The 576,716-nt window shown below is 40.5% G+C and overlaps 32 protein-coding genes across 58 annotated transcripts in view; 20 read left to right on the top strand and 12 right to left on the bottom strand.

The window, feature by feature from the left end:
- Positions 1-42,870: 42,870 nt before the first annotated feature.
- On the top strand, positions 42,871-78,496 carry pard6gb (par-6 family cell polarity regulator gamma b). Its single transcript, XM_084378730.1, has 3 exons — positions 42,871-43,231; positions 48,404-48,626; positions 76,865-78,496. Exons 1-3 carry the CDS (start codon positions 43,160-43,162, stop codon positions 77,938-77,940), a joined length of 1,371 nt encoding a protein of 456 aa, XP_084234856.1. The 5' UTR covers positions 42,871-43,159; the 3' UTR covers positions 77,941-78,496.
- Positions 78,497-80,416: 1,920 nt separating this feature from the next.
- Positions 80,417-85,517, top strand: bloc1s4 (biogenesis of lysosomal organelles complex-1, subunit 4, cappuccino). Its single transcript, XM_084378732.1, has 5 exons — positions 80,417-81,581; positions 83,533-83,604; positions 83,690-83,791; positions 84,414-84,548; positions 84,764-85,517. Exons 1-5 carry the CDS (start codon positions 81,252-81,254, stop codon positions 84,860-84,862), a joined length of 738 nt encoding a protein of 245 aa, XP_084234858.1. The 5' UTR covers positions 80,417-81,251; the 3' UTR covers positions 84,863-85,517.
- Positions 85,518-86,580: 1,063 nt separating this feature from the next.
- Positions 86,581-90,336, top strand: LOC311273227 (nuclear transport factor 2-like). 2 transcript variants are annotated; one of them, XM_084380176.1, is made up of 5 exons: positions 86,581-86,691; positions 88,279-88,399; positions 88,601-88,672; positions 88,849-88,947; positions 90,017-90,336. In XM_084380176.1, the coding sequence occupies exons 2-5, from the start codon at positions 88,295-88,297 to the stop codon at positions 90,131-90,133; spliced, it is 393 nt and encodes a 130-aa protein (XP_084236302.1). In that variant the 5' UTR covers positions 86,581-86,691; positions 88,279-88,294; the 3' UTR covers positions 90,134-90,336. The 2 variants fall into 2 exon arrangements, with proteins under 2 accessions (XP_084236302.1, XP_084236303.1); XM_084380177.1 differs by having other exon boundaries at positions 86,616-86,714.
- A 200-nt stretch (positions 90,337-90,536) lies between these two features.
- Positions 90,537-95,194, top strand: rrm2b (ribonucleotide reductase M2 b). Its single transcript, XM_084378731.1, has 9 exons — positions 90,537-90,717; positions 91,294-91,452; positions 91,771-91,887; positions 92,028-92,161; positions 92,911-93,005; positions 93,125-93,258; positions 93,406-93,510; positions 94,161-94,274; positions 94,521-95,194. Exons 1-9 carry the CDS (start codon positions 90,637-90,639, stop codon positions 94,671-94,673), a joined length of 1,092 nt encoding a protein of 363 aa, XP_084234857.1. The 5' UTR covers positions 90,537-90,636; the 3' UTR covers positions 94,674-95,194.
- A 650-nt stretch (positions 95,195-95,844) lies between these two features.
- mtdha (metadherin a) lies at positions 95,845-103,036 on the top strand. The gene is made up of 12 exons (XM_084379043.1): positions 95,845-96,361; positions 97,199-97,297; positions 97,515-97,626; positions 97,901-98,062; positions 98,282-98,332; positions 98,596-98,736; positions 98,822-98,902; positions 99,050-99,121; positions 99,352-99,479; positions 99,574-99,684; positions 99,774-99,849; positions 100,020-103,036. Exons 1-12 carry the CDS (start codon positions 96,014-96,016, stop codon positions 100,085-100,087), a joined length of 1,449 nt encoding a protein of 482 aa, XP_084235169.1. The 5' UTR covers positions 95,845-96,013; the 3' UTR covers positions 100,088-103,036.
- Positions 103,037-105,336: 2,300 nt separating this feature from the next.
- On the top strand, positions 105,337-117,410 carry laptm4b (lysosomal protein transmembrane 4 beta). Its single transcript, XM_084378900.1, has 7 exons — positions 105,337-105,626; positions 107,112-107,229; positions 109,808-109,881; positions 109,972-110,094; positions 110,268-110,366; positions 112,182-112,277; positions 117,251-117,410. Exons 1-7 carry the CDS (start codon positions 105,534-105,536, stop codon positions 117,323-117,325), a joined length of 678 nt encoding a protein of 225 aa, XP_084235026.1. The 5' UTR covers positions 105,337-105,533; the 3' UTR covers positions 117,326-117,410.
- A 6,397-nt stretch (positions 117,411-123,807) lies between these two features.
- Positions 123,808-126,840, bottom strand: rpl30 (ribosomal protein L30). The gene is made up of 5 exons (XM_084380408.1): positions 126,755-126,840; positions 126,592-126,640; positions 125,917-126,062; positions 125,224-125,354; positions 123,808-123,907 (listed from the first exon to the last, which is right to left on the bottom strand). Exons 2-5 carry the CDS (start codon positions 126,610-126,612, stop codon positions 123,855-123,857), a joined length of 351 nt encoding a protein of 116 aa, XP_084236534.1. The 5' UTR covers positions 126,613-126,640; positions 126,755-126,840; the 3' UTR covers positions 123,808-123,854.
- Positions 126,841-127,777: 937 nt separating this feature from the next.
- On the top strand, positions 127,778-136,936 carry LOC311272562 (uncharacterized protein). Its single transcript, XM_084379076.1, has 4 exons — positions 127,778-128,137; positions 131,334-131,594; positions 136,116-136,169; positions 136,257-136,936. The coding sequence occupies exons 1-4, from the start codon at positions 128,047-128,049 to the stop codon at positions 136,268-136,270; spliced, it is 420 nt and encodes a 139-aa protein (XP_084235202.1). The 5' UTR covers positions 127,778-128,046; the 3' UTR covers positions 136,271-136,936.
- Positions 136,937-137,053: 117 nt separating this feature from the next.
- rida (reactive intermediate imine deaminase A) lies at positions 137,054-141,048 on the bottom strand. 2 transcript variants are annotated; one of them, XM_084379077.1, is made up of 6 exons: positions 140,890-141,048; positions 139,818-139,923; positions 139,466-139,520; positions 139,293-139,361; positions 137,699-137,754; positions 137,054-137,558 (listed from the first exon to the last, which is right to left on the bottom strand). In XM_084379077.1, exons 1-6 carry the CDS (start codon positions 140,952-140,954, stop codon positions 137,502-137,504), a joined length of 408 nt encoding a protein of 135 aa, XP_084235203.1. In that variant the 5' UTR covers positions 140,955-141,048; the 3' UTR covers positions 137,054-137,501. The 2 variants fall into 2 exon arrangements, with proteins under 2 accessions (XP_084235203.1, XP_084235204.1); XM_084379078.1 differs by lacking the exon at positions 140,890-141,048 and adding an exon at positions 140,576-140,705.
- A 1,397-nt stretch (positions 141,049-142,445) lies between these two features.
- stk3 (serine/threonine kinase 3) lies at positions 142,446-148,607 on the bottom strand. 2 transcript variants are annotated; one of them, XM_084378699.1, is made up of 11 exons: positions 148,453-148,607; positions 147,108-147,188; positions 146,781-146,909; positions 146,462-146,576; positions 145,808-145,972; positions 145,508-145,675; positions 145,285-145,422; positions 144,988-145,113; positions 144,688-144,889; positions 144,288-144,481; positions 142,446-144,144 (listed from the first exon to the last, which is right to left on the bottom strand). In XM_084378699.1, the coding sequence occupies exons 1-11, from the start codon at positions 148,473-148,475 to the stop codon at positions 143,986-143,988; spliced, it is 1,500 nt and encodes a 499-aa protein (XP_084234825.1). In that variant the 5' UTR covers positions 148,476-148,607; the 3' UTR covers positions 142,446-143,985. The 2 variants fall into 2 exon arrangements, with proteins under 2 accessions (XP_084234825.1, XP_084234824.1); XM_084378698.1 differs by having other exon boundaries at positions 144,688-144,892; positions 148,453-148,606.
- A 198-nt stretch (positions 148,608-148,805) lies between these two features.
- On the top strand, positions 148,806-164,218 carry LOC311272352 (DNA-directed RNA polymerases I, II, and III subunit RPABC4). Of its 4 annotated transcripts, none has more exons than XM_084378700.1 (10): positions 148,806-148,906; positions 149,130-149,197; positions 152,129-152,712; positions 154,450-154,549; positions 156,064-156,216; positions 157,588-157,745; positions 160,447-160,588; positions 160,905-161,031; positions 161,134-161,271; positions 161,784-164,218. In XM_084378700.1, exons 3-10 carry the CDS (start codon positions 152,367-152,369, stop codon positions 161,787-161,789), a joined length of 1,170 nt encoding a protein of 389 aa, XP_084234826.1. In that variant the 5' UTR covers positions 148,806-148,906; positions 149,130-149,197; positions 152,129-152,366; the 3' UTR covers positions 161,790-164,218. The 4 variants fall into 4 exon arrangements, with proteins under 4 accessions (XP_084234826.1, XP_084234828.1, XP_084234829.1 ...); XM_084378701.1 differs by lacking the exon at positions 148,806-148,906 and adding an exon at positions 148,914-148,937; XM_084378702.1 differs by lacking the exons at positions 152,129-152,712; positions 154,450-154,549; positions 156,064-156,216; ... (3 more) ...; positions 161,134-161,271; positions 161,784-164,218 and adding exons at positions 150,184-150,276; positions 150,604-150,840 and having other exon boundaries at positions 148,812-148,906.
- A 204-nt stretch (positions 164,219-164,422) lies between these two features.
- On the bottom strand, positions 164,423-187,146 carry LOC311272350 (E3 ubiquitin-protein ligase RNF19A-like). The gene is made up of 10 exons (XM_084378697.1): positions 187,009-187,146; positions 175,307-176,135; positions 171,773-171,981; positions 170,988-171,132; positions 170,070-170,232; positions 169,830-169,944; positions 169,449-169,607; positions 168,186-168,405; positions 167,819-167,962; positions 164,423-167,448 (listed from the first exon to the last, which is right to left on the bottom strand). The coding sequence occupies exons 2-10, from the start codon at positions 175,912-175,914 to the stop codon at positions 166,650-166,652; spliced, it is 2,562 nt and encodes an 853-aa protein (XP_084234823.1). The 5' UTR covers positions 175,915-176,135; positions 187,009-187,146; the 3' UTR covers positions 164,423-166,649.
- Positions 187,147-188,979: 1,833 nt separating this feature from the next.
- On the top strand, positions 188,980-204,616 carry ptpn2b (protein tyrosine phosphatase non-receptor type 2b). Its single transcript, XM_084379505.1, has 10 exons — positions 188,980-189,216; positions 189,650-189,740; positions 189,861-189,961; positions 193,433-193,531; positions 194,848-194,985; positions 195,656-195,865; positions 196,877-197,038; positions 198,879-199,087; positions 199,270-199,365; positions 203,744-204,616. Exons 1-10 carry the CDS (start codon positions 189,160-189,162, stop codon positions 203,763-203,765), a joined length of 1,185 nt encoding a protein of 394 aa, XP_084235631.1. The 5' UTR covers positions 188,980-189,159; the 3' UTR covers positions 203,766-204,616.
- Positions 204,617-206,002: 1,386 nt separating this feature from the next.
- Positions 206,003-208,606, bottom strand: psmg2 (proteasome (prosome, macropain) assembly chaperone 2). The gene is made up of 7 exons (XM_084379279.1): positions 208,374-208,606; positions 207,755-207,926; positions 207,567-207,625; positions 207,234-207,352; positions 206,970-207,149; positions 206,551-206,671; positions 206,003-206,427 (listed from the first exon to the last, which is right to left on the bottom strand). The coding sequence occupies exons 1-7, from the start codon at positions 208,428-208,430 to the stop codon at positions 206,347-206,349; spliced, it is 789 nt and encodes a 262-aa protein (XP_084235405.1). The 5' UTR covers positions 208,431-208,606; the 3' UTR covers positions 206,003-206,346.
- Positions 208,607-211,039: 2,433 nt separating this feature from the next.
- Positions 211,040-224,818, bottom strand: LOC311272571 (putative 2-ketogluconate reductase). Of its 12 annotated transcripts, none has more exons than XM_084379087.1 (8): positions 216,503-216,675; positions 216,237-216,287; positions 216,007-216,124; positions 213,318-213,696; positions 212,913-213,084; positions 212,556-212,734; positions 212,355-212,451; positions 211,040-211,530 (listed from the first exon to the last, which is right to left on the bottom strand). In XM_084379087.1, the coding sequence occupies exons 3-8, from the start codon at positions 216,121-216,123 to the stop codon at positions 211,374-211,376; spliced, it is 1,101 nt and encodes a 366-aa protein (XP_084235213.1). In that variant the 5' UTR covers position 216,124; positions 216,237-216,287; positions 216,503-216,675; the 3' UTR covers positions 211,040-211,373. The 12 variants fall into 12 exon arrangements, with proteins under 12 accessions (XP_084235213.1, XP_084235218.1, XP_084235219.1 ...); XM_084379092.1 differs by having other exon boundaries at positions 216,007-216,117; XM_084379093.1 differs by having other exon boundaries at positions 216,007-216,099.
- Positions 224,819-224,977: 159 nt separating this feature from the next.
- LOC311272712 (neurocalcin-delta B) lies at positions 224,978-242,492 on the top strand. 2 transcript variants are annotated; one of them, XM_084379294.1, is made up of 4 exons: positions 224,978-225,186; positions 236,170-236,596; positions 239,380-239,485; positions 240,443-242,492. In XM_084379294.1, exons 2-4 carry the CDS (start codon positions 236,219-236,221, stop codon positions 240,535-240,537), a joined length of 579 nt encoding a protein of 192 aa, XP_084235420.1. In that variant the 5' UTR covers positions 224,978-225,186; positions 236,170-236,218; the 3' UTR covers positions 240,538-242,492. The 2 variants fall into 2 exon arrangements, with proteins under 2 accessions (XP_084235420.1, XP_084235419.1); XM_084379293.1 differs by having other exon boundaries at positions 236,167-236,596.
- Positions 242,493-243,610: 1,118 nt separating this feature from the next.
- Positions 243,611-261,869, bottom strand: grhl2b (grainyhead-like transcription factor 2b). The gene is made up of 16 exons (XM_084379634.1): positions 261,563-261,869; positions 258,781-258,970; positions 257,733-257,800; positions 256,481-256,859; positions 255,667-255,725; positions 254,835-254,991; positions 254,608-254,719; positions 251,058-251,152; positions 247,859-248,017; positions 245,958-246,015; positions 245,661-245,800; positions 245,419-245,456; positions 245,187-245,278; positions 244,793-244,878; positions 244,630-244,694; positions 243,611-244,538 (listed from the first exon to the last, which is right to left on the bottom strand). Exons 1-16 carry the CDS (start codon positions 261,580-261,582, stop codon positions 244,424-244,426), a joined length of 1,833 nt encoding a protein of 610 aa, XP_084235760.1. The 5' UTR covers positions 261,583-261,869; the 3' UTR covers positions 243,611-244,423.
- Positions 261,870-271,042: 9,173 nt separating this feature from the next.
- On the top strand, positions 271,043-274,876 carry znf706 (zinc finger protein 706). Its single transcript, XM_084378683.1, has 3 exons — positions 271,043-271,161; positions 273,728-273,873; positions 273,986-274,876. Exons 2-3 carry the CDS (start codon positions 273,739-273,741, stop codon positions 274,079-274,081), a joined length of 231 nt encoding a protein of 76 aa, XP_084234809.1. The 5' UTR covers positions 271,043-271,161; positions 273,728-273,738; the 3' UTR covers positions 274,082-274,876.
- A 3,348-nt stretch (positions 274,877-278,224) lies between these two features.
- Positions 278,225-288,169, top strand: LOC311273004 (14-3-3 protein zeta/delta-like). 2 transcript variants are annotated; one of them, XM_084379829.1, is made up of 6 exons: positions 278,225-278,334; positions 280,587-280,897; positions 285,249-285,375; positions 286,053-286,213; positions 286,510-286,605; positions 286,808-288,169. In XM_084379829.1, the coding sequence occupies exons 2-6, from the start codon at positions 280,601-280,603 to the stop codon at positions 286,868-286,870; spliced, it is 744 nt and encodes a 247-aa protein (XP_084235955.1). In that variant the 5' UTR covers positions 278,225-278,334; positions 280,587-280,600; the 3' UTR covers positions 286,871-288,169. The 2 variants fall into 2 exon arrangements, with proteins under 2 accessions (XP_084235955.1, XP_084235956.1); XM_084379830.1 differs by lacking the exon at positions 278,225-278,334 and adding an exon at positions 278,393-279,029.
- Positions 288,170-290,821: 2,652 nt separating this feature from the next.
- LOC311273002 (polyadenylate-binding protein 1A-like) lies at positions 290,822-297,694 on the top strand. Its single transcript, XM_084379827.1, has 14 exons — positions 290,822-291,602; positions 293,571-293,764; positions 294,121-294,236; positions 294,512-294,651; positions 294,740-294,834; positions 294,927-295,064; positions 295,410-295,505; positions 295,597-295,963; positions 296,164-296,274; positions 296,384-296,523; positions 296,651-296,735; positions 296,951-297,081; positions 297,243-297,342; positions 297,581-297,694. Exons 1-13 carry the CDS (start codon positions 291,410-291,412, stop codon positions 297,333-297,335), a joined length of 1,899 nt encoding a protein of 632 aa, XP_084235953.1. The 5' UTR covers positions 290,822-291,409; the 3' UTR covers positions 297,336-297,342; positions 297,581-297,694.
- A 969-nt stretch (positions 297,695-298,663) lies between these two features.
- Positions 298,664-301,202, bottom strand: LOC311273005 (type-4 ice-structuring protein-like). The gene is made up of 4 exons (XM_084379831.1): positions 301,166-301,202; positions 300,071-300,139; positions 299,854-299,977; positions 298,664-299,068 (listed from the first exon to the last, which is right to left on the bottom strand). Exons 2-4 carry the CDS (start codon positions 300,117-300,119, stop codon positions 298,867-298,869), a joined length of 375 nt encoding a protein of 124 aa, XP_084235957.1. The 5' UTR covers positions 300,120-300,139; positions 301,166-301,202; the 3' UTR covers positions 298,664-298,866.
- Positions 301,203-307,035: 5,833 nt separating this feature from the next.
- lix1l (limb and CNS expressed 1 like) lies at positions 307,036-316,882 on the top strand. Its single transcript, XM_084379754.1, has 6 exons — positions 307,036-308,179; positions 311,041-311,204; positions 311,641-311,781; positions 312,081-312,176; positions 312,376-312,453; positions 312,857-316,882. Exons 1-6 carry the CDS (start codon positions 307,840-307,842, stop codon positions 313,106-313,108), a joined length of 1,071 nt encoding a protein of 356 aa, XP_084235880.1. The 5' UTR covers positions 307,036-307,839; the 3' UTR covers positions 313,109-316,882.
- Positions 316,883-317,429: 547 nt separating this feature from the next.
- Positions 317,430-322,561, top strand: sf3b4 (splicing factor 3b, subunit 4). The gene is made up of 6 exons (XM_084378680.1): positions 317,430-317,503; positions 318,706-318,834; positions 318,932-319,474; positions 319,984-320,145; positions 320,373-320,534; positions 322,232-322,561. The coding sequence occupies exons 1-6, from the start codon at positions 317,470-317,472 to the stop codon at positions 322,396-322,398; spliced, it is 1,197 nt and encodes a 398-aa protein (XP_084234806.1). The 5' UTR covers positions 317,430-317,469; the 3' UTR covers positions 322,399-322,561.
- A 1,573-nt stretch (positions 322,562-324,134) lies between these two features.
- On the top strand, positions 324,135-343,533 carry LOC311272637 (synaptic vesicle glycoprotein 2A-like). The gene is made up of 13 exons (XM_084379196.1): positions 324,135-324,361; positions 329,509-330,262; positions 331,088-331,268; positions 331,684-331,835; positions 332,300-332,433; positions 332,620-332,709; positions 333,890-333,997; positions 334,926-335,014; positions 335,110-335,274; positions 335,403-335,536; positions 337,981-338,187; positions 338,273-338,432; positions 338,866-343,533. The coding sequence occupies exons 2-13, from the start codon at positions 329,656-329,658 to the stop codon at positions 339,047-339,049; spliced, it is 2,211 nt and encodes a 736-aa protein (XP_084235322.1). The 5' UTR covers positions 324,135-324,361; positions 329,509-329,655; the 3' UTR covers positions 339,050-343,533.
- Positions 343,534-345,383: 1,850 nt separating this feature from the next.
- LOC311272480 (cathepsin S-like) lies at positions 345,384-347,876 on the bottom strand. 2 transcript variants are annotated; one of them, XM_084378922.1, is made up of 7 exons: positions 347,665-347,876; positions 347,317-347,439; positions 347,025-347,174; positions 346,123-346,347; positions 345,867-346,032; positions 345,650-345,786; positions 345,384-345,558 (listed from the first exon to the last, which is right to left on the bottom strand). In XM_084378922.1, the coding sequence occupies exons 1-7, from the start codon at positions 347,782-347,784 to the stop codon at positions 345,535-345,537; spliced, it is 945 nt and encodes a 314-aa protein (XP_084235048.1). In that variant the 5' UTR covers positions 347,785-347,876; the 3' UTR covers positions 345,384-345,534. The 2 variants fall into 2 exon arrangements, with proteins under 2 accessions (XP_084235048.1, XP_084235047.1); XM_084378921.1 differs by having other exon boundaries at positions 345,650-345,752; positions 347,665-347,874.
- Positions 347,877-348,501: 625 nt separating this feature from the next.
- LOC311272658 (cathepsin S-like) lies at positions 348,502-354,557 on the bottom strand. Of its 2 annotated transcripts, none has more exons than XM_084379229.1 (8): positions 354,429-354,557; positions 353,677-353,817; positions 353,474-353,596; positions 350,637-350,789; positions 350,326-350,550; positions 349,659-349,824; positions 349,440-349,545; positions 348,502-349,329 (listed from the first exon to the last, which is right to left on the bottom strand). In XM_084379229.1, the coding sequence occupies exons 2-8, from the start codon at positions 353,794-353,796 to the stop codon at positions 349,230-349,232; spliced, it is 993 nt and encodes a 330-aa protein (XP_084235355.1). In that variant the 5' UTR covers positions 353,797-353,817; positions 354,429-354,557; the 3' UTR covers positions 348,502-349,229. The 2 variants fall into 2 exon arrangements, with proteins under 2 accessions (XP_084235355.1, XP_084235354.1); XM_084379228.1 differs by having other exon boundaries at positions 353,677-353,797; positions 354,429-354,556.
- A 4,062-nt stretch (positions 354,558-358,619) lies between these two features.
- LOC311273054 (leucine-rich repeat and immunoglobulin-like domain-containing nogo receptor-interacting protein 1) lies at positions 358,620-365,304 on the top strand. The gene is made up of 2 exons (XM_084379922.1): positions 358,620-358,948; positions 362,690-365,304. The coding sequence occupies exon 2, from the start codon at positions 362,698-362,700 to the stop codon at positions 364,519-364,521; it is 1,824 nt and encodes a 607-aa protein (XP_084236048.1). The 5' UTR covers positions 358,620-358,948; positions 362,690-362,697; the 3' UTR covers positions 364,522-365,304.
- An 881-nt stretch (positions 365,305-366,185) lies between these two features.
- On the top strand, positions 366,186-371,207 carry vps72a (vacuolar protein sorting 72 homolog a). Its single transcript, XM_084378920.1, has 6 exons — positions 366,186-366,570; positions 368,302-368,454; positions 368,955-369,075; positions 369,256-369,432; positions 369,855-369,999; positions 370,302-371,207. Exons 1-6 carry the CDS (start codon positions 366,454-366,456, stop codon positions 370,690-370,692), a joined length of 1,104 nt encoding a protein of 367 aa, XP_084235046.1. The 5' UTR covers positions 366,186-366,453; the 3' UTR covers positions 370,693-371,207.
- Positions 371,208-378,971: 7,764 nt separating this feature from the next.
- On the top strand, positions 378,972-429,818 carry LOC311272933 (ras/Rap GTPase-activating protein SynGAP-like). 4 transcript variants are annotated; one of them, XM_084379705.1, is made up of 21 exons: positions 378,972-380,120; positions 384,553-384,647; positions 385,224-385,327; positions 395,065-395,153; positions 395,926-396,047; positions 401,351-401,504; positions 401,875-401,973; positions 402,138-402,377; positions 402,475-402,810; positions 402,915-403,059; positions 403,728-403,872; positions 405,730-405,966; positions 407,452-407,653; positions 409,179-409,369; positions 411,925-412,129; positions 412,957-413,538; positions 417,498-418,013; positions 418,247-418,402; positions 419,630-419,841; positions 421,978-422,050; positions 425,332-429,818. In XM_084379705.1, the coding sequence occupies exons 3-21, from the start codon at positions 385,228-385,230 to the stop codon at positions 425,368-425,370; spliced, it is 3,843 nt and encodes a 1,280-aa protein (XP_084235831.1). In that variant the 5' UTR covers positions 378,972-380,120; positions 384,553-384,647; positions 385,224-385,227; the 3' UTR covers positions 425,371-429,818. The 4 variants fall into 4 exon arrangements, with proteins under 4 accessions (XP_084235831.1, XP_084235830.1, XP_084235832.1 ...); XM_084379704.1 differs by having other exon boundaries at positions 402,117-402,377; XM_084379706.1 differs by lacking the exon at positions 421,978-422,050 and having other exon boundaries at positions 402,117-402,377.
- A 5,181-nt stretch (positions 429,819-434,999) lies between these two features.
- LOC311272252 (relaxin-3 receptor 1-like) lies at positions 435,000-436,205 on the bottom strand (the record flags this gene model as incomplete). Its single annotated transcript, XM_084378547.1, has 1 exon — positions 435,000-436,205. One exon carries the CDS (start codon positions 436,203-436,205, stop codon positions 435,000-435,002), a length of 1,206 nt encoding a protein of 401 aa, XP_084234673.1.
- Positions 436,206-442,645: 6,440 nt separating this feature from the next.
- Positions 442,646-460,998, top strand: LOC311272967 (zinc finger protein 516-like). Of its 2 annotated transcripts, none has more exons than XM_084379764.1 (5): positions 442,646-442,986; positions 453,526-455,069; positions 455,904-457,163; positions 457,306-457,370; positions 459,808-460,998. In XM_084379764.1, the coding sequence occupies exons 2-5, from the start codon at positions 453,725-453,727 to the stop codon at positions 459,856-459,858; spliced, it is 2,721 nt and encodes a 906-aa protein (XP_084235890.1). In that variant the 5' UTR covers positions 442,646-442,986; positions 453,526-453,724; the 3' UTR covers positions 459,859-460,998. The 2 variants fall into 2 exon arrangements, with proteins under 2 accessions (XP_084235890.1, XP_084235891.1); XM_084379765.1 differs by lacking the exon at positions 442,646-442,986 and adding an exon at positions 443,171-443,336.
- Positions 460,999-514,347: 53,349 nt separating this feature from the next.
- Positions 514,348-576,716, bottom strand: part of tshz1 (teashirt zinc finger homeobox 1) — a 154,761-nt gene continuing 92,392 nt past the window's right edge. Inside the window, exons 1-3 of one of the 2 annotated variants that reach the window (XM_084380362.1) lie at positions 545,120-545,498; positions 544,315-544,928; positions 514,348-518,927 (exon numbers count right to left, since the gene is read on the bottom strand). In XM_084380362.1, the coding sequence (XP_084236488.1) occupies positions 515,605-518,927; positions 544,315-544,354 (3,363 nt within the window). In that variant the 5' untranslated portion in view covers positions 544,355-544,928; positions 545,120-545,498 and the 3' untranslated portion in view covers positions 514,348-515,604. Of the gene's footprint in view, positions 518,928-544,314; positions 544,929-545,119; positions 545,499-576,716 lie in introns of those variants that run through there. The other variant, XM_084380363.1, reaches the window with a different exon arrangement.

The following is a 576,716-nucleotide window of genomic DNA, read 5'->3' as shown; positions in this document are numbered from 1 at the left end:
ACACTTCAGACTGCCCTCCGGTTACTTTTTCCCAGTTGAAAAGAAAAGAAATGTGCCAAACCGCGTTCTATAAAATGAGATTTATGAATGTGTGAATACATGCCGCGTATACATAACAGCTGTTGCTGTCAAGCTGCGCTGATTATTTAATTGTTATGTACACTGCGGCAAAGATAACGCAACGGCAAGGTAATTGAAATGTTATCCCAATCTTATCTGAGATGATTACTTAAACACTACATTTCTAATGCATGTTGAATTAGGCAATTACATGCGTTTAACGAGAGCCGGTGAGAGAGAGAGAGAGCGAGAGAGAGAGAGAGAGAGTGGGGGGAGGGGGGGAGAATTAGCAGACAATGGGAATATTAAGTGTTTCAGCCAGTGAGTGTGGGGTCAAAGATCACAGAGCGCTTATAGGCATATTAGCCACTTGGTTATGATAAATTATGACTGTGTTGCTATGGCGACCAGTACACTCATAGCCTGCATCCAGCAGAAGAAAAAAAAAAAACAGGGCCTTAATGAAGCAGGGCAGAGAGACTTATACAGCAGTCTAATGTCAGCTCTGTTCTTGAATTAGGTTAAAAATGAATAAACAGTTTTTAATCATGATTTTATTGCACAAAAGAACCCGTTACCCAGAAGTCTAATGCGCTCTACTGTACCGCAGCTTTCACTTGCACTTAAGAACAATTCAGTTTGTTATCATTTAGTGGAGAAATGTCTCCACAGTTTTATCATTAGAGAGAGAATTTACAATCAGGAAAACAAGGACTTTTGTGTATGTGTGTGTGTGTGTGTGTGTGTGTGTGTGTAAAAAATCTGGATTCCCCACTGTCTGCCATATTACTATGATTTGCCACTTACTTGACAATTAGACGCTAGCAGCTGGATGTTGATTTTTTGGGAAGCGGTGGGCGCTTGTCGCCATATTCAAGTCACATCCCCCGTGAGCTCATTAAGGATGTGTGGAACGCCTGGCTGATTGGCTTAAAATCCCGGAGATGGACAGCCAGGTCTGTGCCGAGGCGGAGGGAGAGCGACAGCCCGGGAAAGGGAGGGAGGGTGGATGGATATGATGAGACTTTGAACCTCCCACACTGCCCCTGAAGGAATTTTTTAGCCGCTATCACGTTACCTCAGCACCTTTTTGTGTTTACATGCAGGTGTGTACACGTCCAAGTGTACATGTGTATACCAACATGTCTGCGCGTGTAATGTTTGCAAATATCCCCCCATCCGTGTGCATTTGTGTACACACACACACACACATATGTCACATGCTTTATAATTAGCTGATTGAGCTCTAACTTCATTACCATGGGCGAGTCCTGCGCACACTAATCAATTTCCACCATCTAGTAACGGCTTAGCGCGCAGCACTGGCTGTCAATGGCAGAATTAACCACAATGCTGTGGGGACGAAGCACGTGGCCAGCCTGCTGTGGGAGGGAAGGAGGGAGGGAGTGTAAAGTCTGATTAGAAAGTGTGATGCGTCGGCCCATTTGCATGCAATCTGCGTTTTCAGTGTGTATCGGGACATGTGTGTGTGTCTGTGTGTGTGTGTGTGTGCGCTGCTTTGCATGTGTGTACCTGGCTGCTCTCCTTTTAATAGCCACACATCCTGCTGCTGCCTGTTACGACTGGCATTTTTACAATCTCGTTTGACTCTAACACTCCCTAATACAAGCAGGCCAACAAACGCCCAGCCATTTCCTCTGTCTGGCTTCCCCGACAACCCCCACCACCACCACCACCCCGATCCCCTTTGTAGTCGACTTTTTTTTGTTTTTTTAAAAATATTTTTTAGCCATGCTAGTCGCCTGGCTCGAGGGAATGCTTTGTCTGTCTGTCGATCCGGCACTTTGGTCCAGACTAAACAAAACTATTGAATGGATTGTCATTAAATTTTGTTCAGACAATCATGGTCCCCCTAAGGATGACGCCGACAGACTTTGGTGATTTCTTGACCTTTTCCGGTATCACCGCCAGCAGAATGACATTTTAGATTTTTAGTGAAATGTCTGAAAGGATAAGTTCACCCAAAAATGAACATTTTGTCATCATCTGCTCACCCTCATGCCGACTGAAAGTTGGGTGAAGTTTCGTAGCCCAACAGAACATTTCTGGAGGTTCACAGCAAAACAGTGTAAATCCCAAAACCTTTGGCGATCCGCTGGGTTTGATTTCCCTCTGGTGCCAACATGAGGTTCAGAAATTGTCTCAATAACCTTTGAATAGATTGTAATGAGATTTGGTGCAGGAGTTCATGTTTAACATTATGTAAGGGTCTATTTTAACCCAAACCATGTTTTACTAAACATTACCAAGTATTTCAGTTTCCTAGACCTAACCAAAAAGCAACATTAAAAAAAAAGAGCATAATAATACATTAACTTAGTGTGAAAATGATAAGTAAACAGTAGAATAATCTCAGTCTCTTGAGCATCCCGCACCAGATGGGGACTTTGTTGCTCTTTCATAAGATGAAATGATGAAACAACATTGATAATAACGTTCCAGGAACAACACAGAGATATCAGATACACCTTGATGTTGCTATCAGGATGAAGCATACCTTGTAACCTGCAGTACCTTAACTTATCGTCTAACAAATACCTGCATAGAAAGACATTCCAGTCTGCCTAAGCTATTTGTATTTAGTGGTAATCATCAAATGTCTTCATGTTAAAATGCTAAATTACGACATGTATCTATTAAACATATCGTGTGACTAGAAGAGATCTTTCTGTTTCCTCTTCCTGACCTGATCACTGTAAATATGATTCTGACGGCAACAACAACAGGAGACTGTTGCTCAAAGTACACTTCACCAGAATTTCTCCAGTCAGAATTAGTCATTTCTGTATGATGCCACGGTGTCATTAACGTCGTCTGAGGTTCAGTAAAGATACAGTTCAGCCCATATAAGGGCATCTTTCTTAATGTCATGATGTTTCCTGTTAAAACAGGTTGTTGAGGCAGGATGTCACAGTGAAGGACCAGTGTACGCTGTTAACCAATGTACGTTTCTAGTGTGAAAATATGTCACATTTCACTCATACCAGGAACTGTTTTTCAGAGAACTGAAGTCCCTGTTTCACTTAGTCCTCAGGAGTCATGTTTAGCAGGCTTGACCCTGACTAGAAACACTGCAGGAGGTCTTGTGAGTGGATGGTCAGCCGTGTAGCCCTCAGGCGATCATGTCAAATGCATACACATACAAACAGGATGCACACCAGGGAACCTGTGGGGAATAGAGACGGTGAACGGAGAAGAGGCAGAGGAAGCATTACGGTGTTTAACTTGCAGGTAGAGTTTTGTTGCAAGTGTGTAACTAAAGATGGAGGAGGGCAGGAGTTGGAAGATGGTAGCCAGAGAGGAAGAGGGAACTGTAAGTGGGTTTACTGACAGACTTGCAGGCCTCGAGATGAAAAGAGCATGTTCCTCAAGTGTTGATTGCACATCTGAAGCACAGTCCAGCCACTGGGCCCCAGCGCCGCCACCACCACCGCCTCCGTCCCCCTCGCCCCAACTCCCCCCTCACTGACGAGCTCCCTCTGCCACTGGACAAAAGCTGCTGCAAGTCAAGCATGAAAGCAGGGGAGGGGGAGCCGAAAAGAAATTAGGGGTGTGTTGGAGAGAAAATAGCAGGGGGCATGAACTGCCAGCTGTTGTGTTCAACGCTGCACTTCTCCTCGAGGAAAGAGTGCCAGAAAATTCATCACGGACCGGATCACAAGCCTGAGATTAACTTCAGGTGTAGTCAGTGTTGCCATGCTCTTACTTGTGCGTGTCTATCACAATAAATTTGATTTGGAAGTTTCTATGATATGAGCTTCCCCGACGCCCTGAAGATTAATTTAGCTTTCGTTCAGGGAGATCCGAGTAAAGAGCAGCGACCCTGGAGCCGGCCGGGAGTTTTGTGTCATTTTTCAAGGACGCGTCAGCAAGGTGGAGGCGTTTGAACCTGAGCCTCGAGAGAAACCGAAGTGTTTCCTCGAAAGCAGCCTTCAGTATCGCTCTGCTGTTGGACCTGCATCTTTACGCTGGCAAGTGTTTTGTTTACTTGAAAGGAGGCTTCATTAAGTCAACACAAACTCCTTGGCATCATAAAAATGTTGCTCACCATGTTGGGGCAGGTCCTGAAAACTCATCTACTCTGTTGTTCAGGCGTGCCCTCTTTTCTCGCACCCATGGCTTTTGCTGTTTGCTTCCCGTGCATGAAAATTACCCCTGGTAACTGTTGATTTCAGCCCTCCAGACAGTCTCAACAAGCATGTCGGCTCATTAGGATGCGTTTTAGAATCCAACAAATCTCGACCCCTTCGACTCCGAAGTTATGACTCTGCTCATTATGTTTATGTATGATTATGCTTCATTGTTTTTTATTTATTTATTTCTTTTTGTCTCCACAATGACAGCATGTCTGATTACAACATGAGAGGGAGTGAAAAAGCAACAAGCCAAATCAGCCCCCTGAAGTGATATGTATTGGCTGGGGAGATTTATTTTTCCGGCGTTCTCTTGCGCTGTAATCAAAGGGAGTGGCGCTCTGACTGCGACTCCCATCACCAGAGGCTAATGGCTAATCAAACAGGAGGGCTGCCAACCCTCCGCGGCTTTCTCGAGCTGTCCTGCACTCTCTCGTTTTCTCTTCTGTATTTATTCAAGAGATCTGAGCATCTCATTAACATGAGCTTAATTGTCCCCATCAACTCACCAATTAATGGTCTGATCCCTTCAAAGGGTCATAACTTCATCTTTCTGACCAACTCTAGATCGCTTTTCCCCACCGAATGTCGGATTTTCTTGACGCTCATGCTGTGCAGCCGAGGAGATGCCACCCCTTTGTCCCCGGCCTTTGTGAAGAGCCACAGTTCAAGGGTCAAAGTTCAAAGGCTCTCTGACCCACGGATCTTTTGAAACGCCACATCCCATCAGTCCTCTGGAGCATTCTGAGGAGGATTTGTATGATTAATCAAAAGGCTCTCCCCAACCTCCCAGTGTCCCCGAGCTGGGCACTGTCCCACCGTGATCCCTTACCAAGGCACAGAGTCAACACGGCAAATTAACTTCATGCCTCTGTAACACTTGTGGATTCAATTGAGGTATTGTTTGGACTTGCAGCGTTGTAGAAAGTACCTAAAAGTCATACTTGAGAAAAGTAAAGATATGGTGTTAAAATATGACTTTGGTGAAAGTGAAACTCATATTCTCCAATTGCAGATAGAATAAATTAATTTAAAAATGTGCCGCTTTGGCTCTGATGCAGCAGCAATCTGCAAAGTAACTAGCAATAACTAGTTTTCTTCTTCATTCCCTTTCAGCTGGCGGGGATTCAGTGTAGCGCACTGAAAACACAAAACACTGTGTTAATAATGAGTTATACTGCTGTTAAAAAAAGTTCACAGCAGCTACATTAAGCACGATAGAATGAAAAACATAATTCAATCGTGACACTACACGCAGTATGTGCTGCTCGTTGTGGCATTTATCAAAATCTACCCAAAGTGCTCACCGTCTGGCTAATCTCAAACTAACTTGTGGGAGTTATAGGTTAATAATTAGGGAGTGTTCTGCTGCTGCTGCGACTCAGTTTGTGTCCCAGTAGCGAGACAGCCTGGATTCAAGATAAATTGGCTCTTTTAACTGTCAAGTTGTTTGTATTTAATGCCTTCCACCCAACAGATGCTTCTGCGGCAATATATTTTAATGGTCTAGCCTTGCTCCAGGCCGTGGACGTTGTATGAAACCGGAGAGGGGTCTGGTGGAGACTCGAGTTACGTGTAGTGAGCGGAAAGAAAAGTTATTATTTCCAGATAAAAAAGAGAAACATCTATATAGACAACAAATTAATAAGGTTGCTAATGAAATATTAAAACTAAGCTTATCATTTAACATGTTTCTGTGGCACCATATGAGATTCTGTACTGATAAAGAACAATAATCAATATTGTGTGGCACTCGAATGTTTATTTTCTCTGATTCAGGTGTTTGACAAAGCAGGAGCCTCTTTCTCCGTCTCTTTATGTCCCAAACACACACACACACACTGACACACTCAGTGGCCCCAGGCGTGGCATGTGGGGCACAGTAATGTGGTGAACAAGTTTCAGGACACTCCCCGCTGCTCTCAGTCTGCGGTGCCGACCGCCTGTCGGCCAACCTCTGGCCACCATCTGTATCCCATTAGAGCCACAAGAGGGCTGCGGTGCAGAACGCATGCAACCAAAAAAAAAAATAAATAAATCCTCTGTGTTCCCCCTCAAAGTCATCCTGCATTATTTAATTACTGAGCACACTCCATAAACTTCATGTTATTAACACAGTGGGAGCACATAAAAGTATATTGGATAAAGCGACGCAGAGGCTCAATCGGTCATTGGCTGGTGCAAACAAGCGATTCAGTCCAGTCATTTTCTGTAAAATCTCATCGGTCTGCATCTTAACTATCTCAAAAAAGTGTCGTTTATGTCTGAAATCTGGATATTTTATATCATTTATAATGTTTGTTGCCAAAACCTGTTATCAAAGTGCATTCACTGAAACAATCAGATGTTTCACAATAAAAATAAATTGTTTTTCCTTGGCTAAGACAACCACAATAAATGCCTCTGTATATCTTTATCCAATAAAGAAAAACATCAAATCCATCCAGGTTTCCATTGTGAATTTCTCGTCTGTTGTAGTCAAAAGACTTTTTCGCCCCTGCATGGAAACTCTACGCCAAACAGCCAGATGAGCGAGGGGATGCGGAGGGGATTAGGGGTCGCAGGTTTCGAGGCCACACTGCATGACCTCAATCAGTGCTAAAGGGGACGTTCCCAAATAGCTAAAACTATCCAGATGATGACCTTTGGCCCTGGCTGTGCACCCACCAACCTCTGAGTGAAGTGGACGTTGCCTCTGGCTTCAGAGGAACTAAAGGCCTCTGTTATGGCTTGAGGATTAGACTTGGGGACCAACCACACACACATACACAAACACAAATGCTGTCTATTTTCATCTCTCACTCTCTCACTTGTTTTCTCTCTCCCCCTCCCTCCCTCCCGCCCTGCTTCTCTTCCCTAACAAGCAATGAAGCTTTTGTGGTTCACTGACTTCTGCCGGCTGCTCAATTGGGGAAGTTGCCTGTCTCCAACACTTTATGTTGTTTAGATTTGCAGAAAAATAAAAACATAACCTGCCACCTGCCTGCTCATACTCCGAGAAGCGAGCCAAACACAACAATTAGCCAGCACAGAGCTGCTATAAAACGCCATTACGGTGTGTCTGCGTGAGCGTGCGTGTTCGCGGGGAGAGACGGAGAGAAAACGCAGCGCACTTGAGATATAGAAGCACATTTCCACTCCAAATGAATTCATAGCATGAGGGAAAACACGATGGCCTGACCTGAATAAATATTGGAGGGCTGTGTTCCCGTCCAAAAATGGAAATTAGTCGATTGATTTCAGGATAGCGGCGCGCATATATTCAGAAACGGCTTTTATCACTGCCACTGGAAGTCACATAAGGAAATCTAATGTCTCTGTAATGTAAATATAATGCCAGTAATCCGAAGGTGCAAGGCAGCTTGAAATCTCCTCAAGCAGGCGTGCAGGGGCTCCTAAATATGTAATACCGTTAAATCAAATTAGGCTACCACTGTCTGACCAGAACGGAAGCCAGCGTGCACCTCACACTGGCAGATAATTCAACAAGAACAGTGAGAGGAAAGCAGATTAATTTGCACCAAAATTATCCAGTAGATTGTTTTGTCCAACATTTCCATTTCTCAGCGAGTTATTCTTTCACTGCAGGCTTGGCAACAGAGCGGCGCCGAGTATGTCACACCTCTCTTGTCAAAGTAAATACATTTTTTGTCATTCGCCTTGGCAGAGGAGGCCTCGTACATGGCATTTCAACCTCCATGCCAACCCCTGCGGCAGGCAATACAGCGGCTTCTCAGCAGCGGGGGCACGCCGCCTTTGATGGAGGCTGTCTGGTTCTGAGTGGCACAGTTGGCCCGGATTGGGTTAATACCCAGCATCGGCTTTTATGTGTGTGTTTTTGAGATTGTGTCTCCGACATTGACGACACAAAAGGACTTATACACGGAAATCGCAGCAGTGTTTGGACCAGACATCAGTATGGAGGGCTGCGTGTCAGTCGGGCCTACTGTAAACTGGGATCAGCTGTTCAGTCTTCATCACAGGCCCTGGGTCAGATTTAAAAAGTCGAATTCAACTTACTTCACATGGAAAGTTGTTAGACTTGACCGTCAGCTCATGTGTAGCTTGACATGTGAATAGTTGTCTTCCTACTGTCCAAACTGTACAGTACTGATTACAAAAATAGCAATCATACAATTATCACACTCTCCTCCCAAGAGGAACAACAGCATCAGATGTTTCAGCAAAACAATACGTTCACGTTCAAGTGACAAAAACCCCGAGCAGACGTTATAATTACGTTGGGAGCAAAGGAGGAAGTCCTGTCAGTCAACAATGCTTTTTTAAAAACATGAACACAATTGTTCCCTAATCTTAGTCACTTGTTTATTATTGTAGCCACGATGCCAAAGGTTTCTTTTTTTGTAACCAAAACCCGATCAATCTTTAACCAAGTCTTGTTGTGATTTTTTTTCAAGAATAATTTTTTTATGGTAATTTATGTTTATTTTTTGTTACTTTTTTGAGTCTTTGAGTCTTTTTTTGTTTTTGTTTGTCATCATATCATCGAACGTTTATTTGTTGTCGTCTGAATCAAACAGATGTTTTGAGGACTTTGAGAAAAAATCACCAGTAAGCCACAATTTATATCAAACAAGTGTGCTTACTTGACATTAGATCATTACTTGTGTACTGACTTTAAGGGGCTCGATGTCAATTGGAACTGTAAAGTGAAAGTAACTCATAGGAAACTGGGGTGATAAAATGACTCATCATTCAAATAATCTCAACAGAGCAAAGAAAGAAAAAAGGAAGCAGTAGTTTATTTTTGGAACAATATTCAGTTGGGAAGGTGTGAAAAACAATATTTTGAAGGGAATCAAATGCTGCCTTCTCAGACAATGTAATAATAGCTCACCTCCCCCGCGGAGCAAATTCTGTTCAGAGTTGGCTCATTTTGGCTACAAAACTGATTTCAGGTCTAATCTTAGATTAGGAAAAGAAAACAAGTGTTTTTAGGCTGCATTAAGCTTGCTGTGTATTTTTCGACGACTGCAGTTTGCCTTCGTACCACAGGTGCTAAACTGAGTTAAGGTTTCAATTTTCAGTCCACAATGAACATTTGGTGAATTGCATGATTCTGTTCACCAACAGTTGATTTCCAGAAGAACACTGAGATGCATATTTGCTTAGCATTTTATTTTCTGCAAACCGCAAAGTTTTGCACGAGTTGATGTGAAACGCCCCACGAGTACCCACAAACACACACACACACAAACACACACACTTCCTCGGGGCCGGTCATATGCTTCGTGCTCTCTGTTCAGCTGCATGTCTTTTGCGGTGAACTGGCCGCCTCACCCTCACTGCCCACGCACACTCCCACGCACACAAACAGTCATTCACGCATATGCATAAATCCACACATGCACACTTGGAGCGCACAGACAAACGCGTTCAGAAATAGTCTGCCGTGGCTGCATGTCTGATGCATCCTTTCTGTGAGCGTTTGTGTGGAACAGATGGGAGTTAATAGCGCTGCCAAGTTGAATATCATCCAGAGAAATTTGTCAGATTGAAATGTCACTTCAGAGCAGCTTCTAAAAACCACCGATGTGCAGCTGTGTCAAGTGCTGTTCTCGTGTTCAGAAGACGTGTCAAGAAACATAAATATGGGTCTGAACTGCTGACCTGACACAGTGGACAATTACGGACTAGATTCAATGATAGCAGAGTCTCCTGTAAAGCTTCATTTCGCTGAGGCTAATAGAAACTTGAAACCATTTTCTCGAAGATGAATGACTCTAAGCAACAGCTGTGAACCATTTCACCTCACTCGGTCTGTTTATGACTCATCAAATCATTTAAATCGTCATTGTCACTCTTGACGTATGTCTGGATCAAATAAACAAGATGTGACCTGTCAATTTTTGGGCTTTTGGGGTGCTAATAATCAGAATTTATCACCTTCAGGCAGAACCAGGCCAGCTGTTTACCTCTGATTTCAGTCATTTTGCAAAGCTAAGCTAACTGGCTGTAATCAGTTAAACCTCCTCTATGTAAAACAAAAGTCTGCTTGCTGGCTTTTTCTGGAGCTTTCATCTCTATCTTCTGGTCTCCATCTGTGAATATAGTAGTATACCAAGCCTGCCTTCATCAGAAAATGGACCATGAAAATGAAAGCGGCTTTTTACGACCCATATTTACGTTTGGCTGTAGTAGTTATTACAGTTGCAAAAGAGGAACGAGCATAAAGAGCGACAAGTCCATAAAGGTCGATCACAATGTTTTCCTTAACCTAACCAAGTACATTTCTTGACTGAACCCAACCAACCTGTGACTGTACAGGTTGCCAGAATAACTTAATTAATTAATTTCTACAAACCTTCAAACCTTGAAGATGCAACTTTGGGTTTCTTTAGGCTACATTTTCAGTTTTATCTCGTAACATTGCTGTGCTTTTGGTTAGGTTTAGGCACAAATGCCACTTGGTTAGGCTGAGGAAAACATTATGTTCTGGCTCAAAATGCTTTGGTCACCACAAACACAGCTGTAGAGGTCCTGGCTTCTCTTCAAATATCCGTTTTTGTTGCATCAAACTCAGCTGGAAATGGTCTCGTGGTCTCTTTAAAAATATCCCAGGGTTTCAGGGATGATTGCGCCGAATAATATAATGATAATACGTCCTGATCAGTCTACTTAAATGTCCTGCCTCGACTTTTAAGAAGCCGTATTTATTTATTCACTATTGTTTAGGGTAATTTGCTCCACAGCTGCCGGTTCTTTCATCTGGGCTGTGTGGTCACAAACAGCTGGCAGTCAGCTGAGGTGTCACCACACTGTCCTCATGTGCACTCGGAAGTGCGAAAGATACAGCGTTTATCTCTTGTCGATAGCAGACACTTTTCATACTTTTCCAACATTTCCAACTACATCCTCACTTTGTTAAACTACACTCTCTGTATGCTTGGACCAGATTTATTACAGGTTTAAGCAGGAAACTCAACACTTGTGTTTTGGTGTTTCATGTGTTGCTGCATGTGTGATGTGTGTCTATAAAGGGGCATGCCCTCCAAACTCTTTTCCTCACTTTCTTCACTGTGGGCAGAAGCCGGCGTCTCTCTGTTATTTTTATGACATACAGGGGTGGAGCGTGGAGGGAGAGCGGGGTGTTAAACCACAGGAATGCTCAAGCAGATTCTCTGCAGCACCATCAGCCGCTCGGCCCTTTGAAGGAAGTTCTCATCTGAATTCCACAATCCCTGATCTACCGTGTGTGTGCGTGTGTGTGTCAGCATTATATTTGATTACTATTAGTATTACTTGTCCAAAAGCAAGATTAAGTGCCTGTTACGCTGACTGTCCTGAATATGGACGGAGTTTCCAGGTCTGAAAGTGAAGCCAATTTCAAAACAACCAGTTCAAACACGTTTTGTTTCTACATTTTGAGCTGTAACATATTTCTAAGTTATTTATCTGCACTGTTTTACTCGCCGTTAAGCATCTTGTGCAGCAAAAACAAAAATCCACTGCACACAAGCAGCTCCACAGGTTAAAACAGTTTCCCGTAATTCAACACACACACAGGAAATCCACTTCACTCCCTCTAATGCCTGAGTTCCATGTTAGTACATCATTAATACCAACATAAACGCTCATAACGACATGCAAACGTGGCTCTATAGGCTCCCACCTGTGTCAATACACCGTCAGTTTATTTAGCTTTAGCTTTGGGCTAAAGGTTTAGCTGTTTCCATGTCTGCAACAAAGCTGTACGCCTCCAGGGTGCAGGTTGAATAAAGATTACATGTGTCATTATATTAAGTAGCGGCAGCTCTTGTTCTGCACACGGTAATATAGGGGGACATACATTTTACATGAGTCCCACTGACCGGCTACTGCTCCAAGGTTGCTCACTTCATTTAAAGCACGGACAGAATTAATTAGGTAAATGTCTCAGAGGTTAATCATTTTCCCCCTTCTCTTTTTTCTTTTTTTTCTCCTCCGTTCTGCGCTCACAGGCTTTGTCTTAACACACATGTACACGTGCTGATTTTTTCCTCACCTTTTTTTTTCTCTTTGTCATGTATTTAATCATTTCTTGCTTGCTCTTTCTCCTAAATTACGTCTATATATTAAAGTCAAACCGGGGTATTTGTCAGAATTTTTTTTTTTTACAGTATGCCAAATGAATATGCTCTCTCTCTCCCACACACACACACACACACACACACTGATTAGAGGGTGGTCTGTAAAGCCTGAGGTTAAGTTGATTAATTAACATTGATATAGATTAATTAGCTGTAGCAACACTTTGATCTATGAAATCACCTCCACATGTGTAGCCAGCTACGTCTTTAGCACTGGGGCAGTTTGTCTAGGCAGGCGACTGCACGTGGGATTTTGGCTGCATGCTTGTGGTTAAAGATGGGCCTCCCAAACTCCTTTTGACCCACCGATACCAAAGACAGAGCACAGGAAAAAACAAAGAAAAGTTAATCTATAGTTGATGGAGAGGATCTGAATGATTGAGCACAGTAATGTACATTTAATTTGATGTAATTGACGATAAATTGAGTGTAATTTGACTAATTTGTGCAGGAGAGAAAAAAATTCTTGTTAAATCTTTGTATGGTTTTGAAATGTAAAGAAAACAATCAAATTAAATGGGCTAATTGACCAATTCTATGTCTTTTAAAAAGAAAGAAAAAAAAGACTTAATAAGTGTTATACATACTTCTTAACAAATGGCCAACAGTTGAGAGCAGAAGTTGTGCTCGGGCGGCTCATGCATATGTTTTGTATTTAAGACTGGACGGACTCAAATTCCAGCCGTCGTCATGCTGCTCCTGCTGCTGTACATTCACACATGTAACTTGAAAAACGGTACCATAAGAAGTCTTATTTTACTGGTCAAGGGCGTAGGTTTCATGTGAACACACATTAAGTGGAAATGTTGAGCATCAGACACTTCACTTCCTGCATTCTGGTGATTATTTTTATGAATTTATAATGAATATGTCTTTATTTATTTAAAGGAAAACATAAAATTCAGTCACCAGGTTACAATTCAAAATATAATGGAACATAAAGCAATAAGGCTATCAGGGAACTGTTTTGTCAAATAAAAGTCCTGGCGGAGGTAGTGAATTAAGGTGTTTCTTGCTTATAAAAAGTTTTTTAAAGATGTGCCAGTGGAACAAATGAGAATTGTCTAAAATCAATAACCATTTATCTCACTGAAATGCTACTTTCATGGCAGTTGAGTCTTAGATTACGCTGTTGACTAGAAATGAGACGAATACACTTGGTATGATTTTGCAAACCATGGTTATATTGAAACTTTGTGTCTTTATGTTGAATTCACTATGTTTGATTTTATGTGGTATGGTTAGATTCAGGCACAATGACCACTAGTTCAGGGTCAGGGGAAAAATCATGTTTTGGCTTACCTGGTTCTGTCACCACAAACACAGCAGGGAAGCGTCCCAACATCTCTTTCAAAATATACACATTTGTTGCAATTAAAAAAAGTTGAAACATCGTCTCCAACAGTGATCTCTCCCTCGACAGCCATCTTGCCCGGCTGTCACACCGCCACAATCTCCTCCTCATCCTTACATGATAGCTCATATAAATGTAACATGGACACAAAATCTGTGCCTGAGTTACAGGTAATATTTGACTTACATTAAATGGTTAAAAGTTCTAGAGGAGGACCACTCTGCCTCGACAAAATAAAAATGTTTTGCGATGAAAAAAGTAGTTTTAAATAATATTAATGCGCCCAAGTGTTGGGAAAGTGACCCAGCTCCTTCATTCCTCTTGACTTCCTTCCTTCCATCGCTCTCTCCATCTCCACAGCAGAGAGGGCCTTCCACTGGCTGGCATCATTAAAAATCAATATGGCTGCTTATTTAGAGTTTGAACTGTGTGTGAATTGGAGAGGGGGAACTCTGACAATTCCCCGGTGCTAAGCCCTCCAAGTCACATGCGGTTTGTCAAGCTTTGTCAGAGGACAAAAAGGAGGCAGGGAGGGAAGGTGTGTGTGTGTGTGTGTGTGTGTGTGTGTGTGTGTGTGTGTGTGTGTGTGTACACGGTATAAGGGTGAGAGTGCTGAGGATGAGTGGGGAGGCATAGCTGCTGTGGTCTCCATGGCGATGATGCTAGTTAGCTAGCTAGCGCTCGGGGGCCCAGGAGAAAAGTGACAATACAAGGGACTTAGCAGCAGCCGCAGCTCAGCAGCCGCACTTGCATTAATGAGATTTTTCACACTTATTATACACACACTCCCAGCTAGCGCCATAGCAGGAGCGGTCGAGTGGTGTGTGTGCTCATTGTGTGGACACGCAGGCCCCCGTTTCCATGAGCGTGTGTGTGTTTGACAACAAAATTAGGAGCGGCCCGTGATTGTTTACGAGCAGAAGCACATACACACATATCTTGTTTCTTTCTCAATCAATGTCCCGATCAAACTCTGCTCCCCATCGCAAACACGCACTTAAACACGGAAGCAAACAAACAAACCAACAAAGACTAAATTATAGAGCCAGACTCCCGGCTCCTTTTACAAAGCATTATGCTTGTTTATTGCATTGCTTCATCTCCAGTGTAATGTTGCTCGGAAGAATGGCTCTCCTCCTTCTGATTTATTTTCCAGTGGCTCGATAAGGAGACGTGCAGTGACAATGCTGAAATCTGCTCTACAGATATGTGCAGAAACAGACAGGCGGATAAAGACAACAGTCTGATCTGTTTTATTAATCCATCTGGGGATAAATCCTACCACTCTAATCCAAACTCCAGCCTGCTTTTGGCTTCACAACTGCCCAACGAAACCTAAAACTCAACAATTACGTGGTCGTAACACAAGAAGTGCTGCTACTGCTAATGTGAGTGGCTACTAAGGAGCGAGAGAGGAATGAATCAGGAAAGACTTCATAGTTAATGAATTGTTAATGAGTAATTCCTAAAACCTGTGATTCAAGGACTGGGAGAGACTATTAATGAATCATCAGGTAATGATTAGTTCATAAATATCTGTGAATCGACATGCTGACCACTTTCTGCATGAGTTGTTCCTCATTAACTATTAACCCCCTGCTGATTGGCACGAACTAGTGATCACTCATTAATTAATAATTACTGAGTCATTAGTTACTATTTTTGTGCACCTTCTAGCCATTTTGTTACCTGGCCCCGTTATAACAGATGAAAACTATCCTCTTTGCTAATTCTGGTATATTTACAGTATTGCTGACAGTATTACAACAATATGTACAATACGGGAACAGCCTTTATACTGTATGTATCATACAATTGTAACCTTTTATGGGACAAAAATAAAAAATGTAAATGTCAATAATGAAGGAGAAAAAAATAATTACTGCACATTTTTATACAGTTGAATATGTAACATGCCTCGTGAAGCCAGAAGTATTTTGACAGGAGTGTTTTAAATGTATCACACCAGTGTTTAAATTGATGCTCTGTAAGAGACATTCATATGACAGCTGTGTGTTTTGTTTTCCTGGGGGAAAAAAAATCTATTTTGACAGGAGAAAACAGCTTTGAGTTTGATTTGGCAAGTGATGTGTAGAGTTGACAAAATGGTTAAATGTTCTCAGCTTTATGTGCAGAGTTTTGAGAAATTGGGCTGTAACTTCAGGAAACCTGATTAAATAAAAAAATGTCTAAAAGGGTTTTTTTAACAAATCCTGTATGAATTCTTTAGTTTTCTATTCATATTTCCTTTGTGTAAGCGTGTTTTGTCAGTCGTTATTTTGCTGTGACTTTTTCTTATTTCTAATGTTTGCTTTTAATACCACATAATTCCCTTATTTTATCCCTTTATGTTGAAGTACCTTGACTTTGAAAGGTGCAACATGAAGTTAGGAAATAAGAAAAGTTCGGCTTGTAAAAAGATTATGTTTGGAATTGAAAAACATGTAAATTCACAACTCTTTACCAAGGTGGTTATTTGTCATTCGAAATGACAAATAACCGTGAAATGATTCAGGAATGCGGTCGGCCTGGCTCGTATTTATATGGTTGTGGACGATTTGCAAGTTAAAATGAACTATTTCATATAATATTTGTTGTTGTATGTTGTGCTGTTATCTTTAAGGTGTCGACATTTGGATGTCGTTTTAACAGATTCTCCACAAACCCACAGCTGAGAAGGAACTGGCTAAATTAAATCTCACATGTCTTGTCAGTTTGAGTATTATTACATCTTTTGATATTGAAAAAATCTCTAATATTAGCACACCTTAAAGTGAATGTAAATGCATGTGCTTCTTGTGATTTATGTTCAAATTACCTACAGTGTGCGCTGTAAGTGGAGAAACAGAGTCTATATGTGACGCCCGGCGGTGCCTGACAGGAAGACGAGGAGAAACACACCAGGAGGAAAAACAATTGTGTGCAAAGGAAATGAGAATCTCATTCTACAAAGGAAGTGTTCCTCTGCTGCCTGCCTGCTCGCTCACAGATTAAAGCAGCTGTCAATTGATCAAATATTTGCATTTTCCTTCCCTTTTTTTATTGTGTGCATTTGCAATGCGGTGTGTTCATGCAGGCACACAGAAACCTATATTCACACACACACACACACACACACACACACACTCTCAGCTCCATCCATTTTCATCAGGGGATCTCTCTTGACGCCAGGAGCAGAGAGGGGGGGGTCGTTTTTTGCACCACTGACAGCACATGCCCCCTCAAGGGTGGCAAAGGGCAGGGGCCACAGTGCAAAGGGCGTGCCCTTGTCACCGTGGTAACAACATTCTCTAGGGGAACATTCCCACCAGTGTGAGGTTACTGCATCCAACATGTGACGCCTTATCACTTGTAAAGGTGCATTACAAAAAATGTGTGAAGCAAGTCACTTCTGCTAAATGCAATAAGAAAGTAATATATGACCTCTGTAGGCCTTGTTCAACGACTTTATTCAGTGCTCATCTGGGTCAACTGTCAAGTGTTTGTTATTACATTTATTACATAATGTAGTCATAATGCTCATTCTCCCCTGAAGTTCCAACATAAACAAATAAAAAGTAGAGTGAGAGACATTTGTCTCCGGACATTTAGACATAAAAGCTCAAAATTATGAGCTAAAAAGTCAAAATTATGACATAAAAGGTCCAAATGATGAGCTTAAAAGTTGTGATTATGACATAAAATGTTGACATTTTATGATAAAAAGTGAAAATAATGATAAAGAAATCAAAGTTATGACATTAAAAAAAGTCAAGTTTATTATCTAAAGTCATAATTATGAGATAAAAAGTCAAAATGTATCTCATACTTTCGAGTTTAACAAAAACAAACTGTACATATAGTGACAAAAATACGTCATCTGTTATGAATGAAATTTCAGATACAGCTCCATCCTCACCGGAGATAAAAACAGAAAACAAAAATAATTGTGTTTATATCAGTCATCACGTGTACAAATATACACACATGTATATAATAGATTCTAAACTGAACTTTTGTTGGTGAGCGTTTTGGACTGACACTTAAAGATATATCTTAATGCTTTTATAATATATTGATTTCAGATTGACAAGGTGATATTGATAGCTGGATTTTTACTGTCGCCCCTTTGTGTGTGTGTGTGTGTGTGTGTGTGTGTGTGTGTGTGTGTGTGTGTGTGTGTGTGTGTGTGTGTGCGTGTGTGTGTGCGCGCATGCCTGCAGAGACTACGTGTTTACAGCCCATGTAAGTGTTTGTGTGCCTGCGTATGCATGTCTCACCTCCTCCTCACCCTGCTCCGCTGAGAGATGAACAGATGGACACAGTGGGGAGGAGGAGGGGGGTGGAGGACTGAGTCTAGCGAGGCGCAGAGAAACAAAAGGAAGGAGGAAGGAGTTTTCCATCTCGTCTCCTCCTTTCCACAGCAACGCGAGACACCAAGCTGTGCCACGGACGTGTCAGACTAACAGGTGATGCAAAGGTGTCTTCAAGGGAGCATTGAGGTGACAGTGAGACGATGCAGATAGCAACCTGGAGGACAAAGGTGACATTGTGTTAGAGGAATGACACTGGAAAGGCGTACAGGTGGCACTAATGTGATTTGCAAGGTGCTCGCAGGTGTCACTACAGGAGGAAACAAAGAGGTATTAATAAGAAGAATATAGCTGCAAAACTGACATGTTTTCATCACTGTATACTCTGTCTATGAGTAAATTCAATTACCTTGCAAATGACCTTACACAAGTAAATAGACAAAACAACTTCACTAACTTGACAGCACATGCACAGCATTTAGAAAAGATGCTAAACAAACTGGAACATCAAGAAGAGCAGGCAACAACAGTGACTGTTTCCAGGGGACACTAAAAAGTGATGAACACATCCAGACATGCCTTGGCATATTTGGTCATGTACAAAACCATATACGGATAGCCAGCTTTGATTGGTGCGATTGGTTCAACACACTGGAGCTTCATATTTTCCATTTCCTCTGACAATGGCGGGAAAGAAATCACAATATGAGTTACATTAGCTTTACTCAACACAGAAACGATGCCAAATCTCAAAACTTAAAGCTGCTGTAAGCGTCACCGTCGTTTTAGCTAACTTCCTGTAAGCAATCGCAGCTGTAGTCACCAGACATAGCAGCAAACAGGAGGATCCTGACAGGACCGCCTCTATATGGAGTTCTCTGTCCTGATTGGATAAAGTGCGCAGGGATACTTACTGTATTTTCTCTTTTACTGAATGAGCAGGGGGAGGAGAGAAATGGGTTCGGACAAAACACTCCATAAAAGTGATGTAATACAGAGCTATTTAACACTTGTTTTTAATAAAAATTAATCACCTACAGCAGCTTTTTTAACCAAAATTAGACCGTGTCACAACACTGTGTCCTTAATGTCACGTGTATAAGCTCTCTTATAATGGTGTTGCTGGAAACAGTTTCAGTGCTTGTCTGTGCTGTTTGCAGCATTTCTGTATTTGGTTGCGTCTTCTGTTTCTAAATGCTGTGCATGTTTATTTGTTATCTAAGGTTGCAGAGCATCGAGCTCTCCGTTCAGCCACCATTGAATTTAGTAATATTTGAACTGTTGGTGTCAGAACACACTATAAATAAGGCACGTTTAAAGAAACCCACTAGCTGACATGTAGATACCATATATATGATAAAAACCTCCACAGCAAATGACTTGAAAGTGAAAGATCAGATAGTAAAGCATATGATATGGAATGTTTGACACGCAGCGGAGATAAGGCCGGCAGTGTGATAAACAGATCTGTTTCTAGGACACTTTAAGGTGAATCAGCCCGCTTTGTAGGAAATGAATTCCCTCTTCTGCTTCTTCTTGCTGAACGAAAACATTTTACCCAAAAAATTTGCCTGGAAAATGAGTTCTTGACTATATCATGTCAAATTTTGAGTCGTTTGACATAACGTTCTAGGAAGCCAAATATCACGAGCCTCATGAAAAGCAACATCTATGATCCCTAATTGAATCTGTGCTTATAAAACTGACATAGACAATCACATGGCTTTGCAAATGAAAAATGTTTCACTGCCCGCCTGGCAACGTTATTCTTAACCAAGCCAGAGAGAAACTGGGAAAAAGAAGAAACCTGATATCAAACCAAACCCAAACAGAGTAAAAGCACAAATGTATCTGAGCCAGCGGACAGAGTTGTATGGTCTAAGTAAACCACTAGAAGATTGGAAAAGTTAAAACACATCAGACTGTGTCACTGTGTCTTATATGTTAAGCGTAACCTTGTTAAACGACCCTTTAGAGAGGTCTGCTTTTAAACGAGCAGGAAGTAATGAGCAGAATATTACATCTCTGTCCTACATTACTGAAGCCACTAAACAAACCCCTCAAGTAGCTACATAACTATAAAACAAAACGGTTTTGGTCTTCTAAAGCTGCCTGATGTATTGATTAAATATATATACAGTATATTAACTTAATTGGAGCGGAGCAGTTAAGTGCTTTACATTGAACAAGAAGGACATAACTGTTTAGTTTCATTTAGATTGGCTGCAAATGTAACTTTCCCTCTCTCGGTCCGTCTATCCTCCTTTCTCCCTCCTGTGCTCCCCTCTCGCACAGACTTACTCTCTCCGTCTCCTCAACTCTCCGTCTTTGCATCTCTATCTCTCATCTCTCCTTGTCTTTATTCCTCCCCTCTCTCCCTCTGAGGAGTGGAGGAGTGGCACGTTCAGCTGTGCTCTTCAGGTCTTTTGCGCAGCAGTTATCTGCAGACCAGGCAAATTGAATAATTGCATGGAGCATGTGCCATCAGGGAAGGTAATATTTTCATGTAATTGACAGTTTGCGTGCATGTCTGTGTGTGTGTGCGTGTGTGTGTGTGTGTGTGTGTGTGTGTGTGTGTGTGTGTGTTAAATGCCCCCTTTTGAATCCGCGCAGCATTTGATTTAAAGCCATTGTTCGCCGGAGATACGTGCATCTGTCTGCTGCTTCAAAATTACTTCATCTTGCAAATTAAAAAATTGCAATTAAAAAAATAATAGAAAAAAATACTAGCTGTGTAAACAACACCAACACTCCCCTGGTGCGCCCAGTCCAGGCTAGTAGTACCGCTAGCTGCAGGGCTAACTGAGCTAACTAACTAATTGCAGCTACAGTTTGCTGGTGATATGCTGCCTCCTATTTGTTTGGAGACTGAAAACAATAGGTTGCCAATTCTTACATATTGCAGCTTTAAGTATCTGTGTCTGTACACAGCTAAAGCATACAAGCTGATGTAGGTTGTGTGGTTTTGTATACGCTCATATACATGCTTGCTTACATGCTTGTTTGCCTTGTGCGCTTGTCTGTCAGCTTTGTTAAATGGACAAACATATCCGGGGCACTCTCTCCGCCTGGAAGTGGATCTGATGGGTTTTTCCAGCGACTGTGTCAGCTCCGCTTTGCTTTGACAATCTCCTCAATTTGAGCAGGAATTAGATTTACTTCCCCCTGCCAGCGTCGACCTTTCATCAACAAATACAGGTTGGCGAGATCATATTTGACAAGTGAAGCATAGGTAATATGTGACCAGATCCATCATTTTAAACTTTTTACGCCTGGCAACGACAAGGCATAAATCCTGAGGAAAACAGTTAAGTGTTTGAAGGATGTAAGTAAGCTGGGAAAAGTCTGAGGGACACTGAAGGACGTGTACAGTAAACTGTTCCCTCCTCCAGAGTTTAGAAAGTCATTTCAGATGAATTCATGATTTTATACGATCTGTGCAGTTCACATAGAGTCTGTATTTGTTGTCTTTAAGAGTGTGTTCAGATAAAAAGCAAAGGGAATTGTCACCTCTCAGCAATCCCATAAACTTGAGAGCTGGATCATATGTGCGATCTGTATTGATTTGCCTCTAAACAGCAAATGTACGGATGTTACCATGATACTCTGACTAAGCTCAGAACGCACCAGAAACTCTGGTTCTGTCCGTTATTTTCCCTCCTCTCTCTGTGGCTTCTGAAGCAGATTCATTAAGACCCACGTTAAATTTGAATCCTTGCTAAACTCAAAATATTTTCAACCCACAAGGACAAATCTTTGCATTTGTGGCTTTTTTCATTAATTTTTTATTCAGTCGTCTCTAAAATTTGCTTTGCAGTCCTGGTTATTTACTCTCCGAGTTGATTCCTGCTCATTTGTTTCTGCAGTAAATATCACTACTGTTGCTACTTAATGTTGGGTCTCCTCCCGCCACAACCTAATTTGCCGCCACTGGTCATTATTTCCCACCATTCTTGCCTGTTCCTGGTTCCTTGGACACTTAGCAGGCTCAGAATAGCAGGACTAATGGTCCATCAGATGCATATGAATGTTTAATTTAAACCTCATCACAAAACTAGCAATGAGATCCATCTCTCCTATTGTTAAACTTGACCCAGGTTTGCCTCTGATTTATAAGAGTCCCAGATATACCGCTATACACTACACAAAAGCCCATAAGAGGAACTTAAATTCACCCATACCATTGCAAAGCTTACATTATTCTCTCACACAATAATTATCAGCCAAGAGAGAAGTTTCTCTTTGAGGTCAGCTGAAGTTTCAACATTTTAATATTTCATGTTGTCATACCGCTCTGTTTAGCGATTACAGATAATGAATTCAGGCATCCCCACTGAAGCTTAGAGCTTTGAAACACTTAATATTAGATAAGGAATCTCACACATTAGTGGATCGGTGCCTTGATAAGAATAATTTGATATGCAGGTGCAAACGTGTGAAAGAAAGCACAGTCGAAACAAAGATGCACCGTTTGATTTCCTCACCATACAGTATCCCAGCAGGTTCTGCTCATCTGGGGTCATGCAGAGGAACAAATGATGTGGAAGTGAGTCATTTTATAGTAAACTGAGGGGAAAACAGGCTGTTATTTTTGATGCCTTATGCCATACAAACAGCTCAGAGCAATGCGGGTATCATGTGTAAGGAGGATGTGTAGTGGTGAAGACTTCCCTTTGAGTTGAAAACATACTCCTCGGGGTGCTCGCGGGTCGTTCTACTGACTAACAGTTCTTTCAGTTCTGGTGAATTCATGACACCTGACAAATCTTTTTCTCTCCGCACAACAATTTTACGTTTGCGATTGTGATCTAGACATACTTTTACATACATCCTCTCACAACATCACATCAAACGCAACGCGAATCAACGCCATTACCACGCCGCCCGCTGCACCAGCCTCCACAAGGCCTCCTTCTTATCTTGTTGTCCACGGGGTGAAGTACTGAAAGAGTGCTGAATTGTTTGGCTGCAGCCTCTATCAGATAGCTATCATCTCTGACGCTGCTGTTCGCTTGCAGCGCTGCACGGGAGCCAAGATGGATGCATTAGCAGCGTCTCTTCATTGATGAGCGAAATAAAACTTTACGCTTGACAGTCTGTCCCAAAATGGATTCCTTTGCTACCTGCAGGTATGTCTGAGGTACGCTCATAATCCATCTGATGCCGTTCAAGCATGGGACAGCATGTCAGGTTTGCCTCTGGTGGTGAATTCCCTCTGTGCCCGTATATTTGTGTGTGTCTGTGTGTGTGTGTGTGTGTGTGTGTGTGTGTGTGTGTGTGTGTGTGTGTGTGTGTGTGTGTGCGTGCGTGTGTGTGTGTGCAACATTATCTTTGCCCGTGTGGGTAACATATAGAAGAAAACAAGATCCTCAGATAAAGCACATCTGTCCTACTTCGCTTTAAAATGTGACATGTTTTTCATTTTGGAGCATTTGCAGACTGTCTTTTTATTTATAATTTTTATATTCTATGGATTTGATCTGCAATATATACATTGAGCCATTTATTTTTGTTATTAATTTCTGATTTTGGCAGTTTCGGTCCTCCATAGCCTACTACACCGATTCATTTAAACCAGATATGTTGAATCTAGATAAGATCACGTACAGTTTCTTACTCTATCGTCTCAAATAAATGACATTCCAATGAATATACAGTACAGTAGGCACTGATAACAGCATAATGAGGTAGGAGTGGTTGGAGTGACACGACGTATTGATTATATGGTGGGAATTTCCTGGCAGAAGGAACAAAAATGTGTGGGAAACATTCTAATTTTAGGCTTAATTGATATCGGAAACAGAAAACCAGCGAGATGATTTACGTACTCGCCAGAATGTACAGTGATTACAGTGTGAGATGGCTCACACTTTTAGTCTTTCTCTCTCCTGTGTGTGTGTGTGTGTGTGTGTGTGTGTGTGTGTGTGTGTGTGTGTGTGTGTGTGTGTGCGCTCGCTCTTGAGAATATGTGCTAAAACATTTCATTACGCTTAGATGGAGATGTTAATAAATGCTGCCTGCAGGCAATCATCGATTGATCACAGTTTCCTTAGTGCTAGTTTTTTTTTTGGGGGGGGGGTTTGCGTGTCATACACTGCACACACACCAGGGTACACGCAGATATGCATAAAGGCTTGGAGGTGGATGAAAAATCATCAGCAGAGACATGCAGAAATATATACACAAGCATCGACACACAAACCCACATCTACTCACACACACTGAGAATGATAGATTGCAGTGGATGCTGGTTTTCAAACAGATAGGCATGAAGAATTGCTCAGATCATCGTTTAGCAATGCACTTTTTTTTTTTTGAGGACATGGTTCTCATTTGTTTTGGCTTGTAAGAGCCAGACAGCGCTACAACACGCAGAGAACGAAACTAGACTCAGTGTTTTGGCAAGGAGAAGAGCTGCTTGTATCTTTATAGCTGCTTATTTTCTGCTTGGCATTTGAAAGGAGTGTTTTGTGTGCCTTGTTGAACGCTGAGGCCTCATCATGGTGCTGTCGGTGGTGGGGCTTGTTTTGCATGCAGCTTACATGGCTGCACGATCACTCTCAGTTCGCGGCGTGTGTGCTTGTGCTTTTGCAAAGACACATGTGTGTTTAAGGTGTGGGTGAGACACCGCAGTGGTTTGACATACATTCTCCTGTGTGATCACACACAGACACACCGGATGTAAGGTGCAGCCTGTGTAAGATGAAGGTGTTTATATGCATTTAAGTTGTCACAAAAACAGGTCTACAAGGTGACAGAAAGGTTCCCATGACACTGTGAGACGGTGCACATAGTTGTGATGCATTAAAATCACAGACAATGAGAGATATATTCTGTGAGCAAAGGGACAACTTACAGTATACTTCATCTGGTTGCATGAGAACAGCTTCGGGTGTATGTTGGCAGTTTGGAGTTATTTTACCTATAATTGCATTATTTTTTGAGAGGTGGTGTAAAGTTCATTTTCTTTACTGAACTAAAAGTATTGTCACTGTAATTTAAAAAGTCTCTGTTATAAGTAAAAGTCTTGAATTCATTCAAATGTGCATTAACTGATTTTTCCACCGCTCGGGTACAGTAGAAGCAAGTCGACATATCTTCGCCTTTAAAGATAAAATATGTAAAGATTCTGCTTTAAAATGACTAAAAATGACCGAACCTTTTAGATCATTTCTGTTGTGTACTTGTACATGATACCAAATGTTTCCAACAATGTTCAAACCCAGAGGGATCCGCAAGTTTACTCAAGGTAATGCTATGTTTTATGTGGTCACCTGTCACCAGGGAGAGAGTCACAGAGTGAGGAAGGAAGCCAGCGAATGAGACTAAAGGTGATGCAAATACAACTGACACATTACCTTCTCTGTGTACATTTGTGCCTGAGTCACATCAGAGAGATTTTCATCAGCAGTGGTAGTTGTTTAACGGCGTGTTCACCACCAGTGAAGCGAGTTTGACTGCAGAATCATTTGTGCTAATTCGCCCCAAACAGCCAGATTACTTTAGTTTACTTCACTCAAACTCACCCTTCGATCACGACCAAAGACTTTCTTACAAGACTCTATCACATGTCATCTGCTGCATAAGATTTTTTTTCAACTCCATTCAAAAGTCTCTGCTGATGGATTGTTTGTTGATACCTGAATTTGAGAGGCAGCACTCCTAGGCCAGTTTGGCATTGGCTCTTTTTATAAAACTTTACCTTATTCAGGACCCCCCCCCCCAAAAAAAAAAATTGTGTTCGTTGAGCTGCACCACAATTTACAACTCAAGGATCTCAGTGATTACTCACTCAAGTTCACCTAGTCTGTCTTGGATAATCTGTTACTCTTATTAATGGTCTTGCCCTCAAAGCCACATCATCGCCGCTCAATTTCCCCACATTTAGTCCGGCCACCTTAGCACCCTTATCGTATAGATTTACTGAGGATAGCCCATAAAATCCTATATCACTTCTCAAACTGTTATCATACACCAGTTGAAATAGGAGTCATTTAATGGGACATATTAAACGGCCAATTGAAGTGTAATGTGCTAAGGTTTTATTTCCATTGTAAGTGATGGTGACACGTGAGAGCATAAACCCACGGACCATTAAATGAGCTCAATGAATTAATTTTATGCAAGCACGTGTGTGCACATGTGTGAGTGTCTCGAAATATTCAATCTTTGGAGGACATACATTTGTCTGTGCATATTAAACCGGTGTGCGCACGCTGTTCCTGCTCAGCGTGGAAGTCCTTGTGCGTGTTTTTGTTCGCGTGTGTGCTCCTTTGCTTTGTGTTTCAGAGTCCGCTCGTGTTTGAAGGCAGCTTCATGCCAGAGCCAGTCGCTGCCTCCCCCTCATCAACCTGCTAATCACCGTGATTAGTGACTCATTTCATCATTACAGGTTTCATACCACACACTGCCTACCTCTGTATACAATCAGAACTGGGGGAAACTTCACACGTACACACACACACCCACAAACACACATAGAGAAACACAGAGAGGCCTGGCTGTTGATCACACACTCCTCCACCTTCACCCCTGCAGTCTGCCATCCATCACTGTGCCACTGGGGAGAGAGACGGAGAAAGGGGAGAGAGAGAAAGAACAGAAGAGTGAGACAAAGGAAGGAGTGACCACGTCTGTCTTTTTACCTTGAGCTGGGCCTCTCTTAATCCCTGCCGTGCACACACACACACACACACACACACACACACACACACACACACATACACACACAAATACACACATGCAAACGGAAGAAGATATGTGAAACCAGAAAGCCTAAAAGGCAACCACTTCCTCAGGGGGCAGCTCCTGCCTGTGTGAATGCATGTACATGTGGCGAGGTGCACCAGAAGCTATACGAAGCTGTGTGTGAGGTCAGGTAGGTGTGTGAAACAGGCGCACGCAAAACATTCACAGAAGCACAAAAAATGCAATGAAAGCACTTCAAATCACGCAAGGACAAAACAAGTGTAAGTTGCAAAATCATGTACAGAGAATAAAGCCAGCTTGATCTAGTAGCCACAGCACACAGTTTGCGATCAGAGATCTTTTAAATTCACATTTTAAATCACATTAATGATAGTTATAGTAAAAGGAATAACTTAATTCATGTTGCTTTTACAACATAAGGTAAGAGGATACATATTGGGATTTAGAAACCCAACAAAATGAGCACAATTAAAAGGAAAGGAGACATTTAAAGATTGAAACTGATCAGGACAGACTCACAGAACACATCAGATTGTGTTCACCAGAAAAGTGTCTGGCTCTGAGGAACATACTAGTTGACTTACAGTGTGTGGAGGACTTAAAAGTCCTACATAAACACAAATCAAACGATGAAATGAAGTAAAACACAGTTTGTTATATGTATTTCCTTTTCATGCATTCATACACTGTGTCATAGCTCAATGAAAACTATTCGTTCAAGTATTTACACTTAAATGTAACACACATCCTCATTTATCCTGTGGTGTGACTTGATTGTAATTTCTTTGTTTGATTTGTCTTTATTTGGGATTTTAACGGGAGTAGACTGGCAATTACACTGGAGACAGACAATTGGCGGCTTTGTCGGTGATGAGAAAAGCTTAAAAATCAATTATGAAATTATATTAAGCCAGTAAGAGCAGTATATAACAAGAGTTGTGTATTCCCTTCTCTGAGCTGCTGACTTATTAGCTTTTGTGCCTGACACAAGAGAGTTACAGCCCAAACAAGAAGATATAACTTAGATAACTTTGTCCCGGTCTCATGTACAGTGAAACAGTTTAATCGAGTGACTGAATAGTTTGTCAGTGCATGAAAGTGTAACTTAGGAGAAGAAACCTTAAACCACACTTCTACTTTTACTACATACAAAAGATTGATGTGTTTTTAAACCTGCTGCAGCTGATTTTTTTTTTCTTTCTTCGTCCACCTACCACATCTGTATACGCGCACGTGCGCTGTATGCATGTGCAACAGCATCAAACCGTCTCTGTACGCACTCTTTCCTTTGTTTCATTTCCACCGCGCATGTGGTGTGTCACAAGCCGAGCCAAAACACCTAGTTAGCTTTCTTTGATAGCAGATCCTACATCTATGTTTTGATGGCACCTTGTCCAACCTGCTCCAAATGATCCAGCCAGGCGAGCTGCATCCTCCCCGTGTGCCAAGAGGCTGTCGAAATATTAATCCCACCCCGGGTCAGAGTACATTAACAGTCTCTTTTATGAGGTAGCGTACCCCCAGAGCCTTCCAGAGGGGGGGGGGACCTTTAGAACAATGGAGATTGTTTCCTGGAGGCTCTGAAGCAAATAAATTCGGCCTGTAGGGACCTTTTGAAGGGCACATGGCGTTCTCACCGAGCTCCAGTAACTTCTCAGCAGCAGATAAGTGTTAAATTCGAATGCTCTGGATCCCTGCTGTGTATCTGCTGCCACAAAATATCCGCACATAAAAGAAAAAACGGGGGGGTTCAAAGGAAACGTAATAGCCGAGTATTGAGAGAGCTACTGTACAAATCGGTGGTGAGACAGGTGTGGAAGAAAGATACTAAGACAAGGAGGCCGAGTCCAGACTGTCGGGGCAAGGCTATAGGGTTGTGGTGGACTAATCCTAAGCAGACGTGCCTCGTCTGTCTCCAACCAGCGACACCTCGTAACACTGAAGTGTGTTTAAATGTGTGTGTTGGAGGAGGTAGAGGGACTGGTCTGCATCGTGTTACAGGTCGGAGAAAAAAAAAGGAGGAGACGTTTCGGAGAGTCGGCACCACATGTGTGTGTGTGTGTGTGTGTGTGTGTGTGTGTGTGTGTGGGTTGTCAAAACCTCCCACCATATGGGCTGTTTTACCAGGTGACCCAGCGGATTGCATTACTGGGTGACAGAGATGCACGACGAAGCCTCATCCATCTCCACATCTGCAGCGAAGACAGGAGGGAGGGGGGGGGGGTTATCTGAGATGGAGAAGATGCAAATTGGTGTGTAGCTGGTATGCAGAGAGTTGTTTCTTCTCTCTGAGATTTTTGCGGTACTTTATTGTAATCAATGTTTTGACTTTTCCACTTGTAGTAGTAGCACAACTCATTTAACAGTTTCCTTTTTCCTTTTCTATTCCTCAGAATGAGCATTAATTGCACTGCAGGGAAGAAAACACCACACACACACACACACTCACACACAAACATAGCCCCAACAGCAGTTCTCTTTCCTCTCCGCTCGTCTCTCCCACGCTTACCTTTCACTCCTACACAGTCTCTACTCCAACACTGCGAGAACATACTGTAAACATGTCAGCTATTTAAAAAAAAAAAAAGAAAGGAAAAGAAAAATTGGACACGTCTCGGCTTTCACAGTCTCTCTCGAGTAAAAATAGCTGGAGTGAACGGAGGATATTTTCTTCGAGGATGGAAAATGCAAGTTATTGTCTCATGGAGCGAGTAACTTTTTGAAACCTTGACCCTGTCGTAACATTAAGTGTAATAATTCTGTCTGTCAGCTGTTATTTGCAGCTCTCAGCTTGTGTTATCCAGCTTTGTTTAGAGCCTGAAAATGAGGTGACCGAGAGCTGCATCTAAACTTCTCAGTTGCGTGGCAGCCATCAACAAAAATGACTAGTAGTTGTAAGCATGCACAGATGTTCCCCTAACCTTACAAATTGATCTTCATCATAGCCTTGCCTTGTTTTTTATTGCAGCATCTTCAAAGCGTGCCCCGAGTTTGAGGCCTTGTACCAGCCAAGCAAAAAGTCCAGAAAGCAGCCCGTTGGCAAACAAACAGAGAAAGAGGAGAGGAGGAGGAGGAGGAGGAGTGAGGTGAGGGCTATTGGAGCTGAGTCGGGTGAAGGGAGCGGGGGCATGTTTACCTCTGTTCTCTTGGGGCACTGCTTTAGGGATGGTGTGGGGGGGCTCGCTTGTTCTTTCTAAAAGGGATGGGGGAGTTTTGGGGAGGACCTCAGGAGGGGTAGACGGGGTAAAAATGAGATATTTGGGGAAAGTGGAGGTTGTGTTGTTCTGCACTGCCCTCTTTCAGCAAGGCTTGTTTTCATTTGTCAGAGGGGCCAGTAAAGCATGAGAAAAAATGCAAACAGGGGACACTGGGGACATTTGAGACACTTTTGAAATGGCTGATTTTGCCTCGCAGTGTGAGTTGTTACAGTTGCTGCCTCATCTAGATTGTAAAAATCAGTGAAATATTCAGCCATGACTTTGGAAATGAAATTCTTGATAGCAGTTCCTCAAAGTAAACTCTAGCCCCACACTAAAGCGGTGTGGGGCTACAGTAAGTAAGACAGTAAGCAACATACTTTATGCAGCATCTTTTGAGAGCAGAGATGTCACAAAATGCTTCACAGAGGCAATGAAGCATAAGTCAGACATAAAACACAATAAAAGAGGGGAAGAAATGCTGTAGCCTATTTAAAAAGCTGGCAGGACGGTGGCCATAAGCAACCAAAAAATAAATAATAAGCTGTAGATGAAGGTTTCATAAAACCGTCAACCTCTAGAAGCACATGTATCCCTACTGGCTGGCTTCTCAAAAATGATTTAAAATTAATTTTCAAGGTGCTGCATAAATCAATTTAGAAAAGGAAATAACTGTCGCCTAAAATTTGTAATTAAAAAGTAGTTTTCATCCACCAAGGACTTCTTTTCATTTTATGCTGCTCATTTTGTCACAAGCATCGTGTTTTCAAGTGGTCGGCATCTCAATTTGGCTGTGAAGTCAACTTGTAAAAGGAAAAGGGAAGGGAAATACTAACGAACACCTGAATGACAGCTGCTAGTTTGTTAATTTTACTCTAAATTTGTACGTATAAACTACAGCGTAAAGTAAAAAGACACCAAACCACATTAAACCCCCTCCCACATCACCGCTATCCCCCCACACTTACACACACACACTCTGCAACTCCTCACCCCCTAAAGTCTCTCTCTCTCTCTCTCTCTCTCTCGCACACACACACACACACACACACACCAAAGGCCCCTCCAACAAAGAGAGGGGGCAGCAGAGGAGCGAGAGAGGCAAAGAAAGGGAGAAGAAGGAAAATGCACGCCTGACTAATTCTTGTATTCAGAATCGGTAGTCCCTTCCCCTCCCTCTCCTCTGGCCATGTGTGTGTGTGTGTGTGTGTGTGTGTGTGTGTGTGTGTGTGTGTGTGTGTGTGTGTGTGTGTGTGTGTGTGTGAGAACTGGCACACTCTAACCTTGACATTTTAGCATCATGGGGGCGATGAATGAAAATGACCACAATACACTTGGGAGGGAGGGTGGAGGAGGGACGGGAGGAGAAGATGATAAGGGGGCGAGCGAGGTTTAAACGATGAAGGAGTAGCAGGGAGAGACAGATCTGTTTATCTATATATTCATATATACGTGTGTGTGTGTGAAGGAGAAAATAGAGTGTGTTTGTGTACAGTTTTGTGTCCGTAGTCAGCAGCAGCAGCAGCAGCAGCAGGGAGCGAATGGGATCTCTGCTCTAAACAGCCTGACGGTTATTTAAAGGCCTTGGGGCCTGTGCTAGATTGATGTTGTTTTCTTTCAATCAAGGAGCCGTGTGGGACGCGCTCACGCTGCAGCCTGCTCGCATAAACACTCTTTACTGCTGGTGGAGGGAGGAAGACAGGCCTAGACACTGTGTCTGCATCAGACCGTCACTGTCTCCACGTCCAGATTCATGTGTGTGTCTCTCTCTGACGGCCTGATGGGAACTTTTCACAAACTCACTGTGACGTCCGTGTTTCTCAAACATTCAAAATGCAAAAAAAAATACACGTTTTCGATGAAAATGTACTGAAGCGTGGTGGATTTCATTATCCCCAGCACTGTAAAACATGTATAAGCTACAGCAGCTGATCCAGACTAATATTATACTCATTTAAGATTCATCTGAACTTGAATTCATTCCAGATTTCTCACCGCCATGTTGTAACCTGTGGAAGTCTGCCAAAATCTGAAATAAATACACTTGCTCAATGAAGCAGAAATGCATACAGACAAGTAAAAAAATACAGAAATAAATAAGTTTGTGGAAACAAATGGGGGAAAATGCAAAGGGAAATAAATACATTTAAAAGATAAATAAAAACAGAGGCAAATTATTTTTTATGGTGCATATTAATTTATTAATTGATCAATGTATTCATTTATTTCTGATTTTTGCTGTTTTAGTCCTCCACAGTCACCTGCAGCACATTACCTGTCTACCTTTTACTCCATATGTCAGTATCGGTAACCTGATATATGAGGTTAAGACAGGTCAGGATAGTTAAAAGTTAACTTTTACAAAGAACAGAAAGGCAGACTGCTGCTTCAGCCCCGAGCTGAATAGAAGAGGGTGCTGCAGATTTAACAGCTCCATCCAGAGGTGTAAAATCACAATGCACGCTGCAGTTTTTCCCAAGTATGGAAGAACTACGAGAAAGTGTGAGCTCCACTCAAAGAGGGCTGCGTTACCGGTACAACAAATGTTCTCATCTCACCTCAAACTGACCGACTCGTCATGTTCAGCGCCCCCGTGAGACCACAAGACAGTAACTTTGGAGATGATGTTAAAGAATTAATATCACAACGATGTCCTCCTTTGCATCCGACTAGAATGTGTCTTCAAGTCTTATACGCAGGGAAAACAATAAGGAGAGGGGTGATGAAATGTCTTGAGTTTGTCAGAAAAAGGCCCTTTCCCCAACAGTAGATATTCTGTGAATACATTGTGAATGATATCTTTAATTTCCTCGGGGCTCCAGACTTAGAATCTAAGACAAGTTGTACATCTCCAGCCTTCAAGGCAAGCGAGGAGCACAAACTCTCTGGTTTTTCCCCTGAGTGAAATATTCATGCTTGTGAGATGTAAATAATCAATACACTACACCTCACACACACACACACACACACACACACACACACACACACACACCAAGTGCTCAAAAAACATGATAGTTTATACCAACAGATACCAAAGGAACATTTGGAGGCAAAACATTAAATATTGGAGATTTCAGCTCTCTCTGGCTCACTGCTGTTCAGGAGACAAACAATTTCAGCTCCTGTGGGCAGAGCAGTGCCCAAATATACGACCTGAATCTTAACAAGTTTATTTGCACAGAAGATCTTCGTAAAGGAAAGTAAACCTTTAAAAATATCGAGAGAAATTGATTTGGCCTGAGAGAGCTTGACATAATGTTGGATTAATTCTGCTGCATTTGAAATTGTAAACGAGAAACCCAGTCATCAGTGTCAAACAAAAATATAAGTAAAGTATATAAGTACAAGGGTAATTCCCAACTTCTCTGTAGAAAAACAAAATACATGATCTTGATATTTAGATATGTGACCTGATGATCATTTTGAATTGTTACACCAAGAATGGATTTTTGTATATTAAGGGTAATTTTGTTTGATTGACAGATGTCTCAGCCTATGACCATCACTCGGGGTGGTTGCATGCCCACGACGACAAGGCAACACACATACTGTTCACCCACACTTGACTTCAAAAGATCCTTTTAAAAATCAGCAAAATAAAATAAACCCAACATTCATTTTATTAAAGGTTCTATTGTTTATACTGTCGCTATCCAAAGAAAACCATAAACCTTCACATTGGGTGATTTTGAATTTTCCAAATAAAGTGAAGGATTAAGTGTTCTTTCATGGGTTCAGAACTCTGTCACACTTTTTAAGCTAAATTAAAACAAATTAAATCCACTGGATTATCTCGCAAATCCATTCTCACAAGGCTGAAAACAGATTGCTTTTTATTAAATCTCGATGTTATAGAGGCATGGCTTTTGCCTGCAAATTTGTTTTGGGTTGCTACTAGAATAGGTGTACAAGCTTTAATGCTCAAAAAACATCAGTACTGTCCAGTGCTGCAGCTCTGTACTCCCCCTTCATCTGAAATGCTCTGTTTTAGCTCCTATCTCTTTAAGGCCCCCCTCCCGAATACCCAGTCTCCTCTGATTGGTCAGCTCACACAAGCCTGAGCCAGCACTGCTAACAACAACAGAGCAGTTGTGCTAAATCAATTCTTACATGCTAAACTAGCTGCTAGGCATAAATTATGCAAATGTGTGATTCTGTGACGTAGTGTGGTGTCACAGACTTAAAGGCAGGACTACTTACGAGGCGTTTCAGGAGCAGTGTTTTCTGTGGGACAGAGGAGCATCTGCAGGTGTCAACTCCGGCCTTTGTAACTTTCAAGATGTTTCGCATGCAGAAGAACCCCAACCTCCTCCTTATGCAGACTAGTCGCTCTTTACGCTACTTAACCTAGCCTCCTCCTTTACAGCCGTAATAACTACTAAGGCCACTAGAGGTCGCCACTTAAAAGCAAACGTAAATTTGGCTCGTAATAGTCTTCTTTCACAGTCGACCTATATGGTCCTTTTTCTGATGAGGACGGCCTGGGTTTTTATATATATGTAATATATATAATATTTGAACGTACCTAAATATATATTAAAATACCTGCAGGACACTTACAGAATGTAAATTTTGCTTTAAGCACCCTGACACTTCTTTTGTAGTGTTTTTAAGGTCCAAAACAACCAAACAAGATACTCCGGACAATAAAACTGTCACTACAGAATTTTCCGTATAGCACTCTATATATACATATCAAATTTCTATTAAATGTATGTTAGATTTCAGTTACTACCAGTACCATGGCCAACTGGTTTAGGTGGAAAACAAGACCAATTTTGCCCCTTCATTATCCATGTACAGCTGCTGTCCTTACACAATATATCACTGTTATAAGACATGAAATGTTTTTACATGTGTTTTACATTTTGAGCAAACTGCTCTGTGGTCGGGGACAGAGACTAAAAACATCACACCCAAAGGTTACTGATACAGTGTGAGAGGTGGGCTTACTGCTGAGGACGTGGGTATTTCCATTATTCCCACCATCTTTTGTATCTCCATGGCAACTACACCAACATGCGCGCGCACACACACACACACACACACACGCGCACACACACACACACACACAATAGTCTCTAAAGAGCATAAAAGGAAATGAGTATAACTCAGTTTACTTGTGAGCTCTCTGTACTTGACGACACTGCTGAGTCTCACCGTTGGCCCATCGTGATTTCCAGCCAATGAGGTGGCTCCGCTGCAGAGGCCAATGAGACCTGCTACTGTTATCGAACAGTTTACCTTTACACAAACCTGCATGTTACAGTTACTGAAATCCAGAGGAGATTATTACAGTCATGGTGGAGAATAACTGGAACAAATTATGGGATATGTTGGATGCTGGCCAGAAGAAAAGGTTGATGAACAAGGAGGCGCACGCACACACACAAACACACACACACACACACACACCTCCGTCACAGCAGTAGCCTCTGTGCCTTTTTCTTTCTCATCGACCACGGCTATTGATGTACTGAATGTTGGACGGCTGAGTCAATAAACAAGAGGAAAAGCTTTTTGAGGGGAGAGTGACTGAAAGGAAGAGTGTATCCACATGCAGTCCATCTTTCGGTGCATTTGTGCACCTGTACGTGTGTGTGTCTGTCTGTGTTGTGTGCTGCATTCACGTGTCTACCTGCACATTTCTCTCTCCTCTGAAGTCTCTTTGCCTCCTGTCCTCTCGTCTCTGCTCTCGTCTCTCCAGACTCACAGAGCTGACTCGTTAATGTTTAATGCTCACTCAGGAAGCAGACACGCTCAGCAAGGCTCAAACGCACACACACACACACACACACATACACACACACACTCTTACATCCCCCTAGCGACGCCATCCTCATTACCAGCCTGAGATTTGACCTTTCACCCCTGGACCAGATGGCTGATGTTTTCATTCTGGAGGGAGAAGAAATGAAGCAGGAGTGGTTCCACATCGCACAGCGTCACAAGACGGGGTGGAGGACGAGTGTGTTGGAGGATGACGGGGGTGTTTGTCTATCAGCAGGGGGATCGCATAGACCTAGTGCTGAATCAGGGAAGGCCAGCGTACATTTATATTCTCTGTGAAGAAAACTGGGCTCCCAGGGGGCCGAAGTATATCATAACCTGAAGGAACAGTTAGATACTGAGAGGAAGAAGAAACTGCTTGTTCACCAGTACTGTAGGTGTTCTGACAACCTTGTGCAGGTGTAAAACAGGATTCATATCACCAGATTTATAGGTGTTATATCCCCGGAGTTGGAATTAACTGCCATTCTCATTTCTTCCACTGGCCTGTAGTCTTTGCTGACTCTACAAACTGTGACAGAGTCCAGATCAAGCCGCAGGTCTTCGCCTCTTTACACATCAAAAGATTCCACAAATCACACAGCATGAACGAGAGGCAACATCCATGCGGGTTGAAACTAAGCAGGCGTCAATGTGTGAGACATTGCATTGTGTGTGTGTGTGTGTGTGTGTGTGTGTGTGTGTGTGTGTGTGTATGTTGAGAGAAAGAGAGAATGAGTGAGAGCAGCAATTTCACAGGTCTGTCTACCGATATGCCAATAGCACCCTCCGGTGGCGACTGGTCCACGATTGGGGGTATTCGCATGTTTCTGTTTGCATTAGTGTGTGCCTCAAGATTCAAACCAAGAGTATGTGCAGGTCTTAGTGTCACTTAAAAGTCCATGTTGAATTTGGAGAACAACATCAGGTGAGGTTTCCGACATTTTAAACAAACTGTCACCTCCATATTAACATCTATGGTAACAATGTATGTGATGTGGATCTTGTGCTGTGTTTGCATTGCATATAGGAGTGTTTGACTACTGTCTGTAAAGCACCTTCCCCCGCAGAGACATTAAAGTTTGATTATACTCTCCTCTAAACTAATGGAAAAGAAGAAACCATATAAAACCTTGAGGTAATAAGCACACATGGAAAATATGAAAGAAATAAAGATGAGTAAAAGGCCAGACAAGAGAGACAATAATGAATAAAACATGAGATAAAATGCACTAATACTCAGGCAAAGAGTAAAATATAGCCTGACAGACAGCGGCTGATGGTGAGCTGGAGGTTGTACACATCTTGAAACAGTGGAGAGATACGTCAGGGAATTAAAAGTAGACATAGAAGTACCAAACCGATGCATTACGCAGCACACATTTTTAATTGATTTTAAAGTGTAAAGTAGTCGTGTTTCCTTGAATTGCTCAATCTGCCTCCTGCAACATTTTGGAGCAATGCAGCAGGTAATGTGAACTCCAGCTCTAAAAGTACAGCTAACAAAATAAAGTATTTATCTGCAATGGGAGGAAGCCAAAAACCAGAAAAAAATGTTGACAGCTATGTTTCTGTAAATCACGGATACATTGAAACTTTACACATCAATGGTTTGGAGAAACAGTAACTGCCAACATTTTATCCTGCCAACTGCACTGATGACAATCATAGCATTGCAAGCTCCACTGATGGAGGACGTATGCTGTGTCTAAGATGATTCCAGATTTACTGTCATTTACTTGGAGGGATATTGTTGGACAAGCACCACTGAAAGGGGCACTGTGTAGCTTTGTAGAAGAAAATTAAACTCGATTAATTAATGAGGTAATAATAGAAACTCTTTTCCTGAATTCATAACTTCATAACTGAATAAACAAACTCTTCTCAGAGGAAACTAAGGTCCCAAGAACAATGTTTGAAGCTAGAAAGGTGGCAGGGTCCGCCAAATATAAACAAAGTACAACAGTATGAGAACTGTGTTGTCCTTTAAGGTCAGTTGTTTTTATTCAGGTTATTCAGTCATGAAAACAAAGGCAGTTTGTTTATTTTGTTTGTCAATGAATATATTTCTCTTCTGATTAAAATTCCTTCCCCAAAACTACATAGTGCACCTTTAAAGTTCACAATTCAGCAACTAAACTGCTCCTGTCACCAGGTGTTACTGGTACGTATAGCAAATAATCTTCCTTAGAGGAAATATAAAGAACTACAAAAAATAGCAGACCTAAAATTGAGCCTTGAGGCACACCATGTGTGAGATGAGCAATAGAGGAAAAAGCCTTTTCTATAAAGGTGTGGCAGGCAGCCTTCTATAGCCAAAGTAGGATTTAAACCACATTAAGGCAATATAAGAAATGGTAACCCACCTATTTTACATTTTCTTTTTCTTTTTTATTAGGCTGACACTTTCTTACAAAGCAGGGTATAAAAAGAGGTACAACCCAAGCCAGAGGAGATGGAGGAGAGGCTATTGACAGTAGAGCCTCAATGATCAGTTTCAAATTCCCAAAAAGTGCCAAAAAGTTAAAGTTGCATAAAGTAAAGATATAAATGTATTGACCAGATTTTGTTGAATGAGAAAGAGACATAGAGACGGCATGTTAGGTGGGAAGTTAATCTCAGAAGAGGCCAGATCAAGAGAATGAGTTCTCAAGACTACACGGCTGAAGCAGTCACTAGCATCACATGTAAAGATATTTCTTCTTCCTTTTCATCCAATGGCAGCAGATGTGAGGTCAGCACTACTTAGCCAAGTCGCCCCCGTAGCAGGGGTGACAGCCTTCTGGAGCGCTTCTGCCAACAACGCTGCATGTGTTCACTTCACTGTCTGTCTCTCTGCCTCCTCCACAGACTCTCACCATTTCTACCTCTTTTTCCACCTCCTCTCTCTCTCTGTCTCATACACTTTGAGAACCACGCAGCGGGAGAGAAAGACAGAGTGATGGAAACAGCAAAAAGATTACTTTTCCATTTTTCAACTCGCACTGCGCCTGTATTTCATTATGTCCAGCGAGTAGCTAGAGGAGTCAGAGCACACGGCCAGAGAGTCTGATGATGTGTGATGACTCAAGTGTGATCCGGAGGAAAGGCCGTAGCTCTGCTTACGTTAAAACACGACCACAATGTCTGTTCAGTATGACCTGAATGCTGAGATCACCGGGAGATGCAAATGACGGCAGTGTTTGTGTGTGTGTGTGCCCTCCTTTCTCTTTAATCAGAGAGTGAGTGGAGCAGAACAGAGCCGAGGGTTGATTCAGGGGCCTTTCTGCCGGTCTGACTGACTTTAGGCTGGCACTGCCGCCGTCTTAAAACCCTCCTATAACCAGCTCCGCATGTTTCTCTGTCTCTACACAGAGGATGGATTACTGCGAGTATCGTTTCATCTCACTGTAATCTTCTCCTCTCGCATTCCCACCAGAGGACCACCTGAATTCAGACATATGGAGCTGGATTAAACACACCGCAATGAGTTCTGGGTATAAAGTGACTGTCTGCCATCCTCATTACACACAGCATCTTAAGAGGACTGAGGAGTGGAGGATGCTATGATTAGCTCGGCCTCCCCGTTTTTTTTTTCCCCCTTGCTTCCTTTCATTCTTTCCTTCTTTTCTTCCTTTTCTTTGTCCTGTTACCTTCCTTTTATCTCTTCCACCATTTTCATCCATCTTGGCCTTCGTCTCCTAGCATCTCCTTTGTCTTGTTCGTCCTCGTCTTTGTCTTTCAGAGCAGCACAGTGATGTCGCTCCTTCACATATACCCACGGACACTGAATCGGTGCTTATTCAAAAGCCCATTAACCAAGGGCTGCAAAAGTTTAAGAATAACTTCTGCTGTTCCAGATCACAATGAATTTTGAAGTGCCAGTATACATTCAGATATACTAAAAAAGAAATCATGTGGAGCCTAATTAGCAGTCGCCTGTCCAAAAAATTGTGTTATATTCTTTCAAAATTGTGCTTTTTTTGTTTTGTTTGCCCGCTCCTCCTCTCTCCTTCTGTCTGCTCTCACATTTTCACCGTCACTTTTTGTTCTCCCATTTCCTCTCTCCAAATCATGCGTCTCCCAGGACCAGATTAAAAAAACAGTGATTTCTCTTTTGCATGTTTCAGTAATTGCCAAGTCTGGTAGCGTGAGTGGATGTGCATGTTGTATTTCTGCTGTGGGTGTGTTATGTGTGTGTGTGTGCATGTTGCAAAGACAAAATCTTTGATGCACTGATACATGATTCAGGGATATTGACGCTGAAAGGGAAGAAACGTGCTTTGTAATTGTGTGTCTGCGCTCTCGGTGCCTGACAAAGCCCTTTGCACCGAGAGCTGAAAGACCATTGCATATGCTTTATGTGGGTGTGTGCTGACCTCTACTGGTTGTAAGTTGTATTACTACATTAGAGTCTGTGCACTTATTAGAGAGGTGCATTTTCCTAATGTTATAGATGTCTCAGTGTACCATTTAGCCCTCATATCATGTCTGACTGCCCTCCTAGTATTCAGCTCTCAGACTGAGGACTTCAGGTGTAAAGAATAAAGCAAAGTAGAAAATATGTCTCTAAGTGTGCAACTCTTCTACGTCTGTAAAGACCCTTATTTACAGAATTGCATTAAAATGGCGTTAAAACCTGCCAGAATTTAAATAGCATGTAATTTGGTGTGTTACCAACAATGATGTACTTTGTTCAAAATTAAATTTGTATTTGTTTGCCCTACAAAGAGGCTCAGAGGAAGATCGTCCAAGCTGAAAACACACTCACATATGTATTTCTTTCTTATCATTCTTTTTCTGAATAGGATGTAATTTGTTTGAATCTTTTATCAGATTTTCCTGGTTCAAAGGCGGAATTATTTCAATTTTGAATGGTAATCAAACTAGTAGCTACCACCTCAATGAGACATCTGAGCACACAGGAAGTTTTGATTCATTATTTCTCACGAGAACAGTTCATTCTTGATGACACAAAGTCTTCTTCTCAGTAAAGGTGAACTATTTAAAACCTTCGCCAACTTTCAAATGTTGCAACAGTGTTCAATCTGCTCTGAAATGAGCAGCGATAACTCTGAGATAATTTTATTGTATTCACAGCCTGAATGTTGCGTGTAGCTCGTAGTGTTGATTCAGAAACAATAAGAGCATGTTGACTAATTGAGCCTTAAATTTGTTGTTATCAAAGTCTTGTTGTTGTTACCAGTAAGCAATAATTATAACTTTCACAGATAAAACACGTCCTTTGGAGAGTGTAATCATTGTATTTTGAGACGGTTGATAACATTATGAGCTCCACATCAGCAAACTGTCATATTTACTTGATCTTGTCAAAAGGTTAACATTAAATAACAGCACATTTGAGTGCAGTTTCACTTGAAAACCACATGAGGTATCATCCTACCTAAGAGACAAACATTAGCTCTGCAACCATTACTGGAACCACAACATGCTTACTGATATACCAGAACTAAAACTACTACAAAGTACCCCCACTACAGTGTACTTAGTAGTTTTGTAACTGATCAACACATTCCTGTAGTGAGTAAACAAGCAATAGTTGCAGCTACTGGGAGGCACCGCAGACTGCAGCTGTCATGCACACTGGCGGCTTCAGGGGCCCAGGAATGTAGTAAAGCAGGACAGCAGTCAGGGATATTCATCAGCCGGTGTTTCTCAAAGCTTCTTACGTGGTGGGTGTCGGTTATAGCTCTGGAGCCGGAGGCAAGAGTGAGAAAAACCAGGACGCCTCAAGGGGAACAAAGTTTGCTTTTGGGGGGTTTTACCTGCACAACATTTATCATCTGTCACGCTCTAGTGCTAAATAATTCTACTGCACTTAACACTTAATGGTGTACTTTTCAGAAGCTATAAGTAGGCTTTTAACAATGTTTTCCAGACGTGGAAACTCTGTTTTGTTGCAGCTACACACCTTCTTAAGAGCTGCATCAGATAAAAATAAACCACAGGAATTAAACTCTCCGCAATCAATCACGATTAGATTACATATGGCTAATTGACAGTTTGCCTGACAAGTCGAGCAGGTAGTAATAGATTAAAAATAATGATCTGTCACCTTCTCCTCATATGGATTCGTGTCCGCAGCAGTTTTTTTGCCTGCTGGATAGAACAAACAGATACTACAAGTATTTAGAGTTTGACTTGTTTTTGCTCCTTTTGAATAAAAAGTGAGGACACTTGTGGAAATTAGGCTTAGTTCCACCTTGTTTGAACAGTAATGAGCTCAACTGCATGAGCTGTAATGAAGAAGAAGGAACCAATAACAGGGATAATGGGATGGTTACTGTTTTTTATTCAAACCATATACTCCTGCACAGGTTTCTGTTCAGTGCTCACCTAAAAATAACTTTAAATAAGGTGTGTGTGATGACTAGTGCTCTACTTAACTCAAGATTACACCATCTTCCAATATAATCAACTATCAGAGGAGCTTTGAAAACATTTGTGTTGAGAGATGCGCCCTCTGGCGCCCTGGAGGACCAGCATGTAGCATGGTGCTACCTTCAAGTTCTGTCGGAAATATTAGACCTATTAGTGAGGTGTCATAAACGACCCAAAAAATGTGGATAACAGCTGGGGGAGTTTAGTCATTGGTATTTGTGATTAATACACATTGAGCTCCACATTCATCTAAAGAGGCTTGGTGATACATGCCTGATGAACCATGAATAACTTTTTTTTTCTTTTATAGCCTGCTTCACCTCAGCTGCCATGTGTGGTAGGGATATGAAGAGAGTTAGACAACTGGTAAAATGTTTATTAAGATCAATAATTTGCAGCCTGGTGTTGTTACCTCGAAGTTACATTTTGAGGCACTTTAACTTCCATTTTCTGCTACTTTATACTCTTTTTACTCCACTACATTTATTTGATAACTTTAATCACTAGTTACTTTACAGATTGCATGCTGCATTATACCATGCTAGCATATATATATTTAAGAAATGCTGAATATATGTATAATTGTATTTTTACTTGTACTTTTGATACTAAAGCACATTTATTATCAGATAATTTAAAGACCTTTCACTTTTACTAAAGCAACATATTCATTTTTGCTCAAGTATGTCTTTTGGGTGCTTGTACAACACTGATTATTGGTAGTTTTTTAAATAAACTCTTACCTGCTACGAATCAAGTCCTGAAGGAGGAAGCTGCGGATTCCGAGCGGACGTGAACGCCTCATAGGATCCCATTTTTTCGGAGGGCTGATGTCATTTCAAAACTTAACTCACACTCCCGAGTCAACGCGGCGAGTTGCTCACCTCCTCTTCTCCTGTAAACTCCTCTCTCATGTCTGCCGGAGCGCACTGAAGAAGAAAAAAACATCCAGGAGGAGAAATAAAGTAAAGAAAAGACGAACTTCTTCTTCTTCTTCCACCAGAGACGAAGCGGGAGGAATTTACACCAGAAACCCCGGGACCAGAGCCCCTCTGTCTGCGGGCAAAGGCGCCTGAACTTTTTTTTTTTTTTTCTTTTTCTTTTCTTTTTTAAACTTCAACCACAGAAAAAAAAAAAAAAGAAAGAAAGAAAAATGAATCGGAGCTTTAAACAGTCGCAACCTCTGCGGACTACGGACTGTAACGCCGTGGAAGTGAAGAGCAAGGTGAGTGTTTGTGAATTTCAGCCTCTAAATGTGGACTTGGGGGAGAAAATAAAGAGTTCACATGGTCGGAGCTGGAGCTGCTCGGACAAACCTGCAACCAACGACACAGATTTTCTCCTCAATGCCCTGATCTTCTTCACGAAACGGGCACCAGCTTCTGCACGTTTGTCTGTAATTTTGCACCGATTGTTTTTCTTCTTCCTCACGTCCGATTTTGCAGATTTGGCTCTTTGCCTCTCTGACACGAAGCTGATGGGAAAAACTGGTCTGACATTGTTTCCCAACAAACCTGGCTTTAACTATTTGTTACAGCAGAGGAGGTTTTTTTATCTGCCGATGGGATGTTTCTGCAACATTAGTTGCGTTCACTTGCCTGCGGGTTTTGTGCGTGTATAGTTTACAGCCCCCTCGTTGTTTTGAGTTTGTGAGAGGCGGCATAAATTAAGTTATCCAGCAAAAGAAAATGACCACAGTTATCCACCGATTTAAGTAAATTGGTGGCTTATGTAATGGAGAATTTGAACAGACATTTCAAACCTTATCAAATACATTAGAAGTGCATTGTCTGCAGTGTAAGATGAGTGTGTCTGTGGTGAAAAGCATCCCAGATGAACACATGGCACTGTGTCCAATCCTGACCACAAACTGCACAAACACTCCAGCTATTTAAAAATGTGCCTCAGCCTCTCAAGGACCAACCTTTTTTTTCTCCTCCAAATTCCTTTAAGATGACAATCCAGACAGACATTCGCACGCATGATGTGAGTGTGTGCACATGTATGAAGGTTTGGCTCCTGAGGCACAGTTGACATGCCAAATTGAGATGGAGCAAATGTTCAAGAGAGGTGACTCAGTCAGGCCAAGAGGTCTTTCACTGGGAATGAATCTATTCCAGGATGCTCATAGGGGTATATACTTTGTGGAAGAAGAGCAGTGAGTTTCTTCTTTTGTTATCTCTGGGTCGGGTCGGGGTGGGTTTCATGTTTATCCCACAGTGACAGGAGCGGTCACCTCAGAGCTGTAGCCTACCAGAGATTGTTTGTGGGTGGGACGGACAAGCCGGGAGCTGCGTGGCCGATCGGGCAGGTTTCAACAACGTCATCATCACATCAATGCCGAGCTGACTCACTGTCACACAACGTCACATGTTTCCTTTTTTGGATCAGCACTATCATTATGTCACTTTTGGTCCACTTTTAATAGAACACAATGACTGCGTTTGGTTTCACGTCGCATGCCTCTCAGTGACAAATAAATAGCAGGGTGGTGACTAAATATAGAACATTTAGTCGAGTTTCAGCTGATTACACCAGAGTGACAGTTGAGAGCATTTGAATTTCTGTCTTATCAAGCTGCTCCACTGAGGTTGAGTTTCTTTTTCAACGTGTTGAAGGAACCATAAGGACTCTAGGTCTAGTTTCACTGCATCTGACAAAGCCAGAACAACAGGTGAAAAGACCCTGGACTGACTCTTAACGACTGTCTTCATTATCGATTATTCTGCTGTTTATTTTGATGATTAAAGGTGCAGTGTGTAGGATTTAGGGAATTTTAAGGGCAAAAATAGAATATGATATTTATAATTATGTTTTCATCAGTGTGTTTATCGCCTGAAAACTAAGAATCTAAGTGTAAGGTTAGGCGAGGGGTGTTTAGTTGGTTGCAGTCTGCAACAACACCGCTAGATGCCATTAAATCCTACACTGTGGGCCTTTTTAATTGATTAATTGTTTGGCATTTGTGCTTAAAAAATTAATGAACTGATGAATCAAATATCAAAATATTTAATCGACTGATAGTTGCAGCTTAAATGTGGTGTGTTGCGAGCTAAAAAGCCATAAATAACTCGGATGGCACTCAGTAGAGCGCATACTTCTGCCAAGGCCCAAGCGTCTCCTTTAATTCAGTCAAGCCTAATGCAATATTACATATAACATTTAAATCCGCTGTAGTACAAACTGTACTTTTTGTTATCAAGAGCCATCCATTATTCCCTTAGAAATTCACAAAACTTCAGAAAAACGTGATGTTAAGAAGATGTTAAAGAAAGGGAGAAAAAAAATTCTTCGATCCTTACTAAAAGTTAATGGGATCTATTGTGGGCCGAGACTCATCCCCCATCCAAGTTTGGTGGAAATCCATTTGGTATTTTTTGTGTAATCCTGCTCACAAACCAACAATCAACTAATAAATGAAAAACACAACTCCTTGGCGGATGTAACAAGGGTTCATCTCAAGCAGTAACTAGAAAAGTCACCTGATATGTGCAAAATTAATCCGTTTCCCGTGAACATTTTAAAAGTAAGACTTGCTGATGGAAAACTTGCAGATTCCTTTGCAAATTCCAGCAGAAGTTCATCTTACTAACATGTCTTTAGAAAAACTTCCTGTCTTGTATCAGGTGCCCAGCAGATTGAAACTCAGCCTTCAGTTTCACTGAAGCCAGCTTCACATCGAGTTATCTAGAATGAGTCGAAGGAAACTGACTAATTGCAGCAAGTCCAGCTGCTGTTGACATAGAAGTTATAGTTGTTTAAGAATAGTTGCCATTCAGGAAATTAACCCCAAAATTTGTTCAAATGTTCCAACCCTTAATAAAACTTTATCAAACAGTAGTTGACGCTAAACATTCAGATTCACTGGATTTCAAAGGAATGATATCGGTGTGTTTGTTGTCAGTGTAGTTGAGCGTGGTGTGTGTTATGTTCTGGTTCTCACTGGTTAACGTTTGGTTTTCTCAGGGGAAACTGTTCCATTGATAAGCTTATCAGGGAAAAAACACTGGAGGTGTCTGGCTGTCTGTCGTGGAGCCTCGGCCAGGAGCTGGTTTCACTCACTTAAAGCCCTTATCAGAGTGCGTAGGGATTTTGAGGGGGTTGGGTGGGATTGTTTTTGTTTGACTCACTCTGCCCTCACTTTAATTAATCCACTGATATTCTCGGTTTGAGGCCTGATCAGTCTTTGTGCAGATCAAGTTGCACTTTTATTTATCAACCCTCCAAAATGCCACGAACCTGCAGGCGATTTCTCAGGTGAGTTGTCCCTGACTTAGAGAGTATTAGGTAAGGACAAAGCCAGCGTTGGCGAAAGACGCGAGGCAGTTATCTTCCATCTACTCCGGTGTGTCAGAGTTTAGTGTCTCCAGACATGTTTCAACCTGTTGACATCACTCTTCCCTGCAGGAGGACAGGTGATGTCACGTTCGTAGTGATATATTCTTAGGTTAGGAGGCCCGTGATTAATAATAATGTGTTGAAACTTGCTCACCGGAGGGCCGAGTTCTGCTTGAGAAAACAGATTGTTCAGCCCGATCACGAGGCGCCGTGCCAAGAGAACGTTCAGAAATCAGAGCGATGACGCAGCTTACTGATACGCAAAATATGATTTCGCAAGTCAAGTGTACCATGTTGAAGTCTTACAGCGGTAATCACACTTAATGCATGTGCAGGTTTCACTTTCCTGACTTGTTAAGTACGCCCCCTGATCACAGGCAAACCTGTTTGTCAACTTCTCGTGGCATCTTCGAATGTAGGTTGAGTTTTAATAGCTGGAAGTTGGGTGCTTTGGAAATGTGCGCCCGCCTCCGTTTGCCTTCAGTGAATCTGGCAGCAAACTACACACCCGCCTGGCATCCCCTTAGTCTCCTAACACGCCTCCTCTTAAATTCATATGTCGTCCTCTAATTACAGAGTTGGTTAATGTATCCCCCCCCCCTGCTCCTCTTCTCTCCTCCCAGTTGGTATACTGCTTCTCTCCTCTGCTACTCTGTCAGCAGTTTTCCCTCCCTCCTCTTCCTCCTCCCTCTCCATGATCATCTCCTCTCCTCCGCTGTCAGCTTCCCTCTGCTGTGAGCTGATGATTACAGTAACAAAAAGCACCTTAGTCTACAAATTACCACTGTGATTCACACGCCAATTGTCTGTTGTTGCGGTTTATCGAGCTGTGCTTTTGTGCCTCGGTTGTATCTCTCCTCCTCAAGTCCATTCTTGTCCGTGAGTCACATGATGACCCCGCCGTGACCCTCATCCCCGCTCTCATTGGTGGTTCGGTGACCTAGCCGGGAAAGCCGTGGCACAATTGTTCAAGTCTGTCTGTGCTCATGTGCGTAAACGGTGGGCGGGAGGTGGGGCTGCCTGCCACTGTCATGTTTAAACTGTATGCTGAAACAGCTTACTCATCTACCTGTATTGTTCTATTGTACAACTACCCCCTCCCTTTTCCTGCTGTTTTCTCGGTCAGTGTTACATGTGACGAACAATTACATTTGTTTTTCTAATGACGTGATCTTGGTGTGCAGTGAAACACTAAGCTCTACAGGGTTTACACCAGGAAATTGTTTAGCTCAGGTGGTTAGCCACCGAGATGCCAATGCACCTCGTCTTCTGATCTGTTTGTTTAGCGGATGACGGCCTAAATAGCAGTCACACTCTGTTCACATTTTAGGAAATACTTGTAATGACTGTGTTGGAAATAGTTAAATGACAATATTGATACCACTGTCATGTTAGTACGCCAAATGTGAAGCTACAGCCAGCAGTTAGTTAGCATAAATAGGCTAATGAAAACAAGAAGAATCAGCTAGCCTCGCATTTAGTGTGTGAAAATGTTCCTGCTCTTTTCCCCTAAGGTTAATGTTTAATTTCATAAAAGCACATACATTTTTATGATTTTACTTTTTTTTTTTTGTCCGACTAATAGTCCAAATCTCCAAAATATTACATTTGATACGATGTAAGACCAAGACAAGTAGTGATTTCTGACATATTAGAACCTCAAACCATTACACGTTTGACATTTTGCTTAAAAAGTGATGATAGATCAGCTCTAGTGTTGACATTTCTTTAATTCGTCTATGAAGAGAGTGTAATATGTAAATGTTTGAACAATGATATTGCTTAAGCTGCGCTGATATCAGTTTAGTAAAGGATTACAGCTAAGTCAGTTTGCATTTTACTTCGAGGCTGCTGTTCCTTTGCAATGTTTTACATAAGGTCATGACCACAACTGTGACAGAGCCGAGCCGACGTCCACCCCGTCAGTTTTATGTGTGCCAGTCAGATGGCTCAGATAAGTGCACAAGGTCGGACATCCCGGTTTCCTCTTCCTGTTTGCTTGTCCTAGTAACTGTCCCTTTTAATGGCCTCTCTCTTTTGATCTTCCTTTTCCCTACAGTATGGGGCCGAATTTCGCCGGTTCTCTGTGGACCGGGTCAAGCCTGGAAAGTTTGAGGAGTTTTACAAGCTCATCCTGCACATTCACCGCATCGCCAACATGGAGGTGATGATCGGCTACGCTGACATCCACGGCGATCTCCTGCCGATCAACAACGACGACAACTTCTGCAAGGCGGTGTCGACGGCTCATCCACTGCTCAGGATCTTCATACAGAGACAAGGTCAGTTGTGTGGAGAGCGGAAATCTTTTCCTCTTTTTCTCCAGCATTGTCTCTCAAATCCAGTTGTCAGTTTGGTTAAACGTTGGATGGATATGGAGTTTTCAAATATCCTGCAACTGGTAAACCCATAAAACAATCATCTATTGCAATAACTGTGGCTGCAATTATTGTGCTGACTTGAACATAGTTTCCCCGCAGAATATTTCCTCATCCAATTATGTGCTTCTTCCCACTCTGGGAACTCGAGGCCTTTTTGTTTACTTCATGCAAGGCTTTTCTGTGTGTGTCTGTGTGTGTGTGTTTTTGTGTTTCCTGCCCTCTTATTGGCTGGATCTGTCTCAGTCTGTGTCTGTCTGCCTGGGTAAGTCCTGTGTCTTATCCAAAGGAAGGGCTTGCAGGCAGATGATCACACACAAACACACACACACACACACACATGCACTGCACACGCACATACACACAGGCCGGTGCCTCGGCAGCCCCATAGAAATCAGGTCATTGAGCAAAGCCTGTATCCCAGCATACCAGACATTACTGAGAGACAAAAGATCTGCATGAAAGAGAGACTCCTTACTGAGCTCCCTGCGTTTGTGTGTCTGTGTGTGTGTGTGCGCGTGCGTGCATGTGAGTGTGTATTTGCTCAAAGACAACACCACGGTACCCTGAATGGGAACTAGTCCTGGTCTCTCTCGCATTGATCCCAACTCTGGAGTGGGTCTTGACTGACTGCCAGCCAGCCAGCGTGCATACAAATGAATCTGTCACCATTCACATCTATTCAAACCCTCAATCCTTCGTGGAATGTCCCTCCGCCTGGTTGTGTAATGAACATGTACACTCCAGGGTATTGTTTTAATTGTCGTCCAGTGGTTCGAACACAAAAGCTAGCCGCAGTGCGGAGAATTATCTTGTTGCAGATTTCCAGCAAAGAAATAGGGTTTGGATATTGAAGAGGCCCCACCAGACTCTCCCATTGTGTTCTTCACTTGTCTTGAGAGCTCATATGTCTGGAGCTGAATTAACTCATTGTGCGTTGGCTGATAAGGCCTCTGCCAAGGGTGTTAGATATAGAAATTAATGTTTGGATTGTTAATTAACTTGATTTTTCAGGATGTAGTTTTTATTGTCTGAAACCTCTGAAACACAAGTTAATATTTGTGTGTGTTTTACCTTTCGGTGCAAAGACGGCAGGTCTTTTAAAGTTTCTTTGCACGTTGAAAATCTCTCATAAGAGCGGCAATTTTCCTGTCAGTTCAACCGAATTTTCCTTGACTGCTCTTCAAGTATTCTCCTTGTCCTCTCATCTTTGTTATAACAATATTTTATTTAGGACATCAAATGTTACCCACGCTTATGAAAAATATGGCATTTCCTGTTTGAAATATACACTCTGCTTTTTCCCCGAGCATCTTAATTTTTAATTCATTCAAGTGTAATGATTTTTTTATGATGTTGGCAGAAGTTTAGAGATTAGTTTAAGCGTACTGGCCTTTCTACACTAAGAAACATTGCAGGTAACCTTGAGCTTGTCCATGTCTTGCACATCAAACTGTCCTCTGCGACAGTTTTCTCTCCCAGTTTCTAATTAAAAAATGCCATGAAGCACCAGAGGAACTGACCCTTGTTGAGGAACAGATCCAGTGGCTCTTTACGAAGGGGCTTATGTGGCATTGTTGTGGCATAAACACGACACTGATGTGGTGATGTGGACTGTTGTGACTGATGCTGAGGCAGTCTGAGCATCTTAAGCCTCACTGCAGGTCTATTGTTAGTCTCTAGACAAAGAGGTGTGTGTGTGAGTACCTCACGTCTCAGAGGAGCTGCTCAGTATGGCACATGCTCGAGAAAGTATGTGTGTGATAATGACTGTATCAGTCAGTACCAGCCTGTTGGTACAGGTCACCATGTATCGTCTCCGTCCCGGTCAGCAGACCACCCGGGATGAAAGGCCTCACACACACTTAAAGGCACTGTGACTCACCACACGGTCACAGAAGGGACATTCAATGTAACTTGAACTGGACTACTCTTTCATTTGGATATTAGTGCACAAAGAAGAAAACACATTTCATTGGATTGCTCCCCTGACAGCTCAGAACACTACATTTTTATGTCTTTTTTTTCTGTGTCCTTTTTAAAAGGCGAGAAAATGTAAAATATGATCTCAGACGGGATAAAGGTTGTTACAAAAAACACATTTAAGGAGCTGATTTGCCCCTTTTTTTTCTTAAAATACTCTTAAAATAGTTAACAACGAATCAATTTATCGTTGCAGTTGGATCACGATGTGCAAGTTCATTTCCAGATGTAACAATTAGGTATTCTAGTGTGTGTGTGTGTGTGTATGTGTGTGTGTGTCTGTGTGTCTGTGTTTCTCTTTCATCTACCTGACACCCCCCTTCCAGGCTTACATTGCCATTGTTGCTAAGATCACTTGAGCGTGTGCAGCAGTTCTGTGGCAATCCAGCAATAATCCTGCAGATGATACCTGTTGCTCCCTTTGGGAGGTTATGGCAGCTTGTTTGGGGATGACTTCACCTCCAGAATAAAGGCTTACACCTCGCGGTTCATTCACAACAATACACAATGGCGTGTCAGTTTGCGGTAGATGATTGCGCAATAATGGTCTACAGGCAGAGCAGGGTTTGGTATTTGAACCAGGAAATCTACTGATATTTTGAATGTGTAAGAGGAGACAAAAGGATTGTTGTATTTTGTTTTCGCTTCTGGATAAAGGAAACCTGAAAGATTGAACTTGCAACAATGCCTCTGGCTGTTTTTGAAGTAACTCACTCTTTTTTTTCTGTAAGAAATCGATAATGCTCCTTGTTACACCTGGTAACAGTTTTAAAAGGAAATACCTCCTCAGGGCTCATTTAGCTACTTAACTTGAGGTTGCTTGCTTAAATTCATTTAATGTTTAACTTCTACAGGCTTAATAGTTGCCCACTTGAGATAATTTAGCAGTAATGTCTTTGTATTTAATTTGCTTTCAGGACTATTTAAATGTCAAACAGTGATATCCTCGTAAGAGATGATCCTCTAAAGGAGTGCTTTATTGCAGCTGCGCAGCAAGTGTCACTTTATCAGCCAACTATTAGTAGGTGCACTGAGCTGGAACAGTTTCCAATTGGCATATATTTCACTTCAGCGGTGTGCAACAACAGAAAATGTCATGAATCTAATTGTGCCCACAGTAGAAAGAAGCCATCGAGCTGTGCAGGGACATTTAAACGGGATAAGCTATTATGTTTTTATTTGCATGACATTATTATATCATGATGTCGGAAAAAGTTAAAAATATCCGTCCCAGTTTTTCACACTTCAACGTGATGTCTTTAAATGTCCTGTTTCGTCATCCCAAACCCAAGGATATTGAGTTTAATATAATAAAGAGCATGGTTGATCTATTCGACAGCCATTTGAACTTTTCCCTTCTTTTACTTACTAGACTTAAGGAGGCGAACAGAACGATTTGTCCCAGTACTAGTACAATGTGCGATATCATGTGTGACTTTTACACATAATCAAAGTCCAACAGCTAAACGCAGACAAAATAATAAAGATAAGGGGTGTTAAAAGTCATCCTCTTTTTTCTTCTTCTTCCAGTTTAATGTTACATTACTTCTGCAACATCTACTGCTTTACAAAATGTGCTCTGGGCAGCCAACAAAGTCAAAACCAGTGGTGAAAAATACCAGTTTGCAGAGGGGTGGCGAGAAGTTTAGCACTGGGACACTTCTACATTTCTCTCGCAGTCACATCCAGGACGGGGGAGGGGCGAGCAAGTGATGGGAAGAAATGGGACGCATGAAAAGATTTGCGAGCAAAGAGGAGTGGAGGGAAGCAGCTCTGTGTGAGGAGGTGGACTCCTTGTCCTTGGTCCAGTGTGTGTGTGTGTGGGTGTGTGGCGATTGTAATGGTTCAGTCATGTGTGGTCAGCTGATGATTGATGTTGGATTGGGGTCGTATGAAACTGGCGAGGGAGTTTGTACATGTTGGAACAAAGGAAAAAATAGGATTGCAAGTCCAGTATCCTCGTGTTTTCCTCAAAGGTTCATGGTGTTTTATCTGGAATAACTACTGCTACGAGCTAAAGTACTAACTGTTCATTCATAGTCCGCCTCTCGTGCAAAATGATGCAAATTAGTGCATAGATAAGAGCGAGTGAGCGCTGCCTACGTCGTTATCCCAGGCAAAGATAACCGGGACAGGAAACCAGCCACTGAACTCATGGATTTCCACGTTCACCATAAAGTAAACGATCCTCGTAAGAAGTGAAAAACACTGCACAGAATACATCATATCTCTTCCCACGAATGTATTTCTGGAGCCTGCGAATGAAGTGCTGAAAGTTTTAGGAGCTGGCAAACTGACACGATCCAGCAGGCGTTGGTGTGTAGTAATGACCATAGTAATCTTGTTGATAGTCTTTAATGGTAGGTTACGCACAGCGGAGGACACGCAGGGTTCACATAAGGATTCGTGAATTAAATTTGATTTAAATTTTACCTGTAATTACACTAATGGTGGATGAAAACGGCCCTGATCCAAACAAAACACGGACCTGATTTTGAAAGCTCAGTTTCGGGGGAGAAGACGGAGTTGTTTTTGCAGACTGTGCCAGTGGCCTGCACACAGACTAAACTTTCAACAAAGAGAAGAGACCCCTGTTTGGCAAAGGGCTAAAAGTTTAAATAAATAGAGCAGACGAGGTAGGCCAAGGTCGAGTCTGTGCCGCTTCATATCGAGCATGCTGAGTTCACAGCTCCGACTGCAACCGTCCACACCTGTGAAAACTAGAGAGATATCAGCACCAGCCAAGCTAAAGAGAGATGTGGCAGGGCAGCACAAATACAAAATGTAACAGCAGCTGCGCCAGTGAAAGCTGACATCCAGACCGGTGCTGTTTCTCAACAAATTGGAGCGCACAGTTGCTTGGAGATCAAAGAAACGAGAGCATTATTATATTTCTATGGCTGCCCTGACTGTCTGCACTTTGATGGCTTTTGGCTCTTTTGCTTTTTCTTTTTTCAGTTAAATAACAACTTGTTGTTTAGAGGAACAAAGCTTGCCAGGCTGTGAGTAGAGGATCATTTACACAAACTATCATTGGAGTAGAGCAGCAAACTTAATGCAGCGTGTTGCAATTGCCTGAGTGGGAAAAAAATGTAATTGTTTTAGTGTATTAATCATATTTAGGAAGGCGTCTGTGTTCATTTAACTGTCGACATCCAGATGTGACTTTTCAGTTCTAATAAGGAAATAAAACGTGTGCAGAAGAATAAATTGTTATTTTCTTTCATTGCAGAATAAGGGATTTGAAATTAAGATAAGACCTGATTGATTCCTCACCAGGGAAATTAACTTGTTACAGCAGCTTAAGAGTTGTAAGCAGAGGGGGAAACGGTGAAAAATGGAAATATAAAGATAAATATTAGTATAATTTCTTTCACATACAGGCACAAAGTCAATTTGTTTGAATTAAAACTAGAAATAATCATAATGTACACCAATGTTTATACTATCCAAGAATGGTATTAGGATCACATGAAACATTTACACAGTCACAAACCAAAGATGTAAAACACAAGATAAGAGGCGTGTACATTCATATCATATTCATTCATCTTACACAAACCACATATCCCTCTCATCCCAACCCCCCTAAACATGAACACACACACACGCGTGCACAAACACTCCTCACAATAAATCCTGTATTCTCCACTGGATTCCCCCCTTCCCCTACCAGACATTATGTTATTATTTCTGGATTTTGGTTAGAGATAAGCAAGACCACACAGTGGAAAGCATGAAATTAAATAAAGACATTTTCAAGATGAATAATTAAATAAAAATAGGAATAGTCACACTTGTCAAAGAGATAATCGAATGCTCGAAATGGTTACAGTCCAAATGTTGGATGGAGGTGGAGAGGAAGTTTGTTGGGACAGTATTTGTTATTTTTGTCTGGTTTTCTGGTTCAGCTGAGGTCCGTTCGTTTTAAATTGTAATAACATCTTATATCCTCTCATAAAAGAATAAGATTGCAAGCAGACATGTAATTTATTCAACTCTCATGAGTCATGTTGTACTCAAAGAACTTGAATTCTTACAGCTGTGTTTTCAAATACTCTTTTGTTTCTTTTTTGGGGTTTATCATCTCATCGCAACATTATTTCCAATATTTTCTTATTAGTTCAAATTTTGTTCTCCTGATATCGATTCTGATAACGTCAGTTTAGGGTTTCTGCAGATGCAGAGAGCCGATTTGACATCGGTGCCGTCTTCTTTTTCAAAGTTTAAGTATGTGTGTGTCTTTGTGATAGGGATTGTTGTGACACTTACAAACTGGTTTTGTCGCATTGTGACCTGACGGCTGATCTGATGGATGGATAAGGTCAGTATCGGCGCCAGTACCGATCCAATGTATCAGACGGGTGCATCCATATTAACATATTTTACTACTTTAAATGCAATTTGAAATGTCTTAATAGAGAAGCTGTTCTAGCTCCGTTTGAGCCAACAGTCTCTGCTGTGTTTCTCTCAGGCTTTGTGCTTTTATTGTGACCAACTGCAGGGACCCTGTCAGCACATCTGGCCACTCTCACACCATGGCCACAGGGCTGCGAGAACACGTGTGTTTGTGTGTGTTTGTGTGTGTATGTGTGTGTGTGTGTGTGTGTGTGTGTGTGTGTGTGTGTGTGTGTGTGATTTAGTTTGTGTAGTTTTGTCTGCCTGCCCTGATGGGATTGTGCAGCACATGTGTCAACATGGCAGTGCTCAGTCATGGTAGCTGCAGGTTAAATCTTTGACCCCGCAGCATTTGATCTGTGTCGACAAGAGGGAGAGCCACCTCAGTAATTAGCGTTGGCTCTTTATCCCACAGTGACCTCACAAAGCTGATTTAGTCCTCGGACACTGGATTAAAACAGATCTCTTGATTAGTAAAGATAATTCAGAATTTATTCATCCCAACGTGCAGCTTGTTCTCTTTTGTCCTCGTTGCTCATTCAGTAGATTATAAATGTGCATGCCAGCCATACCATCGAATGCCATGAGAGGCAGAAAGCGTCCTTTTCCTCATTCCAGCAGGTCTATTTTGGTCATGTAAAGGCACTGCCTTGTTGCACTGCCTAAGTGTGCTTTTGTGACTCCCTTTACACAACATCAGAGTCATTAAGAGTGACTTTGAGTGTAGCCGGGGCTTCCACTACCCCTAGTCGTTGTGGTTGGTACCAGAAAGCGTCCTCAGGCTGTGCAGTGAAGAAGCTTGTTAAGTAAAAGGAATTGTTATGAAACACCAGGCCGACACACTGCCCATGCAAAAGAAGACAGCGGCTGTCAGCTACAGCTCATCTTTCTTTTTTCCTCTCTTGTGCTTTTGTTATCTTTGTTACATCTCCACCTTCTTATTATTCTCCTTTTCCTGAGCACCGTGGTGAGTGTTCGCTTCCTGTCAAGGCTGTCTGATCATCTCGGTTCACGTTCAGGAATGCTGTTTTAGGTAGCAGCTTAGACCGATCCTCATTCTTTTGGCATTAGAGCTCAGGCATGACTCAGTAGTCAAGGGCAAAGGGGGAGAAAACCACGGCAGACAGTGGGGAGTCAGCCTGACAGTAAGAAAGACAGACAGGCGGAGGGAGGGAGGACTGGGCAGGTTGAGTCCACCTCCGTCCTGTGGTCTGGCTGTTATCCCCTTGTTGCAGCCTGAGCCAGCAGAAATCAGGACTTTCCTGAGGAAGAGGGGAAGCCCGTGCAGGCAGAGATGGCACAAGCAAATGTCATGCTAGGCAGACAAAAAGCCTTTTATTAGAGCTTTTTGTAAGCTTTAGACAGATACTTTGATGACACATCTGGGTCACATTCAGAGGGCAGCAGCAGCATGGGAAAAAGCAGCGACTTTGAAAATCGTCTCAGGCAAGTGAGGTGTTTAAGGCCTCGTCAGTGTCAGGGATTTTTCCCACTTGCTCTTTGAGCGCATCTCTCTACAGGGAAAAGTTTCTGCACCGTAAAACCTTTTTAGGTAGTGTGTGTGGGCTTCTCAATAAAACCTGTGTGTGGCCTCTTCCCTGCGTGTCTTCAGACAATGCCAGCCGTAGTTAAAGTGTGATGGAGATGCCTGGTGCCTGCCAGGACCGGGACACAGCAGCAACAGCCATGTCTGACGGGGAGCTGCTTCTCTTTGTGTGAAGCAGCTTGGAAGATGCTGTAAATTATGTCAGCTGACACTAAAAGAGACAAACAAACCCACACCCATACTAAACATGCAGCCGGATACCAGCGTGCGCGCACACTCCATTCCATTACAGCTAATTTGTTCTTGTTATGTGTTTGTGAACTGAGTCATCTTATAGTAATTGCACCACAGAAGCCTTTTGCATCACAAATCACAGCTGACACACACATTCGACCCTTCTCTTCTGTTGTTGTGGCGTAGGAGGAGACGTTCTGTGTTTTAATTAAACTTGAAGGGCTGTTGTGTTTGGCGAAACTATATTGGTGTTTGTGTTTCCTAAGTCCCCGCTTTCATTTTGGTTTACGACCCAGCTTTGAACTCCGACTCCGCTCCCCCACAATGAAGTTTCCAGACATTGTGGGACAGGAGTGTCTGTTTCAGCCAGAGGCACTCCCTCTGTCATCTGTTTGTCAATTTTAAAGAGAATTTCATGGAATTATTATTGCGTCTTCTTGTGAATTGTAGAAAAAAAGAAAAAGTCGCCCTTCAAACAAAACCGCTAAAATGTGCTCTCCAGTGTTTGACGTGCAAATTTCCTGAAGGATGCAGCTGATTTGCAGTTCATATTGGTAAAAATGAAGTATATACACAGCTGCTCTCAATTCAGGATTGCAATCACACCTCGGCACATTTTCTGTTATGACTGCTCTGATTCTCAAAAACTCAGTGGCCGAGTTAAAATTGACCTCATCCTGCCTCTAAATAAGCCCAGAGACGCGGGCGCTGGAAATTGGATTCTGGATGTGATGAATATAGCCGGTCCTTCAGGGACAAACAAACAACTTCCTAAGCCGCCACCGCCACCAAAACGGCCACTCCTCAGCAGCATGAAGCTTCAAAAGAGAAGAAAACAAACTGAAAAACTAGTGTGCCTTATTTCTTTCCTTTGGTTTATGGCTTGGAAGTGGAATGAGATCCTGTGAGGTGTTTGACTGAGTTTCCAACTTTGTGTGGGGCTTTGTGTGTCTGGTTGTTTGTGTGCTGTCATAAGAATAAGAGGCATGGCTTGTTATGAGATTTCCCCCGTCTTAACTCAAATGCTTCGCCGTAACATCAGCGTTCTTCTGCAAATATATATATTTTTTTTATGTTTGATAAATTTAAACCAACTTTCAAAGAGTTGTAGTTGTAGTTTTTGGCTAACAGTTAGATAAGAAGATTGATACCACTCATATTTGTCTGTTCGGTATAAAACTGCAGACAGCAGCCTGTTAGCCTAGCTTAGCATAAAGACTTGAAATAGGCTAGCATGGCTTTAGAGCAGAAACGATTTATGGATTAGTTGTCAACTATTGAATTAATGGCCGGCTATTTTGATAATTAAGTGGTTTGAGTAATTTTATAAGAAAAAAGTCAAAAAATGAGTTAGCGTTGTCGTCATTTTAGCTAACTTCCTGTCTGTTTTACAGTTGGCTCCCTCCTCGCCACCAAACTCACTGCATGAGCGGTACAACGGTGATTACTGTTGGAATATAAAGCTATTAACAACCAATTTTAATAAGGAAATAATTATAATTATAGCAGCTTTAAATTTGAATATTTTCTGGTTTTGTGACAGTAAACTGAATATCTTGGGTTGTGGACAAAACAAGACGTACGAGGACGTCATCGTGGGCTTTTGGAAACACTGATCACCCTTTTCCGACAGTTTGTAGACAATGAACTAATCGATTGAGAAAATGACAATGAAAATGACCATTTCAGCTTCAAGATGAATTACTTTTAAATCAACATTTTTGCATTTAGTAACATGGAAGAGGCAGAAAGTATTTTTGTAATAATCGTTGTCATAAAGTTACATTTTTACCTACATCTTTGTCCTCTCATAATCTGTTGGAGGGTTTGAACCTAGTTCTGGAAAATACAGGATGTCATTAAGTTTTGATGACAGATGGAGGGATTAACACACACATTTGATCAGAAAGTACTTCCTGTTATAACACAAGTAAATGATATAAAACAATATCCTTCAAACAGGACAGAGACGACACTAAGAATGGTTCGGATAAGAGTCTGCAGTGGAAAATTCCCAGGCCAAGTTTAGAAGCGAGCCATGAAAGTGAGGGAAGAGGGTGAAGATTTTGGGGTTAGAGAGAGCGGGGGAATATGGACGCTGGGTGGATGTTAGTGGGTTTGGGAGGGAGGAGCTGCCGGTTTGTGCAGAGACGGCGCGCTGTGAGACTGCTCGCTGCTGTTCCTCCTTAATTACAGCTCTACTGGAGGACAAGGCCAGGCACGCTCTGTGTGTAGCACTGGAAATCTCACACCAATTCACACATGCAAATGCAACGAACACAAGGGCAAGCTTGAGCAAATCCTATGAGGAAATCCTCGTTTACCTCACCTTATCAAAGCATGTAGGTCAGCTTGAACAGACTGTTATTGTCAGTAACGCGTATATCGTATCTTCAATCTGTTTTTGTGTCACCTTTCACAGAGTCCTCACAATATAATGGTGTTTTGTGGTGTTTTTCGCATGATTCACCATCTCTACCTATTCAAAATCTTCTTATCAAAAGAACTACATCTACGAACTCTCTCTTGCGTGTTGAGAAATGTTTGGTAGCTAGCACAGCGTCAACTTGGTATTGCCTCTGCAGAGGGTTATTTTGGGAGTCCATAATTACAAAGTAGGGACTGACTTTGCTTCTCGACAGCTCACCCGCAGCAAACACACTCACCACTGGTAAGGTTGGCTTCAGACAGACCTGTCCAGCTTACTTTGGATTAGGTTTCTTGGTTACAAAGCCCGGCTAACTGCTGGTACCTAGCCTAAGCTTTAGTTAAAGGGTAACTCCACCAATTTCACACATTGAAGTGTGTTGGTGACGTCTTGGGGAGTACTACTGCATATGTGGGGGAAAAAAGTAGTAAAAAGCCTTTTGTGGCTCCAGAGGAAGCTGCATTTAATCTGATAAACCAGCCCAGTGATGTCACTCAGTGGTTGCATTGTGGGTAATGTAGGTGCCAGGAAGCATTGTACTCCTATAACACTGTTGGTCTCATGGACAGTTTAGAAACAATTTATCAAAATCAATGCAGTGGAACCAGAGATAGATTTTGATCTATTCTTCTCCATTTTCAAAACCTTTTACCTGCATTACCCACAATGCAACTTAGCCAATGGGTGACATCACTGGAGGCAGTTTATCAGATTAAATGCAGCTTCCTCTGGAGCCACAATAGGCATTGTACTACTAACCCTTCACAAATGCAGAAGTAGTACTCTCCAAGATCTGTAGACGCACGTTAATGTGTAATATTGGTGGAGTTACCCTTTAATAAGTGTAAGAAATTTCTCGATCTGCAAATTTGCTTTTAAAATAAGTGGTTTGTCGTGCACATGGGATGTGCTTAAGATATAAATAATATACATTTGCAAACACTCAAAAGACTCCTCGTCCCTTGAAACCAATCAGATGTGCTCGACCCCGTGGCATGTGATGTCATTCATTTTCCCCGTTTGATGACCCTGGTCAGAAGTTCACTGCCCCTGGGGCAGAAACCATCCAAATCCATTTAACATGAAAGCATGTGCAAACATGGGCTGCGTACAAGCGCACTTACTGTATGAACTCTGTGTCATTAGCCAGTGTGGACACTAGTGTGTGTGTGTGTGTGTGTGTGTGTGTGTCTGAATCAAGGTTCACATGTTTTTTTGTGTGTTTCTTGGTGTTCTGAAATCAGAACTACACAAACTACATGTGTGCATCATTCACCAACATGATCACATGTAATACTGCTTGTTCATCCTGAACATACAATTATGCCTCTGGCATGAAGAAATACATGTTTATGTGTAACTTTCAGTAGATGCTGCTGCGTGTTTTCCTTGAAATAGTCTGATCTGGTCTGCTGAGAGGGAGTTGACTGTTGCTGTAGGGTTGTTTACTCATCTGGTAGTTCCCCTTGTGGCCAAACCACACTGATAAAATAAGAAGTCAGTTTGTTGTTGTTTTTGTGCCCGTGTGTGTGTGTGTGTGTGTGTGTGTGTGTGTGTGTGTGTCTTCTAAAGAAAGAAAGGGGGTGCATTTTAGAGTTATTTATTACTTTGTCTGAATTTAAATATTGTTCTTTTTGCTTTTTTAACTCCAAATGATGGTCGTACTTTGTCATCTTCTGAATATTTTTCTCTTTTCTACTTGTGCATTATGCCATTTTGTATTTTGTGTGGACTATGTGCAACTGTGAGTGTGTGTGCTCCAGGAATTAAAGGAACAGTTACAGCCAGCTAAAAGGCCGAGTGTAGCCATATATAGGTCATGAGGCTAAAACAATGAGACAAGCTGTCATGCCCCTCACCAGTCTGGCCGTTGTTGAGCCATAGTGCGTGCACTGGAGCGATTTGATTGGCTGGAATGGAGCCAGAAGTATTTATGATTGGCTATTACAAATCAGCAGAGCTGGCAATGAGCTTAACAGTAGCTAACTTAATTCACATCAAAGCAAATCACTAAGAGGATCTAAAGCACGCGTCTCATCTGTGGCTCCTTGTCCGTGGTGTAATTGATTACTCCTGGAAGAGTTTCCACGATCATCAGTTGGTCATGGGTCGTTTGGCTAGTCTCTCTCACACAGCTGCATTTTATCTCCTGCTTTTGACTAATACATCCATGAATAGTACTAGAAATTTAGATGTTTATACTTGATCTAGCAGTTATGAATCTTTAATTTCTCTCAATTTAAGTGTCTAGAAAAGGAAGGAGGAGTGACAAAAGTGAACGATGACAACAAAATCAGCATGAAAACAAACTTTTACAAACTAAGTTTTTGAGCTCTTTGGTAAAATCAGCTCCTGAACTCACTCGCAGATATCTGGTAGGCATAGACAAGCACACCGTGAGAAGATGCTGCCCCCTTCTCCCACCCTCCCTAACCCCCTTCTCCAGAGATGTGGGCCACGAGTTGGTGGTTGAATCAGGCCAACTCAGCAGTTCAGGATAGGAGAGGAAGGAAAAGAATGGAGGAGGGGAGGAATGAGCCGTGACTCTTATCCTGATATGAATTGCGTCCCAGAGACTCGCCGAAAACAATGGGCACTGACAGCTCAAGTGGAAATGCTCCCACAGACAGTTTTGACATGTTGTTGTGTGTGTGCGCGCGCGTGTGTGTGTGTGTGCGCGCGCGTGTGTGTGTGTGTGCGCGCGCGTGTGTGTGTGTGAGTGAGAGCGTGAGAGAGAGAAGAGGGATTGGCTACAGAGACTAGGTGAAGTAAACCACAAATGGAGTCAGTGGACCAAAGCAGGAGCAGGAAGAAGCGAGGATATGTGTCACCACACACAGGAAGTGTTCTGTTATGCTGTGTGGTTGCGTAAGACAGGGTGTTGGTGTCTCAGGTGCAGAGGAGGATGGGACTGAGGCCTGTCCAAGCTTGCAGAGGATTTACCCAAATCGCAGCCGGCGCATTGTGGCCCTCACCTGGAGGCCAGGAAGGAGCTTTTCAATGACCCGTGATCTTGACTGAATAAAGGTCGTGTCTGGCAGAGTGGAAGTAGCATCGAAAACCTCTTAGTCTTCTTCAAAGGATAAAGAGGGATGAAGTCCAACTGGATCAGCAACAAAATGGACAAGAAGCCAGGGGTTTTCCATGCTATTGTAAGGCTTAGGTGCTGCGACCGAGCCCTTTGGGGCACCACATTAGCCAAGAAACAAAACTAATAACCCTTTCAAACTGGCCAAACAACCCACTGGCTCATGTGTGCTCTATATGCAAATATACACCCACATGACTGCAACAAACCAATACGTGTTTTACACAAAGAAAGAAATATCTTCATGAGTAACGTTTGCCGGATTAACAAGAAGGCCCAAATAGTTACGAATTTGCCAGAGACAGCGTTTCATAAAGTTTGTAAAGTTTCTCCTAACGCATCAAGTCTCACAATCTAGTTGCATTGAGAGTAATGTAGCGCCAGGTTTTGAAAAGGTCCACTGGTCTGTCATTTCACCCCTATAACACTGCTAGACTCATTATGGAGATTTTGTAAACAAATGATCAAGATTGATAAGCAGAATCAGAGCTGTAGCCTTTTTTTACTATTCCCTTCTTAAAACCTGGCGCCTACATTGCCCACAATGCAATGCAAGACCTATAAACACACTTGATGTGTAAAATTGATGGCGTTACCTTTTTAAGCTTGTTGTGTTTTGTTTTTTTTGTTATCTGCGCTTTCTTTTCCAACTTTTTGTATGCAGATAATTGTCCAAAATGATGCGAAACTGCGTCATTTATTGTTTAAAAAAGAAAGGAGAAACACCCCCCTCTAAATATGTGTCTATGTCTTCTACAAACACTGGAAGCCCGAATTCAGCCAAAACTGTCATATTGATTTGTTGCTAAACGTTGCACACATGACTCTCAGAGCTTCTCACCAGACAAAGGTGTGAGCGTGACTGTGTGTTTGTCTGCCTGGATGGGGATAGAAAATGATCTCATTCAGCTTTTGAAGACAACATTTTCTCTGGCCACTTATGAATTGAGTTGTGCTGCGATGGATTATTTTTCTTGCCCACAGTGTGAATGAGACGAACGTCTCCAGAGGCCACTTCATAACAAAGGATCACTTTTCCTGTGGGTTGATGCAAGACCTTCACAGCACGGCGTCCTCTGTGAGACGGACGATCTTGGCCCTTTGCTCAGTCATTTTGTTTTCCCGTCAGCCGGCAGTTTTTATACAAACCAAATCAAAATTGGCTCCGAGGCAGTATCAGGGGTCGTCACTCTCTCTTTCTGCCTGTTTACAGAAGGAAATTTGTCAATTTTCAAGTCTGCGTGTTTTGTTGACTTGCTTGGTTGTCTCATTTCCTTACCTGTCTGCTTGGATGTCGCATCCGCCAGCATTTCTTGGCCTGTGTGTGAGTGTGACGGTGAGAAAGCCAGCGAGATCTTTATCCTCCCTGTCTGCTTGTTGTCTGTCACCTGCAGCCGATAAAAGATTAGAAAGTGTCCTCGGCTCAGATTAGTGGTGAAAGTCTGAGAAGGGATGAAGATGGAGGTAATTAAAAAAAAAAGACAGTAGAAGAGGTCATCCAGAGTTCAGTTGTGGTTTTAAGAAACTGAGATCCGACCCAGGTCCACATTACAGTCTAATTGGGTTGGGTCTCGTTTTACTGGTACAGAACTTGACTCGGTGTGTCAATAAGTCCAACCAGAGTGGATCTGTGACTAATCAGCATCAGCTCTGATAACATGGTACGTAATAATCACAGCAGGAGGAAATATTTTAGAAGATCAGTAGCCGACATAAAAACATTTTATCAGCCTCGATGGCAGTTGATATTCACGGATATGAAAGTGGTTAGCAAATAATTATCTTCTGTCTTTCTGTTGCTCTCGGTGAAGGTGAAAACAAGACTTGAATCATTTTTAAACATAAGTCTTTGAAGCATATAAACACAATTTTTGCAATAAGTTTCTATAACTTCACATTTGTTTTGTTTTTTATGATATTGTTGCTTGCTAACCTCAGCACAGGGATCGTCTCTTTATTTTTGTCAGTTTGGGTTGCCTTTTGGATCGAGTTTAATTGTGCTCTGCTTTTCTCAGATGGGGTTGTTGGGTTCATGTTGATTTTCCACAGGTCCTAGATCAGAGGTACTCAAAGCTTAGAGTGCCAGATTAGAGAGCCAACATGTGATTGAGAGCTACACTGGGAAAATAACAGACATAAAACAAAATAATTCCCAAACCAACAATTTATTTATTAAACATTAAGACGGCAACAGAAATTCATCAAGACAGATAAGCCTTGTTGAAACTGTTTGACCTTAGATGTTGTTGTCTCATAACGGCATTAAACTTGAAACTTCCTGAGCTCCACATTCACCTGCAGAACACTTACTTTGTTTCGGGGGCGCAGTTTGCTCAGTAGCCATGTAGTCCACTCCTGCTGAGGACAGTCGTATGGGAGGATGGCAAAACAGGAATCAAACCTAGAGACAAAAAGTCTACAGATATCTTCTTTTTAAATCTATTGCCAATGCACGATATTGTAATATAACCACAGTAATTTGATGTGTCAGTTTCTATATTTGGCTTCCAAATACATTCTTATGTTTGCAAAATACACAGAGAAGACGTGTTATTGCAAGTGTCTGCGGTTTACTTCAGTTCAGTTGGTTCAGACAATACAGTAAATGTCTCAGTTCACCCACTCCTCCACAGCAAGCCCTGCATTCACTTCATATGTAGGTTTATTATTTTTAGCTCTCCCTTATGTCAGTATGGCCACTTTATATGACAATTCACTGGACGTATTTGCCGCTAGTTAAATGACCTGAATAGGTTCAACACCTGATTATTCTTGCTCTTAACTGTAAAACTATCTGAACAAACGATTGCAAATGAACCATATTCCAGAAGTGGGTCCACATGAATGATAATTCACACAGGACTCATAAACATTGTTCTCTTCATTAAGCAATGTGAAGCAAATCCAATTGAGAGCAAATCTTTTTCAGCCTGGGGCTCGTTAAACTTGATTTGATGGTCGAAGAGGCCGAGAGCCTGCCAGGGTTGTGTTTCGGTTTGTGAGTTTTCGAGAGGAATTTAATTTATACAGCAATCATTATTATCTTAGTAGTAGTAGTATCTCTTCTGTAGTAGAGTATTGGGTGTATATAAGAGAAGGTGAATATAGAAAGAAACATAGGATGTCCGGTTGTCTTGTTTCCTCATAGTTTAGAGTCATCCTATTGTCTGTCTTTCTTTCTCACACACAGACACACACACACCAATTTCATCACACACATGGACTCTTGACACAAACAGAAGGCCAGACAGGTGGCAAGGACACAAGTCCAAGTCTGCTGCTGTGCCTGAATCTTTTCCCCTGATCCCTACAGTACATTATTTGTCATATTTTGCACGTTTTCATATTTACACTTGAGTCTAAATTGTTCTCTTGTGAAATGAAAAGTCTGCCCGCTGCTTATAGCTCAGTATATGTGAAGTAAAAAGGCCCAAGATTTCTTTTAACTTCTTATTCCACAGTGACATGTATTTATAACTCCACATGGGTAGTAAGCGGCGAACGCAGCCCGGGTACCTGTGGGCCAGATGGCAGTGGAGACTTTGTGGAGCTTAAAATCAACAGCATGTGTTTTCTTGGTCGGAAACATGCATATGATCAACAGAGACGCAGCTGGATTAAAACCAGAAGCAGTAGTTGGTTATATTCAAGAGAACGAACGAGGGAGGAAGGATTGTAGACCCCCCCCCTCCCTTGATGGAGTGGAGATTGTTCCTTTTGAGAGGTTGCAGGAATGCAAGACCTGTCTACTCCGCCGCTCTTTGATGTTCCTCCCTCCCCTCCACACACACAGGTTAATCTCCTTATGTACGCACACACAGTTTAAATACCTTTCTCTTGGCCGTAACCTCTGTTCTGATTTGGTCAAACAATCTGCGTGCGTAATTAATAAAGCTTGCCGGTGATGTGTGGGGTCGTGTGTGTGTGATACCTGCAGTGAATCTTAAACCTGCAACTCCCTCACCGCCCCACCCAGCCACACAGGCCGAGCCAGAACGGAGCAGACAAGGCAGCTCCATTTAACTTGTCCCAGATGTGCAGCCCGGCCCCTGTGTGCCGCGGTAACTGCTAGAGAAATGAGTGCAGGGAGTGAAGGAATGGAGGGTGGGGGGTGCGTGCAAAGTGCTACCCGGCACGTAAATGCATGCAAAAGTTTTTTTAGAGCTTCGTCTTTGTTTCATCAGAAGGAACAACTCCTTGCAGACTGTTTCACCTGAGTCTCACCTGATTCTGTTTTGATTTTTCTAATCCCTGACTTTTTTTTGATTTTCCCTCTTTTATCCACGGGAAGCATGAAGCAACAAAAAGGCACACTTACAGATGATTGTTGGTCTTTGAAGTCTGCTAGTTAGTTAATATGACAGTCCAATCTCAGGGCTCTTTTTTTACCACCTTCTTTTGGTACAATCAGATTAAAAGATCTTGGTCCGTGTCCACAACAACAGAAGCTCCTCTCTCCCACAGAAAACACTGGTCCTGAAACACCTCTGCAGTAGTCCTGCTTTTAGTTCTGTGACTTTGTGACATCACACTACGTCACAGAGTCACACATTTGCATAATTTATGCCAAGCGGCTAGTTTGGCATGTAAGAATTGATTTAGCACAGCTGCTCTGTTGTTGTTAGCGATGCTGGGTCAGGCGTGTGTGAGCTGACCAATCAGAGGAGACTGGGTATTTGGGAGGGGGGACCTTAAAGAGACAGGAGCTAAAACAGAGCATTTCAGATGAAGGGGGAACACAGAGCTGCAGCACTGGACAGTTTTAGAAAACTGATGTGTTTTTTGAGCATTAACGCATGTAAAGTAGTAACACAAAATGAAATCATGAACCTGAAAATGAGCATAATATGTGCCCTTTAAGTAAAAGTAGTAGTTTAAACACACAGTAACAGTAAAAGTACAAATATATACTCAAAAATAAACACTCCAGTTTATTCAAGGTAATTTAAGTACTTTACTTGAGTATTTTCCAATTTTTGCCCCTAGGAATGCACTAATACTGTAGTAATAGTAAAGCACTTCTACCTTAGACGTGTACATTCAAATATAGTACTTGAGTAAATGTACTTGATAACATTCGTTTCTATGCACCTAGTATAACAAAGCATGCAAAAGATCACAGAAACTTGCAGTGAGCTCCTACTCGAGCCTTCTGTGCAGCTGTCGATTTATAACCACGTAGGTTTATCGAGCTTCTCCAAATTTCCACCCAGGCCCTGCCTCAACCACCCCTGCAAGAATGTGAAATATGTTTGCATGTTTAAAAAAAAATATGTTCTTCTTTTTTTCTGTCTGGATTCTTTTTCCATGTTAGTGTTAGCTGAACGTCTTGGCAGCGGTCAGCCCCTAAACACAAGGATAGACTTCTCGACCATCTCCAACGGGGGAAGAGAAGAGACATCCAAGAATACTGATTGTTTTCGTTCATTCCTTACATTCATGTGTGCAAGTCCCATTGGAAAGGGCCTTCACGTGTACTTTACATTGACCCAATGTGAAAACTTGACCTGGCAGCTCTGTTTTTTAGTATTCGCTGCAGCTTATTTACATGGGAGAGGAATGTAGAATTGTGCTTTTCAGCTCATTTTGCTGTATTTGGATGTGCTGTGTGAAACCACAGGAGAGTCTTGAAAACCAGCTATTTCTGACCCCAACGCTCTGAGGAGAAAGCATTACAATGAGCTCTGCATTTCATTAAATTGTCTTCCTTTCTAATGCAAACAGGACCAAAATATGCAAATGTGGCTAAAGGAAGAATGTTTGAGTGGACACACACGCTTACTGTACTGCATTGTACTGAGCTGTCGCGTTTTCTCCGGCATGGCTGTGCTCTGTCATGTGTTGTTTCATCCCGTTCTACTTTATGCCATATCCCTGCTGGTTTTGAAAGTGAGGCGCTTCCAGCTGTGTGAGCGTGTGTGTGTGTGTCTGTGTGTGTGTGTGTCTGTGGGGCCCAGGAATGAAGCCCACTGCCACAGCATCCAGTGACCTAATGCAAAAGGCAGCAGGGTCTAACACTATTCACTATTCTCTCTTGTGTGCCTCGTCTCTCCCTCTCTCTCTCCAGTGATTATGGTCTCTCCTGTCACTAAGCACTTTGTCACGCACGGCCGAAAACCATGATGGGGGCTGGGGGGGTTGTTGGGGTGCAGGAATGTCACTTGCATGGACGGACTGTGGCTGGATTTGCTGTAGAGCAGAGCAACAGGGCGTAAGGTCATGGGCTGTAGCTTTGGCATACAGTTTTGACCTCATGAATATGTGCTGTGGCTGTCCTGTGAAAACTTTATCTCCAAAATGTCAGCTTTTCATGACCTAAGAAAAACATGTTTTTAGCTTTGTGACAATGCAGTCTTTCAGATAATCCAGTGTGTTTTTAGATCATTTATTTCGCCTAAAAAGGAGAATTGGGACCATGTTGCTTATTAGTCGAGACTTGGATGAGAAGATTGCCATCACCCTCATGTTTTTACAGTTTGCTTAGAATAGCGCTAAGGCTGAAAACTGGGTAAACAGCTAGCTAGACCCTGTCCATAGGCAACAAATGCTGCCTACCAGAACCTCTAAAGCAAAAGAATTACCACGCTATGTCTAGTTTGTTTAATCCGTACAACACCCTTTTGTACCAGACAGTTTTCTGGCCCAGAGAAGTTACCAGGCAGCCAACCAGGAAGTTACAGACATTAAGACGACATTGTCTTTTTTTTTTTTTAATTATCATGTGTTAAAGGTCCCATATTATGCCATTTTCAGGTCCATACTTTCATTTTACATGGCTACTAGAAAGTGTTTACATGCTACATTGTTCAAAAAACACTATTCTTCTCATACTGTTCATTGCTGCAGCACCTCTATTCACGCTCTGTCCTAGCGCTCAGTTTCAGTGCATGTGTCTTTAAGATCCCCCACTCCCATAAAGCCCAGTCTGGTCTGATTTGTCATCTCTCACAGGCCTGAGTAGGCACCGCCCACCTTGTTTCCGCATCAACTCTGCCGGTGTTTGTGCAACACAACCGTGCTGGGGGCGTGGCTGAGGCTAGTGACTGTATAGTTGTGACATCACAGCCTTACAAAAGTCCTGAAAGCTCATTTAAAGGCACAGTGCCTGAATACAGGCTATGTGGACTTCTCTGTGGATTGAGTGTTTCAATACTTTCACAGTATATTTATATGGCACCTAGACTGGCTTTATATTAAAAAAAGAACCTCTGACTTTCTACTATATGGATCTTTTAATTACTGCTGCTGGCTGCAGCTTCATATGTATCAAGAGTAGGTATCGAACTTCTCTCAACAAGAAATCTAGTGAGCATTAGCAAAGTTAGATATGTTATTTTCAGTCAGCATCAACGATATGATGGCCAGTACACATTATTCCAAACCTAGTATGTAGCATTTAATTAGAATTCATATATCTCAATACCCAACTGTAATACACTGTTCTTTGAAGGTCTAGTATTTACTGCTGTAGTTGGCTGCATTTCTTTTGTGAAGCAGACTGAAAGGATTGTGTGTTCATAAGTTGCTCAGCTGGGCTGCTAGTGTCTGGGTCATATCACTGGGTAAAAATATCATTCCCAGCCAGGGGGTCACACCCCTGAGGGGCCACCACTAAAGCTGTTAGCAGGATGTTGATGTTGTCGCCTTTACCCCAAGTCTCACATGCACACACTAATGAGGCTTTCCACTGATAAAGTTGTTTTAAAATTAAAAAAAAGATTACTGGAGCTTTTTATAAAGATGAATACAGTGTGTTCCTCCATTTACTGCCCGCCAAGCACAAAGATTTCTATTCATTTCCCTTCATACATGTTCATGTGCGGTGACACGCAGCCACTGTGCATTCACACATGCTAGCACGGCACGCAACACTGACAAATGATGAAAAATTATCATAAAGACTCCAGTTCAAGCAGCTGGTTCGGTTTTTCCCTATCCTTGTTATGTTCTTTGCTAACACAGGTATACCAAAAGTAGTTAACATAGCGTGCCAGCTTTCACAAAGCCCAGTGTGAAATATCACACATGAAGCCGGCCCCAAACACCTTTTAAAACTCTATTAGTCTGAACTTCAGCGCAGCAATTGTGGTGACGCTGAGGTGAACCAAAAGCATGTTTTGGCTGTGTTGTTGCATATTCACTTGTGTAAAGCCAGGAGCTAATGTTTGTAATACTCCACCCTTTCACGTCAATAGCTGCATCACACGTTCAATTACCCAGGCATGAGAGGTATTTAAAACTCTTCGTGAAAATATAAGTGTGTTTGTGTTTTGGTTCATTTCCATCGACTCTTCAGTCTCTGCTTACAGTTGTGTCGAGTCGGGAGTGAATGTTGGAAGACCTGCCAGGAACAAGTGTGCACTGAGGCCCTAATGGTCGATCATAAAACACTGTAGATTCCTGTCTTTTATGAGAGATGGTGGAAAAGCAGTAGGACTTTAAAGGGCCTTCTCTTCACAGCTCTGGTTAACTAGAGGTGGGCTTCGGTGGAACAAAGACTGTTTTTCCTCTTTTTCCTTTGCTTTGTAAGCACGAGAACAGCATGAGGCGTTCAATAGCAACTGAGAACCAGACACAACCTAGCTAGCCGGCTTGTAATTGGTCTGTTGTTTTCTCTCCCCAGTGTAACATAACACATTAATTTCAGAATTCATTTGAAGACTGGGATCAGGGCTGGACAATATATCGATATTATATCATTATAAACTATATATCGTCGTAGATTTCAGATATCATTATATCGTGGCCCAAGTGATGTCTTTTCCTGGTTTTAAAGGCAGCATTACATTAAAGTGATTTTCTGAATTTACCAGGCTTTTCTACTTGTTTTAATACTTGTATTTATCAAGTGTGTATATATAGACTATATTGTCGCAATGTTGATATCGAGGTATTTGATTTTACCCCTATCGCCAAGCCCTAATTTAGGTGGACAGATTGTTGTTATCTCCACTCTCTATAGTCTCACTTAATGTCCCGCACACAACACTATCTGATTGATTATACCTTACGAGTGATAAATACCCCATCAACAGTGAAAAGTTGGAATCTGCAAAGTAATTAGCAAGTAAAGGTATCAAATAAACAAACGTGTGGAGTAAAAGTACAACATGGCAGAAAATAAAAATACTCAAGTAAAGTACCTCAACTTTGTGTTTGAGTAAATGTATTTTGTTACATTACATCACTGGTTATCCTAAATTTGGACACTAAGATTTTCATTTTTACTTTTATTTTTATCTGTTATCGGTGTCTTTGATTACTTATAAGGTACAAGGTTAATTTATTGAATTTGAGTCCTTCTGTGCTGCATCACAAAAACAACAAAAACAAACTTTCTTATAGAGTGGAGTGTGCAGGATAAATCGAGGAGTCTCACAGCCTGAGGAAAACGAGCTGCTCTGTAGTCTGTTGGTACGGCAGCAGATACCTCTGTATCTTTTGCCAGTTAGTTAATTGGTATTGGCCCTGGTGAAGAAACATATCAGTGAATACCTTGTTCTCAGTTTTCATTTAAATTAGCACCAAGTGTGTCTGTGAAAATGATTAGCAATCTGCCAGTGATGGGTCACATTACTTAAACCGTATCATGGCGAGCTTGAAATAGCCGGTTGCTTTGGGTTCAAAGCAGCCTCTGCCTGTCTCGAGAAGTTATGCAGGTCTTCAACCTGCTCGGACACATCTCCAACTACATTTACCACCACATTCCTCGAGTGTCATGCCCACACACACACACACACACATTCAGACTCATGCATTCACACATCAGCAGAGAGCAGAATGTCGAAGTCACCCAGAAGCTAGCTTTCCACCTCTGACCTCTTTCCCCCGACTTTGTGTGGGTTGGAGCCGTGTTAGTTGGTGTTGTCTGGCATCATGGGGCTTTAGCTCCAGTATTTCCTGAATATCACGCCTTTTCAGGATTACTCTATGCCAGTATTGCAAGACAGAATGTAGGTTTACAATGCTGGAAAACATAGCTACATGGAATATTTCTTTATCCACCAAGCTGTGTGGCAGCTCTCATATTACCCTGACCAAATCTTTACCACAGATGTTTAATGTTATTTAAGTGAATTAAGGTTTTGTTCGTCCCTGTCAGCATTTTGCCTCATTATTTGCCATAATTTGAGTATAATTCCCTGATTGAATTTAGAAAAGTTCAGAGTAAATGCAAACAGCTGGTGTGTGCCTGCATCCTCCCTGTGTATCCCCTAAATTGTCATTTTATACTCTCTTATACACTCTGATTAGTAAATTACATTTGAGACTAAACACCATTGTGGAAATATTGAGTAACAGCTAATTGGAACACAAAGCTTCTCTAATAGGCTTTGATCTGATGTGCTGTTTAGCCTGCAAATGCCTGGCAGTGAACCGACAGTCTTTGATTAACGGGTTCACATTGGCTTACCCATCATGCTTCGGTGTAGCAGGGATTAGGTTTGTCAGGAGTTGTTACGATAACCTTTGTGTGATCGACTGGAACGTGCTCACTTAGTTTAGCTCTGCGCCAGAGTGTGTGTGTGTGTCTGTGTGTCTCCCACGCTTGGTAGGATTGAGTTCAGACTAGAAAGCTGTGGCACCTGATAGTTCAAAGTTTCTTTGAAGTGATCAGTGACCTTTTATGAGATTGGACTTGTTTAAAAAGTATGTTTTTGATCTGTAATTTAAAAAGCGGTGTAATTTTCTAGGATTACCCTAGACTGCATTTAGTTAAAACTTTAGGAGAAGCAAATGCAGGTTTACTATGAAACAACACATTTTCTACTACGGGATGTGTTCAGCAGAGGTTCTTTCTCCCACAGTAGCAGAGAACATAATGTTTAAGTTTGCAGTGGAAAAACTCTTTTCAGTTTGAATACACTGGTCCTGAATATAATACCCCGGGCCTGCAGACTTCCAGGGTTCTGCTACCACTGTCTGGTTCTACGACTCGACATCTTAATTTGTTTGGCATCTTCAAAAATTGTAATCCCATCATGCTCCAGTGGTTTTACTTACCAGGGGAATTTGCTGTAGCTTCAGTCATGCTTCTGACTTAAGGCATAGTGCAATGTAATGACTGCAACTACCAATTATTTTCATCATCAGATGAAATCTACTGATTGTTTTCTCATTTAACTGATTGATGGTCTGGTGAGCTAATCACAAGGCAACGTCTTCAGATTGCAAGATTTGTTCAGCAACCAGTCCAAACCAAGAGATTCAGTTTACTACCATTAAAGAAATTAGAGAATTTAGAAATGATTAATCCTTCCAAATTAGTTGGAGACTACTTTTCTGTCGGTAAACTAGCAATCTGAACCGGATAATGATTTAAGAACGGCTCTTTTAAGTACAATTGCCAACTTTGGTTTGGTTGAAATAAATCCTTAATTCACAGAGGTAGATGTGAAAATATTTTTTGCCAGCTGCATCTCTCTGGGTTGCTAGCCTCTTTGTGCTAATGGGTTATCTCACTGAATGAGAGTCAGTCGCTGGGCAGTGGCTCTCACTCATTCCTCAGAGGATACGAAAATAACAGCTACTGACCACAAAAATGCCCAAGTGAACCAACCGGGAATGGACTCAGCCAGTCACCGATATCATACCCAATCGCCCAACCCTTATCTGCTTCACCTGCGCCTGTTTTGGTGGTGGTTGAATGCCTGACTTACTTGGCACACATTCTTCCACAAACTTTGTGAATAACTCGATGTCTGGTAACTATCTAGATGGGTCACGTACGTGACACATGAGACTTAAATGAACTTTTTAGGTAGTTAAACAGACGTCATTACAAGATGTGATGATTGCATTCAGTTGATTTACTTTGAGAACAACTACAATTCTCTCGAGTCGCTGGTCTTACTTTTGGATGAAGTTAAGAGATGTGTATGTATTTTGATGTATCGTTGTTAGTGACATAGCTGAACAATAAAGGACATCGGCGAGACATAATTTAGACACAGACCCTTAAACATGTAGCGCTCGCACTGATTTGTGATCTTTATAATCAGCACAAGGTGATCTGAACCCCAGATTTAACCCCTGCTCAGCTTAACTTCAATCTTCCCTCTTCAGCTATTGCCCTAGGACGTATGAAACACACCGCTTGTCTTTGTATTTGTAGGTTTCTTTAAACAAATTACACCAACATGGGCTTCTTATGGGATTTTGTGGAACACATGTTTGACATTACAAATAGAAAGCGTAATTATAGTTGTACACTTAGGATTTCTGACTGAAAGATCATCTGTCCTACAAAGTAAGCTGGTGATGTCGTGCGGGGCGTTAGTTTCAGACTGAGGTGAGGGTGTGGAAGGAGGGAGGGTGTTATACCATAGACCTGTAATGAGACTCTGCGGCGATTCCCCTCCAACATGGTTCCCATCAGGAAGACTTGCACTTGTGGCAGAAATTCCAGCCCTGTAGCAAATGCCTTTTCTGGATTCAATCAAATCAGCGTCTGCCATGACATGCTCAGAAAATCAAGGATACAATTTACTTAGTTTGATGATATTCAGAAGCTTTTAAAAAGCAGCAAAAGTTAATAGAAGGAATTTTCCAGTCTATTTCTTTATCTTGTGTAATGCACTTTTGGCACAGCAGTTTGGCTGAGTCTGTGAGCACTTGACATCATTGGTTCATGCTGCGCCAGGAGACGTCAATCTACTATTTCACTCACTCATTTATCATTTTTATTTTTCCCCAATTTAGTCACCACCAATTCCCCATGTGTGCTGTGGTTGGTGTCGCTGCTGACACCCACAAAAGCTGCTTTTTTTTCTCCTCCTGATTTCTCCTGAATTTCACAGTTTTCCCCCAGACATTTCATTTGTGAAGCTGGAGTAAAAAAAAATGCTGCTTAGTCAACATTCTGCTCAGGAGGAGCAGGAGGAGGTGGTCGAAGAAGAAAACGTATTCAGTGATGAGTCAGCATTGCATATGGAGTCGTATGGCAGACCTCCACGCTGCTCTGAGGCTGGAGGGGACGACTGGCCAGCTGGCTCCGCTCGGACGCTCCTCTCTCCTTCAACAGTGTACTTTGAAGACGGGGCCAAAAATTACAGTGCGCTCACCCACAAATAATTTCATAAAGCAGGTGTCCCAAACAGTAGGGCAAAGATGACTCATTGCCGTCGCCATGGAAGTGCATGGAGCTGATGCTCCCGCCTGGGGACCCTCACTTCCTGTCGCGTCAGGCTTTGCTGGGTCCAGATTTCCTGTCTTCCTGAGGAGGGAAGATTAGAGAGCTATCAAGTTATTATTGTTTTCATTATGGAGCACACCCTGCATCGTTTCTAACCATCTCCCACGGTGTCAGAACCACGACTTAATGAATACATTCAGGGTGTATTTTTTTCTTAGTCCTCCCTCTTTTGTTTTACTTTATGTAAGCCAGTGCATGTTAGGCGGCAGCTATGTTCTGAAGAAGCCACTCTCGTTGCGTGGGTGATTAAGTCTTCTATGAAGGTTTTCATTGTTTTATTGATTGCTCTAAATCTCTAGTTGGGAACATCATGTTTCAACTGAGATCCCAAACTGACCTCCCTCACAGCTTATTCTTTCCACATTGCATTACACCCTTTGCGGTCTCTGTTGACTTTTAATTGTAGTAAGTACACAGCAAGTACTTTTTTGCAAGAATTTACCAAGGATAGTACATGTATGTGACTGTGTATCTGGGTGCAGAACTGCACACTGGATCCCTACAGCTGCAGCCTGGTAGCAGAAGGGTGGTTCACCTCTGTCAGCACAGGCAGGAATGCTCTGCACACTCAGCATTTTATAAGAACATGCACACAGCAAGAGTCTCAGTATTAGCCCTATGTGAATCCAGCTGACATGCTCCCATGTCGTTATTGATATATACACGTTGGCTTTATGCTTAACTCCGTCGTAGAGCAAACCGGCAAGCATTCAGGCCTCATTAATGGCTGCAGTAATAAGAACTGTGTTATGTCACAAAATCTGTATAAATGATTAGTGGGTCGTTCACAGGAAAAGTATTTTCAAGCACATCTGTGCACAGTTTGAACAAAGGTTTTTGAGTTTGTAAGGCAGGTGGTTTGATTTAAAGGCAAAGAATGCAGTGTTCATGTACAGGTTTTGTAGTTCCAGGATGGAAAACTTGTTTGTTTTAACTTTCCAAATCCTTCCCTCTCAATCTTGTTGTGCTTTAAAGTAGTTTAGTTTTCCTTTTTCCTTGTTCCCTCTTTACATATGGGGTACACATGGAAGAGAGAATGTTTTCAACCTGTGTTGCCTGCACGACAGTTCTGTAGAAAGATAGTTGATTGTTGAGTGTCATTCCCAGGTCATCAAATACTGACGCTTTCACACAAAGCTTCAGTATTTGAAGACCTATAAACTATCTTTCTACAGAATTACCTACTGCACCTTTTTAACAATGATTAAACCGGAGCACTGAACATATCATTTCTAATACTCTTTGTTTCTGTCTCTTTCTATCTTTGCAGAAGAGGTCGACTATGCTAACTTCGGCACCAACACAATAACTCGTAGGAAGAAGGCGGTGGTGGCGCTGCGCAATAATGACGTCAACCGCAAACGGCCACACATCCGCATTGGGATGCCCCAGGACTTCCGGCCCGTCTCCTCCATCATCGATGTGGACATCCTGCCCGAATCTCATCGCCGTGTTCGACTGTATCGCCACGGCTCGGACAAACCGCTGGGCTTTTACATCAGAGATGGAACCAGCGTGCGGGTAACGCCACACGGGCTTGAGAAGGTCCCAGGCATCTTCATATCTCGGCTGGTGCCCGGAGGGTTGGCGGAGAGCACCGGGCTGCTGGCGGTTAATGATGAGGTGCTGGAGGTGAATGGCATAGAGGTGACTGGGAAGTCCTTGGATCAGGTAACGGATATGATGATCGCCAACAGCCACAACCTGATCGTGACGGTTAAGCCAGTGAACCAGCGCAATAATGTGGTCCGCAGCAGCAGGATCTCTGGGAGCTCAGGCCAGTCGTCTGACAGCAGCGGGTCGACTGGTTACCCGAGTTTGTCAGTGGCCTCAGTGGGGGTGATGTCCTCTGGAGCACATGGGTACCAAGACGACCTGGAGAGCGACGAAGAGACCGATATCGTCATTGAGAGCAGCCTCAAACGACCGTCTCAGAGGTCCAACGCTTCCCTAGCGTCCACTGTGTCTCGCACGCACCAGCAGACGCCAACGACGGCTTCAGGCCCAGCGGCACCGCCAAGCCCTCCCACACGTCCTTCGTCGGTGGTCTCCACCGCCTCCTTCCACTCCCAGGTGAGCCTCAATGGAGGGTCCCATCACCACCACCAACACAGCAGCCTCAGCTACCAACTCCACAGAGACCTGAACCTCCAGCACAACCCGCACCAACAGTCCCAGCACCGCCATCACCACGTACAGCCTCCCCATCACAGCAGCAACCCAGCCCTCCGCCACAGCAACGGCAGCCTGCACAAAATCCTCAGCTCCATGAAAACGGACCCACGACACAGTCTTGCACTGCCCAGAGGAGGGGTGGAGGAGGATGGCACTGTCATTACACTATAATACTTATAAACACACCCACACCCACACACACACAGACAAACATCCCAACTGCTCAGAGACTAAAACTGGAACACCAGGCCGGATAAACATGAGCACGAGCGCGTTTTGTCGGATACTAATTTTGTAACTTCTGTTTGTTTTTACAAGATAATTGATAACAGGAAGTTACAAGCCAGGAAACAAGGAAAATGTATTGTAAATATTCCTGTATTTTTTAAGTCGTCTTTGTCTTACATCAAAAGATTTGTACGTATGTATGTAATAAGCATCAGAACAAACTGTTTTTGGCGAGTCCACTGTAACCTAGAGTTCTGAATGTGCCTACAGCCTAATATCTTTTGTTAGTGACCACTTTTATTAAGATCCTCTTCATTCTTATTACTGGGACCAACTTGGGGTTGCTTTTGGATGTTTTTAAAGAGTAAATCTATATTTCTTATATTCTGATAAAATGCTGTGTAGAGTATGATTTTTTTTTTTTAATAGTTCTTTTATGCCTTGATGATTGTGATCAAATCCTTGTATCTGTTCCAATAAATTATTCTAAGTCTCACAATTTTGCAAAGTAGAAAGGTGATGTTTGGTTCAGCGTTACATTCATGATTGTGATTAAGAAGTCAATGACTCCTCAAGTGTAGACATTGTTTTGAAGCTGCTCTCATTTGAATAGCCACTATTATTGAACCTGTGAGGATGTGGATAATACTTCTATTTTGAAGATACAACAACTTCATATCTACAACTAGTTTATATTCTTTACCACTAATGGTCAAAACTATTTTCTTTTGAAATATACCATTTCAGAATTGAAGACAGTCAGTGATGTATAAGGACTTGCATAAAAGGAGAAAGGCAAACATTCTTTGACCCTATAGCTTCAGTGTTTAATATTTACATTGTCAACCATTAAATGAATTGGCAGCTATTTTCATCACTGATTAAATGGTTTGCATAATTATTTTCTATTGAAAAAAGTCAAAATTCTCTGAATCCAGCTCCCTCAATGTGGATATGTTCTTGTTTCCTTCTTCTAGTATGAAAGTAAACTGAAAATATTTGAGATATTTAAGGGGTGCGCTTTTGAAAACGCTACTCGACAGTTTTCACCATTTTCTACTTGTTGATTAATTAAGAAAATAAACAGCAGACTGATCGACTCTAAAAATAATTGTTAATTGAGTCAAACGGTTAAAAGATAAGTTGTTCTACTGACAGACGAACATCTGTGTGATTCAATTTGTCTTTATTTAATCCTCAATTTTATCACTTAGTTGCTTAGTTGTGTGGGCTGAAATCAACTATTATATCATTTATTTCACCAGAGAAAGGCTTTGTCTCCTAAACACAGTAGATGCAGCTTTAGTAGAAAAAGAGTGTCCAAACAAAGACGGCGTATCATCCAGAGATATTTCCAGATCAGCTTGAATGTGGGTTTTGGGAGGAACAAGCAACACAAAACATCCAGCTATGGTTTCAGCATATCGGAGCCAAAAGTCAGAAGCTCTTCAATGACTCAGTCAACAAAGCAAGTAATCACAGCAGAGGCTGACATCCTACTTTCTTCCCCAACAGCAGCATCTGTAGACGAGGAATGCATATCCACAAAACACTTCGTAAGGGGCGTTCGATTACTGGTAGTGTTATTACAGTTCTGCAGCATCAGTAAAACCGTGATGATGTTGACAACCTCAGTACCTACAGCAAACTGGGAGGAACCACACTGTTTACTGATAATATGACTTTTCAAAGGTGATGAACAATTAAGAGCATTTTTGATTGTCACTTTCACCTCACTCCAGGCGTGTAAATCTGCAGCTGAACGCAACAAGTCCATGCCTGTTGGAGGCAGCTGTCAGGCTGAAGGGAAGTGGGTAGGACACATCACAAAATAATTTGCTGCAGACATCAGAGGGAAGATGGACGAACTGAAGGTTGAATTCCTTTTTCCAGATATAACCAGTCTTTATCATCCTCTGGCTGTGCGCCACAGCTGATAGATTCAACACAGACTTGTGGCAGGAATGCAGCTGTGTTCTGGGTCAGGAGGCCCTCTAGCAGCAGCTTTCACCTCTTTGCTAATGAATGTTTGTCTGTTGTGTTTACTCAAGATGCTCAAACAGCTTATAGATCATTGACCCCACATCTAGTCTGTTTTGGCTGGAGTCTGCACCATTGATCAGCAGATTTGACCCAAACCTCTAGATGTTACACAATCAGTCGTTGCTAGCAGGGCATTAAAGCCTAATTTTCAATCCTATTCAACCTACATATGAATTATTGAGTTAATATCAGCAGAGGATGTGCACATGCTTTAGATCCTTGTAATTCAAATAGTTTTAGCACTGATGTGTGACAGATGCTGAGCTGGCAGTTTTGAGATTCAAGTGTAGATTGATTAAAGCTTACAAAGTCTGAAAAAGCTAATATTATTCAAGTAAAATAAATAAATGAAATTCAAATGTTTATGTGCAAAAAACAATTATGTTTCTAAATGCATATTTTATACTGAAGGGACTTCATCGCTACATCTTCACTCCAAATAAACTGATCTGGTCTGAGATGCAGAAGGTTATCTTGTTTTGTTTTGGGTTTTTTTTTTAAAGGTGTGATGAACTTTTTTAAACAATGCCATAGTTAATGCCTCTGCTGCATCAGACTTCTGCAGACCACTGCGGTCCATTGTCATGCAGCAACTCTGGTTGCCATCTGCTGGCTGCAATTGCAATGACATGGTATCTCATGAAAGGTACAATACAGATTGCAAAATACTGACATGTGCATTTTGCAATTTATGGGACAAAATGTTTTTCAACAGTCATCCCTGATGTTTGGCTTTTGTAATTTTAAATATGAGATGACTTTTTTTTTTATAAACTATCAGACACATCACCATAATGTTGTGCCTTTCTTGTTCAAAAGTCATTTGTTTTCTGATTATTAGTTTGATCTCTTTTGACACCCTTTTACCAACTATTACCCTGTCCACCCGTTTATTACAACTTCCCTTCAAGCCTATTTTTCATCAAACACCCCAATTAAAGATTCATATCACAGTGTTTGTGATGATCTCTCTGTCTTCGACTTGCTTTAGAGTTTAGAAATATGTTTTATGTTTAGTTTTTTTTACTTCGATCATACATGTGCTCAACATTCAAAGCACAGTAAAGTGGACTAGAAAGTGAAAGGGTTTTCAACTTTCATTGCACGCTGCGCTTTTTTTGACCCTCATGAGCCACCGTCGGCTGCACATCACACGTGATCCGGTCAGTTGACAGGGCAAAACACGGCAGTAGCTCAGAAAGACAGGAGACATGGACCATCACCGAGTGGACAGGGTGGGCCTGCTGTCTCCCTTGGAGGAGTCCAGCGCTGAGATAAGCAGAGACAGCGGCATCGTTTCCCAAAGTGCGAGCAGTCTGTCCATGGTGAGCGAGATCCTCAGCAGCGGGACCGTGTCGCAGAGCCCCAGCTTTGGCGCAGCAGCTAATGTTATCTCTCAGAGCCCGAGTCTCAACGATGCAGCAGCAGCAGCAGCAGAGCCCGGGACACCCGTCCAGAACCTCTCAGAGCAGGACGAAGAGGACCTGAGACACACCGCCCTCAGCTACTCCTCCTACATCAGGGCGACAGCTGGAGAAGAGGTTTGTGTTCACGAAGTCATGTAGAGCTAGTCACGTACTAGCTAGCTAAGTGAACGCTAGCGTGTTTACGAAGTAGCTGTAGCGTAGTACACACTGCAATATACACAAGTAACGGTGCGGTTCAAGTAACGAGCACTGCAGTCTTTCTCGGCAAAAAAAAAGTGGTTGCTAGGCGACACTGAGCTGGTGACGTGACTGGTTAGCCGCCACTGGTTCGAGCTGTGACGGCATCTGTGCTAGAAGTCACTGTTTTACAAGAAGCGCCAAAGTCTTGACTATAAAGTGACTAGTGTGCACTTCGTAGTACTTTACACGTTGTAAAACTTATAATGAGCAAACTAAATGAATGGTAAATCTATAGTGAATTCAACTTTAGTTAACAGTTATTTCACAACAATTAACAAGCAATGAAATGCCTTTAAACCGTTATAGTTGTGAATGCTGCTTACAATACTTTGTAAATGGTTAGTAAATACTGAGAAGTCCCCTATAAACATCTTTATAAACCTTTACAATTGCTTGACAGTGAAACAACAATGAAATAACTATAACCTAAAGTTTAATTGACCATAATGATTAGAAAGATTAGAAAGTGTTACCTGACAGTAATGCTTAGAATAACTTGTAGTTTTGGGGAAGAAATGTGAATCAGAAGAGAAAGCCCTTCATTGACGGATTTTTTTTATTTTTATGTCTAAATAAACAATGTGTCTTTGTTCATGACTTAATAAACAAACCGACCTCAAAGGACAACACAATTCAGGACTGTTTTAATTTGTTTATATGTGGCGGACCCTGCCACATTTCTAGCTTCAAAGAGTGTTGTGGGGACGTTATTTTCCTCTGACAACAGCTTGTTTATTCAGTTATGGAAAACATCAATATTTCTGAGTTTGTATTGTTACCTAATTAATATCGTAAATACTAAAATTCTAAGTTTGAATTTCTTCTCCAATACTACATAGTGCCCCTTTTTAAAAGGGAAAAACAAGACACATCAATAAAACAAAGATCTCTTAACTGTACAACAGTCATGCATTCATACCCATAGTGTTCACTGTAACACTGTAACTGGTTGACCACATTGATTGCATGTGGCATAAATGTGCCCTTGTAGATCTTTTTCTTACGTTTGAGTCTTAAGTACTTCACCAAATTTAACGTAATTTTAAAGTTCTAAGCACCATAACAGTAACTCTCATAAATTCACAAAACAAATACACAGTTTTCCAGGAAGTTCAGTTTATTATTCATGAGGAATACCACAATTGTATATTGCCTTCTGTGGCTCAGGAGGGATATGATCTGGTAGAAGTACATGCATAGACTGTAATATAATGCCCAAGTAAGGTCTTGTGACTTTGGTGTTGAAATCATGACAGATTTTTTTTTCCAGGTCTAAAGTCATTCATGCCTCAAGACTGACTGAATCCAAGTCATGTGACAAGACTCCACAACTCTTGTTTTCTGCTTCCTAACTGTACACCCGACAGTCAAATATTTCCAGTTTAGATATACTGTCACAGACACCAACAAGATTTTTTCAGCTTAGGGTGATTATTGTCTTATTTTGTAGAAACTGACTTAATTTCATAAGCTTTACTCATGATGGCTGATTGACCAGATTGCTGTCACTCCTCCACCAATTTATAAAGAGGCTGAGCTAGCTAGCTGGCCCTGTAGGAAGACAAAGGCCCCTGTGTTTTGGCCCTGTGTTTCAGACTGACCCCTTTTTCAAACAGTTTATTGAATTCCAGTTGTAACGAGTGTGACTTGATTTGACGTGCACAGAAACGCATAAGTCCTAAGCTGGCTCTGTTCATTTGATGCAGCTTTGGTGTGTACATAATTAATGTGTGTGTGTGTGTGTGTGTGTGTGTGTGTGTGTGTGTGTGTGTGTGAGAGTGTGTAATGTTTTAACAGCCTGTCCTTTTAATGATTTCTCCTGTAGATCCTGTGTTTGGAGAAGAGCTTAGAAGAGATGCTGACAAGAGTAGATGAGTTTGTTGGAATGCTGGATATGGTACGCTAAGTTACACATTAAAGTATGTCATTTTTATTGAATTACATGCATATTTTTCTCACATCCTTTTGTGTTTTTCCTCCAGATCCGTAATGATACCTCCCAGATAGTGAATGAAAACCTACCTCAAATCCAGCAGAAGTCTGATGAAATGAGACAGATATACAGAAGAATTGATAAGTTAGAGGTAAATTATCATTTTAACTTTGCAAGGTTGAAGGGGTTACTACCACTTTATACAAAATATTTTGTTTTGTAAGCTTGGTGTTTTTGTTTTGTTTCTTGATCCAGTAAATGGCCTTTTGTCTCCAAAGCAAATTCAGGGATTCTAAAATGAATATAATATGAAACCTGTGTTTTACCCTGATGTAGTCAGGATGTGTGTGCAGATGTCCTCCTCACAAGAGGAAAATCTCAGAGAGATATGATGAATGAGGTCAACTCTTTTAGATGACCATTTCAGTTTCTAACAGGGGAAGTAAACACTGGTTAAGGTGTGCAGTATGTTCCTGTTTTCAAGTCCGAATAGTTTTCACACCCACTGAGTCACTGATGATGATGCAACCCAAAACATAAAAATAAGACGTGAGGAAAGTTTTGTCTTTCACATGGCGTTTGTCTTGTCCATTCCTAAAGTTAGGGTTTAGCTCACTTTGGAATGTGCCAGTGTGAACGATTTCTTCTCCTGTAGCTAACAGCTGCCTTAGCCTGGGGACAAGGACAGTGTGAAAAGCATATTTTTCTCAAATATTGTTGGAAATAATCTCATTATAAGCAGCTTTTTCTGGTAATATTCTTTGTGTCTGCAGGCCTTTGTAAAGATGGTGGGAGCCAATGTCAACGCGATGGAGGAGCAGGTCACACAGGCAGAGGGAGAACTAGGAACACTACCCGGTGCTTTCAAGAAGATCCTCCGCACAATGAGTGTCCCAGGCTTCTTAAATGTGAGAGCTCCATCATACATTTGTTAAATTTTAGTTGTACATTGTCAGTGTGATTGCTCAGTAACTATGAATTGTCATCAACAATCGTGAAATAACAAGAGAAGTATGCTGCGAAACCGCTTGAGTTGAACAGAAACCTCTTTCCGATGAACATTTAAAATCAGTTGTTGTTGCTGTTGGATATAAGAATTAATTTTGTATCCCTTCACTCACAGAAACCCGCCAGCCCAAGAAGACCAGCACCACGACAGCGCCAAGATATCCCCAGCGTGTTCCGGACAGATGATTATTTCACATCACAGCCAGAGCAGTGACACACAAGAACATTAAACACATAACTTGGTTCTAACCTCAGAGGCCTGTTGGGTGAAACTATAGAGACAACTTTTACTGCCATCCATTGCAGGAGGATCTATTGGTGCGGTGGCCTCAACAAAGCAATAGTAGCCTTTTCTGAACAAGTCACTGGAAGTCAAGTGCGCAAAGACTTTCTGCGTTTTTGAGTGTCGTTTTCATGGCAGCAACAAGCACTGAACTGTGTAGCAAAATGATTTTAAAAGTGCCTAAATGGGTCTTATTTCTGCCAGTCTTGTTTTCACTATTTGTGAAGAAAAACAATGTCAGATCTCTGTTGCCAATAGGACACTCTAAAGAAGGTACAATTGGAGGAGGTGTAAAGATCTTAAGATGTACTACATGATGAATTAACCCAGCTTTTTTATAAATTACATTCCTGTTACTGGTGTTTGTAAAGACCTGCACGCTGTTATGAGTTAATCTGTATTTCTAATGTCTTATCACTTTCCCCAAGCAATATCGATCTCATCCAGTTAAGCATTTAATGTCTTCCATTTCAAAATATTCACTTTACTGCTAGTCTGACATTACTGGCTATGGATGACAGTTGTCTCATTGATATGGGGCTCCATCTTTGATGGCACCTTTTCAATAAAAGCACACTATAGATGATTTGTGTTAGTTTCTCGAGTCAGACTGTCTGATGAATCAAAGTTTGGGCTGACTGCGACTGAGTGTTGAAACAATAACCGGAAGCACCTCAGGGTAGAGATGTGATGTGGCCCTTGCCTTTCCAACAAGGTTCAATCATAAAATCATCCCAGCTATGATCCATTATTTGCCAAAATAGTTAGAAATAAAGGTGTTCTTTTTACAGATTGATTTTTCTTTTATGTTTTTAAAGGAATCATAAAGATTTTTTGAGACAATTTATTTGTTGCATGTCCCATTACTGTTTGTTTCCCTCAGGGCCGGCCCCTGACATGAACAATCGATCACAGGAAGCACAGCCGCACGATCATTGCGCTCCCTGTGTTATTCGCTCCTTACGGTCTGTACGATGTTCAAGAACGAGTGTACAGCAATGGTAACACAGCAGCATTGAGGACAACGTTGCATCACCATTTTGTTTTTATGGAGCTGCGCCATTCTGTTGAGTCTGATGGTTAGTGCGATGATCGATCTCCGTTCATAAATACTTGTAGTTAACAAAGTTTTTAATAATTTATGTTTAATGCCTGGCATATAAAATGTCCACATTGCCCCACATAGTTTCAGCTAACCATTTGCTTTCACTTATTACAGTTAAATTGTATTTTTGTAGATCACATTTGGAAATATTGGATATATCTGGATAATAAATAGGCCTGGAAGATACATATAACATACCTGCGTAATGTGTATGTTTAAAAAAAGAAAAAATCTAATGTATTATCTTTACAGGCATCATCATTTGTTGTTAGCCTTATTCACTGATCTATCTCTATTCCTTCAATCTTGGCCATAGCTTCAGTTTATTTCCGTTAATAATAGCATGAGGCCTATCACTCCACTCCTCTTGATAGGGTTAGGCATCCTTCCCCGTATTCTGTTTACACATCACACCTCCTTTGCTAGTATTGAGATCCAACCATCCATGTTGGTCAGTAATGGTCCTGTTGGGGAGGACAGCGCTCCTGACAGGCTGTACTCAGGGCCACTGTTACCCTGACCAAACTGATGGCCTTCATTGGTCAGTTTGCAAGCGACGTCACAGTTTTCTCATGACTCGGAGGAAGCGGGAACCCTATTCAGCCTCGAGCTGACTGGATCTGTCTCCACGCTGGTTTGCGCTCTGATTGAAAAAGTAAGCTCAAACTTACAGACACGGTAAAGTACTGTTTTTAAGCGAAGTGCTTCTCAACAACAACGTCCCAAACTGTAGTGACACGGTTTTGTCGAGACGACTATAACGGCAGTCATCGTTTAACGGAGCGTTTCCGGGGAACGCCAATGGAGCGGTGCGCTAATGCTAACCGTTAGCCTTAAGTTCGGTTCGTTTTAGTTGATGGCGGTGGGTCCCGTTGTTGAACAGTGCACACGGGGTGGTTTGCCATTCAATGCTGGCCGTAGTGTCCAAGCCAACCTCCACAAGTCCCGTTATAGCTCGGATGTGACTTCTGCTGGACCTGAAATTGTGTTTATTCTCCACCGAGCTTCGTGACTTTTGGCTAACGTTAAGTTACAAATCGAGACGTCCTGTCAAGTCATTGTGCGACTAGCTAGTTTCATAAAAACGAATTAAGCGATATAAATTTTAATTCGTGTTGTTGTCATTGGAGTAATCTCACTTATCGTTACAATCGACAGCAGAAATGCACTACTACTTCCCTTTAACATAGCTGTTTATTCATATTCACAGTATGTTATATCCCAGAACAGGAGAGACAGCTAACAAAATATAGTAACTACAATAGTTAAGCTAACTTTTTGTTCACGATGTGGGTGGGCTGGTCGTGGGGCAGCCTTCATGGATCACCTACCATCAAATCGCTCATAGTTTAGGGACGGTTATTCCATGTTTTTATAATGCCTTTATGAAAATGCATCTGTAATAATCTTTATGAAGACCGTGAAGCTTGACAAAGGGATGCAGTCATATTGATTTGTACTGGTCTCATATTTTAATCTATCAACACTCGACATTTTCTGTCTTGTAATTATTAACTTGTAGTGTGCAAAATGAAGGGTCACAATGCAACATGAGGGTGGAGTTAACCTGCAGCAGAATAGACATGTAAGAAGCAGTAGTAGGAATGAAGATATTGTTTTTTGCAGCTTCATTTACACAAATTCATGTGGGGGTTTTTTAATGGATTATATTAAAATATACCAAGACTTTCTGTCTGAGCTTTTAATTATTATCAGAGAAGTTGTTATGATTGTGTAAGTAATAGAAAAATTGGTATTTTAAAGTACATTCTTTCCTTTTCAGTAGCTTTTTACTTGATGCATGTGTTGCCTTCCTTCCCTTGATCCATATTAGGGCTGCATGATATGGTAAAAAATCATGCTGTGACTCTTTTGACAGATATTTCCATATATGAGAATTATCATTTTAGCATCACAATTTTCGTTTTCACTGAAAAAATATGACAATGGGACATTTGTCGGGGTCTGTAAAGAACAAACATGTTTTCTCACATCTGGAGAACAAGTTTTGTAGGCCAGGACATCTCTGCAGCACTCCAGTACTTCATAATAATACTTTATCAAAAAAATGCAACTTTTTTGCATTTAGCTATATTGCAATTTTGATTATATTGCATTTCATTGTGTGTCCCTAATCCATGTCTAGTATTTATTTCATACCATCATTCCTGAGTTACTTTTACGTATGTGGTGTTTATAAAGTGTGTCTGACTGCTAATGATGAGACTCTTCTCTCTCACAGATCTAAAGCTTAACACATGGCTTGCAACAAAGAAATATGGCAAAACATTGGAGAGGGCTTTGTCCAAGAATATTACAGCCGGTTTGACAATACCAACAGGATGGAACTGGGTAACCTATATGTAAGTTTTTTAAATCCATTTAATTATTGCTATTTAGATAAAGTCAAAATATGAACCATCAACATGTGATATCGGCGCTGATGAACCAGATTCCATCACACTTGTCATTCACAGCTGAAGTTACTGTTGAGAATGCTATGATGTAATGATGAAAGAAATTATTGTGTGCATTCATTTGATGTGAACCTTTTTTTCACTTAGTCTCCTGAAGCCTGTTTGACATGGGAAGGATCACCTTATCAAGGGAGGGAAGCCATTGCTAGCAAATTAGCAGTAAGTATTGGTGTGTATTAATCACACCCCACAAAACTTCCTTAACAGGCAAATGATAAATAAGGAAAAGAAGGAGCAGAGCCAATCACTTGAAGCTTGCAGTCCAAAGCTCTTTTTGTGTGTTTTGTGTGTGGATATTCCATTAATACTATTGTTTCCAATTCATTTCCATCCAGAGCTTGCCCTTCAAGACTATTAAGCACATTATCACAGAACAAGACTTCCAGCCCACGATAGACGGCTGTATCCTCATCATGGTGTTTGGACAGTTAAAGGTAAGCTGGTACATTGTTGTTAATAACCATGGGTCTTCACCTGGGGCCTGTATCATCAAGATAATTCAACTTTGGTTATCTTAAGACTGCAGGCAATATTATTATTATTATTATTTGGTAGTGATCAGATCAGATTTTTGTGTCCAGACACGGAAACGATGTAGGTCAGCCACTGAGTTTGTTGGTGACACAACTGGCTGGCATGAGAAACAAAAATCCATCATCTTGTCCTCCAAACAATCACGCTGTCAATTTGCAAAGCAGACAGTTTATTTCAGTGTGACTGTCCTCAGTTCTCTGTGTTGTCTTATTTGAGCAGCCATAGCTTCTACACTGAGACTCATTCTTATAAATCCGAATTTGAATCTCATTTCAAACCACCTCTAGATGTGGTTAGGATCCAATTAGCATTTCACATGTTTTTTTTGCAGTCTAGACTTCCTAAAATTGATATTGATATAATCTGGATATACCAAAAGATGGATTTGGGCTGGCAAGGTTCTGGTCTGGTTCACCTGGCTCCACTGAGTCTAACATTAACCATCGTGGATAACTGGTATCAGGAAACTGAGTCAGTAAACTCTGGGTTATCAGCGAAAAGGTCAGAATAGTTACAAGCAACATCATCAGAACCATGAATTAAGTACTTAATATTAAATCAGATGAAATTCAGCTAAAGCTATAGCTTAAAGTGATATTCAGGAAGGTGAAATGTATACAGTTGGGTTAACAGAATGGACCAAGATGCTGTCGAAACACCAGCTATAATTTTAAGCAAGACTTTGTCTGATGGTTAACAAACTTGTTATGAAAATGTAATTCTCTTTAACATCTTAAAGTAGTGTAAGGCTATTTCTGCTGCCAGAGCAGAGAGAAGAGCAAGGAGAGAGAAAAGACATTAATGCCTGATCTGTTGGACCGAGAGGTTGCATTTACACTCATGGGGGCTGATTAGCAGAATGTTGATTATTTTACTCATAAAAGACAGCTGAGGGTATTTATTATTATTGGTAAAAGTTGAACTCTGGGTTGTCATTATTGTGCTTACACATTTTTTTTTCTGTAACAGGTAGATGATGATCCACCAATGGCCTTTCATCAAGTGTTTATGCTGAAGAGCCAGAACTGCGCATGGGCCTGCACAAATGACGTGTTCCGGTTGGGGATCCACAACATACCAGTGTAGCCAGTTTGGATTTGTTGGCTCACACACACATCGACATCCAGCTCTGACTCCGGTCAAACTATGGTCATGCTGTCATTGAAAACACATGGAATTATATGCAAAGTTCCTCCATGTTTACAATACATCTATAAGCATACCTTTTGTATCAAAGATATCAAATTACATTGCTGTTCATTAAAAGAATTTATCACACTGAAACACTACTTTTGTTCCCTTTCTTTGCCAAATAGCTGTACGTGGTTTACTCATTTCTTCCCCTATGACAGAAGGCAGTAGTAAAATGAGTCATTAGTAGTAATAGTGAGTGTAAAGTGTCAGTCATTTTCAGGAACTGTGTCGTCGTCTTACTGTGAAGACTGTGGTTTTATAATGTAGTATGTAGTGTAATATGAGCACTAGAGGCGCTGTACCCCTCTGTGGGTGTCAGTTTAAATGGTTTAACCAACAGAGCTACAGCTGCATTCACGAGGTCCACGGAGTTGTAGCTAGATGAACCAAACTCAATGACACCGACAGTGAAGAAAAAGTCTCAGGAAATGGATGTAATGAATATAAATGGGCGATCTGATCATCTTAAAGACTCGGTGAGCAGCTTCAATTCAGCTAACGCTAGCTAGTGAATGTGAATGGTAAGCTAAAGTAATATTAAGCATTGGCAGTGTACCCGAGGATCCTCCGATTAAATCAGCTTCGATGTGTATAATCGACACGTTGGCTTTATGATAATAACTAGGTTACTGAAAATAATTGTTCGTTACATGTTTTACCTGTAAACACTGGCCCATTTTGTCTGCTGATGTAAGCTAACTGTCAATGACGGTGTATGGAGATGTCGGATTCAACACAACCGTAGGGGGAAAAAAGCTGTTAAAATGTGTTAATCTGTTGAGGAAATGTGACAAGATCATCTCTAAAATAACTTATAACCAGCTAATAAGCCTCATATTGGACGTTTGAATGCGATATGTCCTTTGTTTTGGAAGTTATGAGATAGTACGCATGCGCAGTGACCTATTTCGTAATTAAAGGCACAGTCAGGTAAGGTCGTTGGCCGCCATGGTCTATAGCCGAAACACATTTCGTAATTAAACAACCACCCGGTTAAAATACAGTATTTGAGGTTGAAATATGTGTACTCACTTTCTGGTGTCTTTTTTTAGAATGGCTTCAAAGACAAAGACTGCCAACGTCGTTCAGAGACAGAGGACGAACCTTTACTCCGGGAAAACCCCAGACGGTTTGTTATCTTCCCCATCCAGTACCCCGACATCTGGAGGATGTACAAGCAGGCACAGGCCTCTTTCTGGACGGTGGAGGAGGTGGGTATCAGGGTGACTGCACCGGGTCTTGAGGGAAAAACCCCACAATCACTGCCAAGATGTAGAGAATGCTAAAAATAAAGTATTATTGATTAAATGTATGTTGATGAGAACACAAACTTCCTAGTATCAGTCTATTGAAGGTGAATTAAACACTAGTGAAGTAACAAAAATGATATACTGATTCCTACAAACACTTTATGTATAGCACAACAAATACAGCTAAAAGAAACACTGTCATCCACCACATTCTGTCATCATTGATAAAACATGAACAATCCTTGAAACAGACTGGTGTACTGTTGATGTGACTTTCAGGTTGATCTGTCCAAAGACTTGGCACACTGGGACCATTTGAAACCAGAGGAGAAACACTTCATCTCACACATCTTAGCCTTCTTTGCAGCAAGCGATGGCATCGTCAACGAGAACCTGGTGAGGGAGGGATGTCACTCAGCTGTCATACCGTTTTTGTTTTTATTTTTTTATCTTATATTTCTCTGGAGAGACTTGGCTTCAGTTTCAACTATGTGTTGGCTGAAGAATTGTTTTTGTGTTTTTGTCTTATCTAACAGGTGCAGAGGTTCTGCCAGGAAGTACAAGTCCCTGAAGCGCGGTCCTTCTACAGCTTCCAGATCCTTATAGAGACTGTTCATTCAGAGATGTACAGCATGCTCATCAACACTTACATCCGGGACCTGAAGGAGAGGTTAGTTTGTTAGGGTTTTTGTTGGCCAGGTGCTCACTTGATGCTCAGTGACTCTGATAAACTTGCATTCTAGTAGGTAATTGACAAAAGGTGAATTTAGTAAATTCATCTAATATCACTGTGGTATGTGACACCAAAATGCAAGATATTTTGTGACTTGCGAAATAGCAGTGTTTGAAATAGGTTTAGGCAAAGAACTGTATAAAATCAAGTCTAATTCATCAAAATTGTTGCATCCAAATGCAGCAATTAATTGCTTTCGATTGTAAAGGTTACATGGTAAAAAAAAAATTGTGTGCCTCAGCCTCATTGCCTTTGGAGCAACCGCATAACCATTTAGGATAACTCTCTCTGTATATCTTTTCATCTTACGATTCAAAACAAACTGTAAGACTCGCACCTGTTCATCACAGGCGAAGTCTGCACCACTTTGTGGTGATTTCTGTTGCATTCCCAGCTTTGATGCACCAACGATGTACAGAGTAGGAAGACAAACATTTCAGGGCTTCTACTCAAGAAAAGTATTCAAACTCCATGTATTTTTGCTGTGTTCATTATACACTCTACCTATACTTTACATCCACTGAATTTAGATAGATTGTCTCACACTTGTTTTCAATAGTGTTTCTTGTTGACCTGCAAAAAACAAATAACATCAAGTTCAGTTTATTGTTGGGTCTCAATGAAATATTGAAGCTACATGTTTAGAGCTACTAATGTAAGTCATTGTTATTAACTGTGTGTTTCAGGGACCACTTATTTAACGCCATTCAGACCATGCCTTGTGTGAGACGAAAAGCAGACTGGGCACTCCAGTGGATAAATGACAGCAAATCCACGTTTGGTGAGGAAAATACAACAATAAAAACATCATATTGTAAATCAATAATAATGAGACACCTCGCCGGAGGAGCTTTTAATTTATCTGTGGTAAATAGTATGATTGACACTTGTTACCCTCAGGTGAGCGAATTGTGGCTTTTGCAGCAGTGGAGGGCATCTTCTTCTCTGGCTCATTCGCTTCCATCTATTGGCTCAAGAAGAGGGGACTAATGCCTGGCCTTACCTACTCCAACGAGCTGATTAGCAGGGATGAGGTTGGATGAATTCACAAATAGACATGGCCTATAAATAATAGATAAAGATAATAGATACAGTTTGCATATGAACCCGTGTGATGGCTGATTTTCTATGTTTTTATCTCAACTATTCTGACACATACTGTATATTGATGTGTGTCTTAGGGCCTGCACTGTAACTTTGCCTGCCTGCTGTACAGCTACCTGGTGAAGAAGCCATCAGAGGACCGGGTCAAGGACATCATCACCAAAGCTGTTAGCATTGAGCAGGTCAGGAGTCGTTGGACTGAATATGCTCAACCCAGTCTACTTAAAAATTGCTGTAACATACAGTGCGCTGTCAGTTCCATTTGTTTGTGGACGGTGACAGTGTTATTTTGGCTCTGTACACCGCCAAAATGGATTTGAAATAAAACAGCATGTGCTGTCAGTTGAGGCTTTCAGCTTTATTGGGAGAACCATGCAGGAATTACAATCATTTTTATACACAGACCCCTCATTTCAGGCTGATTCAGGGGCTCTTTGCCCTATGTCATCATCAACTCAAGGCCATTCCTCAGCTGATTTTTGCATGAACTAATAATAGAATAACCAACACTTGTCCTAGGAACAGCTGAACAGCCAGTTGTCTAAATTCTTTTGTTCCCTAAAAAGGGTGGACTACAAATTTAAATGTCTGTAATCCCCACACTGTCAATCCAATTTTGTTGTAACTACACTTAAACTAAAGCAAATTTTCCATCATGGTTGTGTACAGCTTACTGTATGTCTGTATGTTCTTGTTTCTCGCTGTTTACTTTGTTTGTCTAACTTGACAGTCTATTCCTTTTTGATTTTCTTTTCTGATTTTGAAAGACCAAAATCTTGACAGGTCATACATGTTCTGCACAAACATTAACATGTCATGTTTGGTGTTGCAGGAGTTTTTGACAGAAGCCTTGCCAGTGGATCTCATAGGAATGAACTGTTGTCTGATGAAGCAGTACATTGAGTTTGTCGCTGACCGGCTTCTCGCCGACCTCGGACTGGCCAAGGTAATTCTATTTAAGTGATCAGAAAATGGATATAATAAAAGCCACATGGTCATTACTCATTGATTTTATACTGTGGTAGCTGTCGTGCTAAAGCAGAGAAGCCCTGAGTCGAGAATAATGACGTCTCACTATAAAAGCCTTAGTCCTTGCAAAAAGTACCATAATTATATATTCTTTATTTATTATTTGGCGATTGTGTTGATGAACTCTATTTTAAGTTTGCTTTTTTCTGTCATTATATCCAAGGTATACAAAGCTGAAAATCCATTTGACTTCATGGAGTCCATTTCACTAGAGGGGAAAACAAACTTCTTCGAGAAGCGAGTAGCAGAGTATCAGAGATTTGGCGTTATGTCGAGCGTGATGGACTGTGAATTCACTCTGGATGCAGACTTCTGAAACTGAAACGTCATTCTGTTCCATATTTGTTTCATACGACTTATTTATTTTGTTTAAGCAGTTATTGTCTACAAACAGTATCAAGTCTTGTTTCAGTACCATGATTAATAAGTTGTTGACAGGTTAACAGTTAAAGCACTGTTCCAGCAGATATACAGCTACAACTTATGCAATAGGGATTACACTTAGAGTTTATTCGCAGCCAGTATCACTTACATAGTGGAATAGGCTAATGCACCTTCCATGGACATCATGGCTATTTTGTTTTACCTGAACACACTAGAAGACAGCCATTTGAGCTAAGGTTAAGCTAAATAATGAGTGAGGTGCTATGAGAATTATACTGTACCTCATTGGACATTTGAAGATAATATTTACACTATATTTTATTGAGTCTGCAGTTCTGGCTGCTGGCTTAGAATTGTTTTAACATTTTGACATTTATAATGTACAATAAAAATGTTTTGTACAATGAAAAATCATTTCTTTAATTAAAAAGTATGTGATGTATTGTCTGCTAATACGGCCATCAGAGTGTCATCTTCATTCAGCAGTGTGAGTGTAAAATGTGGGTAACTAGTTATAAACCGTAGATGGTTTGAGGGGGGTGCCATCCCTCTTGTTAACATGTCATCCATGCTTTCCAACCCCTAAGAGTAGAAAGAGTGCAGGGGCAAAGGAGTGGTTTAGATGAATATATTAGTTTAGTTATTCATCTATAATCTGTTAGTAAATGGCCTTAAAAATATCCCTAGCCTGACTGTATATAACTATAATATTTCTACTGCCATTCAGTAGTGTCTGGCTGCTGAAATACAAATCCCATGCTGTATTGTAGGCTTTGTAATTAAGTTTATAGAGTTGTGTCACCTTGATGATCAAAGTGACAAGTAGGGACATTGCAGAAGAGTGAGAGGATCATAGAGACCGACTGCTGCCTGTAATATTCCTACAATACATCTGGCTGCTGAAAATATAACCCTGGATAAAGCCACCTCTAGCAAAACATATGAAGAAAGTAAGATGCACATATATCTTAAATATATGGTTGGGGTAGGCTAATTCAGGCAGGGTTTGGGCCATCCCCCATATTAAAAACTAACAAATCAACGACTGGTTATCATAGTTTAAGTACATGATTTAAATCAGGCCAAACCCCCTGAATCTAGCACTATAGTTGACTTTTAATCAATCAGAATAACGTGGTATTTATATACTGCGATTCGTAGTTTAACTGAGATTTCTCCCAGCGGTCAGATTAGATTAGCCACTCCTCCGTTAGCATACGGATGCTGGCAATGATAGCTAACAGTTAGCTAGTGTTTTCGCAATTTGGAAAGATGGCTGGGGACTTTCAAGGTTTTGCACTGGAAAAAGCCGAACTGCTTTCCAGCCGTTTGAAGGAGGTCCTGTCTTCGGGGCAAGGATATGTTCTGGCTCAGTTCGGGGTGGATTTGGGTCTGAAGCCCGAGCTGTACCCGACGTGGGTTATCCTGTCCACGGCCGCGGTGGGTCTGCTGCTGCTGCTCGGTCTGTCATGGGCCGCCGTCTGTGGCGGGCTGCTGGTCGGGAAAAAGCGGGGATCCCCGGTCACCCAAGGCAGCTGCGAGCCCGACAAGGCCAGTTTAGCCAAAACTGCCAAACCAGAAGAACAGAAGAAGAAGAACAAGAAGAAAACGAATGAAAAGGTATCGTAGACAGCGTTAACGAGCTGTTGAATCACGGTGGGTCAATCAAAACAAGTGCGTTTATTCATTGAAACCGTTAAGTTAATGCTGACGTAAACAAAACTGTTAACCCAGTTAGCGTTAGCTAGCGGTAAGCTAATTTATGCATTTATCCCCATTGTTATTTTATTAGTTAGCCCTTTTGGCTATCACATACACGATGACTTAACAAAAGCTAGCTTAGCGTAACAGCCCACTTTGTTTACACAACAAAATAAGCTATCTAGGGATCATGTGCCCCATTTCCAAATCGACTCAAATAATCCAGTTAACCTTGCTAAATATACAGTGAATTACTGTTATTTAGGAAGGGATGCTAGCTCAACTAGCTATGTGTATTTGCCAGCTTGCAAGTCACTAATGAAAGTAAAACCTAATGAAAACATTATTTGCGAACAGTCCAGTTAACACTTAACACGTCCGAATAATAAACTGTTCTTATAAGGTGAGGATGGCTTTGTTTTAATACACATTTGTTAATATTAATGTCTAAGAAACACAACTTCCGGACTACAGTCCACAGCCGGAAGTCTTCGAGGTCAAACCAATCATGTAAAAACCACCAAATGGATCCCGTTTATATTAGTTTTAGTTAATGCAATGTTTCCTTTAAAATACGTATGTCCACGCAGCAGCTTGTGGTACATCTGTGAAGCATGGTAAATCCAGAGACATTGTAAAGATTCATCTTGAAATTCAATGTTCGTTAGATATCCTGCAGATACAAAATATGAGTGAACAGGCTACAGGGATCATTAACATCGTGTTATTTATCTGATGTCTCTCTGTCTCCCCCAGAAGACTCAGTCCAACGGACAGCCGGTGGCCGTAGCTCAGGAAGAAGTTAAAGTGACTGAAGCCGTTTCCAAGCAAGCGCCGCAGATCAAAACTGAGAAGGTATGTCTGAGCAGCTGCTGCCAAAAGGAAGGGGACCTGAAACTTGTGGTTGTTGGTTGGCAGAGCAGCCACATGTTTGCATTAAGTGTCGTTGAAGTATTATGAGACGGTTTTGTTATTGGTGAAATATTTCTGAAACCCCACCATCAACCTTTTTATTTTTTTTGTGCAACCCCGTACTTAACCTCAATATAACTTTTTTTGTCTCTGTCCACAGGTGCGTGAAGTACAGGCCCCAGTGCAGGTGAAAAAGAATAAAAAGAAAACCAAGACAGATGTGAAACCGGTCCAGAATGTTTCTACAATTGATGGGAAGGAACCTGATGATGGTGAGACTCTCCTGTGTTAGGGGAAATTTCATAATGACTTCTCATTTTCAAAGTGACTGTTAGCTTCATGCCCCTCGTGTTTTCAGCATTTAAAAACTTACATGGCTGACACTTCCTCTGTGGTTCAGCCCCACAGTTTCCTGTTGTCGTCTCATGTTTCAATAATCAACCGAATTTCATCCACAATCAACCGTCTGGAATTCTTATTTATCATCATCTTGCACACAACGAGGATCCTAACCATTTAATGTTGTTTCTTTTTCATGTCCACCAGGTGCGTGGGAGACCAAAGTCAGTAACCGAGAGAAGAAGCAGCAGCGTAGGAAGGACAAGGGCCCTGAGGACTCTGGTGGCCCAGGAGGGTTGGAGGCTCCAAAGACCAATGTGGAGGCACCTGTGGCCTCAATGAGTTCCAAGAAGAACAGAGGAAACAATGGTATATTTAACTAGCAGATGTTACAATGTGGGGATTTGCTGTGACATTCGAAGCCAAATAAGTAATCTAATGACTCAGCCTGTGTGATGAACGTTTGTTTAACTTACAGTCTGGGCAGGGCCAAGCATATATCCTGAGGTTAACATTTAACTTGTGCTTAAACAAGAATTATCTAGTGATATTGCACGTTACTCAAGATGTTTTACCATATTTTTTCAGAGTCCCTGCATTCAAGAACCGCTGGAAAGGGGGATGCAGCCAGTGGAACTGGTAAAGACTAAGTTAACTATTATTTTGTGTGACCGAGATGGGAAAAGTATTTAAAGCTTGCTTTTTCTTTACTTATTTTTCTTTATTTTACTAAGTACATCTATGTTTAATATCAAAATAAGATGTACTGTCCATAAAAATATCACCTCGGGTTTTGTAGCTGAAAATAAAACTGTAAAAAGTTTTAAAATCAATGATATTGGACTTTAACTGACATAACTGCCAGTGACTCCCTCTCTTCCCCCAATGGTCTGTCTCCTCAGTGTCCTCCACCTGGAGAGAGGAGCCTTCAGTCAATGGTGGAGGTTGGACTGACGTCAAGTTACCAGGGCAGATCGAGGTACCCAAGTGGAGAGCTCACAGAGCTCTACCTAAGCGTCAGTCCTGGGCATCGGAGCCACAAGGTTACCACCTCGACTACCTGTGCAGACTTTTTTTTACACCATAATTATATATGTGAATATGAATGTTTCTGTGTGCTCTCGCCAGCAGCATGGGGTGGCATCGATGGCCGGATAAAGACGGATCCCAGCCCTGTGTCCTACTCCATGCTCGGACGAAACACCACAGGTTGGTACTGCGATTACCTGCCAGCTTTATTTCCAAGTCCCACCCAGACTCTACTTCCAGGATGTGTAATCACAGTCTCCAGTGTTTAGTTTAGCACTAATGACTAATTCACTTTTTCCCCTCATTCTCATCTTCTGTCTGTTGTAGACCCAATAGCAAATTCAGTGGAGCTGCAGTGGGCGAACCAACCTGATGTTGATGACGAATGGTCTGGAGTTAGTGAGTATTTCAGCGACCCATTCCACATAGCACACCTTTCTAACTAACTGCTGATCGTTTTTGGAAAAAATTATTGTTTTAGAGAAAGCGTAATCCCAAGTCTTAAAAGATCTTGAAAGTAAAGATGTGCGATTTGATTTTAGGGATGCAAGACTATCCTCTCCTGGACATGCATATACTTTTGAATTTGTAATGTAATGTCTAACAGCTGTTGATGTTGATGTTATAAGATGGGATGGCAGCAGTGGATCCCAGCTCCGACTGGAATGCCCCATCAGTTTACTGGGGAAACTACGAAGAGCCCCCTGTTTTGGTGAAACCAGCGCCTCCACGGAAGGAACAGCCTGTCCCCAGCAAGGTTTCACTGACGATCCTAAAGTCTTAATTACATTTTAAGAAGTTATTTTGATATTCCGTTTCTAATGTCTCAATGTTTATTTTTGTTCTGGCAGGTATCTGAAGATGAGAAGGACGTTGAGGATCCCTCTGGTGGAGCAGCCAAATCCAAGAAGAAGAGGAAAAAGAAGAAGAAAACGGAGGAGGAGGCTACATCTGAGGCTCAGGCATGGAACAAAAACACAAAGTTGTCAGATGAATACGTTGCACAAATGTATTAAATTGTTTATTTAATGTAATTGCATTTGTTTTGTAGACTGTGAACACAGCGCCTCAAGAGCTTCCTGTGCTGGCCTCCAAAAAGCAGAATCCCAGCGTATCTTCCTCTCAGAGTAGGTTTCGACAGCTCTGACAATGAATGTGCATTCATGGGAAAAAGTCACATAGAGCAAAAAAATTCACAAACAGTGTAATACTTTATATTGTGTCTCCACTTTTAAACAGCGATGGTTCTAAATACATCTTTCTCATGTTTCTATTTCTTTTTTAAATCTACGTGCAGAGAAGCCTGAGCAGATTGTGGAGCCTCCGAAGCCCTCCCAGAAGAAAAAGGTCCGAAGGGAAACATGAAGTCACGTCGCAGGTCCATGCAAAGCTTATGCAAACGATTGTTAAATGTGTCACATGCAATAATTACCAGGTACAGGAGTGTCTTTCAGAGATGCATCAACGATTTATCAGTTACAGAAACAAAAAGAAAACAAGCAGCAGATATCACCTGCTTGGCAAAACACAGTGATGAAATGTGGTCCTATGGACTGAAATCTTAAAACTAATTTGCACTATTTGCTACACTGCAGCCAGAGTGGAGTTTCAGGGGAGGCGAACTTGCAGTGGAGGTACATCGTTGGTTCGTGTAATAATTTTTTATGGCATCAAAAGTGTTTCATTTTTTTTCCTTCCGAGAGTGTATGTTTATAACCATAAACCCAAAAATACAAAACAGATTTTTATTTTTTGTTATGCGAAAAATTTCAGTTACAACAGACAGCTTACATTTTTGCTCCCCAGAATATTGCACTTTGTTTTGTTTGCCTTGCTGCTGCCCCGATATCAATTACTGAAATGTGCGGGAGCAAGCTGCACCTGAGGGCATGCCTCAGATCAAGATAGGTTCAGGTCTGCCTCGGTACAACACTCAGATCCATGTACATTGTAAGAATCAAGGACCACTGTAATCATCTCAACTCTCTATACTGGCCTTGAAGTGATACCCTCATGAGTAACTACAAGTAATATATACAGGTGTTAGCAACATAATCCACTCTCCTCCTTTTTAGTACAAAAATCCCTCTTTGTGTTCACTAAGACCTTGTTTTCTTTCTGAGGTGTGAGGGATATCACCTCACAGTCACATAAAGGTTTGTTCCCACGACAAAACCCTGACTGTTAACCAGAGCAGAACAAAAAGCAAATGTATCTTACGATTGTTTTGTCAGATATTTCAATTACGATATGAGTCGTGATTTGAGTGCAAAATTTCTGCATTGCATTTGGACTCATATAAAAATTATTATGATGTGATCTCTACTAAACAAGCATGTTCCCTCACTGGGGAATCTGGCGTCTCTGTTTTACCTTAAACAAAATACTGCAGGCTCTACAATGTGGTTATTGCACTTTGCGTTTCCAATTTGATTAACTTTGATTAATTTGATTAATTTGATTTATTCAGCATAACATTAAATGTACCCTTGACTGTCCGGACAAAGGAACTCACTTGATTAAACTGTTATGTAAAAAGATTTACATTTATAAAGAAAAGAAGCATTTCTTACCCCATTTCTTACAGTGTAGTCGCTCTATTAAGCAATCGCTGCATGGCCATTATTGACTGCAGAGATTTTACAGCGATTAATAACTCTTTCAATGCCCAGATTACATGTGAGTGTTGTGCTTAGATATGTTTGCCTATTCTTTAAAGTGACATTTTCCAGAAATCTATTTTCTATCTCCTTTATTGAATTCAGTGTCTATACATTGGTGGAAAGTCTCACTGCAGGCCACCCCTGCAGGGTAATCCACCTCTTCACTGTACATCCCTGTGACAGTATGTTCCTAATATTCATAGTTACGCTAAAATATGGTTAAATACTAATGCAAATGCCGCCTGAGCTTCAGAGCTGACGCTGAAGAGGTGTATTTAGCCAGATTTTGTTAAAACTGTCCCCTCTTCTCTTTTCTGAGTTTGTTTCCTTTCTCCTCGAGGAGCATTTCATGAATGTGGTGTGCCGAGATCGATTTCCAGGGAGAAAAGAGACGAGGAGACACAAAATAGAGAAATGAGAAGAGCCCTGTAACAACTTGCAGCACATTGACAGCTGAAAAGCTGTTGATAATGAATCAGTTATTAATCAGATCAGATATTTTTGTCAAATAGGATACTTAATTTGAAATTTGGCTCCAGATTCACACTGGGGACTGTAAACTGTTATTTGGAGGGCGTAGTAACTGGTATAAACCACCAGGAGGCACTGTAATGTGAAGTAAAGTAGTGGGCTTATCCCATAAAGCAGTAGCACTGTTGAGTGTGTCTTTCTCTGAATAGACTGTGCGTTGATTTTTCTAGAGACTTGATTGTTCCTTCTGCACTCTGTATGATTTAAAAAAAAAACATTTTTCTTCCAGTTCTTTGTGCTCGAAAAAGCCATGCCATATGTACAGATTGTAAGGGCTTTTTCCAGGTTTTTGATTGCGACGTGCAAAAAAGCTGTATTGAGTTCCTTTTGATGTCGATGGATTGTTTTTTACTACCTTTTTGCGGAATGTGAAATGTGTAACTTTTGTTTTCGGTTTGTACCTGACTTCCAGGATGTATGACGGGGGAGTTTCCTTTTTTTGACAAATTGAGAATGAAGACATACATAGACATATGATATGGAGCAGCTTTAATTCCACATCTAAGTTGGTTTTAAACAGGACACACACACACAATGACACATTTATACAAGGAATTTATTTCCATTGCCTTAACCTGTAGTTGTATAGAAAGTGCATTGGCATCCTTTTTTATAGTTTCCATCCAATTGCAAGTTTTGATGTCAGGAATTAATTTCATCTTGCATGACTTTGATAATAGTACTTGTGTACATGAACTTAAAAGAATGATTTTCTTGCTTTAACTGTTAGTACTCGGTCCTGGAGTACCACTCAGTGTATATACTGTAATAGCTTTTTTAACAAGACAAGTTGCAGCTTTTTTTGTGGGCATCCAATTCAGCGGACATTAACAGGAGTCTGCTGGTAGGCAAAGAGTCTTAGTGCTTCAAGATGTTGATCAGCTGGTGTCAGTAGACCTGATAGAACAAAATGATATGTCGCTGTGGCTTCAGGCGCCCTTTTTTTGGTTTAATTTTTACTGATGATTAAGATGGATTCAATCAATGTATTTATATACTTCTCTCTAGGAAATGATTTGTGATTGAACAAAATGTGAATGATTTTGTTTAATGAGAGGATACAAATGATATTTCTATGTTTGTTTGGTAAAAATGAAAAATAAATGAGAATTGCTTGATATATTGTTATAGAAATGCATTTTTTTTCCTTCTTTTTTTCCCTTTATACTGTGAATATATATATATATATATATATATATATATATATATCTTATTACTAGTGTTTTGTTAAAGGATAAGTTTGCCCAAAAATGTAAGATTTTACCACTTTCATTCGAGTAACGATGAATCACAGACATTTTTCAGCAGACAAGCAATACTCATAGTAGATGCCGTTTCTGCCTGTCTACTGGCATCTTTTTTTCACGTTTTCTGTCAAACTAATCCAAAATATGTGATTAACACAATGAGGATTCACTATATATGCCATGGTGAGAATCTGTGTCATCAGCGAGGCCTGTGATAGGTCCCGGTTGCAGTGACCCTCCCTCCTGAGGCCAAACCTCTGCCCCAGTCAATGTGGCGAGGCAGTCGCATGGCACGCTTACAGAGCCTGACCTCCTTCGTCTCATCAGCCTCTCCATCCCTCATCTCTCAGTTCATTTAGGATTTACCAGCTTTTAATCTCTCGCAATCTCTGGCTCGCTCCCCATTCACCTTCGCTTCATGTGGATATCACTTTTTTTGGTTGTATTTTTTATTTCATTCTTTCCTGCCTGAGGATTGTTGCACTCATTTTTCTTGTTTGTGTTTATGAAAGGCAGATATAATAACAGTGAAGGTCAGCCTCTAATGGATGGTACTGCAGTTGCTCAAAGCTCTGCTACAAAAGTCACTCGCTAATGCCGTTTTAAAAAAAAGATCCATCCAAAATCCCTGTGCCTGAAACCCACTGGCTTCACAAAGTGCCATCCTGAAACAAGTCGGTAGAATGTGGCAATATTACACAACCCGACTAACAAATGAATGAACCCAAACACTGGCTTTAGGATTGTGTTGCTCTCCAGCAGGTCTGAGAAAAAAGGATTATAGCTTCGCATTTCCGGTCATTATGTCAGAGCTCTCTCTGCACGTACATGAATATTTCTGTTTCATATTTCAAACCCTCTCTGTGAGAGTTCTATGGAAAATCTTTAAGGTTGGAAAATGGACTGTCAGTTTTAGATTTTCCTCTTCAAATTGCGTTTCAGCCTTTAAAGAGGTGGCAGCCTGGTCAGTATTAAGGCATGTCGGGGGAGGAAAATCCCCTAATGTGACGATGATGCGGTCCACCCACCGGAGCTCAGAGCTGTGGTCGCTGGCCCATCTGTCAGGCTCTATCCAGGATCTTTGTACAGACTGAATGACAAACTGACATTAAATGAAGATGTGTTTCCTGTTCTAACATTGAAATTAAACACATCGCTCTCTGAGACTTATCCTGCATTCCTTCTCCTATCTGTGGAGAAAAAAAAATACTGATATTCAATATTCAAAGACTTATTTTGAGCACAGATCAACTGAATGAAAGTGAAAATGACAACTACCAATTGTATTTACTGCACGTTTCTCAAAAAAACACTATATGAAGTAAATACACATATGGTGTTTGTCAACACTGCCGTCAACTCGGCACAGAAAAACCAGAAGGGCCGTGACTCCGGGTCTCTGTAGCCTACTGCGGAAAATGAGTAATTCAGATTCGATATGTATCGATATATTGATATTTTAGACACCACTAGTGTGACAGCTTAGTTTGTTATCTTGGGTTAGTCCGGTCCTGACCGGTGAGGTTGTGAACCACTGTTCTGGATGAAAATCATATGTGGCCTGTCCTTTTCCAGGTCACAACGGTGTAGCGGTTGACTGTGTTTATATTGTTCTGTTCTTTACATGCAACATCTAGGAGAGGGATCCCTGCTCTGTCGCTCTTCCTGAGGTTTCTTATATCTTTTTCCCCCCCATGTTAAAACGGTTATTTATTTATTTTTTTAAACATGGCAAGTTCTTCCTCACTCGAATCAAAGGACAGAGGATGTCCCTCACTGTACCACATTGTAAAGCCCACTGAGGCGATGTGGTTGGATCGATTTAGTAAAGGTCAAATTAAGTCGGTTCAATTCACATTGCTTTATTGGCATGTTGTAACACACATGTTAATGTGTTTAGCACTATTAGCACTAGCCAATAAAAGCAAAGGAACAGTCTGACACAGAAACTTTCACTACAGCATAGATTTTTAAATTCTGCTCCACTGACTGGTGAAAGCTTGGGTCTGAGATATTTCACTGATGATTAGCATTTTGCATCCATCCCTCCATCCCTTCACCACTAAATCCACCCCTTCATCCCTCCATCCCTCCTCCCTCCTCCCATCCACCCCTCGGATCTTGGTCAAAGTCCTGCCCTGGTCACGTGACTCCGGGATGAACCAGATTAACGTCTCTCTGTGTTTGTCAGCAGTCCACTAACGGAAACAGGCGGACATCGTTTCAAACATACGCTGGATGTGGCGCTCCTAGCACCGGGGACCCAAACTACTTCTGTTTTTGTTTTGTTTTTTCAGGACATAGTCGTCTTGAATATTTAATTTTCGGCAGCATTCATGAAATAGCTTGAACTCCACATTAGGATAAATAATGATTTCGCCGTGGGACCGGTGGTACTCGACGAGCTGCTGCCTCTGCTGCCATGTACGGACGGGCACCATTATTCTGGGAATATGGTATATGGTAAGTCCCATTTTTCAACCTTTGTCAGGCCCAATATGTCTACAAATATGTCTCAGTTTATGGATTATTAACTGGCAGGTGACAAACACTTAGTGCCATTGAGTGTTTCTCTGATAGCTAAGTTAGCTAGGTGCCGTTACATCTGTTCTTCACTTGTTTTTCGGCACTCGTTTTTTGATTTGCCATTTTGAGGATATCCTCGGTTTTTATACGAAAATACAAGCGATTAAAACCACGCTGTCAGCTAATTAACTGTCACTATTTCTGTTTAAGGCTTCTCATTAGTCGACGTAGATGTGTTTTAATGAAATATAAAACATATTCGCGCAGTTTGTAGCCGCTCATTCGAGGCTAACATGACTTTTTGTTACGCTGTAACGATAACCTAAATGAGCCACCTGCCAATCTCCTTCGTCCTACATTTGTACGTTGGCGGGTAAATATAGAGTTAGCTTCCGTTTTTACCCACGGGATAACCTGAAGTTTCAAACATAGTTCAGTAAGCCTGGTAAATCCCCGACCTTTAGTACGCGTTAGTCTCCGGCTCTGTGTGACCCTACTATTAATCAGTACATGTCGTCAGCTGGAGCCAAGGCCAGAAAAAGACACCAGTAATTAGACTTTCATAACGTGTTTTGACTTGGTTGACTGATCAACCAAAGACTGTATGTAAACTAGTAATGTTTTACCTCTCTTTAAATAACTTGGCTTATGCTGGGAATCTATTCTGGTTGTTAACTATTGTTTTATGGTTTTGTTTTATGTCAAGAGTCAATAAAAAAAATCAGGTGCTGTGAACCTGTATAGAAACAACTGGTCAAGTATTTGACAGCCATGGATAATAAAGTCATCATTTGAGTCATTTCTCGCATTTCACATGTGAGGTTTCGATGCTTTTCCTCATTTCATATATAGTGAATTAAATGTCTTTGGATTTTGTAGGGATGCAGCCAGCAATTATTTGTATTATCAGTCTATAAATTGTCAAATATTGTGAAAAATGTTGATTACAATTTCCCATTTGTCAAAGTGACATCTTAAAATTCCTGCTCTCCATTTAGTAAATGATGAAGAAAGGCAGCAAATCCTCACATTTAAAGAAATAATTAAAACAGTAACCGATTATCAAAATAGTTGGCAACTAATTTTCCGTTGATCGATTAATCAACTGATCGTTGCAGCTCTAGATTGCTTGCTTGTCCGTGTTTGTTAGACAAGCGAGCAATTTGAAGATGACACCTTAGCCTCTATGAACTTGTTATTGGAGCATTTTCTAGATGATTATGTTTTACAAATAATTAATAATGAATAACAAAGCCTCATCCAACAATCCTTTATCTCACCTGTAGTTAATTCTTGTTTGAATTACTTTTATCCCACACAGGAAAGAACCCTGATTCATCTGATCAGTTTATTGTAAGAATGTAAAAAAAAAAGGCACATCTTCACTATGAAATATAATATTGATCTTTATTTCCCCCACAGCTGATCAATGCGGTGGTCCTACTCATCTTGTTGTCGGCTCTCAATGACCCAGTACAATACCGCTACCACCTTACCAGCTCTGAGCTGGGAACCGACATTGATGTCATGGATGATGCAAGTGAGTGCAACTAATCCCCTCATTCTTACATGTCTGACTTGTATTGGATTAGACGTCCTCAATTAAGCATTACTCATTAATCAACATAGATAGTGTGACTTCAAGATGTGAGTGTAAGCTGAATGGAGGATTGAAGGTGGATACACAAAACAGTTTTTTTTTTTCTTTTTGAGCTCAGAGTCAAGATTCAATTTATAAGAAATCTAAATTTGTCTCCTCTTAGTGTTGTTGATATTGTACTATTTCTTAAAATGTAAACAATAAAATAAATAATGAAACATTTAATCATCCTTGTTTGCAATCTTTGAGAGCATTAAAGGATAATAAAAATTCAGTCATTACCTATTCACCCTCATGCCGATGGAAAGTCGGGTGAAGTTTTGTAGTCCACAAAACATTTCTGGAGCAAAACAGCGTTACATAAACATGAAAAAACGACATTAAATAGCTCCATACAGCTAGTCCGGTGTAATCCAACTCTCCGGAACCCCCGAGATCCCAAATTGATTTGAAAAGACATTATCAATGTACGGCTGAGCTCATTCAGTGAAGATTTGGGCTTTAAGGAAGGGTGTAAATAATGTATTTTCAAATCAGTTTGGGATCTTGGGGCTTCTGGAGACCTATGCCAGATTAACTCTAGTGAGTTGGGTTTTTTTTTTTTTTTAACAAATTTAAAACAAGTCCCCATCTACTTAAGTAGTTTTGTAGAAGGCTGCAATGCTGTTTTGCTTTAAAAATCCAGTAATGTTTTGTGGACTACAAAACTTCACCCAACTTTGTATTGGCATGAGAGTGAGTGGATAATGACTGAATTTTCATTTTTGGGTGAATTTACCCTTTATATTTTATTTTGGGTTTAACAGAAATAGGAAATTGACAACATTGAAGCTATATCAAAAATATTACAATAACTAAACCAGGCAGTATCAAGTTTTATGTCTCGATCACAGTATTATTTGGCTGTATGTCCCAGTTCTGAGAGTGCCAGCAGCATGTCCGTACAGCCCTCTGTGTTCACGCAGCTCTAAAATCCCCTCTTCTTTCTGCACGGCACTTTTCCCCCCAGAATGCTGCTCTCAGCACAGACATAGCTGAGTAGGCTCGGCTCCATACAGCACAAATCAGAGTGCATGTGTATTTTCAGTGCTTCCCCCTCCAGCAGCTATCATCATCATCATCACAGTCGCCTCTGGAACATCACAGCCTCTGTCACTGGCTACTCTGATTAAAAACGACTGCTCTAATTCCCCATCGGATTAGAACGGCCATCTTGACTGACTCCCCCTCGCATCGCGCCGCTGCTTGTGCAGCACCAGTCAAAGATTTTGAAACAGTGGGAAAGGGTAGAGAAAAGCTGCCGTCTTGGTTTTGTTACAGACGGATGTCAATGGTGGCAACGTCACTATCAGAGATGAAGATGTGGATGATGAGCGTGTGTGGGGTGAGGGGTGGAAATTATCATACAAAAAAAAAACGGGCATTTGTTTTTGGTTGCCTAAATTGAAAATATAGTTGCCAGTTTTAGTAACCTTATAGTTTAAGGTCTTAAAACATCCTGGATTCACTTGACCTGACATTTTGTTAAGATTATGACATACTTTTTTAATGTAAAACAATCAAATAATCATTAAATATGCTAAACATAAATCATAAGGTCCCCCTGCATAAACAAAGAATAAATAAATGGTGAGCTCGTTGGTTGCACCTGTGTGACTGACATTTAGCAGATCTGATTAAAATATTAGTCTATAAACATATTTTCTGTAGGTTATTTTATCAGTTTATGGCAGGATTTCATTGACATCTCCTTAATGTTGTGCTGGTATACCTTAATGAAAAAGACACACCAGTGCAACCAGTGTAAAAAGTTAGTCTGAAGCCTGTATATAGTACATGTGGACATGTTTGTCTGTGTCTAGTGTGTGTAGCAAAGGATTAAGAAAGGGTATCATCATTTCCTGCGTCTTAGCACAGCCTCAGTACTGAATTAATCAGTGTTGCTGACAGTAAGGGAACACCACCAGTCATGGTGATAAACAGGAGTCCCATTCAGATTTTTGCGAGTTTGTATAATCATAGAAATAGTTATGTATTCATGTTAATAATGCTGACTACTACATGCTTTTATTTGTACTGTTTCACAGCCAGAACTGTGTCTCAACACCAAGTTCAGTACATGCTAACACTGTATAGTGATCCCTTTTTCAAACAGCACATGTAGATATGATGTGTTTACTTGACGTCAGTTATTGCGCTACAGTGACACCGAGACAAGTGCCTCATCAGCCAGTCTTCACAGCTGTAATGTGAAGGCTAGAGTGTTACGTTAAGTCAAATTTAGCACCTCTTGCATAACAATTGCCCATGTGCTGATCATGTCTTGTCCGAGGCACATTGGCTGCTAAAAATAGTGAGGTTACTTAAGGTGCTTGTTTTGTGAAAATCCACGTCCTCATAACGACTTTTGGATTACGTCACGGATTCCGTGAAATTACGTGTTTGCTGCTGTTCCTCACAGCTAATCTAGATTATGTGTTCTCACATCGCTCTGTTTGTTTCTGTTTTCTCTCTGCAGATATTTGCATAGCCACTGCAATATCCCTACTCATGATTCTTATATGTGGCATGGCAACATATGGTGCTTACAAGGTAAATAAACAAACAATATAAGTAATGTTGAAATAGACATCTTAACTGGATAAATAACCCTCCTTCCTTCGTCTGTTCTTTCCCACATAGCAACATGCAGCTTGGATCATTCCATTCTTCTGCTACCAAATCTTTGACTTTGCCCTTAACACACTGGTAGCCATAAGTGTGGTGGTTTATCCCAACACGGTGCAGGACTACCTCCAGCAGCTGGTGAGAACCCTTCTAACCCACACCTACATTGTTTATTTGAATGAAGTGTTTTTTGGGGGGGGTTTCAGACTGAAAAATTAAGTTTTGTCATCAAGGACACTTGATCACTTACTGTTTTTCGTCTCACTCCACTGATTTTTGTTTCATGCTTTCTACCTCTCCATTCCTTCCAGCCGGGGACATTCCCTTACAAAGAGGACATCATGTCCACCAACAACATGTGCCTAGTTTTCGCAGTCCTCCTCTTCATTGGCTGCATACTCTCCTTCAAGGTAAGCCTATAGAGCCCTTCCATCACTGCAGATAAAAATCTAATCAAAATGCAGCCAGGTGCAATATCAGAATCGCAAGCTGCAATCTTTGGTGAAGGATATGTCTTGGCCTACTAATCTTCTTTTTCAGATGTAAGACAACATGTTTGTTCGGCACAACAAACCATAATATGCAGCTCTATTTTAAACTGTAGAGATATATAAAAAAGGTACGCTTCTAAAATATAATGAGATATGCAACACATTGCTACAGATGACACACACCCACTGAACATTTGTTCCCTGTGGGCCTGCCTTTTTTTAGATATTATAATGTGATCAAGGCCATTAAATCTCCATATGGCATGTATAATGAATCTGCCAGTGTGAACATTATCAATGTTCGTCATGAGATTATCACACAGTCAGAGAGCAGCGGGTCAGGGACAACAGGAAACCAACTCCTGTCAAGCTAATTTCCCCTTAATGCATGGATGACTCTCCAGGCGCAGCTATGCTCTGGGGCTCCGGGATGAGATGGGACATGAAGTTGCAGTCATCTGTACAATCAAATCAAGTTGTTTCTCCTCTAAGCTCAGATTGGAAATGTTCTTGGCAGATATCCAAAGCAAGAGCTGGGCTTTTATGAGAGGAAGCAGCCACTGGAAGATACACTGCTGGACTTACAGAGAGGAGAGTTATTAATGTCACATCTCCGGCAGAGAGCTTATGGGATAGTCTAACTGCTTATTGCTTTCAATTTCAGCATCCGTGTGCTTGCTGCAAACATAACTACAATCGGGAAATTACTCAGTTTTTATTTCTGGGCCGCACGTACAGTATATATTGGCTACTCTTGTGATGATAGTTGAGTCAGTTCCCTGGAAGTGGGCCAGATCTAAAACCTCAAGGACGCATTCAGCTCTCAGCACAGAGGCAACACCTGCTAAAGTTCCTGTTGAAGCCAACATCCTCCACTTGACTGCACTTGGCATTAATGACAGATACAGACAGGCAGGAAGCTGGAGAGAGAGGGATGTGACAGATAAGAGAGATGCAGATTGATAGATGGTTGGGTGAATAAAAAGACAGTATGACCTAGTAAGTATATGGGAAAGATGGCAAAACTCAGACTTGGTAGCTAAGTTATTTTCCCAATAAACAAAAGAGGTATTGTGAAGTCAAGGAGAGACGGAGCCAAAAAAAAAGGGGGAATGGAAATAAGTAAGATTAAACCTTAAAAAGAAAAAAGAAAATGCACTTTTTTTGTTAAAATGGTTCTTTACCACTGTTAGCTGTACATCACTGCTAACATGTTGTTTTAAATGTACATTTGTGCAGACAATACTGTGGTGCACTGCTCAATTTAGAGGAGGTCAACTCAGCAGATGGTAAAGTGTTTGGCTAGCAGGCAGCCTGGTTTCCTAGTCGGTCGGTTGCGTTTACTGCTGGCAGAGGTACCGACTCAGCAGGCTCCTCACACATATACACAATGAACCTCCTGTTTTTCTGCCAAGTCAGAGAAACCTAAAGGCAAGTGCAACCGTAGCCTTACTGAGGGCTGGAGATGCCTGATGAGTTGCCTTGGCGAAAATGTCGACGGAAGAAGGGTGACATTGTCCACACAGAAAAGTATCTTAATTCTGTGTATCCTGTCCGGTCTCGTTGCACAAGTAGCTGATGTGTCTCTATCAAGTAGTGATATGAATCATCTCTGCCGTCATCATCCCTAACCTTGATGAATGGATGAGATCAGAGCAGAGTAATAATGAAAAGTGGAGACAATGTCGCTGAAGGTCACTGTGTGTGTTCTTTGTTTTCACCTCTTGGGGACAGGCCTACCTGATTGGCTGTGTGTGGAACTGCTACAGATACGTGAGCGGCAGGGGCACCACGGAGGTCCTGGTTTATGTCACCACCAACGACACCACGGTGAGTCCTCATATCCACCCTTTAGCTCCCCACCTCAAGGACATTCTGATAATCCCCCTCACTCAGACGGTAGTATAATCGCATTTGCAAAGCATACGTAGATTTTTAGCCTACAAGCTTTCATTGTACAAGGTGAATATAATAAAGATTAAGGCTTTGAAAAGTTATTTTAATCACATTAACTTGTATAACAACTGCTAGCCTAAAGATAAGGTTTTGGAGCCATACTAAAATATAGATTCTATTTACTTTTTATGTTATTACAGTCAAATGAGTTGATACCTCTAAATGTACAAGGTAAGGATTATAATGTACGTCTATGATTGTATAGCTTGAGTTGTTCTAAGTGCAGCAGTTTAGAGCCTGAAAGATAAACAGGCATTTAATTTTTAAAACTAGTTAGAGCAAAATTCTCCTAAAACCTCATTAACCTCAACCTCAGACTTTAGAAGTTAAGTAGAAAGGGTAGGAATTATTTTCTGTTCAGTGTGGGAAATAATTTCTCTAGCAAAAAATATTTCACAAACTGTTTTCTGCAATCACAGATGCCACATTACCAGGGAGGAAGAAGTTCACCTCAGATAATTTGATCAATATTTGAAATGTTTCAATTTAAGAAAAGCAAAAGAGCGAAGCATATTTATCATTTGCTGAAATCTATTTATATTCTGTAAAAAAAAAAAATAATTAAATCTAAAATACAATTTTAGATTGGAATTTGAAAAATTATTTTCTGAAAATATTTTATCCTGTGCCTCCGTATATTGTGGTCATCGTGTCATTTCACATAACTTCTACATTTCTACAAAGGTTCGGGTTAATGACGTCTTGTATTAAAAACACCATAACTTATGAAGTAAATAGCTGTCATATCACAGTACCTGTGTAGTATTTAAACCCATAGTTAGTTATTGTCAAATTAAAATGTCAGACTTATGAGAGAAATACGAAGCTGAAGGTAATAATGTTCAGGATCTGCCGAATATTTAGATGTGCAAGAAATTAGGGCGTATTTACGGTGATGAAATGCGTAAAAATTGTTGATTGTCAGAATTGTGCATCACAAGTTCCCAGAGTGCATCTTCAAAATGCTTCTTTTGACCAACCAACAGTCCAAAATCCAAAGAGTCTTCATTTATTATCACAAATGACAAAGAAAAGCAGTCAATCTTTACATTTAAGTAGCTTGAACCAGGGAATATTTGACATTTTTGCTATAAAAATGACAAACGATTAATCGATAATCAAAATAATTGGCAAAATCCTTCGTTGCAGCTTTACTGCCCCTGATAGTGTTGCACTCATATTAGCACAATTAGTACCTGTTACGTTTGGGCCGATGTCATCGTCCATCACAGTGTTTCACTGTAGACATCATCATGTGCCAATTCGGCAGACATCGGCAGACATCAGCCGATCCTAGTACCTGTAATTTAATTACGTATTTTTTCTCATTACGCTTAACAGATAACAATTGTTATTTTGTAGTTTAATTGCAAAAAGCTGTTCCATGTAACTAGTTACTCCCCAGCACTGATATTACTTTATATAACCCCTAGATTCTACTTATAAATAGTTTACAGTGTATAGACTGGTAGAATAGCATCCACAGTACAGTAAAAAATGTCCAGCTTGTCAGTGTTGTCACCGTGCAGTTTATCTATTTATTGTCTGACAGTCAGTGAAGTGACATTGGTGCTGTCCGTAGCAGTACAGTAGGTGCTGTAGGTCATCCTGAGGTGTGTTTGGCTGGCTGCGCAGAGCCCGGGTGTTGTCAATCCCACTTGTCCTCCTCAGTGTTGAGTCATGGGGTTTCTGAGAGGCTTTAGCATAGTCACGCTTTCCATTTGTCTGTCTGTCTGTAATCCTCCACCCTGATACATAAGACATTAATCTGCCTCACACCCGCTGTCGTCTCAATACGCAGAACTTCATCTGCCTGTCACTTTGCCCTTGTTGTCATCGTGGCCCCCGGTTCGCACTGCTGACGTTTTTCACCTTACGAAACAGACTCTACATGCAGGAGCTAATCCTGATATCATATTGTGTATCAGATGGCCTTTCAGCTAAGATTGGATATGTGCCAGTCAGTTTTGTCCCCTGCAGATATGTTGGAGGGAGAGAAATTGTTTTATTTATTTATTTTGTAACTGTTGTAACCAGATTTTTAGAGAAACCACTGAATTAAAACCGAACCTTTAGCATGACAAAACTCAATTTAGAAAATACTGCAGACTACAGAAGTCATTGACGTGTGTTATTCTATAATTTTCTAATTTCCAACAAATCCCTCGGAAACACCAAAACAACAATACATTCACACAGTGCTCACAATACAGTCGGACTTCCCTCCCTTCACTTCACTCCTACTGAAGACATAATCGTCACACAAATGTGACAAATGTATAGTATTTTTTGAAAAGAGTAAGAGTAATTGGTGTATTTGTCAGGGACAGTTTTCAGCTGGTGATTAATGCACATTTGTCCAGCATCACCACAGTGTATGTGGGATTCACTTAAAATAAACTACCATACCCATTGTTGGTAATAATAAAAGAAAATGTAACTCAGTCTGACTCAGTTATGTATTTTATTGTTTTTTGACAACAGCGGAGGTTTATACAAAGAGGAATAAACTATATCAGACTATATCAGAGGCCAATAATAAATTGTCTCTGCAATAGATTATGTTATTGTCACTTTAATACCATATTATGCCACTGATATAATGATAATATGATATGATAATAATGCAAGGAAGACCTTCAAAGAGCAAGGAACGTTTAATTTTTAAGAATAGTCAGACATTGGAATTAGAATATACAAAAAAAACAACTAAATAAATTAATTCTGAATAAAATAAAACCACACAATGTTATAAACACCAAAGGCAATATCAACTAGCAAAAATGATGGAGATCGTGTTACCATATTACAAATTTGAGCATACACGTATGAAAAGAAGATGAGGTAGATAACAATACATCACTCTTAACTCTTAACACAGCTCAACTTTAATTATATAGCATTCAACACACAACACAGTTCATCCAAAGAAGGACACAAAATAAAACAACAGGAGATGAATATAAGAGAAGAAAAGGAAAATCAGAGTACACAGGTAAGACTTGTGAGTAGGATCAAATCATTGTGGTTGTTTGTTCTTCTCTTTGGGATTTTTTTAATAATAAGGAAAATATAGAATATTTCCAGCCTTATCCTTTAAACACATAAAAACAGGACATTAAAATTAAGCAGCAGTCTTTGGTAAGATATTTTTTCCTCTTGGTAAATAGCCCCCTTAAAACTCACAGCACACTGGAACTGACGTATAGGAATCTGGCCAAATCAGTTACACATAAGTTGTGATATAATAAGCTCCGAATACGCTTTGTTATTTGTTTTAGTGTATTAAAAAGCTTTAATTCTATTTCATAATTGTGTAATAAAAAAGAAAAAGACCTTTTAGTGAACAAATCATAAAAATGGATAAAATGCTGACCATATACATATTTCATTGAGCCAGAGGAAACAGAAAGAGTCTATGTAAATAAATGTATATTAGAAAATTAATCAAATGAATTAGGAAACCAACAACGCACAAAATGAAACAAAATGAAGTAAACAAGTGAGGCAAGTAGGTCAATGTGAAGGCCACAGCAGAAGCTGTTTGAATTTTAATGAGAGAAGAATCAGGGAGCAAATAAAAGCAACAAATATCTGTGATATAAACAGGTCAAAAGCAGTGAACAGTGACGACATGTTTTTATCATTTCCTCTCTGCACACACACAGAGCTGAATGAATAGACCGCTCCATCTATTTTTACTATTAGAAAGCAGGCAGTGTGTCTAAATGGCTTTTTACTGCCTCGAACATCAAGTACCCAGCTGCTTATCTGCCATGCTTTTATATAAATGCCATTAAAATGCACAAGGGTCGCCTCTCTCCCTCTCTCATTTTTCCCCTCCTCCTCCCTCTATATATCTCTGTCTGTCCTCCTCTCTTCTTCTGGACATGTTACATAATTGTCTGCTTGTCTGCTTCATTTCAAATCCTCCCTGTGATGTGTTTGCCGGGCCTCCCTGGCCGTTTCACAATTCCATCCCCTCGGAGCATATTCTCTCTCTCTCTCTCGCTCTCTCTTTCACTGAATTAGCAGCAGTGCTGGTTTTATAACACCATTTACAGAGAAAGACCTCTGATGGAGAGAAGGCAATCCGGTCTCTTAAGCACAGGGATATTCGCGTTGATGTTATCCTCTCAGTGAGTCATGCCTTCTGTAGGGATGGAATAAAGAGTTTGAAAGATGGAGAAGAAACCTGCAACGGTTACTAAAGCTGTGTCTGAGATCACTTCCTATCTACAATAGCCTGAAAGAGAAGCATAAAGCTTTCAGACTGGATGAAAACCCGACACAGTCGATCATCAAGTGACACAGACCTTTTCACCACTACACTGAAGTTCAGTTTCAGCCGGGTCCAGGCATCAGAATCAGATTGAAACTAAAAAGAAAAGTGGATTGGTGCATCTCTAGATGTTAGCGGGTGTTAGTAGGTTTATTTGTCCAGTTTGAAAGGGGTTTTACTAGCTATTAAGAGCTTTCAGCAGTATCCCACAGGCTCGGTTCAGGTCATCACATGAACCAAGTGCATACTTGCCAACCAAGGTCCTATCCCCCATTATCAGATATCAGGAGAAATACGAGAAAATTGTGACCCTGGGTGGAAACCAGGAGAGGGCAATGGAAAACAAGTCTTCTGGTAATATCAAGAGGGTTGGCAAGTAGCCCAAGTGTGGAACAACCACTTGTGACCATGTCACTGTCACATCATGACATTTGAACCACCTGTTTGAGATGCAGCTGTAACCTCTGAAAAGGTTAATTACAGTTGATGGGAAACACTTTAAAACTGTCTCGTCATCACTGAACCACATAACCAAACCACCTTTTGGTTTTCCATTACATTACAGGTTCTGCTGCCACCGTACGAGGAGGCCATCGCCATACCACCGAAGGAGCCCCCTCCACAGTATATGGAGGCATAAGAGAAGTCCTCGTTGCTGGATCCTATACCCCAAACTACCCCCAACACCAACCACATCTCCCTTCAACAGTAGGAACCTGACGCTGGCTGGAACATGTTGAAAAACAAGACCAAACAATGTCTTAGAGGCTGGCTTCAGCTTGGAATCCTGCCAACCTTAGATTAGATTAGCCCGACCCTGAGCCAATATTGCCATCAATCCCCCACCCCAAACACCACCCCTGGTTGTTGTGACGTGTTTTCTCCCCTTCGTCTCCTCTGTCCTCCTCCAAGGACAGAATCACAGCAACTTCATCCGCTCCCAACCACCACCACAATCCCTCCCTGTTGGCAGCTGCTGTCCCCTGGCAGCGTCTAAACTCTTGCACGCCCTGAACACTCTGTCCCGACTTAATTTGCACTTTTCTTTGAGCGAAACGTGCACCGGTCTGGCCACCAACTGTTAACCCCCAATACTGTGAATCTCCCTCGTGGTCTTTGTCTAGAAACAAACTACCTGAAGAGAGATAGCGACAGAGAGAGCGAGAAAGAAAAGTGACATGCATGATCAGTTATGCAAGAGCACTTTTTTCAGAAAATTGACAAATTCCTTCATTGAATGTAATGTCGAGGTATTTTTGTATGACTTTTTTGTATAACTGAGAGAAAACGAAGCGAGAAGTGAAAGGCTGTCCTGTTGTGATCAAATATCATCTGTACTGATGTAGGTTGTCCTGCAGGAAAATCGTGTTGAAAAAGGTTCCTTGACCAACAACAACTACGTCTTCCTTTTGTATCCATGTAACACACTGTCTGTGAACCTGTGATCCATTGACTGCCAGTGAAAACCTCCTTCACCCGTTGACTTCTATCACAATATTCCAGTTTGCCTTCCTGTCCGCGTTCCTGTCCGTTCCGAGATTTTAAACGTTAAGAAAGACTGGCATTAATGTAATCATCCAGTGAAGCACTTATCACTAAAATGTTGGACACATTCTCACACGACACATCCAAAAAGGCAATACGCATCCTGTAAAATCTAAAAATGTGTAAACATTCGTGTGTGAAAATGTTTCAGTGAAGACGTCTGTCTTGTTTTCCTGTCGTGTTGCAGCTGCAACAGCATCGTCTGTGTCTTTATCGTTGTTTTTTGTTTTTTTTGTTTTTTTACATGGATCATGGTGTATAATCTGATCTTTTTAGTTGAGCTAACTTAGCTGGACTGAGGGCATTTTCCTATAAAGAAGGCGTGACATGTTGCTGTACATGCAGAAACTGTATGTGTGTGTGTGAAAGTGTGTGTGCAAGGGTGTGTGGCTGCCTGAGCGCTATGATGTAACTCCTAAGTCCTTTGTACGTAGTACCGTTTCTTTGCACATGCAGTGATATCATGTTGAGATATTTCCTGTGCTGGTGACTTTTATGAAATTAACAATGGATGGGAATCTAAAGCGGTGATTTAGCTTAGCATAGTAGCACAAAATCAATACACAGAAATGAAGCTAGAGAAGCTAGATGCTTGTCTTTTTAAGACATAATACTGGAACAAACGATGTTAAATATACCTAATCCCATTTTTTCCAATAATTCCTAAGTACTATTTCCTATTAACAGATGAACCTTAAATTTGTGTCATTCAGACTATGCAATAGTGCATTCAACCACTCTTTAGACCTGGAAATACCATGAGTTAGTTTTCCATCTGGTACTAATACTGTAGTTGATAATGTAGCCATTTGTTGGCCCCCTCTTCATCGTTGTCCCTGTGTGAATTACTGCTTTTGCAAATCCAACAAAGCTGAAAATGAAATTGCACTTTAAAGTCAGCATAAGCTCACTGAGAACCGATGTGTTTGTGTTTTCTCCATCTTCACCACGTTCTGCTGTAGCCAAGTGGTTCTAATACGAGCAGCCATCCTCTCCTGGATCAGACAAGCTTCTACAACGTGACATAATCGAACCGATATTTGTGTGATGTGACTGAAAAGCTGACAGATTCTAATGTGATCGAGGAGAATATCAGCTCAGGAAAAATAAGGCTCGTGAAGTAATCAGGACATGTGGATGGCTCATTTTTGGCTCATTTTATTAGAATCACTTCAAGACTGTTCTCCATGGCTTTCCATTCACACACATCCTCTTGTTGGATCTGCATGAGCTCATCATGTCTTCAGTTCTGAATAATAAAAAGCAAAATCAATCTGTGTCTTCTCCTGGATTTATTTATGAAGTCTGATGGTTTGTTTGAGTCAAGTCAGTTTTATTTTTCGATTTGCAACTTGAAAATAAATGACTTGAGACTGAATTTTTTCTTTTTATCTATATTTTATTTTATATTATACTTTATATGTACTAAATTAATATATATATATATATATATATATATATATAAATTTAATATTAATTATTAAAAAATGACCTGACCATGACATGACCTCTTTTCGATCCTGTAAACTTAATCTGCTGTGTTCTCTTCATTTATTTCTGTTATATTTATATAAGTCACATTTGATTTAAATTAGTACTGGTGAAAGGATCAACTTTATGCATTAAGCAGCTGTTTTTGTCTTGTCTTTATTTGGAATTATTCACATAACTAAATTTTCTCCATGTTGTCTCTGTTGGCTCTACATCCAAAATAAGGATCTCACTCTAACATGGACAAAGTCTGAATGACATGTATTATAGCTCCAGTATGTCACAATACCAGGACCCTACAACTGACGCACCTAAATGGAATCCAACCATAATTAATTGATTATTTACGGCCTGTGTTTTTCCAACTATAATGTCTGTGGCATGTTTTCTATTGGATTAGCCAACTGTCATATATGGAGATATGGGGTTATTAGAGCTGACTGAAGCTCACCCTATTCAAATTATAGCGTGTCAGTGTCTTGTGATAGGGGAGTTCATCAAGGGAAAACAAATACTCAACAAACCCTGAATGCATCATAGACTGAAATTGAGCACAGTGACTCACTGAGGGCTGACTAGACTAGATTTAATTCAGACATTACCTCCATCAGATTCTCTCTTATTCAAATTAAATGACAAGTAGTACACAGTCGATACAAATTCATCAGATGTGACCAGGCTGCTCTAATGTTAGATTAGCATAAAGAAAGTCAAGTTCTGATAATATGACTTGTAAAAAATTGGGTGTCCTGCTGATGTGCGTGCATCCAGCTGTCCTCTGAAAAAATTCAGCATCCCTCAGTGGGGACGGACAAGCTGGCAGGATCAGCAGGGATTTACCCCGCCTGCATCAAAATGGAGGCTGGCATTACCTTGGGTCTGACAGTAGGCTAGCAGACAGACATGCTCACCTACTTTTCTACCACTGGGACGGGGCAGTGGGGAGAACAAGCAAACAAGTGGGTCACATCCTGTCTGTTTTTCTTGTTTAAATGCTTGTCGGATGCAGATGGAGGGTTGTAGAGTGGCATCAGCTTCCAAAAGAGGGAGAGGAAGCAGGAGCCAAAGGGTACTTAGTGAAATCTGTCAGTAGACTTTGGTGTGACCTGGATTGCATTCAAATTCTCCTCTAACATTTTCCAGTACAACCATTTTACCCTAAAGCAGACAGTCACAGGTCACTATATACAATATCTGAATAAAGATTAAAGATGTACATTTAGGGTCAAACTACTGAGTAAAACATCCACTTAATGCATTCTTTCTTAAGTAAGTTAAGTATGTAAGCCTATTTAATGTACTTTTCTGTCTGTCATGACATGGGCCAGTGGCAATGAGAGGTTTACAATCAATAATGTTGTGTGTGAGAATACAGCAGCCGGTAAACGTCCACTGAGGCGTAACTAGTGTCACATACCATCCTGTTGATGTTCCTATAGTCACAAGCGTTCAATATCTACTCTGCTGACCAATATGGTCCGAAAATCCATTGTCCTTTTTTTTGATTTTCCATTTGTTCTACATAACTGGGGTTAAATGAGTCACTACTTTGAGAAAGTGTGAGAAAATTACTGCAAGGCCCTCGACAGGCTTTACATTGTTTACATTTGTTAATTCAAATCTTACTCTGCGACCTCTTTAGATATTGTCCTCATTCTGCTGCACGTGCCACAGATCATCTGGCATGAATTCATTGGATTTAATTGGGAATCCAGCAAACAGCTTAGGGAAGCAGCGAGTGGAAAAAACTGGGCTAAACCACTCAAACGGATGATGGATGGCTTACATCTCTGTCTCTTGCTAAAAGATGCAGCGGCTTCCTGTGCAGCCAGTGTTTCATACTTTGGCCAAAAACAATGACATCTGATCTTAACATCCATGGGGTTGAGTTAAAGTAAAATATCATATTTTGCCAGTTCATGATTCTTACCTTTCACTGACTTTCACCTGCTTTTGGTATTCAGATCAAAAGCATCGCTGTATGGAGGGTTCTCTTGGCCAAAACAAAACATATAAATACATAAATATGTATATTTTAAAAATATATTTTTAAGATTAGCTTTGGTCCTTAGAAGCCTCCACATTTTCTGTTCCTCCTTATCATTGGTTAATCAATGGTTATCGATCGCCACATGAATCTAAACCTTTTCATTGCTAAAGGAAATGTCTAAATGAGATGACTAAGGCAATATCCTAAGTTATGACTTCTTAATATGATTTCTGAGCACATTTATGGATGTTGGAGCGTGGTTTCTGTGTGTTCTGGTGTGACTCATGTATGAAGGTACAAAAAACTAAATCCCAATCTTCGCACAAATTTTGTCAGCTGGATTTAAAGATCCCATGAAGCAGCGGGACTTGCAAGAGACAAATTACGAAGAGGATGCTTGAAACTGTTCCAGCAGAGGGCAAAAACATCCTGACTTTTAATCCTGGATTGTAATTTGTACTGCAACTTGATGTCTTTTTCTTTGATTGTCCTTTCCTGGTTAACTCCACACAATATGATATCACCTTGTTGGTGTTGTTCCTGGAACATCATAATTAATATTGGTCTCAGGCCATCACTGCAACTGACCAATCACATTTTTGTAATGAGTTTAGAAACTTGTGGAAAAAGACAAGGAATAAACAACTAACTCTAACAACTACAACTACTTTCACTAACAAGGCAGTCCTAAACATGACAAAGTGATGTAGGGCAAAATTGGTGTAGCGCCCCTTTAACATGACATCTGATTTGTTTTTGTACAAGGCCAGTTTTGTTGGCAGTTTATTCTAGATCTTCACACAACAACTTCAACTCAAGGGACATTTACTCATTTAACTCGCAGCTACAGTTTAGCTAAAATAAAGTGTGCTTAATAAGATCAAAAGCTCCAAAGTTGACCTTGAGTGGAGATTACTTTACCAACTCATATTCAAATGTTTTTCTGGAAATAAAAGTGCTCACCTTGCTTAAAAACATGTATAATGTATGCTTCAGTATACTGATGGCCACTGCTTGGGGCCCTAAGAAGACCTGCGTCAGCCTCAGTTTGATGAATGTGTGGTTACAGAAAGGCTTAGTCGACTTTTTCCACCTCTGCTACCAAACTTGACCTCCAGCAAGCTGCTGTATGTGTGTAATGGTCACGTAGGAGCCGCGACATGCTTTTCAACCAGCATCTCTTTAACAATGTCCAATGTGTATTGATGTTTTGCACACCACATTAGATATTTGATGTATTGTGGTAGAAAATATTTCTGGAAAACTTCTAAATTGAAGTGAACAATGTTTTCCCAAATGCATCCGGTGTAACGGACACAAACCTCATGATCTATTGCAAAGAAATGTGTACCGATGGGAGAAATCTTTAAATAGTTCAACACTCACTCAACATGATAGCTTCTCAAAAATGGAGACATTATTTGGAAACAGATTTTCCAATTCTGTCATTTGATTTACGGGGACATTTACAAAACAAAATCTGCATGTGGGCTTGTGAACCTTTGGTAATCGGTCTGTTTGACTTAATGTTGACGAAATGATCTAATGCGTCTCGTGTGGCTGAAAACATTTAACCAGAGCCACTTTGTTCTTGGCATTGGGGAGCATATTCACACACACGTTAAAGGACATCAACAGTATGTGTGACAAACAGCCATCACCCTCTAAAGCCTTTAATACCCCTGAAAGGAGAGCGTCCTTACTCGATTACAGTCAACAGGCTGCAGCTAATACAGCTGATGGACATCCCCAAGGTTTACGTAAGTGAGAGAAAAAACATGCTCATAGATCAGTTGCGTAATTTTATCAACGCGGTGATAAGCGGCCAGTTGGGTAGGTCGTCATTTGCACGTAAACAGATGTTGCCATTACACAAGTCTTTGAAGAAAGATAGATGGTTTGCCTGAATAATTTCCGTGTCAGATTACTTTCGTAAACATCTCTGCAGAGAAAAGAGGAAATCCCTCAAACAGACCTTGAAAATGATAATGGGGGAAACCTTGTAAGAGCATGCCGGTGCTCTCTGGTGGAAACATGCAGGAATGACACCATGTACAGACAGTCATATTGATCAAAAATTAAAAGACAGCAGGATGTACTGTTAACACCAGTTTATTTATAACAATAGGATGGGGAAACAGCTCTACTGAGGTGGCTGCTGCTGGTCTGGCATGCTCCTGATGATGTCAGAATCGCCTGAAGAAGAAAAAAAACAAAGTCAATTGATCAAATAAAAAAAAAGCCACAAGTACAAAACTGATATTATGAGGTTATAAATGTTGCCAACAGAGCATTCATGAACCAGCCAGAAAGCACTGGCAGTTCAACAAGGCGCTCCAAGAGCATCTCATCTAGCGAACCACCAGTCCTGAACTGGGCCACTTTGAGCAGCAGGTCCAACAGGCGCAAAAATTTGCAGAGCAAAAATCAGGTCGCAGGAGGTTAACCCAAAAAAAAAATATTAGCAGGAAGTTTAACCAAACCTCAGCCTGAGCAAATATTTCATCAATAATTAAGGTTCATGGTGACTCCTTTTGCAGTTTAATTTTTTGAGCTGCTCTGAGTTTGTGTGAAAGAAGATAGTTGTTTTTTTTTAACTTTTGACATGTAGTTTAGTTGAGTGCTTCTGATGCATCAGGGTTTCAGCAGGTTTCAACAAGTTAAATTTAAGACTTTTTAGAACATTATTAAAAGGGTTAAATATGAGATTTTGAACATTAATATTGCAGCAAACAACCATTTGCTATGTAAAGATCTAGTGGACTAATGGCATCCTGAACAGAGAATGACATCACACTCCCAGACATTAGGTTCTGATCTGAACTTCAGCTCCTTGTTTTGGTACCTGAAAAAGGTGGTTAGCATGAATGCAATTAAGACCTATAATGTGAAGGAAAGGAGTACCAAAAAAGTTGCAATGTCAATGAATTTTAAAAGGTGATGGCACGTTAGCCCACACAGCACATTAGCTGGATGTGCACCAATACCTTCTGACCAGGCAGTACAGTTTGCTTTAGTAGTCATTTGCTCCATGTTGGTTTAGTTTTGAAGTTTTGTAACAGTGTGGTCAATATATGTTTCCAAAATCCACATCTAAATTTCAAAAGGCCTAAAACTCAAAGTGTGTGTGGATATCATCTGAAATTTGCTTTTTTGGGCTACCAATTCCAGCAGTTTGTCAAGTGAAACAAAGAAAATGCACAAACTGCTGCTCAGTTCTGACAAACAGGCTGACTGGGATCAGTCCCCTGAGGCCAATATCCCTTCATGAATTTTGCTACTAGACAGCACCTAGCACAAGCTTCTGCCAAACATCCCATTAGTCCACTACTGTATTGTACTTTGTAAAGCACATTGCAACTCCACATAAACTTCTATTATTACAAAAAGTTTCTAGTATTCACTCCATCATGAACTAGCCAAAATCAAACTCAGTGTTTGTGACAGTATTGGAAAGCTTTTGAATATATTGCATACAGATGATGGTGGCCTAGAAAAAGGTAGGTACTCACCGGGGTCAATAATTGCCAGTGTGCACACCCTGTAGTATTTGCCGCAAGCTGTGCCGAGCTCAATGTTGTTTCCACTGTAGTGGTGGACACCGGTCTTGGCCAGCATGGCATAGTACTCAATCTCAGATTTCCTGGGTAGGACAGAGACAAAAGGAAAATGTGAGCAGCAGATAAAAAATACAGCAAATTTGGCAACTGACATGGTACTCAAATAATAAACAAAAATGTTTAAAAGATGCCAACAAGTCATGCTAACGTAGAAGCATAATCATTGTGTAACCTGACAATAAACAGCCTTTCAGACATTTGTGTTTCACAACATCTGTATTAGGGCATACCTGTGTCATACAGTCAGATATAAAACTGGTCTTAAAAACTTGATATTAGTTGTGAAGATTTTAACCAAAATCTGAAGTCTTTAACGTGGCAACACAAGCATCAGTTAGCACATTGAATGTAATTTTGCATGCTATGTGAGGGCAACATGCTGATAATGACATATTCGCAGATATACTTTATTATTAGTAGTATGACACTGTAATCCCCTGCAACAGAAGTATGCAGAATGATCTTTTTTGTCCAGTTTAAATTACTGTGAATTCTCCTGAACCTGTTAACATCTCATTCAATAGATTATTCACATAGCCCACCAATCATGATACAGGTATGAATTAACTGATCATCTTTTTATACCTGAGAGCTGGGCAGTTGTTGGCCAGGATAACCAGCTTGGCTTTTCCCTGACGGATCATCTTCTGGGACTGTTTGTAGCCCAGGACGTATTTTCCACTCTTCATCACCAGCTGGAGCCGGGAGTTGATGGACTCCATGGACTTTTTCTAAACAGATATACATACTTAAATTAGTGGCAGCAGACATGATGGCCTACAGGGCTAATTTGCATCACTTGCCCATCGTTGTGCTCGTGCAAATCCCAAACTAATATACGAGATTAATATAGCGCAATAAAGACGACACAGGCAAGTGAGCAAATTAAATTAATGTTAACATACATTAGCAACAACTGTTGTCACGTTCCTGACATTTTGTTGTCGTTAGATTTAACGTTAGCAAACTAGCATTAGCCACTCTGCCGGTGTTATACAGTAACGTTAGCCCAGCTACTAACGTTAGCCGTCGTTAAAACAGATGGACAGACGGCACTACATCGGGGGACAGCCTACACGTGCTTTATACATTTACAGACGCGATAATTCTGTAAACTCAACACATTGGGAGCAATTAACCCATTTATACGTGAAGCTAACGTGCTAGCTAGCAGGCCCTGACAGAAACACGTCCCCACGTGAAGCAGCAGCCTGGCCCTGATGCAGCGCGTGCACTCCGGGCCGAGCCAACGCCACTCACCGTTTTCTTTGCGGCCACCATTTTTGCGGTTTAGTCCACACCGGCCAACCTGCGAGCGAGACGAGGGAAGGAGAAGATAGTCGTTAATGTCTGGATGGCAACACAATATCAAAATGAGCAAATCCCGGCGATTTTTTAATAGAAAACTCGGAGCTCGTCTTACTGTGAGTTAACTCCAATATGGCCTCGGAGAGAAAGGAAGTCCCATCGTGCACTGCGCTGCTATCTGTCGGTGGGCATGCGCAGATGACTACTGCGCAGACAGCTCACTGCTGATGTATGTCTGAATGACAACAAATGAACAGTAGTTTCAAATGAGCATTAATGAGACAATGACATAACATATGAAGGCGAGGTCGATACATTTATACATCAAGTTACATTACAGAAGAATAACATTTAATTAAAAGCCACGAAACAACAAATAAGACAGATCCACAATGATTAAAGATAAGTATAGACTTATATAGTAGTATCTATTATCTAATATCTATAATAACAAGGATCTATTTAAAGTTTTTCCACCTATCCACTTTACTGTTTCACCCACCATACCAGCTAAAGACAAAAAATAAAATGAAACTAAGCTTGATGGAAAAAAATATTCCTATGGTTAATCATAATAATAACATAAAAAAGTCGAAATGATGATATTAAAAGTCATAATTGTGGGATGAAAAGTCACAATTATTAAATGAAAAGTTATAATCATTAGCAAATTCAAAATTTTTAGATTAAAAAGTCATAATTGTGGGATAAAAAAGTCATAATTATTCAATGAAAAGTCATAATTTTGAGACAAAGTCAAAATTATTTGACAAAAAAGTAAAATATTATGCGATAAAATGTCATAATTATGAGATAGAAAGTCAAAATTATGAGATAAAAAGTCATACTTATCTCAATTCTTCTTTTACCATTGAGCCGATGTAATCTATTACACACTTTGTCACATTTCCACTGGACACTACCCTTTTCCAGTAAATTAACTCAGGGTTACAAGTTTTGCTCAAGGGCACACTGACAGTGGTCCTCGTTGATGGTTCATCGAGGAAAATGGTTCACTTTCCCCGCCCCAAGAGGTGACTGCTGACTGAATAATGTATTTTTGTCCCTACGCCAGCCTCCTAGAAACAGCCTAAGTTACAGCACACAACAAAAGCGCACATTTCACCTGCGTGCCTAACTGTTAGGACACCTGCAGCCACGACACGCGTCGCTAAACGCGTTTTTGGAGGAAGAACGCATGCTGCGCAATTACGCACGGGACTGAAGGAATTCGACGAGCAGCCTGTCTTTTTGTCACTCCTCCAAGGGATTCGCTGTCCATAGTTTTGGAGTCCTCTCCATTTACAGAGACGATATCTATGCACGACGTCATCAGCGCAGTTACAGCCTCTCCTCACCTGTCAACTCTGAAGTTCACCGTCCAGTCCTCTATGTGCACAGGGCAGGATGGGATGCTCCACAAGTTCCCAAACTTCGGCGGTAGAACCGGATCGACCCGGTAATAAAACCGAGGAGAGCAACGGAGCCAGCACAACAGGTGATGCACTTACCTTCACACTTACATAAATATGCCTGTGAGGTATCTGGGAAATACAGATTACCTACTGTATATGTTGTATATGCTCTCATTACAAGAATAGGCTTTTTTACTTGGCCAAATACAGAAACTTACATTTATTGGCAACTCTACTATTCATAAATAACTTTGACATGCTGTACTTTGGCTTCTGGCATAGTGTGAAATGATCTCTAAACTTTGAAGCACTAAGCAATGACTAAGCACTACCCCTGACTTCACTTTGGACATGTTAAAGGCTGAGACACGTCAGAAAAATATCAATTTTCCATAATAACACCTCTCAGATTATCCCTATAAATGATTCCTGACATTAAATACATTGATCAAAGTACTTTCAATAGTTTATTGATACTGATTGATTGATAGTTTATTTTGGAAGATACTATAAATAGCATGTTCATCACAGAAGCCAGCTGCCATCTCCAAATAGAGTTACATCATCCATTTAATTATACTGGCCCGGACACTGCTCTCATCAAGAGGTCTCAGTCTACATGCAAATGATCACCAGAGTATTTCTGCAGGTATCTGATGTGTTTAGTTTTAGTGCTCCACAGTGACAGGACGGGGAAGTTTATTGTGTTTATTTAACAGTAGTTTCTGGCTCCGTCCTCCCTGAGAGAGGGAGAGACAGTGGCATGAAAGCAGATTTGGTGACAGTCTACGGTTTCAATAGGAAATGGAGAAGCCGCCTTGGACGCTCCCTTTTGTTGTCGTGGGTCAGAGATGGCCCGGCTGTGGTGCAAACTAGCACACGTTTCAGGGCAAAACACCAACACTGGATCCTGTGTTTGCATTTAGCAGTGCAGGAGCTTATAAATATGTGCAGGACAAATATATCTTACCTGCAGAGGCTGTCAAATGTTTATTTCACCACATCTGTGTGACTTTGTTTGCACTTCTGTCAGCTTAAGCATTATTTGCCAGAACTCAAAGAATAACCAGGCGAAGCCTGGTAAAATATTCACTAAGTGGGACCCCCTCTGAGAAAGCGTCTCCTGCTCCCATTCACTGCATTCCTTAAAGGGGTATTACATGTCCATAAGTGCAATGAAAGAATTGACTAGCTGAAAGGCATAGACTTATAGACTCATAGACTGCCTCTGACCCTCATTAAGTGTGTTTAAACTCATGTTCTGCAGATAATTCTGACCTCTGACCTCCCCTTTATGACCCTCAATAAAATATCTCATGGTTGTCAGCTGTTGTCAACTTATAAGTCGCTCTCAGGGTTTATCAGCTGACATTGAATAGCGAGGTGTTCCTGTTATAATCGTCTTAGAGGACAGATGGAAATTTGTCAGGATGTTATCTCATTTTTGCATATGGCTCATTTCCTTCACCTGTTGCTACCTGTCACTCCCAAGAAAGAAGAAGGATGACGTTTATCAACTCATGCTTCATTCATTTATGGAAACTTGTTGGTTTAAAACTCCAGAAATGTCCCTCTTAAGTCAGCATCGAACATCTGACAACTTGGATGCACTGATGTATCATTATTACAACACAAAATGTATTCAATGTAATATTCTAGGTAATATTTGCAGGCTCAAAGGTGCAATAAGCGATTCTGAAGAAAGATAAGTTGATTGATAAGTTGACACTTTGGATTTAGCGATCAACCCAAAGCATCTTACACACTGCACCTTTAAGAACAATGTTTACCAAAAACCACACAAAGAATTCTTTTTAAAGTGAAACAGGTTGACAAATATCACGCAAAATGTTCCCACAGTGTTGAGCCGTCTCATTTAAACAAACGTGGAAGGTCAAGACTTCTCTGATCCATGCAAATAATTGAAATGCAAATCCTTCAGAAAAAAGGGAAGTGTGTTCCTAAAACTCAGACCTGTGCTGCATTAGGCTGTTAATGTTTATGAATAAAAATACACATAATCATTAACCACTCGAGCTTCTGATTATGTGTCAGCAGAAGTGCTTTTATGTTATTTCTGTTCCCGCCGCACGTTTTACTCTTTTCCCAACTGTTTCAAGAAGTCACAGTCGATCGATTGTGATTCTGATGTTAGAGAGGTGCACACACTCTTTTTGTTTGGGAAAAGGTGGTAGCTTTGCCGGTCCAGTGTTCAAAGGTTGAAGTGTGAAACATGATTGTATTGATTACATTTTGGTTTATTTTTTGTCTGCTCCAACCCACACTTGTGAAATGTAATCACATTTTTTTTTTTTTGTGCTACAGATACTCTTTACTGTCTGATCATTCAGCAAATGAAGAATCTCAAGAGGTGCCTGAATATTGTATGACAGGTTGTCTCCAGTGTTGCATGGCACCCGTAATGATATTTGTTACTTGTTAACTAACTGGTTTTGGGCTAAGTCAACACTGCTGGCAACACGTTGGCAACACAAACATAAAGTAAACGAAAACAATGGAAACCATTATTGGAAAGAGATGAAAGGAAACAGGACACAGAGAAGGATTCAGGTTGACTAGAACCAGGAACTTTAATGTAACTTAATAGATGATGGAAGTTTTAACCCAAAGCAGAAAAAAACAATACTGTCATACAGTAAAAGTCCTGTGTCTCACATGATAAATTGATAGTTTGAGATTATAATTTTAATTTAACACTTATTGTTGTGTCTTGCATAAACCTGATAATGATTTTCATCTTTAGGAAGAGCAATAATACGGATTTTGATTCAGATATAATGTGTGTTTGACGTGTTTGACTGACTAGTATTTAGTAAAACTCATCTATCAAAACAAGAAAATAAGACGTGATAGAGTGAGTGATTCGTGAATTCTATACACTTAACTGCACTCTTAGCGAATCTACATCAAATTTTAAGTAGTTTTAGGCTTATTTAATATATTAGTTTTATGTTTTCTTCAAACAGCAGTGGTGTAAGAAGTATTCCAATCCCTTACTTTAGTAAAAGTACTGCTATGAAACTTATAAAAGTTCTACATAACCTATGTAGTTGTAGTGAAACTTTGTCAATGATAGATTCTCAACACATAAAAGAACACCTCATCCTTCAGTTTATTATTTTAATTCAAAATCAAATCACAAAAAATAGGATATATTAGTTACTTTTAGTTAATGTACTTAGTTACTGACCACTGCCTTCAATCAGTCTTTTTGGATGTTTGGATCTCATGCTGTGTTAATTCTCATGTTCCTGACAGGAGCAGCCAATGAGAATGGGAAAGTAGCTGAGGACAGTGAAACTATTCCGGACGAGACATCTGCTCAGGGCGGTGCTGCTAAACCTGCAGACGAACCCGCTGTAGCTGCAACGTCTGCAGGCAGCACCGCTGCAGCTCCACCCGCAGCTGAGGAGGCTCAGCCTGCTGCAGCCAGTCCGCCTGAAGAGGCAGCAGCACCTGCAGAGGCTTCGGCGGCAGCAGACGGCAGCGCAGAGCCTGCAGCTGCAGCTCCTGAGCAAGGTAGGGTGGAGACATGAAGAGTACTGTGACAGGCCGGCGACAACAGTGGTGGAATGTTATTAAGTACTTTTTACTCCACAACATTTAATTTTTAAAACATTAGTTACTAGATACTTTGCAGTTACTTCTTTAAATCAGCTGATAAATTATGATATATTATTATAGGTTAAGCTACACAGCTGTATATACGATGATACGAATTAGCTCCAACTTATCACACTAAAGATGCAAAGAAGATATAAATAGAGAAAGATAATAAGAAGTGAGAGTAAGAATTAAATAGACAAAGTTCTAAAATAGAAAAAATAAGATCAAGCATAAGAAAATATGATTATTAAAACTAATTTTGTGACAAGTTGTACATTTGATAACGTAACAAAGACTTAAGAAAGGAAAACTGAATCAAAAGTTGTGTGTTTGTCGGATCAGATCTGCACAGATCTGAGTACTTCATCGACTAGTGAATATTTCAGTTGAGCAGCAGACAAACACAGAACTTTTTGTTCAGTCAAGTCTCCTGAACATATTTAACTTTCAAACTTTTGTGTTTAAAGCTGTTAGCTGAGCCTTTGCATGGCTCAAAGCACTTGATCGTTTCCATTGTGAACTTTATTTTCAATGCAAATGACGCCTTTCCCCTAATCTCCTGACACAATGACTGTCTGCTGATAGTCTTGTGACATCTATCACACTGACTGAACACTTCACGAAGTTAGAAAGCTGATGAAGATGGAGCTGCATGCCTGTGTGTGTGCTCATTTATTTGTTTGTGTGTTGGCCTCATTTACCTTTTGGAGGCATTTTAATCTTCAAAACATCAAAGGATCTATCTCTGTGAGACTGGATATTTAAAGCTGTTACAATACAATATGCAGAACAATAGTCATCGAGGGTAGGGGAACTTACTGAGGACAAGATGTATGATTGTTCCCACTGACCAGCAGTAACCTGAGCAGTGCTCCGCCTCCTGCATGGTGACCCAATGAACACTGGCTGCCACAGCACCAAGGTGCACAATGTCCTCTACGTCTTTCCCCAGACCCTCCTCAGTCCCACACTGCAGTGGCAGTAACCAGGCGAGGTGGTATCCAACAACACGCAGACATGACTTTGCTGTTTAATGAACACACCGGGGGAGGTCACAGGAATGTGTTTATGAGTCCCATGTAGGATTATTTAGTAAGTAATTAAGGATCTGTCTTGACACTTGTATAAGTATGTGCAAGTAATGAACTGGTGTTTACATTTTATTCATTATTCCGATCATTAGTCTTTTCATTGAGTAAAAGAAATAGTTTGAAAACATTGTAGAATGTATAAAGTGCGATGTGGTAGACCCGCGTCTGACCAGCCTGTTGATCTGAAACGTTTGTGTGCTGAAGTTGTTAAGAGCTTTAGACCAGAAAAAAAATTAACGTGTAAACACATAGGATGTAATTTTCATTTCAAAAGTGGTGAGGTGCCCTGTCTTCACTATAAATACATCACAACTTTCTGTGTGCTGGTTCCCCCTCGTATACAGCTGGTGCCCTCCTTATTTTTTTTGCCCCTGCCCCTCAAACATCCTGAGTCCGCCACTGAGTACAAGTACACAGCTCCACAAAATATATAACAAAGGTCGAGTTCTTTTTACACAGTTTAATGCAGGAGCTTTACCAGCTGGCCCAGGAACAGCTTCTGATTGTCAGTTGTCACCAAAGACTTTTTAAATTCTTATGATATACACAGGAGCTAAGACAGCGCTGTCTGTGCTCTGTTTCCTCTCGTAACTTGTTGCCTCTAGTGAAAATACCTTAAGTGTTACCACTCCTGGTGCTTTGCTAACAGTAGCATCATGCTCAATTACAAATAGTGAGTGCAACATGATGATCCTGGCTCTAAATTCAAGGAGAGCTACTGAGTGTCTGCACAGTGATAATCTCTCTGCACACTTGCCTCTAAATGACTATCAATACCTGGAAGTGCTCCGCAGGGAGCTGCATGACACGGTGCAGCATCACATCTACTGCTATCATTTCACTTATTGCTTCATGATGCAAATGACAAGCTGGTGCATGAGTTCAGCTCTTCATTTTCCTCTTTGTCTAATGCAAAGCGTCCATCACTGTAATGAAAGAGAGATGAACCAGGCAGCAAAGGCAACACGCTGTTCACTGGGAGAAATCCAACACTTTGCATCCTTAGATGACTGAATATTCGAGAGATGTTGTTGTGGTTTACCTTTGATTAGATTGGAAGCTGTGAGGGATTCTCCTGCCCAAATTATTATTTCTTTTACGAGAAGCATTTATTTAGGCATCACGTGCAGGTACCACTCCTTTATTTACATGAATCAGCCATGTTATTATTGCCAGGTTCAGAACTCCTCTGCAGTTTATTTTAGGATTGTTTTATGCCAATAACCCAACTCTATTAAGTTTCATCGGACTGTTTGAGTGCTGAGACAAGCCAGTCACAATCTACAGCTTTAATATAATTTTTGACTCAATCACCAGAATAAATGTTGGCAATGTCTGTGTCTGCAAACCATGTTGCAACTTTGCTTTTTTTTTAGGTTACATTTTCTTTTTCATCTTGTGACAGCACTGTGCGGTTTGGGCACAAAAAACACTTGGTTAGGGTTAGGAAAACATCAAGATTTGACTTAAAATACCTGCTTTGGTTGCCACAAATACAGCTGCAAAATTGTCCTGATGTCTCCTAAAAAATATTGTTGTCTGGTATCACGCTTACAAATGTTGAAACACATCTTGCCTTGTCACCTAAATCCAGTATAATATCCAGTGAGAAAGTCAGCTCATAAACATGTAATGTGAACGTAATATGACACGTATCGTAGAAATGTCCATATGGTAGCTTACGTATGACACAAACAAATGTGAATGCATCAATGGTTTGCAGAAACATTTCATTCTGGTGACTGGGCTGAAGCAGTACAACAAGCTGTTGTCTTGACAACTTGACACTTATTAAGTTCACTAAATTGATTTAAAAATAAAGATTATTACATTTTCACATAATTTAGTCAAAGAAATAGCACAATCCATGACCTCCGTCTTCACTTGATCTTGACCCCCTTTGGTGTCCAACATGACTCACTCTCAGTTCAAGCTTGACCACAGCATGTGTGTGTGTGTCTGTGTGTCTGTGTGTGTGTCGCCAACACTTTGTTGTCACCGTGGTCTCATTAAGGTGCAATCGGAGTCCACAGAGAAACTAGAGCATGCCAACACATATAGGGCTTCCAATGGCCATGAACGATGCCTCCGTTTCACAGCCAATGGAGAGAGAGGATCAAGTGTCAGATTAGCAGAGCAGACATGGCCACCACCCACTTCTGGGCCAGTCAGTGGTCAGCGTAAGATCGGTTTGGTGGAAATCATCGGCACTCACAAGTCTTTGATCGAAAAGTCATGACAAATGTCACTAGAAGTAAAACTGGACATGTTTCCCTGACGTGACTTCACACCGTTGGCTTAAAACAAGGATGCTTAATTATACATTTTAAAAGATATCATAGGCTAAATAATTCTCCAGCTACACCTAGCCATGCAGGCTTTATTTGTTCAGGTTTTGAGGTTTCTGCTGTAAGCCCAAAACAATGGAGGAGGTCATTCGTAATGAACGAGTCATATAAGTTTGTGCCACAGTTAGCAGCTCCTGGAGAGCATAGCTGTCGTTCTAATTTATAGATACGTATGAACTAGAAGATAGTAATGAGTTGCTACAGAATAGACTGGGAGATACTATATGGGAGACATTTCATTATTACAAATTACTTTATTGTTAGTTACTCTTTTTGTGCCTCCTCAAGTAAAGTGATACATCATACTAAGTAGTTACTATGTGGTCCCTCATTACATCATGATTAACTTACCATTACTTACCTTTAAAGTACTTATAATGCAGAATGGCATATTTCAGAATAATCTACATGATTAGATTAGAATTATTGATGCTTTAATGTGTTCATCACTTTAATGTGTTTTATTTTTTATCTATGATATTACATCATAATGAATTTGTAGATTATATTTTGTATTTTTTAAATACATCTGCAAAGTTAACTTAAGTGTAGTGGAGTAAAAAGTACAATATTTGCCTCCGAGTTGTAGTCAAAGTGGACTGGTAGCTGAAGAGGTGCCAGTTCACTTCCTGGGTTACTGCCGAGGTGCCCTTGAGCAAGGCACCGAAACCCCCATGTGCTCCCCGGGCGCCTGACACGGCAGCCCACTGCTCCTAGTCTGCAGTGTGTGCACTTACCATGTGTGTAGCTAGTGATGGGTTAAATGCAGAGGACTAATTTCGGGTGTGTTTGCATGTTCCATGTAAAGATAACTGACAATAAAAGATTCTTCTTAAAAAAAATAAAAAAAAGTATAAATTAGCAGAAACTGCAAATACTCAAGAAAAGTAGAACTACCTTAAGATTGTACTAAAGTATGGCACTTGAGTAAACTTTCCATCACTGATTATGTGGATTTCACATGTACAAACCTTTCCGTCTTTCTATCTAAATAGAAAAAGCAGAGGCCACAGCGACTGATGCAGAGCCCAAAACAGAGGAGGCACCAGGTGAGTGCTGCTGTAACACAAAGCCACACAATCCATATAAAAATATCTACTGTAACCCTAACGTCTTTCCTCTCCGTTTATCTCCAGCTGCCAGTGAGTGAGGTCCAACCTGAACGAGTGCTCAGATTAGTTTGTTGGAAGTGTCTTACCTTGTTCGTTTATGCATGAGTGAATGTATGTGCAGGTGTGTGTTTGCGTGTGAAAGACATGTTGCCTTGTTGCCAAGATGCAGACCCTGCGATAACCTCGATCAGTCAGGGCTCCTCAGTCATCACTGTGCCTTCCTTCCCCTCGTGATGGTGTACGTCTGCAATTTCTGCTCGTACAATGTAACTGTATATAGACAGAGAATCCTACAGCGCTTAGAGGGTGTCTTTATTTTCAGAGGATGTCAGAATAACTTGAAATTTCTATTTATTATCCTTGTAGACACAGCAGATTTTCCAAAACATCATATATGTCTTTAACTTGAACCATTCCAAACTTTTCTATAAAATTATAATTCCAAGAAAACCAAAGCCAAAATGTATTTGATTTCTTAAATTATATTCTTTTTGGGTAGCAGGCTTTGATTTTACGACCATGTTTGTTATGAATATGAAGAGCTGATACTTTGCAGGCAGTCCAACTGATTTTAAACATTAATACAAGTTTCTGATGAGCAAGAATGAGATTGAGAGTACACGTGAGACCCTTTGTTTTGCTTCTGATGTGTCATGATTTTTCTCTGGGAAGACGACCTGAAATCTGTAATAAGCTACGAACTGTCAAAAAATTAAAAAGACCACCTTAAAAACAACATCTGATCCATGTACTTTCTTTTATATTCTATTGCAGGATGATTTTGGGTGAGACGTTTCAGGGTAAATAACCATTCAGGAAAAGAGATTTTACTCAGTCGTTTATTAGTGAGAGCTTCACTTTTAAAATGTGTATTAATGGAAATCTGGGACAAAACAAGAGATGAGATACGAAAGCAGAAAGAGCACCAAGAGGACCTCGTTTTGATCCTGAATCTGGCCACTGTGAGCAGGGAATGTTAGACTGGTTTCCGTTATCATTATGTTGAGTTTTAAGTATGTCAGGCAGCCACAAACCAAATGCTGGTGACATAAGTGCCGCCTTGTTGTTCAGGGTTTAAGTATAAAGTGGTAAAGCACTGACAATAGTTCAGTCAGAGGAGAAACTAACATTCTCTAAAAGCCGACTGCATGGAATAAAATCCTAGTTGGTCTTTCATGTGTCGTCCGGAAATGCAACAAGGTGTCTACTGTACGAGTATAGGGTTGCTTGATGGTTCGACTACAACTTGTTTGTGACGTGGCCGGCTAGTCAGGAGTCTGAGAGAGGACCGAGAGCAGCAATCGCCTCGATTTCCACCAGTCCACCCTGAAGAGAAAAAGAAGGAGGCGGAGACATTGAGGTCATGGGAGTGACATCTCCACCACCCTGTGTGTATAGGTGTACATGAGCTATATGTATCACAGGGTACTGCAGCGCTATACAGTAGAAATTTTGTTTGTACTCACTCTGGGGAGAGCAGCGACCTGGTAGGCAGCTCTGGCAGGGAAGTTACTGCTGAAAACTGCAGGAAAAAACAAACATTATATTTACATGAGAACAAAATCATTGTGGAAGCCCAGCAGGTTAATATATGACTTTTTTTTAAATTGGATACTTTGATTTCTGGGTACCAAATAGAGGTTAACTAAACTAACTAAAGGCTTTATTGATAAAATTATTTATTGATGCCAATGTGCATGTAATAAGCCATGAACTCTTTGTGTGCCAGGTTTTAAAAAATCTAAAAAACCTAATTGTATAAAGACAAGAAAAACAGTTTTATTAAGCAGACGTAAGCAATCACTTATATCATAAAACATGGTCAAAACTTTTTCTACTGGCTATTTTTCTAAAGTGAAAGTCTAACCAGCAGCCCGCGAAGTCAAAATTCACAGTGGACACATGTCCTCTCCTTCCTCTCATCAGGGTCAGGGAAAGTTCCCTCCCCTGTGGTTTAGGGTTGAGTCAGGAGGGAGGTAGGCTTATACCTGAGTCAATGGCCCACACAGCAAAGCATGCTGGGAGGGTTGGGTTACATCCTAGTGCCTGCACAGCGGTGTCCATTTACAACTCACTGGGCACAGCGGCTTCTATTACATCTGTCTGTCTGTTGTGATCCAGGAGGAAATACCCAGACTGAGAGGAGGCTGAGTGAGCCTGTCCATCAGGTGACTGCTGCGCCTGTCAGCAGCCATTCTCTGAGAGATGTCGCTGAAATACGAGGCAGCGCATCGCCTCATAGTAACACATGTATGGATGAGAATAATAACAGACTTCTACGGTGTTTGATTGTGATCGAATAGTAAATTGTGTAGCTGGATTCATGTTATTTTTAGGTGGAACGCTGCACATTATTACTAGGAATGCACCAATGTATTGGCCGATATTGCCCATCTGTAAATATGATGACATTCACCAAAAGCAGTGGCCAATGTTTATCTGTTGTCTGAAATGGAAAGTGTCAATGTTAAAACAGGAAGTACCAGTATCAATCAATGCATTTGCAAGATTTTGTGGCTTCGTTTTTAGATTAAAATATAGATTCATCATCAGTTTAATTTCTCCGATCATATCCAATCCTGAAAGTCAAGCAGTTCCATGAATGAAAACTTTGGCTTTCTCCCTCCCCACTAAACACATCACCAGCTACAGATCAGCACTGTTGTAGCTTGTACACACTCAGAGTTTTGGTCAAGGTCACTTTAGCCGACTGCAAACTTCCTGATATGCACGCTTGAGCAGCAGTCTCGTTAATCACAACCCCACAACCAAATTAAAAACTTTCCATTCAAAAAAAGGCAAGTGATGTCAAGGAAACTAGCCACTGAAAACCTATGACGCCTATCTATAAATGGTAAACTAGGCTGCTTGTATAGGTGACTGAACTAGCCATTGATCTAACAGCAGCTCTGAGTATCTTGGCTAAAAGCTGCCCTCTTGTGGCTGCTTTTATTTATTTAGAAGAGCAAGATGAGAGACATTCATAGAGTATATTTGATCAATTTGATAAAATTGCACGTGAAATTTAAGGCCATGCATGGAAATTAATAAGAGTCTTACATGTTTTGTACACCTCGTTGACGCTGTTGAAGTCGTTTATATCAGCGAGCAGCACAGTCGTCTTCACCACTGAAATCAAAGAGTTTCTTTATCAGATTTTTATATTTAAACATTTAAATAAAACACGGGCAGCAGCTGAGCGACTGGATATCCTGATGGTGCAGAGCTCTCACCGTTGGTGTAGTCACAGCCAGCAGCTTTAAGGATCTCCCCCATATTGATGAGAGCCTGAGGGGTGAGAGGAGCGGATCAATATTTAATCTCACCTTTTATGTTTATAATTTCTTTGTATGTATTGTTCAGATGTGTAGATTTAATAGCCACTCAGAAGAGGTGTGGAAAACCACTTTTGTATTTTATTTTGTTTTTATTCTGAGCTTCAATTGTTCAATTTTCGATTAACAGTCCTCTCAGCTGATAGAAATGACAGGCAGATGTTTCAGTAGTGTCCTGTCAGCTATTGTATAAATGTGGTCGACGATCATCATCATCATCATCATCATCATCAGTCCCTGCGAGCTTCACCTTTTTGGCCTGAGCCTGCACTCCTCCTTCTACCAGCTGACCAGAGGCCACATCCAGCCCCAGCTGACCAGAGATGTACATCGTTCTGTCCACAACCACCGCCTGGCTGAGGGTGAGACAGAGGACACACACACACACACACACACACACACACACACACACACACACACACACACACTATTTAGACATGTGAGATAACCTCTTACACTGTATCTGCACATTAACATCTTGTTCAATGACATCCTGAAGCCTACAGAACAAGATCTAAAGCCAAAATCGCACATTCCTCCTGTGCTACACTTCATGTGTATAAAGGTTCAAGTCGTAACAAATTAAATAATAAATATAAGATGTTATGAGAAGTAGAGGATGAGAACGTTTTTATCAGCAGACACCAAACTGGCAACAAAACAGTCTATTGAATGGCTGAAGGACCTTGAAGTGAGCTTTTCCTTGTGTCCAAAGAAAATAAATTAGAGGCCATTCACGCATAGTCTGACGTCACTCCACCTCCTGACAGCTGATTGGTCAGAGCAGGAACACCCCTCAAACTTGTGACAACTGCACAGATTGAATTAAACATGAAAATATACGAGGCGACTGCATGTTTGCCAGTTTATATCACGATTTCTCCATACTTTTGTGAATCCTTATCAGAAAATAATCAGCAAACAGCTACTTTTTTTTTACTTTCCAAAGATTTATGCATATCAGAAGTGCAGTTAGAGTATTCCCCAGGATACCCCATCAATCCTTACCTGTATATGCCCTGTCTGACAGGAGCTTTAGGTGTGTAGGGGAACTGTCGGCGGATGGTTGCCATTGCAAATGTGCTGTCTGTCTGTTAGAGCTGTCTACTCTGCAGCTGCCTCCTCTGCTCTGCCCAAAGTTAAACTTTGGCACCTTATTATGAGGTCAAGTGCAGCAGGTGAGTTCATTGTACACTAGACCCCGCCCCTCACCAAATACTGGATCGCCTTTGTGTTTCATTCAAACAATTAATGCAGCAGCTACTGCAGCCCACGTGTCGCTATAAATAGAAAATGGAGCACATTTCTGAAAGTGTCCTTACCTGTATGGACCAATGGCTCCAGGAGCTGAGGTAGTGTTGACGATCCTTCTGTTGAGAGCAGACATGTTTCCTGACTTTTTCCCCCCACAAACCCTGCTACACACCGGAGTGAATGAAGTGGTTGTGCAACAACTCGCGGAAAGAACAGTTGCTGTCACGTCTACCGTAATGTCCGTCCAAAGGCGCACGCCGCCATCTTGAATATATCACAACTCCCACATGTAAATGTTTTTTTTAGTTTTTTTTTTAACTGTTTTAAAACGTGTTATATAAATTAAGTTTAATATTATTATTATTATTATTTCTGAAATAAGTTCCCATGGGGCACACCGGAGAGGGCAGGACTTCCCAAATGAAGAATAGTGGCACCTATAGTAGGAGAGTTACGGTACGACAGGTGTGCCATTCATGGTGCTTTCTGCTGCAACAGTCCGACTTCAAAGTTCAAGTCAACATTTTATAGACTCCCAGATAAGATGAAAGCATCCCACTGCAGTTATGGTTAACTATAAGTAACTTTTATTATTTGTTGCACTTTTTCAAAACTTTATAAAGTATTACAAACAAAAGATAATAAATTAAGTGGTTCAAACATAAATGCTTACATTCCACTCTACACCCTCAAGTCATTATACAGCGGAGAAAACAGTGAAATAAATGGAAACAAAATCATATAGCTATATATCAAAATGTGATTTCTGATTTCAGATAACTATACATGTTATGGCAGATTCTCCACAATGTCGGGGCTTTTTATTGTACAGAGCAAGTAGTATTTTGTTAAAGCTGAAAATCCAGCTTCCATATTAACAGTTCTCTTAGCTGTGCAGTTAATACAATAGCATTCCACTAAATAGCAAACATAATTTATAAACATGCATAGTCTAAAACACGCAGAAATCAAGCCACATATATTCGACAAAGGGCCAAAATATTAACAGCCAAATCAGCCACCATATTCAAAACCATTGTCACAAAAAGAAAAACACATTTAATAAATAAAGTGTGAATGCTTGTACGGAAGTGCCCGATGCAGAATTAAGTTATGAAAGTAATTCATGGCGAGAATGTTGATGGTTTGTGTGACAGAACAGGCAAAGCAAACAAAAGAAAACACAAAGATACAGACATGATTATTCAAAATCTGAAAAAGTACTCACTGAAATGTGGATTCAGGTTTTTAAAATGTCAGCTCATTGTCCATCAGTGTAACAGATCTACTTTTAGATTATGGTATTATTAAAATGATTGACTAATATGCATACAAGACTGCATATTAACATTCATGTGTAACAGCAACCTGCAGACCTACTGTACATGTATTTAAAGAGTCATAATTCATTCAAAAGGTCATTATTAGTACAAACGTGTCAAATCGATGGCGGTAGATAAACTAAACGACAACCACAATGAAGCAGTTTGTTTCCTTCATGAAGAGATCAAATATGCTTTTAGCTCGATTGTAAGAGTTTTCAATTAAGCATTCAAAATTGTGAAATAAACATTGGATTTTTTAGGCCAATACCAAATCCTTTTTAAGAACCGAAAATCTGATAACAGCCAATTTTTTGTTATGTTTTGAAACAAGTTACCTCAAATTAGTTTAAGTCGCCAGATAATCGATCACTCAGCTCAACAGTTTGTCTAGTTTTTCGCTGTCTCTAAACGGACAGTATATCTTCATTCTCTCATTATCGACATCACATGTACATGTCAGATAAAAGTCAAAAACCAGCACATTCTCACGCATAATGCTGAAATATAAATATAAACTGCAAGAAATTTGCTGAAAAATCTTAATGCATTTTGCAAAACTTGTCAGAAATTCAGATATTAGGTGTGTGGCTGATGCAGCGGCTCTGTTTTTAATCTAAGTGTACAGTATCAGTCAGTCAGTCACTTTATCTCAGCCTGAAGTGTCTTCTTCTATGACTATAGCGATAAAACAGTTTACAAGACTAGTTGTGCGATTTTGTCTCTGGTTTAAATGTGTTAGACTGTCATATTGTAATCGGTTGATAATCAATCATAATGTGCAGGAATGACAGAAAACCCCTTGAAATAAATCTACAGGGTCTTCAAAATAAAAGTCTTACAGTATTTAGGAATGTTTCAGCTTGTAATGAAATGTTTTTTTAAACATAGGAATGAATTTTGGTGCCAACTCTGATTCTACTTTGAGTACGGAGGATCATTTTGTCAAGTAAAAGCTCTAACCTTAAAATGATGAAGAGTGTTGGGCTGTTGTTGGGATGTGTGTTATGAGGCACTACGATGCATGGAGTCTGTCAATAAAGACAGTATGCTGGATGTTTAAATTAAATAAATGATTAAGACTAATGAAATAAGTTTAGAATTTTCTGATCCGTCAGCGATTGAAAGCATGCACAAACTCTTCACATGATCTCTGTCCATTCTCGCAGCTTTCCAGCTCATCTCCATGTGAGGAAATGGATTCAACCCATCGGACAACTTGTTTTATTACATTGCTTACTTTGAAAACCAGGTTTCAAATATTTTAAGGCATTCTCAACTAAATCAACAACATCTTGATTGTCTTTGGTCATGGACAAGCCTCCACAGCTTTTTGTTGCAGGTATTTCCAAACTTGGCTCTATGTCATATTTACACTGAGAGTGAAAAGTCTGAGGGGAAAAAAAGACCACTTGTCATTGACCTGATGATTATACTGCTGCCGCTTCCTTTTGTGTTGGTGGTGACTCCCTGATGGATGTTTCCATTTGGAAAAGGTGAAATTCATTTTGTGACTCTCAGATATATAACCGCCAAGCCTTAGTTCTCTCTTTGGCCGCAGTCCTGTGCATCATTCATGGGAAGGAAACTACACAGGAACCACAGAAACAAATATAAGATCTAAGATGGCGGAACAGCATCGAGACATAGTGTAGAAACAAGGCAGACGAGTGTAGATTCCAGGAGCCAAAATGGATGTCACCCAGGACAGTTAGCAGTCAGTCAGAACAGCAGTGGGCTTCCAACAGAGACAATAAGGTCCTTTTAGTTCCTCTGAGTTGAAGGGACAGAAGTTTTGTGGTGACGTTGGCTTTGGAAAACCCAGACAGGAAGGAGAAGCACTCAGAAGTTTTGTTGTCGTCTCTTCTTGGCGTCCATGGCATCCAGGATGGGCTGCCTTTTGGCCGTGTAGCGCTGCCTGAGCTCCTCGATCTCCCGCTCCATCATGGGATCCAAGGCACTCAGGCGCATCTGCAGCTCCTCAAAGTCCAGGTTCTTCAGCTGCTTGGCAACACATAAATAGATAGACAGACAAACAACAAAGGAAAAGGAGGATGAGTCATATTTAGAGTCATGTTGTGGATAATATTACAAGAAGTGCTTCCTCTTTGCTATTTATTATGCTTGTGGAAGAGGTTACTCACAAAGTCAAAGTCACCGTCCTGAGGCACCTTCCAGTTGTCGGGGAAGACGTTCTTGGACTGGATGTGGTAGCCGGGCTGCTCCTGCGGCTGGTTGTGGTTGTAGTTCTCCTGCTGCTGGGCTGCCTTGTTCGAGTCCTGCTTGTCAAAATAGTCCATGAAGGAGGGACGTATCGGCTGCTGGGGGGTGGCGTGCCCTGTGGAGGAGGAAGAGGACTGTGTTTCAACTCTTAAAGGAGACAACTATCACTTTATTTTAACTTCGAGCTGCAACGATTGACGATTAAAATATCGTCAGACAACTAATTGCCAACTATGACTATTAGTCATTTTTGTACCCTGTTTTTCGTCCCTTTTCTCCCCATTACTCAATAACCATTATATGTATTATATGTGTACTCACTCCTCATGGATCTCTGGTCTTCCTCCTCCTCTTCATCATCATCACTGTTGATGACCATAGTGCCCAGGTCTGACTCCAGCATCGTGCTGCCGTGTTCAATCATGGTCTGCGCCCCATCACTCATGGTGCTGGTGGCCCGCATGGTTCCTGCTCCCTCTGAGCCTGACTTCACCATCGTGTGAGAGTCCACCTCCGTCTCCTCCTCCTTGGGCAACACAGACATTTGATCAAATAGCCGTCTAACCAAAAGTGGAATCTTGTGGCTGCTTTAACACAAGCTTGACTTCTCAGCATACGTACAGAGTTGTCATCCTCCTCCTCCAGCTCTCTCTGCTGCTCCTGCTGCCTCTTGGCTTTCATCTCCATGGCCTCAGTTATCAGGTCTCTCAGAATGGTGACCGGCTTGGCCTGGCTGATGAACGGGTGCTGGACATTCACAAGGGGGAAAAAAAAAAGGGTGTTTTTTGTGGTAACGTTTAGTGCTTCAAAGGCTGTCACAAAGGCAGCAACCATGTTTTTTTGTTGGCCCCAGGCATTTATGTTCTGCTTTTTAAAGTTTTTGTCCATTTGTGTGTGCGTCTCTTTCCTTTCCCTAACCTGTAGGAGCTGTGTGGCGGTCGCTCTCTGCTCTGGATTCTTGACCAGACACTTCTTGACAAAGTCTGTGAACTCGTCGGACCAAAGCTCCGGCTTCCTGAATGTTGGAGGAGGATTGGTGGGGATCATGAAGATAGCCTGGAAGAACGCAAAGAAGTCATTATGTCAGCCGTTTGTTCTTTAGGCACCTGAAACCCGAACTTTATACCATGTATACACTCACTCTCATAGGATGGATGTCAGCGTAGGGAGGTTTACCCTCTGCCATCTCTATGGACGTGATACCCAGGGACCAGATGTCAGCTACACAGTTGTAGCCAATCTCCTGGATCACCTCTGGGGCCATCCAGAACGGAGTACCGATTACAGTGTTTCTCTTTGCCATAGTGTCCTACAGAGATAAAACAATCCCACTATCATCAATATGAACTAGAAGCTTTCAAAATAGTTCATACTGATTCACAAAACCGGTGAAAGATTATATGTTCAAGAGGACAATGGACTCAAACAACTGCTATGTTACCGTCAATTGTCCAGCAACTCCAAAGTCTGCCAGTTTGGCATGTCCCTCGGTGTTGAGGAGGATGTTTCCTGCCTTGATGTCCCGATGGATCTTCCTCATGAAGTGAAGGTACTCGAGACCCTTAAGTGTCGACTTCAAGATAGTTGCAATCTCGTCCTCTGTCAACTGATGTGAAAAGGAAAGTGAAACACATGGATGAAATTAGACTGTGTAATGCAGGTCATATGTAACACTAATATGACTTACTGTATTTTTTTAATACTATCAGTAGTTGTGCGAGTAAAGTCTCAGACATAGTCAATCAGGATATTTTTCCTCCTACTGCTGGCTAAGGTATCTTTGCAAGTAATTCAATCTGTCCATCCTTTCAGCTGTCTATGTGCACTACTATCAAAGAGTTTCTTAAGAGCCGTATTAAAGCCAGGATAGTCATCTCTGCACTGAGGCTTTATCTCCATCATAGCTATTAAAAAGAAATGTCTCATTAATGTTAATGTCTATCAAACTGCAACGCTCTTTGTTTTTTGTATATCAGCCTATTGCATACATTATAAACAATCTGCTCTGAGTAAAATATGTTACATAAATATAAACCTGATCATCTGTGGACCACAGATACACACACGACAACTGTAGTTCCCAGTAAGCACCCACCGTCTTGTTGCGCAGTCTGATAATGTCCGAGACTGAACCAGCTCCACAGTACTCCATGACAATCCACAAGTCTGTGTTCTTGAAGTAGCTGCCATAGTACTTCACTACGTAAGGGCTGGGAGGAAATGCCAGACAGAGCGGTTATCAAAGGAGAACACAAACTTTCATTTAGAACAAAAACAGCAGAAGTGAGAAAACTCTTATAGGTCAAGAAATGAAAGAGCTGCAGCAGTTAATGGTATGAATGCTGTTATATATCTAACTCTGACACTTTGAGAACAATAAAGGATGTTTGCTGAAAGCTGTGTTCTCTTCTAACCTGTCACACTGCTGCATGATGGAAATCTCCTTGATGATCTCCTGCAGATCGGACTCAACAGGAACCTGCTTGATGGCCACCACCTGGCCCGACTCCTTATGGATGGCTTTGAACACGCTGCCATAGGAACTAAACACACACACACCAAAGTTAAATCACAATAAGTCCAGAGTGCATTTGAAAAATGACAGTGTAAACAAGCTTTTACATCACACAACAATCGAGGTGTGCCTTAAAAAGTACAGAATAGAGTCTGATTGACCACAAGTATTTTCAGTCAGGCACACAAAGTGGGAAGGGAGGTTAGTCATGAGCAAAAGATCTTACCCTTCACCGAGTTTCTCTAGAACATCAAACACTTCCTCTGGCTGTTTGGTCAAACTGTCCTCACTCAGCTTTTTCAGCTTGCTGTAGACACAAATCAAGTGGGCCCTCAGTATCAAAGAGTGACACAAAACAAGTAGTGAAACCAAACTAAAGCACAGTGGCGTAGTAGCACTAGGAATTCAAATGACAGTGGTTTCCAGCAGCTAGCATTAAGATATACACATGAATTTGGGAAAAGTTGGGGATAATCTACTCATATAAACAATATAAATAACCAAAATGTGTTTACTCCAAACAAAGACAACAGCAAGAGATTTAACTTAATAGTCTAGAGCTGTTGGATATTAAGTCTTGGTGCCTGCCTGCAAAAACTATTACGGCGGTTAATATGGTCTCTGAAAAAAAGCTTGAGTAATGTGGATAAACTGCAATCAAATGGAGACATTAGTTCAGTCTCCCTCAGTTAAGTCAGAGAAATCAGATTTTTGAATATCTTTCATGGTGCTTAAGTCAATGGAAAATTAATTTACAACTACTTTGATCATCTGTTAATTTTCTAATTCAAATATGAAGTACATTTTCAAACAAGTGCTGGGTCCAGTTTCTGAAATGTGAAGATTTGCTCTTTTCTGTGTTTCAAATTATTGATATGACATGGAATATAATATATGTGGGTTTTGGTTTGAACCTTGGACTCAGGGAAATATTTTTGTCATTTTCTAATATTTTGTAGGTTAAAATTGACAGATTAATATGTAATAACTAGCTGAAAAGTTGGGCAGGTTTAAAATTGAGAAAATGACAACTTTTAAGATATTTCATGTCATTGATATCATATCATCAGCTCTTTCTTTTCTTTCCTCAGATGCTTAAGCTCCTGCAGTGTTTTGATGGCAATACAACCATTGTACACATTTATCAAAATCGGACACCGATTAATGAAAAAGTTACCAATGACAATCATCTGTTTTAGGGAGAAGTGCGTGGTTGTTTCAATTCACTCACGATTCATTGGTGTGTTGAAATAATAACGTACAATAGACGAAATGCTCCCTAAGAGGCAACTAATTAACGAAGTTAGCATTAACAGTTACCTAACAACCAGACAGGCTGGAAAGCCATTAGTGCCTATAACACAATGCTTGTGATTTTGGTTGAGCGTTACCTCTAAATCGATTATCTCATCAAAACTGAGTAGAAAGTTTGACAGAAAACAGGAGAAGCTAACTCAGATAGCATCGGCTAGCTCAACGACAGCTAACATAACGTTGCCTCATTCGTTAGCCTTTTAGCTAGCTAGTTAACAGCTTTCAAACACGTTTAAACCAGGCGGAGGTACACAAACCTTTTGGGCGCAGACGGCTCCATGATGTGTAGATTCAAAGAATAAAAAGTCAATGGTAAGTTTAAGCTGTTTGGGGGCCAATAGTCAAGATCTGGACATTGTCGACAGAGTCGTTGTTGTCAAAAACTAGTGGAGGGCCAGCTGAGTGTCCGTCAGATGATGGACACTTTGGGGCTACAGCGTCGCCACAGCGCCTCCTGTTGGGCCGGAGTACAAGACCTAACAAATCTAAAACCATACACAACCTGCAGTAAAAATAAAGCAGAAACACTTCTGAGAACTATGTAATGTGTCACGTATTACTGCTCATTAGTGTTGTCTTGCAAAAAGGTAAAAATGTGCCAAATGTGACGGAGTATCTTCTGACCAATAACAAACCAGTTTGCTACGAGGTGGACGACGACGGTATACGCATGCGCGTTAGCGGCAGTGTGAACGTGAGATGTGAAAAGAGGTAAACAGCTAAAAGTTGTCGTGTTAAATAGGTGAGGTGTCTTATTTGTATCTGTTCCTTTTGTCTATTTCACATTCATTATATCCACGCTGAATATTTAGACTTTTCTAAGACTTTTGTTCACCGGTTGTGATGGTTTGTGATGTCGTTACCGCCATGCTGTTTCTGTATTAGCATGCTGTAACGACACAGATGCGATTGAGTGCTTCTCCTTCTTTTATAGAAACAAAATGGAGCAACAGAAAGAGTTACAACCGCCCAAACAGCAGCCTATGATCTACATATGTGGAGGTAAACTGAAGCTTTTGTTTTTGTTTATGGTTTAGTCAGTTTCTACAGCTGTTTCCACTGCTAGCGATGCTACTTTAAGCTACTTCTGGTGTTACTAGTGTTACCACAACTACTACTGATTTTTGTGTTAATACTACAACTACTACAGTTTTTATTCTTTGTTTTCCCTTTACTACATTATTATTACGTATGTATTCTCCAGCTCCTACGGGTTTAAATGAAAGCCATGGCCAAATAACATGGTTTTAACAATGAATAAATGAAAGTTTTTGTTATTGTGTCATGTATAAAGCTTTGCTCAGATTGATTATATATGCACTGCTTTGGCTATGAGTGGAAGTATTAAGAAGCAGAACATGGAAATACTAGTACCTCAAAATTGTACTTAAGTACAGTTTCTTGAGTAAATTGTAGTTAGTTACATTCCATCACTGGTTATTATCAAGTTTGACATTTCTATTTTTACTGCAAATGTATATCGGTTTCAATTATTGGTTATTGGTCTCTTTGATTTCTAATGATCATTATCGTTATCCGCCCTGAAAAAAACATCAGTCGACCAATCTTCACCAGGGGTAGACTGGCCCAAATGTGACAAGAGTACCTTCTGACCAATTACAAACCAGTTTGCTACAAGGTGGACCACGATTGTACACCAAAATATTTCAGGATTTTTTGAACCAGCTCATGACAGCTCGACACTGAAATCATCACACGGCTAAGACGATCTTTTTTTGTCTCTTAACATTTGGAAGTGACTATAAATAGCTAGAGGAAAAACTGTGATTCTTAACTGTACAAATCTTAACAAATAAAAAAGTTCATTGACTTCCAGATAAGAAAAATGTAAGAAATCAAAGCTGTACTGTATTTACAAACAAAGCTTCAACATAAAATAAAAACATTACATCGTTCTGTTGTAAACTGTGTATCAGTCTTGATTTAAAGCTTTTTTTCTGTAATATTCTTTTTGTCTTTACTTGCAGAATGTCACACTGAAAATGAAATCAAGGCCCGTGATCCCATCCGATGCAGAGAGTGCGGCTACAGGATCATGTACAAGAAGAGGACAAAGAGATGTATCCTTCAGTGTTTTTGTGTGTGTGAGAGTGAGAGAGTAGAATATTCTGGTATGATGGGTAACTGCAGGAAACATGTGCTTTATTTTTTTACATTTAGAGTATATTCACAATTGTAATACTTAAACTAACTTAAACAAACTTTTAGTTGTAAATAAAGCTCTTGAAAACATTAAGCGCTAACAACTATTAGTTCATATTTAATGCTTGTCCTTATTCTGTTGAACGATTAGTTATTATGTGATGACAAAAGGCTTTTGATTGTAAATAATATGTATAAATTTAGTATTATAACACCGGTACATTTCCTTGACTCTTTGATTTCAGTGGTTGTTTTTGATGCCCGATGAAGACAAGGAGAGCAGCAGTTTTGATCATCATTGTTGTTGTTTACTATTTTTTATAGTGTGTGACCATGTAAATAAATAGACCTCCAGGCTTGGATCCAGATTTCTGTATTATTCTTAAACTCACAATTTTCAGTTTGACACAAATGGTGCCGTTTTATGGCCCACATGTGATGGTTGAAAGTTTCGGTTTATTAAAAACATGATTTTCACTGAACTTGAATGTTTCCACTGTTTTCTTATTCCTTATCATCTTTGAATGGTAATAGAGTAATACAGGAATTGCTAAGTATTGTTTATTAAAAGCTAATTTCTCAAGTCTTGTTCCTCATAAGTTTTTTATAAGCTCTCATTGTGGGAGAAAATTAATTTAATTAATTTAACCACTATCTTTCAGTTGCTTGGAGATGTTCATGGTCTATTCCAGTTGGTATTTTATGGTTTGTGAGCCCTGAAACGGATCAATGTCTCTTTTCCTTTGTCTAAATAAAAAACGATCTGAAATGCCTTGAACTATCCACTGATGTCCGGGGAAAAACAACATGGATCTCTACCTTCTCTACCTTTTTTTAAAAACCAAAACAAAAAAAAAACTGCTGAAGTTGACAAGCGCAACAGCAGTATTAAGTTGCTTTGTAGGTCAGGTGCAACGCGAAGGTGTACATCTTTAAAGAACAAGTGACATTTTTGTTTGTTTTTTATGCCAAAATTTAGATAAGAAGATTCAATTTTCATCTTTGTTTAGAAAATATAATTTAGCCAGCATCCACTTAGCTTAGCTTAGCATGAAAACTGAACAGATTCGTTAAAATAGATGGTAAAAGAACTGCATTTATATCTTGCTTTTCTCGTCTTATCGACCACTTGAAGTGCTTTACAAAACAAGTCAGCATTCGCCCATTCACACTGGCTGCAGAGGCTACATTCATATGCACACTCACAATTTGGGGTTTAGTGTTTTGCTTATGGGCACTTTGACACGTATACTGCAGGGGCCGGACATTGAACCAACAAGCCTCCGATTGGTTGGTTTTGAGCCGTACTAGCCTCCTGGCTGGGAGCAGTTGCCAGGCAACCAGTGGAGACTCCCGACAGGGTGTTTATTATTTAACTAATCCATTATGTCTTTAAATCTATAACGTGTTTTTTGACTTATAGCTTGAAAAGAACAAGCGTTACTGAAAACATTAATAAAGAAACTGAAGCAGCGACACGAAATTCAGCTGTCGTTTAATTATTTACACCTGTGCTTTTCTTACTTTAACATATCAGAATGTCTTTAGTAAAACAATTTTAATGTATTATCAAATGAAAAATACAAAAGAAGCTACTCTCGGGTTTCATAGGATGTAAAGACAACATCTTTGGTCATTTCTCTTGGCAAATAATAAAAGAGCATTTAAAAAATAATCAGAATTGTAATTGGTTGTTTTCCTGGGACGTGTTTTTGGCCATTTGTTCATTCATTTTTTTTCATAATCTGTCTGTCCTGTATATCTGTCCAGCCACGAGAGCCCTTTGCTCTGAAGTCTAATCTGAGGCTCTCCCATCTGAGCTGTCCTACTGCAGCACTGCATCGCAGTGGCACTTCCCCCCTCCGTGACGTCACACAGGACATCTCATCCAGGGGGCGTGTCCAACAGAAATCCCCAGTCAGCCAGGCACAGATGTAGCTGCAGCTCTGCGAGAGGGAGAGGCACGGAGGGAGGAAGAGTTTGAACACACTGCAGAGGGAGTGCAGCTATGGGGAACGCACAGGAGAAACCCCCGGGCAGCAGCGGAGGAGGGGGAGGTAGATCGGATCAGGCCACAGCAGGGAGCGGGACGAGAAGCCGGGGTGGAGGCGGCGTGGAAAAGCCCCGAGCTCCAGAGAAGGGGGTGGCCAATGGCAGGGGAAACAGCCCTGCAGGTGGACAAGAGGAGCAGGGCAGCCCTGCAGTGGACACAAGTTACCTGGACGCCCCTGCTGGGGCCCTTCCTCCCCACCTGGCCCGGCTCAAGAATGAAGGGAACCACCTCTTCAAGCATGGCCAGTTTGGGGACGCCTTGGAGAAGTACACACAGGCCATTGAAGGATGTGCTGAAGCAGGTGGGTGAAACAGTTTGTGTATTTTCTTCATCATGATTGAGTAGAAACACCTCGTTTTTTTAGACAAATTTAGATTACAAAACACATTTGACCTCTGATAATTCTGTATTGTTAAATCTGAAATACACAATTTAAAGTACCACCAAAAAAAAACCTTGAATAACCTGAAGTGACACTGTCAGAGCCAGTAACAGTTGCATGCCACATTAGAGCTTGTACATCACAGTAAGGAGCTGAGCTGCAGCTAATAATTATTCGTGGATGCATCGATTAATAGTTTAGTCCTTTAAATGACAGAAATAAGATTCCCTAATAGGCAGATTATTCAAAATGCTCGTTTTGTCCAACTAGCGAAATCCCAAAATTACTCAATTTATAGTCATTGAATGACTGGATTGATGAAGAAAAACAACAAAAATTCACATATGAGAAGCAAGAATCAGGGAATTTCTGGGGGTTTTGATTAGAAAAAAGAAGCACTTGCTCCATGATCATCACTGTTGCCGATTCATTTCCTATTGATTGATTAATCAACTAATCTTTCAGCTTTAATAAGGAGTAATAGAGTCAAAAGTACAATGATAATGTTACTGCACACAGAACTGTATAAGCTACTGGACGTTATTTTGCTCAGACCTGTTTTAAAATCATCTTTAGAGTGAAAATACTTCACTCTGCTGTGCTTTTTGATGAAGGCAAGTCTTCAAAAGCAACTTCTGACCGCAAACAGTCAATAATATAGAAACAACAACAGATCGATGACACAGACACAGACAGAAAGCCTCTTCAAGCATCTGTGTACTGGCCCTCATAGGAGTATCAGATACAAGTTGAGTCAGAGTATCATCTGGCTCCACAATCCACAGTATCTCATGTCAATTTTGAATGCATGATGCTTATGCTTGTCATGCTGCACAATTTCTTCTAATCACCAGATAAACATTTAGGTCCCTCTCCAGACCTGTGACCGTGAACATGTAATCGCGCATTTTTAGATCGATCATCCTCAAACTGCGGCTGAGACATGAGGCGTCACGGGTGATTTGTGAATGCAGCGGAGTGTTGGCACAAGACAACACCGCTGACCGTAGAGGGGAGTCATGTGCCAGCTCGTGCATGAGGCTTTTAGGTGAGATTGAATGTCATGCTGCACCTTTAAGAGCACTCAGCCAACTTTTACTCTCATAGCTGGCAAGAGGAACGGCTTTTCCTGCAGCATTTGAGACCGGCTTAAAAAGATTACACTGGAGTTAATGTCACAGCAGACGTAACAGAGTAACCACTAAAGGAAAGCACTGAATACAACGTTTGATTCTGTCTTTTTGAACATATGGAGCGGTGTCAGAGCTGTTGTCATCAGGCACTGAAGCAGCCTCTAATGACTGATGCTCTGCTGGCGGTTGTGAAACTGCAGTGGAGGCTCAGAGGAGAAAGGACAGAGGAGAAAATGACTCTACCAGAGGGAGTGATAGCACATCCATTTATCTGTCTAACATTCATCCCCTCAGCTTCTCTGGGCAGCCTTGCACTTTAAATTGAGCTGTCGCTGTCCTGTTTTCTCCTCCATCTGGACTATCTAAAGCCACAAAGTTCAGCAAAGGTTGAAAAGAGCTGTTCTGATTATGAAGCACGAGCACCGTCCTTACACCTGTGTGTTATCCTGACATCAAAGATTAGTGTGCTGTTCTTTCAGAGTCTGGTCTTTCAGATTAATGTGTTGTGGTTGTTCCCCCGCAGGCATTGATAGTCCAGAAGACGTATGTATTCTCTACTCCAACAGAGCAGCCTGTTACCTGAAGGATGGAAACAGCACGGACTGCATACAGGACTGTACCAAGTACGTGATTAATTTCAGCTCTGTGCATGTGTGTCCGTTTCAGTGGAGATTCTCTCAGATTTAAAAGAGCACCCCACCGATTTAGTATTGTCGGGCTCACGATGGCCCGTTTAAGAAATGTAGAACCAGATGTATCAGCTTTTTTATTCCACACAATCATCTAAAAGCTAGCACCTGCGATACCCGCAATGATACTCCACTGCCAACAGTTTGGTTAGCAATGCATTTAACTTGTGTAGCATCTAATGTAGCCTCAAGCTGCTATTTCACGTTTTAGCAAAATAGACCAAAATGTGAGACACCAAACATGCAGGTTGAAAAAGCTTTTATAACTCAAGCTGTAGTACAGGCAAAATAAAGAATGCAGGCAATGAAAACAGGAGTAGCTGGGGGCCAATCCAAAAAAGTAAAGACATACAAAAACTTAACTGAGTACAAACCAGAAAGGCGCTGGGAACAAAAGCGGAAACACTGAAGCGACACAAGGAGTAAACGCAACACAGACAACAGGCAGGAAAAAGACAAAGACAGGAAGGCTTAAGAAAAACGTGACACACAAGGATGAAACCTACAGATCAAAACAGGAAATGACTGAACTACAAAACCCAAAACCATGACAGCTACCCTTAAGCAGAAATAAAGATCAGGTTACTGATAAACCCATTTTTGCTAAATCCAGACCCCCAGATTTTTTTTGTTGTCATTTTCAAACTTGTAGTCCTCGGCCCCAACTGACGTTGCTGACTCAAGTGATATCACTTTAGACTGTGGGTTGCCAGGTTGCAGTTGTATGTAATGTGTAGATTGTGATTCACAGACGATCTGGAAACTAGTGTGATGTCACACAAAAATAGAAAACATATTGATCTATGTATGACGATTATTCATGATAAAGTTTAAGGGCCATGCAGTTTACCGGGAGAGTTTCCTGTGCGAAACATAAAAACTGGTGGGCATTGGGGGGTTTTAGCCTTGAAATATGGAAGAAACCCAGAAAAAACGGGCCACACATTGCTTTATATGCAGTTGTACTTTCCAGCACTTGACATGTAAAATCGGTGGGGTTTGCCTTTAAGATGGTGTTTGCTAGTGGTGCGTTTTCCTTGTAAGATTTCTGCTTTTCTATTTAAGTAATATTTTTAACATTTCATCAGAGGAGCTTGTATTTGGTGAGTTAAACTGGAAGTAATTGTTCTGTTCACACTCAAAACTGTCAGAAAAAGTTCAGTCTAAATCTTGTTTCACGATATAAATTCATGTAATCAGTAGTATTTGTAGTTTTTTCATATAATCTCCTCATGTTTTTTTTATTCAGCGTTAGTTCTACTTTTAGCTGAGCACTGTGAACCGTAAACACATTACATGACCGCTGTTTGGAGGCTGCAGGAATCTCTTTGTACTCACTCACATGTTTATGAATGGAGAGCTACAGATCAGCCCGCTTAAAGCGGTGACACGGTGTGCAGGTGCAGACAGATGGATCCTCAGTCTGTGTGTCTCTCTGATCCTCTTAGGGCTTTGGAGCTGCAGCCCTACTCCTTGAAGCCCCTGCTGCGCCGAGCCATGGCCTATGAGTCACTGGAGCGTTACAGAAAGGCCTACGTGGATTATAAAACCGTCCTGCAGATAGACACCGGGGTGCAGGCGGCTCACGACAGCGTCCACAGGTAGCATGTCAAAAAGTGTCGAGACATTTCACTGTTAGAGGTTAGAGTTATGGTATGGTTATGGTATTTTTGTTGACTCTATTCTTGTGGCTTCATACTGCAAACAGTGTAGTATCTTTATAGTATACTGTTTTTGTTGTAAGTATAGTAGAAATCTAGATAATACTTTATAATAACCATCATGAATAAATGGTTAATTTAATGAAAATAAAAAAAAATATTCAACTTTATTTCACTGTTAACAAACAATGAAATGCTTTATAAGCCATTAATAAAGCAATTTATAAACATCAGTTGCAACTTTATAATGACCATCCAAATAATCTTTATAAATAAGTTACACTGTATTTATTAACCATTTACAAAGTATTATAGGCATCAGTTACAATTAACAACTGCCCAATAAATGGTTTATAAAGCATTTCATTATTTGTTAACAGTGTAAGACAGTTTAATTAACTATAACTCTACCATTTATTAATGGCGGTTATTTTAAAGTGTTACAGAAATCTATATACTTACCGATGTTATTGTAATTCTTGGGATGTTGGACATCCATAAAACTGCGACTTTAGAAAGAAAACTTCACAAAGAGACATCAAAATGTTTCCCAAATGTATTTATTTATATTTCTATTGTGTCTTTGGAGCTTACTCAACAATAATCCTCATTCAGTTTTACTTTTTTCGTCATCTTTTTCAGTCTGAATACACTACTGACTCAAAACATGATTCGAGAAATAGCTCGGGATGCACGATGTTGGATTTTTCGAGATGTCCAATCTGATGATATTTTCCAACTCATTTTGGCTGATTGCCGTTGCCAAAGCAGATATATGCACATGTTTCTTCCCCTCTTATTGCAGAGAACATCAAGTCTCTCTTCTAGGCAAAATAGGAAAACAACTTAATAAACAGGTCATGTTGCGTGCGCATAATGAAAGCTTCATCTTATCGGCCTCTCTTATTGGCAGAAATGTTAATTTCGGCCAATGCAGATATTTAATTTTAAAGACTTTACCATCCGATTGTGTTGATGTGTCGATATTATCGTGCACCTCCAGACAAAGCTATATTTTCTAAAGGGACTATTCACCCATGGTCCACCCACACAGCTGTTCTCACTCACTCTAGCTGATCAGACCTCTAGTTGGGTGAATCATGCTTGATTGGCCATGTTTGACTTTTCACAGAGTACATTTTGACATGTCACAGCAGAGAAAAGAACAGGGGTAAATAATAAAATGAATGATGGTTGTACTCCATTTAGCTGCTTCACAGTGAACCCATAGCGTTCCAGTGCTAATCTAACTAATTACAAAGCGCTTTTCATGCTAATGCTGTGTGCTGTTCTCTATGTGTCTCCTGTCAGGATCACCAAGATGCTCATTGAGCAGGACGGACCCGGCTGGAGAGAGAATCTTCCAGAGATTCCCGCCGTCCCTCTGTCTGTCCAGCAGCAACACAGAGACAAACCGGTCAGTGCTGAAGTGGCTCAGGCCAGAGCCGCCAGGGCCGCACAGGAAGAAGGTCAGTGACATCACTTCCTCTAAGCTTTGTAGGGGTGTTCAGTAAATACAGTAGCATACATATAATATAGTTTGAATCAGTCACCTTAATGTTTTTTGACAAAAATCTTTATTTTCTTTTTAAATATTGCCTAATGAATCAACTGTGGATGTAAAAGAAGTGAGGTGGCAGCAGCAGAAGTCGGTCGGTGAAAGTCAGTGTGTAAATGCTGAGCAGTGATGAAGGCACTCCTGCTGAGAGAGAGAGAGAGTGTGTGTGTGTGTGTGTGTGTGTGTGTCTGTGTGTGTGTCTGTGTGTGTGTCTGGGTGGATCATCAATAATGCAGAGGGGAAGGCGATCCACAGAGTGTAGTGCTGCCGTAATGGAACAATCCAGGTCAGGTTTCCTGCTCACACAGACCAGAAGGCTCCACATATCATATCTTTATTCAGATATATTTAAATACATTAAGTTTCGTGAAAACTGCGTAAAAACCAGCAAATAAATGGCTTTACTTTTTTTGCACTACATGCGCACAAAGCAAAGCAACTGACATGCACAGAAACCGACAAACGGACACACACGCACAGTATGTAAAGACGTCATACCTATAGAGAGAACGGAGCTGATCTCAGAATAGCACGCTGCTGTTGCTGGGGAAACGGACGGGATGTGCTTCAACTTCAGTGTTTCACACTTTATTTAATTCATTATTATATATTACCATCCTGTTTTGTCACAGTAAGTTTTAGGATTTTGAAGGATGAAATACCATAAGGTTTCATATTCAGACATTTTGTTTTGCTTCACTGCATTCAGTTTGGAACCAGGAACCAATAAGTCAGTGCAATACATGGTTCGGTAACACTTTGCATGGAGCCCGTGTCTATAATGCATTGGGACAGCTTATGAACAGTCGTCAATATGACCAGATTTATTGTGATTTTTATCTTCTTTTTTTTACCTTTTCTGTGCCGAGTTGGCGGCCATGTTGGTGTTGATGATGTGTGTTGAGTGAGACGATGTAGTTCAAGACAAAACTAGATGATATTTTACTTTAATTACGACCAACTGTGACTTTCTTGACTTGAAAAATTATCTTTTAAATTGACAAACTTTACATGTGTGATTCATGGCACAATTCTAACGGGATAAAAAAGTTATTTGAATCGCCCCATTAATATTTTTCCGAAATAAGGTCTCATGAGGTCCACTGGACGGGGCGTGACTTTGGCTCTCTATGGGTTATAGTGTGCCTATAGTTATAAGAGCTCATTAATATTCATTATGCCATATAACAGTAATTATAACACATTACAAAGCATCTAATAATGACTTCATAATGTTACTGTAAGTGGCAGTGTGAACTGTAACACAAGACATTTGAGGACATTATCTTGGGCTTTTTGAAACACTGTTTAAAAATTTAAACAATCATTAGTTGCAGCCTTGCATTAAAGTAAAGCAGCCAACTTACATTCACTTTCTCGTTTGTTTACTTTACAGTAATTCGATACACTTTTCCTCTGTGGTTTGAAATTGAGATAGAAGGAAATCCGCTCACTGATCTGACTAGATGGGCGTCTTTGAAAAACATTTAAAGTCGATGTTACAATCTTGAGCTTCAAACTCAAAATGCTTTTTTGACACAGCTGTTGATTAAACAACACCAGAAGTTTGATTACTGTGTCTCACGCTCATGTGTAAGGCTAATGTGAGAGATCGTTGTGCTTTAAATAGCCACAGATCATTAAGTGCTGCGCTGTGATTCAACTGCTGCTGATGTTATATAAAATGATCTTACTCTCTTGACGCTCGCAAGTATTCTTCTTCTACGATAGCCCAAATAGAGCCTGCCTGCCTGCGCATGTTTGAACATGCTGTTGTATGTAAACAGGCAAATTATCAGAAGAGGTGATTGTGTTGGTTTCCGTTTACAATATGTATTAAAATCCCTTGTTTTTAATCAGCTGCTGAGGCGACTGATCTGGAAAACTTTGCTCATCGATTTTAGTTCCCAAGCTTCAGAGACATTCTTGGCCTTAAAACTCTGACTAATGACAGGTGCCGCACTGTCAAAGCGACACTTATTGACTTCTGAGCCGGAGGAAAAAATAACAGAATCTCTGTGTGTCTGCATGCATCACTTTCCCCAAGTCATTAGATATAAGGTGACGTTCTCAGCAGTGCAGGGAGCTCAATAAGCAGGAGGCTGGTCCATTTCTGTCTGCGGCTGACTGATGGATGTATTGATCACTCCTGAAAAAGTTTGTGTGCTGGACTGATGGGAAAAGCTTCTTGAAAGACAAATAATGTTCAATACAGTCTGGCCTGACATAAGAGAGAGAGAAAGAAAGAAAGAAAGAAAGAAAGAAAGAAAGAAGAGCATGGACCATATTCACACGGCAGCCATTTTCCTCATCATGCTCAGGGTGGGAAGCTCCACTAAAAAGCTGACAAATGATTATCATTTCACTGCTTCCTGATTGATCAGCAACTGAAAAGACGATGAATAGTGAAAATCCATCATCAAATCTGGAAAATCCATCATCTTTTCAGAAAATGGCCACTGTGTGAATATGTTCTACTTCAGGCTGCGAGGTTTAAGGTCATTTGTTAACCAATCATGAAGGAATCATTTGAGCTTGAACAGCTACAAGTGTTTCTTTTTTCACATATTTCAGTATTTAATTTGTGCTAAATTGCATGTTTCTGCCGACAGCCAGAATAAAAGAGGCCCGCTTCACGCTACTGAAACGGGAAGGCAATGATCTGGTTAAGAATCGCAACTTCCAGGAGGCTCTGCAGAAGTACAGTGAATGTCTCGCCCTCAAACCTGACGAATGTGCTCTCTACACAAACAGGTAGGCGTCAAAGAAGTTAACCCCAGTGTGCAGGGTGGAAACCTGCACACATAGCAGGATTGTTTGATCTTTGCAACAGCCCAGAATTCAACTGGATTAAACTCAAAGAATATGTCTCTTACTATGTTGTTTTATCTATAAATATGTGAGATTTCCTACATTTATACGACATTCAACCTGGAACACAGCAGCACAACATTATCCCAGCATTTGAGGTTTCCACCCTGAGTGTGACATCAGAGGGAAATGGCGGCCATGTGACGATGATCCATGCTGCTTTCTCTAACTCCTTGTCCTCTCCTCTTCTCTTCTCCAGAGCCATCTGCTTCCTGAGAATGAATCGCTTTGACGAGGCCAAACAGGACTGTGACTCTGCACTGCAGCTGGAGCCGAGCAACAAGAAAGCCTTCTACAGACGAGCCCTGGCTCACAAGGGTTTACAGGTGCCAGAAACACACACAGTGATTGAGGCAGAAGTGTTTGTGCATCTATTTTCTCACGGTTTTTCTTATGTTTTTTTTCTGTGTTGTGTGTACCCGTGTTAGGACTACCTGTCAGCCAGCAGCGACCTCCAGGAAGTCCTCCAGCTGGACCCCAACGTTCGGGAGGCCGAGCAGGAGCTCGAGGTGGTGACGGGCCTGCTGAGAAAGAGCCTGATGGACAGCACTGCACACACACCAAGGGTAAAAGATCGGCTTTATGCACACACACAAATCAGAATCAGAATCAGAATCAGAATACTTTATTAATCCACGGGGTGAAATTGTTTTTGTTCCAGATGCTCCGTGCAAAGTAGAAATAGAAATATAGCATGAATGGAAACAAGAGATAAAGATAAAGATATAATAAAATAGTGAAGATTTTTGTTTTAAAAAAAGGTGAGCTGTATGGAGCCATTTCATGTTTTCTCAGTTGTTTTTTAAAAATAAGTCTGCAATGTTGTTTAACTGTGAAGCTCCACAAATGTTTTATTGACTACAAAACCTCCCTCAACAGAATTTCCATTTGTGGGTGAACTTTTCCTTTAACCAAAAAAACTCCATTGACAATACAAATAAGAAAAATTACATTTACAGTTTTTAAAACCGTAAGTTACATGAAACATACAGTATATATTCAAGGTTTAGTGTTACTTTAATGTGTGGACTTTAAAAAAAACACCACCAGGAGGCTGACTTGTGCTAATTTCCTCCAGGTTTGATGTTTTCTTGTGGAGCAATGTGGAGACGGAGGAATGAATCTGGTGAGGACACATACTGTACTGTCGCAGTGCTGGAGGACAAGGACTTTTTAAAGCCATCAACTGTAGTAAGTAAGACTTGTATAAATGGACATGACTCCCGGGCCGGGCTCCTCGGACGACCAGCTCTCTTTCAGCTCTGCACCATCCGCAACGTGTGCAAACCACACCATAACTCCTGAGTACACGACCTTCCATAACGGGCAGCTTTATTCAAAAAGGCTAATGTCAAGGTACTCCTGACCTGCTTGCACTATAAATCATTCACATTACGATGTAATGTACTGTATATAGAGAGCGCTGTTATAAAGGCGGAGGAACACGGGGACAGTAAGAGTGTATTATGTGTGCCTTATTGAGATTTCTACCACAGTTTGGATGAAATACGCCAAGATTCAAAGTTTTAGTTTGTATTTGTGTTTAAGAGGTTGTGTTTGGTTACAAAACAGTTCACTGAGCTCATGACAAAAGAACTGACACAGACAGATCCGACTCAACTGTACTGTATGTGGAGGAAGGGATTTAAAAAAAAGGTCCAAAGGTTCGTTATATGGCACAGTCTTCCTATGTTTCATCTTTTCCTGCAAGTTTAAAGAGGTTGTTATTGTTTACATGTGTTGTCATCCCAGCTGCTTCGATAAAAGATAAGCCAACAACTTATAAGAAAATATTTCTCCATCTAAAGTGAGCTGTTATGACTAAACAATAAGTTACCATGGTAAAATAGTGATTTCTGTTCCTGAGCTCAGTGTGTAAGTCAACAAACTGTCACGTAAACATCCAGCTACTGACGTCAGTGTTCCAGGTTGTGTCATCATGTACTGTAAGACTTATTGTAGGTCTCAGGTTCAATCTTGAATGTAACCAAGATGACTGTGTGTGTGCCTTTGTGTCTGAATAGGTGTATAGTATTTATGTTTGGAAAGTCTCTTATCAGAATATTATGATTTTTTAATTTATTTATGCATCCTTGATGAGTTTTTCTACAACTGGGAGCCCTTCCAGTTGCAAGGAACTAGACAGGAAGTCACATATTCGCTCTGTTCATTAGGGATGCCCTGATTTATCGCCCCGACATCAGTATCGGCCGATATTAACCTCGTTGGTGGCAAATAAGATGACATTCACAGATACCAGTTTATCTGTTGTGTCACGTTCATGAACTACTGGCTCCCTTCTCATCACTGAGTAGGTAGTTGTATAGTTGGCTACAAATGTTTTTGAAGTAATTAATTAAAAAAAAATGTGAAAGGCGGCTGTATTTAAGAGTTTAATAAATGTGTTGTTTCTTTCAAAGATAGTGTAACAAAGGCACAAATGACAGTTCAGTTATTTTTTTCTGTTTTTCCTGTTGAAAAGGGGAGAAAATTAACAAAAAAAACATTGGTATTGGCCCTGAATTTCCCAATTAGTGCATCCCTACTGTTCTTTGAATCCTTCACAGCCTCCGTTCAAGAAACATCAAATGTACTTGATGTTAAACATGAGAAAAGCTGGGCTGAGGGTGATGGATGATATGACCCGAAGCAGTCCAGCTACATGCCTGGCTTCTCAACTTGTTTAAGTCCTTTGACAAAAATGATTTGGGATGCAGCAGGTGGGGATCCTCCACGTTAAGAAAACATCCCCTGACTAATAAGCATCTCATAATTCTGTCTGAATAAACTTCATATATGTTACTTTTCCCCATTTGATCTCACAGTAAAAGACATGATGAAGGGGGATGAACAAACTCCTGAACTCATTATCTGGCAGAATATTAGAAGTCAGGATTTAATATTTTCAGCTGAAGTTTACGAAGGTCAACTAGCTTTTTCCTTGTCTGTCTACTCAGCCTCAGACTTGTTAAGATAAAAAACTACATGATGTTTAAGTGTATATCCAGATCTTTGTCCCACATCAACAGCTGTCTCCTCTTAGTTGGCCTAATAAGAACACCCCTCAGGTCTGAGTGGATGTGTACAGAAGGCTACTTGACTCACCCATTAGGGTATAATATTGTTTTTTCACTTTTGGCACTTCGAGTTAACCAGATTGAAAACACCTGCGTGGCTGCGCAGGGACTTTTATTATATCTCTTTTAAAAATCCCATTTCAGCACTATAACACACAACAATGTGAATCTCTGTATAGCACAATGTGCCACAACTTCCATTCATACTTTGGGGTATTCGTGTATTAAAACACTTCCGACTGTCCGATCTTATTTTCCATTTCAACTTTTATTTCCCGCTTGTATTGTTTAAATAAAAGCATAAAAAAATCTCAAATAAATGAAAACACTCGATGTGAGGCTTCAGGTGTTGCTTCATGGAATGTAAAGAGCATGTACTGTATGTAAATAGTTTGACTGCTAATGTAAATAATAAAGTGCTATGTGGATGCTTTAATGAGCCTGTGTCTTCACGACTTCATATATTTGATTACAAAGATAAACTGCATTTTTAGTAAGAGGGAATGAACAGAAAACACTGCAGCAAAATAGGTTTAAATTAGTTGCATGTTATAATAAACTTAAAACTACACCTGTTAAAGCTCAACGTAAGGTGTAAGTGACAGCACTAAAAGAAAACCACCACGTTCATGCCAAAATATACAGACAACAAGCTTTATTGAGATTTTTATTGTTTAAGGATATGCATTTACATGCACATTATAAAGCAAATAATTAGGGAATATATACTTTTTCAAATCGCATAAGCTTCTTTTGACCAAGTTAGAAAATAGACCTGGCACTAGTCTTCAAATAAGAATATAAAACTCACAGGAATTTAACAGAAGGAACATAAACAGGGTGGGAATATCCTGCAGCTCTTTAACTCTTAGTCAACACCTCCAACTCTCTACTCTCAGACATTTCACGCTGAGCTCGTCTGGTCGACGTGCCAGCAGAGTAATCTGTGGTCAGGCTGAAAATTTACAACAGCTGCTGAACACAACATCTGATGCTCAAAATGCTGATAGCTTTGGATAGACGGGGTTTTATTGTCAAACAGAGCTGACCAACAACACAGGTGAGCTGACTTTGGCTACTGTCGGGGGAACATATTTAAAATATTCTTCCGAAAAAAGCCATTTTGGTCTTGATGTTTAAAGACCTTTGTGTTTAATCCAATGGTGTTTTCTATTCTGGAGAAGCCATTTTTTGACCTCAGGTATTAAAGTTGATTTCTAAAATGAAATCTTTTGGGTATCATAAAGTTTATTAGCGGTTCTGTCAAGTGGCCTGAGAGCAGTCTTTGGTTGGCTGAACAAGCTAGTGTGACAGCTAGCATTAGCACTGAGGGGAAGGTGAGGATTTAGCATCAGATTTCAAGCATTTTGAGGCAAATATAATAAACTCACTCAGGACATACAGAATGAGGAAATACAAATAAAAACACTATACAAAGGATTTTTCCCCCAAAAGGCACTGCGGGTCCAACAAATAGAAAATTATTTGCATTAATCATTTGCGAGGATTTAAGAGAACAAATTAAAACACATTGTAGTTAAAATAAACCCAAAGGAAAAATCAAAAATTATATTTTGATTTGGATACCTTTTATCTTTATAAATTCACTACTGAATAATAAATCAGAATGAAATACACGAGTATATTCTCATTGCACAAGTATATCGGAGCCTCTTATTGCAAATACACTGGTTGTTTGACTTTCCAGTTTTAGTTGCTGATGACTAAAATGAGCCCCATAAATTGTAAGAAATGCTACAGTTTCGATCTCAGAAATTGGGCATGTCTGCTTTTCTCCCTTTATCTAATACACCTCTCATAATTCTGTGATAGACTAAAAACTGCAGTGAAAACTTGGTTACATTTGCACAGGAGCAGCCACAAACAAAAGCTATTTTTACCAGTGCACAACGGGGCTTGTGAAGGTGGATTCATGCAAGTTGGCAACTGTCTTAAATCCACAATACTATAAAAAGGCTACAGTTTGAGTCGTCTCACCCGATTAAACTAAAAAGTTTGGACCCAACAAAGGGCATTAAAACCAACTTTCCCAAAATGGAAAATAAAAAATAAGCAAAGACAAAGCACATCAAAAAAAAATAAACAGGAGTCACATTTTAAACAAAAAGCAACAATAATATTTTTTTTTGTATAGATGATTATGGAAAAATAGAATTTGCTACTGTTTGGACTGGTCCCTCTGAGGTTCAACAATCCTTTAGCTGTGGTGTTTCTCATGCTGTTTTAAGATGTCACAGAATGACCTGGTGGCACAGCGGTGGACCACAGTGATGACGTATCCATCCCTGATTCATGCAAGAAATCCAGATTTTTTGCAGATGCCACACTGGAGGATAAGTTCAGGGTTTAAAATAGCAGCTCAAGTTCCTATTGAAAATATATTTTTCTTCTTCCTATCCAGCTTTTATCAGTTCTGCTTTTTTGTGAGCTTGCATTCAGAAAATCATTCAGGGACTTTGCAGATCATCATAACAGCTGGATGGGCCTTCTGTAGTATCACACCACCCTGATAACACACTTTACACCTGTCTTCATACATTCAACTTGACCTCGCTGAAACATCTGGTTCACACGCGTCTGCTTGTTCTGTCGCTGAAGGACAGAATCAACTCGTCTCCTCTGACTTTACTGTGCTCTTGTTCACTTTAATCACAACATCTCTTTCCAACTTCTACCTTCTCTGTAACTGTATAGACTGACATTCACATAATATTCCTGCCTTCACAGCAGATAAAAAATATAATTAGACTTAAACTTGACCACCAGCTTCCCCAGATGCACTCAAGAGTGTAATTAGGTGATAAGGCTAACTGAGCTAGCAGCACCCAAAGAAGAGGAGAGTTCCTTTAGATGTCTGTCTGTATGCAGCGCTTCCTTGTTGGGCTTACAGGCTGTGCGGCAGTGTTTTTGGTGCTCTCTTTTACTTTCTGATCTTTATCTGGCTCCGTATCTGCGACACCGCCTGCGCCCTCCTCGCTGATGTACAGAAACGTCCCACTGCTTCCCTCCTTTGGTGACGCAGGTGGAGATGACGTTAGCAGGCGGTGGGTGAAGGCTGCGTGGCTACTCTGAGGTGGATAATGCTCCAAGCGGTCGTGCTCGACCTCAGGCATGGGTGAGATGGTGACGTCGTTGAAGGTGGCGGCTGGGTGATGGTCCATTGGGGCGGAGCAGGGTGGATGAGCTGGTCTTGAGGTTTCAGGATCTGAGCAGCTGAGCTCTGATGAGAAGTGGCTGCAGTGTGAGTCGGCCACTGAGGGCAGGCTGCCACTCAGAGACGGAGAGTCAAACTCAGAGGAGTTGGTGCTGCGCTGCTCCAGGAGCTGAGCATCCATATCTCCCCGTGTCTCATTAATTTTAGTGTCTCCTTTGCTGCAGCTGCTGGCTCTTTTCCAAAGCTTCCCTTTGCTTTTCTTGCCCCCTGAAGTGGAGGGTTCCTTTGACCAGGGCGATGACGGGCAGCAGTGGTTGTCGTGCTGAGCACAGCAGCATGCAGAGCTGCATGAGCACGTGCCTCCGCTGGCACCTTTAAGGCCAGCGGTGCTACTGCTGCAGCTGGCTTCATCCAGGCTGCTGCTGGCGCTGCAGTGCCTCACCTTATCCTGTTTGGACTCCACGTCTGCTTGAACTTCCAGACTATTGTCCCTGCAAAATAAAATCACTCAAAATTCACTAACAGTAAAATGACAAATCATTTTACTTATTGATATTCACTTTCATGTTTGTAAATAATCATCACTTAAGTAGGGAAAGGACAAAAGACAGTCGTAATTACTCCTTGAAGTTGTTTTTATGCCCTTCTAGCATTATTCTCTACTAAAGCAGAAAGCATGCAGGAGAGCAAATACTGATTAAAAACACACAATGACCTTCCTTCCAACCATGTGACCCTAGGGCATCTGGCAAAAGGTACTACAAAAACTAGGACAGGGATTTTTTTTTTAAGAATAAAAAAATAAAAAGTTCAGAAATGTGCTGCTGCAACATGTAACATGAGTATAATCTGACTACTGACCTTTCCAGAGGCATGTATGCATTGAGAATGGATCCCGCCATGGCTTTTGTGCTTGCGTTGTCACTGATTGTCCCGAGACTGACGGTAGCCGACTCTCCGCTCAGACTGCAGCGCTCCTTCTGCACATCAGCCTGCACCTCCATCCTGGAAAGAATGATTGACACAAAATACAGAAAATAATGAGTTGCCGCATGTTTGCTTAATCTAGTATAGAAGAATACAACGACAGATGTTTAGAAGAAAAAGATTTTCCTAGACAATCCAATCGAGGCGTACTACTCTCTCATAATAATCAACCTGTACTACCACATTTTTTCTCAATAAAACATTGATAATAATGCAGAGATATCCAGGTTCAGTCTATTACCTGTTGTAGCAGCTGCCAGAGAGGCTGCCGGTGATGCTGGTCCCAGCGAGGGCAGTGGTGCTGGCGTTGTCGCTCATGTTGTCCCGCTGAGTGGAGCTCATGCCGCAGCGCTCCATGTGGCTCCCGCTGACACTGAGGCTCAGGCCGGTCAGGCCGCCGACACTCGCTCCGTCTCCAAGGCTGGGGTTATTGAGCCGAGTCTCTGCCACTGAGGTTGTGTCTGAGGAGAAAAGTAGGAACAGGAAGTGTAATTTTATTAATAATTAGAAGACAAGGGAGAGAGAAATTGAGGTCAGTGTCTTTCAAAAGTTATATCCATGTCTAAACTGACTTTTATAGGCTCTTAATTCATCCTGGAATAACAGATTGATGAATTCTTAGGTGTGAATATGTGTCATCAAGTCTCACACTTTATGTTACTGGAAAAGGTCAAACCCCCTGCTGTCATTAGGATTAAAAATGATGACAGAAGCTGACAGAAATACAATCCGTCTCCCTAAACACCTCCTTGGAAGAAAGCATGATGAGCTCGACCTCACTCAGCCGTCAGTGACAAACACGTTGACAGGAAAAACCACAGACACCGCGGCAGTCATTTCACACTGCCACACACCTCAAACACTTCTGTTTTGGCACTTCACAGGCTATAAATAATCTATATGTACACACAAAGGCACTGACAGGTGTAGTTGTACCTCCGCAAGACAAACAAGAGGTGGATGAACACGAATATGTCAGAACACACAGCCACAACACCGCTCATTTTGTGGTTGCTAGAAAACGCCGCAAGTATTCTCCAAATATTCAGGTGCTGTGAATCATATGCCACTAATAATGACACATAAACCAATCTACAGCCACTGTATGACAGGAGAGTAAATTTTATAAGAAATTAGCAAATTTGGGTAACTCTGACAAGAATAAATCACTTGTGAATAAATGTTTCACTGATGAAGTTAATAATAATGCAGATGCTTGAGACGAAGTGGCAAAAGTTAAAAAAATCCAAAAGGAGACAGAAATGCAACAGGTTTATGGATATTAACTTGTCTACAGTGTCTTTTAGTCTCATATATTTCATGGTTTCTTCTTGATGTTTTCATGGTGGTTTTTAAAATATTTTTATCATCTATTTTATTTTTAATTCTGTGCTTCCACTAACAGCAAGACAAATACCCATTGGTGACCATAAACATTCCTGGTATTACTGTAAGAAATTGGTGGTGTTGCCTTCCTGTGTTGTTCTCAGTCAGAGATGCTCACCTGTAGCTGCTGCTCCACTTCCAATGTTGTCATTTTCGTCGTCAAACTCGATCCGCACCCCTTTACCGTTGCCAGCAGACACTCCACAGCCGCCGCTCCGGCACAGTGAGATGGGGACAACTCCATAGACATAAGCCAGCATGATGGGGACTCCAATGCCTACACAACACAAAGTAAATACACATTTCCAAACATATCCACTGTTTTAGTGCAAATCAGAAAGAATGGGATGTGACAAATGTTTTGGGCAAACCTCCAAACCCCTGATGGCTTTTATTGCTACTACTGACCCACCAAAGAAACCCTTTTTAAATAATTTAGCTGTTATCGAGAAACAGATGGTGAAGGAGAGGAAGGGAGAAAAAAAACCCTCTTTCTTACCAACAGTGACTGCTGCGACTACAGGCGACACGATCACAGACAGCGTCACACCACCAGCTATCACCAAGTTCCTCTTGTGTTTAGAGATGTCCTTGCCCTCATAGCGATTATGGATCTGAGGAGGAAAAGCATACTTTTACTTACTTTTACAAAATCTAGCTGCCTTCCTTCTATCTAAACTGTTGGTTTAGACCGCTATTGTTTCATATCATTCCTCAGCTGTCTGCCATTAGCTCTCACCTTTCTGCCAACATAGACTGGGATGCCAATGATCATTGCTGGGATAGCAATGCCAGCTATGAGTGCGATTCCAACGGGTGCGCCCACCAACGTGCCGAGCTGCCACAGGATCTTCTTCTTTCTGCTCCAGGGCTTCTTCCCCCAGAAGGTGCAGCCTGACGGACTGTGAGGATTGGAGGGAGAGATGAAATTTAAATAATATCAAGAGACAATCAACTACTAAACATGCATCATTGATTGTATATAAAAGGTGGACAATGCGTCCATTGTCCACTTCCTCCCACTGTACAAAACCTAAGTCAAAATATCCTAGATACAAGGACTGCCATATTGCGCATCTTTTATTCAACAATGGATACTCACACATGTGCATATTTTGTATTATATTCTGTTTCTTCCTGTCATCACAACACTCAATTGCTAACTGAACATAAGGTAGGTAGCAAAAAACTAAACATTTTGGACAATCTATTTCAAAAACAAAAAGGTTGACAGCTTGGAAACGTCTCATAATCAGCAGAAGAGGTAAGATTATTTTGTCAAAATATTTCTGAGTCAAGAATGAACTTCACACCCTCCGGTCTTAACTTTGTGCTCAAAGTCACTAAATTCAAGCTGACTATTATTCACGCCCCTTTTCTCTGCTTGAGAAAAAACATCGACTGTTAGACAGGAAAAAACACTGACTAGAGGGGCTTTAAACAAAACTGAAATGCAATCCACTGTTTACAGTAATGGTCCAGTTCTGGCCAGAGACCTTTCTTGCATGTCAAACCCCGCTCTCTCCACATGTTTCCTGTCTCTCTACACTCTTAGCTCAAAATCTTAAAAAAACATGAAAGACACACAATAATAGTAACTACTACTGCACTGAGTGCAGACGAGCTGTTTTTTTTTTCTACTGTGCGTCTGTCTCACCTTAAATAGTGCAGGTCAGAGATCTCCTTCATGCAGAGCCAGCAAAACTCGCAGCCGCAGACAGCGCAGGTCATGTGATTACAGCTTCCATCATTCATCTTGATGATGTAGGCAGCACAGCGAGGGCACGGCTTGATGTCATCACCTGGTGGAGGTGAATTGAAGGAAAGCCAAATGTGAATTTACAATATACAATACACACTGAAAATATTCGTCAAAAACTCTGAATGCTTCAAGCACGGGACTAAAAAAAGGGTGATGGGTGTGCTGAAGGTACAGGTGTATGAGGCTGCATGATATCGGAAAAAAAAAAGCAGCTCCTTGTGCCGGTTAAAATCGAAAAAGTTATGCATTTCACCTTTAAGATTATGAACACATTGAGGGTTTACTGATCAGTTAAAACCTTTGTGACTCACTTGAATGTTACCTGATTAACCTCCCAGCACCCACGAGACAAAAATGAGGTATTTATCAATCTCAGCTTGAATCTTGTCTAACTGTAGTGGATTATAACATAGAGGGTATAGAGTTAATCTGTAGACACTTCAAGATGAGACTGCATCTTTCCATGAGTGGATGGTTGATGATATGCGCCATCACAGTGCCCAAAAATGTGGCCTGCAACAGACTAGCTGAGCCACATTCTTGCCACGATCACCTTTACAATGTCATACACCTTTACTTCTGCCTGGCATGACATTGCACTTCTATTGCACATGCGCAAGTTGCGACGTCGATGTCAAAATGATTAATAGTGTGCAGCCCAAGGTGTGTGTATTTTTTACCTGCGGCTCCACTCTCTTGGCTGTAGCTGAGGGAGGAGGACCTGAAACTCCTCAGCCTGAAGGTCTGGGCCCTTTGTTGCCGTGCTGTGTCACATGTCTGGTTGGGATGCCACAGCTGTTTGCAGTGGTAGCAGAACTCTGTCCCGCAGCCCTCGCGCCCACAGGTGATCTTTGGGCAGCTGGCACAGCCAAACGCAATGACAGCGTAACTGATTGAGGGAGAGAAAAAGAAATCAGCCAACATGCTGGTTAATATATGCTGGTAGGAAAGCTTGAATGTAGTAGTTCGACATACCACTAGGGGTCAGCAGGGCTAAAATGACAGAGCAAGAGTTTAAAACCAAAGGAACTACATCTAGTGTGTTTAAATACAAAATTCCAGTACGCTTTCACAATATACACTGCTGACATTTACATCACTTTGAGAAGTGTTACATAACTAAAGGAAATTAACTGACTTTCTGTGATTTCCCCAATGAGCTATGTTGCAATGAGTCAGTGCTGGCTCAATCAGTTCTGCATGGTTGCATGTCACCATGGTATCCCTCATCAATCATTACAATGGTCAATTTGAGAGCGATTATTGAAAAGCACATGGCATGACCGAAGTCCAACAATTAACACAACTTGACAAACTGTTTGTCATAAAAATCCATTGTTGCAGCAGCCTCAATTAAACGGCTTTATTATCTGTGAAAAATAATCAAATAATTGTAGCAGCTGTTTCCACTTGTTTATTGACTCACAAACCATCTTGTGTCCATCTGGTGTGGACAGGATAAGACATTAATAATTATTTTTATTAAGAGGAAGATACTGTAGAAAAGAGAGCAGAGCACCTGGCCTATTAATAAAGTAAGTATAACTATGAGAACCTCAGTTAAACCCTGTGATAACTCAAGTAATTCAGCCTCCTTCCTGTAGTAGGTTATCATGGAAATTAGAAACCAATGATAAGGCAAAACAAACACTCTATAATCTGCACAATGTGCAACAGCTTTATACTGGATATTACTGTGTTCAAAAGCTTAAAAGGTCCCGTGAAAATGATCCAAATTAGAAATGCAGGTTGCATGAAACCCTCAGCTTTCTAGTATTTACAAATGTAATTCTGTAAAATGCCTGCAGCAAGACAGAGCCGCTTATTTAGTTCAGCACATATTCCCTGAAAGTGATTACAGCTCAGTAATTACCACGGCTGCTGGCTGATATACACAGTTGTTTACTTAGTCAGGATCTTGTTTAAAATAAGACGAGCATTTAGTCCAATAGAGATGCAAACTTCAGCTGATACCGGCAGAAATTCGCCCTTGCACTTTACATTACTTTTGATAAATACCACTAATAAAAACTAAATTGCTTAAAAATTGTTCTTGAAGTTTTTAAGTCGTTTTTCTAGGAAAATCTTTTAAAGGGGCTTTGTGTAACTTTTTGTGTATTTATTATATGTATTTATCACTTTATCGGCCATAAACATCTGATGGTGATTTTCAGGGCTATCGTATCAGACGAAGCAAACAAAAACAAATGTTGCAGCAACTGATGTCATGACATCATTTTACGATGCTTGCCAAGAAACTGACACAATCTGCAGTAGTAGTGAGTAGGAGTTTTTGTGGGCAGCATATACCTACAGAGCATTCAGTCTAGACAGTTTCCAGACAGTCTCCTCTAACACCTCAGTGAGGCAAACTGATGGCAAATGGTGTAAAAGTCGTAAAGTGGATGGAGGAGCTTCCAAATGGACTTTTTGGTATTATTATTATACAGTACATTTCAGTGTCTAAACAATCTCTTACTGCATTCCTGTTTTGACTCATGTTTTCATGCTGAAAACTAGTGGTCCCATTTTAAAAAACTACTTAATTTGCACGAATTACAAAAAGTACAAGTCCAGAAACTATCCTGCATAAGAATAAATAATGTATCTCTTCCCAGCTGTTACTGTAGAGGTTTCTCAACTTTGATGAACTTCTGAGCTGACCAGCAAGGTCCAAGAACGTAGTGAGCGTAATTATAGAACAATCAAGGGTGACGGCATTAACCGGTGGAGAGTATGACAGTGAGCCAGAGCTGAACTGATTAGACGATGAGAGCAAGAAGCTCATGAAAGAGCCATTATTCTAACAGAGAGGGTCGCAGTGTTGTTGCAACAAAGCCAAGAGAGAAAGGGGGCGAAGGGTGAGGCCATTACTGAACTCAGCAATCACTCCAAACTAAGCTAACGCTGATATCTGCATTCAGGGAATGTGGGTAAGTAGCTGCTCCGAAAAACACTTAAAATAGGCTGCTGCAAATGCAGATGAGCAGTTTTGATTAAGCTGTGTGTGTGGTTGGTTGTGGCCTAAAGGTGCACTACAGAACAGGTAAACCAGGGTGACCTAGCTAGCCTCCGTTTGGGCCCCTGTGAGCAAACTGTTGAATCCCTACCAGCTCCAAACATACAAGGCCCTGACCTGACCCTCACCTCCATCGTCACCTCCTCGTGAAAGAGGGAAACCAGAAAAACAGTTTCTCCCTCACAGAAGTTTCAGAAGGAACGGACTGAGGTTTGCAGAAGTCCATCTCAAGCTTATAATTTACATCGCTAAATACTCAAAATTCAAGACCCAGACGTTTTGTTTTTATTCACTTTGGTCATATAAATGTTGTTGTTTTTACTTTGTTATGTTCCCCATTTTTTTAGTGTTTTGTTGTTTTATTCTGTGCAGTGCTCCTATAATATTTCTGGCCTTGCAGTCTCTGCATTATTTTCGCATTTTTTATCATCCATCCCAGAAGATTTTGAGTTTCTTTTACCTTAACTTGAACATTTACAACAATTTAACTTCCTTGTAGCACTATAACATAAATCATTTCAGAGCTTGACTGATACTGGATTTTTGGGGACGGTGCCAATAAAAAAAAACATTTTTGGGAATTTAATAATTTGCCTGAGCATCTTTTTTCTACATTTTGTTCATTTTGTTTCAATTCACATATAAGCTGATACAGATATATCTGAGAGCCCCTGTTCACTGTTAAATATGCTCCTATATTTGGGGATGTACATATGTGTGTCCCTCTACAGACCATCATGTGTACAGAAAAATGACAGGTACAGTCTCACAACCACATCATCGTCGTCACTTGCTACCCATGTCTTTTTTAGATGACTCATCAGGGCTGACAGAATAAGTGGGTCTCTTACTGCTACAAGTTATTTTTATCTCAGACATCAATACAGAGGGTGGGGTGAACTTCAAAAAGGCCAGAGTACAGCCTTGAAGTTTCCCTGATAGAGCTGCTTGCTATGTTATTTTGGGACTCATGTTTTTGTTGAATCAGACGCATGAATCATCAGGCACATCTCAGGGAACTGAAATTAGATTTTAGAAATATTAAATATAAATTGAAAAATGAATCCTCTAAACTTGTATGGCTAACTGGTGAAATCAGATCCTGTAAATCTGAGTATGCTATGATGCCATAAATCTAAGGTGGACAATATTATCCCTTGTGTAGCCTATATAATCCATCATCTTTGGTTCTTACCCACAGTCGGGGGCAGGGCACCAGCGGCAGTCCGGCTCAGCCACCAGCCACCTCCTCAACATGAACTCCTCGTACTTCTCCATGAGGGCCCGGTCCCCCAAGATCATCCGGATGTCGTGGGGGTTGAAGCGCTCTGAGCACTCGGGGCAGCAGATGTTGACTCGAGACTCTGAGATTTCGATGCGCAGATACTGCCGCAGGCAGTCTGCACAGGAGCGGTGGTGGCAGGTCATGATGTCTGGAAAGCGGTCCCGTGCGTGGCGCAGTAGGCACAGAGGGCACTCCAGTAGCTCTGATGAAGAACCCGACACTGATGAAGTTGATGCTGCTGCAAGTGCAGACTGGGCAGAAGTTTTATCCTGGAAAGTCTCTGCCTGGACATTTTCAGTGCTGACAATGCCGTCCACTCCAGCGGCAGCCTGCAGTGGCCTGGACTTGCGCTTGGGGTCGCGCTCAGGCCGGCGTCGTCGGCCGAAGAGTGAATGTAGGGACAGACGGCGCTTCTTGGGGGTCTTGCGAACTGAGGGGAGGCTAACAGAGGAGGCAGCAGAGTGAAGGTCTCGCTCTGAGCCTGTGCTGCCATGATGCTGCTGGTGAAGGCTGCTCATCACGCCAAAAGGGGCGCCGCTTGTGCTACGACCAGAAATCACCACATCGGGAGAGGAGATGAGGGACGGGGAGAGGATGGAGGACAGAGAGAGGGACAGGATGATCAGGGGAGGGGGCTAGGCCGCTGTTAGCTAGGACATAGCGGCTAGAAGCTGGTGTAGCAGATTTGGAAGTATGGTGAGATCTGGCCCTGGTTTGAATCACAGTGATGAACACCAACCTGACAGAGAGGGAAAAAAAACAGAAAATCAGGTACAGAACCAAAGCTGAATTCATTAACTTTTAATGTTCTGCAGCAAAAAGAGAAGCATCTCAAAGCGCAATGTAGTGGTGTGATTCTCAGGGTGAGTAACAGCCAATCAGGTGGATATTCAACATTTAAAATCTGACAAAATCGATCAAAAAAATATAGTTTAGGCTTCTCACTAGACTAGACAGAGACTGTTTTCAGGAAAGACCATCCCTTTGATAATAAGGAGTTTTCTGGCAAGCTTCAGGCATTTTTCAGGCGTGTCTTCTGTTTAAGTCAGACTGCTTACATAAAACAACTGCAGGATTTCCCAGGAGTGTGGATTAGTCATGTGCAGGCAAAACAAGACAAAATCCAGTGTTTTTCCCATCGTAGATGCAGCCACAGCTGTGTCAGTGAGCCTCTTGAGCAGCCACACCTTGCTTCAAATGCTTCCACATGCTCTTATTTTGAACAATATGAACAACTAAAGTACAACTCATCATTTGAGAGAGCAGAGTTCATGTATGTTTGTAGTGAATGTGAAGGAAATCTGTTTGAAGGTGATGCTACACAGAACCAACAACAGGACAAGCATTTGATTCTCATGATTTTGTCCTGCAGGCATGCATCAAAACAAAAGATCAATTCAAGATCTCCAAGTGATGTGAAGCAAATTTCATGCCCAAACAAAACAGTAGAGTTTGTGGGTGTGGTGCTATGCGATCTACCACAGTTGACAGATCCAAACCCAGCTAATGAATGACATTTTTTGGATCAACATCTCTGCCTTCAACTGATTCCTAAACAGACCAAGTAATGTAAGGAGCAGAATAGTGCTAATGTATCACTATTTGTATTACAGCAAGGGATATACCTCCGAACATCAACACAGGTGCTGATTTTGTGCTGCATCACACTTGCAGCAACAGAAACACCCAGATTACAGCTCTAACAAACATAAACAACGCTGGCTAAATGACCGCTTTAATTGGTCAGATGGGAATTAAGAACTAGTCTACAAGATAAATTGAGCACATTTTTCAAGGTGAGCTCTCCAGTCTATCGATGCAGACCAGTCCAAAATCCACAACAGGTCTTTAAAATCAATAACCATGAGCCAGATCAGGTGACAATACTGACTTTACAACCATTTGGTGTAATCTCATTTTAAGTGAAGAAACGCCATGTACTATGTATGTATGTATGTTTGTATGTATCTACAATCTGTCTAACTCTTTCTCATTTGGAAAACTAAAAACGCAGCCCTGATCCACTGACATCAGAGTGTTAGGCAACGCAACGTCGTGATTAAAAAATACTTTTTTCTCCTTGGAGTGTTACTCTTGACCATGAGACAAAATTTACAATGCTGGTTTATTAGTTTATTTCAGAATGTTACCGCAATCCGAACAAAGACATTCTGTGCCCTGGATAAGAGATATTTATTAGAGACTCGGTTTGTAAAATATACAGCCTGTAATGCCGTTGCTCCCATAGACTGTATAATAAATATTGGACTTGAACAGCCAACATGAATCTTTTTTTTAACCTTTTCGAAACTTTTGTTTTTTGGAGCCAAAAGTGACCATATTTGATGAGAGTGTGGAGTCCAGGAAGATGTCCTGATTGGATTAGCCACACAACTATACTCTACTGTGTCATCTATTTTACTCTAAATGGTATAATGAACATCACGCTGCTTTGAAGAAGATTTGAAACAATTGAGATTGATAAAACTCATTAACTCAGTAACTTATAAAATTAATACAAAGCTGATATGATAAATCAAGTGAGAAGTAGGGTCATTTTTTCATAAGCATAGACTTCTTTTTGCAGCCAGTGGAATCGACCCCTGCAGAAAATTAAGACAAAGGCAGGTTGAAGGGACTTGCGGTTCATTTTCTCAGACCCGAACGTCCACCTAGGGTTTCAACTATGATGATAATGATCAGTTTTTATTGTCGTTTAATATGTTTGTTTTATCTTTATTTATTGCTTATTGTTCATTTACCAAAGCCCAAGGTGACATCTTCACAGGTCTCGTTTTGTCCACAATCCCAAGATGTTCAGTTTACTGTCGTATTGGAGTGAAGCAACCAGAAATTCACCTATAAGCTTAAAAAATTACTCAAACCAATTAAATCAATCAAACTACTTGATAACTTAAAAAAAAAAAACTTGAAAAAAATAGCATTGATTAAACTTTTATGGTGCAGCCCTTATTTAAATAACTTAACTTATTTAAATAAATAAATAAAGTTCTCAAAGCTATAGATTTATCTTCAAAGTACTGACGCACATTACATAAAGGCAACGTGGAGGACGAGGAATGATTTCCCTCTGCTCCTCAATTCCCTTCTGTTTGTGCGTGTTTGTCATTAGGGACTAATTTCAGGAAAACTCCTGCGGGAGCCAAAAGGTGACTAATTAACAAGCCCACTACAAATCTCAACTGGGACAACGATCCTGCAAAGCACAAACATTCACTCTCACAACCTAGAAACCTTAGTCTGACTGGCTGCGTTTTTTTTCTCCCCTCGTGATGACCTGCAGGCAGCAGTTAAGTTTTACTACAGCTACTTTAGTGTCAGAGGAAAGTTTTAAAAGTCTGCCTTTTAGCTGCACAGCCAGAAGCCGGATTCAGTCTGGTGCCTCAACTGCACGTGTTTGGATGCTGATTCTCTTTCTCTTCAACCAAATTATATGTTGAATTAATTCTGCATTAACAACCAGCACTGAAATACTCAAAGTCTCTAAAAATAGGTCTGACTGCACCAACAACTGACTCGGGTCATATTTTGAAGGTGGTCTGGATGTGTGCCCAACCTCCAACCTGTGCTGTTGTTCAAAGCTATATTTTTTGAGAATTTTCCCTTGACGTGCCTTCTCTGAGCTTTCAACCAGTGCATCTGACATTTTTACAAATGTCTTATTTTGGAAAATTCATATTGAATTGCCAAATGCCAGAACTTTTTCAAAATTGACAAATGCTAACTGGCAATCAACCAAGTACGAACCACCATTATTCTTCCTTAATGCGTTTACGTCAGGTCTACTCTACACACCATGATCATATTACAATCATAAAAGTGCTATAAAATATGTGTAGTGTAAACATCTGGTCCCTTCACCTCTTTTAAAAAGGTCACACTGGGATTGCAGACAGCATGACACAAGAGAAGGAAAATTAATTTTGAATGTCAGGTCAGACGTGCTGACAAGACGACTTCTTAGATGGAAGAAAGGCAGAAGTAGCCACTACTCACAGACTGCAAATACATGGAAATAGTTGGAGCATTGGCACCGTTTGAAGTGAAACAGTTTGTTCCGTTTGTCATTAATTCAGAAGGTGACCCACTTATGTTATCAACGCAAGACTCAACAAAGTATCACCGAGGTTATCTAGCAGGCAGTACGCTTGAAAGTGTCACTTTAAATGGACTTTGCTAAGAAAAAACTACATAACAAACATACATGGGTGTGGAGGACTAGATTTTACTAAGCAGCCACATTTAGCTGATTACAACGTTTAAGTACATTTAATGTAAAGTGAACCTATATGTTGAACTGTGCGCTAAAGATAAATGAGACTTAAAAACATCTAAACCATAATTGTATCTCATCAAGCCATTAGCACTGGAGCCAAGTTGTAAAGACTAATGTGTTTTAATTGGTGGTGCTGAAAGTTTAAGAGTTGCAATTAAAACCCAAAGCCGGCACATGACATCTGAAATTTAACACACAACACCAGCGGGTAACGCGACATGAGATGATGTGAGGTGACGTGAGACGACACATCAGACGGTTTTGTTGGTTTGTCAGGGCAATGATGCCACAGACCCAAAGACAGACGGGTGACTCTGGAGAGATGGCACAATAATGAAGCCTCTAAACCAGATCAGAGTAAATTATAGGGCTGCTGGATAGGGTAAATAAAAAAATCATACTGCAGCTATTTGAAAAAATATTCCCATTGCAATATGATTCAAGTTTAGTAGGACTGACCATTTTGCATCACAATTATCATTTTCAGAGATCAAAACTATTAAAGTCATAACAATGCGACACTTGTCATGAACATGTTTTCCTACATCTGGAGAGCAAGATTATAGGCTAAGGCATCTCTGCAGCACCACAGTACTTTTGTTTTGTCACACATTTTGCACATTTTCAGGCAAAAATGTCAAATATTTCCTGGTTCCAGCTTGAGTGTGAGGATTTGATGCTTTATATGGTCATTTATGATCAATCTTTGGGTTTTGGACTTTTGGCTGGACAAAAGAGACAATTTGAAGACATAACTTTGGATTTTGGGAAATATGGTGAGCATTTTTCACAACTAAACAACTGATTGATTAATTATTAAATTAATCAGCAGAATAATTGTTAATCAAAATAATTTTAATTGCATCTCTTAAAGCAACTACAGACTACTTTTGGGCAGCAAATTTCCAGAGCCATACTTGAGTATCCTCGTTCTGAACTGTGTCATGAAGCAACAAAAGAGGAAAATGCTTTTCTGATGATCTACTGACCATGAAGAGAACTTCCACCTTGAGGCCCATCTGGTACAGGCTAAAGCAATGTACTAACACTGTAATTCCACATCATAACAAAGCCTGATGATGTATTGGGTCAACTTGCCAAGTCGCAAGAGCAAGAGGAAATTTTAACAAGACGAGGGAACAATTTCAAGCAACCCACAAGGCGATGTGAAATTACAATCCCAAGGCGTAATTAAACTGGAAAAGCCTGCCTCGGCACTGTACCGAGAGTGAGTGGGACTTTCCATGCGACTGTGGTCAGTGTGTGCGCTTGTGTGCATGCACATGCATGTATTCAAGTTCTGTGGCCGAGGGGTAATCACATGCAACCACAGCTCACACACTGGGATGGTGTCCCAGTTCCTGAGACAACCCCGGGGCAGGAAGCCCACTGCGGCAGAATAAATGGTTTCAAGCTTCCGTCAACTCTTAAAAGAAATCAGTGTTTCCATCAGCTGATGCTACACCATGAATACCATTGTAATATAATTTAAAGCTGTGTTTTCTACTAGAGGGACAGGTCAATGCAAGGATACTGACTTTTCTGGGAGTCGTGTATAATTTATATGTCAAGATGGATGGGAAAAAAATAGTAACAAAATGTGTCACCCGGGGCTGTGGTGGTAATGGTTTTAACAAGTATGGCTCTTCAGACCACGAAGCAATAACATGTTGGTTCTTGCACTGCAATAAACAAAATAAATCCAGGTTTCCATTGCCTGTAATTTTGCAAAGAGACAATTAGGTGCACAACCAAACTGCAATAGAGCATTTTATATTACAGGTCCTTGACTGCACACTGGCACGTCAAACCGGGTTTCATAAATATGTTTTGTAAGGCTTTGGACTATTAATATGCTATAAACAGAATTAAATCTCAAATTGAAACTTCCTTTCCTGAATATTCATGTTAATGTTGCTCTGCATCACTTCTTCTATTTCCAAACTGAACAGTAAAGCACAAGATCAGTTAAGTCAACCAGTTTTAAACTTTAGGTTACTTGCGTAACCCGGGTTCACTGTGAAGCACATAAAAAGAGGAAGCAGCAATGCGTTGGGTAAAATGACTGTCTCTCTCAATTACAGCCATACTGATGAAGATAACGATATAGTGGCCAACACGAGGTGCTGTACGTACACATATTTGATAAGGATACCTTAAATTTTGAGTGAGTACAATTTGATGCACATCCAAAAAGAAATCTGCCTCTAGGAGATATTGACTACCCATGTGTATGTATTTGAGTCCAGGTGAGTTTTAGGTAATCATAATAGTGTCTCGTGAAGAAATCCATGCTGAGTTTCTCAGTGCTAAAGTGCACATTTAAGCATAGAGGAGGTAAACTTCCTGGGATTTTTGTGAGTTCAGTAGCCTATGCCTGCCTTCAAAGAAATCCTACATACAATGATCAGCTTCCAGCACTGGAAACTACTGACTCAAAGCGTTCATCACGTACACTAATTTCCGGTGACATTCCAGCTGGAGGACAGACTTCCTGATTATGACAATGCATTCAGTTATTATGGCTTGAGATGGAGGAACAGCCAGGGAGACTGGATGACAAATTCTATGGAAAAGCTACCACATTGAGTGGAAACATTTCAGCTTTTTTGATACCGTAACTGCAATCAGAAGCAAATTCACAGTGGAAAAAAGTTCCTGTTAGACTGCCGACCATTCATCGGGTGTCAGCCAACTTTCTGTCAGCTGGACAATGGATAACCCAGTAGCTTAATGAATCTTTATTTGGCCTATTATCTGCCAGTCAAAGTATAATAATAATGTCTGACGTTCAACAGATGGTAGGGACAGGAGGCACGGGAGTGAATGCCTCTGAGCTGCTTTCAGCACTATTTACTAAACAGTCTGCTTTACAGCCAACAGGCCAAGGTACTTTTCCACTGGATCTGGTACAAGACAATGAGGTTGCATCTTAACTTTTAATGGAGTCTTGCTCCATCAAAACTTAAGATGCAACTGGGGATGCAATGATTACTATGCAAAATTCTCTACGGTATAAATAAAGTGGTTATCACACAGGCAATTTAAAAACATCAGGTTGTATTACTTTTACATTTGTCCATTCAGCACCATGGAGACAGCAAATAAAGATGACTTGTGTTTGCCCCAGCTAGAGGAGGAGAGATGCCATTTGCCTACGATATAGAGGGACATCTATGCGGCCCAGTGGGGTGCTGACAGGGACCATAAAGGAGAAGAGCCACACTGTGCATGCACTGTATACGTCCAATCGTTCTCACTCATTCATTTCAATGGCAGCTTGATTTCTAAGATGGGAACTGCATGTGCACCTATGGGCCCTAACTACCACTATCTGTTGCTTTTTTCTAGAGAGCCTTTTTAAAAATAATAATAATAAAAAAAAAGCTATGTTAACATATGATGTCAATTCACAAAACACACTGTGTGTCCTCAAGGTCGCACAAACACATAACCAACGTATTTCCTCGTAAAACATTTGGAAAGCCTATTTTTAACTTTTCCTTCCCTGTCTGCTGGGGCATTACTGTGACTAAAATTTTAATTGTGGTGTAGGAAACATTTTTTGTTAAATAACTACAAAGTGTCACATTAAAACAAAAAAAAACCACAATCTCTGTGCAGCAGTCATTAATAGACACAGACGAAAAGTGAAGGAAATTACCCACAATGCTGGTGGTTATAGGCTGTTTTACTCATCACTAAACACAATCTAACACTGAAACCAGAAATGACGGAAATGGTGATATTGGGTAAACCCACCCCCTCAACCGTCTATGTCATATATCCTCCAATCATTTCATACCATGACACTGTATGCACTTTCTGCTGAAGTCTTTTCACCCCAAACAGCAGGGGTGGGGGAAGCAGATGGGTGGTGTGATGGGGGAGACAGCTCTGTTCCCTTTGCTACAATGAAGGAGGAAACAGACACCAACAGCTTTTCACAATATCCCGGCCGTGCTGGGGCTCACTGTTTGATCAAAGCCACAGATGCACTGATTTGATTCCTTTAAATGTATTTAGCTAGAAATGTTAAGTTCTTAAGACAGTGCTTATTCACAGTCCTTATTCACAGTCCTTACATACTGCTATACAAATAAAATTTCCAGAGAGCTAACTGAAATAATCCTGGAATAAGCAGAGGACTGGACCTGGGTCTCAAAACACAAAATGGAGCATGTTCTTAAGGTATTAATCAACAGATGCACCTAGATTCCCAGTTTACGGTCGCCATTGGGAGACTTCAGTCTTTACGTTTATCTTATCTGTGTCCACATGATTAGTTACTCTTGTGATTGCCCTGAGATAAACAGGAATATAAAGATGACCACATGCTGTGATGATACTTCCTCTAATGGTCCCGCAAAATAAGGGCCAACCGAAACTAAAAGGCCACGACATGACGTTGATTAATCATGATAACGTGATTAGTGCCTGATGCAACGTGATTAGCGCCTGATGCACAAATGTTTGCTAGCTCATTAATCAAGCTAAAGGACACATTGAAATAAGGGTGCATGGTTGTAGGGCGGAGACATTAATGCCAGAAAAAGTAAATGCTTGCTCCATAGCTCATGGGTCTCTCCTGTCGGGGCTGGCAGTGTCACAAACAACAATACTAGATGGGTGACGATCACTGGTTACTAAAATACTATACTGGATTATAAAAACACTGCTTAAATTAAATGTTTTGATTGGCTATACAATTTAAAAATTAATATAACAGCATATCTTCTATATAAACAGACATGGGGCTCTTTCATTGGTACAACAGGCATAGAAATGTATTTTTTTTTCAACTGAAGATCCAAACACTGTCACTATAGGATAATATAAAATAATTTAAAACATAAATGATCAGAAAGTCCCCTCAACAACTGACCAGCAAACTGAGGTCAGTTAACCTTTGCTTGGTTCATATTGGAGAATTGGTGGTGATGGTGAAAGCCCTGTGTGTCAATAATGTGTGACTAGAAAAAGAAGAACTGCTTCGTTCATCACAGGTTTACTTAACTGCATTACGTAAGATGAAAAATATGGGCCTTAAAAAACAATCGAAAATGCTTAAAAAATAAGAACAATACGTTGTTTGAGAATTCACGGTCCGGGACTCAAATTCACACATCACTTGGATCAGTGGTGAGAAATGCCGCTGACAGGTCAGCGAGTAAGACAAAGGGTTTGAGATGACGTAATTTCAACAATCACATGAGTCTCAAAATGTTACAAACTTAGGAGCATAATTAGTTTTTCTGTTTACATTCAGCAAACCTGATAATTTAATTAAAGTTAACAGGGACAGGCCATTATGAGCAAATAAAGCCCTGTGACTCATTGACATAAAGCTCCAGAGAGGACTAGATTAATTTGTCATGCATACAATTACAGTGACACAGTAAATAAGGAAGAGCTACGCCCATCAATTGACCTTTTATCTATTCAGTAAACTATTGTTGACAGTGCTTTGAAGTAAAACGCATTTTAGGAGAGCATTTCCATTCACTGAACTGCGACGCGTTTAGTTACAGGGTGGCAGATTAATTAAGACAAGTCACACCACATTTGAAAATACTGTTACAAGTAAAAGATGTGTAAATATTATCAACAATACAAGTTTAAAAGTACAAGTATTCATTACATGCACAAATGAGCCATATGGGAGCTGATTTATGTTATTTTACTATTGCTTAATAACTGTTGCAACTTCCTGGTTTTAAAGGCTGCATTACGGTAAAGTGATGTAATTTTCTGAATTTACCAGAATGTCCTACTTGTTCTCATACTTGCCTTTACCTAATTAGTCACTACATTCATAAAACCAAGGATTATTTATAAAAAGTCTCATTGCGATAATATTTTGTGAAAGCACCAATCCAGTCTTAGCATTTTTGCTATGGAGGAGTTTTTAAAATATCAGGATATATATTGTGTAGGTGATATATATAAAATATTTGAGAATTACAAAGACCTGGATGTCTGAGAACCTTCATCAACACAGCCTAAAATATTGCAATATCATTTTAAGGCCATATTATCCGGTCCGAACTACAATATATACCTAAATAATGTAGACGACTTAAAGTATAAACTATAGAACTAACTTAATCAATGGCACCTAAGCAATAAGTCTTGAGGATTCATGATTTCAGCTCAGACATAGATGTTTTTATGAGGATGGCAGTATTCTTGTTTATGTCTGTTTGTTACACTTATTTCTCTTTTTTTGACATCTTTGTAGGTGAGCGACAACCTCACACTAAAAGCATTGTGCTGAAGTGGGAGCTATGGGTATAATCTGAAGCACCATCGGTAAAACAATATAATATTTGTGTTGGAGAAGGAGTGATAGCGTTAATGATTTCAAGTTAATGTGGATGCTAGACAGTGCTCATATATATAATTATGATGTCCTGATAATAGTAGAGAAATGTTTGTTTTTTTGTAATGCAATGTGCCCAAGCACTTCACCTTTAATGGTATTAAATTACAGATGTTTTGGATATTTAAAATTTGATTGTGGTGTCATGATAAAATTTAATGTTAATCTTCAGGTTTATGTGGCACACTGTCCACACGATCCTCATATGACATATCAAACCTTATGTATAACTACCCTGACGTTTTGAAGCACGACTTTACTGCACAGTGAGAGAAAACTTAGTCGTCTGGACCTGTTCCAACGATATATAGTGATTAAAATCTGCTTTTCAGCTCATGCACAAGCGTGAATACGTCTTCCAGAGCCCGAAAGCTAGAGTGCAAACAGAGTACTGAAAAGGGGATATTAAGATAACGTTATTTTGCATCCAGTAAACCACACCAATCCACGTAGTTTTACAGGTAGTGGAGACACTATAATAATTTAAAAAGACATGTGAAGAGGCTCCGTATGTGTCATCTGACGCTATGAACAGGAAAGACCTAATTCTGTTTACACCATCCACCTGGCTAACAAGCGTTAGCCTGCTAGCTAACGAAATCAGATTGGGCTAGCAGGAAGCTAGTGCCCAACTTTAATCGCCCCAAGAGTTGCTGAATAGCTGAGCTATGGTGTTTGCTCACCCGCCAGACGATTAAATCGACAATATGGCTTATTTAAATTAGTAAACGTCGCGGCAATAAACTTTATCTGGTGCCAGTAGAGGCTTTCTGCCGACCAAGAGTTTCAAGGAGGAAAAAATATACAAGCTAACAAAGCTAAAAACTGCTAGCTGCTCGCCAGGCTCGAGGAGGAGGAAGTTCTCTTATCTGTGTTATAATAACCAAACGTTAGCTAGTTCTGCCTGGAAACATCGTCCTTGTCCGTACTCACCGGTAAATTTCCACCTTCCTACTTCACCACCGCGGTGTATGCTGCGGTGTCCATTTCACAGTCAGCCGTAGTTTAACGAAAATGTTGAAGAAAACTTCGCAGGGACGCCAGAGTGCATTCCCCGAGTGAGTCTGCCTGCCGTCGTCAAGCCCGAGAACAAAATGGCTACAATAAACATTCACACTTCCGGTCGGAAATGTTGGTTTTTCATAATAAAAGACATCAACCTTACAACACCACAGCCAGTACACAAAAATACCACTGTACTAATACTAATACCAATACATCTTAGCTAGTAAAACTTTAATATTATATTTAGCTCAAGTACTGTACCTAAGTACAAATCTGTACTTTACTTGAGTATCCCAATTTACATATAGTTCAATAAATGCAGTGGAGAAAATATCATAATATTGCCTTGTGTGTACAGTAGCATAAAATGAAAATGCATAGGTAACACCTGTACAGCACTTAGGTAGGCTAAATTTGCTAATTACTCTTTACCACTAGATGAAGAAAGGGGCAATAACTACATAGTTTTAGTATGTTTTTCAAAGTTAATTGTAATAGGCATATGTGAAGTAACATACAAGACTAATCAACACGAAACAACTTCAGCAAACTAAAATAATTTTGCTGTGAATTGAACTAAAACCGCCTGACATGTAGAAGAAGAATTCCTGAAAACCACAAACTAAAACAAACATTAAACTACTCATCCTAAACGATATCACTTGTCTGCTGTCTTATTCTCATTTGTCTTATTTGTTTGCCACATTGCTCACTCAGAACATTTCCTCCTGATCACAACCGCTGACTTGACACGTGTTCAGTCCCGGCCAGTGTTTATCCCGTCGAGGAAATGCTGCCACCCTGTGGCCACTGGTGGCCATTGCCATACATCCATTATATACAAGTAAAGACATTACAGTGCATGTACACACACATGCATCCTTCTAGTTTCTGACACTTAGGGGGAACATTGCAAAGGCTTCATTCATCTCTGAGTAATTCACCCCACTTCCATCTAAAACATAACCCAAGTCCCAACACTAACCATCTTCCAATAATAACAAATAAAGGACTTTTATGGCCACAAAATAGCACAAAAAGCTTTATACTACTTTCTTCACATATGCAGTAGTACTCCTCAAGACCTGTAAACACACTTGAATGTGTATTATTGGAGTTACCCTTTAACTCAGTTCAAAATAGTGTCCAGTGCGGTTTCAATCATACCTGTCCAAACAAGGTTGTTGTTTTCTGATTTTTTGTCCAGACGAGACTTTTTCTCATCTCTGTCTCTTAGTAACCTGCCTCAAAAAGTGAAGTAAATGAAAGATAAGAGACCAGTCAGTTGAACCATCAGCTGTGGCATCAAGACAAAGCTGTGTTAGGTGAAAAGGAAAATGTGCAGCAGTGCTGTAACATTAGAAATTCTCCTGTTGACCTCTTTCTTGATCTGTAATCAGTCCCATACGAATCAGATTACTGAAGTGTTCTTTATCCGGCACACCGAGCGTCACATTTCTCTTTGTTATGGTGTTGTTTGACAGAATGTGTATTACCACTGGACTAATACTAATACCAATACATCTTAGCTGGTAAAAAAAGAACTTAAAATTATTAATTAATATAATTAAAATTATATTCAGCCCAACTACTGTACCAAAGTATAATTATGTAATTGAGTATCTCTATTTTCCATATAGTTAAATAAATGCTTTTTAAAGTCAAGAAGAAGAAGAAGAAGAAGAAGAAGAATCAACAGAGTAATCCATAATGACAAAAGTATATAGCATAGCACATAACACAAAGTAGGTAAAACATACTTATTTCCTCAAAATGGGTGCTCCAGATTGAGTGATGTAGTGGGACATCTCGTTGGTTCACTGAATATCTTTGCCGAGTTCGGTTTTGACAGCTCCTGGAGGACCCGTGTTGACGCATGCGTACATGACACTTTTGTCAGATGTCAACTGCAGCAGAGAGACAACGGACAAACACCTAGCGAGAGCCCGTTAACGTAGGGAAGTGACAACTACTTTGACACAAAAGCGTCTCTAGCCTGAGTAGAGTAATGAGGTAGATAGTCGGACAACTAATTACACTTACCTCGATTACAAAAGACTGGCATTGCCACGGTAAAAAATGGACCAGGAGTTTGAAGACATAGATTCAGAGGGCCGGTGGCAGAAACTGTACATGGTAAGTCTTGTTAGCATAGCTAGCATAAAGCGAACATATAAATAGTATTTCAAGCGCGCATTTAAATTAGCAAGCTAACAGGTCGGCTAGCTCATTAAGTATCCGCTATATAGGACGTTATTCACCGCTGCCGTTAGTTTATTTGATATTTCTTTGTTTTGGCACGTCTTCATTTTATTTTCAGTTTGTTACCGTAAGCTTCGTCATAAGTGTCATAAGCTTGTACATGTGGCTGAAGCTCACTGTGATTAGTTCCGTTACATAACTATGTATTTGTTTTTACTTTTCAACATCAGCTCCGCGAGTTTATTCTTCACAGTAGGATGTTATTGTGATAAGTTTGTGTCGCTCCCATGGCTGAAAGTAGCTGTTTGATTTGATGTTTGATTTGTTTTTGGCATCTGTTGATTTCTCGTCTTTCTGTCGTCTCCAGGAAATCAGGAATCAGTCGCACGAGTGCTCCTACAAAGTGGCAAAGTATCCAGAGAATCGTAACAGGAACCGGTACCGAGATGTCAGTCCATGTAGGTGAACATGTGCGGAAAGTCCAAAGTGATTACAGTGTGTGGTGTCTCTTTACCTCTGAGGAAGGATGTCAATTTACAACATAGTCCTCATTAATTTGTCTCTCATGCTGCCTGCAGTTGATCACAGTCGAGTGAAGCTGGAGAACACAGAGAATGATTACATCAATGCCAGTCTGGTAGTCATGGAGGAAGCCCAGAGAAGCTACATATTGAGTCAGGTAAATTCAAGGCTTTCATTCCTTTATTAACAATCATATCTATCTGCCTGTTATCTTTTGGGTTAATTGACTTATTGGCTGGCCTATAAAATTTCATAAAACATTTTTTTAAAGGGCTGTTTGTCCAACTGTCACTAGTTTGATCCACATATGTTTGTCACTTCTCTTGAAAATTACTCAAACAAGCAATCTCTCAAAATAAGTCAGCATTTTTCTAATGACTAGTATCAGTGTTTTGTGTTTCTGATTCGTGATGAAATACATTTTAAAATGTTGTCCTTTGGCTCTGATGCAACATCCGTTCTCACTTTGTGGTCTCGGAGTCCACAACGCTATCTGATGTCACGAGTAATCGCCGATCAACGCTGAATATTATAATTTGCAAAGTAGCTAGTAACTAAAGTTATCAAGGAACGGAGTCAAATTATTAGGTAGTAAAACATGGAAACACTGAAGCAAAGTACTTGCTTCAAAGTACAAAATTGTACATTGATGGAGTACTTCAGTAAATTGTACTTGCATACCATCACTGATTATTCTTCACTTGGTCTCCTGGATTACTAATGATCTGTTTCGTTATCAGTCCTGTAAAAAAAACATAATGGTCGACCCCCTACTCAAAATAGTTGCAGATATATTTTCTGTCAACTTACTTAATAATTAATTGAGGAATTATTTAGGCTCTAAAGCAGTTCACTACTAAACTAACAACAAAAGTATTGATATAAATAGCGCAGTAAAACTTAGGTAACAGCACCATAAATTCTTACTTATGAAAATTCTTTCCATAGCATTACCCCAATGAGGCCTAAGTTAAGGTCCCCTATTAGAAGTCTGTTAGTCGGTGTTATCAGATAAGTTGTGTCTGTTTGCTGTCGAAGTTGATTGGCCAAGCAGGCCAGTTTCGTTTTCCAGTTTTCATCTTGAATTATGTTTGTATATGATCGCGTCTCTGAGTTTGAATGATAAGGAGAGCTACTTCAGTTGACTTAAATCAATTAGTGATGAGTAAAGTCTCTGCATCACGGTATTATATTAACTGCGTGTTTGTGTGTGTGTGTGTGTGTGTGTGGATTTAAGACAACCTGTGTGTGTTTATGTGACCATAAACTAAAAAGCTTTGAGGTTACAGATCATTAAATGATGGTCTCCTATTTGAAAGCTAAGAGAAGTGTTGTACGTGTTGTGTATATGCATGCACATACAGTAACAGAAAAAACAGCAGCCTTAAGTCATAGGGTTGAGTTTTAATAAAAGCTATTAAGATGCGTCTGTGGTCATTTAACTGACCTCTAATGGCAGAAGATCTGTCTCAGGATGACCTGATACTGTTTCTATTTAGCTGGTTACCTCAGGATCAAAAGAAGACTTAAGTCGCAGGCTGATGCTAGTCAGTGATGTTTTTGTGTAGGATCATCAATGTTTTTGCCATCACACACCATTGTTTTAAAGATGACTGTTTTTTAAAATATCTGTTTTGGGTGGTTAACCAAGTGCAAATTTACATTATTTTAATGTATTCAGCTGAGAGGACACATGAGTTACCGTCGATACCAACCTCCCACATGCATCTTATAAACACACACGAGCTGTAGTGTTTCTGCAGATAACAGAAACCTCTATGCCTGCAACGCTACGACGTTATTAATTATTTGGCCTTTTGATATCATGGGATTGTTTGCATACTCCTCCTTCTCTCTCTCATTCTCTCTACCTTTGTCGATACGAGTCTGTATTTGTGGGGACGTTAGGCTACTGTCGAGGCCCGTTACAGTCATACAGTTTAGATAAAAACTTGTATTATATTTTTATTTGAGCTGTCCCTTTACTTTTTTCCTTAATTTTCAAGGCCTTCAAGCCTTATATCTGTGTTCTGCTGGACCTGTCAACACTTGGAATTGTCATATTGAAAAATTATGATGAACCACAATACTCTTGCTGTTTACTGAAGATAGTATTTGGGAGTTTTTGTTTTAAATTTGGGCAGATTTTGAACAGTTATCGGGCTGGAAGGCATCAAACCAATCTGGCAACAGTACACAAAACCACCAGTCACATGAAATCATGTCTTTGTTGAACGCTATGTACGATGTTTGTATCGGATCAGACATAGTGCCGCTGCTTCTGTAATTCCACTGACATAGCAATGAGTGGAAGATAAAAGTCCAGCACAGAGGCTTTGTTCTTCTTAAACATGGAGAGCATTTAGTAGCAGTGAAATTCTTGTTCAGACAGTGTTTTTATTTATAGAAGGTGGCACTAATTTGTTGGCTTATTATGGTTGTTGCTGTTTAAAATGTGTTATTCAGGGTCAATGTCTGTGATTGGACAGAATTTGTAGAGTCAACGTGATCAATATCGGTTCTCAAGCAGAATACCAACACGGGGGCATCTCCAACCCACACACCTGTGAATTTTCTCATGTCTTCAGGAAATGAAAGGACAAACAACCACTTAACTTTGTCATGTGATATTTCTTTCTAGACTCGCATGACCACAGAAAAGAGACTGAAAAGGGCTGATAAAACAGATTGTTGTTCATCAAATCATATTTCTCACTGTTCACTGAATCCTGCTTCGGTAATTAAAAGCCACAGAGAGTTGCTTAGTTCAACATAGCAAGAATAAGTGATACATTTTCTTTGGTTAATTGTGGATTGTAGCTACTCCAAGTAATTCAAGAAACCAGAATTAGTTAACAGGCAAATGTTTTTTGGATGTTATTGAGCAAAAGTCTGTGAACCTTTTGTGACATACTTTGTTGGAAGCCTAACAACGTGAGGACTTAGTTTGCGTCAAACAGGGCTGCTTGCAACTATCAAGTATTTTTACTGTCGGTTAATCTGTCCAAGTCCAAGATGACGTTCTCTAATGTCTCATAACCCAAAGATATTCAGTTCAATGCTGATCAGAGACAGTCTGATATTAAGTACTCATCAGATTTCTTGTTGCACAATGAAAACATGTAAGAAAATGCTTTAAAAAGTCAAAAAATTCTAGGTAATGCTTTCCTCCATCCAGTGAACATTGGATATCCTGAAATAAATGGAACATAAACACATTTACACCAGTTTTGTCTGGAACTATTTGACAGTCCTGAAGTTATTTGCATCCTAATTTACTTGACATCAGACAGTCTGTCATTGTACTGTATGGTGATGGTATTTTGCATATTTCACCCAACAGAATACAGTTTTCTCAATTCAACCACTTCATGACCTTTAGCAGCTTTGACCTTTTTAAATATTCTCTTGTTATCACTCAGCAAATCTCATTTGCATACAGCAGTTATCTCATTAATGAAGACAATTATCACCCAGTTGCTTAGCTGATGTATTATGTCGATCTAATGTTTTCGTTCCTTCCTGAGAGATATATTTCCAGTGTAAATTACTTTCCGCTCTCCTGCTGGACTCCTGCCATGTAACTGATCAAAGTGTGTTTGCATGTGTGTGTGTTTGCTGTGTGCAGGGCCCCCTCAGGAACACCTGTGGCCACTTTTGGCTCATGGTCTGGGAGCAGAAGACCAAGGCAGTCATCATGCTCAACCGAGTCATCGAGAAAGGCTCGGTAAGTACACAGATATCATGTCGATGTAATGTAATAAAAAAAAAAAGCAGATAGTCTGGTTTGACATCTGCCATTTGTCTGGTGCGCACACCCACACACAGACTGCAGAAATACTAAATAGACCACAGAAAGACAGCAGCACACACTTAGTTTGCAGTTTGCTAACAGTATGAAATAATTAACACAACTTCATGAATTAATTTAGGTTTTCTGTTAAATGGTTCACTGTGAAACTTGGCTCTCCTGTCAGCAGGATAACTGGAATTCAGTGTTTTGACAGCGTGTTCACAGTTGTGTGTGAGGAACTGGGATGTAGCCCCACCTCTCACCTCTTCTAAATCCAGTGATCCTGTGATGTGCCGATTAAACGCACGCACACACACACACACACACACACACACACACACACACACACAGAGACTAGCACACAGTCTAACACTCTCTCTCACTCAGAGCAGCTGTGTTGTCTCTCTTTCTTAGTAAAGCAGCTGAAGTGGCTCTCGCTCGGTCATGAGATTCACTCACTGACTGTTTTCTTGGAAATGGAAGATAAAGAGCACCTACAGTCCACAGATATCATTAACCTCACAAGGATCTTCTATGTAGGCCAGCACTCCAATCCTCCACAGGGAAGGTTACATAATAGACTCATCCTCAACTGCTCTGCCCATTGTCTGTTTACTTAGAAAACACTGTATGATTAGATGTTGATTGTCGTATGTATTGCACACATTTAACTGCAGTACTGACAAATGACTTTCTGTTCCATAAAAAATATTAGTCCGTGAACAAACGAGATCAAGAATTGTTTTGTAATTGAGCCAGACTTCTCATCTTAACTCTGTCTGAGGTAGATTTTGTTTTAGATCTGTAACATAGGTGTCCAGTTAAGTCATTTTCATATCATGGTATACCTTTATACCTCTACAACCCTAAACATTCAACGATATGTGATATAATATGTCTTGCGTCACAAAAAAGAGAGTAGTTGTATGTTAATGGAAGAGCGACACATTGACGTTTTATACTTGTAGTTTGTGAAAGTGTGTAATATGTACTGTATGATTAGGTGCAGGTATTTGTGTGTAGAGAGAAGACATAAAGAAAACATTGAGAGTATAATTTCATTTATTATCCAGCTTCCCTCTAAATGCAGAGGATCAAACTGTCCTCCCGTTAATCGTCAGCTGCTTCATCTCAAGGCCAGTCTGGCCTCTCAGCCAGCATCTGCTTTCCATCAGGTGTATTTTGTTGTCAGATGTTGAAATCACTTGGTATCTCTTACCAGGTGTGTTTCCTTGTTCCTTCTCTTACAGGAAAAGTGTGCCCAGTACTGGCCCATAGCTGAGGAGAGGGAGATGGCCTTCAGAGACACGCGTTTCTTGGTCACGCTGTTGTCAGAAGACACCAAGTCTTACTATACCACCCGAGTGTTGGAGCTGCTGAATATTAGCGTAGGCTGAAATAATATTTACCACAAGGGGAATTCTCAGTGAAGGGTGGTAAAGGAGAACTGAAATGTTTAAAGGTTCTCACACCTAAATGTATCACATGGACCTGTATTGTTTGAGGCTTCTTAGAGCTGAAAACATCCTTTTTTTTCTTTTTTTTTTTACTAAAGCTCATTGTTTTTAACAAACTTTTAGACATTTTGAAATTTTTTTTTAGTTTTCTGTTCCCACACAAGGTTTTTCTAAAGTGTGGGAGTGGAAAAATGCAAATGTCAGTATTTGAAATACCTCAAATGTGCTTAAGATACAATGCTCATGCAGCAAAATTCATTTTTAAAATCTGATTTTCATCTGTATCTTAAATGTTTTTTAATACAAAATGTAAAATATCAACCAAAATTAATGGCAAATCTGATCACAAGAAGGAGAAATAACTACACACACGTCTTGATTTGCTGTTTTTGACCATCCACTTTTCAGAACCTGCTTTATTACATTAATTGAAACTGAAACTAAAGTGAAAGTTAGTTCAGCTGCCTAAAACAACTGAAATAGCCTCGTCACCTCAAACAGAACAGATAAAATAAGCACTGACAGGCTCACTGCAAAGAAAGATATGATTGTTTGTCTTTTTTACCTGCTAATGAGTTCTCTGTTCGTCTGCTTTTCACAGACCGGAGAGAAGAGAGAGATCTACCACTTTCATTACACCACATGGCCTGACTTTGGTGTCCCAGAGTCCCCGGCATCCTTCCTAAACTTCCTCTTCAAAGTGCGGGAGTCAGGAGCGCTGGGGGTGGATCACGGGCCGGCTGTGGTGCACTGTAGCGCTGGAATCGGACGCTCAGGGACGTTTTCTTTAGTTGACACATGTGTGGTCCTGGTAAGTCCTGCCTTCTCGTTTGATGTTTTTACTCAATTTTCTCACAAGAATTTGGTCTTCATGTTTTGTAGATCATTCACATTTGTATGATCACAAAAATGGTCAGACTATTTAGACTATGGCAAAAAAACTTGTGTAAGTAGGACAAATTAGTCTCTTATAAACTGTCAGTTAATTCACTAAAATCTCACCTTTTTTTTTTCTTTCTGTTCTTTGCAACAGTGATTTGATTTGTTATTTAATGTTCAGTGTTTTTTTTATTATTATGGGTCTGTGTTGACTCTGACACATATTACTTTAAGATATTTGTGTGTGTCAGAGTCACCACAGACCCATTTTAATCTGTGTTGCCGTGTTTACCACCTCCATATGACCTTTTTGCCTAGTTACTTTTAATAGATGTATTTTTGCTTGACCTACTAAAAGTTTGCAAATAAATGCATTTGACCTAAATGTATATATTCACAACAAACAGTCCATCAGTATATATTTTGGCATCTTTATACTATGCTAAAATTACATCTTGCCTCATGAAACAAAAAATTCATGATAGCAAAAAATGACTTGAATCTTAGATTTGGTTAAAAATAATCTTGAAAGCATCATAAAAAGCATGAAATAAAAGTGTCTATCTGTAGACACCCTGTATTTTCTGACTGATTCCTGGTTCTGAATAGAGTTAGAAGAGAAAGAAACACGCCTACAACTAAAACATGAAACTAGCTTTCATGTGGTTACGTAGAACCCACAGCTGAAAGGCAACGTTGTTCTCTTGGCATGCTGGAGAACATGAAAACATGATTATGTGGCGGTAGATAAGCCAGAAAAGGTCAGTTCTGCATTTAATGCCACAACTGCTGCATGTAATCGCTGCCATAGACTGGTAGTGTGTAAAAATGTAAGAATGCGTGTCCCTTCCAAACACAGCCGACGAATGAGTCGACAGATATAAAGGAAATAGGGCTTCATCCTGGTTAGTTTAGCTAATTTTGACAACGCTGTCCTGTTTAGATGGACAAGAGGAAAGACCCATCATCAGTGGACATCAAAAGCATCCTGTTGGACATGAGGAAGTACCGCATGGGTCTGATTCAGACCCCTGACCAGCTGCGCTTCTCCTACTTGGCTGTGCTTGAAGGAGCCAAGTACATCAAGGGAGACGCCTCTGTACAGGTACTTGCAACACGCCCACACTGTTACATATTCAATTATACTCTACTTTATTACACAGCCCTTTTCTTAGGAACCCAGAGACTCTATTATATCATACTTGTTCAGTGGGAGTCGTTTCTTCTAAAAAAAGATTAAAATCTAGCCAAAAGACAGATGGTGTTGGATTTCTGTTCTGCTTACAAAAGCCTGAATTTATCATCTCAGGACAGAGATGATTAGCTCAAACACTTGAAGAAACCTGCCAAAAGCAACTTCATAACATTCCCTCAGCTATTCAGAGATTTTGTAAAACTGTTACAGCAGAGTGGTGTAAAAAGTTGAGTCGGACTAGCATAAAATATACCATAAATATTATAGTTATTCTCTTATTTTGTTTGTGAGTTTCTTGAGGCCTCTTCACATACTCACATACGTACATACTGGAAATTAAGTGGGATAGAAGTTGGTCAGTAAAACAGCCACAGTGGGAACAATTTCTTCTAAATCATATTAAAAATATCAACCAGCCTAAAGGATGATTAACAAGATAGCATCATGTGGAGTATTTAGTTTGAATTATGTGCTTGAGGTTGATTCGCATCAGAAAATTATGAGGCTAAATCCATTTGATTCACAAATTAATTCAATGGCATGAGGTTCCTGTAGATCTCCTCACTTATCAGCAGACCCATCTGACAAGGCCTCCGGTCACATCGATGATGAAAGTAGCTTTATGTTAATCAAAGGGAAGAAACGAAAGATGTTAATTGTTTTACTTAATGGAAAAGTGTCCTAATAAAAATGTTTCCTAGCCCTACAGAGGGGAAATGATAAAAGAGAATGATAGAGAGGTGTGTTAGTGAGAGTTAGTAGAAGAAGTTTTATGAGGCAAGGGTTTACACTATTCAAGAATTAATTAAGTTTGTTCAGTGTTTTTCTGTGAAGGGTGCTAAATGGTAGCGAATCAAAACTGCACTCATAGAAGAAAGATATTTCGTGGTTTATTAACTTACGTCAGCGTCAGAAGTCAGTTACTGAGTATCTGGGGCTAATGGTTTTCACTGGTGACTCCTTTTTGTGAGTGGTGCTCAAATCGACACAGAAGTGTTGATACATCCGATCCCGAATAATTTTGTTTGTTTTCACGCTACAAGGTCAATATCTAAACTCAAGTAATTTATGGTAAATGATTTTATCATCAAAGGGACACGGTAGAAAGAAACTATACTATCAACCAGATCTAGTCTAAATAATACCTAGTTTATACAAAACTACTTCTCCTTCCAGCTGTCATAGTCATATGCAAACTACAGCTCTATAACTGCCTAGGGCATCTCTGACAGAGAGTTGACATTGATGATGGTCGACCGCAAACACTGTCATGTGAGGAGAGGAAAGGTGCTGCGAGGGTGAGACAGACTTCATTCACTGAGTCCTGCGGCCGTGGCAGGCATTATCCCAGAACAGAGAGAGGGAGTGTAGTTATTGGAAATGTATTATCACTGTCACTGACCGTGGGAATGTTATTCGCGTCTGTCTGGGCTTCAGTTTGTGTGCTGATACTCAAACAACAGCAGTTCCTGCATTCTCACAACTATTTGATGCCATTTTATTAAGCTTTTGCACAAAGTATCGGTATTGTATATAAACTGTTGATAGCAGTTTGTGTTTTACTTGGTATTGGATTGGAAAAAAATCAGTGGTATTGACAAGGAAATTATTTCATTCTATAACTTTACAAACAAAATTGCCAATTAAAGGCTGCTTTGATCAGTGGCAAAAATGGTATGGCAGCCACATTTTAAAGTGTAATTATATCTCTCTCAAAATCTTTTGTTTACTGTTGTTCTTCTTCACGTAGAACCGGTGGCGGGAGTTGTCCAGGGAAGATCAAGAGCCGACATCAGAGTCTCCCCCTTCAGCTCAGCCTCAGGCCAGGTGTCCGACGGAGAAATGCAACGGCACCCAACGAGGAAGTCAGCTGGAGGAAGGAGGAGACTACAGACAGGATGGCAAAGTACCAGCACAATCTCCCTGCAAGGAGCAGGAGCTGGACGGCAGCACAACACAGTCAGTACACTCAAACTGATAAAAGGAACATGCACCATTTGTTGTCCATTGTCATAATCAGATAGGTTATAATGAAACACAAAAGTATATATTTCTGAATGAGGAAGGTAACATAAATAATGGAGGGTATGAGTGACAGGGAAAGTTCATTTTTTCACAGCTGTTTCCTTCTTTGTTTGCAGCAAACGACGCAGAGAAGACAGTATCTCCAAATCAGGCACAGCCAAGACGTCCCAAAGCAAGCCCAGGACGAATGACTCAGAGAAGAAGAGAAAAAGGTGACTACAACCACCTCTTCTTATTATTCATACACAAATCACAAGTTCTTACCTTTAGGATGATTTGTCATGCACAGTGAAAATGTCCATTTGTGTCAGTGTGATCAGATTATAAGGACCAGATCTAATCCGTCATATTTTTTAAGAAAACGAGCCGTTGTTCCATTTTTCCCCATAGACAAAAAGGAAAGGCAGCATTTGTACTACATATCACTTTCTTTTTAACACCACAGGGAATCCAGGCAGGCTTTCCCAGTATATGACTCAACCTCATAATAGTCAGACTTTAAGCACAGCTGAGGCTTCATTTTCTCTTTATTTCTTATTTTCACAAATTCTCAGTCATGTGGAATCACCAGTCTTGCTGACATACAGGCGGGAGGGTTAGACCTGATCAAGCACTTGTTTCTGATGACTGTGCGCCTCCCAAAGACGGCTCACCAAGTCATTTCTGAGAAGCCTTCCTTTGTTGTGTGACATGTCAGTGTTGTTCCAGTAATTCGGCCCAAACTGCACCATTTGTGACGCGGTCTCACTCTGCTGTTGTGGTTCTTCTCGGACAGTTTGGGCTGCATTTGCTGCACATGACAAGAGCTGGCCTGTCCAGCGGGGGGCAGTGTATCGTTACCCCCCTCTGCGACAGCGACAACTGCCAGGAAGAGCACATTTAGAGGACGAAGTTTACCCGCAGCTTTTAAAAAGAACGCCCACTCTTGTACATGGAGGTGTGTGTGTGTGTGTTCCTGTGTGTGTGTGTGTGTGTGTGTGTGTGTGTGTGGTGTGTGTTTTTGTTTCTCTTGAGGTTTTGTTCTTGTTTTCATTATTTGCTTGGCTCCTGTGGTTTGGAGTTGTGTTAAGTTTGGCTGCACTCGAGCATGGTGTGTGTGTGTGTGGCGTGTGTATGTATATCCGTGGTTTATGGTTGTTGGAGCTCTGAAATGTCAGGTTGAGTTGTAATTTTGCAAGGTGCTAATTTGTACCTTGCATCAAAGATTCAAATTTGGTGGCATCTTTTTTTTCTCTCTGTTTAATCTTGTCAGATGTTATTGTGCAAACCAGCAACCGCTGTAGTTTTCACTTCACTAAACCACCTCTTCACACATGAAAGGGTGACTTTTCTTGTTGACAAGTAAGGTGGCTGTGATAATCCCTTTTTAGAAACAAAAGAAGTCAAGTAATTCCCCATAAAGAATAAATGATTTTCCCGATTAAGGCTGTCCGCCCCTCCGTACGATGCCAAAAAAGCTATAAATTTCATTAGTAGTTTTAGTCTAGACTGTTCAAAAAGAAAGAAGGTCATTATGTCTTTTTCTGCCTTGGTGCCAGACTGTGGTGTCAGCTGTATTGACGTCTATGGGAGATGGATGGAGAAACACACCAAAACCCTACATATCTATGCCGTGTGACTTCTGATGAAGAAATGCCACCAGAAAATGAAATAACACACTTCAGAGTGTAGGTTAACGACTGATTCACGTTATTCGCTTGATTTTGTTTGGGAAGGCTTCTCTTCGCAGGGTAATTGCTGTCTCATCAGCAGTATTTGGTCAGAACTTCCCCATTCGGTCACCATTTTATCAACCCTGTCAGTCATTTGGAAAAAAAATCTGTGGTTCGCCTCTCTGAAGTGTGTTCTTTCATTTTCTGGAGGCATTTCTTCATCAGAAGTCATACGACGTAGATATGTTGGATTTTAGTGTACTACTATATGCATCTCCCTTAGACTTCAATACAGCTGACACCAGTCTGGCACAAAAGCAAAATTCGGTGGAGCAATGACCTTTCCTTCCACTTTAGGTTTCTTGACATGATCAGGATAGGAAAATATAGATCCTACGTCTCATGTGACCTCTTGCTAGCCAATCACTGTTGGTGTAGGCTCTGACAATGATTGTGATTCGCAAGTGGGCTGCTGCTCTCCTGCTGCTCAACACACATTTAAAGGAATGTTTTCTATAAAATGACACATTTAAACCTAGTAGTCATGGTTATAACTCCCTTACAATAATTTTCCCCCAAAAATATGATCCTTTCAAGCCTTTGGTATGACACTTTAACCTTTCCCATCTGGCAACACTGCTGTCAGGCCATCACATAAAATGAGTTGGGGCCGATACAGGTCTGTTGCATGTTCCTGTAGTTTTGCTGCAGTCGTTTTAAAATGTCTTTACATTTCTCTTGGAATTTAGCATGGCAGTGTTCCTACTCTGTTGTGAGTTTTAAACTGCAACAGTTGTGTTTTGTACTTGTTAAAGTTTGAGTTGAAGTTTGGATTTTAGAAATTCATCAGGAGATTTCTGGTCAGGTCTATGAGGGTCTTTGTTGGTTTAATAAGCTGGAGGACCGTTGAACAATAACTACATGTTGTTGTCTTCTGCTGTAGTTTATCAAACTAGACATTTAGAGCTTCAACTAAGGATTATTTCTATTGATTTATCTGTCAATTTAATCCATTTGGTCTATAGATTGTTTGGAAATATCAAAAATGTTTAAGCCAGTTGTATCAAATGTATCGTTAACAGTTCAAAGCTCACAAACAGTCAGTTTACTATAACATTAAAATATAGAAAAGCAGCAAATCCTTCAAATTAAGAGGGTGTAACACGGGAACGTTATGAAAAGATCTTTAACAGCTATCAAAATAGTTGCTGTTAATTTTCTATCAATCAACTACTAGTCGTTTCAGCTTTTTACAAGCTAAATATAATATTTATGCTGATGTCAGCAGGTTTTTAGCATTTAAAGGAACAACAGAGCCTGTTGTTTATACTACATCTGAAGCCAAACAGCTGTGCAGCATCACCCACGCTGGATTTGGCAGATTTTGTCTACATAACCTTTTCGCTGGCTCATTTTGAACAGCCAGAGAAAAGGTTACAGTGGTCATCTCAAATTCCCAGAACCCAAGATTAAATCTTTTGAAAGTCTTTTTTTGTTCGAGCAACAGACCAAAACCCATAACTACTCAACTTACACTGTCAAACAGGAAAAACAAAACAAAATGATGAATGATTAATCAGTGATTAAAAATCAGGGATGCGTCTTATTCGTTAACCTCAAAGATGATCAATTCTAATGATTTTGTTTTGATGCTCTGCAATAACTCCGTGTACTTTTTCTTGAACGCGTGACACTAATGGCTAAGAACATCTAAACAGTGTGACATGTTGCTTATTAAACAAGATGGCTGCTTTGCATTAATAATCAATCTAATGTTGTAATGATCAAAGACACTGTCATGCCACAGCTGCTGCTAGTAGTTGAGCAAACCTCACTTAGGATTCTTGAAAACTTAAAGGGACAGTTCACCACACATTTAAAAACAAATTTTTTCCTCTTGTCTGTAGTGCCGTTTATCCATGTAGATTGTTTTACTGCAAGGTACCAAATTTTGGAGATATCGGCCGTAGAGATGTCTGCCTTCTCTTGAATATAGTGAAACTCAATGGCAGTCTGCTTTAACCTTTAGCTTACTAAACAGCAATGTCTCTTTCCATAAAATCATGACCTAGTTACTCAAGTTCATTTACAGACCTTGAAGGAAACATGCACCCACTCATACTCCTTTGACTCGGCACATCAACGGTCAACAGAGCGGCTGTAATTACTCGTCCTCTCTGCAGTATTTTTGGAAAAATTCCTGCATACAAAGCTCGGCTAACTCAATGACAAGCACGTTTCATTTCCTATAAATTCTTTACAATAAAAGGCCCACGTTATTTTGTTTTTGAAAAGCTTTTAGTATGAAGCAGCAAAATCAGGAAATGTTGGGTTCTGACCAGCAGTTACTTCTTACAAAACTCCCGAAAAATAACTGAAAGCAAACACAATGAAACAATAAAACAGGCATGAGTGAGAAGCATGAGGTGAGAGGCTAGCTAACTAAGCTATCCAAACTAGCTTACATTATAACTCAGTCGAGGAGGATGCCATAAATGATTACATACTGCGCTGTCAAAGGCACAAGCCTCTCGTTTGCCTCACAACAAGGTCTGTGGATTTTCTTGAACAACCGGCTCATGATTTCTGGAAAGAGACACTGCTGTTGAGTTTTTCAAATGGATATATTTGGCTCTTTTAGCATCACAAGCTGAATCCCATCTAGTTCCATTTCACTTGAGAGAGGGCAGACAACTCCATGGTTGTTTTCTCTAAAACTCTGCAACTCACACCAAATCAATCTAGATGGATAAATTGCATCGGTAAGAGGAAAAATATGTATTTTTGATTCATGGGTGAACTGTCCCTTTAAACAAGCTGAAGACACTAACTTGATTTTGTGGCATGAGCTCCTTTGATCACTGAGCTTCACTGATACTTAGCTAGAAAATAGCATGTTGAGTTCAACCTCTTTAAACACCTTTTTGTCTTGCGACAGGGCGAAAACCAGCGACTGCTAACCACCTCCACCTGCGGCCACGCACCGACAGCTCTGGCATCAAAGCCAACATCGGCAGGGAACTCCAGCTCTCTCCCAACCTCTGTCCATCTTCCTCTCCTCTCTTCTCTATGGCTTTTTAAATATCATTTTGTTGTCCCTCTTCTTCTTCCTGTTAGCAGCATGTCACTCCCACATACGCCTCAGCCCTCCTCCATGTCTCCTCACCCTCTCCGAACTGTTTACAGCAGACACTTCGACATTCTTGGAAGAGAGCTCTTTGAAAAGAGAAACACACCAGCGCTTTAACCACGGGTCACAGCTCAACCACAGCCTGGAGTCACAGAATCTTTCTCTTTTTTGCTTTAATATTATTATTATTATTTGCAGCTATGTCAATCAATTACGCTTTTCTTTGCATCTATGAAATCAAGACTGATATTTGGGGCTATGCATTGCCAATTTGTAATGCTGTTCATATGTGTATTTTTAGAAAGAATCTTTTTTTCAGAGGGGAAAATAAAAATGTTCTATTTTTTATAAGAGATTACTTGAAGTTTTTCACAGCGACGGGGGGTTGGTTAAATAAAAAACACTGCCTCCTCCCTCATCAGAAATGCAGTGGCATGTAATGTTTCCATGATGTACATAGTGTTCTTTTTAACAAAAAGATGTGTGTAAAGAAAAAAGACATATTTTTGCTTGTGAAAGAAGAAAAAAAAAAGGAGGAACGACAATGTTACAGATTTGAATACAGTAGAAAAAGCTGATTTGACGACTTGTTCTCCTTTTGAAATGAATTTGTCTTAAGTTTCTCTTTCTCTTAGAGTGTTATCTACAAATAAAACTGGTATTATCTAGTTTAAATAACAACCTGTCTGTGCTCCTCTCTGTTTACTCCACCACAAACCTGTCGGTCAATGTGTCAAGAGCCACACCTTTGTTTTCAGCATAGGATGTCGCCAGACTACAGAGGTGACGAAAGTACACGCATTCTTTACTCAAGTAGACGTACGCATTCGACTTTCCTCAAAGAAAAAAAGAAAGTACAGGCTCTAAAATGTACTTGGAAGTATAAAAGTAAAAAGTGTCCCTCTGAAGGACATCTCTACTTGCCTTTTCCATTCAAATCTAACTGAACCCGAGCCTTTGTCACCAACAGTGTTGTAAAAAGAACCAAAAAGTCATGCTAGAGTAAAAGTAAAGTTGGCTTGTTGAATTATTACTTTGGTAAAAGTGAAAGTCACTCTTGAATAGTTCTTATACACATATAGTGTACTGTACACTATGGGTCGACCAGTTACCTGCCCGGATGATTGTCATTTGATATTCATAATTTTTCTGATAATAAGAATGTGTTTTCTTTTGTTTCGTCTTTTTAATTGCCAATAAAATAAGTTAATTTATGTAATCTGCAAAGTTACTAGTAACTTAAGTTAGCAAGTAACTGTAGTGGAGTAAAAAGTAGAATATTTGCCTCCAAATTGTAGTTGAGTGGAAGTATAAAGTAGCAGAAACATTTACCGAAGTAATGTTTTACCACGATATCCTTACTTTTACTCATGTATGACTTTTGGGTACGTTTTACAACATTGATTAAAACTAAAACAACAAGCCTGTTCTGAAATTGTAAAGAGTAGAAAATACAGATATTTGTGTTAAAATGTAGGGAGTAAAAGGAAAAAGTCAGAAAAATAAAAACTATGATAAAACTGATTAAGATTGGCTGCTAGTACGTTCTACAATAGTATCAATCCTCTCATCTAACCATCTGCATGGATACCAAAATGTGAAAATGAAAATATTGTCAGAATGTCAGAAACAATTTTAAGCAAAGAATTACTGATGGCGTAATTACTGTCAAACATATTTTGTGTTTACTTTCAGGGCCAGCAGTATTTTTTCAAATGATGGAGAGCCCCACCTTCATCTGTTTGGTTTCCCCCTCAAAACGCTGTCAGGACATTCCTTTCTCACACCGAAAACCACCCAAAACAATCATGCAGACAAAAAGGGAAACCACAAACATGCCAAAACAGCTTTACAGGGTCAAAGTACGACTCAGCGTGCCGTCTTGTTGTTACATCTCCCTAAGTTGTCGTAATGTGTTGTACAAAGGAATCAAATTTCAAAGAGGCGGGACTGCCAGGAATACAGTGTGGCACCTGGCCAACCACTTTCAGTCAGGCAGGAGGAGGCAGGGTCCAGTGAGTGTAACGCATTCAAAGAACTAATCACTTTGGATAAATTCACACGGGATGAATGAAACAATCTTTTATTAGGAAGAACAAACACTCAAATGCTGAAAACAGTATTCCAGAAGAGCTCGTTTGGGTCAATTCCTGTACATGACGTAATGTTTATGGATTATCAAAATAAAGGAAAGAGTGGGAGGGTTCTTGTGAGGTCATGTTTTATCTCCACAGCCGGTTAATTTCAATATAATACATCATTTACAAGCAGAAAGTGTCCATAAGGGTTATCAGCTTAGGAGTCTTTCAAAAGAACTCACAGCGGTCTGAAGAAAACATTTTTGAGTTTTAGGAGCTCCCCAGAAGCTAATTATGGGCTAAAAGTAGAAAAAAAAGCTAAATATGTGTGGATCAGAACAGTGCTGGAGGGATGCCACTTCCAAACAGAAGACTCCAGGAAGTTGGGATCTTCCATTTGTTGGGTTTTTGGCTCTGAAATGTGAATCAGAGAAAAACATGTTTAGAAATGCAAGTTAATTCTCACTGGACTGAAAGGCATGAGAGAGAAATGGCTCTAAAGTGCAGTGAGGCCGTCTGTTCAAGTGTGTCACTCACAGGGTTGTCCAGTAGGTGGAGCCAGTCGTTGAGGTGGTTGACGAGGGTGAAGGCGTCTGGGATGTTGTCGCCCTCCGAGCAGAAGAGCAGCAGCACGGCCAGCGGGAGGTCCTCTGCACAACTGAACACAACATCCAGCACATACGTTTTGTTATTATCATATGAAAGAAGGCAGGAACATGTATTTGGGGGGATGCAGGAGACACATCCCCCTCAATAATTAGAACACATGCATACATTTTTTTCACAAATTGCTTGAAAGAGAACATTAATAATAAAAAAAACATCTACAATCAGATTTTCTATCACAGGCTGCACAAATATCAAATGTGTGTGGAAAAAATTATCTTATCATGAGCCTCCAACTTCTTTATTAATTTGAACTTCTGCAAATAGCTGACACAGCTCTCTCTCTGTACCTGTCTGTGTAGAGTCCTTTGGTGATGCCTCCTCCAGGGATGCAGAGGCGAGGCTCTGCGTTGGCGTCCGTCAGTCCTGGGAAGGCCGCCACTCGCTCCATCTCCCTCCAGCTGAGCTCTTTCAAAGCGTCTGCGCTCCCCTTCAGCAGGGGCGGCGTGAGCAGGTACCTCAGAGGAGTGCTGACATGGACACAGATTTGTCAGTAGAGTTGATTGCAAACAGCAAAGAAAAGCAGCGATGATGTGAAGTGGATGGTTAGGTACCCTTGCAGCTGTTGGTCGTCCCTCTGGTAGGCGTGGCTGCTGGACAGAACCACGGTCCTGGAGAACCCGCTGGCTTTGATCCAAGACACGAGCAGCTGACGGAACTTTTTGGATTTTGTCTGCGATTAACACAAAAGTTGCCAATTACATTCTAGGTCCATGGGAACCCACACTACATCATCATGGAGGACAAAGATGTAGCTTATAAAATTAAAAAAGGCAGTAAAACAGTATTCTTTATTACACCTTTTTTTTCGTGTCAGAGCATGTTGGATTGTGAAATAATAAAATCAAAGGCGAAAAATAACAAACAAGAAACAACTCTGGTTTTACCTGAATTATTGGCGCTCTGATTTGAAGAACTGCCAACTTCAGTTCTGCTGCGGTGTACACTGTTGATTAGAAAAGGTTGACAGATGAATTGAGGACTAGATTTTTGAGCATGGAGGGGATCTACAGCAGCCAAATAATCAAGACCCACAGAGGTCATGAGCTCCATGTGAGCACTGATCAGACGATACCTTCTGCTGGAGTGTGCAGCTCCTCAGCGTCCTCTTTGCAGGAGGCGTACGGGTTGTTTCCAGCCATGGGGATGAGACAGTCGGTGTGTATGTGGCCCACTCTGCTCATGTTGAGAGTGGACACGAGGAGGTCCACAGCCAGCTGACCCACATTACCAACAGCAACTGCTGGCTAGGAGGAGAATAAACAACAATAAAGAGAAACTGGCAAACATTTTTATGATTTAATAGTTGCTTCAGTCATTTTTTGCCAGTGTTATTTTTGTTATTTCTGTTAACAGAGTTAAAGGTTTTAATAGCCTTTTTGTTCTTATATTTAGAGGTTAGTTCCTGAATACTTTTGCTTTGAATATATTTACTTTCACAATGCAGAATGAGTATTTTACAAGTGTGATATAGGTACTTTTACTTAAGTAAAGGATGTGAATACTTCCAAGTTTTAAGATTATGATTTAGTTGTCGTGATACTTTACAGGACATTTGTCCCGTAGGACCTTGAGTTTAAAATGAAATTGAACCACTGACTTATTATTAGCAATAAAACACATTATAAGAGACAGTCCTGACATTTACACTGTTTTAACGTAAAGTGAAACCACAAACTCAGGATGTCACTCACCATGACGAGGGTGAAATCTTTGAAGCAGGGCGCTGAGTTTTGTGAAGAGATAAACATGGCGCCGTACAGCTAGCAAGCACACGCAGCTAATCAGTGAGCGAGTGTCAGAGATTTAAATTAAACTATTTCATTAATATCATACAAAATTATGATATCCCGGCACTTTTCACTTGTGTTTGCGTGCCTGGTGTTGTGGACCTTCTCGGCACTCACTCGCCGTCGACTGTTGATGATTAAGTGGCTTTAGTAGCCGCTGTAAGTGCCTGAAGTAAAAAGTATCAGGAGCGTTTTATTTAGGGAAAAAATGTTTAGTAAATGTCTAAACCAACTGTTATAATCTGTGTTTAATGGTTTATACATCTGGTTAAAGGCTATATATTTGAAATTCAGTGTTAAAATTTTCTATTATAAAAAGGGATTTTAACGGTCAAACGGCTGCTCCGCAAAGATTTCCTGCGTATTAGAGATCTGCAACTGTCCTTTGAAACAGAGGAATTATAAGACACAATACCATTTATACTACTGCTACTACCCTTCCTCCTTTTATCTATCTACAACTAATTGTTCCTTTTGGCTCCACTTTACTCTCATATTGCCATACCTATTCTGTACATTTGTACATTTTCAAGAAAAACTACTACTAGTACTAGTACTACTAAAGCAATGTTTTGGTCAGTTCAGTCGCAGAAATAGAAAAATACAAATAAAAGACATAAATAGAGGACTATCATACAGATGAAATAATATAATCATTAATATATACTGTTTGAGATCATAGTCATCAGAAAATCAAAAATGTACATGCTATAAAAATAACGTGTTCACCTACACAAATGACAAATGATCTTCAAAACATCATGAAGCACCAGTCCAGCATATTAATTGCTTGCATAATTTGTACATTTAGTGTGATTTGAACTTATTAAATCACGGCAGAGCGTTCTGCACACTTCTCACTACAGACAGGTGAGGTAGCATCAGTGAAGTCATTGTGGTTTGACTTCAGTGGGAATAGTTTGACCTTTCACTGCAGCCAGAGCATTTTCTACCATCACCTGCACCATCTTTCTTCTTGTGGCTTCATTGTTGAATGCAACGTGGGGGGTGATCAGCACATTAGGAAGGCCGAGGGTGATCCCTGAACAAGAAGAAGAGGAAGAAGAAGTGTTGAATTTTGACGTTCCATTTTTTGGGCCACAAGATGTAAACACAACACTGATATGTCATCATCTAAAACTTTTTATGCATGATTTAAAAACTGTTCTCCGGCCTCCAGTCCAATAAGTACTGTACTTTTAGCTCTGTTTTGGTCTCCACCAACTTGAGATAAATATCTGTCTTTTACGAGAGTGTGTTCATTAGGGCAGGCAGGAGGGAAAAGACAGAGGCAGTTAAAAGAGGTTAACGGATCATTGGATTTCGTGTAAGCTGTGAATTGAGAATAAAACTGACTATGGATGCAGAATCAGCAGCAAAAATGCAGGACTAAGTGATTGTGTAAGGATTTAAACGAAGGAGCGTTAAAAATAATTTACAAAGACGTATAAATGTATTAACAGTACTGGCCTTAATCTATGTTACCATAACTGTGCTGTTGAGATGAGGATCCTGAATAAGATGTGTGACAGGACATAATATTCTCCTCTGTTATCTATTAATGTGAAAAGGTTAATGTTTTGTTGACTCAGTTTAACCCCCATTTTGTTTTTGTTTTTTTACATTTACTCAGTAAAAGAGTACATTTTATCTCAGGTATGGCTGGAAAAAAAAGTTCTTCACGTATTAAACTGATTAGTTCACAGAGGTTGGATGTGGTTGTTCTTTCAAAAGTTATAAAGTCCCACTTTCATGACAAAGTCCGACTCTTTCAGCAGGTCATCCATGTTCTTACAGTAAGTCGCCCCAGCTGCCTGCTCATCTTCAACACTCCTGGACAGCACGGAGAAAAGATGAGGCTGAACATTAAAAGCGTCTCATTGGTTCATATGTTCGGGGCTTTTTGGATAAATCATCACAAAATTTTCAAACACCAATTTTTATGCCTTTATTTTTTAGCTTAAAGATGTATGCCTTTAATTATTTTATCTATTTTGTGTCCCATTCCACTAATCCCCATAGTCGACCCTGAGACTGCAACTCCCATCGGCTTTCGTGGTATATGGGTGGTCTTGGAGTCCGAAGCTATTTGGTGACCTGTGGAAAAATAGGACAAAAAAAACCCTTCAACCAACAATGTTTTTTCACTTTACGATTTTGTCTGAGCACCAAATCTCCCTGGAAAAGGAGGGTGAACTTGCAATCCTGTCGGGTTGGCAGCCTGCCTGGCACCATTTCTATCTGCTGTTGACAAATCAGACCATCAAAGTTGACTGACTTCATAGGAAGAGATTTCAGTCTCTCTCTGTCTGCTTTGTCATAGGGCTGGGCTTAGAATAATATCACAATATTATATTTCATAATTTAATATTCAATATTTTAGGCCATAGATATTTTGAAATCTTCTCAAAAGCACTACTACAAAAGGCCCGACATCAATATGGCAGCAATATTGCAAGGATTGTGGATCACATCACTTGACTGTAATGTGGCCTTTAAGACCGGGAAAAGACAACATCTGTACTACAGTATGAAGGCTCAAAAAAGGAATGAAGGTGAAGTACAAGGTGTTAAATTCGATGTAGTTTTATTATCTAAAACGTGGTTCACAAACTTTGAATTTTAGTGTAACAGTCATTCAATCAAAACAAAGTTGTAAGGCTACAGTTAAACATTGAAATCATCCATGGATTTATACTGAACATTTGTCTCCAGACTAGTTATATGAAACATTTGCTGATACATTATCATAATGTAGCATAAATAATCATGTTTTTAGCACCGATTATGTCAGAATATTATACAGAACAACCAAAACTACTAATTAAAAAATAAAAGTTGAAAGATCATCTTGGAGCAGACAAACACTTCTTACTCCTAACAGATGGGGCACCATCAGTGAGGTCATTTTGGTTTGACTTCATTGGGAATAGATTGACCTTTCAATGCAGCCAGAGCATTTTCTACCATCATCCGTGCCATCTTTCTTATTGTGGTGTAAGTGTTAGTGCCAACGTGAGGGGTGATCAGCACATTAGGAAGGCCGAGAAGAGGATGGTCTCTGCACAAAGAGAAGAGGAAATGTTAGGAGCCAGCAACAACAAGTTGCTTGAGCATCCAGAAGACAGTGAGCAGCATTAGCATAATATAAATTCAAGTTCCTGTTGAATGGTCCAGTATCCAATATCCTTTTAGCTCTGATTTGGTCTCCACCAACTCTTGAGGGACATATCTGTCTCTTTATCTACTAAACATTGTGCTGTGTTCAGCAGCTGGTTGCTCACTGTGTCCATATGCTGTTTGGTGCTTGACCGGTAGCATGCAGTGGGTTTTTTCCCTGGGAACAGCTGCAGCTAACGTACAGAGCTGCTGGCCAGAAAACCAAAACAATGGGCTAAAAGACACTAAATACACTAATTACACATTCAAACTATTGTTAATAAAAACAATACCTACAAGTGCAGCTTTAAAGAAAAATAGACATAAAAATAAGTTACACGTGTCGCAGAAATACATAAATCAATTGTATCTCATTGTCAATGTAATGATACCTACTTTGATCTTTGTTATCATAATTATACTTTACTTTTTTTTTTACTGCATGTAAGAAGCTGAGAATCCTGAAAACCTTGTGTGTCAGTACATAATGTGTTCCTCTGTTATCCATTGATGTGAAAAGGTTAATGTTTGTGGAGTTAAAGCAAACCTATGTCACTTTTGCTTGGCAGTGGCAATCGCTACAAAGTGGTGTAGAGTCAATCGCTACAAAGTGTGCTTGACTCAGTAATGTCAAGCACACAGCAAATTTGATCTAAAGTAAGACTGTATAAGCAAGTTATATAATCACACTTCGATAAAAAATTATTCAAAAGAGTGTGGTGAGACCTTGGTAAAGGTTCGGGGTAAGTCACGTCTAATGCCGCCGCGCGAATGGTTCCAGTCTGCAGAGCTTTCACTAAAGCGTCCTGGTCCACAACCAGACCTGAGACATGAAGAGAAATCAGATTAAAGATCAGTGTGTCAGAATAACTCAACAGTAATTCTTTAACCAAGATCAGATCAGTCCAGGAGACACATTATCCTCACCTCTGCTGATGTTGACCAGTGTTGCCATGGGTTTCATGAGGGACAGCTCTCTGTGGCTGATCAGGCCTCTGGATTCAGGGGTAAGATTGACGGCCAGCACCACAAAGTCCGACTCTTTCAGCAGGTCATCCATGTTCTTACAGTAGGTCGCCCCAACTGCCTGCTCATCTTCAACACTCCTGGACAGCACGGAGAAAAGATGAGGCTGAACGTTAACAGTGTCTCATTGATTCATTGCTTTAAAATGTGGTTATTGTCGTGATATATATGGGTGTGAGTGGGTATTCCAACTTAGCTGGGTCCTTTACCTAAAATATGCCTAAATTAACCAAATGATCTACAATATCAAAGTCTGACCTTCTGCTCCTGTTGTGGTACAGGATCTTCATGTCAAACCCTTTGCCTCTTTGAGCAATTTTGTGGCCAATGTGTCCCATTCCAATAATCCCCATAGTCGACCCTGAGACCTCCACTCCTATCAGCGCTTGTGGTATATAGGTGGTCTTGGGGTCCACAGCTATTTGGTGACCTGTGGAAAAACAGGACAAACATCCTTCATCCAGCAATGTTTTTAATAAAGCCTGCTACAGCAGTTTGTAGCACACTAATTGATATGAAGGTTGAAATGTTTTTCCATCATTATATATACTAATTTGTCTTCTTTAACCTTTGACCTTGTGAGCCTTGGGATACGTGGCATCATACAGATTGTAAAGCTCTTTGACGCAAATTTTGGGGCTATATAAATAAAACTTGACTCACTTTCAACGATCTTCCGTGCTGATGCCAGAAGCAGACCCAGTGCCATATCCGCAGTGGCATCGCTCACCACACCGGGCGTGTTGGTCACCTTCACTCCGACGCTGTTGATGTACGGCACATCCAGGTGATCGACGCCCACTCCTCCGTTGACGACCACCTTCAGGGAGGGAAGTGAGCTGAGCAGCGAAGGCTCTGCTGCCGGAAAGGTGTTCCACTGAAACATGGCCTGGATTTTAGGCCCGTACAGCAGGGGGTTTTGAAGCAGGTCTTTGTGGGGGATGATCTGGAAGTGTTGCTTCAGAATGTCAGTGACATCTTCAGTGAAACCTTCGTTGCTTACGTCTGAGATCAGAGCCCATGGCTTGTTGTCGTCCATTATCTTGGAGATGAAACACAGGTTAAACCACCGGTGGACAAACACTCAAACATCTTCTTGTCATTCATCTTTCTGTTCTGTTTTACTGTTGGGTTACTGGATTAAAACTGGATGTTTTTTCTTTTAATGAAACAATAATACAGTTTTCTATAAGGCAACACATGCGTTATTACCTAATACTGAGGCCAGCTTGCAGAGCAGCCGTCTAGTTTTACTTTCTTTATTATTTCAATATGTTTTGTACTTAGATGGTGCATTTTACCAAATAAAATTTTGATTAAAAACACATATGTAATGCACAGAGAGGGGGACAGATGTGGTCAACACAACTCATTTCTGCCCTGGAAGTGGGTTAATCCAGCACTGGACAGGCACGTGCTGATCTTTGTCAAAGCTGTCTTATGTTGCTAGACATTTAAACGTGTGTCTGCATTCCTGTACGGTGTATGTAGGCCTACGTGTGTGAGGGAGGAGGAGGTGTTATCAATGACGATAATAACATACGAATAAATATAAAATCAGGAGAAACTTAAAAACTTGCAAAAACTGGGAATGGACCGGAACAGCACCCACCAGTCTTCCTTGTTCTGGTTCCCCTCTACTCTTGAACACTCAGGTCCGCCTCTAACTAGCCTATAACTAGATATTACGGTAATGCAGTGCAAGAACAGAATTCAAAATAAAAGCACAGACTTATGAACGCAAGTTGCAGTTTCACAGTCAGTCTGTTCATTCCTTGATGAATTCATTGATGAATTCATTGATCGATTTGTTCATCAATTCATTGAGAATGTGAGGAATTCAAATTGCAAATTGCGTTCATATGTCGGTGCTTTTATTTTGAATTCTGTTCTTGCACTGCACTACCGTAATATCTACTATATACAGGCACCACAAAATAACTAGAGGCTAGTTTGACCGGGGTTTCCGGAGTGGAGGCAGGCTGAACCGCAGTTCTTGAACCAGGAAGAACTTGAGGACTGACTAGGATTTCAAAATAAAAGTTGTTGTTTTTTCAAACAACACTACCACTACTTTTTCTCCTATTTCCACCCCCAACCATAACAACAACAATAACAACAACAACAACAATAATAATAATGGCAAATTCTTTTTTTTTTTTGGAGACACATATCAACTAGAAAGAAAAAAACACACAAATATTTCATTATTTCACAACCAAAAAGTAAGTTAATGTGGTGTCAGGAAATGTAAATCATTGCAAACTGGAGTGTATTTTAGTAGCTTCTCAGAGAAGAGTTTCAGCCTGACAAAAAAACCTAATTCGCACTCACGGTGAAGGTGGGTTACCAAACCCACACACACACTCACGGTCTAACCATATGGTAACTGGGAATAGTAGGATTACTATAGTAAGATAAGATAAGATATTATTAATTCCTCAGCAAGGAAATTCGTGTGTTACAACAGCTTAAGAGTTATAGATCAAATTGTAAACCAGAACAGCAAGACACAAATATAATATTATAAAAATAAAGTGAAAAGTAATAATAATAATAATAATAATATATACACACACACTATACACTATTTGACTTTTACTTACAGATATGACTCTAAGTCCAGTTTCGTAGGCAACTGTTTCAGTTTCTTGAAGTTGTTCACCTCTCATCCAAGAGGCTTCTTCAGTTCTAACTAACTGGAGAGGAGTTGCAGGCTTTTAAACTCTGTGTGGGAGTTGTTAAGGACACATGTGAGCTCTAGGCTTGCCATTTCTCTGCATTTGTTTGCTCACACTGAACCAAGCAGCTCCTGCATAAAGTCACACAAGTGTGTCAAGTCATACAGCACGCCGGCGCTGTGGATCCAAGAGAGGCTTGACGGTACACATCATGACGTTGAGATCAGTGTGTTTTTTTCAACGTTTTTCCCCCGATGTCCACTTGTTAATCTGAACATGTACCCGCTGACCATTTATAATCATATGGATGCAGTTATAATGTGTTGTGATTGAGATTCTGACCCACTATACATCCTGGAAAGTGTCCCTCCCTGTGAGTGAGAGTCAGACAGCGTCCGCTGTTTACTGATGGTGATTATGTAATTTAGATCAGAAAATAAAAACAGAAAACTTCCAGGATGCATGGTGGGTCAGAATCTCAATCACAACACTTTATAACAGCATCCATATGATTATATAAATAATGATAAATAAATAATGCAGAGGGCTACTGATTCAGCCAACCTGTGTCTTCTGCCAGTGTCACTTGATTGAAGTCCACTTTAGCAAATTGGAGACTTAATTGAACCTCCACCCATGACACCGTTTTTTGCTGGATACTTGCACCATACCTTTGTGTGTTGCAGTTGACGTACAGATCTGTGCACGTCTGTCACTTTAAGAAGCCGGCGGGCTTGTGCCGGACGCCACAGTCTCCTCATACACTGTACAAAGCATACACACTGCATTCTGGATGATAAGTCAATGGCATTGTTAGTTTAGAGTTTTATAATGGAGCACACAAAATATAGAATGTATAAACCTATACATAAATATATATAAGCCCAGCAGTAATGATTACCTGTGCTGCCGGATGACAACTAATTCAAGGCAGTCGATATTTCCTGCTGACCTGACGTGCAAAAAAATCCAACAGATTCAAAATAAGACAGAAGAAAGCAAAGTGTAAAAATCTGCATGCAGGAAAAGTCCACAGGTCAAACATTTTAATAAATGATTAACAAGAAAACATGCAGGTCCCAAAGAAGTTGATGTAGGCAATGAAGAAGTAAAATATTCTACATGGCATCCACATTTATTTTCACTTAATGTTAGTTAAGTTCTCACCTTCAGCTGGAACCTGCTGTTTCCTGACTTATGAGGAGTAGAAACTGGGTTTAAGGGGAAGACATTCAGCTGGTCTTGAATAATGTTTAACCTCCCACTTGTTTTAAATTAAGCTTTAGAGGCCATAAACCAGAGGGTCGTCTACGTCCACTGGCATGAAGAGCAGAGGAGTGGAGGAATTCATTTAGCACAGTGACCCAGCAGGCACAAGCTTCAGGGGTTGGTGATTACACAAGACTGAGCACAGCGAGCAATGGTCAAAGACCTCCCACCATTCATAAAGGGACAGTACACGAAAAAGACCCATTTCCGGGTTCACAGAGATCTAGCTTGTTGATCATTTTTGGTTTATGTACTTTTTTCAGTCTTTCTCCTCTTAGCTTAGACACTTGTTGATGTCATTAATTAAGTGGAAGATTCTGATTTGTTTTGAAGAAACTAATTATCCTCACAGGGGAAGTTAAGCTACTGTAGCAGCAAATAATAATTGGAATTAGAGGAACGTGTAATTGGAAGAGCAAGTGCCTGCAAACAGGCAGTTAATCAACAAAAGAAACAAACATGTGCAAAAAAGTGTGCATTGTATCATCAACCCGATTAGGAAAAGTTGTAAAATAATGTCAGAATATAATTCTATTACATAAGTTAATGCAATTGTACTTCTACAAAAACACAACGTGTTTTCCAAGTGTTTCATATTCTATACACATAAAAGAAATGCATTTCAAATTGGTTATTTTGTCCCTCCTAATACACATCGACTGCATGAGTGAAATGTTATCACTCATAAAATACATAAATAAAAGGCTATCAAAAATAAAATATATAGAAAAAACACTTTTATAAATAAATTGCTATCATAAATAAAGTCAGATTAAAAAGGTAGGTATTGAGTTTGCTTTGAAAAGTATCAACAATTCTCTGCTGTGAACGTGTGACCACTAGGCAGCAGTAGTGTATTAAGGTGTTTGTCCTGTGGCAGCACGGTGCCCTCACATGTGTTTGGATGAGCTTATCAGTACTCAAACTTTTAAAAGCTGCTCCTGAAGCTTTGCACTCACAGCCCACATTACCTGCCTGCACTTATGATGCTTCTTGTGTGGGATGAATGACCTCAGTTACCTTGAGTTTATTTTTTATTCGCACCTGCATATCAAAAGAAACAGCTGACAGCAGCAACACCGTGCAAGACGGTGGTTCCCAGCCTGTCTTGGCTTGTGATCTACACTTTGTGAACCGTTAAAATGAAAGAGTATCTGCAGGTTATGGCCTTAGTGTGTACATGGGGGAGAGTTTTGCTTCACATGTTTCATCAGATGGATTTTTACAAATCTAAAGGGGTAAAAGTATGCTGTGTTTCACAAGAGCAAAATAAAAACACAACATAGAAATTACAGAAACTGTTCCTTATCTCTTTCAACAATCTCATAGCAAAGATTGAAGTAGCCTCATAACAGATGGATATGTGTTAGCTGTTAGCTTGTTTTAACTTCTCATGTATCATTCTCTGCAAAAATATATTTACATTGAGAGGTTAAAGGCACATTTCTTTAAGAAAATGTATTATATTTTTGAATGTAGTCTATCTTTTATTTGAGGTACATTGAATTGGTTGTTTATGCCAGTTTATCTGAAGACTTAAACTTTTTTTAAAAACTTGTTTAGTTTACATAAGCAGTTGTATTTTTTCACACCTAAAATCTGTCAATACCACTTTTCTACTACTGTATTTCTCAATGATTGGACTCACTGGTGCTCAGTGACAGCGTGTTGTAAATAGTGCCAAAAAGTACTTTACTTTGGTAAAAGTGTAATATGAATAGTACTTCAAAAAGTCTTAAAGTGTCTGATATTAAATGTATTTAAGCATCAAAAGTACAAGTAAAAGTACACTGTACATGTATATGTATGCTGTACGCTGATTTTTTTTTTTTTTTATCAGATTGCAATCTGCAAAGTAACTACTGTAGTACCTAAGGATATCAAATATATGTAGTGGAGTTGAAAATTACAATATTTGCGTCCAAAATGCAGTGGAGTGGGAAAATAAAGTAGTTGAAAAAATACCTTAAAATTGTACTTACCACAGTACTTTAGTAAATGTACTTAGTTTACATTGCATCACTGCTTGAGGGTCATTAGTGGTTCAGCTGAGATGTTATTGTCTATGTCCATGTTTGTGTTCCTGCAACAAGCCAGAGCATCAGGGAAGGCCATGTGTGCAACGCGGCTGCAGATCAGCAGCTTACCTGCTGTTCACTGTTGCATAATCTCACCACCTTAACTTTAAGTATCTGCTCCTCCTCTCCTCCTCCCCCTCTCCTCCTCCGCATTTGTGTTTCCCGAACCTCTTCACCTCCTCCTCTACCCCTCTGTCACCTGGGCACTCCCTCAGCTCTGCACTGCTCCTCATCCACCTCCTCCCCTCTCTGCGTCTCTCCTCCATTTATTTGCGGCTGCAACCTTTCACCCTCCCTCTATCTGACTTGCCAGGAGTCGTTTGGGCTTTTATTAAGCTCTCCAGCCACTGCTCAGCTCAATCTACCGCCACATCAGTAGGAACAGCAGGAGGCCTTTTTAGCAAAGTGCTGACTCACGTGGTAGACAGGAATTACATCCCTGCTTCATCACACAGCATTTTGAATATTAATGACAATGCTCTTCTCTGATCAGTAAACAAAAATGGAAGCATGAGGAGGTCAAACGAGAGGTTTTTGTGTATTTCAGTGAAAATGCATCACACGTTTCATCAATAAATCTGATCAAAGTACAGTTTTCGACACCACCCCTCCTGACATCTTTGCATCTTATCTCATGCAGCCGAATTGATTGTGTTGCATGTCATGGTCTCATGTTAACACACAGGTGAGGGCTTGTGGCCGACCTGTGGTGTCATGCACAGCTGTCACGGTACAGCACACAGGAGACACTAAGTGAAAAAGTCCTTAAGTAAACCCTGTCTCTCCATAATAGATTGCTGACGTGAGTACTCATCCTGACTCAGCTTATCAGCCCCACAGAGCCCTTTGAAGTCAAGGTGTAGTGTGCTCTCCCTCTTCTGAGCAGATAAAAATAAACCTGTAAAACAATGTAGATGACTTTGCTGTAGGTTTGCTGTGAGTAGATTCTATATATAAACTGTAATTATCTTCTGCTGTCACATCCAGTGACCAAAAATAATAAAAGTAATGTGCAAAGAATCAGAAATGATGCAATTAAGTGACAGAAACAGAGTCCTGTCTGGTGCCGTGTTTGGGATGCTTGCATTTTTCATTTGTCTTTTCTAAAAAAAGGTTTACTGTTGTTGCTTCAAACTTGTCCATTTTAATCAATAGCCAGCATTAAACATATACTTACAGATTATTTTCAAGTTTTGGAAGAAGTTTCACTTACGTAAAAGTAACATTACAGCTGTTTAGAAATAGTCCATGATGAGTAAGAGTCTTGCATTCGAAAAGTCCAGTAATATCAACAAAAATATATTAAAATACCAAAAATAAAAGTTTTTTAATTTAATTAATATTGCAGCTGCATTAATGTCTGAGCAGCATTTTAATACTGAAGTGGGGAAGCTGAAGCTAATTTTTACTGCTTTGTTCATTGTTGGGTAGTTAAATCTTGTGTTCTATTTCCTAATTATACATTTTGTGTGTAAAATGTTTATCTGAAATGTAACTAATAACTACAGTGATCAGGTTAATGTAGCCCTAGAGTAAAAAGTACAATACGCTTCTCTGAAATGTGGTGGAGTAGAAATGAAAGTATTCAAGTACAAGTGTAGGTACCTCAGAGTAACACAGCAAATGAAAGATTTTGCCAATTATCATTTTTAGAAACACCAAGTTTCCCTTTACTTTTCCATCAGGACATTATTTTACAGCTGAAATATCAGACACTGACTTTTCACTGTCCATCAGGTGCAATATTTCAAATATCATGTACAATATTACCCTTTATTACTTCTTAATATATTTATATTGTAAATACTACCTTATATATTTAGTTATTTTTATTGTAGTTTACTATTTTTTCCTATATTATTTATTTGTATCGTTGTTCTATGAGGCACTGATGTCAACATTGACTCCTTTTACATTTTTTTAATATTAGTCTGCAGTGTTTTTCTATTTTATTCTGATGTTACTGTATTTTTGAGCTTTCTCTGCCACAATCATTTCCTTCAGGATAATCAAATTCTTAATCTTATCTTATCTTTGACTTTAGTACCTGTTATCAGAATTATGCAAAAAAAAACAAAACCCTCTTTTCCTACATTTTGTATCTGTCAGTAATTATTGGCAGTCTTTCAAGCACTGAACAGGCTTCATTCTGGGTCCTTGTCTATAGTGTAAGTGCAGAGTACATCTAGTTATTTAAAATGATTTTAATCCTTGTCGTACTTGTGTTATTGCATTGAAGAAAACACACTGCAAAAACTCCAAATCTTAGTCAGTATTTAAGTCTAATTACTTGTCAAAAATATCTCATTACACTTGATATATGATATATATATTTCATTAGTCGATTTGTTTTCTTCACTTATCACATGTAAGAAACACATTGAATTCATTGGGTGGCATTTTTTCCAGTGTAGTGAATTTGCATGTTTGAATATTTAAATTTAGATGCATTTAACTCATAATCCTTTCCTGTTTGAGTGTTTGCTGAAGAAGTCAAATGTAAATGTTTTTGATGTGCCTCCATTTCCTTCAATATGTATTTCCCACTGTTCCCACCCAACCATTAGACTCAGCCTGATGAACCTGTTGGTGGACATCTGCATATCTCCAGTGACTCAGGCCCCTCTCCCCCCACACCACGGGTGTTGCCCCTGGGCTTGCCCTGAACACGATCAGAAGATATCCCCTCCCCTGCAGGTGCTGTTGTCTTGCAGAGACCACACGCACACACGCACGCACAGACAGAGACACACTTCACACCCTCTCTAATGTTTCTGCAGAAGCTCAACACGCGACTCACAGCATGTCCTGGTTGAGAATAAATTCACCTGCTTGGTAATCCAGTCAGCATGAGCCTTAGTCTGCTGCTCATGACGCACAGGTCGACTCAGTAGGGACAGCCTTGTTCTCTGACTCTCAACCTCTACTTGTAAATGTCATTGCATTTCACATTTAATTATTAAATTGTTTCTATTAAACTTTCTGCTATAATTGCAAAGTTTGGGGGCTTTTATTTAACTGTATGCTATTTTATATTCTAATTATTTTTTCTCAAAAACAATAGTTCTTAATGGCTTTTTACTTGCGAATTGTTGGACTTTGTCAAAATATCTCCTCGTCTTGTTGTTTTTTTTGTCTACTGAAACAGGGGACACCTTCAGCATACATAAAACATCTATAATCTGGATTATGATATCACATATTCAGTAATTTGAAAGAATCTGGAGAAACTTGCAACAGAAACAGTAACAAAGTCATAATCCAGTCTGAATTTTTTGTGGAGAACTTCTAATTGAGTGACTTCCAGAGGCCTTTTATCGATGAGATCACCATCCTCAGCCTGGGGATGGCTGCCAGAGAGCTTAGCTCACCTCAGAATGTTGGCCACATTCCCCAGCGGGTTCACAGCGACACAAGGTTAGCTCCCTCTGGTTAGGTAACAGATAATCAGTGAGAAGAGGCTGTTGCTCCTCTACTGTGCAGCTCAGTGACTTCTTTAAAACAAGCACCAGCTACTTAGCCCGGTCTCTAAAGCCGCTGTTACCTAATGACGAGCCCGTGTAGAGCCATGGGGCCGGCTGATTTAGAAGGTGGCTCTTCAGGTCAAAGCTTCTTGGTGTTTGAGCTGCGGCAGACCAGGCCTCACTGGTGTTATGTATATGTGTGTGTATGTGAGTGCAGAGTTGGGGATTGCTTTTCAATGGACACCCAGGCAGATCAATGTTATGCAAACCTATTAGTCAGAGCTTGCAGTGCAGCTCCACAGTACTCAGGGACTTTCCCTCAGGGTCAAACTCACTGATGAGCTCTCACTTCTGTTAAGAGTGAATCACAGTGTTGTCTGCTGGTTAATCACAAAGACTCACAGCAGTACAATGTCAAACAATGTGAGCATGACGCTCAATGACTCAGTGCAGGCGTCAGACATGAGTGATCTTTGTTCTATCATTAAAAACTGGTTTATTGATGTTTCATCAGCTTTTGGCTTTAAGAGATTGTTACAGTATGATTATGATCACAGATAGGAGTGGGACAAAACATTGATATGGCAATATATCGTATCGCTTCCTCCTTGGAAATGATTATTGATACACTGGTGTCAAATATTGATAGCTCTAAACATATTCTACTGACAATTTGACTCACCAGAGTCACTAAAAAAGATTTTAATGAGTCATAGTTGTATCCTTCCTGTAAACTTTTTAACTTTCTGGCAATTCGGCCATGTACCAGTTTATGGCTATGTAACATCAGAATGATGACACACGTGAACATGGTTAAGTTGCAGTCTGCGTGCGTAATAAATAGGCACGAAGCTAAAATCTGTCCACTTTTTTTATATGTTGTTTCATCTCAGTTCAAGTCAAATTCTGTAAAACTGACACCACAGTGCATATGCAGTGAATGAATACATAAGACTTTGCCCTTTTAGGGGTATTTTGTAATATTCAGTTAGACAGATATCATGATGTATTGTTAGATGATTGTCTTGCGATGTATTGATTAGTGCAGAATTACATATCATAAATCGTATCATGATTTACTTTGTGATTCCCACCCCTTATCACAGATTGCATGAAACTCTCTTGCATTATTGTTTTGAATACTTAATACTTTTGTTCCCTCACAATGTTGGACATTTTTTTTGAGGTAGTCAATGTAACTTTGGGATTAATACCACAACCAGGACACATCCCCCTCATTTCCTCTTATCTCTTTACTGTCTATAATCAAGCCATAAAAGTTTGATGAGGGTTATTTTTTTAGTATTGTTGGCGCATGAAATGCTGACCTTAGTTTGATGAATGCATGCATGCATCCCAGTTCAATAAACCTCCAGGTATGGCAACGTCAGGGTTTATTTAAGTTAATTTACCACTAAAATTTCAAGGGACATTGGTCCTGAAAGCTGAAATACGACTCCTATATACTCTTTTATTGCAACTCCAACGGTGCAAAAAGTGCAACATGGAATTTTATCTCACAGAGGCTAAGATGATGCCTGCATTCATGTATCATTAACGTTTTTAAATTCATCTTTTACGTTTAGTGTTTGAATGCAGCGGATCTTTACATCCGTCTGTGTGGCCAGGATTTTGCTGACTCAACAGAAGGCAGGGGCTCCCAATGTACTTTATAAGGCCATTAAGAAAATGCTCCCTGGAACACAGGCTGTATAAGCCCCGTGGCTTTGACTTCCACTAATCATCTTAGGCAAAGCATGGCTTCCAATGTGCCTGCATGCATGGGAACACCTGTACTGGGCCACACAGCAAATGCATGGTGGCTATCATCACTGTAATCTGTCTCATCATCATCATCGTGCAATACTCAGAAATAAGTAAGCTTATTAAGTATCAACTGGAGGTAATGACAGGTAACGCAAAGGTTGTCTAAGGACATTTTTAAAAAAAAAACCTAAATAACTATTAAAAACTATACAACTGTCAATCATTATCATGTGAATCCCTGCAAAGGACTAGGTTGCAAATATATTTCATTAGGGAAAAACAACAAGGCACATAGGACACATAATGCATGCAAAAGTAAAGGTAGACAATGTATTTGCATGAAATTACATTTGCATTAAACTGCATTGTTATTGCAAGAATTGTGTAGGCTAAGGACACATGCATTGTATGGCTGCACAAACAGCTAATACTGTCTGTTCTTAACTTTTTAAATAATAGAAATACTGCTTCATGTTTTTTTTTCCTTTAAGCAATAAATATTACAACTTTTACTACCAAAATGAGGCTTACAAGTAAACTCCAACCTATGACGAAGACAGTGAGAGGCTGCTTACTGTACAGCAAGTACAAAAGCAGGAGAAAGCTAATGCAGTTAGAGTTAAGATTATTTCTTGTAAAAAAATTAGAGAAATTAGTTGTACACCATAAATCAAAATCAAATTAAAGCTATACAGAATAAATATGCACATATATAAAAATATCAAAGCCATTATGCGTTGTAATGTAGCTAGTGTGTGCCAAAACAAACCGACACCACTGTTTAATGACACTTTCTTCATATTCCAGAGATATTTTAAAACTATTTAAAAAGCCCAGCATATTTACAACACTCCCACTCAGAACTACTACTACTTACACTCACGTTATAACCATGTTTTCGTGGATTTATTAACAATAAAAACAACTAACTTCTGTGTGGATCTTTTTCTTTTTTACATGCTAATCGCCCTCCAGGTGCTGGGTTCTTGTTGCCAGGACAACGCCGCTTCCCATTGGCCGCCGCCGCACCACGTGACGAGCAGCTCTTGACGTCACGGCGAGAGTCTGCGGGGCTAAGCGGACTGTGTGCTGCAGCTCAGGAAAAAGCTTGGTAGAGTTTGGACTGAGAGCAGCCGGGCAACTCCAGCTCCTGTGTGCCTACCGCAACCTGTTGCTCCTCTCTTGTCGTCTCCGAAACTTTCACCTGTCGCACCCGGTAATGGACTATTAGAGAGACTTTTAACAGGACCTCCACAGCAACTTGAAAAGCGAGGTAAGTTGTTCGCTAGTGTTGTGTGTGTGTGTGTGTGTGTGTGTGTCCCGTCCCTCCTTTCGCAGTTTTTACCCGCTTCCTGTTACTTTTTCGCCGTTGCTTGGAGCTCAGGTGAGATGACTTTACAGGTTGAATCGGTCTCCGTACAGCGAGAAACTCTCAGTAACACTCTTAGTGCAACATGAGTGAAACTACTTGCACCTTTTCTTCCATAACTTTGCAGTGCAGCGGCATTACAAGATGCTAACATCGGATGAAGCTTTTACCGAGAGCCCTAATCGGATGAGGCTGCTTCTCCTGTCCTGAGTGGAGCCACGGAGAGATGCTTTTGTTGTCTCCATGTTTCACTGTAGCATGAGTGAGGACAGGAAGTGAAAGAAAGCAGTCCTGCAGGCACACAAGGCTGAGTGAGGCAGGGTATCTCATTTCAGCAAATACACATCAGTCAGTCACTGGATTGAAGCAGCAGGAGAGAGGAGGTAGCACTGCTGGAGTGGCGGTGCTTTAGCCTGACAAGTGAGATGGCATGTTTGTTTTCCTGTGAATGAATGGTGTTGGTGGAGTGTGTGATACTGCCTCTTGTTGTGTAGTCAGTGTACAGTGACAGTATAGTAGCAGTGAGGTGAGGTTTCACTGATGCGTTGATACTGGGAAGTAAAGTAAGTGAATAGATCAATAAAGAAAGGATCAGTTAGTTGATAGAAAGTGGATTGTTTTATCATTTAAGTGATTTACCAAGCAAAAATGTTTAAAATGTGCATGTTCCAGGTTCTTGGATGTAGGGATTTATAGCTTTTCCTTGTTTTTAGGGTTGCAACTAAAAGCTGTTGTCATTATGAGGCAATCTGTCAGTTTCACTACAGTATATAATGTCAGAAAATTGTTTTTAAAAAGTATTCTTGAGATACAGGGCTTCTTAAATGGGAAATTTGACACTTCAAACATGAATCTAGGCAATAAAAAAGATTTCCTGGTGTACCAGTGGATGACAGTTTGATGATTAACAGTAATAGCAGTAATAGTTTAAGTCATAGTTCAAGCAAAAATGCGAAACTTTCACTCATTCCAACTTCTCAAACGTGACAGTATAGTGCTTTACTTTGTTTTACAGCCTACAAATTAGTCAATGAAAATAGTCTTTAGTTGCAGTCTAAGTTACTAAATATCAGATCTGGTTTTGAGGTTACCATCAGACAATCCAGGAGCCAAAGCAGAACTGAGCATTAAACAAGACTGGCTTGTAATCAAGAGGACCTCACTGGCCCTGTGCAAATTTACTTTCTTTGGGCTGGTAGTGGCTTGTGGTAATTGAGTGCCATTGGTTTGTTTTTGATGTGGGGCGTAAACACCAACCTGTCAAGGCTGAATTTCCTTCCTTTCTTTTCCTTTCCTTGGGGGTACCTTTTTTAAAAGTGTTCACAAAGTGATCAGAGCGGACGACAATGTGTAAAGACACGAGTGGATACAGAAAGAGAAAAATGAAATGTGAAGGTCATCGGATCAAATTAATAATAAAAACAAATGGATGCAGGAAATGAGAGGAAATCATTTCACTTTCACAGAGAAAACAGAAGACGACTACTCGCACACAGACTCAGAAATGGTATTTGGTTTTGCTTTCAAGCTCTGCGGCCTCTGATCTTTTGATATGTTTTTAGGAAATTTCAACCAAAACTGTGGCAAAATATGCTGTCCAGCTCCTCCTCCCACCTCAGGCAGCACAGCACAACACAACACAGCAAGAAAATATAAAGACCTGTGGAGGAGCCGACACATGGGTGGAGTTGAGATAATAGCCCCCTTGGTGTCAGAAGCATCCCTGCAAACATTTCAAGATGCTGAAAACTCTTACAAACATACGCTAAATTTGAACAGATGTTCTATTTTTGTAGGCGTGGGTGTCTTGTGGGTTTGTTTTGGGCCTGAATGACCGCACTGGCAGCATCCTCTGTAGTTATGCTCGTCTGGGCTGCAGTCAGTGCTCTTTTGAATTGAATTAGACCTTTTTAGAGGAAGCGGACGGGGAGAGTGATTGGGTGAAAGCAAGGCTGAGAGGAGGATTAAACTGAAGGAGGAAAGAGCAAGAGAGAGCTTCAGATGCTGAGATAAAAGAACGAGACAGGAAGAAAAGAGATTGTGGCCTGTCAAACGGTTAATATTTGGGATAGGAAAACCACATATCGCACATGCTGTGCAGCAGATATCACTGGCAGAGGGGGTGCGGTAGTTGTTTAGTCATCGGACAGATTGACATTTCTATCTCTGCAGCCTTTGTCTTTACGACAGTCTGTTTCAGAGAGAGACACAGTTAGATATTCAGTGCAAAGTAAACAACAGCCTCCTCATGCAATCAGTTACAATTTGCTGCAAGTGAGTGCTGGCGTGTGTCTGTGTGTTTGTCCAATCTTGAGTCTGTTCTGCAGCTCTGCCTGCCTTCTTGCAGTTGTTGTCAGTGACACTTTTTTATCTTGTTCTCATTCGCTCCCTCATAATGGCTTCTCTGTCATGATTGTGGTTTTCTGCAGCGCCTTGACGCACGAAGCTCTCCGGCTGACAATGGGAGCTCATGTGTGCTGCATTATGATGAAGTTGCTGTCTCAGTTTTTTCTGAAAGGCAGCGTGGACGGGATTTTGACCAACATTTGGAGAAGGAAACAAATCGTTTAGACATTATAAAGAAAACAGTAGGAGCTTTTCTGCATTTGAATAGCCAGATTTGTTGAAGCATTTACCAATATTCAGATCCCACTGATATCCACTGAAAGAGCAGATGGAGGCTGTTATAAAGGTGATATTGCGATAAACACAAACATTAGTTAGTGTCAGAGGAAGTGGCTGCTATTTTTATCTGTTTTATGAGTGTTCAGTTTGATCTGAAACTGTCTCGTTTGCACTGCAGTGGAGGAAGCTGCAAAACTGGATCAGGGCTGCAACTAATTATTATGTCCATTATTTAATAGTCTGATGATTACTTTCACTTGTAGTTGTTTAACAGTCTAATTTTTACCTTTATCTCACTTTCTGAGCCTTTTTGTTAATACTTTGTGACTTAGCTGTAATCTTCTATCACTGATGGTTGAAGATGTCAACTTCCCCAGACTCTGGTACAGGTTGGACCAACAGTGGACCAGCTCTGACCTTACGCTAAATAACACAGGAGATAGAGTTGCACTCCGATATTCAAGGAGACCTTAAAGCACGCCACACTGAACAGCGCTTCTCACGATACTTGTAACGTGAGCACGGGTGCTCCCACAGCTATGCTGCCATGCTGCGACAGCGTTGGGTGGTTGGTTTTGAAATGTGCTGCAGATCAGACTTGATCACCAGAAGACCTTTAAAGACGGTTTCAGTTCGATGTAGATGTTGAGAAACCAGAAGTGAGAAACCACCCAGCCTGTCACCTCTGAGTTCATACACGTCAGACTTACAAGAAGGAAAGCTAGCACATTTTAACCCATATTTGTTTTTATTTCATTCATTTGGTGCAAGTTTTTATGGAGCAGTTTATTTATCACATACTGTACAAGCTTTTGGTGCTCAGCTGCTTACAACACTTAATATGTGGATGTTGAACATCCTGTAGGTGGAGCTTTCAGTTTCTGGCAAGCAGCAGTAGATGAGATTTAAGGCCTAGTCCACATGTATACAGGTATTTTTGTAAAAAGGGTTTTAAAAAAAACATCTCTGTCCAGACGAGCATTTTAGCACCATTTCAGAAATAACCTCCGACCATACAACACACTGAAAACGCATATTACAGTGTTGTGTACAGTGTACAGATGTTGATCCTTTGAATAAGTAGTTGAACGCTATGTATGTGGGATTACAAGACTCTGCTGTTTGGTTTGACGGTTCATTTTCATGCACCAAAGGTCAGTCCATCCCAGTGAGGATGAGATGCTTTGAAAGACACCGGAGGGATATGAAACGAGTTTACAGAAACTTGGCAGAACCTGCCAGTCGCTTTGTTTGAAGTGTGGTGCAGCTTCAGAAAAATCTCTCCACAAAATGATTCTCAATGCGTCATTACAGCGCTGTTTAAAGCAGATTGCTTGTAGAGAGTGAAAGTGATGTCCTCATGCAGATGACAAAAATTATGTCTGCAGCGTTTATGCCTCAGAGAATTTACAGTAAGGCTTATTTTTATTGTCGATTAATCTGATTATTTAATTTATTTCTTTAGTTCTGCGTGTAGTTGACGTGTTCATTAGTGTTTCTGAAATGCTGAGATCACATCCTCAAATGTCTTGATTTATCCATAGCCCAAAGATATTCAGTTAAGGCTAAAATGTTTACATTTAGGAAGCTGGAGTCAGAGAATTTAGACTAATCAATCATCAAAATAGTTGGTGATTACTTTATAGATGTTTTGGTCATAAATGTTGCCGCTGCAAACCTGTTGTTGGACTGTGCTAATCAAAAATGGATGATGCAGAACAGAATGACCCATGCATATCAGAGAAGAAAGGGAGCATTTGTGATGTTGCGACCTTTAAAATCATGTGTCTTTGTGTGCTGTAGTCTGAAGTCAAATCCTTGACCTCGTATGATCTGAGAGATTTCACTTCAAATATCCAAATATTAGAGCTGAGATGAAACATGATTATTTAATTTTTCACTTGTGTGTGAATATCAGGTCGCAGAGCTCGCGGGTCTAATAATCGCCTGCCTTAAGAATGAGTGCTCTCGGCGCTGCAGCCTGGTCACAGACGGATCATGTTGCATTATGAATGTATCATTCATAAACTCGCTATCTGTGATCTCTCATTCACTCTGGCTCTCAGTTGGCCTCCCCCAGCTCTCCCCTCTCAGTTCTTGGATTATCTGTGGGACTCCTGGGTTAAGATTTACCTGCAGGATATAAATGGAGACTTCTAACTGTTACGTAAGTGGGCTACAAGATGTTCTGGGATGAATGCCGTGTGGAGGACCTGGGATTGACTCAACTGTTCTTGGTCGTATTCTTAGGCATGTTTACTTACAACTGATGATTATTTTGCTAATCATTTAATTTATTGAGTATTGTCTTGATTAACCCATCGATTATTTAGTCCATAAACTGTCATCCTAATTTCCCAGAGTGTAAATTGACTTATTCTTTCTGCTACTGATTCCTTAAACATTTTGGCACATGTTGTTAATTTAAATAAAGGATTAAAATATATTCATATTCTTTAAACTGATGTATCAAATATTTTTGTAGAATGAAAGCTGAAGAGTATGAAAGAGAAAGATATCTTGGGCCCAATATCATGCATTTCCAAACGTTACCGAGCCCTGAATGCTTTTTTTCATTTTAATACATTTGTGATTGACTTTTTTAACGGAAATTAAAAGGAGATTTGTTATATTTTTAATCTCTTGTTTTCGGTAGTTGTTGGGTAAGACAATATTTGTCTCTAGAAACTTTTCTCTGCTTTGACTCTCCACTTGATTATTTTGCCTCATGATATTGTCCAAGAACATGATGCAGAGGGGCTTGTTGTTGATTTTAGGAGTTAAATCTGTCTGAAAGCTGTCAGTGTTATTAGAAACTGAAAGTGACAGCCTGTTCTCTGCTGGTTAATACCTGCCCAGGTTGAGGTCACTGACTCTCAGGCCCTTTCTCCTCTCAGACACACTCAAGAGGTTAAACAAATCCTCTGGTGTTCACTCATTTGTCTCGACCTCAGGAGATGCTAGAAAACTTGGCCTAACCATGTGATCTGTCGACTTGACAAAGCCTTGGTTATGTAACAGTGCCATCGAAGTTCTGCCAGCAGCAGCAGGTAAGAGTCTTAACTGTTAATTGTAGGCAATGATCTCTCAGGGGTCAGAAATAGCCAAGTTCTTAGGGCGACTTGGGATGTTCAGTGGAGGTCTGAGCTCTCATTTCGTCATTTGTGCTTTTAAAAATACTCTTAAACCTTCAGCCGGGAGAGAGAGAGAGAGTCAGGGTGCACTGTGAGAAGGAAAACGGACAATGTTTATTTTAACCCCCATTTAAAATAGTGCAGAAGAAGTTTTCGAGATATTATCGAATCCAAAACGCAGGAGCTGAAATATCTTGATAAATGTAAAATGTGTCATAACTTGCCTTTTATAAATGAAGCATTGTGGTGCTACTGACATGCCCTGGCCCACAAATCATATTCTCAAAAAGTAAAGTGACCAGAATTCTTTGGTTCAGAACCAGGCAGAAAATAACATCATCATGTTTTTGTTTTTCAGTGAAAAGAAATGCATAAATCACCATTCTAACTAAACTTGTGACTCATTGTAATTGCAATATCTGTCTTTTTTTCATATTGTTCAGTCGTACTTTATAATCAGAACATGGCTATTTAATAAATTGTTTAACAATGTTTTACTACACGCCATAAGTCGTTGACAAGTACTTTACATTAACAGACACCTAAAATGTCCTTTCAAAATCTATGGTAATGTATTGTCTCATATCAGGATAATGATATAAAATGTATATATTCCCCAGCCCTAACATGGGACAGGAAGAAAAATTGCTCTGATAGGTCTCTAGTTATTGAAAGTAGTTGTCAACAATGAAAATCTACCTCACCTTCTGTCTGTGGACTGTGGGAGGAAATGAGAACCCACAGGGAGTAACATGCAAACTCCACACAGACACCCAGCCGTGTCGAACAAGCAAGACGTTTTATATGTAGTAGTGTAGTAGTAATTACAGAGCATGCAGTGTGAGACAAACATAGGTTAATATAAGACAATGGAGCAGTAACTAATAAGTATTTTGATGATTAATCGATGTATAGTGGGGATTATAATATCCCAGAGCCCAAGGAGAGGTATTCAACAGTCTAAATTACCCGAAGATACTCAGTTTACTCAGAAATGCAACGATTCCTCAGATGTTAGAAGCTGTAAACAAGAAATATTTGGCGTTTTTTATTATATTTGAGTAGTAGAAATTGAGAAACACTATTTTTTGGGTCTTACACAGTTGTGAGTTACAAACCTCCTGTAATTCCCCACTAAGTAACAACTAATCCAGTTAAGTAAAGTAGATTTTTACTTGTTTACTGTATGTAAAGTGTTTTTAGGTTATGTAAAAAGCACATCAAATTGGATATATTTCTATTATTGTTGTCATTAATATGGAGTTTAAAATGGCACTATAACATATAAATCGATCAGTAAATAAACTAAAACTAACAATTTTGGGTAAAATCATTCATCGAGCAAAAATACCTAACTCAAATGTGAGGCTTCTTTCAAGTCATTGTAAATTTAATCTCTTTATCTTATATAATATATACTTACATTTTCCAGACTAACCAAGCAGTGAATCATTTTCAGATCAATAATAAAAATAATCTTTATTACACATGAACACATGTTAGTCTTCTAATTCAGTATATCCTGTAGCTCATGTTGTTGTTGTTGTTGTTGTTGTTGTTGTTGTAAAGCCAGTAAGAACAACCCTCATTAACCTTCCCTTCCTCATTTAGATAAAATTGGCCGAGAAGCATTTTTGTCGCTTCTGTTCCTCCACGTTAATGTGTAAAACGTCTGCCTGAAAGGACTCTGTGTGATTAGGATGGCAGCTAAAAGCAAACAATTAAACAAGCCGTCAGTCTGAGCACTAAATGCTATTGTGAATTTAAGGCGCTATGTAAATTATATGTGCCTTTTTTTTGTTGTCCACTCTCTGCTAAAATAATCATGGAAGCACTTAAGCAATTAAAACGCAGATTGCACAGTGTGTGGCCACAACATCAGGCAATGAATGGATTTATGAATGAAGGTGTGTGTGCGTGTGAGTGTGTGTGTGTACTGAGATGCTCTGTGCTCTGTTGATTGTTAGACATCAAAAATTATTTATATACTGAAGTGAACCAGGCCTGAGGTGAGATAAGGAAATTAATTTCGGCAAAGCACACATAAGAGGGAAAAAAATAATGGTTATGTTGTTGTGTATACATGGTTTCTATGGTGACTGATTAATAGACTGTATATAAGGAAAACACAAGACCACAGATAAAGACGGATCACGTCTGCTGACTCTCAGGTCTTGGCACTTACATGTTTCACGGCTTTAAGACTTTGAATGACGGATATATGAATAAAATTTGGTTGTGGCTTTTTTAAAATACATGAACTTCCACTGAGAGCTCATAAACTGCAGCAAAATATCTGATTCTTCTAGTGGCAAAACATTTTACATTCACTGTAATTGGGGATTTTATGTGTCAGCTTTTTAGTTTAAATCACATTTTAATGTTTTTGTGGTATTTTGTGTTTTAGGTTTAGAGCTGTGTGCATCCTGTGTTCAATGAAGTTGAGGTTGAATGCAGAACAAGACACATTTAACTTATCTTGTTTCCTTATTTTTTGCTAGTTATTTATACTTAACAGCTTTTATAATGCTCCAATGGCAAGTCTCATTGAGGAAGTAACATATTCAGTTGTTGAATCGGCTGACAAGTATTTTGTGGCTTCTTTTAGTTTAAGATATGGTTAAAGCAGGAACAATAATACTTGAATTTACACCCTGAGGACTTCATGCTACTCAGCAATGGATAATATTGAATCTTCTTTCCAGGGACAAAACACATTTCCAATTATTTTCAATGGCTGTACAAACTTACACAGGTATTGAGAATTATTCAAACTGATTAAATGTCTGTTTAGACGTTTTGAATATTTCAATGGTAAATTTCTAAGAGCTGTTATTTTTCTATTCATTCACATTTCCCTTTAGACAGTCCCCATGTTGCCCCTCTCAGGTCTGGACTGTTTGCTTCAGTCCTTATTTAAAGACAGACACACCTTCAGTCCGAACATGAGCAGTTCGCACTGGACCCCCTGTTGTGTAGGTGCCGCTGTGTTTTGTTCCAGGAGTGATGAGTCCATAAACAGGTGTTAATCTGCCTCTCACGCTGCTGCAGTATTTAATGCTGGCATTGAAGTGAACTATAGGTAGCAGCAGAGACCTCATTAGAGGTGGCTGCCACTTTGCTCGAGCGGATTGTTTACTCTGAGTTAATTAAATGATTATAGCTGGCTGTTTATGGAACATGTGAGTGTGAAATAAAGGCAGACAAAGAAAAAGAGAGAGTCGTTGCATTAGCAGGTAACAAAACTAATGAAAATGCAGGATAATTAATTCAAACTGCAAAAGTCTCACTATTCACAGTTTCACTTAAAATGCCAAAAATTACTTAATTAATTTTTGCAGAATGGGCTTGTTTCCAAAACTCTTTCTTTGCATATATGTATTTGTTGCATGTTAAAGTGTTTCCTGCTGAGTTTGTCACTGTTGATGCCCTTTTCATTAATGCTTAGTTCATCGTTAATGGCAAGAAGAGCATATTCCCACTGAGTTGCTAAGTTTGTAAAAATTCTGAAACAGTGAGAAATGTCCGACTAACAGTCCAAACCTCAAAACGATCAAAAAACATTAAAATTATTAGGATCATTTTAATGATCTGTCCTTTTCGTGTTTTAGCTCTTTTAACAAAGTAAGAAAAGCAACAAACACCGACTGGAAACATTAATCTTAGCTTCTCTCTCTGGAACAAACTACCTGAACGGTAATTTGCTCTGGCCTGACCCGACATCACTGTTTTTATCTGTCATTATCTTCGGCTGAGCTTAGAATAGCCTCCCTCTTGTCTTTAGCCTGGACAGCTCAGCAGCAGCTAGCGGTCTGATGGGAAAGTGCTAAGGACATTAGCTGCAGGGTAAGCTGATGAATCGCATCTTCTGCTGGGTGTTGAAGACTCCCTCCTCTCTTTCTGCAACGACTCATTAGTTCCAGAGAAGTGTGGTTTGGGTCAGGCACACCAAGTTGGATCTGCTCTGTGGTGCATGGTCAGTCAAATTGGACTTGAGGTATAGTGCTAGATAGCGTGTCTTTTTATGCAGGTTTTATCTGAAACGCCTCATAAAAACGTCAATTTAAGGTAAAAAAAAGTCAATAATGTTTCTTGACAATTAGGATGTGTTTGTGTGTGTCGGCATTGTAGTTCCTGCAGGAAATGGAAGGTGCATCTGCAGTGCACAGACATACTGGCATGCTTTGGGGTTATCAACAATGGGTGTGTACTACACTGTAGGTTTCTGTGCAGTCGTGCGTCTGTGGTGTTTGTGCACCTTGAAAAGGTGGTGGTCTTGTGTCGCAGGTGCATGGGAAAGTGAACTTTGCTGTGCATGTGCACGAGACCACATACTCCACTTTATCGACCTGCTTTTCTTTTCATCTAGTGTTATGATAACGTTTTTTTTTTCATTTTAGTTTTTATTGTTAATATCATGTTTTAAGTTTTTTTTATTATGTGTTGTGTGTTCCAGAGCTGTGGTTGATTGCAGGAGAGGACAAATTTTACTTTTCTCACTTATTTTTGCTATCTGCTGCTACTTAGATAACAGCTTCTGTCATGGTCATATACCAAATCTAATTACAGAAGTAACAAATTAAGCTGTTAAATCATCTTACAAGTGCTGGCTAGCTTATTTTAGTTTTACAATCTGCCTGAAAGAGGGAACAATAATACTTGAATTTACACCCTCAAGACTTATTTTTAAGTATGCCATTCAGTAACAGAAGAGTAAGATATAAATAAAAATGTATATAATCCACTGTTTGTATTGAATCCTGTAGGGGCTTTTACATATTTTCTATTATTTACAGTTTCTTGTTTTAGAAGACATAAGGAATAGTCCATAGGATTAAATTATCACCCAACTCATTGTACTTACTGTACGCTTAAACTGTATTTTTGTGTTCAAGAAATGCAAAAGTTGTTTATTTCCACATCTAAACGGCTGCCACAGAAGAAGTGAATCCTGGTTTTTGAATATGTGAAAGTGGATTAAGACTAAGTGTTTTCCTTTTTGCATCTTGTCCTTCATCCACGTCTTTCCTCCCCCTCTTGTATCAAAAAGGCTCAAGGTCATTTCAGATTATTACTAACAACCTTTTTCTTTCTCTGTCTCTCTCTCTTTCCTCCACACTGTCAGCAGCCTAAATCGCCCCTCACATCACGCACAAGCCACAACAGAAGCAGCGACCATGGGCAAACAGAACAGCAAGCTCCGTCCCGACGTCATGCAGGACCTGATGGACAACACGGACTTCACCGAGCATGAGATCACCGAGTGGTACAAGGGCTTCTTGCGGGACTGCCCCAGCGGCGCGCTCTCCATGGAAGAGTTCAAGAAGATCTACGCCAACTTCTTCCCTTACGGAGATGCCTCCAAGTTCGCCGAGCACGTCTTCCGCACGTTTGACGCCAACGGTGATGGGACAATAGACTTCAGGGAGTTCATCATTGCCCTGAGTGTGACCTCACGCGGCCGGCTGGACCAGAAGCTGAAGTGGGCGTTCAGTATGTACGACCTGGACGGGAACGGATACATTAGCAAGGCGGAGATGCTGGAGATTGTATCGGTGGGTTTCTGTTATTGACATTTTTTATTTCCCTCCATCCTTCGTTCTCCTAATATGCTGCTTCTCTAGCTTTACATAGCCATCTAGTCTTTCAGTGGCCATCACATGCCATCATGGTAACGCCACGTTCCCTGGTCCTATAACTAATCCTGCAGCGAAGCAACATTTTGCTCAGCCATCCACACCAGCTGCTACATCATATATCCATCTGCTTCTGTGTTCTGCACCATTTGACTGCCCACAGCAGGAAAACCAGCCGCTGTGTAATTTTAGAAACCAGCAGTTCCTTTCAGACCCTCAGACGGCTCTAAATAAGACTTGGCTGTGGTGTATTTCTAGAAGGGAGCGGCCGTCCTCTGATCCTCATATTGACTCAGCACTACATCCAGCAGCCGCCCCCCCCCCCCATCGTTTCCTCAGCAGCTCCTGTTACTTTACAAGTCTCACACAGGCTCCTCTTCTTATTGGATAAATGGTTTAGACTTCTGCACAGAAACACACACACACCGACAATCCCTTACACATGTTGTTATGTCACACATCGTGGTGCCAAACAATGTGTAATCCCATTCTCCAAGTCAGTGGTTTTTATTCACAGTGTGTCTGTGAGTGAGCAGGTGCGTTTATGTGCTTGGATGTCTTGATACATAGGAAAAATACCCATTAATCCCAATATAGGGCTATATATTATCAATGCATCTATTAATTTTTGTTTTTAAGTTAACCAATTGTCTTCAATTGTCATCCAAAAGAAGAAGGGACGCTGTTGCTGAGAGTCTGTATATTGGTGTGACAATAAATGCTGTCAAATTATCAGCATAATTTATATCTAATAGTTATCAACAAGATTTTACTCCAATTTACAAATGTTATACAGATGGCAAACTAACATCAACATACTGTGAGTTGAAGGAGTCACAACAAGAAACGCTGAAGTCAGGCGTAAGAACTGCAAGGAGGGAGTAAGGAAGTAAAACCGCACACGCACAAAAGATTTTTATCCACAATACGCAGAACTGTTTATCACTGACTTGTTGAGTCGGCTTGATTGAAGATCAGGGTTTGGGTTGCAGCAATTGGATTTGTAGGAGGGCATACTTGTAATTAAAGTTTTCAAAAAACTTAATTTGATGGATGAATCAAAACTTTATTATGTGGATCCAGAGAAATCAAAAAACCCTTTGTTCATAAACAAAAGAAGTTTTTTTTCTTCTTCTCAGCGTAGTGCAGGGCAGAAGGATTACATTTTATAAAGAGACAAGCGTATACAATGATACAGATGCACAACCAGTGCTGGCAGTAATTACAGTAGACTCGCAGCTACTCTTGCTGTAGCTGACTAGATTCAACTCTCTTTTGAGGGAGAGCACTTGAGAAGTGCCGGCCTGCTGCAAGTGGCATCACTCTGCAGTCACTATTATAAATAGACTATACATGCTCTTTCCCAGCACAGATACAAGTGGACTTCACCTTCTGTAAAGCTACAAGTAAAATCTTATTTCCCTCATCCATGACAAGTAGTAAAAAAATGTGTCTGTCACATGTCTTCAAATGTCTTAAAACCCAAATATATTCAGTATAAAAAGCAGAAAAGCAACAAATCCTCACATGCAAGAAGCTGAAACATGCCATTACTGCTTAATAAATTCTGTAAAATGAGTAATTGATTAATTTTCTGCAAATAGATTTAATCTACAAATTGTTTCAACTGTAGTGCAGCATTATCTTTCACTGCACATATTTGGCTAATTGTTGATTCAGTGACCTTCAGTGAGCACAGCTGTCATATTAGCAACAAAATGATAATAGCATGGGCGAACAAACTTCCCCAGTAACACCAATCACTTGATGAATTGATTAGCTGATAAACAGAAATGTAATCTATTATAATTCATGCTTAATTTATCTTGTACAAATGCCAAACATTTGCTGATTGCCGTTCTCAAAGGCTAGCAGCTGCTCATTTCTTATCATTAAATGCTTTAGATTTTGTGGCTGCTGGTCGGACTTCTTCATATTATAGATTAAAACAAATACACTAACTAACAAACAAACTAACTGATAACGCAAATTACTGGCACGTGCAGCCCCAAGTAGCCGCTATCGGTGTAAGTGATGGAGGCAGATGTACATAGCTGCTCTGGTGCATTGCTGTTTGGACGGATAATCCAAAAAACTCTTCATCATTATGAGGAATATTTCACACGTTCCAAGGTTAAAGTGTCTAATAGAAAGATGAATGAAGACCGTGAGGGATCAAGGTGCAGACAAACATTTGCAGCAATATTAATAAATACTAACAGCTTCTGCTTCTGCTTTTAATAAATAATCCAAACACACACACTTGTCTCATCATCTAATTAATAACCTTAACTGGCTGTTTGTTTCACTGCTGTCGAATCAACCAGAGCCAAACGTAAATGAAAGTAATTCTTTATCCCTCTTCCTCCCAGAAGAGACAAGGTGATCGATGGGTCGTATATATATTTCACTGAGATGTTTTCTTTTCCTGCAACAGTCCGGCTGATGCAACATTGCTTCATACAACCTTGCAGTCGAACTTCTGGCTGGAATAACTGATTTGAAATGTGATCAGTGTGTACGCTCTTCATGGTCGTGTCATATGAGATACCTACCATTCGAAATGCTCTATACCTACTGTAACAAAGTTGAGACGTATATCGAAGTCACCAAAACATCAGTTCTTACAAATACAGTCAGCAAAAGCTTTAATGTGCCTGTTATATGAAGTCCATACTGATGTTTCTCTCTTCTCTCTTCAGGCTATTTACAAGATGGTTTCCTCTGTGATGAAGATGCCTGAGGATGAGTCCACACCTGAGAAACGCACAGACAAGATCTTCAGGCAGATGGACACAAATCGAGATGGTAAGCCTTCCTCAGGCTGCCTTTCAGTCTGCTGAAACTGAAGCTTCTTTAAAGCCTTTAACTGAATATAAATATCTTTTCGCTTAAAGCAATGAGCCCTACATTCCTGAATCAGCCCTGTTGTCATAAAAGAGCAAAATGTGCTTCTGTTCTCTGTGGAAAACGTTACTTTAAACATTATTAAGGATGTCTGCAGGTCCTTTAAAAGTATTAAAATGTCTTAAATTGAATTTTCTCAATTTTAGGCCTTAAAAGTCATTAAAAAGTGTCAATTTTGAATTTGTGAGGTCTTAATTGCCATAAACATTTTGTTGTAATTTATTTTTAATTAATGTTTTTGTCAAAATGAGTCAAGCTCGTCTGCGTCAAAGTCCACATTTCTGATGTCGGACATCTTTAAACCTACCACTGACCCTAATATTGTCTTTTTTACTTGATACTAGCACTCACCCAAATAACCATATCCAAGTCTTTACATATGTTGACATTTTAACACAAGACCATGACTGAATGATGATTTGAATAGGAAAAAGGTTTTGACCTAGTTGTAATAAACCTGCGTGACTGAAATTCACACCACACAGAGGAGAAAATGGGCCTATTTATTGGAACATAGCCTCACTTTTCATGGGAAACGAGCCAAATAGTAATAAAAACACAACCCAAATGATCACAAAATGACCAACCAACCAAAACCAACCCAATTAGAGAAGCAAAATATCGCTCAATCTGGCAACACTGGTCTAATTGTCCAGCATTCCAAGTTAAATCCATTCAAAAGAGTTAATTACCTGGAATAAATATATTGTCATAAATACTTAAAAGACCTGCTGAAATAACTGTCTCCTCTTTGTGCTCATTCAATCTGTTTTTGATCAGCCGAGATCTCCTGTGATGAATAAACAAGCCCATTAAACAATAAGCTCTAATCTCTCTCTCTGTGTCTCTCTCTCTCAGGTAAACTGTCCCTGGAGGAGTTTGTTGAGGGAGCAAAGAGCGACCCCTCCATCGTCCGACTGCTTCAGTGCGATCCCAGCAGTGCTGGGCAGTAGAAAACTGGACTTTTTCACATCTATTAATTTAACAAATGTTCAAAATCTCTCCCAGCTGACCCACTTGAAGATGCTGATATTTGATCACTTGAGCTATAGAGGCACATGAACACACACTCACACTCATACATAGCCAACATGCAGCTGTACATACTACAAATACCAAAGCCTGACGCATATATAATCTTTCACACGCTGACATGCACATACTGTACATGTGCCTCTTTACCTGGTCAGACAGCACGGGTCTCATCTACGGTACAAATATATCCTAAAGGACTGAAATCCCATCAAAGACTTGTTAAACACTGAATCAGAGCTGAGCTATCTCTGTCTGAGAGGACAGCCAGCGAGGATAATCCAACGGATTCGTGACGTACATTGAGCCGCATCCAAGTTCGCTGTTTTATTTGTATTCTTTTATTTGTTATTTTTAAACGCATCGTTCCTGATTTGAAGGGAATCATGGAGCATTTTGGTCTTTTTAACTGACTCGGGTTGTTGTGTGATGATGGAGAGATCTTTTCAAAGTATTGTAGTCTAACTCAACATTAACACTGGATGAAATGAAGTGAGTGAGTCTGGGACGACAAGTGTTCACAGCTTTATCTAGACAAGAGATCTGGGACGTTTAGTTTAGGAAAAGGACGAAAGATTTTTTTTCTTTTATTTTGGAGGAATGTTACATCAAACCAAAAACTGACTCAGATTTCTAAATGAAGGGGAATATTTTGACTACAGATTTACAACCATCTGTTCTTTTGAAGGTGACTTTTTATGCCAAGTTCTGACACGCAAATCGACACACACACTTCACATAAACACACATTTTACTGATGAATACATGAACTTGACATAAGCGTATAAACCGAGCTGTGATTCTTTTTCTTCAAATATGGTTGTATCAGCAAAAAATAAGTTAGATGTTATATGAATATATAGTATGTACTTATATATTCTTTTACTCTGTGATAACGTTGTGGCGATTTGCCGCAATGGAAAAAATTCACTTTAAAATGTTGATGTATAAATTATTGGAACGACATTTTATTGTCTTTTACTTGACGAATATGATATGAAAGAAAGTTGTACAGTATATTCACTCATATTTATAATAGAGAGGTAAAAAAGGAGAGGACCACACATATTGCTATCAATTTAGCTTTGCATATCCACTGCTAAAATGGCTACAGATCTCATTTTGGTCCCCACCCCTCCACATTTAAATGACATCATGTTTCCCCGGAAGCCAGTGAACATCGGCAGTCATTGAGTTTTTCTTGTGCTGTGTGTAAATGGAGTGTAAACAGTCTCCAAATGGTGCATGCGTCATTAAAGTGCAACAGCAACATCTGCAAATTTCAGGTTTTGTGCAAATGTGCACACACTTTGTTCCTCATTTGTACCAAATTTATTTCAAATACATCTGTAATAGACGATTTGAGTGCAGCTGTGACAATGGAGATTACGGATATTTTCGTTCAAAGCGCTGACATTGGTGGCGAGCAGCATCCACCAAACCCCACTGTGTTTTTGCAGGATTTACTGACAGCTTTTTACTGCTTCCGTTCTGCTTCTTTCACATCCGCCCCTCCCTGCTGCTCTGAAAACATCATGAGATACGGGAGCCATCACAGGGGGATGAATAATGACTTTGGGAAAAGAAAACAGTTGTGATAAATTCTCTGGGCTTCTGCACATTTCAAGTTGGTGTTCAGGTACTTCAGTCCCTTATTTCACTTCAATAGCATCTTGTGGTCAAGTGCCAAATATAGATGACTTAAATAAAAGAGAAAACACAGTATTGTATCCATTTATACTGTACAGTTGTTACCTGTCGAACAAAAAACTTTGTCACTGTATCATTTTGTAGATTTTGTATTGTTAACTCGCATTATGTGTTATGTGTAGGATGTCCATTTTGTTATTCAAATAAATACAAAATGGGAAAAATGCTGATGGTCTTTTTTTTATTATTTGAATATGAATATTTGCAATGGTTCATGGTTCCAGAGGATAAATCCTGATGACTTTTGTGATTCCTAACTTTTCATTTAGCACCACCATGTGGTTCATGTTTGTGGTTTTGAGTGTCATAGGATGGATTACCGGAAAACTTTACACATTTATGTTTCACACAGCTGAGCTATAAGAAATTTGTCTGATTAGCACCATCAAGGCAAATTGAATCTGTCTAATACTTATGTTTATGACCCAATACCTGCTAAACAAGGCTACAACTAGCAACTGTTAGCATGCTAACATAATACCTGCTGCAATGATAAGTTGACCCAAAAATGAAATAAAATGGCTCCACATCATGCATCCAAACTGATTTGAAAAGACATTATTTACACCCTCGACGAGCTGTCAAGCTCATGCACCTTTTTCAGATGGGGTGCTTGCTAATACTTTTAGCTTAGCAGCTACAATTAAGATTTTGGCTTTGAAATAGGTTTAAATAACGTCTTTTCCAATCAATTTTGGATCTTGCAGCTTCCGGAGACTTAGGCAGGACAAGCGGTCTGGAGCCATTTTATGTTTATTTTCAACCTTTTAAAATGAAAAAATGTTTTGTTGACTACAAAACTTCACCTGACTTTCCATCGGCATGGGGGTGAGCTGATGTTGACAGACTTTTTATTTTTGGGTGAACCTATCCTTTAATATCATCATGTCAGCATTGTCCTTGTGAGAATGTGAATGTGAGCATTTAGCTTGAAGAAATCTGTGCCTACGTACAGCCTCAGCTCCACCTTTTTAAGGTAGCCAAGCCACTGCTATATGTTAGCATGTACAGTACATTAGCATGTATTACATTACTTAAGTACAATTTTGAGGTACTTGAGTGTTTCAATTTGATGCTATACTTCTGTACTACATTTTGGGGCCAAATATAATACTTTTTACTCCGCTACATTTATTTAATAATTTTAGTTACTACTTACTTTGCAGATGACATGCTCATCAGATCAGTTGATCTGTTGAACCATAATATACATGTAAATATATGTACAGCCTTATTTACTTTAATTTGCACCTTTGATTCTTTCTTGTGGTTCCTTTTTTTTACAACACATTTCTGTTCTTATCTTTATTCATTTTTTTCAACATTGCCAGAGAACTACACAACAACCAAGTGCCATTTGTCACCCTAATAATAAGGTCCCACTTCGGCTATTTGTTGACATGTGACGAGTACGTCAAGGCTGAAAAATAGAGCTAAGCAGTTTAAATACTCCTTGAGTACTCTTTAAGAGGTTGACTATAAAAAAAAAAGTCACTGAAATGTAAAGTACTTGAAATTCATGGATACATTGCTAAAGAAATGTCAAAACATTGTCATTAAAAGTATTAATAAATAATAACACAACTAACAAAAACAAAGGCTGGCATGCAAAAGAAGCTGCTAAGTTACTGAGGACCGACTAATTCAAGCTACAGCTACATACAGTATGTACGTCAGGGCTTTCACACTCCTGATGAGTTATTTGGCAAAAACACGGCACTGTACAGAACAAAAGTACAAGTATTTTATACAATATAAATTGTGGAGGACATGCATGTGTACTCCATCGTTTCACATCACATCATAGAGGATGAGTATGATGAGGAAGTAAATATAACCAGTTCATAAAAAATCCTATAATGTCCTCTTTTTATTTTGTGTCCTCTTCCTGCACAGAACGTCCGACTTGCTTCATAGTGTAACAGTGTCAGAGGGATCAGGTGTGTCGACGTTGACCTCAGCGCGTCCACCAACGGACTGTCTCCAATACTGTATGTCAGCTTATGAACCAATCAATAGCAGCCTCGTAGATTTCAGCCAACCAGCAGTCACAGTTCTCGTCTCTACCTGCAGCCCTTCAGGTCGGCTGGGGAGCTGTCAGATCTCTGTCAGCGTGATCTTGTAGGCGTCCGCGTAGCTCTCGATGTTGAGGATGAAGGTGTCTTCGTTGGAGTAATGCTCGATGATGTTGTCGTCCATGTTCACCAGGATCCTGGCACAAGAGACACTTAAAAGTTGAATTAAATGCGCAAAGCACGAGGCTCCAGATAAAGCCTAAAATTGCAATCTGCTTTCCCACTCACCCTTTTTTACTCTTCTTGTACACTTTGGCTACCCTCTCTGTGGGCACGCCGTACTTCTCTGATATCTACGAATGACAGCGGTTTGTAAACAGGGGCTCTGCTGAAAACAAATTGTGCTTTCCGACTCGCTTTCTATCATGTAATCAGAAACAGCATCACTCACAGCATCCGTCAGGCCTCTGAGCGTGGGAGACTTCAGCATCAGAGCGTCAAACACCTCGTCCGTCTCCTTTCTGACGTACAACAGCACTGCAGAGAGAGGAGGAAGAATAAAGCTTCAAGTGCAAGCTGCAGTGTTTAGCTTAGTTTTTATGTATATATGTGTCTGGGGAAATAAATGAACATCATGCTGCACTGTTTACTGAGGTAGTAAATCAAGTGAGAAGTAGGGTCATTTTCTCATAAGCTTACATACAATTAGGCTTCATTTGGACCCAGCGGAGTCGCCCCTTGCTGGCCAAGACCCACCCAAGCTCTGTATGCTATTTGTAAAGTATTTAGTCAGCACTGATGATTTCTTAAAAAGATAAGCAGTGGAGGCAGCAGCCATCTTCTACCTCTCTTGTGCGTCTCCTCTTTGATCTGCTTGTGAGGCGACGGACACAGATCCTCATCTGATGGCCTGAACATCCTCTTCACCAGCACGCTTCTGAAAACACACAAATGTGTGTCATACACATATGCACTGTGTTTGCATTTGTGGCGACATGCGCTTCCTCTCTGTGTGATGTCTCTTTAATTTGCATTCTCTGTATTTGTATGAGCTGATGGAAATGGAAACACACTCACCCTTCTCTCTCGATCTCCTCTGTGTTGAAGGTAAACACCTGGAAATGAAGTATTAAGTATTAATGTAAGTTTAAGGCTTTACGCACAAATGACAAAGTGCCAACACAACAATCTAAAAATACTTGATTTTAATTCAAAATACTGCATTCAACTTCTACCTTAGTGTTGAAGTATAATCAGCAGATGAAGACAAGTTCTTCCACTTTTGTTCATAGATGAATGTGTGTGTGAAGGTGATCTACCTGTCCGGCCCTCTGCAGGTTGCCGAAGTGAACGTCAGGGATAAAGAGAACGGGCTGAGCCTCCAGGTCGGTCATGGTCTTGAAATAGGTGGTGTCGGACTTCTTGGGAGCGGTTATCACGCCGACGCCTCCGTCTTTCCCTGAACACCAGCAAAAAAAGAGGATTCAAGCAAAAAGAAACATAGTGAAATGAATACTAATGTTTCCTACTGCTCCAGTCCTCATATCGCGGCCTGGATCCATAAGTTTATCTGATTTTGAGGCAAAAACTTGCAATTTTTTTCACGCAGCTCAAACCTTTTGACTTCTTGCGGAACAGTTTTCTCTCTTCGTCCCTTATTTTCCTCTCCGCCCCCTGAGAAAACAGACAAAAACATAGTGCACGCATCAGTTTGTGGCCTACTTCACAACACATTTCTCACTCGTCCAGATGATATGATATGATACGTACACTTGTACAGTTTGGGGCCCTGAACACTTTCAGAGATGGAGCCACTGCAAAAATGCCAAATGCCATAACTGAATTATGTTTCTTGCATCATAGCTTCTGAACCCAATATGACACACGCAGAAAAGGCGATGTCTACCCCGATGTTCTGATGGTCAAGGATTACAATGATACCATATACAACATCATAAACTGTTCAGGTGAACAGTTAACGTTCTGTTACATGATGAGAAGGAAATGACAGTATCTAAGAAGCTAGGTGAGGCTTCATATCACGTCAGTTGCATGGATGTTGTGAAGAGTTTTACAGCAGAATCCTTTTCTTCATTAACCCTGTTAACACAATGACTGTAAAAGAGTAGAACAATGCTTAACATATATATATATATATTTAACCTTAATTTATTTAGGGGAGTTTCACTGAGAGCAATGCTTTCTTTTTCAGGACCGCCCTGATCACATTCACACCTGAAAGCTCCCCCGTACAACCACAGGCTGATCTGTCGGCCACTGGAGCAGTTGGTGATTAGGCTACCACTGCCCCCCAATATGACCTTACCAACCTGCATGTGTCAGGTGTGTGGTTGAGATAAAAAATGAGGTAAAACTGGAGACCATCCGTCAATGGGGTCACACCTGTGACATGAATGGTGCAACCATGTTTAATGTTGTACATTCCTTGTTCTGGTGTGAGCCCGTCACAAGATGGTATGTGTATGTAATCAGAAATGTTGATTGATTGATAGCTTTCTCAACAAAATTACTACTACCGAGCAACCTAATCTGTTGGCTGCGAGCTTACATGTAACAAATATGAAGTTAAAGTTAAATTTGTTTTACTTTTGGTTGGTTGAGTCTGGGGGTAGTACCAGGGCACCGAGTTTGAAGATGGGTGTGTTCTGACCCATGATTACTGAGAACTAATGACTACTGAATCATGTACTAATGACTACTGAATACTCATGGGTCAACATGTTAATGGACATCGTGGCTGGTGTTTACAAGATGGTCTCTAGTTTCCTTCTCTCTGTAACTGAATTCACCATTGTAATCCTTGACCATCAGAACATCTTTTCTGTGTCATCATGTTTGGTTCAGGAGACGTGACGCAAAGTACATAATTCAGTTATGGCAGAAAGTAAAATGGCCACTACAAGCCATTTTCGTGATGGCTCCATCTTTGAAATTGTTCAGGGCCCCAAACTGTGCAAGTTTCATGCTTTTATGAAAAAGTGAAAAAATAATTTGCATATCATCCGGACTTAACGACATAGTTTCTGTTGGAAGGCAAAGACTCCGAATGTGAGCGTCCCACTTGAAAGTAGTTTCTTTCCCCCTTACATGCTGTATGTGTTTGTATGTTCAGGTGTATCTGTAGGCTCAGTGTGCAGGTGAGACCACTAGAGGGAGGACTGATGTCATGATTTAACTCTCTTACTCCACCTGAGTGCTGCTGCTGTGCTGTCAAAACACACTTCCTGTCACACATTCACTATAGAGACTGCAGCATTTACACTTAATGTAAGTTTAACCTTTATGTCTCACGCAATTCATTTTATTCACGTGCAAACTATTTGTGTTTAACTTAAATCCTTGTGTTTTATTTATGTAATCTTCTTGCAAAGCACTTTCTTATCACATTTGTTGTTTCTAAATATGCTCTAGAAATGATCCTACTTACAGGTGTATCTGCATCTGAACTGGGTATAAATGGTTCCTTACAGACAGACAGACAGACATGATTTCTCACCTTGTCACAGAAGACCTTGATCTGTGAGTAGGCCCTGTGCAGCGGCTTGTTGCTGCGGTTGTTGTAGCTGTACGTGTCGATCTGGATCATCAGAGGAAGACCCTTGACCCCCTTCTGAGAGGAGAAGTCTGTACTCAGACAGTTGACCGTGATGAAGATCTGCCGAGCACACAGAGGAGGATTTGACTTTGATTTAAACGGTTGTGAATTTTGATATTGTGGCAATTTTCTTCAGAGGAACAGCTCGAAATATTGACAAGCACAAATAGAGCCTCGTCCTTGAACCCTCATCTGTTTGGATGTTTTTGTATTACGTTTTGAAAAACATGCTGCATCACAATCCAGGGCTCCGTCCTTTAAACTTTCATATTTCATATGCTTTCTCCCCCCAAAGACATGGTTTAAATTCTAAACGTCTCCAGCGAGAGCCATGAATTATCCAGAGACAGGGATTATCTCCGGAGGCTGTTGTGAGCTGTCTCTTAAACGCTGTGAGAAACACAAACAAAATTCCTTTCAGCAGAAGATTCAGATATCTCTAAATCCTGGTAGATAGAAATCAAAACTACATGTAACTGCATGATAACACGGCACTCAGGATTAGTGAGAAGCTGTTTCTTTTTTTGGTTACAGTAACTGGCAACCCCTGCTAACATTTGCTGCTCACTGCAGGGTTTCGTATTTCTGCATTTTTTCATTTATGTGTTGTAAACTAAGCTTTCAATCAATTAATCCTGAAAATATAAGAAGATTTTCGATTATGTAGATAATCGCTATTTGTACTCTGGGATATACCCTGATGACGGTCTAGTGACTGAAAGCCTGACTTTGCCAATAAATAAATAAATTAAGTGTGCAGAGTCCTCCGTATTTGGTTTTTATGACCGTCTTGAACTTTAACATTGTGTCATGAGTGGAGTGATCATCTTTAAGACTCGTATCATTTTCAGTATTTACGACTCATTTAACTCCATTAAAGCGAGCCTTTAACTCATGCCAAGAACATGTAGTAAGACGATCCGCGCACAAAAATCACTGATGATGAATGAGAACACATGTTTAGCTCAGTGCACGACACAGTCTACTCCAATAGAAGTGACTATTTTAGTACAATTGTACCATTTACACTGGGGACCACTTTTTGAAATGGCCAGTTTTGTTCCCATCACTTTTTTAAAAGCAGCTTCCACCAAGAGATGCAAACCAATAAACGAGATTAAAGGAATTTTGATGCCAAATGCAATTTCTTTTCCAACCGTAACTGTCCACTCCAGCTGCGTAGTGTGCATGTGCCACCTAAATCTAAAACTGGCACAACCCAGCAAAATCATAAGAAATATGAGTTAGTAGCAAATTTTATTACACTATAACTGAAGTTAATTTGAAAAAGTAAACTAACAGAGAGACTTGTGGTCAATGTGGTCAGTGACAGATCATCACTGCAAATAGCATAGCTCAGACATAGAGATTTAATTAAAAAGGCAAAGATGTCAAAACAAAAGCTCTCTGGACAAGGTTTTAAGAGGCCATGCATTGAGAAAGAGGAACATTTAACGGTAGTCAGAGAAGAGCCGTCTAAGGAAAACTCTGCGGTCACAAGTTTGACACTGGTGCAACAGTTGTGCTGTAACTTTATCAGGGAATTTTCTGCAGCTTTGAATGAAAAGACAAAGTTGCAGCTCGCCTGCGCCACCTTATTTCTCAAAACTAGCACATGTTGCCGAGCAACGGGCAACCAAACTGGTACCCTGCTATCAATGCAATGAATAAAACTGACAGCAGGTAAATAACGCTTTGAACAGATCTTTAAAAAAGGAGTAAAAAACTGTTCGGGTTGTTCTGCAGATTACTTTCCACACCTTATCTCTCACAGGCTTGCTTGAATTAATAATTTTGGCTAGGCTACTTATCTACTCTGACTTAATACATCTCATAAAATCGCATATGTTAAAGACAATTTAAACATGTCTTCAGCATCTGAGCCCTTATGTCCACACCTCTCTTATGGTCGAACCTGACAAGGGGCCTCCTCTAAAGTACAGAACTTGTACTGTATATTCAGAACTCTGGTTTACTTGTCTGAGCCACATTATGTGCCCTTTACTGAAAAATCATTTGTAAATTGAGGATTCTCCTCTTCTCCTCCTGTTTACATTTATCCCTGAAAGTCAGACACTCCCATTTACTTGGCAGGTTTACAGGATTTTCAAGAAGTTGTACTACTTTTCCTGCATTCCTGAGACCTTTTTATTAGCTCTAAAAAGTATTAAATCCCCCCAAAATAAATCTAATCTACCTTTTCAGGTACTAATTTTTAGTCTTTTAATTTTATTTTGTAGAAATTGATGAAGACATATCAAACAAATCAAACACTTCCTCATTGGACCCTCAGCAAGAGAAGCATGTGCGACTATCTACCTGGGCATTACACCTGTTCCTGATATATTCAGACTCAATAGTCACACAGATTAAGAGAATGAGAGAGAATAACATGCAAAGAGGGAAAGAGTCAATATTGGCCCAGAGAAGTGTGTTTGGATTTCCTCCAGCAACGTCTTTGTCCCCGGGCAGCCATTACAATGAAAGAGCCACATAACACACACACAAACAGAGACTGACTCACGCACACACACACACACACACACACACACACACACACACACACACACACACACACACACACACACACACAGAGTCAGTCGCATTCACACAGAAATGAGGGCAAAAACAAACAACAGAGGGTGGGGACGGGGATTGGTGTGTGTTGGCCCTCGGGGGGCCTCTGGAGTTCAAACAGTGATGTGGCTCCGTTTAAGGAGTGGCCACAAAGGAGTGCGCTTCACAAAGACAAAGAAGACAAACAGAGCAAAAGCACACAAGACTGAACATCAGTTTTATGGTCGAAAACATGCCAGTCGACGCAAACGAAGCTGCCTTTTGATTCTTGTGACACGATGTTAGGGATTTAATTCAGTGTTTTTTAAGTGAGGTTTGGTGCACAGTCAAAAGCCGGTTTCTCAAGCGAGTTCCGTTTGTTTGCCAATTCTTGAATCAGCACAAAAAACCTGTCCTGCTGCTTTTCTCACAACTACAACATGCCTACAGCCAGAGTAAATATAGTAGAAGGGTTCTGGGAAAATTACAGTGACATTTATGACCCACCAAAGGAAAAACAGGGACTGTAATCTGTGTTTTGTACCTTGGCCTCTTCATTCACGTCCCAGGTGAAGGAGATGGCGTTGTAGGCGATTTCTTCAATGTTGCCGATTGTGTTGAAGCTCTCCTTGTAATCCGCTGTGGGGAACAAACAGGGATGGTTTATTTCTGCAATCAGCCTTGAACAACATGCAACTCCAGCAATAACAACATGCTCAAAACCTGTCCCAGAATGAGTATTTTGAGTCTACACGTAACCACAGTTTACTTAGATTTTCCTGTAACTAAAAATATGCTATCTTATGTCTCCTCTCAGCCAAAATCGGTCAATAAATGACACAAGTAGGTAGCTATTGCTTGTTACGATAAGCAATCAAATGGCACGCTTCAATTTTATAAGATAAACCCTTATCTGTTACGGCAAACAAACTCTGAGCGGCTTCAAAGGCAACAGGAGGAAACACAGGAGGCTATCTGGCTCTGAGAGCCGTATTAAAAGCCAGTCAGGTGAGCTCATCGGCTGGCTATTGCTGACCTGTGTGACCAGAAACTGGAGGGACTTTAAATGTAGGGCGCTGGGTACAATGGTATGCTGTGGAGAAAAAAAAGGCTCGATCGCCCTGGTGATTTTATTCTAAGTCATCTGAGAGCCACCTCTCCTTGTGTTCATGTTCTTGTCATGAATGTAATGTTACAGTAAGGAGACGAGAAAAAGAAGTGGGAGAACTGGAGTTTCTGGTGAGTGCTGAAGTGCTTAGTTGACCTAATTTCAAACATACATACACAGTAAAGTAATCTGGCTGTTTAGACACAAACGGTCAGAAAACGATCCAGTGGACAAACTTGTTTCAACAACCACCACTGCTGATGAAAAATCTATCTGACGAGCACACAACTCAACAAAATATATATCACAAAGGTCGAGGAATTTTAGGCATTTAAATGCAGAATTATTTTAGTTTGATGAACTTCAGTGAGTAATAAATAAAACTATCCATGTGTGAAATGTTTTTTTTGTTCTTTTCATGGGATTTGTTGACAGAAAAATACAGAATGATGGCAGAGCTGCTGAAACAGAACTATTTCGTCCAACCACATGATAAAATCTCAAGTATTTATGGTTGTTCTGAGCAGACACACTGGAAGACAGGGTGAAAAGATGTCTGTCATAAAAAAGAGGGGGGAGGGAAAGGAAATATAATGCTTTACATCTCTCTTCTGGGGATTCTGCATCCACCAAGCACCTCTGAGGAAACATACAGGCAGCTTTAACCTGTGAGTCACCTTTTGGGTTTTCAGCTATAAAAATGAAGACGCTGATCAGATGACACAGACGTGATTTGAGCTGAAAGTCTTTGGAGAGGCAGCTCATCCTACAACAATCCGTCTGACGGATGGTCAGATCTCAAAGAACCCCCTCTCTCCTTCAGTGACCTCCTCCATCATCCTAACCGCCAATAAAGCGTCACTTCCTGGTTGTTCAGCAGGTGCACAAAGCAGCAGGGCAGGCAGCAACATGCTTATTAGCCAGTCCCCTCTGTTAGAATAACCCCATTCAATTGGTCCACTCCGTGACGCAGCCCAGGGGCACGATGAACTCTCCGCCCTCCTTCTCGACAAACCCTCCACCGCTATTCAAATCAGCTCTCTGGACAGCTTCAGGTTACAGGCTGCATCCAGCTCCAGGCCGACCTGGCTCAGGGGAGCAGGGTGAAGGGGTCTGTCATTTGACCTACTGAGCTGTTTGAGTGGAGATTCTCCACCTTAACGCACAGTCCTGCACTCACACACAGAGTAGAGTAGGAAAGATTAGATTCCAGCTTCTCTTTGTGATTTGGACGGTTTGGACGGACAAAACACATTTTTCAGCATCCTCATTTGCAATCCGTCTGGAGGAACTATTGTTTGTACATGCCGAAAGCATGTGTGCATATCTGTGACCAGATAGGCATCAGTGTTTACACCTACATGTGTCACTGTAATGGAAAAATATTTGTGGGTCAAGCTGTAGATGCACACTATCTAACAATCTGCGGCTCATACACACAAAGAACAAATGCAAAACAGGATGCTGAAAGTGAATTAAAGGAGATAACACACTTTCTCTGAACAGGATCTATGAACAGGCAGCTTCAGAGTCGTGTTATCTATCAGAAAGACAACAGAGATGGTTTGACTCGAGAGTCAATTTATGTTGAGTAGTTTTATTCTAAAATTAAGGTGATAAAGGTGTAATCTGTAAGACGTGGTCAGCATTTAAAGGCAGCTCCAAAAAAAAACAGACGGCAGCAAATCACCAGAGTAACCGACAACTGCTGCCCACAAACAAAACAGAACAAAACAACAATGTCATCGTCCGTGTCCATCATGATGTTTCACTGAGGGCAGCGTCATATGCCAATTCGGTAAACGCCGCCCAACCGTACTATCTTTGGTTGTAGCTAACTGCCATTAGCAAATTAGCTCAGTTAGCTGTGGAGCTAGTGGCATTATTAGCTCATAAGGGTTTGCCAATAACTCGGATCTGCTGCAATGCAATCAAAGCTATGCTAACCATCTCCTGACTGTCGCTTCATATTTAACAGAGAGATTCGTTAGTGTCGAACTCTCTGCAAGAAAGCAAATAAGTATGTTTCCCAAAATAACAAACTATTTCTTTATTACAAAAAAATGAATGTCAAAGAGAAAAAAAAAGTTTTACAGGAAGAAGTAAAGGAAACATTTCAGAAAACTTAATTCGGCGCATCTGAATTTTCTCATTTGCCACCACAACCGCCTCATGACGGTTTAAATGACATTGCAGTAGATATAAAGACATGTGTGAATTGTAGGCTGATTTGTCTCGGTTCACGTCAACGTAGGAATTTAAATGACGATCTAAATTGGGCAAGAATTACTTGCAACAGCCCAAAACCAGCCAAGGTAACAGTGTGGCTAGCATTCCTCTCCCTGTCCCGACAAGCTGTGTATAGGCGTGTGTGTATGTGAGTGTTTGTGTGTCGCCCATCTACTCGAAGTCTCCCACATACCTCTGAATATCTGCCTGGTTAGCAGGCCCAAGCTTGTCAAACGCAAACCGCCTACAAGCTTCTCACACACTGATTCAACGAGGCATAGCTACGCTCGGTTTAAATTGAAATCCGTCAACAGAAAACAAACGGCAGACTAAAGGTCAGAAGTCTTAAGATACCTCGGATCGGCAGCGTACGCCCGTGGGAAAAGCTGCCAGGCAGAGAAAGTTCGTCTTGTTTTGTTTCTCTCACATCTGTGCTTTTCTCAATCTCGCAGGCAATGTCGAGGAGATTAGAGGATTTATGTTGTGTGTCCCTGCAACACCTAGATATTAAGAGATTCAGGTGTGTGTGTGTGTGTCTGTGTGTGTGATGGTGGGCAGCTGAACAGCCTCAGGCAGACGGTTGGGTGGGGGCTTGTTTGCTCTTAGTTTGGTCATGCCTTGTTTTTTAGCTGAGTACATTCCAGCACTTAACATAAATCTGTCACTGTCTTCTTGTTCGCGTGTTTTGATTCATTCATCGGAAGAATTTGCCGTCATTCACACACAAACACGGAGAAAGTCTCGGAAGAAGTCTTACCGATGTCTAAGACTCTCTGTTTGGCCGTGTGCTGCCGAGAGTGCCAGTACTTCCAGTATTTGAGCTGCTCGTCTCGGTTCTTGTCTTCGCTGAACACCACCATGATCACGCTCTGAGAAGGAGATCAAGGCGATGAATCTCGATCAAATGATGCTCAAGTTATCCGAATACATCCAACCAGTCTGAGGCCGAAGATTAAAGACATGAAAGAGGATTGATCAGCTCACCCGGACTTTGCTGATGGGATGGCGGAGGCGTTTGTTGGCACTGAGCTCGTTGAGCGTCACAGCGTAGAACTGGCCCTTGTTCAGGTAGGTCATCGGTCCCTCGCCCTGCTTCTGACGCAAAGAGCGAGTGGCGTCCAGTGTGTACTGGAAGCTGTCACTGTGCACACACACACACACACATAGAGAATGATATGTGATTAAACATAACAAGGTGGGATGAGGGTACAACAACACACACTTTGGCACATATTCAGTATTAGAACAGAAACAGTGGATCGTAAACAAACTCCTTCACGCTGCCTAACTTGCAAATATACATTAATCTGTGACGTTTTTGTGATAGACCTTCATCCGGCAAATAAGCTGCAAAGTCAAGGGACCATCTTCAAACAGATGTCTTTCAAGGATGCCTGTGTTTACCCTCAGTCTGCCTTAAGAACCCACAGTCCTACGCGCACAATGTTTTAAAGGCTATTTCAAAAAATGCTGAATGAGAGCGAAGCGACTGCATCAGTGGCCGTGCAATATGCATTTAAATATAAGTATCTGCTAAATGTGCTAATGTCAGTATAAACAGATTATAATCAGCTAGATAACTAAAACTGTCAAGTGATGCCACGCCAATGACAGCTAAAAACAATGAGAAGTTACATCTATGAAACAGACATATAAACAATAAATAAACGAAATAAATAAATTGTTTGTTTGTGACAATGAGAAGCTATCTTGAGATATCATAATTAAGTAAATAAATGTATTTTTGCAAGTTAGACATAAACGAACAACTGTGATGTAATAACGAGTAAACTAAGTGTTTGTGTCTGTGACTTACACTCCCTCCTGGTGAAATAAGAAGTCCTCTGTAGGCAGGGAGGCGGGTGTGTGATACTTCTGTCGAGAGCACAAAAAAAAAAACACACAGAAAGAGGAAATTATATGGGCACAGTGAAAAGTTCATTCAGCCTGAGAGGAACTGGTTAAACAATGCTGCAAATGTGAGAGAAAGAAACAGTATTGTCATAAATAACGATCAGATTCACAACACAGAGAAGCAATTCAACAAATACTTGTAGATTCCTGTTTAGGTAATGACCCTTTGTAAACCTCGGTGAATCATATTTAAACATCTGTCTGTCTTCACCAGTACATTTCACAACAACTCCGCCCTTGAACGTGCTGTTAAACATCACCAGCAAGTGATGTTCAGTTTTCTGGTGCTGTCATTCTCATTTTTGGTGTCTAAAACCGCCATAATGTGCCCGATCATTCACTCAGCTGTGGTTTGGACTGCGTGTGCAGAATAGTAACAGAATACTAACAGCGTAAGATCGAGTTTTTCCAGTTTCTGCTAAGTCTGTGAATGAGTCTCGACAGCAGTAGTTGCTGTTCATTTTTGAGGGACTAACCCCAAATTTACTGAGACCATGTAATCATGATCAGTTCAATAAAGTTAGTTTTCAAACTGCTATAGTTGTGTTGAAGCCCTGAGAGTGTAAAACTGACCAGTCTAACAGACTTATCAGAGAAAAGTCGGAAGAATAAACATGATTTTGTGCTAGTCATTTGTGTTGTCATCGCCTTCAATCAATCGATTTATCTAATCAAATAATTATGTGTCTGTCTCAGAGTCTGGCATCTTGGCTCACCCCGTCTCTCTCCTCTTCGTACGGGCTGTCCGGCGGACTCTGCTGGTCTTCTTTCACATACGAGCTGTGGCTGACAGTGGTCACCTCGTACGGACTCTGTTCGTAGACCACCCTCGCCGACTCTTCTCCTTCCACCCTGTAGTGAAGCCCCGCTCCCGTCATGAAGACGGGCGCGTACATCTCGGCCTTCACCACGGCCACAGCCGGCGAGCCTCCGTCCCCCGGCGCCACCCCTGCCCCTGTGGAGCTGATGAACTGCTCCCGTTTGGCCTCCTGGTGCTCCGTGTTCAGCGACAGGTTGACGGGAACAGATTTGAGGACCTGAACACGGTTGTCCACGGTCTCTACCTCGCTTTGGCTGTTGCTCTGCAACGTAGTCCTGAGCAAAAAGATGGTTGAAATAAGAGTCAGGATGTGTTTCACAGATAGGCTGTACTGTATTTTGCATTCTTGATTAATTCTAGTAGGCCAAGAAAACCACTGAGCTCTCTCTCCTACCTCAACATAAAAATAACACTGATATCCATTTTGGTAAACATAAAAAAAAGAAATTCAGTGATCAATCAAGTGAAAGATTGTTATTTTTTTAGGTGGTATTGACTGATTGCGTGCGTTTTTCATTTTTGTGCCTGGATAGCTTTTGAAATTCTCTCCTGTTTCTCCCATTGTGTTTAAGAGAGCAACCAGTCACCAACTCTTTTTAAAAAGTACCACTCTTGCCTCCTAAATGTAGTGTAGAGGAAGTATAAAGTTGCAAAAAAAGGAAATACTCAAGTGCCTTAGTAACACTGAACTCCAGAGGACACCTTTCATTATCTTAAACTTGACATGTCTGACAATCTTTTTGCAAACAGGTGTTGGCAATGGTTAATACAGGTGAGGAAACGCGGACAGCAGGTAAAACTAATGTGACGATGCATTATCAATCTTCAAAGCAGAGACACATTATCTCATGAAATCTTTTGTGTTTTCTCTTCTTGCTGCAGGATTCAACGAGTTTACACTGGCTGCAGTCCACTGTGTGCTTCCTTCATTCAGCATCATCCAGAGCTCACCCATGACATTTACACATGCATACTAGAAGTACCAGTCACACATCTCACGATCCTCAGTACACATCATAATTACGTTATTACATTTTTTGTGTTAGCTCTTAGATAAACTGTTTTAAAATTTATCATTGTCATTTTTTTCTGCCTCTTTCTGTCTGTACAACCTTGTGCGAGACACCGAGATACGCAAATCCACTGACCTCTTCTCCTGCTCCTCTGTCATTTCAATGACTTTGGGAACCGGCAGAAGCCTCTTCTCTTTAGGCACCTGGAAGAAAAAAAGGAGGATGTGTTATATGAGTCGACATCATTCAATAGGGGAGCTGTGGCTTTCAATCTCACTTGATATTTCTCTTTTTACTCTTGAAGTTTGAGTAGCTTTGTTTGCTTTGTTGCATTCAGTTGAATATAGGTCGGAAAGGATTGCAAATCATTGTTTTCTCTTTTATTTGCACAGCATCACAGCCTTTTTTGGAATTGAGGGTTGCAGAAATTCTCCATCATTTATCATGTTTGATGAAATTAGAAAAATAGCTGTTGATTTCAGGCCTCTGCACAATGTATTTTGAGGATTATTAGAGTTAGAATGGGGTGAAATCACAGTGTTTTGTCCAATTATTTGTTGGAATTGCACTTGGATCAATATAATGACTTTAAGTCTAAATAATGTGCTAAATAAATATGGGATTAAATGACTTTTCTGTACTTTTTGTTCCTCTAAAGAAACAGAAAATTGCTTGGATGTGTAATCATAGTTTTTTTTTGCTGTTTCTTCGGAACATCCAGTTTATGTCTGTTGTAATTCAGGAGTCTCAGAAAGAGAAATATCTTCAGCAACAAAGTTAAACTTTCAGTGTCAGTGTCAGAACATGCTTTACTTCTCTTTAAGCTGCTCTTTTATAAGTTGTAATTCACTGAAATCCATACTTTCCATATCATTAGCTGGGGCAAATAATCAGATGTCAGAAAAGAGTGAAAAAATGTTAATTATATGTTTAAATTATATGTTATCTTAGCCCAAGGAGACATCATTAAATGCATCATATTCTCACATTTCAACAGCTGAAACCAAATATTTTGGTTTTCTGTTTACAAAATGACCCTTTATTCTATTGTGAAAAATAGATGCTGATAATTTTTCTATCCTTCTACCAATGGATTCATCGACTGCTTGTTGCAGCTCCATTCGTGACTGAATATCACAAAGACTGCGTTCTTCACAGTTAAGACTGGACTGTTTTTCCAGACCTTGTAGTAGTCGTAGAGCAGCCCCAGGGCGTTGGCGCTGTCCTCGTCCCCGTTGATGCTCATCATGGCCTTGGTGGCGGCTGTCAGCGGGTTCTCCAGGTACGACCTCCATGCCTCGTCCTCGCTGGTGTAGGCTCGCCGCACTGCAGGGTAGGAGCTCTCGTTGGGGACCACCACCACCAGACGCTTACTGGCAGACACAGGTAAACATTTTAATTCAAGAAATTACACAAGTGTAGGTGCTGGTTTGCTTCATAAACGCTCAAATGTGGTCAGCTTCCTCTACTTTCTGCTATTTAAAGTGTTATCTTTTATGTTTGCTGACTAATAAAGTAAGACATCTAAAGTCAAAACTTTAAGATCTGGTCATTTTTCATTATTTTGGACATTTTCTATGTCAACTAAATGATTTATAAAAAAAAGAAAAAATCAGCAGATTAACTGATAATAAAACATTGACACCTCAGCACTTTTCATGCCCTCCTGGCTTGTGTGTGTACATGGGTTTGTCTCTGTACTCTTTAGGCCCACTTAAGTCGAGATCACAGACCAGTTAAACACACACTGTTGTCACAACATCTCTTTGAACTCAGCCAATCGCAGGAGAGCCTCCGAATGTGTCGATGTGCACTTAGAAAATGCTGTACGGCGCCCAGGGTCAGCCACACCTTCTTGAAGTACTGTGTTAGCCTTGTACAAGTTCATTTTGTCTGCTTGTGTTCATTTGTTTGCGGTCACAACAATATGAGGGCTGCAACTAACGATTATCTTAATTGTCAATTACTCTGTTGTGTAATTTTCTTGATCAATCGATTAGTTGTTTGGTCTATAAAATGTTCACAAAATTAAAGATATTCACTTTATTGTCATAGAAGAGTAAAGAAACCAGATAACATTTTACATTTAAGAGGCTGGAATAAGATCACTTTTACTCTTTTATCTTGAAAAACGACTAAAACTGAATAATAACATTTCAAAATAGTTGCCGATTAATTTAATAGTTAACTAATTGATTGATTGTCGCGCCTGACTCTAACTCTTAATCTTTAATTAATCAGTATCAACAGGAATATTCTTAACTGCCATATCAAGTGCAAGAGTTTGAAACTCAAATAACATTTAACTTGTTCTATTGTTGATTCTCTGATAAGCATTAACTCCTCGTGCCAGATCCACCTGCCAAATTAAACAAACACGTGTCCCGCCTCTAATCTGTGATGTCACACTGATGTAAACCTCCATAGAAGAAGATGCCACGCAGCCGTGACGACGCTGTTTCACCGTCTCTGCCTCGGTGACATTTGAGTCTTTTTCTAGCTTTGGCAGAATGTTGTTCATGTCACTTGATTAGTTATCACTTTAGCTGCGAATCAAACTGATTTTCTTTTATTGATCTTCTATTTATGACACACTCTGGTCACAGCTCTTCTCTGCTGGATTTGACAAGATATTCTCACTGCGCATTATATTAGCGGTGGGAAGTTGTTGCTTGCATTGCAGAGTAGAGAAAAATCTGCTTTCATCAACCACATTTAGACACTTTAGGTGCTTTATGTTTAAATACACACAACTGTGTCGAGGCCACAAATACTACAACTGAGCTACAGCTAATAACAATAATAATAACAATAGTAATAATGAAAATAATGAGTGATCATGCACTTCTTCAATTAAAAATCCAGGTAAGTGGCATCAGTAATTGTGTTTATTAGTCACACAACTGCATTAAGATAATCAAAAGTTATTTCCAAATTAAATTAATGAAATTATGAATGGGATCTGGTCCAACTAAAACACATTATGTCACATCACACAGGGACATTCTTGAGATTCTTTGTCAGACATATAACAACCATAACTAATGCATGATACAGTTAGAGTTAATTGAACTTGAGTTCAAACTTATTTCACTTTAAAAAAGGCAAGAAAATGCGTTTTGAAAAGGTTTTTAAGCAAATTGTTTATTGTAAAGTCTGTAAATAGTTCATAAATGCTGTGTAGTTATTATGATGGCCATTATAAAGATGTTTTTAAACCTTTTCATTGCTTCATAAATGGTTTATAAAGTATTTTATTGTTTGTTAACAGTGAAATCACTGTTAAGTAAAGTTTAACTAACTGTAAAGTTCACATGTATTAATGATTAGTGTTGCCTTGATGTTAAAAATGAATAAGATTATGAAAGTAATTTTAAAATAACCAATGAAATGCTGATCTGACAGCTTGGACTATAAAAAACAACGTTATAATTTCTTCTTTAATATAAATAAATTAGTTTCTGATCGTACAACACACACACACACGCGCGCACACACAGGAGGCCAACATGCAACACAAACTGTCCTCATTCACAACAAGCAGATCCATCGCACACTGTGTAAGGCCGAAAATATGACAAACGCAGTGCAGAAGTGGAGCTAACAGTCTATTTTCATGCAAAGACAACAAAGTGTTTATAAAATCCAGTCGTTGCACTTTGAGGCTTTTCCCATCAGTACAAAAATGGCGAACTAACGAAATCCACGGCGCCAAGTTGACTTCACAACTTCTCCTCCAAGAAAAAGCGCTTTGATATTTGACATCACCTCCGAAAGTAACACGAGCAAACACTGACAATCTTCACCTCTGTCTCTGATACAGATTAACTCCACATTTCTTTTTTTAATTACAGATTTTTTAAAAAGGAGAGAGAAAAAAAAAAAAAGAAAACACATGAATAGTCAAGTGTTCTCCCTTCAAGTTGTAACCATCAAAGATCCTCTCCGCCGGCTCGATCACTTACTTGTCTGTCTCCTGTGACATATTTTGCTTCCTCTACGATTCTTCCTTGTGAAACTGGACTTTCAAGTCGGAGCAGGTAATAGAGTGAGTGAGCTGCCAGAAGTTGGGCTACAGGTAAGTCGACTTTTCTCGCCCCGCTTCTTTTCTCCCAGCCTCCCTCTCTCTCTCTCTCTGTCTCTCTCTCTGTCTCTCCACCTGGCAGGCAGGTGAAACCTCTTTTGTCCCCAGCAGCCAATAACCTCTCTGCTTGTCTTGTGCTCGCTTTGCACGCAGTTTATGACATAAATAAACACATCCTGCTGCCATGCATTATCATATTTGCCTTGGCTTGCTTTAATGGCAGCGGGTCAACTTTTTAGCTGAAATTCTTTCACTGGGACAGGATTGAAGGGCGAGGGCGAGTCTGCCGCTGATTGGCTGCTGCGAGAGCGAAGCCGGGCTCTGATTGGCTAGTGGAGGCATGGAGGCGGGTAGGGGCCCACCTCACCTGCAAGGAAGCGAAAAGACGGCGTTGAAGGTAGCATAATGACTGAGAACAGGGAAACACGGGCAGCTACTGAGGTTTAACTCGTAGAAAACATACCTGCCTCTAGAAAATAAGACCTTTTTAAAATAAAGGATGGTTGTATGCAATAATTTGATGCATGACTGCACACGTCCTCAGGGTTTCTTCTGATTTAACCTTTCCTCCCTCTAATTTTTCATAATGACTCGCCTGTGTGTGTTGCAGGTATTCTGGGAGCAGACAGAAGGCAGGGAGGAGCCCTGTCATTAGCTGATACAATGCCATTGTCCCCCTTAATGAACCCATTGTATAATGGAGAGCCCAATGTTTGGGATAACTCTGCCAGAACAAACAATGTGTGTGTGTCTGTCTCTGTGTGTGTGTGTGTGTCTCACACAATGCTGGAGTGCTGCACAACAATTCGTGACCACTGATCCTAAGTGCTCCTTTTTCTCTCTTTTTGTGTTGTGATCATTGTTGGTGATAGTTGGGTGATTGATACATGGAGGACTTTATTGATCCAAAACAACATAAAGACAGTTTAAATGGCAGATAAGCAATTATAAAAGTAAAAAAACAAGTCTTAAACTACAGACTTGATGATATTATAAAGTGAAATGCAAAATTCTGTACTGATTATTAGAAAAAGACTAGAACATCATATATAATGTCTCATGTTGGTATGGATCGTTGTTATGGATGTGATTGGTGTTTGTTCATCTTCAGGAGCTTTTCACCACACAAAGTAACTATTTAGATCAATTCAGCAATATAATGACCAAAAACATTAGAAAACTAAATACAGAGGGAATTTTCAATAGTGGAAAGTAACTAAGTACACTGACTTGTTTTGATTATTTTAATTTTTGCTACTTTATACTTCTACTCCACTGCCCCTCAGAGGCAAATGTGCTTTTTATCCTACATTTGTTGGACAGCTGTAGTTACTACAGATTTTTTAAGATTGAGATTATACATAAAAACATGATAATTTTATAAAAAATACATGTATTGTTAAAGATTAAACCAATTGTTTTCAAACTATTTGGCTGCGTAGTTAGAGTCGTCATGTTTTGGATGTTTATGAGTTATAAATGAGTTACATTTATTTTTTATTAACTCATAAAATCTGAAACATGACGATTGAACCATCTAATAAGTTTATAGGGGAAATGTCTCTGAAGGTGCAATATGTAAGAATTGTGGTTGAAAACATTCATAACTGCTAAATTTATCAACAGAATGTGAAGGAATAACAGTTTTGACGTTAGACAAAATAACGTCTACGTACTGTGTTGTGAAGTATATTTAACATGCTAACCAGCTAGCCTCGTCCTTGTACAAAACACCACTTCCCAGTTGCTCTGAGCTCCCGTCTGTACTGCTAGCTGCCGGCTAACTGAGCTAGTTCGCTAATGGCAGCTACAGTAGGCAGTTAGTGCTAACTCTGGTGATATGCTGTCCCCTATCTATTTTGAGTATGAATTCAACAGGTGACCATATTGCACCTTTAAGTAGACATTTCCCCTCTTGACTTCTTAAAATGAGTGTTCAAGACTCAAAGAGTGAGTAAGTTGCATGTTATTTATATTGCACTTTTCTTAAAATACAGGTTAAAATGTGCTTTTCAAAAACAACAGTATAAAATAAAAAAGATGTCCAGGAGAACTGACAAATACCAAGCACAGAGCATAGAGCATGTGAAAAACAAAAAGTCTTCCCCCACTGTTCTACTTCACTTCATTTCAAAGGGAAACAACATACAAGTTTGAACTACTTCTTTCACCACCGCTGCATTTCACAGTCACACACAAATAATGAAGAAAAGACAAACACCCCTGCACTTGAATTTTCAGAAATGATTGGGGTGCAATAACCAAACTGGTTTGACATCTTATGAATGTGTTTGCATGTCAAAATGCGGGCCTTTTGCTTATGAAAGCCTGCAGGTGTTGTTGTATGGAAATCTAAAAATTACGTTTCAGATTCAGTTTAACCGTCAGTGGTGATGTGTGTGTGTGTGTGTGTGTGTGTGTGTGTGTGTGTGTGTGTGTGCGTACGTGAGGAACAAGCATGTGTTTACGTGTCCTGTGGATGATCACTATCCTCCCTTGTCTAATTTGTTTTACTGAGCACCTGGGCCTTTGCTGAGCTCTGTGTGTGTTTAAATGGAATTGCTAGATAAATACAGGTGGAGTCCTTTTCACCCAACAGCACACAGACAGAGAGATGAACAGCAGAATGACAAAAGAGAAGGACCAAAAACCTCATTTAAAGTACGAGGGAAAAATAGATGAATAGCTGGTGTATTCCAAGCATAATTCTATTCAACTTTATCGCCACTTCTTCCCATGAACAAAGATAAATCAATGAGTGGGTCTACTGGACACAGGCCCACAGGGTCACTGGGTCTTTACCCATATATACTGTTAAGAGACACAAATGTACCACAAAGAGATGTAGAGAACTTGTACAGATCTAGCACAAGAGATACAAAACTACCACAGAGAGATGCAAAACTACCACAACGAGATACAAGACTACCACAAAGAGATGCAAAACTACCATGGAGAGATACAAAACTACCACAACGAGATACAAAACTACCACAAAGAGATGCAAAACTACCACAAAGAGATGCAGAACTAGCACAAAGAGATTCAAAACTATCACAACAAGATACAAAACTATGACAAAGAGATGCAAAACTACAAATAAAAGATGCAGAACTACCACAAAGAGATAAAAAACTACCACAATGAGATACAAAACTACCACAACGAGATGCAAAACTACCACAACGAGATACAAAACTACCACAACGAGATACAAAACTACCACAAAGAGATACAAAACTACCACAAAGACATGCAAAACTACCACAGAGATACAAGACTACCACAAAGAGATACAAACTACCACAAAGAGATGCAAAACTACCACAAAGAGATACAAGACTACCACAAAGAGATGCAAAACTACCACGGAGAGATACAAAACTACCACGGAGAGATGCAAAACTACCACAAAGAGATGCAAAACTACCACAAAGAGATGCAGAACTAGCACAAAGAGATTCAAAACTATCACAACAAGATACAAAACTATGACAAAGAGATGCAAAACTACAAATAAAAGATGCAGAACTACCACAAAGAGATAAAAAACTACCACAATGAGATACAAAACTACCACAAAGAAAAAAAACTACCACAACGAGATACAAAACTACCACAAAGACATGCAAAACTACCACAAAGACATGCAAAACTACCACAAAGATACAAGACTACCACAAAGAGATACAAACTACCACACAGAGATGCAAAACTACCACAAAGAGATGCAAAACTACCACAGAGATACAAGACTACCACAAAGAGATGCAAAACTACCATGGAGAGATACAAAACTACCACAACGAGATACAAAACTACCACAAAGAGATGCAAAACTACCACAAAGAGATTCAAAACTATCACAACAAGATACAAAACTATGACAAAGAGATGCAAAACTACAAATAAAAGATGCAGAACTACCACAAAGAGATAAAAAACTACCACAATGAGATACAAAACTACCACAAAGAAAAAAAAACTACCACAACGAGATACAAAACTACCACAACGAGATACAAAACTACCACAAAGAGATACAAAACTACCACAAAGAGATGCAAAACTACCACAGAGATACAAGACTACCACAAAGAGATACAAACTACCACAAAGAGATGCAAAACTACCACAACGAGATACAAGACTACCACAAAGAGATGCAAAACTACCACGGAGAGATACAAAACTACCACAAAGAGATACAAGACTACCACAAAGAGATACAGAACTACCACAAACAGATGCAAAACTATCACCAACAGATGCAAAACTACCACAAAGAGAGAAAAGAGGCAAAAGTACCAACTAAAAGATACTAAACTACCACCAACAGATACAAATCTACCACAAAGAGATGCAAAACTAGATTCTAAACAACTGTGAATGACATGACTGTAAAGGGGGTGCGTGGGGGCTTTTACGTGTCTGTTCCCAGGGGTGTGTTGTCTCCACATCTGTCCGAGTCAATGAATCATTAACTCTACTCAGAAAACAAGGTGAGAAATATGTCTGGCTTGAATTAATCTAAATAATGGTTTTGTATAAGCTTATCTACCCTTCCCTACATGACTTCTCCCAGCTGGAATGTCAGCCATGTGGAAGTATGACAGATGAAATAGTGTGAGGGCTACCGTACAAGCTGCCACAAGCAGGCATGGGCAAGACTGGAAAGTCAGGGGCCAAGAGCCACAGAATACCTTCCTCTGTGTGTGTGTGAGAGTGTGTGTGTCCCACACTGTGAGAGAGGTGAAAGATGTATCCTACATACCAGAAGTTTTTTTGCAGGGAGAAGCAGCTTGTCTGGACTTGGCCAGGATTAGGTGTCTGAGTCTACCTGTGTGAGTGCAGGAACTCACAGCTGGGGCAGAGGCGGAGAGCTGTGGGGGATGTGTTGTCCTCCAGATGGACAGCAAGGATGGAGGATGAAGAGAGATGAAACAGGTAGACAACATGTAAGTGCCCACGTTGTTAACAACGAAAATAGGTGTAAAATAATATCTGAGGGGTCAAAAGATGTGTGAAGGTAGGAAAAGAAAGAAAAATATATTTCTGTTTCAAAAAATTATGCTTAATTCATCATCCTTTTTTCAATGTTTTCTCGTCACTTCTTCAAATGAAACAATCACAGGAGAAAGAACATCCCATTTTGTCTTGATATGCTCGTAACTAAAGACAGGCCACAAATAAACATTATTTAATTTCAAGGGTTCAGGATATCCTAAAAATGTGTTTTGTGGAGTATCATACCACGAACATGACTATATTTTGCACTTCCTTACACATTTCAGATTTAGATGTAGACCTGAGTTTCTACTTTAATAGCATAAATTGAATATGCAAAATGCTTACAAACTGTATCATTCTCTTGACTCAAATTCGCCAACAGTCACAGTTGCTCCAAATATCAGCAAGCTGCTGCTGTCCGTGAGCTTAGCGAGTGCTGTCACCACTTTCACAATCAGCCTCTGTCCGACCAGCTTATGTGTGCCCGACAACAGGCCTCACCTCTCCTACTTCAGTTGCACTCCGCGTGTGTCTCTGTGTGTGTGTGTGTGTGTGTGTGTGTGGAGCTAAGAAATTAACTTTTTTCCCCCTGAAGGCACGGTATGCCCTCCTGATGTGATTTCTCGGGGGAAATATCAGCGGCAGTTTTAAAGGATAAGATCACTCAATTATGAAAATTCAGTCATTATCTACTCACCCCCATGCTGATGGAAAGTCGGGTGAAGTTTCGTAGTCCACAAAACATTTCTGGAGCTTCACAGCCAAACAGCGTTGCAACATTCTGAAGTAGATGGGGACTTGTTTCAAAATGTGAAAAAAAAAAAAAAACAACTTTAAAAAGATAATAAAATTGCTCTGAACAGCTTGTTTGGCGTAATCCAAGTCCCCGGAAGCCACGAGATGCCAAATGGATTTGAAAAGACGTTATTTGCTCACTTTTTTAAACCAAAATTGTCACTGTAGCTGCTAAGCTAAAAATGTAAGTGTGTATCCTGTCCGAAGGGGATGCACAATCTCGACGACGTTTCAAGGGTGTAAGTAAAGTCTTTACAAACTTATCCTTGAATTAAAAAAAATTAAAGATGTCATTTGCATAACAACAAACTAGCACTTCGTTTGTACCATTACATTTGGGTGTAACTTTTTATTTACCAAAATACACTACAAAAACATCTCTGTTAAATGTTTCAACAAACCCTGTGTATGTGTGTGTTTCATATGTCAATCACATCACGTGTTTTACGAGGCCTTTAAAGGCAGCAGTGAAAGTTACCAGCATGTGGATGTGTTGTGACTGTGTCACGCCTTGTATACAGTCCAACTGGTCCAGCAACATTGTGGCACGTCATGGTGGTGCAGCAGCAGCAGCAGTAGTAGTAGTGGACTGTGGCAAAACCTGTTGGTTTGGAAAAAAAAAGGGAAAGCATGAGGAGGGCAGCAGGGAGAGGAAGTGGCCAATGGGGAAGGTGAAATCAAACTTCCTCTTCCCTCAACAGCCTCCAGAGCAACAAGGAGGTCACACTCACCCCTGACAGACCTGTCCCTGCTTATCTGTTAGTGTGTGAAGGTGTGTGTAATGTGCCTGAAATGCATCTTAAGAAAAGATCTTTCTTGACCCTGGCTTGACCCCTGGATATGTGGTCATGCAGTGGGAAATATAAACCAGAAATGGCAGTTTCAGCTAAAAGATCATTTACAACAAAAGGGCACCTAAAAAAAACTTAGCCGAGACTAAACCTGAAAACCCTCGGAGCAGGCGGAAAGGACCCAAATGGGAAAAAAATCTCAGGCTGTCTGCGGCAAACCCCTGCTTATTCATACGCACAATGGACAGCCAGATAATATTCTCCTCTGCTATTGAGAAGCTGACACCTGGAAGATTTGCTTTCACACAGGCCCTAAGGCTGGACAACCTCGCCCCAAACCTAAGCTAGCAAGTACCTGCACAACAACCTCCAGGTTGGGGGAACTTGAGCAATGTGTGGCTTTGTGTCATTTTTTCTCCCCCTGCTTTCTTTTACTTTTTGCCCCCCTTCTGAAAGCATAATCACACCCTTCTCTCTTGAGAGATATTTCACAAAAGACTGAAAGGATTTGTCTCTTTTCTTATGATGAGGGAGGGGGGGAATAAGCAGGAAGGCGGAGGGGGACACAATAGCTGGCTGGAGACTTTTCTCACAATGATAAAATTTCTCTTAAGACGGTCATGACACCTAACTGTCGGGAACATCTCCGACAGGAATGAGCGCTGTGAGCAAAAATAGACACACAAACTCACTACTTACTGACTTGTTCTTTCTAATAAATATCTAATAAGTCATTTATGATTCTAATGAATGAATGCAACTCACAGCTAGACTAATAAACTATGATTGAACTACTTTCTTTATAGGCTGATTGATATTTTGGTGCACGATGTTAGTCTGGGTTTCCATCATGTGATAACTGGAGTTGCGCTTCATTTACATATTAGCTGAATTTAGTCAAATGCTGAGCGGAGGAGAACAGCTTCATTGTTCCCGCGCGACGGCAAAACCGCAGTCACAGATAAAAATCTAATGTAGTCCCATGATACAAATGATCTGTCTGTCTGTACAGTCAGGCTGCAGGTGTGTTTGTATAGCTGTGATTACAAATAAATGTTAATAAATGCAAAACAGTCAAAATAGGACACACTGGACCATGCAGCAAGCAATTTTAGAGTGTAAATATGATAATTTAACTCTTTTAGTGTTACAATCATTATTATTACTTGAAGTGTGTCAGGACTCGTGTTGTGTTCAAGGTGTCGTGGGTTTGTTGGAGAGCTCAGGGAGGGAACACAATGTAGATGCACTCACAGCATGATTTAACCCTGATGTTTTACTGATATCTCCTGTAAAACACACATACACACGCACACCAAAACATACTCTACCCCCCCACACACACCTGCCCCCTAGTGTTACCTTGAGGGAACAGCAATACAGCCCACAGCTGGTGATGATGCAAAGTGTTTTGGTACTGCACACACTGAATACAGAACCTCTTCCACTGGCGGTCTGTGGGCCAAATTTTTCTTAGTAGGCTTATTAGCCCATTCATTAGTTGTCTCTGTTGCTAAGCACAAAAACACTCTTATTTCATTAAAAAACGTTTTAACCCAGGCTGTTTAAGCAGGGGGAAGATTAAAAGAGTGCATTTTTCCTGTACTTTTGTAAATATATATATACAAAGCACAGACAAAGCTTTACATGTTGGACAGAGGAAATCTAAAAGCCCCATGACACTTCACTTTTGGCCCTTCTAACGCAGTTGTTGAATAAGCCTCTCTATACTAATAAAGACTGGAAATGTGTATCTTTAAATTAAAGGTAATATCACATATTGTGCATAAAGCTCAACAAATAATCTGTCAAAACAAATTAACACATTTGCAATATAAGAAAACACAAGTTACAAAATGCCTCCCTGTGAAGAGTAAGTAGAAGTAATAAAATAAGGCAGACAGGTAGCAACTGAATGTTGGTTCACCTTGTGATTTTGTCGACAGATGTCTCACTACATATAAAATGAGTTGCAACTTAATATTATTATGATTATTACACCTGCAATAAGTGAGACGTGTATGCATAATGCACGCTGAAATTGGATGCTTTATAGAAACTTAACCGTGAGCAAAGTGAAAAAAAAGGCAATTTCTCCAAAGCTAAAATGTGTGAATGCTTCCAACACGAAGAACTGGATGTGAAAAGTCTTTAATCTCCTTATTCCAAACAAATCATGAATCATTACCGGGCAGAGGATAGTGGAAGCAGTGGATAATGTCCAGCTTTGGGGTCTTCATGAATCATTTAATGAAATTTTTTAAATTTTTGATATGATTTTACTTATGTTTATGTGAATGTGCACTGCCCAAACTCTTCCACATGGGGGCAACATCACCAACATCATTTATCTGCAGCATGGTGACATGGATGTATTTGCTCTTATAATTCATCCATGCTTGGCGACTATAATCAGACAGCTATACTAGTGCGTTCACGGACTCCTGCTATAATCGTAAAAATGGAATCTGATGACGTACCTCTACGGTTAATTCAATAGGGGAGTTATCTTTTGTTCCTGTTTGAAAAGCATTATGTTTGACATAGAAAGTCTAGATTACATTACCACCTCCGCGACATCGATTGGTTATTTGTGACATCCTGTGACTCACTGCGAAAATCAAAGTTTGATATTTACCATTAATTTACTTCTAATATTTATAACTTTTTACCCTTCACGCGTGTTAAGTCAGACAAAAACCTTAGGAGCCTGTATAGCTACGGTTGTTTTAACCAATTGATCTGTATAATTACTTTCAAACCAGAATTGTTCGATTGTCATTGAATGCAGCAAGTCTTCACCTGTCTGTGAACCAAGCAGCTGTCACCCACACTCGAGTGTGTGTGCACCCGGAGAAACGACACGTACTTTTGTTTTTAAGAGGTAAGAACTGCTGTTATTTTGAGGTTTTAAAAGCGATGACATATCGCTGATACTCTGAACTTTTCCTGGATAACGTTTCCCACAGGCTCGAGGAAATAATCACCACACGGTTAGCCGGTTAGCTAACGAGATAGCCAGAGTGAGCTGTGGCTAGCATTTAAGCTAACCCACGTTACAGCACAGTGTCACCTGTAGTTCAGCCTCAGCTAAAAGCTGGATTAAAGCAGGGGGAAACAAACTAATGTGACCTTGATGACAAGGACCCAGATGTGCTGTGGTAGCTGAAATGTTTTGTGTCAGTGAGCCTAACAGGTTGACTTACCCGAGCAGGAAATGGAGAGTTGGGGGAGGATATTATTGCCTAATCGGAAGCTAACTTGCTAATTCGTCTGTATTTTCTCGTTGACCCTAATTATGAAGCTGCAATGAACCTCATGACATGCTATTCCTCAAGCTCTAAGAACACGTTAGACTAGTTTTCATGTCAGCCAACCAACATATGGTGTTGGCACAAGTTAACACGAGTGCTTAACATATTTTCCCACGCTAACCAGCGCTAGTTGCTGAATAACAGCATGCTATTAATAGAAGTAAAGCAAGGCTGGGTTATCAACAAGCAAAGTGGTTATCTGCCCTCCCTAGTCCTCTCAATCAGAGTGGGAATTTGGTAACATGCACTGCTAAAACCTAAAAACTGCTAATGGCCCTTTTTAAAGGAGAAGTTAACTCAAAAATGAAAATTAAGTCATTATGTATTCACCCTCAAGCTTGTGGAAATGCGGGTGAACACATTTCTGAAGTTTCACAGCAAAACAGCGTAGCAGCAGTCTCCTAAACAACTGAAGTATTCAGGGACTTGAAAAGATGCTGTTTACACCATCGATTTCAGATGAGTGAGCGCTGATGCTTTTAGCTTGGCAGCCACAGTGTTTTGTGTTTTGCGTAATAACGTCTTTTCAAATCAATTTGGGATCTGGGAGCTTCAAGTGACTTTTTTGTTGTTGTGAATTACATTTTAAAACAAGTCCCCATCTACTTGAATTGTTTGCGAAAATGCTGCAGCACTGTTTTGTTGTGAAGCCCCAGAAATGTTTTGTGAACTATGAAACTTCACCTGACTTTCCATCGGCATGGGGGTGAGTAAAAAATGACAGAATTTTCTTTTATGGGTGAATTTATCCTTTAAAGTGGCTGCTGCATTATTACCTAATATGATGTAAAAATCTTGGGAGCCCTTACTCCTTTTTGCCCTGGGGCCCTTGAATGTGGTCACACTAGTAGTGTCCAGTTACTGTAGACGTCCTCCCCACAGGCACAAGTATTTACTTGTATCCACCTAACCTTTTATGAAGAGAGGATCTTGTTGAAAGCACCTTCCAAGGAGGGCGCTTGGGACTGGAGAAACTAGTTCACCAAACCACACAGTAACAACCCATATTTAAATGTTGTAAGGGCAGGTAGGAACTTGTTTCCCTCTCTGATACCACACCCAGAACAACCAGTAAGACCTGGTCCTGTTTCAGGATACAGTTTTGTAATCTTGTGTCAGATTTAAGGGTGGTTGCAGATTCTCTCAGCTGAATTATAAAACTTGCATGCTGGAATCGGCCCCTGTGCAGTCACTAGGCTAAGCATTTCTAGTGTTGTTTCCTCCTTCCTGAAAGTCTTTTAAGACATAAATTACTCCTACCCTCACGTGAGTCAAGGTTTTATGGCCCTCTGGCACCTGCATTTTAGTTCAGGTTAACCCTTATCTTGTTAAATTTGCCTTACACGTGCTGACTGGCACTTGTTTGTCCTGTGCTTTTTACCATCTGCCTAGATCTGCAAACTTTTAGCTGCTTATGAGAAAGGCCTTGTATTGGTCCTGCAAAAGACTGGAGGAACATAATGAGAGAATTGCCTGCGTCTCCAAAGAAGTTTGTGATAGCCCCTTTGCTATGAAGATAAACATGTTATTGTACAACCTTTCTCTGTCGGCACTAAAATGACTATTAACTGACTTCTTAATTGTACATGTGTATCAACGATAATAAAAAGTTAAAGGTTAACTATTTTTCCATTTGGACCCTATTTTCCCATGTTTACTTGTCTTGGTTGACAAATAGGGACAATACGATATTTGAAACTGGTATTGGACAAGATCTCTGTTGCCTGCAGCCATGACTCAGGCTGAATTGTCAAAGAATTAACGTGCACTAAAAGCTACAGAGAAGGTACTTTTTGTTAAAAAATAACAATAATAACTTTTTTGTTTCACCAGAATTGGCTGCAATTGCTCTCGCCACAGCCACCAGACTCCTTTTGCAGAATAGTAATTTTATCATTAAAAAACACACTTCATGTAAATTCACAAAAACAAAGTAGGGGTCGGCAAAACATTCTTGGATAATCTTTCCACTGTTCCAGCCAGGGCTGTCACGGTATCATATTTTCACTACAAAACAAATTCACAATAACTATTATTGCGATATGTATAGTACTTCCGTTACCCTACAAATATGTCCAAAACACCGATGTGTATCAGTAAACATTAAGTCCTTTGTCTTTGCTTCCTCCTGTTTAGGATTTGCCAGAATGGCACGCGGGCATCAGAAGCTTCAGTCTCAGCAGAAAAATGCCAAGAAACAGGCTGAGATGAAGAAAGCCAAGGGTCATGATCAGAAGACGGCAGCCAAGGCAGCGCTAGTGTTCACCTGCCTTGTGTGCAAGGTGAGTATGAAGTCTCAACTATGACAGCCAGGAAGTCAAGACCTGTTAAATTCTCCTTTGATCACTGAGAAGTCAACATGATATATGTTGGATGTATCGTCCCTTCCCTCAGTCCCAGATGCCTGACCCAAAAACCTTCAAGCAGCACTTCGAGAGCAAGCACCCGAAATCCCCTCTGCCAGCCGAGTTAGAGGGAGTGGAGGCATAAACGGTCACTCTGGACATCAAACCAAGTTCTTCAAGGCCCTGTACCAACTCTGCACTTGTCTCAGTCTGACAGCAATGGATGATTTGATGTAACCAACATGAAGCAGTTAACCTCATTCAGGCTTTCACAGGCCAGGTTGCCTTTGACGCAACGCTTCCTCCCATCCAGTCCTGTTTTTTAGCTTAATTACACGCAGGGCTGAACCCAAATGTCTGTGTTTAATTCAGGGCCTCTGAAGACCTGCACGATCCAGGAACAATCTAAGAGGAGAATGAAGATTTCTCTCTTCATTCACACGGTTTCTCAGAACAGACTCATTACTGCCCTGAGTTGATGTGCATATAGGAATATTTCTTGCTGCTAGCTCATGTACCTCTTTATCTGAAGCTTTGACTGATTGTCTGATTAAACCTTTACAGCAAACTCATGGGGTAAACTTTTACAGTGTCCTTAAACAGAGCATGGATCTGGCTTGGGTGGGAGAATTCTGATTTAAAGTTTGCTGCAATCAAGACCTCATGTATTTTATTAGTGCTTTGAGTATTGAATCAAAAGGAGGCTGCAACATGTTTTCTGACATCACTTGTTAAATATGGAATTCCTCAACAACGCTGTCTGCCTTGTTCTACTGCAACCTGTGGTCTATCTAATTATAATTTCATGTTGGGTCAAGAAATGTGAAATTATGCTAGCCATAAAATCTTTCGGGGGCTTGTCGGCAACATTTATGCTTGGAAAATGAATGTATGCTCGGATGATGTATTATAGGAGTTAATTAAATTTTACTTTGTTGTATATGTGCTTTTTTTCTTGAAAGTTTTTCTCTTCATAAAGTTTTCTGCCATGGTGCTTTGTAGGACACAGGCTAAAACAGACTGATGTGTGTTTTCTCAGGCCTGTCAGTGACAGATACTGTAGAGGTATGTGTTGTTCTGGTTTGGTGGACTTAAATGTGTCTGTTTACTTTTACTCACAACTGAGCTCAATATTTACTGCTTTTCCCTGCAGCTCTGCTAACAGAGCACATCTTTTTTCACATTATGGATATGTAATTCTTCATAGGATCAGCTATTGTAATTTTTCAATAATTAATGAACTGGATGAACATACATGTAGGTGAAAGTAGTCCCAGGTACTGTGTTTTAGGGAGTGCTAGAGAGACATTTTGCCCCGCCCATGGCTGACATCCATAAAATGGATTAAATTTCCACCATGATTGAGTTTTGTGCAAAGCTTCATGAGTTTTAGAGCATGTTTACACCCTCAAAAAAGTGATTTACTTTGAAATAGGTAGAAAAATAGTGATAATTCCTCGCACTTTTCGTTGCTCAGGCCCTACTATAACGTAAGTAAATCCGCTATATCTAGATTTTTATTTGTATCCGCATCAGATTGTACACTCATAGATACCAGCCACTTATATTCAGCTGATTTTTTTTTTGTAAATCAAGATCCACGTATTAATCCCAAACAAAAATATCAAAAAATGCCTTATCTCGCACTGTTAAAGAAAGTGAGAGAAATTCCTGGATTGTTTATTCTCGGCTAAAACCCATCATCCATCCAAGTTTCATGGTAATCCGTTGAGCAGTTTCTGTGTAATCCTGCTGACCAACCAACCAACCAACCAACCATGGGCGAAAGCATAACCTCCTTTATGGCAGTAATAATAATGAATATGTGTGTACTCAGTATTCCACTGTGCCACTCAGCAGCCTTAAAGAGAGACAGGAAGACTCACAGTGTGACAGACAGCTCATTTGGACATCATCCCAGGACAGGAGGCCATGTTAATAATAAATGATCTTTCACTGGGACATCATATTGATCAAACACAGTGTACACAGTTTATAAAAGCATTTATATTTGCTGCACTTGGAGGTTTTAACGCCTGGAGTCAGCTGTCTCAGGAGAATGTTCCCTGATAGGAAATGATGCATTATATACTGTATTACTTCAACATAAGCAACAATTTGATATTGTTTGTGCTTGTTCTTTTTGAGGGTTAAATTATGTTTATATAATGGTGCTGGACGGGCAAATGAATACATTAACTCAAACTTCATCAGCAGAAAACTCTTTTGAGGGAGATAAAGAAGGCATATATTTTTCTTACAAACTCTACATGAATTGAAAGGGGAAAGGATGACACTTGGAAAATAGGACAACAACAGGAACACCACTGCCAAACCTGAAACGGATATTCAAATCATAATGAAATACTGAACCCTGTATATCAGCGCTGTGGTGTGGACTGATACCAACCGTCATAAAAGCTTTGTATCAGCCACACAGCTCACAACAGGAAGTGACTCGAGCTACAGCGTTGTGTGTGTCTAATTAACAAAAACAATGAATCCTGCCTGAACCCATTAGTCACTCGACCATCTTTATGACTCTGTTTCATTACAAAAAGCACTCATTTCCTGTGGTCCCGTTTCTCCGGCCATGACATGCACCAGTTAAGCTCAGACTCACTGAAAAGATGTGTTGTCCTCCCATCAAGATGAGAAGGAAAACCACAGCACTGCATTTACTGGTGTTACAAGCTTGCCTTGTATTCACAGAGCTTCTAAAGAAGGCCACAAAACCGACTGAGCCAGAGAAAAAAAACTCAAAATCATTCACAATAACAAAAAATAAAGTCAGTGCCATAGCTACATTTTTCATTGCCAACATTGTTCCTTCGCTGCCTTCCTTCCCATCTGTAAACTTGTGAATGAAAAAACACAACACATGGTCATTCATACAAACACACACATCTGCTAGATCTCCTTTGTGTGTCATATCCTGTCTGTTTGGACTGACAGGAAAAAGGGGTGCACTTGCACAAAATGAATTAGTTATCTTAATTAGGTGAAGGAATTAATTAGATCCCCACCAGCTGTAGAGCGTCTATTTCCAGGCGTATATTCCAGTTTGAAGAGATGGAAACAACTGCAGAGACTGCTCCCATTGTACTGGTGATGGAAACGTTTTATGTGCCAGTGTCTTAAAACATTTACAGTTCATTTACATCAAATCATGAACCACTGCTTGCTTATTTTTTTTCTTTTAAGGATAACAACTCAAGTCTTTTTTACTTTACAGCACTGCCATATTACTATGATTTCTGTCCAGGCCTGAAACTAGTATTTCAAACTCTCTACAGAAGTCCTTTGCCTGCTTCCGAACAACTCATAGCCCCACCCAAAAGTCAATGGACTGAGGCACACCCTGTAGGAAACCTGCTTATTGAGCAATTTTTCTCCCAACAAGTTGTAGCTGGAGTAGCTAATGCTCTCTGTCTTAGGTGGAGCATCCAGGGCCCGTGTTGCTTTTTTGTGTGTGTGAGCAACAAGGTTTTTTGTAATTATTTCTATTTAGTAATGAAAAACAGTGTTTACAGTCCCTATAGTCTTACTTGCCATTAATTCATGTCCTTATGCAACAACATTTAGAGGTTGACCCCAGAGACCTGCCTGCACTCTTACACTCACACACAACTTCATGTTGAAACCGCTTTAAAGACAGGTCAAGGCACATAATTGTGTGGTATCATTGGAGTTGATAAGAAAGCTGTTTGTAAGACCAGATAAACAGGAATGGTGGCTGACATTTCAAAAGCCTATTTCACATTACTTTCACAATAATACGCCTTGTTATATCAGTGAAATGATCTCATGGGGAAACTGACGGTATCGGTAGCACAGGGAGGGGGAGGATGACTGCTTCGAGCCAGCCACGCCCCACTTCCGGGTTACATTCTGCTTCCTTTTCCGTAATATTTTTCAATAAAGGACTTCTTTTATAATTACTTTATACAGAATGCAATTCTCTGCCTCCATCTTAACAAACATCACTCTCTGCTCCTATATTCACCTGTAGAATATCAACTCCTTCTCGTCATACCGAAGACAAAACTCACGGACTACATCTCCCATGAGCCTTGTCGACACAAATAAGTGAGTTCTTTATATATTATTGTTATCATTGTCTTAATTTAGACGACCAATTGTGTTGACATTGGGCTGATTGCGATACACGGGACATCTTGATAAATAAATCATTAAAAGTGTCCACCAGGTGAGTTTATTGAAAAAATTGTGCCTCGGGAAGATATTCGGTCGCCCCAGCAACCCGTGTGTGACGTCACCGTCCCTTTGCGACCCTGCTGCTGTGTCTTTGATTGGAGGGAAACCCCGTGGACGAGCGGGAGAGATCATCAGCTGTGCAGCCGGGAAGCAGGAACAACGTCGTAACGACACTCACAGGTCCGTCCACATTTATTTACTACTTCTAATCAGTGGGACTTTAGAGGGGGGGGACTTTAAATGTGCTCCGTGGACTATTTTAATACATTAGTCGTCGCTTCCTCTACTGCGAGAGGAAACCAGTGATGCGCCGCTGCTCAGTCATTGTTCGGTGTCAACTGCATGGGAAGCTCCCCCTGCACTCAAACCCATCTAATTGTTTTACTCGCCGCGTTTAGCAGGCAGCTTTCGGGTGTGTCAAATTAGCTTTCGCAAGCAAAACAACGTGAAAGTAACGCGCAGTGCTCGTAAAACCAAGCGCCCTGGTTTGTTTTCCGGGAAGCGAAAAAGGGCGTTAACTGGACCGGACTGAACTAAGCTAGGCTCCTTTGATTCCAGGTTGACTGACTCGGCTACAAGTCTCATATTTATCCACCTGCGGCGCAATTAGACGTGTTTCTCCCCTCAACAAACATCAAAAGTTATTGAAGCCAAACCAAACAGGAAGGCTTTTTTTCGACGTGTTTTTGTTCTCGCGCCGTGTAAAGTAGGAGCTCGGTGGGCAGGTGTGTGCCTGTGACGCGAAACTGGGTGTCCGACATTCCTCAGAAGGGTGCAGGTGTCTGCTTGCTGGCAAACCTGACGCACTGATCGTGGGATTTTTTGGAAAAGTAGTCTCATAAGTTTGGTGCTTTTGCGTTTGTACAAGGAAGCTGGTAAGCAATCATTTTTTGATTAGTTTGTTGTTGATTATGCACTGCAGCAATCCTTCAGTTATCCCGAGGTGAAGCACAGACATGGTAAAATCCGCTAGCTAGGAAGTAGCCTGTTTTCTTCTTTTCTTTTTAAAAAGCTAGTGAATTGGGTGTGATCAGAAAAGACCAGTATTGACCATACTTGATAGGTTAATGCGTCACCTGTATTATTCTAAAGGCCCTTTCTTCTGCGTATGCGTATATTTTTTAATTATGTAATATACAGCTGGAACGATAAGGCGATTAATCAAATAATCGACTGACAGAAAATTAATGTTCAGCTTTTCTTTGTCACATGTCTGAATATATTCAATTTGAGGAGCTCAGTTTGTGCTCTGGCAAATTGTGATGGACCTTTTCCCCCTATTCTGTGATATTGTTATACATGAAATAATCTGCAGATGAATTAATAATGAAATTAATCATGAGTTGCATGCAGCCCTCCCACACTGTCTTGAAAAGGTCACCTTGGTCACCTGGAAATTTTGATGTGTATTTTTCAGTGTTTCACAACATTTTATAGTCGTCTGATCAGGATTTTTTTCAGGGCTGATGCCAATCATTAGTAATCCAGGAGAACAATAACCGATAATTGGAACTGATATTACAGGAAAAATAGAAATCTTATGTCCAATTTCTCAAAGTTGAGAATAACCAATGATTGAATGTAACCGACTACAATTTACTGTACTTATGTACAATTTTGAGGTATTTTTCAGATTCTGCTACTTAAAACTTTTAGTCCACTTCATTTATTTGCTTACTTAGCATGCAAATTCAGACTATTCAGTGCTGATCGGCTATTACTTGTGACATCAGATAATGTTGTGGTGACCACTAACAGAGAAAGGATGCTGCATCAGAGCCAAAGTACTGCATTTAGAATAAAAAAATTCTAGTTATATCGGCAATCAGACAAAAAAAACCCCACACAGATAATCGTAAAAATGCTGAATATTGGCCAAGATCACGGGTCAGACCAAAAATTGGTCAAGCCCCCTTTTTTTTTTATTATCACTTGCATTGTATCAATCAAGTCTGTGCCAGTCTGTAAGTGCAGACCCCAAAAAAACAGTGGTGTGCACATACCCAAGACACACTTTCTAATGAAAAAAAATTCACAAGCATTTTAAAATATTGAAACACCGACCAACCAGTGTACCAAATGTTTTAGTTGACTTTATGTCCTCGTGTTATTCTCCAGGTTAATGGCACCACTCATTTATTTTTTACTTTATTCTGTTTGTGAGTGTGTGCTCAAATGTACATTTACATGTATACCAGAAACTGGGTGTCTTTTAGAAATCAGGTTAGGCAGGAAGGCAAGCACGTTTACGCAGACCGTAGTTCTCAGTCATTCAAGTTAAATGATCGACACCCCACTTCCCAATCAGGTTGCTCCTTTCCTTGTTTCTGTCCCCCCCCCCAATGCCCTCTAGTCTACCTTCCTAATCCCTCTCCTGTCCTCTTTTGTTTTGCCCTCTCTGAACTCCCTCTCCTCTGTCCTTCCGTCCTCAGCCCACACAGGAGCCATGGCAAACAAGGGGGACCTGATCGAGAAAGCCAAAATGGCGGAGCAGGCTGAGCGCTATGAAGACATGGCCCTCCTCATGAAGCAATGGACAGAAGAATGTGAAGACGAGCTCAGCAATGAGGAGCGCAACCTGCTCTCTGTTGCCTACAAGAACGTGGTGGGGGCTAAGAGGTCCTCCTGGAGGGTGTTGTCCAGCATGGAGCAGAAGGCTGAAACCGAGACGGCCAAAGAGTTAGCCAAGGATTACAAGACCAAGATCGAGTGTGAGCTGAACGATGTCTGCCAATGCGTACTGGTAAGAAGCGGTTAGAGTGGAGAGGGGGCAGGAAATGAAAGGGAGTAAATGTTTGAATCAAGAATCAATGGATGGAAAGACGATGAGATATGCAACAAAGTTAAAATTCTAGTGGTGAGATGGCTTTTTTGGGTGAGAACTTGAAGCTGTTAAACTAAATACCCTAGTTGAGGGAGGGGCAGAAGGTGAGAAGTAAGTTTTCAAAGGAAGAACTCCACGTAGGCATTAAAATGATGTTATGTGGAAATCACCATTGATAACTATGATTACAGGGACAGCTGTACAGTGTATATATAGCTATGGTACAATTTATTCCCTGCCTGCGGTGCTTGTGGCCTGGCCAGGACATGGATGTATTATGAGGGCTGGATATGTTGTGGCTAGTTTGACCCAGTGGCCTATTGCGATACTGCAACAATAATCCCCATGTGGCCCATAAAGCAATTTTCCCCATAGATTGCCATTACAAAAGTACCCAAACTGCAAACATGGTCACTTATTGCTCTTTGCTTTGAGTTTTTCAAAACATGATGGTTTTATAATTGCGGTACTTTTTCCAGGGCATGTACATGATGTCATCCCAGTATAAAGTCAAAAATAGGATGGGCAATGTTAAGAAAGGAGAGACAGGGAGAGAAAAATAAGTACTACACATGTGTAGCTGGCCCCAAAACACAGTGGCCAACTGGGTGAGAGATATTTGTCCAAATTAATGAGCACCATCATGGGGTCTGGAATGCAGTAATAACATTTTTAGACCCCGATCAATATGTACTGGTCGGCTGAATTTGGACTGTCAAAGACATACAGATATTGGCATATATGTTGTCTGATATGAGAACTTTCTTTTTTCTTATTTTACAGAACACAATGCTGAAAAAAAAAATAGCTTGGGGTAATTTTTAACTATTATACTCCACTTGAAACTTACTGCTTCAGTGTTTTTGTTTTTTGTCATTTTAGAGAACAAAAGTTTATTGTTAAACTAAAATCTCCTGCCACCATTACTAATCTGTCACAAGTATTTGATATTTGAGGTATCACTGCAAAAAAGAAGTGTATCAGCTGTAGAGACCAGCTGATATGTAATTTTTTGGTCTGATACGGATACCAATATTAGGGAGTAAAAAAATTCAGATATCAATATATCGACCAATATGAACACGTTTTTTGCAGTGTGACAAAGATTTTTAATGGAGGCAGGATATTCAACAGTAAACTTTTATTCTCTAAAGTGACAACAATGCACTGAAAATGGGAAACTTTGCTTGAAATTTAATAATCATAAATCAACCCAAGCATCATTTTCGTCATTGTGCTCTTTAAAACCAAAAACCTTTTTATATCAGTCGATACCAACACGATATACGTCAATACCAGAGGGTTTTTTTGATGGCCAATTTGGCAGACATATGTTTTAGATAGCAATAGTGTATATTTAAACAGAATTAGCAGAGCAGTGCAGCTCTGCGACTTGCGCTGAAGGGTTCTGAATATTTTAACTTTTATGCGAGTCCAAAAACTGCTAGAAAAATGTGACTCAGAGAATCATGTCTATATGTCTTTTTCTGGCAGAAATGCTGTCGATGCCCTGGCTGGGATGAAGCACTTTTGCAGTGAGAGAAAGAAAATGCTGCATATGATTAAACACTCTGAATCTCTCAATGTCTAAATAGCACTGGTTAAAACCACATTTTTGCATAATACAAGTGTATATTATAGTTGTCTTGGCAAAATATAGTGTAGGTCACAAAATATTTGTTTATTTAATATGCCCTTATTAATCTAGCATATATTTTCTACCGGATATTTTGGCCGTTGATATTTTCATCTGCTGGAAAGTTACACACGATACCGGCAAACAACCGGCAGATACCGGCTAACGTAAACCCTGGTTGATTCCGATATATTTGTGATATACCAGTATCGGCCAACTAGTGTGTGTGTGTGTGTGTGTGTGTGTGTGTATATATATATATATATATGACAATCTGAGAATGAGACTCAAAAATCAACTATCTTTCTTCAGAATAGCGCTTGAGAGTTTGCCAACATTACAAAGTGTTGCTTTAATTGTCAGCCTTTATGAACACATACTTGTTTGCCTCGCCTTTGTTTCTGTCTGCTCTGTTTCTCTCTCCATTTTGTTTTGTCTCTACCTGCAACGTTATTTGCTTTCTTGTGGGCGCGTTGAGGTTGCACAGAGTGTTGCTGCTTCATACTCTTTTCTGCTTGCCTATATGTGTCCAAATACAACATAGTATTGATGTCAATATGACAATGTCTGGACCTGATTTTCCAGGCATCGTTTGGAGTTCATGTGAGAAAATGACTCGGGGAGTACACAGGTTTCTGGACACCTCATATTTGGGTAAAAAAATGTGGAAATCTCAGTCACATGGCTGCTCTGATCATAAACAGCCTGTCTAGTTTAATAATGCTTTGCTTTAGTCACAGTTCATCTCGGTGAATATCCGAAAGTCCGTGCCATTGATTACTCCAGTAATCAGGAAAATAAGTACTTCTTTACATGAATAATTACACATATAGTATATTGGATGTGATTGTGTTGTGTCTTGGTGTGCACGAGCATTCACATGTCGATGAGACCGGCTGAAGCTTCGTGTTTGAAATCTTTCTACCCTGTAGACAAGTGATACTTTATTCAAATGAAGGCTCCATGCCCCAACAGATGTTTGAATATTATACAGATGGATAGTAGTATTTGAATACATCCTGCATTTGCTGCCAATCCAAGACACAAACTTTTGAACTTAAAAGGACAACTTCTAGAGTGAGTTTCTGCATTTTTTTATTCTCTGCCAGGCAAAAACCTGGAGCAAGGGTATTATGCGTTTGGTTGTGTGTGTGTATGACTATGTCTGTGTATCTGTCCGCAGCTAATCTTGCCTACTACTCATCAGCCTAATATTTTCTGTGCAGATTTATGACTGTCTGCTCAAGGACCTCTTGGCGATTCACAATTTCTTACAATATCTATATTATTGACTACTCACTCCTCTTAACTGGCTAGTAGGGGCCACAAAATCAAGTGCTTCAGTTTGGAATCTTGTTACTGATAGCAGCAACGTACGTGTCGGTCATGTTAATGTTGGTGGAGCCTTTTGTTAGTTTGTCCACTTTGAAATTGACATTTTACATCACTGGTGTTTTGGAATATTGCCACCACTTTATTCTACGACTCTATGCATACACACTATTGCACACTGGACACGCAGCCTGCCCTGCACTGCCTGTTCCTCACCTACATGCCCCCAGACACACCTGGCAGAGGCTTGTGACCTCATTTATAAATTCAATTTCATGTCAAAAGTTGGTGTATGGACGATTCAGTGCGTACACACAAAACTATTCTGAGTCATAACACAGTGCGCATGTCCTACGTGGAATTCACAGTATGGACATTAAAAATGCAAGAACGGCGTTGAGTCGCAACATATGACGGACACAGTGAATGCCTCTGGCTCAGAAATAAAAAATAAGTTGATAAGAAACTGGCAGGAATTAGCGGAGAATCCCTCCTGAGAGGAGTGGGGGTGGAGAGGGACACAGATGTAAAAGATGTACCGGATGACTCGGGTTCCTTTTTTGAAATAAGAGTTAATCATGCACATTAAAGCAAGCAAGCTTAGCGCGCCCAGCCCCGGCATCTCCACCACACCTCAACTGGTCAGTGAGTTAGAGTTGAAAGAAGACCATATCTGCATTGCTGAGGCATCGAAGTGAGATTAGTTGAAACTGAATTTGTCCTATTCTGCACCTTTTCTTATTTATGAGAATAAATTACACAACATACAGGTATTGATTAGTTATTACAGACCATTTTTGTAAAAGCACATATCTTAGTTTGTATTTATTATCCTAAATCGTGTTTTTGTGTGTAAGCCAATTACACAGGTTTTTTGCTTATTCATTTTTAAGGATGGCTTTTATCCAATTTTGTAAAGTATCTCCTCTTACATTAATATCTTAGAGGTAGTATTTAGATGTATTTTACACAACCATATCAATTTCAACCGTTTCTAGCGTTTCTCATTTCTCCGGTTTATGTGCCTATGCATGGGTCAGACATTCAATGGAGGACCATGCATTCTCCTGTCAAGTTTGTTTTTTATAAATCCCAAAGTTTACTTAGAAAGTGCCTTACTCCGCCTTCCATGCATATGCAACGTTTATAAATGAGGACCCTGCAGTCTACTCTTTCAGTTTTGTAAACAAATGTGTTCTACTATCAAAGTTTTGTAGTTCATATGTTGTTGTCTTCCTTTCTTAAATTAGTTTTATTTATACCATGTTAGTTTCATTAATGTTTGCACACTTTGGCTTGCAGGACCTGCTCAGAAATCATCTGATCCCCAAAGCCAAAAAGAATGAGGGCAAAGTCTTCTACATGAAGATGATGGGAGACTACTACCGCTATAAGGCTGAGGTGGCCCCTGAGGAAAAGTCAAAAGGCGGCAAGTATAACATACCTGTGTTTCCTGCAACAGTAGCAGCCATTTAAGAGGTTTTTTTCTCCTATGCGTTTTTTTTTAGTGATGCACCGATTTATCGGCATAACATTGGTAACTATTGATATGTGCATGGTTGACTGACATCGGCTCAGGTGGAGGTTGACGTCCTTCCCGTCATGTTATGTTCATGTTCACATTCACCCTTCACAGATTCACAGACAATTTTTGGTGGCTCGAGTACCACTGGTGGTACGCGGGCCACAGTTGGGGAATCACTGCCATTGTAAAAAGTGCACTCATTTTATCTCCATGGCAAATCCAGTTCAAAGGACACAGCTAGCTTACTGGTAGCCTGCAGCTACACTTCCAGACACTTAACCTGTGTACATGCAGACAAACAACTGCCTGGTTCGAAGGTTAACTGCAGCCCTACGAGGATGTTTGTGTCTCACTTTTAAAGGATTTAAACCATATGCAGGCAGGATGTTTTGCATCCTTTTTATTGCGAATGCTGGTTGTGATTTCCTGAAAAAAGTAGTAACATGCAACATCATACACACACAGGTGGTGCACAGTGGAGTGTACTCCTATTCAGGGCAGTAATGTGGACAAACCTTTAAAAAAATCTTTTTACCATTTGAAATATCTGCCTCCTGATTGGTCTGTTCTCCTGTGCGTAGAAGTTGATGATTCACAAAAAGCCTACGAGGGTGCCTATGATCTCTGCAAGAAGGATATGCCGACTACACATCCCATCCGCCTAGGCCTCGCTCTTAACTACTCTGTCTTCCACTATGAGATTGCCAACAATCCTAAAGAAGCCTGCAAGCTGGCCAAGAAAGTAAGAACCGTTCTCTTCTCAGATGAATGTCTTATTTCAGATTCCATTTGATTTGTCTTCATTTTTATGTCTTCTCAAAGATGACTCTAGTGAAGAGTATGATATGATGATGGTTGATGTGGGTCTGGTGGTCTTTAACTTGAAGTTAACTTGAAAGCAGAGATGAAAATTATGTTTTTTATGATGGAAACTACTTCTGCTTAAGAGCCCTTTTTTTTTGCGTTTTGATTTTACATTTGCTTGTATGCTTGTACTCTGCATTTGGAAGCACTGATGGCCGTCTTTTTCTCCTCCAGGCCTTTGATGATGCCATTGGCGATCTGGATAGTATCAAGCATGACAACTACAAAGACAGCACCTTGATCATGCAGCTGCTCCGTGACAATCTGACAGTGAGTGTCTCGTCTTCATCTCCCAGCGTGTCTGCCGTGTCTTCTATTCCCACTTTCTGTTCTCCCTTCTCTCTATTCTGGTTTTCTCGAGTTCCGCATCACTTGTCAGAATCGACTCGACTCGACTAAATATTTTAGATGTTAAGGGTTTTCCTGTGCTTGTTGGTGTGCACTAATCCCAGTATCCCTTGCTTTATTGCAGCTGTGGACTTCAGATACATGCCAGGATGAACGAGAGGATGGGGAACAGCAGGCAGCCGAGTAGCACCGAACATCAGAAAACAAAAACACAAAATTTTTACCTCTCACCAGCCTAAGTTGTTTGTCTGGATGTGTTTGCACATACATGCACAGATATGTATGTGTACACCCCACTCACAATGTGTAAAGTACAGTTTGTGTGTGCAGATACATTGAAGTGTGTGTGTTAATTGTATGAGCACCTCCGCAGAGAAGATAATGGAATAGAACTTTTTGTTTTATAACATTACACTCACTGTGTGAACCAGTTTTGTTTTTTTTTGTCTGTAGTTTAGCCCCCTTGAAATCCCTCCTTTACATCTAAATCAGCCCCATGCTCTTTAACCTTGATCACTGTAGCAAAACAAAAACGACAAACAAAAAAAACCCTCTAAATGCCATTTTGATCATTTGTGTGTTTTTACTTGAAGTCAACATTTACAGTCTTAGTGACACTTTGAAGCACGTAAACCTTAAAACGGTCCCTGCCATTTGTCTCATCTGGCAATAGCAGGGAGTGTATGGATGGCAGAATTTAATCTGGTAAAGGTCTGTTACCATATTGCTCAGTGTCTGGTGCAGTGGGTGGTGTTTTTACCGTTGATGCGGTGTCTCAGTGGGTTCTATGTGCTTTCGGGCATAGGAAAGGTTTTCTGTATGAATGGCCACTTTACGAAAACGGTGGTTAAACTTTGGTTGAGAGGATTACATTCCATTTTACTGACATCGTTTCACTCTCAGTGAAATGTGTAGGCTATAATTTCCTGCAATTTCCCATAACACACGACAAGGTATGGACAGCCTACGATAAAGTGAACAACTTGACGAAATGGCTTGATACTGTAACTTTTTGATATTTTATCTTTAGGCAGTGCAGAGGATACTTTTGCCATGTGCTTTTACATGGCTTTCTACTATTTTCTATTCAGGTGTTTTTGTATTTTCTTTTTTTGTATTTTATTCCTTTTTGACTCCTGGAATGCATGTGGTTCTCAGTAGTCTGGTGTGAGGGTTAGCTGTGCTTTAAAACTGGCAATTTGTGCTAAGGGTTTAGCTTCAACCAGGATGGTTTACAGTAACTTATACCTTCCTCGAAAGAACATTGTGAAACAACAAGCTAGGACCATGCTAAATATAAACTTGTTAAATTAACTTGGTAGAAAGCTACGTTACAACCATTTACTAGTTACAAAGTAGTGCTGGTTTCTTCTAATTACAGTGTATTGGTTTCAAAAAGATGGGATGCAGGATTCAGAAGTTACACTCGGAGTACGTCATTTGGTTATGTGGTTTCATGTAAGTGGAATTAAAACATTGAAATCAACTGTGCTGTCCTCAATGTGTGTGTGTGTGTGTGTGTGTGTGCTCTCGACATGATCTCTCAAATCTGCTCTGCTATGTGGGACAATTTGATTTATAACTGTTGAAACTAACAAAGTTTTTGTATGTTGATTTATTTATAATGGTGAAACCAAAAGGCCCTTTGCACCCTTATGACTTGCTAACTTGTCCTGAAGGATAATATACGATATTATGTATACTTGAGGTCAACTAAATGATCAGATCCGATAAACAGCATTTTTGACTGTCAGAATGTAGGATGCTGATAAAACATTAATTTGAAGTTACCAAAAAAATGGAGTGGGGTAAAAAGTACAGTATACTTTAGTATATGTCTGGTCTTTCGTAACCACTATGGTCATGTGGAAAGTGGAGCACATTTTAATAACTTTATATCCTGCTTTATTGTGTGTGTATATATAAGCTTTATTTTCGTTGCCTTCCTTGGTTATGGTGAATTAAACTAAGATGCATGGCACCTTGAGAGTGGCTGCAGACTTCTGGTTCAGATGGAAGCATCCTTCCCAGTGACAACACTGCCCTCTGCTGATGGTAATGGATGTGAAGGGCCATGTGATGCATGTAGATGCACCATGAATCTCACAAAATGCTTATTTCCTCATTTTAAGCTTGATCGACCAATAGCATCCAAAAAAAGTAAGTGACGTGAGGGACGACAAGATGCCTTGATTTGATTTTTGAATAAATGTCAAACTATTACTATTCACAGCCACATAGGCACACTGTTATTCACCTCATACAAGCCATAGTAAGCCTTTCACATTGTACTATATATTATTAGGCCCATTTTATTGACGTGTGTGAGCAATTCAGCTGTAATCAGTGGCCTGAAAACCGCCATTGTGGAGTGAATAATGTGCTTTCATTCTTACTCACACAGCAGCTGATAAGGCAATCATGCATAAGACATTTGCTGAAGGACCATAAAGGCTTCTCAAATTAGGAATGTCATGAGTGGTGTTGCTGTAAAATGACACACCTAAGGCATGACCAGCCCCTGACATTCATAGTACTCTACAGTATTTCTCTGTAGGGATGATTGTGTGATTATGGCCATTGCTCCTAGATCCTAACCATAGTTGGTATCGTCCCCATACAGCATCCCAAAACAATAGACTGCTGTGGCCAATACAGTGTCAATGTTAGCCTTTGATTTATTTATTTAATACCAAGACTTTATTGTTCACAGGTTCAATTACAAAAGTGAAACAGACACATTAACAACACAAAACAAACAAAAAGATAATTATATTCTCAATGTCAGCGTTCATGTGTTTTCACAAGCATATTAAATATCCATTTAATAATTTGAATGTCTTAGCTTTTTTTTTTGGCTTGGGTTCTGTCCACTTTTTCTTATGAATATGGACTTTTCCAAAAAATAACAATATATAATATATTAATAATATACTATTGATGACAAATAGTTGTTTGATATACAGCATGATATTTCTCATCTTGACTAAAAGACAACATTACATCAAACATAAGTATCTCAACATGTCTTAAATTTCTTTTTCATAAAGTTAGCTACATCAAACCAAAACATTCTGAAAGAGCACATGAGAAATACTCTTTTTCCAGTCCACAGAAATCACATTTGTAATCAATGTCAAGTTTTGAATTGAACTGGGTAGATTCCATGTAATATCTTAGAAGACATTTCCTTAAGCTTTAGTTAACAAAAAAAGGGAGTGCTGCTCAGTCGTGGGAAATGGTGTCCCTCTGGTGCTTGGATCTTGTTCTTTCAGAATCGTCGAAAAAGTCTGAGGCACTCAAGAGGGTTATAAATTAAAAAGCCTTTTTATGAATCACGGGTGCTGATCACAACATCAGTAAAAACATGCTTACACGTTTCAGCCATTAAGGCCTTCATCCGGGCAGTACAAAATGGCTACCTTTGGGCTCTCACATTACACTTCCTTAAGCTAGTTATTAATACAGTATTTATTACAAGTTTCCCATGCTTTCTCCCACTGTATGTCATTGAGTAATGAAGATCAAAAACATCCAGATGAAGGGACAGTGACACAACTAATATTCTTGTTAGAGCAATTCTCTTAGGCAGTATTAGTTCCACCAATATAAACATTCCTCATACATTCATACACAAAATTAAAAGTTAAATCTGCAACACCAGAGTTTTGTAAAAGTTTAAGGACATTTTATGGAATGGCAATGTCAGAATTCCATTATTAAACCCTGTGTGGTAAAATAGAGTCCTAGTTTTATACAGGATGTCTATATTGTCATATGTGAAGTAGCGTTGGGGTGAAAAGCTATGATTGTAAGCTAATAACCAAGATGTCAGTGCTTGCCTAAGGAAGAAAATTTGGGAACTTGATAGGAATGTGTCAACAGAGGAGTCACATTTAAGTAGAAATCTGATACCACCATCTTGATCAAACAGATGATTGGGGAAGATATCCCAGATACTGTCCTGGCTTCAGTTTCAGCCTTTAACACTGCGTTTTTACATGATTTCATCATCATGCGTACAGCTGTGGTCAACGCCCCTTTGTTGACTTTTTTTTCCAGCTATACTGCAAGGCGATTGGTCCATTTCGATGACGCGGCGGCTCGTATATAAACAGCTACTTCCTCGTTGGTTCCTCCCCCTCAACCCCGGCTGTTAGTGGTGTGTGAGTGCGTGTGTGCTCCTGAGCTCGCTCGGCACACATTCTATAAAAAAAATAAAAAAAAAAAAAAAAATTTCAAAACATAAAACAACCAAAAAATCATATTCTTTCTTTTCTTTTCTTTTTTTTTTTGTAACAAGTCGGTGAAGCTGGAGTAGACATCCGAGGACCGGACGGTAACGTATAAGTAGGGGCTGCCTAAAAAATCGGAACGACTAAAGTGACAGTCGACGTGTTACTGGTACAGAAGCGACGCCAAGTCACGTTATATTCGCTTTTATCGTTGTGTGTCAGCTCTGAGTGACAGTTTTAATCCCGTTACAAGTCGATAGTCTGCCATTTTAATATCCACCTTTTAATTTTTTACTCTAAAGCACCCCAACTCACAAGGCAACGGTTGCTAACGTGTACCAGTAGAATTCTGCCCCGAGCTGACGTGACGCGAGGGACCGTTAGGGAACCGAGAATTCTTGGTGGAAAACTTTTTTTTTTAAATTTTTTTTTTTTTTTTAAGAAAATTAAGCTTCGTCCGAGCAGTTTTCTAGCATCCACAGGCTACGAATATGAACCCCAGTGCTCCGAGTTACCCCATGGCCTCCCTGTACGTCGGGGACCTGCATCAAGATGTGACAGAGGCCATGCTGTACGAGAAATTCAGCCCAGCCGGAGCTATCCTGTCGATCCGGGTCTGCAGGGACATGATCACCCGGCGTTCCCTCGGATACGCCTATGTCAACTTCCAACAGCCAGCGGACGGTGGGTACTTTAACAGTGTGTGTTAAAATCATGTTCGTTTTAAATGACAGTCGATGACAAGTGAAAGCTCGCCTCTTCCTCTCTACACGTGACTGCGGCCGACATGTTGTCGGTGGGTCTCCTCACTTGAACCCTCCCAGCAGTGGCGTAGCAGAAAAGCACCATGTCTGTCTGCGCTGCCCTGCCCACCCCAGTCATGTAGCAGTGGGCTGCTAGCTAGCTAGCTCGCTGCCAGCTGACTAGTCAATGTCTGTTTTATCTCTGCTCTGTCAGGACAACACCCTGACTGTTCAGCCTGAAGTGCTGACACTGTACTTTCATTATATCCGCCCTGAATGCTTGCTAGGTTTGTGTTGATATTAACATTCATTGTATGTGTAAAGAGATTTAAAAAGAAAAAATAGTATGACAACTCCTAAAAATGTTAGAATATGTTAGTCATGCATGCCCAACAGCCAGATGTCTCCCCTCCACAAAGTCTTTTCTGTCTACTATTGATAAGAGCACTGATCTAAATCTGCATCTGCTTCACTTGGGTGTGTTTCTGTGTTTTTTACTGAGATATATCCTGCTCAGGCTTTTTCAGTCTCTTAATATGCCAAGTATTATGGGTGGGGTCATTCAGTTACAATCCTCTATAATGTTCTATGTCATTTTATATACCGGTGACATTAACAGTATATAACGTGATATGGTAAGCTTTCTCAAACCAGACCGAAATTGACAGATTTGTTTTGTTTATTCAAGAAATTAAAAGCCTGACAAACAAGGATACTCCGTCACATTGATGGAAAAATCTTTCTTGGTAGGAAAAATACATTTCCTACCACCATAAAGCAATGGTTGCTTAACACAAAATGACAAGATGATGTGGTGATTAGACGAGTGGCAAAAATGTAATTGTTTAATGATTTAAGTCACTTTATAAGTGAAAATGCCTAAAAATGTGAATATTTGCTGTTTGTCCTATATTTTCATGATAGTAATCTGAATATTTAGGGTTTCTGCTGTTTTTTAAAAAACAAAACAAGCAATATCAATATATCAACTTGGACAGGTAGGTAAATTGTTATAAACATTTTTGACATCTTCTCTTTCAGTCAATGAATATGTAATAATCAAGTTAATCTATAATGAAAATATTTTTTAAATGCAGCCCTAAGTGATGCAGATAATTTAAGGTCACCCCCAATGTATCTGTAGAACTTCTGTTGTTTAAAGTTTCTAAAATTTCTACTGGTCTGAGTTTGCAAGCTATCACAGATTGCTAATGCAGTTTTCCTGGTGTACATGTGACCAAAAAGGGCCCAGTTTGAAAATGTTGACAAGGGGAAGTGGATGAATGCAGCCACACCTACTGTCAAGCTGCTCTGGAGCAACTGACTAAAAGGAAGCCGACAACTTGAACAGTGTTGTAAACAGAATCAGATCAGAAATACTTTATTGATGGATGATTGATTAACACTGATGGATGTAACTTTTTAACCACAATCAAGGCATGGACTCTTTAGAGATCATCTTAATACCCTCAGTCATAATATGTGGTCAAGCATATAGAAAGACTGCAGCTTTGTCAAATTCAGTGCTCTCTCCTTAGTAGGTTGCACTGGCCAAAATGGCTGCAACAGTGACTCTGTAGTTCATGGGCCCCACATTTCTTCTTCATGGATTCTGGGGATAGATATGTACTACAGACAAAAACATTAATAAATGAATAATAGGACACTTTTCAGTCCATTGGATTATTCCTGCCTAATATGTAGAAAACACTGACATTAACATTAGTCTTGTCTATTCATAATTCATTAATTTCTAACTAAATGAGGCTCACCTGTAATGAAACTTGAAGATCCAGTTTTCTGACATTTTTCAGTTTCCCATCATTCATTAAGCACAAGAAACCCCCTCAAGACTACCAACCCCACCTTTATAACCTAACAGATATTCATACTGTGTTCCTTCCTTCAGCTGAGCGTGCACTCGACACTATGAACTTTGACGTGATCAAGGGGCGGCCCGTGCGCATCATGTGGTCACAGCGTGATCCGTCACTGAGAAAGAGTGGTGTGGGAAACATCTTCATCAAGAATCTTGACAAGTCAATCGACAACAAAGCCCTGTACGACACTTTCTCAGCTTTTGGCAACATCCTGTCATGCAAGGTAAGAGATTAGTGGCCTACTTGTATCCGCCCTGAACAGGGAGGAGGTCCACCGTCATTGTTGTGGTAAAGCATTGTGAGTGCAGGCGTGTGTGTGCTCTTGTAATTATTCTAGAACCGTTTGCACTAACAAATCAATAACCCAGCAGATATGATATATCATGATATGATATATAATTTGAAATTAAATTCTGAACTTCGCTTGTCTTTCAACCTAAGGAACATCACAATATAAAGTCTGGTTAATAGAGGAGACTAATATTTCAGGTGTGATCTAGCAGACAGGCCAAGTTTAATATCCTGTTACTGCATGTGTGTGTGAGGCTTAAAAGACAGCACGTATCTTCTCTCTTTAAGGTGGTTTGTGACGAGAATGGCTCTAAAGGCTACGGCTTTGTGCATTTTGAGACTCAGGAGGCAGCGGAACGAGCCATTGAGAAAATGAATGGCATGCTGCTCAATGACCGAAAAGTGTAAGTGAATGTTTTAAGTAGTTTGAAACTGTTTTGGTGCCGACTCATGGATGACACGGAAACTTTGTTGAATTGATATTGAAGTTTGAAGGTTGCACAATGATGCTTGAGCCCTTTCAGCACTTTCAGTCAGTGTTTCTTTGCAAAGATGACTGAATAGACTGAAACGCACACAATTGACCTTACAGTTGTGAGAATCACCACATTTTTATTATTCCTGTGTTTAGTGTAGGTAATGTGTATTAAAATTCATTTTTATGTCCATTTCGATGCAGATTTGTGGGCCGCTTCAAATCTCGCAAAGAACGCGAGGCTGAGCTGGGTGCTCGAGCCAAGGAGTTCACAAATGTCTACGTTAAAAACTTTGGTGACGACATGGATGATGAAAAGCTGAGGGAACTCTTCAACAAATATGGTCAGTCAGGGTGTCCATTATTATTATTATTATTATTAGTCCACATTATCCACAAACATACTCATTAAAGGTTCTCTCTGTCGCCTAGGAAACGCCATGAGCATCCGTGTCATGACTGATGACAGCGGAAAGTCTCGAGGTTTTGGGTTTGTCAGCTTTGAGAGGCACGAGGACGCCCAGAAGGTAAGAGTTGTAGCTACAATTTTCTGCTGACCACCTCAGAATGTCCACCATTTCCTGCCCCTGAGCTAACTTGGTTTTCCTGTTTGATTCAGGCAGTGGATGAGATGAATGGGAAGGAGCTTAACGGCAAGCTCATCTACGTTGGCCGCGCCCAGAAGAAGGTGGAGCGACAGACCGAGCTCAAGCGCAAATTCGAGCAAATGAAACAAGACCGCATGACTCGCTACCAGGTCTGTTTCGTCTTGTAATTCAAATAAAGTGCCATAGTTTCCAATTCCCTTCAGTCATATTGTTTGGTCGAGCATATAGAAAGACTGCAGCTTTGTCAAATTCAGTGCTCTCTCCTTCGTAGGTTGCACTGGCCAAAATGGCTGCAACAGTGACTCTGTAGTTCATGGGCCCCACATTTCTTTATTATGGATTCTGGGGATAAATATGTACTACAGACAAAAACATTAGAGAAACAGTGACGTGACATTTTTCAGTCCATTTGCATTGGATTATTCCTGCCGAAAACACTTTTGTGTTTTGAAAAGCTAACACAGAAGTTAACACTACTTTTGTCTTATTTTCAGGGTGTCAACTTGTACGTGAAGAACCTTGATGATGGAATTGACGATGAACGTCTACGAAAGGAGTTCTCACCCTTTGGCACAATAACCAGTGCAAAGGTATGACCTCACATGTATACTTATCTTCTCTAGGGTTTCACATCTGTATCCAGATTCATTTCTCAGTTTCATTTGACTTTCTAACTCTCAGGTCATGATGGAAGGCGGTCGCAGCAAAGGCTTTGGCTTTGTCTGCTTCTCGTCCCCGGAAGAGGCCACCAAAGCGGTGACGGAAATGAACGGACGCATCGTAGCCACCAAGCCATTATACGTGGCCCTGGCCCAGCGCAAAGAGGAGCGTCAAGCCCACCTGACTAATCAGTATATGCAGCGCATGGCCAGCGTGCGTGCAGTGCCAAACCCAGTCATCAATCCCTACCAGCCAGCCCCGCCCTCTGGCTATTTCATGGCAGCCATACCTCAGGCTCAGAACCGTGCTGCTTACTACCCAGCTGCTGGGCAGATGGCTCAGCTCCGCCCAAGCCCACGCTGGGCCACCCAAGGTGTCCGGCCACAACGTGAGTATCTGGACTCGAATTTGAACTGTTATCTTATCAAGGTTAGGAATATATTTGACTTAATATTTGGTTTAGGTACCTTGAAAGAGCTTGAATTTTACTTGTTGAACGAACCCCGAACCCTCATTTTAAAAGACATTATTAAGCAAAAAACCCTGTTTGTACTTGTGTAAATGAAGCCACTGTTTTTGTATGTTCAGACTTCCAGAACATGCCGGGTGCCATGCGGCCCTCAGCACCACGCCCTCAGACCTTTGGTGGCATGCGACCGAACTCCCAGGTGCCACGCATGATGTCCACCCAGCGCGTCGGTCAGTCCCCTGTACTCAATCAACAGTCTGTCTAACTGCAAAGCAAAGTCATTTACCTGCATGGCTGCTGCTTGTGTCCTTGTTTTAATGTTTATCGCTCTTGCTGCAGCTCAGACCATGGGGCCCCGACCAGCCACCGCAGCTGCTGCAGCAGCCGCCCCTGTGCGTGGAGTCCCTCAGTACAAGTATGCTGCAGGAGTCCGCAACACCCAGCAGCACATGACTCAGCCACAAGTCACCATGCAGCAGGTAGGAATGCACATTTCTTTGTTAGACCAACTGACCCACTCTGACCTGCACGTGAAAGAAAGTTCAAGTTCAAAGTGCGTTCAAAATTTCCTGTCTGACTTTGAATTCCCTGTGTCCTTCCCTTCAGCCTGCTGTTCATGTTCAGGGACAGGAGCCTCTGACCGCCTCCATGTTGGCTGCTGCTCCACCACAGGAACAGAAGCAGATGCTGGGTAAGTGTCAGTAAAACAGCTCTTCCATGTTAGCTTGACAACATTGATCCCTGGCCTCTCACTCGATCCAGTGCAAACAAAACAAGTTCTGTCCCACCAAAGAAAACCATACCTGGTGTCTTGTGTATTGTATACAACACAGGTATTATCCCAGTAACTGGCCCTTGGCGAATGTAAATCACTTCCTGTCTTAAATCCTCTGTGTACTCCGCTAGGTGAGCGTCTTTTCCCACTGATCCAGAACATGCACCCAAGCCTGGCAGGAAAGATCACTGGCATGCTTCTGGAGATCGACAACTCCGAGCTGCTCCACATGCTTGAGTCACCAGAGTCTCTCCGCTCGAAGGTCAGTACTGAAGTTCATTGATATTGACAGGAGATTGCCAGGACAGGGAAGTGCAGAGAGTACTTTCTGTAAGACACAGAAAAGGTGGATCTTGTAGGCATTTTGAGGTAATAGCACCATGATGTTGTGGTTTTGATGACATTAAGCTTTTTTCTTTCTAGGTGGATGAGGCAGTGGCTGTGCTTCAGGCCCACCAGGCCAAGGAGGCCGCCCAGAAGACTGTGACAAATTCAGCTGGTGTCCCAAGTGTCTGAATCCAAGGTACAACTAGTTTTCCAGAGCTGCTTTAACAAAGAACACACAGTGTTGTCAGGAGATTATGGCTCCTCATGATGAACTTTCTACTTATACATTGAACTCACCTGTCCACTTAAGCATTCTAATAATTTTCAAGCCTTGTTACACGTTAATATCATTACATGTACAAACAGTCTTAGGTTTACCAATGTGGGGGTAAAAAATCCATATCACTGATGGTATGTTTGTTTCGTATTCACAGGAGTGGGGATCCTTGAGAGACTAGCTTCACCGACGGACAAAAGAATCTAACAGCGAAAAAGTTGAAAATACATAAAACAGAGTAAAAAGAAGTCAAATAATATATTAAAAAAAACCAATGGTAACAAGTCTCCAGTCAGGCCTGTAAAGGAGCAGAAGCACCAGGCCTGGTTTGTTGAGTTAAAATAATAAAAAATGCATCAAAAAAAGAGAAAAAGTTAAAATAGAAAATGTTCCAATTTCTGAGGGGTTTTAGAGGAGAATTCTTTGACAAAATAAGATTGAAAGCATTCCTTTCTGCCATTTTATCCCTTTCAAATGTTTGAATGTTTGGGCTGTAGCGGCCTGTTATTGTGAAATTTCCCCCCGACCTTTGCTTGCTTGAATAAAACTTAAAAAAAAAAAAAAAAAAAGCTTTGTCTGTTATTGGCTGTTTACAGATAATTACAGGTCAGAATAAGACTGTTCCCGTCACTCACACCAACTTGATAGTAGTAGGAGTTCCCAAATGTGTTTATCAGAGGTGGAAGAAGTAGCGATTTTACAGTGAGGAAATACTGTTACAGGTTGAAGTCACCTTTTTACTTAAAGGTAACCACATTCACAACTTTACAACATGGGCTAAACTGTGAGTGTATTCATTAATTTAGTATATAATGGAGACATGACAGCAGATGGAAATGCTGCTAGTCAATATTAGCATCAAAATACCTAATGTACTATAAGTAAAAGTACTCATGCTGAATGGCATATTTCAGTATAATTAATACTATTGGATAATCATTTTTGATGTGTTTATCTCCATCTTATTAATGCTGAAGGTGGTTCAACTACTGTATATAGCTTGTGAATTTCCCCTCAGGGGTCAATAAAGTGTCATCCTAATCTGTAATATTACATCAAAATGTATTTATTGATTATATTTCATATTTTTAAACTAAATCTGCAAGTTTACAAGTACCTCAAAAGGTAAAGGCGGAGTAAATGTACTTAATTACTTTCCGCCACTGGTGTCAGTTTCTGCTGGCCAAATCAAAATACTCCAGTGTTCATACACATACAAAATGAAATTGACACAGTGAAGTTTTGTTTCCAGTTTTATTGTGCTTTAGGACAGAGATGTTAATGTCACTGTTAACAATCACTGAAAACACATTGAAGGCAGGTGTACTTCTGCCTGCGCTTTCAGGCAAGCCTTCAAATGCAAGTAGCTCCGTTGACTCAGTCCACGACAGAGGAGATGTTGGTACAGAGGCACATTTGCATCTTTTTAAAAGGACAATTGGTTTAGTTGCCAATGGCCTTGGCCTGCTCGGTCAGCTGCTGGAAGATGGTCTCCATCTGCTTCTGGAACTCGGTGACCATGGGTGTGATCTGAGCCTGCACGCTGGCAGCCATGGGCTTGATCTGCTCCTCGACTCCGGCAGCAACAGTCTTAAGCTGCTCCTGGACCTGAGCGGCCAGGGGCTCCAGCTGGGTCTGGATGCTCCTTTGGGGTAGAACATAATGAAAGAACATTTAGGAAAACCAGAAATACACCTGTTTAAATGGCACATTGCAGTGCAGTCTCATCATGTGTCTTCTTAAATAATGGCCACATTTTAATTTCTTATGCTTGCAGAATAGTCAAAGTGGCCACAAGGGGCTCTGTGAGATACATTTCAGTCATTCCTTTGCTCATTTACTAAAGATGCACTTCTTACATAAAAGAGTGAAAACTGACGTTGCTTTCACTATCAGAAGAAAACATCAATTCAGTGCTAAATACTGCAAAATGTGCTACTTTGACTCTAATGCAGAATCTGCAAAGTAACTAAAGTTATCACATAAATGTCGTGAGTGAAAAATACAATATTTTCCCCAAAGTCTAGTGAAGTGGAAGTATACAGTAGCAGGAAGTGGAAATAATCAAGTTAAGTACAAGTGCGTCAAAATAGTGCTTAAGTACTTGAGTAAATGTATTAAATTACATTCCATCACTGCATTATTGTTACTGATGCATTAGCTGGTCGACATTGAGCTTGTTGTAGTTCAATTTGTAATAGTAAAACATTAAGTACTTTCCGTTTAAAAGCAGAAATTTAAAGAAACTTAAAATGGAGATACTCAAGTAAAGTTAGAGAGTTACTCAACTTATAACTTTATTTATTTAACAATGTACAAGGTCCAGTGAGGTCAAGCAGATTCTAATCATCATGAGTCACCATCATGACTAACCGTCGACCCTGAGCGCGTGCAGGTCGAGGTGTCAGTCAGGTGTCACTGTATACTCACTGAGCCTGGCTGGTCAGGTCCTGGCTGCGAAGGAACTCAGTCAAGTCCTGGGTCATTTTGTTCTTCATCTCCTCAAAGTACTGACCGATCTTCTGAAGATCAGTAGCATCCTGTGCAAAGCTTCCTGTGGGTTTCCAAACACAAAACAAGTCAATAAGAGAGATTGTTTTTCAACTGATAAACATTCAAAGGAACCAGTGTGAAGGTCAAACTGTACCGTGTGCCAGAGCGAGCACGGCGACGGCGACGATGAGGGAGAGTTTCATGGCTGCTGAGTGGAGTAGACCTATACAAACAAACAGAGTTGAGTTATTCTGATGTTAGTATACTGTGTGTCCTCTCTTCAACCTTTTTTTCCATTAGGCTTGAGCTCATCTTGAGACAACGGAGCAGTGTATTCAATCTTCCCTGATCATTTTAATGTTTAAAAAGACTGATCGAGCCACGAGGACGTTTCATGAAGTTGTTTTTCAGAGCTGAAAGAGTGTAGGAAGGCCTCCTGTTGTTTTTATCAGATGACTCACTGATAAAAGTTGTTCTTGGAATCCTGCCCTGGCTATTTGTCAAGAGGTAGTAAAATAAATATTATTTAGTCACTCGTCATGTTTGTCCAAACCCCCACGCATTAACTTGTAAACTTTATCAGGCTTATCAAAGACGACATGTCAAAAAGTAAATCTCTTATCTCACATGGTCAGAAATGTTTTTTTGATCACTTCGATTTAAAAGCAGATATAACTATCATGATTTTCAAACTGCTACTCCCCAATGATTTTTTTAATGATCAATTTACTGTATCTCGTGTATTTAGAATAAGATATTTATTAATTTTAAGGCTTTATTCCACACCTCACCTGTGGAGGAGCTCATAGTTTTTTCTCTTTGAAATTAAAAACAAATCTTAAATTTACAAATAAAACATAACAAGAAAACAACACTTCCACTGGCTTATTGATTGAGACGGATGTTGCTTTGCTGCTTTAAATTCAGTGCTTAACTTTCTTTGGGTCATTTATTTATTCTTTTAAACGCTCAGTGAGATTGAGAGGGTTTAATATTAATAATATTTAAAAACAAATCAAATAAAGGAAATTGGCTTCTCAAGGTGTCACACATAAGTTCACAGTTACATTTTCTACATACATTTTGTTCAAGTTCAATCTTCCTTTTGAAATTAGTTGGCATCAGTTCCTCTCATTAAAAGCCAGAGCAAAATAAAGGTAAAATTTCAGTCTCAAGTTTAGAAACAAACAGTAGTTTTAAAATAAAGATGCAGCCCACAAGAGGATGAGATGACCAGAGTTGTACTCACCTGTACGGCAGGAGGATCTGGACCGGATGGTGCCTTCCTTGGGTTCGCTCACCCTTCTTATAGTCCAGCCAGGTGATGCAGCCCTGTCATGGGCGAACCTGATTGGCTGAGATAAAGCAACAAAACATCATTGGATGTTTGTGCCAGTTAGATACTCACAGTGCTGACCCTTGCTGCTGAGTTTGCCACCTGGGCAAACTAAACCAAAGTCCAAGAGTCCCTCTGCTGACTGTCCTGCATGAGAGTGCATCTTATCGTATTGATTAAATAAAACACTTAATCACCGGTGACAGCATCACCATGACAGTGACTACGCTGATGTTGCCACATCAGCCTCAACAGATATGATAACAGAGAAGATAACTGACAGCAGCATGTCTTTACTTGTTCCTGTGTTACTTCTCATTTTTATTGTACAGTTGTAGTTGTAACATAGCTTGTGATGTTGTTTTACTTATGATTTAAGAGTCAAACTTTAAGTAGGTGGCACTTAGTTTTTATTGTGTTTTATAGCTCTGATTGAATGATTGATGTGATCTGTGCTGCTTTAATAATCAGTCGTGTGTCAGTGTATAAAGGTCAACCCAGAGGTCACAAACTAGGCTACAAATGCTGTGGTGTGTGTCAGTGGCCCGTGTTGTGTAACTGTTTCAAGGGAGCTATATATTAAATAATAATAAAAATTTAAGTGTGGCAATAAAATGTACGTTTATCATGAGACATTGACAGCAGAAAAAGATGAAAACGAAAGTGTTCTCAGCCCAGTTGCCGTAATAAACTTTTCATCTATTGCACAAACAAATTGGTGTTTTTGTACTTAGTGTCTGAAACAGTGTCTGAAACAGCTATCTGATGGATTGTGATTAAATCTGGTCACTCTGGTCATCCCATGATTTTTAATCTGCAGCATTAGCAGGACAGCGTTTCAATTCATCCAGTATGTACCTGCATAATACCCCGCCAGCCTCAAGTGTACTTTGTGTCTTGTGCTAATAAACAAATGTTAGCATGCTACCACTGGTAAACACTTGACCTTCTCAGCATCTGCATATTAGCACTGACATATGTTAGCAAACAGCTCAAGAGGAGAGGAGCCTCGCAGATCTGCTAGCAGGTCTGTAGACTTTTGTTTTCTACTCACTATCTTAAACTTTAATTGTGAATGTCTGCCTAAACAGGAAAACTACTGAATGAGGAGTAAGAGTTAAATCTCTTGTTTAGAGTCGATACAGAGCCTTTTCTTTGGCCCTTTAAGCTCTAAGATTCCAGGATTAAAAGATATTTTACCAAGAAAAAACAAGAGCTTTTAAAACAACATGGTCTTTAGGCATTCAGTCAGCTGTTCTTTAGGAAGAAGTCCCATTTGACTCACATCCATGTGGATGTAAACCTTCTACCTTTGGTTTCCATCCAACAGGGTGTTATTGCTGTCAGTTTATCTTTATGGTTATTGTAAAGTAATTAATTCTCAAGCACACTCCACCCCAGTCAGCAATAAACAACTCAAGACAGGGGGGAAATGGGAATACGGGGAAAATATGTGAGTTTAATAAAACCTGAACGACAATCCTATGAGTCTCTATTCATCAAGTGGTAAAGCCCTGTGCTGGAGTTTTAAAAGTCAGATTTTTTTTTTTTTACTGTAACGCTTAGATCAAAACCAGATGTGGGAATGTTTTCAACCAGAGATTATTCTCTCTGTCCACAGTCCGTTCACCGGTGGCCTGGACTCCCCTGGTGGAAACAGCTCAGTGTGTTTACACCTCAAAAAATGAGAAAGAAAGCGCTCCAGATGTGGAAACATCTTCGCTGTGGTATGCAAGGCATGCAGGGATGACATAGACCTATATACATAAATATACTGCAGCAGGAAGAGGTGGTAAGACGAGAAAAGCATAAATATTATCAGCAAAATGTTTTCTTTATTCTTTTCAGTGTTAGAATAATATGTACTGTAAGTCTGCTGCTATGTGATGACTATTAAGGGAGGACTGTGTTGTTTTGGAGAATCAGAATTTAGTTACTAGTTTCTTTCCAAAACTCAATAAACAAGCTGTTCTCAGGTTACATTAAGGTCCCCAGAACACTGTTTGACGCTAGAAAGGTGGCAGGGTCCGCCACATATACAGTAAACAAAGTACAACGGTGTGAAACTGTGTTGTCCTTTAAGGTCAGTTTTTTTATTCAGTGTATATCTTTCTCTGATTAAAATTTCCTCCCCAAAACTACATAGTGCACCTTTAATGTTGTTGCAGTCACTTTTAAGCAGCATTTGAATGTTTTGGCTGGTTGGAGCGGAGCTGATTAAAACTACTTTACATACTTTATATAGAGTTGGTTGTGTCATATTTCATTCAGTCATCAAATGTTTTTAATGCATAAAAGTTACAACATCTGTCCTAAAAGTTACTTTTATACACATTTAGGTGAATAAAATATGCAATGCAAAAACACACCATTAAAGTAAAAGTAAAAGCAAAATGTACTTAATGTATCAAAAGTAAAACTATTCTTTGTGTAGAAATACTATTATTTATATTACTATTATTAGGCTTTACAGTATATTACATGATTAGATTGTTGCTGCTGCATCAGTGTGCCAACGTGTGTTTAACTACTTTACATACAGTTTGATTGAATCAAGTGTTTCCCAACCCGGGAGTCAGGCCTCCTTCAAAGGGTCACAAGATGAATCAAAGGAGTCATGAGATGATTAATGAGGTAAGAAGTAAGAAGAGCCAAAGTTCTGCTGCATATATTTATATTCACTTTTTGGAATCGAAATATTGGTTAACTTTTCCTTCAAACTGTGGTTTAATTGAAACCATCTGTGATGTTTAGTGGGAAAATGTCCTTTTGGAGGAACTGCTAGGAACTGCCAGGAATTGCCAGAAATCGGAAACATGATAAGATGCCCCAACACTGTATCACATTGAACAGCTTACTGTATCTTACCCTTAAAATGGATATTTTGAGCTCATCTTGGCCCTGGTCACTAGTAGATGCCAGGTTAATGTTGACAAAAAGTAAAAACTACAATATTTATTAATAAAACGGCTCTATGCAAAATTTTTTAGCAATTTACAGGTATTAATCACGTTTTTACTGGCCATATGTGTAAGGATTGTAACATGATGTGAAAAATTAAACCTTCTACATCTCTCTCACTTGTCTATGCAAGCCTGTGGATGTTCTGTTTGAGTTGTTTAATGCTGCTGGTCTGTGGATTTCTTTGTGAGATCTCGAGTGCCTCGTCTCAGTGCCTCTCTGCACTCTAACAGAGAGCAACAGAAGCTAACATAAGTTTTTATAAATGGTGACCACGAACATAAACTACGACTGGTTTCATGGAGCCATGGAGCCCCTTTATTCTGAAAAGTAACTAACAACTAACTCTACTGCAGTCAGTAGAAAGAACTGAAATGTAGAAGAGTAGCAGAATGAAATGGGAGATAATGGAAAATAATCAAGTAAAGTAACCTCAATACAAATATAATTATTTTCCACCACTGGGTTGTGCCAAAGTCAGACATTTTACAGAACAGCTTATTGTGAAGTCAAAAGGCTGCATAGTCTTATGATTACTGCCTCATTTTTTAAGTATATCTTATCCTATAACAACATTATTAAAAATGTGATGGTGTGTTCAGTGACTTTTCCTGTACCAGCAATGTGTGCAGGTTGTTGATTTAAAAAACAGGAGGAAAAAAAAGATCCTATTAGTTGTTTTTAATTGTTATATATATATAATTAATTAATAATTTATATATATATATATATATATACACATATATATATTAGTGTTGTATCAAAGTTTAAAGGTGCAATATGTAAGATTTTTTGTTAAAAACATTTTTTAAAATGAACTAAAATGATCAACATAGGTGAATAAATAGCAGTTTTGTCATTATGGTGTCTAGATAATGTGCTGCAGAGATACCAATCGAAGATAACCAGGTAGCCCCAACCCGTCCTGCTCCAAAGCCCTGGGTCCCCAAGCTCCCAGTCCAAACCACTAACTGCAGGGCTAATTGAGCTAACAGTAGCTACAGTTGCAGTAAGCCTGTTATTTGTGTTCTCTGTAAATGTTTTTTTAGTATGAATTTGACAGGAGGCCGATTCTTACATAATGCACCTTTAAGAATATGGTATTGTGACATCTGTGCTGTGAAGGTCAAACCATGCTTAGGATGGTTGTTAGTTATAATAATAGTTATTTTGATCAACAATGAGAGGAAGAAAAGATGAGGAAGTGGGGGGAAGACATCAGTTCAGTCAGTATTTAGGTCAGAGGATCTCTTACACCAACGTATGGCTTTGGCTTTGAATCCTCCTGAATTAAAGTCGTCTGCATCATGGAGGTCAGCCTTGCTAAAAGTAGACCCTGAGCAATGTGAGCAGCAAACACACAGCAGCTTGTACAAACTCAGCATTAGAAAAATGTCTGAAAAACAACATCAGTGTCCAAACTGAGCTGAGCTGCATAGCTGAGGTTATTAACAGATGTAATGAAATGAGAGCACGCCCTCCAGTGAGCCAAACACTCATTACAGCTGTGATATATGACTTTGTTGATTTTCCTTTCTGTGTGTGTGTGTGTGTGTGTGCTCTAAAGTAAACAGTGCTAACAGGCCACATCTCAAGCGTTTAGATTTTAGACAGTCTTGGAGTCTATGAGATTTTCAGTGTACTGGAATTTGTTAAAAATGTGTTTTTGCAGATTCAGCTTGAGAAAAGATATATCGAAATGCTCCCTGGTTCCTCCTCTGGCCTCAAACCAGACCGCAGGAAGAATGAAAAATTACACACAAGCTCCAGAAAGTCATAAAAAAAACATTTAGGAAGCACAAGAGGAGGTCCCATTTCCTCTTTGTTCTGCACAGAGTTGGTGGTCCCCTGACTCCAAGTTAAACCCACTTACTCCTCACTTGCATGATCTGTTTCACTGCTCCAAAGAAAGATCATCGTTTCTTTCAGCCTCTTATCGAGTAAACTGAGTCACTCCGCTTCCAAGTTTTAATCACATGCTTGAGGCTGCAGAGCTGGAGCTGTAAAGCCACACTGGAGTTGTACTCTGTTGTTGCCAGAGGAGAACAGAGGAGGCTCAGATTTCTTGTCTTGATTTTTCTGACTTTCCACTGCTGCCTTCAGGTGCTGCACGAAATGTCGGAGATATCACAACAGCATGCACATAAAACTATACTCTTAAAACTAAAGTGGGGTTATCTGATAAAATGTGACATTTAGGAGTTTGTTCTTTGAAGGGATTGATGTGGCAGCATCTTGCTTCCACTGAAGCTCTGTGCCATCTCAAGGGGCGTAAACAATTACACTGTCAGTTTGTATTTGCAATAACTAAACTGAAATGGCTCTGGCACACTTTGTAATCGACTGAAATATTGAAAGTCCCAGTTTCGCAAATGAGATTAACGTAATTGCGGTACAAACAAGCGCCTGTCAGAAATCTCTGGTGAGGAGCCGCAAGCTGCAATATTAATCGTATAATACATTTTTAAGCGGCACTACTTCTTCCATCACTAACTGGTGATTTTCTAATATTCTGTCATCCTTCATGAAACATTAGAAACGCCTTCTGGTGGAATTTAATTAAATCCAACACAACAGCAACACTGAGTTTGACTTTAAAAAATTACAATAGAGATTTCTTTCAGGCATAATGTGAATTAAAACAATTTACTTTATAGGTTGCATTTGCAAATTGGAGTTGTATTAGACACTAAAGATATACCTAATGACATAGTAAATCAGTGTCAAGGTCAAAGTCAAGGTCACATTTGTCTTATATACATCAAATTATTTATGTTTATTGTTTATATCATTGAGCGTCTTTAGATTATACACAATCTATCCTTAGACACTCAATTTGGATGCAGAAATAAAATCCCCATGTGCACAATTGCATGTGAAAGAAAAAAGGATGAAATGTAAGAAAGAGCATCAGAGGAGGGATCATTCATCCAGGGTGGACCGACAAAAGCTATCCAAACGAAGCAAAGTAGTAGGCTAAACACAGAAGTAAACAAAGTAGACAAAAAAATAACAGTATGTAATGAGAACAGAACAATTACAACAATCAGATTAAGCAAAATCTGTGTTGGGTTAAACATAATGCTGCATAAGAACAGATATGTCACAATAAAGCGACCATTTTTTGTGACAAACACTGGTCTGAACAATAACAATCACAAAAACACAGTCAGTGTCACAATAAGAGGGCTGGAAAACAAAGACAAATCATTGTGCAGTGTAGTAGCCTAATTACAGAAGCTAGTGACATACAAACACGCATCACATCACATACCTACAAAATAAATCTACATATCTATTATGTAGGATGCAATAAATGATGGATACAAGGCGAAAACCACAGGCATCCGTGGTGAAACGTACAAAAATACTGCACCACACGGTGACAGTGAAGGCATCATTTGACTGACAATCCCGCAGCCTAATCCAGAGAGTGAGGATGCGGGGCAGCAGTGATATGTGTCGAATGAACATCGGCTGACTTCTTCTTTCGGCTGTGATTGACAAAAGCCAGCAAACACTTTTGTTCATTCAGCTTCAGAGAGCCTTTCTGAGCCTCGGGCCGTCGGGTTTGACGCCGTAAAACCTCCTCCGGACCGGGACTTCGCAGACGTTACGTTGGGACAATGGAATCTAACGTTATCCCGGACAGTATCCGCCCTCAGCGGCTACAGCCAGGGATCGGATTCGGTTCAGGACCGACCGGGACCCTCCGCTCCTCTCTCCGGCCCGGGGTGACGGTCCCCATCGCGCCGCTCCTGCCCTCCCCGGCCTCTCTGGCCGCGTCGTCCGGGCCTCCTCCTCCGCCTCCCCCGCTGCAGCTCCACAGCCTGTACGGCGGTGTCGGAGCGGGGCTGGGGCCGGGGGCTGCCGGCCACTGTAACCCCGGGAACCCGGCGGTGCTGAAGGAGGCGGTGGAGGCTGTGGTCCGCAGCTTCGCTAAACACACGCAAGGTTATGGCAGAGGTAAGGTCCAGCGGTGATAAACGAGGCTCAGTTTAACGTGGAGGTAATGTGTTTATGTGTGTCACACTGTGGAGGGAGTTTGAGGAGCAGAAAGCCACTTTTAGCTGCGCCATTTGTTTGGAAGTGGATTAGCAACGGAAAAAACACATGCTACATTCCTGTAACATCCATGTTTGACCACAGTGTCACGTTCACTGACTTCTCAGTGTTTTACCATGCACTCATGGCCATGTTTTTTTTTCACCTGAGGCCATATCACCACAGTGTTTCTGTCTGGATTTAAAAGTTCTCCTTTGATATTTACATAGCTTTTGGCTTCAATCACTTCATTAAAGGATTAACTGGCACAGCTCTGCTGGGGATTACATCTGCGAACAATGAGCCATTATACCTATAAATTAACCACATCAAATCCATCTTGTTTTACATTGGACACAGTACAGTACTGGGCCTGTGATGTAAACAGTGACAAATGTGTGTAATGTTGAATAAACAAAGCAAAAACAGGGGCTTTACACACTGTCAGATGGTAAAACCAAGGGGGTTTATTATTTATTGAGCTAAATAGAGTTTATACATCTTTCTAGATGTACTGTCTCAATACTGAAATGTCTAACGTCGAGACAAAACTTTGCAAATAATTTTCAATGGCATGGGGGAAAAAAAGACACATCATTGAGGACATATGATTTAAGATTTGTATAAAAGATAAATATAACAATGCTATAACAGAAGAAAGCCTCTAGTAAACATTAAATTTCATGTTTTTTCTCTTTAGATCAAGCTTTTAAAAATAATCTACCAATAAAACTCTGTAAGAAACTGGTGTATGGATACGGCAGAAAATTAGTATTGAAACTTTCAACATTCAATAGAAAAAAACCACTAGTAACTATCGGATTTATATATTGCCTGATATTTTCCTCATGACGATCCCCTCGTGCTCAACAACACGCGGACAAGAATAGGTATGCTTTAAACCAACATCAGCCTTAAAAGCTGCTATAATGTAGACCGTTGGAGCTAATACAAATGTTCCTGTCGGGTGCTAATAGGATTTATTTCCAAAAGATTGTCCCTCTGTGGCTCCACTAACGCCCTCTTCCCTCTATCCCATTTAGGCGACTTAACACCGTCAACATTGGCAGCACCCCAAAGACTGTCTCAGTGTTGCTCCAATTTTGTGATTTATTCAAGGTGTTTGGTAAATTATCACATTACTGCAGAAAAACACATTTGGTAACGATTATTTTTCTGACATTATGCTGTCATTTTGGTTTCTATATTTTCCTTGTGGTAGTTATAATTATGCCATTACCAGGGAATTAAAAGGCTTTAAATCTCAGGCGAGTGCTTACCTCCACCATGGCCCAACAGTCCCCTTTAACCCCTATTCCTAGATCTAGGCTCTGCATTAAATTGTTCTCAGTCATAGCTACCAGCCCGCTAAATACAGCTGATTTTTTTTCATCAACATATATTATTCCCTGAGAAGTTAATGAAAATGTTGAAAGAAGCCTTATTTCACAATGTTATCTGGATCTATTCTGAGCTGAGGCATCCTCCATCCAAGTTTTGTGGAAATCTGTTCAGTATTTGTTTTTGTAATCCTTTCTACGAACCAACCGACTAACAAATGGACCTCCTTGGCGTTGGTAAAAAAAACAAACAATAACTATTAAGGCAAAGTTAACTTAGTAATTCTGTCTGTGATCATATATTTACATCCTGTTCTATTTTTACTTTTCCCCGTGACACATTCGCCAGATATGAGCTGATTGATGCCATGCCACTGCTGCATTGTGGGTCTGAGTCTTGGCCAGCACGGTTGTCACATGTTATCCTCCACTATCTCCCAATATTTCCTTCCTCTCTCTGCTCTATCTTCCTGGACATGCTCAAAAACAGATAGAAAACAGACCGAAATGCATTATCTTATCTCTGCCCTGAACCCTTTAGATGCACAAAAATAACTTTGTCTCTGATTGATGCAAACTGATCTACAATTCAGTAAAATTGAATACATATTGTTATACATCTACTACCAGCTTGTTAACTGATGAAGAATATGTTTTAAACACCGCGGACTCAAATGTATTTATTGCTAAAGTAATATCCCAGAGAGCGATGCTGCTGTCTTCTAATAGCACATAAGTTATTACTTTACAACTGGCTAACAACCAGAGAGCAGTTTATAGTGAGCGTTTTATTTAAGAGCAACAACAAAATTATTTGGATTGCAGTTTAGGGATTTTAATGTCTCATCTCAGAATATATCTCGGCTTGTTTACAGAGGCCTCAATAGACAGTCCTAAAACGCTCTGATCGGGCTCCAGACTCGGTATGAGACTGAGAAGCAGGCTGCGTATGTTCAAACAGTGAGAGCTCAGCAGGAAAGAGCCGAGGGCTAACAGAAGTTAAACAGCCCTGGATAATGTTGGCTGTGCGCACATCTCCCTGCAGACCCCAAATATCGTCTCTGACTCAGCCGCAAATTTTACTGCTTCTCTTTGTTGTTGTTTCCTTTTGAAAGGCAGGACTGTAAATTTCACACATGGGCAAAAAAAGTGTCGAACTGAGGGTGTGTTTCTTTAAGCAGCTCCTCGGAGGTGATGCAGAATTTCCTCCTGAATATTTTCAGGAAAAGCCTCTGGCATCCTCGAGACGACCTCCTCCTCCACCCTTTCCATCTTTGTGTTTAGAGAGGATGTTGCACTAAGGGCACTTTAAATGCAAACCGATCGCCATAAAAGCTTTTAGACTCCAGGAAGCCAGACTGTTTGTATGTAAATCAATGATGATAGTGGAAGTGTTGATATACCACAATGTGATGAGGCTTCTTTTATCTCTGTGCACTCCAGTAAACGTGGTGGAAGCTTTGCAGGAGTTCTGGCAGATGAAACTGACCAGAGGGGCTGACCTGAGGAACGGAGCTCTGGTTGTTTATGAAATGGTCCCCTCCAACAGCCCGCCATACGTCTGCTATGTTAGTCTTCCCGGAGGCAGCTGCTTCGGAAGTTTTCAGGTATGGTATCTACACTTTCTTAGCATGATTGTTATAAGATCATCAGAGGAATTAAGTTGTCTTTGGATTTTTTGATTTGAATGTGGAGAAACACCTCAAATTGTACATTTTAATGTAAGAAAAACAAAAGAAACATGCTTGCCACCACAACATACCAAATATGGACAAAACCCCAAACCATGAGGCAGCAAGTTAAAGGAACAGGTCACCCAAAAATGAAAAAACAGTCATTATCTACTCACCCTGATAGAAAGTCAGGTGAAGTTTTGTAGTCCACAAAACATTTCTGGAGCTTCACAGCAAGACAGAATCGCAGAATTCTCCTAAACTACTGAAGTAGATGGGGACTTGTTATAAAACTATAAAACTTGCCTGTCTTTAGCTTTTTGACTGTATATCTATATTGATGATGCATGTTCTCTTCACTGTTTGACAGTTCTGTCCCACCAAAGCCGAGGCAAGACGCAGCGCTGCCAAGATCGCCCTGATGAACTCTGTTTTTAATGAACATCCCTCTCGTCGCATCACAGATGACTTCATTGAAAAGAGCGTCAGCGAGGCTCTGGCCTCCTTTAATGTATGTTACATTTAATAAAAGATGGAAGGCCCGAAGTCCTAAAGTAACAGTATATTATCTGCAGTGTATCACCTCACTGAAAGGACACATGTTGAGATAAACTGATGCCACACACGTCCCTTTTATACATAAAACTCAGCAACAAATATGTAGAAGAAAGCACCAGAGCATTGATAACTACGTGACAAGTATTTAAGATATTCTCTTATCATATAATCATTATTTTCTCACCATTATATTTATCAGAAAATCCAGTATTTGTCCAGCACACTGACCCTAACTAGTTGTTGTTGTTTCAGGGAAACAGAGAAGAGGCTGACAATCCGAACACAGGAATCGGTGCATTTCGCTTCATGCTTGAGTCCAACAAAGGCAAATCCATGCTGGAGTTTCAGGTACATAAACTTCAGGAATGTCTGTGTCGTGTTAAGTTGCATCTTATGCTACTCAGACACACCAGAACAGTGTGAAAATAGCATTAACAAGGTCTGAGCCCAGGCGCAGTTCAAAAGTTCAGAATTGCTCTATATTCAGTGTTCTGAGGCAAGTTGAAAATGACATACATCTGCTGGCTTGGCTGTGTTTGTGTTTCAGGAGCTGATGACAGTGTTCCAGCTGCTGCACTGGAATGGGAGTCTCAAAGCCATGAGAGAACGACAGTGTTCCCGACAGGTACAGCAGTAGTTTTCATCACTTTTCATCAAGTTTCCTAAACAAACAAACAAACAAACAAACAAACAAACTGTGTCTGTGTCAAATCTTAGCCTAAATAGCACGACTGGTCTAGACAGACTGAACATACTTTCTTCTCAACATAAGTTGGAGCTTTGCTGTCAAGATAACTGCAGAAAAATGGCTACCTAAAAGATGGGTTTTTAAAATGATCTCTAGTTTAAGATGACATTTAGAGTATATCCGCCAATATTGGTGCTTCCCAATTTCATATTGGAAATATAATGCTTTATATTTTTGACCTGAGTTTTACCGGACGTGGCCAAAAATTAAAGTCTTACTAGATCTCGAGTTAACAGGAGCAATTAGCTTTCTCTCAACACTCAACATATTTAATTTGCAGGAGGTGCTGGCTCACTATTCCCACCGGGCTCTGGATGACGACATGCGCACTCAGATGGCCGCCGACTGGGTGAACCGAGAACAGAGTGTAGCGAGCACCATCGCGCAAGAGTTGGCATCGACGGAGCGAGAACTGGAGGACGCCAGGCTGGCGGGCAGAGAACTGCGTTTTTACAAAGAGAAGAAAGACATCCTGATGTTAGCTGTGGGCCAACTCAATGCAGCCAACACTGCCACCCTGCCCTCGCACTAAAACCTGCCGTTCTATATGGAAACACGCCTTCACACTCTGTGGGATGCCTGGTAAAGATATCGATCACTTCATAGATATAAAGGTGATGTCGTTTGAAGTTTTAAGGTTTTTTTTCTTGTGCTTCGTCATGAGGACCAGGTAATCAGGCCTTGACTTACAGTATGCACATCTGTCCGTAAAGTAAACACCTACCGCTATAGCCGTTACCTCTTTGTGCCTAGTGATTACAGGATAACAGTGCTTTTCTTTTTTAGAAATACCTGTAAATGTGCTTGGCATACCAGCTGACTGAGGTTTTTTTCCTTATTTCACATGTATGTAGACCTACAGAAACAAAACCTGCCTTTCATCAGTGAATGTACGGGACATAAGTTAAGATGACCCATCGAACCAAACACATTTGTTCAAGGTGTGGATCACTCTGAAGTTTGTCTTTCATGTTTTGGGTGTGTTTACTTGCATATAGTATTTTGGACTGGCAAGTGAAGATGGTAAAATATATGGGTCTTAAAAAACTTGATCACATGTACCCCATGTCCATTAAGGGTCCCATATTCAGACAGCGTTCTGTTTTAGTGCCTGTCTCTTTAAGACCCCCATCTCGAAAAGCCCACTCTGCTGTGATTGGTCAGCTCCCACAGGCCTGAGCAGGCACCGCCCAATGTGCTCCCACATTAACTCTTCTGGTGTTTTAGGGCGGTGAGTGTATAGTTGTGACATCACAACCTTATGGAAGTCCGGATGCCTCGTTTAAAGACACGGTTTTTGAATATGGAGTATTTGGATTGAGCGTTTTCAAGCTTTCACAGTATTTAAAGCACCATAAACGGCTTTATAATCAAAAAAGACACAGAGATCTCGCCTTCTACAATATGGGACCTTCAATGAAATAGTGTAAATATGTGAAAATTGCATCCTCAAGTAATACCAGAATTCAAGTAAGCATTTAAACATACTTATTGGCTCCTGTAATAATTTGAGGGTACTAAAAATGTCAGCAGACGGCTGATTGCTCTGACAGCAGCTCAGGTTTTTGAAAAATCCAATAGTGAACCATCACTACATTTTATTTTCTTTATAAAGGTTTTTGACAACTATTTTAGTTTCCATTGTATGCCTGGTGACCATGACACTAGCTGAATGTATATTTTCAGTGTGCTAGCAACTAAAGGGTCTGCAAAGCGATGCCGTTTAACATTTAGACTATTGAATTGCTCTAGATTGTGTTTTTTGTTGTGTGCTTCATCTAGCGGTCGGAGGTAAAATGTGATGGCCAAAAAATGAGTTGAGGGATTTTAACGAGCTGATTCATCGAGTGTGAGTCATTGCAGTCGATGCAAAACAATACCAGCCAGTGTGGTTTCTGTTTTTCAACAGACTGGAAACAGAATGTGTTTGTTAGCAGTGCTAGTGTACAGTATGTCCATGAGCTAAAAACATAGCATGTAACTCGCACTTATCACATTTCACATATTTTTACGTTGAAGGACCTGATCTCTTTTTTGCTGTAAATGTTTTTTTCCTATCCATCCAAAATGTATTGAATGCATTATAGTGATGAAGACATTTCAGTGAGTAGCCTCTTAAAGACCCCATCTAATGGAAGTGAGAGTTTAATTGATCATGTGTGGCTCTGGTTTGAAGGAAATGTGGGCAGTGAGTTATGCAAGTTAAACAGCAGGAGGGCCAGTCTCCCTGCTGAATGCTGGATTACAACAGCAGTAACTGATTACGCTCAATTTGAGGAGGCGGCAAATAGAAAACAAAGCAGCAGTGATGCAGTGTGATTAAAGCCAGAACCAATTTTATTATTTTATTGCTCGAATTATTGTGCCTTTATGAAATTGGTCGCATGCAATAGTTTTACATGTAAGAAAAAAAACAAAAACTCTTAATTTAAATTTCATTCAATGAGGTCTTTTGGGGACGTTCTACTCTTCATTGCGAGGTTTTTTGTCATTTCATTTAAAGGTAAAATTATTGATTACATGCTATATTACTGTTGCAGTACCTTAAAGGAATAGTTTACGTTTTTGGGAAATGTGTTTATTTGCTATTTGTTGGACAGTTAGATGGGAAGATTGATGCCACTCTTAAATTTGTGCATTAAAGGTGTTATTGATAACCTTTAAGCCACTAAATGTAGCATTCCATCTCCCCCTACCATTACATTCACCTTATAACTCCGCTGTTGTTCAAATCATCTGCCCCCCTCAGTGATTGCCAGTTTGTTGCACTGGCGAATGTTGCTAATACTAGGTAGCAAACATCAACGTTGCAAAAGCTAGCTAATGTAAATGTTGCTAACACTAGCTAGCTATGTAAGGGCAGTAGAACACAGCCATTTAAAAAAAGAATGTCCACAAACTGGCAACTACCAAGACTGTTCATCACTGATGAAACACAAACACCATGTGATACCATCGGAGTTGTACTATTTGCTTACAAACGTTATAAGAAGCTGGAACCGACTGAATTTTTACACAGAGATAAACAATGCAATCATTGTAGACCCAACAAACATTTTAAAATTATGAATTCACAATCATAATAATGTTTTTAAGGAAAAGTGATACATTTCCTATGCACCTTTCTACAAGCTCTCTGGGTGTTATATATGTTTTTTTTAATTATTTGTCTACACAAAAATGTTATCAATATGACCTTTAAATGTAAGACTCTGGCCAGTTAGCTTAGCTTAGCATAAAGGCAGCAGGCAACAGCCTGACTCTGTCCAAAGGCAAAAAAAACCCTGTCTAGCTCACGAGTAAACAAGCTATATCTGGTTTGTTTAATCTGTATAAAAACCAAAGTGTGAAAATGGCAATTCACCTTTTCAGGTGTTTGTGTGCTAGACTAAACTATTTCTGGACTGGGGCCAGTAACTTCCCAGAGTCTCTGCTGGAAACTGCTCTGAGCCATGAAGTAGTTATTAGCTTAATATTTACAGCACAAACGTAAAATTGGTCAGTCTTTTCATCTAACTCTCCACTAAGTCTATCTAAGTGTATTTCCTAAAATGTCAAACTGTTCCTTAAATATGTTATGTGACATTAGATTATGAAGGATTTATAAAATCTTACTACCTTTGGCATACATTTATGATCATGATATATATATATTGTTATTTCTGGTACTCAGCTTGCAAAATAAGTGTGCAGCACAAGTAGGAATATTTCCACATAATGTTGTCTTCTTTACAAACATCCTGCAGCCTTCTTGAGTCAATACTGAAAAGTTAAAAGATACCTTTGAGCGGATACAGTGAACTCTTTTTCACATTTATTTTCTCCCAGAATCTCATCTGCAGGTCCGTTTTTTGAATTTGTCAGTGATTCAAACCTCCCATGAACCAATTTTAAGTCCAACTTAAGAACATATTATACTACCAGTATTTCAATGAGCATGTTACAGGAATGAGGCTGGAGATCTTGAATTGTGTATTTTTAATTTTTTCCCTCGAATTCAGATTCTTATGTGTGTGATTTTTGAACACAAGCCATTAATCTTAAAGCTCTCTTCTTGCAAATGCCTTTGAAGTTTCTTTGTGATTATTATCAGTGAAGGCTTTTTTTAAACAATATATTTTTTGTTATCCATTTTATATATATATATATATATAAAAACCTTGGGCTTTCTTCTTTTGGCTTTGATGCATGATGTGTTGATTAACTTTTGTTTTTATATGTTTCATATTCTATACAGTATTGTTTTATAAAAGTGTTTCTCAAGGCCCTTATTGTATGTATTTTCTATGAACATTTTGTATTCCATGTTTATACTTTTAGTAGATTTATATGATGTAATAAATTGACTCATACAAATGTTTAATAATCTGTCATCTCACTTATTTCACTGCTGAGAGACCGCTGTAGAACTGAACCTCCATAAACCAATCGATAATAGTTGTAATTTTCTTGCTAAAAAGAAAAACACAACCCTCACTGTCTGAATTCAAGTTTCCCTTTTACCAAACTAAGACGAGCTTAAAAGTCAACAGTTTCCTCACACTCTTTAGCTCATTTTTTAAAATGGAGGTAGTGGTAACTTGAAATAGCTAGAAAATGAAAAGGGAACCTAGAAAAAAAAATGATTGATAGGATCTTTCCAATTATTGCTACAGGCAATACACATACTGAAAATATTATAATGACACATAAATTCCTGATTCTATAATAATACGATTTTCACAAGTTGAACCATAGACCTTACTATGTTAACTGATTATGGCCAGTAATTGCTTTTTAATTTAATTTAATTTAATTTTTTAATCATATATTTAATTACTTCCGTTTCCGGCACACGCACCGGAAGAGGCGGGGCCTCAGTTAAGGACGCTCGCCCTGCGTTGTTCATTCAACATGGCAGCGGGACCAATTTCAGAAAGAAACCAAGGTAAAAACATTATTATAATAACTGTTTTATCCTTTTTAATTAAGCCATTTATAAGTGTAATTTCGGGTTACACCTCTTACTGCGCGTGTTGTTTTTATTAACGTCGTTAGCCGCCTGGTTAGCTAACAGTTTGGTAAACAACCGGTCGATCACATGGATGTGTTCAGATGTCGTTAGCTTAGCTTGCCGCTATTTCAGCCCTTCAATTAAAATTTCTTTACTCTAACTTCTTGTACTAACTTGCGACATGAGAACCTGCGTGCAGCGTTAGATGTGATCGATTTGAAGTGTGGTGGCTGTTGTGAGCATTTTAGGAGCAGAGGTTCGTTCTGCTGGCTAACAGCTAAAGTTAGCTTAGCAAGAAGCTACCATAGAGTGCTGCAGAATCACAAAACTTACTTCTCTTTGTGCTCATATTTCCTGTGCTTTTACGCGTCATTTGATAAGCTAGGGATTTTACCACGAGTGTAGTGGCTAAGTAGGTCAACCAACTAACATTAGTATTGTTTGGTTCAGTAAGAACTATCAGAAAGCTTTATTGTTTGATTCTAACACAGCCTTTTACAAAAGCCTCATCACATGAAAGTCTCGCAGATACTTATTTGGTATCGTTGTTAAGAGAGTTCATATATTTTAGGTCATATCCTCCAGCTGATAGCTATACACTATATTTATTTTAACTACATAATTGAAATGCCACAAGCTTTCACTCAGCAGTTGTTCTTATAGTCATAATCAGGTAGTTTGTAGGAAAGAGGTTTTATTGGAGATATTTATTGTGCAGCCTTTTATGTGTTACTTAATTGTTTTTTGGGGAAATCTGTTGGGAAAGACGTTGGAAACATCCAAACTGGTTAGAATAAAGTAGAATGTAAATTATGATTAGAAATACACCTTGAAGCAAAAGAGCAGAATCAACATTACCCATGAGATGGGTTTTATTCAGTCTGTCTGTGTGTGTAAGGGCTGCAACTAGCTTATCAACTTCCATTTAATGAAAAGTATTCTTAAGCTTAACTCACTCAACAACATGTAATGACAAATATCCATCACAGGTCAGCAGACTTCGCAGAGAATTAAGAGTCTTCCTATTTAACTGATTTTAAACAAAGAAAAACAATTTGTGAACATGTAAGTGGATACTTGGTATTTGTGACATGAAGATCAAGGTCATTTTTAATTATTTGATTTATTTATTTCAGACGCCACTGTGTATGTCGGCGGCTTGGATGAGAAAGTGTCAGAGCCGTTACTATGGGAGCTTTTCCTGCAGGCTGGTCCTGTGGTCAACACACACATGCCCAAGGACAGGGTGACTGGTCAACATCAAGGTGAGTTTCAGCTGATATCCTCTAAAACTGTGATTGAACTGTGTGACTCATCTCGCAAATGAATAACAATCATGTGACTTTCTTCACTCGTTCTCAGGTTATGGCTTTGTGGAGTTCCTCAGTGAAGAGGATGCTGACTATGCCATCAAAATCATGAATATGATAAAGCTCTACGGCAAACCCATTCGAGTTAACAAGGCCTCTGCGCACAACAAAAACCTGGATGTGGGAGCAAACATCTTCATTGGTAATCTGGACCCAGAGATCGATGAGAAACTGCTGTACGACACATTCAGTGCCTTTGGCGTGATCCTCCAGACGCCAAAAATCATGCGAGACCCAGACACGGGTAACTCCAAGGGTTACGCCTTCATCAATTTCGCAAGCTTTGACGCATCAGACGCTGCCATCGAGGCCATGAACGGCCAGTACCTCTGCAACAGGCCCATCACAGTGTCCTACGCCTTCAAGAAGGATTCCAAAGGAGAGCGACATGGCTCGGCTGCAGAGCGACTCCTGGCTGCACAGAACCCTCTGTCCCAGGCAGACCGGCCGCATCAGCTGTTTGCAGACGCTCCGCCACCACCGTCCGCTCCAACACCGGTCCTCACTGCAATGGGAGCTGGGATGCCCATGCCAGGTAAGAAGGAAATACTTTGTATTGTTTATTCTATAAAATGTTTAAAAATCTGTAAAATGCTCATTACAATTTTCAAGAAGCGAGTCAAAAACCCAAAGACTCTTCATTTACTATACTATAATTACTATTGATATAGTTACACACTTTCAATTTTATATTTTTTCGGGTCTTTTATTGAGTTTCTGTATCTTAAAGCTGTGGTTGGTGTCATGAGGGTAGATATTGTTTCATTACTGGCCACGAGATAAAGTAGAATCCTGTGGGAAATTCAAGTGTGCTTCATCTTCGATCAGTTAGTGATGAAGAGATTGGTCCAATTTAATCTTGGACAATATCTATAACTGAGGTGAACATGACGGCTGAAGAATGAGCCTCTTTTTGGATACTAATGAAATTTTAAAAAATCTCACAATGGCAGAGATGATTAAAATATTGAAAAGACAGCGTGACTTAGTGTAGAAGTAAAATAAAGAATACTAACTTCTAAGTACGACTCTTTCTGTTTGCAGGCATGCCACCTCCTGTTTTCCCACCTGTCCCTCCTCCTGGATCCATGCCCTCATCAATGCCCCCTTCGATGGCCATGCCTCCAAATGCAGGGGGAGGCCCGCAGGGTGGTGGTGGGCCCCCACCCGGACCACCACCCTTCCCTCCTGGCAACATGCATCCAGGTAATAGTTTGTTGAAGATTATAAGGTTTCCACAGTGGCTGCAAGTGGGGAAGTAATGCAAAAACATTCAGACAAAGCTTCCACAGTCGTACATTTGAAATAAAAGACTTGCCCATGTCTGCAACTTTATTATTGACACCTCATTGTCTCGGCTTTTGACCATAAATAGCTGTTGTGAAGTCCTTTCTTCAAGAGCACATGTAGACTTTTTTGTTTGTGTTACACAGGTATGCCTCAGATGCCCATGCCTCCTCCTGCTCCTCCTGGCATGGTGCCTCCACCTCCTGCTCCCCCAGGATCAAATCAGTCAAGGGCACCACCACCCCCTGGCATGCCCCCACCCCCACCCATGGGCATGCCACCCAGAGCACCGTACGGACCTCCCATGGGTAAGCACTGTGACATCTCATTGAATCTTTGTTGTCAAATAAAAGTTTGTTGAGTTTACAAATAAAACCTCTGACATTCAAGGAGAAAATGCCTCAAGCAGTATCGACTGTAAATGGATGGCTGCTGTCTTCTGCTGCAGTATAGATTTAATGATCTGTAGCATCGACACATACCCATGTTGCCATGACTACCCTGACAGATGAGCTACTCATGGGCAGGTCTGCAGTTGGTAAGGCAAATTTTGTTGCTGGGTTTGTGTCTTAGCACAATGATTTTTTTTTTTTAAGGACGCCTTCACCATGAACGACGACTAGTTCTGAGATTTAAAGGAGGAAACGGCTGACGTTCATTAGAGAGATGTGATGACATCTTTAGTCATCAGTAAATGTGGTCTTAGTCTATTGATGGCTGACTCAGAGCCTTGGTTATCATGTCAATGGCATCAAAACAGAAATGCCAGCTATATGGCTAAAGCTTATTTATTGTTTGCCACATTTTACAAAACTTGAGACGACACTGATTGACGATGCAAGTTTTGGGCGTGAATGTCTCTGGTTTCATCCATTTTTTTTCTTTTCTTACATTCATCAGACTTGCATCGCCTGCCCCAAAACTGTCAATAAACAGTCTGAGTCAGATTGAGACCAAGACATTATTAGATCTAACTTGCATAGTGTGTCACATGCAAGGAACATGTAAGGTTGTTGTTAAGAGTACATTTACAGGCGCCGTTACACACTTTTACTCTGATTTGGAGGTGGGTCACAGGAAAGACAAACCTGCATCCAATATTGTTGTAGGACTTGGTGCAAAATTAGTGTAGATATTGTGTTTAAAGTAAAGCCATGCGTGTGAGTTGAAAGTAGTTGGTAATTTGATCATATGTAGTACAAAACCACACTTCAGTAAGGAAAATGTTAGCAGAAAAAACTTTGACTGGAGGAGTAAAAACCTGAAACATATAAAGAAAATTAGTGAAACTGATAGTTTTCGATGTCATTCAAATGCAAAATTGCATTTATTTATCCCAAGACACTTTAATTCTAGTTCTTTACTGGGCTGCATCTCTCTCAAACACTTTTGGTGAAGCACCCTCAAAACCTGTACCTACATGTACTTAACCCCTAGATCTGTTTTGCCTCTTCATCGCAGACTTAAATGTCGGCCCCTGACCCCTTTCCCTTCTCCAGCAGTTAGGAAACAACATGGCATGAGACTTTTTCTGGCCTTGAAAAGCTGGCGTAACCTTTACTGTTCATTTACTGCCAACCTTTTCCTCTGCTCTGCTCGCATTTACCATCTATTTTCTGCCGCCTACTCTCTGAACCACACACCTGTCACACACACAAAGGAAGACGTTGAATGTCTCATGCTCTTTCTTCTCTTCATGTTGTTGTGGGTTTGGGAAAATCCTTCATCATAAATTCAGTCGACGAGACGACTCTGGTTGCTCAGTCAGTGGTTTTATCGGTCCCATTCACAGCTTTTGCCGATTGAAACATGGAAATAACCGCTCTAATGTGTAACAAATTAAACTGCATTGCTTGGCTTCCTAAAAGACATTATCCACCATAACTACCCCTGCGAGTCTTGTTTAGGATGCTGAAATACTCTTTACTGTGGTTATGTTTGGCTGGATTTAGCGCACATAATCAAAGGTAAATATTTTCTCACATTATGACTCTTTCTCTCTCAGGTCCACCTGTGCCTCCTGGTATGAGAGGGCCTCCTCCTCCCATGCCTCCACCTGGCTATGGCGCTCCTCGTCCACCTCCCTTTGGCTTCCAGAGGGGACCTCCGATGCCTCCAAGGCCCCCCGGTGTCCCGCCACGCGTTCCTATGAGAGCACCGATGCCGCCGTAATCCAACTCAGACTGCTGAGACGAGCTCTTGTTTAGCTTTTTTTTTTTTAACATCTTAAGATCTACTCAAGTTTGTAATAGTGAGAATAATTTAACCACCTGTTTGTCTTTTTTGTTGCCACTGTACAGATGAAGACCTTTGACAAATAAAATTTTTAGTACAAGTTTTGGGATGTTTTTTCCTTCTCACATATTACTTTACACATAATAACACATATTTGGATTAAAGGCTTAATGATTGGCTTTACTTTGTCTGCTGAATTAAAGATAATTCAGGCTACAGGGCCCTTTTCACTCCTTGTTGATTGTTTGTAGGAGGAAGTTTTGACCTTGATGGTCGTTATAGAGAACAGTCAAGAGACGCACAGATAGGACGACAAATTAAACTCTGAAGGTGATGTGTAGTAGTTATATTTTGAATTTTATTCAGCTTAACAGCCAGAACTTAAGCGTACATAAAGCAGATATGTACTACACCAATTCTAGGTGTAAATTAGCCATTCTGCATAAAGAGTACTTTTAATATGTTATATTTTTTATACTGCATCCTTTAACTACTACTTCCACCTCTGGCTATGAGAAGGACTATACCGCATTCATTCATTTATTCAACCGTAATACATTTTAAAGAGTCATTTAGGGTGCGCCCTGATTGCCAGAAAAGTTTTGTGGACTAGGAAACCTCACCTGACTCTCACTGGGATGAGTAGATGATGTCTACATTTTATATTTTGGGTGAACTTATCCTTTTAAACTGAATGAAAGCAAAAAAACGAGAAAACAAGCAAGAACAGAGCACAATCTTAAAAAGCTACACTCAAGTATTTCCCTCTGTCAACAGCTGATGCCTCTGAAACCACATTGGTGTGTATTTTACACATAATTTCTTGAGGGGAATAATTTGAGCTGATTCTTACTAATCACTTCAGGACTATGGCAAGATATGACAGCTTGGAAATTGGATGATAGTTATTAAGATCTGTTTTAATGCCACCCTTGTGCAGTGGGACTAGACATGCAATTTGTTCAGCAACAAATGGGGCACAGAGCTTTCTAAAATATGTGACACAAGGCTCCCACTAAAGTGAAATTAAGGAGTTTTCGAGTATCTTAACTTTCTTCCTCACGTGATGACTGCCCCCACACAGTTTGCACGGCTATTTTTTTCTTCATCCCACGTCAAAATCATCAGTAAAATACTTCAAAATGACTCATCCTGATACTTTTCCCAAGACTCTCCAGCTGACACATATTTAGACAAAAGCCAAAGTCACATTTCCCGTGTCCATATAAAGTTTGCGTCTGAATGGCACGAGCGGTGACATCACTCCATCTCCGAGGAGAGCTCACGTTTCTTCGCGGCCGGTCTTGATGCTGCAGAAGGGATCAAGAATATGGCAAGTGGTTGGCATGGCAACAGGAGTCAGGTGCGCTTGCACGTGTGTGTTGTCTGTGCGCACAGTTTCATATGTGTGCAGACGATCATCCAGCTAGTTGTGAAATAAAAATAAAATAAAAAAATATATCGAAAACAAGCAAATGGGTGAATTTTAGGTGTTTGTGCGCGCATGCGTGTTATAATACATATCTATATATAAAGTGTATTTTCTAAACATTTCATGCACAGAGCGTGAATAAAAGGAAAAATGGGGAAAAACGTGCGCAGATTGGGTGCAGATATGCGCCAAACCCCTCTAGATATGAAGGCGTTAATGTGCTCGTGCTCTCGTGAGGGTTTTCGCGTGGGGGAGGGGACCCCTGCACATCACTGCTGCTGCTGCTGCTGCTGCTGAGTGTGTGTGGATGGCGTGGGCTTCTCTCCTCCAAACCGCATCATCATCATCATCATCATCACCACTCGGTTCACAGCAACAGCCTCGTACGCACCACCATCCTCATCCTCCTTCTCATCCTCCTCATCACCATCTCCAGGCTGAAGAGGGAGCGCGTCGGAGGGAATAAAGGTGAGCTCGATTATAACGCGAATAATGATCGTAATTGGCGGCTGATTGCGGATTTTTATTTCTTTTTTTCTCTTCTTTATTATTGCGCGTTGAGATGGCACGAGGAAAGAGACGATGGGCGTGTTCTGCAAGCGTTTGCTTCCACACAGCAATTAAAGATCGATTTTGTGAATCGGGCCTGCGATCTGGTCCAAGTCGTGACGAGCTGCTGGCGGTGTGATTTCTAAGAATGAGCGCAGATGTCGGGATGCAGGCGAGCCGACGATCGGCTGCTATTTGTGACAGATTTATATTTTAATCCGGCTGTGTTTGTAAGCTGTGTAAATTGGCCTGTTAGCGACAAGGCCCCCTTTTTTTTCCTCCTTTAACATCAATGAAGGCGATTAGGACTGAACTGGAGGCTTACATTTGCACATTTGCACATTTGCAATCAGAGTCTTGAATTCACATTTTTTTGCTGCCCTTTCAGGCAATTACTGCTTCTGAAAAATAGCAATCTGAACCACCACAGCACAGATATCATTCATTCAAGAGCAATAATAGCCCTTTAAGAGCGTAATATTTGGCCTGCAGGAGGATTTTTCTGTCGTTTTCTGTGGCTCATGTTGTCTTCAGGTGTCCAGATTATTCATCACAACACTTCACGGCTGATCGAAATCTCCCACTGCTTTAATAAGCGCCTGTGCATGTGATGTGATGGCTATCTGCCTGGCTTGGCATTGCAAGAAAGTGGCAAACTGATGCTGATTGATTTTTGAAATGGGGGGGAGGAAATAATAGAGACAAAAAATAAAAAAATAGATAAAAGGGTAGCTGAAACCAGGGAGCAGTAATATCCATCCCCCCTCATCCTCTCCTCAGAGCTGCCTGCTCTTTTTCCACTGACAGGGCTGTGTGTTGCAGCCAGCCTGTAGAGATGCTGTCAACTTGACAACAGGGAAGAAATCAGAAAAGTAGGCTTAAAGCCTTTGTTTGAGCCTCACTGGTGTTTGCCTTCACGCTGTAGTGTCTCTGTGAGAAAAAAGGGGAATTAAAAGACTGAGACTGTAGCTTACCTGTTGCATCTATCTATCTATCTATCTATCTATCTATCTATCTATCTATCTATCTATCTATCAAAAGGGTCAAAACACAACAGTATTTCACAAAACACAACATTTCAGATTATCCAGTTGCTCAGTTGTCATTCAGTTGTGTTTTCTGAAACGTTGACGTGTTCTGACCCTAAGGGCCAACGTAATCTACCGCTGTCGTCATTTTTGTCTCTTTGTATTCATTTTGTATGTATTTGTAATTATTTTTCTGACTCTGTAGTCATTTTGTGTCTCTTTGTGGCCATTTTGTTACTCTTTGTAGTCATTTGTGTGTCTTTGTAGTCATTCTGTTACCCTTTATATTCATTTTGTGTCTATTTGTAATTTTTTTTTGACTGTAGTCATTTTGTGTCTCTGTGTGGCCATTTTGTCACTCTTTGTAGTCATTTGTGTCTCTTTGTAGTCGTTCTGCTAGTCTTTGTAGTCATTTGTGTCTCTTCGTAGTCATTTTGTGTCTATTTGTAATTATTTTGTGACTCTTTGCCTCTCTATAGTCATTTAGTGTCTATTTGTAGTTACTTTGTAGTCATTTTGTGTCTCTTTGTAGTTACTTTGCGTCTCCTTGTAATTATTTTGTGTCTTTGTAGTTTCTTTGCGTCTCCTTGTAATTATTTTGTGTCTCCTTGTAATTATTTTGTGTCTCTTTGTAGCCATTTATCTATGTAAAAAAGATCTTAAATCAAAAGGCCTACAGACATGGAGCTTTATTGTGTGTGCTAACACCTCAAGTTTGTGGCCACAGTGAAGAATTTGCCTAAAAAAAGGGTGAAAACAGCATCTTTTAAAAAAAATAAGAGCCTCAAAGATGTAAGCTGTCCAAGCAGGTGCAGGTGCAACAAGCGAGGCCTTTTTCCTACAACAGACATTAAGAGAAAGCACAGGTGTTACTAATAACATTAACTCTATTATAAGTGTCCCATTAAGCCATGATATGTGGAAAACACCTGTTCAGGTAAACCATGTGTGTGCAGGGGCTTTAAAACAGCTCTTGTTTTCTTGAGTTGTCTCGTTGTTTTCTCTCCATTTGCCCAAATTATTGTGTGTTTTTAAGGGTTAGTGATTACAGGCCTGTGAGCGCTTGAATCCAAGATATTATTAGGTTAGCGTCCCACAGTTTAGCCTGGCTGACCAGGCCTGCATGGGTCCTTTGATCGGTGCCAGAAAATCTGCTCATCATGCTGACAGTGAAGGATCTGCGGCCCGATGACTGGAGACGCTGTTTGCACTGTGCATTGATCAGGATATTCATGCTGCATAAAACCATTACTATGTCTTTTTAAACATATGTATCTACCATTATTTTTTATTTGATACTCAAAGCTGTAGGCATCACTGAGAAGCTTGTTCTCATATATTTTTTATTCTAATTTGGGTATTTTAACAACCTAGAGAGCAGTTTTGTCACTGTATTTGCACTTTGTGCAGCCCAGTCGCTTGGATAAATTGTTGGCAGTTAATGTTTCTACAAACCAGCGAATCACATTTGCATGTGTCATAGACTTAAGTATCAGTATGATGTCACTACAAAATGTGTCAACATTACATGTTCATGACACGACTGTAAAAATGTGGAGGTGGAGGAGATAGTGGTGGTGTTACTGGCCAGAAGACTGTGAAGCCAGTGACCACTGTTCAAGACTGTGTTTCAATATTTGTACGTTTGAAACTGGTGGATCTTTTTGATAACGAGCCATGGTGTTTCAATAATTGTAAGCGGGACACCAAAGGATCTTTTTAAAGAGACCTCAAGAAGATTTCCAGCCGTGTTGGTGATGACAAAAACTGTTTTTCTTGAAAGGTCGGGACATCTTTAGTAGTGTTTGTGGCGAAAAGCACTGTTTTTTAAAGCCAAAACACAATCTTTTCCTTACCCTAACCAAGTGATTGTGGTGCCTAAACCTAACCAGAGCTTAAGCACAGCATTGTCACAACATTAAATAGAAAAATGAAAGAAAAGAAAGGTAAAGTTGCTGCATAAAGACATATATATTTTCAACATATCTGTGGGTTGCAGAAAAATACATTGCCAACATTTATTCTGGCAAATGGGTTGTGTGGGTTTCAAATATTTTTTAGCCTAATTATATTTAGATCTGACTGGTTTTAGTCCAAAAATATGAAAATAGATAAAAAATATTATAAAGGCAGTGTGAAAAAATCTGTGAACTCGCAGTTCGACCTACATGTATGTAGACAGAATTTACAGAAAAGACCCCTGACCTCCCTCAGTATTTCTAAGTCGGGCCCTTTATGTACCGTATACCTGGCAGACATTTAAAGCGCCGTCAGCCCGTTATTACCTGTCAGACCTCGTTTTTTAAACAGGGGTCAAACTGAGCGCCGCAGTGATGTCCCTCATTCTGTGTCTGTTGTTTCACTGCGCCACAAAATCAAAGTGACATGTTGTTTTATTGCGCGGCGACCCGAGGCACACAGTGTTCTATTACAATAGCATATGGACGTGAGTATCGTCAGTGATCTACACGAGTCAGTGCCTTATAAATGTTTTTTGTTTTTTTGTTTTTTTCAAACTGAGATGTGATACTGCAGCAGACAGGTGAATGGTCATCCATTTTCTGGCTTCTTTTTCCCAATTTCAAGCCTCATTTGTTTTTAGCACGCAGCTCCTCTAAGTCAGCAACTGTTCTGTTTTTCAATTAAGGAGCATTTACGGCTTCATTTGATTAAACTTCAAAGTATACTTATAATGTACAATAATGTATTGTTGTCAACCCTGACATTTAATCACTTAATCTATTAAAAAAACTCACATTTTAGAGCAGGATTTTGTGTGTGAGACACAAATACTGAGGTTTTACACGTTACTATGTGGGATGTTATTTGGATGACGACATAAGCAGTGAAGGCTTCGCAGCGATGCTCCTCTATTCCAAACTGGTGTCTGATCCTGTTGAGCATTATCTCCGTCACATTACGTTTGAGTCATGGTCACGTACTGTAGCTCTTCTCCGTGAACTTGAACTGATGCATTTAGGGCATTTCCGCACCAAGACACATCCATTAAAATTCGCTCTCACTATTCAAGGCCTCGTGCCTCGCCCTGTAATTACTGCCCAGGCCCATCTGTGACTCAGCAGTGAAGACGTGCTGGGCGGATATCGAAATGCAACAAGTGTAGTCAGGAAACACCATTAAAGGATGGTTAAATGGTTTGGTTTGCTGGATGAATGTATTATAAATTTATACCATCATACGTATATCAACAAGTTCCATTACTGTGTAGTTATGTGGTGTCTCTTTGTAGTCACTTTGTGTATCTTTGGAGTTGTTTGTACGTCTTTAGAGTCACTTCGCACCTCTCTTTAGTCATTTTGTGTCTTTTACTGTCATTTAGCATCTATCTGTAATGATTTTGTGTCTATTAGTCATGTAGTGTTTCTTTTTCATTCATTCTGCACCCCTTTCGGTTGTTGTGTCTCTTTGTTGTTGTCTGATTGACTTTCTAACAAGAAATTTGGCTTAATTTCAAGTCACAGCCATTTTATATCTCTCTGTAGTCTTTTTGTGGTAATCTCAAGTCATTTTGTGGTCGTTTTGCGTCTCTTTGTAGTCATCTTGTGTCTCTTTGCAGACATTTTGTGTCTGGTCATTCTGCATCACATTTTTAATCATTTTGCATGTCATTTGCATCACCATTGTAGTAATTCTGTGTCTTTATGTGTCTCTGTAATAATGTGTATTTTTTTGAGAATTCTGCTTCTCTTTGTAGTTATTTTATGTTTCCTTGTCGTTCTGCACCTATTTGTGGTTGTTTCATGTCTCTTTGTTGTTGTTTGATTGACTGTCCAGCAAGAAATGTGCCTTCATTTCAACAGTCACTTCAGACGGGGGCCTCCTGGGTATAGGCCCAGCCCCGCTCAATAATCCCTCTATTTTAATGGGTCACCAGGAATGTGCACTGATGTTTCTGAAGCTCTTTCAAATGCCTCTCTTGATAACAAAGCACCTTTCCCGAAACCTACCATTACATGCTCGAATAATTACGAAAAATACATGAGGTTGACTTATTTATATTTCCATTTATCTCCCCAGAGATACGAGGAGTCTCGTTGGTCAGGTGAACCAAGAGTCAACTCTTCAAATCTGTGAGCTGTATCCTGAACAAAGTGAAGCCCCGGCACGTTCAGGTGGCCTCTGCTAAACCTTTGACCACTTTAGCGTCTCCTGAACCTCTTTAAAATGGAGGAAGGTTACCAAAACCGGACTGCATTTATAAAAGGTGCCAAAGACATTGCCAAAGAAGTCAAGCGGCAAGCATCTAAGAAGGTTGGCCGTTCAGTGGATCGGGTGACCGATGAGTACAGCAAACGCTCCTACAGCCGTTTTGAAGAGGATGATGATGATGACTACCCCACGCAGGGAAGCCAGGACGGCTACTACCGCGGAGACAGCCAGGCAGCTAACGATGACGAGGGCGGCCACAGTGACTCCACAGAGGGTCACGATGAGGATGATGAAATCTACGAAGGCGAGTACCAGGGGATACCCAGAGCTGATTCAGGCAAAGGCAGCCTGGCCGGAGGCCCGGGCTCGGTGAGGGCCGGCGCTCAGCAGTTCAGAGATGTCGGAGTGTCCGAGGCCGAGAGGAGGAAGGACCAGGAAGAGCTGGCTCAACAGTACGAGACCATTTTACAAGAATGTGGTCACGGGAAGTTCCAGTGGACCTTGTACTTTGTGCTGGGGCTGGCTCTCATGGCGGATGGTGTGGAGATCTTCGTGGTTGGGTTTGTCCTGCCCAGCGCTGAGAAGGATATGTGCCTGTCTGAACCTAACAAGAGCATGCTAGGTAAGGGTTCCTCCTTCTGTCATAGGCTACAGGTTCTTGTGTTGGCTGCGTCACAGTGTCTATTTGTGGTATAGTTGATTGTTAAATCTCGTTCCCAAGTCGTCAAATCCTGACGTTTTGGTTTGGTGGCAGCCTGACCCGGCGACCTAAAGTGTCAGCATTTGACGACCTGGGAATGAAATTCAACAATCAACTATCTTTCTCCAGAATCGCTTTCTGCTCCATCAACGGATACGCCTGTGTATCATCAACAAATCTCCAAAACCAACAAAGAATTGATCCCATGAGAAAGTATTGGCCGTGCATCCAAGCCTCATGTAACTTATTTCTCTCAGCCACGAAGCCTCATTGGTGTCCAAACGAATATTACAAACACTTCAGTGAGCCACATTACGCTGGATAAAATGCTCCTTCATTACCATAAACATGTGCAGTTCTGCTGCCAGAAATACTCAGTAGAGCACCAAATTTGTGTTAATCCACAGCTGAAAATAGTCCCTGACAAATATACTTTTACTTCTGTTTGAGCAACGCTTCCTAAAAACTTCAGTGCCCACCTGTCTTCAGTGGAGAAATGCTGAGGCTGAGAGTCGGACAACATTATTGTTGGTTTTTGTTTTTCCATGGGATTTGTTGACTGTGAGAAAAATAAACAAATGAAATAAAAACTGTTGTCTGCCTGTCTTGAGAGACCAGACTGTAATCTCAAACTGTAGTGGAAATTTTCTCAAAACTATTTACCAAATAATTTGATTTAACAACCAGTGACATTTTGTATTCACATATGTAACAGTTCAGCTCCCTCTGCTCCCTCCGTGTCCGCAGGTCTGATTGTATATTTTGGGATGATGGTCGGGGCTTTCCTCTGGGGGGCTCTGGCTGACCGGATAGGCCGTCGGCAGTCTCTGCTCATCTCTCTCTCCATCAATAGTGTCTTCTCCTTCTTCTCCTCCTTCGTCCAGGGATACAGCACCTTTCTGTTTTGCCGGCTCTTGTCAGGCGTCGGGTAAATTGAAAAATATTGTTTAATACATGTTTTTTTTCATTGAGATGCTTAAATCCATTTGCTGAGAAATCAATCAGTTTCCCACAGAGCTTTTGTGAGTTAGTTTTGCACCATGGTGATGAAGTAATGAGAGCAAATAATGTTAAAGCTTTATTGAGCAAACAAAATTACCAGTGCAGTAAATTAAAGGTTGTAGGATTCAAGCTGCTAACCCTCTGCTTGTAACTAATCGCTATAGTTTACGTTCAGGAGTTTGAAGAAGTTTGCTCTCATTCAATGATACCACGTCTGTCATAGACAAAAAAAACCATTCCTCTTATTTCTTTGTACCAAATGCTGTCAGTCTGAGCTCTGCATGCATCTCTTGATCTTAAACAGTACTACTCTGGGCTCAGTCGGTGTCTGATCTTTGCAGGATTGGTGGCTCGATTCCCATCGTGTTTTCCTACTATTCTGAATTTCTGGCCCAAGAGAAGCGTGGCGAGCACCTCAGCTGGCTCTGCATGTTCTGGATGATTGGGGGCATATACGCATCTGCCATGGCCTGGGCTATTATCCCACATTATGGTGAGTACAGTAACCTGTCCCTGAATTTATGAGGTTTATGGTTAGCTACCACTGCACTTTTCATGCTAGCTTATATTCCTTATTTTGAAAAGCTATAGTTCAGCCTTTTGGGGACTCGACTTATTTTTATCGATACCGGCCCCATATGTGCATTTAATATAAGGACATAGCCAGTTAGCTTAGCTTAGCTTAGCATAAATATTTTCTGTTTTAAGGTTCAGCTTTGGCTGCAGGGTGAGTTTTTCTGTTGCATGCAGGTGTTTTCCCAGAGTCACTGCACTGCAGCCGACCTCTGACCCCCCTGGAGGGAGTAAAAATAAGAACATGGTTCCTTTCAAATTAAACATGTTCCAGACTGTGCCTTGTAAAGATTGATTGTCTGACCTTATCTGACCTTATTTGACTTGTGAAATTGAATAGTGCGAGGTGCGAGCTCATGCCTTTGTGTTGTTTTGTCTTCTCAGGATGGAGTTTCCAGATGGGCTCAGCGTATCAGTTCCACAGCTGGCGTGTGTTTGTGTTGGTGTGCGCGTTTCCTTGTGTCGCAGCCATCTCTGCCCTCAGCGCCATGCCGGAGAGCCCACGCTTCTACTTAGAGGTTAGCAGATGTTCTTGTTGACTTGAGAGTTTTTGTGAGTCATATTTTTACTAACATAATACCCGACGTGTTAAATGTGTGTAAGTAAAGATAATTTCTTCCTCTGGCTGTTTGAATGAATGGGGATGGAGACAAACAAACACAGGAAGGTTTTACACATTATGATGTTTGCTTTTTTCCAAACAGAATGGCAAACACGATGAAGGCTGGATGATTCTGAAGCAAGTTCACGACACTAACATGCGAGCAAAGGGATACCCAGAGAAGGTGTTTTCTGTGAGTATCTCTGAGAAAACACTGTTATATAAAGTCACAGCTAATACTTCCATTAGCCTACAGTCAGCGAACATTCACAGCAGGCAATCCCAGTTTCAATCAGGAGGGACAAGCGAATGAGGTTTAAGAAAGATAACGTTTATTACAGCTTATCAGAATATCTTTGGTGCTTGGACTCTCCAGGGAGATTTTTGTGTCTTCAGCAGCTGCAAGAAAAATCTCCACATGGAGTCCAGACATTGGTGGTGGTGGTGGTGGTGGTGTTTGAAGCTGATGAATCTTCCGGCCTTGGTGAATCTGTGAAGAGTGGGCGGTGATGGGGAGGTGTAGGGGGCGCACAAACAGGAGCATGAATGAACTAAAGGCAGAGAGAGAGAGAATCATATTTAAAAAGACAGCAACAACATGATAGGCTATTAATGAGACTCCAGGTAATTAGCTAGAGCTTCATGTGGTTTTTTAAATTAGGTTTTTGGGCATTTTATGATTTTATTACATCATGGACATCAGTGAGATGATGGGTAAACAGGGGGAAAAAGAGATTGGGATTTACAAGCAACAAATATCATGGGCTGTTTGTAGTGTAAGCTGCAATGTGATCTGATCACAAGTGCACAGCTCTAAGTACTGGTGTGAATGTCCTCAAGACACATTGAGCACCATTTTAGATTCAGTGGTGGAGAAGCCACAAACACACTGAATGGATTACGTACTGCCTGATTTGTATGTGGTTCATTGTGACACAGCTTACAAGTTTTGGCTAATTTACCTGCTAATGTTAGCAGCAGCTGTTTGTGAGCACTATTACCAGACTTCCTTACAAACTTGCATCATTTTTTAGCGTTGATGAGCAAGGAGAAACTTAACGAACTTTGCCACTCTTTGCTACCACAAATTCAAAGTTATTCATGCCTTCATGTAAATTCGGCATTAGATGCAATGCATTAAGTTGTTTATTTCTTTGTAAAAAAAAAGGTGTGTGTTTGTTGCTGCATCGCTGTACCAGCCTGTCTGCTTCTATAGTCTCTAAAGTGCATCCAATCTCCCAACATTTAGAAGCTGTTCTGCTTTGTTGCCAGTGGAGAACATTTCCAGAAATGCCAAATGTAGAAGTTAAAAATATTCCCTGACATCCGGCTGAAGGCATCCCTCTGAAGGACTTATGTCTCTTTCATCCAAGGTCACCACAATTAAGACGGTGAAACAGATGGATGAGTTGGTGGACACCGGCACCGACACTCCAGTCTGGCAGCGCTACAGGCTGAAGATAATGAGCCTCTCCCAACAGGTGAGTGAAGTGAAGACGAATGGTTAAAAATGTAATTCACATACGGTGTATGTCAATTATCATCTAAAAGATTTGTTATGTGACGGCAGCTCTGAACCCAAACTGTAACCAAGCTTTGAAAGCATGGAAAAAAGCCCCACTGAGATCATATCTGAGATTGTTGCTCCCTTTAAAAATGCAGTTTTACACTCAATGCTGCAGAATATGAGGCTGAGACCTTTCACAGCTCGGGGCATGCCTTTAAAAGGCCTCAGCGGAGCTGGCAGCGGCTGAAGCAAACAGCGTGGATGGAGGCGTGGGTGGTAGCGAGTACAAGAGTAGCTAAGAGGTTTAAAACGCCAACTTTTCTTTATTAATTATTAAGACTTCTTGACCTACATCTGACTTCATGCGTTAATCAAACTGAAATTCAACAAAGTATTACAGTTTTTTCATCCATGTCCACGTCTTTTGCGAAACAAACTAATAAACTGAATATTGTGTATTTGTTCTGGTAATATTGTTTTATATCAGTTTGACTCTCTTGTGTGTAAACTTGTCTTCGTGTTGCTTATTGCTGCAGCACCACTGCTCCAGGCAGAAACTTAAACCAGATTTTAATTTGCATTCTGCCTACGTTCTGCTCCACGCCTACACCCTCCGTTTTCTCCCGAATCTGCCGCTGCACCACCAGCTTAATGCATGCTGAAAATTCTCCATCCTTAAAGTTGAATTTGAATTTGAAGCTGTCAAGTGGAAGGCGAGGATGGTTCATGCAAAGATCTTTGGAAGGAGGGAATCTTTTGGAAAACGATCCTGGCTGCAGTCGTGTTGTGTTCAAGTTTTACCTCCTAAATATCTCCTAAATGATCCGATTAAAATAAGAGCATGTGCAAAGCATAAACATGTAAAAACTTGAATTAAAGTTGTTCTTTTTCACATCTTGCAGATAAAGAACAACATCCTTGCCACCTTCAACCCAGAATATAAACGGACGACTTTCATGCTCATGGCTGTTTGGTTCACCATGTCTTTCAGGTAAACGTAAGACCCAAAAAAGCCTCTGCTCCATGGTCAATCATGTTCAACTTTTTTGGCTTATTTCATCTGCTCTGCCTCTAAAAACTCTGCAGCTACTACGGTCTGACAGTGTGGTTCCCGGACATGATCAAGTACATCCAGAAGCAGGAGTACGAGTCACGCACAAAGATCTTCACTAAGGAGCGAGCGGAGCACATCACTTTTAACTTCACCCTGGAAAACCAAGTGCATCGCCAAGGACACTACTTCAATGACAAGTAAGTGTTTCGTGAGCTGCAGTTGTTCTTCCTGGTTTAGTCATCGGTATGATCATATTTACATTTTGAATGCTGCTAAATCGATAAAGCGAAAGAACACAACATTAAACCTGTGACCTGCTCATCAGGTTCCTCAACCTGAAGATGAAGTCGATGGTGTTTGAAGACTCTGTGTTTGAGGAGTGCTACTTTGAGGACATCACCTCCACACACACCATCTTCAGGAACTGCACCTTCATTGCAAGTTTGTTCTATAACACAGGTAAATATGAGCAGAAAGTGTGTCAGTATCAGAAGGGTGTTGTAATCAAGGCTTCAACTAATGATTAATTTAGTTATTGATGATGATTGCTTTCACATTTTTCTTTTTTCCTGATAATTTAGTCTATAAACTTTCTAGAAAAAGTAAAAATTGACATCACAAGCACTGACAGCTCAAGGTGAACTGTCCAAAACATCAATTTAAACCTGCATTAAATACATTTTCAGACATTTCTGGCAAAGAGCAACAGAATGAAGAAACGGAAATGCCATGTTATTACTTTATAAGGTTGTTATTGTGAACATTTAAGCCATTAGTTGACTATTTACAGGAGGACATGGAAACAACATAGACATTAACACAGAGGCACCCCATAAATGCGAGTTAAACAATCTCTTTTGTTTTTGCTCTGTTTTTGGTCTCCACCACCTCTTGAGGGAAATATCGGCTTGTTAGCTACTAAATGCTCTGCTGTGTTCACCAGCTAGTTGCTAACGATTTTCTGGCCTGTTGGTACTGAGTAGGAAGCGTACAGAGGGCTCATCAGACCTTTTGTTTGTTAAAAACAGCTGCCTGCTGCATCTGGGAACAACACTGATGAGAGCAACCAGCCAAAAACAGTAAAGTTGTGGAATGTGAAGTTAAAAGACACTAAGATGCTCCTCAGAGTCTGATGATAATTATATGTGAGCGTCTTTTCAGATTACACATACAGTCGATCCATTGTTAGGATAAAGATTATTGCAGCTTTAAAGTGAGAAAAACCAGTGAAAAACAGCAAATCTGCTCTGCATTAGATTTGATTACACTGTGATAATAAGAAAAATAAAAGATTTATTTGTTTTGCACTTAACGAAAACAGTGTTTTGCAACAAACACAAAAGCACAGCAATAAAACAAATGGCAATAAAAGAGAAATAAAATTTATAACAATGGATGATTAAAACCATAAAAACACAGAGGATAAAATGTAAAAAAAAAAAAAAAAAAAAGCAATGGATTCATTAAGATCGAGCAGTGCAAGACTTAAATGCAATGTCAGGAATAAAGTACAGTGTCATTTTAAGGGGAAAAAATTTATATGAAAATTAATTTAAACCACAATTATTGAAAGGCTTTCCACTTCTTGCCTGTCACACTGTTCGTCCATCCAGGTTGTTTTGCTCTGAGTTACCAAGTTTGGGAGATATCCGCTGTAAAGATGTCTGCCTTCCCTTGAATATAATGAAACTAGATGGCACATCTGAATCTGGCACATTTCAAAAATGTATTGTGGTGTTTCGAGCACCACAAGCTGTGGGGTGCCATCTAGTTTCATTTAATTGGAGAGAAAGCAGACATCTGTATGGCCGATATCTCCAAATGTTGACACATATTTTAGATTTTGGGGAGAACTGTCCCTTTAATAATAATAAAAAAGCTATTAAGACAAAACAGATGTGAGAATGTGTTCGCTGGATAATCAAAACCAAAGCTCTCCTGAGAGACGACTTGACACAAAACAACCTCATGTGTGTTGGGATGACGTCATTTATGTCATCTCCTGTTATCTTTATATTTTCTTTAATATCAGCTTCTAAAACAAGTGCGGCCGACAACATATTTGATCTACAGCTCATTTAGATGTGAGTGTTTTTAACTATGCACAGTTCGTTTATGAGGAAGCTGCAGCCCATGGTGTGTTCAGCTGTGTGGATTTGATTTCTTGTGTTTTCAATCATTATGTCACATTGTGCCTGAGAAAACAGAGAAGCTGTTTCTCTGCTAACACAAGTCTTAAATCTTCACTTCCGCAGCAGCTTTGAGATCATCGGCACATCTTCTCATCCCTGAAGCCAACAATGCATTCATTTACGTTTATGTCATCTGTGCATCGAGAATTTTATGATCATTCAGCACTTTAATGCCTGATTCCCTTTCATGAAGCCGTTATAAGTTATCGGTATGGAAGCAATTTCACCAGGCTCATCAGAAAACCTGATTGTGCAGTTTTTTGTAGCTGCAGGCGACAAAGTATGAAGAGAGAATGAAGTAACGGGACTTGTGACCTCCAGGAAGAGTGGTTTTGAAAGACAATGCAACCTCTCCAGACCTTTTCTATTTTGTTCGTGTTATTTATTTTAAAAAAGACCACAATGATGGATGTTTAGTCTTCGCTGAAAGGAATTTTGATTAAAAACAGCCAACGACAGAGGATCGGTTGTGGCCAATGGTGGACTCAGGATGTTTGAGGGGCAGGGGCGGGAAAAAATAAAAAGGGCACCACATGTATAGGTGGGGGCCTCGGGGCGCAGAAAATCTAGAAAATCCACATATATTTGTAGTAGGTTTGCTGTAGGTTTGGTTTAAGAAGTGGGGAAGGACACGCTGAAGTCAGTTTCAGCCAGTATCTTTGATTCAGTATTGCACAGCAGTAACTCTCCTTCCTCCTTCTCTTTTGTCAGATTTGTTCAAATACAGGTTCGTCGACTGTAAACTGGTCAACAGCACGTTCCTCCACAACAAGGAGGGCTGCATGCTCGACTTCAGCGACGACTTCAACAATGCCTACATGATATACTTTGTCAACTTCCTCGGCACGTTGGCAGTGTTGCCTGGCAACATCGTGTCGGCTCTATTAATGGACAAAATTGGGCGTTTAAGAATGCTGGGTAGGTAAATCTGATCAGTGGAGATGATTTGCTTTTTAACCACAGAGTCTGTTTAACTTAACGTGATCCTCGCTCCTCTCTGCAGCGGGATCCAGCGTCATATCTTGTGTCAGCTGTTTCTTCCTGATGTTCGGCAACAGCGAGTCAGGGATGATCGCCCTCCTGTGCCTGTTTGGCGGCATCAGCATCGCCTCGTGGAACGCCCTGGATGTGATCACAGTGGAGCTCTACCCCTCAGATAAAAGGCAAGGCTTATATCTCTCATATTATTTATTCATTTATTCCTTGTTAAATTTATTTACATATTTATTTCTTTATTTACTGCTTTATTCTTTTCTTTTTGCATTTGGCAAGATAATACATAAATTGGTACGTTAATAAATAAACTGAATAAATTAAGAAATGAAATAGTAAATAAATGAGAAAGTAAACAAATAGGGGAGTTAATACAAAGGTAAATAAATGCAGAAGCAAAATTAAAACAGAAATATAAATTTATGACATTTTATATAAATGAATGCCTGCATTTTGTATATTTTTGGTGGAATATGTACTTATTTATTGAGCCGTTTATTTATTTTTCATATTATTTATTCGTTGTTGATTTTGGCACTGTCTGTCCTCCATACAATCCTCCTCTTTGTGTCAGCTGCTGTCTTCCTCTCGTCTTGTGTTCAGGTGCACAGCCTTTGGTTTCCTGAATGCCCTCTGCAAGCTTGCGGCCGTCCTGGGCATCAGCATCTTCCAGTCATTCGTCGGCATCACCAAAGCCGTGCCCATCATATTCGCTGCCGGCGCCCTCGCCGCAGGTAGTTTCCTCGCAACAAAGTTGCCTGAAACAAGAGGCCAAGTGTTGCAGTAAAACAAGCGACCAGTAGTGGGCAGCAGAGCACAGCTGGAGTGTGTGTTTGACAACTAGAGCCCGAACATCCCTGAGAGCTACAGCGCTGCCCGTCACACACCAACAGAACAGACTGCCATCCCCATTGTAAGCCCAGAATCCTTTGAAATATGGATTGCATCATTCAAAGTCTTTACGAGAAGAGCATCATGATAACTACATCCGAATGATAACAGCTGCACAATCAGGTACTAAAAAACATCAGATCCTTTTAGACGAGGGTGACGCAGAACAAATTGTGGTGTGCAGTGAGGATAAAAATGTAAATTTTCCGGCCCACAGATCTACAATATCAATTGAGAAGACAGAGATGTCAAATGAAGAGATGAGACTGATAAAAAAAAAAAAAAGCCATTTATGGGGGGATGCGAAAAGATTTAGTCTATGCATGTGGTCGATTTTTCACATATGATTGCAGTGTTCTTCTCTCTCGTCTGTCCTCGACCTCGGTGACTGGCTTTCAGTGCTGCTTTTTGATTTGCTGTGATGTTCCCAGTACATTCACTTCCTTTCTGAATTTCAGGGTGAATATATTTTCCTCTAAAAAAAACAACGCCCATGACGTTTGATCACTGCCTGAAACTGAAGCCAGACCTGCTGAGAGCTCACACCTTTTACCAAATAATGTCAAAACATTCCAGTGAGGCTCGATTTATTCAGAGACAGAGAATTAAATGTTTCCTTGTCCCTGCGTAAAAAACAGTCTTCTCCTCTACTTACAGCCTCAAATCACGGACGGGTGCGATGCATTTCACAGGATTCTCTGTTGTAAATGGGAATAGTTTGATCCAGCTCCTCAGTGTTCAGTGTTAAACTAATGTTTCTCCCTCCCAGTTGTCGCACCGTGCAGCTGTGGCAGTGCAATGGTGTTCACGCCTGCAACACAGGAACGTCTGTGGGACGGATTTTGGTCAAGTGCTAAATGTAGATACTATAGTGTAACATTTGCCTAAATTAGTGATGTGAGTTTGCGTGTGTGTCAGGCAAGAGAGAGTGATTTATTCATTAAAACTCCACAATTTCATGCAAATCAGCGCAGCCATGTCGACCATATTTTACTGATCCAGCAGCAGAATGTTTGAGGCTAATTTAGAAATAATCATATCAGCGTATAACTCATGCAGTAGCTCAGGTGTGGTGAAATGTTTTCGACCACGTTTACAGCTGGTATTATGTTTTCAGCACCACTAAACAACCAAACTGTTGTACGTGCAGGAGGATTTTAGCTCTTTCCCATTCGCATAGCTGCATTAATTAGCCTTAATATGAAAACAAGTCACAAAACAAGTCAATAGATTGAGTGTGAAAGTTCATTCTCGATGTCAGAAAACTAAGTTTGGCAATAAAAAATGTTAAATCAAGTTCCACATACTGGCTTTTTGCAGATATTTCGACCACATCTCACTGAAAAAAACCTTGACTTAACATTCTTTCGTCAAAGTAATTTGTTTTCCTCGTCTGTTTCTGTACAACTAAACGCAGTTTACTTTCTTAAAATTGTGCTGATGCCTCTTAAAAGTCACAGAATGACTTTATTGTACTCATAAGCACAAATTAAACAGGAAAAACAAGAAAAATCAGCACAAAACAAGACTATTGATCAGGCAGTGCAGCACAAAGTAATTAATTTTTCATTTTAAGGGCTCCTGTTCCTGTCAATCCTTCATGAGCACACAGAAAAAAATGCCAGTTGTGACTTTGATCTAAATTGGAAGCAGTCACTCTGATTTAAAGCTAATTGAGTACCACTTTTTATACATATCACTACTTCGGTATAATTTCTCCAAAGGTGTACATCAATATGTGTGCTGACAATCAGTGAGTGAGTACATGGTTGTTGCTGCTGCTGTAGAGTGTGTTATTTGACCTAAAGTCGTCCTCTGGATTGTGTGTGGGTGTGTGTGTTCAGGATGTCAGAGGCTTTGGAGCTTGTAGTGGACTGATAATGTAACTCAAAAACACACTTATCTCAGCTGTAGGAGTCTGTCTCACCTCTTGAATTGTGTGTTTGTGTGTGTGTATGTGAGAGAGAGACTTTTCTTTTAAAATAATTCGACTTTTTGATAAGTACACTTATTCACTTCATTGCCCCGAGTCAGACGAGAAAATCAATACATCTCTCTGTGTGTTCAGAGTGGAGCTGAAGCAAAGGGGTGATTAGCTTAGCTTAGCATGAAGACTGAAAACAGGTGGAAACAGCCTGCCTAGCTCTGTGTTAACAAAATCTGAAGAAATAGTCTAACAAATGGGATGTAAAGTGAATGCGGATTTTGTCAGGCTAGCTTTTCCCCCTGTTTCCAGTCTTTATGCTAAGCTAAGCTAACCGCCCGCTACTTTAGCGTCCAGGAATGAAGGCCGTATCGATCTTTCAGCCTGCCCTCATCCGAAAAACCATAGAGTTCGACTGTGATAGCAGCTTGTTACGACCCAAATTAATATTTATTGTGACCCAGCGGTGACCCCCAGTGGCCATAGCAATTAGTGCAACAACAAAGACAGAAGTCCAAGAGAGACAAAGTCCACATAATGAATGGGTCAAATAAACATGAGGATGCTTTACAATATTTTAATGAAACTCATAACAAGAGTGGAATAAGAGTATTCCTCAAAATGTCGAACTATTGCTGTTGAATCTAGATTACATTCTGAGGATTTGCTGTTTGTCTCAAAGTGTTGTGCGTATTTAATGAACAAATGTGTCCTGTCTTGTCCATGTTGGAGTGACTGGATGTGTTGTTAATGTGTGGATGTGTGTGTGTGTGTGTGTTTGTGTGTGTGTATAAGCTGACTCTAAATCGTGTCTCACATATTTTTCTACTCTTTTCTGTTGTTTCATCCCTGCGATGAATTACAGCTCAGTTGGGGACCACGGAAATATATTTACACTATGAGAGGAATCTAAAAAAGCAGCCTAATGCAATATATGCAGTATAGAATTTAATGTTTTGTTCTTCATGATAGACTCGGGTGCTCTTTTGCTGATACAGTTCAGTCTTTAAAACCCCTTGAAGATAGCCAACCTCAGAGATAACGTGCGGTCTGTTCTCTGCTTGGAAACACAGAAAAGGATCTTATTAAATTCACAAAAACGACTTCACCCCCCCGCGATTCCTTCTGTATTCAACCGATCGTGACGCATGTTTGTATCGTATTGTCTGACTTCTTGGACGTCCTGTATGCCAGCTGTTTTTGTCTAAAGCAAGAACTAGTGTTTTCATTGTTGTATGATGACATAGATTTGTTGCTTGCAGTGATTGTTCTTAATCAAAGTGGGGTTAAAAATTGGTGAAACTTGAGTATGTGTTCTGAAAGTAAGTTAGTGGTGACTGTGCTCCTTGTTTACCTTGGACCCAGGTAACTCTTTTTTTATATATATATATGCCTGAATGTCTGAGGTGGACGCTTGCAATCTTGCAATTCATCTTGTCGCAGAGGTGCAAGATACGGCCGGAAAAGGGCAATACGCTTAGGCAAAGGGAGCGGAAAATGTGTATAAATTTGATAAAATTTGACAAAAATCTTGTTTGTCCACGTGAGTCTGTTTAAAAGGGGAAAGTGTAAGCAATAAAGTGGAGGCTTTCCCCGATTCTGAGGAAACAGGAAGTCATAAATCCAAAAGGACCACGGTTTATCAACTCATCAAAAGAGCCCCCTCTGTCAAATTGAAGCTCCTGTCCAAAATGTAAAAGTTTACTATTTAATGTTCCTATGTGTAGAATATTCATTCTATATATATATATATATGTATAAACTATCAAAAGGGTCACTGGTTTGAGTTTTATCTATGATGACGGCAGTGATATGGGATGTCGTCGAAATAAAGCGAACACCAGTCTGAAGACTTCCCCTGTTAAAGGGATGGAGGACTTTTCATGGCATGGTTTCCGTCTTCTCAACTCTTAAGAGCACACGGATCAGTCCCGAACGGATCCTGAACAGAAGGACCGACCCCATGCCAGAAAATAACTCCTTCATCTGCAAAGAACTGCAAGAATCCTTCGCTGTAGTTTGGACTGAAGGACTTTATGTTTGCCTTTTTTTCTTTAGTTCGACTCTGACCTGTTTATTAAAATGATACTCTATATGTGAGTTCAATTCAAAATTCAATGTACTGTGTGTAGAAACTGTAGATGTTTGTATGTGCAAGTTTGGACTTTGTGCAACAAAAAGATCAAGGAAAACAGTTCCAAAAAAAGTTCAATATGACACAAAAATCTATTGTGTGTTGTCTTTGTGTTTTGTAAATGAAGACTGAAAATCTTGGTAAATTCAGTATTTATTACTTCTGGATATTGAGAATATTTTAGTGATGCTGAAAAGGTGCTGTATTTATTTTATGTGAGAGTTGTTCATTATGCTGGGATTTGCACTTGTGTGCCATTTATCCAGTTCTATGAAGAAAATGATAAATCATAATGGAAAAATAAAACTTAAAAGAAAAACAATGTCATGGTTTGCATTACACAGCGTGAAGTCCATTTATGTTTGATTCACAGTTTGTCTTCAAACTTAAAATATTAATGTCAGCAGGAGGTTGTGCTTTACAGAAGCCCTGACAGATCACAGATCAAACATTATTTTCTCAGTTTTCCTGTGATAAATTATGTTTGTTTTCTCGAGATTATGAGTTATTTATGTCATCACTGAATATTTTAGTGATTTCACCTCAATCGTTTATTTTTCCACTGGATTGTGTTGAAATTTGTCCTCTACATCCGAGACCCTAAAGAAACTTGGCAACGTTCATTGAATAGTCACTGAATGGTTACAGTAATCAAATGAAAAAACAGGAAGTAAATAACTTCTAGATGTGATAGAACTACATTAAAAATACACAACCAAATTTTGGCTGCAAGAAAGTGATATGAATTTTTGAAAATGACAGATTGTTCTGGTAAAAGGGGAAAAAAAGCCACTTCCTGTTCTCCGATTACCGCAACCATTCAGCAACAACCATTAAAATGTTTTGTCTTAAAGTAAAATCCCATGCTCACGTCCATTTAAAAAATGTTTCCTTCTGTTCATACACTGGCTGCTAAAAAGACCTTCCCATGCAAGCGATGGGAGACAAAATCCTAAGTCGTCCTCCTGTGCAAAAATACATTCAAAAGGATCCGGCTTCAACCATCCGAGACATATTAAGTGGATATCTGACAGTTTTGATGAGGACATTCCCTTATCTGTTACCATCTCGACAGCTCAGTAAAGAAACACCATCGAGGAAAAACTGAATTTTGCAGTAAAAAGAACAGACTTTGGGAGATTTGAGTCAAACTGACTGCTGAAGCACCATATTGACTTTATATAAACATTAAGATGATAAAAACAGAATTGCAGTTCCCTCAGAGCCAGTGGGTCTGAAGGCTACTTTCTGAAACCAGCTTGTGTGGCTTTATTTTTTAATGGGCTTCAAACCTGTCACTCATAAGTGAGAAGAACCCTCCTAAAATATTAAGAATGACTAGTGATGCAAGTCTGCAGAGGAGACGTACTCTTTCCTTTGAGCAGATCTACATTCTTACAGAAAACAAACTGGCTGGCCTGCTTAAGTGATTATTCAGATCTAGTCACAGGCTAAATGACCTGAATATTTGGCTTTTAACATGTACAAGTGAAGTCACAAGTTGTTCATCACAAGGTTCCGATAACCAATTATTCTTGATTTACTAGCTGAAGTCATCCGTTTGGCAGGAAGGCTTTGGTGCATAATTTCCCCCATTTTGTAATATAATGGCATTTTCTCATTTTTCCACAAGATCATCAATGGCAGACAAAAAATGCTCATGACAATTCATGATATATGGCTTCCAGACTTTGTAGAACTAAACTTCTTTTTTAAAATGTAGATTTTTGACTTAACACATTGTGAGCTCTGTAATCTTGGCCAGAGAAGACGGGTGGTTTGAAAGAAGAGTAAAAGAATCCATCCATGTCAAACTGGAACAACCGTCTTTGAACAGAGGAGGTGGCCTACGACATTACTTATCACCCACCTACAATGCAGTACCGAGTTCCCTCTCCAGACAGCTTAACCACTCACACCTGGGCTCACCTAGCCTTAGCAACCCACATGAAGGCCGGTTGGGTCAATGACCCACAAGTGGTCCTAACCACTCTGTAGGGACACTCCCAGTTTAAAAACTGCGACTCCCCTCCAGTTAGCTAGAGCTGAAGAAGCCTCTTGGATGAGAGGTGAAACGTCTTCAAGAAACTGAAACAAGTCCAGTTGCCTACGATACAGCACTTAGAAATACCATGACCTGGATGACTGAGAACCTTCAACAACAAGTTTAAGTAGCATTAAACATTTATTTAAAATATCCCAAAAACTGTTGAGAAATTTACATCAAAACTTTGGCCAACTACTAAATCACATGACGGGGAAAGATGCGTAGAGAGCGATGCCACACTGGTTGCGCTTGTTTCGAGCCATCTTGATGTAGCCTTCATCTCCGTACCCGACACCCCAACTAGATCATAAACACAGCAGTAAGAAAAATGAAGGAAACAGACATTGAAAATACAATTCATAAGATTAAAACTTGACATTGAATATTTCACCTGTTTTTGACGAGCCAGTAGTCGCGTTTCTTCTCCGTGCCGTAGCCCACAGCCAGCACTCCATGGTTCACATAATGGCTGCACTTTTTGTCCCTGTAAACACCTGTGGGGCCAAGAAATGGGTGTAGAAGGCAAAACTGAGCTCAAGGTTACTTCCTGAAAGCCAACCAAGATTAGACGTGTAATTTTAAAGAGGTTTGATGCCACCACTACTCACCGTGACGATAGAAGAAAAACTTGGGCCTGGAGGCATCAATTGCTACAGAGATGGGGCCAACGTTGGCTAAAGCTTCCTTTAATGCATATTCATCCCCCTCTGGTAAAAGGGTGTAGCTTGAGCAGCTAGCAGCCCGATTTTTGGGGTCATACTTGCAGGTACCACTCTGGAAAGAAAGCCATGTGAATGGGAGTTAATGATGTTTTGTCCAGAGTTAATAATCAAGCTTTGGACATGAAGTTTTAACACGCCTCACCTTGCCAACGTAAGGGTAGGCTGCATCAGAAGCTATGCCTTTGTTTTGAATGACGTATTCGAAGGCGCTTGTCATGAAGCCACCGTTGCACCCTCGGTTTCCGCATTTTAGCGAACAATCCACCAGGTTCTGGGGACTGAGGGACGTCAGGACGCCTGTGGACTTCTTGAGCTGCCCCTCCAGAGCTCCAACTGCACTGAAGGCCCAACAAGAGCCACAAGAACCCTGGAAGATAGAAAAGTTGCACCTTATTCCCACAGAGAGCCCCATTTGTTAAAGAGTAAGATCCTTTTTCCTCACCAGAAACATGTCTTGTTCAAGGAGAAGTCCCAGTCTGAAATCTTGGAGTTGTTGCCTCATCCAAATTGTCAGCATCCGTTAAATATTCAGTCATAACTTTGGAAATAAATTCTTGCTGGCAGTTCCACAAGGTAAACTCCAAACTTCTCTCTCCACATTACCATCATCATCTTCGTGCAACAGCCCACCTCTTGCAAGATTTTAGATCAAGACTTCTCCTAGAGCCTTCCCTTTCTAGTAACAAAACAGATCTTACTCTAACAAAAAGGTCTTAATTCTGTAATGCTGTCAGACAATCGGAACAACCTCAGCGTGTCGATGGCAAACAGATGTAACTTTGACGCTCAGAGTTGCCCCAAAGGATTACCTTGCAGCCATGTCACGGCAAGCTCATCTACTGGACTAAGCATGAATCATTTACACATGAAAAACATGTAAATAGGGTCCAGGTTTAAAAATACTGGGATTCCCCTTCGAGGGGAACTGCCTGTGTCAGTGAGTGTAACGGAAACCAAAAAGATGAGAAAGATAATTGAATGTATGCATGCGAGAGGGGTGGAAGGAATTATGTCCCATTTGGCCTCCCATAGTAAAGTTCTCACCTGCATTTTGACCTCAGTTACAAGGCCTTTATCCCTCCAGTCCACTGATGGCGGTAGAGAGACGTTGACCCTGACATAGTTGGAAGGATTGCTCTCTAGGTTAGGGGGCACAACTGTGCCCGTCAACATGTTTATGATCTCCTCAGTGGTCTGCAAACAAAGATATTACCAGTCAGTTCTCTCCGTTTTCCAACATCCACGTGTCAGTTTGTCTGAGTACGACATACGTTTGTAGTTTCTAGTCACTGGAGACCACCTGTAACACGCCAAGTACTGTTGCTAGCGTACTCACCAGGTCTCCCAGGTGGTTCATTGCCAGCTCATAGGTGTGTAAGCCCAGGGAGGCTTCCAGGTTATGGACGTTAATCATCTCCAAGTTTTCTTCCCATATCCGCCTGCGACCCAACTCCTCAATCTGCAGCACAGCATTAACCACATGCGAAACATGAGTTAATTTAATCATCATACATGAAGGGTACGAGGAGGTAAAGATTTTGAATTACAATTTCTAGGTATAATTAGGTGCATTTACAGGAAAATATATATTTCAAGTCTTAATTCATAACTAAATGTAGAAAAGCATCACACAAAACAAACTAAAACATGTTGTAATGAACTTTATTAAAGACCTTAGCTTTACCTGGCGAGGGTAGACTTTATTATGCATCTTCTTCCACAGCTCCCAGTGTCGGTCTAGTTCTGAGTTGATGACGGCCACTGCAAATCCACACAGGATGGTGAAAAGCAAGCTCCGAAACATTTCTGGATCTAGGAAAAAGAGAAGTTGTCACCAGACAGACGTCAGCAGAGACGAAGGTCTTTAAATTCTCCTACAGCAGACTAAAAGCTGGCTCATGCACTGATTGGGCAGCTGCAGCAGCCTAATTAAAACTCCACCAGCTGATATCCATCAACATTTAGAAGCGGTGGAGATAAAACCTGAATAAACTTAAATGCATGTTAAAAGATGATTGTACATTAGTGAAGGCAGCTGTGACCGACCCTCATGTTTGACCTTATAACAAGGCATTTCCAATAACTTTCAGACAATTTGACAAACTGATGGTAGAGGGTACTTCTACCTAGAAATGTTTGCGTTTACACTGTATGACCTACCTGAGTGGATCACTGAGGGAAAGTCCAGATTGAAGCTGAAGAGTCTTTTATCAGCATGTTCACTTCACAGCTGCTGATCATTAAACCTGAAAGAAGTGTTTTTATTCTGGACACTTGGGGGCAGCAGAAACAATCACACCACTGATGTATCATCACCTTTAAGATGAAGGGGCAGACTGATGGTCAGCCCAAGACCAAAAGGGATCCTATCTAGAAAAAGCTTATTACTCTTAACTTTTGTTATTTCATTAAATACCTCTACTACCAACAATAATAACAGGCAGATAAGACACATTTCTTATTCTCTTCTTTATCGCTAAGATCTTGATTATGTGTGTGCTCGTACAACCGACGACAACAATAATGATTACAATCTTTATTTATAGATCACTTTTCTAAACCCACTTTACAAAGTACTTCACACGAGGCAACGACTTCTGAACAAGCAGATCACAAAAACAATTTCTGATTGAGTTAAAAGCAACTAAAAACCACTTACAGTTTCGCCACCGCAAGGTCCATCAATAAATATCCAGTAAAATCAGGAAAAGCTCTCCAATAAAAGTATGATTAAAGAAAAGATTTAAAGGCGCTTTTTCTAAGAAAAGTTGATTTTTGAGTTTCATTCCCAGCTCATCAAAAGAGAGTTGGGAATGAGACTCGGAAATCAACTTTTCTTACAAATAGCACCTTTGAAAGAGGTCACTGATTCTGCTGACCTGATTCAAATATTAATATTTAAATCAAATATATAAAGGTTATATATAACCTACATGATTTATGAAATTACAACAACATTTTAAAAAGGTACAACAAAGCAAAAAGGAGATGAAAGGTTCCTGAAGTAAGTGAAACAGACATTTCTAAAAATCCAAACACCAGTGAGAAAGGCTACTAAAGCAGACGTCATTTTGTGAAATTAACTTTTTAAACACTTTTTTTGACAGAATGTTGGACTTTCAGGACTCTTTATCACCACGCTCACTGCACAAAGATGAAAACAACACACATCTAGTCTCTGATTGTAAATAAATAGTCTTAATGTTTAACCTAAATTGCACTAAGATGATTCAGGTGGCAGGTCCATTTTCACAGTGTAGGGTAGATTGCAAAGCTGGCAATCCCGCAGAGATTCTTCTTGTTTCTGGCAAGTCGAATGAAGCCTCCTTCTCCCCACCCAGTTCCCCAACTGGAATCGCAAAAACAGAGAGAGGTCACACATGGCGTCATACATTTCTTTTCACGAGTGGGGAAACAAATCCCAGGTGAAAACTTTGCAGCCAAAAGAGACAATATCACCTGTTTTTTACGAGCCAGAAGTCTTGTCCTCTGTCTGTGCCGTAGCCCACAACCAGGACAGCGTGATTTATGAACCTTGGGTTGCAGCTGGGTACGTTGTATAAACCTGAAAGATGCATAAGGTTAACGACATACTGAAGGGTTCACAGCTACAGTATCAACCCATCACACATCAGTTGACCTCTCTTTGCATTAAATCTTTACATTCAGACGCCTCACCTCCTCTGTACAGATGAAAAGACGGCAGCGCGGCGTTCACGGCCACAGAGACCGGTCCCACCGAGGCCACCACAGCCTGCAGAGTCTTCTCATCTCCTCGTGGGAGGATGTGGAAGTCAGAGCAGTAGCCGGCCTTTCCCTTGACAGAATACCGACATTTCCCATTCTACATATAGAAAAATGAGACAAATATGTTATGTATCACTATTAAATCACACTGATTAATTGTGTGCAGTATTTCTTTTTTCTTCTGAAAATGTGTTCAATGGAAGTTATGTATCTTGATTTGTTAAATAGTTGAATATATGTGAACTCACAATATTTTACAGTGTAGTTTGTACATTATTCATACAATTACACTCCATGCTGATGTACAGTGTAGATATTAATCTGCTAAACACAAGTCCAGATCTAAATTATAATGAAGGATGAAAGTGAGTAAGGAAGCAAAGAAAAAATGGAAGGAAGGAAGAAGGAAGCAAGTAAAGTGAGTACATGAGGGAATAAGGAAAGGAAATGGACAAACAAGAATAAAAGAATTGAGCAAAAGCAACAAGCATACAAGAAAGAAAGAAAGAAAGAAAGAAAGAAAGAAAGAAGGAAACAAGAAACAAAGAATAAATAATTACAAAAAAACAAGAAACAAACAAAGAAACATGAAGGACACCTTGTGTTCGTAGGGGTAGAAGCTCTCTGAGTCGACACCTCCGTTGCGGATGACATAGCCGAAGGCTTTAGAGATGTATCCTCCTCTGCAGCCGAGGTTACCGTCGCTGGTGCTGCAGTCCACCAGGTTCTGTGGGCTCAGCTGAACCATGACACCTGTTCGCTTCTTCATCTGACCCTCGAGAGCTCCCATAGAGCTGAAGGCCCAGCAGGACCCACATAACCCCTTTGAACAAAGAAAGAACATATATGTTTGGCACCTGGTTGTTGTCATCCTCAGTTAACAGTAGCTGATCTCGAGTCAGTATTTACCTGGTTCCGGACTTCACTGACGAGGCCCTCCTTCCTCCAGTCCACACTCTGAGGTATCGTTAAGCCATTCGCTTCCTTAAAAGTGTCATTTCTGAAGTTAGAAGGCTCCTCCAGCTTCAGGCCATTCAGCTTCTCGTTGACTTCCTCACTCGTCTTTAATACGAAAGATGTGGTAAATAAATGCACATTAAAGGGGCACTATGCAGTTTTGGAGAAGAAATTCAAACTCAGTTTGTATATTTACACTATTAATGAGTAAATAATACAAACTCGGATGTATTTATTTTTTCCATAACTGAATAAACAGGCTGTTCTCAGAGGAAAACAAGGTCCAGAACACTGTTTGAAGCTGGAAAGGTGGCAGGGTCCGCCACATATAAAATAAAACAGTATGAAACTGTGTTGTCCTTTAAGGTCAGTTTGTTTATTCACTTTATTCACTCATGAAAACAAAACGAGTTTGTTTATTTAGTTTGTTTAGGCATAAAAAAAAGAAAGAAAACAGTCAATGAAGATATTTCTCTTCTGATTCAAAATTCTACATAGTGCACCTTTAAGGAGTTTTCACAATATCAAAGCTTAGTGGCAACCTCTGTAACTTTAGACATATTTCATTTTGCAATGTGGTGTTTTCATCATTTCAGTGTGCAACAGTTAACGGTTAAGTTCCCCTTAAAGAGTTTTTGCACAGGCACAGCTCTGCTCTGAGACATTAACAAGCTCATACGACGCTGGTTCCTCCAGCACAGGCGGCCTTATTTAGAAAATCGTTCGGAAAAACTGACATCCTCAGTGACACCAGCAAGCAATCATGATTTCAACAATTCTGCATGTACATATACCTTTACGTAACTTTTTTCGGCTTACCAGACGTACTGCACTTCATTACAGTACTGATTGTACAGATTGGCCCAGCCATACTGGATTAATTTAATCAGATTGTATAAAGGAAGATTAGAGCTGCTCTATAGGTTGGGGTTTAAATGCAGATTAACAGTGTTGGTCAGTGGCATCCATCTTGGACCAGAAGAGGTCAGCGAGTGTGAACACACAGATTACAATGTCAAGCATATGTCTGCACATGTCCTGGCAGGGTGGGGGACCAGTGAGGTGACATAATGAGGGCTGGTGTTGATGCTGAAATGTTTGCCATGCAGTTTGAATCCACCAGAGGTCTCTCTTATACACGTCTGTACCATATACTGGCATCATGGTCAGTGTCTGAGCTCCGATGACTCCTCTTTTTTCTGTTATGCTTTGTTTATTGTCGGCACAAGTCTGCTTGAATTAGTTATGAGGCCTGGGATGTGTGCAGCACAGCTGTTTTATCGCCAGTGAGAGCAAAATCTCACAGTTATCCACTCTGTTGTGCAGGGACGACACATAAGGAGAACTGAAATGGCCATAAACGAGATAATCTTTGCATCGCTCACATCTATATGTGAACTAAAAAACTCTCACAACCCGTTATTTATTTGTTCACTGTGTTTTAGTTGTTACAGTTTGAGCTGCATGTTGAGCCTTCATGCACAAAGATGGTGACATATTAACATCAACACAGTAACATCAACTGTGACATTTGACTACGGAAATGATTAAAAAAAAGGAACATAAATAAATAAGTAAACCATTAAATGCACCAAAAATAATACAAAAAAATCATGATTTTTAAAAAATGTTATATAAATTGATATTTGTGTTTTAATTGATTATGTATTTATTAACCTTTGAATTAATTCCCCTATGTATTCCCATTAATTTACCATTTTCTTCATTTTTTTACGTATAAATTTGTATATTTATTTATGTATTATCTCGCAAAATGCAAATGGAAAAGAATACAGAATGTAGTATAGTAAGTAGAGAAGTAAAAGCATGAATATGTACATTTTTAAAAGAATAAAGGAATAAATAAAATCAAAAGTTAAATGCGAAAGTAAATGATTATGAGGACAATAAATAACTAGAGAAGCAAATTTAAACAAACAAACAAACAAACAAACATATCATATATCATATCGTATTTCTTTTAATCATTGTTGGTGCATTTAGTGGCACATCATTTATTTATTAAGCCATTTGTTTATTTACTTATTTATTTTCTATTTTGGCAGTTTCAGTCCTCCACAGCCACAGGTGACATAGTTTACACAGTTGATATTATGTTTAATTACTGAGTTGTGGGGAAGGGGTAGGATTAAATAAGTGTATACTCCTTTTCAGGCATGTCAATGCTTGTTAATGGAATATACTTTGTAACATGCTTTTCATTTTATTATGCTTATTTGTCAAACTAATTAAACTTTTTGTTTTGTTTTGTTTTGCTTTCACATGTCTGAAATACATTTGAATTCATTCATTCATTCAAGCGGTAAGAATAAAACCCCCAAACAAAACAAAAATCTAAAGTTTGATTGTGCGATCAAACACATGACAGAAGGCGCGGGTTTTCCCACAAACAGATGTGAGTGGCGGCAGGGGTAGAAAAACTACCAAAGAGGTTCTGACTGACGCAGCTGCTCTGGTTTGAGGTCAGTTCTTGTAAATGTGCTCCTGGTTTCAAACTGTTCACACCCACTGTAACCCAGAGCAACAGCAGAAGTGTCTTGTGAACTGTTTTTCTCCAGGAAACCTTCCAGTGTTATTATCAACCATCTGTAATATGATAATAGAATAATAGCTGAAGTATGTGATGACCATGTTCATGTTTTTGGTATTATGTGGAAGTACTGCTGTGGATTAATCTCTGCACGTCTAAATCTGTAGTTCTCTATTTCAGCGCAACTTTGTCCACGCATCAGATGCTAGAAAGTTTAGGCAACGTGTTTGATTCCTACCATGTCAGCCAGATGATTGAGCCCCATTGTGAAGCTGTGTTTTCCTGCTGAGGCCTCCTGGTTGTGTCTCAACACCAACTGCACATTCTTCTCCCACACTGCTCTCCTGAAGACGATCTCAGTCTGAAACACAAACCCCGAACACTGAACGATCTGTGCACTGTGTATGACGACAAAGAGAAGGGAGGTTTTCACAATCCTACCTGATTATCGTAAACCTTCCGATGTTTGATTTTCCACTCATCCCACATTTCATTTAAGGCGGATGAAGACTGGGCGAGGACCAGAAAGGCCCAAAGCAACAGGGCACACAAGATGTGCATCCTGTAATGGAAAAGCAGAACCTGTCACATTGCAAGAGCACACATGCAGTGCAATTAGTTGACTTCATTAAGTTGATGATTAATAATTTTTCCTTGTGTGGTTTTGGTGCTTTTTTTTGTCTTATAATGATGATACCTCAATATATTTAAGGTTTCAGGGCAACACTATAATAGCCGTCATTAACAAATGGCACATTTATTGTTAAATAAACTTCAGTTCATGGTTATTTCACTGTTAACAAAAGATGTAATGTTCTATAAATGGAAACGGTTTGTGAAACCAACATCTGCCCCCCTGAGCTAGTCTAAACTACAGCACAACATCCTGCGTTAAAGGTTAAACACAATTATGATGTCGGTACACAACCACAGAGAGCCGTATGAGTCCTGTACTACCTTGATGTGAAAGTTAAATAGCAATTTCAAATGGCGTTTCTGACTTTCTTAACATTTCTTCACCTCTCTTGAAGGAGAAGTTCAAACCTGTTTCACCGTAATCTCTGAGCTTCTTCATCTGCAAATCTGTTCTTCCTTCTCGCAGCCATCAGCTTTGAAACACATTTGATCTCGTCTCAGAATATCAGTCAGTATAAATGCATTAGTACACAATAGAAGAAAGAGTTTGCCTTTACCTTGATGTACGATAATCAACAGGGTTGTTTCGTCCCGCCGATAAAGCGTGCCCGTTTGTGACAGAGCAGAGAACCTTCACTCAAAAGAGGAAGTTCAGTTTCCTCAAACACACGCTGTTGTTTTTTTTTTTTACTCTGCTATTCAGTGCGTCTGCTCTCTGGTCTGTCATGTGGATCTCATTTACAACCAGCTGCAGTGGCTCAAAATACCCCTCCAGCCCCAGAGGTAGAAGTGACAAAGGTTACATGATAGAAATACGTGAGAAAGAAACTGCAAGTGGAAGGAAATACACGTGAAGAAGAAAACTGTGGTCGGAAAAGAAATTATTTGGTGATTTCCCTGAGATTTATGAGAGTAAAACTGTAGAAATGACACAACTTTAATCATTACTCCCTATTTTCGAGTTGAGTAAAGTTCCTTCAGTTGTGAAACGTGTTTGACATTGACACATGGGCTGCGCTTGCTATTTGGCAAAAACAAGAAAGCACATTTAGTGATGTGATAAATGATAATGAGATAATGATCCTGATTCCTAACAGTGTCAGACCGAGTTTGTGATGAGAGATTGAACTTTCTGAGGGAAAAAAAACAAACACTAAGGCTCGTCACATTCAGACGTACTTGATTTATAGATGGGGACTAAAAGTTTTTTTTTTCTTATGGATGGGAAGTTGAAGGTGGTTTCAGCTCTGGTTTCCTCTTGGCCAACGTGTTGTGATAATGTGTGGATCTTGGTGAAGTCTTGCTCAAAAGTTCCTTATTTTGGGTTGAAGTTTGTGTAAGTGTGCAGTTTTACGTGTAAAGGACAAGTTTTATCTCCAGTTTGCTTCTTTAGCGTAAATGTTCTCCCTCGAACAAGAAAAACACAAGACAGAATGCATTTTATTAACATAAGAAAATAATCTGTTTATTTATTCACTTACTTTTATTTTTGTTTTGTATGAACGTCGCTGCAGTCCTATTGCCAGCTCTTCTTGTTGATGAATAGACCATTGTTGGAAAATACAAAAGGGAAAGCTTTATAGTAAGATACTCAAAAGATCCATTTTTTAAAAGCCTGTTAAAAAAAAATGCTGATTGAGATCTTAATACAGACATTTATCGAGTTTGATTTATTATGTCACCGTTAAACTAAGCTTTTTTGTGGCTTTGTTGCGATTAATACATACTAAATCATGCATTTATTAGCAGTTAACTATAGACTTATCGATAGCAAATTGTGTTTTAACAGCTACAAGATCTACAGCGAGAACAACGCCTTATTAAGATTAATAATCACCTTTCACGTAGCCTACAAATGTACGTCATCCCTGCAGCTCTCTCTATAAAGCAACAGCTAGCAGCTGGTTAGCTTAGCTTAGCATAATACTGGAAACAGGGGGAAGCTGTTGTGTTTAAACAAAGGGGATCCAAAAGCAAGACACACAGGCAGGTAACTAAACAAAAAGCGAGTTTAAATAATGAAAGCTGAAATCCAAAATCCGTAGCATGCAAGGTACTGAAATACAAAGAACAAACACAAAAGCTAAACAAAGCACAACCAAAAGCAAAGTACAGATCAAAAGGCAAAGTACAAACCGGAAATAATGAAAGGAATCATGAACCGAAAGCCAGAAAGACATGATGGTAAGATGGGACAAGGAGCACAAGGACAGAACAGAACAGACAAACTGATAAAGGGGAAAACAAGCGCTTAAATACACAAGGGGCGATTAACTGATAGAACAGAGATGAGGAGCAAAAAGGCCGGGAAACCAGACAAAGGTAGGAAGTTAAAGTGTCACATGTTGACCCATGAGGGTATAACTAGCAGAAATCATGACAGAAGTGGCTTATCTGGCTCTGTCCAAATAGTAACAACAACTGCATACTGTATGTGTTGTCATTTCTCGGCCCTGAGTAGTGTCCTGTCATCACTTTGAAGTTGTCCCGGCAACCAGCAGAGCAAAGTTACTAGACTCAGCCAGGAAATAGTCCAGCACATACCCACTGGTAAAACCTCAACCTGTAGTTTTTATGCTTTGTTTTTTCTACAGGGTGATACGAATGAGTTATAACGTGTTAATTAGTGAGCTTCGGAGTTGCTGGTAGTGTAAATGTGCTATTTGCCTCATTTCTCTTCTTTATGCTAAGCTAACTGGCTGCTAACTGTAGCTTCATGGTACGGTATCAATCATGGTGAGTCATGTGAAGATGCTGAATATGTTGTCACAGTGTTTGGCTGAGGACCTTTTGTTTCAGTCATCCTCTCTCTCTCCCTCTCCTGGAAAACAGGAGAGGGAGAGAGAGGATGTGCCAAAAATACATCAAAAAAGAGAATTACCCAGAAACCTCATTGCAGTGACCACTACAGGGAGCGGCAGTGACCGAACAATGCCGATTCTAAAAAGACAGGAGGATGTTACGCAATTAGGATTTGGCCGAGGCTGTAATTGGCATCCATCGCTGATTTTCTCTCCCTGAGTCCGGGGTTGGACGGAGATTCGCTGATGAACGCAGGTTCCCCGAGGTACCAGATGGTAAGGTCCTGACTCAGCAGCGGCTCTTCTTCTGTGGTGATCACGCACCTTTTGTGTCAACACACCCCATAATCCTGCAGCTGAGCAGAGAAGGGGGCAGTTCTTCTCAAACACCTGAGGGCTTTTGTTCCCATTTGAACTCTCATTGAATCTGAAATGAGTGTTTGCTAATTAAACAACAAGTTGTTTGAAAATATGATTAACAAAGGGAGCAGTGTGGGTGTAGCGAGGAGCTAAATACACCAGTTATATTTCTGATTATTCAAGTTTCTTTTTTTGTTTTTTGATTGGAGATGTGGGATTAGATCCTAGATCATTTGATCCAAGAGGAGAAAAGAAAACAAAGTCGATCCATTTTTTCTTTGTGAGTCAACAAATTAAAGTGCTTGATATTAATATTAAACTGTAACTTACTTCAAGCATTACATTTCTAAGTACCTAATTAAAAGCTCACCTGTGATATTTATCTTTAGAAGTACATTAAACATATCTATGATTGAATTTTCTCTTATTTTAGCTTAAAGTCTTTCAGATCTATTGCCTTGTGTCTTTTCTTTATTCTCTCATATTTAGTTGATTGTCTTAACAAACCAGTGTCTAGGATTTTGTGTAATCTAGCAGTGAGGTTGCAGACTGCAACCAACTAAACACCCCTCGTCTCACCTCCCTTTCCAAGGGTGTAGAACAGGGATGCCCAAATGAAAGGCATACTTGCCAACCCTCCTGATTTTCCGAGGAGACTCTCCTAAATTCCTCTCCTGGTTCCCTTCCCGGATCACAGTGCTTTCTCATTTCTCCAAATTTCCGAAAATGTTTCGCACCTTCCCACCTTTGAGTTATCGCAACCTGTTTCTGGCACAGTGCAGCATGTAGTCTGGAGTGAGAGACCGAGGAGGACAAAGACTGAGGACTTAGACAGACAGTCTTAAAGAAAAGGGGCATGCATTTTATGAAATCTGCAGCGTTGATTTTTCTGTTGGTCACAGAGGTCGCACAGACGTCAATCAGCATTGAGAGGCTGTCAAGCGCAGTGGTGCGAAGGGACCAAAAATGAAAAAATGAATGAATTTAAAACCGTCTATGCCAGAGATTCACACCAGAGGGGAGAGTTATTCTGCAGAATTAAAAGTAAAATTAAAAGTATTTAACAAAAAATGCCTTTGCTGTATAGCCTACACCTCCCTGATTTACTTTTGAAATGTTCACATTTTATAATGTCCCAAGGTTGACGTGTATGTTGAAAGACACCATACAAATAAACTTGCCTAGCCTTTCTTTACTTAAGTCCATAATCCTATTTTTGCTGTTGGAGAGCTGGGCACTTATTTGTATTACTAGTTGTTTTTTCATCATCACTTACAGCAACATTGATATTAATGTTGATGTGTGACGTTCCAAATACCACCCTTCATTGAAGAAATGTTCAAAGATATGTCTGACGTAAGACTAACATAAATATCCTAAAGGCTAATAGTTAATAGACCAAAGATTTTCCTTTATTTCTAAGTGTCAGTGCTACAATTCATTCCCATCTGGTGTGGCTCCTAAATCTCTGCGTTTGGCTGACCTGTGCCTGCCTCCTGTCATCCAGTGCAGCATGTTGGACGGACTCCAGGAGCTAGTGCATATAATCCCCCAGCATGCAGCGAGCAAACCCGCGCGCGTCCAGAGCCAGGTTGTTGTTGCCATGAGGACGGCGAAGCAACAGGGGAACTGAGACGCAGTAACACGCTTCCTCCGGAGGTTGAATATCTGAGAATGGGAGGATGAAGCTCTCTTGTGATGATGATATGTCTGTCTGTTTCTCACAAATTGCAGGTTTTATCTGGATGTATTTTTGAGGTGGACCTTTGACTTCTCTTTGCTTGTATCAACAATTCATTCCAGCGACTATTTCACAGGAAAAAACACTTGCAAATGCACTCCTGAGTTTTTCTTTTTACTGCAAAATTGTGAAAATGGAGGCATCAAGATGACAAGCCCTCCAGACTGAAGAGACGGTGAGTAACAATACTTGATTTTCTCTTCCCCCTCCCTATAATATTACTACAATTCTGAGCCTTTTATTATACAACCCTGTGTATTTCAGCTCTTGAAGTTGTCATGCCACAGTAAATAACTGCGATTTCACCTCTTGTACACTATTTTCACTCTCTAGCATGTGCGCTCCCAGAGGAGTTCAGGAGGAGTCAGCCTCCATCATTCAGAGCTCCGGGGAGCTTCAGTCATCACAGCAGTCAGACGCCGCAGTGTTCCCATGACTGTGTCAAGATAAAATTACCTCTTTTAAATATGATCTCCAATGCAACGAGACATGATTTCACCCTGAATTACTCAAGCATGTTTGGGTGCTAATTTACTTTTTCTTTTGTTAAAAATGAGCGCACACAACTTGGTATTATGTGATTTACAAGAGACACAAAAGCTAAATACTCAATATCTACCAAAGTATTATGTCACCCTCTGTGGTAGCCACCTGTCTGGCCACTTTCTAGAATGATTAATTCCCATGAAACTACCCACTCAGCCTCTTTATTCTGCGCCAGTTTTACTGTGTAATTAGCCAATAATAAGCCAAGTAATTCTACTACTGTAACTATGTGATTAACGGCCATTTGACATGGACATAGCAGTAGCACTGGTGCTGCAACATACACCTGTCCATGGGAGGCTTTCTAAAAGTTTGAGCGAGAAAGAAGAAAAGAAAAGAAAAGAAAAGAAAAGAAAAGAAAAGAAGAATACAATACAAATACAGTATTACAAATGCAATACAGGTAAAAATACAGTAATACATAAGTGTGCTTTTGTATTAGGCTTACTTTCATATTTTACATTTGGAAACAGCTCTTTTTGCTAAAGACATTGCAAAATATTTGAGAAATCATATATCAGAATACAAGTAATTTGACTCTCAGAAACAGGATACAGAAACCTGAACAAATAAGGAGTGATGAAAAATAAAGACCTGTGAATGGTCAGATATGTACAAAAGCATGTGAGAAGAAAGTACAGCACATTAAAAAACACTTTGGCCAACACCATGAAAGTATACACTATAAAGTATATGAGTAATCTGTTCTGTATGTTGTACACAAGCGCACACAGAGAATAATCAGCCTCTCCTCGTCCCTCTCCTCACATGCTATATACTGTTGCATCCCTCAGCACAACAACATGTGAGGAGAGCTGGTAGAGCTGCGGGTGGCATCACACTTCATGGTGTCTTTTCAAGGTCTCTCGGCAATTTAAATAGTGCCTTTCAGCAAGTCACACATTTTTTTTGATGAGCTGATGCCTCAGTCATTTTTACAGGCTGACAGTCAGTCAGTCAGCTCATATTCTTGTTTCCGTCTGTGTAAATGTTCAGACGACATGATGATTGAAGTTTGATTTGCATGAATTATATTTGGAATTATAAGCTTTTATTGTTCTGTTTCTGTCACAGTGTTATAAATCATTTGGACCTGGACATACTGTACCCATACAGTATATATTTTTGCTTTTGCTGCCCCCTAGTGGTAGATTTAGCAATGGCTCAAATAAAGTGAAAGCTTCTGATGGCGTACCTCACATGTACATTTCTGTCAAATAATTAGCCTAATTGGCCTTCGGACAACTGTTTCGTGACTGTTTGGCTTTTAATGGGAGTGGAAATGTATTTTGCAGTTTTATTCACTGTGGTTGTTCTCGGTCTGAGCATCGAGACAGGGCCTTGTAATGTAGACTTTACAGTTTTGTCCTTGTTCTGACTTTTTCTGCAGTCAAATATTTCTGGGTGGTGTTTGAAAGACAGAGAATAAGTCAAATATTTTCTCATATTTTAGGGCAAGGACAGATTTTTCAAGAAACATGTAAATTTCGACTTTTGTAAGGTCAAACACATTCGTATTTGTTGGATAAATGCATCTTCCTCTCTTGAGATTGAGCTATTAAGTTCTCACTGTGTCAGAACATCACCAAATAAAACATAAATCCTTCTTATCCTGAAACAAATCCACCTTAGCTCAGAGTAATACTGAGCCAACAGATTTCTTTTCCAATAAGTCGTTGCTACAATTTTGCACATAATTATCCTGTTAAATAGATTCTACAAGTTTCACAAGCTGCGAAACATCTGCAAAAATGTCAAAAAATGCAACCTGCAATCTGCTTCCACAATAACTGCAGTGTCTGAATAAACAAAATATAATAAATGGCAAGGAATATGTGCTACTCTGACATTATAATTTACCCGAAGAGAGATGGTGTTTACAATAATTGAGGACCAACAGATAATTGAGGGGGAAGGTCCTCAATGTTGTGCAGGTTTACACTTTCTCCCCATTTCTGCTTTCAAACAGCATTAATACAACAGAAACAGAGTGAGCTGACAACCTGTTTTGTTTTTTTATATGTATTAATCCCAGGTGAAATAAAACCATCCACATGAGTCTACAGCAGCAGCCAGCCAGACCACGACTGTGCTTTCAGATAAAATAAGGCACAATTTAATTTGAGTCAATCTGCACTGTGTAAATACAATTTATGGTCAGTTTACATTTGACATTTAAAGGCTTAAGAGCTGATCTGTAAAGTTGTATATAGTAGAGGAGGAAAAAAAAGCTGATTGAACTTCTATTTCTGTTGGTCTTATAGAGGTCAGACATTTAATTAATAGTGGTTTAAAAGAGCAGTCTGGAGGTTTAGTGCTTACATCAGAGCCAGCCCACTGTTCCTTATTCCTGATTCATTACTAATGGCTTATCTTTAAAGTGTTTTAAATTTGCACTTGGAACTTTTAAGCAAATTGTAATCTAGATTTAAGTAGAAGTGGCCGGCAAGTATAAGATGTTTGGACTTTTATTGTGCCAACGACCTAATTTCTTGTGCGTATTGAAGTTAATTCTTGGGAAACCACCCACTCAAGTGCACTGCCATCAGGGAGTGCACTTGAGTGGGTGGTTTCCCAAGAATGAGTGGTTTGTGGACTTGCCTTTGACCCGTCAAGGACCTCTGAGGAGGTCCTGTGGTGTCGGGCACCAGGTCGTTAGCTGTGGATCCTGTAACTCCTGTGGGTCGCGAGATGAGGCCTCTGTTGATCGGACTTGTTTCGGCACATCCCACAGACGCTCGATTCTATTGGGATCAGGAGAACATGGAGAACAGGTTAACACCTCAAGCTCTTTGCCATGTGCCTCAGGCCATTCCTCAGGGATTTTTGTGGCATCCGCATAAATGCCAGGACCCGAGGTTTCCCATCTTGCATTGCAACGAAGATCGATGTTCTCACTTCACCTCTCAGTGGTTTTAATGTTGTAGCTGGTCAGTGTATAAAAACAAGTAGAATTAAGTGCATCCCAATAAATAAAAGGTATAAAATCAAGAGAACGCCAGAGAAGACAAATTAGCTTTTAAGAGAGGATGTGACTTGTCTGAGACTTTGCAGGAGCCTCTGCCAGGAATGATGACGCAGATGCTACCTTTGTATCTCAGAGTATTGCAGAGCTGTAAACAACATAAATATAAACTGAAATCTTCGACGCTCACAGTTTGACAATGGTGAGTCAGTATCACCATCTGACAACATTTGGCCACATCTTCCTTTGCTATCTGTTTTCTTTTTTTTTCTTTCTGGGCCCTCCATCAGCACTTGTCTGGTTAAGATAATCAACTTCCTGTTCCTTCGAGTTTTAACACTGTCAGTAAATATCACAACTCTTTCAGTCTTTTCACAGCTGTCTCTCTCTCTCTCTCTCTTACAGGCCACCAGATGTTTAAGGGCATTGCTGTCCACCAATGGCTGTGCTGGGGAGCTCTCTACCTGTTGGCAGCGGGGGTGGCATTAACATCTGAAGCACGCCGCCTGTGTCCTCAGCCCTGCCGCTGCAACACCGTGCTGCTGGGGGTGAACTGCTCTGACAGCCAGTTTAATGCGGTGCCCGGCGGTCTCCCACTAGACACTAAACTGCTAAACTTAACACATAATAAGATCAAGACTCTGGTGCATCAGCAGTTCCAGACTCTGCCACAACTTTTAGACTTGGATTTGAGCGATAATATTATGATGATAATTGAAGCGGAAGCCTTTCTTGGCTTGCAAAGTCTGATTACTCTGCGTCTCGCTCGTAACCATCTGAAGATCATTCCTGTTGGAGCGTTTGCTGGTTTGCCGAATCTGAAGTTACTGGACATGAGCAGCAATGAGATCCTTGTTTTTCTAGATTTTACCTTCCGTGACTTGGCTAGCCTGCAGATAATTAAAGCAGCAGGTAATGACTTAGTTTTCATCTCTCATCAAGCATTCGCTGGCCTCAACAGTCTGCAAGAGCTGCACTTTGACGGCTGTAACCTCACTGCTGTCCCGACGGAGGCGCTCACACAGCTCAGTGCGCTGAAGAGTCTTCATTTTCACCGACTGGGCCTCACCACACTGCCAAACTACTCTTTCCGTCATTTAGAGCGTCTCAAGGAGCTTGTCATTTCTAATTCCCCGTGGCTGGAGACCCTGTCAGGAAACAGTCTCTTTGGTCTCAATCTCACCTCCCTCACCGTTAGACACTCTAAACTCAGTGCTGTCCCGTACATCCCTTTGCATCATCTCGTATATCTAGTATACCTTGACCTTTCTTTTAATCCAATCACCTACATTCATGGGAACCTGCTCGGTGACCTGCTCCGGCTCCAAGAGCTTCATCTGGTGGGGGGATCATTGCTACGCATCGAAATCGGAGCATTCAGGGGTTTGATGCAATTTAAATTACTGAATGTGTCGAGAAACTTTCTCACCACACTTGAAGTAGGAGCTTTTCACTCAGTAGAAACCCTAAAAGCTCTGGGACTTGATAACAACCCGCTAGCATGCGACTGTCGTTTGCTGTGGGTGGTGCGAAGACAACTACATCTGGACTTTGGTGGAGCTCCACCGACTTGCACTACCTCAGTCCAGCTGCAGAGCTGGAATTTTCTAGACTTTACCGAAGCTGATGTCCCGGGCCTGCTCACATGTCGGCAGCCTCGTATTCTGAACCGAACGCCTCAAGCAGTCGGAGTCGATCAGGGACACACGGTGGTGTTTTATTGCAATGCGGAAGGTGACCCTGTGCCATCTGTCACCTGGCTAAACCCACAACTAAAACCATTATCACCCATGGGTAGAATACGGACTCTTTCTAATGGCTCGCTCGAGGTTCGCTATGCTCAACCTCAAGACAGTGGTACTTATCTCTGTGTTGCATCCAATGCGGCAGGAAATAACAGCCTGCCCGTCAGCCTGCGTGTCCGAGCCTTTCCATCGTCTTCTAAAAACCCCTTCCGCCTCGAAGGTTGGTTTGCTTTCCCGTCTGCTTCTCCGGGTGTGAATGGAACTCAGAAACTCTCATTTGATGTCAAGACCTTACTGATGGCGGCAACCATCGGGTTCCTGTCATTTTTCAGCTCTGTGAGCGTGTGCTTCATTTTCATGTTCCTCTGGAGTAAGAGCAAGGGGCAAATAAAGCACACAGCCACAATAGCATATGTGCCACGAAGCGCTGTGTCAAGTAGTAAAGGAGGCAACCAAATGGAGACGAGCAGGTTCACCATGAAACTGATATGACTCAGGAAGTAAAACTTGAATGACTTGGTACACGAACTGCAAAATGTAAAACTCTCTCGACAGATGTAATTGAATCTTAGAGCAACGGAGGCTGACTGTTGAATAATTCATGTAAATGTGAGCGTGTTAGCTATAGCCTATGTTGCGCAAACATGCAGAAGATGGGATACAAAGTAAATTATGCTGGTATAAGGCCTCGCTTACATGAGGAAGGTTTTAAGTTACATTTTACGAACATCTAACCAAGAGATAGACATTTGTGGTTTTATTTTAATGTCTCATTCCACAATAACAAAGGCTAAATATAGACCACCTTAAGTAGGCAATATTTAATGAGCATAATGCATGTAACATGTAAATTATTCATAATGCTTGCTTATATTGCCCTTGTTGATGTTTCTATATAGAAACATTAAAGAACTAAAACAGTGTATAGGCTTGTCTGGCTGATTAATCTTTTGGTTTATATTGATTTTGTTGATTTGGTGTCTTTAGAACAGATAGCAGAGTATATATAAATAAGTGAAATAATTATTGTGGACAGATGGTATCCTTGAGATTCTAGAGTATAATAATAGAAATACCAACCTTATATTAAGGTTCATGTACACAACACTTGCATCTATGTAACATAAGGTTCGACTTAATTTGAGGATATAGCCTATGTTTTGCTTGTAATCAAATATTAGCACTGTACTCTTGAAATGGAATATATGTTTTTTTAAATTCCCCAGTAAAGTTGCTTTCTGAAAGCAGGATAAAATAAAATGATCGTGCTTTGAAGAATATAACTTTGTATTTGTGTGTGTTTGCTTATTCAGTAATTCTTGGTCCAAAAATGTAGGCTTCATAAGACCGATGCAGTAGCCTAAGCATTGTGTTTGCTTTGTGAATATTTAAAAACTTTAATAAGTTAAAGTTTACCTCAGAAAGTCACATAACACTTACAATATATGGTAAAGCAACAGAAGTGCCACGTGGGTCGACAAATATGAACTAATACCAATCATTTTAGACAACTTTGAATGTAAACTTATTGCAGCACCTCTATTCACCCTCTGTCTGAACACTCCGTTTTTGCTCCGTCTCTTTAAGACCCCTCTGCCAAAAAGCCCAGCCTACTCTGATTGGTCAGCTCGCACGTGCCTGAGTAGGGACCACCTATCGTGTTTCTGGATCAGCTCTGCTGTTTTTCTGCAACCACAGACATGCTGGCTTCATGGCTGAGGGCAGTGACTGTATGGTTGTGACATCACAACTTTACAGAGGTCATGGCAGTTTGTTTAAAGGCTCAGTTTCTGAATACAGGCTCTGTGTATACTTATACGTAGCTTTATCATTTTAGTGATAACACCCAGATATGTTTCATAAAATAGAACTTGGAAATCCCACTTTCTACAATGTGGGACCTTTAACATTTAAAATAATAATAGCTGTCAACCACCACCACCACAAAGAGTTTAATCAAAAGCTTAGGATAGTCATATATATTTATATCTTTGTAACGTTGAAACAAGAAAATAAACAAGACTGAAAAAATAAAATTGTTCATCAGAAGTGACAATATTAATGTGAATGGAATAAGGATAAATAAAGCTATGTCTAGAGCAGTTTTATTTTGAAATAACTATTTGCCATAGCCCGGAAGTACATCAACTGCCCCGGATGTGTTGGTTATAACAAGAAAACAGCGGCTTGAGTTAGCAGTTAGCTTGTGTTACTATTAAGAACACTTTATAGCATATTAACGTAAATATAAAGCAGTTTCATAACTTAAATAAATATGGGTAGGGACAGATAATTGCATACGCGCAGAGACTTACGACGACGCAAAATAGGAGCCGCGACACAAACTGTAACGATTAAGTCAGCACGACAGTAGCTTGATCCCGAAACGTTAACGTTAGCTAGTATTGTCTAAAAACCGCAGCCATGGATCTGGTAGGCGGCCGCGAACCCAGAAAGACTGCGGGTAATCGCATGTCAAAATTACTGGATGCTGAAGAAGAGGACGAGTTTTACAAGACCACTTATGGAGGCTTCAACGAAGTGAGTAAAAACAGATAAGAGAGAGTGAGATACTATGTTAGCATTAGCTCCAAGCTAGCTTGAGTGGGTCTGTTGAATAGATGGTCGATATCTCTGATTTAATTTAACGATTTATTTTCATTATTGCCTAAATTGGACACACTGTAAAATTGAATGATATGAGGCTTTAGCTTCAACTTATTGTAATTTTGTACTTAATTATTATAATCATTCGTACAAATGACTGACACAACGTTAATCATTAGCAAATGTTCATCTCAAGCTACAAAAAAGTCCCACATGAGAAATATGCATTATATTACCTGCATAATACATACAGGATCCAATGGACCTTATTGATTGGCTGCTTACTCATCAGCATGATCAGCCCGATCCTGACAGACAGCCAAAAAGCCGAACTATGTAACAAATCACAGCACTGAAATTATTTGAACTGTATCAATATAATAAACTGATAGACACATACATTAATGGACCAACTACCTGCATGGTGCCAGTCAAAAGTTAAAAAAACATATAATTAAATTCACAGGTCATTATTTCCCATGCCTTAGATATATGTGTGTCTGTATATATATATTAGTCACATTAATACAACAACCTTGAAGCTGAATCAATGCCTCTTCACAACAGTAACAGCTCTAAGAATATATCTTCATCAAGGTGGTATTTATTTCTGCGTTGTTTCATTATTTCTGGTAACTGAGTGGATGTTCGTGTTCATCTCAAAGTCTCTGCAGTGTTGGAAGATATGCCAATTTGCCTGTGTTCATGCCATCAGTCCAGTAATTGCGGCATGCCAATGTGATTCATCCAAAACTGTGACCACGACTCTAAAATATCCTGGCCCAGTCCATCTTCAACGGCGAACAAATTTGTGAAGGTCGGATTTGAGTGCCAGCCTTTCCTGTTTCACGCTCGGAGAGAGAAGAAAGGCTAGAAAGGCTCCAAGCTCCTTATTGTGTGTCAGAACATTATGTGCTGTTCTTTGATATTGCAGCCACTTAATTTAAGTCTTGCATTTAAAGATGCTGATTTGTATCCTCAATTTGCAGTCCAGCTCATTTTCTTCAAACAGCTGCTGGGTTAAGGGTGTGCTTGTGTGGGGGGATTTGGCTGCGGCTGCTCAGGCAGTTCTGACGTTAGTCTCAGCTGAGGTTGACAAGAGATAGAAAAAAAAAAATCACAAACAAATCCTGTGACGCCTCAGTTATCTCTGCTGGTACTTTGATAAACAGTGTCACCATGCCTGTGCACATACTTTTATTTGAGGGCTAATGTCTGTCAAATATTTTTAACTTGTAACTGATGTTTGTCTGGGTCACCACTATTTGTGTTTGGATAAGTTGTAATGTTATTTATAACGTAAATAAAGACCGTTGCAGGTTTTTTCTTATCTAAGCACGTAGTATTGAAGAACAGATTATTTTTAGTCCTTAGAGCTCTGATCATTGTCACATGTTGCTTTGAAAACTCATGCAAAAATGCAGATTTCCAGCCAGGACTGCTAATGAAGACCCTTCAGAGTGTATGTTCTTTTACTTAATGTTTTGGTATTATTTTGTCTACCTCATGTAAATTCACTCTGCTTGCTGTATCACCCTGGGATATGCTGGCTGTCAACACAAACATGTACGGAGAGATCTGCCGCTCTGTATTGAACTTGAAATTTAACATAGAAATTGTTTATTAAATTGCTGGCTATATTATGACCTATTCGTTTTCTTTCAGGAATCAGGGGATGACGAGTATCATGGAGAGCATTCAGACACAGAGGATGAGGTGGACAGTGACTTTGACATTGATGAGGGTGACGAGCCTGACAGCGACCAGGAGGAGGATGCACCTCGGAGGAAAGGACGGGTTGTCACTAAAGCTTACAAGGTAGTGACAATCAGGAGCTGACAGACTTTGAATCAAGTTTCTGCATAAATAAGTAATTTAATTCATCAGTCTACATTTATACCTGAGATACATTTTGATTCGGAGCGCTGCATAAAAAGCATTCTTGTGATATATGAGGCATTTGGCAGCCAGCTTGCTTTTATCCCTACATTATCCTGTGAAGTATTTTCCGAAGCATTTATGGACAACGTATCAGCCCTGTTTACTTTCATAGAAAAGCTGCTTTTTATTCCTACTGCTCTCCAGCTCCACTGGAGCCATTGGTTTCCAAATGCCAACCTCTCAACAGTCGCTAAGGGAGCAAAAAGCATAATTGATCACTTTTATCTCTGGCTGTGCAATAACACTTTGTTACATTAATGTCACAAGCAGGCATTTCTAACTTTCAATAAGAAAAGTTTGTATTTATATTGCCGGTTCATCAGATGTGTTGTTAAATATTTGCTGTTAACAGGCTTTTTGTCTTTGATTAATCCAAGGAACCTATAAAGGTTGCAAAACCAAAACCCAAAAGACCGTCTGAGGAGCAGAAGAAGATTGAGAAAACCAAAGTGGAGCTCAAAAGGAGGATTCCACAAGAATTCCAGGATTTTGCAGAGAGTAAGATTTCTACAAACCTCCAACAAATGCCTTCACACTGTTTTCAGATACCTTCCCATACATTATACACAAACAGACATTGTCTGAAATTGCTTCGCACACTTTACATATAATCAATTTTTGAATAGGATTCTTAATTTTAAGGATTTTTTTGTGCTGTGTGCTTTTATCATCCTTCAGCCAGGAAGTCTGTGAGGCAGTCCACCAGTGAACATACCAGAAAGACCAACTTGCGCTTGCAAGAGCGCCAGGATGCCCCTCGGAGACGGAGAGGTGCTCATCGTGACCGGCCCCTTACCCAGGAAGAGCTGCTGGCTGAGGCCAAAATAACAGCTGAGATCAACATTCGATCTTTAGGTAAGAACATTTCAGTCAAGAGAGTTTTGTTTTGTAAATTCTCTTTATGAATGAATGTTTTATGTGATTGCTCTGACAGAAAATATTGACAAAAGAAATATTAAATATGAAAATAAGTATACAGTATACGACTGTAAGAAGCCAAAGGATCCTTAAAACTACTCTAAGTTGCTCTCTGACAGCTGAGGAAGTGCCAGCACATCCAAAGTCACAACTATAGGAGACACAAATGGTGTATTTATTGATGGCTACAGTATAAATAAGATATTTAGTTGAGTACATTTTGGAGCAGATGTCTTCAACCTTATTTATAATGTATGTCAATCAATGTAACCCATCTGTTGGACAAAGAGAGACACAAATCAAAGTTAATATTGTATAATGATTAATTGCCCCTTTTTAATTTTACTTTCTTTATGTAGAGAACTATGAGCGTCTGGAGGCAGACAAGAAGAAACAAGTCCACAAGAAACGGCGTTTTGAAGGACCAACCATCCGTTACCATTCGGTCCTGATGCCACTCGTCTCTCACTCTGTCCTGAAAGAAGAAAACGTGGATGTCGAAGGGTACATAATATCTACTGGCAGACTTAATTGACTTTCAAATTAATTTGGTTAACTGCATTGACCTTAAGTCTTTATATTTTTTATACCAACTTATTGTATTTTCATAATTAGTGGTTATACTGTATATTTTGGCAAGAAATTGACCAAAACAAAAGTTAAGAAAAAAATACCGATAGCATATTGTATGCTCAAGATTTGAGATTCAGGATGTTTATTTTCACAAGCAATAGAAGGTGCACATGCAATCATTCATCAATTGTGTGTTTGTGTAGTCATTTTTGTCATTTTCTCCTTCTCCAAAGGTTGGATCAGGACGTCCCTCAGACTGCACCACAAAATCCCACCACACCATCCCAGCAGCCCGCTGGAGGCCTGTGCTCCCGTACTTACATAACATTCAGTGATGATGAAGCTTTCGAGGCGGCCTTTCCAAACATTGACCAGCCAAGTCCTCCGTTGCCCGTCCAGGAGGTTTGTCCCGTCACCCACAAAGCCGCGCTGTACAGAGACCCCGTCACAGACATACCTTATGCTAACACGCGAGCTTTCCGCATCATCCGAGAAGCGTACCGTAAATACGTGGCTGCTCATGGATTTCCAAACACTTCGGGAGGGGTGACGGGACTCGACTCCTCAACAGTGAAGGGGGCCCGCCAGAAAATGGTCGTCAAGCAGAGTGCTGTGGGAACATAGCTTAGTTTTGAAAATAATTTGGGAAATTGGTTTGTTTTTCTTTTTTAACTGTACGAGTTCAGGTGAAAAAAGTACAACCACTCACCACATCTCCATCCATACAAACTGGGCCACTGGGATCAGTATGCTTCAGTTGTTGAAGGAATTAAAGGACAATTCAAGTATTTTTCAGTTCTTCTGTTTACTGGAAATTACAAATGGTAAGAGAACCTGGTAAAAAACAAATATAAACTTCAAACAAATCAGTTGATGCATTTCCTTGAGCTGCGAAAAAAGGCTTACTTGTGATGTCTGTATGTACAGAAATTGATTTCGTACAATATTACCATAACAAATCCAGGTTGAGTGGTTAAAAAAGTGCAGATTGGTTTAAAAGCAAAATAAGTCTCCATCTCCACACAGGCAGCTTTTAATTTCCGTAATTGCTTTTTCTTTTACTGTCAAGATATTTTTGTTTCTACAAATGTACATATTTTGCAACAAAAATAAATATTTCAAATGTGGAATAATTCATATTTACTGTTTCTATGAACTCTTGTTTACAGCACGTTATACAATCACTGGAACAGCAGCTACACTGAAAGTATTTCTGTGGAACAGCACCCTGAAAACATGGCCACCAGTCTGTCTTCTGAGGGTTTGTTCATTTAATCAAACAAAGGTTTTTTATACGAAGTCATGATTTGCAGTCTGTATCACCCCGCCCTGATCATATTCAAATTAATTATCCATAATGCCCTTGATAGCTTCAAATCCACTCTGAATCTAAACATACAGTACAGTGGGGTGATCAAAACTAGCTTTGAGCAAAGTATTTATTTACACTTAACACTTATTTACAAAGGTGCTATGGTAGAAACATGCAATAAATCAAATACGGCTTGAATCAAAGGATAAAACAGGATGAAATTATCAATGTTAAAGGGTAAAGATGTGGATGTTGGCAATGATCAATGATACAAAGGAAAATGTTATTTTTAGCCAAATTGGCAACTAGTACAGCACTTACTGACATCGTTAATCCAAAAATAAAAACAATTACAGGATAAAAAAACAATAAAAGACAAATAACAACCTCATGTTTCTAAAAACCTTTCTCTCACATTCAGTCCAACCTCATTACTGAAAGCACGTTAGATGATTTTGGGCCAGGAGTTTAATCGATGTCCTTTATCTGGCAAGTCGTTGACAGTTTTAATTTATCAAAGCATTCATCGCTATAATTCCTCCCTGCTATTGCTGATTGCCAAATCCGTACGGAACAATAAGCATTTCAACTTGAAAGACTTGAATGCTTTGCTATTGACAGGAAAACCTCAGTTTCTTTAATTTTTAATTCACAAATTCCTTCTTTCTTAATCTTAGTATGATAAATCACGTTTCCACTATCTGCTCACTGCCGGGTGAGACTAGACATCTGTCACATAAAGCACATTACAGTATCTGAATAAGCCAGACAGCTGATGTTACAAGCATTTTTGAGTGTGTTCGAGCTGGTCATGACGCTTTTATAATAGATGATGTTTTCTGTTAACAACAGAAAATGGTTTGGACTCTGGTCTCCAGTGTCACAGCAAACAATACTGCTGTGTTGATCCCTCCAGGACTGTAAATGAGGTTTTCTATATTTATTCTCTCAGGGCACAAAAACAGAACAACATAGTCACCCTGAACGCCACTGAGTGCTTGGCTAGTGTGGACACCTTTGACCCCTAACACATTGAACAAGAATCCCTCTCAGCACAGTGTCCTGTAGCTTTAGGCCATCTCGACCAGCCTCTGTTACATAAAAGCCCTACTGGGGTGTGATTGCCAAAAAAAAGTCACGGGTTAAAATCATACTTAGGAAATACAATACGTATCTTTCACATTATTTCTTTTATAAGCAAAAATTACATCAGCTGCTGAAAAGCAGTTTTGACTTTCACAGTCCAGCCGGCAACGTGATCGATGAGGACGTCACGGCTGACTGGACGGCGAAGCCGACCTTGAATTCCTTTGGAGTTTCTGGTGCAGATCCTGCTGAGAGTGCCTTCATGTCAGTTTTAGCCTTCAGCAGATGGTTCAGGGAGAAATTTTACCTTTTGCATGAAAGCTCCCAAATTTCTGTTTTGACGTGTCTGCCAAAAGGATCATGTTGTCACTGAAGCGGATTTTCTCCTGCTGTTCCTGTAATGTCCGGATGATGTTGAGCAGAGCATCTCTCTAAGCAGTCAGACACGACTTTGTCAGACTTGTTTCAGCGTCACGAATGGCTAGTTTGCTGCTTTTCTTTATAATTCTTCAGAAAATTGGACGTTTTTGTTTTTTTGACTGTTGGAAAAAAAAGAAAAAATGCAAGACAAACTGTGTTATAGTCAATTGTAAGGTTTCAGCATGTTTCCACCGTTTCCTGTTTTCATATAGACCAAACAGTTAATTGGAAAAGTAGTTCTTGTAGTGCTGCAACAATTAGTCAGTTGGTAGAGTAGATTGCCAGAAAAGTTGTTCTCATGCAAAACCATCAATTGTTACCCGCTTTTCTAAATTGTATGTCACTGTAACCTGAATATTTTTAGGTTTTAGTCCGGATGAATACTTGCTTTTAAACCACATGTTAGCATAGACAGCTGGCTGCGTCGTGAACGTAGCTGTTCACATATTTGCCTATATACAGTAGTACGTGTGTTACTGAAGGATACCACTAGATGGTGCAGGTTAGCTTGTTGTCCCTGCTGACTCCTGACCCTGCCACATTATTCACGACCAAGGTCAAAAAATGCCCTATCATGCAATATTAAAGAAAGTGAGAAACAATTCCTGGATCCGTACCAAAAGTTAATGGGATCTATTCTGGGCTGAGACCCATCCTCCATCCAAGTTTAGTGGAGATCTGTTCAGTAGTTTTTGTGTAATCCTGTTGACAAACCAACCAATGAACACACAGACAAAGATAAAAGCAATAACCTTCTTGGTGGAGGTAATCATTTGGCATCTAGTCTTCAAAGACTCTGGTTTTGGGTAGTACCCCTGCACGTGTGGAAAACGTAGTATAAAGCCTTTTGTGGCTTTAGGGGAAGCTGCATGTAATCTGATAAATTGCCTCAAGCAATGTCACTCATTGGGTAAGTTGCATTGTGGGGAATGTAGGCTCCAGCTATGTAAAGCAGTCGACTGATCTTGCATTGCACTATGACATTGTTGTTAAAAACAAATGATCAAAATCTACTACTTTTTTCACATATGAAGACCTGTAAACACACTTTAATGTGTGAAATGGGTGGATTTACCCATTAAGCCAACACTTATTTCATTGGGGACCTTTTCAAATGCTCTCACCTGGCACAGGTGTAGTATGTAAACAATAACTGCTATTTACTGATGAACCGATCTCCTAAAAGCAACATGGTAGTCAGATGTGAATATTATAAAGACCAAGAGGTAACATTTAAATTGAGCACTGCACCTTCACATGTGAGGCCAAAGTCCCTGTTATTAGTCTACTTCACTTCTCAGGCAGTCAAATGGTCTTTGTCATGACACAAGCTAAGCTGGTGAAGTGAGGCGCAGAGGCGGATCAACCAGCTGGAAGATTTCCTGGTGGGCTGTCCGACGACTGATCTTACTTGCTCTGTGTTTGTCATATGCCGAGTTGACGGTGACAGACCGATTGTTCTTTCTATTAATCATGACAGCCTACTTAACAAATAAACAACTAACGGCAGAAGACCAGACAAAGAAAATCCCCTCAGACTGACGTGGAACAAACACCACAAATTGATTAATTCTTTTTTGAATATTAGTTATGCTATCAGCAGCATACTGTGCTGCTTTGGCAGCTAAACAAGCAGTCAGAATAAGATGAAAAGGCCCATGGAAGGATGGCTAAAAAAAGGAGAGGTGGGTGTTAGCAAAGACACATTGTCTCAAATAATCTCACTATGGTTAAGATATAATTTAGCACACGGTGTACACAGTAACGCCCAGAGTCAAGCTGCATTCAGCACGCTGGTATCTTCAATCATTTTGAGGATACAGATTAAAAAAAAAAACACACACTGCACAAAACCATGCATAAAGGTTTTGAGTTGTTATGGTGTCACTTTTCATTTACACCAGCAGCAGCAGGAATTAGGTTGAAAAAATGAAAAAAGGCGTTTATTTTATCATGCCTTTTCAATTCCATCAACCTCAATACTTGTTCTTTGAAAGCAACGGCTGCCCACACAGTGCGCCACTTGCTTTGGCGAAGAAGGGAGAAAAAAAAAAACAACAACAACACATTAATTCAAAAATAACAAGTTAGCCCTTAAAGCGATGGTGATGAATTCGGTGTCGGGCCTCAGCCGACGTCTCTCGGGTGGATGGACGGATGTAACGTATGCAGTCAAAATATTTAGCCTGTAGTGTTTTTCTGGAACATTTCTCATATCATCTGCAACAAACGGGTACACTGCAAGCTTTGTCTCCCACATGCTGCACAGTGCATATGGTACAAATTGAACAGTTTTCAGAATAGGAAGAGAAGGGAACTGCATTATCACTCGTTCTAGTGTGGTAGTTGCCATGGAGACGAGTGTAGGTGGTGTACTGTGCTGTACTCTGTGCTGTACTCCTTCCCTTGTCCTCTCCCCTCTTCTGTTGCCCACCCTCTCTGTTCTGCTTTCTGCAACGTAACTTTCATTCCTTCATATTCGCTTAAATCTTTCTGCTGGTTTTTTTTTCTTCTGTTTTTTGGATGTGTGTGTGTGTGTGTGTGTGTCCTGTTGGATATGCACAGCGTGAGCCGCACGTTAGCCTGTAATTAAGCCCCCCAAAAAAGCACCAAATTGACAGAAAGTTAAATCAGGCTGAGAGCATTTAAGGCTCCTCTCTTTATGGAATCGAGAGGTTTACATCTACGTTCGTTCTTGACGTCACAGCGCAGATGTTTTGTCCTTCTCGTCATATTCAGTGACTGACGTGCTCCTTTTAGACCCCTCAAATCCTCCGGGATTGTTTTCCTCTATTCCATAAATTTGTTTTCCTGCTGACCGTCCAATTTCTTGTACATGCTTTGTCAATCGTTTCTTTTTACAGACCAGCTATTCTTTTATCAGTTTCCATGGAGATGTGTGTGTTTCTGTGTGTGCATGTGAGCGATCGAGGGTTGAGAGTGAAAGAGTGCGGATGTGTCATTTCCAGTTTGTGTCTTCTTTTGTGTATTTTTGAAGACTGCATGTGCCGTCCAGTGTCCCGAGTTAGTTTTTTGACATTCGCTGACGTTTGCTCTCATCCCGTCCAGCTTTGTCAAATATTTTCCTCCCTTGCACTTTTAGTAAAACCTGAGCAAACCCTAATTAATATACGGAAGATAAATGAAGAAATATCATTTGAGTGACTCAAGTGTGCAGTGCATCAAAATGTTAATCTGATTTCTATTTTAATGCGGCTGGTTTATCCTCTGTGTATTTTTAACACATCCAACCCTTTATGATTCAGAGGATTTTTACTATTTAGATAGGTTATCATTACCCACGTCTCAGCTTCCTCGCCACAATTTCCCACCAGTCTCATGTTATAGAGACAGAGGATATTAAAAAAAACCAGAACCGGGTTAGACCTTCATTATACAGGATTTATGTAACGCCTTCTTGATATATGCCCACGAAATGATCTATGACACATTCAGGATTCAACAATTAGCAGCACACATTTATGTAACATGTTTACATTGCAGATATCAAAATAAAAAAAATGCTTTGAAGCAGAACAATAGCTGGTGCCTACACACGTCTGCACCTATGTGGACAGTGTTGGACTGGGATTTTTTTCAGTGACCAGAATAAAACTGATTACAGCCTATTAAAATACAAATGAGTCATCCATAGACTTTGATTCCTCCTGTGTTTGCGGGCTATTTGGGTTTTTTTTTTAAACACAAACTAGAATTAGAGCTTTGTGGTTGTATGCCTCCACGCACCAGTCAAGTTGCTGTTCCTGAGCTGCGGCGATGAATAATGTCCAGAATCTTTTTCACTTGATGTCACAGCGAAGTTGACCTTTTGGATATAAAATGTCATCACTTCATCGTTTATCCTATTAGACGTTTGTGTAAATGTTGTAATTGTAGTATGAATTGTTGAGAAATGGCCAAAAAAATGTGTTTTGTGAGGTCACAGTGAGCTTGATCTTTGGCTTTTGGCCACCAAAATCGAATCACTTCATCCTTCAGTCAAAGTGGAGGTTTGTGCCAAATTTAAAGAAATTCCCTCGAGGCGTTCTTGAGATATCGCGCTGACAAGAATGGGATAGATGGATGGACAACCACAGTTGTGACTGGTTTTGTTTATTCTTCTTCCTTCATATATTACTGCAAAGTGATTTCTTTCTTCCTGTGACAACAGTGACAAAAACCACAGTCTTCATCATGTGCAAAATGTTTTCTGAAATTCAGTCGAAGCTGATGAAGGTTCATAAGTCTGCGTTACTCAAATACAGCTTTTATTCTCTGAAGTTACGGTATATTTAGTACAAAATTGCCTTTTTGTGTTACTATTCCTCCAACGAGGAGACTTCATACTAAAGACTGTAACTTTGGAAATGACCAGCTTCGTTCGGGCAACTCAGACAGCTGAACCCTTGCATTAGCTTTGGCTGAACTTAAAGGCACTTAAGTCTCTCCGCTGCTTTTATATATGAGATCTGAAGCCCCACAGCTCCATCATTTCTTCTGTGGCTCTGCTTGAAGGAAGGAGTGCGATACAGTTGCATTATGGGAAACGTAGGATCTTTAAACTGGATGCCTTCTATGGACCTCATTCTAAGCGCTGTACTCGTAGGCAACTGGACTTGTTTCAGTTTCTTGAAGACGTCTCACCTCTCATCCAAGAGGCTTCTTCAGTTCTAACTAACTGGAGAGGAGTTGGCAATGTAAAAATTTGTTGGAACTTTACATTTCTTTATGTTGCAACTTTCGTTTCTTTAGGTTGTATCTTGTGACAGCACTGTGCTTATGGTCTAGTTAGGTTTAGACACAAAAAAACACTTGGTTAGAGTTCGGAAAAGATCATGATTTGACTCAAAATACTTGTTTCGGTCAAAACAAACACGGCTGGACTTCACGTTAAAAATATCCAGCTTTGGAAATTGTCCCGAGGTCTCCTTAAATATATCAAGTTTCACACTTACAAATGTTGAAATGCAGTCTCGCACCGGGGTCACTGGTTTAGCAGCCCACACAATCCCCTCCACCTCCCATAGCAGCCGTGCAATGCATTCTGGTAGCGTTGCGTCTTATTGCCAGCCCTTCATTTGCATATGTTGAGGTCTATGCTACTTTATGCAAATATGTTCAGACTTTAAAAATCTGAACCCGTCCTTTAATATGTTTCTGTGGCTGGATTAGCCTTCTAGAGGAATTATTCCTATGAAATATGACACATTCATCCAGGAGTATGCATCACATAGAAGCACAGTATCCTCTGACATCCTAAAAGTACACGACTCAACATTAGTTCGGGAAACTTTAGTGTTTCACTTTATTGTTTATTCTGTGACACGTCTGAATTTGTATTTTGTGTTTCGTGAATATTTCATGAACATTTCATTTGACTTTTATTGCATATCCATGCACACGCACACACGTATGCACCCATATCCCAACATCCCTAAGTAATTTTGAGTAGTTTACACTTCTGACACTATGGTGACAAGACTGGCTCCCTCATCATGTCAGCTGTGCTTTAATAGTGTTGATTATATTCCACAACAAAGTTAGAAATTATGTAACCACCAGCCAATGTCTCCACAGTGGATCTGGGTCTTTTGGGGGGCCCCCTGGGGATCTTGTTACCAGAAATGTGTGGAGCCAGTGACCAGCTGACACACACTAAGCTGTTGTTGTGCTTCCTTTTCCCCCCATATGTTTCCTGTCCACCTTGCAGCTGCTCATTAAGACACAGTTTACCTGAAGTGTTACGCAGTGCATGTTCCAACCTATAAATAGCCTCACATCCCCGCTATAAATAAGTTTACGGGGAAATTTGTCAGGTGTGCAGACTTGAGCCTTATTAAAAGTGCGTGAGGGACATTAATCCCGCTGCCTCTGCATCCTGAATAAAGTAACTTAAATGAACTTTGCCGTCCTCTCCAACCTCATCCCCGTCCTAATTATTCGGCGCAGTGGGCGGCCGGCCGTCATCGTGTCGTTTTTTTTTATTTTCGGATGTTACAAACTCCAGAGATGGCACAGCAGCGCGGGGCGGACTCGGCTGCCTTTCGGAGGCGTGGGTTTCTCTCTCTCCGTCTATCTTGCGCACTATCTCCGCCCTCCAGGGAGAGACTTCTCCGCGCACCGAGCACCTTTCCTCACGCGCTGCCGTTAAATCAAAATTAGGTGTGACGGACCGCAAAGAGCGCAAAGGACACGGCGACGATTTGGCACCGGACCCCCCCCTTACACCTCCACCTCCACCACCACCGCCTCCTCCTCCTCTCCCCGATATGAATTTCTGGATTATGGGGACGTCGTTATGCCGCGCAGGGTGAACTACAGACGCTTTCCAAGATTGAATCACCCGAGCTAGGAGCGTGCACGAATCAGATATTGCTCAGATGCTGCTGCACGCCTTCGGGATTTCGCCTGTAAATACCTTTTGGGATGTTTATTTCTGCGCGTTTGTGGCGTTAGTGCGCGCAACGTGCGGGGGGGTTTGCGTGCTGCTCAGAGTTGGCACAGCGCCTTCATAATTATCCCCATTTCTAACATCAGCACCGGTTTGATTGATCTCCGTCTCTCATCTCTGTAGAGTGTTTTTTTTATTTTTTTATTTTTTAAAAAACGTGAATGCAAGTGTGCCCAAAAATGATGAAGTAATTGTGTGGATCGTCAGGAGTTCACGTTATTCCCAGACACTAAGAGCGACGCAGGGGCTGCTTGAGGAACAAACAATTAAGATGACAAAACCCGTCCTCACGAGAGATTGTCTTTATTACCGAGGAAGCTGCATTGGGATCACATCTCAGTTCCTGGATTGCGATAGAGTTGGAGCAGAGGGAGCAGAGAGGGAGGAGAAGCAGAGGAGGGAGAGAGCCGCTGCTCGCAGGCAAGCTTTGGCCTCAGTGATGGACTGAGCTGAAGGTTGACAGCCAGCTTTCACACCTGACAGAGGCATGTATGGACCCAGTCGCACAGCATAGGTGAGAAACAGGAGGAGCTGCCCACAGTCGAACAGCAGCACACCGGCCCCAATGATTGAAGCACAGCTGTCCGTCAGCACTGGCCTTTTATCTGGAAACCACTGTCTCTCAGGTCTGCACAAACTGGTTCTACCTTTGTCCCAAAAAGCAAGCACACCTGGAACCTCAGCACCTTCCTAAGTGCCCCCCCCAGCACCAGATTCAGTCTGCGTCCCACAGATGTGACTAAGTTGTCAAGATTTCTTCACCAGGAAGTCCGGTTATTTTGGGTAAGTGTTGTACATGTCATGTGTGGGCTTCAAGTAAAAGGAAGTGTTAGAGATATCTTCAGCTGGTTGTCCTCCTAACAGCCTGGATGTTCTCCTGCAGCACGGGCAGCGGGTCGATACAAGCTGAGGAGCTCATCGGTGTCTTGCTGAGCTTTTGAGATGATGCATTGCAGGCCGAATGACCTCTGATGGCACGGTGACGAGTTCAGTGAAAGTGAGACGTCAGCACACGCGTAGAAACGTTTAAGATTCGCCTTGGTAGATGGATACCTGGTGCCTTCGAAGCGTACATTTCGTGTTATTCAGGAAAAGTTCTATCGGTTTGAAGACATTCAGATTAAAATGTGTAGGCTGTTTGGGAACTTTGGCACGAAAGCAGAATGAGCCACTGTTGGGATTTGCTTGGCCGTTACCGGAAGCGCCCCCTCCTCCTCCTCCTCCTCTTGCATTGGTCTGATGAATGTTTGATAAGACAATTTGTGGAGGGTTTCCTATGAAGTATGAAGTTCAGATTGTGCACCCTGTTCTTTGTAGGATATGAGGCCTTAAAGGGACAGTTCACCCCAACATCCAAAATACATATTTTGTCTCTGTCCTGTGGTGATTTATCCATCGAGATTGTTTTAGCCTGAGCTGCAGAGTTTTGGAGAAATTGGCCATAAAGATGTCTGCCTTCTCTTGAATATAACAAAACAAGATGGCACCTGACTCATTGTGTTCAAAGGAAAACAAATATGAATAAATAAATAGTAATGATAAAAGATACATTTGAAAAACTCAACAGCAATGTGGCCTTTTGGAGACCAGCTCTGTCGGCGCTTGATAAGGTCTGGCTGCACCGATTCTCATCCTGCTATAGAGGAAAAACACAGTCACAGTCGTCTTGGGCGGCGCTAAACCAAGGACGCGGCGACGGCGCCCCTGCAAAATAGTGTGGAGGGGAACTTGTTTTGCACATGGGGAGGCCATCCCTAGCATTAAAATGGCTGAATCCCAGCCGAAGAAAAGCTAACAGCTGCTAGCTTTTTTAGGTTCATACCATTAGCGACCAGATTGGTGTCAGAGGAACTTGCCAATTTCAGCCTGTAGGTTTCTAGCCGGCTAGCTTTGAAAGCAGTCACACGCTGCCTGAAATAGGCTTATCTTGTGTAAGCAGGTCATGATTTCTGGAAAGAGACATTCATGTTGTTTTTATCAAATGTAATTTCTTGGAGTTTTGAGTTTGGGTGCAATAGGAACAATATAGTTCCATGATGCTCGAGAGAAGGCAGACGACATCTCTACAATATCTCCGACATGGATAAACACCACTACAGGCGGAGGAAAGTTGTGTATGTATTTCTGATTTGGGGTTGAACTGTCACTTTAAGTATCACATGCTGAATGTAGGTAGTTCCTGAAATGCATTTTATGCCACTGAAAGTGTGTTTTAGTGCCGGGGTGCTCAAATGTTCCCTTGGAGGGCCAAAATCGAAACCTAATGGTGGGCCTGTTGTGTGTATTGTATTGTTAAGATGCAAAATGGTCCTAAAATCCCAATTTCCCTTAATTGATTGACTTCCCATGCAAAGTGTCACTCTGTACGCCATGCTCAGATCATGAAAAATGATTGATAATTAAGGGTCCTACTTATTGAAAGAGCATTTTTACATAACAAAAACAAAATGAAACAGCATTATAGTTAATATTTTACGTAATCTGGTGGGCCAAACTGAACCTCATGGTGGCCCAACTTTGGCCCGCGGGCCCCGCTTTGGGCAGCCTTGCTTTAATCAATACATTTGTATGAATGCAGTTGTCTTTGCATTTAAAACTTGCTACATTAACTGCATTTTTTTGCGTGAACTGTCTGCAAAACTGGCACAATGCTGCTTTCATGAGGTGTCACTTGTTTAAAGAAGTGCACGTGATAAATGACACTACATTAATCTATAATAATAAAACTAAATAAATACGATTCAGGACCTGCTTGATTGGCAATCAGCTTCTGCTAACGTGGCCGGATTGTTTTACCGTTCTGCACTGATCTCATTGATACCTGTAGTTTGCTAATTAGCCATCTCTGGGTGTTGCACATTAAACACCTGCACAGACTGCAGGGAGGCTCTGAGAGCTGCGATATGCAAAGCAGATATTAAGAACTCATCTTTTTCTCTCTTACTAAAATAGAGTCAGCGCGAGTATGTTTGTGTTTTGTTAAAATAACATTTGCGAGAAAGTGTCCCACTTTCACTGGACTGGTCTGTGTGTGTACTTTGGCTGAATAGATGAAAAATTCAGATACGCTTGTGTGGATTTCTCTGCTGTGACAGTTTTCCTCCGTCTCAGCTGGTGAAAGCAGAATTTTTCTTGATGTTTGGACACTGTATTCTAGCACAGGTATGATTAGAGGCCACTATCTTTACAGCCCATTATGTTGCACCGCAGGCTCTTGCATACAGTTCCCTTTCTCGACAAAAAAACCCCCATAATGCAGTAGAGAGAGAAGAGCTTCAGTTAATGAAATGTCTGAGGCTGCACACTTGATAGAACAAGATAAGTCCGGCTCACTCTGACTCACTGCCCCTCGCAGGATTTCCTCGTCCTCCTCCGTATGAAATGCCTATAAAGATCTGAGCTATCTCATACATCTCGTCATAGAACCGCTTTGGTTTGGCTCAGATGGAGAGGCGAGAGTCATGACGGCCTCTTAATCTTTCTTGGTTCCTCGTGAACTGTTGACAACCTGGACTCCTCGACGCTCTGCCACAGTTGTCAGCCGAGAGCCTGACAGCCGGCAAAGAGCCGACTCTACCCCGGCACCAAGTTTCCGTCATGATTCTGCTGCTCTTCAGCCATCTTCAATGCATCGCGTGGAGAAGGGGGGGGGTTTCTCTCCCTGCCAAGGACAGAAAGGCTGTGACAGTCTGTTTGAATGTTCTCTAACGAAACAAAACAAAACAAAAAAAGCAGGAACTCCTGTCAGCGAGCTCCTGTCCTGCAATCTTCTCAAATTGTTTTACTTTGCCGCGGGCTGTGAATTTCTTTGCCATCTTCATTTTTTACCAACAGAGAAAACACTTCTACCCTTTGGTAATTCTTCTCCATCCTCTGTTCTCGACATCCGATCTCATTATACTCACCTGTTTTCTCTTTCAGAACTGCCCAACAAACCTCTCCTCACATCCTCCTCCTCTTAATCTGTTCCCACACTACAGTTAGCCACCTCTGATTTCTCAGTGAAGTGGGCTCGCTAACCAGTTAGCATCTCACACAGCTGTGAACAACAGCATGTCACAAACTGGATAGGCTAAGTAATGGAGTGTCTTGAATGTTTTTCCACGTTCATTGACTGTCTTTCCCACCTTTCCAACCAGAGAACAGGGAATAGATTATGAAGGAATAGACACTGGAATTAGCACACTGACGTGTCGGTAGGAATGCTTATCAATTAATCATAATAACAGCTTGTGGTTGAGCAGCATCATGACATTTAGGCTACAAAGGGCAGCTATGATCAGCTGAACGTTGCTCCTGATACGATTTACTGTGGGCTGCAGTTTTTCACTTTTTCTCCGAGGTGAGTGAAATGAAGACGGGAGAGCTGCACCACTTGTTCTCTTGTTTTTTTGTAATAATCTGATTTCCTTCAAGACACGGACGAGTTCCTGAGTAGCCCGTATTGTGCCTCCCATCTATTATCACTGACTATATTTACACGCGCACTAGGTTTCTACCATTATTCAGAAAATGATTATATTCCGACAGGGCTGTGTGATATGGCCTTAAAACAATATTGCAATATTTTTAGGCTACATATGATCAAATAGTACGATATTTTTGACCAAGTACCTCGATATTATGCAGCAATATCGGTGCTTTCACAAAATTGATTAATTATATTTGGATTGTGCAGCCACAGCTATCACTACATTCAAAATCTAAAATGATAGATAGTCTCATATCACAGTTGACGCCTCTTGCCTGTTTAAGCTCAGCTCAGTGCATTGCCCAGCTGACTGTTTGCAAGGCTGAGGTAGAGATGCACACCTGCTTACACACCTCTGAAAGACTTGGATATAAACAGATTTGCATAAATACTGAAGATGGTTGAACAGATGAAAGCAGGATGCTGTGTTTGTTCATTGGAGGATGCACGGCTGCATTTCAACAGGAAAATGATGAGATGAAATATTTATTTTCATACCTATTTAAACAAGAGCGCAACTCAGGCTGTGTTCTCCTGTCTGAACCCGACTGAGTCTTACAGAGTAGTAACTGAGCCCGAAACGAACTCGACGGGCGTTCTGTGCGGTCGATGTAAGCTCATGCACTGAGTTTGTGTTAACCTGTCGTTGAGTTGTTCCCATGGTTACATCTTGCATGTTTACACTGGTATGACTTATCACTGATTTGAGACTATATTTATTTTTTCATATATTTCCACCAAAAGAACTTGATGTGATTCGATCCCAGCCCCTACCCGGAAATCATCTCTACATTTCCATCTGAAGCCGGCCCGGCGCTGTCGGGTCCCATCAGGTTCAGGTCCGTGCTCTCATTTATACAGCTTAGTAGCAATATTATCTTTCCTCAGAATATGGGCAAAGACCTGAATACTTTGTGCATGTAGACATAGTCACTGGATTTGAGCCAAACAGCTAAATATTTGTTTTTCTGAGGCATAAATCCCTGATGATTTTTGAGAACATCCAGAGGATCATTTAACAACACTTACTGCTGGTTTTCCAAAATCGTCAGAGTCTTTTTAACCATTAAGATGAAAAAAAAAATAATGCTGTACGATTTATTTCCCAAGTTGCGTCTCTTTTACATATTCCAAATCAATATTGTAGCTGGAAGTGATGTTTCTCTTTGCTTCATTTGTGAACCAAAATCCTCCCATTTTATTTCTATCTTTGTTCACGTTTTTCTATATTAATGTTGTATTTTTCTTATTTATAAACACATTAATGTGTCTGTCTTGATTTAATCTTCCGTCGTATTCATCTATATTAATGTTAACTTCTCCTTTATTCTTTTATTTACATGCACAATAATGTTTATTTTTCTTTTGGTCCATCGATCAAATGGGCAAACTTTACTTGTGTCTGTGCCATATAGCTGCATGGACACATCTTCAAAGACGTGGCTGCCGCATCAGAGTCAGTTTGGGTTGGTTGGTCAAGCGGAGGTTTGCTGTGGCGGACCTGGAGTTTTAACCCCAAGTGAGTCAGTTGAGCCCCACTCAGGTGTCTCACGTCTGTCTAACCCTCACAGCCTCTCCTCCAGTCTGTCGTGGTCCAATAAGATTTATCTCTGTTATATATATGTTTTTATATGTTCCCCTTCAATCCGCTGTTTTGACCCCACTGTTATAATATAATGGATTGGTTTAACAAACACTTCAGCCTCTGCTGCACCATTCTGCTCTTTATCCTCTGCCATGGCTTTCCAGTCCTTTTCAGCTTTACAAAAGTATCTCAATATATTGTAGCATATTTCACCGCTCATTCCTCCACCGGAGCATCACTCACCCTCTGAGCCCTGCTTTGTCACACTCCCAGAGTTTTATTTTGACATCCTCCAGGTTTGATAGCGCCATTTGCCTTTGACTCCGGCTTTGATACACGCCGTGTCTTCCTCCTCTATGCTCCCTTTACTTCCCCCAGATGAAAGCAGCCATTTCGGCTCCCTCCAGGGACGGGAAGAGAAATAATTTTCTGTTAGTTAGCGCAGCGTGTAAAGCCGTTGTTTCATTTCCAGCGGTAAGACCTACGGAGTGACGTTCTGAAGTGTTAGAAAGAAACAAACAAGAAGGTGGCTCACATCGCAGGGGAAGCCTTAGTCGAAAATCACCTGTAAATGTGTTGACTTAAAACAGGAGTATCTCAGTCGGCTTCAAATTGATCTCTGATTTCTATTTTACAATTCCAGCTGTTTAATTTAGCTCCCCTCCATTTACAACCAAGCCACACAATAATGCCTCTAAATACATTAGTAAAAATGAAGGTAGTTTGACGGAGAGCGCTGCACAGGCTGCAAACATGTTCCTATGGTAACTAGGCCACACTCCCCTTGGCTAGCTCTCACACACACACGGGCAGAGGGACAGGCAGGAAAGAGACGGGAATGCTGGAAATCACACGTGATGGAGAGCAACTTCAGATTGTTTATTTAGGTTACTGTTCGGGGGCCTTCCTCCACCTGAAGAGGGTATTCACGTTACAAATAGGCGGCCTTGAGAAACGGCGGTTACATCTGCAGAACGTCGGAAGAAAATCTCTTTCTGCTCCTCCAAAAATACCCGTCAGTTCTGAAGCCGATCTCAGGTTCTTTCCCGTGGCTCCCTCACGCCCACACTGCCCCTGCTTCCTCAACCCCTCCTCCCACATCTGCTTTCAAATCCTGCAGCTCTACCTCTCCCGTGCTTTTAACATTTACTTGATTACAGCGCTGTTTCTAAACATAGCACACAGAGTGGCCCCGGACACAGTCAAAGGTGTCACTTGTCCCCTTTTTGTTTTTTTTGCTCAGCTTTTCTTCACAGAAAAGTCAAATGAAGACATCAACCCCGGTGTTTAGCTATTCACCTTGCATATGGAGTTTATTCCATCACGCAGCTGATTGTGTGTGTGTGTCTCCGTGTGCTCGGCATCTCAAATGTCATTCTGCGTTTTGTAAATCACTACTCACACTCACACCGTGTCAAACCTCCTGGGGCGACGCTGCCGGCTTGTCAAAGAGCCACAAGGTTGATCCGGTGAGGTTTGGGTTGTCAGTCACGCAGGCCGATTGTTTGGACAGTTCACTGTTAATGAACGGCGTCAACTTTCTCCACACATGTCTTTCACCAAGCGTGCTTTGGCAGTTGGCATTTAGTTTTTCAAAACAAGCGTTATTTAAAGGTCCAGTGTGTAAAGTTTAGTGTCATCTAGTGGCGAGGTTGTAGATTACAACTTTACATTTCTTTAGTTTAAATTTTCTATTTTATCTTGTGCCAGCTGTGTGCTCGTCCTCTGGTTAGGTTCAAGCACAACCTAGATTATTTCCTGGATAAACTGCTAGTAAAAGAAAGAGTATATGATTTACTAAGTCCCAAAAATTGTATCTAGTTTCACATTACTCCTTAAGACCCACAAGAAAATTCATTTCACCTCTATCGTATTGACATGCAGAAGAAATGTGAGAAAATATCTCAAAACCTGGGGACATAAAATCAGAAGTCTTTATGGCTTCGTACTATTATGGGTAAAAAAAAACCCGTTTTAATATAATTTAATTAAATTGAACCTGTTGTGGTAATATCACAACAGTGTCAGCGCTGACTGTGAGATGATAAAGGAATAAAGATGAAGTGATTATAGCCCCACTGTTACTGGATTTCTGAAGCAGAAATCAATATTTAATTAACACTGCCTGTTAGAGTAATTTCAAGACTATACGGGGCTCTTCAGGAGATTAAGTTAACAAACTCTACCTATATAGAACAAAAATGGGAGAGGGAAACTAACAGCTGTATTTCAGAAGAAGTTTGGAAGGAATATTGTGAATTTCAGTGGAGGATATCGAGCTCAGTTGCATGGAGGGTGTTTGGCTGGAAGAGTCTTTGTAGATTTTTAATTACACCTGCTCAGAAATCTCATCACTCAGGCAGCTCAGCTGCTGGAGGAATTGTGGCTTCCAGTAAGCCAACCACTACCACTTGTTCTGGGCCCGTCCAAAAGTAAATGCCTTCCGGCGCAGGATTTTTTCAGAATTAGTTACTACATTTAGGGCAAAAAATATATTTAAGTGGGATGAACTCCCCTTCGGTCTTTTATGTTCAACGACTACAAATGTTAAAACAAAACACTTACTTGGAATCCTAAGTGTTGCTGCTCGAAAAGCAATTACAAGGAAATGGCTCCAGCCAGATGCCCCATCTATAGAGAACTGGTACGATATTATTTACGAGATAACACCGTCTTACAAACTGATGAACAATGAGAACAACGCAACAATATTCATTTGTTTGAATGCTCATGAAACATAAACATTTTTTTTAAAGAGCTGCAACCAAATGTATCCCAAGCAGGACTTTTTAGACACACTGAGACAGTGTTTCTCAATAACATTAGAGTAGATCTTTGAGTCTTATTCCCAGCTCGTCAATTACCGACCCGACCTACAGTCCCAAAACGTCAGTACTCAACGAGCTGGGAACGAGACTTAAATCTGCTTTCTTACAAAGTGGACCTTTAAGCAATTAAGTTTGACCCTTTTGAACAGATACATGTAGTAGAAACTATGAAATGGCAGAAAGGAAGAAAAATTACTTTTAATAAGTTTAAAACGTTTTTCACACACACAGGCTCGAATACACACATTCATAGACATGCAGTTGTTGGGGAGAGATGTCAGAGTACTGGGGCCACCACATTAGCAGTTAGGAGTTTGGTTTGGGGCACCTCGGCAGGGCCCAGGAGGTGAACTGGCACAATGAGTGCAAACAGAGGGCGGCAGGGATGGTGTATTTTTGAAGGCAAACGCAGAAGTTAGCATTGCTCTGGTTCTCTCAACAAAAAGGGATGGATGGATTTCTGATTATTGCAGAAAATAAGCTCTGCGGCAAAGACAACTGTCTATATCAACTAAGATCCAACAGATGAAAGTGGAAACAATCCAAAATATACACAATGCCCAAAACATAAAGTTAACAGTAGTGCTACTACCATGTACTGTATGTGCAATATTTAATCTCAGATGCAGACTTAAAAAGTGTGAAAGAAGTACAAATAAATGCTTTAACGATGTATTACTGGTTGCAGAAACTGTGCTGTAATATATACGTCTATATGGATGTCAGTTATTTGTTGAAATGTAGTAAACTCTCATTAATTTGATATTAATATTTTCCCTCAGCGTTCAACAGTTTTGTGAAGGGCAGATTTTGCAGTAAGATGATCACAAAGGCATCAAATTGAGATTTAATTAGTGTATATTGACTGTATGCTATGGACATACTGCTGCTCGTGACAGAAAGAAAAAAAAAACCCAAATTCCCGGCCATAATTACCAGTTGGTTGTTGACATGAACGGTATTTACTAGTCGGAATGTGGCAATTACAGAGACTTCCATATGACATGAATGCGACATCTGCCCCAGCAGGCCGGTCTGTGAGTCACCAGAGGATCCTTGTTCTCAGATGCTCCAGACCACACATAACGAGATCATGTGTGTGTGTGTGCGCGAGAACTGACTGTTACTGGAAACAGTGTCACTTCAAGATGAACTGGACTTTACCATCACCGCTGCAGACAGTCACAATCAAAGGCTCCACTTCGACCCTCGGTAAATGACTCATTAGACATAATAATGTAGTCCTCAAACGCTGGAGAATGTGACACCTGTCGGAGAGCCTCAGGTGCACAATACAGACTCTCATCATGAGTGACAATGATCAGAGGTGCGTCTGTTTCTCTGTATAACCGTAGTTTTCTTTGGCATCCATACTGGCGAGATTTCCATTTAAAACTGTGCTGTTGAATACATTCTTTTGTGTCGTCATGCCGAAAAAGAGAGAGATTTTAGGTGTTAAATCCAGCACGTAATACAAGTGTAATCATTTTCTGCATTATGCTTGTGTTCGGCTGCAGTTTGGAAAGTCACTGTAGTAGATAATATTCCCACCCTGACATCTATACTCTGTCCCGGCAGTGTCCCCTGTGGGAACTTGGGCATCGCACTCATAACTGTGTCCTCCAGCAGCACTTGAGAGGACACAGTCCAACTTAAAAATAACTGTCTGAACAAATGTAACTGTGTGTGGCTGTTAACAGTTTTTCTAATATGTGTGAAGACTTTCTCACATTGGATCTTGAGCCTTTCTTGTGAGATGCACTTTATCAAAAAGAAAGGCTCAAGATTCAATGTAATGCAAGCGACAAACAGGCACTAGTTAGGACTGTGTGGTATATTAGCATGCACATGTCCAATGTTTTGCTCTTCAGATTCCTCAACTCAGTTTTCTGTATATACCGTCACTGTGCTAGCTACCATTATGGCTCGATGGACGGCAATGTTGGTCCGTCAGTCGATGTGTTGGTCCACCACTTTGATCCACTTTGAAAAATCTTCACAACTATTATACAGATTGCCTTAAAATGATCTACAGACACTCATCGTTCCCTGACAATAATTGCTAATGACTTTGGGTATCCCCTGAGTTTTCCTCTAGCACCACTGTGAGGTTGATATTTGAGGTTCTGAGTGAAATGTCCACTGGATTGATTGCCTTTAATCCAGTACAGACGTAGATGCCCCCCTCAGGATGAAATTTAATAACTTTGATGACTTTTCATTGAGCATCAGGCCAGAATTTTAATTTGTCTGTGTCCAAATTGGATATATATGCTTCGGGTCATGACAAAATATTTGCAAAGCTGATGACATTCCCATCATCCTCAGCTGAGCATTGCCGAAAGTGATAATTCGCAGCAGGCTAGCACACTAGACTAAGATAGCGACCACGGGAACGAATATGATTTGTGGGTAGAGGGGCTAGGAATAAGGTGGAAGCTAACAGGAAGTGACAGAAATCATGCAATGTCAGATGTCAATCAAACTACAACTTTCCTCACTGCCAGTGTAAAGTCACAAACAGAAAGCGAAGTGTCGCGAGATTTAATATTTTTGTTTTCCGTTTGTTTTTCATTTTGCTGGAGCAGTTTCACCGCCACACACAATTCATTTTTTTCCAAGCTGCTTGTTCATTGCATTGTGGGAGTATAGTATCCATACACAGCACACTAAAACTATACTATATTTAATCTGCATTCTGTCTCGTTAACTAAATTACATTTTTTCCATTTTCAACTGGCTCAGAAGCAGATTGGATTTGGGATACGCTGGTGTTAGCATTTAGCTCAAACCACTTTGGTGCCTAGGAAATACAGCCTAACAGAGCGGCTAGCATGGCTGTGGTCTCTTCACCACTTATAGCACTATGGAGCAGTGTCAGTGAAGTGTTGCCATGACGAAAGGGACAGCTATGGTGCTAAAATCTGAGTCGGTAGCCGCTAGGACTGAATAAATTGTCAGTGTTGATACCCAATCCATCAACTGAAGTCAGTGTTGGCGCCGATACTGATCCGTTGAATCAGATCAGTGCATCCCTAATCGTAGTTTTGGTAATGATTGTTTGATGATGGTTGAATTAAAAGTTGGGGTTTCATTAAGTTCATCTTTTTGAAGATGAATAGCTGCTGGGAGATTTCATGGTTTCATGGCAAACAGATTGATAATATGAATTTGATAGGGCTGCTTATGTTGCGATCACTTAGTTTAAGAGATGGTACACTGTATCTCTATACTGCATCTTCTTTTTGTCTATAACAAAAATCTATCCTGTGAAAAGAGTCATGATTTAATTCAATTTATTAAAAAAGATGCATTCTCCAAATGTGTATTAATAGAGAGATATATGCTAAAGGTTGAGTATGTTTCTCCGACACCCACTCACAGTCTTCCTCTTTCTGTCTTTCTCTCCCTCTGTATCACAGTTAGCTAGAGGCTGTTGCCACCCACACACTCCACACACTTCATCCTGACAGCAATTTACATTCAGAATAGCCCATGTGAACGCATCCATGTGTTTTAATATGTCATGTTTACTTAGAGCAACACGCGCTGCAGGTGACTGTTTTAGTGGCGCTGATGTCAAAAAATTGGAAATATGCTAAATATTCCTCCGCAGGGTCATTCAGTCAATTCGCTGCAGCTCTGCCTCGGAGGAGCGTCAGGATTCAGGCCCTGCGTGAGCCACAAAAGAAACATTTCCTTCAGTTGAAGAAGATTTCCCCCGTGGGCAGCCGATAGGTCTGATCAGTTCACTCACACGAGTGGTACCAGAAACACAGTGTTTCGCAGCATGTAACTTACTGTTTTTCATCATCTTTATTGTGCAGTTGTGTGCCAATATCTTCTCCAGTTCAAGTAGAAGCCCTTGGAGTTGTTTCCATGGATACCAAACAATTCATTGGATTCAGAATAGGACCTGGAGAGTAGCCTATTTACAGGCTTTGGGAGTGAGGAAATCATAACGATGACAGAGTGTCTTGATTCTCTGTTGCAAAGTGAAAAAAACAGCTCCTCTGGGTAATTTCTAAAAAAGAAACAAAAATTGCTCCCACAGATCAATCACAGACAAAAATAGAGGAGCCGAATGAATATCAACCGGAAACACGATCACGTTTTTGGCTTGTAGAGACAAACCTATCGATGAATCAGTGAGAACTTGACGCCGCACTTCAAAGGATCAGATGCATGATTGGTGGTTTTGATTACACAACCTGCTTAAAAATGCATAAAATCCTGACAATACATAAAGATAAAACAGAATGAAGATTTGGCTTTAACCGAGCGCCACATTTTCAATGGCATCGCCAAGGAATCGCAGCTGCCCCCTCCTCCCTCCATTGAATCACTTCACATATGTAAATATCAGGGCTCTCAATATATCATAAATATTGCGATTATCTGCGATCTGACCATCCCAAGGAAAAGTTTCACCGTGAGACATGCGTCATTCCCCGACCCTGAACTTCATGGAGCTGGAAATTGTTGGCCTGATAATTAATTGTTTAATTTTTTATTTGTCATAACTCTCGACACGAGGTTCATGTTATCTGATGTCATTTTAAAAAGGATATTTTGTCAAGATTTGGTCTAACAGAGAGTGAGTTGCAGTAGCACTCGCCAAAAGTTCAACGTTTTACACATTCTTTATCATCCATTATCCTGCCTACCAAACTCTGATTAGCCCTTTGTTCCTCTAATGGTGGAAAAACCCATCAGTACAGACAATAGCAGACCTATTCGAACAAATTGGACATGTAGGCGGTGTTTCACAGGGTTACAACCAGGCTAAGTAAATTACATATAAAGCTCGTAGATTTGGAGATTGGAGTGACACGGTGCATATTTTCCTCCATTCTGCTGTTTATAAAACCTGTCTTGCATTTCTGTTGTTGTTTGTATAAGGAGATAAAGATTCTGAAGTTATACTTGGAGGCTTCTCCTCCTGTGCATTGGCCTTGTCTTTCTTAGGCAACAACACAGTCATGTATCAGATCTGATTCCCCACAGACGGCTGTCTATACTTATATAGATCCACCACCATGTTCCAGAGTTTGCACAAGTCAGACGAAAACAACAACAGCATGTTCCTTCTTTCGACTATATACGGGTCCAGTTTACTCTCACATCGGGTTTTTGCGTCATTTTCCAACGGCCTTGGTTGCAAAAATCTGCAGTGGTAGGCCGATAAAAACTGTCTAAGTGTCTTTCAAACTGTCATGATGTTATTCATTGTGGCTTTCGGAGGCTGTAGCTGTCTGTCCTTGTCGGTGAGCTTCACTAACACCTCCTATTGTGCATTGTGGATGTGTTGATAGCTTGTTTGTGATTATTATGTGTTGTGTTGTGCTTTTTGGATGCTATTTCCCTTCTTTGTATGTGACCTAAGCAGCTGCAAGACACAATGACACAGGCTATGAATATAACAATGTACTAACTTGTAAAAAATGTGATAAGACGTCCCTCTTTAATGACTGTAAATTAACTGTGGCTTTGACTTCATAACAATAACATCAAGAGATATTTCTTGAATAAATTAAAGGGAAAGATTAGAACAATTCAAGTGAATTATATGATGAAGAGCAATATTGTCACATATTCTGATAAGATGCTTTACCTTTTATGAAATAATCATGCAGTATTAATGGGCTTGATTCATTTGTGACCTGTTTCAAAAAGAGAACACTGTTAATTACTAATTTAAAGGAGACATATTATGCTCATTTTGAAGTTCATAGTTTTATTTTGGGTTACTCCTAGAAGAGGTTTACATGTTTAATGCTAAAAAAAAAAACACATCAGTTTTCTCATATTGTCCAGTGCTGCAGCACTGTATCCCCCTCTGTCTGAAAACACTCTGTTTTAGCTCCTGTCTCTTTAAAGCCCACTCTCCTGAATATCCAGTCTGCTCTGATTGGTCAGCTCACACACACCTGAGTCAGCACCGCTAACGACAACAGAGCAGCTGTGCTTGATTAATTTCACGTGCCAAACAACCCGCTAGGCATTAATTATGCAGATATGTGACTCTGTGACCTAGTGTGATGTCACAAAGTCACAGACTACTGACGAGGCGTTTCAGGAGCAGTGTTTTTTGTGGGAGAGAGGAGCTTCTGTTGGTGAAGACTTTGACCTTTATAAGATCTTTTACATGCACAAGAACATATATAACACACTGAAGGAAAGGAAGAAAACAAACAAAAAAAGCACAATAGGTCTCCTTTAATATGACGCTTCTGCTTGTGCAACTGTTACTTTATCCATCTATGCACCAACTCATATCTGCCCTGACACACTTTTTTTAACACTTTCGGTAAATTTAGTAGCAAACGCATTTGGCTGAGCTCAAAAAGTTACTCATTTGTTTTCTGATTGAACTCCATTTCCCTTTTATTGGCTGCCAAAGTAGGTGTGACCCATTTGATATTAAAATGTCATAATCGTTGAACGCATTGTGTAATTGCTAACTAATTTAGACGAGCGCAAACACAGATAAACTCTAGGCCATCTTACAAAATATGATGGAAATTCACTCAGCAACAGCCCTACAGCAACATGATAAATTTTAAATGGCTTTAACTCAGCAGCCAATTAGTCTGACTCACCGACAGTTTGCACAATTCATTGTGAAAATCCTTATATTCACAGCATTTTGGGTTAGGGTTGAAAGTCAGCATGGTCTTTCATAATGCACAATGTGTGATTTGATGGATTCAGATGCAGGAATAAAAAAAAAAATCAAAAAAGGGCAAAACATTTTATATTTATAGAATTAACACGCAGGTAGTTGAACATCTGCCTTTGTCGATTGTATAATGATTTAACTGCTGTACTCTTTTCTCACAGACCAATCACGCAGGGCAAGCTTTGCCTCTGTAAGGCAGTCAAGCATGGAAACGCCTCCGAATGCCACCCCACAGCCCTTCAGACAGCCGGTGAGTACAGTTAAAGGATAAGTTCACCCAAAAATGAAAATCTAGTCATTATCTACTCCCCCCCCCATGCTGATGGAAAGTTGGGTGGAAGTTTCATCGTCCGCAAAACATTTCCAGAGCTTCACAGTAAAACAGCGTTGCAGCATTCTCCTAAATAACTGAAGTAGATGGAGACCTGAAAAAAACAATTATTGGCTCCATACAGCTTGTTGGGTGTAATCCGAGTCTCTGGAAGCCCCGAGATCCCAAATTGATTTGGAAAGATGTTATTTACATTTTTATAAAAGTCTTCACTGTAGCTGCTAAGCTAAAAGTGTCACTGCGCACTCGGACTGAAATAACGTCTTCAATTTGGGATCTCGGGGCTTCCAGAGACTTGGATTACACAGGACGAGCTGTAAAGAGCCATTTCATATATTTTTGTATTTCTTTTTGGTTGTTTTTTTTTGCGTTTTAAAACAAGTCCCCATCTACTTCAGTTGTTTAGGAGAATGCTGCAACGCTGTTTTGCCGTGAAGCTCCAGAAATGTTTTGTGGACTACGAAACTTCACCCGACTTTCCATCAGCATGAGGGTGAGTAGATAATGACTGAATTTTAATTTTTGTGTGAACTTATCCTTTAAGGTCTGTCACACTCCCCTGATGCCAAGTGTATGGCACATGTAAGCTTTGTGCTCTCAAAGAGAACAAATACATGTTGGATTGTAATATTGTAAATTCCCACAAGAGGTGAACTGTAGTTTCTTCTCTTTTCTCTTGTCAAATCTTCAGAGTTTTCTCAATCGGAGGCTGAAGGGCTCCATCAAGAGGGCCAAGAGTCAGCCCAAACTAGACCGGACCAGCAGTTTCAGACAGATGATTTTGCCCCGGTTTCGCAGTGCTGACCAGGAGAGGTAAGTAACCTTTACCACATAAGGCCTTTGTATAATTCAAAGTAATACCAACTGTTTTCACATTCAGATTCAGCGTCACGTGGAGGTTTGGAGCCTGTCCCAGCATGTGTTGGGCCAAAGCCAGGAAAACACTGCGGATAGGCTGCCAGTTTATCACAGCTCTAACAGATATATTCCTGCTTATGAGCGTTTCCTTTGATCGTAACATTTTTACATTTGTTTTCTTGTTATCACAAGCACAATATACGTTACATGTATGTTACTGTTTGATCATGCATTAATTATGCGATTAAGACAAAATCACAAAGTAGATTATTTGCAGTGTTCATCAGGATCGAATTCTGGGACTGTGGGAGGGAGCTGAAGCACCCAGCGGAAACCCACACAAACCTGAGGAGAATATGCTAGTTCCCCTCAGGAAGAACAAGAGACCATAAACATTTCTTAAGATTATTTGTGCCTTCATTTGATTGTTGATTGTGCAGAGCCTCAAGAGCAAAGTGGGGTGAAAGAGAACATTGTGTTATAACCACTTTTCCCTGTGAGGTGATTGTGTTCGCCACAGTTCTGTCAAACATCACAAAAATGACAGTACATTGCAACTTAAATGAGCTTATTTATGCACTTAGATCGGGGGCAGCTCCAAGCGTTGGACTCCATCCATCAACAATCCAATCTGTTCTTGCTCCGAGGGCTGACGTGCCGCTCGGTGCACTGGGTGTTGCTTTAACGCCGTGACTACCTTGGAAACCTCTTCACTTTTCTTTTCGAGCTGCAGCCTCAATACCTGGCTTCAAGGTTGCCTCTTATTCTAAGACAGGCTGATTGTGTGCTGTAATTACAGTGCATAGTAGAGCTCGTGTAATTATAGTGCTCTGCATGAAAGACGAATGTTTCAATTGTCACTGAGGGTATTCATGATGTTTATGACAACTGTTATAGTCTTATTTTAAGTGTGAAATTGAAGGACGATCTGAGTCCTTCAGTGGAATACTTAAGTTCACACTGAAATAACTTGAAAACTATTTAAAGTGAGACTAAGTAACTTCATAATTATTACATTCTTCCTTTCAAAAGGCTGAATTCATAAGCATTCAAACACAACCTTGCTCAATGCAAAACACTCAAGATTTTGAAGTAAGCTTGGTCTGACATTACCAGTAGATTATTGTGGATAACGTTAGCAAATGCTTGCATACTTGCATTAGTTATTGCTGCGTATGGAGTCAGTTGATGTTGTCTTTAAAGTCACCTGATGCAGAAGTTAGAGCGACTATATCTTGTCTGAATGAAGCCGATTGTGTGGGTTTAGTTAGTTAGATCAGCAGGGGGAGGGTAAGAGTCAGCTGAATAAAGTCATCCTCATTCTTTGGTAATCTCAACTTTTTTTTTTTTTTTTTGCCAGCTGAAATCTAAACCTCCTGCTGTGGTATTGCTCTGCTAGCTACAAACTAGCTATCAGGTCAAACAGCCATTTGAAATAGTGGCCGGATCATGTAATTACAACAGCTCTGGAAAACTTTGGACGCATTTTTTTTGAGCGTCACAACCTCCACTGAGTATCTTTCTGAACAGGGCTCCGCCTCCGACGCTGTATCCAGATTTCACTCAATAGATCAGTGGGATTTATACGATGAGCCGGCTTATCTGGCGCCCCAAATTACATAAATGTTGTGTTTGATACATTTATGCAACTGACCCTGGGATCAAAATAAGTGATCAAAAACACTTTTTTTGTTTAACAGAAAATAAGACAAGAAACAAGCTTATAACTATAACTATAGCTTTAGCTTATAACAAAAAAATAAATGAACAATTAACACAGGAATAAAACTTGGAAAACGTGTCTGCCTTTTAAAGCAACTGACTGAGGAGAATCAATGGAAATGTAGTGAAATCCAATTTTCACAGCGGGTATACTGACAAGTCCAGTTGTCTACAATATAGCACAATTATTTTCGCTTATCCTAGTAGGAAACGTGCATGTCTGAATAATATCGTAATGCCAGCTACATTCCACTTAGGAGCTGGCTCACTGGGCTACTTACATGGAGGAACCATTGACAATTGTTTCAAGCAATACATGAGCTTTTTTCCTGCTGTGACAAGTCGATGTTTCTGCTGTGAAAATTGCTACTTGTGGCTCCACCAGCTGCTTTAGAAAGAATTGCATAGTCTTGATTTCACAGCCGGCCATTGACATTGGTAGATGTCCTCAGATGACGTTGATAAATCCCTGACTTTTCACCCAACACCAATATTTTACCTGACGCACGTTAAGATTATCACTTCCTTGATGTGCTGACATGCTGAAATTAGCATTTGCGTTGTCCTGAGGGAAGATATGTTTAGATTATTTCCTGAAAAACAAAATCACACCACTTTTTTATGTGGCTGAAGCAAAAAGATAGAAAAGGATAGATCTCAAACTGCTGGAGGAGCTCACCTGACACTCTTCACCTGAACTGTGGCTTCTTATCAAGCACTTTGACAGCAGCAAAGCCCCGCTGAATGAAGGGCACTGCCTGTGGTGATACAGTCACTAAAGATATGTATTTGATTGATATTAATAGCAGCACTACAAAACAATGTTTTCTACTTGTGTGCAGACATTTGTCACCCTGAGCTGGTTGGACAGTTAATTACACCTGCCTTCATAAAGCCTCTCAGCCTATTGGCTTATGACCTGATCCAACATGGAACAAAGCCATGAATGATTGGTGATTGGACCGACCAGAATGATCAAAAATGTCATAGATGTCATTTGGGTAAAGGATCTTAATGTCAAAGGTCCATTGGGCATCCTATAGAATTAATTAGAATTACTTTCTGCCTTCATTTATCATGTCTTGTGATTTCTGTTTTTCCTTGTGTCGGTGCGCGGCAGCCTGCAGCTCCAGAGGCTCTCGTGACAGCTTTTTCTTGTTTTGTATTCTGACTTGAGGTCACATCCCGGAAGATTCCGGCTAGCGTTGCGTTCAAAATTTTATGCAGTCCTCACACAATCCAGTCACGATGCACATATGGGAAATGTGAAGATGTAGAGAGGAGGCGGCAAGAAAGCAAAAATGTAATGCTGACTGTACACTTTCCTACCGCCACAAGAGACGCGTAATGGACATTTTTAGGGCAGGTGTGGATGTCCGATGCTCGGAGATGTGAAGAGTGGCGTTTAGCAGTGGATGTGAAAATCCTTTGTTCTAAAATGCAGAGCGAGCGCCGATGCAGAAAAGCAGTTCAGATGCTGAAATGAATATCCATCCAGGGGGATCTGTGGAGGCAGCGCTGATGGAGGTGGTGGGGGTAGCTCAGTGGCGTTGGGGTTAACGGGACTTTCAGCCTCAGTCAGTGTACTTTCCCCTCTAACCTCAGCCGTTCTCCAGTTCCCACTGCTGCCGCAGACAGATGCCTTCGCAGCCTGCCTTGAGTTCTGCCCACACACACTTAATTCACTCTGTAGTGTTAAGTTGACTTTGCTCTAAACCCTCGGCGTCCAACTTCACACTCGAGCTTTCCAACGCAGCTGCTCTACCTCTGCTGCCAAGTCGGTTTACCAAGCATTTTTCATGTACTTCATTCTGCGATGGCACTGTCAGCTCCTCGAACTAGACGATTCCCTGCTCCTCTCATCAACGATATATCTGGCCTTAAACTGCTGCTCTTTTTTCTTCTATGTTTAAAGCCAGTGTTAATAATGCAGCACGCTAGCTGCTCCAGTTGTACAGTGCAGATTAATTCTGAGTTTTGAGTTTCTTCCTTTTCAAAAGATTAGTTTCAGAATATCTCCGAGGAATTATTCAATTTAGAGAAGTAAGCTTGTTCAGTTACTCACGGAGATTTAGATGAGAAGATTGACACCACTGTCATTTAAGGCTAACCTGCTAAATATGAAGCTAGTGCCAGTAGCCAGTTAGCTAAGTTAGCACTTCCAGTCTTCATGCTGAGATAACCGTCTCATGGCTGTAGCTTTGTATTAAAGCGACAGATGTTATTTCCCAAATGTGGAACTATTGCTTCATCAATGATGCAGAGACCTAGTTTTAATTTTCAGTGTAGATAAACCCAGCATTTTTCATCTTCAAAGTTGGTTTAAGAAACTGTAAAATGAATATGTATGCATTTTACCAAATATGCTTCTTCTCTTTTACCGGACAGTTAAATGAGAAGATTAATAGCACTTGCATGAAGCCACAGTCAGCAGCTTAGCTAGTTTAGCTACAGTGGCTTAGCTTAGCACACGGATTGGAAGCAGGGAGAAAACAGCTCGCCTGGCTCTGTTCAAAGGTAACAAAATACACCTAGCGACGAACACGTTCATTTTTGCCTATGAATTAAACAAATGACCTGTAATGTGCTGTTAATGAGCTTTAAAAATGCTGGTAGGTAGATTTGGTTACCTTTGGACAGAACCAGGCTCTAGTTTAGCTTATGCTAAGCTAAGCTAAGCTAAACTAAACTGCTGTTTGTTGTAGCTTTGTGTTAAACAGACAAATATGAGCATGATATTGTTCTTCCACCTATCCGTCATATGTCAAACTATTGCCGTAACTATAATGCATCAAGCTAGCTTTAGCTTGTCAGTGTAGAAAAACTCTGGAACTGGAGCTGGAAAAGTATATTTTTGTACCTTTGGATGGAACCAGGCCAGCTCCTCCTGCTCCCAGCGTTTATGCTAAGCTATGCTAATCACCTGCTGCCTCTAGCTACATAATTAGCTGTAGTGTACAGAAATGAGAGGGGTATCAGTCTGCTCATCCAACACTGTATGTTTGTCACTGGCCTACTGACCGTGCTTCACCTGAGAAACGGCCTTTGTCTCACCTTCCTCTTCCACCACCTCTTTCCGTCTTGTTGACAGAGCTGCCCTCCTCTAAATCCCCCTGTGATCAGGCAACAATCCTCTGTATCTTCCTACAACTGCACTACACTTTATCTGCAGACCAGCCCCTCTGAACCACTTATCTTTGTTTTACATTTACATTGAAATTCTTCTGCATTTATACGAAAGTTTCAGAATTGAACTGAGTCACTGTTGGACGTTTCCTAACATGCAGTATGAGTCACACGTGTCGAGTCAACACGCCAAACTGCAAACGCCAGAACTGAAAATCTGGTCGTCTTAACTTTTCCTTAAACTCATTATAAAAGGATCAGATCTTTAAAAAACGGAACTGAAATTGCAGGAGTGACTCATATTTTGCTATACGCAAACCTTTCTGGGTTGTTTCTCTAAATCAATATGTAAAGACCATTGATTATCTGAATCCTGACAGTCAGTAAATCCCTTCTTCTTCTCTCACCAGGACACGTTTGATGCAGAGCTTCAAAGAATCCCACTCCCACGAATCCCTACTTTCTCCTAGCAGTGCTGCGGAGGCTTTGGACCTAGTTTTGGATGAGGAGGCCATAATCAAACCTGTCCACTCTAGTATTTTAGGACAAGAGTACTGCTTTGAGGTGTGCCATTGTCATTTTCTTCCTGGCTGTATGCGACTATTTAATAGAATTTTTCCTGTGAATGACATCGAATCAGGTACCACTACAAAGCCACTTCTCACTTCTCTCTGAATTAGATAAATGAAGCGATGTAGTGATCTTGTATATCAGGAGATTCTCAGTTTCCAGCGAATCAAATGGGAGAATTTGCTTTTTTCCTCGTTTCATATGCCTGTAAATTATTTATCTTTTGAGTTATGGACAAAACAAGCAACTTGAAGACATTACCTTGGGTTTGGACGAGCTGATTATTCAGGAAAAACAGAAATAAGAAGGATTAAAGGTAAATATAATGGTTAGTTGCAGCCATATATGTAATATTTGTCTGCAGGTTACCACCAGTTCAGGGACAAAATGTTTTGCCTGCCGATCAGCTTCAGAGAGAGACAAGTGGATTGAAAATCTGCAACGAGCTGTCAAACCGAACAAGGTAGACACCACAGATTTTTCTTCATTACACTTCACAATAACTCAGGATGATCTGACGGCTGTTGGCCTGTCAGATCATCATTCAGGTCCAGGGTGCAACATTAAGAACACATGTGAATAAGGACTGTTATAATGCAGTAACAGAACTCCTCGTTCCGCTTCCAGGACAACAGCAGACGGGTGGACAATGTGCTCAAGTTGTGGATCATCGAAGCCCGAGACCTCCCCGCTAAGAAACGCTACTATTGCGAGCTGTGTCTGGATGACATGCTGTATGCACGCACCACCAGCAAACCCCGGACTGACACCGTCTTCTGGGGCGAGCATTTTGAATTCAACAATTTGCCTACCATTCGTAGCCTTCGTTTGCACCTCTACAAGGAAACGGACAAGAAAAGACGCAAGGTAATGTTTTCTAAAAATAAAAACCCCGGTTGTGAGTCCGGAAATATTTTATTGTCCCACAAATATTCAAAGCGAATTGTTTTGCTCTGTAATCCAGGAGAAAAGCACATATCTTGGCCTTGTCAGCATCCCCATCTCCAGCATCACGGGCCGGCAGTTTGTCGAGCAGTGGTACCCGGTGATACAGTCCAGCGTCCTGGCAAAGAGCGGTGGCGTTGGAAGTGCCAAAGTGATCAACGCCTCGCTACGTGTCAAGTCTCGCTACCAGACAATGAACATCCTGCCGATGGAGCTGTACAAGGAGTTTGCTGAGTACATTACCAACAACTACCGAACACTGTGTGCGGTTCTGGAGCCACTGTTGAGTGTGAAAAGCAAAGAGGAGGTGGCGTTTGCTCTGGTGCACATCCTTCAAAGCACCGGGAAGACAAAGGTAAACAAGGGGTCAAGTGTTGCCCTATTGCTTATCTCTCAGCTCTCTGTATGAACTTTAGGTTTGTTTCATCACAATAAGTCATATTTTTGATCCTTTCTCAGGAGTTCCTGTCTGACATGGCGATGTGTGAGGTGGATCGATTCATGGACCGGGAGCACTTGATCTTTCGTGAGAACACGCTAGCTACGAAGGCTGTGGAAGAGTACCTCAAACTTATAGGTCACAGATACCTCAAGGATGCTATAGGTAAGGCTGCCGTAGACAAACCCCATCGCACATCACTGTGTTTAATCTCCAGCTGCCTGAATGAAAAGAGGATTTGAAGCTCAAAGTGAATCAAACACTTTGAATAAGTGGGTCAGACGGGGCTAATTTCGAGCATTGTTTGATGCTGAGATTGTTTGATATAGATTTGTGAAATATTTATGACATTTTCCCAGATGACTCCTGTTCATTGTGGTAGCAGTGTTTTTTTTTTAATACGAGTGTTGGAAGAACTGTCACAACAACAAACAGGATCCATGCTTCAATAACAAAAATCTGTGCGACAACATAAAATGCTAATTTGTACTTTTACTTTTACTGTTTAAAGGTTTTTACTTGGCGCACAAAGGAAGCTATACCAATCTTTTTCATGTTTTAATCTTTTTTATCCCAATTATTACAAATACTGTATATTTTACATTTGTGTATTTAAGTTTTAATACTCACCTTTTTGTTTTTCATACTCGATAATATCTTCCCCAGCACCTTAATGACATTTTATTTAATTTTATTTCCTTCCAAGAGAGTAAAAATCAGCATATGCGCAGCCGTCTCCTCCTGATCCATCTGCTAAAGTAGTTTAGGGCAGAACCTTTTAAATATTGATGCATTTTGGGAAACATGAAGACAGTGTGATCTACAACCTGCAGGTGACTTCATTCGAGCCTTATACGAGTCTGAGGAGAACTGTGAGGTGGATCCGATGCGTGTCCCGCCGTCAGTCCTCGCCGACCATCAAGCCAACCTTCGCATGTGCTGTGAGCTGCTACTCTGCAAGATTATCAACTCTCTCTGGTCAGTTTCCCACCGTTTAGATCCTGTAGAAAACATCATGCATGTGTCTGCCTGTCTGCAGAAGGTCTCATCCATCTTTGTGAGGGCACAGTTACACATGCCTCCAGTTAACTACCATCCTGTTAGAGCAGAGGGGTGAATAACACATTTGCATCTTGGCTTTGCATGGAGTTCAACACTGGTGAACTTTGATATGTGTGGTTGACCCCTCACACGGGCTACCAACTAGCGTATTGACTTCTGTGTGTGGCTCACATCCTGCACTGCACAACTTTCAGCACCAGTAGGCGATGGACGTCCATCTGCATTCATGTGTGTGAGAAACGTGCCCTTCGACCTTTGATCCCAGCGCTCCATGTTTAACACCAAGACGAACCAACAAGATTTGAAACTGAAAACACTGAGTCCCACTTTTGTAATGAAACATTTGTGGAAAATGATTAGAAACAGAAAGTTCCAGATAAAATTGCAATCATTTTAGCTTTTAATCTTGTCTTCCCACATGACGAAACATCCGTAGCTTGTTGCACCAGCTGTCGGCCTGCATGATATTGTTAGAACGCTGACATTGTGTTATTTTGGCTTTCTGCAATATATATTGTGATATACCACCAGCTCAATAGACCATATTCACACGGCGGCCATTTTCCTCTGATTGCCTGAGAAGCTTGAGTGCTGGCACAGTGTTATTCTGCTGTGTTTCAGGTTGCAAGTCCTATAAACGTAGAGAATCTGACAGATTTTTACCATTTCTGCACTTCCCAATTGATCAGCAACTGAAAAGATGATAGATAGTGAAAATTTAGAGGGATATCGGACCACATTTTCATATAAAACAACATAATTGATAGCCCTTTAGCTAACGTCAGCATTCAACCATTGAGTGGCCGGAAGATTTCTGATTAACATCATTAATATTTATCAAGTGCCGCAATCTTAATGTCCAGCTTGAATACCATGAATACACACAAAGAAACACAAGTAAAGTGTGAAAGATTGAAAGTGGATTTGCCTCACTTGACATTACTCATCCTGAAATGTGACTGTTGTGCATGTAGACGCTAAAACAGCCGGCTGTGTGTAAGTTCAAACTTTGTTCAGTTAATCGTGTCAGTCGTAAGTTGTGATTTATGCATCACTAAAATAAAAGCAGTTGCACTGAGGAGACAAGTTACAACATAACTCTTAAGTAAGAACCTGATAGGAGAACATGCCTGGAGGGTATTGTGGGCGTAAATCATAAAATGTCACAGAATTAAACAGTGAAAACAGTTTTTCTGACACACAGCTTGTTTTTCCATTAGCTGCATACCATTTTGTAGCAAAGTTATCCTGTAGAGATGTAATTTATTTATTGATATGATATTTTAATATCAATCTACTGTAGCTTACTACACTGTGGGATGATGCCACTCGGCTCAAGCTAGCCAGAAAGCTAACGTGCACGTTACCATGAGAATGAAACTCCTTGGATCGCTGATTGGTCACATGCCTTAGCTATCCAAGCTAGTTATGGACCAGTTAATCCTGCTGCAGCCAATTTGTCTCAAATAAACAACAATATGACATCTTTCTTTTTGCAAACTCTGATATTTAAGTAAAAAAATGACTCAATGAGAACATGACACTGATCCATTGAGCTGTTTTTTCCAGTGGTATAATTGGTGCTATCATCAACATGATGTAAGACAGTTTCAAAACTGGTTTCATCAACACTTTCTCCTCTCCCCTCAGTGTATGGTCCAGTAGTTTTCTGTATGTTCCTGTCTCCTGACCTTGCAGAACTCCTGCGGGCTGCTGGGTTTTATCTCGCCGTTCTCCTTGACAGTGGATAATAAAATCATGTTCTTGTCTCAGCATATTTCCGCGGGAGCTGAAGGAAGTTTTCGCCTCATGGAGAGCGAGATGTGCTGAGCGTGGAAGAGAGGATCTCGCCGACAGCCTCATCAGCTCCTCCCTGTTCCTTCGCTTCATGTGCCCGGCCATCATGTCCCCCTCCCTGTTCAACCTGATGCAGGAGTACCCCGCCGAACGCACTTCCCGCACGCTCACACTCATCGCCAAGGTGATGCAGAACCTGGCCAGCTTCAGCAAGTGAGTCTCCGTCACCGCCTGTCCTCTCACGCCAGCTACGACGTTTTATCAATTTGATTCGGCTCCTCTTTTAGATTCGTAGACGTCGAGGCTTATGTGCGGTGTGTCACAGAGGAACATCCCGGAAACAGGCCTGCAGTTTTGATGCGGGGGTTTAAAGTGTTACTCACCCACAGTGAGCTCCAAGGCTTTTAGCTGTGACACATTTATTCTTACCTCAACTCTGTGCTCTTTACTGACACTCTTCAAATATTAAAACGATTCAGCTGGCTTTAAAAAGACACCTTTAATTCAGATTTCAAAAGAGTCGGGCTATTTAATAGACTCTACATTTTAGGAACACTGGAAAAGATACTTGATATAAAAGAATAAATATTATTACATGTGCAATCAGATCAAGAATTAACTGCAGGTGATTTTTTTAAAGTGAACTTCACACTTGACATTATCTGAGGCTTGTGTTGTTTTGTGTGTCGCATTGAAAAAAAAAATCAGTTGATTAGTTAATCATCAAAAAATTCATTATCAAAACCCCCTCAGTATTTTCTGACATTTTATAAATGATTAACTGCAACAAAAGGTTACAAAAAAGATATTAACTAAAATTGAAAATAGTTTTCAGTTTTACCCACCAGCTAGTTCCAGGGCAATTATTTTCCACAAGTACTTGCAGTGCTGATCATTTCTGATTGGTCGACTACTCGCAGCATTTTACTTTAGGCACCATCTTTAAAAAATCATCACCATGTTTGCTTTTAGCTGTTTCGGGTGTCGTGTGAAATAACTGCCTGTGAAGCCCAAACACTTCCTGATTTTGCTGCTTCCTAGTAAAGCGCTTCTTAGTAGTTCTTAGCTTTTAAATAACTAAATAACCGGGGACTTTTCGACAAGACAAGCACGTCATCAGTTGAAAACGCATCTTGGAGCAGGTAGCCCTCCCTGCTGTGCTGAGCTGAAGTGCCGAGACAAACCGAGCCAGCAGATTTTATGGAAAAGCCCCGATGGAGTTGCAGAAGAAAGCGTACGACAGATGGACTGACAGCGCCGTTACATCTTCGCTTAATCTTCGCAGGTCTTTAGACGACAGTGGAAATGCAGACAACAGCGGGCTGAATGAACCTGCTAGTTCCTTGAAAAGTCATTCAAATTCCTGGTACTAAAAAACAGACAAATACGATAAAAAATGTAATGATGGTATAAATTCAAAGAGTGAAAGACACAGCTGCACCTACGCAGATGATCAGAATTATTTACATTGTGTAAACAGTGACATGAACGACCAGTTTTTAAAATATCATATCTCGTACTATCATCTTGGCACTCACAGAGAATGTGTACATCATCAACAAAAAAGGCAATCACTGTCCAGATCCCTTCTGAATTCACCATACGACGCTCCTGAACTATAAACATTAGATCCCTCCATGGTGCACTGTGCAGTCTGTTTCCATCTCCTCACGTGTCCTGTCATCATTGTCTCTGCAGATTTGGACCCAAGGAGGAATACATGTATTTCATGAACGAGTTCCTGGAGATGGAGTGGGGCTCCATGCAGCAGTTTCTTTACGAGATTTCCAACATGGACACCGGAGGAAACGCCGGAGGGTTCGAGGGCTACATCGACCTCGGCAGAGAATTGTCCATGCTCCACAGCTTACTGTGGGAGGTCATGGGCCAGCTCAGCAAGGTACGTGGAGAAACACGACGAGCCACTCGAACATAAAATTACTATGATTTTTTTCTCTGGGTTCCTGCAGTTTCTATCACACAGTAACAGGATGAATATTATTTAAACTCCATTAGAACTGAGATTAGTATTTTAATATTTAACTCCAGTGTTTGCACTGTTGATTCATGGAAATTATACCGTAGTCGAAGCATAATGAAAGTTCTAAATATTTTATGCACAGCGCTTAATTGTCTTATAGCCGGACAGATGTGGCTTTTGATCCCTGGGTTCTTTGTTTCATGAAAGCAGTCTTCAGCCTTTTATGAATGACATTTGAATTTTATGAATGAATTAGTAACATAACACTGTGAATAGCAGAGGTTTCCAACCCTTGGGGCACAGACAAGTGCTGAGCCATGACACATTTGCTACTGGGCTGCAGAAACCGCTGAATGATAGTTTTATTATTAGGGATGCACCGAGCAGACTTTTTCCTTCCTGATGGAGTCGGATACCTGAAATGAGGTTATATGCCAACACTGAATACCGATTGTGTAAAGCATGTAACAAAATTGTTCATTCTAACCTGGTTCTAATGGTTGAGGCAAATAAGATAATAACAATTTCACATTTTTGGATATTAAAAAGAGGTTTCTGTCCTTTATTTCATTCACACCTGAGGGCAAGAAAGACTCAGATGAGCAAAGATGGATGATTTGATAATCCATAGCTCTCATAAGGTCTGTTGTGTTGAAACAGACCTTTCCCTCCTCTGAAACTTTACAGAACGTGTAATCCAAATTACAATCGTGTCCTCTGAAACGTGTCCACACCAGTGAAAACATGTTTGGCTCTGCGTGACTCTACTCAGGTGGATGACGCCATGAGCACAGCAGGCTTCTTCTCCTCTGTGTTTGTTACCCAGATTTAAGTTTTGTCAACATTTGCCAGCCCTGATAGATGCTGTCGATACCCTCTTCACATTAAAATGCATTAAATGCAGATTAGTATTATATGCATATTGACTGTAGTTTGTTTGTCCTTCTTTATTGATTTGATGGCTCGTGACTGAATGAGTGGTACTGATGATTAAAAGCTGAAACTTTAATGACAAAAATGATTTGGTCATCAGGACAATACCTAATCCTCTTAATCAGGTCAGTATTGGTGCCAATACCTGTCCACAGGAATGGATCAAAGCATCCCTAATTATCATCATAATCATGTATTGTATTCATCATATAAAATAATAATTTAAGCTCCTGGTGTTTGTGCTAAAACTACCTTGAGCTTGGCACAGTCTGCCTGTGATTAATCTTTCCTAAGCTTCCTGTCAGGCCCACAACAACAAGATAATGACTTTGAACTAAAGTAGGTCGTCGGTACACGAGCTAATCAGTTTCCCCTTCTGTTTTACCTTTTATTTCGGGCTTGCCCTCCACCGAGTTGCCTGAACCGCTACAGCATTGTCAGTTAAATAGTCCCTGGTGTAAAAAAGGTTGGGAACCCTTTGAATAATCATGAAAACCTTTCCCGGCTGCAGGATGCTATTCTCAAACTGGGACCCCTGCCGCGGCTGCTGAACGACATCAGCGTCGCCCTGAGGAACCCGCAGCTGCACATGCCTACAAATCACCAGCCGGACCGACCGAAGGACAGGCTCTTCTCGCGGCCGTCTTTCAACCGTCTCATGTCGTCTGACTTCCAAAGCCTTATGATGCGCGACTTAAACAGGTATCTCACGGTTTCCTTTATTATGCATCACACTCGCATGAAACTGAATTTGCATGTCCTCAGAGAGGGACTCAAGAACAGGTGATGCTAATGCTTTTACTTTTGAACTTTATCAAGACAAGGGGAATTATCATAATTGCAAATATGCACCTATTGCACATTAATGGAGGAATATGACTTTCATACGGTGTAATTAAGAGTAACACATCAAAAGGCCAAGGATACACAACAAACGAGGACTCGGTGGCTCAAAACAAAACACTGGTGTGTTTCTAAGAGCCTGTAACGCTAATGCACCTCTTCAGGCTTTTTAACTATTTTATCAATCAGTAATTGCCAGCACCATCTGTTCCCAGACTCTCCTACCCGAACCTCTTCTCTCTGTGTTTTAATTCACTTCAGCTCACTGCAATCATCAAGAGACAGTTGCTCTCATTACAGCCTAACTGTTTAAATAAGGACTCTTAAAGTAAGACAAAAACAGCAGTAATATCAGAGGACTCCACCACGCAGATTTTCTGTTTGCTGCTATAAATCCCTCCCATCAAGCACAAGTCCGTTGAGACGCAAATCTGCAGCAGTAAACATGCAACTGAATGCGAATGACTTAAATCTGCTGCAGGCAGGTGCGAGAGGACAGAGATCAAACGTCTGGAAATCTAAACCAACACAAGGAAGCACGCACCTGCCGCTCCTCGTAGCTATAGCCCCCGAGGTATCAGACCAGAAGTGAGTGACAGGATGGAGTCGCCTCCTGCTCGTCACCGAGTTTCATTATGCAACGGTTACATAACGACGCATGTGTACAGTAGTTCTCGCATACCATAAAATCTCATAGACACGTGTGTGGGATCAAAATAATGATTGACAGTTTGGATCTTTCACACGTTTTCTTGTGAAGTGAGAATAGCAAAGGAAAGAAACTACCAGTGATTTTAAATATTCATTTATCTACACTGGATTGTGTCTTTTCCTTGTTCATCCTCGGCTACCAAACGTACTTGTTTTCTTTCTCATAATCCATGGAAAATACAGACTACTTCTTACTCTTCAAACAATTACATGACCGTATAATATTTTGGAGAAATACATAAAACAGTAGGAACATTTGGTGTCCTGGTGGCCTGTAGGGCAGTTGTTCCCAACCTCCTACAAGATAACACAAGATGAATCTAGTGGGTCCTGATAACTGAAAAATAGGGGAAAATGTGTTTGTCTCTGACTTTTCTCTCACATTTGTTTTTTGTCTTATGAAATATGGTTGTATCGTTTAAGGCTACTAAAATCAGTACAAAAAAATTACTCTTCGATTAAACTGCCCACAACTTAGTGTAGTGCAACCCTGAAAAGTACGCATTTCGTTTTCCACTGTAGTGAAATTTATTCATCTAGATTGTTTTGGTTTGAGTTGCTGAGTTTTGTAGATATTTCCGTCTTCTCTCCAATGTAATGGAAAAAATACATTTGAAAAACTCAACAGCGATGTCTCTTTTCAGAAATCTTGACTCGGTTGCTCGAGATAATCCATAGACCTATTTGTGAGCAGTTTCATGAAGGAACTATTTCCTTAAATCAAACTACACCCACCAACCGTATCATCTCACTCGTTATACTGGGGGTGGACATCATTGTCCGCTCGCAGACAACGGCGCTGGTTTATTTTTATCTATTAGGCTATACTAGGTAAACGTCCAAGTTACCTCTGTACCCTTCTCTTTCTAAGCCTACCTGGAGTTTTGACAGATTTAGGGAAAACTGCATTTTCATGGAACAACTTGCAAAGAGATCTGAAATTAGACACATGTACTGTATATCCATTGACGAATTTAATAATGTGATGATGATGTTTCTTTTTTCTTGAGAGGCCACTGTCTTTGAAAAACTGTTCTTTTGTTTTTTTATGATTTTTGTAAGTCATGTTTTATATGTTACATTTTCTATGTTGTGATTTTGTACAGCTGTTCCTTTGGCTGGTTCTCTCTTGTAACAGAAATCTTGATCTCAGTGGCACTTCCTGGTAAAATAAAGGTGAAATAATGATTTTTGAAAACACATGAAACCACGGGATGTAAACGTTAATGGCTTCCTCCTTAGCTGAGCCGTAACATTAGCCAACTTAGTTAGCTTTGTTAGCTAGCCTCTCGTCCTTCTGCAGGGTAATACAGCCTTTATCTCCAAAACGCAGCAACTCACAATAAGACAAGCTAGATGGATGAATAGCATGACAGGTAAAATGAAGAAACTGTCCGTTTAAGGGGTCACAAGCAAAAACCACTGGCCTAGAGGATTAACAGACCGTGTGATCGAGGTGTCCTCAGTTCAGGTCACACCAGGGACCTCATCAGATGTCGTTTCCCTCTTTCTCTCCCAAAAAATGCATAAAAATACCACAGAAATAGTAGGTAGGCACCACATGTCCGGTGCTCACACTTTTCTCTCCATACAGCCCATACTCAATAATGCAGAAGTATAATCACATGTAAAATATGTTTGAGATAGTGTAAATATACCTTTTATAGCAATTTGCAACATCTCTCTCTGTTGTGTATCTGCAGTTCAATAGACATCTCCCGCCTGCCATCACCCACGACCGGAGTCTCAGCTGTAGAGTCTCTCTCATCTAATCTGAACATGAGGCGTCAAGCAGAACGAGACCTCCGCTCGTCGAGGGAGGTGTTCTACGTGACCCGCCCGCCGCTGGCTCGATCCAGCCCGGCGTACTGCACGAGCAGCTCGGACATCACCGAACCTGATCCGAAGGTACGAGGACAAACAGTCACTGTTTAGTGTCACTGTGATAAAACCCGATTTCTGTCTTAATTCTGCAGTTTTTTTAAGCTTCGCTGCAAGAATCAGAACTGAGATTTTTATAAAATGAAAGCATATTTACATTAGTCAATACAGCAACATGATGTAACCCTGGCGTCACACTTTTATCGACCTGAGGTGAGCACTTCAAACATTCTTTGATGCTTTCTTCTTTTGAGAGTTGGTTCTGATCGAACTAGAGATCACAATAACAGATGTTCCTGATTGTTTTATCATCAAGGCCATTTTCAAGTCTTGACTTTCAGTCTGATTGAATTTGTTTGCAATGTGAGATTTTTCCCAAAAAATTACATTCAAACATCAAAAATGACATTAAGTTATTATCACCTCACCCCTGGTGCACTGATTCCTACAAAGACATTTTCAAATGAATTACTGAAGTAAAAGATCCCGTAAGACGAGACGCGCCAAGGCGGATGTATTCATATAGCACTTCAGACATGAGTACATAAAAAGGCTTTAAGACAAGATAATGAGGAAAACAGGCAATAAAAAAGACATTATGGTTTTTAAAAAAGGATAATGGAAGATGAGACAAGCCAAAATGGAACAAAACAATACGCAGGAGTACAACATTAGTCTTTCATAACTATATAAATGCATTTAGCTGTCTAAATGCATAAATAAAGATGACTATATATGACAGCAAAATGTGTTTAAATTACAATTAAAGCTAAAAATACACACGTTCATGTACATTCAGAAAAGAATCCAGTCCAAAATAAAACAACACTAACTGTTTTTCTTGTTTCTGTCAGGTCCATAGTGTGAATAAAAGCGTGTCCATGATGGACCTCCAGGACTCGCGCATGAACAGCATCTCCAACCTGAACTCTGTGGGAGACATGCTCACCTCCTCTCAGGCCTCCATCGCCGGCCTGGGCCACAGCTTCGGCAACCTCTGCGGCCCTCTGCGTATGGGAGGGCATATGCCGGCGGGCTCGTCGGGCTCCGGTTTGAGGCTGAGCCAGATGGGCCACATAGGGGGTCCCACCGAATCCATCTCTCAACAGCAGCAGCAGGCGGCAGCGGCCATGCACTACCCCCTGTCTTTCCAGAACCCGCTATTCCATCTGGCCGCCCAGAATTCCCCGGCTCAGTCTCAGTCTCAGCCTCCCCCTCCTCTCCTCCTCGCCCCCGAGCCCGAGAACGGCCACCACGACTATCAGCCGGCTTTTGGCAACAACGCCTTCTCCCGCAGTGAGGACTTGTCCGGCCTGCGGTCACAGAGCAGTCTGGTGCAGCCGAGCATTGTCCACTCACACAGCTACAGTGATGATTTCACCCGGCAGAATCAGAGCAACGACTACGCCTGGCACCAGCTGTCACTGCAGGTGCAGGTAAGGACTGGCTCCCTTATCTTCACTCGTTAAATACTGCAGAAAGACGCTTTTGTGTTTATTTGCACCGTTTCTTTGCTGTTAAGATCGTCCTTCTTATTTTCCACAAATATCTGCAAATTATACATAAATAATGAATATAGGAAACAAGATCTGTGCGATACAGCTTTATCATTTTATCCATACAGGGGAGTCACATAGTATTAAAGAAGTGTGTACAATTATATTTAATCTATAATTTAGGTTTTGTTTAAAGCACAGGACAGTGCAGTCGAACGTCATTTTACAGGCAAAGAGGTGAAATTTGTCACCGCAGAGCGTCTCTCTGCTTATTAAAAAAAATAAATTAACACTTCCATCTGGACAGAAACTGGTCTTCATATTGATGCTGAGGTGTCGGTGAATAGCCAGAATGGTGTTGTATTTTAAAGAGCACCACCAGGTGGAGAACGTGTTGTTCACAGAAAGCTCATTGCTCATTCTGTTCTGCTCGCTTGTATCTGCAGCAGTGATTTCTATTTCTCTCTCTGTCTCCGTCTTTAATGTTTAAAATGAGTCAGGTCACGCTCTAAATCTTTCAACTGGAAGGCCTGCTGTGTGTTTATCGCTTGGCACTGTCCAACTATCACAGTGTACACTCAGTTGCCAGTTAAATGCATTGCATCATACTGACAGGTGGTTCTTTATTCTGGATTCTTCGACAAAAATGTATTATAATTAACATAAGAAACTAAACAATAAACAGTTAAATAAGGTGTGTACGTCAGTGGTGTAAATGTGGATGTGTGGAGAGATATTATGGTGTAGGTGATGGGAGAAAAGGAAGAAGGCCTAGCCCAGTTAGAGGCCGGACTTCTATATCCTCCGGAGCACTGAGACCAGGTGCTCCAGATCAGACTGCTGCTGTAATCACCTTCCTCTAACCTCAGAGAGAGAGAGACAGGGAACAGCGTTACAATGACCAACCTGCAGAAACACTCGACCAGCATCGGGGCCGTCACAAACTGTACAGAACATTTCCAGAACACATATCTCAACCCTTGTCCCCCCGTCACCGTCATCCCACTCAGGTTATAACACATAAAAAAATGAGAAAAGTGAGTGAAAGAAAAAGCAAATGAAAAATAAACCGGCACAAACTAGGCCGGTGGTAGGTTAATTCACTCCAATAAAGGGTTCTAGGTCTCTTGGAATGATTTTATAGAGCCCATCAATGAGACTACCCAACCCATTATATGAACGAGGGAAGGCTGAATAATAGAAATACCTCTCTGTGTAACGCAACGTTTACCAGCACGACAAAAGAAAATCCTGCAAAATGATCATAGAGTTGAATCAACACCTCTCTTAAAGGATACGTTCACCCAAAAAGGAAGATTCAGTCATTATCTACTCATCCTAATGCTGATGGAAAGCCAGGTGAAGTTTCGTAGTCCACTAAACATTTCTGGAGCTTCACAGCAGAAAACAGTGCTGCAGCATTCTCCTAAACAACTGCAGCAGATGGGGACTTGTTTTAAAACATTAAAAAGAATGAATGAATAAATAAATAAATAAATGAATAAATAAATAAAATGGCTCCATTCAGGTCATCTGAAGTCATCCAAGTCCCCTGAAGCGTTGAGATTCCATATTGATTTGAAAAGATGTTTTTTACACCCTTTTCTAAACAGATATCTTCACTGTTGCTGCTAAACTAAGAGCATGAGCTGCCACCCCTTGGCCGTGTGTTGAGGGTGTAAATAACATCTTTTCAAAATCCATTCAGGATCTTAGGACTTCCAGAGATTTGGATTATGCTGGTCGAACTGTACCTTATGGGGTTTTTTTTTTACATTTTAAAATAAGTCAGTTGTTTAGGAGACCAGAAATGTTTTGTGGACTACGAAAATTCAACCCTCTTATCTTAGGAGCAGATAAGTTTGCGTGAATTGCTAAAACCTGATCGAAACTGCACATTTTTAGACCGACTTCACTGTTGCATGTCGTACGTATCAGTGGGTCTCCTGGCTTATCTCCCTCATTTTTTCTTAGCAATCACTCGATACGAAGACAGTATTATCTCCACCGGATCTAAAAATGTTGTGATGAGGACAGCCGAGGATACATTTTCTCAGTTTTCCTAAAAATATCTGGATAGTTTTTCCCTATTTCGAGCCAAATTGCCCAACAAACTTAGAGCCTCGTCGTTTATTCTTAGTTGTATTTCAACGCCTTGATTGCGCAACAAAAACGTCTACATGAATTCAGATCCTGATTCATGTCGTCCCTTTCTTTTCCGTGTATTCGGACTGATTGTAAGATTGCAGAGCAAAGCTTGCATCTCAACAAAATAAAAAATTGTTTCCAGAGTGGGCCAGCTGAATATGCAGCTCTGACCGTAATGCGAGGGGCACTTGTTGCGCTGCAGACAGCACGCTGAAGCAGGATCGTTCTCTGGTCTGCTGAGCTGAACTGTGTAGGGTGCTTGACATCAATCATACCGTGTTGTCCTTGTTTCAACAGGGCTGAAAACTAGCTGTCGGTCAGCAGGGTAGAAAAGACTATCAGAACTGTACTGCAGACAGATAGATAGGTCAGACTTATAGATATATATTATTAACATAGCGGCCCACATTGTAACTTTAATTAAACTGTCACATATTTGATAGGTTCCAGTAGGCTTATTTTGTTTTTTGGAACTGCTTTTAATGAAGCCACGGTTTGATTGTGCTGATCTATCACATTGATAAGTTTACTACAGCATGTCTGTGTAAAATTAAAGCGTTTAATGATGCAGTCATGTAGTCTTGAGCTATTTCTGTCCTGCTGCGTGGGCCTTAATGGAACAAACATCACCAGCCTCCTGTTTATTAATTCAGTGTCAGTACAGTGCTTTATCCATCCATCCACCCATCCATCTATCTATCCATCCTACCCTCCTGCTATCCAACCGGCAAGTGAGCACTAATGGTTTAGGGCCAAAACACATTTCTGACCATCCAGGCCTCTCAGGTCAACTGGGGCAAGTCTGCTCACTGTCCTCCGAGTCAAAACAGAACATCAGCATTTGTTTTTTATGAACCACATATCTGGAACAAACCCAGAAAGCCTGAGGTCCCCTCCAACTCGAAGTCCTCTCTAAGATAAAACTTTCCTGTTTGCCACTGCCTTCTATTAAAGATATAGTATGTAACATTTCTGCATTAAAATGTCTAAAAACCACTACGACTATGTGATATATCTTAGCACAAATGTTTACAACATAATGAAATCTGTGATTTTATTCAAGGTAATGGTGCGTTTCATTTGGTCGCCTGTAAATTGCGTCATATCGCCTTGAAGGGCCCATACACACCAAACCAACAACAGAACTAGTGGCGATGAAATCGCACTCAGTGGGTGAAAAACAGATACTAAAGTGACAGGCTCAAGGGGTTTTCTCTTTCTTTTTCTGTTTCTCCTCTTGCACTAATTCACTTGAACAGCCAATCAGAGTGATTCCTCTCACCAACGTGCTCCGCAGACGATCCAACGCGCTCAATCTGCCAAAAAGCCACAAACAAGGGCTGGCTAGTGCTGGTCCGGTGTGTCAGGGCCCTAACCTCATTAGTTGCTAAATCCTATCACCTTTTATTTAATCGCTTGATGCCTTATGTCTTATGTACAGCACTGTCAATGGTCCTTATCTTGAGAGCTCGCCTTGCTTACCATCATTCTCTCAACGCACAAGTCACTGTTTGTGGAGGCTTTTGAGGTCTCTGGTAAAATAAAATAAAAAAATTGGTTCAATGAATTTATTTCTGTAAATCATCTTGATGTCCTTGAAGGTCAAACTTGTGAAGGGGTAGCCGTGTGCACTGCTGTCTGCCTTTGTATCTTATTGGATTTTACCACAGCGGCTTACAAAACAAACTACAAAGGATCTACACACTTAACATTCGCTTAATTTTCTTTCTTTCTCTCTATTCTCTCCTCAGGAGTCTCTCCAGCAGCAGCACCTGGTAGGTGTCGTATCTCAGACAACCACTGGGACGGGCACCCCCGCCTCTTTGGCCACTCCACCTACTACAGTTCACCCTGTCCGCCAGACATCCATCGCCGCGCCTCAACACCTCAAGTCACAGCGGTCCATTAACACTCCAGCCACCGCCACACCTCCGAAGGTCCGCCCACAGAGCAGGAACCTCCTACTCGACTCTTCTGACATGAACTACAGTGGCAGTCAGCCGAAACAGCGCCAAAGTCAGCAGCAGCCGCAACAGCAACAACAGCAGCAACAGCAGCAGACGCAGCAGCAACAACAGCAACAGGACGCACAGCTGTCGGTGACGGACAGTCCAGCTCCCGGGCTCCCATACCAGACGAGCTCCGCCAAAGAGAACCAGGGCCCGGCAGCAGCCGCAGAGGGGTCGACAGACACGCCCACGAAAAACACCAAGAAGTCTGGACAGCTGCAGCCGCCACAGCAACATCTTCTCAAACCTAATAAACAGGTTGGTACGACTATAATCACTGGATCACTTGGAACAGTGTTCCAAAACTGCATCATTATAGCCCCTTCCACACAAGCCGGACAGATCTTTGCAATTATATTATCACGGAGCATTGTCAGTCCACCTATAGACCTTTTAATGTGAGGATTCACGTCAGCAAAAGTCAAATATCAAGGCTTCTCTAATTTGAAGATGTAAATTTGAAGCATGACTGACCTGTGTTGTTGTTTCAGGGATCGTCCTCGAGCACCACGGCCCTCAATGAACGGACAGTCGCCTGGGTGTCCAACATGCCTCATCTGTCTGCTGACATCGAGAGCCTGCGGCCGGACCGTGAGGGCCAGCTGAAAGAGTACTCCAAGAGCATGGATGAGTCACGACTAGAGAGGGTCAGCACATTTTTGTAGTTCTCCACCTTTATATTATATATTTGAGTGAAAGCGGAGATGCAAAACAAGACAAACATGAATTGGCGGCCTTATAAAGTAAGAATTAAAGAAATTAAGCACTGAGGGAAAAGGGTCTGGCTTTGTGTTTCCTGATTTGCTAATTTTAAGTTGATTGAAGGTAATAAACTGAGAGCACTAGTAGGCCAACTACAACCCAGATCCCAAAAAACTCTGTTGAATGTTCCAAACATTTAATATTGTCTTTGCACAGTTTTCAATTGAGTATATGTGAATGATTAGCATGTGATCGGATTCAGTTTCATTCACAAACTATAATGACAAAATTACATGATACTTTACTATCCAAAGCCTGTCTGTTTATTTGTTTATTTATTTATTCCAGTTGCGTATCATGTTGGTTGCTCCAAACAGCTGCAAGAGGCAGCTGATTGATTTAATAAAAAAATATCTGGGATTGGATCAGTAATCTGCACTGGAAGTTCATGACTGATGTCTGTGTTTTCTGTTGACAGAGTGCTTGACTCTGGCTCATAGGAGCACAAATTCTTGATTCAGTGTGAAAACTGATAGCAGCCTATCCCATAATAAGTCACTTTGGACAACGGTCTATCTGATATCACCTCATTGGTGTTGTTCCTAAAATATCATATTTAATGTTGTTCCTGGACCATCATGCGACATTATAGGCAAGCTGTTGTGGCTTCATGGGTTGAGTACAGGACTCTCACTCAGGAGACTGAGGTTCATATCCTGATTTGAACAAATTATTATACAGATCGCTCACTATTGTCAGTTTCCTGTTGCTTGGTTAGGTTTTTAGTCATTCTGTGTATGTGAAACCTACGTTAAGCAAAATCTACACGCGGATGATCTGACACTCTTTCAAACTGTTCTGCTAATATGAAACTTTGTATCAGAGCTTTAACAGAAACATACATGAGCTGTTGGCTGTTGTTCTTTTGCTGTGAAGAATAACTCCCACACTTTTGTCTATATTAGAAACACGGGTCTATGCAGTGTTCATGCACAGCAGTGAAATTTGTGATTGCACACTTTTAAGCTTGTCTGCTCATTTATTTATCCCACTTGCAGCAGCTCAGGGGATGAGCCGAACTACAGCACAGTCTCTATGTTGATAAATCACTCATCATTCAGGAATATTTCTGAATGCCAGTGATGACGCAGGTGAATTTATTTTTATTTCAGGTAAAAGAGTACGAAGATGAGATACATTCCTTGAAGGAGCGGCTGAAGATGTCTCATCGTAAGCTTGAGGAATACGAGCAGAGACTCATGTCGCAGGAACAGCAGACAAACAAGATCCTAATGCAGTATCAGAACCGGCTGGATGACAGCGAGCGACGTCTAAAGCAGCAGCAGTTGGAGAAAGACTCTCAAATCAAAGGCATCATCAACAGGTGATTAGTGTTCAGGTCGAACTACAGCTGGCAGAAATGAGGCTGTGCCAGTTACTTTTCGGCTTTCTCTATTGCATTGAATTTGTCACACAAAAGTTGCCACCAAGTAAATGAATAATAACAATAATATAAGCTCAGTAAAGCTTAAAATCCACTATATTTTTATTCAAGTGTAATCTTTATTCACATAAGAGCTGAGATGATTGAGTGCGACAACAAAAAGATTCATAAAAGTAGCTGAACACAGCTACGGGGCAAGTTCATGCAAAGTGAAGGTGGTTAAAAGTGGGGACCAGTGATACAATAAACAAAATATAATTAGGCAAAAGTTGAAGTTATCCACTGAGAAACAACATTTTTGGCAAAACACTGATTTGCTTTCTTGCTGAGAATTAAATAATGATCTGTGCTGGAGCGGTTAGCATAGCTTAGCATAAAGACTGGAATCGGAGGGGAATGGCTAGCCTGGCTCTGTCCAAGTTTTTAAAAAAATAACACATTTCTGTTTTTGTATGAATTAAACAAATGAGCTTTAGAGATATTGATAGTCTTCGTGCTAAGTTAAGCTAATCATTCCCCAGCTTTAGCTCCATAATTAAAGGTGCCCTGTGGAGTTTTCTTGTAAGCAAACACACTTTATATTTACATGAATTTGTACTGTGTTACCCAAGTTGATGCATATATGTGCATCATTATGTGTGTTTCCAACCCCCTGTTTTGATGTGCATTTTTAATGTGTATTTAAAAAAAAAAACTGAGAAAATGCAAAAAAGACCCCTCAAAACCCCCGCAAAGCAGTTTTTATGCTTGACTGAGGTGAAAAAATTGGTGTATAAGTACAAGAAAAATGCAGTAAAAGGCAACGAGACAGTGAATCATGACTTACATGAGATTAAATGTGTCTCAAGCTTCGCTTCTCTAAAGTGACGAGAAAAGAAAAGAAAAGAAAAGAAAAGAAAAGCATCGGACGAAAACATCAGACCTGTGTGGAGTGATGAGAAAACTGCAACCTTCCACAGTATATGAAAAAAACAGAACATTATGATGTCACAGTGAAGTTGAGCTTTGACCTTTTTGGATGTAAAATGTCATTACTTCATCATTTTATCCAATTAAAAATTTGTGTCAAATTTGGTTGTAATTATCATTTGAATTGTTGAGAAATGGCCAAAGATGTGTTTTGTGAGGTCACAGTGACCTTGAAGCTTTGACCACCAAAATCTAATCACAAGAAAAGGACGGATGTACAGACGGATAACCCAAAAACATAATGCCTCGGGCCGAGACATAAAATTGCCATTTTTCCATTAAGTTTTTACATTTTTCCACCATTTTGGGATTTGACCCGTACTGTTTCAGTTACCTCATCTCATTAAACCCTCTTCTTCTGCAATGGTTTGATTGCACCTAACTGAAGAATTAGAAACATCAACTATTTATATTCACATAACGGTAGTTGATGGAAAGTAGAATTTTCTTTTGCACACTGTCACAACATTTGGACGACATTTGAATCGAAACATGGCTGTTGTCCCATGCAAGTAGAACATGAAAGTCGTAGTGAAAAACTTCACAGGGTACCTTTAAATACAGTAACACTGCAGTGGTATTGATCTTCTGATCTCAGGGAGAAAGCAAATAAGTGTATTTCCTAAAATGAGGAACTATTCCTTTAAATGTAGCTCATTTAAATGTCACAACTAATGGCAAAAAAAAACCCCCAGATACAATAGGCTCATACTTAATATGAAACACTTAATGAGGTTATTCATGAGAATTGGTTTTAGGAGGAAAAAGGAAACCAGGCAAGATTAATTCTGACTGCAGCTACTAAGGGAAATTAATTTGACGGAAATGTTTTAATGGAACAGAAGATGGGTGCACACATTTCTATCCTACAAACACTCATTTCACAAGTAATGTATCTGAACAGCTGAATTTGAACTGCCTGACTTTTCTGCAGGCAGCTCGGATTCAGCTTCAGGAGGCTCTGAGGATAGCTGAATGTACCCAGAACATGTCAAGACCTTAATATCATCATATGGCCACATAATCCTACAGTAAATTTCAAGAACACCGGCTTCATTATTCTATTTTTGTCAACCGGTATGTTTGTTTCTATTTCCCTGTTGTCAGACTCATGGCTGTGGAAGATGAGCTGAGAGGGGGTGCCATTCCTGATATTAAGCCTCGAATCCTCACAGACCAGGTTTGTGCCTGTGTCTACGTCTTTTATCATCCCTATTTGCTAAACCAGTCATGTCCTAAAACAGTCTGCATCATTCTTACATCATATCCAAAGCATTTGCCAAAGCCAGTGCAGGGGGAAAAGTTTGCGGCTGTCATGCACTTCACCTATTACCATCTTTCAAAAGTTCGTTTATGTCACATCTGAAACAACATTTCATCATTTACTGCACACGCCTGAAGGGAGAATGAAAACAGTGGTGATCATAAAAACCAAGCGCTGAATGGAGCTTAAAGTTATGTTCAGAGGTTAATCTAGTTTGTCTGAAGGAATAGCAAGTCGTCAACACTGAAATTTTATTTACCACGAAAACTACAATTGCTATTATACCACAGAATGCATTCACGATTCGAAAACCTCGGCTGTGACTCACCAGCAGCGTCACAGTTATTCTGCAGGGCTGCAGCTTCATGAATGCACCATGTGGGCTGGATTGTGACGCAGGTGAAGAGGCTTGTGTGTGTGTATGTGTGTGTGTGTGTGTCGTCTTTACGCCAGAATAACTCAGGAGAAACAGCATTTGCTATCCTTGAAATACAGTCACCTTTTTTCAGCTCTCAATATCAAGAGCAAATGCAAAAAAATGCCTTGTTGAAACCCAGACCATATATAGAAATGTTTCTCCACTGGGTCTCTTGTGAGATTGGACTTGTTTTCTTAAACAAATACAAGTGTGTGATGAGAATAGACGTCTAATGCTGTTTTTCTAACATGAGCTGCTTTTACCAGACTCGAAATGTGCTGCAGAGTTATCGTCCTTCTTGGCTCTAATTCTAATCATAGCTCTAAAAACAACACTCTCATTATTTTGAATGTTTCAGTTAATGAATCCCATTAAAGAAGTAAGTGTTGAGAAATGCTATTCCTTCAGATTAGGAGAGTCTTGTTAATTTCTGTGTGCGAGTGTGTGAGATTTAAAAGGAATCGTTTGACTTCTTGGGAAATACGGCTATCTGCTTTCTTGCCAAGAGTTTGATGGGAAGATTGATAAAACTTTCAGGTTTGTACAATGTAGCTGTGTTGAGGAGCTGGTTAGCTTAGCTTAGCTTAGCACAAAGACTGGAAACAGGAAGGAAATACCAAGCATGGGTCAGTCCAAAGGTAGGTGCAAAGATTAGGTACAAAAACTGAAGTAAAAGTACAACCTATGTTTTTCTATGTACTATTTTAGACCACATTTTTGCACCCATCACTAAAGCTATCATCACATACAACAGACAGATAATTTTGTCACTTGGATTCACGTTGCGCCCGCTCAAGAGGCACAAAGCATGTAAATAGGGAAAGGATTAGGTGTCAGGAATAGGCAGAGGATCAGCTACCCTTCCCAGTATCCTACTAGCCAACAATACGGTTTCTACTGAAGAAGCTGGATGACCTCAAGGCCAAAATCAAGAACAAAAGAGAGACAGATGGGACTGTAATTTCCATACCACGCCATCCAGCCAACAAAGATGCTTTTTGTACAAGGCAATGACAGAACAGCAGACTCTGGAAAACCAAGGAACTGGTGCAACAGCAGAAATGCTGTTTCCCTCACAAGCTCCTGTCAGCCCAACCTTGAGCTCCGGATCAAATGGCGTCTGTTCTTTCTTCAACAGAACTTCACCTCAGGGAAATAAGTGGACGATACTGTTCCTAGTGTCCATCAGGACCTTTCCCAATCTGAAAGCAAGCACCATCCGTGACAGTCTTAAGGCAAATAACCTCATGCAACAACCTATCTTGCCAGGCTTCGAGTTATTTGCTTGTGACCAAACCACAGTGGTGAGGACCAATTACCAGAAGGAATATCTGGACATGTTCTCAGAACGGCTGCTGACCAACTGACACCAGTGTTCATGTTGGTGTTCCCACATGCTTGGTATTGTCAACAGTAGTCCCTGTCCCAAAGAAACCCCATCCCAGTTGCCTGCATGACTACCAGCCAACAGCTCTGACTGCCTTGGTGATGGTATTTCAAGAGGCTGATCAAAGACTTCTTCACCGTCTCACTACTTATGACAATAGCCTTCACTGACGATGACATGAATCCCCTCATTCACACTGCCTAGGTCTACCTGATCGGGAGGGTGAATTATGTTAAACATTTTTATGTGGACCACAGTTAAGCATCTTAACACCATCATCCCCTCCAGACTTGTCATGAGGCTTGAAGACCTAGGACTCCAACTTCAGCTTCCTGACTGGCAGACCACCGGTATTGAGGGGTTTCCCAAGGATGTGTCCTGAGCCCCATACTATACATCATGCTTGTGTTGCCACGTCTGACTCTACCAACATCATCAACTTTGCAGATGACATTGTCCTGCTCGGCCTGATTTCCAATAACGAAGAGAGGGCCTGCCTAGAGGAAGTGTCTCACTTAGAGAACTGGTGCAAGGAGAACAGCCTCTGTGAAGACTTTGGGAAGAAGCAGAGGAGGAATTACGAGAAAAAGAACTGCATTACAGTGAACTTACTATGATCCTCTCATTTAGAAGAACGCCCATGAGCATCTTCCTCACCTCAGATGCCTCAAGGACTTTAGGCTGCCCCTCAAGGTGCTAAAGACTTTCTATACCTGCACCATAGAGAGCATCTTAGAGGGCAGAATCACCACCTTGAGATCACGGCCTTGAGAAGGTGGTGCGGTGAGCAGAAAACATCATCAGACATAATTTCTCAGCCCTTTAGGACATCTACGCCAGCAGGTGCAGGAAGAAGAGCTTAGTTTCCCCAACAACATACTCTTCTCTCTCTTGCGTTCAGGGAGGTGATACCACTGCCTGACGGGCAAGGTAGAGAGGATGAGAAGGAGTTTCTTATTCAGATCCTGAACCAGTGACTAACAGATACAACCCACAATAGCTATTGATTTTTACTTGAATATTTCTTAGATACGAGCGGTAACTTACTGGAGTTTCTTCTGGTTGTGTCACTCCTGGCCAAGAAATACTCCAGCACATAACACAAAACAGTAATTTTTACATTTTGTTTACTTATCTGCAGATTGTGTTACCTACCTGTTGTGTTACCTACATTTCCTCCTGTCTTAATGTTAAGCTAAGGTAAATGGTAGCTGGCTCAAGCCACATATTTTCCATCCAGACACCCCTCAAGGGTAATCTTCTCAACCAACTCTTTGCAAGAAAGTAAATAATGTTATTCTTCAAGATGTCTTACTGCTCCTTTTAAACGCAGCCCTCACGAAGCTGTAAACTGAAGTAAGTTGTAATTTCACCTGTTTTCTCTCCCTTCAGTCTATCAACCAGGTCTATGGTGGGCACCCCGGATCCTGACTGTCAATACCCATGTGACCAGAACTCCTGATGGTCACTCGGGTGTAAAACAAGAAGTCCGATCCAGATCATCCTACAAAAACCCATGAAGAGAAGCTCTGCAGTGGATCCAGCAGGACCACTCCAGTTCTTAAGAAAAACTTTGCACATATTCAAACTTTGCCTGAACCAGAACTTGACAATCAGATTAGCGTGAGGACCAATGTGTGCAGTGAATCCTCTGCATAATTTGACTGAAATATAAGCCAATGCCACAAAAATGGCAATACTGAACCTAATGAGTTTCTTTATTTAATCAGAAGAAGTGAGAAGATGTGTAAAACACTGGGAATGAAGATTGGAGGATGGATTCACGATATTCCCCGCTACAAGCAGCACACTCGCTTCTCAGTTAAATGGCTGCAGACAAAATGTAGAAAAGGCTTTTAACAAGCACAATATCCCCTCATGGTGACGCCTGTGACTGACAACAAGTGTGTTGTTAAATCATCTATGATCCTCGGATACAGGGCCCAAGCAAAGACTGATTCCTATTTGATTCTGATCAAATCATTTAGAAACTTATTATCACTTCAAAGGTGGTTATCATTATGATTTTTGCATCCTCTATAGAACAGCCATACCATCAGAAGAGATGCCAAACAAGTCCAACAATCAACTAACTGCTTTAAACACAATCAAAATCTTCTTTGGTCACGTTTTCCTTCAGCACACAGTGTGAAGCCAGAACAAATCCTGACTTTCAGTGTATAGATGGAGTATTTCTCAAAGTTACGAAACCTTTTTAATAATGGAAATACTTCATGAAAATAATCTAAGATTATAATGTGTTTTGTTCACTTTGTAATAATAATATTAATCATTATAACGATAATACATGACATTTCAAAACAGTGATACAAAGTGCTTATGCTAATCAGTCATAAAGACCTGACATGAAAGAACAATCGTTCTAAAATGTAAGATTTAAAGGGGCATTCCTTTGATTTTTATGCAAGACAATTTTAAAATGTCTTCTGTGGTTCTGGAGGAGCTTCGTAATTTTATCTCAGCTTGGACTCCAAATTAATTTACTCCAAACTCCCAAATTTAAGGCGCCATAATAATAAATTTTAAATACTCAATAGCAATGTCTCTTTACAGAAATCATACCCCGTGCAGCAGTGAGCGTGTATCTACTCATGGATGAGAGGCTCATGCTCCTAACAGCCCAGGATGTAAACTTTAATAGTGTCCTCCTCGGCTGAGCTGTAACTTTAGCTAGATTAGTTACCTAGCATCTCATCCATGACTAGATGCATGCTTCCTCCTGTGTGGTGACACAGAAAGAAAATAGTTTCTATATGAAAGTGCTCACAAGAGGCTCCGTAGATTATCTTGAATAACTGGGTCATATAGGAAAAGAAAGAGACATTGCTGTTAAGTTTTTTAATTAAATTTTTCTTTTTTGGCGCTGATCTGATCACAGTGTGAGCCTGACCCCTTACAGATGTGGTCTAACCAGTCCAATCACGTTGCAAGGCAGTTGCAATGTGTTTTTCTCGCATCAAGAAGGGACATCTAGATACAGCTTGCACATTAATTACAAGCGTAAATGGGGTCTAAGAGCCGCAGCTGTTACAATTTTGACCTTTTTTTTAAAAAAAAGTCCTCCAACTTAATGAAATGCAGTTTATTAAATCACTTGAATGCCCCTTCTCTCGTTCATAGAAAACAAATGACACCATATCATTTAACATTGTCTTTAAGAATGGCTATGCTATTAGAAATTTCTGAAAGATGACACTGACAGCTGTAGCTTCTCAGACAGGACTTTGCTGATAGCAACAGCAGGACTCCAGCTCATCTTTAGACTGATGTAGTTACATTTGAGAGATAGTAAACTAACCGAGCCTCGAAAGTAACGACTCAACCTGACAAGTCTAAAAGTCATGATCTGCAACATTTTCATAATCTATCTTTTTTGCCTCTTCACGTTTTGTTGTACAGCACTTTGTAACATTGGTTTGAAAAGTGCCGTATGAATAAATTTTAATAACTATGATTATAAACATTATGTGCAACTGGAAACAACTCATATTATAGCAAGTAGTGAATTACTCATCTGTTGTGTTTAATGTTTCTGAAGCATAGATGTGCAACAGTTCTGCATGTGCTTTTTAAAATGCGAGGACGAGTAAGTCGATTTGTTGTCAGATATTATTCTAATGTACAAAAAAGAAAACCGTTGTTGACATGGCTTTCTCATTGGAAGGCCTCTTTTTTAATACGACCTGCTGACTCTTCCGTTTTTATCAGAAGAGGGTTGGCATTCAGCCTTTTGCATTATACAACATGAAAGTACTGAGAGAAATGAAACCACAGACGAACAAAAAGAGGAGAGACAGTGAAAACAACAGAACAATAAAGAGTTTCCAAGCAGGGATATGTAGTATATGTGCATAGGATATGACTGCCTTACAGTCTGTGCCACAGGGCCCAAAATAATGCCAATACAAAAAACACCTTGTAAACTTTGTATATTAAATGTCCTTTTTTTGTAGTCAGGTGATGAATTAATAAGCAGTGTGTTGGTTAACTCTGTATGTTAGTCAGAATCATTTATATTACAAATTTCATGGTTGATATAATTTATCTTAACCTCTTGCCTTTAAAAAGACTTTTTCTTTCAAGATAAATATCAATGATAGAAAGTTATATGTTTATGTTACCAGAAATGTATAAAATAGCTTAATGTATATTTATTCTTATATGTAAAATGTATTCAAATCAAAGGGTAGGCCTTCAGGCATGTTGAACTTGTGGTAAAAAAAAAAAAAAAAAGATTCTTATATTATTAACTCTTAATGCTGCAATCCAGGAACTACAGTGCTATGGTGTGACTGCGTTCATGGGATGAGAGCTGTATCATTTCCCAGCATAGCTCCTTTCTGTTCTGTGGAATAATGAGACAAATTTCTTAAAAATATCCCGCCTAGGTTTGTGTAACCAAAATAGCAGTGGTGCTTTTCAACAATACTGGATTGCAGTTTTAAGTAATCTTCTTTTTGACGTTTATTTATTTGGCCTGCGTTGCAATACAGTATTTTGAAATGTTATACTGCACTTCTGTTTTCATTTTAGGAGAAGCTGCAATCAGTAATCTGACAAATGTTTATAAAGACATAAGAATATATGATATACCCATGTATCCTTGAAACTCTCTGTATTAGCTGCAGTGGTACAGTGTGCTACCTCTGAAATCATGCCCTCGTCTCCCTTCTCTGTTGGAGTTAAGGATTCTTATTCTGCTTTATACCACAACCTGAGAGGATACTTTATTCCTCCATTTATTTAAGACACAATGCTAACAAAAAGTTTCTTTCTAACCAAATGTGAAAGTCAGGCTTACTTTTCAGTTGCTTGTTCATTGCTATTTTAGGATTTCTTATATATAACTTTTACCATCACAGGGCCATTTCTAAAGATCGTCCTGTTGTATTTAAGTGCCGTTACCATTCCATCCATACAAATCTCCTTTTAATCATCACAGGATGAGATTGATTGTGTTCCGGGTATTCGTCAGACTCTCAGGTGTTGCAAGGAACACAGAGATATTTGGTAACAACAACTTTTGTTATCTCAAATGCACAAAAAACACAATCACAGTCTCTAAATACAACTCAAAAAGCACATAAAAATGAGTGGCAACTATACCGTGCTTTTATTTTGGTTGATTCCTGGCCCTCATCTCATCCGTATAAATAGTTTGATTTACACCTTCTCTTGTATTATTCGTTACATAAAAGGGAACTAGAGTTGCTTTTCTCGTTCCAAATGAAAAACGTGACAAATGCTCCAGTCTAATAAACTTGGCGAGGAATATTATTGAAGCTACTGTTGGAGAAGTGCTTTATGTTTACAGAATCACGACATTTTAGAGGATGTATGAACCTTTGTCGACCCAAGGGAGAATAACTGCCGCTTTGCTGCAGCTAAAGCAGGACCTAATAAATGAAATGAGATATCTTGTATATTTTGAATAAGGGTATTTAACATCTATCAACATATTTATGTTTCTAAAATGGATGTATAACAAAGTATTTTTCTTGGCAGCTATTATTCTGCACAATTGATCTACTGTGTCACAAATATATAGTTGGTGGGATTTCTGACTTGAATTGGGCCTACTGGATGTAATACCTTAATTTACTTGACATTTCTTTTGAAATAAGCCATGCCCCATGGATAAGCCATACCCTCCAGTCCCCCTGATGTTGTATGGTGGATGTTTAATGTTGATAGTTTTATTTATAATGGTAGTTATTGTAGGTATGATTGCGCTTGTAATTATTATTATTAGTGTAAGTATACTTGATTGATATGATTTGTTTTGTTTGAACAAAGGGAATGTATTCATTTTTCAGGTGATTTTTCCGAGTGATTTAAATAAACTAATAAATCCCTAATTCAAGAGCTTTTATTTTAAGTACCTCAAGTAAGCTACTTTAACATTAAAGGGGACATGTTCCTTTTTTTTTTTTTTTTAAATTTTATTTCATTTTGTGTCACTACTAGAGTAGGTTTACATGCTTTAATGCTCAGAAGACACATCCATTTTCTCAAACTGTCTAGTTCAACAGCACTGTTGTCTGAAATGCTCTGTTTTAGTGCCTGTCTCTTTAAGGCCCCCCTTTAGACAGGCCCCCCTTTAAGGCCTGTCTCTTTAAGGCCCCCCTCGAATACCCAGTCTGCTCCGATTGGTCAGCCCACACACGCCTGAGTGTCTCTGGTTGGGTCTGTTGTGTTTTCAGTTTCCAGTTAGCTTCGCTGCTACCGTGAATATAGGCATAAATAATGCAAATGTGTGACGTAGTGTGATGTCAAGATGTCACGAAATTACAGGCGGGACTAATGGCGAGGCGTTTTAGGTACAGTATTTTCTGTGGGAGAGAGGAGCTCCTCTTGGCACGGACTTTGGGCTTTTTTAACATGCGCAAGAACCGATGTAACACAATAAAGGGAAGGAAAAATACTAAAAAACGATTAAGAAATTGACTACAAGAATGGATAATAAGCACAAGGCATTGCATTAAATTCCTTGAAGACAGTTAATATCTCAAGTAAAATGTTATTTTGATTGAAGATCCATATAAATACATACATATACATATTTTCTAAAATAGTAGCCAGGGCTTTTTATAAACCTAAAGATGGTGCCAGGCTTTTATTTGAAGCAGGCTGATATTAAAGGCAGCCCACAAACTCAACACTTCCTGTGAAGACAGGAAGTTAATCGACATCTAAAGTAAAGTGTGTTTGGTTTGAAGTTTACATACATACATATACCGTACCTTGATTTATAATCTGCTCCTGTTTGTGGTTAAATCTTTGTCACTTCATTATGCTGTTAGCAATGACCCAAAACTTCCTGCATCTTGTTTCAAAATAAAGGCCCTCTAGCATGTCAGTGGACAGAATCCCTTCATGCTTCACAAGTCTTATATTTTGAAAGATTTCATACTTCCATTTTGGTACCTCAAATGTAGCTGCTGCCATCTTGTGGCACTTGTTTTTACGATACAGTTTGGCACATATATACCTGCAGTGACTGAAATAGGACAGTAACACTTAAGATGAGTTATCTAAGAACAAAGTTTTGAAAGTAGCACGATTACACTGTTGAATTCATCAAATTAAAGCAATGGAAATGTACGTTATGCTTAGTGAGAGTACAATATAACAGACAATAACAAGAGTGGATAAACTCTTGGTGACTAATGGCCCTGTATTTGTGTCGACCACACGCCCGGCTTGACTACCGGCTTTTGTTTGATGAAATATTGTAGCCTACGTAAGGTATTTACATAATTTATGAAAAAAAAAAGCATCTAAGAGAAACAGCCTCAGAACATCCTCAGTCTGTCAGTCATTGTGGAGGAGGTGTAAGGTGCAAATCTTGAATGCTGGATGTGTAAACAGGAAGCTGTTTTAACACATTCACATATCGACTTTATTAGATAAGAATAAGATATAATGCCAGATGTTGTGTTTTGGCTAAAAATATCCATTTATACTTAATGTCAACTTTAAATGTCAAATAAAGAAGGAGACTAGAAGACGTTAAGTAAAGGAATACATAGACAGCACTGGGATTTATACTACAAAATACTGTTTAGGATTTCAGTTTGATATTCAACAATCATCTCTGGTCCCCTGCAAACCAGCTACATATCACCCAGTCAAGCTCTCCCCAGTTCACCAACTGCACAATCTGCCGATTTTAACGCTCTCCACACGATGGTTGACTTCCACAAGCCTTCACAGCTCTTTCTCCCACAAATACCACAGAGATGATCCAATCCAGTCCAGATACACCACCAAACAACGCTCCTCTAGCCAATCACAGTCCGTCCTCTCATGTCACTCATCGCAATCTGGCTTAGCATGATCATCTCGTGTCATTTGAATGGCTGAACGGGTACTGAGGTGTCAGCTGGTCTCCATCAGAGATCTGTGTGATGCCAGAGGACTGCAGACAACCACCTGCCTGTCACCCTGCGAGAGTCACTTTCACAGCTCCTTCAGCTTCTTCTCGGTCCCTATCACACTCCTTTCATGAGTCATGAATTATTTTAATGTATTTATGCACAGTGTCTGCCACATGTTGCGTTCTGCCATTTAAAAAAAATATATGTGAAATATATCTTGAATGCAAGTAAAGTAATGATGCTCCTCCAATTGAAATAATTTATTATTTTAAATCATTTTCAAATATTTAAAAGAATAATAGTTGATGGCCATTCTTTAAGATGCTTTCAGTGACTGAGAAGTTTACTGAAGCATCTTATGATTAAGATATCATTAAGATATGAATCAGAGTGCATTTGAAACTGTATTATAAAATCTATATGATTGGAATATTGTGACAATCAAATCCAATTATCCATTGATTTATAGAAGTACTGAAAGATTAAGACCTTGAAGGATGTGTGTGCATGTCAGTGTGTGTGGGTTCAGTTTGAACCTCATTCAGCTTTTGAAGTTGATCAACACCACCATCTTGTGGAGAACTGGGAGGCAGAGTAAGCAGCAGGAGAGGATTTTACGTGACTTGCAACACAGACGCAACTGGACTTGCTTGAGATTCTTTAAGATGTATTGCCTCTCATCAGAGACTCAAGCAAGTGCAGTTGCCCCCGTAGCACTTCAGGAAGTATACAGTGATAAGATTCAGATTTTTAACATTTTACTTAGCTGCTCTGATATAAAACAATTAATTTTTTCATATATATATATATATATATATATATATATATACATACATACATATATATATAGATATATACATATACACACACACATATATATATATATATATATATATATATATATATATATATATATATATATATATATATTAATCTGACAGTCTTTACTTTTTTTCCCTAGCAAATATTGTGTTAGTTAACAAAGAATGGTACATCTCAAGAATGTATCCTATCCTTTAACCTCTATTCCCTATTTCATCAGTGTTGTCCAGTAAATTACAATATATAATCTGACATTTCATTTAGTCACAATTGAGGATGATCGTCTTTATTAACTCCGCTGAGGTGGTCATGTTTTCTCGCGTGTCAGTTTGTTTGTTGGTTTGTCAGCAGGATTACACAAAAACTATTTTTTCTGCCAAATTCAGATAGAGGATGGGTCTCAACCAGAGTAGACCCCATTCACTCTCGGTTGCGGATCTGGATAAAGAGACGGATCCAGGAATTTTTTCTCCCCTTCTTTAACAGTGTGAGAGGTAGTTTTTTGGCATTTTCATTTTCAACATTTTAATTGATTTCTCAGGGAACAATGTATGGATCTTGATGAAAGAAATCAGGCACTCTTAGGTGGCTGGTATCTATGAGTGAGAAAAAAAGTCCTCGGCGGATGTATGAGCTCTACCGAGTGCTATACTAGTCACTCTCATGAAGGCATTTCTTGAGAACTGGTAAACTCGATACTGAAGAAGGTTCAGGAGACTTGAGTATGTTTACTTACCGCTTCTTGAACAGGGAGTACTTAACTCTTAATGGACCCACTAGACTTACTAAGTGTCCAAATAAGATTACTCTACTCTCATCTGTGCAGATTTGAGGATTCTATTTGCTATTGGAAGAAACTGTGTTTACCTCCGTCATCCTGAGTCACGTTGTGTGATCTATAGGTCACATGTGACGCAGTCCAATAGGAGACAGTCTGTCTGTCTGTAAGAGTCTAAAGCCGAGTACACCGTATCTGTTGTCTTGGTTGCCCTGGAGACAAAGGTGGTGTTATTAGGAGAGGTGCTCTGACCGGTCAACCTGAGGAGACGCAGAGGTGAACTCTGGAAAATTCCATCACAACTCTAAACAAAACTAAACATGCTGCATGCAGGCTCAGAGGCAGAAACACTGGCTGTAAATACAGCACAGTTTTATTCACTCCAATCCATTGCACTCCAATCCATTTCAATATTTTAAGCACATTAAAGTTTAAGAAAGCACAGTTGCATTCCTAGTAGTGATGGAATGTAAACCAAGTACATTTATTCAAGTACTGTGCTCAAGTACAATTTTAAAGGTATTTGTACAAAACCCCATATTCATTTTCTGCTACTTAATACTTCCAATCTACTTCTTACCTTTAACTCCATTACATTTATTTGATAACTTTATTTGATTCCCATAATCAAAAAATGTAGATAATTGGCCAGATCGATATATTAGTTGACGCGTAGTATAAATAAATAAATATAATATATATATAATAATATAACTAAATACATGTAAATATATGTACAATGTAATTCTACTCATACTCTTGATGTTGTTATTGCAAGAAAATTACTTTTGATATATAAATACATTTGATATCAGATACTTTGATACTTTTTCTCTAAGTACTATTTGTACTGGTGACTTTTACTTTTGTCCAAATAATATTCTAACACAATATTTTTACTTTTACTCAAGTATGACTTGTGCGTACTTTTTACAACACTACCTAACAATGTATTGACTTGTTGCAGCCGCTGTCTTCAATCATTGTCTTCAATAACTGATTACTTTTTAGGAATTTACTACATGTTTATGCACATTATATTGTGCAAACTACAAACTGACATGCAAGACCACAATAAGTAGTATAAAGTGAAGTGTCAGAACAGCTTTATTTATTAATTTCTATTCAAACAAATGACAAAAATGTGTTCACACCTGGACAAGACAGCCACAATCCAGATGTACAGTGCAGCAATAACAATTAGAAATAAACATTTTTACATTCGTTTTATACAATAGCAAACTATTGCACAGTATGTTGTGTTAATAATACAACAATATGAGGAAGATGAGGAAGAGAAGGAATAGCAGGGACATCTCGGACACTGTGGTGAAAGATTTGAGGTTGAATGAATTAGACTCAAGTCATACAGCCAACTCAGACAGCTAAAACTGTCAGATACAAGACCCACAGAAGCTTCAAATGCAGCTTGTTCACAGGAGATCTTAAGTACACACACTGTACATCTTCAGAGGAAAAGATACACAATCATATTTTCAAAATGAAACATCCTGGTCACGTAAAACTAAAGTATACGTGTAAAGAATTCGGCCTTGGCGTTAGATGGTGGAGACTACAGTTGGCAGTGTTGACAGAGGTGCATATCTCCTTGCGTCAGTTTGGCTTGTCTGGCTGTACATGTCATTGAGTGGGATGGAGAGCTGCCCAGCCTGTCCCGACCCTTCCTCAGCATTCATGCCATAGGGCATCTTTGACATAATGGCCAGGCTCAGTTTGAAGAGCACATTATGGAGAGCCAAGCGGTACTCTTTCCTCACCAGGCAGTAGATGACCGGGTTGAAGCAGCTGCTGGTGAAGGCCAAGCAGTTGGCCAGAGGGAAGAAGTATGTTTGAGCCAAGTAAAATGAGCGGCTGTAATCAACAATGTCAAGTTGGATGAGGACGCCCCAAAATGTGAGGATGTTGTATGGGAACCAGCAGGCGCAGAATGAAAGGACCACCACGGCTACAGACTTTGAGATATCAACCTTTCTCCGAGAGTTAGCGCACCTCAGTTTGTGTTGACAGAGGAAGTGCAGCAGAAGCAGGTAGGACACAGTGATGATGGCGTAGGGCAGCAGAAACCCCAGCACCACTCGCAGGAGCTGGTTTATCCCAAGCCAGGCTGTACCATCTGGGAACAGGAGCAGGCATGCTGTATCGTTGCCACTGCCCACACTCCTCAGGTCAGCAAACACAGCTCTGGGTGTCGCTGCTATCAGCGCTGCAACCCAGATAGAAGCTGTGACCACCGTAGAGGTCCAAGAGCTAATGCAGAGGGATTTACTGGGTGTGAGAGCAGTGGCTACATAGCAGTACCGGGTCACACTCATAGCTGTGAGGAAAAAGCAGCTAGCAAAGACATTGAGCCCAGTGAGTAAAGACACGGCCTTGCATGTGGCCAAGCCAAAAGGCCAGCTGTAGTCCAGAATAAACTCTATGGCCCAGAACGGCAAGGAAAGGGAGAAGAGCAGCTGAGCCAAAGCTAGGTTGAACACAAAGAAATTGATGGTGCCTGTGGTGATGGTGTGAGTAGAATAGAGCAGGAACATCACTAACAAGTTCCCCAACACTCCGGCTGTAGCCACAATAAAGTACACCACTGACATGAATATTCTCAGACCGGGGGATCCATCATCGAGGATCTCCAGCCCGTCCACGCTCGAGTTGTGGAGGATCAGATGTGAGTTATTACAGGGTGGGCCGACACTGCAGCCATTCAGGATGTTACTGAAGCGCTCAAGTGCCTTGTCAGCGTCTGACATGTCGCAACCCTGAGGGGAATCCTGAGGTTGTCCAGCTGTTACGTGAGACGTTTCTGCTCGGCCTCCCTGTGCCAATAATGAGCTGAAAAGTTCTGGTTGTCTGTTTATTAGCTGAGAGTCATCTATCTCTGCAAGGAAAGAGGAAATGATTATTACATAATAGGCGCTGCAGTTTATGGCTAAATAAGTTCATTAGCGTTGTCAGATAAACAAATTACACCTAAGTGTTAGCCACAGAGTTAGATAATCCAATTTCGATCTCAAAGAGTCAAACTTCTCTGTGGAGGAAATGTGCATAAAAAGATGAAGTACTTAAGCGAATTAGAAGTGGAAAAGCCTGTAAAAGGTCCTCCAGAGTTATTTTTGTTACATATTCAACATCTACATAATCTATTATAATCTGGACATATCAAACAAAAGTGTGCTGGCACTGAAAATTATAGAAACAATATAGATATAAAGAAATAAAACATTAGATATTCCCTAGTAAAACATAGCAGATAAACTTTTCAAAATTAGAGTTTGAGAACTAACGTGAAAGAACAACAATCCTTTTAGCAGTTGGAATGATTAGCATCTGGAAAATTAAGGATTAACTGGAACAACCCGAGTAATTCAGAAGATGCATTATAAGACAACAATATTCATAATAAATTATTAGACCAGCTACTTGATCTTCTCCTCAGATCTTGAGTGATAAGGTGGTCTCCAACAGTCATTTTTAAGCAGTTTTTGGTCAAACAATGACAAATAATTTGTGCACCTGCATCATCCCTAAACCTGCAGTGTAGTCACTTTGATTGAGAGCAAAGGAGAAGCAGATAGATAAATAAATAGTAATGGTTACGAGGTAGAAATTGTGTTGAAAATTACTTAATTCAACAGTGGTGAATTAATTGTTTGATTTCTTCTGACATTCAATATTTATGCAAGAACATTTCTTAAACAAAATGGGAACAACGACCTGATGTGCCAGATTTGATAGTTAACAGGTATTTGTCTTCTTCAGAGGCGATCACAAGATGTCAGAGTAGACCATTTCAAATCTCATCTTATTTGTTAGATAACATTTATTTGTGCAAGCTATTTGTCAGATTTTTAACATATTATACTTTTAAAGGTGCACTATGCACCTTTTTACAGGCCTATTAACAGAAACCGAGGTCTTGAGATAAGAAATAGCAGTTTGCAAAAGCTAACAGGTTTTGATTCTACTAGCCAGATGTTCATGTTTATATTTGTAAACATCAGGACAAAACTAGTAATGTGAATTATTTATAGTTACATTGTACACCTTTAAAAAGTGGTGGGGAAGTCCCCGGCTTCCCTCGTGTAAATGACACCTATGCAGGTATAAAACCACAAAATAAATATAATGAATAAATAAAAGGATGTTCTTTTCTCACATTTCTATAGCTTACATATATCCACAGCTTTAATGTAGAAGAAAATCTCACCTGAATCTCACAGAGGAGGTCAATTTTTCAGCTTTCAGCAGTTTTCTTGTCACCACCAGCTCTGCTGCACCACATGAAATTCTCTTGAAGGCGGACAACAACAACAATGTGGATGTCACCCACCCTGAATTCATGCTCCACCCCGTCATATTTTTCACCCTGCGTATCCAGACTGGAAATCTCCAACAAAGACGAAAATACCCAAAAGAGAAACAGCTGTTGCCATCACTCAAATTTCTGGGGAACATTGGGACCGCTGCCCAGGCAACATGTGCGTTATTAGTTTTTACTGAAGATACAAGTTTATGGCATCAGTCGCCAGGACTGAAAGAGATAGATTCTTCTCTTTTTCATCGATTCCTTTACTTTTTCTTTTTTTTTTTCTTTCAGTTAGATCATTTATATTTTGACACTCTTTGGTATATAACATAGTCATCGTGCATTTTAAAGTACATTTCAACACATACTCAAAGAAGGATATATAGCATATTCTCCAAAAATGATGACTTCCAGCACGATTGTCAATCTCTGTGTACTGTAATGTAGAACTGGAATCAGGTGCAGATTCACAAATGTATTAATAAAAAAATTTAATAAAATAAACTTTTTATGACTAAAAGAGCAAATTTAGATTATTAGTCTCTGCTAATGTATGTGCTCTCTAGGATCTGAAAATCCTTTCTTGCACATTACTGTTGCTGTGACCTGCTGTTTAATTGAGTTGAATGATTATTCTTGTTTTATTGTGGGATTTTGGCTACTTAATGTTTTTTTTAAAATTGGGTGTTGAAGAGTGTTGCATGTATGAATGTATAAATTAATACTATAAAAAGGGTCAATTTTGGCTTGTTTCATTCATTGTTGTTTAGAAACCCATTTTTTCCAACTTAAATAAAAGTATTCCTGATTCAACCCACCTTTTTTAAAGATTTCTCAAAAGTTTAATGTTTTTTCTTCACTAAAACATCAAATGCAGTTTAGGATCTGTTTGGAAAATGTTACATTTTCAACATTACACCTCTCTTTGCCTCTGCATTAGTTCAATAGATCACATACATCTATTTTTTCTCCCTTAGCGGTTCACATCAAAGGATTAATAAGCCTAAGGAACAATACGCTGCACATATTGATGGTGGTGTTCAAGGCATTTGGATATACCATGTGAAAAAATGACAAGACTTTGACAGAAAATAAAAGTTAGTTTGAGGTTTTATTTTCTTTCTATTTATATCCGGGGCATTGCTTCAAGATTAGATTGAGCTGCATCGATGACTCTTCATTACGAATTGTTGATAGTGGAAAGAACATCAGCAGTGAATGACTAAATGAGATTAGCTTGGAAGAGGCGGAAGAGTGGGGAAGTTGATTAATGCTGCTCTGTCTAAACTGAGCCATCATCATAAACTTGCTGAACAAAACATGCAGCATTGCCCGAGTGTTTTGATGGCCAGCAACAGAAACAACATGTTAATTTATACCTGAATGTTTTCCTCTATGGATTTATTTAAAACCTGTTATAACAAAGAGGGGACCCGACCCAGTCCGAAGCTATTAATTAACCACATTTTAGATGTTTTTACCAATAGGTCTACAGATAGATAGGCATTTTGAGGAATTACATTTTTTTGCAGAGTTAGATGAGTAGCTTCATAAATCACAAAAAACAGGTGTAAACAATGAGTTGTAGCTTTATGTGGGGTAATGTGCAGGATTTTTAATTTTAGCTTTAAGGTGCTGGGAGGCAGATTTTGTTACCTCTGGACTGAGTCTCACTTTTTGTGCTTACACTCTCTGAATGACAATGCTAACACGGTGGCCATAGGCAGGTATAATGTTAAACCATAGGTGCTAGCATGCTAACATTTGCTAATTAGCACTAAACACAACTGCAGCTGAGAAAGATGGGAATGACGTTAGTTTGGTGGGTATTCAGTCATAAACTAACTAAAGTGAAGTTTTGACTTTGATCATTCCCAAGCAAGAGAGAATTAAGGCAGTGGTTCTCAACGTTTTTCATATGATGGACCCCTTTTTGATTAAATTTTTTCTCCCAGGGTTCCACATCCCGTGAGAATTTTATCATTTGATATTTTGTTACAGAAACTGTATTAAACCCATGACCAAAACACATTCTGTCATAGTGTTAAATATGGACGAAATCATAGTGAAAATAAATTATTCCCATGTTGGGGGGATCCCTTGGAACCCAAGATCCCTTGAAGTATGCGGAAGCTCCGGTTAGGTTTACACTCAGGAAGTCAACATTTTTTGACTTCCTGAGCAGCTTTCATGGGAATGAACTGGGCTCCACCTCCGATGCTGTATGCAGACTTCCCTTATGAGATCTATGCTGGAACCCCCTGAAGGACCGCTGAACACCATACCCCACTAAGGGTTGACCAAAGATATTATAAGGAGGGAGATAAATGTCTGTGCCACATTTAATAGCAAGTAATCCAATCCAGACATGTCAGTTAAAAAAACAAAAAAATCAAGCAGCTGGTGGCTCTAGAACTAAAGTCAGATGATCACCATGTTAGTAGGATTCATCTTGTGGGCATTATGTATTTCCGTATGCGGTTTCATCTTAATCAGTTCAATAACTGAGATATTTCAGTCTGGAATTAAGTGTTGGACATTGCATGTAGTCAGTGATTTCAAAATAAAAGACCTCTTGAAATAACTCATCCCTACAGCCATGCTGCTCGTGCGGCTAAAATTGCCCATCCTTGTCAACACCCCTCTAATAATTTAATACAGTCTCTTAAGTGAATTTTAAAAGGGAAATTAATTTTGCAAGAAGAAACAGACTGCCATTGAAGTGCTGATATGTTTATTGTCGTTGTTGTGCCTATAGGTGCTACGTAGGTTTGAAAACTGATTGCATTCTTTGTTCAGCAAGAGATCGAAGATTTCAATTAATTCTGCTCTAAGGTAGCAAAAACATTCTTCAGCTTTCAGGAAATGCAAAAATGTTTTTATTTTGTGTGAAACTGAGTCAGATGTAAGTTGGTTGTCACTATAATTTATAGACGCTACACAGTAAATCCTTCAGGAATCTTTCCCTTACAGAGACACTCTTATCTGGGAAGATGATACATCTTTCTACAATACCAAAAAACACAAGAAATATATCAGTTTAGCAGGAATATCCTTATTCAAACCTGCTGGTGTCATAGTGGGTGCACCATGGTGTGTGCTTTTGTGAGCATTACCCCAAGTTGTGCCACAGGGAATAAAGAGGTCTGTGAGGAGTAGCAGCAGCAGCAGCATGGCTTTGTCGCCACCCTTTGTGAAATGAGAATACAACACTTGACTGTGTCAAGAAGAGGAGGAGGCCTGGAAACAGCTCCCTCCAGCACATTTCCTTTGGTAAAGTGAGCCCTCTGGTGACAAACATCAGATCCAGCAACAAGCAGCAGGAGCCCATTTGCTCGATGGTGGAGGGAGAAGTTGCTCAGGGACGGAATACGTCACACATAAAAATCAATAAACACAAAGCCTTGCTTTGTAAAAACAATTGTGCTATGGTAATTAAACATGCTGATGAAACAAGCGTTGATTTCCTGATTGGAAGTAATTGGCCGGTTGACCAGTACGAGCAATAAGGAGACATCTAAAATTGGACATGAACTTATATTTAAGTTGTCGTTTCGAGTTTTTAAATGACTTGTAGTTTGGGTGTTGATCCAGCTGTAAACACTAGGTAGGTAAAACAAGTGGAGTGGTTGATTTGAAGTTATTGTTGAGGATTTGTGGCTGTAAACTGATCTTAATCTTAGATAAACCAGCAATAATGCTAATGTTATTCATGCAGCAGTCAAATTGTTGATAGGATGGTATTTGTAATGATATACAAAGTGGAATCCTGTTTATGTATCAAGTCTGACCATGCTGTGTGCTCTCTCCTTGGTCCTGAAGTGATGCTGATGTTGTTGTCATTTGGCAGATTACTGTGAGGACCACTGCCATGCATGACCTCTTTTTCCTTTCTTTTTTTTTTTAAAGTATGAACTAGTTGTTGAAGTTTGAGTATGAGCCAAACAAATGGGGCAGCATATCACCAGAGTAACTAACTGCTGCTAACTGTATTCTGTTTATGATTGTAGCCACTATTAGCTTGTTAGCTCAGTTAGCCATGCAGCTAGCTGGAGAGTTAGTGTTTGCACCAAGGATGTTATGTAACATCTGGAGACAACCTTGGAGGTGGAGCCTCATTCATCCCTATGAAAGCTGCTCGGTGGCATTTTGAAGCCAAAAAAACTCGACTTCCCCTAGGTGTTGTGCGGCCCATAGAGCATGAGCACTAGAGACTTCTGCCAATTCACAAAATTGTATTTCCACTTTTTTTCGACAATATAACTTTATTCGCAAAATTGTATTGTACTTTATTTTGCGAAATTGTATTTATACTTTATTCACGACAATACGACTTTATTTCGCAAAATTGTATTTCTACTTTATCTTCGACAATACGACTTTTTTAATTGTATTTAAACTTTATTCACAAAATTGTAAAAAAAAATGTCTCGACAATACGAATTTATTGATGAAATTGTATTTCAACTCGCAAAATTATATTTCTACTTTATTCACGAAACTGTATTTCTACTTTATTCTTGACATTTCGACTTTTTTCTTGAAGTGCACAATGAAATACAAACTTCCTCCTCTGATTTGTTTCTCATCTCACCCCTTGCCCTAATAGTCTTATAATAGTCTTAATAGAGATATGATAGGAATATCAAAAAATGTTAAGTGAAGTGAAGCAAATCCAGTAATTTGGTCAAAAACTAATTATTCCACCTCCACATAAGGTTACATTGAATCTCCATTACTCTTTGTGTGTCCATTGTAAACCACTAACAGAGGCTGTTGTTAGAGGACATTCACCTTTATATTTGTACGCCACCTGACGTCAGTCCCTAAACTAAATGTCCCGCGCGCCCTCCGGTCACTTCGGTGAATGGGGCAGAGCGCGCGCACGCAGAGATCAGCCGTCCGTGTTATTAACGTTAATAACGTTATCTCTCGCGTCACTCATGTCCCCAACAACCACGGCTGCTGCTGCTGCTGCTGCTGCGGAGGGGGAGGACGGGACTGCGGTTCAGGTGCACCGCTGTGATTGAAAGAGACACACAGTGAAGTTTGAAGGCTGCGGAGGAGCAGGAGGCTGAACCCCGCGACGACTGACGGACAGCGTCCTGATTTCAAGTGTTAATCTGTCAGTTCGCCATCGCTTTTTTTTTTTTTTTTGTGTGTTCTTGTTTGGTGATGGGATTCCTTCAGGAGGAGCGACCTGCCGCCTAACAACCCCCTTCAAGGTAAGGAGTGAAGCTAAACGACGGTTAACTAACAAAAGAGAGTTGTTTTTCCACAGGAGCTGCAGTTTGTACAAGTGTGGCTGCTCCGTTTTGGGGAGTTTTTTGAAGCGAAAGTTAACTACAGCACGCCGCGGGGTTAGTCAGTCTGTCACACGGGTGTCAGTTATCGACAAACAGTCGGCCAAGTCCTGTGAATCTCGCGTCGGAGCGGGCTGCTTCTAGCGACTGACACAAGTCTCCTGACAACGACCTCCCCTCGTTATCGCCGTCATTACAGCGCCATTATCAGCATCTTTCCTGCGGTTTGGCGCAGCTGCTAGTTGGACATTGTCAACGCACGCAAACTTGTGGTAAGTGAGTGCAAACGGGACAGACAACAAGGCTGCCATTGTACCGGATCAGCGGCGGATTAACGGAATTCCTTTTCTCTGAATGGCCTCCAGTCTCTTTCTCTCTCTGCCTGCCTGCCTCTGTGGCTATAACGTCTTGATTTCTAGCTGCTTGCACCTCTGGCACTTGTTAGAAACAGTAAAGTAACAAAAAAAAAAAAAAGACCTCACAGCTAGCAGCAGCAGCAGCCCAGCCAAGGGATGTCCAACTGGGCTGTTGTGAAACATGTGGACGGGACTGTGATGGCCAGTTATTGTTATCATGGCTTGTGGCTTTAAAAAAGGTGATTAGTAAACAGTAGGGCAGCTCAGTAAATCCATAAAAAGTCAGGAATAGTGGGAAATACAAGTCAAAATTCCCCTCAGCCCAAGGTGGAATCTTTAAATGTAATTTACGGTGACATAAAGCAGCAAATCCTCATAGATGTTCGTCATTTTAGCTCGATAACCGACTGAAATGATGAACAGATTCTCAAAATCGTTGGCAAAATCAGCTGATTGTTTCAAGCCACTGGCCCCTAAGCCCAGGATGTTCAGAGTCATGAGCACAAGAGGACAAATACGTGTCAAATAGGTCTTCAGGGTGTTGTTTGTCTGTTGTCTCATGACTGATCATCTCTGCTAAAGATTGTGGTGTCGGCTCAAAAAGTCTTAACTACATCCCTCAGGCGGCGAGACATGATAGAGGATGTAGCTCTTTTATGTTCTGAGTGCTCAAAGACAATAAACAAACACAGATTTTTGTATTTCTTCCTCCTCCACCCCTCCCACCCTCCTTACACACACTTGCACATCATGCTCAACATGCACCACCATACCCCCCCACCTCCCTCCCCACCCCACCTCCCCCCTTGTATGTGGCCAACCAACATGTGGGGAGGTAATCCCAGCTATTAGGGTAATCTCCTCAGTATGACGATCAATAGGGGAGGGTGTGCGGCGACGACCAGACAAGAGTAGCGGGGGGACAAAATTTGTGCTAAAGAAAAATGATTTAATCATCCAGATTAGGTCAGGAGACTGGGGTCTGGACAGGGGCTTGTTGCTGGAAGGGGGGGAGGGGAGCAGACAGAGCAGACAGGAAGATGTGAGGGGTAAGGCCATCTCCACTTTGGGCAGCTCCCTCGTGTCGTGTGACAATGGGCTGGAACATTTTGCCTTCCTTAATGTGGGGCAAACGAAAACAACAAAAGTATGGCTTCACAGTTTGAAAAATAATCAAATGGACAGTGCCGAACCCCATTAAGGTGCTTACAGAGTGCAGTGTTCAGAAAATGGTGCAAATACACTGACTCTTTCAAAGACAGTGGAATAGGAGCATAAAATCACCAACAAAAAAATATCCCATTTGGTGTAGTTAACAGCTTTAATTAAACATGTTAAATTAAAAAATAACCACAAGAAATTACAAGGATGACTGACCCCAACAAATTATATGTACGTTCTTTTAAATGAGGAGCAAGGTACTTCAAGGAGAGGATATTGTAAAGCGAGGAAACCTCAGGAGAATTAGGTGGATCAAAACAGGTCAGAGTCATTATGCTGTTGTTCCTGTGAATGCATTGTGAAGCAGTTAAAAAGCAGCATGTGTTGATGGCTCACATCCCAAATATCTTGTATACGTACCTCCTTGTTTTTTGTTTTTTAACCAAATATGAGAAGGCCTACAACTAACGATTATTTTCTCTTATTCATCAATCAGTTGTTTGGTTTATAAAATGTCAGAAAATGGTTAAAATGTCGATCAGTGTTAGCTCAAGTCCAAGACAACATCCTCAAATGCCTCGCTTTGTCCACAACCCAAAGATATTAACCTTACTGTCACAGAGAAGTGAAGAAACAAGAAAATTTAAAATTTAAGAATCTGGAATCCGAATTTTGAGTTTTTATTTTCTGAAAGAGTTACTCAACCGATTTGTTGATAATCAAAATAGTTGACAACTAATTTAATAGTTGATAATTAATTGATTAATCGTTTAATCTTTGAAGCTCTAAATGTTACAGCTATTACATCAACAAAGTTCCTCATGAAAACAGTATGTAATCAATTGCTGCCAATGTCTCAAAAATGTAATTTTATTATGGTAATTATAAAGCACTTGACTGCTTTAACTGCCGTGGTTTTAAACCTATATCTAAAAAGGTAAAACTTGAGCATGTTCAATACTTAATATATCATGTTTCAAGTAGTAAGAATAAACCTTAATGTAACTACACAGGGCCACAAGCCTGCAAAATATGGAGATGTGCCTCTCAAATAGTGTGTACACATACCTGTACATGTGCACATTATTGCTGAGCGTGCAATCTCTCCTCTGATAACCTAACAGCAGAGCATACAGATGGACCACATACTGAATTCAGTGCAATTCTAACATATGCTAGCTGTCTCTTCCATGTTGTCTTTGTCTGCATGGGGTGTGTTATTCAAGCTACCTGGACCTCAGGGCCCAAAATAATATTAAACAACTTAAAGTGACTGTGATCTGTTAACCAGATGGGCACGGGAGAGCCAAAAATATCTTTTGAAACAACAAAAAAGGATTTACACAGTTTCTGTATCATCCTATGGAAAGAAAAAAGATTTAGATAGAGAGATACGAGATTCAGGTTCGAACCTCTTTTATGTGAACTTGGATGGCAGTAAATTGTAAGGGGCATTTTTCACTACTTTCTGGCAATTTAAAGCCAAACTAAGACATTTGCATTTTAATCAATCATGTAAATTACGCATACATTTCACTTATGTTAGGATCTATCAGTAGATACCATCAAAATATAACTAAATATTAGTGGCTAGCTCAAATATGTTTTAAATGTGGGAAAAATAAAACATTTACTGCCATTGATGATTCAAATACTGCTCGTTTTGTAGTCTAATTAAAGTAAGGGACTGGTTTAATGAAGTGCACTAATCCTGAGTTTGTTAACCAAAACAAAATTAGCGGAAGTAGGTGCTGAATATGTTTTGTGATGACTCAAATAGGTTACTGGGGGGAAAAAAGAACTTGCCCTTTAAGTCTCCAGTGGAGGAACTGGAGTGCAAACACCGGCAAAATGTCCAGATGGAAGATGGGAGGGATGAGTAAGGCGTCCACAGATCCCTTCTGCTTGGCCCCATTGAGACAGAGGGAGACGAGATTGGATGGGTCTGAGGGAGTCAGGTTACTATCGGCCCATTCTACTCCAAAGAAGCGGTGGTGTAAAAGATGCAATACCCCTATGGGAAACCTAATCCAGACCCTGCTGCCAGCTGTCATTCTTTTGCTCCAGGGTAAAATCGCTAAGCAGGTATCGCCTTACCCTTCAATCCTTACCTTAATCATAGCAGGGAATTACACACATGTTGTTCTGTACTACAAATCAGCAGTACCTTTGTAATTTGTGAATTTTGATCTGCATGGATGAAGATCTACAAAAGAGCAGTCCCACTCTCAGTCATGAGATTTTGCTGTAAGTTTATTGAAATGATTAATTCTTATTTTTTAAACCAACAAGTATTAATTTTTGGCATTTGGCAAAAAGCAATGCCAGATTCTCTTCCAACTAACAAAGGAGAAATAAACAAATCATTCACTACAATGTTATCACACAAAAGGCGTATTACACTGCATTTAATGTATAAAGATATTAATATAAGATATTTTAGTACAACATTTATATTAAAATTATTTGAGATCAGTCAGTCAAAAGCCCACATTGAAGATTGTTTAGATAAACAACGCTTAAAAATTCTATTATTGAAATTAAGAATTATGTTTTCTTATTCGATCTATAAAGATGCTATGTTCAAGGTTTGATAGGTTTAATACTTAAAAGGTAATAAAAGTAATTTTGGAGTAAAATTCACTCGTTCCAGCTTCTTTATAAGGCTTCAGTGTGAATATTTGCTTGTTTTCTTACTTTTCTCACATGGTAAACTGAACACTCTTTTTTTTGTCAAATTGAGCTCTGGTAAAATCTGTTTTCTAATGTTTTGTTGACCAAGCAGTTAACTCAGCAGTTAAGTAACTAAGAAAGAGTCAGCAGATTTAAAGTTGCAGCTCTTTTGCCATGTCAACCTAATTTATAGGAAGTTGTCTTGAAAGACTGATACCACCAGTTTTACACATTGAAGTGTGTTTACAGGTCTTGGGGAGTAATACTGCAAATTTGAAAAAGTAATATAAAGCCTTTTGTGGCTCCAGAGAAAGCTGCATGTAATCTGATGAATTGCCAAATGTGTCTCAGTGGCTTAGCTGCATTCTGGTTAATGTAGGCGCCAGGTTTTAAAAAAGCAGCCCACTGGTCCAGCATTGCACTCATATAACACTGTTTATAATCAAATGTTAAAAATCGATACAGCAGGACCAGAGGTATCGCTTTCTGTATTCCACTCATTCTTCTCCTTTCCTTTTACGCATACATTACCCACAATGCAACTTTGCCACTGAGTAACATCACTGGAGGCAATTTATCAGATTACATGTGTGCAGTCATACTCCCCAAGACCTGTAAACACACTTTCATGGGCAGAATTTATGGCGTTACCCTTTATATTTAAAATCATTGACATGTCTTTTTCAAAGCCAAACTCAGGGCATTGTACTATAATGTCCTGTATACAGTAATTAATCTGTGTTAATCTGATATATTTTCCTCTGCCCCGGCAGCATGACCTATACTTGGGCACGACTGAAATGAACAGTGAACAATTTACACCTGTCACAGTTAGCAGGTCACACAAAAGATGTCAGGAAAACCGATCAAGTTAAAAGACAGAAAGCAGAGTGATAGAGGGACATAAAGGGAGACAGAGCGAGTCTGAGCTGACCTTGCCATGATAATCTAATCCCTGTCGAGAGTGCTTTTTTTAGAGAGCAAGTTAATACCAGCAGATTATACTCCAGTGTCTCCCACACTAGCCAATCCAGACTGAAAAGAGAGTGGGTCCATAGTGGATCCTCAGACCTACCACAGCAGATAAATTAACATCAGTAATAGAGGGCAAAAAAATCACAAGAGTCATTTGTAAATGTCTGTAGAAATCACATCTCTTCTGCTCTCAGTGGCATTCTTCAGATAGTTTTTGACGTGTGCATCAGAGATCTCATCGCATGATAACTCATCATGTGGATTTTTTTTTTTAAGGGGCTGTTCACATTTCCACAACAGGTACAATCTCTGCTAAGAACCTCTCTTCTCTTTGTCACGTCCCCTTCCCTGTGTGTGCTTCATAGCACTGAGGGGCATCTACGATAAAAGGCCACTCATCGAGCAGCTCATCTCATGCTATGAAGAGTAATCCCTGTATATGTTGTGTAACCGAGTGGAGGGTTGGACAAGGAGGGGGATGGGCACGAATGTGCGTAAGTTTGTCCGTGCTTGTGACTGTTGAGCTCATGGCTGTCTAATCTCTTAGGTACATTAGGCTGTTCGCCCACAGTACTGCGCTGCTTCACTGTTGTTCATGCAGTCAAGTCGCTCTAGGAACAGTCTTGAAGACTATCATTGAGTTATATCAAAGTCAAATCTCATTGCGCTCATTATATTGGCTACATGTATAACACAGGACAGTGTGTCCTGAGCTGGGGAAATAGTGCAAGATTGTTGGTTGTGATGGGAGTGACATCCCTTTTGTCAGTTTCTATGACTCATTTTCTGTTTCTTTTTTTAGCATTTTGCTCTAACGTGGTTGTTTTGTGGTTATGGGGGTCACATCCCTAAAGGTAATTATTTTAGCCATTGTGTCCTTTAAACACAAGCTTATTTCGCTAACTCTAAGGTGCACTGGACCTGAATGTTGAGCGTGCTTACTTGTGTTCGATAGTCATTAAACATGTCATCTGATGCAAGCACCTGGGAGCATGAGTTGACTCCTCTACATCTGGAAGGAGCCATCTTCAACTGCATCAGCAGTGAATCAGCAGAGAACAATTTTTCTGCATACTTGAGCCAAAACACAAGTAAAGGGATGAGAATCCTATTTTTCTCCATTGCTGGAGCATCATTCTGTACAGGTGTGCAGGGTAGCTTACTGTCAGGTTGTTTGTTTTTATTTCGTATTTCAAGAGAATGAATTTCAGTATGAGGTTAATTTGCAAGCCAGAACTACATAAATGGGTTTCAGGAGTTGGATATAAAAGATTTACATGAAAAAGCAGATGATTGAAGAGGTTTTTGGAGTTTGCAATTTACCTTTATATGCATTAAGACATTGTTAAGGGCTCCGGACTGATTTTTCACATTGGATTCTTTTGCAGTGAGTTTTCAGTAGGGATCCACAGATTACGTACTATAATAATGCATACTAGTTGTTCATAGGAGTTGATTTATTTTATATTAGTAATTAAATCTGTGACATTACTTGTAACTTAAGTTATCAAATAATTGTAGTGAAGTAAAAAGTACAATATCTGCTTCCAAAATGTTGTGAGGTGTATAACTAAATAATCACTGGTTACTCTGAAGCTGGAGACTTAGATTTCCTGCAGTTTCTGCAAATGTATATATGGTCCAAAATATTGCTTAATGGTCTCCTTAATTGCTAATAATATATATCAGCCCTGAAAAATAAATTTTAGCCAATCTTTAGCCTTTAGTATACAGTTAAATATGTGTATTTTTTGAAAAGACAGCCTCAAAGAACGTTTCAAGTATTTTCTATAATTATCTGATAGCAATAACTGAAACAATAACTAACAGAGGGAATTAATTGTATACATGCATTCAAAGTGTCCACAGCAGGCAGTTTTAGGAAAACTAAAAATGGACCTGAAGATAAAGGGAAATATCCTTCCTTTGTATTTTGCCTAAATTTACTCAGTTTGTATATTAGTTTAGTTTCATGCCTCAGTTGTGTTTGCAGGTGGTGGAAACAGACAGGATTATTGGACACAAAACAGTAGATGGGAGCTGAGGCTTAGCGAGTGACTATGGCTTTGAACACTAGCATAAGGACAGTCACATGCTATCTCCAGTCAGGGGTATGCTGGCACAGGCTGGTTGGTGGTTGTCGGGAATATTTGGATGACTTCAGCACATACACACACACACACACATACTCACACATACATCTATACGTGCACAGTCATGGGGTTGCAGAATTTCATCTATATTAGCTATAAATGGACATTTCTTAATTACAAAGAAAGAAAGGTGTTTGAGGATTTTGGTGTGTGGGATGCTTTTGTATCTTGCAAAGTGAATTCAGGGGAAAAGCTATTTCCAGATCCTGGCAGGAAATTACACCCACAGTTTCAGTGCAGCAACCAGGCACACAGGCATTGCACCACACACACACGACAGTGGATATTTTCATGCAAGTACACACACACACATCACAGCACACAGGCTCTCAGCATCAGTGGCCTGACCATAGGGAGTTTGTGCTGAGCTGGTTGGGACGTCAGGATGAATCAATGCGAGGACAGCTGACTGGACATGCCTATTCATCTGCCAAAGAAAAGAGAGAGAAAAAGGGAGCGAGGGATTCTAAAAGAAATGAGTTAAGCCCTGGAGCAACATGTTTGGCTATCTGCATTACTTTACAGATCCACCAAAGGGCTCTCAGTATTTATGGGATGAAGGCAGAAGAGGTGGAAAAGATAGGACAGAACAATAAATGTGTTATAAGATTAATTTTTGTTGTTAGAAATGCAGTTAACTTAATCCTCGCTTAAAACAAACACCACAATTAACTTTTATGATTGAGCCGAAGTAGGATATTGCAAATGCAAATATATAGCACACACTAAGTAAGCAAGTCGGCTGCTTTGACAAAGGCATAAGCTCATACTGTAGAGGCGGCTCGCTCCATACTGATGGCCCGTTTATTCCCATCTGTTGCCCTCAGCTCTCTGACTTTATCCCCATTGTGTTAACTCATTACATTCGCCTTAACCTTAACCCCTTAATTGCCACCCTCCAGTTTCTCTTGCACATCCTCCCCCCTCTTGGAGACAGTGTGCCACATTGCCCATGCACTAATCTGACGGCGTCTGCCTACCAAACACCTGCCACGTCCGGAAAAACCTCCGAAACTCCTCCCATATTCCACATACAGCACCCATTCCAGCGTGAGCGGATAAGCACACATGACCGCAAGCAGCCAGGCAGGCATGCATACAGACAGATGCGACCGTGGATGCAGATACAGATAATTAGAGAGACAAGTCCTGTCCCCTGAAAATCATACCAGAGTCAATCTCTTTTTCTAGCCTTTATGTGTATGTGTGCACCTAGTTTTTCCTCACATTCAAAAGACTGACAAGACAAACAAGAGTTCGTCTTTTGTGCCGCCTCTTTGCCCAGACATGTATTCGAAGACAGTGACGTGTAGGCCCAGGCCTCTTTGCTTTAACAATACCTCTCTCGACCCCCCAATGAGGGGTGGAGGGCCAGACATGAGGCGATGTGACAGTTCTGGTGCGGCTGACACAATAGCAGGTTTTTCTTTTGACTGCCTGGCTGGCTACACGCCACAGAGAACTTTCTTTCACTATTAACAGTCTTAACAAATAGTCAGGTTTGCCTGAGGAACATGTTTAACCACATTAGACTGTGCATGAGCCGTGTGCTAGTTTTCATGTAGAGTAAAAAAATGCCTTTTATGCTCCTGGATGGTTTTCTTAATCAAATGTTAACTATTAGAGGCTCATATATCAAACTTATCTTCCTGGCCGCTGAGATCCCTCAGATTTATGAAGGTTTAATTTTGTGATATTTCTCTAATTATTTAAATGGTAATACTGCACCTTGTTACCTTTACCCATAATCTAACGTGAGCATTTACCCCAGAATCTAGGTTGTGTGTGTGCCTGTATGTGAGCTTCTAAAATGAAGTTTGTTGATAATGGATTATCGATCGTGAATTAGAGTGGACTGCCCCTCAGGGCTCATCCTGGCTGGCCAGGAATGAATACATCTCTTCATGCTCCACCTCACACACTCAATTTAGGCATAGGAAACCAAAGGACCGACCCACACACGCATGTTGAGACACTGACCCGCACTCTAATATGCACAGACAGCCATCGCTCATCCACTCCGGGACAAAGGTTGTTCCTAAATCTGTGTGATGCAAATTGTCTCAGTGGGCTATCTGTTAGTCTGTGATTTGTAGGTTTAACTACCTTAAATGTAAGCAACTTCTGCTTTCATTGTTAGTGTATTCATAGCAACGCTGGAAATGTTCTATTTACAGTCATGCAAGCAAAAGGAACAAAGAAATGGGATTTCCGACAGCTTTCTGAACAGAAACAGATATCAGCCATCTGGCAGTTCTTTGATTAGGGACAACAAAATAGTGTTTTTTTAAGTAAGGTTGTCACCATTTAATGATTTAAATATCTAAAATCTTTAGATTTTATCTACAGAACTATTTAACAGGGGTAACAAAGTCTACTAAAATCAATTTTATTTAAATTAAATCACATACCTAATTCCTCAAGTCTGTGCAGCACTCAGGGTTCGTAGGGCAACAAGCCAGTAAAAGCAACGACAATCACTTATTTTCAATTGTAAACCCTTACAGGTATGACACCATATATAGTTCATACATTTTATGTGTATCACCACCTTATCCAAAACTAAATATCAGTATGATGCTCTTTACTAAGCTTCAGCTTTTACACGTATTTCAAAATAGTGGTATTGCTCAGAGGATTGTATGTTTTTGGCATGCTTAGATTTTATGGATGTGTGTTTTATTGGTCTTAAATGTTTTTACTTTTGAATATACGAACTGGGCATGGGTTGATATGAAATTTTCTTGTCATGATTATCCGGGCCAAAAAAAATTTCATTTACAATATTATCCCAATAATCATCAAAAAATGATTACATTTTCCTGTCATGCTGTCAGGGAACAAAAGAAATATTGCATCCCCCTTGTGGCAATTCAAAAGAAATCAGAAAACTGTGGGATTACTAATCAGTAAGCTAGACAGTTTCTCAAAGTCACTAATGTAAGAATATTCATGATTATCCGAATAAGAGACTGTGTTTGGATTATGAATCTTTCTTGAATACTTAATTATTAAACGTTTTGGCTAAGCTGTATTATTATCTCCTCTTAAGAATGGTTATAATCTTATATATTGCTGATGCCTATTTGACCTTTTTGTTGTAATTCTACAAAAGTAAATTTTCATTTCTTCTCTATTTATAGGTGTACTCGCCCAAACGATATGCAACCTGATCAAGAACATCTCTTCAAAAATCCAGGATGGACACTAAATCTGTGATGTTTTGCAAGTTTTTGATGCACATTCTGAGAACTTAGTAATTTCTAGACGATAATCTTTGCACAGTAAGAGGATCTATTACACAGCTGCGGTTTTTGAAATACTGGTGCTCCAGGAAAAGTAATGGAGACAGAAGAGAGGGAGGATGTCTCACAAAAACTCACAGCTAATATAAAGGCAGAGACAGTGGAAGATGTGACCTCTGGCCACACCTGTGGGGTGTGCGGCCGCAGCTTTCCCCTTCTCAGCTCTCTGTCCCAACACATGAGGAGGCACACAAGGGAGAAGCCGTACAAGTGTCCGTACTGTGAGCACAGGACGGCTCAGAAGGGCAGTCTGAAGGCCCACATTCGAAGCCATAAACTGGGTCTCCTCAGCCATAACCTCAGTGATAAGAACGGGGATGGAGATCAAGAGCAGAAGGATAACGCCGCGACTCCTGACCCTCCTGAAATTGTCACCAACTCTGACAAAGCTCATACTGTCAACGGGAAGGTGAAGAAGAAAGGAACCAAGAAAAAAGTGAAGGGTAAAAATGTCGTTGAGGCGGGTGACGAGGCTGATGGTGCGTCCTGTACCTGCACCATCTGTGGCCAGGTTTTCCCTCAGGTAGTACTCCTTAAATCCCACATGAAAAGGCACCGCAGCTCCCAGGATCACGGTTGCCGGATTTGTGGACGCCGTTTCCGCCAGGCATGGTTCCTCCAAAGTCACATGCGCATTCATCGGGTCAAAGCTCAGCTAAGAGGTGGCAAAGGCAATGAGCTGCCTGCCACCATCAATGGAGTTCCTCAGGACCCAGCATCGCTGTTAAATGAAGAGTGCCTCTATGAGCTCTGTGCTGGCTGTGGTAATTTCTTCTTGGACCGCAAGACACTGCGAATACACGAGAAGCTACATAAACTCAACCACAGCCGCACTCAGACACAAAATGCACCGCAGGAAGACATTGAAGCCCCTGAGCCGGACATTGCAAAGAGGAATTTTTTGGAAGCCTTGAACCTCACATGTGTTGGACCGAGGGAAACCTCTGAGGAAAACATCCTGGGCAGGCGAATTCCCGAGCTGGATCCCATTTGTAGTTACCAAGCGTGGCAGTTGGTCACAAAAGGACGATTGGTGGAGGTCACAGAGAAATGTCTGGGATGGGAGGAGAGGCTAGCAGATGCTGAGGTGGCATACGACACAGAAAAGGGCGAATACGTACCCCTGAAGCAGGAGAAGAAGAGGAAGCAAATCGACACCTCCAGCAACAACAATAAGAAGATGAAGGGTGATACAGGACTTGATCGGACATCAAATAGCTTGGCTCAGGCTAAAGGTGGTGACAAGAGGATTTGCCAGAAGGATCGTGTCCTGTTGAACGGACTTGGTCATGCGTTTTATGAGGCGCTGCAGACTAAGAAAGTCAAAGATGTTCACGTCACACCTAAACAGACCAACAGCATCAGGAGCCAAGGCCAGGAGGGTAAGCCACACCACACTATAATATATCTGAGCAACAGTTTGGACCAGACAATTATTCAAATTCCCTGAAAGTCGGATTAATTACTCAGCTCAGTTTTTGCTGGGGACAGTTGTTTTGTATTGGATATTCCACCCTTTTGTTTAAATTAAGGAATCAAAGGATGTTTGTGGACATACAGATGTGCCACTTTTTCTGATAGAAACTGCTGGTTCTACTAAAGACAGGCCAAAAGTCTTTAAGTCTGATACTGCTATAAGGTGTGGAAGTGTGGATATTCAATATTCCACCACTGTTATTGGTGTATAACAGAGTAAGAATTTACTGTGGAAAAGAGAGACCTCTAGTGACTTTTTAATTGAATTACAGCAACTGTAGCTTTTCTTGTTTATACAAAAAAAGACTTTGAAAATGCTCACCCATTGCCTAGCTTTATGAGGTTTTTAAGGGAACACTAATCCCAAAATGTTTGAATTAGCTTAAAGAATAATTTGTTGGCTACAACTCATAATTACACAACAACTAACTAACTCTTTAGTCAGCCAGGTAAGGTTGTACAATAAATAATTAAGGATGTGATACAACCCTTACCTATTAATTTAATGCAGACCAAGAGGTGAAAATAATGTTGCAAGCAATAAAACAAAGATTTGTCTATAAGCTGTATGTGATCTTATGAAAATTGACTTTCTACAGTCCGTCCTTTGGACAATGTGACTCCAAACCCCTGAGGGTCTTAAGCTTTTGTCAGTGCTTTTCTTGCTATTGTAATGTAATCACTGATGATGACGTCATGTCATATGTCCTTTACATTGTTTCTTCTGCTCTCACCCACAGATAAGAAACCACACTTCTGCGAGCACTGTGATTTCCACACTGTTGACGCCTCACTACTCAGGTCTCACCTGCACCGGCAGCACCGGGGCCTCCTGGGTCCCTTCAGCAAACACAGCACCATTTTGGACAACGTTAGCCAAAGTGGTTCGAAAGCCTCAAGATACATGGACTACCTCAGAAACAGGAGTGTGTTGCTCAGTCAGCCATTCTGGAATCCTTACACATGTCCGCCTGGCCAAGGCTCGGCACAGTCAAATATTAAAACTGAAAAGTCAAATGAGGTTAAAGGGCAGGGACATGCTACTAATGATGCTGGAAGTCTCCTTAATCTGTCCTCATTGCCCTTAAGTGAAGGAGAGGGCACTGTAAATGATCCAGTAAAAACAGAGGGCCTGGTGAGACATCAGTGCCCATACTGCACCCACACTACCACCTACCCTGAAGTGCTGTGGATTCATCAGCGGGTTGCACACAGGGTGGATGGCAGCAGCTCCATGGCACCCAAGTGGGCACCCTGCTCTAACAGCCCCAAGAGTTTAAAGGCAGGTGGCACCCAGTGGAGACGCACAGGGCCTCCTCCATTCCTTGAAGGCAAGGACTGCCCTGCTTTGCCTGCTCCAAGAACTCAGCGCACACAGCCTCCAGGTTTCACTTCCCACAGCAGCAGCAAACACTCAGCTCCCAAGACCCAATCAGGTGTTGCAAAGTCCAAGCATCAGTCACGCTCTTCAGATGGTACACAGTCTAGTGGGAGGATGGGACTACCTCAAAAGAAGTCTGGTGAACATAAGCGGGCAGATGAGGGTGGAAATAAAAGCTCCAGCACCCCTCAAGCTACTTCATCGAGCAGTACTGTGCACAGCAAGAGTGCCCCCAGCTTCCAGCCTACGAGCAGCCCCAAACACAGAGGCCACAGAGCCGCAGTGGAAGCAAACTTCCCACAGGAGGGTTTGGGTTTTATGTTGGCCAGAAATCATGGCGGGACTTCATCCAACGTAGCTGCAGATAGACCCCATTCCCGCAGGCAGTCATGTGACTCCTCCTCAGGTCCTAAGGGTCCTGATCTGTGGGCTGCCATGAACATGTGGGGTCACAAAGCTTATTTAGAACCACTACATTTTGCTCAGGGAAAGAATGAATCAGCAGGAGAAATGCCAATGGACATTGATATTTTGAGTCTCCTGAAAAACTACAGTCCCCACGACCTGGCTGCTATTTACCAGCACTGGGGGTTTGTTGATCCCAGGATTGATCCACAAGGTGAGGAGGAGCTTTGTTTTTGAGTTTAATTTACTGTAAATGGGCAGATGAATATTGAAATTTAGTGTTTAGAAGTTTTTAACTATAGTTAACCATCGGCATGACCAAAATATTCTCTCTTGTTATACTTTCATTTTTACAGCACTGTTGCAGTTAAATGGAAATTTTGGGAAAGAAGTCCATTCCACCTCTGAAGCTTCCAAACAAGTATGTTTTCTTTGCAGCAGCCACTGATATTATAGTTTTAGATTCAATTATAAAAAATAAGATGTTATAAAAATGTCTTTTTTTTCCCTTCAGCCTACAGAAATGTTCATGAAATTTCTTTATCTTAATCAGTTAAAGGCCCAGTCATGCCATCTCTATGCCTCCGCATCGGTGATAGCTGTGGAACACAGTTACCGTGTATTTAATGAACATTTACAAACTAAATTGATTTTAAGATGAGATTGGGTGGTTTACCACCTCTGTTGAACAATTTCCAGGGAAAAATGTGTATAGAATCATCACTAATGTAAACAAACCTTCATCCTGTCTATCTTATAGGTAACCATCATGAATAAATGGTACATTTATAGTTAAAGTTATATTTATTAGGCAATTATTTATTGTGAAGTTGCAACTTATGGTTAATAGTGTGTAGTTCATCTATAAGCATTATTTGGATGTCCTATAAACTTGCAGCTGATGTTGATAACAAAAATAAATAAATAAATAAATAATAATCAGCAATTCATTGTTTGTGAAATAAGACAGTGAAATAAGTTAACTAAAGTTTAATTAACTAGAAATGTGCCATTTATTAATGATGGTTTATGATGGTTTTATAAGTGTTATCATCTTAAATGTTGTCATGTACTCAACAAGTTGAAGTCTGAAATGGGTCAATACTTTGTTTACATCAGCGATTTTGTTTTAATTACAGTTAAACTGAAATGAAAAGCTCTAAAATCAGTTAACTGCGAACGTGATCCATCAATTTACTTTCTAAAATTAAGAACAGCATAAAAGTCCTTCTCTCCCTCACAAGTATGTACTGTACGTCTTCACCAACTGTGAGAACCTGTTCTCTTGTCTGCACCTTGTCTGTGTCTGTGTCATTTCTGTGCACACGTGCGTCTGCGTATTTTCATGTGTTTGCGTGCGCGGCTGTCAACTTCCACAACCTGGCTGTCTCTTCCTTCTCGTTTCCGTAAGAGAGGCTGACAGGGACGAGGCAAACACGTAATAAAAAAACATTGTTGTCCCCCTCAGGGTAAAACTCGCCCAGCGTCTCCATATGGTGTGTCATCAGCCTGTCAGTCAGGCCCACCCTGATGCTACCTACAACTGTTCTTGCTTTCTCCTCATTCCCCTGGAGTAATGTGTGGGCAACTTTTTAAACACTAAAGATGGGCAGTATCTCAGTCTGTAGGGGTGAGGATCACATAAGACTTATATGGATAACACTGAAGGATGTTCATGAGTAATACTGGAACATATCTCTTGCTATAGTAGCAGATTATGAAAGATTGTTTTTACATGTTTTTGTTTCTTTGCGTTTTTAAACTTTCCTTTTCAAGAAGGAACAAGCTTCAGTCTGATACTAATATGTCCAAGTTGTTCGTGACACCTCGTCAGTAAACTAATCCACTAGCTACTACATAAAATATCACAACACCATGTCATCAGATGTTCCTTTATCACATACTGTACATGTATATTTAAATTATATTTCATTAAGGTCATTAACCCAAATGGACAATATAAATACATTTGAAATAAAACTGTAATAAAACTTTTGCATCCGAATGTATATGTAAACAACTCACTGTACATAGTTTTGTTGTTTTAATTGAGTAGGTTTATATACAGTGGTAAAACTGTTATCCAGTGTTGCTGAAATGCCATCAGTGCATATCTAATTTTGCAAATGATAGAATACAACTAATGCATGTTATTTGGTCATTACTTACAGTGGTTGGTGGAACTAGCTTAAGTAAAAAAGCAAAGTAACTGACGCATTGGTGGCATTTTCAAGGCTTAAGAAATGTAAGCTGGGCTAAGCAATAATAGTAGTGTTAGTAGCATTCACTCCATTAAGTTGCTAACGTACAGTACATCTTTGCTTATATTATGTAATTAATGATACGCCATAACAGTCGCTCATAGAAAGTATAAGTTACATCAATCATCGTACTGTTACCATGGGAAAGGTCAGAACTGGTTAGGTGGAAGGACACGCCGCAAGTCACGACTATTATTCACCCAAGGTTTCACAAGGGCTAGGATTTTTTTGCTGAGTGGGTTTTAACATGAGGGGGACGAACTGTTGCAAAAAAAAGGACAAGCCCAAACGTATTTCAGACACTTAATAGGTTTTTTAAAAAGTTTTTAAAAATACATACTATCTCATGTCAAAATGGCTGCCGTGAAAAAGGGCTATTATGTTTCTCAATAATTGATATCTCCTGTTGAATGTTGTCATTGAATGATTACCGAGTGGCTGCTATGAACATCATAAAACAAACAATCATAATTTTTCTGATGATTTCAAGTCCATTTGACAGCGGGCATATACATGATTCACTCACACACATATAAATTCCCTCTCAGCGTTGTTAGAAAGGCCCTAACTGGTGTGCCTCACACTTGTGTCTTGCAGGTGAACAGCCGCTCCACTTCCTCCTCAGGGTCTCTCCATAAAGGAACGTGAACATACGTCGTGTTCCTGTTGGCTTCCAGCCTGCTCGATACGGCTGAACAAAGAGGCCTGCTGTTCTTCAAAGGAACCAGCCATAACTCCTAACAGGACAGAGGCACTGGATAATGCACAATATATGCAAAACAATGAGGTGGACTATTATTTTGTAATAAGGTTGTTTCATTTGAAGTGTTATGCATGCTTTTTGTTTGTTAAGAGTGTAGATATGTTAGGTACCAAAACACACATGAAGATTTCTTTTATGGACATGAGGTAGAACTGTTTGAGCTTATTGTAATAAATACTTAGCAGGGGAGGGGGGCAGCCTAGGTGGAAATGAAATGTGAAGCTACGTTGACAGGGATAAAGAGGACATCATATGAGGACAACATATTGGCTAAAGGCCCACAGATAGCAATCAACAATGAGTGGTGAGAGAAAACACCAAATCTTCTTATTTTTAAGACTGGATGCCACTTCCAAAGGTGTAAACTGTGATCTGAACATTTTACTTCACTTTTACCTTTTGATATATATGTTTCAGTTTGTTGTTTTTTTTATGGCCTACAGTCCTGTTTTAGTTTTTGGTTTAATGTTCGTACTGGTCTCAACATTCGCCATTGGCAACAAGGCACTTAGATAAAAATTTATTAAGAGATTTATTCAAAATTGCGATCTAAGTTGTCATCAAGTACAGTTATGGTTAATTCAGAAGAGTCAGGCAAAGTGCTCAGACAGTTTCTTTCTTTTCAGTTTAACCAGCAGAGCTTCACTGAACAAAGTCATGGTCCCACTGTAATGCACTAATGGGTGGTTTAATTAGAGCGAAATGCAGGCTTTAGCATTATCAGCTCATTATCCCATTCAGATGCAGAGAAACCGGATGCACTGGTCATTGTTGTCATTATAACACTGCATGTTGTCATCTAAAACCTCCTCAGCCCACAATCACAAGAAGAGGATTGACTTCAACTCAAATAGTGGACAAAAATGTGTCTCAGTGACACTTTCAATAGACCGTTTATGCAAATACTACAAATGTGAGCATCATACCCCGGACGATTGGAATTTCTTTGTGTAAATTCCCTCTTGATGTACATACACAAGAGCTGCAACGATTATTCAATTGAAAGAAAGCTAGCCAACTATTTTGAGAATGACCAATCATTTGGTGCTTTTCTTTGTTATTTATGAAAGTAAATGAAGAATCATTGGATTTGGGACTGTTTGACAAAAGAAGCAATTTGAAGACATCACTTTGGAATTTTGGAAAATTGAGAAACAATCAATAATCAAAACTTACATATACTCTAATACAGCCACATACATTTGTGCTGAAGGGCATCAGTGTATCAGCCACCTCCTATCTTTTGCTACAATCTGCAGTGCCAGTGACTAAATAAACTTCATTTCAAAGGAAAATTTTTGCCAACAAGATAAATATTATAAACACTTATCCTTGTGTACTTAAGTCCTTTTCAAGCAAAAATGTCAAACATTTGCTTTATCAAGATTCTTAAATATAAGGATGTGTTTCTTTTCTTTGTCATTGACCACGGTAAATGAAGAGTTTGGGGGTTTTGGATTGCTGGTTGGACAAAAGAAGAAATTAGAAGATGTCACTTTGGGCTCTGGGTAATTGTGATTGCTCAACTTTTTTGGGACATTTTAAGACCAAGCAATTAATAATTAATTGTGAAAATAATCGGCAGATTAAACGTTGGTTGCAAGTCCATAGCTATTGCCAAACCAAAGGTCCAGGACAATCAGTTATTTTGAGAAAACCAGAGAAATAGACCTGTCAAAATGACCAGTTAAGAATAAAACATGATGTCCTGCTTTATAATTCTTTTGAAATTTAAATGCTAAAATTTGTCCTTTTTTCTCCTCTCAGAAAGATGGTGTAAACATCTGCACTCATTTCACATTGTGCTAGTGACGTAGCAATTTAATGCTGTGATTTTTTTCTTTAGAAGTAGAAACTGTAGCGTAAACAATTTCTACTGATGTGGCCCTGACTTACATCTACCAGTCAAGCTACTGTAAAGACTTCGAAATATTTGTTTTTTGAAAGTCACCTTGTTCTCAGTTTGTTTTCATGTGTTTTCTTTTTGCAAGTTTGTTTAGTATGTTTATATTTTAGTTCTGAGTCAGTGTATTCATCTCCCATAGAGAAATAGTCTATGCATTTGACAGAAAGCCATCAACTTATGGATTCTTGGGAGATCTTGAGAATACATCATTTATTACTGGAGTATTGACTTTGATCTGTGTGGAAAACTGTTTTTTTGATAAATATTGTAAATGATCGTTTTATTTAATGGTCTTTTTTGTTTGCTAAGAGTGGAATTTTAACACTCAGAAGTACTTGATATTTGTAGTAACAAACATTGTAAAGTGTTTTTTTAAAAAAAAGGATTTTTTGGGTGACGCACTCAAGGTCACAGTGCAGGGTCAGTAGGGATTTGTAGTCCTGCATGAGGTATTATTGAGCCTGTGATCTAAATCAGGAAAGGAGAGACAGGAAACAGCGAAACAGGGATTTTTATGCAAGTGTGAAGTTTTATGCAAACCTAAGCTAAGTTGAGCTCTGACTGGGTTCAGTTTTGGGTTGTAAACATGTTTCATAGTTAATAATTTTGTTGGTATCAGAATTTCTATTTTCACCAGTTCCACATTTTGTCTGACCGTAAAAATAAAAAATAAAGTTGGTCAATGTAGATTTAAATTATAATAGTACTGTTGTTATTATCACCACAAACACACACACACACACACACACACACACACACACCCTTGAAGCCTTACCCTAACCCGCTAAAATTTTATTGTACGTTATGGGGTCCATCACTTTGGTCCCAACAAAGCTGTCGGACCCCACACCGTGAGTGGGCGCTCAGTTTTTGGGACCCCCCCCCCCACCACAAATATATAGAAAAACAAGGCCAGACACTTACTCCCTCTCACACACACACACACACACACACACACACACAGATTCTGATCCTTGTGTTTTTTCTTATACAGTACATGCTCTGTGCTTGTGATTTACTGGATAATTTTACATCTCAAAATGCCTAAAACTGTCAAATAAACCAACCTGAGTCTGCTCAGTGGGCGAAGTCACCACCACTTGCACATGCAAGCTTTGATGAGGCACTGCAAGTAGTTTAATGGCCAAAAAGCCTGAGAAACACAGACATAAACTTAAATAAAAAACTTTTTGTAGTTTCCATTTACTTCCCTGATTCCAAAAAGGTTGGGATGGTGTATAAAGCGTCAAACAAAACAAAATGTGTTTACCGACAAAGGCTTTATAATGTGTTCCCAAGCCCATTTAGTAATATCCTTGATACCAGGGCCACCCAAAGTGGGGCCCAAGGCCTAATGTTTTACACAGTGTCTAACCTTTTTGGGAATCTGTGTGTAGCTGTCACATTTTTCTGCAAATAATAATTGTAGTTTGAGACTACAAACATATAGAGTACATGAGGATTATTTGCTCAAATCTAGATTTGGTAAAAATATATAATACTTTGTGTCTCCTAACGCATGGTGCTGTATCTGCTCATTGAATATGCTCATTCCACCTTAAAACAACTTGATGCAGTTTATCACTGTCCCCGTTTTTCTTTACACAAGAAAGACAAATATTACGACTACTACTACAACAAAGGAGAAAGAAAGAAGAGAAAAAAGAAGATTCTTGCTGCAGTTTAGCGTTTCTACCAGTAGATGGTGGTCAATGTCAAGAAATCGAGGAGCTGCTTTGTTACACTCCTCTTGGTTATTTTACTTGCTGGCTACATTGCTTCATGTGGCATTATACTCTTTCTTTCAGTCTTTTTCATCATTAACCCATTCAAATGTTGCCCCACAACTTCTCTACAAGCTGCCCCTGTACACAGCCTGACATAGTACAAAGACAAAGTTTCAATAATGGATGAGGTCCTTTTTTTCTCCCCAATTCTAGGACAGATTATTTGCGTGCAAAATGACTGAGATATTATCAGATGTGGTGAATCTCAAACTTGGCAGAACTGAATGCAGGGGCGACTTCTGAAAGTGTGGAAATGATGAGTCCAAAATAAGTCAGAAAGTCACAGAAAACCATTTGAATTCTAATATTTTTTTGTGGCTGTCAACACATGTGCAGCAGACCTTATCTGGCTGCTTAAACCCAGAGGAGGAAAAAACCACTGAATAAAGGTTGTACTTGCAGCATCTCTTGTCTTTCACATCGACAAGGCACGAGCGCTTGTACCACTGCGTACACACACCCACACACACACTGGTGCGCCTGTATGTCCTTGTCACAATGTGTTTGTCAGTGGGTCGTGTTATATCTTGGTGCAGTGACAGCATCAGTTAGCTGCCTGAGAGACATCAGAGATCATGTTCGCAGTGCCACCAGCAAGAGGGGCTGAGAGTCGGAGTCGGCCACAGGCTCAGGGAGTGGATACTGTCAGGCAGCTCGGAGCAGGAGGAATATGCACTGGCATATGTTGTCTGACAGGAAAACGCCTGGCTGTTGTTGAGCAGAGAGGAGAGACGGACTTGTGGCCAATGGGAGTGACAGCTGTCAGGACCCACTGTGTGTATGTGTGTGTGTGTGTTGTTGTTGTTGTTGTACTCTGTCCTTAAAAGAACCAGCTTAAGACCTCACAAGGGAAGACTGCATTGTAAAGTGACTTTTATTTATTATATTTAATATTTTGTATTTTGGGAGCAGTTTTACTCTTTTAAGTGTGAATTAAAGTTTGGCTAAGTGTCAAAGAATAGGTTAAAAGGTAGTTTGAAGAAATGGTCATAGTTGTACTATTAATGCAAATTGTAGGGGTTTGTCATTACATTGAGATATACATATAAACGTTTCTTAAGATGATTCTTTGAATTTGTTTAGACTAAATTTCACTGTTTTAAGGCAAAAAAACAACATTAAATTGAATTAAAATGAAAGGAATGTGGTATTCTCTTTACCAGAGTAGCACACAGCATCATAATGTAGGGAGGTACTTATCAAACTAAAACTGTAAAACATGTAATAAATAAATGTACACACATTTGGAATCAATATTAATTGTGATTCTCTTAAATAGGTAGAAAGTTCTATGGAGTTTGGCAGGTAGCTTGTCAAACATGTTTTGTGTGGGTGGGATTCTGCGGGAGGGAATTGGGACTTCCTGCCTCAGGATTTCTAAAATCCTGGCTGCAGCTCTGCTTCAGGATGAGAAAAGTTAGTGGTAGTTGGTTCAGAGCTTGGGTGTAAAAAAAACAATTGGGACTAGAATGGCACAAACCTCCGCCAAGGCCAAGCAGTCTCCTTTGAATTCAATCAAGTCTAATCCAATATCAAACTCAATAGCCCTGTATCGCTGTATATTTTAAACCACCCATAACTGCTTAACCATAATATAAGATTACCAGACATAGGATCACTCACTTATAGGCTACATACAGTTCATCAAGATCTATGAATTATTCCCTGAGAATTTAACAAAAATGTAAAAAAACAAGAAAAAAAACACCTTATTTCGAAATGTTAAAGAAAGTGAGAAAACATTTACAGTGCACTGTAAATTTTAAAAGTTGACTTTAACTGATTACCTCAGAATTTCCAAGTAAAGCAGACTATTAAATTTAAGTTGTATGAGCTAAAACGTCTTCTACTTTATTAGGAGATTTTGAGCTAATCATGTTTTACAATGCATGTATTTATATTTCCCATATAAAAGTAATTTTTAATTTGTTTAAAACGTGTACTGCACTGTCTCAGATACTGAGGCCCCACAGTGCCAGTAATGACCTAGACAGCAGGCTAAAATACTGAGCGTCGCCTCAGACAGGTGGACGCTGGTGATAAGGAGATGTCCAGGCAGTCACAATGGTTGACTGGATATGATGGTCTGAGTACCTCAGGTGTTAGAGCATGCCGTTTCAGTTGCCAGGGTCAAAGATATATGTAATTCCTACCAGCACCATTTACAGCACAGTACTCTAGCATGCTCTGAATAAAAGCAACCACAAAATATAATGTGTTTATTGCAAGAAATACTTGAATAACTATAAGCTTAAGAAAAGGTCATAGGTCAGTTCTCTCCCAGTTAGATGGATGGAAGCCCTATAACAAGTGGAGGAAAATCCACTTAAAGAAAAAACAAAAGTAAGATGAAAACTATGCCACGGGAAATATTCCCGTGGTAAATTATAATGACATTAAAGTCATGATTATGAGATAAAACTCATAATGAGATAAAACCTTGAAATTAGGAGATAAAAAATCATTATTATGATAAAATAATAACTATATTACTAATGATAAAGTAATAACTATGAGATAAAAAAGTCAATATTTACATAATAATTATGACTTTTGTCTCATAATTTTAACATGTTTCTCATTATTATGGTTTTTTTCTAATAATTTCAATTATCTCTTTACTTTATATCTCAAAATACTGACTTTATTTCATCATTTTGACCTTTTATCTCATGATTATGACTTATCATGGGAATATTTTTTCCATCAAGTTCCATCTTTAACTTATTTTGGCAGAACTTGGCTTCCATACAACTGTTACTAGCAGAGAATAGAAGGTAAAATGACCTTTTGCGACTTCTTATCTCATAATTTCAACTTTTTCTCTCATAATTATGTCTTACCATGGGGAAAAATATTTTACTTTAATCAAGCTATTTTTTGTTTTACTTTAACTGGCAGAAATGGGCTTCCATACATTTGTATAAACTCATTTTACCAAGAATGAGACCTTAAATGGAGGGAAAAGAAGTTTGTCAAGCCGTCATTATGAAGCTGCTTTAAACAGAGCAAAGATGAAGTGTGACAGTCCAGGTAGAGAGAGACATGCAGGAAGAAGAAGGCATATCCATCAGATTAACACACAGTAATGCCTTCCTGGTCTGGTTCCCAGCATCAGTGATTTATCAATGCAAAGCTAATAGCATCAATATGAATCTAACTAAAAATCAATATTTCATTACCTAATTGTTAGTGGGAATGAAGAAGGATGATTGTATGAGACAGAGTTTGAGAGCATCTGGAGTTCACAGAGACATCTGGAGGACAAACTCCAACAGTAACTGCACACTCTTTTAAGGAAGAGGGAAAAAAATCAATGGACACGGCTTTAATATGGTAAAACACGAACAACAAACAGACAAAATCCAGTGATTTGTTGCATAATGCTTCTGAGAGGTTAAAACCATGTTACAGCCCAACATTTTATCAAATTCATCGCAGCCACACACACAAATTGTGGTCCGAACAATCCATTAAAAATACAAAAAAAAGGTTCGGCACAAACCCAGACAGGCATCCCAGGCCTCCTGCATCCATCACTTAAAATGTTGTTAAATAGAGTCTGTTGGCTGAAGTCAGTATTATGCAATTTGGTGACAAAGATACATGAAATAAATTCAAGTTTAATCCCCTCAGCTACTTTGAAGTTGAGTCATCGGATCTTAAAAGTAAATCATATTGATCATCACACTCATGAAACTTTTACAAGAACATTAATTATATTTTCAGTCGGACTTTCAGTCCGTCAAAGCTTGAACTGACCTAAATACTTAGTCTTACTTACTACTTCACTAATTATTTGTCCAACAAATAGTACTGTATGTAACCCCCCTCAGCAGCATTCTAGATACATAAGTGTATATTATTATTTACACAATATGTAGTATTGTACGTCTTCGGGTGATTTCCGTCAATGAACCATGTTCTGAGTTTTTCGGTTGTGCCCTCCAGCTCTTGTTTATTTCCTCGTGTCAGCATGGGGGAAATAAAATGAAATGTGATTTAACCTGATTTAACCCACTTTTGGTTTAAGCCATTTCAGTTACACTTATTTCTCCTGTACTCTTTCAGTTGAAAATAAAATTATTTGCTTTATAATCATTTCCATTCCACATTCAACAGATTCTGTTTACACCGAAGTTACCTACACTCCAATACATGAATGTATCTCAAAGATAGTCTTAACAATTGTGTAAAATGTCATTTAAAAATGAAAAGCTTGATGAATGATCATAGTACATGATACTGTAGTTAGACAATGTAGTTATATGTTTTAATTTCAAAAGACACCACCCTACAGTATCTAAACATCCATATCTATATTTTTGAAAGTAATTATGAAGGATACGTGAGTAATAAAACAACAAATATAACACAGTATAAATAAAGTACGTGGTTACACTCATGTTGTGATGTAAACCTGCCAAAGTCTCAGCAACCTGAGGTGAGCTAAAACTGGTGCGGAAATTAATTTAATCTTGTTCTTGAACTGTGATGTTCTGTAATCCACCATCTTCCTACACACATGACTTATTTTGCTTTCTTCAGCAGTTCCTGTAAAGGTGAAGAGAAGACCAGCCGCGATAAGTTCTTAAAGTCAGGGACAACAGATAATTGAGGAAGTGTGACATTGAAGAAGGCAGAATATCATTTTCTGTGACACAGTTTCGAACAAATATGTCTGAGCTATAAATGGAGTCAAAGTTAGGGACAGTTTTCATCTTTTTAGAGAAGAAGTAGAAGAAGGACATACGAAAAGTGGAAAGGTGAAAATAAGTGTAATACATCTTAATAAAATCATGAATAAAGGGTACATTTATGGTTAACTAAACTTTAGTTAATAGTTAAATCACTATTAACAAATAACGATTTGCTTTTTAAGTCATTATTAAGCAATCGTTTACTGTAAAGTCGATACTGATGTTTATCATACTTTGTAAATGGTTAATAAATACTGTGTCGGTCATATATACACATATTTTGGATGGTCATAAAGTTGCAACTGATGTGCTTTATAAGTCATTTGATTAATAACGAATTTACTATAAAATGTAGCATTTATTAATGGTGATTATTATGTGATGTATAATGGTGTTTAAATGTTACCTAAGCAACCATAGAAGTTGCAGTCACAAAAACAGTGTGGATAGTCAGAAATTAAAACATTAGAGACAAGTAGACCCAGTTAAATTAAACACATAAATACTACAAAATGACAAAAAATACATATAACATAACATCAAAAAATTAAGAGGTGCAACTGGCCAGACGCGTGAATTAAAACCATTAAAAGAATAAAGAAAAATTAGCTACATAATAATTAAGACCAGCAGTTGACCGATACAAATATTAAGACATGTGTCCTTAAACCAATTAAAGCAATAAAGTATGGATCTCCAGATATTATCCAACTTCCTACAGCACTTATGATTTATTTAGGTCTTTCTTCAGTCTTAGTCTTTCTTAAGTTGCAGTAAACCTGCTCCGCTCCACAACACAGCACTTTTTCACCTCAAGGGAGCTCTGGTACAGAGATGTATTGGTTGCATATAATTGGGCCTTTAAAGGAACAATATGAGGAGCACAAGCATCTGTTGCAAAATAAAGAGTAACCTGGCTGTGAGCATAAATATGAGTGAGTCCATGTGCGTTATTGAAGACCTTGAAGGTATCCCAGTCACACTGCAGTTGTTAAAAATTATCTTGATGGTGCCAAAATAAATCTCTCAGGCAAAGGTATTATTTGTTATGTCAAAGATCTCAGCGCACGCCGACACTTGTTAATGCTTTTGTAATTTATGAAATGGTTATTTACAGGCTTTGAATCTGTTGCACAGAGTGGAAAGAGGGGTTTTGGTTTAATTGCTATGGAGCAAAGTACACGACAAGGCCGAGGAACTGGAAAGAAGCCAGATCCCTCCGCTGTCGGCCACTAATAACACATCACAGTGACAGAGATGCGCCTCCTCTCTACCTTGCTGTATCGATCTCCCATCTCGCTGTTAATAGTGCTGTTAAACACCGGCTCTTGGCTCTTTACTGTGTCTAAGCCCACTTAACAATAAAACTCCCCCTCCACTTACCTTTTAAAATGCCTGTGAGGTAGTGAGACAGCCCCGGGCAAAACTGTTGGCGGTGGTGTTACGGATTCACCTGCCTGCAGGATAATAGCTTCACATTTGTACTCCCTTAAATGCGTCTTAATTAGTATGAAGCAAAAATGTGTTGCACATATTGATTTGCAGGCTGGATGATCTGCTCCTCTTTAGTTCGTATATGTGATACAACAAGGAGAGGTGATAGTGGTGCGCATACAGTATGTTGGTCACATCACAGGATGTTCAGTTGTGTTTTTGACTGTTGCAAATCTTTGAATTAAATTTAAGAGCTGATATCTGTAGATATTGGAGATCGACAGGGTTTTACCTTGTTAGAGGAGGGAATCACTATAATGCAGGCTTTCACACATTGTCTATAAATCACCTTGATCTACAAAACTATGGTGATGTTGATCATTTGGTTGGTTACTCACTTTATCTCAACAACTACTGGGTGGATTTTCATGAAATTTAAACTTTATGGTTCCCATTGGATAAAACCTACTGACTTCAGAAATCTGATGACAACAGGCAAGCGAGAGAAAGCTGCTCGAGATGGCTTTACAACATTTGTGAGCATGACACAACTTGATCAGATGAAAACACTGAATCATATCAACATTTGTGAGCGTGAAACCACTGGATCCTATCAACATTTGCAAACACTAAACCACTGGATCCATTGAACCTTTGTAAGCATGAAACCACCTCACTAATACATTAGTTTATGATCAAATAATGTTCATGATTCCCATCAGCCTCAGCTGTACTTCGCATTTAGTTCGCATCATAAAATGTTAGCATATTAAAAAGGGCCACTAAACTAAAATGGTAAAATCATACCCGCTAAAGATCAGCATGTTAGCATTGTCGCTGTGAGTATGTTAGCATGCAAACATTGATGTGTAGTGATAAGCACCGCTCTGCCCAAAAAGATATTGATATCAAAATGTTACCCTATGTCTCATTTCAAAAGAACAAATGACTATTAAAGAAAGTTTTTTTTTTTACAAAGCAGGGTTTTAAAGAAGAAATGGCTTACTGTGAGATTTATCATCATTTACATGAGCATCAAGTATTCCTACCTGTGTTAAATGAACATGTTTAGGCCGTAAACAGTGCATTAAGTAATTGCCAATGTGGGAGGAGATGGAGGAGTGCACGTCTGAGGCAAAACAATTGCTGCCCATGTAGCAGACGTCCGGAGGGAGTCCAAGTCTTTAGTCAAGGACTTGTGTTTTATTAGTTGAACGATATAAAACATGACAAAATGCCTACTCAAAGAGAATCAAAGATTCTCAACCCTTCCCACGGGGACTTCTATATAGGGCAAGAGCTCCTCGCATCTCCCTCTCCCTCTCTCCCTCCCTCTCTCCTGGGTGGTGTGTAGGCATTGTCAGAAACATGCTCTAAAACCTCCCCCATCGACAAACAACCACCACGAGCATTCGTAACAACATGGCAACATTATCCTCCATCAGGGGAAACAAACTCCAGTCCGAACAGTCAAGTGAAGTGAGTTGCGGTCCATGTTTTCGGTGGTTAATACGAGCGCCACATGGTTTAAATCTGAGTTTTGCACACACAGCATGGCATGAAATTACTTAAGCTAAATTATAATTAACTGAAATCTCAGTTTAAATCCTTTCTTTCCGGCGCAACACAACAAAAACGAGGTAAATTCAGGGTAAAGTAATTTGTCATAATTTGCCAACCTTTTGTCACAAATCCACATTGCAGAAAAAACAAACTCTGCGTGTGTCTGCCTTGAGCGTGCTGAGATTAGAAAGACAAAAACTGATACATTCGTACAAGGGGGGTGTACGTGTGTGTTTGTGCTTTGAAACTTTTTTGATAGTGTGTGAGCATAGCTGCTTTTGAGCAGGAAAAAAAACAACATTTGAGTAACTAAACAGGAGCATAAGTGCGATGTTTGTTGTTTTTGATTTCACTGATGCCTCGGGAAGGAATTTCTAGCTTTGGTGGTGAGGCTTTGAAGAGAGTTTTCTTAAAAGGTGTGCAATGTTTTTCTTGTCTCCGAACAGCATTTGATTTTTATTTATCCTGCTAATACCACATATCAGGCGCAAACACAAAATACAGACACACACACACGCACACAGTCGGAGTCAGATCAGAGAAATGTTAAGACAGAATATACAGTGACACTGGGCCGGGCTATAAGATTAGAAACCTTCATACATGAAAATGAAGGCGAGGTCAACAAGATTTTTACCGTTTGTTTTTTTGGTTTTTTCAAACAACTTCACATTATTTTACGTTACATCTTAAAAATTGATACTGCGTGTCATCCCCATAATCTCCCTTCCTTCATTTCCTGTCATCTCCCCCCGTCAGCTACTGAATAAAGGCATAAAAGAAAAGATAGTGATCCTGGGTATTCAAGCAGAATCTAAAGACTCAGCTTTAGTTCTTTTGAAGAACTGAACTCAATCTGCTGATTATGAGAACAGGAGATGTGGTTGAAAGCTACATAAAAAAATAAATAAAAAAATACAGAGAAAAGATGACTTTCTCAGGAACTTTGCTCCATGAGAGTTAAAATATTTTAAGGCAAGCCAGTCGCCAGGATAAAACAGTTAATGTGTGAAAACCTCTGCTACGATCACATTTGTACGTGTCGTAGGCTACGTACCATATTGACATTTCTACAAAACGTGTACTATCATGTTCACGTTACATGTTTAGAATCTGTTTCCATATCAAGTGGTGGAGTTGCAGCTGAGAAGGACGTGTTCACTACTGACTCGTGTACTCAAGTATATTTGAACTGAGATGCTTCGTGGAAAAAGTGAACAAGCTACACAGCCAGCTGCTGCAGATGTCTGGATCGAACGGTGCAAAATGATTCAAATCAGAAAATCAGATTTGTCCTTTCCATCTCTCTTTTGTGATATGAAAAAAAACAACATGGAAGCTGATGCCTTGTGGTCAGCCTGCTGCACTCCCATCAACCAGCAAAGTTAAGCAATGACTTATGTTGAAAAAGTGCCTGCTGGCATCACACGTCACACAATCAATCATAGAAATCTACATTTATTTGTTAACGTCTCCTCAAAATGCTGCACATTCCCTGCAAACATGTCCTTTTGACCCAGCTGTGGAACGCTGCAGAACATACTGTTTCCAGGAACTGCACAATAAACTGACATTTTTCCCGCTGATATGTGTTATTCATCACTGCGGTGAGTTCTGGCTGTAAAACTCAGGTGCTCTCGATGTGTTCATGTAGTGTTACCAAATGATTCATAAACTCTGCTGACTCTGCACTTTGCCTGAATGTGGACATTTTTCTCCTCAAATGTTCCCTATAATAGCTCCGCTCTGAATTACAGCGTTGCTGAAGGTGGCAATCATGTTGCCAAATTAGTCATCCTAATTTGACAAAAAAGGGGAAAAGGACAGAATGACAACACGAGCTGCAGTTGTAGCATCTGTACGCTTCTTTATGAATTTACTTGCAGTTTATTTAAAGGGAACCCTGCACATTTCTCTCTCCGTCTCACTGAGACACACACTTACACTCTCAGTGCTCCTGCAGATCAATATAACTGGTTTTTAACTGTATTTCTATCAATACAGAAGCTGTAGCGGCTGCAGTTTATCTTCGTTTCTTTATCGACTCAACAGAGAGATGAAAGATAAAGTGAAAGAAGGCTTTTTATTTCAATGTTCCCAAAGGAACAGAACACTGAAGCAAGGAAGGTGGCAGGGTCCGCCAAATATAAACAAAGTAAAACAGTATGAAATGGTATTGTCCTTTAAGGTCAGTTTGTTGATTCCGCTTTTTCAGTTATCAAACAACAAAGAGTTTGTTTATTTAGTTTGTTTAGGCATAAAAACAAATATCAGTCAATGAAGATCTTTCTCTTCTAAATAAAAAATGTCCTCTCAAAAAACTACATAGCGCACCTTTAGCAGATCACATGAAGACAAACACAGTTAAAGTAAATACTGAATGCTACATAGTAGTGGTTTCAGATTAATATTGATCCGCTGTCATCATGTGATAAGTAACTGCTCTTATTAATAATCAGTTTCATGTCAGAGCGGTGATGCACTGAAAACAGATGGATCTGTTTATATCTTCATCCATTCATGTTGCCTGTTCACATGATTTTACAGCCGTCCCGTTGCACGGAAACAGGCTTGGATGGAAGAGTGTGAAGATTTTATAAACACAAGTGATGGTTGTATAAAGAAAACGTTTAATTCTTGTGCCACATTTTCGATTTGCGTCAGAGGAAAGCAAGTGAAAAAAAAGTTAAACACAGCAAACTTTGTTCTTTTTCAGCTGATATATTTTTGCAGTAAATTATAAATGTCATCTGAGTCACGCAGTGTTGACAAGTCATGGATTGATGCTGAATAAAAGACTATTACTGTTGTCAACTGTGTGTGTGCTACTGTTGTTTGTCGTCTTGCCCGGCTCCTAACACAAAGCACGCTCTATCCAGTCATGTCCCATGAAGCTTTTATGTATTTACTGGTCCTTCGAGCCCAACGTAGATAGAATGGATATGTCAGGACATTTTGGATCAGTGTTTACCTTTTTCCAAGCAGCATGAATTTGTTGCTTGTCATGGCTCTTTAATGCCTCTTTTTTTAAAAACTATGTACAATTTTTTGGGGCTTTTAATACAGTATGTCCTGCAACAATAAATAAATACAGAAAAAAACAGGATGATGATGTCTAATCACATAAAAAATCTCCATGGTTCTACATCGTATCTAACTATAAAGCAAGGACTCTCTACTTGTCTGTTATTCACGTATCTCGTTAACCCATTCATTCACTCTACTTCACACATGGCAGGTTTGTTGCCAAGGAAGAGCAATGTTGAATTTGGTGCACTTTGGACCAGCGACTAGGGCTGGATATCATTAAAAAATGTCAATACTGTTACCTTGACTTCGATAACAATTCCTGAACTTTTTTCGATAACAATTTAATGAAATCAGTTTTATCTAATCCGTGGTAAGCATGACATAATGTTTTCCCTGCATGCCTTTGAGACAGCCAATCACCAGCCCTATTAGATCTTGGCACAACAAGCATGCCTCATGCTTACTGGCTCACTGATGAGATTAACTCCTTAGATATTATTTGGTATCAAATGACAAGAGAGTTTTTGGAAGTTCAATTCCCAGCCATACACACGGCATGTTCAATATCAATACACAAACAGAGAGCAGCTTTCTGGCTGCATGGCCGTGCAGACTGCAGCTGGGTTTGCACATGATCTCATGGGGAAGCAGACATAAACAAAATGGAGACTAGCGTGGTGCAACACGTTGCTGTAGTCACATGCTGCGTTGAGAGGAAAACAAAAGCCAAAGGTTCAACAGGCTTGTATATGTTTTTTTCCTATTCCTCAGTGAGAACTGGAGGTGAGATTTTAAGTTTCTGTCAACGGTAGTATGCTAGCTATCGTTAGCCCCTTAGGGCTAGAATGTTTACTGTTGCTTGGCAGCATCATCAGCTGCTCCAGAAAGCCTCTTTCTCTCTTTTGTCATATGCTGTGTTTATGCTCTAGTTAGGTTTAGGCATAAAACCCACTTGGTTAGCGTTAGGAAAACATCATGGTTTGGCTTACAATAACGGTTTTGGTCGCCACTTTCATGGATGGAGATGGTCCGATATCCTGTGAATAATAGCTGGATTGGGTCGCCACTAAAACGACTGGAAATGTCCCCAGGTGTTCTTAAAAAAATACCTCGACCTTTGTCTATTTGGCAGCTTTGTTTGCTTGTAATAACGCCACCACCTTGCCCTCCACCTCCTGTCGAGACTGCGGCTAATAAGCATATAAGTCAATGTGATATGTCATGTCTGGTTCACATGTCTGTGAGTTCAGGAGACTTAAGACTAGATCTGTAAACCCCTCACATTGCCAGGTAATCTGTGCCCAACAAGAGTCTGGTTCCACTAGTTCCTTAGTTCGAGGGGCTTTGATTTACACTAAACTCATCATAGGCTACCTCTAGCATCATTTTTTGCGCAGTCCAATCTTTAATTTTCTCAAAACTTAAAACATTCAATCTACATTTCCTCCTTTTTGATTGCTACAGACATAAGAAGGGAAACCACTGGTGTAATGGTGGTTACAGGGACTCTTAACATTAGTTTATAATATTAATTTGTGAACAGAGTCATGTGTTAAGCTGCGACAGAGTTGTTTTCTTTTAACTTGTTTGTGAGTTGTGTCTTCTTCCACAGAACTTCTTATGACTCACAAGCTCCTCCATCTGTTGTGTATTTCATTAAACAAACACATCTATCGCTGCAGTGAGTATACTGGCATTTGCTTTGAATGTTCTTTGAAAAGACATCAAATTTTATGTTGTTTGGATTGTTCTTCTGGTTTTATTCAAGCGTGCAGCTCGTACCAGACACTTTCGCGGGAGGAGAGCGGGTCTAGATGGTTGTTGCAGTTCCTGCTGGTCACCGACAGAGGTTGATAGAAGTCATGGATGACCTCATGCACTGTGAAGCACATAGTGATACAGTGCTGACCACATTAAGGTAATATGATATCTGCAGTCTGTTGTGTGTCCTGCACTGATTCCAGTCTCTCTCCAGCTTTCCTTCAATTGTCTCCAGTTTAATTGCTTTACTGCCCCCTGAATACCCTTCTCTCTCTTCTGCTTCTGTATTCTCTCTCTCTCTCTCTCTCTCTCTCTCTCTCTCTCTCTCTCCCTCTCTCCCTCTTTCTTACACACACACACACACACACACACACACACACACACACACACACACACACACACACATACATTTCCTCTGGCCCCGAGTCAGGCAGGGCAGCTGCAAAAGGCCTCACCAATGCAGGCTGACGAGAAGTGACAGCTCTCTGTATCACTCCCTGGCACTGACAACTGACAGATGGATACCACTCACACACACTGCAGGGGGAGAGAGAGAGAGAGAGAGAGAGAGAGAGAGCGAGAGGGAGAGAGAGAGAGAGAGAGAGCGAGAGAGAGAGAGGAGGATGATGCTCCAGCATTATTCTCTTTTCATGAGGCTGTTGTGCGATTGAGCACTGGGTAGAATAACAAGCTTGTGTCGTGCCAACCTTCAGCTCTTTTTTCCTCCCAGACACAAACATAAACATGCGCACACACACGCACACACACACACGCGCTCTAAACCTAACTGAAAGTGATGAGCACACATGACTGTGTTTGGGTGATCAGAGGACGAAACACATTTTAAACAAGTTATCAATTGTGGTACAACAACGTATAAAAGTAACATTCCTGATTTTCAGTGTTTATTCAACGATAGCTCAACAACATAAGGAAACACGTGAAAATAGACAAAACAGAAGCAAATTAAGACAGGATCTTCACCAGTTTAACAGGACACAGCATTTGCAAAAAATGAGGCAAAGTGAGAAAACACAACCAAATACAGAGGCAAGCACAACAGAAACCGTTTCAAGGGGACATTAAAACATGATGGCTTGGACACGCTTGTTGTGCATAGGGTTGACGATTATTATACCATTAACATTTTTCTATCGATGGTATTGAATTCTACCATATAGGTGTTACTAAAGTCATGTCTCATGTCTCTCAGGACATGATATTTTGAATGAATTATAATAAAGCAACCAAATAACTCCTTCTGTTCTCATTCTGTTTAGTGTTATTGTAACTGATTATAATAATTCATTCATTAATAGAATAATAATAGACTTTTAAAATATGACCTGCTTATATGATATGTAAAAGGGTAGGTCCTGTGCATGTCCTGTCAAATTAGTGAAGACGCTGTCTTAATTTCCTTGTATGCGTCTTCTTAAGCTGCAGCGCTTTGAACTCTCAGGGCCACCGTTGATGCACACTTATACATCTGTATGTTCTGGTAACACACTTTGTTTTCTCGATCACTCACGTGCCAGAAGTCTTTAACATGTTGTCACTGATGTAAATACGTTGCTGGATTGATGCCAACACTTGGATCAACTTGTGAACGTGGAGATGTTTACAGTTTTGACACATCGGAGGAACTACACAGATCTTTCAAAGCTGTTTCCCACTTGACAACAATATCGAGTTGTATGACTAGATGTTTGTCTTTTTGACAGATGAGAGGCCAAATGTGCGAGTTTTTCCTGCGTTGATGTTGTTTACATGATTGCAGTGATTCTGTATTTGATTGCGTTTTTTGAATTAATAAATTATCTCAGTGACTGAAGTATTGGACATAACAGATGTCCATGTTTGATTACTTTTAGCAAAAAGCATTAAAAACATTTTTTTTCAATATGTACTGCTTTCTTTTCATAATTCCTATGTTTAATTATTATAATGTTTAATATCTTTACATTTTCAGTGGATTGTTGTTGCCTGTTGTACTGTATGTTGGGATACTTCTTTGAATATAACTTCAAGAAAGAACATTTAAAGTAAATTAGCTGATAAAAGAAGATCTTTCTGCTCTGCTGTATCTGGCCTATTCTTGTTTTTTTGATATCACCAATAATTGAAATGAAAAATAAAGTGAAGATAATGGAATCAATGCACAAGTTCAAACTCAGCAGTATTAAACTTAAGCTGGCATATTCTGCAAACTGTCTATGCTGTAGATCTCTCGCAACAACACATTGAAAATGCGATTATATTACGATATATTCATTTGGCAGATGTCTTTCTGGCGACTTTGAAGACACACACACACACACACACACACAGGAGGAGAGGGTGGATACAAGTTAAACGTTTAAAACAGGCCTGGAGAATTCCCGATTGGCCTGGAGTGTCAGGGCGGGTTTAAAATGCTAAATCAAATGTGTGAAGAGAAACATGAGGCAGATACAGTCCCTCAGAACTGTTGACCATCAGAGGAAATATCTCCAAAAGTGCACAAAAATGATATATGTGAATATTTATTCCTGATGACTTAATTATGGAAGTCAAATAGCCAACTCTTGAAACCGCAGATACTATTTTAGATTGGGATTTTTATCTAACTCAAGGCAAAATATATGTTTTACGTACGAAACACAGCGTACAGGCCATTGTAAGAGTGTGTGGAGCCATGTGGAGATTGGCCTGGACTGACATCAGATTCCCGGCCTGGTTTATTACGCCCATCCACCCCTGCTTTTAAATGAGAACCAATAGAAAGGAAACCAGGCAGTGATTACCGGATTTTGATGTAAAGATTTGGTTACAAGCTACAAATTCTCACATGTTAAAGCTACAATCCCAATCCCCCTTTACTGATGATCTGTTTTATATAGTTAGAGGCTAAACCTCTTTGGGTTTGAGACTGTTGGCCGGACAAAACGACACATCTCATCATCTGGAATGTACAGTTTAAACTATCTGACATTTAATAAACTAAACGATGAATCGAGAAACTAATTGGCAGCTTAATCAATGATGAAAACGATCGTTAGTGGCAGCTCTAGCTTGGTGCACTATTGTTTTGTTGGTCACAACAACAGGAAGTGGACAAAAAGTTGGGAACACCGGACGACATGAGCACCGAGATCTGCTTTGAAAACAGCTGCAATGTCAGTTAAATCTTGATCCGGTGAGATGTCGAGCAGGTCATCAAGAAGAAGAGGGAGGCCTGCGGAGGAATGACGGAGGTAGAAGACAAATCTGCGTTTCAGTTCATCTTCCTCTTTTTTATGATCATGTGGTTTGTGTTTGGAAAACTGAAAAACTCACAGACAAATGTTGATTATCAAACTATTTTATTTTATTTTTTTAAGTAATTTACTGCAATTATGCCTTGATCTGGTTCATATTCCAGTTGTTTAATGCATTGAAAAGTTAAAAGCAAATGGCGCGTGACATAAATCATGTTGCAGATCTCCAGTAAGAACGTACAGAAGAATTCAAGCTGTTTTTCACAGATTATAGTAAAAAAAAAACAACAACACACACATCATGTGGCTGCAGATCGGAGCTTATTGCCTGAGTCACAAAACAAATCTATTTTCACCTCAGTTGTTTGGCTCGGCCGTATTCACATGAGAATCAATAGCCAGGCGGTGATTGTGGTGGCGACTGACTCAACTGTGCAGAAAAGTGGGGAGTGAGAAATGGGGAAGATGAAAGGAAATATTGTGGCGGCACGAGGAACTCCCAGGGGAATAACGCTGAGCAGACACAAATCAAAATCAAAAATGGACACTGTGAGTTCACATGACAACAGCAGACACTTGTGCCTCAGTAAAATGAATATAACCTCAAACTCCACGACTCCTGCATCTCCTCGTCTTACCTACGAATGCACTTCTCTCCCCCCTCCGAACAACAGAACATTAAATTAAAAGTCCTCTCTCAAATCCGTCACCGTGACTGCTGTAAACCACCGTCGACTCTTAAGAAATCAGATTTTACACTTAGCTGTGAGAGCCACGCGGGGAGAAGTTGGCATTCGAGCGCAACATGCTCCGGTTTGATTTTAAGTTGGCACACACTAAGCATCTGCGCTGAGTCTGATTGAACTAATAAGCTCATGCCTGAAACCTTAAGTGACACTCTGAAATAGCGACAGTGTCAAGTCTCAAATGGGCGACGCCACACCAAGGCGATGATGACATGAGTATTGTGTATAGGAGGTGAAGAGTATGGTAATGTTGTCAGTGCACCCCAAGGCCTCGCAGCCATCACACAGCAGAAAACAAGAAGCTCACTCGGCGATGCGCTGTCTCGTTACCGGCTGGCACACATTCTGTCAGTCTTCCTAATGCCAGACTGCTGCTCTGATTACTTCCTCTCCACTTCCTGCATCCCTCACAGACTGCTTGACCTTTTGTAATTACGTAAAATGATATTTATTTTGCTCTTTCTGCAGGGTAAATCTCCCCAACATGAAAACTTGTGATCATGATAGCTGGAGTCTCATGTGATCATCACAACTACGGTCTCTCATGAGCGTGATTGCTAGTGTGTTGATAGCTAAAGGCAGCTTGTTTTTCTCTTCTGGAATGGACGGAGTCTGATGAGTTTGAATCTCAGCCAGGAGGAGTGGACCTAAAGAGGCCAGGGACGCTGCTGTCTGGAAACCCCAAGAATGTTTCATGTCTAGTCAGATCGCCGCTCGTGTTTGTGCTCTTGTATCGAGGATGAAACTGTGTTGTTTCAGAGATTATTTGTTTTGACATTTCTGCAACAACACAAAGTGGAGAGCGGCGTGAAGGACAGCAAAGAAATGCTAAAACAAGACAACATGAGAACACAACCGGAAGCGATCTGACAATAATACGAACAAATGGCAGACGCAGCTCGTGAGAAACAATAAATTGTGCCTCAGTCCAACTTTCTCTCACTTGACACTGATACAGATACCCTGACCCTGATATCAGAGCTCTCTTTTCCCGCAAATTTAATATTGGTAACACAACATCACCGCCTCACTGAGTGGAAATTATTGGGATCATCCATCTTGAAGGTAACATGAAGCCGGACGCCTCTAACTGCAGGACGACACCCTCTGAAAACCCTTAAAGATCATTAAATACATTTTAAAACCTTACACATATGCATATTATATATTTCCTTTTTTAATTTTTTCAATTTTTGGTTGCTACCAAACCAAGAGTGACACTATCACAACTCTGGATTTCACTGTAAATGCCTCACGCTGACGTCACATATAAAAGCATCTGTGTGATGAGACAGCTGTTGGTATCAGCAGCAGCAGCTTTACGAATCTACAAGTCCGTGGCCGACGTGACAAAACGACTGTTGCAGAAACACTGAATTCTGTAAAAATGTAATTAATGTGTCTAATTTCATGTGACCTGTACCTGGCCTGTTTAATGAGGTCACAAACAGAGCAGATACAGATGCAGCTTGGATATCTGTGCATCCACACCTCATCCTAATCCTCCGTTTGATTAATGTTCACTCAGCGGAGGAGACGATGTTCAACCTACAGAAAAAGAAATCAGCTATTTCATTTCCCACTCTGTCGCCACAAAAACTGTTTTTTTTTAGATTATCTGCTGCATTTATAGTGAATCTGTACATTTTCAGTCTCTAAAATAAACCCCTCCTACGCATAAACTCACACAGGAACACAGAAGAAATCTGCCATGAAACTTAATCACAAAAGGTCATGTTGGCGAGCGGGGAACAGATTAAATTAGCATAGTATTAGATATGGAAAATGATTTCTGTCAAATCAAACTGTAGCACAATTATAATATGTTAATTACTTATTTCATTAAGGAAGTTGATTGCAGTTCACAGATGAAATCATGCGGGCAGAGACACCTGGAAAGAGGTGATGGAGCTTGAAACCAGCCTCTCTCTCTCTCTCTCTCTCTCCCTCCAATCTGACTCCTCGCCGCGATCCTCGTCATCGTTTCTCATCTACTCTCGCCTTGGCTTTTCACGTACGCATTAATTGCCTGAACGTGCCGCATAAAAAATGCTTCAAAGGGGCTCAAGACTTCTCATTTGTTCATCAAAGGGAAGATGATGAGTGGTGCGAGCTCATATGACCTACCCACAATGCTCCTCAAGGGAACCGTGGAGAAGAATCAGCCAATGAAAACATGAAAAAAAAAAAACCCAGGGAGCGAGGAAACACTGACACAGATTTTACACTGAGCAGGCTGGATAAACAAGATCAGATTTAACAATAACTGCTGTAACAACATGGGATTGTTTGTTATAAAAGGGAATGTGATCTGTGGTTGTGTGTTTATTGTCTCGTGTTGAGAGTAAAGAAAATACGTTTTGAAGCTGAACTGAACAGTTTGTGTTTTGTGATGTTTAATCCTCGATTTGTGGACAACAACAAAAAAGTCATTTAAACAATTAACAGGAAGCTGCTTTTGTTTTCAATGAATCAAATTGAAAATGTGATGATTGTTGACAATTTCATTGTTTGGTTTCCTTATTGAGCCAACACACTTAATGAATTTCATGAGTCTCTGTAGTTACAGTTCATGAGATCAATTGAAGAGGCCTGTTACAGATTAATGTGTGTAAGAAATAAAGGAAGCGATACATAAGTCAAAATCTGAGGGGAAAAAAACGTAGCTTTAGCATTCGGTAGCTTCAGTTTTACGGACTTTCTTTCAACTCATGTGGAACTGATCTATATGTGCAAAATGAATATTTGTACATGTAATCCAAGTAGAAATACAAGAAGCTCAGCACAGCAGAGGCTGAAGGACCAACCTCAATGTGTAATCTACTGTCTAGGCCAGCGATTCCCAAAGTGTTGACTACTGCAGGTGGGCAGCAGGAGGTCATTTACAAAAAATAATACAAAGTTTGTAATTCTTTAATCAAACAAATACTTTAAAAGTCACCAGAGCTGATTAAACAAGATAAGTTAAGTGTTATTCTTCATTTATTTGACCTATTTTTATCTGGTGTTGTGTTGGACTTTTACATTAACCAACCACGACCTGTTACCAGCGCTGCAGGTCAACGTCAGTAGGTGGCATTGCAGGAAACACAATTCTTACAGATGATTTAACAGACTTCACCACAACACTGTCACGTTTCCTTTATCGTATCAACGATGGGATCAGAGTTGTCATTAAAGGCCTGGGTGCACAACAGAAGATTTTCTGATTTCAAAATGGGTAACGCCAACAAAGCACCTTCAACCACTGTAGTGGAGGGATAGACACATTATTGGCTCAGCTGATTATTGGATCTGATATTCAGCATTTTTATGATCATTGTTATCTGCGTTTTTTTTGTTTGTTTTGATCTTATGTCTGATTGCCTATAAAATAGAAATAATAATTTGGCTCCAATTTAGCATCCTCCCTCTGTGTGTAGTCACCACTCAGTATCCCGCCTACATCAATCTAAATGATTACACATCACCAGTAAGCCTGTCAACACAGAATAATCTGAATCTGCAAAGTGACTAAGTTGTGAAATGTATGTGGTGGAGTAAAATATACAATATTTGGAGTGGAAGTATCTGAAAATGAAAATATTCAAGTAAAGTGCAGGAACCTCAGATTTGTACGTATCTGCAATACTTGAGTAAATTGTTAGTTACTTTTCATCACTGGTTATTCTAAATTGTGAGACAACAATTTTTATTGTTCTGAAAATGTATACTGGTTTCAAATCTCAGTTTTCTGTCTCCTTGGTTACTAATAATCAGTATCAACCACAAAAAACACATCAGTCAATCCATAGTCCAGTGATTGGAACATCTTACACCAGCACTCTACCTGATACAGTATTCAGCAGCAGCAGCAGGCGAAGACACATCAACCATGCAGCACATAATTATGAATTTAATAAACTATAAAATAGCAGCATGTGACCATGACTACATGCATACACTGTCAGATTAAGAGTGGGCACGAGTGAGGTTGGGTTTAGCAGCAGCATGAAAGGAGCTCATCAGGTCGATGTATGGAGAATAATAAAACAAGCTGACACATGCTTTGAGTTTAAATGTTTGTATCATGCTTCACTGAGCGGGAGGAGGAGCTGATGGGTTGAATTTAGTCACAAAAGTTTCCCAGGAAACAGGAGAAACAACATCCAATATTTACATCGCTAAATCTAACGGATAATTTCACTTCACTTCAGACCCGAGGTTGCACTGAGCCGACCAACCAATTAAATACAAACACTCTAATGTGAGTTTTCATTTTCACCACAACAAATAAAGACCCCAAAGGCAGCGTAATGCAGGTGCCAAACAAAGAAACAATTAATTCTGAGGAAAATACTGCACATTGCACGCAGACAGCTGCACCCTGAGAACAAGACAACTCACAAAATGCACGTTAGCATAAACAGCGAACACTGAGGGGAAGCTGTAGAGTGAATCCCACGAGAGGAAAACTTCACTTGCTGAGCAACACAGGTGAGCAGCATGGCATGAGAGTGGGCGGGGCTTTGACTGGTTTAAACAGACCGCCTTCAGCAGGGGTGCGCTGGATATGTTGTAGGCTGCAGGCAGGAGGGTTTCTGGAGGTCTTTCATTGATGCCGGTGCAGGTTTTGTATCTTCATGCAGAGATCTGTTGAAATCCTGGTAATCACCGACCAAGATTTCAGCATTGATTTCTTGTTGAAAACTGGCTGATATTCAGTCTAAACCTCTTTTTTCAACCGACTATAATGCATTTAAAGCATCAACATGTCACAAGACACAAATTTGTGTCTTTATTTAAATAATTTTTTCATGTTTTTGTCATTTTAGGTTGAAAGAGAGACAATGTTGATGAGCGTGAAGGTATTTCTCCAAAGTCATATTGCACTTTTAGGTGAAATGTGTTATGGCTTTGACTTAAGTGCACAAGCTGGAGAAATAAATACGAGGCCTCACGCTACAGGAGCATAAATGGCCGCTCGGCTCAACAGAAAGAGCTGCCGTTAATTCACGTGAAGGGTGGAGGTTTCCCTGACCCCCACGGGCAAGGTTGTTATTACAGGATTTGCTATAAAGACACCGGTTATTCTCTACAATGCCTCATTTTGGAGCCTGACTAAAAAACAATGTCCAGATTCCTCAGTTGAATGCCAGTATTGCAAATTCTGTTGAAATATGGTCTAAAAGTAAATGTTTAATCAATGAATGTCTTAAAATTGTCACTGGAACCACTTTTTTTTTTTCTTTTACCAGTTTTGTACGTCTTTTCACTGGTCACCTTCGCTGTAAAGGTTTTAAAATGGAAAAAATGCTCATGGGATGTTTCAAACAAGAAAAGTTTGAGGTATCGATGACATCAAAGATTGTGTAGAATACGATCAATTCTCAGTCGGTGTGTTTATATTTCACATCCGTGCTGTCTGGCTTGTGTGTGACACACTGGGGTTGAATGTGCTGCACATCAGTCTGTCTCACCTGCATCCCTGGAGCCTCTCAGTGGAGCTGCTGAGCTCTGTAATAAGTGTCATGATGGGGCTCAACAGCAGATGTATGTGAGATGTTGGAGGGGCAGAACAAAGACCGGTCACATAACAATAATGTTTCATGGCTTGAGAGTATTTAAAAAAAACATTATTACATTCACACATTGTCTTCATCAGCAGTTGTCCAAATTTTCCTCCAACAGCAGATGGAGATACACTTTAAATAGACTTCTGGTGATGTTGAGCTTTTAGCTTCATTCTTGACCTTAAAAACAGGAGATGACCAAACAATCTCACCTCAGCGTCCATTTGGTAGCTGTTCTGGAGCTTTCGATCGCAGTACCGGCTAGTGAGGACGCCCAGTTGCCGTATTTCCTCTGTAACATGTATCTGTGTGGAGAAGTCTATCAGTACTTGAGGATTTGTAAACTCCATCCACACAGCACCAACTTTTGAGCGATAAATCGCTCCACAAAGCCTTCATATTTTGCCAAATTGGATCCATTTCTGGCATAATTTATTATCTAATCAGTGGCCAGAAAAGTTTAAGCTGATCTGAAACCTCTTTGCCTGATTGAAAGACTGACACGTCTTGTGTGAGTTAGTGAAAGGCTGAAATACTGCGCGATGATGGCAACGCTAAATGACACTTGCCTCTGACAAGTGGCAAATGGAGAGAGGATTAGCATGAGCCAATGAGCTACAGAATGAATATATGTTCAAACCTCATTTGAAGTGGCATCTGTGACATTGCCATGCCAATTTAGAGAGAATTCAATCTGCCGGCATCAACTCTCTAAAACTGTGATTGGACTTGTGAAGAGACCAATTTGTTTCTAAATGTGTGCAGTCAGGCCTCTTTGTGATTATGATACGATATCTGTATTTATTCTTGAGCTTCAGCTGTATTCTCGACTCCATCAGCACTCAAATTAGCCTTTCTTATCAAGTATTTGAGGGGAGATTAGAACATAATACAGTCTATCATTCTGAGAGGCAGGGTTAATGTTTGCCAGGATGTTTGAGAGGTTATCAGCTGTCAGTACAAATTGCTCGAAAGTTGATGAAGTCTGTGTTTCATTTGTGACCAGCAGTTAATCCAATGTAGCAGATTTGTATTCTGGGATGAATTATTTTTGATGAGCCTGCCATCCCTTTCTCGTCAGTTTCATGCATGTTTCATGCACTTCATAAATGTGACTGTCACTGTCGGGCTTTTTTTCCCTCAGTGCCGCTGCTTTCCAGATTTGTTTAAAAAATATACAGTAAATGCATCTTTTACACACGCGATGGTACATTTTTCTCCACAATGCTGATTTCTGTATTGGTAGTTTTGTTTCTGGATCTTCTGAGATTCAAACTTTAACAGAATATTTTTTTTAGGACATTTGACACTTTTTTGCTTTCTTGCTGAGAATGACATGAGAAGATTGATACCTCTCTCTCTCATGTGTGAACACGCAGCAAATATGTCAAAAGGTGATGAAATCAGCCTTCTAGCGCTTTACAAGCTCACTAATTAACACCTTATATCTTGTTTGTTAAATCCGAACAAAAAAAGTGTGAAAAAGACAAGGTACTGGCAGCAGCTATGTTTACAGGGACCTTAATATTCCATCAATAATCACAATAACAATGTCTCATGTACCCAAGACTGATCTGATCCAGTCTGATCTAAATGAGAGGGATGGTGTAAACCTTTGATAACTGTTAAATCGGCAAATACTAGTGCCTAATAATCCGATTGTTGCATGTTGGACCTCACGCGGGGGAACATTTGGCTTCACTGACCCAGGGGCAATTTTTATTGTGGTTTATTTTGAGAATTTGATGAAAAACTGACACTTTTAAAGATGTGGTCCTCTCACAAAACCTATCCTATCACCAGTTTTATAAATTGTAATACCACCCATGAGGCCATCAGCTCTAAATTGAGGATGCATCAAACAAAGAGACATACTGAAGACATACAGGTACCCTTGTCTAAATGAAGACTTTGACCTCTCATCTGTTTGATAGTCACCTTCTTAGTCCTAACATACAATCATTGGTTTTCCTTCTTTTTCTTGATCACATTGTACAAGTATTATGTGATTGGCCATTGTTAACTTAAATGCTGCATTTTAGTGTTGGTTTCCTTGTATTTCCTTCGTCCACACTCCCTCAGCCTGAGAGGACCTGTATTTACTGTGTTTTGCCCCAGAGGCCAGAAATAATGTTGCATACCCTCTTTCTTGAACACTTGTGGTGACTGCAGCTATAATTACTCTGTTTCTGTGTGTCACTACACCGTGAAGAAGGTGCAGGTCATTGTCGTATGTTTCTGGCCTTTTACATTTTCCAAACCACCTTGAGTGCCTGGACTCAGATCAGTTATGCCGTTTTTTCTGTTGTTGAACACCTCGATGGTCAAAAAAAGCTTGAAACAACAAATTGTTCAAACACGTGTTAAAAGACGAACAAAGCCAGAATCAAGTAAACCATTCACCAAATCAAAAATCAGCTGGAAGAGTTTGAAGACCAGGTGTTACAAAGCTAACAAACATAATTACTACATCATCTGTATTAACATTGAACGCATTCTGCTCACTGTGGATGTGTGAACTGCTGCTGAGAGGCAATGTCAATCCTATAAAAGACAAAGGAAAGTGTGGAAATTAAGTATAGTTAAAAAAAATCCCTCTACACTGTATCTATAAAGATAAAGGATTATACTTAAATCAACATATAACATTTTATTTGAATTCTTCCTCAGATGGACCGCAGCTTGCTGTTACTTGCGCTCCTTACAATGGCCAGTTTTGTTAGTCAGATGTTGCAGGAAGCTGCATGAAATCCTGCACGTGTCTCATGCTTTGATTATTGTGATGAATGATTATCATCTTTCTTGCTCTCGCAGGGCAGCAGAGTCGAGGAATGACCAGTTTCTTAGACTATTATCTCTCATCTGTTTGTGCAAACGGCACTTTAATGCTTCAGAGGAGATGTGTCGGAATCAAATTAGAATAACTGGATGTGAAAGAGGAGGTTCACTCTGGTGGGGCCTGGTGTTAAAGCAAATCGTGTGTGCATGAGCGTGTGCGTATGGCTGGGGACAGGAGTCGTGTGTGTGTGTGTGTGTGTTATGTGTGCAGGAGAGCTTGTGTTTGCCCTGTCACATGATAAATGTTCTCTCTCTTATAATCTATGTGCTTCAAAATATGATGTATGTGAGGATGAACTTTGAATTATAACCTAAAGAGTGACTCATTAATCTTCTGACTTTGGTGGGGACTGGACCAGCGGAATCCATTCTGCGTGTTTATGTTTTATGAATAATGCAGTATTGCGACTGGCCAGCTGGATCTGGGCAGTGGCGTTCAGACGCATAGAAGTCGACGTACAAACAAACAGCTCTGTTTGCTGGAATGAAAAGGAGGCGAACGCATGTTTGCATTCACAAGGAAGGTCGACTGATCTGATTAGGGTTTCATTGTGTTGCCGGACCTGACCTCAGTGCTCTGCAGATGTTGTTGTGACCGTGTTAATAATATCACACTTAAAGCAAATGTACAGACAGCATGTAATTAGTTTTTGTCTGATTATAAAGTTGAATGTGGTCAAAAAACAAATCTGCAGCCAAAATGTTTTAATTCAAGAGAGATAATTCAAGAGTGTTGTAGACATATTTATAATGTTAACTTTGGTCACTTGGGTCGAGACTGATGCATCTCAACAACTGTTGTATGGATGAATTAAATTTGGTACAAATATTCATGGTCCCCAGATGATAATACTTGACTTCAGTGACCCTCTGACTTTCCCTCTATGGCCACCATGTTTTGACTTAAAATGCCAGTTTTGGTCACCATAAGGCAGGAGATGTCCCAAGGTGTCCTTAAAGGGGCACCGTGTAGTTTTGGAGAAGAAATCAAAACATGGAATTTTAATATTTACAATATTTATCAGGTAATAATACAAACTGAAATATTTATATTTTCCATAACTGAATAAACAAGCTGTTCTCAGAGGAAAATAAGGTCCCCAGAGCACCATTTGAAGCTAGAAAGGTGGCAGGGTCCGCCAAATATAAACAAAGTAAAACAGTATGAAACTGTGTTCTCCTTTAAGGTCAGTTTGTTTATTCAGTCATGAAAACAAAGAGAGTTTGTCTATTTAGTTTGTTTAGGCATTTAAAAAAAAAATCATTGAATGAAGATCTTTCTCTTCTAATTTAAAATCTCTTCCCCAAAACGACAGAGTGCACCTTTAAAAAAAGTGGTTTCACACTTTTTTAACAAGTCCCATGTTGGCCCCCTGATGTTTCCTGGACTGCCATCATCAAGTGAAATCTTAATTTACCCAATACCCTTGTTAAACTACCTGTTAATACTTCCTGTTTGCCCGAAAAACAGCTTTGTGCTAATTAGCAATTGTTTGCATGCTAATATACTAATTTAGTTGTCCTAACTCTGGGAAAATCATGTAAAACGGAAGAATGGCCAGACCCAAAAATCAGGGATGATTTCTATAATCAGTCCTCTGCCAGTAAATCTTGATTATTTTTGTCCATAAAACGTCAGGAAATTGTGGAAAAAGGTGATTTCTTAGCATCCAACCGAAAGCTCAAAACCCAAAGATATTCAGTATTCTTATATGTATGACAAAAATACAGCAAATCCACACAACTGTGAGCCAAAACCAACAAATGTAATATTCACAGAAGTATTTTCTATTTTTCTTCCACATGACACAACTTGTAACTCAGATTTGCTTAATTTGTTTAGTGAGAATCTGCAGCACAACAGATGAGCCACAATGAAACACAGTACAGCTGTTTAGCTCATTTCTAACAAAAAAAAAAAAAGCCTCGTTAAAATTTTACAGTCATTTATGCATCTTCTGGATCAGTTATTGTTTTCCACAGGGAGTGCAAAAAAAATGATGCACAATTGTCTGCGCTGCAATTTTCAAATAGTCATTTAGGTCCCGAGGCCCCAGCGGTGTCCTCAACCTGAGTGACAAAATCCTTTTCAAAGGGAAATGTAAAAAAGTTATCAGGTGAGCCCAGACACAATGTAAGAGGTGATTTACTCTGAGCAGGCTACATGTCACCAGGGCTTTCTTTGTGTCCCTCAGGTCTGATTTCAACTTAAATTGCTTCTGTGAAGACTCGGCTCGGCTTCTCATTATGTTGCCCCTCCTACTGCTCACACATTAAGGAGCCTGGTGTACTCTGCTGTGCTGTACCCTCAGATGGTAATGCTCTTATTCTTCACCACCGTGTTACCTTCTGTTAAACTGCTGAGGAGGTTTTATGAGTCTGGGTCATCGTAAAGCTGACTGGAAGCAAAAAAAATGACTATATTACATTTTAGATATATTTTACGCTACACAGACTGGTATTATTATTGCAAAGACTTTTATTCTAGGGATTTCACTTTTACAGTTTTACTGTTTGTTAGTTCTTAACTGAGCTTTATGACACAGTGGAAAATGGTCACGGACTGTAAGACCTTTTTCAGTAAAGGACAAGTGGCTGCTTTGTTTCTGTTCTTCATTTATTAAGTCTGATTTTATATTCTTGTTCTATAATTTTGGTTGTAAAAATACTGATAACTCAACATTTGCAATACTTTTGGTTGTATGCACCAACAAAACCAATTCAATATTTACCATTCACTTCTCTTAGACAAGAAGATTAACACCACTCTCATATTTGTGCATTAACTATAAAGCTACAGCCAAGAGATGGTTGGCTTGGCTTCACAATGAAACAACAGACATGGCACACTGACTTCCTGGGGTCTGTTGTTCCCTGAGGCTGCAGTGCAGCGGCCCTATGCTTCTAAGTCTGACGCTGAAGTTATCCCTTTAGGGTTCGTCTCACATGTGTGACTAAGAATCAAGATTGATTTATTTTAAAATTATGTAATATAAGATACGTAATGTAAGTTATGCAACTGGCTTGACTGGTCGTTATTTCATCCCAAATTCTGAACCTGAAATTATGACACCTAACCACATAGTTTTGAGCCTAAACCTAACCAATCTGTGGTCCTAAAGTCATTATATGTCATAATATTTTATGTTTGAAGCTTGATCCAGCTTTTTAATGAGTTGAGAAACTGTTGGTTTCAGCATTGGCAGAGCATTGTATTGTGGGATTGTTTGCAGAAAGTAGCTTACAGTACATGCCATGGACCCTGCTTACTAATTCTACATTCAGACACTCAAAATGGCAGACAGAAAATATATTACAGTAAATAGTAAAAAAGAGAGTTTGGACAGAGCCTCAGATTAGATTAGAGTGGTGTTGATCTTGTCATCTACTTCCCAGAAAATAAGCGAAAAAACATATTCCCCAAAATGTCAAATGTTTTTGAACATATTTTATGTCCAAAAAACATACTATGATGTAATGTGAAGAAAAATATTATTTAAAAAATACAAAATAACAGATATTAAAAGTAATAATGTCTAACGATGCTTCCTGATGAACCTTGTTTGACCTTTTTGATGTGTTTTATCTCTAAAAATGACTGCCTGCCTTGTCAAATACTAAAAAAAGTGCTCATTACACAGCTTAAATGCTTTATTTGTCTCTGTTAAATATTCCCAATTTCCAATATCCAGTAGCAGGAGATGTCTCACAAACACACACACACATCTGTACACACACACACACACTACCATGACAGTGCACCTGGCCGACCCACCACAATCACCTGAAACAAGATAGAGAAGGATACAGCGGGCAGGAAAGTGTACATTAACAAACTTGTAACTGCTGGCGGAGAGCCTCTCACCCTTCCTGTGTGCAGCCAGGCAGCCATAACCAGATGCATCAAGCACACATTACATCCCTATACCCTGAGTATTTACTCTGCCATCCAGCCAGAAAGATTAGTTTAGCTGGAGAGTTGATTTATGGACGACAGAAAGTAATCCCTTCTTGTCCTGCGCGCTGTAGTCGTGCCTCCTCCTTTGCCACCGCGCTGAGCTTACACAGTCTGAAAGCCCTTGATACCGTGTTCGCCCTAAGGTGTAATGTTTGATAATATAACTACTGCTTCTGTCACCCAGACCCCCCACCCCATCTGCACCCACCGCCGAGCCTCCACCCCCCACAAATACATTACAGCCCCACAATGCTTTGAGATTTATGAGCGAGTAGTGGCATAGGAGGGAGGGAGAGAGAGAATATGCATTGATTGAAAGCCCCAGATAGTCCCATCCAATCCCGCCCCAAAGAACATCAGTTATTTTGCATCCTGACACAGCGATTGATAACTCGTAAATGTGTGCCGGGATGACAAATGCAGATGGAAACTGACTCTGACAAAAATGATAACGGCAACGGTCTCGAGGGGGTGACGGAGGTGGAGGCGGGATGCTGCTTAAAATATTTAATAATTGATACGGGAGGCAGCGAGATGTTGTTTGACCCTGGAGGAGTGTGAATGTCATCAGAAAATTGCCAAGACTTTGAAGTGAAATACATTAATGATGCGTGGAAGAGTGTGTGTGCATTTGTAAGCGACTGTGTATGTGTGTGTATTTGCAGAGGAGGCCAAGAGGTTGTGGCCTGCGATGGTCACTGCATCATATCAGCACTGCGATCATTATTTGTCTTCAGGAGATAGGATTTCATATTTTTTACTTTTCGAGTGCTGGAAAAAAAAAACGTCTGAACGAGTTTTTATCTGCTGTTAAAGGCCTCAGATTAGTTGTTTTGCTTTCTACAGATAAACTATGCTCTCTGATCTGACTTTGGTTTTAAGTATCTTCAGATTCTTGAAGGGTAAGATTTGATGTATAGACATCCACACATCACTCCTGGCTGATGCTTTCATGTGCTGTAAGTTTGATGTTTATTTTTCTTGTTTCGTTTTTTTGGTCTTAAATTTATATCCTTTTAAATCAGTCAAGTCACCTAGTTTATAAGACGTGACATGATCCAATATTTTCTTTTTTTCTTTTAGCCTTTATTTAGCCAGTTAGTCCCACTGAGATCAAGGATCTCTTTGACAACAAAGACCTGGTCAAGAATGGCAGCAACAGAGTAACACCAGCAATTCACAGTTAAACACTGGATACACAAAACCTGGACCCAACAGATTTCACCTAAAGCTTTAAAAATCATTCAGTGATACAATATTTGAAGTTTAAGGCCAGTCTGTAGATTGTTCTGTGCGGTGGGTGCAGGGAACCTAAATGCATTCGTTCCCAATTATGATTGTGATTTCCATATTTAAAGTTTGAAGGATAAGATGAGTGTAAATAGGAAGTTTACCAAGGATGGTGGTGTCCACATAAAGATGACCAACTTACTTTTTAACCTAAAACACAAAGGTAAGTAATCGCAGATACATGTCATCCAACACTGAATCCCATTTTTCACAACATAAAAAGGAACATCTGGTAATTAACGTCTGACAAAGTGGGAAAGAGTTTGATACTGAGTGCATCAGTAAAATGTTCGTTGACAAGCAAATATCTGCGGCATTATGATTATAAAACAAGCAGCCATTTTGTTTTTCATCACAATATCAAGAAAACAATTTAGTAACACATAAAGGCAATATCTTGGAGACAAGGTTGCATAATTTCCTGGAGGGAACAACGTGATTTGTCATCAATAATAGAGCAGTGGCCTTAGAAGAAAATCTCCACTTAAACTCAAGCAAGTATTCATTTATTCTAATTTCTTTCTTCTTTATCTACAGAAAACTCTGGAAAATAGTGAGAAAATATTCAGAATTGAGCGCCCGTGAAATAAAACATAACCAAGACTTACCAGAGGAGAGGTTTACAAGAAGGAATTAATATGAAAATTCTCATACAGCAGAGACTAAAAGGTTGAATGAACCCAGGATGAAGCACCTTCATTTCAGTTCTCCTCACAGTTATGCAAACGCTAAATACACTTCATATAACACTATGATACTGTAAGGGATTAAAGCAGCATCCAAACATCTGAATTTCCTCTCCATATGGTTAGTTGTGCACCCCTGTGGGGGACACAGTGGGATGCTGGACAGTTTCAACCCCAACACCCCTCAAACCTTCAGCTCAACAGTCCTCAAAATCGTACTGCTGTCTAGTTTGGTATTAAGACAAATCAGTTTCAAGAGTACAGTACTGAAGCATTTCAATCCTCTTACACAAGTCTGATGTCTGAAAAGAAACAGACAGTTAAGAAGCTCCAATCAACAAAGTGCACGAGATTAAGGATCGCTGTTTAAAAAGTCCATTATGCAGGGAGGAAACAGAGGCAGGTAAATAATGTGATAGGTCCGTTTTACAGCTTCATTAGCACAACCTTGAAACTTGTCTTTTGCTCGTAGTTTCATCATAGAACACTCTAATCCTCCTCAAAGCTTCTTACTGTGCCGAGTCTTTCATAAAAGTATAACTGGAAACAGACACGGCCAAACAAAAGCCATTATCAAAGCCCTATATGATAAGCCTCTTGGATGGATGCATGGTGAAAATGGATGTTGTGATAAATCTTTGGCTGCGTTGCATCAAAGCAATGCCAGGCCTTCATCTAGAAATGAGGTTGTGCGCTACAAAACCCTCCCGTCTACTGACCCTGAGCCCCATGGATGGATTAGAGAGCAGGCCCACCAGGCTCAGGCCCGGGGGCCTTTGGGCTTCACCTGTAAAATGTAACTCAAAGGGACACAGACTGACTACAAGGAGACACATAACGACTACAAAATGAGCAAAACAACCAACACGAAGACATAAAATATACAAAGTGACACAAAAAGACAACAAAGACATGCAAAACAATGAGAAAAAAGGAGCTGAGCAACCACAAAGAGACACAAAAAAACTACAGGGACACAAAATTACCACAAAGAGATACAAAATGACAACAAAGACATTCAAAATGGAGCAGAGCAACGACAAAGAGACACAAAATCAAAACAAAGGGAAACAAAATGACAGACAGAGTCACTTCAAAGACACGCAGAACAATGTAACAAACACAAAATGACCTCAGTGACATAAAATAATCACAGACACAAAACGACTACAAAAATGGGCAAAACAAAAACACAGAATAACTACAGAGGTGCAAAACAATGATACAAAAGGAAAATACATAACAACTACAAAGAGATGAAAAATGACAACAAAAAAGGATCAAAAACAACCACAGAGAGACCAAAGAGCCACACAATGACACAGATTACTATACGGAGACACAAAATAATCACAACGAGACACAAAATGGCAACAAAAACACAGAAAGCTACAGAAAGGTGTATAACTACTACAAAAACAGGCAGAAACAAACCAACTGCAAAAAACATAAAAAGAAGCAAAACAAGCTCAAGGTCTGTGTTTTTCTTTTTAAAGGACGGACGATGGGTCCTTTCACATGTCTGGACTCAGGAGCCTGTTTGTCTCATGCTCAGCCCCACGACTGGCTCAAATGGATATCAGTGGGATGCATATAATACTGTACAAGCCAGCTTCTGGGGGATGAACACTGGGAATGATTGGGTTTGTCCTCCCTCTGGTATCCAAGAACAGGTGCAGGATGTTGCAAATGCCATCACTTTCATAAATGAACTTCTGCAGAAAAAAAAAAAAAAAAAAAAAAAAAAAGCTGCACTAAAATTCTGATTAAAGCTGGACTGATGTTCCTCAGAAGTTAGTTCAAGCTCCCCTTTTTTTTAATATGTTTGACAACGCCTACCTCCGGAAAGAGGGGTGAGGAGAGTGAGGAAGCGAAGGAGAGGGAGACGACAGGAGCAGAATGTGAAGAGACATTAAAACATTTCAAATGAAAGGTGCGTCAGAAGAGCTTGTCAGTGCATTACCGCCAAGATTAAAGGGGTCTCGGTGTCTTCTGTCGGGTTCAAGGGAGACTGCATGAGGATTTGGCTCAGACTCTTAAATACCTCTGTCGACTAAGATTCAAACAAATACTTCCACAATAATTACAAGTTGACTTTTCTTCATTGCTCGAGGAGAAGGTAAACCACTTTCAAATGAAACTCCTGTATTGTCACCATAAGCACCCGGCGCTGTTTATTCAAGTTTTTGAGACTATTATTCACTGATTAGGGCACATGGCAGAGAAAACATAATGCTGCCAGCCTTTGGAGTTCAAGAGGAAGAAGGTATTTAGTTCAGGTATTAGTTAGGAAATGAATGTGCCATTGGTTGTCATCAAGAAATAGGCAGCCATGCCAAGGTTGCTTCTTGAAGGTATCCTGCTTATAGCGCTCAATTTGCAGTTTTCAGCTCTTTTAGGGCTTAACACACACACACACACACACACACACACACACACACACACACACACACACACACACACGCACAAATGCACTGAAAGTTACTTTTAGCATATATGAAGGAGCTGACATGCCGCTGTTTCTCTTTCTTCTTCTCTTTCGTGCTGTAGTATCCTTCATCCCGTCACGACCTCTGACCCCGCTGCAGTAAAACAACACGTCAGTATTAATACACTCGAGTTTCATGTTCAAGATGTTCAAAAAGGAGCTCAGAAGGAAAAACACGCTCGCCCGCCGTGTTCTCCAAACCGGTCAGCGGCTCAGCGGGAAGCCGCGGACCGCTGGCGTCCAGAAGTTGTCAGCAGAGACAGGGTGACTGAACTCTCGACGAGCCTGTCAGACGTCCAAGCAGCTGTGACCGGCGCTGCTGAATACAAACATGAGTGGCCATTTGTATCAACTTGGCAGGCAGAGCACCTCTCTCGCCTGTGTTGAAAAGTTAGTGACGGCATTTCATAGTATTTTGACTCTGTTTTGACTTGTAAAGCAGCAGTTTGGCAACTTAACTAAAGGTTTTTGGTAAATGTTTTATGCTTTAATATGAAGTATACACATTTCAGACAGAGATATTCTGTGGTGTAAGTAGATTTATGGTCCATACAGGTGCAAAAATGTAAATTATTATTCCTGCCTCTAATGTATAGTGATGGGAAGCAGTTGAAATATATTTGGTTTGACTTTCTTGTCAGCCACAAGTACACAACACATTCTTGTTATGTTTGAGGCTAATAAAGCGGAGTGCGCTATGCGGATAAAACGCCACAACATTTCACTGAAGAGACATTAATTCAAATGCTTTAAAGAGAGAGAGACAACAGAATATTCCAAAATGTCAATGTTTGGAAAACCTTCCAAAAACAAATGGACGTATCTTTCCCACAGCAATGAAAAGAACGGCAGCGTGAAATAACCCGGAGTGATGCTAAGCTACTTAATGTAAATTCTGCCCCGGAGAGGAAAACGGTGCTCTCTTTAGTTGACCGGTACAAGGACGTACACACATCACAACAATGAAGACAAAAAGGAGCGGGAATTAGCCGAAAAACTGCGCAGACTGAAACAGAAGTGGCTGAAAATTGATTTCAAGTTCTGTCAGTGACGGCGAAGAAAACAGTGCACACAAGAAAACAACATCTCTCACAGGCTGCCTGGAGAAAACAAAACTGTGCCATTAAAAATATAATAGGATTATCGTTTCTGTTTGTTTGTCACGGTGGATCAAGAAAATTACAGTTAAGAGAAGAGCTTAGAGCCACATTGTTATCACCACTTCAGAAAAACGAGGCGCAGACACAGAACATTTACATATTCATTTACTGCTTTTGAAATTCACCTTTTTAATTAGTCCGTGTGTAACAATCACTTATATCTGCAAACACCTTGACACCGAGAGCCGCCGCACACATGTCCTCAGCTGCCGCGCGCTTAACACGGGTTCATCAAACAGCGGGGAAGTTACACAACACTGATGTGTGTCGGAGTGATGTGTGAGTGGGAGGGAAAGAGCTGAAGGAGAAAGGAAAAAAAAGAAAAGAAAGAAAGAAACACGATGAAGGCTAACAGTCACTCACAAGGTTGTGGGAGCTGTGTTTGTTTGTTTGCATCGTTTGTTAGTGTGAGGAGCAAAAAACAAGGCAAACACTTCAGGACAGGAAGCTGCTGCAACAGCCCTGATTTAGATCATCCTAGTGTGTTGTCTTGTTTGTTGTTTGTTGTTTATCTTCTGCTGGTGGCTTCACAGGGCGACAGGGGAAGACGTCCCAATTGGTCCTCGCCTGCCACAGCACCGGACCGTCCCCTCCTCGTTCCTCTTGTCATAATTATCCTGGAGGACAATGGTGCTCAGTAAACTTTGCGGGCTGGATGAAAACAAAATGTGATCAGGATGCTGCTGTTTGTTTTGGGAGCTGCGGGGCCGAGGCAGGCCGGAGGCTTCGAGGAAGAGATGTTTCTAATTATGTGAAGTTGGCAGGAAGAATTTGTTGATTTCGAGTGAAAAGTGCATTTTTTCCACCATATATACATGTAGCTCCAGCAGCTTGAAGAGGAGAACACATAGGAAAACATGTGTACTGTATGTGTCAAAAACCATTGTTCTCGCTTTAGATCTGGTAGCTGCAAAACAAAAAAAGCACAGTTAATTGTTAGTAAATGCATAATAAAGGATCTATTAACACTAACAAGGCATTGTTCACTGTAACACTTTGTAATAAACGGTAAATGTATTGTTCATCAAACTTGAGTTTCCAGTTATTTCACCTTAACAAATAATAAAATACTTTATAAACCATTTATTAAGCAATTTTTTATTATAAAGTTGTTACTGATGTTTATAATACTTTACATTGTGCAATAAATGTGTTATAATGTTGTTGTCAACACTTAAACAGTCCTATTAATGTCAATAAACATCTTATAATGACTTATAAGGGCCTTATTATCTATTAACTCAGGCTTATTACAAGGACCTCAACATAAAGTGTTACCATTGTCACTACAGTCATCGCACTGGACTCTCCGCTGCCCAATCGGCACCTGTTCTTTAAGACCTGCACATAGTGCAACACCCTCTGACCGCCTGTAGTCCCGTGCCGTGCACGCACTCTACAAAAACAGTCCAATTACAATCTCATTAGTGCTCCTCGCATTCATTTTCTCTCAGCTCCTTATTTAACCTCATGTGGGAAACTTGCTCTCTATTTAATCTCCATTAACTATTCCACATTTTACAGGAAGTAGACTGAAGGAGCACAGTTGTTATTTTATAAAAGGTCTGCATTAGATTCTGGAGCAGGTCGAGGTCACGACAATGACAGGATCAGCAGGGGAATAACATTGCATTGGACAGAAATAAAGTAAAGAGACAGAGAGGTGACTGTGGAAATTATGCAAGATGGGCCGTTGAAAATACTGTTTTGATATATATATATATGTTTTTATATACATCTTTTCTTTGGCTATTGATTGTATTTAAATTGCTACTTAATGGGCTCTCACAATGGTTGTTTCTAGTTTTTACATTGCTCAGGGATTTTATCTTGAAGTCAGGCCAAGATATCAGAAAATATTATTTACAGTATACTGTATTTATATCCAGTTTTGATGTTGCATAAAAATAAGAAGAAGCTCAACAATCTAAAATCTGCTATTACGTTTGATTTGAACGTTTGAGTCTCCACCTTGATTTTGTGAGACACATTGATTTTGTATGCTGTAGGCCTGTGATATTCAGCAAATGTACTGTATGTTACATTTATGATATAATACATTTGGGTTTAATTCAGAAAAGAAAGCTCAAAGAAGTACTCCGCGCATAAAGAATTTGGTATTCTCGCCTCGTGTTTCATTCGTTGTCTAAACCACTTTCAGGAGATATGACCAGTGTGTCAGTATTGTTTCGTTTCAGACGTCACATCGAGGGTAAGCTGACAGCTGCCACTCAAGCCCCCTCTGATGTCTCTCAGCGCTGCAGAGTCGTTTTCCGGCTCTTGTGGCAGTTAGTGTGTTATAATGATGATCAGCAGTGACAGATGTACAGCTAATGAACAGAAACAGCAGCAGCACACAAATAAATATACAACATGCAGCTCACTGGAGTCTCTCTCGATGCCGTGTTTCAATAAAGCACTGCGGTGTGATGATGGACTCTTCACGTGTTGATGCTCGCTGCTAAACAGGCAAAGACAGCACATGATATAAAGCTAGAGACACTGTCTTACAGCTGAACATCAACCGTGGCACGGTGCGTCTTGATTTATGTAATTTATGTCTCACAGAGGATGAGCAGGATTAAGTAAGAGTAAAACAACCTTGGATGTTAACTGTGAAAGACTTTTTGAAGCTTCCTGTTTTTAGTTCAACTCAGTAAACTTTTGTCTTAACATATTTTCAGCATTAAGATGCAGTATACTAAATATGTTAAAGCTGTACAGAATAATAAAACATGTTGGCTCCATGTTGTAATTATTGTTTTTATGTGGTTATGACGGGTGATGAGTATTTGAACCCTGGTGTTTGGTGACTTTGTTAGAAATATCAATTAAAACAGACCCATTAATGACTACCAACTATATCTAGTATGCTAAGTATGTATGATTTTTTCTGTTAGCGGTGGAAACACCAAATTGCTTTGGAAACTGTCAAGACACGTGGCTTCAATGACACAATCAGAATTTTTTAGTTTTACATATTTACCAGGCTTTAATTGGTTGATTTTCTTGGTCCCAACCAGCAGTTGTTTTTAATTAAAATGTGGAAATGCTTTGTGTTCCTTTATAAACATTTTTAAGTTGAATATTAATTCAACATATCAGATTTACACTAGATCAAAACACATATTGTTGAAATTGAAGTAGCTCTGAATCTAAGGATTTGGTAAAGTTCTTTGTAGTTATTGAGAAACAGCTGGATCATACGATGTTTAGTCGTTAGTCACATGAGGGTTACTCAGTTTGTCGAGAAATACAGCTTCCTTTTAGGGCTTTTACAATATCAGAGTTTCACAACATGATTATTGTGACCTAAAGTATTCGTGGTGATTGTTTTATTGTGACATCTAAAGAAAATCTGAAAAAAAAAATGAATGTGTGTGGAGAGTCAGTAACCATAGCTGTGAACAAAAAGAAGAACTGCACTTCGTGAACTTTTCCATTTAATTGAATTTCATAAGGAGCATAACTGCCACCTACTATGACAGGGAGCGAATGGAAAGAGACGGAAATGATTTAAGAGATAATAGCAACATTTACTCAATATTATCATATGTGTGTTATTAACACAATATCAATGTTTAATTTTTAGATCGATACACTTTCACAACACCTCTAAAGCCTCTGAGCCCTTTTGATTCATGCATAAAAAAAGGATGTTAAGAAAAACATGCATAATTTGATCAATTTGAACAGTTTCATTGGATTTGTGTTGAGCTCTGCTAACACATTAATCGCTGTAAAGGTATAAAATTCCACTGTGGACATTATCGGCTTGCGCAGGCCGATATGACTAAACATGTGGACTTGTATCTAAAAATGGAGTCAGCTGACTGGTTAATCTACAAACTCAGATTTTCAGACTCAGACTCTTTTTCAATGTTGAAGCAAGTAAGACGATGTCCTCCCGTCACTTCGTGTCTTTAAAGAATTCGATCAAATCATGTTTCTAGTCTTCACTCAGGTGCCAGTTTGGCTCCTGTGACTGGCAGTTAGATTTAGACGACATGACAGATGTTTGTTTCATTTCTATGTGTCTTGTTTTCCTCAGTTTGGACAAAGAATAATTGGATCCGTCGAATGTAATTTCGTACGACTCTCTCGATTTTCCTCAGCTTTTTCGGTCACTCTTTGAATCTTTGCTTCAACACGTGGCTCCTGATGTGACTCTCAATTAAACATTTCCCCAGCGAGAGAGCTGCACCTCAAACATTCATGGGAGTTGATCGCCGGTCGAGTGGCACATAAATCAAGCTCAGTTCTGACATTAATTTTCCGGTTGCATCAAAAATACTTCTCTTCCATCAGCTGTCAGCTTCTGCGCGCTGCCTTTTTTTGGCTTTATTTGGGATATCCCTGCAGCACTGGCAGAAAGCGCAGCCACTTCACTGTGTACTGTGTTACCAAACCTGTTTTATTCTTAGGGTCTGTGCGTCGCACTTTCTGACATGTTTGATGTGTTTGCATGTCTCGGTGTGATGTGTGTGTACAGCAGTGTGTGTGTGTACAGTAAGGAGGGGGACATCTCTCTGCAGCGCCGTGTCTTGTTGCCGCATTTCTTGCTGACAGGTCTGATCAGAAAGTGATGACAGCCTATGATTGTCAAAACGCCTGTCAGTGAGTGGCAGCTCGGCTTTGGCTCTGCCTTATTTTCCACTTCCCTTCCCCCTGGTTTTGTCACATCTCTTTCCCAGCAGTAGGGTTGGCTTAACTCGGAGTGAAGGTAAGAAGAGGCTCGTATAGGCGGCATGAGGAACTCAATCTCAGCGTGTTGTGTTGAGGCCGTTGTAGGTGTCACGCGTTAATACTCCCACGGAGGTAGAGAAGCGAGCCGCATAGTGACAGTGTGGGAGTTAAACCAGGAGTTGGAGAGTTGAGTTTGGTGTCTTGACAAACAAAGCAGAGCTGCTACTTGCATTGTGTGCTGGACAGGTAGGACAAGAACAATGTGTGTATATTTACTAGAAGATGTCTCAAACCAAGAGCTTCTGAATGGTGCACAACAGTTACACTTCATTATTAAGGAGGATTAATTCGTTTTCAGAGTAGTAGATTCGCTTCAACTCAGGTTAACAGGTGATCTTCACAAAAACTGGGTATTTTTCTGCAGTTTGCGAGGCATGCAGTGGTCTGAACTCGTCAAACTCTATCCTGTCCTCCAGCATAGTTTTTGAACAAAGTATGAAATTAATGTGCACATTTTTCAAAGAACTTCCTGCAAAGGTCAGCTGACAGATATTCATCAATTTTTGAGAAGATAAATGTTGAATCTGGAGTGTGGGTCTGGATTTGACTGTGTGACATGACATTGAACAAAGTTGTTTGAAGAACTTTGAATGAAGCATTTATAGTCCATCTAACAAAGATGACTCCAATACCTCTTTACGGTACCTTCAGAGGACCCGTCCTGTCATTCATCAAACGACATACTGCTGCAATTTTGGGGGTATGTAGGGTTGGGCAGGTCTCATGGTTTAAGAAACTGAATGAACTTCATCGACCTCAGTTCCAACAAACCTGTGGTTTGTTATTTTAGTCACTAATACCGGCAGCAAAGGAAAAGAGGAGGAAGTCAGGGCGAAGTTGCACAAAGAGTGAAAAGTTACGTACGTAGGTATTTTACACAACACCACTATGTACCTAAACCTACTGTTTTCTTAACCTTACAAAACAGCAAGTGTACAACGAAGGTCTGGTATGTCTCTCACTGATACATTGCAACAGTCATATTGTTTTGGGAATGGTCATACATATGGTGTTTTGCTAGTGACTGGCAACTGACATATTGCTTATAGAGCTGACCCCACTTTGCTGAGATCCAGCCATTAAGATCTAAGCTGTAATAAAGTGTATAACGTTACCCTTTTAAGACACAAGATAAGCATCTCCAACTAAATCTCTTAGCTGACTGGTGATGGTGTCAGATTAGCTCTACCCAGATGCAGGCGGTGCTCTGTATGTAAACAGCTGTTTGGGTGTGTTTGGCTCATCAAACTAACTCTTTATATCAACACAGTTAAGTGCAAAGTCCACACTTGTCACCATGCTGCCGCTCCTCCACCGCCCTCCTGTCACTCTTCTGTCACTCTATTCCGACTGTGATCATGATTGTTGGATAACTGTTAATTAAAGAGATGTCAGAGCCATCATGCTGATGATAGTGACTTAATGCGGGGCCAGAAAATAAAATACATGGAGTGTCTTTAACAAAGGAGAAAGCCTGGTTTGACTTTGCAGCAAGCTGCTTGTGTCGTGGATCCAGGACACAACTTACCCTCAGTGGAGATGTTAGGCAAGGCAAAAGTGACAGGCCAACATCCATCCGCCTCCTCAACTTGTCTATTTATATGTATATTCATATTCATGAGCTATTGGACCATGCGCTGTTGGCGATGCATTTAGCGTTATTGGAAAAAGTGAATCTCAGTCCTCCCCCCTGGCAACTGACAGAGAAAGATTGCAGTGCCCAAGTGACAAAGGACTGGCAGGGCCTAGTACTAAATCATAGTACTGACGTGGGCAATGAAAGCAGAATCTCATCTCTGGACTTGTAAAAATGACTCTACCCTTCACTTTGGGCATTAAGTGGATTGTTGGTTCCTCTATTAACACATCTCTTAAAGACGTGTAAGTCGTTGAGCAGCTGTTTGAAGTCCTGGGATGAGGAACAAAGATGATTTGATAATTTACAGCTCCTTTAAACTTTTTACCTCTATGCCTGTGCGAGACGAGAGCATTTTGGCCTCAGAGCAGAGCGTGCGTGCATCAGATGGGATGGCAGTTAACCTTTAAGTCCGCCAATAATTTAAAAAACGCAGCAAAATTAAAGAGACTTTGTTATTATCAGAGTCCACTTCAGAAAAAGGCAGCCTTACTTCTGTAACACTGACGACTTATATATATATATATATATTCTTTTACAAAGCGATTCAGTGGTAAGATTTCAGAAAGCAATGTTCTTTGTGAGCCAATTATTCACTTGCACAAGGTAAACAGAACAGAAAATAACCACATACGGTTGTTGACTTTAAAGTGTACATTTAAATAAAATTGAGATTTTAAGGGACAGCGTTTGCATTTTGTGCAGTGACATTTACAAACTACATAACACAAGAAACACTCACAGCATACTTTATTTGTGAATTAGTTTGAAGTATAATCCATGCATCAAGGAGCACAAGGTGTTTGAATGTAATTATATGTTTATTACTGACTTGCATAGTGGAAGGTCGAGGGGGCAGCGGTGGATCTACAGGCGAGAAGCCAGTGACCACAGTTCAAGACTGTGTTTCAATATTTGTAAGCGTGACACCACTGGATATCCGTAAGCTGTTTGTGGCAACAAAATCAGGTGTTTTTAAGGAGCTCTCGGGACAATTTCTAGATGTGTTTTGTGGTAAGAATAACAAAATATTTTTTACGGAAGGTCGGGACACCTCTCACTGTGTTTGAGGAGACAAGGTGTTTTTAACGAGATCTTGGGACTACTCCGGCAGGGTTTGTTGCAACTAAAACAGTTTTTTGTTAAACCAAAACATGATCTTTTCCAAACCCTAACCAAGTGGTTTTTGTGCCTAAACCTAACCAGAGCATAAGCACAGCATGGTCACAACTTAAAACAGAAAATTGAACATAAAGAAACGTAAAGTTTCAACATATTGGCACTAACATACATTTGTTCTGGGGATTGGGTTGCTGTGTGTGCACAATAAGAAAGTGCACCTAAAATTAAAGTGTCTTGTATTGCCTTGGACCACTGTTTTACTGAGCATATGAATATCAATATCTGATTTAAGAAATTGTTCAATGAAAATCCCCAAATGACAGTGCTTAATATCAACACACAATGTGTAAAATACCAGTGTTATTTAGCTACATGTAAAAATGTTTTTCTGCTAAAGAGATACTGACTGAAACAAAGGTAATGGAGTCTTGCAGCAGCTCAGTAGGATTCCTTCATGCATGTACCACACGCTTCAGCCACAGAAACACCAAATAAACACAGCAGTCTACTCTCCTCTGGTCTGAGCAGGCAGGTGTCATGTAGTTCATGACACCAACGTCGCTGCACTGCAGCACTTGATCATTACTGACACATTTCCTACTGTGCCTCTAACTTGAACACCGTCCAATTCAGAGTAATTCATCAAAATGCCAGAGGGCACAGGTGAGATAAAAATGCTACTTCGCCACCACAAAGCCTCTCACTGCAGCGCCATAAAACCTGAGATCCCAGTCAAAAGAATCTTGTTTTCTCCAAAACAAGAACACATTTGCAATACTTTCTTCAACATCCAATTATATATAATGTATATTTGTATATATATATATATATATATATATATATATATATATACACCCGTATTAAATGGGTTTACATTAAATTCAAAGGTAGCTCCAAAACTATGGAGGGCAGCATAGCAGCTTACTGCTGCTCACTATACTGGACTTGCTACTCTTTTGGCTGAAGCGTCTAGCTGCTGTTAGCAAGTACAATGAGTTAATCTGCAATTAAGTCTCGTAAAAGAGAGAAACTTGAATTCATGGTTGTATTTCTGTGGAAAATAGGTGTAAAAAATATCTTGTCTTGACATTTTGTATGTTTATGTTTTAGACTATGCTGCAAACAAAGTGGTATTTGGAGACAGGACAGGCCGGGACTAGCTGGTTGGCAACTCTGCGACACAGCACAGTGACATCTTTGACATAATGTCAACAATGTTGTTTCTTTACATTCTGTTGAACTACAATTCTGGCCATATCTTACAAATTGTTCCTTTAAGAACCGATGGTGTTTAGGAGAAGGATTGGGATAGCTTGAAAAACATTTAGAGGGGAAGAAAGTAATGAGACTTTGGCACACTGTGGTCCTGGCACAGAGATGGGAATGATACAAAGTTTTCAAAGATCATCAAAGAAAACCAAACCATTTCTCAGCCAGACCGTAAATGCCAAGTCTAATTGAGATGGTGTAAATAGATGGTCAAACATTATTGAAGAAAGTCTATTTATGGATTAAGACCAAAATGTTTTTCAAACTGAGTTTTGTACAACCACATTTGAGTTTTAAATCTGGTTCTTGATATTTAGTGCAAAAAACAAAAAAAGACTGAGCGCTGCATAATTATTACTTTAAACAGATTCCTCCACTCCTCTTATTGATTTACAGCTTCTCTCTCCCTGCATGTCGGTTCCTCCCCCCTCTCTCCCCCCCTGCACTTCCTTCCTCAGTTCCTCCTTCAAGCCTCTGACAGTAGTGCTGCACATAAAGACACTGCTACCTTTGCATAATGCGGATGCACCTTCTGTAGGTCGAATGAAGCTCCTTCGACATGTGTCAGAAGCTTGCCGTGTAGGCTTGGACTAATGATGGCACGGCGGCCAGCCCACTGCCCCTCAGCATATGCCCACTCTCACATATGTGTGTCAGCGTGAGAGTGTGTGTGTGTGTGTGTGTGTGTGTGTGCATGCAGGGGGTGGCAGGGTTCGTCATGCTGATTAAAAGCAACCCCCCCCTCACAAAGCCCCTCAGAAAAAGACAGCAGGGAACATGAACCACTGTCAGGTTGGCCCAGATGAGGACACAGGATCCGTGTCACCTGAATTTACCGGCCTAATATGACAGCCAAGTTGTGATCCCCTGTCTGGGACGTGTCACGTTTGCAGAGTTTGGGCTTATTCTCATGCAAATGATGTCAGGATTGGACAGAATGTGAATGAGACTCGTCACACTGTCCAAGGGTCTAAACCCAACCGCATGACAGTGGTTTCTCTCTCGCACAGCTCAAGATGAAATAAATACGACATTTGACATTCAAACCTGGCAACCAATACCAGGAATAGTTCAAAATAATGAGGAATTTGCGGGAGGAACCACAGCACCGCGAGTGTAACCTATTTACCTTTTCCTTAGGTCCTAAATAGCACACACCCGAACTCCAGAAAGACCACGCAGAGTCAATTATTAAACACACAGACACACACCGAGGTGGTGACAACATTGCTCCAGTTAAGAGAGATTTACACTTTATTCACAAGAGCCGATTCAGAATCAGCTTGTTAATTACATGAAATAGAAGCAGTTGTATAGCTTTAGCTCATCCCAGAGAGTACACAGTATTTATTAGCAATAAGATGGATTCAAACCTATTTTCTGGTTGTAAAAAAGACCTAAACTTGAAGTCTTACAGTACAAAGAATGTCTCTTTTCTCAAATGCGTTCTCATTGTGTGCCCACCCATGTTTAGATAATTGAAATAATACAATTGCACAATGACGGTATCGGCCCCAAAATTACATGCTTACATATAAAATGTCTCAATATTTCAAATACTTTGACACGACAATGATGGGACTTCTCATCACACCTGTGGGCTTTACAGCAACGGAAAAAAAAGAAGGTTTGATAGATCCTAAAAGACACTTCATCCATTCAGCACGCTGGCAGCCGTCATTATTCTCGAAAGAATCGACTTTGTCACTTCTCCATTCTTCAAGAGCCTCTCCCTCGGCCTGATGAATTATGTCGTCCGTATCTTCCAAAACAAGGCTCATTCCTGACAGGTACACAACACTTTACACGATGGTTCTGACTGCCTGCAGATCTCAGCGGGGACAAACGTGTCAACAAGCGATCGGATTGAACTCTCTGTCCATGATGAGATGTCCCGGGTGATTTTAAACCTTCACATTCTCTTCAAATTCTGTATCGAGGCTTAATGTTTTTACAAAAATTTAAGGTGCTATATTGTTTTGCTGTCAGAATGGCTGCAGCGGAAAGAAATGAGTCTGCCACCTCAGGTTTATTTGTTTGTTATGTGAGAAACAAGTGGGTTGACTTGTGATTGATGCCTTATAACTTCAGACAACATCAAGGTAGAGGCATCATTCGGCATGAAGTGATTGTTTTTTTCTAATAATCACAAGTATGAATGCTCTACAACAACTGAAGTTTCTTTAACATTTAGCTTGACCATCGGACCATTGTGAGGGAGGAAACAAGGAGGACTAAGAACAATGAACACTGAATATCATTTTGTGAAATAATTTGTGAGTATAATCTACGGGATTCCTCAGCACAGCTATCTTTAATATCCTTGTAAATTGAACATCTTTGGGATTTGGACTGTAGGTTGTGCTCAGGCTACATACAGGCTGCCCTTACTCTTTGATTGGTGGAGCTGGTTGGGGGCATCAGCAGCTGTTAAAGAAGATCTCCTGTGCATGTTTTTTGTTTGTTTTGTTATTTTTTTACATTTTTGTCTGTGTAAATAGTTTGGACTTCAAGTTAACATTCTTCTAAAAATACAGGCATTTACATTATATTTCATTCTTTGTTGAAGTACCATTATTATGTAAAGCATTAATTTGTCAATGTAAAATCTTGTATATAGCCCTAAAATGAAGCTAAAACATAAAAATGTGGTTCCACTACCTATTATAACCCATGAAGACACGTGAGAGCATTTTGTTCAGTGACTCGTTATCCAGCTCAGTCTCATTACTGAAGAGGAGAGGGGTTTTTTCTAGATATTCTTCCCCCTAGAGAGCACACGTGTTATTAAAGCGAGGCCTTGTCGTACAGCGCTGCGATCAACAGAAGGTTGCCCAGAAAGCGGCGAGGGGGGACAAGAGAGCGCAAGGTTAATTCACTGAATCCTCGTTGTCGGCATGAGTACACCTGATATGCATGTCACAAGGATTCAAACACAGCCTGCACCATCAAGTGCATCTCGCTGACACGTAATACTTCATGGATGTACAGTACAGATGTTGCCGCTCTGTAGCAGAGCAGCTTAATGCGACTCAAATCTTTCCATTTTGATTATTACAAATGGATAACAGGCTGCATCACGACACCGCTTGTCATAAACACCCTTTTGTTTAACATCAGATTTGTGCCGCTGTCTCGTGAGCCTCTGCTCACCTGGTAATGGTGATGACATGGAGCCAATTTATTTTGTGTTTGCTTTACAGCAAACAAGAGTCGCGAGAGAACAAACAAAACATTGACTGCCTGACAAAGTCATGTGTGCAGCTTTTGTATCTGTTGTGACAAGACAAAGATGGCTTGTTTTAGAGACCTTGTATGGAACAGCTCCATGTCTGTGGCTGCATGTTTACAACATCATAAAACATGTACTGACTGACTGATCGTACACGTGACACCTCGATGGAGTTACTCTATAAAAGCAGCTAGAAATTAGATCCTGTATGTGGTGGTGTTGTATGTTTTAATTACATTTGCTTACAAGAGGACTGTTGTTCATACTGACCTATCTATTATTGATCTTTATTACATTTTCACATTAAAATTGTTTTAAAACAAACAGACCGTTGTTATATATCTTGTTGAGTTGTGTAATTACATTATCTATGCTATAATTTCCGAGAAACATGAAAAAAAAAGATACGTCACAGAGTGAGGAACGTAACGAGAATAAAACTTTATGAATCGCCGATGTTGGCTGCTTGACAATAAAGACAACATCTCCCATGATCCCACACTACATCACAACATCAAGAAACGACATCTTTTGCCTTTATTGTTTTGGTTAAAGGGTAACTCCACCCATTTTACATATTAAAGTGTGTCTACAGGTCTTGGGGTGTACTACAGCCAACTACATGTCAATCAGTGGTTTAGTTGCATTGTGGGTAATGTAGGCGCCAGGTTTTTTTTTAAAAGCAGTCTACTGGTCTAACGTTGCACTCCTATGACACTGTTGGACTCGTTATAGACACTTTAAAAACAAATGATCAAAATGGATACACCAGAGAGATAGCCTCCAGTTGCATTGTGGGTAGTGAAAGATGATGATATCTCTCTGATGTATCCATTTTGATCCTTTGTTTTTAAACTGTCTATAACGAGTCCAACAGTGTCATAGGAGTGCAACGTTAAACCAGTAGACTGCTTTTAAAAAAAACTGGCACCTACATTACCCACAATGCAACTAACCCACTGAATGACATCACTGGAGGGAATTTATCAGATCACATGCAGCTTCCTTTGCAGCCACAGATGGCTTTATACTACTTTTCCACATATGCAGTAGTACTCTCCAAGACCTGTCTACACACTTTAATGTGTAAAATTGGTGGCGCTACCCTTTAAGAGACACCATGGCAGAAACCACTAATGGGATGTATGCATGTATTGATTTATATTTTTAGACAGAGGTAATGACATGTTTATTTTTAACTGACAAAGCTGAGCCACTTGGTTAGGTCATAGCTAAACCTCTTTAAATGAATAAATGAATAAAACATGTTTTGTTCTGAGAGAGTCAAATATTTAATTCTATCATCTGCCGAGTCGACTGCAAAATTCAGGCACCATAGCACATTTTGGTAAAACTTGAAAGACAGATTTCATGCATAGAAAGTAAACTTGAAAAATCTTCAAAGTAAGAAGTGGATTGTATTCAGTTATGCCCTTTCATGGCTGTGTGAAGTTCTGAAAACTTTCAAGTGTTTTCATAGACACAATTACTAATGAAAAAGAAGTTCAAAGTCCTTCCAAATGGTTTCATACTTTATGTGTTTCTGTTGAATCGGTCCTTCTCGTCGAACACATCAGTTAACTTTCTGTGCGTTAAGCTCCTGCACTTCACCGTCTTTCATATGCGACTTCTATTGCACGTGACTCTTCTCTGCATTTCTCACCGCTGCTTCCTATGTTTCCACGCCACACAGAGCACGCTGCGAGGCACTGGAACTCTATTGTTTCTTGGGAAAAATGCCTCAGGCTAGTGTTCAAGAGCTGCGTGGGGAGGGAGCATGTCGACTTAAATACCTTCAGTGGAGACATGCCACGGCCTCTTTTATCAGGTGTCTCACTAGCTGAACTATAAAGCTTAGCTCTATGTTAAACCATAAAGTCAAATCCTGTTTTTTTTATGACAATGTTTTATTCACTTTTAAGGGATTATGTTTCTGTTTTGAAATTGCTCACACACATTCACTGATGTGGGGCTCATCATGGGGTCTGAATTGAAAACTCACATTGATTTGACGCAACATGAAAACATGTCATACCAGCAAGGTGTCATGTAGTAAAATAAATAAGCACATATAAAAGCAAAAATCGAAACATTTTGCTTATTCATGAATGCAGCAAGTGATTTCTGCCACATAAACTTTTAAAAGTTTGTTGTTGTAGCAGCTGCTCGTACCGAATCAACTTTATGACAGAAACCTGCTCGCACAGAGACTGTACTAAAGGAATAGGTCGACAACTCGTTGGCTTTCTTTCAGAGAGTAAGAGGAGAAGATTGACACCACTCTCATGTCTCTTTGGTAAGTATGAAGTTAGAGCCAGCTTCCGGTTACTTAGCTTAGCATAAAGACTGAAAAAGGGGAAACAGTTAGCCTTGCTCTGTCCAAAGGAAACACTCCGCAGCTCACTTAATTAACATGTATCGTATTTGTTTAATCTGTACAGAAACTGAGATGCAAGGACGACAAGTTATGGTTTCATATAGTATTACTGTGTGTTTTGGACTACTTGTTTTCCAGCCTGACAACCTCAGGGCAACATGAACACTCCAGGAAGTCTGTTAAGAAACAGTCATGCATATATCCTTCCATAAAACTACAACTTTTCACTTTATTTTAGCTTTAAATATAAAGTTTGTTTTAGCAAAGTGTCAAATTTTGAATTTTACATATTCATGGATAAGCCCCTGTTGGTTAGGTAATGTTGTAAATTGAATCTGTCAGCCGAAAGACGGCTCATCTCCCTCTATCCTCAGCGGCACAGCAGTGAACTGAAAACCTTCAGTCTGCTTCCTCTATTCAGTCTCTTGCAATCCCTTACAAAGCAAATAGGGAGTCTAGTTGGAAGGAGCTGCTATCATCCTCACCCAAGGGACTCCTGAGGAGACTAAGCTTGTAGCCATGTCACATTTGGAGATCATGACCCTGCTGATCAAGAAGGGAGGATCTTTAAACCTGTTGCAGTTCAGACATACTTAGCGAAGTTGCTCAGATTAAGAAGAGCTGTGGTTCACAGTGGGAAAGCTGCTGCTCCCTCAGTGGGACCTGGAAGATGTCCAGAGTGCGCTGTAGCAAGCCCCCCTTTGAGGACAAAAATTGAGCGTGTTTGATGTGGCTGTCGCTGCGTTTGCCCACATTAAGCCAGCCAAGAAGGTGGCTTTGTTGGTGCATCACAATGAATCCTGATGGAAAAATGGCAGGGAGTGGATGAAATTCAACCTCCTATTTCTGCCCAAAAGTACTCTGCGTTGTTCAGACTCGACCCCCTTTGAGCCCCCGATTCACAAAAATATACACACATGCAGAAAATAGTCCTAAAGTCAGAGAACGACTGCTTGTCACAAAGGGTTGCATTATGATCCGTAGTACAGTACATTAGATAGTTGGTTGGACATTTCAGCAAAATCTCTTCTTCAGTGTAACACTTGCGGCGGGGATTCACTTGCTTTTTCTAAAAATCTAAGAGGCTCCAGTGCTCAACATATCAATATTATAGTGAATTGTATGGTATTTCTGCAATTTTGTGTTGTGCCAACATGTGGTGAAATGTAACTGCAATGCTTAACTGCCTATTCACCAAAGCCTGGGGCAGAATGCAATTTTTTACCTGCGAGGAGCCATAAAAGATGCACCATGTTGTTTTGGGGAAGAAATTTTATTCAGAAGAGAAAAATCCTCAACTGAAAAAACAAACTGCAAACTTTCATACTGTGCTTTTTGATCATATTTGCAGGACCCATCTAGTTTCACACAGCGTTCTGGGGACCTTATTTCCCTCTGAGGACATCTTGTTTATTCAGTTATGGAAATATATCAAATAAATATTTCTGAGCGTATATTATTATGGCCTTATATTTTTTAGTTTGAATTTCATTTTCCAAAACTACATAGTGCACCTGTAAGTCTGCGTTTATATAGAAAACGTATGTAGAATATGTTTTTGAGCAATAATTAAAAACTTAAACCTTTTTAAGTGTTACAGCATCAAAGAATATATTTTAGAGAATGTTAGATAAGTTGTCATTAAATCTTTAAATGTAGGAGATATATTGTCTGTAAGTCAGGAAGGAAAACATTCATAAAACCTGCAAACGGACATTTAATGAAAGAAACAAAATATATTGAAACAATATTGACAAGAGTTTGCTGAATATATATTGTCTTTCAAGTTCAGTCTTCGTACAGTCTGACACTATTTCACACTCTCCCAAAATCACTCAAACAACACCAGTTCAATCCAGGACATGGAGTTTATTTTACAACTGAGGATAAAAGAATGCCATTCTGAATATTAAGTTGATGATAAAACCTGGAAATCTATCATTGGGTGACAATTTATTTCTTTTCAATGTTATGTACAGTACCATGCATCGGAGCAGATGCCAGTAAAGTTCTGTCATTTTATGTAAACCGCATTAAAGGACCTACTCTTCACTGAAAAAGGACATTGTGGTCCGACAATATTCTGTAGTTTTATACATTTCCCCCCGTATTTGTCTAGAAAATAACATTATAAAAATGCACACAGTACAAATAATGTTGAACTGTAAAGAGCAAGATATGCTGACATACATGTATACATACTTGCTGATTATTCATACAATAAGTTTTAAACTTCATTAATTTTACAACTGCAGCTTCACAATAATAAAATTGGTAGCCTACTAACGCAAATACTGTACATGTTGAAACAACCAGGAACTTATATTTTACTAGAGAAACAAATAACAGTTTGTAAGAATTTTTGTGATTTAATGTCAAATACAAAACAATATTATAGTTAGTCCCCTAAATTTCCATTTTGATCAAGGGAATAAAAACTGAAAAGGGTGATGTGTTGTCATTTTTAACCCTACACTTCTTCATCAATTTACACTTCCTTAAAGTGCTGAAATTATCTTAACATCATCATTCACATGGCTACTTTTATAACCATATACCTTCATATAAACATCTATATCCACAATTTGTTTAACAGGGATTAGTTTTCTCATCGTGGTTGAAATTTCATTAGACACAATATGCTCACTGTTTTACATAGAAACATGCACAGACTGTCCATAAATAATATGCAAGTTGTGTTGAAATATATTTATCTTAAAAAAATCATTCAAAAACAGTGATCAAAATAAGAGCATGGTCCAGTTTTAAAACAACAGATGGACATTTCCCAAAGGCTCAGATAAGATGCAGTGCATTAGGAAAGCAACAATCAGTCAGTGACTACATAGTGCCATGGCTGCTGCACCAATTTGGTACGATTATGTCACCAAAAAACTCAACTTTTACAACGTAGCTTTGAGCCTCTGCAATGCAAGGCCCTGTCATTTATGGATAACTGAATAATTACAGTATGTGGTATTAAAGCTACCATGTTTTCATTACAATATGTGTCATAACAATGCTTAATACAGTTGTGGCACTATCTGTTATGACAGATTGTAGCTTAGAATAATAGTGCAACAGTAATCTGTCATGCTATCAGCTTCAACTTCATTGTTTGTCCAACTCTTTCACAAAGATAAGATGGTCCTCTGGTGACTTTCCATGTGTTTTGCAAAGGTGCAATTTGATTGCATGTTTGCTCACAAATGTCCGATTACACAGTTTGCACTGATATACTGAGCCAGTGTCTTCTTCTGTAAGTCCAGAGAAAGTCTTGTCCTCTATTCTGCTCACTGCTTGAGGCTCTATTAAATCTATGGAAAGATTTGAGAGGTCCTTCAGGGTAAACCCAAGGTGGGACTCCAAATGGTGAATGTAGGAGGAGGGAGTCCTGAACTGGGAAGCACAGTCACTGCACAAAAACAGAGGTTGGCCAGAGTCAATATTTTTGAGGAATTTTGTGCTCCCTGTCCGCTTTAATTGGTATTTTACATTGGCCAGCCAATGTGAGATAGTAGTCATGGAGAGACCAGTGAATTTACAGATGTGGACCCGTTCCTGGGGTCCCAAGTCAGTAATCACAAACTTCCCATCAGGAGTCTCCCTAAGACTGGAGGCAAACTGGGCCTGGAGTATCAGGAGGTGCTGGGGATTCCAGTTCGACTGTCTGCCTTTCCGTCTTTGGATGGGAGACAGCTCCTCCAAGCTGTCATCAAAAGTACAGCCATCCATGTCTGATTTTTCAGATATGGAAGAAGGGGTTGTAGACTTTGGCGTCAAACGGCCAGTCAGATTTTTAACCATGTCTGAAATATCCATCAAAGCATTCTCCCGTAGAGGAGGAGATGAAGACTGTGAGAAACTTTTGAAAACCTGTTTGCTGCTGTCATTGCTGTTTGCTGTAGAAATACCCTTAGGTGTACTTCCATTGGTGTTTTTGGATTTAGTCAAGTCCATGGGCTGATCATCATCACCGCTGTCTGGAATCACAGGCTCTGCTGTCTTCATCTGGGTAGAGTTGCTGTTGATCTTATAAAGCATTGCAAAGGGGTCTATGAATGGGGTGGTCACCTTTGAAGCTTTTCCCAAGTGGTTGTTCATGATAGACTGCAAAGCACTGAGGGGGTTGACAAGTGGTTGTTCAGGTGAGTGATCTGTGATGATGCTCAGGTTATTGCAACCATTGCTTACAGGCCTTTTTGGTGAATCAACTTCACTCTTTATCTGTGACTCTACTTTGCTCTCTGATTGCGCTCCTTCTTTGCCTCTCGAATCAGTCTGAGCTTCCACTGCAGTATTTTTCAACGCCTTTGAGAGGTTTTCTGGTTTCGGTGAAGCCCGTTTCTCCTTAGGATTTGGCAATGGGGACTTTGCAGACCTGCACTTATTCTCTGAAGGTTTGTCCTCTTTTTCATTCTTTATTGAAGTTTTCCCTGTCACTTTCTCAACCAGCTCCTCCATGGCCAGCACATTGCTCTTGTGACTTGGAGGTGGAGAGGGGCTATTTGGTGAATGGACCAGAGTGCCTAAATCAGAGGACAGTACCTTCAAACTGTTGCTGCTGAACAAAGGTTGAACCTGTGCACATGAAGGCAAGGTAGACTTCAAGGATCCATGGAGCTGATAAGCAGCATGAATACTGGGGTATCCACCCCAGGTTGGTGTGCCAGTTTGGGCCTTGCTGATTGCACTTGAAACTGTATTCTCTAAAGACTTTAGGATGTCCAAACCTCCTTTAGGTGCCTCTTCCAAGTCCTCTTCTCTTAGATATTGATAAGACCTGGCCTTTTGTTTAGCAGCTTTTTCAGGAGGGTCCTCTTTCTCCTCTTTAATTTTTTTCTCTGGTTCCCCAGCTTCTATTTTTTCTTCCTCTGGCTTTTCTTCTTTCATTTCTTCATTTTCCTCGTCAGGACTGGCGGGTTGCACTGGGGAGCCAGGCTGTGACTTCCCATTGGGTGCTGGGAGTCGTGTAGTAGTCGGCGGCAGAGGAATTGACTGAATTTTCTCCTCAACAACAGGATCAAAAACCAACTGCTTACCCTTTTTAGAGGCTGAATTGGTTACTTTAAGAAAGTGCCCTGTGACCATCATATGGGCTGTCAATTGTTGCAAGGTGTCATGTGAACTGCCACATTCCATGCATTTGAGAATTTGTGCCTTGCGTGCCTCAAACTGCCAAGTGTAACTGGCACCGTTTTGGTAACCGTATCGATTGTTTGGAGTGACATAAGGATTGGCCACTTTTTGGTCTTTATGAGACTCTCCCAGGAGTATACCAGATGAGACCGACTCTGGCGAGCTCGGGGACATTAAGTCTTGAAATGCTCTTTTTTTGGTTGGGGGTACCAACTTTGAGGTGAGGGCTGGCATTGGTTCTTTTAGAGGCACTTTCTGATAGTGTTTTGTTTTGATCATGTGAACACTGAGGTCTTGCAAGGATTCAAAAGAGTGGCCGCAGTACATGCATTTAAGAACTTTCTGGGCATCTTCTTTGCCCTCCATCTCCATCAGAGAACGCTTACGGGGCTTGGACCACTTCTTGCTTCGATCATCCTCGGTATCTTTATTGTCATCTCGGTAGTGGCCTGTCTCGTTCATATGCACCGTCAGGCCAACCAAAGTGTCATAGGCTGCACTACAGTCCTTGCACCTGAACTTGCTGGCACCGGTAAACACAGGGCCATAGAGCTTATTGTTTTGCCTGTAAAGCTGCACGGTGCTGAAAAGGCTTGGCTCAGGAAGAAGTTGGTATGGGGTATGCTGTAGGGTTTTGGCCAACGCTGCCTGGTGCCAGTCATAGGCTAATCCTGCAGTGCTGCCAGAGCTTACACTGGTGCCACTGTTGCTGTTGCTTGACACTGTTCTGGTGGTGGTACTGCTGGTGGTATTATTAGTAGTGGCTGAGGCATTACTAGTGCTACATCTGCTCTTCAAATGGATGCTGACTGGGCTGTGACTGTTCAGGAACCCATTGCTCCCTTTGTGATTGCTCCCATTTCCATTGCTAGCTGCATAATTGTTCCCTTGTTTGCTTTTAAGCATATCCAGAGCAATGCTGGACCAGGAGGCATCAGAGATCAGGTTTGCATAGACGGCTTTCATTTGTGCCAGACTGTCCTGTAACGAGACTCCATTGATGGACTCTGTGGTCTCTCCTAGCTTTTCCTTTACCTTGTCCTGATCATTGGAGGAGGACGTGGTTTTAAGATCCACCAGTTGATCACTGGTGGTGCTGAGTGGAGAGGCGTACCCAGCGTCTGGGTTAGTGCCATTGCTGAGTGGAGAGTTTTGGCAGCTGTAATGATCTCTTGCGTCCTCGTCGTCATTGAAAAGATAGTCTGCATCTTGACCATCCAGGGAAAGGCCGTCATCTTGCAGATGTTCCTCTTCATCATTTTTATCCACTTTGAATTCATCCTCAGGTCCATAAGCTGGAACACAAAAAAGAGGGAAAGTGACATTAGATACTTTTTATATATATATATTTGTATGAAACCAATTATGCACCCACCACCCTTACTCTAAGAAGGCAGTATGTGCAATAATCCTAAAGAGATTTTGTCAATAGTCCCAGCAGAGGACACACGTTTGTGATAATAAAGTGGCAAATAGCCATATCTTGACAATGACAGATAGTCCTCTTCAGTGCACTGCCTAATGAAGCTATTGAACACTACAGCTCAGCAAGGGTAGAGAGCAGAGATGAGCCACAGAAATGTTTCTGCTTAGTTTAAAAACTAAAAAACAAGCAAAATTTTAAATTATACAGAGAGCAAATTCTCAGAGTAGACGATACTTATTAATCATGTGGTGAGATCTGCTACTTTTCAGTTGTGAAGTGACAAAATGTCTTCAGTTCTACTGTAAAGAAATATCAGGAAAAAGGAAAATATGCCTCATTGATCGCTGTGGTGAAGACTCTCTTTGATGTTGCCTTCACATACATATACTGAGTGAGAAACTGAATTAGTAAGATGAATTAACTGCATATGCGCAAACATTTCAGTATATTCATCAAATATGAAACATTTTCATTCTTTATCAGCAAATTGGAATGCCAGAGCAGCCTATGCAGAGTATTTCATTGACTATTTTGCTGCTGTAAATCTATTCCTGACTATCATTTGCTCTGCTCATCCAACATGCCACACATACTATGGATTCACAAGTAAGAGATAGTGGAGGAAGATGCCAGTTGCATCAGCCTTGCCAAGCCATGGTTGGCTGGAGTCAACTTGGCATCGGCTGTGGAAGTCCTCACAGCGTGATGCTAGGAAACGGCCAGTGGACATGACAAGCTGTGTTGTTACTGCCTATGCTCCCTGAGTACTCACAGCTTCAAGTGTGCCATTTTAAAAGAACAGAGAGAGATTTATAGTATCAATGGAAAATGGCTGCCCACTTTCTACGGTTTTCATTTGTTTTGAAAATTAAAAAATCTGCATTATTATTCTCTTTAATCTCCAGATGATAAGGATAAATAATTTAAGGAATTGAAAAGGAAAAATTTCCTACAATAGCGGACTAATGAAAAGGTCTACATATGACCCTGGAAGCAGAAATATTACAGAGAGGCAGGGAGAGGGAGAAATAGAGGGTTAAATATGCTAAGGCAGCTCCCCCAATCCATTCCTCGTAAGATGCTTGTCTGAGGTGCCAGAATCAGTCTCCAGTGAGGAGGCAGATGTGCTGTCAGCTTCAAACAGCATGTAGCTCTCTATCCCATAATCGGAATGGACATAATACCTGATGTTTGTGAGGTGCCAGTTACTGCTGCCTGGGAAAAGCTGGAGGTCCAACAGCTGCAACTCTCTGCCTTGCATGTGTATGAAGGTGTGTGTGTGCGAGAGAGAGAAAAACATGCTCGATGTACAACCTTTCTTATGAAACTATTCCTGTGCTGGTTTTGCTCTTTACTGTAAGCTCTTAATTATATGCAGGCTATGCTGAAATCATTCACTTGAGTTAGTCACTAAATTAGTAGATTTTAACCTTTTGCAAATGCAGCTGCGCTGCTTTCTTTCAACCTGTCACGTTCTTCCAATCAAGATGCAGCCCACTGCATTGAAATAAATGCAAAACTGAACCTATTCAAAGTCAATGTGGTCAGAGTAGCTAAAGACAAAGCAGCTTAGCTGACAAAGTGAGAGAAACCTGACAGCAGTACAAACACACACACACATTCATACACAGAAAGCACACTAACACTAAATTCTAGTCTTTCCCTGCCATCCTCCGTATGTTGCCTTGACAGGCGTCAGTGTCAGGAGTGTGTCAGTGTCAGCCCGAGGTGTCAGTGTCCACGCAAACAAGCCTGAGAAGAGGTGGGAGGGGAAAGCAACAACAACAAACACAAGTCAGCCATTTTTTTCTCCCCCTTGCTCGAGCCTCCTCCTTCACCATCTGTGTCAGAAAAGCTGCGGGTGCCACCGCCGGCTAATAAGGCAATCAGAGATGGAAAAGATGCTGACACGGCGGCTTTCGAGCGTCACTCAGAACAAAAGAGGAAGAGGAGAGGGAGGGAGAGAGGGATAGGGAGGGGATTAAAATGGGGGTGGAGGGGGAGGAGTGGGGGAGAGGTGTCTGTTGTGGTTGTCAGTCAAAAACGTAAGCCCACTTTGTGCTGTCAGGGAGGATAGGGAGAAGAGGGGAAGTTTTGAAAAGAGAGGAGAAAAGATGTGTTTAGGCCAGCGAACAAGAGGTGTGTGTGCATCGGCTTGAGTGTGTGTGCGTATGTGTGTGCCTATCTCACAGAACATGACAGGGAACCAAGTTAAACAGCATCCAACAAACTAAGTCCGAGATATCAGGAGGGAGAACGCATCAAAATTGCTGCAATGTGCGCCAGTTTGTAGGTGTGTGAGATAGGTGTGGCTGATCACTTGTGTGTGTGTGTCAAGTGTCATAGTGTGTCAGGTGCATGCAGGGATGCAATGTGGCTGGCAGGGGGGAAAAGCGAAGCCATCTGCGTTTGGAGAGGAGCCTGTCACTATTGTTGTGCCCAGAGTCCAGGATTTCCTGCTGCAGACAGGTGACACCACAGTAGGACATCCCCCCCATGCACACACACTCTCTCTCTCTCTCTCTCTCTCTCTCTCCCTCTCCCTCTCTCTCTCTCTCTCACACACACACACACGCGCTGTGTGAGGTCCCCACACACACCTTGCATTTTGTGCTTTTCGTGAAAATGCGACTGAGCAAACAGCTGAGAAAACTGATCCCTGGCTACCAACAAACATGTAACTCACATCGATACTGCAAACATGCCTGGACAAGGCCTCGATATGGAGCCTCAATACTTGTTGTTACTGATTTATGATATTTTATTCTTCAATATCTCTATTATCTTCCACTAGGGATGGTACTAGAAAAGATTTTAATGCCGAACGCAATAAAATACACTCCAAACAAGTTAATCACGGTGAATTTTTATTATCAGGATAATTGCGTATCAAGATAATTGTGAATATCCTCACATGAATGACTTAAATATACAGTCCTTTATTGATTTCCTGATTCATTTTGAACTGCCTGAGACTGTCACAATGGCTGAAGGCATGGCATACGCATTGTTTCTCCTACAAAAACAAGTTAAATTGGATGTGTGTGAGCAGTACAGATTTCAAACTAAGAAACGAAAGGGTGAAGAGGTTACCACCATTAATTAAATAACCAAATTTATGATTACTCATTAAGACTTTTCATTAGATTACATTAGTTATATTTATATTTGTCTAAGTAAGGCATAAAAAAAGGTATTGTCCTGGTATCAAGGGCAAAAGTCAGCACTAGTATCTAGTAAACTGTACACAAAACATAGCCTGAACGTAGCCCAAGAGTTCAAAACAGTTGTTCCACTGCTGGTTTAAGAGAATCCTGATTTCATTTTTAATTCAAAGTTACATTACGTATGACTCTGACTGCCCAAAAACACAAAATATTACAACATGTTTTTATTGTAGAGACAAATCCAGCAACCCCTGGCTGGTGTCAGACATCCTGACCAGTACTAAGAGATAACAGGAGACAGGGTGAGATAACTACGAGTATGAGTATGACATGGGACTGGCACAATCAACACAACTCCCCCCTCTCCCCCTCTCAGCCCACACACACCAAACACACACTTTCCCCTCTAAACCTTCTTCATTTATTCATGTTGTCTCGGAGAAGAGGGCAATCCTGGCTCTCATTTGCAGTGCTAATGTCCAATTCCGCCAGCTTTCACCCTGCTGATTTACCCTGCGTGGCCGAGCGCTGCCTTCAGAGCGGGGCGGCCGCCGAAGGCTCCCTCACACCGTTTAGCGGCCCTTCAAAATGGGAGCTCTGGCGTGGCAGTCTTATTTCTCTCTCCCGTTTCGCTTTGTCACCGGCCCCTCTATTCCCTGCCACTCACCTCTGATGGCTTTGGACAGGCCTGATCAGTGTGTGTCATTGACCTGTACGACGTGCATGAGTGTGTGTGTGTTTCAGCAGAGAGAAGGCTGTAAATAAAATGACATTATTATTTCCTCTGTCCTATCATGTAGAAAAGCCAATTATGGTAATGCTTAGTATGTCAGGCAATCTCTGTCTCTCTCTGCTCTGCCCCGTCTTCTTCATTCTTGCTCTTTTTTTCTCTCTGGAATAGTTGTGGCTGTGGTTTCATAGGACCTGACACTCTCTTTGGACTAGTCTGTGGACGACACACAGCGAGGCAGACAGTCTCCTCTCAGCCTCAAGACTACGACCAAACCAACACAGCCTTTCATACAGTTCTGGGTAACTCCTCATAACACAGCCTGTGATTAACAGAGTAATATTGCTATATGAATCAGGTACTAATAAAGTACTTATGGGGTTTGAGAGAGTAACGACGAATGAATAAATAAAACAAACTATACTTACTTATGGCATTGGAAAACAAAAGTTTGGGAAAATTGGTAAGTTAGTCAGAGGTTCAACCAAAAATAAAAATCAGTCATTTTCTACTCATGCCAATGGAAACCGCAAAATATTTTTCGAACTAGCAGCAAAACAGTGTTGCAGCATTCTCCTAAACAACTGAAGCAGATGGAGACATTTTTAAAAAAGCATGATAAAACAAACGTGAAAAAAAAAATACAACTCGTCTGGCTGTTCCAAGTCTCTGGAAGCAATGAGATCCTAAATTGAACACGTTATTTACACCCTTGACCTATGGGACAGGGTGCTGACGGGCTGCTCATGAAGCTTTTCTGTTAGCAGCTACAGTGAAGATTGCTGTTTAATAAAGAGTGTAAGTGACATCAATTTGGGATTTTGAGCCTTCTGGTGACTTTGGATTATGCCAGATAAAATAACTTAAAATGGCTACATATGTATGTAGCCATTTTAAGTTATTTCGATTACTTTTTTTTTTTTACATTTTAAAAAATTTGGTTAATGCTGTAATGCTGTTTCGCTGCCCAGAAATGTTTTGTGGAGAACAATATTTCACCTGACTTCTCATCAGCATCGGGTTGAGTAGAAATAGACTGAATTTTCATTTTTGGGTGAACTTTAAACTCAATCAATGTGTTTGTAATGGTACTAAAAACAATTAAAAGAAACTCATAAGGCTTTTAGTAATGTTCTTGAGCAGTCTATGTACTGTTAAGTGTTTTATAAAAGCACATATGCTTATGTTTTCATACTATTATTCACACTAACCGTACATAAGGGCCCTATTATCTATTTATTAATGTTTATTACAAGGACCTGAATATAAAGCTTTACCCAGTTAGGTTTCCCAGTAGTGCCTCCTACCCAGTATTTACAAATATAAATAATATGCATCATTTATTTCACCTTTCCTCCAAAATGCTTGTTACTTCCCCTTTTCTCCATTATCTTGTTTTCTTTCTCTGTACCTACATTTAAATAGAAGTTAGAATTACACTGTAAATTGTGAATCGTACTGTATTATAAAGTGTTATCCAATCCTGCATGAAGAGTTGCCATCAGAGAAGTCATTTTTAGAATAAAAATAAAAAATTACAAAAAAAATTGACCCTTGTCAGCTGAACTATTCAGATGAATCAAGGTTTTTGTCTTTGTAGTGACTAGCAACTTTGCAGGGTTAAATTCAAGAGCGTGTTTGTATCACCGCCACCCTCCAACACAGCAGGCAGCTACACAGATAAGTGCTGCTAGATACCATGTATCAGCCATAATTTAACCCGCATCTTGCCTGACCAGACACGTAAAAGCTTACCTAACAGCCCCCCCCCCACCCTCTACTAACCCACATGGAATAGTCCACCATATGGCACAATAGCTCCGGGGCTTCTAATAGCTCGTGTGTCGTACAAATCCACCTTCTCAGCTTCCACGAGTCTTTCCGGTTGGGGAAAACAAAACAGCCAGCGTGGTCTGCTCGTCATGCTGGCTGCTACGTGTGCTCGACAACATTTCACATTTATTTCTTTGTTACTGCAAAGAGTTTGTGTCACTGCTTTGGATTCTTTATGGAAGATAAATTAAGTTAAATTACCTTTTCCTAAACTTTTTGACAGCCCTGAGGGCTTTCCCATATGTTCAGAGTAATTTGCAATTACTTGAACTCATATTATGCTAATAGCCTTTTTAAATGGGTCACATAGGCAGTGCATTTTACCTCTGGCTCAGCTTCATTAGGCCACTGCGAGTACAGTACGTGTGATTCAGAGAGACCAAATGATAGCAGCTCACCGAATAGATCAGAGAAGTAAGAAAGAAAGAAGCAAATCTGGAGAACTGCAGCTATTGTTTTTTTCTAAAGAAAATAATCTCCAGTTCTTTCTTGATTTGCTTAGCAGGTTTCTTCTTGTTCCTTTTCTCTCTCTCTTTCTTTCTTTCTTGCAATTTCTTCCCGTTTGTTCAGTTCTCCCGTGAGCCCGTTTTGACACGCCATGACAATGACTGTGGTCTATAAATCACCTTTTCCATGAACTGTCAGTGCCTGCTTGTTCTGAGATGAAACAACAGCCATTAGATCATCGGCACCGCGGATTCCAGCCTTTTTCTGCTCGACTCTCCTGCCAAAACCCCCCACACCCTACGATCGAACACCGCTCTGGTGCTGCACAGACATTTCAAACCATCTGGTTTGTTTTCAGGCAAAGTACAGATAAAGCATTACTAATGCTAATTAAAGATGATGTGAGTGAGATTTACTCAACCAATGCCAAGCACTGATTCAATGTAGGCTGCATCAGACAGATGTCATTTGTTAAACAGATTCTTTTAGAGCAAATATTGTCAGTTTCTTAATCGTCCATAAGATGGTTGTTATGCAGTGTTTGCATTAGAGTTTAAGGGTTAGTAATATTCAGATTTCATATATTGTTATAGTTTTACACTATTATGCTTGGATCTTTAAGTATTTCAAATGCAAGTTATTTACGTAGTTTTTCAATCAAGGGTAACAATTACTTGACAGGTGGGGGTTCTGTTTTTATCATAAGAATGAAAGAGCTAACAAGCTAACTGAACAACAAGGTTTCATCCTTTCTTCATAGATGCCGTCTTCTGAATTCACCTGCATTGCCCCTGACAGTGGAGCTTCCTCCGACTAAACAACATCTGCTCCCATCGCCTAGCAACAACCAGTTGATGGATGACCCCAAAGATGGATAATTACCATAAATCACTATGGTTGTGTGGAGAATAGAAGCAGAAAATCATTGTAGGCAAAAACAGGCTGAACCACAGTTTAAACAAGTGCGCCTCAGCGTGTTTAGGCTAACTTCGTCTCTCATGAATCTGTTGAATTGTAGTCGAGAGTAGATTCTCCAGCTGGCAGGAGCTGCGTGGTGAGCCCTAAATTCAGCAAAATCAAAAGTGGCCTTGGATTTGTCTATTAGGGTCGTTTTGTTGGAGAGTTTCTTGAGAGTGGCCAGTGTTTCAGACTGAATGAATAGAGGCTGTAAAATGAAACCTGATGAACTGACTCATGGGACAAAACCTGTCCTGAAGGAGCAGTGACAAAGAAAACAAAGTGGGCAGGGGAAGGAAGAAAGGAAACAGCGGAGAATGAATGATGGCAACAATGATGAGTTTAGTGCAGCAAAGGAGGCGAAGGGTGGGGGGACGGGTGGAGGAGAAGCAGCACAAAGAGGAAGTGTGTTAATAGTCTGAACATACGTGTATATTTACGCACCGTGTGTGTCTGAGTGAATGTGTGCAAGCGTAACGGAGGTAGATACGGAGAGAGGGAGTGAAAACGAGGGCAAAAATAAAAAAAGGAAGAAAATTAGAGGGCACAGGGCTAAAACAGGGTCACAACCTAACCAGTTCGGTCTAGCCGAGTCCGGCTGCACAATAAGCCATCAATCAACCTTCTCCACGCTGTCAGACCTCCCCTCAATTCACAGAGGCCATCCACTTTGTACACTGCTGAGGAACAAAACATGGAGAAGGAAAGGGAGAGACAAGAGGGAGAGAAAAAAATACATACACACTTTACTCTCTGTGGGAAGGAAACTCGAACCAGAAAATGGCACAGTGAGATTCACCCATGTGTCTTTGTAAAATATTTGCATCTTGTAGCTTGGCAGCGTCAGTTGGTGACAACTGCTAATTGCTCACAAGTTAGCCAGCCTGGAACATGCTAGCTAGCCAGTAACAATAACTCTCAAGACTTCCTTCTACTTTCTAACTGAAGATTTTACATAATTGTACTAAAAAAAAAAGTTTTAATAATGAGGGGGAAGGCTATATGAGCTAGCAAGCTTGCTCAGTTGCGAACGGGAAAATAAGTTCAGGCAATTAAAAACACGCCCGGTCCAAGTTTTGACTTGGCCGATTATCGGAGCCGATATTCAGCATTTTTTTCGGTTATTGGTATCTGTGATTTTACCGTAAGACTGCCGATAAACTATAATTAAAATGTGCTCTCACACAATGTCCCACCCACTGCACTATCTGATTGGTAACACATCACAACTAATAGCCTATAAACAATAAAATAATATGAGTCTGCAAAGTAACTACTAACTAAATGTATCAAATAAAAGTAGTGGAGAGGAAGTATAAAGTAGCAGAAAAAGGAAATAGTTTCCAAAAATGTACCTAAGAACTGTACTTCAGTAAATGAATAAATTCTGACCTCGAGTTTTTAATTTTTACTGCAAATGAAAATCGGTTCCTTGATTTCTAATTATCCGTCGACCCCTTCTCTCAAAGGTCAGCTCTGTAAAGGCGGCTATGGCACTAATTCACATGTAAAAGTTTGCCAAGTGGAACTTGACATAAATTTAAATGTGTGCAGATTCATTTGGCTCTCTCAAATCTAGTGAGTAGTAAGTAACTGATTAAGCTGCTTAGTTTATCGTTTAAAAAGCCTTAGAACTATTAAACTGATTTAAGACTGTGGGGTGGCGCACACAAACACACACACACACGTCATTTTGTCTTTCTATATCAAGAAACATTTCATCAGCTCCTCTCCACCCTTTTCTGCTTCTCGGCAAGACGTTCAAAAACAAACCGAGCAGCAGACATGCAACACATGTCTGAACACAAGAATGCAGGGGACTTTGTAAGAACAGCACCTCAGAGACCTGACTCACATCCCTTTCCCAACATAAACAAAGACAGACAAAGAAATCAGTACTTTAAAAACCATAAAGTCACTTCAGGGAAATTAATTAGAACCGCAAACCCTCCGGGCAGGAGGCTGCTGAGGACGACCAAATGTCCCCAAACATTTTAGTGCTTTTAACTGCATGTGTCACCAGGGAAATTCCAGCAATTGTGCACCATCAAAACCGTTATCCTTTATGCATCGCCACATTTTCTTTTTCACCCTGCCCGCTCAAGTGATGAGTTAGTGCTGAAGTCTGGCGCTCCTTTAAACAAAGTTCTACTGTTTCATTTCAACACTGGTTTAGGATTTAAAGCGTGATGAATAGCATAGGGGCGTAACAAAAAAATATAACAAAAGCATAAGCTTGAACCACACAGCGATCTGGAGTGTGTATGCCTGCTTGTGTGGAGTTTTTTTTCTCCCTTTCCTGATGACCATGGCAATAAAGTGACAAAGGAAGAAATGATAGGAGGGAGGAGGGATTAGGGGCTGAAAAAGGGTCCCTGGAGAAAGTCAGTAAATTATGTACTGGGTTCTCAAAGTGGACTAGTATCAGTAGCCATCTCAGCCTAATTGCGTCTGTGTGCGACTATGTACGCCTGTGTGTGTGTGTGTGTGTGTGTGTGTGTGTGTGTGTGTGTGTGTGTGTGTGTGTGAGTGTACAATGGCTATGAACAGCTTCACAGTCAGAGAGAGAGGCAGGAAGAGAGGAAGCAATCCTTCAACAGAGCACAATATCAGACCGCGGACAGACAACTAACGGCTGGAAGGTTCTGGAAACGAGAGAAAAGCCTGCCTCCCTCACATTTCAGCTCCCAACGCCGCCTCCCAAAGTGCCCTCCATCTAACACTTACGCACACACACGCACACACATAAATGGCACCATAACTCTATATCCGCAATCAATCTCAGCTATGAAGACGCATCCATCTTCAGTAATGTTAATGGGAGGGTTTTGGGGGTTGGAGGGGGTGGAGGACAGGGGTAAAACAGAGGGTATGTGACTGCAGAGCTGACCTCAGAGCAGTGTGAGGTAATACAGACTGTGTGTGTGTGTGTGTGTGTGTGTGTGTAATAAAGACAGTAAATGAATAAAAAGCGAGAACGGAGCTGTGTGCATTTGTGCGTACACGTAAGCGTGTTTGTCTGCGTGTCGCGAGGTCAGGTGTGTGTGTGTGTCGGTGTGTGTGGGATAGAGACTGATGGCTGTCAGCTTGCATCTGGCAGAGAAAATAAATTAGGCTTATGAAGACAAATGAACAGGCGATGGAAAGAGTAAACGGGGGTGGAAGGGGGATCACGACGGAGAGAGAGAGAGAGAAGGGAAGAAAGAGGATAGAGGAAGGAATGAAGAGGAGTGCAACATAATGGAGGAAGAAAAGAGGGATATTGTGAGTATGCGGTGGCATGGATATGAAAGGAAGGAGATGGAGCGGCGCTGCCAAGTAAGAGAGTTCCTTTCGGCAGCCAGTGACCGTTCATTAAGAAGGACGGGCACACAGTCAGGCCTGCTGCTGGCAACAGGAGAAGCTTTGGCTGCGGCTTCTCTGGCTGCAAGGGGAACATATATGTGGGTGTATGTGTGGGTATGTGTGTTTGTAGCTGCAGTGCCAGTATGTTAAAAATCCAGATTTTTTTTTTTTTTTTGCTTCAGTTGAGCTGCTTCTTCAGACTTTTCTTTCTTTAAACACAACCGCGACGCAGCTTGAGATATAATGCGTGATCACTGGGGTTTGTATCTGTGCTGGAAGTGCCTCCCAGTGTGTGTTTCCTCTGCTTGTGTGTCGGTGTCAGCGTGTATCCATGTGTGTTCTATCTCCGCAGATTTGTCAGTGTCTATCCCATGACACACTCCCCTCGCTGCGAGTGGAGGAGAGCTCTCGGGGGGCTTTGTCACGCGGCGGTCTGTTCTTTTCCTGAGGCCTGGCGCCCCTCGTTTGATAAATGACACATGTCATTCTGTCAGCCCCTGCCATCCGGGCTGGGAGGCCCCGAGCTGATGTATGGCCGCCCAGGCTAAAGGAAATCAGAGTGTTTTGGCAGCGCCCTGAGAACATGGCCTCTTATAAGGGGGATGTGTGTGTGTGTGTGTGTGTTTGTGCCTGTCTGTCTGTGATACTGAGCGCATGTTTAATTGTGTGTGCGTGCGCCTATTAGTGAGTGTCTGCGTCTCCCCAAGTGAATGTGTGTACGTGTGTGTGTGTGTGTGTGTGTGTGCATGTTCTCAACCTGTCAGGCGGACGGGCAGAGGGAGACAAATCATCGTCATGGCCGCCCCAGCTGTTCCCCAAATTTGGTGCGAGGAGGAGAGCGAAGGGGGGAAAAAAATCTCGCCGTTTGAGTTTTAAACGGCTGATGCTTCCCAGAAACGGGAATGAGTGAGAGGACAAGTGGAGCTCAGCACACACACACACACACACACACACACACACACACACACACACACACACACACTCACTCACAACACACACTCACACAAACACGAACTGAATCAAAAGTCCAATGCTGGAATAGGAATCAGGCCAATCCCAGAAGGAGGCAACAGACAGCCGAAGTGGTTTTCCTTGAAAACAAACACACATGCTTCAAACATACACACGTGTAAACACATGAACACAAACTCTGGACAAGGGATTTGCACCTTAACCAAAAGAAAAAGGCTGAGAGGCATGAAAAACTAAAAAAACCTTGAATTTTTCTTCCCTTTTTTTTTTTTGCTTGCGACCTTAACCTTCACCACCACTTTATTTACTTTTTTCCCCAAACCTCGCCACATTTGTTTGGATGGAATTTCTCAAAATGTCCTCGACAAACTATCTCCCGGGCCAGACGATCCTTATGGCCACAACACAAACATCTCCCTGGTGGAGCACGGTCCCACCTGGACGATGTGAACTCTGTATGACCCCGTTTGATTGGGCGCCGGCCGAACTCCCTCCCCCACCCTTCTCTCCCACAGAAAAGAAGCGGGAGATGGGGAAAAAAACAGCGTCATTAAGCTGTGAGTGATGAGTGGCAGCCATGGGTGACATCCTCCCCTCTCTCTTTCTCTCTCCTCCACTATCCAACTGCTTTCACTGTCTCTCGCTCTCTCTCCCTCTTTGCTTTTTTTCTTCTCCATTGCCTTGATACTTTTCTCTCTCGCGCGCTGTATTCACCTCTCTCTCCATCCCTCAACCCCTCAAGTCATTTCTCTTTCACTCCTCTGTTGCTTTGCCTCCTCTTTTTCCACTCCCTCATCCCCTCTCCCCCTCCTCCGTCCTCCCTGGTTCTTTTTTGTCTGCTGTCACTCTTTTTCTCCTCTTTTTTTTCACCCCTTTATGCCCCTCCTCACACACACACACACACAGACACACACACACACAGACACACACACACACACACACAGACACACAGACACACAGACACACACACACACACACACACACGCACACAATAGTGCCTCACTCAGTCCTGTCTAGCTCTCTGGCCCCGGTCATGTAGACACTCAGCTCCTCCATACATAATAGATCCCAAATATCAAGAGGAGGGGTGCAACATTTTCACCCGCTCAGGATTGTGCCATCAGCGCTGCTTCCACAGTAGCTCCACTGTCTGGCACGGCGAGGCTAAAAATGTCCGACTGTAGTTTTAAAATAGTTTTTACGGCTTCTTTTCAGACGGGCTTTTCCAGTCATGTGGGTAATTTTCCGTCCCAGGGAGAGAACTTATAACACTTTAGCACAACTTCTCAAGATTTTAGATGCTCTAAACTTTTAATTGAATGTCATATCTTGTCTTTATGCTCAAAGAGCATCCTGGATTGATATTAAGATGTAGCTTAGGAATACCTTCTAATACTCTGTATGAAATTCATCAAACCCAAGGCAGATTGCTATAAAATGATGGGGGACGCAATTGTTAAGCATCAATTCAGCATCAGTGCACAAAAACCCAATCACCAGAATAAATATTGGTAGTGTACATTTTTACAAACCTCGTAAATGATTAAACTTTACATTTATGTTGCAACTTTACGTTTCTTCATTTTTATGTTTTGACAAGGCTGTGCTTGCGCTATGTTACGTTTAGGCACAAAAAACACTTAAGTTTCGGAAAACATTGTGTTTTGGCTTAAAATACCCGTTTTGGTTGCCATAAACATGGCTGAAAATTGTGCCGTCAATGAAAGGTTAATATGGTAGCCAACATATGACACAACATAGCAGTTGTTTGCAGAAATGTTAACTGCCGACATTTTTTTTCTGGAATCTGGGCTGTGCACAAAAGTCCTTCGGGAAACTTGGAATTTAGAGTATTCTGGCCAATGGAGGAGTCAGTGTAACGAGGTAATTGACTGAACTCTATAAACATGATGTTAATCAGTGCGAGCCATTCTGATCCTTGATCTTGTTTGGTTTGACCAGGTTTAATTAACCAGTCCTGACATGCATTCTCCCTCTGCGCACAAAAAGAAACTGAATGAAGAATGTTCTGGATATCGTCTTATTCTTCTTATGAAATAAAAGTAACCGGATGAATTAATACGTTTGTTGATTATGCCGTTGTCAGACCAAACCTGCTCTCACACTGTGGACTCACAAACACTGAAGCTACACCTCCAGTTTCTCACACTGATAATATGAGAAGTTCAAGGCTGCACACATTTTGTTTGGTGTAAGAATGACAGAATACATGTTGACATGTAACCTAAACTTTATCCTCGCTTTATCTGATGGAAGTGAATCTATCTGACCTCAATCATCTTGGATATTTTATGCTGATGTTTTGCTGTATTGTGAAAACAAACTGAACATATTTGGGTTTTGGGATTGTTTTTCTGACACAACATATCTGATGGCATCACAGTGGGCTGGGTAAACTGAGATTGCCATTTTTCACTATTTGGAACATTTTATAGACTGACGTTTACTATAATATACATGAGCATAATTGGCAAATTTTTGGATTATTTAAACACTCTTAAAAAATATATAAAGAGGCATTTTTAGCAATCATGTATAGTATGTTTTTGGGAAATGTAAAGTATATTTTTAGTCAATGGTTGCTGTCCAGTCAGAGTGAAATACTGCTACTGAGACATCACTTCAGACTTTGGGCATAAATTTCTCTGGGCTTCTTTTCTATTTCCTAAAATCTGACAGCAGTCACTGTTAAACCACAGAAGTTTCAGAACAAGGCTCTAACTATGACGCAAGAAAGGAAAGGAGTGAAGTGACAATCTGAGAAGATGGAGAGGAAAAACAGATTAGTTAAGAGAAGAAAGTATGTCACACTCACCTAGAAATGACTCATACATACTGGGAATGGGTCCATTCTTGGACTTTGAATGTAAGGCCAGACAGATTCTAAATATATTGGAATACGTTATCAGCAAGATGGCAGATATATTACACAGACCTTCACAAAGGGGAAGTAGCCAGCCAAAGTATAAGGTAAGGTAGGAGGTGGGAGTAAATTCTACTAAATGGACATAAATGGACCAGTAAGACAGAATCCAGAAACCTTCTATTGAGGGTGTTTTTCAGGAGGACGGCACAATCATCCACAACACAAATAAGCACAAAATGTTAACGGTTTTGGATGGAGAGATAATTTTTTTTGGGTCCAGAAACATGGTCCAGAACACATGATGCTACGTGATGATTACTTGAATTTGTAGTTAAAGTGAAATTTCATTAGAGCGTTGGCGAAAAAAAAGGGTCCAACTCAGGACATACTGGAGAATTATACTAGAGAACTAACAGTATTATGTAGCTCGAAATTCTAGTTAATTACAGTACTTGAGTAAATGTACTTCTTGTATCAAGTTCAATGTCGATGCAGACTATGATACAAACATTATTCAATATCAAAATGTTTTCAGGGTTGCTAATTTGATGCAGTGGCAGTCCTGTCATGGTGTACCAGCAGAGAGGCAGATGGACCAGAGATAGACAAGTAAACAGGCCGACAGTTGGGTCAACAGACAGACTTAGACACAAACAAGAGACAGGTGATCACAAACAGATGCTCAGGTGGACAGCGAGTTAGACAGTCAGACAGAGCTGGCGTGTGCTGTGTGAGGGGCTGAGTGACGAGAGGAGACATTTGGGTGTACCAGCGGTCTCCCGCTGTTCTCTCGGAGACAGACGACTTAGAGGGACGGAGCTGAGCTTATACCCCCCCCGTGATTGTCACTGTCTGAGACAACACGGCGGCTCAGGGAAGATTTGGGAGGAATTTTTTCGGAGGGGGGAGGCATGTGTTGCTGAATGGACTGGCATCCCGAGACATTATATCCTCTTTCAGATGCCCATCAAGCCGACGACTGTTAAGTGATTACTTTGCGTAACCCCGAGCAAAATGTGGTCAATGGGTTCCTTTTGAATAAAAGGCCCAAAAGAAAACTGAACAACAAAATATGCTTTGATTCTCCTCGTGTGCAACGTGTTTTATGGATCTCTTAATGGGAATGGCTCTTGGAAAGTACGTGACTGTCATGTGTTTGGACTTTTAAGGAGATGGCACAAAACTGAACTGCCCTTTTCAGATATTTTACAACTCAGAAGTGTGACTGCAGGACGTCGCTTAAATCAGACTATTTGGGGAAAAAAAAGAGGTTCTTGAAATATGGGAACAAGGCCTGTGGGCCTGAAAGGGTACGATGCTCTCCTTTACAGACGTCGAGTTCATGTTCTTGTAACCAGTTCACTGACTCTTGAGCATCCGGTGAGAGAGCGATAGATGAGGGCGAGAGACGGGGAAGAAGATGAAAGAAAATATGAGCAGGGTAGAGGAGTATTGAGTCAGTAAGATAGAGATTGATGACAGATAGGAAGATGAGAAAAGGCTTACAGGGAGGGAGAGAGAAAGAGGGGGCCGGTAATCCCAAAAAAAAACGAGGAGAGAGAGAGATGGAGTAGGCTGAGATAAAGATAAAGAGGTGAGGGGAGGAAAGAGAGATGGCACTACACCAGGCTGCAGCATGACCTTCCCCAGTGTCCGCTCTCAAGGACAAAGTGTCATCTGTTAACTGTATCCGTTCCCAGATGGCTTATCTGCAGTAAACTAGTGTCCAAAAAAATGATATTCATTGCCTCTCAACTCACCTTATCAGTTAAATAAACACTCCTTTGGGGATAGAAATTTCCGCCCCCTGACTTTTGTCCACTTGCATCGACTGCGGTTTGGATGTGCTGAGGCCAGCTTTTATCAGTCTCCATGTAATAAAAACAAGTGCCTTTCTTCTCATAATACACAGTACCGGTTGCTGCTCTGAATACAGTCCGACCAAAGCAAGGTAAAACTTCACCGCAAGCTGCTGCTTCGTTTGCATACGTTTAATTAATGTAAATGTTCTCCTGATGTTTACAAGCGGATTATATTCAAAACACCGCAGTGTACAGTTATCATGTGTATACGTATTCGAGCACAAACTCACTTATTCTATTTGTAAGCCTCCAGCATTTTCTGGGATGCTTTATGGTTCGGCGTGAAGAATCGATGCAACTCTCCGTCACAAAGTTTTAATTTTCCTGTTCTGAACTTTAAATGGAATTTCTGCTGAGACGCAACATTGAGCTAGAAAGCGCTGCAGTAGTTAGTGCCTTGAAGTCACTCTTATTTCTCTTCACCAGACAGCTTCTACAATTGTTTCAAGGCTTCCTGCAAAGCTTAAGTATTGTTATGATGTCAGCGTTCCCTTTTGAGATCATTAGGAACTTTGTGATTCGTTCAGTTTAATATTGAACAGTAAATGGAAAGTTGACATGGCGTAACTATTTCGATACCTAAACTCAGGTGTGCGTCTTTACTCCAGAACTGTGTTTACCATGCTGCGTGGCGTTCAATGGGATCATTTTATGTAAGGTAACATGAGGCCAGAGAATTGCTGACACGAGGAAACTGTTAATGTGGATCTGTAACATTTGGTCGATACCTGATCTGCTTAATTAGGTCAGTATAGGCCCCGATATGGATCGAATGGGTAAATCAGTAGCTAAAACATTATGTGTACTATTATTTCAGGGCCTATAAAGTTATCATAGGGTGACCAGTGGCTGGATTTATGGGACGACTTAGATACACTTTCAGCCAGACAGCTCAAAGTCACACCCCTTCTGGCTGACCAACATGGGACCTTGTTTAAGAAAAAATAATTTATTCTGTTTCAATTCAACTCAAGAACGTCGTCAAACTACTGAAATATAAAACTGTGAAAATAAGTAATTAGAAAGCGTACACAACCAACAGTCGCGTAAGTGTCGTTGTCAGTTCTGTATATTAGCTAGATCACAAAACGGATTTTTTCATAACTGCATTTGACAATACGGACATATTAATTGTGATTTTCACATTGTTTAATCCACTTTCTGTGCCGAGGTGACAGCCATGTTGGTGTTGGGGACAAATACTGAATAAGACAATGTAGTTCACTGCAAAAAAACAAACTGCAACATTTCAGAATTGCAAAATTATCTTTTAATTTGACATATCTGACATATCTGTCATGACACAATTCAAATGGGATCAAAAATGTATTTGTCTCACCCGATGGATGACTGTTTGTTAATTGTGTTTATATTAAACTGTTCTTTGTTCTTTGAACAAGTTCAAGGACTAAACTTTTACAATCAGCAAAGAAATATGTGTTTATTTTTGTGCCTGCATGTTTACTTGGCTCTCGGGATAGAACAGATCTACCTGGCAACAGCAAAGCCAGTGTCTGTGTTGGTGTGCGTGTCTGCAGCACAGCACAGCCACATATAATCAGCGGCTAATAACAACACAGTGGGAGTCGCTGCCCCACCGTAAATCAATGGGCAAAATAATTGCTAATATACTGGTTATCGATTTGCGTGCCCGCCATGCACTCGTTTTCTGGGGCGACCGTGGCTAAGCGCTAAAGCAGTGACAAGGGTAAAGTGTTATTTCTCAAAAAGGCACGTCGACGGACAGCTGGGCAGGAAGAAATGACTACAGGGCCTCAGCAGTAATTCTTAATTGACACCTGTCAGAGCTATGGCAGCAGTCACAGCTGCTGCAGGAGAACATCTACCCAAGTCCTGTTCATCTGTCACTTTTAATACCTTTTCTTCACAGCCCCTCTTCCTCTCCCTCTGTTGTCTCCTTCCCCTCACCCACCCTCTCTTTGCCCAGATGTTCAAGGCCGGTTAACAGGAGCAACACAACTTCAGGGACGGGTTGAACAGGGCCTCCGAAGGCAGCTCACTCACCTTAGTGCTGTTTTTTAATGTTAGCTCTGCGGATCAAAGGTGGTTTTTCAGTCTTGGCTTTACTGAACGAGCTCTTGACTCAAGTATCAGCGATATAAGGGAGCAAGAGATTCAATAAATAGGAGCACTGGGAGTAATTTAAACTTCACTGTCCTTGCTTTGGTGGCCATGTATCTCCAAGCCTTATCTCTGGCATGATCACCGTGATTACTGCAACAAGCGCCGCCTCAGTGGCAATTTCTGATACATCAAGTGTAGCGCTGAAGAAAAAAACGGATGCTGAGTAATTTCTGAGGTCACCCGAGCAAAACATGGAAACAAATATCTGAATCAGAGCAGAGTCTCTTAAGCTTTGGGCAAATTCGATCACAGTGTGGCGGCGTCTGTCTGGTCAACAGTGCATCAATCATGCAAGGACACACGCAGTACCTACAGATACAATGATCTAACATTACACTGGAATTGGTAACTAAAAACATAAAGTGCATTTATGCTTTATGACACAGATATACAAGACTGCTGTACGCCAAAGCAGAAAAATATGAGAAAGCAACAAAAACACACTCCAGACTGGAGGCGGTGGAGACAGGAGCTCCCCTGAGTACACACTGACCTCTGAGTGTACTCTGGACCTCCCGTCTGCTTGCCTTAAATCATGACTTGCCATTTTTCCTCTTTCTTTCCTGCATCGTTCTTTCCATTCACTGCACTCAGCCTAATTCCCTTTGTCTTTCTTAGTCCGATTCTTAAACCGCCAGATATTATTTGGAGAAACTGTCAGCGCAACGTGTGTGTGAGGAAGCAAAATGCAGCTGGCCCACTTTGGGTGTCTGATTGCCCATAATTCTTTGCAGTTTAAATAAAGTCCAAACAAATAGTGTGGATATTCCAAAGTGTGCAATTTCAAGCACCGTTCAGTCCAACAACAGCAAACCTCAGTTTCTCCACATGTGGAAGATAAAGAATTGGTTATGTTAAGAAACGAGCTGCAACAATGAGGCGATTAATTGATGAGCCAATTATGAGAAAATCAATGGGAAACTGTTTCAATAATTCAACAATCGGCAAAACATTTCAGCCTCTCATACATGAGACTGCTTCCTTCTTCAAACATGATGGCAATCTAAATATCTTTGGATTGTGGATTGTTTGTCAGATAAATGTCTGGTTTTGTGAAAATATTACAAGTTATTTTTTTCTATTTTACAACATTTCGACATTAGTGATTAATTGAGAAAATAACTATTATGGAAATAATTTTTTGCTAGAGCGCTATCCAAAAATCCTGATGGCCAGGATAAAGGCAGTCACATTATGATTTATGATATTCATGTATTTGTGTTGGAATACAAGGGTGAATGAGTTTAAGTGAGTGTTAAGCAATCGACTGAATTCATTTTACAAACCGGTCTCTGATCCCCTTTCACCCAACTGGCTGCTTCAGTCAATCAGCAGGAGAAGTTTGCTTCACATCAGCAACCGGTTCCCTAAACCCCTCGAGGACATTCATGTGGATGATTTCATCCTTGTTATTATTCCTGTTATTATTTTACATCCCCACTTTACATTGTGGTTTTCCATGTACAGCAATTTTGAATCGAAGCCAAAGAATACCTCTGTGAATGGAAAACAGACACGCTGAAAAATCAGAGACAATAAATACAAGCAGGATGTATTTAAGACTGAGGATGCGCGTGATTTTCGTTCCCGTAAAAAAAAAAAACGACCTTGTTTTCTTTGCTTCTTTGTCAAGGCTGCTCGTGTCTTGCTTGAGTGAAAACCCAGGTTTTCCTGCTTCCTCTGAACCTCATTAAGCTCTGGGATAGTTTTACCTCGCAGCTGCAGTGCTGGATGCCTTTACATGGCGAGCCTAATTCCCACATATTTTCAATTCGCCCCTCTCTTTTCCATAAGAGCAGTCATCGATCTTCATTTGTCACTTAACCTCCACGAAGATGAGGACAGAGAGCGTTAGTTGTGTGAGTGTGCGTATTAGTGTGTGTCTTTGATTTCCTCGAGGCCTACTGGCTCTGACACCACATGCAAATGAAACTGCGGGTGTAGCGGAGTGTGGGATAGCAAATATATCCACTGACTCCTTCAGTCAATGTCACCTGTTAATGACACTTTACATACACTGCCTTATCACACCATCAGAATATTCCACACACACGTACACACACATAAACACTCCGACGTGCTCTGTTCTCGTCTGCAGGCTTTTCACTACAAATAACACCATTTTTTTTTTTCTTCCTCACAGCGCAGCTTCAACTCCTGACAAATGTCATTAAATACTTTATCAGACACATCCCGATAAAAAACCAACACAAGTTTTCCAGGGTGCTGGCTTCTTAGTTGACAGCTGCCGTGAGCTAAATTTCTGCAGAGGAAACACAATGCGGAGTAACAACAACAAAATGTATTAATGCTGCTCGGCTTAGAACTTTGTTCCTGTTCTGTCAAACAAACCAAAAAGCTGTTACCAGAAAGATCAGAGGGAAAGCATTAAGAAAATCTTCCTCATTCAATGCGAGCCGCATATATTCACATCTCCTTTACCTGCAGTGTACATACTGTCTGGCTGTTTACAGTGAGAGCTCGTGTACCGAGCATAATAAGCGTACATACGCGTCGCAGGGATGTTTGTGTCCAGCACTGTGTTAGCTTCGCATTTGTCACACTGAGAACACCTCTGCTGTTGACTTTACACTGGAACAACTGGGGGGGAGCGTATATGAGAAGTGGCTAACACCAAGTTGATTACATCAAGGCAGCTTGCAGACTTGACACCTTGCTGAATTTGTAAGCATTAATCGGTGGGGCCCTGTCACTGATCCGTCAGCTACCTGGATAATTAGGGACCACGACTAACGATGCCGTCGGGAAGAAGGGAAGCTCAACTTCTCCCCCACCCGCCCACCCTCAAGTCATAATTAAGAGACTCCCTTTGCATTGAGGCAGCGATGGCGGCAGTATATCTGTTTAGGAGAGGCGAAGGCAGATGTCAGTGGTGGAGCTCACAAGGCGAGGCACTGTCTGTGCATCCTGTTCAATCAGTGTGCGCCTCATTGTGGCTTCAATCTGGACATGTTGCAGGGTGCTTTAATTAAACGTGCTGAGCTAAGCTATACAGACAGATCATTAAAACGCAGCTCTGAAGTTCGTTTATCGGAGACACCGAATCATACATATTAAAGAAATTAACGGCATCTCTCTCCGTAAAACGAATGCTTGATTTATGTTTAGAGTGCTAAACTTTTTAATTAGTGGCATCAGTGTGTGAGCGGCCAGAGTCAGCCAGTCTCCCTAACGTTTCTATCAGGAGAGCAGACAAAGGCGAACTAATTACCGTCTTCAGCTATGAAGGAACACATTTCCACACGGTCATGTTTGACAGTATCACAGCATGGCACTTTCTCTCTCTTCATGACCTGCACTAATTCTGTCAGTCCAGAAAACTGCTCTCCCTGCTGTCAGCGGAGATGAGAAACCAGCGCAGGATCAAATGTTTCTAAACTTTAACATCTAAGAGTGAAAGGAAACTGAGCGGATTCCTGATTCTCTGGAACAGTACACGGGTATAAAGATGTTAATCCACTGAACTTGTATCCCGGTCCATCCCACTGGGAATCGCTCCGCCTCTTCCTCTGTCTCAGCCAGTAAAACTAAATGGTTTTTTTTGTTAGGACAGGTAATAAAAAGAGGATTTTTTTCCTTTCTTGGGGAATAAATTTAACACCAATCACAATGACATGTTGAATGATTAGTTGACAGATTCATTACTTAGAGTGACAGTGTTTGATTTAAGATATTGCGGCTGGCAAACTAAAAGCAAGAGTAGACGTGCAGCAGTGCTATTCATTTTCCAACAGCGATCAAAAGTGCGACCTCAGTATCAAGGCAAATACACAAGTGTATCTTTGTATATCTTCTATATAGTGTCTCACATCCACTAATTAGACTAATTAATGCTTCTCTGGGTTTAATGTGTACAGTATGTTGCCATTATAAACGGTGATGATGCTGCTGATGCCAACAGTCATCTTTAAACAGCAATACAGCAGCAAAGTCTTTAAAGGTATGAAGTCAAGTCTGTGCTGTTAAAACGTTTATCACAGCACTTCAATTAGAGCTGCAACTGACTGTATAACAAAATGGAATAACTTTATTGTCCAGCCGAAGAAGGAGAATTGTCTCACCCAGGAAAATATAAACACAAACATGTCCATGAGATTAAAAACAAAAACCTCACCAACGTGTATAGTTTTTGATTAATCGACAGGAATATATTGAAAAAATGTGTTTTAAAAGCTTCCACATCCCAAGCAGACATCCTCAAACTGCTTTTATCGTCAGACCAATGGTCCAAAAATGAAAATGTACATTTTAAACCACGAAGAGCACCAAATCTTGATACATGAGAAGCTAACACCAGAAAATGTTTATAAAAAGGATTTTTTTTAAACGCTGGCGATGCATTATCTGTCGAGTTCAACGCCAACTTCAACACCGTCACAATAACATCAGGTCTACGCTGCCGCAGGTCAACATGAGTTTAACATATAAAATCGATAACGGAACGAGAAGCACAACTTGCACGAAATCACAACACCGTTCACGTTTTAACCGCCTCCCGCAATTTTTTATTCTCGTCACAATTATCTGCATTGTTTACCTTCCCTTTACTACTTGAGGTCCTGCGAGAAATACCTCTACACAACTGCACTTCCGTGAGAGACGACAAAAAAAAAAAAAAAACCTTGGAAATGACGACAAATGACTGCAGCAAAAGTCTCTGCTGCTCAAATTGCACTGCACTGAACTCAACTGCCAAAACTAACAGATGCAGTAATGCGGTTCCAAATGAAAGAACACTGATGTATTGTCACTGGTCATAAACTAGATAGGGTACAGCGCCATTACAGGGTCTAAAATCATCACTGTGACTGATGAAACAGAGCCCATTTGAAATGGCATACAAAGAGCCATTGAAGCCTCTCCCTCTCTCTCTCTCTGAGGAGCAACATTTTGTTTTAGTGCAACTCCAAAGTGACAAATCGAGGCTGTGGAAATATCTGCTAATGCATTGTAAAAATAGCCTTGCGTTTATAGGTGCAGGAAGCAGTCGCACACACACACACACACACAGACACACACATCAGCAGAGGTGTTAAAGTTTGCGGATTGACCGTATGTCATGCACTGGAAATAATGCAGAGACAAAGCCTGCCAAGCTTGGATTGACCATTACTGGCTGTGATGTATGCGTCTGTCACAAAAACAGACAATTAAATCAATATTCAAAAGCTGAGCCGGAATGGGGCCACTTCAGAGCTCGGCTGAATGACCAGAAGAGGCTGGAAAAACAGGAAACACTTTTTTTTTTCTCGCTCTACGCACTCTTTTGGGGATTTCACCACTATTTGTGGCCGACACCGTTCATTTTCAGCGTGCAGGCAGTTCTCTTCAAACACATTTCTCTCTATCCATCACTAAAGCCTCGCGTCAATTAGAAATTACAGCCCCACCGAGTTCAAAGTCTTTCTGTCACAACCTTGATTAAGTCTGCTTAACCTCACATTTCCACCGCCTGCTTAACATTCTACAGCTGTTTTATTCGGCTTTGGTCATTACTGCGCTAACTTCAAAGGCTCCTCTCCCCCCCCACCACCACCCGTCATTCTGAAAATGCATGTCAATCACACACATCTCCCAGGGACATCAAATGGATTCGGGCAAATGTGCGATTCTCTCTCGGAGCAGTTCACGTCTGGTCAAGTTAACGACAACATGGAGGCGCAAATGTCGAGAGGCGATACGTGGGCCGGCGACTTTCTCTGGAAAATGTGGGATTATTTTACTTTACTAAAGAACTCTCTCTGGAAAAAACACACCAAAAATGCTTGTTAAATCACAGGATCTCACTTAAAACCCCTGAATACTTACATTTACAGCATTAATAGCTTGTTAATTAATAGGTTTGTGGTAGCAGAAAGTTGCTAAACTTGATTGTGTATGCAATGGCATCAATAATATAGCAAATTGACACACTTCATGTCCTCTTTTATCACTCTCGCATCCATGTGTGGTGTTAAATAGACAACCTTCCCTTCTCCAAGAGGTGAACACAGAGGTCAGGTCAAGAGCTTGACCATTACAGGCTCACCCTGCAGTGTTTTTAGGGCTATTTCTGGAGATTCCTCCCTGTGATCTCACTACGCCCCAGCACCCCTCCTCCCCTGCTCCCTCCCCCCCCTCCTGGGGTATTAATCGTGAAGTATTTACCCCGCTTGGGAACTTTTTCTTTCAATTTGTCTTTTCTTTGCTCCTCGGCGGGGGCAGAAAGTTACCCTTTGAGGCAGTCCAGCTGCCGGGGCGCATGCGTGTCTCCATGCTGAATGATTTACTGATGTTTATCAGGAATGAATAGATCAAAGGCAGTCGCATGACAGGCGATCAATCAAGCATCAAATCAAGGATGGCAATCCCAGAGCGGAACACAGGCTGAGGGGAGAGGAAAAAAATACGCCACTTTTCTTTTTCTTTCCCTTCTTGTCTTACTGGCAGCGAACACATCAGACACGTTAGCCTGTAAAAACGAGATAAGATGAGCTTTGTTTGGAGAACTTGGATGTTGGCAACCTGGCGGAGGATCGGCTTTAAAGCGCTGAAACTGAAGTGCAGCTGAGCGCGTTGGTTTCCTGGCACGGCTGCGTAAATGAAACAATGCGGTTGCCAGTCAAACAGTGCCTCAGATGAGCAGGAATCAACTTATTATGGGCTGTTTTGGGAAACTGCACGCAGACACGCTGAGTGTATGTGTGTGTGTGTGTGTGTGTTGTAAGAGGTTATCAGGCCTGTGCTGTACGCGCTGCTGCGTAAACTTGTCTGCGCACTGACTGATTCCTGCCTGTTTATCGGTGACGTTGTGTGTGTGAATGTGCGTGTGAGGAGGAGGGAGGGGAGTGTATAGTGTGTGTGTGCGTGCGTGTGTGTGTGTGGTGGTGGTGGTGAGAGCCGGGGCTTACCTGATGACCGCCGCGGCGCTTGCTGCTTTCTCCTCGGCATGCTGCTGCAAGACTTTCCGCTTGACTTTTCATGCAGAGATCAAAATAGCGGACGGAGCTGGAGAGGAAACCGGTGCGACGGGAAGGGGAGGAAATCAGAGTTAAAGTGTGCTAGATCCCTCGCAGGAAGTGGAGAAGTCTCTCTTTTTTTTTTTTTTTAACAATCGATGCAAGTGGAGGTTCAATCTCTGCTGATCATTTCAGAATCGGTATGTCCCGCTGAGAAAATGGAGATCGGAGATCATTTTTATTTCAGGGCTCGTCCGTTAACTTCTGCCGATCGCACAAACTCATCGCAGGCTGGGGGTTGCGTGGAAAAAACTGGCGGAAAAGCTCCGGGATCTCAGTCTACCGAGCTGCCAGAGCCCCTCTCTCCGTCGCTCCCATCAAAATCGCCTTCTCTGCTATTTCATACCTTCTGCTCGCAGCTAAAAGTCCAGAAAACGGAGCTCCTGTTCTTGGGGAGTCCAAACTGCGATGTAGCGTCTTCTGCGTCCGTCCGTCCGTCCCTCCGTCAGTCAGCCCGTCCGTCCAGGTGGTGGCCAGCTCCGGTCTCCCAACCTCTCCGCTACGCTCTTGAGGAGGGAAATCAAGGGGGGGAAAGAGAGGAAAGAATGACACGTTAGCCGGGCTGGGTGTGTGTCAATCAGTCAAGTGTGGTGTGTGTGTGAGTGCGCGGAGAAAAACCCCGCAGCGATCAGCTCACACCCCGTCTCCCTTAAACGCAAAAAAAAAAAAACACCCCCCTGGATAATGAAATACTCACATATCCGCTGTCCGTCCGACTGTCAACACGGACACTTGACGAATTCCTCAGAAACTCATCACAAAACACACGGAGAAAGCAGGCCCGCCCTCTGAGCCGCAGTGTCTTCTCTTATTGTTTTATTTATTGTTATTTACTCTATAAAAAAAAAAGCGCAACGAGCGGTCCCTGGGTATCCTCCGCAGTGAAATGTGCGCACATTGGTGATGCGCGGTGCGTTCAGACAGCTCCCACTGATAGACAGACACATCCAGCTGCCTTTCCGGCCTCTCCTTTACTCCACCCCTCCGACAAGCGTCACCCTGACAGTCAAAGCCCACCTGTCAATCTGCTGCTCTAATTGTTCATTGGGATGGCTTTCATTTCAACGGCGCCCTCGCTGTCCTCCTCCTCTCCACCACCACCCCCCCCTTCTCCCTCCCGCAACCCACCCCACCCTCCCCGCACGTATCCGGGAGAGCCAGCGTCCTGTGCGTGAACACACGAGCGGCCGATTTGTAAACTTGCGTGAAAACAAGAGAATGAGAGGTGCCTCGAGAAAGTTGACGCGCAGCCTACGTTCGCGTGAGGGAGATTTTGGGGGAAATCTAAGTGAGATTTGGTTGGAAAAAAGTCGCTGCGGCAGCAGTTTACAGCCACGTTGAGCCACTGAGGGGTGCGATCGCGGCTTTTATCGATGTTATAATGGTTAAATAATGTATTTTTCATTATCAAAGACGTGAAATTACATAAATAAAATTAGAGATCTGCTTGTAAAACCGCTAAGATCAGCCAATAAACACGTGTTTATGCACAAGGAGGATAATCTGCTCGCTTTTGACTGATTATTTGGGATTGTACCCTAAAACATCAACCACTAACAACATCTTGATTGTTCTTTCCTCGAATAAAAACACACGTTTTCACACTCCAGCTCGAAATGGATGAAAACTGAGTTGTTCCCCTTGTTCACACAGTCTGGAGTGTGGTACAGACCAGCCCCTCGCTCTGTTCCCAAAGTTTGCTCAAACGTGGATATTCTCGGTGACCTCTTTAGTGGGACAAAGGAGGCTGCAGATCGATTCGTTACACCTTTTTAGTGAGGCTTCTGTTGAAGGGGAGGGGCTCTGAATCCACAAGGGGCTCCATTAATAGCCAACACTCCGTCCTAACTATTATCCACCATAAAGTGTTTATAAAAGGGCGCACAAGTGGGCTAATGTTGTCTCAAATGAGACAGCATGATATATCCGCTTACTGCACAGTCTGCTGGAGAGGATAGTGAAGAAGAAGAGAGAAGGAGAAAAGTCTAAAGTTTGTGTTTTTCTTGACTGATAAGAGGGTGCAGTGGTAATCTCTACAGAACTTGGATGGCAGGAGAGGAGGCTCAGCTCGGACTGGATGCGCTCTCCTCTCGCCACAGGACTTTAGGGACGCTGCGCACCGAGCCACGCCGGCTCCAGCTCGGGGCTGCGACCGGATCAAGAATCTGGATTACAAACTTTTCGCAAAGCCAGTCCTCGTTTTACTGATTCCGGTGAGTTTTCTGAATTTACCCCTCCATCCTTTTTCTCACAGTGGACAGGTGAAGAAACAAACACCGTCTCCTCCTCGTTACGCACAGCAGAGGAGCTCAGGAAGAAAGACGGTGGTTTTGATAACGTGCGCAGAGAGAGAAGGTGTCCGGGGTCGCCTGTTATGTGGTGAAAGAACTACAAGTACCGCCCCAACATCTGTCTGTCCCTGTCTGTCACAGCGGCCTGCCCGCTGATTGACGGAGCCGACTTACGTCACTAATGCTTCCATCCCTGCAGACAGAGAGACAGACAGACAGAGAGACAGGAGAGCTGCACCTCACAAATGGTTGCTCCTCCTCTTGGAGATACTTTATTCAATTTTTAAAATGTCTCTCGGCTCGTATTTAGATTTCTTACATTTCATAATAAATAGCACAGATGTGACATGGAAACAAAAGTTTAGATTCATGCTGGCTCGCTTAAATGAACAGTGCACGCTGCTGTTGGAAATGAACTAAGCGCTTCAGTTTGCCTTTCTGCGAGTTAAATCCAGTGTGACTCTACAGCTCAGGACTGCTGTTAGAAAGGTAGCTATTACTAAATCAACAAAACAAAAATAAAAAAAGGTTGCCTGTAATTATTCCACTCCAGATGAAGCTGTAAACTGTCACAGCTTGTGAATGAAGTTAACATTTATTTTATTACACAATTCCTTTCACCAGTGATTCAGAACAACGTGACCCCATCGGCAGCAGAGTAAGAAAAAACAAGATGTTTGCTCATGTGTTCGAATAAAGTCGAGAAGTAAAAGTCTGAAAACTAAATTAAAATTAACCTACCTTCTGTTAAAAATATGCTTTCCAGACTAGACTATATTACTGTAGAAAGTTGTATTTTTTGGGTGTTTGTAGTTGTTAGAGTGAGGCGTCCTTTCTTGCTCTGAAGGTTGAAGGTTTTTGAGGGGGCAGAGAGGCTTGTGCAGGATCTGATCCTGGGCCAGCAGGGGGGGACATGTGGTTCAAGAGGCAGGGGTGGTGGCAACACTGAAATATGTGAACATGAGCAGAACGGGCATACAAGCTCACATTTTCATCCAAACGACAAAGTTTTCTGTTATAACAATCATCTCTGCCTTTAGTTCTATTTCTTTTACATGTGTTCATTTTCTTTCTTTCCCTCATTTCTTTAGATGTAATATACCCAACTACTATAAAAAGTACACACATTTTATTGCCATGTGAGTCATTTTCATGTGGATTTGAATTGTAGCAGTCTGTTAAAACACACACACACGCACACACACACACGGTTGGGCTATTATTTCAAAAGGATTTCTATCAAATTGCACAGCTTATTTAAACTTTACAGCTGAGATAAGAAACACACTATCTGGGAATATTCACTGCTCTCATCTAAAGCAATGTCCTATGAAATACATACGAGATGTTCAACGTCCTCAAATATCGATGTACTTTTCAGTCAGTCAGTGACTTTATGATCCAAATTGCTTGCTACAGGAGTTACACTACCTGTGACGCGACCAGCCGTGTCCACGCGCGTGTACGACAAAAAGCCGACACGCACAAACAGTTGTTTCCCACCAACCCCCCCCCCAACTTGTATACATGCAGCCCCTCTTCCACACACTTGTCACGGTGACAGCGTGATGACATGTCGTCCTGTTTCCCTCTCTTCTGCGTGATGTTACTCCCCTCAGAGCGGGCGAGAACATCCATGTAGTCGTCATGTATATTTACATACATTATTCTCTACCTTCCTTTGTCTCTGGTTTTTTTACCCCCTCTAGGTCTGACGTTCTCATCTAAAGAGGAGCTGTTGAGGAGATCTACTGGATCGTAGTGCAGAGGAGTCCTGCAGGTTGTCACATCAGGTGAGGGACCCTGTTTGAAAGAGCTGATACTCTCAAAAAACATTGTTTTCACATGTAACTCTGAATAACATTTTCGTGGTTCACATATAGGAATAAAACAAAATATTGGGGATTATGTGGCACCAATATGCATTTACTCACAGCATATACATATGATTGAATAACTGTACGTTTTATAGAGAGTGAGGAGCATCATCAATAATATGTTGGTGTAAAATATAAATGTTGTTCATGCTACATTATTCACATGAACCCTCTGAATTTCAATTGCCACCGAGCTATATTCTCATCTGTATGCCCTCTAACAAGTCAGGATATTAATTGTAAAATCTGAAAAAAAATAAAATAAATAAAACCGAAGTCACGATGCCTTGAGGTTTTTGCTTTCACATTTTCCACGGTGTGTAACTTGCTGGTCGAACACACGACACAAAAAGATCTGTAGCTTTAAAAAAAACACATCTCACCACTTTAACTATTACCTCTGCCTTCTTTTCTTTCTCTTTCTCTTTTCTATCCGTCTCCCCTGGTTTTATCCTCATCGCCGCTACTACAGAAAGCATCACATGATCCTTTTTACTTTTTGGGGCAGAACTGATTCCACACTAAAATGCTAGAAAATGCATCTCAGGGTCACACACTGTGGCACGATTCATTTCATTCGCCATCCGTGTTTGACACAAGCTGAAAACTGTTGGCTTTGCAGTAAAGAGAAGTGTTTTCGAGAAAAAGTCCACAGGTTAACTGTATAAATATAATTATTTGGTAATAATTGAGACATTTCATTTAAGTTTAAAGAAACATTTTTGAATTAACATTCTCAGAGCAAAGTACATCGACCAAAATCATGATGGCATGAACCGAGAATTTAAAGCCTACCTCTTAATATTCATCAATAATTAATGTTGTATTGCAGATTTTGGCCTGTGGCAAACCACCCGAGCTATTTTGCCGCCATAAACCTCTGATGTCAAAAGGTATGGGCTCCTCTGGCGTGCACCGCAAATTTGCTGTCGGGGGGTCTGCGGTGTTTAACGTCTCCTTGATATGCTCTCTGACAATCCTCCTCCTTTTATATTTTTAACATGGTAGTTGTGTTAGATCCGCCACAGCGCCGGACTTCTAAACTCATCCTCGGTGGACTGAAACGGTGCGTAATCTTTTCTCTTAGTGTCATTCAAAGAAGTTAACGTTCAGAATGATGAAGGCTTACAGCTTATCATAATGCCTCTCTTCATAATCTTGAGTAATCTTCAATCAATGATGGGTCCTATCAGATTCTCATTGACAGCCTGAATATAAGAATATATAATAAAAAATTAATAAAGAAGAGGCTCTAACTTTGACACGAGCTATATCTCCACATCTATCAGATAAGACTGCATAATTAAAATGCCAAGTGAGAGTATGGAGGGAGAAGGGTTTTGATATTTTATAGAGATTTACTTTTCCACGACTTGTTTAATGTGTAGACTTAAAAAAACGATATGTTGCTGTATTCTTGACAATGCAATTAAAGGTTTGTAATCCCCATCTGAGGCTTTTTTTTTTTATTTTGTCACTTCGGACGACGGATGTGACGAGATGCTGTGCGGCGGTGACAGATGCAAGTTTATTAAAGGATTGGAGTCTCGCAGGGACTGGAGGTGTTATTTTATAGCAGCGGAGGAGAGGCAGGCAACTTCAGCTTGTTTACATGAACTATGAAATAATTGTTCTGCAGAATAAATACGGCGCTTTAGAGAGCATTTCGTCTTTCTCTTTTCTTCTATTTAAAATGAGCTACATTACACTACCACCACAGGCAGAACTCTATCTGAGATTTCCTGCTTTCCGGAACAACCCTGCTTGAAAAAATCCTTCCCAACTCGGGCTAAAGAAAGTGACACATTTCACGTTTCAAAATACCAGCCTTGCTGACATGCACGCTCCTTCCCTCTCCTCCTCCCTTGCCTTTTGTTTTCTTTGACACGTGCACTCCAATTAGCATTTTTCAGCCATTAAGGAGGAGAGAGAAGCAGCCAAATGTTTGTCTCACCGAGCTCCTTTTTTTTTTTTTCCTCTCCGACAAGAGCCCCTGTGAAAAAACATCCAGACAGACTCAATATTATCCTCAATGTTAACATGATCTTCTTCACATAACAATTACCAATAGCTTTGTCTGGGAAACTGATGTGACAATGCAACCGCTGGCGTTTGTGAGAGCCGTTGTCAGTCGGCATTTGGAGCAATTAAAATGATTAAAATGACTTTTTATGAGGGAACACAAGAAATGAGGATTATTTTCTTCCTCTGTGACATCCTGTAATCGGTTAAACATTTTCATTTTGTAAATATTTCCATTTTGTTTCCCTGCACTGTTCGACTACTCGACACAAGGAGCTCTCGTGAGGATCACATGCAGAAAGTGTCTCACGGTGTTCAGTTTTACGATGAGACCACGGTTACCACTTGAGCTATTTTGTTATCATGTCGAATAACTGCATCCTAATCTTTCAGCTTTATTCCTAGATTTAAATCTGCGGATCTCAAATTGCACAGATCCCTCGCTGCGGGCTTTGGCTGCAAAAAAAATCTGTCAGTGCTGCTGCTGTGCTGTACATTAAGGGAGAAAACGCTCCTAAAAAGGTGCTTTTCTGACATTAAAATGACTTGTGTGCACAGCGCATGTCGATTCGTGCAGTTTGAGGCATATATTTATGAATAGGAACCTTTAATTAGGGCTTGTGTTTCCTCCCTAGTCACATTGAGGGATGGTCCTCGCCGACATTCATTAATGATAATCACCAAGAGCGATGGCATAGCTACAGGCCAAGTCTCAGGGGACCCGACACTTGAAAAGAAGCATTAAATTACACAGAGGGACTCTTTAATTGCAAAAAGGAAAATATATAGCCATCATTGTTAAATATGATCTTTTGTAAGCCTTTACTGGTTCAAGGATTTGTCTAAGGGGTTTCTTATCCTCAGACTCTTTCAAAGGAATCTAGAGCCACATTTCTGCGATAATACACCACAGGGCCCTTTTTTAAAAACACTTCATTTTACCCCTCTTGGTTTTCTTTATTGCAAGCCAAGCAAAAACCGTGAATATATGACAGCTTTGTAGATTTGCATTTTGTTGTAAATTCAGATTCGACGTGGAATTCAAATTGCAAGTCGCATATCAAACCGGTCGTACATTCACACTTTAAAGAAAAAAAGTTGTGCAGGGCTTAAAAATGAATGTAAGGAAGATATAAAAGAACAAATCTCAGATGAGTTTAGGCCTTAAATAATATAATAGTCTGTCTGAAACATCCAGTCGTCCAGTTCAAACCTGTCCATCTTACACGATGAGGATGGTATAAGATTAGAGCAGACCCACATATGACCGATGCAGACAAGAAACAGCTACAGAACGTTTAGAAACTGTCTTTAACACGAATAATCACGATGGATCGCACCATTTGCTGTTCCCCCATGTGTTGTTCACATGTTGGGGTCAATGTGATTGTTCAGTTTACTTCTCACTTGGAGGATTGTTCAACTATGACATGGAAGGAGCCACTGCCACCAGTATACAGACATTATCCCAAGAAGGTCATGAAATACATTTAATTAAGAAAGATTCAAGATTCAAGATTGCATTCAGGGATCAGCCCTAAATTGATATGCTGATTGGAGGACATTTTTAACTTCTTAACTTCATGTTTTACCTGTTACTTAACTGCGAATATGATCATTTCTTATTTTTCATGAACTGTTATTTGTCTTCTTGTCTGGCTGATCTGTTCTTGTACTTGTGGGTAGCGAAAGCAAAAAACATGTTGTTTTATATGTTGTATGTAATGTTGTTTGTTAATGAAAGGATCTTGATCAGAAAAAGTTGTGCATGAACACACACACAGACACACACACACTTGTACTCACACACACCAGCACACACACACACACACACACACACACACACCCCCAAACTCCTGACCTAATTGCTCAGTCTCACTCAACTAATTAATCACAGCTGACTTAACATGGTGACAAGGTTAGGTAGGTGACATTCTCCGAAAATCTGTCTTTCTGCCTCTCTCTCTCGTTGCTTTACATTTTCAAGCCTCCCTTCTTCATTTCTTTGTTTATTTATTACCTTTTCTCCTTCCTTGCACCTCTTTCTCAGCTTCTCTACATTTCACTACATTTCAAAATACTTTCTTTCCATCTTTCTCCCCATGTCTTACTTTGTTCCTTTTTTGTACTTCTTTCTTTTTCTCTCTCTTTCTCTCTCTTTCTTTCTTTCCTATTGTTTAATTTCTTTCATTCCCTCATTCCACATTTTTCCTTCATTTTTTCCCTTTGATTCAGATTTCTTTCCATCATTCATTCCCACATTTCTTTCCTTCTTTCCCTCCTTTGTTTCACATTTCTTTCCTTCTTTCTTTTCTTCTTTCCCTCTGTCCATTTCTTTCTTTCTGTCTCTCTCTCTCTCTCTCTCTCTCTCTCTGTCCATTTCTTTCCTTCTGTCTCTCTCTCTCTCTCTCTCTGTCCATTTCTTTCCTTCTTTCTTTCCTCCGTTCCATTTCTTTCCTCCCTTCCACATTTCTTTATTCCTTTCCTTCCTTACTCTGTCTCCCATCAGATGATGTCTACCTTGAATCCAAATGTAGAGCATAACTTGGCCAACATCTATTTTTACCTGTTATTGGGGGAGGGGGGGTGGGTGGGCTTTGCAGAGGTGAGAGTGGGCATGCTGGGAAAGAAGGAGGGTTAGGGGCGGGGTCACAATGCTCCATTAATCAAAAAGAATGACACTCATGTCGTCCCTGACAACCATCCTGTCTGTTCCCCTCCTCCTTCAACCCACTCAAACAGGACAACTTTAGTGATGGGGAGGGTGGAGAGAGAAGAGAACGGGAGCGAGATGGAGGGGGGTGAGCGAACTTTATTAATCAAGCATCTCAGATTAATTGTTATGAAGTGTCACCCATAAATTCTCCATTTGGGATTTAATAATCTTGGAGGTAGACTTAACAATCTCTGTCGTGATTTGAGTTTTATTGAAGAGGCTGCAGAGAGAGAGAGAGACAGAGGGAGAGACAGAGAGGGAGAGAGATGCAGTGACACAAATAGCTTCTCAGCGGACAGTCCCTCTCCGCATGACAGTTATGAAATACAATTATCAGCGAGATCTGCTTAAGAATTCATCAACTGCACCCCTGCCTTCCAAGGAGAGAAGGGAAAAAAAATCCTACATACAAAGCAAGTCTTAACTGATAAGACTTGTCTTTTCCCCGCAGCCCTTAAACTATCATTTCAATTTTTCTCTGTCTCCGACATGTTAAGTCACTGTAAAGGTAAAGTACGCATATTGCTTTGAAAGGCCCCTGTGCATTATATTAAAGCATAAATCATTAGGTAATCAGGGAATATGGTAAATGACACACCACATGCAAATCAGCCAGATAGCTCGGAGTTTGTTTGAAATGTATTGCCCGTTGGTTTGCATGAGGGTCAATAATAGCAGTTAATCTCGCCGTGCAGTGAAATATACTGTCACTGAATTGTACAACACCCTGTCAGCTCTCAAAAGTAACCGAATCATAAAACGCAAATGATTTCAATCAATTGTCGTCTAATTGCAGTCATATCTTTTGAAATGAACGAAGAACGGCCACTATGTAGGTTGACAGTGTGCATAAAATTAGCATAGCTTTGCATATTGCAATGGCATTAATGTTAGTTTTATTGGGGGCTCGGGTTTTCCTGCTTTTCTGCACGTTGGCATTGTCTTAAAGGAACAAGCACTAAAGAGTGTATTTCACAGCTATAGAAATGGTTTAACTCAACTATCATTAAGACGCTTTAACAAAACGGAGCTAATTTCTACCTCAAAGTGCAGCATGTGGCCTTGTTTCTATCTAAGAATAATATTCTGTCTGATCCAGGAAAGCTGCTTCCTAAGAGAAGTAATCTGCCCAGTGAGGATGGCTTGACAAAAGACAGATCTGAGGGATAGAAAACAGCTCTGTCTTTGTTCAGAATAATAATGGAAAGTCTTTATGTGACAATTTTTGGGGAATGCTGGAGAAGCTTGTTAAACATGTGCCTTTAACTACATGTTCCTCTCCGCCAGATATCACCCTGATCAATGGCGTCCCGGCTCTGTGAAAAATGGCGATAGCTGGGGCCGCTGTAAATGTTTTAGCTATCAACACTGCTTCATCCCCCGTCACCCGACACCGCGGCCAATCCTTCACTGACACCACGCCGCGGCCTCGCCCTGGTTAAATCCAAGCTCATCTTCTCCCATCAGTAATTGCAGTTGTCTGCTCGTGATGTGCGACTTCTGAACGATTCCTTCACTTCAAGCTCATCTGTTTCAGTGAGTCTGGAGCACTAATTCAATGAGATGGTGGAGAAATGTTCAAATAATGTTGTGACACTGGAGCACCGGAGGAGGCCGGACCGCAGGCAACTCCTCAGTGTGTTTACATGCACTGTAATAATGTGATTAAGACCAGAGCAAAGCAAAACAAATGACGACATCTATTATGTTAACTCTTTAAGTTATATTATGTGAATCAAGGTCATAATCAAAGGATGTCCAACATGATTAACAGAGCATGATTAGACATCTCTCTTTCAAATGAATCAGTGGAGTGAATGGAAGGTGTTTTATCTAAAGGTGGTTTATCTGCATTTTCTTTTAAATTGGTTTTCCTATTGATCTTGTGACCTTCCTCAAACTCTGCTGGACATCTCATCATCATCAAACTAATATAAAGTTGTACCCTTAAATGGGTAATTTATGTGTGTACAAATAGGATTGTGATTGCCTGAATTTATTGATAAGAAAATTTGGAAGACTTCGGTGAAAAAGTTGGCATACTGGAATAGAAAAGATCCAGTTAAAGCTGATGAAAACAATTTTCCCCAAATACACTTTGACGTTACTTCAAACCAAGGATTAAGAGACAAATATCTTCATTAAACTCACAACATGTCATTTCTGCCATTGCAGGTCTCTTAATAGAAACAAAACAAAAGACATACAGAGGGATCACGAGAGTTGTTTTCTTCATTGTTAAACAACCAGTTGCCAACCATGTGCAATGAAAATCTTGTTTTAAAGTTTTTTTTTCCATGTTATATTTAGTTACCTTCGTCATCTTCCCTCGTCACTCTCTGACTCACTTCTGGAAGTTTTTATAAGACCAAATGAAATGCACCATTACCCTCACAAAAATGAGACTTTCTCAGGGTTTGAACATAGTTCTCAAAATATCAAAACTATCAAACAGAGATGCACACATAGTACATCTTTAAGAATAAAAACACAGCGTAAATGGGATCTTATTTAGGAAGTACCAATACATGACACAGTGTGACATACCAGTCAACAGTGCTCAATTAATTATGTATGTTGTTCTTTTTATTATTACCAATTTTGCATTTCTGCTAACATTAGCTGTCTTACATCTAATTTTAGCACCTGTGTGAACACTGCAGGTAAGTGTGAGCAGTATTTTGTACTGTTACTTGTATTATTGTCCATCTGCCTGTGTGGTGTGAAACCATATATGCTGCAGCTTCAGTCCGAAAACAACTTATGTTTATGTTGTGTGTGACAAAGCCCTCTAGGGAGCGTAGTGATTTTGTAGGGAGCCATGGAGGAAGACGACGTGACGTTATTTGCAACAAAGTCAGACTTTTTGTTTGTTTCCCATTTCCAACTGCCAGTCAGCTTTAATTACTTGTAAGCACGACGACAACCTTTACCTAAACTAAACCAGGTGGTTTTTACCACATTACCATGCTAAGAGTACTTGACTACTGTATGCCGTTGATTGTGTCCTGTGTATGTTATCAATTTCATTGCCTTACTGCGAACCAGTTTACCTTTTGGATAATAATGTTTAAAGGTGCAAAAAGGAATTCTGGAGCAACACAATTGATGATGTGTTCCCAGGTTGTCAAATACTGACACTCTGGGTTGGTAGGTTGTACCTTGTACCTTTAACCATCAGTCAATCAAATTTAAGAAATTTGGTTCAAACATTCTGTGAATCAATTTTAGACACTATTGTTGCCTCATCGCGCCTACAAATCAAGAACCTTAAAATAATTGTAAAAACAGTATGATACATTGTTTCTACCAAATAAAAAAAATAAATAAAAAAAAAATACAACTCTCCACCCCACTGCCCCCTCCGTTCATTGCGTCTGCCCCAGTGGTCAAGGACACCCATATCAGTGGACGTCAGGGTAGGCCCCATCCATCAGAGGCCTATGGGTAATGGAATCAACCGGTGACAATGATCATCAGCACTGCAAACAATGGCCCATAAACATCCCCTGACAAGTGGTCAAATGCGAGAAAAGGCGAGGTGGGGGTTGGGCGAGGGTTTGAGGGATTGTATGCGAGCATGTGTGTGTGTGTGTTTATGTGTGTGCGTCCACATGTGTGAGTCAGTCAGACAGAGAGAGAGGCTGTAACGTGAGGTGAAACCGTGCTGCAGAGTAGCAGAGAAATGGCGAGGAAGATATCTCCCCGGGGATGATGCGGTGGGCCAACACGCTACCTCTGAAAACAAATGTCCCCCGTGGGTCGCAGTTCAGACATGCCTCAGCTCATTTTAAGAGTTTGCTTCCTCTACTTTCTCTCTATCTTTCCCTTTTCTCGTTCCTTTAAGATGAGTTTTTATCTGCGTTTTGTTTTATCAGATCAGTGCGGGCCAGGGGAGAAAGATTTATATATCCACCTCTGCCTGCTTTTTAATGAAAATTCTCATTCAATATAGGAAATTGCAAAAGCGCAAACTTCTAACCCGGATAAAACACTTCTAGTTCAAGCCTAAAAATTGCTTGCTCCTGCCAAAAATACTCTACGTACAATGTGTCTCAGTCAGCGCTGAATGAAACCCAATTAGAGAGAGGCTGAGGCTTTCAAAGAAAGCAAAAAGTAGGGTTTTTTTTTTTCTTTTCTACACGTTAACTTTCCATGGCGAGAAGTAGTTGTTGCTTTTGTCAAGCTGGGTGTTTCGTCACTCCATTTTTTTGTCAGCTGGTTTCCGTCTCTGCAACACACACACGCGCACACACACACACATGCGCACACACACCAGTTTAATTAGCCATCATTTGTCTCAGCTTTCCTTCTTTTCCGCTGTTTATCCAAACTTCAGGAATGACACTGGCCAATTAGTGCGATGAAATAGTTTAACCCCTCTCTAACGCTTGGAACAGTACAAGCCAAGTGGGATATTTGCTCGTAGCTCAAGGACTGGTGTTTTGAATCCGTATGTGTGTATGTGTTGAGGTGTCAGGGTGGGGTTCAAACAAAAGAAAACTGTGAATGACAAAGCAGAGTGGGTGTTTGGTAAAGATATTTTCTGTTGTTTTTCTCCATTATTAGGTCAATATTTGTATTTTTATTTCAGGCTCATCACGCTGAAGAGGGCTTTGTTATTGTCACAGAACATGTGCGATAGTGTGATAGAGAGACTCATTATTTGATGTTTTGTCATTAGTGGCAGACTAAATTGACCCTGAGATTGGCTCGCACTTCAAAAATCCAGATATCCGGGGCAACAGCTGGATAATGGGTGCTGTAGTGATTTACTAATTGTCTTCAGGATTCAAATTAATAATTGGCAAAGCCTCAGCTGAAGTGCACATCTAAGTACTCTTTGTCGCTCACTTGTATCTTCAGAAAAAAGGCAGCCGAGACGATATCATTAACAGTCTCTCCAAATTGAAACAGTCATCAAGAGTGTCTTTAAATGTCTCGGGGAGCTTTTTGTTGAGTGCAAATGACATCTCGGCTCATTTTGCTGGTGGCTACATTGACTGATGTGCTGAATAAGAAAGTCCGTTTTGACGCTTTTGAAGGCTGCGGGGTTTGAAGTATATGATTCTGAAGTGGCAGCATATGCTTAGCGAGATAAGTAATTTGACACACAGACATCACAGCCTGCAAATCTTTCGTCTGGCTGCCTTGAGTGTCCACGTCGGGCGCTTTTTCAAGAACACTTTACAACTGTCACAACTGACTGTCAGCGCGCAAATGACACACGCAAACGAGCTCATTTTGAACACAGATTAAGACAGCTGTCATATCAAAAAATATAAATTCATCCGGACTAAAAATGCTATTAATATCATCTCGGGTGTTTTAAAATTAATTTGCTATTTAAGAACCAAAGAATCCGTCTTTTTAGCATCATTTTGTTCATTAGAGTAATTAAATTAACTACTCATCCTCCGGAGAGAAGCTAGATTTAAGGCAGGAGTCATTGAAAGCAGCACAGCAATAACACAGACGACAGAAAAGCTTTCCCTGCTGTTATTTCTCCTTCTGAATAAAGGCATTTGACTGAGCTCCCAACATAAAGACACAGAATACGACCACTTGCAAATAAAGACACAGTATATACATGCTTACACACAACCACATTCTCACACACGCACACACGCACGCCAGCTGGGGGGGGGGTCATAGCTGCAAACGAAGTCGCTGACACCGTGGCACTTCTTTGGCAGCGTTGTGCAGGTGTCGTCTGCACACAGGCTTCTGAATAAATGGATCTGAAATGATTTACCTAGGGTATCTGCCACCTGAGCACAGACACACACAAACACACACACCACGACATACACACACACAACACAAGCTTCTTCCCTCCCTCCCTGTTGTTCGTACGGAGACGCTGACGCAGAGATACACCAAGAGGGAAAAGAGAGGAATCTGGCAGAGCAGCATCCCATTGTGTCGTCCTGAGTCACATTATCTGACAAATACAGAGATTTACCAACGTGAGCTTTATCCCACTGTTTAGACTCTCATTTGAGTTTGATTCATACCCATTTGTTTTCAGACATAATGGGAAATATGACCGAGGTCACGCTAAGAATAGCCGATTTCCTGACCTCAGCTTCTCCGGCGACGTCTGCAGCATTATCAGGTGAAATATCCACCGCTACACGCTAACAACAAGAGACGTCTGTACGGAGCCAGCAGCACACAGGACGACTGGCTCAGGGCAAGACATCCGGATCACAGGGGTTGTTGTCACCTATAAGCCACTTGCAATCATCCTGGAGAAGAGTACATCTCTTTGTTTTTGTGATAAAATTGCAGCGTATGTGAGTTAATAAATCCACTGCTCAGCAGCTGCATCTAAGGCTTTGTCTTTGCATTTTATTTAACCATCATTTCATGAATATGGTGACAATTAAAAGAATTACAACACATCACTTAGACAGAAGAACCTGTTATTAAACCATTAACCTTTTTTAGGATGGACAATAAGATGTTAATAGAAAGAGCAGATGAGTGAGCCATAATGGCATGGACCTTGATCCCGCTTACCTGAGGTCATCGCAATCCTACCTCCTGAAAACTATAATCTCTTGGTACACTTGGTGTTAATCCAGCATCCTATGGCCCTAAATGATGCCTTTAGGTCAGCAAATGGTACTGAGGGATGAAAATATTGCCAAACTTTTACTAAAAAAGTTTTTTGCATAATGCTAAAATGCAGTGGCTCCTGACAAACATCTGCCACAGAAAATTGTGAAGATCCTTCCATGGAAATCTTATGTGGGTGATTGCAAGGTAACCTCCCCTAAACATAACACATTTTAGCTGTCACATTTAAATGGTTTGAAAGTATTCAATATTTTTTTGACATCTAACAAAACACAAATTTGACAATTTATAACAAATGTTTCGGTCTGGATAAATGGTTGTCACCACTGTCACTTTTCAGTCAAATGCATCAAATACATCAATGGAAAGTTGCAGAATAAAGTCGGAAATTTAGTTTTCAGTGAATATTTTACTGAGTATGATGAACAAACAAGGAGAAATGCTTTTACTGCCCTGCCCCAGGTACACAGAGGGTTAACAGTTTGATATCCAGCTCTGATGGGAGACACGTCCCCGGCAGATGGGCAAAAAGTTGACACTGACGCAAAGAAGAAAAACAACAAAGTCAAGAGGTGAAAAACTGTGGCATCAGAGAGATACATCATCATTCCACCTCTCTGACACTCTGTAGGGCCTGACCTTACCAGGCTGCTGGGTTGTCAGAGTGGCGTAATCAAGTAGTAGGTAGAGCTGCCAGAGCTGCCCTGGTCTGAGAACATGCGCAGCCCTGACTTCATCAGTCCAGCTGATACATGTGCATAAAGAGTGTTTTAAAAAGTGGCCATTTCACCTTTCTTTCATATTCAGCTTTAGTTGTTTTGCACACAGATGGCACAGTGAAGATAAAGGCCAAACAGAAAAGTGAGGTATGAGATATCTGGTCTACACTGAACAAATACACAAACTGAAAAAAAAAATATAAGCGATCGATTCTGTGTCATTTATTAAGATAAAGGAGTATTGCTTTGACATTTTGTTAAGTAGTATCCTGCCTAAAATAGCAACACTTAAATTGGTAATGTCCTCTATTACGTCACTAGAATGCAAAGGCAGCTATTTCATGTCAAAGCTGGGGTGCACAATACACACACACACACTCAAAAAGAAAAAGATTCTCAAGCAAAGCTCCTGTAGAGAACAGCAAAGGTGCCGCCAAAATGTATATGGAGGAAACACTGATTACTACTATTTAACTATACTGGATAATTGAAAATAACTTAAAGATTGTGCCAGCTTGTTAGACGAAGTGGCTGCTAAAATCAGCAGCCGCGTTAACTCAAGATGCCACTGCGAGGTAATGGACCGAACGAAATGCAGTCCGGCCATGACTATAAACGTGTTTTATTCTATTGAGTGGTAGAAGTCAATAAAAATGTCAGACACATCTTTTGTTTTAAGTTTACTTTGGCAAAGTAGCCACCACCAACACACTCCAAGAGACTGCTCCAAAGATGCTTGTGGACCAAACCACTGTGAGGTACATGGAGGGGGGATACAATCTTTAAAAATAAGTGTTTTCAATGCGGACACTAGAACGCCTACAGATAGATTTAGTGAATATGTTACTCGCTTTATCATCAAGGACTGCTGGGAACTACTTCATATTTTAGTTATCTTGTAAGCCTTTTTGTAGTACCACAATTGTACTTTCCTGTGTATATTGTCCACTCACAAAGGTTATCTAAATCATGCACTGTGGTCACAGAAATACCTTGATTACTGTACACGCGTACACGCACACACACACACACACACACACACACATACAATACAGTAGTACCAATTTCACTGCCATCCACAAAGTCCAATTTAAAAGTGGCGAGTAAGAACATGAATATCATTAGAGCCATATTAAAAAATATTATTGACCTTTTCTGTGGTTGTGTGAGTGGACATCAAACCCAACTTTTTAAAGTCTCACCCATGTAGAGTCCCATTAACATATGCCGGTCTTAATAAATTATCTCTGTCATATTCTAAAAAAAAATTAAGCACAATTCTACAATTTTATGAGCCTGTAAAGGTGAAGGCCATGCATATTAAGTTTTTCATGCACCGTGAACTTTTGAGGTATGCTACGATAGGTTATATAATTAATTTCTGCAGGGATCCCTCAGCCATATATTCTCAACAAAGGGGAGATTACCGCTTGGTCTTAGAGAACATAAAACCGGAGGAATCTTGTAACAAGGTTCAAAGTTCAACTATATTAAATTCAATTACCTTTGGAAGCAGATTAAATGAGAAAATGCAAGGAGATAAAGCATGTTAGGTTGGAGCAAATGATGCAAATGTTTTCAGGGGCAGCCCAAATGCAGTATTAGCAGTTGATACTTATACAGGTTGTAGATATTGTCAGGTCAAGAGTTTATTATTTTCACCACCAACATGAGAATATTTAAGGAACCAAAGAACTGCGTATTTGAAGGTCAGTGTGAAGAACTGTTCGGCGCATAAAGCAGACACACCGTACCCGCACATTCAATCTATTGGCATTCAAATGTAGGTAACGCAATCTTAGTGCATAAAGAAGCTGGCTGTTTGCTCAGAGCACTCGTCACATTGTGGTTGTTAACTGACTGTAATCATCTGCTTTACTGATGGAGTTGATTCAAACCTGCATGACATCCTTCACAATGCATAAGAATGTGAAATGATTTTGCTCCATTTCTTGAGATAATTGGTTTCTGCGGCACTTTTTTTCGTATCTTAACATCACTTCCTTCTTCATCGCCATCCTCACAAAAGATTTTTTCACACAAGAAGCGACACATTTCAGGCTTGAGACTTATTTGAGTTTTTTGACATGCTCTTAAAAGCAGTTAACATCTAACAAGGTGATTATGATAATTAAAATCTGATTGAAGTGTTGATCTTTATCAGTTTAGTGCCCCTATTATATATGTATATATGTTCATTAATCTCAATAGCCTGTGATAAAGGGCATCTTGAACACTAGTGCATACTTGCTGTACCACAAATGTGTGTATTTTGAACATGGACAGACCCAGTAAAGTCAACGTGTTCTATGTTTCTGAGTTACACAGGAGCACTTCTCCATCTGCAAAAAACATCCAGTTTGTTTGGTTGAAAGTGTGCAGTGTACAAACAGACCACAGGCTTTTGTTCTCTAAGCAGCGATACCCTGTTGTGATTTTCATTTGAGTCACAGTGTGTAATACTTGATAATTTGATAAGCTCTCTCTCCCTCTCACAAACATTTCCTGTTTCCTACATTTCCGGACAGGAGCTATAGTGTAAAGCTGCTGCTTGGCTTAATTAAGCCATTACAAAATAAAATAAAAAATACAATAAAAATATGTTTTTAATTCCAAATTCTTTACCGGCCCTCCTGTTGATATATGTTTTAAAATCATAATGTGTAATCAAAGCCAATAGGAGTCTAAATTTAAACAAAACAAAACAAAAGACGTTTGCCAAGTTTTGTGCCGAGGGCCAGGCACAGCTCTGGAGGAGAGAGTGGTGTGCAAAGCCAGACCTTTTGAGAGAACCAGAGTCTCTGGTGAGTGCCGAGTTAAGTGATTGATCTGAATGCAAACACCCAGACACACAAGCTCTTCTTGTTCAAAACTTTCTGTTTGAGGTACAGGACCCATGGCTCTATATGATTTCTGAACTGAGTTATGGATGTCGGTCTTCCATTGCAGGGATGAGAGTAGGTCACAAGCAAGTTTCAAATGTTAACCTTCAAGTCTCAAGAAAATCCTGTGTTAATGTGGTGAGATCAAGCAAATCAAGCACAACAAGTCAAATGACTTCACATACCATTCTCCTCTTCTTACAACCATCATTGACGACACAATCCTCATAATTTTATTTGGTCCAGCCACTTCCATGATAGCTGCCTTATATTATATTATATTATATTATATAAAGAGTCCAGTCCTTTCAAGTCTAAGTCAAGTTTTGAGTCATAAGTACCAAGTCATAGGCAAGTAGTTTAACAATGTAAGTCAAGCAAGTCCTAGACTCAAGTCGTCTACCGCTGCTCGATGGACATCAGCAACGTAGATAGTGAACTCCACTGATTGTCTGCTTACATTTGACTAAGTTGAAATTAAGTTTGACTTAGTCCATGGAGCGTGGCTGTGGTGGGGGACAATCATTTACATTACCTTTGTATCTGTGTATTTGTATTCGGTTTGTACAAGTCTAAAGGTCCTGAAGAAGATGTACTTCCTTCTTCAGGTGTGAAGTTTTACCACACTCAGACATTTCACACATCTCTGCCCACTATTACCACCTCTACAACACAGATAACACTGTATACAGGTAAGATTGCACTCTGGAATCAGCCTTGACAGCTGAATGACGTCAAAACGAAAAGCCGACATTTCTATGTACTTGACCCCTTCCAAACTAGTACGAGCCGACACCAATATTGCTCGCTGTTGCCACTCAACGAGTGACAGCTGAATGGACACGGAGGGAAAGTTTGGTTCTGTTTCTTGCTCTTCCTTATCTGCCTCTTACAACAGAAAAAAACAACCAAATCCAATGCACTCGGGGTGGGGGGCTGAGGGGGTGGAGGACGACACGCAACAATAGCATACACCAATAGCACTGTCAAACAACGCCATCTCTCTCGGATGTTAAAAGCTTTAAGAGCTGAGGCCTCTGTGACATCCATAGCCTCTGGATGTCAAAGATGGTTGAAGACTTGAGAGCAGGCCTCTGTTTTAAAAATACTATGTGTGGGTGTGTGTGTGCGCACGTCTCGGAGCAGCAAAAGTGACATTTGAGGGGCACTTTACAGAAGCCGGCGGTTGCTAGGGATCTTCTGTATCACCTAAAGAGCCTTTGTCAGTCATTGGAAAGCTGTCACCTTTCGGGGGGCCGATACGGTAGGGGGAGCCGGCTGACAGGTAGGAATTAATGAGAGGTGTATGACAGCAGACCTCAGTGCTCTTGTGCGTGTGTGTGCGTGAGTGTGTGTGTCCACATGTGTGTGACTGAGGTCCTTTGTCTCAAGAGGATGAACCACCTTCTTTGTCGTCCTGATGCAGGAAGTATAGGCGGAGTGATGCTAGAGAGAGACACAAAAACTCGAGACATTTCTTAGTATTTCGACATTGATAAACCTCTCAGAATTAATGTTTTTGTTCATCTTTTTTTGTTTTTGTTTGTTTTAGTGTGTGATTTGTTGGCGTAATGAAAGCACCGGACAACAGAGCAATCCAATTTCAATAGCCAGTCACACTCGCAGCCATACCGATGTGTGATCCTCATAATAAACACCTGAGCACACTATCCAACAGTGTAGGAAGCAATCACCCGGCATGCTTTCACCTCCACTCACCTCGGCCTCCCCGGCTACATGAGACCACAAGTACAAATCCTGGTAGGACAATTGAAGAGGCTCTTCAAACATGATGCCAAATTACATCGTCTTTTACCAACATGTGTGTGTCTGCCTGCCTTTGCGCATGTGTGTGTGCTGATGTAATAATCTGTGTTCTCTTCCACATTACACAGTTCTCCATTGCGGTAAATGAGTTCTGTCAATGTTTCTGCATCTCAATTACACAACGGATGCAATAGGCTGCGGCGTGGCAGAGGAGGAGAAGGAGGAAGAGGAGGAGAGCAGGGGCAGCTCATACACACAGCTGAGAGATCAAAGAGTGGCGGTGATACTTGGTGACTTGTTCTCACTCAGTAGGATGTTGCCATCACTATTTACATATCAGTGGTATTTTCTAAATCAATGTGTGAAAGTGTGTTACATGAGCACGGTCACACACGAGCTACTGTGGCCGCCGGAAGCCCGTATGATAAGTCACGAGCCATTTAGTGGCAGATGAGATGTTTCTTCTTCTAATGTATGTGTGCATACGTGAGGGTATCAAGTGAAGATAGCATTCGTCTTTAATATGAATCAACAAATCTCTCAAATCACTGGTTTTCCCCTGAGGCCCATAAGACAGCTATGGCGATGACAAGTTATACAGTTATACAGGTTTATCAGCTACAGACAAAACAATCCATATTGTTGATGTATTTGAGTCCTTTGCAAACCTTTTTATATGATATGGGAAATATTTTCTTTTGGACTGTGCTCATCAATAGTGACACGAAAGAGAGCACAGCCCACGTACAATGCAACGCTTGTAAAAGTGCATCAGACATCATTTTCCCAAGTCATTTATTCCTAAACATGACTCGAAAAATAGTCAAGTCAGACCAGTAGTAAATGGTGGTCTATGAGCTAATCATCAAGTTATCTGTACAAAATACCCTATAGTGTTTCTCTAACCTTACTTATCTGTGGTGGAGGGACGTGTCCAGATGGTAATGGGTTATCAAATATATTGTTTTACCTTGAAATTTGGCCGGATGTCCCTCTGGATTTTCACTATCCATTGTCTTTTCGCTCATTGATCGTTAAGGAAGTGGTGAAATGATAACAATTTGTCTGATTCTCTATGTTAAATCAATACAACATTTCAGTTTCCCAATCTGTGTGTGACTTAAGAGGAAAATAGCGAACGGTTGAGTACCATGGATCTAACAAGGTATCTGGACACAGCATCAGAGGCTGCGCCTTTTTCATTATTCTGAAAGCTGCTCACGAAGCCAAAAAAAGCTCGACTTCGTAGGTACTGTATAGAACTACTACTACTACGATCTTCTGCATCGTGGCTAACTTGGTTTAGCTCCTGGCGAATTTGAATAGAGAAAAATCATTTAGTCATTTAGAGTGGGTTGTGACACATATTATCCATTGTTGTACAGCCGCTTCTTTTACAATGTAAGCTTACAGAAAAAAAAGTCTCTCTGGGCCCCAGTGCATCATGGGACAATGAAATTACACAGTTTGGCCACTATGTAAAGTTGGCCTCAGAGCCTGGCGCTCTTCCTGGAGACTTGGTGAATATGGTCTATGACTAGAGACAACATAGTAAAGCCATCTGTCGTTGAGCTAAAATAAGCTAACCTCACCCTTTTAATTAGTTTTGACCTGCTTGCAGGGATTTTGTCAGACTCCAACCAACTCTTTTGAAATCCAAGAAAATGATTCCCATTGGCATTTTAAAATATTTAAACATTCACTCAGGATTCTAACAGGCTTGACTGAACTCGTGCAGCTAAAAGAAAAACAAATTTATTTAAACTAACTTTCACTAAATTTGTTTTCACACATGCCCTGCACCTTTGAAAATCTCTTATTCTCTCACAGAGACTGAGAGATGAACGTTAAAAATCAACACTTCTGAAGACCAAAGTCAGCAAGCCTGAGAAACAAACTCAAGGACGAGCGAAAAAGAGGAAAAGATGTTTAGACGTGTTTTCATGCGAGTCAGTAAATTCTGATAGGAAGATGTTGATTTAAATAACTGACTCTCTAAGGAGCTGACATAAAACTGGAAAAAGAAGAAAGAGATAGAGGAAAAAACTGAAAAAAACACACACACAGCCTTCACCGAGTGAGTTTATCAGCTTGGCACCTGCTACTGGAACATTCTTGATGAACCAAAGGTTGTCTTCATTAAGCGCATTAATATTCATGACGCATGGTAATTTTGACACAGAAAAGGTCTTGGTAACCTTTTCGCGTGTGAGGAAATTTTTTTACTTCTCAAGGAAATTACAGTCCGGCAATGACTTAATTAATGCTCGCTTTCTTGGCCACGGTTTGAGGGCCTGTCAGTTTGGTGCGGCGCTGGCTGTCAGGCACGCCGAGGGCTAGGGGAGAGAAGGATTGAAGGCGAGAAAAAAGACAGGAGAGGAGAAGAGAGGGAAGAGGAGAAAAGAGAGCAGACAGATGAAGTCAACATGCTCTCGTCTTACCCAAAGAAACATGGTAATAGGTTTGCCTTTTGCCTTTAATTTTTTTTTTTTTTCGACATTCACACATTTCATTTTGCCCTTTTACCCTCTCCGGCTTTTTGACTTTTTGATTTACGAGGACCAGTGGTTGACCCAAATAAATTTAAAAAAGCACATTTATATATGTATTTTCTACTTGAGACTGAGATTAAACGTATTCCATACACAGCAGTGTTGCCATTTGTAACAGATTAATCTATCACTCTTGATTTTTTCCCCCCCTAATTAATCCAACCATGTAAGACGAACGTGCCTCGTCGCTATTATGACTGACATGACTTGGAGATCTATTGAGTCAAACCTCTGTACAACTGTCTAATGGTCGATGATTTTACAACTATATTCATGTTCATTTTCTCTCTTTCAACCACCCGGCAACAGACACACATACACACATTGCCCACCGCACAAACTGGTTTCCAACATAGTGAATCATTGCATGTCCTGCTCTAACATTGGGCAGTAAAAAATGTGAACATAAGGCAGCATTTCCTTTATCATGTCCCATAAAAATAGCAATTTGCCCAAGCCCTTGTAGCACAATATGGAAGGCGGTGTGTTTGGATGATAATGTTGAGATGACAGATCGTTCCATACAGGGAGGTTTCTCTGCTGTCTGCCTGCCCCATGCAATAAATCGCAGAGGAAGACCAAAAGAGAGAGAGGGAAGGAGGGAGCAGTTGGAAATGAAAGAGGAGGGAGGGCGAAAGGAGAGACAATGAGAGAAGATGAGCCGGGGTCAGGGATGTTGTGGAGGGTAAATCCCCCTACGCTCCGACACCGAGCTGTATTAAGAAACATACATACCTGAACACAAATTCATTATCATCCATCTTTAAAATTTCATCTGATTATCGTCATTTGTAGTCCTTTTTCTGTCAGCTACTCTCAGATTACCATTTCACCATCTCTCCTTTCATTGATTAACTAAAAGCACAAGTGATTAAATTTTGCCTTGCGCACAATCAAGCCTTATTGAGTGAACATTTTAATAAATCCACGGACATACAGCTACACGTTACAGCTTATCACATGCATTGTTTAGGTGACATGAATATATTGTCACTCTGTAAATATTTTACTCATCACTTATTAAATTAATGTATTTTCAACACCTGGGGCTGCAGTGTGCATTTGTGGATGTGACAGTTTGTTGAATATGTAAATGCTGTTGAGTCAGATCCTGAGACTGATAAAGTAGCTCTGTCGATGTGTATGTGAGTTATACTTTCTTTTTTTTTTTGCTCAAGATGTGTGGGTGTGTGTCTCTTCTGCTGCGCTTTGTTGCTTTGATCACGCTCGCTCGGCTCATCGCTCACTGCAAAACCTGCCTCAAGGAGTGTGTGTGTTCGTATGTGTGTGTGTGTAAACAACTATGTCCTAACTATGTCCCTCCAAAGTTGAGTTTATTCATGTCAGCGCTATAGTTCGTCTTTCTACCTTGGCTGATGTGGTCTATACACCACCTCAAGAATGAAACACAATGTACACATGTATTTGAAATGCTGTACACAGACCTACACACATGTCTGCAGCATGAACTACCGAGACAAAAATATCATTGTATCGCATGCCATGGCTACAGAAAATACTTGTTTCTGATTGGCTGCTAGGTGTCCAGTAAAATATCAGAACACCTAATAGTCCAGTTAACAGTTTGACCATTGTTCTAACTCGCTGCAGAAGGAAAATTAAACTGCAGGCGATCATAGCAACAACACTAATGCTTCAACTGAAACTAACTTTTGGTTCTGGCTCACTATTATGCAAAATACACATTTTACAGTAATTTTTCTTCTATCATTCAAAATCAACATATCAGGAACCAAACAAGGTATACTTTTATTGAGTGATTTCTTAAGCTTAAAATTCTATGGTAGATTGAGAACCTGAAAAATGCATTGTGCATTGCATATTATTGTATATGTATCAGGTGATACACTCAGTTTGTGGTATTTCCTTTCTTCTTTGAAACGGACTTCTTTGTTTGGCAAGTAGCTGAGCTCTATGAAGGACTGCGTCATCTACTTCATGGCTGAATGGTGCTTTAAGGAGTTGCCACCACACAATTGGTGACGCATTGTGACCATCACTTCTGTGATATGATTGGTCACTAGAACGTCATAAAAAGGTACAATCTTCACTATACTGAAATTTCTTATTGAGGAATTATTTTTATCTCAATAATTTGTATCACTTCCATCTCCCAGCCCAACTATTTGTTAAACTTAAAACATCACACTGAAATATTGTAAGATATTTCTTTTTCCTTTTGCTAATTTGCAGTGCTAAATTTTTTTGTTCCAGCAGCGAACCACCAAAAGTTTTCAGGTTGCAGACTAATTTAGTTATGGCCAAAATACTACAGACAATTCAAAATATGGTTGCACGATGCGGAACGGGACCCGTTCCATGTTGGTGGAAAAGGGGTATATGGTGTTGCATTGTGGCACTCTTCGTCTCCACCTCAACCATTATCATCTTGTATCAGAACGCCCCATCACGTTTTATCACATACATCAGTAACAACACTGGCAGACAGTGTTGAGGACTTTGGTTACATTCTAACCAGCAAATAGAGGAACTGCTTTATGAGGCAAAGCTTCAGAGTCAGCAGTCCATTCAAACACACAACATCAACCGTTACGACTGTCCTTAAAACAGAATGTCCTACAAACACATACATTTACTGTTTGTGGGACTGATACAGTACATTAGTTTCAGAGTTACAGGCCTGTGATGACAAATAACACCGAATGACAAGTGCAGTATCTGCCTTTTGTGCCTCCTCCAAACGTGATACTCAACCCTTCATCTGTCCTGCCTACTGTCTTCCTCCCTCTTCATCTCTCTTTTCCCCCTCTCTCTACCTTGTATCTGTCTGCCATTAGGCAGATAGTTGCCGGTCTCATCTGTATCGTGTCTCCGACCATCCCCATAGGAGCACCACACAGTTGCTTGCTTAAGGATTCAGGAGCCACAGCCCCGTCCCTCTCACCGATCCCATGGATCAAACTGACACTTGGTCAGCATCAGCACATTATGAACTATGGCCACCTGCCACTGCAGACACATTGTTCCCTCAGTAGTAATGTGAAGAATATAGAGGGGACTGGTGAACTCAGCCTGCTGACAGCTTATTCTCTCTCTTATCTCCTCTGTGTTGGTGCCTGTGAAAAGTGGACGGTAGGACCGCATTGAGATGCGAGGTTGTGGATCATCCTATAGGCATGGGTTACCTTTCCTATATCCTGACCTTTACCCAGAACTTAAATATTTCAACTGGAGCTGAGACGAGTGTTGCTAGTGCTATCCAACGACGATACTGTTCAAAGAACCAACGCTGAGATTAATTGTTCCTGAGCATAGTGCATCTTTAAAGGAAACCATGGTGAATTCCTTTTTTAACATGAAATTTTAAAATGTATTTTTCATTTTATGTTTTACTTTGCACTAGGGTTCGGCCGATAGACAAAGCCATTGTCCATCGCCAATGGCTGACAGTCATCGACTAGTGAGCGCTGTAACATCTTTTACGTTACTTTGTGATTTAAACGGCGCCCCCCCAGAGAGCACATAAAAGTAGTGTGTTCCCTCAGATGTGACGGTGTCTTTTTTTTTTTTGTGTGAGCCCCTGTTAAGGCTAATTTATGCTCAAAGTTAGACACGCATACGGATACAGACGAGGCCTTCTGTCGTACTCTGGGTTAATTTCATCCATACTTCTGCTCGTTTTCTGAGAGCTTACGCCTACAAACCAATGGGGCAGTACTTGGTAGTCGTGGGGGGCAGTGGCGGTTGTATTGCTTGAAAAGGACGTATCTATTTTCATACCTAAAGGGAGCATAAATTAGCCTTTAGTGTTTCTCTCAATCATGCTGTTGTTATTTATGTTTTCCTAGCCTAGCTTCCTCAGTACCAAGCTGACTAACTTTGTTTGAGGCTTCTGAGGTCAAACACAGGTTACAGACATGTGGTGCGGAGACAAAGACACTGATAAACCCAGCACGGGGATGTGTGTCAGACACTTGCCAGGCAGGGAAGGGTCCAACTCCCTTTGCTGGTGAAGGGAGACAGTTTTCTTGGCTGGTGACATAGTGGGTCATAGTGAAAGTGGGAAACAGTGGAGATTACAGTGGCAAGAAACCAACAACGAAATCATCGTCCATCGCAATGTTTCACTGCGGACATTGTTCATATGCAAGATAGTTCTGTCCACCTGCTTTACACGTGATCTGATGTAGAAAAAAGAAGCTGATCCAGATTCTGGCCCAACTAGGACTCCAGCTTGCATCTGGCTGCCCCCAATCATTCAATCAGCCAAAGCACATAAAGACAAAACTTGAAGTAACAGATTGTAATATGCTGCACCTTCCAACCCCCGTGAACACAATTTCTTTGGATTTTCATCATAATGATGCAATCTCCAGTGAAGGAGATAAAAAAATGACCTAATTTCCAGAGATGAATCGGACCAACACAGATATAATCAATTTCTTTTATTTCCTATCTTTCAAAAAGCGCACACACAGTCGCTGAGCCAGACAAATGTGTCCCTGCCGCCACTGAAAATAAAGAGCTTTCTCTGGACTCCACTCGCCACAGCTCCCCTTTAGAATGTCTCACTCCTCTACAGACCACGGATCCCATTGACACCCTTCATGTATGACCAGGTGGCACCCATCCACTGAATAATGAAACAGGTGATTAAAGTGACTGATGTCCGACCATCTATTCTCCCAGGTCTCCTCTTTAATGCCGCCATTAGGCTCTTGTGTCCAAACTTAGCTCATCAAATGGCCTCATTTATGGTGAACTGGCAGTGTGCAGTATATTGAGCCAAGATTGAGGAGCACTTCACATCATCCACATTTGGATTTACACTTACGGATTAATCTGACATTGACACTGACAGCATAAAATGTATTTTCTTAATTTACACCTGAGCTTGTACACATCACCAGGGCAATTATCTTCTGAGTCACTCCAACTGTACATATTGTCTTGGAGGCACTCAGCATTGTTTTTAGATACAGAATAGACAGGACATATACAGTTGGTGTGTTGATAGACATTTGACAGACAAAGCAAAAGCAGGACACTCGGGAAGACAATATAACATAATGCCCTCTACTGCATAGCTCAATGAACCAAGTCCTGTAACAGTTGTGGATGGAAACATGATGGAAACGCATTTTCTGAAAATTCTGTTAAAATGTCCACTACATTTGGATGACACCTCACCGATGGCACTGTCAACTTGGGGGAAGAAGGGTAAATTAACTTGGTGCATGTCTTATTCTGAATTCTTTGAAAACTTTATTTCAGTCTCGCTCTGGTTTTGTCTGTTGTCATCTTTTCTTCATTTTGCCTCATTTTCAATAGACTTTATTACCTTATAAATGCCACCTTCTTGCACATACTGTACTCCTGCCTACACTGATCTGCTTCTGAAACATCTCATTATAGTTTTCCACATAACATCTACCGCCCTTTACATGGGTTAGCAGCTCTACATTGACAATGTTTCAATCTGTCTCCCAATAGTTTGCAACTTCTCTACTTTATCTTTTGCCCTCCTGCCAAGCCCATTTGCTCCAATACTGAAGACATCAAAATGTTTAATATTGGGTCACTATTATCTACTGGAATTCTTTATAAAGACAAAAGCTGGGCCAACAATGCTCACTTTGTTTTTGGGACTATTTTCAGTCAGGAATACGTTGTGTGTGGGTATATGAGACTTGTGTATGTGGGGACGACTCAAATAAACTCTTCATTGTAAACATTTTTAATAGTTCTTAGACAACTGTGTCTACAACTAGAAGGGATAAGTTATTTCAGGTTTTGGCTACACAAACTTTAGTCTAAATTTCTATATTTAAAAATATAGAATATCACCAGATTCAAGATTATGTGTAAGGTTCCAGCCCTTTTTCTACACAGTTAGCTCTCTCAACAATTTATCACAATGTAAATGTCAGTACTAAAACTGGCCTTGAGTCCACAACCGCAGCACATTTGTGCTCATATTGCATGGTCCATCTCCCTCTTCTGTTATCACTGGTTAAAATATGACTGAAATTAAATACTTTTTATTTATTTTTTTTAGATGGAATACCAACAAACCTCATCTCACGTGGTCTGCAGAGCGGTGGCACCGCTCGCTGCCACACAGTGACATTACTGTCACCTGGCAGGTCAGTCCTGTCTATCAACTACGTTGCCTAAGTGGAAAGGGGGCCCAAACGTGTCACTAACACTCGGGCACTACAGACAGCTAAATGTGCTAATGGCCCTGCTAATGCAGTGGTATTCACTGGTGGGTTGACCACACATGCACGCAGAACGCTCGCATGAAGTGATCCCTGCGTTCACTCACACTCATTCTGTCATTCAGTCACAGCTCAGGTACAAGGATACTCACTCAGACATTAACACACAAAATGGGAAATGAGTTAAATGCGCACACACAGGGCATGACCACTCAGCTATTCTGTCAGTCAGAAGAACGAATATAAGCTTTGGCATGAAAAAGATGAGCGGGTCCACCCATTCCGTTGAAAGATTATTCAGTCTTACCTCTTTTTTTTACCTCTGAAAAATGTAGTTATCAAACAAAAAGGCACATTACTTCACAGTAGAGCTGTGACTTGTGTAACTTTTTTGAAAATGTAATTTTTTCCAGTAAAACTTCAAACAGTCCCTTGTCCCAACGTCTCAGATGCGAGGATTTACTTTCTGTCTCATTTTTATGGGATATACAATTGAGTATGTTTTGGTTTATATGAAGAGACGTTACCACTAAATTAACACTCATCAACTTGAATTTAGAAAACTTTGATTAATTGGAAAAATAACAGACGGATCAATCAATAATGAAAATTATTTGTTGCAGCCTGATTGCACATGTATGAAAAGGTGTGCAATATGTTCATTTTAACCTTTTACAGAAGGACCGCATCACATAATCCATATTTCTTCCTCGCATGTTGGCCTATTACAACATCACTAGTGGTTTTGCACAGAGTCATGAAGCTGATATGATTGATATATCTATCTGTACATAAATATCTGTACATTGTACACCATCAATGTCAAGATTCATGAATGGCGTGCAGTAAATGCCACACATAACTTAGACATCAAGTCCTGTCTCACTATAACAGTTACGTCGCGCTGTTGCAGCTCTAAATACGCCTTGTTCTCGGTCAGCTTGCCTGGTTAAGTGAAAATGAAGAGAACTTCCCTGCCAGGTCTTGAAGATCAAGACTTGACATCCCTGTATTTGTAACAAGGTTCTACCTACGGCATCTCTCTGTGGGACACTGTACACGCTTGTGGAATGACGGTAACACTGATGCAAGGCTTTGAAAGCAGCAATTAGCACTCCTGGTGGTCTGCACTGTTGTGTTTTTTTTTTACTCCTTTTACCTTCCCCATTCTCTTCTTTAACTTCCCCCTGGGAATAGCTGTTAAGGGATACAATTAATTTTTTGACACAAAAATGAAAGTGTTAATTCACCTGTGATAATTAGAGCTATTCTTACCGCATGTTGATGAATGTAAAAATGCAGTGTTTATTTATTAATTAAATTCCGCCCTGCCGTCAGAATGAGAGCTCTCATAATTGTGTGATCTCGACTTAAGAAGGAAGTCTCAAAGGAAATAGATTATAGACCTGCCCAGCAGTAATGAAACATTGTCAAAAAATGTTCAGGAAAGTTACAGCATCTTCACTTTGATGTTCCTTTTTTAATACATGTCTCAAGAGTGTTTGATGGTAAGGCTTGTATCGAGGAAGTATCAAGGATTTTCTGAATTCTGTCGGGCACGCTGATGAGCCTTTACATTTTATGTGTTATCATTGAGAACATATTACAATATTAATATAGGCTATTACCATTTGCAGGTGAGAATAAGACTATGAACATGCACGATGTTATAACTAATGGAAACACTGAAAGATGTTTACTGACGTATAAGGATTTAAAATAATTAATCAACAATTATAACTGCAACAACAAACATTACATGTCCTACATCACCATCATTTTACACCACCTTGCTTGCAACATTGGATGTCATTCGACTATACTAGACAATTATTCAAATCTTTTTATATAGACCAGATTTTGTAAGTAGCAGTTTTTAACCTTAATGACTTTTTCAACATTTCCTGATGCCTCTTCATTAAGTATCCCAGTGTCATGTCAACAGACAGGATGTATCCAGGTAAAGTACCTTAAAGCAGTTTGGATATCTTTTAGTGACAACAAAGGACAATGTGAAAGAGGTCGCTTAAAGTGATGAACCTACAGAGAATTACATGTATCACCTGAATCTGCAGCTGCCCTCAGCTTTACAAAGCTTTATAATGACTTTCAGTTCAGCTGTCTGGCTGCAACTTTGCTGTTTAGGTTGAATCTAACCGCTCTCGCAGCATAATTCTAGGCCACAGCTGACTAATGTTCTCAGCAAAACAACTCTAAAATCCCAGACACTGAGACATGGTGGCACATTTAGCAGCTAAAAAGCCAGATATTCCCTGAGGAGTTGGAAGAGACCAAAAACCGAAATAAAGAAAGTAGACGACAACAACAACAAATACTGGAGTTACATTCATCAGGTGGAAAGAAACATGAATCCAAATGGATAGTGAAAGGTAAATAACGAGCAAGAGTGTAGAAGTAAAACAACTCCAAGTGATTCATATTGTACAGTGTGTTAGACATAACCCAGAAAGTAATTAAAAAAAGAAATCATTTTAGAAATGTTGCTTCCTCTCTAGCCTACAGTACATTACCACACCAATCAGTTTAAAATGACGACAGTGCCACAGGTCAGAGTTGTATTACCAGTATTTACTCCCTGCTTTGCGAGCATGGTTGAAACTTATCGGAGATTGCCATGCTATCTGCCTTAAGCATGCTATCCACAAGTTTCCTGGGTAGT

Source organism: Pagrus pagrus, assembly GCF_965226575.1.
Source record: "Pagrus pagrus genome assembly, chromosome: 17".
Lineage (NCBI taxonomy): Eukaryota > Metazoa > Chordata > Actinopteri > Spariformes > Sparidae > Pagrus > Pagrus pagrus.
The sequence above is the reverse complement of the archived record's forward strand: the minus strand, read 5'-3'. Positions and strand labels throughout refer to the sequence as shown.

Excerpts from the sequence above, each read along its gene's own strand:
- pard6gb (XM_084378730.1), top strand. The coding sequence starts at position 43,160 with ATGAATCGGAGCTTTAAACAGTCGCAACCTCTGCGGACTACGGACTGT. Across the intron at positions 43,232-48,403 it reads CCGTGGAAGTGAAGAGCAAG|TATGGGGCCGAATTTCGCCG; the intron begins GTGAGTGTTTGT and ends TTTTCCCTACAG. Across the intron at positions 48,627-76,864 it reads GATCTTCATACAGAGACAAG|AAGAGGTCGACTATGCTAAC; the intron begins GTCAGTTGTGTG and ends CTATCTTTGCAG.
- bloc1s4 (XM_084378732.1), top strand. The coding sequence starts at position 81,252 with ATGGACCATCACCGAGTGGACAGGGTGGGCCTGCTGTCTCCCTTGGAG. Across the intron at positions 83,792-84,413 it reads GAAGAATTGATAAGTTAGAG|GCCTTTGTAAAGATGGTGGG; the intron begins GTAAATTATCAT and ends TTGTGTCTGCAG. Across the intron at positions 84,549-84,763 it reads GTGTCCCAGGCTTCTTAAAT|AAACCCGCCAGCCCAAGAAG; the intron begins GTGAGAGCTCCA and ends CTTCACTCACAG.
- LOC311273227 (XM_084380176.1), top strand. The coding sequence starts at position 88,295 with ATGGCTTGCAACAAAGAAATATGGCAAAACATTGGAGAGGGCTTTGTC. Across the intron at positions 88,673-88,848 it reads CCATTGCTAGCAAATTAGCA|AGCTTGCCCTTCAAGACTAT; the intron begins GTAAGTATTGGT and ends ATTTCCATCCAG. Across the intron at positions 88,948-90,016 it reads TGGTGTTTGGACAGTTAAAG|GTAGATGATGATCCACCAAT; the intron begins GTAAGCTGGTAC and ends TTTCTGTAACAG.
- rrm2b (XM_084378731.1), top strand. The coding sequence starts at position 90,637 with ATGACACCGACAGTGAAGAAAAAGTCTCAGGAAATGGATGTAATGAAT. Across the intron at positions 91,888-92,027 it reads GCATCGTCAACGAGAACCTG|GTGCAGAGGTTCTGCCAGGA; the intron begins GTGAGGGAGGGA and ends CTTATCTAACAG. Across the intron at positions 94,275-94,520 it reads CCGACCTCGGACTGGCCAAG|GTATACAAAGCTGAAAATCC; the intron begins GTAATTCTATTT and ends ATTATATCCAAG.
- mtdha (XM_084379043.1), top strand. The coding sequence starts at position 96,014 with ATGGCTGGGGACTTTCAAGGTTTTGCACTGGAAAAAGCCGAACTGCTT. Across the intron at positions 97,627-97,900 it reads TGGGAAGGAACCTGATGATG|GTGCGTGGGAGACCAAAGTC; the intron begins GTGAGACTCTCC and ends CATGTCCACCAG. Across the intron at positions 98,063-98,281 it reads GAAGAACAGAGGAAACAATG|AGTCCCTGCATTCAAGAACC; the intron begins GTATATTTAACT and ends ATATTTTTTCAG.
- laptm4b (XM_084378900.1), top strand. The coding sequence starts at position 105,534 with ATGATTTCGCCGTGGGACCGGTGGTACTCGACGAGCTGCTGCCTCTGC. Across the intron at positions 105,627-107,111 it reads TTCTGGGAATATGGTATATG|CTGATCAATGCGGTGGTCCT; the intron begins GTAAGTCCCATT and ends TTTCCCCCACAG. Across the intron at positions 112,278-117,250 it reads TCACCACCAACGACACCACG|GTTCTGCTGCCACCGTACGA; the intron begins GTGAGTCCTCAT and ends ATTACATTACAG.
- rpl30 (XM_084380408.1), bottom strand. The coding sequence starts at position 126,612 with ATGGTGGCCGCAAAGAAAACG. Across the intron at positions 126,063-126,591 it reads TGGTGGCCGCAAAGAAAACG|AAAAAGTCCATGGAGTCCAT; the intron begins GTGAGTGGCGTT and ends ATATCTGTTTAG. Across the intron at positions 125,355-125,916 it reads AACAACTGCCCAGCTCTCAG|GAAATCTGAGATTGAGTACT; the intron begins GTATAAAAAGAT and ends TGTCCTACCCAG.
- LOC311272562 (XM_084379076.1), top strand. The coding sequence starts at position 128,047 with ATGGGATGCTCCACAAGTTCCCAAACTTCGGCGGTAGAACCGGATCGA. Across the intron at positions 128,138-131,333 it reads CAACGGAGCCAGCACAACAG|GAGCAGCCAATGAGAATGGG; the intron begins GTGATGCACTTA and ends TGTTCCTGACAG. Across the intron at positions 131,595-136,115 it reads AGCTGCAGCTCCTGAGCAAG|AAAAAGCAGAGGCCACAGCG; the intron begins GTAGGGTGGAGA and ends CTATCTAAATAG.
- rida (XM_084379077.1), bottom strand. The coding sequence starts at position 140,954 with ATGTCTGCTCTCAACAGAAGGATCGTCAACACTACCTCAGCTCCTGGA. Across the intron at positions 137,755-139,292 it reads CAACGAGGTGTACAAAACAT|TTTTCAGCAGTAACTTCCCT; the intron begins GTAAGACTCTTA and ends TTTTTCCTGCAG. Across the intron at positions 137,559-137,698 it reads AGGTCGCTGCTCTCCCCAGA|GGTGGACTGGTGGAAATCGA; the intron begins GTGAGTACAAAC and ends TTTTCTCTTCAG.
- stk3 (XM_084378698.1), bottom strand. The coding sequence starts at position 148,475 with ATGGAGCCGTCTGCGCCCAAAAG. Across the intron at positions 147,189-148,452 it reads GAGCCGTCTGCGCCCAAAAG|CAAGCTGAAAAAGCTGAGTG; the intron begins GTTTGTGTACCT and ends TTGTGTCTACAG. Across the intron at positions 145,114-145,284 it reads CCGCCACACAGCTCCTACAG|CACCCGTTCATCAGCCAGGC; the intron begins GTTAGGGAAAGG and ends GTGAATGTCCAG.
- LOC311272352 (XM_084378700.1), top strand. The coding sequence starts at position 152,367 with ATGGGGAACGCACAGGAGAAACCCCCGGGCAGCAGCGGAGGAGGGGGA. Across the intron at positions 156,217-157,587 it reads GCTCACGACAGCGTCCACAG|GATCACCAAGATGCTCATTG; the intron begins GTAGCATGTCAA and ends GTCTCCTGTCAG. Across the intron at positions 157,746-160,446 it reads CAGGGCCGCACAGGAAGAAG|CCAGAATAAAAGAGGCCCGC; the intron begins GTCAGTGACATC and ends TTCTGCCGACAG.
- LOC311272350 (XM_084378697.1), bottom strand. The coding sequence starts at position 175,914 with ATGAGCAGCCTTCACCAGCAGCATCATGGCAGCACAGGCTCAGAGCGA. Across the intron at positions 171,982-175,306 it reads TGCCCTGCCCCCGACTGTGG|TTACGCTGTCATTGCGTTTG; the intron begins GTAAGAACCAAA and ends TCCCTCAATCAG. Across the intron at positions 168,406-169,448 it reads AAGTGGAGCAGCAGCTACAG|ACACAACCTCAGTGGCAGAG; the intron begins GTGAGCATCTCT and ends TTTTCTCCTCAG.
- ptpn2b (XM_084379505.1), top strand. The coding sequence starts at position 189,160 with ATGGACCAGGAGTTTGAAGACATAGATTCAGAGGGCCGGTGGCAGAAA. Across the intron at positions 194,986-195,655 it reads TGGAGCTGCTGAATATTAGC|ACCGGAGAGAAGAGAGAGAT; the intron begins GTAGGCTGAAAT and ends TGCTTTTCACAG. Across the intron at positions 199,366-203,743 it reads TCAGAGAAGAAGAGAAAAAG|GGCGAAAACCAGCGACTGCT; the intron begins GTGACTACAACC and ends GTCTTGCGACAG.
- psmg2 (XM_084379279.1), bottom strand. The coding sequence starts at position 208,430 with ATGTTTATCTCTTCACAAAACTCAGCGCCCTGCTTCAAAGATTTCACC. Across the intron at positions 207,927-208,373 it reads AAGATTTCACCCTCGTCATG|CCAGCAGTTGCTGTTGGTAA; the intron begins GTGAGTGACATC and ends TTCTCCTCCTAG. Across the intron at positions 206,672-206,969 it reads AAAGGACTCTACACAGACAG|TTGTGCAGAGGACCTCCCGC; the intron begins GTACAGAGAGAG and ends TGTTGTGTTCAG.
- LOC311272571 (XM_084379087.1), bottom strand. The coding sequence starts at position 216,123 with ATGCAGTGTGTATGCTTTGTACAGTGTATGAGGAGACTGTGGCGTCCG. Across the intron at positions 213,697-216,006 it reads GTCAACTGCAACACACAAAG|ATAATGGACGACAACAAGCC; the intron begins GTATGGTGCAAG and ends TTCATCTCCAAG. Across the intron at positions 212,735-212,912 it reads TACCACAACAGGAGCAGAAG|GAGTGTTGAAGATGAGCAGG; the intron begins GTCAGACTTTGA and ends CGTGCTGTCCAG.
- LOC311272712 (XM_084379294.1), top strand. The coding sequence starts at position 236,219 with ATGGGCAAACAGAACAGCAAGCTCCGTCCCGACGTCATGCAGGACCTG. Across the intron at positions 236,597-239,379 it reads AGATGCTGGAGATTGTATCG|GCTATTTACAAGATGGTTTC; the intron begins GTGGGTTTCTGT and ends TTCTCTCTTCAG. Across the intron at positions 239,486-240,442 it reads GATGGACACAAATCGAGATG|GTAAACTGTCCCTGGAGGAG; the intron begins GTAAGCCTTCCT and ends TCTCTCTCTCAG.
- grhl2b (XM_084379634.1), bottom strand. The coding sequence starts at position 261,582 with ATGTCACAGGAGACAGACAA. Across the intron at positions 257,801-258,780 it reads TGCTCTACGACTACTACAAG|GTGCCTAAAGAGAAGAGGCT; the intron begins GTCTGGAAAAAC and ends TTTTTCTTCCAG. Across the intron at positions 245,801-245,957 it reads GTTCCGCAAGAAGTCAAAAG|GGAAAGACGGAGGCGTCGGC; the intron begins GTTTGAGCTGCG and ends GCTGGTGTTCAG.
- znf706 (XM_084378683.1), top strand. The coding sequence starts at position 273,739 with ATGGCACGCGGGCATCAGAAGCTTCAGTCTCAGCAGAAAAATGCCAAG. Across the intron at positions 273,874-273,985 it reads TCACCTGCCTTGTGTGCAAG|TCCCAGATGCCTGACCCAAA; the intron begins GTGAGTATGAAG and ends CCCTTCCCTCAG.
- LOC311273004 (XM_084379829.1), top strand. The coding sequence starts at position 280,601 with ATGGCAAACAAGGGGGACCTGATCGAGAAAGCCAAAATGGCGGAGCAG. Across the intron at positions 280,898-285,248 it reads ATGTCTGCCAATGCGTACTG|GACCTGCTCAGAAATCATCT; the intron begins GTAAGAAGCGGT and ends TTTGGCTTGCAG. Across the intron at positions 286,606-286,807 it reads TGCTCCGTGACAATCTGACA|CTGTGGACTTCAGATACATG; the intron begins GTGAGTGTCTCG and ends GCTTTATTGCAG.
- LOC311273002 (XM_084379827.1), top strand. The coding sequence starts at position 291,410 with ATGAACCCCAGTGCTCCGAGTTACCCCATGGCCTCCCTGTACGTCGGG. Across the intron at positions 294,652-294,739 it reads GGAACTCTTCAACAAATATG|GAAACGCCATGAGCATCCGT; the intron begins GTCAGTCAGGGT and ends TCTGTCGCCTAG. Across the intron at positions 296,275-296,383 it reads GATGTCCACCCAGCGCGTCG|CTCAGACCATGGGGCCCCGA; the intron begins GTCAGTCCCCTG and ends CTCTTGCTGCAG.
- LOC311273005 (XM_084379831.1), bottom strand. The coding sequence starts at position 300,119 with ATGAAACTCTCCCTCATCGTCGCCGTCGCCGTGCTCGCTCTGGCACAC. Across the intron at positions 299,978-300,070 it reads CGTGCTCGCTCTGGCACACG|GAAGCTTTGCACAGGATGCT; the intron begins GTACAGTTTGAC and ends GGAAACCCACAG. Across the intron at positions 299,069-299,853 it reads GACCTGACCAGCCAGGCTCA|GAGCATCCAGACCCAGCTGG; the intron begins GTGAGTATACAG and ends TCTACCCCAAAG.
- lix1l (XM_084379754.1), top strand. The coding sequence starts at position 307,840 with ATGGAATCTAACGTTATCCCGGACAGTATCCGCCCTCAGCGGCTACAG. Across the intron at positions 308,180-311,040 it reads CACGCAAGGTTATGGCAGAG|TAAACGTGGTGGAAGCTTTG; the intron begins GTAAGGTCCAGC and ends TGTGCACTCCAG. Across the intron at positions 311,782-312,080 it reads AGGCTCTGGCCTCCTTTAAT|GGAAACAGAGAAGAGGCTGA; the intron begins GTATGTTACATT and ends TTGTTGTTTCAG.
- sf3b4 (XM_084378680.1), top strand. The coding sequence starts at position 317,470 with ATGGCAGCGGGACCAATTTCAGAAAGAAACCAAG. Across the intron at positions 317,504-318,705 it reads AATTTCAGAAAGAAACCAAG|ACGCCACTGTGTATGTCGGC; the intron begins GTAAAAACATTA and ends TATTTATTTCAG. Across the intron at positions 320,535-322,231 it reads ACCGTACGGACCTCCCATGG|GTCCACCTGTGCCTCCTGGT; the intron begins GTAAGCACTGTG and ends TTTCTCTCTCAG.
- LOC311272637 (XM_084379196.1), top strand. The coding sequence starts at position 329,656 with ATGGAGGAAGGTTACCAAAACCGGACTGCATTTATAAAAGGTGCCAAA. Across the intron at positions 331,836-332,299 it reads GGCTATTATCCCACATTATG|GATGGAGTTTCCAGATGGGC; the intron begins GTGAGTACAGTA and ends TTGTCTTCTCAG. Across the intron at positions 338,433-338,865 it reads CTCTACCCCTCAGATAAAAG|GTGCACAGCCTTTGGTTTCC; the intron begins GCAAGGCTTATA and ends TCTTGTGTTCAG.
- LOC311272480 (XM_084378921.1), bottom strand. The coding sequence starts at position 347,784 with ATGTTTCGGAGCTTGCTTTTCACCATCCTGTGTGGATTTGCAGTGGCC. Across the intron at positions 347,175-347,316 it reads TGAACCACCTGGGAGACCTG|ACCACTGAGGAGATCATAAA; the intron begins GTGAGTACGCTA and ends CTTTGTTTGCAG. Across the intron at positions 346,348-347,024 it reads TAACTGAGGTCAAAATGCAG|GGTTCTTGTGGCTCTTGTTG; the intron begins GTGAGAACTTTA and ends TCTATCTTCCAG.
- LOC311272658 (XM_084379229.1), bottom strand. The coding sequence starts at position 353,796 with ATGCACATCTTGTGTGCCCTGTTGCTTTGGGCCTTTCTGGTCCTCGCC. Across the intron at positions 350,790-353,473 it reads TCAATCATCTGGCTGACATG|ACGAGTGAGGAAGTCAACGA; the intron begins GTAGGAATCAAA and ends TTCGTATTAAAG. Across the intron at positions 349,330-349,439 it reads TTCTGGCTCGTAAAAAACAG|TTGGGGAACTGGGTGGGGAG; the intron begins GTGATATTGTCT and ends TTGCGATTCCAG.
- LOC311273054 (XM_084379922.1), top strand. The coding sequence starts at position 362,698 with ATGTTTAAGGGCATTGCTGTCCACCAATGGCTGTGCTGGGGAGCTCTC.
- vps72a (XM_084378920.1), top strand. The coding sequence starts at position 366,454 with ATGGATCTGGTAGGCGGCCGCGAACCCAGAAAGACTGCGGGTAATCGC. Across the intron at positions 368,455-368,954 it reads TTGTCACTAAAGCTTACAAG|GAACCTATAAAGGTTGCAAA; the intron begins GTAGTGACAATC and ends GATTAATCCAAG. Across the intron at positions 369,433-369,854 it reads GATCAACATTCGATCTTTAG|AGAACTATGAGCGTCTGGAG; the intron begins GTAAGAACATTT and ends TTCTTTATGTAG.
- LOC311272933 (XM_084379704.1), top strand. The coding sequence starts at position 385,228 with ATGGACACATCTTCAAAGACGTGGCTGCCGCATCAGAGTCAGTTTGGG. Across the intron at positions 401,974-402,116 it reads GAGCTGTCAAACCGAACAAG|AACTCCTCGTTCCGCTTCCA; the intron begins GTAGACACCACA and ends ATGCAGTAACAG. Across the intron at positions 402,811-402,914 it reads AAAGCACCGGGAAGACAAAG|GAGTTCCTGTCTGACATGGC; the intron begins GTAAACAAGGGG and ends ATCCTTTCTCAG.
- LOC311272967 (XM_084379764.1), top strand. The coding sequence starts at position 453,725 with ATGGAGACAGAAGAGAGGGAGGATGTCTCACAAAAACTCACAGCTAAT. Across the intron at positions 457,164-457,305 it reads TCCCAGGATTGATCCACAAG|CACTGTTGCAGTTAAATGGA; the intron begins GTGAGGAGGAGC and ends TCATTTTTACAG. Across the intron at positions 457,371-459,807 it reads CCTCTGAAGCTTCCAAACAA|GTGAACAGCCGCTCCACTTC; the intron begins GTATGTTTTCTT and ends TGTGTCTTGCAG.